The sequence below is a fragment of the Harpia harpyja genome, chromosome Z (genome assembly GCF_026419915.1).
Source record: "Harpia harpyja isolate bHarHar1 chromosome Z, bHarHar1 primary haplotype, whole genome shotgun sequence".
Classification (NCBI taxonomy): Eukaryota; Metazoa; Chordata; class Aves; order Accipitriformes; family Accipitridae; genus Harpia; species Harpia harpyja.
This window is the reverse complement of record NC_068969.1, coordinates 81,417,122-81,993,837: the sequence shown is the minus strand read 5'-3', so window position 1 is coordinate 81,993,837 and position 576,716 is coordinate 81,417,122. Positions and strand designations below refer to the sequence as shown.

Below are 576,716 nucleotides of genomic sequence, written 5' to 3'. Positions count from 1 at the left end.
TGGATGTGTTTTGGGACTAGCAGGGGGAAGAGGTGTAAGAAGTTAAACTGTGCAGCTGATGAGGGAAGAGCTGGCTCCTTGAACCAACAGGCTGAGCACACAATAAATACCCTTTCATTATTTTGCTCATTTCAGCAAGCAGCACCAGGAAAAATAATTTTCCAATTAGTCAGCAGGTTTCAGCATCATTAGCTTCTATATCAGATTTGCTACCATTCAAAAATGCATCAGGAGACAAAGCAGGAAGAGTTAAGTATCTTTACTGGAATCTGAGGTCAGTAAAGAGGTGAAATTAGATTAGCTCCGTGGAAATGGGGACAGTTTACATTACCAGAGGGGCCCTACCTGTCTCTAGGCTTGACAATGAACAACGCCTTTAGCATATGGCATTACAATGGATTAGTGATAAAGTGCAATTAATCCTAATATATCCTCTCTTGAACCTCAGTGGCTTGTTAGTTGGAGGGAAAAAAACCCTGCTGTCCCCAAAGTGTCAGGTGAAACTCTCACTTGAGGTAAGGATACCATGTGGAGCTGTGCCTCCATCTGGTGACTCCCTTTTGTGATATTCAAACAGAAGGTGTTTTAATGAGGCTTTTATAGCAGGCACCACCTGCCACTGATCTTCCTCTCTAAAAAGGTATAATTGAGGGTTGGTTTTACAGTATGGCTTGAATCTTAACCTTGGGAATTCTTCAGGAGATGCAAATCTGGGACTGATATTGTAATTCCAAAATGCCATTTTGGCTTTTGGTTTAGAGTGAATCGGTTAGAGAAAATTGTGGTTTGGCTAATTGCAACCAGTTATATGGTAGCTTCCCCCTTTTCAGATGGATTAATAGAAGTGTCATCTCAAAATTAAATATCCGAGCTGATGGTGACCATATGTCTCCATTCAGACCCTTGTGTATTAGTGATACAGCTAAACTACAGGCAGCTCCTAGGACAAAATGGTTACAGCACTACTAATTTTTAAATGGTTTTGATTTTATGACCCCTTATAATGTTACTAAGTCTATATTAAAAAATGGCTATGTCACATAACAGTGGAGAAAGCTGAACCAACTCTACCTTTTTCTAAAAAATAAATTTGAGTCACAAGAAAAGCAGTGTCTATATTCCACCACCATGCATTTATTTGTGAATTTGGGGCTTGCTGATGCCCATTCATTAGTCCTTCAATGAGTGCACAAGTCATTTTACTAAGGTGCATACAACACTCTTTTGTAGTACTGTGCATTGAAACTCTTGCTGGCAGCTGACAGCATGGCACAATCACCTTCACTTCATGTTATTCTTGAAAGGGCTGTTAACTACCCTCCCTCCAAACTGAATGCTTACCTTAATGTTATGCCTGTGGAATCAGCAATGAATCCCAGAAGACTGCCACAGGACTGAGTCAGATTTATTTTGTAAAGCATGGGGTCAACATCACTCCTACTTCTGTCCTTCCTCCAGAATACTCTAACCCCTTTAAGGGCAGAGGTGTGGACTCCCCGTACTATTTCACAGGTACTGATTAGTCCTTGCCTTACTTGTTTTCCATTTTTGTCCGCTCATCTGCTCAGAAGTTCAAGGATAAGTCCTTTTCCCATTAAATTGAGTGCCAGAGAGTTGACAAGTTATTTAAAATTACTTTGAATAAACATGCTTCACAAAACCTGTGCTGGGGTAGGGGGAGGGAAGCATGGCATTAAAAAACCCGTCACAACTAGGAGAGTAATGACATTTTAACCATGCACAAATATTACAATAATCACTACGACAGTAATGGTAGGACAGCAATTCTGTGATGTTTGAACTTCAGTTTTAAGGCAAGTTTAAACTACAGAGTTAAAAGAAGGAGAAACTTTTACTCTAAAGTAAAGTAAAAAATAACTTCTTGAAGACATCATGATGCCTTCAAGTCATAGTCTGGGTACAATTTATCCTGAACGGTGCAGCAGTCTTTCCTATCATGCCCTCAGGAATGAACAAGATGAAGGTCCTGGCTTGACCTCAGAACTTCTTTACACATTCACTACCTAGTTAAATTGGCTTCAGATGTAGGCACAGCTTAGAACTCCTCAGATGCACACAGTGTGAGCTGACTGGGACCCGTGCACACAACAAACAACACTGAATGTTATTCTCAGAGCTTCAGAGTTCAGCCAAGTCAAAGCCCATTTTTGTCTTCAAGCCCCCACTGGCCCTTCCACAGAGACTGTTTCCATACCTAACAATCGTGACAGAAAAAAGTAGTTTCTTCTATATACATACAGCTCTCCCCTCTGATGCATATGCTTTATGGAAGAATTGGGGGCTGGGGAGAAAAGGCAGCAGGTGGATTTTTCAGGCAAAGCTAGAAAAGCTAAAAGATGAATGTTTCATCAAAGTAGTGGCTGAAACAGGAGTATGGAGCAGAAAATATTACTCAGTCTTAGCTGTGGAAGTAATGAGTGCCTACAGGACACATATCTGTGAATGTCGCAAAATTACTGCATTCGGATGATGCTGTGTGGAGACAGAAAGGGAAAGTAAGGCGTAGGCTGAAGGAAGGGTGAGCTGCTTGCTCTGTGCTCTCAGCTCTTTAATTGTCAGCATCTGATAGCTAATAGCAGTCCTCATCAAATCATAGGCCAGAAAATAAGATTTTATCAGAATCTTTGTGGTAAATTTTGTAAAGGTATACCTTGCTATAAAAATGCCAAGTCTTTAGATGTGAATTCATTACCCGTAACATGGGATAGTAGATAAGTGTTCCCTAAGCCAGCGTAATGTTTAAGTTTCCTTCCAGAAAACAAAGGCAAGAATTACTTTGAATAAGACTTGTTTCTGTGATATGTTGCCCAAAAGGCAAGAATTTGCATAGCTTTAGTGCTGGATTTAGCCTGAACCTTCAGTAATAGGAAGTTAGCCAACTACACCATGGAGCAAAGCAAATTACTTTCACAAGGCTCATAATATGTCATTCATTAAGATGACTCTCTTGGCGTCCAGTGTGGGTGTCCGCTTGCTCTACCATAGAGCCTGAGGGAATATGAAAGATGCCAAGCCACTAAAAGAGCTAAGCAATAGAAGCCACTGTGGTCACAGGGCTAATTCCAGCACCAAAGGCATGTACCAACCAAGCTGCAGATGTTAACTCTGGCTATGTAACTCAGTATGTGGGCCTTTTGGATTAAATGAGCTGAAAAATTACAAAAGTTTCATCCTTTAGCTCGTGTGCATACGCCTAAGTAGACCTATAATTCACTGTTGCTCAATGTAATCTTTAAATTTTTTTTCCCTTCACATTCACGTCTTCTCCCAAACTTCTTTTAAGCAGGCTGATTTTTATAACGGCTAATGTGAATTCCAGAAATGTTGTATTAGGAATAATCTCCTGTTTGTATGAGCCAATATTCTACACATAGATATGTGAAAATCTATAGATACGGTCAGCAAAGCAAATGCACAGAATTATTTTCTGTGTCTTTATGTGTGAAACAACTCAGACCTGCTGAAAATAATCTGCTGTATTGAGTCTAAAGAAACTAAAAAAACTGAACACTAAAGAAATTAGCATTCAGATGCCTGAATTGCTTTCTGGAAAATAACCAGTCTAAGTTTTTCACTTTCATGCTGTTACTTGAGGCCAATTTAAAACAAGAGTATTTCTTCTAAATGCAATGGATAACATAAAAATAAAGGCCGAAGGAGGCAAATCAACCCCTTAATCTCTAGAGTTTGGCTAAGCAGTTTTTAAAAATCCTCAAATGAATTGAACAGTTTTCAACCAGTTATATACGTTTAGAAATTTAGACTTCCTTAAGTTAGGTGAGGAGACAGAAGAGAAGGGATAAGGGGTTTACAGCTGAACTTTATTTATGCAGTACAACTCAAGCTCATCAGCTGTATTTGTTAGGATGCACTACAAAGTGCTGATCCTGTTCTTTGACTGGATGAACACACCTACACCTCTATCATCAACTGTCTTTTATGTGAATTCAGAATCTGGTTTCTGTAAGAATCTCTGTTTCTGTATATAATCCAAAGCCTGATTACATAAAAGTGAACACAGAAATGTTGTGGACTTTACATTGGAAAGCTTACTTTAAATTGGTGACAGCTTAGAAAGAAACTGTTCCGTAGTATAGCATTTGATAGTATATATCAGAGTAGAAGAAGAGCTAAGCTTTAAGTGATGAGACACAAGGATTACACCAAATACACTCACTGGTAAGCTATATCTGGAGGATAACTTCATCATGTCCCCTGTTTACAAGCTAACAATTGCAACCTGGGAAAACAGACTTCAAGGCTGAACACTGAGCTGGTTTTGAAGCTAGACGAGAATTATTTCCGTGGAACACCTATAAGCAACTATTAACCTGTTAAGTATTCTCTCCATTTCACCTTGTATCAGGCAACCTCTGTATCTCAGAATATCTGTCTCTTCCTCTTCCACCTGCTCACCCATACAAAAGCTTTCAGTCCTAGAAGTCTTTCCCTGCAACTTGGTACCCATAGCCACAGGCTGCAACCCCTCAGTGCTTCACTTCAGGAGCCTATGTGTCCTGCTCTGTGATTATTCTCCGTTTTCTGCCAGCTGTTACACTGTGAGGGATATAAGCTGCTGGTAAAATAAATCCAACCAACCTTGCCAACTCCCACAGTTTTATTATGAATGTTGCAATATATGTTCTTAATTAAAGTTTCATATGATACTGTAATTCCTGACTTTGAATGTCCTAATTTTCCTTCATTCAAAACATCAGTCACTGTCTGTTTCTGTTAATGAGGCCAAATTTAAGGTGTTTTCTTTCTTTGCAGCTTCATCAATAGTAGTGGGGCTACATTTCATGGAGTTGACCACCAGCTCCCTCTGCTTTCAGATTCAGTGTGACCAGGACTAACTGAGGATACCCACAGAAAGGCAATCATCCACCTCATCACAGGAAGACTGATGAGAGGCAGATGATGTGAACAGCTAGCAAGAGTCTTGAAGCACAGGATGAAAACTTTGAAGGCTGTTGAAAATAGGGGGTGGAGAGAAGGGAATCAAAGAAAGTAGCACCAAGACAGCCTATATATGGCCATATTACAGAAATCAGGTACTGATGAAGGGCCTAGACCCTACCCTACTACAGAGCTCCTCTCTTTTCCTTTCCTTTTACCCCTTGCTTTTTGCATAACCTTGTTGAAACACAATAGTGCTGTTTCTGGGAAACGGGCTGAGTGGGTCAAATCCATCTTTCACCTTAATTTCCGTTTGAAGTGTAAGGAATATTTGAAAAGAGAATGGTCCCACTGCCCAGGAAAATAGGTTGGGTGAGCTCCAGAGCATCTGCCACCTCTGGTTTCTACAAATTTGTTACTGAGATTTTCTGTTTCTTTCCTACAGTTCCTTTCTATATCTGGAATTGAAATCTTTGTACAAATTGGTGTCATAAGCTTTATATCTGGATATTTCAGAATGCCCATTAGTTTGTTGTCATTTTCTTTTGTGTCCTACCCCCTTCATTATGTTCAGAAATAAATCTGTTACATTTTCCCTTTGTGCTCTTTTTCTCACAGCCTCTGATCCCCACCTGTCTTGTGCTGTATCGAGGCATTCTCTTGCCTCCGAACAGGGGCTTCCCTAGCTGGTGCTGTATATTTTCCCCATATGGCACAGGGGAGAATTTTCCTGGAGTCAAGCAATAAAGTTGCACTTCTATTTCCAGTAGCAAGCATCCAGCACCAACATGAGGTTGAGAATGAGAGTCACAGGGCTGTCAAAGCACTGTTCAGTTGGGTTACTACATACAGTAGTGCAACTGGAAAGAGTTTTCTCACTGTTGTGCCCTGGGACTGAGGTTGGACTCAAATTCCTCAAAATTTAACTGAAAAATGTTTCCATTCTAGCCACAATATCCAATACATCTTATACTTCACTATACATCACCAGCATTGAAAAGCTCCAGACACCAACAGGAGAGACTGAACCCAGATGGCAAAGGGTTCCTTCCTAATGAGGAGCAGTCAGTCACTGCAAAAAAATGTCTCTTCAAACCTGTCATAATTTTGTGGTATCTGGGAGTGGGAGAGAGCGAAGGAAAGGGCTGGGGGTCATTTGTTTGCTGGGGAGATTTTTTTGAAGTGGGGAAAGCAATGGAAGGGTTCTCCTTCTCCAAGGGATGTGCTTGAAGAATCAGCCTGAGAAAGGGAGCTGAGGAATCCACTCAAAAGCATCTGTGAGACTGTCCACACACTGGGGGTTAGATCAACCCAAATGCAGAGGGCCAGTACCATGTCTGCAAACTCAATTCATTCCAATTAAGCTCTTGAAATAAAGTTTGTGCAGTACTTGAGTGCTGTACATATGCTTTGGCCTTCATCTTTTTTTGAGTTCTGATATGTGAATGAGAAAAATAACATGTGATTCACCATAAAGAATTAGCTGTCGAGCAAGGTCATTTGGTAAGCATATTAATAAGGCACAGCACTGGTTAGGGAACAAAAGCAAAATCTCACCTCCAGCATTGCTATTCCTTTCTTTTATAAAACTTTCATCTATTCTTGGGTCACCTTGAAGAAAAGCATTGATACAGTAAGGAAGAAATCCTTGCTGAATACCAAGTATAAAATCTATTTGAATAGGTTTTAGGAGAAACATATCCTCTTTTTTCTTTTACTAGATAGTACAATTAAACAAGCTGGTGGTATTCAGGTCACTTTTGTGGAGCATGAGACTGTAATGGGAGTATGTCCTGGTTTCAGCTGAGATATAGAGTTAATTTTCTTTCTAGTAGCTGGTACAGTGTTATGGTTTGGATCTAGAATGAGAATAATTGTGATAATACACTGATGTTTCAGTTGTTGCTAAGTGGTGTTTATACTAAGTCAAGGATTTTTCAGCTTCTCATGCCCAGCCAGTGAGAAGCCTGGGACAGCCTGGCACAGCCAGGACAGCTGACCCAAACTGGCCAAAGGGGTATTCCATACCATGTGACGTCATGTCTAGTAGAGAAACTGGGGGGAGTTGGCTGGGGGGGTGGATTGCTGCTTGGGCACTAACTAGGCATCAGTCAGTGAGTGGTGAGCAATTGAATTGTGCATCACTTGTATATTCCAAACCTTTTATAATTGTTATTATTATCATTATTATTTTCTTTCTCTCTGTCCTGTTAAACTGTTCTCATCTCAACTCATGAGTTTTACTTTTTTTTTTCCCGATTCTCTCCCCCATCCCACTGCGTGGGGGGGAAGTGAGTGAGCTGCTGCATGGTGCTTAGTTGCTGGCTGGGGTTAAACCACGACACTGTGATAACTGTGTTATTGTTGCTACTTTAATGTCTGGCAAATTCTTTGTATCCTAGCCATCATATGTCCCTTATCACCATAATATCTAACCATCTACTCTTTTTATTACATCAACTGCCATGCTACCTTTTCAATATAGACAGAACTGGTGGGAGGTGAGGGGATGTCACCAAGGTGGTGGGGCTGGCACCCTTGTCCTGCAAGGAGAGGCTGTGGGAGCAGGGCTGGTTCAGCTGGGAGAAGGGACAGCTTCAGGGGCACCCAGCAGCATCCCCCACATTGACAAGAAGGGATGGAGGAGACGCAGGTGGGCTCTTCACAGTGGTGTGTGGCAGGAGGGCGAGAGGCAGCAGCACAAGATGAAAGGTGGGAGATTCAGGCTGGGGATAAGGAGAAGCCTTCTCCCCATGAGGACAGCCCAGTGGTGGGGCTGGGGCCCAGGGAGGTTGGGCTGTCTCCAACCCTGGGGGGTTTCACACCCTGACTGGATGAAGCCCTGAGCAGCCTGGCCTGAGCCTGCGGCTGAGCCTGCTCTGGGCAGGAGATGGAGCTGGAGCTGGAGAACTCCCCTCCTGCCAGCCTCCATTGTCCTGTGATTTCTGTGGACTGTTTTCCCCATCTTATTTGAAGGAATTGAAGCACAGAGAAACAGAGTGTCTCATCCTATGATCCAAGTTTACACAGAAAGCCAACGGCCAAGCAAGGAATTTGATTCCAGTCTCCACTGAATCATGAACCTTTAGATTCCACTGAATGCAGGGATGCAGGTTTCAAGACTCTAAGACATAATTGTAGCTGCAGTTGTATTGAAGGCAGTGATATCCAAAGTACTGAAAAGAAGAAATTACTTCTGATTTTGGTCCCCAGTCATTTGTGTTGTCCACGGAAGTCAATTTTGTGGGAAAGAATATGGAAAATATGACGAGTAGCAACTGATTACTCAAAAGGCCAAAACAATTGATGTGAGGAGCACCTCTGTTATTAGGCTGCATTTGCTTCATGTAGCCTGTCTGACTGGAGCTGTTTGGGGATGAAGGGCTACTGCATGCAGAATTTAAATCTTGGGTCACGTTAGGACAGTGTCCTGTAAGAAGCAAAGGCTAAACCCTGTACTCCTGCATTATAAATGTACTTTGTTTATGTAAATTGACGTGAAGAGCACTAGACTGAAAAGCTACAGCATTTAGCTTTTACATGTGACTTACCAACTGGATTCAATTTGATTAGAAACGGGACTGGATGTAACAGAGCACAGGGTTAAGAAGCCCACAACATAAAACTCCCAAAACTTTTATGCTTAAATCAAAGGGTGGGGATTCAAAATTACAGGGGAAGATGGAAATGAGGGAAAGACACTGTAAGAGGAGACTTTAGAGCTGTGACAGATGTGGTTGATGTAAATGTAGAAGATGTACAGCAGAGGGTCTGATCCCAGGACCACTCCCACTGTGAGAGGGACTGTAGTGAGAAATCTCCTACCCCTTTCCTGTGACCCTGGAACAAGCTGATATTAAACAGCGACTAGGCAAAAACTTCAGAAAAAAAGAAAGGCTTATGGCTTGACTGAGATTTCTAAGAACTGAAAGTCTGAAGAACTACCACTTGCTCCATGCCAACATGACAACCGGATAAAAAATTTAGTATGTCAATTTGCTCCACACAGGGACTTTCCTCTAGTACTGAATCATAGGTTTTCCAAAAACTGTGTTAACATCTGGGATGCACATACAGAGTTCAGAAAAATAATGTTTGGATGCCTCTACACCTAGTGGTTTTTTGGAGCCTAGAGAGTAGAGTAAGGTTATTTTTCTTAGGAATCTGGTAATTAGTGGCTCACTTTAACAGCTGATTTCACTTTTTGTTGACACTTTCATTTTTTCAAAGGTTGTTATTTTGTTCCAGCTAGTCATCAGACATTGAAAAGACAACGCTGACATGTTCTATTCAGAAAGCAGTTTTTGTTTTAAGTTTGGCCAACAGTCCCACAAAACATTTTTTGTTGTTCGGATTTGTTCCAGAGCTATATGTAAGTGAATGCTGGCTTACACCCTAGCCCTGTGGCTTCTTTAGAGCAGGTGAATAAAATGCTTCAGAAGTCCCTCATTTCTGACACACCAACTAGCATCATGTGCACTGATACTAGTTACAGTATACCCAGTCTATTAATACATGGCTCCATGGCTGGTGTCACTGCCAGAATTTGGGGGGTTTTGATAATGAGATGGTCTACACAGCACCAGGCCTGTTGGCATCAGATGGGATTAATCTTTCTCAAGGGGAGAAGATGGTCTTTGCTCATGAGCTAGTGGGGCTTATTGACAGAGCCTTAAACTAGACTTGAAGAGGGAAGGGGATGATATCAGGCTTACCCATGACAAGTCATGGGATGACACGCGAAGGTTAGAGGGATGGGGTGGTAGTGATGGCCCTCAGCCTGTTACTCTGAGACGTGCTGGGTACAGTGGAGCACACTTGAAGTCTTACAGAGATGAACCAGAGGTAATAGGAGCCAACAGGGGAACAGCAGTGAAATACCTCAAAGGAATTAAGATGTGTTCCTCTAAAAAGGTGACACAGCTGACAGCCCAGCTGAAGTGCGTCTACACCAATGCACGCAGCATGGGCAACAAACAGGAGGAGCTGGAAGCCACCATGCTGCTAGAAAGCTACAACCTAGTTGCCATTACTGAAACTTGGTGGGATGAATCCCATGACTGGAGTGCAGCTAGACACTATTCAGGAGGGACAGGTGAGGAAGGAGGGGAGGAGGGGTTGCCCTCTACGTCAAGAAATGGGTAGATTTGAAGAGCTGTCTCTAAGGAATAGCCACGAGCACATTGAAAGCTTATGGGTAAGAATTAGAGACTGAGGCAACAAAGGGAACCTTGTGGTTGGTGTTTAGTACAGGCTGCCCAGTCAAGGAGGGGCTATTGACAAAACCTTCTTACTCCAGCTATAGGAGGCATTGCACTTGCAGGCTCTCATCCTGCTGGGGGACTTCAACCACCCCAGCATGTCTTGCAAAAGTAGCACAGTGGCTGTAGGCAATCCAGGAGACTGCTGGAGTGCATCAAGGATAACTTCTTAAGCCAGGCAATAGACAGCCCTACTAGAGGGAATGCGTTACAGAACCTGATGGTCACCAACATAAGTGAGCTAATCAGTGATGTCAAGATTGGAGGCAGCCTGGGCTGCAGTGATCATGCACTGGTGGATTTCACAGTTCTGAGAGATAGGGGACAGGTGAAAAGTAAAGTCAGGACCCTGAATTATAGGAAAGCAAAATTCCAGCTGTTCAAGGAATTAGTCTATTGGACCCCCTGGGAAACTGCCCTCGGGGACAAGGGAGAAGAGAGTTGGCAGATTTTTAAGGAAGCTTTCCATAGAGCACAAGAGCTCTTGATCCCCAGGTGTAAGAAATCAGGAAAGGAAGGCAAGAGACCAGCATGGATGCGTCAAGACCTGCTGGTCAAACTAAAGAGCAAGAATGAAATGCACAGGCAGTGGAAGCAGGGACACATATTCTGGGAAGAATATAGGGATGCTGCCTGGTTGTGTAGGGATGGGGTCAGGAAGGCCGAGGCACGGCTGGAGCTGAACCTGGCAAGGGACACAAAGAATAATATATAAGTATATCAGACAGAAAAGGAAGATCAAAGAAAGTGTACCCCTGCCACTGAACACAATTGGCAAACTAGTAACAACAGACAAGGAGAAAGCGGAAGTACTCAACTTTTTGTCTCAGTCTTCACTGGCAATCTCTTCCCACACCTCTTGAGTGAATGGACCTCACAGCAGAGACTGGGGGAGCAAAGTCCCTCCCACTGTAAGAAAAGATCAAGTTCAAGACCACCTGAGGAGCCTGAACATATATAAGTCTATGGTGCCCAACAAGATGCATCCCAGAGTCCTTGACAGAATTGGCTGGTGCAGTTGCGAAGCCACTCTCCGTGATATTTGAAAAGTCATGGCAGTCAGGTGAAGTCCCTGTCCCGATCCAATGTCAGGGAAGGTTTTGATATGATCCCAAGAGTGAGATTAAGACACAAACGAGGTCAAATGCCATATACCCAAAAGAGCTTTTATTATCAAAAGTATCAAAAGTAGAAAATAGTGGCAATAGGATAGAATGGAAGAAAAGGCAGAAATCAAGCAAGCAGTTGGGATAGAATTGCAAGGATAGTCACCACCAGGGATCCAGCGGCATCCCGTTGGTCCTCAATCTTCAATTCTTCGGTGGTGGGAGCCCCCACAGCTTGTCTCTACAGTTTTTTATAGGGCATATTTCGATGATGTCACACACTGCAGGTTTCATCTATCACACAACCTTCATGTGATCAACACCAGAAACCAGTGTCTTATCTCAAAGACTACAGTTTCCACAGTAGTCTCCACATTCTTGTATGCTTTGTCAGCTCCAGCCTCGTTTCCTCCCCTGGATGCCTCAATGGCCTGCTAATCGTCCTTATGGACAGAGGAGTGTCCTGCTTAAACAGGCCATCTCAGAGACGAAAGGCTCAAGATAAACAGTTCACAGTTCCTTGAGATGACAGTCCAGTCCCTCACACCTAACAATCTTTGAGACAAATGGCTCGAGATAACAATTCAGTCTCTTACAGTCCCCGGTGACTGGAAAAAGGGAAACATTGCACTCATTTTTGAAAAGGGTAGAAAGGAGGACCCTGGAAACTACCGACCTGTCAGCTTCACCTCTGTGCCTGGGAAGATCATGGAACAGATTCTCCTAGAAGGCACATGTTAAGGCACATGGAGGACAGGGAGGTGATTCAACATAGCCAGCACAGCTTCACCAAGGGCAAGTCTTGCCTGACCAACATAATGGCCTTCTATGATGGAGTGACTACCAGCGGACAAGAGAAGAGCTATGGATGCCATCTATCTGCACTTCTGTAAGGCCTTTAACACAGTCCCCCACAACATCCTTCTCTCTAAATTGGAGAGATATGTATTTGATGGATGGACTACTCGGTGGACAAGAATGTAGCTGGATGGTCACATCCAGAGAGTACTGGTCAATGGTTCAATGTCCAGATGGAGGTTGGTGACAAATGGTGTCCCTCAGGGGTCTGTATTGGGACCAGTACTGTTTAACATCTTCATCAATGACACAGACAGAAGGATCGAATGAAACTCTCAGTAAGTTTGCAGACAACACCAAGCTGAGTGGTGCAGTTGACACAACTGAGGGATGGGAAGCCATTCAGAGGGACCTGGACAAGCTCGAGAAGTTCAACAAGGCCAAGTGCAAGGTCCTGCACTGGGGTCAGGGTAACTCCCAGTATCAATACAGGCTGGGGGATGAAGAGGTTGAGAGCAGCCCTTCCGAGAAGGTCTTGGGGCTACTGGTGGGTGAAAAACTGAACATGAGCCAGCAATGTGCGCTCACAGCCCTGAAAGCCAACCATATCCTGGGCTGCATAAAAAGAAGTGTGGCCAGCAGGTCAAGGGAGATGATTCTGCCCCTCTACTCTGTTCTGGTGAGACCCCACCTGGAGTACTGTGTCCAACTCTGGAGTCCTCAGTAGAGGAAAGACATGGGCCTGTTGAAGTGGGTCCAGAGGAGGGCTGTGAAAATCATCAGAGGGATGGACCACCTTTCCTGTGAGGAAAGGCTGAGAGAGTTGGCATTGTTCAGCCCGGAGAAGAGAAGGTTCCAGGTAGACATTATTGCAGCCTTTCAACACTTAAAGGGAGCTTATAAGAATGACTTTTTAGTAGGGCCTGTAGTGATAGGACAAGTGATAATGGTTTTAAACTAAAAGAGGGTAGATTCAGACTAGATATAAGGAAGAAATTTTTTATGATGAGGGTGGTAAAACACTGGAACAGGTTGCCCAGAGAGGTGGTAGATACCCCATCCCTGGAAACATTCAAGGTCAGTTTGGACGGGGCTCTGAGCAACCTGATCTAGCTGAAGATGTCCCTGCTCTTTGCAGGGGCGTTAGACTAGATGACCTTTAAAAGTCCCTTCCAACCCAAACTATTCTATGATTCTATGAAAACATTTTGAACATAAATGAATTCTGATATCAAAGATAGTGGCATCAAATAGTCTTTTACTGAAGATTGTGTAACTGTACTCATTTTTCAACTAAAACACACCCGTGACAACCAGTTTAATTCCCAAGTGCTGCTTTCAAACTTTGCACTCAGTCTGAAGGTATAATTAGTCTTTATCCAATAGTACAGCAAATGGCAGTCTTTCCAACTGCCTTTAAATTATGTTGTCCTGAACAGAAGCAGAGAAAAAAGGTTGCATGAAGAAAATAATTGGCCATCTTTTCTCCCCCCCCACCCACACCCCCCCCAGTGACATTCTCAGTGCATTGTCAATCTCAGATCCAGTGACCCTGTGGAACAGCAGATTACAACCAAGATGGTGGCATTTTTGGAGCTTTCATCCTCCATTTGGCTGTGATCCACTGGCCTTAGGAAAGGAGATAAGATTTTACATTTCTTATCAGCCACCAGATGGCTTTTAAAACCAGAGGCTGTCTGCTAGGATTTAAGTTAATGAACAAAAGTGCTTTTATGAACTACTGGTATGTACAGTCAGAGATGTAATTCTGGTTATTCAAGACAGTGCAAGAGAATAGATCCCACTGTATTTAACAACTTAATCTAGCAATTGTATAACAGCATTTCTGACTCATTTTCCATAAGCACTGTAATTCTAAACAGAAATGGATTAGCCACAGTATGTTAAAGCTTTTGGAACTGTGTAGAGTTCAGTATTAAATAGAATTGTAGTGCTGTTCAGTGGATGTTGATACAGAATTTTATGACTGGAAAATGTTTTAAAGAGAAATAAAGCCAATAATGCATTATATCTCTGCCACGTACAGAAAATTTGACTTCCTATCATCACAAAAGATGCGTGATGCCTGTTTTGGGCAGACAGCACTGCAAATCTAGCAGTAAAGTTATGCATCTAATAACATCTCCTTTCATAGAAATAATAATTGCTAGCATTATACTAGCAATTCAGACAGAAACAAATCTTAACAACAGTCACTGCCATACAGAGAGCCAACAGAGTAACTGAAAGAATACCAGAAACACTTTCTGGAGCTAGTCCCTTTATATAGGATTGGTGAAATTTGTTAAGACCATATGTTAGGGATATTGAAGGAGGCATAGTTTAACTTTATGAATTCTGGATTTCTGCCAGCAAACTTTCGAGGTTTGATGTCTCAGATTTGCTGAATTGTTCATGTGATTGCAGAGTAGGTGCAGGTTAAAAGAAAAGGACTGATAGCAGAAGTTAAAGTTGCTCCCCATCAAGCTTACTATCAGGTTCCATTATAAATCCTGTTCTTAATTGTTTTATTACGGTGACTAACCAAATTGGCTTGATGGAGAAGCTGCCAGGTGTACTCTGAAAGACAAGTATAATTTTTCTGCAGAGACTGAAGAAAATCCGACCAACTTTTTTTATGTGCAAGCTATTACTCTGTCCAGTTTTCACTAGTCTTACTTCTTTATGCATTTCTAATAAAATGCAACTGTGAAACTATTCATCCAAACATTATCTTTAAACTGCCTTTTAAAGGTATTAGTAAATCTAATTTTTAAAAGAAGCTGCAGTTAAGCAATTTATTGAATTGCTGAAATTGAAGAAGTCAGTAGTTAGCTCAGAAAATCTATAAGCCTTTCTGTTTCTTATCCAAGGATAGGAGATGTTTTCCTTTAATATAACTAGTGAGGTTCTTCTTTTAAAGTTTTGGTTTTAAGTCACAACACTGGAATCCTAAAATTCTCGGAACAAAATAAAATGAGGACTTTGTCCAGACACATAAACGTGCTGCATATTTGCAGCCTTTCGTTACAGTAGCAAACACCCAGGATGGTTTTCAGTGAAGTGGGCTTCTGGCCTTGACTCCCAGCTTTCATCAGTCTGAATAAAGATCAATGATATGAATAAATTAAGTAAAACAGCACTTTTTGTTGTTGCTGATCTGATTTTATTATGAGATTCTTTTCATAGTAAAATGATGCACATTATATTTTAAACATTTCATCTACACTCTGTAAACACTTCTGTACTGAAACGGTTAAGTGATTAGAATTATTGCACAGTAAATTTATGCATAGATACTGTGATAATGTTTGGCCTTCAGCTTGGTGCTGAGCAACACCCCAGGAATTATTGTTCCATAATTTGTATATTGTTGCTGAATTAACTTCCAGGTTGTGGTAATAATTTTTTTGCATCAGTAAATATTATCGCTATAGCATAAAATGCATCACAATCATTCCTATTACAGGCTGAGTAAGGTGGTAAACTAATGTAATTCTCGTTATTACATTTATAGTCAAATCCAAATGTAAGCGTTGTTTGAGCAAGCCTCACTTATCCTATGTATTTTATGCTTATATTATTACATTTTATGTATTTATTTATCACATTCTTCTAAGAAAACAAAAGAATATAAAAAATAGATATGTATAACTTGGATGCACTAGTGATACCAAAGCAACTCAAATTTTTGGAATTTTGTTTTTGAGTACTTAAGCTCAGAACTTTATGATTGTGGTAATGAGAGCTCCCCACTCCCAACTACTGGTACCTGTTCAGCTTAACTGTCTGAGATTTTTTTCAAAGACAGAAAGTAAATCCATACATACTCAGTTCTCACAGCTTACAGAAGAATTCATAGCTTCATGTTCACTTTAGATTTATTTCTCCACTTTGCATGACTTAGCTACTTTTCTTTACATGAAAATTTCACATTTCTATCTATTGTATGCATACAACATCCCTGAGAGAATCTGTGCATCTTTGAATCACGAATAGTGAAAGTGAGAGCTAATCCTGCCCCCTCCATCAGGAGAGTAAGCACAGGAAGTCGTTAACCAATTTGTTGTTCTTAATATACGTGCAGAGCATGTGTATTCAAATAAAGAGTAGCAGGACATAATTTAAGAGGCATTTCCCCTGTCTTGGGCCAAAGCCTTGATCCACAGATACTACTTCATGATTCCATCATGATGAAGATGGGAAAGAATGGGAGAAATCTTTCAGTACAAATATTTTGCTCTGTAGGTTCCTATCTTATTGACAGCTGTCTGGATCCAAAGATGTGCAGCAAGATACCTAACAGATAAGTGCACAATGCAAAAAGTAGGTACCATCCCATTGTGTAATATACAGCATGGGAGCCATTAACAAAAATTCCTTTGCATATTGCCTGAACCTTTGTGAAATAGTCAACTTGTGACGTCCTTAAACCACTTCCTGCTATCAGACATACCTAATGGATACCAACTACCTCTGCACTTCAAAGTCCTGGCTATCTTATTGCAGCCATGGCTACAGTAAAGCTAAAGATTTTTTAACTGAAAGAACTGTACTTTTTGACTATATTTTTGGTAATTTCTTACTTAAAATGGCTTTTCTCTTTTTGTTTAGTTCAGATGAGGATGGGAAAATTATTTTAGTTCAAAAATGCTTCAGACAGTCATATGCTCCTGAAGACAGATACAGAGTGTGTAAGTGATGATGTTTGGCAGTGTTTAGTTTTATACATGATGGTGTGAAGCATATAAAGTTTTTCATTTCACTCCTACTGCTGTCCCCCTTTTGAAAGTAAGGCACTACTGAAACTACAGGCAAGATATATTCAGGCTGTGCTATGCACATAAACAAACACACATACACAAGTGTAGTATCTACACTGTACAGTCATGCAAGGATTTTATTTATATACACACACGCAGGAACAGAGCTGAGAACCCTTAACAAACTAATATAATGCAGACACTACTAAAATATATTTTTGTTGCCTCAGAAGTCAAAGAAAAACTTTTTAAAATCTTAAAGAAAATAAAAGAGTAGCTTTTATGCCCTCTCCTTTACATGTTCAAGTTTGAACACATCTTCCATTTCTCTTAAAAGATCTGTTTCAAGTCCTGCAGGTGTGACTCATAGAGGATAGACATCTCTGACTTGTAGCAGAAAATGGAGGAGAATCTATGCAGAGCTGGCAGATGATATCAGCTGCTAGCAAGTAACAACCATAGCACTGCTATGTAAAGCTTTACAAATTAAGAATATGCAGCTCAGAGACCAGTAAATTTTTCCAGCTGCACATTCTTACCTTCTGCAATCTACAGTGGATGCAGGCTAGCTGCACATCATACAGTTTCCATATGAAGACTTACATGCAATCTACGGTATGGTCTTCATTTTCATTTCAGTGCAATCTCTGTGCTTAAAGGTTCTGTTTGGTATTTGACCAAAAGAATGCCAATACTCAATGTTATTAAAGACATTTTAAAAATTAAGTAAAAAATTAAAATATTTAGCACAGACCCAATGTTATCTATCTTCTCTAAAATTAATCCAACATCATTGTGCAAGAACCAAATCTCACCCCTGATAACACCCAGGAATACTTTTATATGTACACACATGCAAATTCACTTCCAATTCACTTAAGTCATACAGACTACAAGTGGCCAGGTTCTGGCTTCTTTACCTGAACAAAACTAAATGCACTGGGAGCTCTTCTGGAAGAGCTACAAACCACCCTTGCCTATAAATAATCTGTGTGAATGCTAGAATTTCAACACACCTGTGGTTTGTGGGCGTGAATATTTACTGCAGTCTTCCAAAAGCATTCCATCAACTGTCATGGACAAATCCCATCAAAAGTTTTGTGCTCTTCAGTCAATAAAATATTGTGACTCAACACATAGCCATAGGTACTTACGGCTGAGGTCTTTGGCTCCAATTCTTGCCCAGTCTCCAAAGTATCAACTTTTTTCTCTGAGATTATTCATTAGCTTTGATTATAAACATAATCTCTCTCATATCTGAGATAGAACTATCTAATAATTCCTGACAAATAAGAATTTTCATTGAAGCAAACAATTAGTGAATATCCAGCTTATTTTAACTCCCATGAAGTGTAAATTGCTAATGTAAATACAACAGATTTTATCAATATTGATGACAAACACATCTTTTTTTCTTCCTAGAAAGATAACTTACCACAGAAAACATGGGAAGGGTGATGAATGTAGAGTCATTAGGGTTTTAACAGCTGTAGCACTGAGTGTCTAGGAAACAATATCAATTTCAGAAAAGAAAATGAAATTTATTACAAATTGAAATATTAATCCTTTGAAACACCGGAGTTCACTGAACTCTTTAAAGCCAAGTAAAATTGGCCTTAAAGTTGTTCCATAGCTTTTTTATGATATTTTAGGTCTTACTTCAACATTCAAAGGATTAAAGAATAAAAATCTTACTCTGATGATTATAGACAAAGTGCCAAATCTGTGCCTTTATGGTAGAGGGGCTAGAAAAATTCATGGTTTGTTTACATGTGTTTGTACAAGTTTCACTGGTGCTATCCAATTTTTATGTAGAACTCTGTGGCTGCATGCCTAAGAGATCCCAGGGAAGAAACAACAGACACCCCATTAAGATAAGGGTCATTATGTTACTATGTACTTGAATTTTTCTAGTGGCTGGCTAAAATACAAAAAGACACAGCAAGCTTTTCCCATCCCTTCTACCACAACTTAGTGTCCACATGCCTCTGCTTTTTGCAAATTGCTCCTATATCCATATGCTTAGGCATCCACAGAGTCATTTATATTTTCCTACATCAAAGTGCAGAGATTAACCAGCAGCGAAAGACCACAACTAGTGGAAGAGTAGCTAGTCTGCTCTACAACTGATTGTCAGTTGGACAGCTGAAGTATGCTGCTTATCTGTGGTAACATCCAGGGTCACCTTGGCTTTGTTCCAGTTCTCTTATTTCTTCAGACTGTCTCCTGTTACAAAGATTGCAGATGATCTGCAAGCAATCCCTTTAAACATGACGTAAACTGGTGCAATAGTGGTTTGGAGCTATTTTCAAAGTTAAGCAGGTGCTCATGCAATTTTTCTGGGCCAAGTCCAGTGTGGTCAGTAACTTTTCAAGTTCACTGGAGAGCACCACAATTCTTCTTTTATATTCTTAGCAACAGGGACATATTCCAAGAAATTCTGTTAGCAAATGATACGGGTATCACAGTTTTAAACAGAATCTTTACCTTAATGTTAATGAGAGTTGTGCATGTTCATCAGCAGGAAAGTATACCACTGTAGTGGTGAACACCTCAAGAATGCACCTCCTCTGATAGCAATTCATATTTGAAATATTTCTGTAATCACTTGGAAGTCAGTTGAAAACTTCCAGTACAGAAATCTTTTCCCAGTGTATTTCACTCTTTATTAAGCAGTTCCAGCTAAAGGCACTATAGCAAATTTCTTTAATGGTTACTATGTTTACACACTCATATTAATCTATGGTGATTTGGAGTGCTTTTCCTATCTGTTTAGGGTTTTTTGGTGTAAAGAAAAAAGCACCAGCATATATCCTGCATATTTTCTGTGGGTGCAGAACTAGAAGCGTCTTTGGACTCAGTCACCCACATCACCAGCACTGAATGAGCAACAATGCACTATTCAGCTCTCATATTGCACCCTCCTTTGACATTAATTACATTCTTAATAGGGACATACGTGTCATTGAAGTATTTCTTTAAACCACACACAGTATTTGTTGAAAGTGTTGCTATGGTTAAAATAACTATTTAAAATGGCATCTTCTAATTCAACAGATCTTTGCATAAGAAGCATTCTGACCTCCTACTGATTTATTTTCTTATCACTATAAATTGATACTACCTTTCCTTTTTTTGTACTTCTGTTAGCTCTGCAAGGCCAATCTAGCTATGAGAGAGTAAACCATACTCTAGCTAAGACATCACTTATAAAATGTTTATACTTCAGCTCCAGCCACAGACTGTTTAGCATCTGAGCTATAAAAGTACACTAGAAAAGACAAAGGGTGGCTTTCAGAGTCATGGCTGAGTTTCCAGAGCAGGAATGCTGGTGGAAAATGCAGGATTTAGGTTTTCTTGTTATTTATTTTGTAATTTCTTACCTTTTGTTTTGGGGTTGGTTTTGGGGTTGGTTTTTGGTTTTTTGGTTTTTTTTTGGTTGAGCATATTTGATCTTACACTTGCTAGGAAATTTTCTTTGATTAGAAATGCACCAATTAATCCTTGCATAGTATATAGTGCATATATATATATATAGTATATACCTGTTTTCAGCATTCCTGATATTTTGTCTTCCAGCTGAAGACACAGAACATTGAATGCAAGTCTCAGCAAGTCAAAAGTGGTACAGGGTAGGCACTTCGCTCTTCTACTGACTCACCTTTGTTGGAAATCTGAGATGCCTCAAATTAAGCCTACAGACATACCATAAATGACTAAAACTTGTACCTCCTGACCCTATATGTATTTCTGCTTTCCTATGAGTAAAAGGGATCATGAAACTTTTGCCTATGAATAAGGAAGCTGCATGTAACAGGCGACCTTACACTTCATCCTACTTCAGAAATGTTAGGACTTTAAAACTTCACGTAAGATGGCAAATGCTGCAAGAAGCAGGAAAAACTCCAGAAGAATAATCAGCTTTAAGTGCAACTACTGTATATGCTGATTTATTGAATGGAATTAGACTGATTTTTAACATAACCTCTATAAAATGCCACTTCAAATTATGAAAGCATACACTCTTACTAACCTGATCTTAAAGAGGGTGTGACTTTAATTCTTATAGCAAGTTTTGTTTCATCTTACTATAACTCCACCTTCAAAATATCAAAAATGCAAAACTGCCAAAACAAAAAAGGGCAAACATTTAGTGTGTGGTGACATTGACTTTATTATGATACAGTGAGATCTTTTCCCACTCCTGCCCTGTTGCCAAAGTCTCACAGTAATGTTCACACTTAGTAGCAGCTAAAGCTAAGGGAATCTTGCAAAGCATTTTCTGTATGCATCATCAGTCCACATGATCCAGTGATTCATCTTCTGTTATGAACAAGCCCCTTTTTTGACTGTTTCCTAAGAAACTCGGAGATACTGGGTTTTATGAAGATGGCAGGACACAAAATAAAATGTCAGCACTGCTGGTATATCCATCTCTCCACAAAAGAGGTTTTAAGTTGACACATAACATAATCATAAATTCTCATGGTCATCTGCACCTCCATATAAAAAGCAGGCCAAAGGATATGGTTGGTTGAAAGTTTTCACTGCAAGGTAGCTTTTGCCTCAGCAAATCTGTGAGACTTGCAATTGTCACCTATATGCAGCTGAAAGACTTTTACCTTTTCATAGCTCGACCAGCTCAAACTCTTTCTTTGGGACAGGACGAGTCCAGAAAGTCTGCAAAATATATTTTAGCCTTTTCTGCCCTTCTTTCCTCTTTATTTTCCATAAAAGGAACAGAAGCATTTACACTAACGTTTGCAGAAAACATTTAGTTTTTCCATATTTAATATTTCTATTCTGCCAGCCAGTGATGGGGTAGGAGGTTCAACGTAGATCTGCAATTCGTTAGGCAGCATGTTAAATATCACTTGATGAAATGAGTATACAGAAATTCTGGATTAAGGTAGATCTTTTGTCAATATCTTTGCAAACCTTATAAAAGACTACAGGAGAGTTCTTCTGAGGGTTCACAGCCTGGCATAAAGTTTTGCTGCATGTGACATTCTTTGATTTGAGTTGGAAGTCCCTGAACAAAAGATTAATTATAAAGAGTTAATGGTGCATTCAAAGCTTTAAAGGTTTTCAGTCTGAAATTGCCTCCACTTCATCAGAGTAACATTCTCCTTGCACTTTTTATTTTACTTCTGACGTGCTACTGTATGCATACACACAGCATACATGGAGCCAAATACATCCCTGGTCTAAGTCTGCTGATATGCTGTGCCACTTTGACATTACACTACCAAAGAATTTGGCCTCTGAGCTTTCAGTTAGATCTGTGTCTTAAATGTCCCCTACTGTTAATGTGGGAGAAAAAATCCTGTCTACAAAATCAGCCCAGAAAATAAAATTCTTCAGAGTATTTTATGGATCCTTGAAGAAAACAAGCATTTCTATTCTTTTCAGAGGTTTTTTTCTAAGATAACAATAATAACAGCATTCATATGGGGTTTTTTTCCTGAAGTTTTAAAAGAGCCTGTATCTCCAAAAAGGGTGGAAAAGATCTCCCCATAAAAATTTGTAAGTAGATCTTTTGCAAAAATTATAAATGCTTTCTGAACTAAACCAAGATAGTTTTGCACAGCTCTAACTCTCTCATGGCTGCTGTACTCAAATTTCAAACTCTGTTGCCATCAAATATACTTTCCAAACACCGCATCTGTCTCACTATAAAACAAAGTCATCAGCTCCCAGCACAGAGCTGTCTCAACAGAAAATTATCTGTATATGTGATGAAGTTTTTGCTATGTTACTATGCCTTTTAAAAACTCTGTTGTTGGGAATCAAGCTGTCAAAAAAACTCAAAAGAAGTAATAAACTCTCGATTTGTGAATTTCTAAATGGCGTAATCACTTTGTAAAAGAAATAAAGAAAAAAGGTAAAGAGAGGCCCATGAACCTCCTTAATACCGTATAGCAGGAGCGTAGATCCTGCCATATGAGCCTCACTGGGGAAATTTAAAGAAGGAGTTCTAGCAATGTAACGTGATTTGGCAAGAGCTGAATTTGAATGTGGTTGTGAGGTCCCCATAAGCAACATATGCTTTTACTAAGCTGCAATATTCCTTCCTTTCATAGCCCAAGCTTTTAAACTATTACTTTATATTTTCCAGAATTATATAGTTCTACGCCAAACCAGAGTTGTTAGTTGTTGATAAAACTATCGTATTATGAAATTACAGCCCATCCAGAGGAAGAGAGAAAAAGCTGCTATTTAATTTTGACCTCTTTAAAAACAAAAAAAAAGTGGAGAGAAGGAGGGGGAGAGAATGAAGGAAGAGAGAGGGAGGGAGATGTCTGCTTATGATTATGAGATGAACTTTGAACTTCTTCTATTCCTGCAGCCAGGGATTTTTGATTTTTTAAATACCTTACTAGAGTGAAAATTTGAAGTATACACTGAACATACAAAACTTTTACTTATAAGGTTATGGAAAATTATACATTAAAATGGAAAAAAAAAAACCCTTCCAGACACAACTGGAGATTGAAACATGTCTAAAAGCAAAGCCGCCAATCTGGAATTTGGAAACAAAGAACATTCTTTAATTTCTTTTGCTTCCCACTTGATGAGTGGGATGACAGTGCTGCCTAGGAAAGTTCAGACATGCCCCTCAAATTGTTCTGCATACTTTTACTTCCTATTTCTTTGTCATGTGAAAGTTGACAAGCTTTCCTTTTCAAATCAGATTAATTTAACAATCTTAATAATATCACCCTTATTTTTCTTGTATTATTATTAATACCACCCCAGAAGCATGCCAGGACAGGAAAGACATCTCTAGCACACAAGCTCCCAGCAAGACCGAGAGAACAAGAATGCTGCTTCCCTTCTTGTGGGGAGTTGCTTGCAGAAGGAAAACTTGCAAGACTAAAGGAGAAAGACTAGAGGTTTACCAGGATGATTACCTTATTTTCAAATGATATTTCAGAAATCAGTGTAACAACTGGGCTTATGCTGCTGTGCAGAACCAGAGCCCTGGTGTAAGGGCATGGCCCTGGACTGACACAGGTGTGCTCTGCCCTCCGTGTGGCACCAGACAGGACCACACAGGCAAGCAGCATTCATCATGAAGCCCATCCCGGCTTTAGAGGAAGGATCGCTTCCCACTCCCCCCTCTGTCCCAGGTGCAATGCATTTCAGGTACACGTTCAGACCTTCTCCAGGGGCTGCTTTAGCCTCTTACTCAAGAGCACCTCTGCAAACCACAGGCAAACTACCTTTTCAGCAAGTGAAAAGAAGCTAGGGCTGGGAAGGGAGGAGAAGAAAGTCTTTTCTGAAGAAGTCTTTTCCAAGGAATCTGATATGAAAATGGACATCCCTTAATGCCAAATGATAGAGAAAAAAAAAAACCAAGAAAGAATCACAAGAACAAAAGGAAGAAAAACATCCAGAAAAATCCCTGCTGGTTGCATTCACTGGCCAGTCTTACACTGCAGGTTTTTCAGACTGTGACAGAACATAAAGATTCCCAACAAAAACTTGTTACACCTAACAGGTACAAGAGCAGTGAGAGAAGGTACGTTGTTGAAAATGGTGGGAAAGGGTGTCCCCTGCAGAGTGAGCAGAAGTATTCATTCATAACTTTACACTGGCAGGAGATAACTACCTTTTATCAGTTTTTATGACATTTAGGCCAGTCTTCAAATATTGATGAACATGGCTGAACATACTGGGAACATAAATGAGTTTTGTTTCATGATTTGTGTTTCAAATTTCCAGTTTTGGCAAGGAGAAGTTGTCTGAAAAACAAATGTTTTTAAACAGAGCAATTCCAACAAAGTATTCCTGCAGAAAGTTGCCACTACACTTTCCAGTGTACTCCCAGCCTTGATAACTAGCCCTTAGTTATCATTTGGAAACATCACTGTGAAACCACATCACATCTGAATGTCATGAAGTTCAACATGGCCAAGTGCAAGGTCCTGCACCTACATGAGGGCAACCACCAGTATCACCAGATACTGGGAGATGGAGGGATTGAGACCAGCCCTTCCAAGAAGGACTTGGAGCTACTGGTGGATGAAAAACTGGACATGAGCCAGCAATGTGCACTCACAGCCCTGAAAGGCAACCATATCCTGGGCTGCATAAAAAGAAGTGTGGCCGGCAGGTCGAGAGGGGTGATTCTGTCCCTCTACTCCGCTCTGGTGACATCCCACCCGGAGTACTGCATCCAGCTCTGGGCCCCTGTCATGGTTTAACCCCAGCCAGCAACTAAGCACCATGCAGCCACTCACTCACTTCCCCCCACCCAGTGGGATGGGGGAGAGAATCAGAAGGAAAAAGATAAAACTCGTGGGTTGAGATAAGAACAGTTTAATAGAACAGAAAGGAAGAAAATAATAATGATAATAATAATAATAAAAAGTTTGGAATATACAAGTGATGCACAATGCAATTGCTCACCACTCGCCAAAAGATGCCCAGTTAGTTCCTGAGCAGCGATCCGTGCACCCCCAGCCAACTCCCTCCAGTATATACGGGGCATGATGTCATATGGTATGGAATATTCCTTTGGCCAGTGTCCCCTCCCAACTTCTTGTGCCCCTCCAGCCTTCTCACTGGCTGGGCACAAGAAGCTGAAAAATCCTTGACTTAGTATAAAAACTACTTAGCAACAACTGAAAACATCAGTGTGTTATCAACATTCTTTTCATCCTAAACCTAAAACCTAACACTATACCAGCTACTGGAAAGAAAATTAACTCTATCCCAGCCAAAACCAGGACAGGCCCCTTACAAAAAAGGCATGGACCTGTTAGACTGAGTCCAGAGGAGGGCTACAGAAATGGTCAGAGGGCTGGAACACCTCTCCTATGAGGAAAGGCTGAGAGAGTTGGGGTGGTTCAGCCTCAAGAGAAGGCTCCAGGGAGACCTTATTGCAGCCTTTCAATATATAAAAGGGGCTTATGAGAAAGACAGAGAGAGGTTTTTTACCAGGGCCTGTAATGACAGGTTAAGGGGCAGGGATTTTAAACTGCAAGAGGGTAGATTCAGATTAGATATTAGGAATAAATTCTTCACTATGAGGGTGGTGAGACACTGGAAAAGGTGGCTCAGAGATGTGGATGCCCCATCATTGGAAGTGTACAAGGTCAGGTTGGACAGGGCTTTGAGCAACCTAGTCTAGTGGAAGGTGTCCCTTCCCATGGCGGGGGGGGTCAGACTAAATGGTCTTTAACGGTCCCTTCCAACACAAACCATTCAATGATTCCATGATTCCAAATACCAGGAAACTGGAAGTGTTAATTGAAATTGTTAATGTCAAATTCTTTAAAAGCTGACCTTTTAAGCATCTTCAGAACAAGATGCCCAACTGGAATAGAAAATGTTCATAGAAGGCATGAAAGGCAGTTCAATGATGTATATGAATCTGTATTTTTACAACTGGACATGCAGGAATATAAAGCTGCCTATCAGAACCATCCTAAACACTGAGAAATTTCAAACTGTCCACTAGACCCAGCCTGATGTATTTCTCATAATAAGCAAAATCTAAGCATCCCAAGCTCTGAGGAAATTCAGATCTGATTTCAAAGCTGGCAGCTTGCATTCTTTGCCATTTATGATGCAAGTACCTATTCCATGGTCTCCAGGCATAATTATCACTTAAAACCAAAATTAATTAAGACAGATAGCGACAAACTCACAATAATATGCAAATAACAAACAATCCACTCATTAAATGCCAGAAATTACTGAAAATCTGTAGAGGTAAAAAAGCACAATTCGTAACCAACCTTTAGGGCACAATACGTGCCTCTTAAATTTCTGTTGTGTTTAATGCCTCAGTAAATAGATGTCTTGCATGGTACCCTGGAGGTTAAAGAGAAAAATGATATCTTATTTAAGTCCTAGTATTCAGAAATACATCCTCAAACATGTATGTGTTTCCAAGCTACTACTACTAAATCAGACTCTAGATACAGCAGGTGTATTAATATAGCTAATCTGCAGTTCAGTCCTCTTTCAATAAACAAATGGAAGGAACACAGTGCTGATGTACTTGTAAACATCTTTTCTTTCTTCACATCTTACCATATCCTGCCTATTGGTCTGGGATGTTACAAGATGGACAGAATAAGTCAAATACAACTAAAGACCAGAATTTTCTCTGTAGTTTCCTCAATAACTGTGACTATAGGTAAAAAATGAAAAGAAAATATAGTGATGACAGACAAGCCTCCTGAATCTGCTTCATTGCTGAAATTGCTTGGAAGAAGTTTTTCCCTGTAAAAAATATAGCTCCTGTGACACTGTCAAACTCATTAACTGGAGATGATGACTGGCACAGTAAGCACTAGATTTGTGCATTGAAAGAACATTATTAAAAAGAATTTTGCCTATTGTTCTTTTCTTTGTTGTTTTCAATGTTCTTAAATAATGTTTCTTGACTTAATACTCATTTTCTTTCCCTTGTATTTCTTATTACGAACTCCACATGGAAAATAGTCAAGCCCTATTTATATTTGCTTAGTTCGTTATCAATCAAGAACAATATGGGAATTGAATGTTAATTAACTGGTCTAGTGGTCACAGCCTAGAATTGATAATATTATGAACAAAGAACTAGCTGTAGTTTTAACACAGGATTGGTGTGTGACCTTGGGCAAACTGTAATCCCAGCTAAATTACTTTCTCCATCTATAAAATGGATTAATGCTATCTGTACTGCATTACAGTACTCTGAAGCTTGATTCAATTAGTCTGTAAAATGTTTCACGATTTTCAGGCCAAAAGTTCTGGAAGAACATTACAAATAACTACTTCTGCAAAGGCCACTGAAAAAATCATAATAGCACGAAGTGGTTTCTCTGACACTTAGTGATTTATAAAAAATTATCTGCTATTATTTTTTAAAAGATATTTAGAAGACATTTTCACCTGCATTTCTCAAATACTCTGCCATTTGTTTACGGGGTTTTCAAGTTTATTTCTGTAAGAATTCTAGCAACATTCATTCCAAAATTTTTGAAATAAAATTGAAAGGGTGTGACTTTCTTATTAACCTGGAATAATTTAACAATTTTCTGTAGGGTATTTTTACTACTCTTTCTTAATTACTAAGATGACTTGCTAATTTCATCTACTTTTCACATTTTTGCTTCTGGCAGATCTTTTATTATATAAAATTTTACTGGGTTTTGTTTTTAACATTTCGCAGGAAGCCAAAATAAAGTAGTTGGAAAAAGTTTTGAGTGGACTTTTGGCAGTGAAAAAGAGAGATGAGTAAAGTGTCTTCCTGGCTAATACAGTTTTTCTTATTCTACTGAAAGGTGTTTGTTCCATGTTGGCAAAAAAATCCCAACACACTAAATCTTTATTCTATTATGTAATTTCATGACATGACAAACGTTTTACCTTGCATAAAAATGACAAGTCTTTGCGGTCTTTTGTCATGTTCTCACAAAATTAATTGTGACAAAAAAAATGCTTCAGAAATTAATCACTGTGTAATTTCTATTATTTAGCTTTTTGTTGTTGTTCATATCATAAAAGACCAACAAGACATAAGAAAAGAAAACATGTAAAGATATCCCTTACCTGATAAAGAACTACATGCTGGTAATTTGCTTTGCTAGTACTCACAGTCAGTGACATACTTGTTTACTTTTGTCTCATACAATTTCAGTGTACTACAATAATAGAGTAATACAATAATAGAGTAGAATCTATACTTAGTTTTCTGCAATGCATACAAAATGAGAAAGCATCTTGAAAATGTTGAGGGGGGCTTAGGGTTGTTGGGATTCCTTCTTTGTAGTTGTGTTGTTCTGCAACCCAATGAAATTACAAATTTAATTTCCATCACCGCAGACTTTATGAGATCAGCAAGTCAGGCTTTGCATTCTGCACTTTGCAATACCTCTCCTACCTTTAATAGAGACTATCAGATCAAGCTGAGCAGGCAAACTGATCGTGCAAGAAGCTGTACAGAATCCATTTCCCATTTCCATGCTCTGCTGCTTGACCGCAGTAGGACTTAAGTGCCAGCTTAAAGATAGGAGTATTCAAATATTCTGGCATAACCAAGAGGGACATCAATGTTTGCATAAACACTGTATTGAGTCATGACCCCATTGTTTTACTGGTTCTACCAAAATTGAAGCTTGAACGGCTAAGCAAAGCAGGGAAATGGGATTCCCAAACACAAAGATATTTAGATTAAGATGCTAGGCTTTATATTCTTTTTTTAAACTTCATCCACTCTTTAATTGAAAAGGAATAATGTTCACCCTGTTAATATTACTGCTGAGTATTTAGTATGTCAATGGATGCGGAGGAAACCCAATCTGCAACCAGAAACCACTCACGGCCCCAGTGAATGGTTAAGTAGCAAGACAAGGGAAACAGAATGGCACCAAAGTCAACTGCTGGCTTATTTCTCTCTCTCTCTCTCTCGCCCTACCCCACTCCTCAACTTTTTTTAAAGTTTGGCCCAAACTGCAGGTATCTAATCTTAGTTGCTGTACCTCATTCCAACAAAACAAATCAAGCATGGATCACAGCCCTTCCTCCCCCTGAACACACACATTTACTTGCCAGTAGATCTGAGACTTCTGTTCAGATCCAGGACTTCATCTTTCTCCTTCTACTGCCAAGTAAAATACATTTGGTAACACTTAATTAAGGTTCCTATTCTGATTATGTCGCCTCAATGCTAAGAACAAGGCTTTAGCTGCCCAACTCCCAGTAGCATGCTTAAAGCCACAAATATCAAATAGGGAACATATACCTTCATTTAGATTTAATATGGAGAGTTACTGTAAATTAAATCATTATCAAGTGATTATTAAACCTTACCTAAAGATTAACAAGCATTATTAATTTCATAGCTGTTAACCCTCTATAACTGTGTCCTTTGTAATCAGTTGACATTTACTCATTAGTCTCACAAAGTGCTGTCATAGCTTTGAACATTACACAATTGTTTTATTCTTGTTAGGGATATTTTAATAGTCTTTAATTATTTGTATTATGAGTAGTAGCCATCTTAATTAATTACCATTTTATGTCCTTTTGAGAACTAAAATTCAAAATGCTACCTAATGGCCCTATTACAGTGTGAAGTCAAACAACAAGAGGCGTATTGGGCCTAGCATATCAGTTACAACATGTTTTGCACAGAACAATACAAATGTATCTTCTTTTGGGGGATTTTTTTTCTCATGTGAGGAAACATTTTACAAGCAGAAGCCCACATTCAGCTGATGTAAAATACTGAAGCAGGTGATATTGAACACAACGATATCTGGTGTTCCAAAATTTAATGCTGTGGACTTGATTCTGCAGAGCACATGTGTAGGGTGCTACAAGCATCAGTGTAAGTGCAGTATAAAATGTGATGAGTAGAGCAGGAAGCAAGGCAATCTGATCCCATATTCCTGAAAGCACTGTGGTGTAGTCACTCAGTGACTGCTGTCTGAGAAGAGAAGCAATGCTCAAACAAGGGTCACTAAGGACTTAGTTCACCAGCTAATAATCTCATATGAGCTACTCTTTACCCAGGTCATCTTGCTACCTAGCCATGCCATACCCAACTTTTTTCTGTTTTCTTTTAGCAGCTTAAGGCTTGGTAGAAACTCCTTCCCAATACAGAGTGGCCATTGCTTCATTACACTATTGCCCACATAGAGGATTTGTTTAGATTTGCGTTGGACATAATCATTTTCAATTCCTACAGTCTAGATGTATGATTAAAAGTGATGCAGTTTGGAGTTCCTTTTTTTTTGTCTATTTGGAAACAGTTAGATCTAGCCGCAAAACCAGTGAGGAACAGGGGGAGGGAAAGCAAGCAAGCAAGAACATAACATGTCACTGAGAAAAGTCTGCTAGCAAAGACTGAGACAACACAGAGATGTGCAAAGTCACTGTTCCTGACTGCAGATCAGAGCATCTAACACTCCCCTCACAGGGCTTTCAGACCCTAATCATGTTTCTGTCCTTCACATGGTATACACATACATCTATAAAGCAGGGATACTTCATAGTCCAGCTGTAGTAGCAGTTGACCTGGGAAAGAGCTGGAACATTACTTGGGTACAAATGGGATATTCTGCATCTTTTCCTGCCATACTATGGAGATGATACTAATCTTTGCCAAAGACCCAAAGACACAGTGGTGGTCTAGGCATGCTTCATTGCTGATGCATGGTAAAAGCCCAATTGTTCCTAGCAGACACACTATAGGTCTGCTATAGTATGGCCCTTTCCCCAGGCACTCACCTACATCTTCAACCACATCCATAGCTCCATCACAACTGTCAGCTCTAAAATGTGGAGAGAATTTCTTGTGATGGTAGATTCACAAGGACTAACAGGTCCATTTTTGCTGGGATTTTTAAACCTTACTTTGCCATGTAGTATTTGGTTCATCTCCTAAGATCATCTGGACAAACCTTACATACACAGTACACTGCAACATCTAGAGCTTCAGATGTTGGCAGTACCATGGTCCTTCCTGCTCCTTCCCTGGTGTGGCAGTGTACTCCCCTCGCCCCAACCTGACCTGTATTTCCTGTAACCCTGCTCAAGTGATAACCACCAGTGGCAGCTGTAACAGATGCATCTGGTCGTGATGGCTGCACCCAGCTCAAAGTGGTTTGGGGGAAGACAGATAACAACACAATAGCCAAGAGTCTATTTGAACAATGCACCCACCTAATCACAGTGATGGTCAATGTCAGACTCAAGGCACATTTGGAAGAAACTAACATCTGTAGTCTGTATGCAAATATGAGTATGAGTCAATTATCTTACTCCATAGATAGTGGACAGCCCAGAGCCTGTTGAGCTCTCTTGCCTGGCAGCAGGCTGCGCGCCAGAATCTCCCCTTGAGTGAGGATACCTCTCAAGGTTAGTTCTCGAGGTTAAGAGGTTCCTTGCTGCAGCAGATTCTTGGTAAGTGATTAATAGCATGCTAAACTTTGAAATCTTAGCTAAGTGATATAAAGGATTGATTGTGCATATATAATCCTTTAGACATAAAATGGGACCAAGTCTTGGACAAAGAGTGGATCCAGCCACACCTAGACTCCTCTCTGAGAAGGAGTTTAGAAAGCAAGGGGGTCCTTTCTGAACCTTGTGACTCAATGGGAGGGTCTCCCTGACAGTTTAGTCTGACCCTGTCCTCTATGCAGTAAATATCAAGTGAACCTTGCCATCAAATCTTGTTAAACCACTGTCGCATTTACTATCAAACTTTGTTAAATCACTGTTTTATATCAATAAATATATTGCTACTTCTCTCTTACGAGTAAAAAGTGCATTACTCCATCCACGACATCTGGACACCATTGCTACTTTCTGACTGCAGAAATGCTTAATCCAGCTGATAGCTTTGGGGCTGAATATAGGGATAGCTAAGTGAAATTTTAATGGTCTGTGATGTACGGAAGGTGAGCTGGGATGATCTAATGGTCCTCCCTGGCCTATTAAGTCTCAGGAAAACAAATTTCATAAACACACCTTCAGGGATATTTTTTCCTCCCTTTTATTGCTAATTTGGCAGTATTTCTGTGTGCCAGTCAACTGTAGGTATGTCCGACTGATGGAAGACTGAGGAGTTTCTGTCCCTGGCTTACCCCTAAATAGGCTAATGCAGTCATGTGGCAACAGTTCAAGCAAGAACATTTCCATCCTGTCTCTGCTATCTGCTATTAAAAATTGGTTCCCTATATAAGTAGTAGGAATGTAAGTGTCTGCAAGCAAACTGTCCCAGCCCAACCATTTTGTACAAACTAATGAAATTACATCACTGGGCAATGACAGACCCAGCCCTCACAGAGACCACATTAAACCCTGAAGCAGTTCAGCTCCTCTCTCACAACTGTCTCAGACTATGGATAGTGACAGTTTGGAAGATTTAGAGGGTGGAAAATGCCTCTGTTTTTACTTGGCAATGAAAAAAATGAGACAATTATATTAAAAAAAAAAAAGAATTTCAGTCTAGCAGTAACAACTGAAAGTTATATTTTCTCGTTTGTAAAGACTTTCCATGCTAGCTAGCTGACTGATTAACGGGCATCGTTAAATTACTGTATTTAAAATGCTGTAATGTACTCAAGCGTTGACTTGCTCTCCTCTCAGGACCAAGGATATGAAACACATTTGCAACTCTATAAAGATGCTTCTAAAAAAGAAGGTCACAAAGAACACATGGCTGCTTCCTCTGTGAAGTAAGCTGGTATGTCTCTAGTGGCTTTAGCAGAGCAGGCGTAATTTATACCAGCTGAGGATCTGGCCCACGGTATCTATTTTTCCTCACCAAAAGAAGCTTCCCTTGGCTGCCTCCATATATGCAAAGATATTCAGCCTGTAAGAAAAGGATGGCAAAATGTACTAGGACTACTAAACATGAAAAGAAGTACCTGTAGTAGTCTCCTCAGAATCATATGTAAAGATCACACATACACACACTGATGAGATCAACACCCTGAAACTGATCATGAAAACCTACCTGTGTCTTCCTGAAAGGTTAAGAGAAATGGCCCAGTAGGGAAGGGACATCCCAGTTAAAACTTTCACTTAGCCCAGGTACAAGTGGAACCAGCCAAAGACAAGCAGTTGTTTTGAAAGAGGTCTCTCACACTTAGAACCTTAGTCTCTAATAGACTGAAAACCTGAGATCTCTCATTGCACAATATGTTGATTTTCAGCACACTAAAAATCCTCAGAACCTATCAAATAACTTGCAGTGTATCTCAGAGGTCATTGTGAGGTTAGCACATAAAATAGACCACCTACATAGGGAAACTGCCATGCGTCTTTACAACTTACTTTGTCAAAGAAGGACAAAGGAACTGTTTTAATGAGGTGTTTTTCAGTTGTCTTTTGTTTCATATTTTACACAGGAAAATGGAAAATGTTTCTTCAGTTCGGGGCATCTGAATCATATTTCCAATGGGACAAGCACTTTTAGGACAGTAAGTTCTGAGGTATAAATAACATTCAGTGAATTGAACCATAGTCATTTTGGTTCTTCATATGTGGAAATACTCAGCTTTCAAAAGTTGTGCTCAAGTTCTGTTTCAGCTGAGTATTACATCTATGTTTAAATTAAAGGTATTTTGGCACATGACAGCTCAGAAATACTAATTGGACAATACAGTACATCAAATATTGATGAGAAACTCAGCTGTATAAATAATGCAAATTTATTCCAGGTTTCTGCATACAGTCAGCGTCTCTAGTCTATAAATTGCACAAGACTCTCTCAGTGCCATGAAAATTCAGTCCAACGGTTAAGTACTAACCTTTAAAAAGGGAAGATGAGAATAGAAGAAAACAAATCTTCAGAGTTGAGGACACACGTTAATGCTCTTCTCAGAAGGTATTTTAAATGGACAGAGTAGCATGCTTATTATTTTTTTGTTTCAATTCTGATGTTAAACCTGCATTTTGAGTTTAATTTATTTCTTCAATCTTTCATTAAGGTTAATCTGAGTATTATAGTCAGGAAAATGTAAAAGATCACATTTACTACCGTTCAGTTCTATACTTTTTTAATGGCCTGTTTGATAGGAGCAGAGCTTGAGTACACCTAGGATAATCTTTTTAAAAAGCCATTACTGTACTGCTGTCCTGGGGTGATGTGGCCAGGAAGCTGTGACGACCATGGCCCCAGTCTCACAGCCCCTTCCACACAAGCTACACATGCAGAGATCTCTAGAGATCACCAGAGAGCCCCAGAGAAGGCAGTGTATGGGTTCAGGGCTGATGCCTGGTGCCTTTACATTTCTATATGTGTATGAGGCAACTTAGTTATGGTCTTGGATATGCTGCCTGTTTTATGAGGAGAGAGGGACACAATGCTGTTATAAAAACACTTAGATTGATTCTTTCTAGTTCTCTAGCCTAAAATAATTTTGCTGGATACTGAGATTTTGAAGCATTTCACAGCAGCCTATTACTCAACAATACAAGCTAAATCAGCTTTAAATAAAGTCTGACCATTAAGTACTGATCAGAAAGAGTATTTTAAAACACATACACAAACACAAAAACAGTCTTCAGGTCAAGACTGTTTCTCCCTTTGTACCATAAAAGATTTTTAATGAAAGAGCAGTCAAGCTGACTATTCAGAGTCCAAGGCAAAGTAAATCTTATGAGTGTTTAGAAAAGGCATAAACAGCACACAAACAGCAACTTTCAGTATCTGCACATTTTAAGTTTCCAGCAGACTTTCAGGGCTCTGCAGAAAACGAACAGTACAAAAATAATGAAATATTTATTCTGATGCTGTGTTTCTTGCATGGCAAGATCTTGAATTAAGAAATGTGTCCTCATATGTGTTTGTACACTAACTAGTGGATCTGTTTCTCGACATGGCAACTATATTCATGACAATAAAAAAATATGAAAAAAATCATTAAATAAACTCTTCAGGACTCAGCTCCTGAACTTATCTGACAATGGAAGAACAATTTATATAAAGAGAATTAAATATACTGCTCCTCCTTTCTCTATCTGCAATAAATCACTCTAGGGCTTTAATCACTGTAAGTCATGCCTCGATGCTGGGACAGTGCTCAGAGCTTGGGCTGGTCTTGCCTCCACTATGAATGTTTCACAGTCACAGTACTGCTGGAGGCACACGTGCTGTCATGTTTCTGTGTTTAATGAAAGCAAAGTCTATGGAAGACATGGTGATGAACATCGCTTTCTAGCAGAGAATTAAATTCATCATATTTTCCCAGTTTTTGTGTGTGCAGAGAATGATCTCTGATACACAGTCACCATGCAAATAATAACAAATACAAGTGAAACACTGCACTGATCATCTGAGTTCAGTCAGCACTAGGTGTGCTATGAAAGACAAAATATCTTCTTGAAAAGCATGAATTATCCACCCAAGTAAGACAGGTGGCACAGAAAATTAGGGGAGGGTATTGGTATTGTTTAACAGCTCCTGTTTTTCAAACAGATTCTTCAGCCTTGAAACAATGCAGTTAATATTGTCCATACCAACAACAGTGTCAGAAAACCATTGCTGCTGTCCCAGAGTCAGTGACTTGAAGTGGACAACACCATAAATCCAGCTAGGAGGCACTTCCTAAATTTCTTTTATGATAAAACCTGCTATATTTCTGACCTATTGACTGTATAGTGCAGATCATGAGTGATAAATGTGCATCATGATCCTAGAAAATTAAAGATTATTGGCACCATTTCAAATAAACCATAGAATTCTCAGGGCTTAAGACTATCTCTTTTTTAAGTTACTGAAGCATTTCTTGTAAAAACATCATCAAGTTTTTAACTCAGAAATTATGGTTATCCTGCATAATAAATATGCAGAATTTAAGGATTAGTCAGCTAAGTGTGTGGTTTATGATGAGTAAATGGACGTACTTGTTAAAATTTAATAGGAGTTTAAAGTATTTCACATATAAAATTTTCCTCTCATAACTATTGTTATGATTTCGAAGTGAAAAAAGATACATCAAGATAAGGTATGGGGTTACTCAGAGGCTACTGAAGGAAAAATATGAACCTCAAGGAATAAGAAGCTGGAATATTCCAGCAATAATAGCAGTTGAAACTGTTCCTCTATTGCTATCCATTTCTTTTTCCTTTAGTTTTAAAATTTAACCTTAGTAGTGGGGAACTTGTCTCACACAAAGATCATGCTCAAAAAATCTGTGAGCCCATCCTGCACTGGGAAAAGAGGCTTTGTCAAATATTTCCAGGTAAAAGCCTTTAAATGTAGATTTGCTTAAAGCTGTGGAATTAATGATATGTTTCATTAATTTTCAAGTGTCAACTTAAAAACTTATCATAGGCATGTTCAGTATGGAAATCATATGTTTACTTCCTGTAGATTGAAAGCTTTTGCCACAAGTTTTTACCTAGAAAACCTATACCAATTTATTTTTGTGCTGGAAGACTGAAGAAGTTTTTAACTACAAGCATTTGACTAAAACCTTTAAAGAACTTAGGGGACTGTCCATCCATCTCAAAATTACCAAGTCTCTTTTTGATCTGAATTGTATTGCAGTTTCAGAGAAACTGGTAGATGGTAGAACAGCACCTGCATAATGATCAGTCTAGCCTAAAGCTTACAACACTGGTAGCCACAGAAGCCCCTCCAAAATAATAAATGTTAAAAACATTCCATTTGTAGAGTCATCCATCCTCACCTTCAGTTCTTTAAAACTGATAATATATATACCTGAGCTCATCTCAGAGCTCAGTTTGATGATAGCAGATTCATTAAAAAGATAATGAAGAACAAGCACAGACAGGTGACAAGTGAGAAACCAGTTTCATTGCAAAGCCTGACATGAACAAGATATGATTGAGCATTTTTATAGCACTTTTCATCTTCATACGATAGCTGCTTTAACACTTGGAGAAACTGAGACTTATGGTTAGATAAGCTGCCAAGTTAAAAGAAGCAGCAGTGAAATTAGGGAGAAAAAAGACTAAATGGGAAACAGTCAAGGCAAGGTTCAGCTTCCTCTCCCAGAACCCTACATATTTTGAAGAGATGCCTTCATTCTTGGGGAACTTACCTTGGGGAAAGAACTATGGAGAATGGCTGCAAAAGTGGTCAAAGCAAGAGCTCTCAGGGATGAAAAGAAAGTGACCATCTTGACACTGCTCTCCTTTCCTCTTCTCCTTAACTACATCTGTCCATCTATCCTCTTCTTATTTCATCCTGTCTCTTTCACTTTTCCATCCCTTCATCCCATTTCCTTCAAATAATCTTCCTCACCTCACCACATGTTCCCTCCCCAATCATCACACCAGAGTGGCATCTGCTGTTGGCATTGTTCACACTGTTTATTGCAGTTGAGCCTTCTCTCTGTCCTGTTTGTCCCTCTTCTTTGCAACAAAAAATTCAGAGCAATTCTGAGCCCCCCCCCCCGCACATTTTCTTAAGCCTCTAGGCTCTATCATCATAAACATAGTTAATTACATTAAAGCAAGGAGTTAGCAGTCAAGGTTAGAAATCTCTGTTCCCAATCTTCTGTTGAAATCACCCTGTTTTGCTGCTGCAATTTTAACAGGTAGCTGGACCATATACCTCAATCCATCTGTAGTAAATACCTCTCTTCTTATGTTTGTGTATTTTGCTTTGTTTTCAGAAGCATTACTGTATGTACTCTGAGCTGGCATAGCTGATGAGGCTGGATAATTCCACTACCTTTGATTAGTTTAATGTCATAAAAGTCAGATCCTGTACTGAGATAAACTAATGCAAAGTGACACCATGTGAGAATCTGGCCCATATATTTTAAATGGCTATTATCACCCTATCATCCACCCCTAACCATATGGACCACCACTATGGACTTCCAGAGGGCTAACTTTGGCCTCTTCAAGGCACTGGTTGAGAGAGTCCCTTGGGAGACAGTCCTTAAGGGCAAAGGGGTCCAGGAGGGATGGACATTCTTTAAAAAGGAAATCTTAATGGCTCAGGACCAGGCTATTCCCATGTGCCGCAAGTTGAACCGCCGAGGAAAACGACCTGCCTGGCTGAATGGGGAGCTTTTGCTAGGGCTTAAGAAAAAAAGGAGAGTTTATCATCTCTGGAGGAAAGGGCGGGCAACTTGGGAGGAGTACAGGGATCTTGTTAGATCATACATAGAGAAAATTAGAAAGGCGAAGGCTCAGCTAGAACTAAATCTGGCCACTATCGTAAGGGACAACAAAAAATGTTTTTACAAATATGTTAACAGTAAAAAAAATCCCAAGGAGAATATCTTTCCTTTAATGGATACAGAAGGGAACGTAGCCACCAGTGATGAGGAAAAGGCCGAGGTACTTAATGCCTTCTTTGCCTCAGTCTTTAATAGTGAGTCCAGTCATCCTCAGGGTACTCCACCCCTTGAGCTGGAAGGTAAGGATGAAGAGCATAACATACCCCCCTTAATTCAGGAGGAATTAGTTAGAGACCTACTGCACCATCTGGACACTCACAAATCTATGGGACCTGATGCGATCCATCCAAGAGTACTGAGGGAACTGGCAGAGGTCCTTGCCAAGCCACTCTCTATCATCTATCAGCATTCCTGGTCAACAGGGGAGGTCCCAGAGGACTGGAGGCTTGCCAGTGTGACTCCCATTTATAAGAAGGGTCGGAGGGAGGATCCGGGGAACTACATGCCTGTCAGCCTGACCTCGGTACTGGGAAAGATTATGGAACGGTTTGTCTTGAGAGCACTCACATGGCAAGTCCAGGATAAGAAGGGAATCAGGCCCAGTCATCATGGGTTTATGAAAGGCAGGTCCTGCTTGACCAACCTGATCTCCTTCTATGACCGGGTGACCCGCCTAGTGGATGAGGGAAAGGCTGTCGATGTTATTTTCCTAGACTTCAGCAAGGCCTTTGACACTGTCTCTCATGGCATACTCCTTGAGAAGCTGGCGTCTCGTGGCCTGGATAAGTGCACTATTCACTGGGTGAAAAACTGGCTGGATGGCCCAGCCCAGAGGGTAGTGGTGAATGGGGTGAAATCCAGTTGGCGGTGGGTCACAAGTGGTGTTCCCCAGGGCTCGATGTTGGGCCCCGTTCTGTTTAATATCTTTATTGATGATTTGGATGAGGGGATCGAGTGCACCCTCAGCAAGTTTGCAGACGACAGCAAGTTGGGAGGCAGGGTCGATCTGCTTGAGGGTAGGGAGGCTCTACAAAGAGATCTGGACAGGCTGGATCGATGGGCTGAGGCCAATCATATGAAGTTTAACAAGGCCAAGTGCCGGGTCCTGCACTTCGGTCACAGCAACCCCATGCAGCGCTACAGGCTTGGGGAAGAGTGGCTGGAAAGCTGCCCGGCAGAGAAAGACCTGGGGGTGCTGGTTGACAGCCGGCTGAATATGAGCCAGCAGTGTGCCCAGGTGGCCAAGAAGGCCAATGGCATCCTAGCCTGTATCAGGAACAGTGTGGCCAGCAGGAACAGGGAGGTGGTTGTTCCCCTGTACTCGGCACTGGTGAGGCCGCACCTCAAGTATTGTGTTCAGTTTTGGGCCCCTTACTACAGGAAAGACATTGAGCTGCTAGAGCGTGTCCAGAGGAGAGCAACCAAGTTGGTGAGGGGCCTTGAGCACAAGTCTTATGAGGAGCGGCTGAGGGATCTGGGGTTGTTCAGTCTAGAAAAGAGGAGGCTGAGGGGAGACCTTATCGCTCTCTACAACTACCTGAAAGGGGGTTGTAGTGAGGTGGGTGTTGGTCTCTTCTGTCAGGTGGCTGGAGACAGGACAAGAGGAAATGGCCTCAAGTTGAGGCAAGGGAGATTTAGGTTGGATATTAGGAAGAATTTTTTTACTGAGAGGGTTGTCAAACATTGGAATGGGCTGCCCAGGGAAGTGGTTGAGTCACCATCCCTGGAGATATTCAAAAAGCGAGTGGACAGGGTACTCCAGGACATGGTTTAGGGGGCATGGTTAATGGTTGGACTCGATGATCTTGAAGGTCTTTTCCAACCGAAATGATTCTATGATTCTATGATTCTATGTGGTCTTTTTAGACAGGAAGACACACAGGTGCTCATGTGTTAGCATGAACCTGTGTTAGCATGAACAACAAGACTGCTGCTTGGTATCTGCCTGTGAAAAACAGGAAGGTGTAAACCAGGTTGTGCTTATGTTTCTTTGATGCTGGATTTGAGTATGAACTGAGGACAAAGATGAAAATGAAAATATGAGCTAGTGTATTTCAGTGCCATTTCATTTGCAACAGCTAATAATATAGGTCACTCATATGACAGTCACCCCCAAAGTTATAGAATCACACAGTTCAGAAGTAACAGATGCAAAAAGGATTGTAACAAAAGAAAAAATCAACTGAGAAAAAACTTCTATTATCCATTCCTAGATTGTAGTATCATAGATTGGATCATGGAACTAGAAGAGAAATAAGGCTTATGCGCCACTGATGATTTCTAGACAATAGAAAGAAAATGCATGGCCAACAAGAAAAACTTTATACATTTTGATATATTGAAGAACCAGTCTGCTCAAAGGGCAAGTCTGAACCCCAAAAGTCAAGTTTCAGCAGCAGCAGAGGATTAGCAAAAGAAATGAAAACTTAATTAAATAATTTTGTAGGTAATTAATTAATAGAGCATGGAAAAGATTTCAAACTCATCTTCCCACTTTATACTAGAATAAACTATCAGCATGAAATCCCATAGATAAATATTTCAACTGTAGTCCTTCCTTGCAATAGCGATTACTGTAAGACTTAGGAAATTTTAAGGAAAAAAAACCCCTCAGTTATCTCATCAAATGATCTCGTACAATTTCATATCTGCAATCAGCTGTTTGATACTGCCCAATATGACAGTTAGTGAAGATAACTAATATTCATTCAAAAGGGAGAAAAGCCTTTTGGAAAAAGTGACTCACTTCTTACTCAAAATCTTCTCACAAGCTTATTTCCACTGTGTCATAAACAGACATTTGGTCGCTTTAATCACCTTGGAAACATGGAAATTTTAATAGCTCAGAGTAGCACCATGCAAACATGGCTTTAGGGCTTCCACAGCCAGTTGGTAAGTCTTCCTTGCCTTGCCTACTGCTGCAAAAAGGTACCTCTTCAGTGTCCTGCAGGAGCACCAATCTGCATTGCATCCCCAGTTCCTCCTTCCCATTTCTGAGGTGATATTTCCTCTTAGACCAATATTCTATGCCTCACCATTTCCCATAGCTCTTCTCCAACTTCCTGCTGTAGGTAGTAAGAAACTTTCTTACAACCTAAGGCTTTAGCAGTGGGGCTAAATCTGAAATCTAAGGTGAAATTGTTGCTTTCCACAGTAACTACTACAAGACCAAACAACTCTTTATTAAGAGAATATCTTGCAACTCCGACCTCTTCAGGTGCTGCAGAAGTCATTGAAATACATTTAAGTGGTTAAAAAGCCATATATTTAAGTGGTTAAAATATATTTAAGTGGCTAAAGAGCCAATATACACCATCAAGCATGGTTCCTGGAAGGAGGAGCATTTGTAACACTTCACTTATCTTCGTGGCAACTGGTTTCCCTTGTGAGAGACAACAAGAAAGTCTGCATTCAACTGCTACCTATCCCTGTGTCATACATCTAGAAAACCCTCAAACTCACATCTAGAGGCTTCTTAGTATCAGCTACCCTATACAGACTGGTGTGCAGGTTAGAGGCCAAGTGTTTCTTTGTTAGGAAGGTTTAAGTAATAACCATCACTCAAATGGTAACAGTCATGTAGTGCACTTTCCACAATTCCTCCAGAAGGAATTGCTGCAATGATCAGGGAGAAATACTGGGATGTCTTAGGATAAAGGCCATACCCTCAAGCCCAAACAGATTGAGAGCAGAAACAACGGTGTCGTGGTATCAGAGGTAGGTCTTTGCTGTGGGAATATTTGCAGTCTTGGGTATTAATTCAGGTTAGATGTGCATGCCAAAAATTCAGGTTAACTGTGTAGTACATGTTTACACTCACAGTTGATTTCTAAAAGTAAGTTGTTTGTTTGGGGGGTTTTCTTGCTGATCCACTAATGACACCTTATTTATGGCACACTGATACTATAAGTCAATTAATTGGATACAACTAAAACCCCTGGAAAGGGGCTGCAGCAGAGCCTTTGAACTTACCAGACACATTACTATTCAAGTAATGATTCAGCCTGTCACAGCATTCCCACCTATGAGGAGCAGAGAACAGTTGAGGCACTCTGAAAAAGCCCTTTGTTTACTACTAGGAAGCAGAGTCACTTCAAAGTGTGACAGTATTGCTACAGATATCTGCAGACCCCCACCATGAACTATCATAAAATTGTTTGTCATTTCCATCTGGTTACCCTGCAGCATATTGCAAAACCAGCAGCAACAAAAAACACACATTGCTATGTACTTTCTAAAACCAAGTAGAAGTCAATGGACGCACCTGGCTTACTCTAGTGCAATATCCTTAAGGCATTTCAGCAAACCAGGGTGTGGAGACATGATGGGGGGACTATAACAGCTGTCAGACCACAAGATGAGGCAGAGCTTGACACCAGTGTGTGATAGATCCAAGTGCTTATTTGTGTGAGTAGATCATCCAAGCATTCCAAGAGATGTGCCGACACCTTTCAAGGTGAGAGCATGCCAGCTGGCCTGGTTCAGGATCTGTGTTATTAGGGGAACTAACAAAAGTGGTTTAATTCCACTCAGAATTCCAATATCCCCAAATTTGCTCATCTTCCAAACCAGAACAAAGTTAATTAATCATTTCAAAGCAATGGAAAGTAAAAAGTCTCAGACATTTGTCTTCCATTATAGCCAACCCTGATATGGTGGTGGTATAATGTTGTATAGAAGCTAAATCTGGTCGAGAATCTAAACAACTTATTTCAACAATTTCTGTCACAAGAAAAAGTTCTGATGTTAAGGAAACAGCTTTTTTTTTTAATTTCAGGTGTAGAACTGTTGCAAAAAAAACCCCTAATCAACTGACTGTACTTGCATTATCGTTTGGTAAGCACACACAGAATGCAGAGTTTTGTCTCCTTCAGGATTTAAGGTATCTCTTTGGAAGTGGATCAAATGTGCCTTCACCTGTTTGAATGTTGATTGATTTAGCCAACTGAATTAAGTGCAATGAGCATTAAGTAATAATTTTCTGGCTACAGACTGAGCCTTAGCTACATATTTTGCTAACAGCCTCCTGTAAAAATACACACACATGCTTATTTAAAGGGGAAATTGTTCATAATCCAGTAAAAACAATTGCAAGCAAAATAGATTAATAACTTATAAAATGTAGCATAGAAAAATGTAGCAGAGAAAAATGTAGCAGGGAACCATCTGGAGACGTGAGCCGAGTAATAACCAGACACCGATACGGTTAAAGTTGTTCTCCCTTTATTGCCCAAATAGCGTGCTTATATACCTTGTCAAGCTAAACATCAGCTGTCCACGCGCCAAAAGCTAAAATATAATTGGTTATACTATCTCTGTCCACGCACATAAACATAGGACACAATTGGTTATACTAACTCTGTACACGCGCCTAAACATAGGACACAATTGGTTATACTAACTCTGTACCCGCGCCTAAACATAGGACACAATTGGTTATACTAACTAAAACATGCGAAACTTGTTTCAGCCTAATTGGTTAAGATAAACTGCCGAATTGAGGTTCTTCGTGCCAAGTTCCCTTTATCTTGGAATGTGCACCTGTGTTCTTCTAATTGGCATCTTTCTTTTTTTTGTCTTCTTGTTTATTCTGTTCAAGGCCTTCTAAAGGCGTCTGGAATATTTTTGCGACCGTTAGCTAAATATGTGTCCGCAACGATTCCCCCTTTTTTGTTTTTTCATCAATTGTTTCCATCAATAAGTTCTTAAACTTTGTTGATGCCAGTGGAACCCCCTATTAAACCTGTGAAAAAGGGATTGCTTGGTGCTGCTGTACGGAGGCATAAGCAATCTTGTCCAGTCACGTCAGCCAGGGTCATCCAGATGTTTTCTTTGGCTTGCGGCAGTATCCGTGACTACATCCAACCGAGGACTGTGAGGAAGATGGACCATCCATACATTCTTGTGCCGTCTTGCGCCGCAAACTCAGCCCAGCAATCGGTAGGTGCCAGCTTTATGTGGGCGTCCCCACGTAGGCAACGATGGCCTTGCCATACACCAGCCCGATGCTCTTCGGAAAATCCTGGTATTTATACATCTGCAGAGGAACGGATTTCAGCACACATGGCCAGCGGGTGCCAAAATCCGCCTAGGTTGCAACATGGGGAGCCTATGACGCATGCGCTTGCTGGCCAGGCGCACTGCATGAGTCATAGCCACCCTGTCTATTGGTTCATGGGCTTTGTGATGCGGCTGCAATGCACAAAGAATCTTGACCCTTCATGTTGATCAAGGTAACCTACAAGATCTATGAACACAATTAATTAAACACAGTAAAAGCAACATTATACCTAATAAAATACACAAGAATAAAAGAAACCCCGATTTTTAACAAAGATACAAACCAACTCCTAAATCCCCATCCCGCAGCTAAATGCTCTAAGCCGAAATGACAGCTTTCTTAATTGTGTTAAAGCTCTTGCAGCTCCTTCTTGCCTCTGCAGTTCTGTTATCTTGTTTATTAATTGCTCCACTGTCCAAGTTCCTCATGTCCATTGTTTTTCTGGTGGTTCAAAGTCCGTTCATACTGCAGCTGTCACGTACTCTGGCCCACTCATGCTAACTGCGGCCTACTTATGCTAACTCTAAATAATCAGGCTCAAAGAAATGTCCCCCATTTTCCATGAAATCTCCCACAATTCCCCCTTTTTGTTTTTGGACAAGCCAGGCCTGATTTACTATCTTTTCTAAACCCTTTTTTATGCATGACACACATATACATGTTGCTAAAACAAATATCAATCCATAAACAATCAAACAAACTCCTTCCTTAAATAAGTTTCCCAGCCATCCACCACGGCCCAAGCTGGCTAGCCACTCATCAAATGGAGATGTTGACACTGTAATATGAGACATGCATTGCTTCATCAGCGACAGTGCCTTGGTGAATGGATTCAGAATGATCAGTCAAGTTCATACAACACATTCCTTCAAAATCTTCACAGCCATGTCCTTGGGCTAATAACAAAAAATCAATGGCAGCTCTATTTTGTAAAACAGCATGGCGCAAGCTACTCTGATCAGCTAATAATTGCGTGATTACATCAGCAGTTGTGTTAAACTGCTTTTGTGTCCAACAAGCAAGCTTATTTAAATTGTTCAAAGCATTCCCTGCTGCACCACCCAGGAGGAGGAGAGACAACGCTACCCTTGCAGGTGTTCCCAAAAGTTCCACATTATCATTGCACTCGGGAGTCAACTGCGTTATTGCTCGCTTGGTCCGAGTGTGGTTTCTTGTAAGGTTCCTCCAAGTCCTAATGGCAGGTGCAAATAAGGTGAGCTTACTTAAATAGCACGGTCCTCCTATTACATTTTTTGGCAGGCCTTGCCAAGCTCGGTCACCACAAATTAAAAACACTCCAGGGGGTAAGGCTTTAGCAGTATTTTTTACCCATATAGATTGCTTACTGCCTTTTGTTTCTGCTCCTAAGGCACCAAGGCCTTGTTTTTGACTTTCAGTGCGGCTGGTACCACAAAAATCTCCTGCATTCATATAGCCATATATCGTAGAGCGGCTTGTTATATTGGTCCACTGAGACCAACTCTGAGGTTTATACATGTTTGTGCCAGCAAATAACGAACCGCCAAATACAAAACAAGTTTGTGTTACGTTTTTGGTAGAGTTGTCAATGGGCATTGATCCCAGCAGATCTAGCTCTTGCGGGTCCCAGGGCAACGAGACGTTTGCCATATTAATTAATTGCGCAGCACACCGTGCTACTGACTTACTTTTGCTACAGTTTCCAGTGCTATGACTCTTAAAATCCTCTGCATTAAATTGGGGTATTCCAATTAAACAAGTGCGAAATGGATCTGCAGCTGATGCCATTGCCAAACAAAAAGAGTGCTGTCCTGTGTCATTTGCCCATGTGACCCACATGTTCACCTGAGGGTTAATGCGATGTATGGCTATGATGCTCGTCACCCACTATAGGAACAGACTTGTTATACACAAATGGTACCCTTTCGGGCTCAAACGATTGCCAATCTTTTGATTAGTGCTCATCTTAATATTACAAGGTATCTTTCTCTCAAACTTCACACACACTGTCTAAAAGGCCAGCAGGGCCGCTAATTCGCTGAGGCACAGATGTCTTCTTCATTCTTGTCGGCTTCTCTCAGCTGTCGTGCAGCTCGGGTAAATCGGGCTGGTACCCACAATGGTCCTTCACCTGTTGTATGATGTATGACCACAGGCAGCTCCTCCCTGCCTTCCGTTAAGCACAGATAATTCAAAGTAAAAAGAGCCTTGTGTAGTCGCTGTACAGGGTCTAATTCCTTTGTAGCCTTTTGCTTGGCAAGATAGTCCTTTAGTACTCTGTGTGTTCTTTCAATAATAGCTTGACCAGTTGGAGAATGCGGGAGTCCCGTGCTGTGCTTTACCCCCCAAGTAGCCAAAAATCGAGAAACGCTCTGACTTGTGTAAGCTGGGCCATTGTCTGTCTTAATATGTTCTGGGACCCCCATAACAGCAAAACAGGCTGTGAGATGCTTCTTTACATGAAGAGCTCGCTCTCCAGGTAAAGCAGTGGCCCAAATGAATTTTGAAAATGTATCAACAGTAACATGCACATATTTCAGACGCCCAAATTCTGTTACATGGGTAACGTCAATCTGCCACAGTTCAAGGGCTCGCAAGCCTTTTGGATTGACTCCCAAACCAAGGCCTGGGCCATGACGGCTGCACTGGGGGCATGCTCGAACAATTCCTTGGGCCTCCACATGTGTAAGTCTAAATTGTTTTCGCAACGCACGGGCATTCTGATGAAAGTTTGCATGACTATTCCGTGCCTGCTCAAACTGATTCAAGGGAGGCACGTGTGTGATCCAACTGACTGCAGCATCTGCTCTGGCCTTTCCTTCCCCTAGGCCAACATCCCACAGAAAAAAGAAAGTGAAATCCTATTTTCATACATTATTTTGACATACACATTGGAACCTAAATAAAATCCTTCCTTTCTTCTTTTAAGTTTTCTAATTTTAAGGTAACCTAGTTCCCTATTCAATATCTATATGGCCGCATTGTCCCTCTTCATATTTGGGGGCAATAGAGCAACTACATAAGCTATATAATAATCCCTCTTTACAACAGCTTGCTGACAAAACAGAATACATCAGTATGTTTGTAAATCTGTCCAGAAACTCTGTTGTCTTCCATGCTTTACCAGCATTGTAACTAAATAGGTATAAAGAAAGAGCCTCCAAGACACTAGCAAACAGATAAGCATAGAAAGCAGTTCAGACAACTTCAGCCTTCCCAATTCCACTCCTAAGAAATGGAGAAAAATAAAACAGGTTTCACCTTTTTTTTAAGGGCTGTTTATTGTGAAACACAAGCTGATGACACTCTTCTTTCTAGAAAGAACATGGCAAGGCAACATGAACAACAAAAGAAGATTTAAAGCTCATTATTTGCTATTATCTTGAGACATGTCAAAAGGCCTATTTTGGAACCCAAAGACTGCTATGTAACAATGCAGAAAAGGGATAGCATTATATGCAGTGTACAATCGTCCTAGAGATCAACAGCTGTAACAGGCAATAAAAATACAGATAAAATAAATTGAATCCATTTGAAAAGAAGTTACACAAATTTGCGTGTCTGAACTGGCAAGGAAGAATTTCTTTCTGATCAGAAATCTGTATATCTGCAATATATTTCTAAGAGTGAAGGATGCACATGTAGCTAGCTGCCTAAGAATGTACAGCGTTGATATTACTTGAAACTCAAAAGTGAAAACTAGTTAAAACTGAAGTTGTATAAAAACAACATTAGCATATAAAGTAGCCAGGAGTGAAAACACTTCCCTAGGACAATATTCTCAATGAACTAATACATTGATGACATCTACACAGTAGGTATAAACTGGGTGATGAAATCCAAACAGCAGGTGTAATGTTTTCTAAGCAAGTTTTCAGCAGATATTTGTATACAATATTTCAAACACAGGCAGAAAGTTTCAGAGTTTGGTTTGGGATTTGCACTTTTTTGATTTTTTAAATGTTCAGTACAGGAAACTATTATTTGAGGTGGTCAGGAGGGACTCTGATCTACCTAAAATTCACACTTACATCATTGTCAGTTGTCACTTTCAGCTTTGGTTTAGAGCATGGAAAAGAGATTTGTATCCCTAGAAATTTTCACAACAACAGACTACTTTAAGTCTTGAAGATAAAATTGTAAGAGACAGCATCGTTGTGGTCATGTCAGGCTTTCATACATTAAGATGGGCTGAATGCCTTTAGCAGATGCCAAGATGCCAAATTTTGTTTCCTGCATGATGTTTTTATCATATGAAATCCTGCCATTAAAAACATCCCTCCACACATCCTCCATATTAAGTCAGCCAAGCAGGAAAGGGACTGAAAAGGGGACATATGTGCATCTTGCCTGTCCAGCTCTGAGGTGCTGCTAGCAGGTGTGCCAGCTTGAAAGCTATTCCCTGCAGACTGGTGGGTTTTTGAGCCCTTCAGTCAGCCAGGTTTCCCAGCAGACTGATATACTAATTTTTTTTCATGTCTGCTCCATATACAGATATTTTATGTACAATAAGAAAACAATTTGTCTGTGTTTAAAAAACAAAACAAAACAAAACAATACAAAAACCCAGAGTGGAAGTAAATGTTTTAAAGGAATATTCTATTTAATTGATTTCTTTTGACATTTAGTTTGTGTAAACGGTTCCCCAGGTGGCCTCACATAGAAAAAGACCAAAGAAAATGCATGTTATTTTTGTAATTTTTCTTGTTAATGTCTGTTACAGTAGCAAACTGTGGGTAGAAAAAGACAGGTACAAAACCTACATGGTCGATTTTAAACTCAAGAGGTTCTTTTCCTACAGTAAAAAGCAAGCTGTCTGAATGAAAAATTCTTTACCTTATAAACAAGTGCATCAGTATCATATTATTGAAGTGCCTCAACAAACTGCTTTTCTTCTAGCTAAAGGTATTTGAAAGAGTGGTATGTCCTAAGAATGTCCAGCTTGGGATAGTTTAAGAAAGATTTTTAAAATGTGCTTAACGTCTGCAAGACCAACTAAGGAACCAGGCACTGGACACTTTAAAAGACTCAGGCCTCCGATGTCTCAGACTGAGCTCACAGTCAAATTGACCTTTACTTTCTGCCTCTAAGGTGCAAAACAAAAAAAAATTAATGTTTTAACTCGGGGTGAGTATCAGAAACAGTAAGAGGCAGCTGTCAAACTTAACGGGTTCCAAGTGGAAATATTACATGGCAAAGATCTCCCTATTCTGGGGTCTTCTTGTACCTGAATATTAGAATGATGAGGCATATGTTCCCCATGGTTTATGTCTGCATTTATGCAAATTTTTATTCTGATATTTCTTGCAAAAGTGTGATGACAGATAGGTAGTCTTCATATCCATTAGAATCAGAATTTCTTTACCTCTCAGCAGGATGTAGAACAGACTGGCATACATCCTGGTCCTGTAAAGAAACTAGTGTGCATAAAAGTTTAATTGGAAGAACAAACATTTAGCAGCTCTGTTGCTGTGTAAATGTTATTTGTTCTGAAGTTCTTCATTAATACAATTAGACTTTTTTTCTTCCTCTCCTCAGATTCACACCAGTGTTACTGACTCTGAGAATGAATCAGAGAAAAAAATGCACCTGCTGCTAATTTGTGTATTTACAAGTGTCATTAAATTTGCCTGCTTACAGAAGTTATGTTCCCTACTCTTCCAGAAAATCAACACATTTGACATGACAAAAATCCAAACTTGGAATGAGTCCAAACCCCAAAGTCAGATCCAAACCTACATCAAACACTGGTAAAATGTGGAGTTACTTATAGCAAGAGGGGCGGTTTGGGTACATCTCTAACCCAAACCTCAAACTGAACTTTGGATTTGATTCAAAGTGGTAAAACTACAGGTTTCTTCCCATTCTATCCAGATCATTTGGTTCATTTCTTGTCTGAGGTACAAATTACTCAAGCAGGCAATTTGTCCACTGAATAGTGATTTAATCTTTTCTGCAAAGATATAACATGAGAGCTGATACTATAAAGTTTGCATTCATAGATAAAGCATTTGCAGTTGGAGGTGGCCTGCACTGGGAATTCCTCAGGAGGCCCTAAAAACCACAAGACGTACAAACTACTTTTTCCCTTCCAGGCCCCTTTCTTATTATTCTTTTTTTTTTTTTTTTCATCTGAGAGTGCAGTTTGAAGCTTGAGCCTGTTTCAGGAGGTGGGGACTGGACTGGAGCAAGAGGGAGAGGAAAAGAGGAAATTTTAACGCCAACAGAAGTAACACTCCAGAAGTATGTTCTGGAGAAGTAATAGCATGAAGTTACAACTTGCAGCTGACATTGGTTACAGTAAAAGATCGGCATCCTGCTGCCCTCTGCATTTACGGATTTGGAAGATTGTTTCAGACTGTTTTTCCCACTCCCATGTACTCACACTCCCCTGGGTTTCCCTGTCTAGCTGATCCTGCAGCATTCTTTCCTCTAACTGCCTTACCATCTCTATAAACAGTGGGCAAAACTCCCAAAGGCAAATTAATTCAATGCATTTCTTCTCCTTGCCTGTTTCCCATCCTTCTCCCTCGTCACTTTCATATGTCATTTTTATTTTTATCACTGCTCTGGGATCAGGGCTGACGGGACATCATTCACCCCTTTGACTCTGTGTGTGTGTCCCAGCCAGGTCCCAACATCTTGAGACAGGAACCAGGACAGCTAAATTAGAAGGGAGCAGCAGCCTGATTTCTGAACTGTGTTACTGAGAGACCAACCCCCAGACAAGACCTCAGAGATTTCCTGTGGCACTGTTTCAACACGACCAGTATACTGCTTGCATATGCATTGCCTATCAGTACAGCCTGATCCCCACTGCAGCCTCTGGACACTATCACTGTACTGCTAAGTAACACTCAGCCACGCTGTGAGAGCTAGCAGGAAATGAAATCCCCTTCAATTTTTTTGCTTTCTTCCCCTTTTTTTTTTTCAAGAAAGCAAAACCTGAAGATTTCTCTCCCCTGCCTCTAATTGGCAGGACGTTTGCTCTTGAGCAGTAATTTCACTGTTAGCAATTCTTACATGAAAAAGAGAGACGCTTTGAAAAACACTTTTCTAATGGAAATCTGGATAAGAAGGTAATGACTGCTGGCAACACTTCTCGCTTGTAGCTGTTAAACACTCCTCACAAGAGTTCTATGCTTCTATGAACAGCTCAAATACCAATTATGCCTTCAGGACCCAAGGAACAGTATGCCCCCTGTGCTGTTGGTGCTGAACAAATACCTAAGAACTTCACTGACGAAGTGAAAATACAGAAGTGGCAAAAGTAAGTATTTTGAGTGGAAAAGAGAACTTCAAGAGTCTTGGAGACTCATCCTAATGAAAGGCCTGTCTCAGAGCTGGGAACAAAGTATGAGTAACCTCTGTCTGTATTACCTTTAGGATAAACCCAGGTACAAAGGATAGGAGGCTGTTTCAACTATACAGTTCCTCAATATTTTGACTACTGTTTTCATGGTCAGTGTTAAGTCACTCAGAAGGGCATAGTGCACAAGGGTACAGAGTGTCAGGAACTATTTGAAATTCAGGACAAAGCTATGGTAATGGGAGCTTGAGTTCATTGCTAACAATGTAAATGGTAGATATTGAAGTTATACAAGAGCTTTGCAAGAAGACATGCAGTTGGGACCATCCAGAGTAGAAGTAGCATCTGGCTGAGAAACAGTGAGCTATTTTATGAAAGGTGGTTGCACACATTGTTGTGGTATGCAACATAGCTCATAAAACTTATGAGCCATGCTGGACAGTGTGACCTGACCGCCGTTTGTTCAGCTTCATTGGCAGGGTAATTAAAAACAATTGCGTACTTGGAAAGATAACACTTTTAATCCAGCATGTGGCTTGAAGGCCAAACTGAATTTACACTGAATAATGCTCATTTCAGGAATCTTTCAGTTAAAAAAAAAAAAAAAAAAAAAGAAAGAAAGAAAGAAAAAAAAGAAAAAAACAGTGTGAGGAGAAAAGCAGATGCCAGAACACAGAGTTTCTGGATGGCCATTCCATAATGAAGCACTGCTGCAATTTACTGTGCCTGTGGATTTACCCCTCTCTTCTTTCAATTATAGGCAGCAGTCCCATGGTGGATAGTAGGTTGGTTTTGTTTAGCTCTCAGTTTGCACTATGTTCCTTTCAGGAGAAGCATTTGGGTGAGCCCTCCCAGAGAGAGGGAGGGAGGGGAGTGCTGGGGGCTGCAGGGGAAGGGAGCGTGCCTTGGGAAAGCCCGAGTGAGCAGCCACACAAGCCAGATGTGACAGAAAGGATGTCTCGGCGACTGGAGGAGGCTGCAGTGCCGCCAACACTCTGAAGGTTATGGAAACCAATTCAAAACAAGCATGGGACCTACCTGCTAGGCCACAGTGGGAAGTGGGAAAGCTGTGTATAAACAATGTTTTTAAAAGGAAACCTATTCTGTCTCCCTCTGACATTTTATGTTTCTCTTTCAAAAATTAAATGCCCTACTGTTTATTTTTATAAAATCTAACTTTTTTTTATTTTGAAAGTATTCTATTCTCACACTGGGAGATGATCTCAGCATATTCATCTCAAACCTCTGTTTAACTTGGTTCTTGTAACATATCAAGGGTTATGATCTTACTCACTAACTGCTCTTGCAATAATTTTTACAGACCGGGGACTGGCATTTTCTGTTACTGGAACTGTACCCTAACAGTTAAGCTTCTCAGAGAAAGCATCGTCAAGCCATTGCAAAGCAATTTTTGTTATTCACAAGTGGCTGAAGTCCTTAACAGGATAAAGCATAACTCCTGCAAGTACCTTAGACAATGAGTGATCACTTAACACTACAAAGGACCAGATGAACCAAGGAAGTATCTGCTAGGCTGTTTAGGTATATATAAATAACACTCTCATCTATATTTGCTAACAAGAGGCCCAGCAAAAGGAAGAATATTTGAAAGATGACAATATTCTGAGCTAGCCTGGACTGATGTATTTGATATTTTTAATTTGAAGTTCTGCCTGAGTTTTCATTTGACTTCTCTAGAGAGAACTAAGAAGAAAACTAACAAATGGGTTTATCAGAACTGTTATATGATGCTTATGAGTGGGATACTGTCAAACAGATGATATAAAGAGAAGAAAATACTTGGCAGTAGTAGATGAAGCTGATGGGTTAAATAGTGCAGTTTGGAGGGACCAGATCTGAAATAACTACTGGAATAACTAGAGTTAACCAATATAAGCAGTCATCTGTCTCAGGCCAAAGCTTATGGAAGGCCAACAGTGTTCTGGTACTGAATACTTTTTAATAAATGCAAAACATTACAAGAGGGAAAGGCTTTAGGAGCTCCACATTATGGGGGAAAATACTAACCAGGTAGAGCTTCACATGCTATTGCAAACAGCAAAAGTCAATACCATAACCAGCACATGAGAAGAAATGCAAAACCTTACATCACATCAACAAAGTGAACAATGAATGAAGGCGCCACTAGTTCAGCTAAATTTTTGAAAGGAGAGATGGATACTGTAATAGGAGTCATCATTTGAAATATCATTATAAATTCAAATGTTATGCATTAGTTTTCAGAGGGACATGAGTACACAACCAATAGTACAAAATAGTGTTATTAATAAAAGAAGGAAAACTACATGCATTAGAGAACAGAATGTGAGGACAAGGAGTACTAACTACATTGTTAGAGGCTGATGTCAGTTACCAAACTTGCAGTAAGATGCAGGGGACAGAATACACAGAGCATATGCAGAGAATGCAGTAGTATAAGGAAAAAAGTCAGAACAAAAATATGATTTTCAATCTGTCACTCCATCATGAGACGGATCTGTTCATCTCTTTTATGAGTGAGAACAACTGCAAACTGCAGTATTCTCACTCTAGTCAGGGGAGGTTAAAACTCAGACACATAGGCATACAGTGCCATTTCTTCCACTTTACCTATCCAAAGACACCAAAGGAAGATAATAAGGGGCTTCACATCTATCCTTTTGTCCAAACAGATTACAGGCAGTTAAAAAAAACCAACAGGACAGATTGAAGGGAGAGAGCTTCAGGATACAATGACCAGAACAAGTGCAATTTATTCTTAACAGCTGCAGTGTTTGTTTTAGAAGGAAACCCTTGGAGGTCCAGGTGAGGGATACCTCAGGGCATAATCAGGCATTTTTATGGAAGTCAGCTATTAGATGCAGTATGAATATTTGTAATTGTGTTTTATGCTGTTGATTTAAGAGTTGGGGAATTAAGTTTGGCCTAGAGGAGGAAGATACAATAACATAAGTTGTGTCTCTCCATGGCAGAGAACCTGGGCGCAGGGGTATCACTATCATACACAGCTAGTCAGCATGAGCTGGAGACTAAACGGTTTGTTCCACAGGTGCCACAAACTGTCATCCCTGAACAGTTAAAGGGGGGCAGGGCACTCTGTCATTCAGTTTACATCTGTATCTGAGACAAGCAGACCTCATGCCTGCCCTCACACAAAGCTGATTATCAGCTGGCATTAGGAAAAGACTTCTCCCATGATTAAAATCCTCCACGATTTTGTGCCTTGCAAGTAATATATGCCATCCACTGAGACACTCAGAAACTGTTATAGACAAGAGATCGGCCTAGGTCTTCATTCGTTTGTTCCACTACCATAATTATTATCATTAAGTTACAAAGATTCTGTAAAGATTTGTGAAATAACTTTGTTGAGCCAGAGGTTCAAACAGGCTGGACAAGGAGGACCAGCACTAGAGCAGAAACTGTGTGAGGTGTTCTGCATTCTTCCGAGTTCAGGAGCTGCTCTGTCAGGGAGTCTTCTGCCAATTTGTGTCCAATCACACACAAAAAACCCCCACCATTTCAGGCTACTACAATAAAATGAGCTGAAAATTAAGAAAAAGATGAATTAATAAGCTATGCATGATTGCTATCTCATTTGCAGATCTATATCACACTCCTAACACAATTACTGTATACTGCAGAACAAAACCCTACTGACAGTGCCCAGTGTGGTTGTCTGGTTTGTTTCATCTCATGTATAATCATCCTGGCACAAGTTAGTCATTTAAACATATACAAACTTCTAATTTTCAATATTTTGCTGCTTTTACTGTCAGTGGACCCAGAAAGGCACATTCACCAAAATGCAAATTTGTTGACAATATTCTTAATGGATTAGACTTCAAAAGTATAAACATGTATTCTTGAATTTCTTCTAAAAATGTAGTTTTTTCCATCAGTGGAGAAGATAACGCTTTCTTACAAAAGACAGCAGTTGCACTATCACTTCAAGTAAAAACAAGAACATAATCTATAGCACAGCAGAATTTTTTAATATTAATATATCAAAATCTTGCTGCATGAACACAAACACTAATAGTAATAGTCTTTATAATTTCACTAAGAGTATTTTCTTTTCCTAGAACATATGCTGGCTATGATGTGAGCTGGAGTTTAAAGAGTTACAAAGGCAATGCCAAAATGTTTGATCCAGAAGCCACTGAAAGAAAGGACATACCATATGAGTAGTCTTAAGCTCCTACAGAGAAACTCAGCCCACTCAGTGTAACTGCTGTCACAAAGGTCAGTTACATAAACGGCATCTAGACTTGCATTCATTTTTTTTCTGCAACTAGGAAGACACTGGCTGCTGTATGAGGTGTTCAGGTCAGGGGTGGAAAGAGGGAGCAGGTAAAAATCATGCAATCACAGAATCACATAATCACAGAATGGTTGAGGTTGGAAGGGATCTCTGGTCCAACTGCCCTGCTCAAGCAGGACCACTTACAGCAGGTTGCCCAGGACCGTGTCCAGATAGCTTTTAAATATCTCTAAGGATGGAGACTCCAAAACCTCTCTGGGCAACCTGTGCCATTGCTCAGTCATCCTCACAGTGAAAAAGTGCTTCCTGATGTTCACAGAGAACCTCCTGTGTTTCAGTTTGTGCCCATTATATCTCATCCTGTCACTGGGCAGCACTGGAAAGACCCTGGCTCTGCCGTCTTTGCGTTCTTCCTTCAAGTATTTATATTCATTAATAAGACCCCTGCTGAGGTTCTCTTCTCCAGACTGAACAGTTCCAGCTCTCTCAGCTTTTCCTCATAGGAGAGATGCTCCAGTCCCTTCATCATCTTTGTGGCCCCTTGCTGGACTCTCTCCAGGACATCCATGTCTCTCTTGTACTGGGGAGCCCAGAACTGAACCCAGCACTGCAGGTGTGGCCTCACCAGTATGAGGAGAAGGAAAGGATCACCTCCCTCGACCTGCTGGCAATCCTTTGTCTAATGCAGCACAGGATCCCATTTGCCTCCTTTGCTGCAAGGGCACATTGTTGGCTCATATTCAGCTTGGTGTCCACCAGGATCCCCGGGGCCCTTTTCTGCCAAGCTGCTTTGCAGCTGGGGGATCCACAGCACATAGTGGTGCATGGGGTTGTTCCTCACCAGGTGCAGGACCTTGCACATCTCCTTGTTGAACTTCATGAGGTTCCTGTCAGCCCATTTCTCCAGACTGTCAATGTCCCTCTGAGTGGCAGTACGGTCATCTGGTATATCAGTTTTGTGTTATCAGCAAACTTGTTGACCATACACTCTGCCCCATCATCCACATCATTAATGAAGATGTTAAACAGAACTGGACCCTGTATTGACCACTGGGGTACACTGCTAGTTACTGGCCTCCAACTAGACTTTGTTTCACTGATCACCACTCTCTGGGCCTGGCCATTCAGCCAGTTTTCAATCCACTTCACTGCCTGCTTATCCAGCCCATACATTAACAGGTTGTCTACAAGAATCTTTCAGGAGGCAGTGTCAAAGGCCTTACTGAAGTCCAGGTAGGCAGTATCTGTTGCTCTCCACTCATCTACCAGGCCAGTCATTTCATTGACGAAGTTTATCAAGTTGGTCAAGCATGGCTTCCCCATGGTGAAGCCATGTTTCTGATGATTTTCTCATCCTTAATGTGCTTGGAAATGGTTTCCAGGACTAGCTGCTCCGTCACCTTCCCAGGGATCAAGGTGAGGTTGACTGACTTCTGAAAAAAAAAAAAATCAGATCAAAAAAAAAAAATTAGTTAAAAAAAAAAAAGTAGATCTACAATGGTCAGATTATATATGCAGATTGATATGTTGGTTTAAAATGTTTTAAAAATATTATGGCCCAAGCAATTTTGGCCAAGGACTCCATAGGCGTCTCAAACACAGAATAAAGTCAGTAACAAATATGCAGGGAAAGAAAGCACATCAGATGATTCCACTTCTTTGCTGTATCAGAGTTCAATACAGGAGGGTTCATTAACTGGACAGCACAATAGGATTCATTACATGCAACAAACCACAGCTTAGCCTTTCAAAACTCTACTTTACGCACAAGTTTCCTGTCTCCGCCCACTCTGTATTTCCAGTTCAAGAATGTTACATTTAAAAGCAAAAAGAAAACAACAAGTCCTATATCTGTAGTGCTTCAGGTCTGCTCTAGCTTAACTAGGACTTTAGAGTTAAGCACTGTCACAAATTCTGATATTTGGCCATCCATTTTTTCCCCTCAGCGTGGAAAAGCTAATTGTTTTGCTGAGGTAGCGTCATGTGCCAGAAGTGGCTGGGAAGGAGTCACATAATTAACTAAGCTCCTGCTGAGAATGTAGACCTTTTTCCCTTTCTTTTCCCTTCCAATAGGTTTCTTTTTTTTCCCTTCTCAGAGCCATTATTAACTTTTCCTTAACTGTTATAAATTGCAGGGAGTGGACAACCTCAAATCTAACACATGGAAATGCAAAGAAAAGGGGAAAAGATTGCCCTGTAAAGAATTACTTTTAAAAATTTTTCATGTTCCATAACAGAATATTAAAATTCTCTAGGTGCAGTCACAATGAAAACCTTGTGTTTTATTAAAAATAAATCTTGCTCAAGGCATCCATTACTCATTTCTGGATTAAATAGAAAGCTTTCAAATTTTAAAGGAATAAGGGCTCTTCAGTTGGGCTGTATCTGGGAGCTGCCAATAATATGGCATCTTTTTGATATCTATCTTGCAGTTTTTATAGCTATATTATTGCTATTTTCTGGACACTCAGGTCCCTACCCCAGATCCTGGTAGGAAAAGAATAGATACAGCTGCATACCCTTAATGAAGTATCTTTTTTTCTACATGTTGTTTGCTTGCTCCATGCATAGCCACCATGTTTGTTTGTCATGAGCTTGGATGTTAGCATTTTCTCTGTCTGACCTTACCCAATTGCTCCCTTGGACTTTCTTGCATGCCTGAGCTTCTTCCCACACTAGAAGTTTGAAAGGACACCTTCTGACAGGCATCAAAGCCTGTCTTGGAGAGACAAATGGGAGACTCCAAAGTAGCAAACGGTAACACTCATGCCAATTCCTCATCTGGAGGGTGGAAGAAGCACCTGGTCTTCATTAACATCACTGCTATGGTTAATGCATTGCAGGTGTGAAAGTGTGTAGTTGAAATCTGACAAAACACCTGTCTTTCATAGCAACATTAGATCTGTCTAGTGTAGGACACTACCCCCTCACGTATGTTTTATCCTGCCTTGAAAACCATAGTAAGCACTGTCCTGTAATTATGATATCAGAGTCATCATTTCCTGGGAAGAATTCTTTAACAAATTATACCTAATTACTCTGAAATTACCTTTAATTCATGGTAAAAGCATGGCTAAACTCTGTTCTATAACACCTTCCTTTTTATCTTTATGCAAATACGATTACACACTATCAAATTGGCACAAGCAGTCATAATAAACAGCTGCAGCCATTTCTCTGGTTAGTAAATAGGAACTGGACATGTGCCATAGATTTTGTTTTCTGGAATGCTACATAAAAATTATCCAGTTCATTCCTTGACAGCACTAATTTTTTCCCTCCTACTTAAGCTGGGAGTGTTTGGATTTAAGGTATTGGTTCATTCCATTATACAGACCCAAAACAGGAGAGGAGATTGGATCTGTCTCTGAATTTCTTCAAATACAGTGAGAATTTGAAGCAAGAGCTTGAGCTTACATCTCAGTTTACTATCTCAGGGAGCCAAAACACAGCTTACAGATCTTGCTTAATTAACTTGTTGTTGAGTAAGATAAAGATTTGTAAACATATACAACTCTCCCGTTTTTTTACTATTCATATTATCAACTTCAGACAAGGCGTCCATTTATATATGCTAGGAAGATAAAGTATTCAGAAGCAGAACTTAATATGGAAGGGGGAAATGCAAACTATTTCACTATATAACTACACAAAAAAAAAATTACTCCTGAGAAAAATCTTTCCTCAAACACACATAATTCATTATCATGTCATAGGTTGTCTTTGGACATGACAGACTTCTTTCTGAAATAAGGGTATTATAAACTGTTTTTTCCACTTTAGTCTCTTCCAATCACTGTGCCATTTAGAAGACAGTTTTAAACATATTTTCTTGTAAGATACCTAATTAATATAAATGTAAGTCCCTAGTAGCACCCACCCAAAGACCAGCAATGGTGAAGTTGACTTTTAAGGAATTTATACTCAATAGCAGTTTTCTTCCTCCAGGCCGATGTGTTCTGCTGTGAAGACAAACCTAATGTATCCAAAATTCTCTTTCTTTCTTTCTTTCTTTCTTTCTTTCTTTCTTTCTTTCTTTCTTTCTTTCTTTCTTTTTTAAGTAGGTTGTGGGAAATATACTTTATGTTTAAATAGTACACAGTAAAACAGGATCTCAACTGTGAGTAGACCTTCAGGAATTACTGAGATACAAAGAATCCTGATACTTCCAGGTGTTTGCTTACACATCTGATATATCACTTTTAGGGTCTGTCTTTTCACTGGGAGTTTGTCTCTTCAGAAGGTCCTCTCAGAAACTTGGAGGAATACAGTCACAAATCAGTTAAAACATGGAATAGCAGCTAGGACTAGACTTAATGTTATTTTATTGTTCAGCATTTATTTATTTTAAAAGAAAAGTTTTTAGATGGCCCTTTGGAAAGTATACTGAACTCCCTCTAAGCAATTTTTCGTATGGAGTTTCCCTTTTCCAGTACAAGATGCAAACAGTGGGCCATAATCAGTTTTCAGAATTTCTTTAATGAAAACACTCCCTTCTCATTTAATGCTTCCAATGCAGGATAATACTCCCTTCTGTGTGGCAAGAATGTCTGACTGTTGAACTCGAACACATAGACTCCTAAACTACTATAATCACAACCTACCTGCTCCCTAAATGTTTTCAGCAGTTTATTACTATTTCAAATATGTTATTAAAATGTGGCCTCATTGTGCAATGACTGTCAGTCTTTAAAGGAAATAATATTTTCAACATCTCAGTAGCCTTGTATTGCAAAATTTACGTAAGCATGTCACTGAGCAAAGAGTTCCCTCATCTTTTTTATTAAGTTTTCAGCTTTCTTATTGAAATAACAATAATTCCTGCATTATGCAGCATCAGAGCTGCAAAGCTTGTAGGGGTGCTGATCTGCTGCATTTTGATAGTCTTTACTTTCAGGGTGTGCATGAGTCCTGTTTCTTTGAGCAGGTGGTAGAAGAGAGGCAATGAAAAAGTATCCAGTTGCATATACAAAACAACTTTCATCAAAAGGCCTCTGTTAAGTAGTTAGACTTTGTTAGATGTAGTTCAGACTCAGTGACCCCTTTCCTACTACAATATTGAGCCATTCATCTGAGAAACCTCTCGTTCAAGGTTATTATTAGAGACAGTATGGTGTATAGGGGAAAGGCTCAGTGGGATGGGAGTGCCTTAAAGGGTTCATATCATCAGTATTGTTCTGGGCACAGCTATCGTATGGCAATTTTTGCTTCTTTCATGGAAAATTTCACTGTGGATACGTACATCCCAAGACCCACTAATAGGCAAGCCATTAGCACCTTTTCCCACTGACCCGTAGTTGCGGATGGGCCAGCTGTTGCACAACCACAGCTGCTTCCTGTTTTCAAATTCTCTGTTCTAGAGCCAAATCCAAAGAAGAGTTTACCTCCAGTCCAGCCTCAAACCAAAGCCCCAAAGTACCACAAAACAGTCTACTGTGACATACTTCCTGGCAGCACAAGAATCTAAGAGTACTTCCTAAGGTAGTCATATGTAGACAATTTGTGTCCTTCTTACCATTTCACCCCCTCTTACTTGCACATACCTCAAACATACCCCCAAAGAAACCCCTAGAAGAACTACCAAGAACTGTAGGGCAAACCATAACAAATTTTTGTTGAAACAATTCCCATTTTCGTGCAGATATGGCCTTTCCTTGTCTCCCCAGTATCCTTATACACCTTTAACATCTATTCTGATCATTCCAGCAGCTTCTGACTCTGATATACTGGTCATTTTAATTTATTTTCTTTTCATGAAAAGGTAATGAAAGGATTATTGGTTTTCCCTTATATTGCAATTATTTTAAATTGCTTCTAAATAATAGGTTTTTAGAAACACCAAATATTTTTTGGCCTGAAAATGAAAATAGAGAAGAAATATCTGTTAGCTACAAATACACATAAAATCTGTGTTGAAGAGAGCTCAAATTTAGTGCCTATTCCAGGGTAATGGCTGGTAGTTCAGCTGCCTGTTCAGAGAGGCCATAGCTGTCCCAGCAGGCTAGCAAACATCCCAGTCCAGACCAGTGCCCCTGCCTGCTCCCTCCCACCCAGTCAGGTAGAGATGCAGGCAATCATATGCCCCAAGGGTACTGGAGATGCAGAAGGAGTTTGAGGTACAAATAGGTTTAAGGGTGGCAACTGAGGTTATGGTGGGGTAGTGATGGCAGTTGAAATATAGGACTCAAATTCACTGAAAACCAGGCTTCATTCATTTTGTTGTACTTGCATACGTTGTTTGATGTTCTTTATAATTCACACTTTATCCTTACCAGCACTCTTTAATGATCCTAATTTAATCATGATTGATTGACCTTCTCCCAAATGCTCTAAAAATGCCATAATGTTGCAGTTTACAATAAACTTGGAGAAAACCAAATCTAAGTGATATCAAAGCAGTTCATTTTAGCTACAGTACAAAAACTATGATTTCTAAGTCAATTCATTATTAAGTGTGTGTTTGCATTTGTATTTATATGTGCATGTACTATGCCAGCGCAAATTATTTAAAATAACAAAAAAGTGGTAAAAACAGCCCAGGCCAAAGTAGTAAAATAACTTTGGGGATTTTTTAGGAGAAAGAAAGAAAAATAACAATATTTATGCCTGAATAAATTCTGGACACTGAAATATATTTTTATGCAACATTTTCAAATAATAAAATTATCTTTTTTTGTAATGTAAGTGTTGTGGAAGTGAATGCATTTCTCACTTACCCAAATCTTTTAAGTTTTCAGTCTGAAAAGGTATTCTACCACAGAGTGCCTTGTGACCTATTCTGAGCAGTAATTTGTCAAATACTGCAGTACCACAGGGAACAGGCACTCATGAACTGATAAGTACAGTTCTGTTCCCCAGACTCTGCACTTAAAAAAAATAAAGCTGTTTGCCAGTTTGGAGTGATGTTATCATTTAGTTCTACACAGCAGCATGCCACTCTGTTCCCATTTCATGGGAAACTGTATCAGTTCTTTCTTTATTCAAGATATTGGCTTGTCTTTTCTAAGATAGCTATTAGTTTGAAAGGTCATAATTGCCTTTGGAGAACCCTTGAAATGTTCTCAGTCCCTTTAACCATCCAGAGAGCTGTAGCGGGTTTTTGAAGCACAGGGACTTCTGTCTTCATAGTCAGCAACAGAAATTTAATCACTGTACAAATCATCTTCACTCAGTTTCTGTTTGCTGCTAATTGAGCAGCATTATTCCTCAGCCTTTTATGTGAGTGCATCATATAGGTGTATCTATTTTCAGTATCCATACTTTTACACATGTAACCCAGCAACTGCAACAACCCACTTAGGCTGACATGAGGAATTAATTTGCTCCAAAACAGGCAGGGGGAAGGACTTGCATGTTTGTCAAAGATCCAGCTGACCAACATCAGAAAAAGACTTAGGCTGTACGCACAGTTCTCCCAACCAGGGGCCTTATCCACCTTTTGCCTTATTTTCTCCATACAGTGGTGACTCATCTTTGTCATCACTAAGATATAGAATGAGACCTGGGGCAATAAAACCCTAGCACCATTTAACCATTCAAAAATACCCAGTAGAAAACTGCTGTGCTACTGCCAGCTTAGTGCCCCTTTCTCAAGTCACAGGATTTTGATGCAGAAGGTAGAAAGGGCTGTGTTTGCCTTCAAGGAGAATGCCTGTTTCCAGCAGTCCCTGTCAAATTAAGGCAGGCTTGGATGACTGAAAACAATCAAACTCGATTTTGTTGTGATTGGATTATAATGTCATAACAATTCCTACTGAAATGCAAGCAATTACACAGAAGACTTCAAGCTGTTCACTGGATCTTGTTCTTATGCAGACACATGAACAGCATATACATATATAAGTGTGTGCAAGTGTATGTATTTTTATTTTGTATGCAGTCATATAAATACATATTTAAAAAAAAAAAATCTCATCACACACAAAATGTACAGATGCAGAACTCTGAAGCAGTGGGTTATAATACTGTTGCTTTGTAATGAAAGGAAGGGAAGACAGCATCCACCTTCCCTGTCTTACACTTCCTGACACATTCACTTCGCTCCTCCATGGTTCCAAGAGCTACTTAAGCCAGTAACAACTTAATAACTAGTATTGTGATTAGCTGAGCTTGAGCTGATGTTTTGGCAAGTTGTTTTCATACTCCAGCTGAGTCAGAAAGATTTTCCAGGTGGCTTTCACACAAAATAAAGCTATCCAGAGATGCTCAGCAGGCATTCTCCAAACAGTTCCAGTATTTTCCTGTAACAGTAAAAGAGTTCACTTCAGGATTTATCTCCTGTCTCCTCCACTAGCCCCCATGTGCACCAGTTCAAAATGCCCCATGCCCTGACAAGTTTCCCTCCAACTAAGGAGCTCAGGCAAATGTCTTCAGGATTTGTCAGCCACAGAGGAAGTTAAGCCAAGCATCCTACCTTTGCATTGCTTCTGGCTTGCTTTGCAGCACTTGATGCAAGGAACCAGGATCTGCAGGCTAGCCACAGTAAGATATATTTAGCCACCATCTACAGACTTCACATGTTGCTACTTGGCACTGTTTCTTGACACAACCCAAGTGTGAAGTGTAAGGAAAACCACATGCCAAGCTGTTATGCACCTCTAGCAGCACAATAGTTTAATTGCACTGTGGTCTGTCTTAAAGACTTTAATGCTAAGTGCTAGAAATGCTTTCTTTACTATGTGGTTTGGAGCAAGGCAGAGGATAGAATGGAAAACTATCCAGTGTGAAAGACAATTAAAGAACAAGGCATGATAAGGCATGTTTTATTACAGTAGTTACTACACCTTATGTGTTACAGCTTACCAGCCTAGGATATGACACTTTCTTAAAGAGAAGTGTACTGGTTCTGTTTGTTTCTTTGACTTGATTTGGGACAAGTAGTATAAAATCTGCAATGTCTTCACTTTGAATATTTCTCAAAATGTTAACTTCTGCCTGCTGAGGTGAGGTGTGGAAGAAATTTAAAATCTCTTTGCTCTCACAGCCACCTTGCTAGTTGAGCTGGGAAGCTGTTCTTGTCCCCTTCTCTTCTCCTACAGTATCCTCAGCTCAGAGATGCTCTGTTTTAATCATCACCTTCTGAGTGTTGACTCTTACTTTTCTGGCAGGTCAAAACCACAGATGATCTGCCGTTGGCCTTCTGGGTGAACTGGATTGTGTGTCTTTCTTCTGCCTCAGCTTTCCCAAGTGTAAGATGGCAAGGATGGTACTTCAAGGTCCATAGGTCAATGTTCTAAATAATGGAAGGTTCTGCTGGTATGTATTCAGAGCTGCTGAATCTAGCAGCCCAGCAGTGGTGAGGCTGCTTGAGCTTCATGTCCCCAGGCCCGGTGAGTACCGATGCTGAATACATGCTCCCAAAAGGCAGACATGCACACATACAAACAATAGATGTGTAGAAGTACACACAGCCTGCCTCACAGACAGAAGAAAGAGCATTTACGAAAACACAGACAGCACTAACATCTTCATCCTGTTCCCTCTCTGGCTGATCCGGATGAAAGGCTGTTAGTGGAAAATATATACATATATATATGTATATATTCAGTATGGATCCCTCCAGTAACTGGCTTTAGACATACATCTGTCCAGTAGCTCTGGACCTCATTGTCTCCCAGTTGCTTCATGCACATGCATACACACACAAACAGGTATCTCTGGTAGCTGGTCCCGACCCATGGAACTTACCAGTACCCAGCTCAGACACCTGGTCTCTGCAGTAGCTGTCTTGGACCTATGGGTCCTCCAGTAGCCAACTCTCAGACCTTCTGGTCTCAACGGTACCCAGCCCAGAGTTAGGGCCACTTCAATACGTGGCTCCCAAACCCCTTATCCTGCTTACCACTAGTCTGGCTTGATGTTTACTAGCGATTGCACACATATGCACCCATACAACATGCAGACACTCCAGGCTCTCCAGTTGCTGACATCCTGGTGCACACCCCTGTGACCTGTGGTCCCACATCCATATCTGGCACTGAGCCTCCACATACATACACACAGACAGAGCCCCAGGAAACAGAAATGGAGATCAATGGGAAGACGGGGCAGACAGTGCTGATCAGCCTCTGCTCACACATCTCTGGCCCCTTGCAATGAGAGGAATACTGGACCACCTATAGGAAAAACATCTGAGGCAGGGTCCTCACTATCTGGAGCAAGGTTCCTGCTTCTCCCAGGACTGTACACCAAGATGTATTTGTCTCCCTGACACAATAAGGGCTTCTAATGTCCTTTTACATCATGAACTGGGGCTTTACAGCAAGTTTGAAGAGTTCAAGTTCTGTGCTAGAAAGAGGAGAACTGAAAAATGCTTCATGAGATTTTCTTATAATACTGTGAAAATTCCAGCTATCAGCCCACAGCACGGATGTGGGTAGCTCTAGTTTGGTTTTTAGCCCACTGTTTACATTTATGACCTAGTGGAAGAACTGATAATAGTGGGCAATTCTCATTTTAACAACCAAGGGTTAACCTTATAAACAACTAGTAGCAGAACAAAGCCCCAGACAAGTTATGTCACGCTATCCCTAATGCATGAAAATAAAAGCATATTCTATTGTTCATCAGTGTTTGTGAGACTGAGGCTGTTTGGATGGAAGAGAGCATAATAGTGTTCATAGGTACAGCATGGGATTATGTAGTGACTTTTGTTAGCTGTTTTCGGTGTAGGGTATTATATTTGTTTTACTGTGCTGACTGTCAAATGGTTGCATCTGGGAAACATGTTTCAGAGATGTAATTCTGCACTCTTGCACCAGTGCCTGTCTGCAGTAGACAGCACAGGCATAAGAACAAATCCTATCATCTGCCTAGCACATCATCACCTTACTACACACATAGGTCCACTAATTTTAGACTACTCCTAGGCTAAGACACTGATCAAAAGGAGGAAGTATCATAAAAAACAGAGTAAAATGAAGTAACCAGATTTATGCCTTTTTACTGACCAAGCTGACTGAGAAGAGGACCAATCAGAAGCTGAGTGTTGATGGAAAAAAAAAAAATGTTCCCCTACACAAGAATGTTTTTAACATAGGTTTGTAGTTAAACTTTTTGTAACACCTTTTTTTATGAACAGCCAAGCACAAATGAATAGCTCCTTTGTAGAAAAACACCTATTGTTTTTTGTTTTAATTTGTTTATATTTTAAATACCACTGACTCAGGAAGTCCAACAAATCCTGTTTCTCAGGAGAAGAGAGAAAAACATTGTCGACTGACAGTTTTTTGGGAGTATAAATGATGTTGGTGTAAATTATCCCACCCTCTTCACTAAACATTTTTTCCAGAGGCAGCTGGGCAGCTGAATGATTGCTTATCCAATTTAATAATTTTGATGCTGTTCTAAGTAAAGTTCCTATTGTGCATACATATTGAAATTCCTCTTGTTCATATCTAGGCTCTTGTCTATTGTCCTACCAGAGTTGTATCATTAGCCATCAAGGCCTCATTTTCTCACTAAAGTTAAAAAACTAGAAGGCAAGACCAGTAACTTTTCCCAACTACTTATATGCTTACAAAACTCCTCTACAAAATTGGTCAGAACTATTGATTGCTTCCCATCAAAGTACTCTAAGTGGATGATACATGACCACTCTATGGAAGCAAACCTAGCAAGTCTGAGCAGTGGAAGGGGGACTGAGAATGTCTTAGTATGCACTAGGGAAAAAAAAAAAAAAAAGAAAAAAGAAAAAAAGAATAAGCCTGCTATGGAAAAGAAAACATGCATGCCTGCTAAAGGAAAGCATGAGTAATTCAATGGAGCTGCTGTTCAACAACAGTCTGTCCTGGTGAAAATATTACTTCTGTAATGCAGCCAAGGTGAATGTCAGCTTAGGTTATCTGCTGTGGAAGTGCTAGAGATGTGGGTGAGATCTTCCCAGGAAGACTTAGCAGACATGCACTTAGCTGTGAGGTCCAACTTCAAGTTTTCTCTAGTCATTTTTACTGACACATCTTTTTGCTTCATACCCTTCCTCCTGCGTAGCTTGCACACTCCCTGTGGCTCATCTTACCCCTATTAAAGAGGTATGCCCGGGAGAACATTCAGGGTAATATCCAGGGTATTTTGGTGCACAGGTTTTTTTTCTCTACAATCTACAGTAAAAAACATGAGACATTTTAAACTGGAATAACTCTTCAATAAGTTACATTAAGTTTTCAGGAATGAATCAGCTCTTCCTAACCCTTCCACAGAATTCATGTCCTCCCTTTGACCTTGCTGGCCATAAAGACCTGTGGAGTTACTTTCCATGGAAATTTAGGAAGAGAAGGAAGACAAAGGTTTTGTCTCACCAGAGGTCTGGATTCAGTCATGCTCCTGCTTCTGCTAGCCTAAATCTGGAGTAGCTCTTTAGCAATACTAATGCACTAGAGTAACAATGGCATAAGATCTCACCAAGCCATTAGTCCTATAACATTTTCAGTCAGAGGTAGTTACCCAACACCAGCAGTGTTACAACACCTCTAATAGTGAACTGTGATCCCATAGTAATGGTCCAGCTCCTTCCTTATCTCTAATATATACTTAAACTTTGAGTGATGTGAACCCAAGTTCCACATCGTTCCCAGACATTTGGACATACTGTGTACAAAGGCTATATTTCCAGACAATGCTGCTAAGCTTCAGGGAAAATATTTTCTTATTTCCACATTTATTAGCTGAGCAGAAACCACTCTTTACTGCACGGTCATCCACCTGGGAGTGCTGCCATACTAAGAAGGGAGGGGATCTTAGTACACAAAGAATGGGAACACTAGTAGAAAAGTTAATAAAAGCTCATTATAGCTGCAGCCTGGTTAGCAGTCTTGGCATTCAATTATTCCCTAGGAGAGACTGATGTGTAAAGATCATTTCCTGCTTTCTTATGCACTCTCTACCTCTCCTAGTAAAGAAACTGAATACTTCTCTAATTAATTTAGTGCAGGCCGAATAAAGTGTTCAACAATGGAAATAGCATATTGCCAACATTTTGATACAGAATTTATACTGCTACTCAAAAATACCTTTCGAAGGAAACTGGTAGAACCTGAGCTGATTCAAAAAGTCTTTCAAAGGAGTGAGGGAGTGTGACGAGGAAGAAAGGTGTTTCAGAACCAGCAGGATACTCAGCTGCTGTGGTGGTTAACCCCTTTATTACTGGAAGGGTTTTTGCAACATCTTCAACAGTATTGACACTAAAAAGGTATAAGGAGAGCCCATTAACTATGAAATTTCATAAGCAACATTTGCCTTGTCAGGCTATATAGTTCACAGCATTGCCATTTACTGAGAGGTCCTGTTCCATGAGATTAAAAAAATATTCATGGCATTTTCTTTCAAAAGGTACTTTCTGAGATTACGTTTCCTTGTTCAGCACCCAGTCTTCTAGGAGGACTTCTTTCTTGCACAGCTGCAACCCAGTTCTTTTTTCCTAACATACCCCAAAAAGCTTTTACTAATGGTATTTTTTCTTGCATCTTGAAGCCTTGTACAAATGTTAATGATCTACAGCCACACTCTCAACAGGGAGACAGAGTAATTAAGTCCTCAGGGTGACAGAAGGAGTCAGTGATATAGCTTGTATTAGAAGATATATTCACCTGCCTATCAGACTCAAAATTGCATAAAATCATATTTCTTCTTCACCACTTATTCTCCATAGTTGAATCCCAGGCATGTACACATGAAAAAAAGAGAAGAGTGCACAGACCAGTTCTCTGGCTTGACTCCTATTAAATTGGCACTGATCACTTTTGGGAATCATAATGAAGGCAAGACTTAAAGTACAACCCAAGCTGCACACAGACTGTTGGAACCATGTTTCCCCTCAAGCAATCCCAGTAACATATAATTTTATTAATCCTTGTTTGCTTTATAGTGAGTATATTTCTTATTTTTCTTGCCTGTTCCTCAACACTTCCAAAAAGAGCCTGAACTATGTTATGGAGAAGCTTAAAACCACTAGAAGTTTAAGTTTTGCTGGAGTTCTTTGAGAGAAGGAATGGAAGAAGAGAATGGAAACAACAAAACAAGTATTCTCCAGATAGCCCAAGCAAATAACAAGGTCTGTTCAAAGTCAGTAATTAATCTAGGACGTAGAGAGAGGCCTTTCACTCTGTAAAACTGCATTGGGTCAAACATGGTACAGTAAGTATCTGTCACGCCAATGCACCAGTGTCCATCAGATAAAATGTTTAAATTTGCACTAGTCATTTTATATAATAGAAAAATTGTTGTTCTAATAGAACACTGTCAGAGGATCAGCGCCTGCTGCTTGGAAAATAAACGCTTCTGCATTCATGAACCAGCAGGAGGCCATTAACCTATGACAATATTCTATTCCATGGGTATTACCTCTTGATTATAAATCGTTTTAAAATGTTCTGTCAGATTAGTGATTATATGAAAACTATTTTGCTAGAAATAAAGGGTTTATTAAGGAATTTTATGATCAACACACCCCTACAGCACTTCTGTAACATTCTGTTTTCATAGAATGAGGCTACAGTGGCAAAAAACATGAGCTAGGAACACCAGGACATGGGAGAAATACACTCCTTGTCTCTCCAACAGCTACTTTTTGTGACTTCCCACAACTTGTCACCATATTAAGTCTTACCCCCTTATAACATAACATGTGTAAAACTATTTACTACCTCTATCTGTAAAAAGACCCTCTTTTCGAGGATAGTGTGCTGTTCTTAACTGACTTTGGCTGAAGCTTGCTTTGTAGGTTAGTGGTGACAAAAGTATTTGTGTTTTTATTTCACTCCCTCAGGAACAGAAGAGAGCAAATCTTTCTATGTAAATTTGCATTAATAATAACCTCAGTTTTACAGTAATAGCTTATAAAAGAAGAATAATTAGAAGATATCAGTAAATTAAATATTAACATTTTGTTGGTTGATGTACTTTCGAGGTTTGAAAAATAAAAGCAGAATATTAATAGTAGTTACACTTCTAAATTTGCTCCAGTGCTCACAGCCCTTTTCCATGTGATCTCTTAGTTAAAAAAAAAAGGCAAAACCTAAAGATTGGAGCCTCTGGATACCTCTCAACAAACACCATACACTAAGATGGTTTGCAGTTACAATTGAGCGTCTATAAAAAGGAACATTGAGCAAGAACCAATTTCAGTGAAACCTCCCTTGAGTCATTAAGGCATGTGTTAACAAGCCAAAAAATTTCAACACATGCAAAATAACCATGTTAGAATAGTAAATCTGACTCAAAGCTCCAAAGCTTGGAAATTGCCACATCCCCTTCCTACAGTCCACTGTGAGAAAGATGCACATATGGTCTTCTGCTAGGAGGCCCCACAACAGTGGGTCAACTTACGTACCCTTCATGCATACCTGGAAATGTTCATGCTTGGCTAACCCTGAGATTTCTCAACAAATGTATATTTTTTAAGAGAAAAAGATGACTGGAACATCATCAGCCATCTAGAGACAGTCTTATAATTCTATCCACGTAGAGGGTCTGTTGCCACCATAAACTGTGAGATTAAAGCTTTGAAGCATTTGTTAGAGCCATTCTGAGCTTAATAAAGCTAAAAAAGTCATCTAAAAACTGCATTAAAATTGGCATGATCCAACCCTAAGGTAGCCTCTGCTTATACAGTACCATTACAAGTTTGCTTTATCTCTACTTAGAGGTTTTTAAGAAAAGATAGTAATGATTGTCTCTTAGGTAGTCTTAAGAACAGTCTAAAGTTCTGAATCTGGAGGGCAGCAAGAAAGCTTTCTAAAGGGACATCAACAGCAAAAGGAAGCCTGAGGAAAATGTGGGCCAACTGCTAAATGGGGTAGGGGAGCTGATGACAAAGGACACAGAAAAGGCAGGGGTACTTAACACCTCCTTCACCTCAGTGTTTACTGGTGAAACTAGTCTTCAGGAAACCCAGGCCTCTGAGACTGTGGGAAAGCCCAAGGGGAGGTAGTTGTACCCTTGGTGGAGGAGGATCAGGTTAGGGAGCACGGTGGAGGAGGATCAGGTTAGGGAGCACTTAGACAAACTGGACCTATACATGTCCATGGACCCTGGTGACATGTAGCCATGAGCACTGAGGGAGCTGTCCCATGTCATTGCAAGGCCGCTCTTGGTTATTTTGGAAAGGTTGTAATGACTGGGGGAGGATCCTGATAACTGGTGGATAGCAAATCTCACTCTTTTCTTCAAGAAAGGTGACAAGGAGGATCTAGGGAAGAACATGCTGGTAAAGCCTCACATCAATCCCTAGGAAGGAGATGGATGAATAATTCTGGAAACCATTTCCAAACACATGAAGGACAAGGTCAACTGGAGTAGTCAGCATGGATTCACAAGAGCAAATTTCCAGCAGCCTTCTGCGATGAAGTGACTGGCATGGTGGATGAGAAGAGAGCAGTAGAAATCACTTACTTCCACTTCAGTGGAAGTCATTTTGACATTGTTATCTTTCTCTTAACATCCTCATAGACATGTTGATGAGGTATGGGCTAGATAAGTGGATAGTGAGATTAAAAAACAGCTGAATGACCCGTCCCAAAGGGTTGTGATAAGTTGCACAAAGTCCAGCTGGAGGCCAGTAACCAGTTGTGTACTCCAGGGGTCAACCGTGGGACCAGTACTGTTTGACATCTTCGTTAATGACCTGGACAATGCTCCTTCAGCAAGTTTTCAGATGAGGAGAGGCTTATTCATCAGAGGATCCTGCTGTGATCCAGGGGAACCTGGACAGGCTGGAGAAACAGGCAGGCAGAAACTTCCTGCAGCTGGACAAAGGGAGGTGCCGTGTCCCACACCTGGGGAGGAACAGCTCCAGGCACCAGTACACACTGAGGACTGACAGGCTGGAGAGAAGGCCCTAGGGAGTCCTGATGGTCAACAAGCTGACCATGAAGCAGCAATGTGCTCCTGCAACAAAGGCAGCCAACAGCCTCCCTAGGCTGCATTAAGAAGAGCATTGCTAGCAGGTCAAGAGAGGTGATCCTTTCCTTCTCCTCAGTCCTTGTGAGACACATCTGGGGTGCTGGGTCCAGTGCTGGGCTCTCAAGTACAGGAGGGACATGGGCATAATGGATTTAGGGCAGCAAAGGACCAGCAAGGTGGTTAATGATCTAGAGTATCTGTTATACAAGGAGAGGCTGAGAGAGCTGGGAGTGTTCATTCTGGAGAAAAAAATGATCTGGAGGATCTTTTACATGTGTATAAATACCCAATGGGAAGGAATGAAGAAGAGGCAGCCAGAGTGAGTAGGTTGGGGGTGGGCAAGAAGTTGGGTGGGGTCACAGCTGGAACAGCTGACCAGAATTGACCAAAGGGATATACCCTACATTATGTAGTAGGAGTCGCATATAATGCAGTTTCACTCCTTCTCGCACAGCCTTGGTCTTTGGTACAAGGATTCTCTTTTATACTACCAGCAACTTGCCCAACAATCATAACCAGCACAATCATCAGCACTTGATTAGAAGAAGCTCAGAAGAGTCTGGGACAAGCAGCTAGTTTGAAGGAAGTGCTGCCAGAGCTTGTGCTTTCCAGTACCTAACTCCACTTACCTCCATTAGTTCTGCCTTTCCAGAAGGCTGGTATTACCCAGCTAATACACTGTGTAACTAAACAGATACCCAGTGTCTACATCGTCATAAACAGTTTTAGTTACATCAGTATGAGGAAGCCACATTGCTGAGAATTAGGTTGGCCAGATCAGCCCACTCTGTATTCTTGACATGAGAAAGATCAGAGACTGCATGGAGCAAGAATCCCATGAAATACAAGCTCCCTCCTTTTTACTTGCACAACCTTGCTCATTGCTACAGGCCAAAAAGACTCATACATTCATCCTTTGTGGTTGCTTTTCAACAATAATGTCACCCTCTCATCTAACTGTACCAAAAATGGTGCAATTTACCTGCACTTTAGTAAAGACTTTGACACTATTTCCCACAGCATTCTCCTGGAAAAACTGGCTGCTCATACCTTGTACGGGCATACTCTTCACTGGGTAAAAAATTGGCTGGATGGCTGGACCCAGAGTGCTGAATGGAATTACATCCAGTTGGTGGCCAGTCACAAGTGGTGTTCCCCAGGGCTCAGTATTGGGGCCAGTTCTGTTTAATACCTTTATCAATGATCTGGATGGGGAGTCTGAGTGCAATCTCACTAAGTTTGCAGTTGGGCAGGAGTGTTGATCTGCTTGAGGGTGGGAAGGTTTTACAGATGGATCTGGACAGGCTGGATTGATGGGCCAAGGCCAATTGTATGAGATTCAACAAGGCTAAGTGCTAGGTCCTGTCCTTGGGTCACAGCAACCGCATGCAAGGCTACAGGCTTGGGGAAGAGCGGCTGGAAAGCTGTCCGGCAGAAAAGGACCTGTGGGTGTTGGTTGACAGCCAGCTGAATATGAGCCGGCAGTGTGCCCAGGTGGCCAAGAACAGGACATCCTGGCTTGTATCAGAAACAGTGTGGCCAGGAGCACTAGGGAAGTGATTCTCCCTTTGTACTTGGCACTGGTGAGACCACGTCTAGAATACTGTGTTCCATTTTGGGTCCCCCACTACAAGAAAGACATTATGGTGCTGGAGCCTGTCCAAAGAAGAGCAATGAAACTTGTGAAGGGTCTAGAGAACAAGTCTTATGAGGAGTGGCTGAGGGAACTGGGATTGTTTAGTCTGGAGAGGAGGCTGAGGCGAGACCTTATTGCGCTCTACAACTACCTGAAAGGAGGCTGTGGTGGGGTGGGTGTCAATCTCTTCTCCCAAGCAACAAGCGACGGGATGAGAGGAAATGGCCTCAAGTTGTGCCAGAGGAGGTTTAAATTGGATATTAGGAAAAAATTCTTCACTGAAAGGGTTGTCAAGCATTGGAACAGGCTGCCCAGGGAAGTGGTTGAGTCACCATCCTTGGAGGTATTTAAAAGATGTGTAGACATGGGATTTAGGGACATGGTTTAGTTGTGGACTTGGCAGTGTTAGGTTAATGGTTGGACTCAATGAGTTAAAGGTCTTTTCGAACCTAAATGATTCTATGATTCTATGAGAAATTACTGGATTATGTGGACCTTTGTATTTAATGTAGTCTTTAGTAGCCTTTGCAGTCAACACAATTGTAGCACTATAACAGGAGAAGATTTTTGTGCTACCTTGGATTTTGGAGAAAACAGGTCCTATTTGCCTCCCTCATATGAATGCATGTGTGCAATTCACAGAAGTCACCTTTAAGGTTCAGAAATTTGTCATCAAGTTTTTAGAGCCCTGGCAAAGTACAACACTGCCAATCCTTTTCAACTAATAAGAATACTGCTTTTCTACCTGTGAGTTCAGATAAAGTTGGTCTTTTTATTTTAATCCCACTTTCTCGGTATATTGAAATGCCTTGAATTACTGTCCACATCTTCAAACTACAAGTTCTCCCTTAATGCCTTTTAAAGTCATGTTTTAGAATATAATTCTAAGCAATACCATAAATGCCAACCAAAATTTGAGGGAATTGGGCCTACACCTTCTGCAAACACTTAACAACACTATGCCTTTGTTTGATTCCCACTGGTGTGAATCATGGCCTTACCTTTAAATGCTCTGGCTTTTGTCACTCTAGGCCTCAGTCACTGCTGTTGTCACTGTAATTTTGTCAGAGAATTATCCAGGTGGTGCAGAATGGGCAGGAATACTCAGCACAGCAGTATAATCTTCCACATCATCCTAATGCTGTCTGCCTTGGCTATACTAAAGTATATAGCTCTAAGACAGGCAGGAGTGGAAATGTAATTTGCGAAGAATTATTAGAAGGCAGAGAGCCTCTAATGAGATAAGTAATTCAGAAGTCGTGACACCAATCCTATTTCTCCCAGTAGTATCTTTGGCAGCTAACTGGTTTCTCTCTCTCTCTCTCCCCTACATTTCTGTGTTCAAAGGGTTAACTGCAAACCAGACTGAAGTGGCATGTTTTACCATGTCTTCTGCATGACTGATACTGCAATCGATCTGCAGCGGTTCATTTTCTCTCTGGAATCTCTGCCTACTGAGAACAAATACAAACACATGTGGAACCAATGGGAAGCAGACCAAGGGGTTTAAGAGCACGTACCAACCTATGTCAGAAGGTTCTCACTTAACAGATGGGGCAATTAATAAAACAGTCAAGTGGTATGACTGCATCAAGGTGCCTTTAAGTGCTAACAATCCTCTTTTGTCTTACTACTGTAGTGTACAGATGGATTCCAACCAAGAATAAGCACTGCATTGTGCCCATGTTTGCTGTCGTACAGTGTCATAGTATTTATAGGGTGCCAGGTGTCCAATGCCTTTTATTTTAAAGACAAATAGGAAACTGGTTCCCTCACTTCTAATTCCCCCCTGCACTAGCATTTCAAGTGATGAAGTGATCACTAATCAGGGTAGAATTAAACTCTACACGTAAATCAGCCTTTTTATCAATTTGTAAAGGAGGGATTTGCCATAAAATAATGCTAACACAAAGCAGCCTCAGTTAATGTCACCTTTATTGTATTGATCCTACACAAGAAAGCACTTTATAGGGCAGTGCATACCCTGCAGTATGCCTCATTACATCATATGTTGATTCCCAGAATTAAATAATGATTTTCACCTCTCATCTTGAGTATGAAATGTAAAACTCTGGCTATTTCCATTTTAAGACTTTGAGGGACTTTTTGCCAAGATTACTAACCTGGGTGTCCTGACCAAATTCCACTGTCCTCCTCTATGCCTATGTCACATTTTCGTTCCCCTTTCTTTCTCTTCCTTTCCCCTCTCTTTCTTTCCCATTATCTTCTTTCTCAACATTGCATACCACTGCTGGCACAGGACGACTCTCATCCTTGGAGATAGCTGTTCTCAGTTAAGTAGAAACAATTTTGGTCTCCTTTTAGATGAAAATGCTTTAAAAATTCTCTCAGGTTCAAAAGAAAGTAGAATAATTGTTGATTTGTTTTTTCCATATGTCACCAAACTTTACTTTTCAGTCCAGGATAGAAGTAGAGCAGTGAAGGTGAGGTTTCCTCAGGATCACTGACTTACAGACCTACAATCACCACATGCTGCCCATCTGCCAGCTTTTGTGCAAGCAGGGCACAAGAAGGCATTCAGCAAGACTCTTCATGCACAAGCATTCTGACAATCTTTTGAATTCTACTTTGTCCCTGCGTTTAAGTACTAAATGGAGGAGCGGAGTCTAGCAAAAAGACACTATTGCACGATACTGGAGTGTTCTGGTTCTGTTGTTGCAGTGTGTATTTGATTATGTCACCTTCACATTATTGCTTTGTCATACTGTGCTGCATAACTAATAATCCGTTTATCCAGTCATTTGGGTGTTATTGTTGTTATTATTGTTATTGTTATTATACTTTTTACCTCAGGCATACATCAGAAAAAACAGAAAACTAATTTCAGATCCGACTGATCTCAGAGCAAATAGGAATGAGGATCATGAAGCTTCATCAGCTTCAGAAATATTCTGCTGATGGTAAAGTTGAAAAAAATGAGAAGAAAATGTTTATTTTGATCTTTATTTCTCCTTTATTTTATACATAACAATGGCATGGCCTCAAACTATTTTTCACTGTGGTGACTAAGGTTTGCAGGATCAAGTCCTGGCTACTATAAATGTAATGAACCTGTCAGCTCACCGAAAATTGATGGAGTTGCCCCCACCCATTTGTGAAATCATTAAATTAAATGCCACCCACAGAGAAAGCTCTTCACTATGACCGACAATGACTACATGCAGTTTCTTCAACTGACATTTGTTCCAATTTCAAATACAATTTGCTGTTGGTTTTCTTTCACTTTTTTGTTTTCACTCAGCATATACGCCAGCTAATCAGTTCACCAGATGGAGCAACACTTGACTATAGACAAGACTTCAAATTAAAGCCGGAGAATGTTTGTAGGAAACCTGCATTTGATCAAAATGAACCAAAATGGCTGTAAATTCAAAGACCAGTTATTTGCAATAAACTAACTAGAAACATTGATAAGCTTCAATCTGGAGCAAAAACTAAGTCTAAGGATATGCAGCATGATGTAAAGAAGCTTCAGCCAGCCCTAACAAAACTGAGTCCTACATCTGCACTAGTGCCAGTTACTCCTCTAGATAGTAAGCTTGGCAGGCATCTCCCAACGTACTGTGACCTTACCTGTGTGGACTGAGAGAGCAACATGTTGCCACGCTCAATGGTGTGCCATACTGGCCCACGCCTTTGTGGTGGGCTGCAGAGAATGCAGACAAATTGAGGTAGTCTTACTGCTGTGTCTACAATATGTCATCCTTGTCCAAACATCCAGTAGCCACTTGCAGTAAAAAGGAGTAACAATGCTAGAGGAAGGACTACCATGTCAACTTTTCAGAATAAAAATGACATGATTCTTTCCTCCTGTGGGATCTTTATCATCCTTGTCATGACTAAGGCCTGGTACTAATGCAGCTGTAGGGCTCAGTTTGGTTAGGGCTGGCTGGTTTCTTTGCCTCATGCCAGATTTTCAGTATTTATAGATTAAGACATTACTTATAGAGGAGAAATAGCCATACTGGAGTTCAGCTGGATTCTCCTCACCTACCGCATCCACCTACAATTAAGGGAATAAATGTCTACAGTGATCTATGGATGTGTAGACACCTCATCTGCACAGGAAAGAAAGGAACTGTAGACAAAGCACATCAGACAATTCTTTCCAAGTTGTACCATATTATGGCAATATACTAGTGTCCAAGGGGGTGATGTATTGCAGCAATTTCCATAAAGCTCAAACTGTTGGATCTCCTCAGCATTTTCTTCTATACCTTTCAACTTATCTATGTCATTTTTGCAGCATGATAGCTCTTGTATGATTGGTCAGATCCTCAGTAGGTGAAAAGCATGCAACTCCACAGAAACCCTCAGTCTACACCAGCACAAGTTCTGCTTTGCACTGGGTCTATCACTGTAAGGCAACACAAATGTTCTTATTTCTGACCAATGAACAGAAACTCAACTTTCTTATTGTTATTCAAATTTTCTGCCAAAATTGGTTATGCTCTTTGTTGGAACCACCGTTAATATTAAGTAATTGCTGCTGCAAATGTGCCGGATGGTATTGCACACCAACACAAGGCTGACATTATAAATATCTTCTAGTTCAAGAGCCTTTCACAGTAGCAGAAACTCTTTCATAATTGAACAAATAACAACATATTTACTGGTGTCTTATTTCTCATCCCAAAGTTATTGGAAGCTTCTTTCCATTTCTTAACCTATGTGTTTATAGCAACCAGATCTAGAAGTCATAACATTCCTATTTCTTTTATTCCACTGACAGTCAATGAATTCAGGATGAAACAGAACAGAAAACCAAGTTCTGCAGGTTTTCCCATGTTCTGTGCAGAGCTCCTTCAGAGACAAGATAGCTGATTTGCACCTTCACCTCAACACTCATGGTCATGATTTGCATGTTTTGCATCCCCCTTTTTAAAGCTCTACCTGCAATTTACTTCAGAGGTTTCAGAAGATGTTTTTGGGTCTCACAGACAAGCAGGTATATTTCTAGACATGCCTACTGGGAAGAGATAAGAAAAAAAGCAAATTCCACTTCCCAGTTTTGACTGTCCTTCATATACAGTCTGATTCAGCAGTTCCTTCCTGACACGTCTTACCTGCTTGGCTGCTCTATAGATAGCTAAATTATTCATCCGGTTGTCTGATTATACATGTATAAAACTCAACAATTGCTTCAGACTGCTTTTCAAGAGGAAGGCATCAGAGACAGCCAGAAGGCTTTCAGGTTGGAGGACTGCAGTCGCATAAATGCTCCCACACTCTTCTCCATCTTAGGAGCTTCCAGGACTCAGCACAGCCCTAAGAGTTTCAGAGAGTGACTGGGAAGAAGATGTTGCCCAGGCAGCTGGGGAGCATGCTTGCTCAACACACCCATGCTGCACCTTTGGCCAGCTGGACTTGCATACAATGCCCCACAGAGATTAAAGGCCATCTGCATGATGCTAGGATGCAGGGACAAAAACACCTGGTCTGCCTTGTGGTTTGAGCTGTAATGGACCAAATAAGCAGAAGGACATGTGCATTGCCCAGTGATGGTGGAGACAGATCTAGTCAGATCAAGCTAACATAGCAACTAATGCCAATACGGTGTATTAGAAATGACCCCCAATGGGCTGGTCACATACAGATGGGTGGTTTTGGTTCCATGCATACTGTAGTGTGGCTGATGCACAACCTACCAAAAAACAAATATGTGTATAATCCATCAATTATATTAAGCCCCAGTTCTGTATTAAGCAATCACAATCACACCCTCTCCCTGACCCTCCCCCCACTTACCCATGCAACACAGTAATCTAACAGCAAATATTTTAATAAAAGACTTCTTTCATTTTGTATCATGCTATTGTTTTGGGAAAATAAGTTTATAGTTTTTGTAATGTCCATCTTCCCTTTCCCCAAACACACTGTTTCCTGCCAATCATGCAGGAACACAGAGTGCCAGGCACTTTGACAGGATGTTTGTTTGCTGCAGCCGCTAGCCAAGTTGCAAGTCTCAGCACTTATACTGAATATCCAAGCATAAGAAAATGTCTTGAACAATTATTTTAACATTAATAGGATTGTTTATACTCTAAAAGAGCAACAGATTATTCCCAAGTGAGGAAAAGTTGCTGGTGAACCCATAACCTTCAACAGTTTTCATATTTTAACAGTTCTGCAGAGCAGATATTAGAAAACTTACAACATTCTCTTAAACACAAGTAGATCTTTTCAGTATTGCCCATAAAGTAACAGGTAATACCTGCATTCCCCAGGCTGAGAGGCCTGAAGACAATTTTGCCATTTTTTGCAAAAAGTCATCTAAAATAGTCACTATTTAGCATTCTATAGGCACATTTCTACTGTGATTACAAAGCATCACTATTTCAGGACATCAAATATTGATGTAACACTGTAAGATACAGTAGGAAGGCAATCAGATGGCCTGCCATGAATCTCAGTAGCTCATTATGCATTTTCTATGCTCCACTCCATACTTTGCTGTTAAGGTGCTCTTGTATCTTCCAGATAAAAACCACCTGGGGCATGTTTGGATCCCTGTGGCAGAAGAGGCTTGGTCACTTTATACAAGATGGTGGTACTTGTGCCTGTTTGTACAGAAGAAAGTAAGGTCCTCAAGACAGATGAGATCTTGGCAACCACTTAAGCAGTGGTTTGTGTAGTATTATTACTCTTTATTAATTATAAAGCCACACAGGAAGGAGGTTTAATTCAGAACATAACTAAAGGTTCACACTGATCACGGTATAGAGAATTAGTCTATTCACAGTCTTACGTCTCTCCCTGTCAATACATTCTTAAGTGTTGGAAAGTTTGTGTTTATTTTCCTCACAATATTCTATGTCTCCTTACATATCACAGGTATTGCAGTGAGTATGCTCAGACTCAGGGTGCTATTTGTTTTCTCAGATGGGATGAAAATGCATTATGTGACAACAACTAAGTTAACATTTGAGGCAGGACTTTAAAAAGCCACAGGTTCCTAAAGATATATTTCAGAATACCTCACGATTCAATTTAGGGTAAGAAGATGTTCTGGTTTCAATTGGGATAGAGTTAATTGTCTTCCTAGTAGCTGGTACAGTGCTATGTATTTTAGTTCAGTATGAGAAGAATGTTGATAACAATGATGTTTTCAGTTATTGCTAAGTAATGTTTACTCTGAAGTCCAGGATTTTTCAGCTTCTCATGCCCAGCCAGCAAGAAGGCTGGAGGGGCACAAGAAGTTGGGAGGGGACACAGCCAGGGCAGCTGACTCAAGTTGTCCAAGGGGATATTCCGTACCATGTGATGTCATGCCCAGTATATAAACTGGGGGAGTGGGGGCGGGGGATCGCTGCTCAGGGACTAACGGGGTGTGGGTCAGCGGGTGGTAAGCAATTGCATTGTGCATCATTTGTACATTCCAATCCTTTTATTATTACTGTTGTCATTTTATTAGTGTTATAATTATCATTATTAGTTTCTTATTTTCTGTTCTATTAAACCGTTCTTATCTCAACCCATGACTTTTACTCCTTTTCCCGATTTTCTCCCCCATCCCACTGGGTGGGGAGGGAAGCGAGCGAGCGGCTGCATGGTGCTTAGTTGCTGGCTGGGGTTAAACCATGACAGAAGGTATCACACTAAATATCGACTTTAAAAGATGTATGTGGTGAAGTCACATAGCTGCACGGCTCTGAGTGATGGAGTGTCTCCATTGCCAAATTAACAATTTCTTACCTTCTAGGCACATCCATAGTTCTTAGTCAGATTTCCAGCTTGCATCTTTTCTCAAAACAATCAGCCACATTACCCCACAACAGCTCATTATGCCTGGACTTGTGGGTAACTCAAGAAAAAGCAGTGCTTTCAAGAAGCCTTCAGAAGGGGCTTTCCTGAGTTGTTGACTTGTACCTACCCGGAACAAGCCAGTAACTGAGCCTGGAGACAGTGATCAATAGCATATTGACTGGGGTTTTTCTGCTATTGACTGGTGAAATTCACTTCCCAGAGATTTAATTCCAACTGAGCAAGAAAAAAAATCTATGTAAACAGAAACATACCTGTGTCACAGTTTATTTAGCCAGACCCCTCAGCAGTGTCTTCTCTGTCTTAATGGTCTGAGACGAGTGCATATGCATTCTCTACAGCCTCTGCTCTCTGTACATCCAACATAAAAGCCTGATCTTTCATCCCGACAGCCTCAATGGACTGAAGCCAAAGTGACCTCTCAAGTCCACATTATGATTTGCAGCTTCTTCACATAACTGTGCTAATCACATATGTGGAAATTATCTATGTCCTCAATGAATCTTATAGAAATAAGGTCCTGTGTTTAAGGACCTTACAAGGACTCAGAAGAGGTAAAGTAAGTTTCTTTTTCTGCTAACAGTTTCCTGTTACATCACAGGGTATATTACTTTGTCTTCCTAGCTGTATCTGGACTGAGTGTAGGATGGGTACCATTACATACGCCATGGTCCTGTGCCCCCAGCTGCCAGGGCTGGGGACGTGGCAAAAGTACTCCCTGGCTCAACTGGGCCCATACCTTTCAGCAGAAATCCAGACACAGAATAGCGCTACCCTGGTTCTGGGTCTTCACTTGAATATAGAGCTGGAGTAATGTCATAGCAGACCTGGGAAGCAATCCCTAGGTGCACCAGACTACATACTGGCCTTTGCCATAATTGTTCATCTGTAGAAAGACAGTAAAAGTATTTGTTTCCTTCTGCACTTAGACTCCTTAGATTTAAAGGGTTTTTTTCAGATAGTGAGGAGCCGCAAGGTTTTGTAAACAGAGGATATGTGTTTTCATAATATGTACTTGCTGCAACTTCTGTCTGGGCTCAGGCTTTCGACATACTGTAGATACAGAATGCTGAAGATGACATGTACGTACCATGCAGCTGTGAAAGATTTTACTCAAGATCAGAACATGCTGTAGGCTGATCATTTTCACTGCCCTGTGTAAAGACAGCCTTTCCTATCAGCCGTTCTCCCACAGCAAAACCTGGAAAATAACAAATGCAGAGAGGCAACATGCAAAGAAAGACAATATAATGACATGAAGAAACAAATCAAGCCTGCTTTAGGTAATGAGGGTTTGGGTTTGTTTCTGTTCCATGCTGTATTTTAGCACTTAGGTACTGTGGTGACTGAATGTCTATCATCTAAAACAGATATATCAGTTAGATTAAACAAGCAGCTTGGTTTTTTCCCCTGGCTGTAAATATCCATGAATACTGTCACAAGAGCTTGAGGAATTTTCTTGTTCAGGACCCTAGAGGTCACTGACCATATTGTTCTACCCAGGCATGTTAAAGTGCGGATCCCAAAAACCACATGGGAGGGGTACTTCTTCACAGCTGCAGGGAAGAATTGTTTTCAAAACAAAAAGCATCAGAAATCATAACACAGGCTTTAGTTAGAATTGAAAGGAAAGTACAAGCAAAGTTTAAATTGTGGGTCTGAAATCTCATTTTAAAAATATGTTCACGTAGCTATTAGCTATTGAAAATATTTTAATTTTCAGAATCAAACTGTTGCAATTCTATTTCACAGACCCTGCAAACAAAAGAAAAAGCAGGTTTTCTACAATAAGAGACAGACTTCACCCAAAAACAGAGAAAAAGGAAAAAAAGGGGGAAAAACTAATGAAATCAGGGGTTAAGTGAATTTAGTTTTGTTCCTTACATAAGTTTTGGTGTTGTAAAATATGGCACGTTTTGTACTGTATGTTCCCTCAGAAAGCCAAACAGAAACTTGTCATCATGGTTTTGAGAGCACAAGGCCTCTCCTTTCTCATGTTTCAACTAAACAGTCTCCACTTGGGCTGAGGAACATATCATATATCATAAATCACTCTCTGATAGATATTTGGCAGCTAGTCAGCACCCCAGGCTATACAATGTACAGTATGGAACATTTTTAAGGTGGAATCTAGATTTTGTAACTTAAAGACTTAATAGCATCTCAAAACATTTTACTACTTCCTGGTACAAAAAAAAAAAAAAAGAGGGAGCCAAGAATGCAGAATTCTCCATATGGTTTTAGGTTCTGAATAACGCATGCATACATACTTACATACATACATACATACACTAAGCCATGAAACTGTAAGCCTGCAGGGTTTATTCAACAGAATGAAAATGAAAAATTAATTAAGGAGCATGATTACAGCTAACCCTTATAGCAATGAAGTAGCAAAGAAGCACTGGAATCTATTTTTCATCTGTTAAAGATCTTAACTATTTCATTGCCTTGAAAGACAAGGGGGCTTAAATACCCAGGCACATATAGCCTAGACTCTGGTGGTTTTGCTAAGAAGATTTCATCCAAAGTTTTTTATCTTGTCGGTTATTTATGAAATGCAGTGCGTGTGTAAGGGAGAGAGAGCACTGATGAGAAAAATGACACTGAGTGCACAAATGATGGTAATTAGTCCCTTCATCGCAGTGTGTCATTGGTTGATTCTGGAAGGTATCCTTTATCATAATTTCAGGGCAGCAGGTAGGAAGTGTGTATTGATTGACAAGGTTATGCAAGAACTGTTTCCCTGAGTTTATGCAGTGTGTCATGGGACACTTATGGGTTAACTTTTATGGTTTTGGGACGTGTTGTAGTGATCTCAATGTACTTAGACTGAGCAATTAGAAGGATGAAATGGAAACAGGAAGAATTGCAGAACATGTGGTATGGGGGTTGGATTGGAAGAATCAGAGACGCATGAGGAACAAAAGAAAGCTGCTGCACAAAATCCAGAGCCAGTTAAATTGAAATTAGGTATTTATTGACTTTTTTGAAGAATCAAGTGTGAAGTTCTAAATATTTTTTTTTGTTTAAGCTCTAGTCTTATTAACATTTGAGACTGCAAACAAAATTACACTTAAAAAAATTATTTTGCTTAAACTGGATTATGCCACTTTTGTTTAATTTATGCAGTGTTTTTGCAATGGTATATTTTATTTAAAATGAGACTACAAAAAATTAAAACTCAGTCACTGCTTTGCCTTAGTCAGACAGGTTGTTCATGCTGAAAAACTACCACATTTATGCTTAAATCCAACCACTACTTGATTATCAAATTTAAAATCGAGGACAAACAATCCAGAGCCTTCTGATCTTAAAATGTTGAAAATTTAGGTAAACATTTTGTGTATTAACCTCTCTCTCTGAAGTTTTCTAAAGCTAAGCATATAAAATTTGGCAGGCAATACCACATTGCACATTTCCAAAATGGTCAGTACAATGACATGGAACAGAGATGTTCTTCATCGTTATTTGCATGTTCGATTTTTTCACTCATCTTCTGAATATCAACAGAGAACTCTGCAAAGTAGCTGATAAAATGCATTAGCGAAAATACATTTTCTCTGCTCTTTATAAAGACGGTTCTCTGAGTGGGCAGCAAGCTATTTAAAATATCAAGAAATGAGAAGTCTTTACTAATTTCTGTCCTTGCTGCTCCTTCAACTCACAGTCTAAATGATTAACATCCTGTTTATATAGATGCATATGTCTACTCAGACATGCTACAATAACATGCTACAAAGGTCATATAGTGGTTTCTATTCTAACCTTCTTTTCCTGTATCTCTGTATTTCAATTTTTCACTTTTCAGTCTTAAGAAAGAAGGCAGAACTTTGCAGTCTTGGTCTATACCTGGAGGAGACTAATTTATTTATTACTTAGCAGGTCATGCTTAGCCCTTGCGGATCTCAGGATTTCCTACAAAGCATTTCTTGTTGTATAAATACATATGTGCATGTTTATAAACTATTTTGTACTGAGAACTGAGATAAGGTTAAAAAAATTGTAGAGTCCACAGATGTGCTTTACAACCAAGCTCCCAACATTCCTGCTAACAATTTGTGAATATATATATTTAAATAAAATATTAATTTAACCTAAATTATTAACGAATATCATAGTTGCAATACATAGTTGCAGTAAAAAGGTATAGCCAAATAAACAGAGATATTGCATACAGTATTTAAACCTGATAGTCTGGCCCAAAACACCATGAAAATCAACATAATTAATCCTGTACTCTGCAGAACAGTTTGAACACATACCAAAAACCTTTTTCCTTACTACCTTTTCAACAGCTAAGAAGACCATGTTCTTCCAAATGCTTCAGCTAAGTGTTTGCTTTCTTGTCTGGATATTAATGTATTAGAGCATTACACAAACAATTTTGAGAAGGATTCACACTCTGTCATTCCCATATGCAAATTTTGTGTATGAAACTGCTAGAACTGAACCCCACCAAGACTGGTAGAGCTTTTCTGGTGTTGGTCAGTGATGAAAGATGGCAGCATCCTCAGTACTAGATTTGCTGCCTTGATCTCCCTAATAGCCCTTTATTTCTGCAAGCACTCCCTCAAGTTGCTGCTAAGAAGGGAGATCAAATGCAGAACTGACTGTTTATTGGCAGACATCAGCAGATCAACAAGAGGGCATGAAATGGTTCAAGAGATGAAGCAGAGCACTGTCAGAGTGCACAGACTAAGGAAATTACAAGCCAGGCTGTGATAGACAATTAGATTTTGAACAGCAGTAAAGATTCCTTGGGTTATGCCAGCCCATACCATAGTACCACAGTTTGGATGTCTTTCTAATCCTTATTACATGGAATTAAACTATTTTTTTTTTATATATTTGTATGTATTTTTAGTAATTTTGGTAATAATAATTACAGTTAGACCACCACTGTTGTGCAGACTGCATACCAAATGAAGGCCCAACTTCACAGTTGTCTTAATGGGCTTTGAAACAAATCACTGGTAAATTATGTATTGATGGAAAGGAAAAGATAAATGTACAAACTCAAGGATGAAAACTGTTCTAGTAAGTGAATCACGTACCCCCAGGGGCTTTTATATTTTGTTCTAACAATACCTATCAGATGCAAAAATGAAGAAACTCATAAAGCAAGCATTTCAAAATGTTTTGTTAGTATTAATGTAAATGAAGCTTTGCTAAAATTTCAGATGCCTGTCGTGGTTTAACCCCAGCCAGCAACTAAGCACCACGCAGCCGCTCACTCACTCCACCCCCACCCAGTGGGATGGGGGAGAAAATCGGGAAAAGAAAAGAAATAAAAGTCATGGGTTGAGATAAGAACAGTTTAATAGAACAGAAAAGAAGAAACTAATAATGATAATACTAATAAAATAACAGCAGTAATAATAAAAGAATTGGAATGTACAAATTATGCACAGTGCAATTGCTCACCACCCGCCGACCCACACCCCGTTAGTCCCTGAGCAGCAATCCCCCGCCCCCACTCCCCCAGTTTATATACTGGGCATGACATCACATGGTACGGAATATCCCCTTGGACAACTTGAGTCAGCTGCCCTGGCTGTGTCCCCTCCCAACTTCTTGTGCCCCTCCAGCCTTCTTGCTGGCTGGGCATGAGAAGCTGAAAAATCCTGGACTTCAGAGTAAACATTACTTAGCAATAACTGAAAACATCATTGTTATCAACATTCTTCTCATACTGAACTAAAATACATAGCACTGTACCAGCTACTAGGAAGACAATTAACTCTATCCCAGCTGAAACCAGGACATGCCTCATATATTATTTTCCCCATTGGGAAAAAAGAAAAAAAAAGCCAGCTAAATAAATCCCCCACTACACATAGGGAAACCAGCAAACTGTTCTTCAGGAATGGGTTTAGCTACAAAATTAGATTTTATCTCTCTTGGTAGACAACACTGACACACTTCAGTGAGTCAGACTACAGCCTGACTGTACTCTTGTACAGGAATGTATCAAACTTAGTTTTCCCATGTCTTCAGTGAATGGAGTGGGTAGTCCAAAATGGGGTGTAACTGGTTCTAGTCCTGGTGGTGTCATGACATCACATCTCTCCTGAAGGGGACCTTTTCTGGGCTAGCAGTTTCAGAAGATATATTACCTCATCTATGATTGACCTCAGCTTGATTTGTGCAAACACTTCTTAAGAGCTGACCTATGAATGAACAGCAAAAGGAAGGTAAAATAGTAATATATGATAGCACATTTCCATACCTCACATTAGTACAGGATAGGAATAAAAAGGTGGTAGCATGGGTTTATGTCTACTTAAGTGTGTCTAAATCCATATTATGTCATATGACTGTCTTAGCATTGACATTGAGGTTACGTAAATTAACCTAGCACATGTTATTGACAGAACTTCACTTTGCTTTTTAGATGTATTTTGGCTATATTAAGTATTCACAGGAAAAACAGAATTATTGAAGTGGAAAAACCTGGGCACCTCTAGAGTGAGGCAGCTCTAGCTAGGTATATTAAAGATCTTATTTTAATCTTTGTTCTTTTCTCCTGTGTCATAGATCTCAGGTGACTTCTTACACCTGAGGAAATGTTATGTTCATGTTTAAATCTTCAAAAGACTTTTGTGAGCCTACCTATAAGGCTAAAATTAGGTGTCCACCGCCACTGAAATTCAGTAAGTTGGATATCTAAGTCTGTAAGTTATCTTTGAAAGTGTTAGGCTTGTTCTACTGAATAAATTATTAAATTGAAATTAATTTTTCAGTTGTATCCTCAGCTTCAGTCTGAAACAGAGCAGAACAAAACCATATCTTCCTGTTACCTTTGAACAGCATCCACTCAAGCAAGCCTTTTTGGGCTGTTACTATTAATAGGGAAATACAACAGATTTCAGCAGACTTTTAACTACAACAGAATACATAGCAGCCATAAACTCTGAATTTTGTTTAAGTATCCACAGTTAGTTTTAAATCCTCCCTGCTTCTTTCCTACATAATGTCTATTTAGAAATACTTGAAAATATACCAAAGAGGGAGAAGAGAAAGGGATGCTTATTACTGGAGAAGAGTCAGTCAAAGTGTTAGTCTTCCTTGCCTCTAAAAGAGCGGCCTTGATGACTAAGTAGACTTGATTTTTTAGGGGGTGGGAGGGAGAACACTATGCATTATTAATTATAAAATGGGCTGTATAAAAGGGGAAAACTGACAGGCTAGTAAGATTTCTGATGAGATGTTATCTTCTATAATTCAATCATCACACTTATTAAACAAAAACAGAAACACACTTCCACCAGTGAGGTTAAATAAGGGGTCCCAGACACTTCATTAGGTTGTGGACAGAACAAAACCTTTGACTTTGTGTCCGACAGCACAACAAAAAAAGGGCATCTGGGAAGAACCACACTACTTTTTCAAGGAAACCGGCTTGCACATTTTCTCTTTTTGATGCCGTAAATTGACCATGAGTGCCTCCAAACCCTAAAATGTTTAAACAGGGTGTCAGCTACAGGAGTAAAGTTTTACTGTTTCCTGAATAACCTTTACTCTTCTTCACAGAATGGATCCCAGCCAGCTGCTTTCCAAGCTGTGGGAACACTTCCCATAAACTGCTATTTCCATGTGAAGATAAACAGCAGTGGAATCCTTTACACTCAGAGGACAGATATGAATATGAGACGAAAAAGAGGAAATAAAGAAGGAATAGCCTCTGCAGTGAGCTAAAATTTGCCTCAGTAGAGGTTTAATTCATTACACTTTTACTAATTGTAAAAGTTCCAGCAAGTCCCTTGGGAAGAAAGACATGCTGAAGGCAGCCTGGCTGCACATGGTGCTTCAGGTGCCAGCATTTCTGGTAAGGGGATCTGTGGACATACCAAGATGCAGTATGCAGCGCTTCAAGGAACAGCAATGGGTTTTGCACAGGATGAGGAGAACCTGAGCACTTTCTGTGCTAGTAAGCCTTCTAACTGGTCTGGAATGTCTGCAGTGTTGCTCACAGTGGCTAGAAATGGCTTCTTTTATATTCACCTAAAAGCCAGTTTAACAAGCTGGTCTGGGTCCACAACATTTTCTTAAAATGCAGCCATAGAATGGTCTTCTCTGATTTAAAAAAAAAAAAAAATCTCTTTGAAACTTAAACAAATTGTCTAATGTTAAACCACTGCTAAAAAAGTATGTACTTTTGGACCTTGTAGCCCCACACTGGATGAGTAGATTAGTCTTCCCTACTTGTCTTACTTAACCTGCTGTTTCAGAGAGATGATCTCTCCCCATACTCACCATACACCTTCAGAAACAGCACTGCAAATGTCACCATAGCATGTCGTTGAACAGCACCAATCTGAGGATCTGATTTGAGAAATTGTTCTTAAAAGAGCAGCCAGTAAATACAAACTTCCGAACTTGGCCTTCTGTAGAATAATGCTGTCTAGAGCCAGGCATCGCTTGGCAGAGAGCACCACAAGATTATCACCACAAAGACCTTCAGCAGCAGTGTAAGACATCTGCTATGGAAAGTAGGCATGGCAAGTAGTGTATAATAAAGGCTAGATGCTTCAGCCTAACTCCAAAGGAACTGGTTCTTTACATTATGAAAGTTATAAATTATTGTTTTGCCTAAAAATGAGAACTCCACTCCCATTAAAGAAAGAAAGAGAAAAAAAAAAAAGGAACACAAAAAAAACACCCCACACCTTGCAGTTTTGGAATACTTATGCCCTGTCGTCTGTGAGGTGCTAGATGGGGCACCTCCAAGCACCCAGTCAGACTTAGAAACCTGATTTGGACCATGTCTTTCATTTGGTCTTGCTATTTAAACACTTTGAAAAAATTCAGCTGACAAGGCAAACAATAATCCACTCTATTTTTATACAATGGAAACACAATCAGAATTTATTCATGAAGCATCCCCCCCATTAAGCATGTTGTATTAATATACATCCAACCTTCTACATAGTGAAAACACAAAGTCTTTATGGTTACTGACAAAATCCACAGTTCATCATGTTTTATTCTCTCAAAAGGAAGAAGCGACTTGGCCAGATTCCTGGGGGAAAGATAGCTTGTCATATTTGCCAAGATTTACTTGTGAAAAAGCACTCAGGATGATATTTTTTGTGTGACCCCCACTGTTTCTGCTTTGAGCACCATTATTAGAAACTGAATTTCAGGGATTCATTTGAAACCAAAATCACTAGCAGCCAAGGATGGCTTTTCTCTACTCTAGTCATTGGCTCCTCCACTTAGTTATTAAAAATTTCCTTATAATTATGATTGCATATTTTAACGTCATGCATCTGGTTCTGCCTCTCTCCCCATTTGTTTCCCTGTTCCCAAGATAATTACACTTTGACAAAAATTTATTGAGACATCTGGTTTTTGCTTCAGATCTCCAGGTCATTCTGCAGCCGTAACAGTGGCGCAGCACAGCTCAGCCATTTTCACCAACGAGGGGGCTGCAGTAACTAAACTGATGGCCAGATTGGGTGGAATCTCAGTATAAATCTGCCAGCTGGTTTAAGGTGGAAAGTGGCGAGATACTTGGGAATGGAAGGGGAGAAGAAGAGTGTTGTCTTTCTGATAATGCTATCCTTCCAGCACTTCTAGTTTACCTCTAATAAAGCTAACTTGCACAAAATCGGCAGTGCCAGCAAGCAATCACTCTGACTGTCAGGAAATGCTGAATTAATGCAGCAAGGGACAGGTAAGACTGGCAAAAGTAAAAGGAATTTTTAATAGCACAGTAGACACAGATTAGAACATTTTGTGAAATGGCAGGCAGGAACAAATCAATTCATTGAAAGGAGGGGGCTGTGAATTCAAATACATGGCCTATGTGTTTAAAACCACTGCCATCCTGGCTGGCCCAAAATTGGAGCTGTAACCCAGATTACATTTCAGCGTCCTGTCTTGCATGGGGCTACCTTAGAATTTAAAACATACGGGAGGAAAATGGTGTGATTTAAAGGCTGCACCATCAGATGTTATTCAGGAGAAGAAGCAGGAACTAGAATGCTTTGTGCCTGCTGCCACAACAACTTAGCCTTAAAATTAACTACCAGTCTCCCTTAGCAGTGGTAACACTTCCTTTTTTCCTCCGTTTACTTTGAGCATGTGTTACAAATATTGTGTAGATGGTCAGATATATTTCCCATCTCATGAACTACCAAAATAGCATCCAAAATACTCAGAAAATGCTGACATTAACCCAGCATTTATGTTCAGCTAGGATAGGGAGAACTTGGAGAAGATGTTATTAGGAGTCTAAAGGGCACTTTAACAAACACTTCCCAAACCCCAAACAAACCAGAGTTTATTGTTATGAAAGCTCATCTTAGCTAAATCCTACATAGTGAAAAGTTTCCTGTTGCTCTGTAGGACTCCTCTTACAAAACACAAAGTTAGCCTTTCTAAAGTTAGCAGAAAAAGTTAACTTTTCCAGCCTTTCTTTAACAAGAAAAATACCCATTTTGTACCATGACATCAGTGACTTATTGCCTCATCACATTTTGGAAGGCAGGAGCTGCTTTCTTGTAGAAACCGAAGTTTGTCTTTCAGTTATAGGAAATGAACTACTTCTCTTGAAGATGTGATGTTTCCTCCATACTCCAGGGCGAGCCATGTGGCTTACACTCTAACCATCCCCTTAATGCAGTGTAAGAAAGACAGAGTGTTCATAGGCCACAAAAGGAGTTACTTTATGCACTAACTATTTTTATGTGAACTGAAATTTGCTAGTAGCCATCCCCTGAAAAGAAAGGTGCATTGCAAAGAGAATAGATGATCCTTATTGCCTGTTAACTCCACAGACTAAAACAATACAAAAGAAACTTGTATATATAATAATATAACATGGCAATTCCTTGGGTTAGGTCATTGGGTTCAGAAGGAAATAACTTACAAATGGTACTATGCAATTGCAATTGCAAAGTTTAGTTGGCCTTTACAGAGAACTTCTTCCCTTGCACCTCAAAGTGAACACTGGGCATTTCTGCTTGCTGGACAATTTTGTGGGGGGTACCCTTAGTAAGCAGATCTATTTGTCTCTCTGGTTTCTTTGTTGTCACCTCTGTTTTAATGGTCTCCATGTAAACTGTTGTATCTGAGCAAAACCAGTCTGACTTTTAGAAGTTAAAGAGGTGTGTTTTGGGGAAGGGGGGAAGGATGGACCTACTAACTTAACTGCTTCCCATATCTCTGAGAAAATAAATGCTTCCACACCCACCCATGATCCTGGGGAAGCAGCTGAATGCAGGGTGCATAAACTCATGAGCACATGGACCATTGCCAAATGGTGTTCCACTTGCTCACCTAAACATTGCCCTTGAGAAATTGCCCTTTATGGGATATATGAGGTGTAAATTCAATCTCCATCTTCACTCAGTTTCTGTCATTTACTGAGCTTCTATTGCCAGCTGCGCCAAGCCACATCAGTTGGACTAGTGATGAGTATGTTAGCTTTAGAGGTTACCCCAAGAGACCCTGCAAACTCATCTCAGGTGTAGAACTCATTTCAGTCTCAGATGAGATCATTTAGATGATACGGGCAGCGTATGATCTGCATGATATCTCTTTTGCAGCATGAGGGAAGTGCACTGTTGAAAGAAACTTATAAAAGCCTACTTAAAAACAAAAAGGACCTCAAGCATGGTTCACATTTCTCATTACATTTTCTGTAGATACAAACATGATGACCCAACTGAATGTGTAGGGAAGAAAACAAACAAATAAACAAACAAAACTCACAAAGCAAAATAACATATTCCTTGATTTTTCCTTGATGTATTACATTCCTTGATGTATGAGTAGAGTCAAGTGCAGTTTATTTAGCTTCATGAAATCTCTAACAGTAGGCATTGGCAAAGAGGATGAAATGTATCTAGGACAAAGGATGACCCAAACCCCTACAGCTGAGGTGTTTGTTAAAGCCAGATGTTTTGCTGGCTGCTCAGATTTGATAAACATTACAATGATAATGACCACTGCATAACAGTAATTTAGTCTACAGACCCATTCATAATTTTTTCCCGTGTCATTGTTCACAAAGGCACAATGTATGTGGTTTATTAAAATAGAAATGTTTCTGTAAATGTTTAGTGTGTGCTCTAATTTTACGACTGCTATGTGTTCCTGTGGTTTAATGCATCTGTTTATGCCACATTTGCTATGGCAAGTTTTATCTGACACAAACAAAAAGCATTTTGATTTCTGAATTAATAACACGCAAATCAGAACAGTGATTAAACAAGAGCCATTCAAACAGTTTGAGTGAACACAATATTTTAGTTTAATCCAATTAATAAAACACCAAGTCTTCCTCTTGAGTGTTCAAAATTGCTTTTTTTCACAGGTAAGAGTATTTTACAAATCTTCAGGACACGTCAGGAATATTTTCAGTAAAAGGAGATACAAAAATACACTTGCTGCTATCTTACATGTTGCATTTGCACAGTTCATTGTAGCGACTTGCAAAACTGGCTTTTTGGAAAGATGTTAATCCCATAATAACGCTGTCAGTGCTCTAAAGATGTTCTTAAACCAAGACCAGCAAAAGTGTTATTCTTACTTTATCTCTCTCCAATGTCAGGTTTCTTTATTCTGCTCCCACCCTGAATCTGAATTTATTTCCACTGTGAGAGCTCTCAAAGTATTGTATTTGAACACCAACATGTCACTGAATTGCAACATAACATAGTGCAAATCCTATAAGGCCCAGCAAGAAGTAAAGGATTTTAGTTCTTCTAAAATGCAATCCTGAGACTGTATCTCAGTCATGAGGCAGAATCCCAAGCAAGAAAAATTTTGTACATTCTTGATAGGAAAAAAAATGGTTTGGTATTCTTCAAAACAATATGCGTACACAAAATCATTCTTTTTTTCCTTCTTCTTTTCAAGCATGCAGTACCACAAGACCTGAGTATCTCATGACATGAGAATTAACACAATGAGCAGGCATGTTTGGGGATGTTATCTGAGGAAAGGTCTAACAGAGTGATCTACAGCCTGATTTTGGAGTCCCAGTTCCTGAAATGCCTGACAGGACTCCAGCAGAAGTCAAACATTTAGCCATATTACAGGAATGGCTGAGAAACAACAAGGTATGTTTCTTGCATTATTTTTCCACAAGCTCTGCCTCCTGCAGGAACTCCTGTAATTGAGCTGCAGCACACATCTGTATGCTTCCCTTCACTCCAAAATTATTGTTGTAGGACAGGAGAAATGCCTCGTCTTTGGACAGACAAAGTCACTGCTTCATAGTTCATCATATTCTGGTACTGCACAGTCTTATGACTTTGGTTTGTATGTCTTCTCCACCTCCTTGTGACCATGTACAAACCTTATCTTGCAGCTGATAAGAGTAACCTGAAAGGGACAAAATCATTTTGAACAAGCGTTAACCTTAGCTAGTCTTTGCACAGCTTATGTTGAACAGAGGGTCCCACTCTTTTTTCCCAGTCCCTGGGAACAGTGTGCATATGTAGTGACAGCCTCTGGCAGGTTGGGTCAGCCTTCAGCTTACTGCACACAGAGAGAAGAACTGCAATTACTCACATTCTCTGTCTGCAATGATAAAACATGTGCAGCCATTAGAATTTGTGCTGTTGGCCAGAGCTTAAAAGACAAAAAAGTTCATTTATTCCTTTAGTCATAGAAATAAAAAAGAGCCCATCTGTTTCATGCAGACCAAAAAGTGTGGGGCAACTGATCAGTTCAGCTGGTGCATAAGCTTTACATACCACTGCATAGTCTTCATTTCCCTGTCATAAATCAGTCACAAGGTTTACTACTGCCTCTTCCCTCAAACTAGCTTACTTGGACAGCTACACCATTGTCTGCCTGTCTCTGCTGTTCCACTTCAAGGAGCTGCCGGGCCATTTTCTCTTGCTGTTACTGAGCTAGAGCCTTTTCAAAGGAAACCGTCATGCGTCTTGCTTTGGAAGTTCACAGGAGAGGAGGTATTTCAAATTCCTTACAGAAGGAATCCTACAGCCGCAGGCTGGCTCTTAGGCCCCTGCATCAGCCAGCTCCATCACGCTCTGTTTCAGACTCCTGATGAGAAGGGGGTCCTGCTTACAAATGTGGACGTTGTTCTTGTGTTAGCCAATACCCCAGGAGTTGAATCAAGGTCTGGGCTAAGTTAAACGAAGTAATCTAAGCATATGAAGTATGTGGCAATGTTGCAGTTCAGTTAGAACTCATTTACCAGCATTTTCCCCTTTCTGCACAGTCTTTCCAGGTTTCAGCTGGAAACAAAACCTAGAAGACGATAAAATAAGCATCATTCTTGTAGTATTTGTACCCCAAAGGAAAGGACATTCTTGTGAATCCCCCAAGCAAGCTGGACCTTGTGAGAGTCCCAGGTAAAAATATTATGCAAACCTCATAAGTAAAAATATTTTTCTGTATTCAGATAATCCTCCCAAAATATATGCCACTTCCCAGCATTGCCATTGAGAAGCTCATCACTTGCACTATGACTTCATTCAACGAAATCACTTTTCAGCAAAAACAACAAGGCTGCCAATAGCAGAAGGAATTTGGCATAAGCTGTTCCACAAAGCAATATCAACTGCGGCTACTAAAACTGTTCAGTTTTCCTGCAGCAGCACAAAGTACAGCTGCACAGCCTCTAATCCTAAGAGTAGATCAGATGAAGGAAAATGGCATGGATATTGTACTGGGTGTAGGTGTCAAGGTGTTGGTAGGGAGTGGCTGCAGGTGTAGCCTCTGTAGAAGAGTTTGGGGCTGCCCCGTGCCAGACACAGATGGCTCCAACAGATCCACCACAGGACACAGCTAAACTCGTCAGCCAAGCTGGTGACAACTTGGGGAAAATATATCTAAGAATGAGCAAAAAACACTGCACAGGCAGTGAGGAATGAGGAAACAAAGTCTCAGGAACAGCTCTGCAAACACCAAGGTCAGAAAAGAAGGAGGTGGAGGAAGAGCTGGAGCAGAGATTTCCCTGCAGCTCCTGGAGAAGAACTACAGTGGAGCAGGTATTTCCCTGCAGCCCATGGAGAAGACCACACCAGAGCAGATATCCACACTGCTGCCCATGGAGGACACCATGCTGGATCAGGTGGTTACTTCCTGAAGGACTGCAGCCTGTGGGAGGGACACCACTCTGGAGCAGGAGAAGAGTGTGAGGAGGATGAAGCAGCAGAGAGGAGGTGTTACGGACAGACTGTAACTCCTTATTCCCCATCCCCCTGTGCTGCTTGGATAAGGGGTGAGGTAGAGGATTTGGGAATGAAGGAGTGAAGTTGAGCCTTGGAAAAAGGGAGAGGTGGAGGGAAGGTATTTTAGTTTTTGTCTTTGTTTCTCATCCAACTCTATTTTTAACTGGCAATAAATCAAAGGAATTTTCCGCAAGCCAAGTATGTTTTCCTTGTGAGGGTAATTTTTAAGTGACCTCCCTGTCTTTATCTCGATCCACTAGCTTTTTCATCTTATTTTCTCCTCCCCATCCTTTTGAGGACAGGGAGTGACAGAGCAGCTGGGTAGGGTCTGGCAGCCAGCCAAGGTCAACCCACCACTGACACAAAAGGAGAAATTCTCATTTCAAGAAAGTTGAAAGCAAACAACACAACCTTCAGGTCAGCAAGAAGTGATTTTGAACAGCCAGATCTGGTTCCTCTAGAGAACATGTTAATAAGCTCTGTAAGGAACCATAGTGAGTCTCAAGCATACAGACACAGAGTTCACCTACACAAATGTCACCTAAAGTGTTAACAGTCTGATGGGGAAAGAAAAAAAGACTTTTTTTTTTTTTTTTTTTGAGAAAATTAGGCCCAGATAGAATTCAGGAAATACTTCTTTGCTCTTTCAGTAGATTACTGAAACATCAAACTTAAAAAAGTAAATCAAATTTAAGATAAAAAACATGGGAATCTCTCAGACAGAAATCAACATTTTAAAACTAAATGTGGATAAAGTGCACAGTTCATTTTGAAAGTGAAGGGTAGAATTCAGTATCCATCAATACATTTAGGTTCAGAACTGAGAACTTTTTATTTGTACATATAATTAAATGGTCTGGAAGTAAACCTCCAAATAATTCCTGCTTCTATCACTTCTATTATTAACACGTTTACCTGTTCCTTTGTACCTTCTTATCAGTAAGTCAGTCCTCAGCAGTAACACAGAAAGATGATAGCAGAAGGAAATCAAGCATTACATGTCCAAAACCAGACATCAGCCAAAGGGGCTAAGTAACACAGTATGGCATCAGTCTGGTTTGAACTCCAGTTATGACAGTTAGTTAATTTTATCCAGGTATTCCTGTTTTGATATGAATATAATTTTTGCATTTGATGGAAGAACAGCTTCGAGAAAAGATTCATATTTTACTTGAAGACAAGAGTTGAAGAATCTACCATCTCTTTTGGCTGCTTATTAGTAACATTAATGTTTAAAAAATATATTTTTTCTGTTTAAATTGCCCAGCTTCAGCTTACAGATATGTTCCTAATATTTTTTATCATGTATATTTGACAAAGAAAACAGGCCAAGCTCTCTAAATTTCCCACGACAATGCCTTTTCCTGAATTCCAAGTGCATCAAATCTTTCTTCCTCCAAGGTTTTTTTTTTTTTACTTTAGAAGTTCACCTTTGAACTATTACAGGACAAGAGCGTTGCTTTCATTAATATTGCAGATACATGTAAAAGCCACAGCACTACCACTCATAGGTCAGGCAAAACACCTTACTCACCCTCTTTATCCTATGTTGCTTCAGGGCTCAAGCTGACTAATTTTGCTCTCTATTAAAACTTTTTGAAAGCCATCGCTGCTATAATGTTCAGTATTTCTTGTATTGAATATGTGCTGCAGTCCAGCCCCTTGGCTTGTTTGTTCTGATTTTGTTTACCAGAACATTTTGCTGTTAGTTTCAGCCTCCTTTATAACATTAACTTGGCTGGTTTTTTTCAGGTTTTTTTCAGTTCTCATTACTCTTTATGAAAGAGTTATTTTTCAACCTGCCAAACTACCCATTCAAACTGTAACACTTTTTCAGTCTTTTGGAACTTCCTTAGTACTTAATATTTATTAAGTGAATCTATTTGCAGATATAAACAGCCTTTGATCCTCTTTGAGAACCCCTTTCTGGCCCTGTGTGTTACTGTTACTGTTACTGTTTTTTGCAGATAGTTAGTGCTTTTCTTCCTCAGTAAAGGACTGATAAGCATGTCAGCATCCTGATGACATACAGGGACTTTATTCTGCTTCTTTCCAAATAGACACACCTTTAATGGAGCACTTTTCTGAACCATTCTGTCTTTTCAGCATCATTATTAGACTTTTGCTATCTCCGTTTAGCCCTGTTTCATTGCAAGAGTTTCTTTGTTCCTGACGTATTCTGGCTCCTTCTTATTCTGAGCCCTGCCAAACATGTTACTTTCCTTAATATCCTTCATTTCCCTCTATCAATTTTGTCATGTTACATCTTTCCCTTTCTGTCCATTTTTTTAGCAGTCAGCTCCACTTGCCCACTAAAGTGAGATGAGATTTTATGCCAAGTTTTCTCTTTCTTTGCAGGCAGCCTGGGTTTCATAGCTGTTTAATAGATGGTTTTAACTGCCTCAAGAAATCAGATGACTATGTAAATATTCTCTTTGCTTTCCTTTTTTCCCCCCCCTCTTTTTTTTCTTTCTTTCTCTTTTGGTTTTTTTTTTTCTTGGGTGGAGGGGGGGTGTTGTTTGGTTTTTTTTTTTTAAACATAGCATTCAAATTCATCAGCAAAAAGAAGACATGTCAGGTTCTTTTATTTCCACTTGAGAGGATCAAAATCCTACAATTATCCATGAAAGTGCTCAAGTCAGAAAAAAAAGGTCTTGCAAGGTGACCGTAAAAATAGTTGTGAGACTACAATTAAATTTCTTACTGTTTTGTGCTGGATAAGTTAGTTAAGGAAAAATGGCAAGCCCAGTCAGCATAAACCTAATCAGAAGACAACTATCTTGTAAGTGTTTAAGGTAACAAAACATACATCAAATGAGGAGATTTAAGTTGTTACAGCAACAGAAGTTGCGACTTGTGTTAGACATGTTAATAGCAAGAGATGGGGTAGCACTTGGCTCTCAGCACATCATCTGCACGTGATTATGATTTAAGAAATTCTGGACTCATGTATACCATACAAATCCCTTCACAATTAATGGCATAGATGCTGAACAGACTGAAGAATGGCAGCCACTTGTTCAATAGTGACTAAATCCACTTCTTAATTCTTTTTGGAAGATGCTTGTGTTTTCTATTCTGTCCTGTTGACCTAGGCACCAACTCCTGTTTAGCAGTTGCAAATTTATTTTGTGTTATTTATAGTTCTTGTCAAATCCTTCAGATCTGCTTATTAATCCTTTAAGAATGATGGTTGATTCAGTAACTTAGAGATAGTACTTCCCCCAGCTCAAACTTCCCGGTCAGCTGAGAATCTTCATCTACAGCAGACCTTCAGAAAAAGATCAAAATCTTCTCCTGGTCACATAAATGGAAAGCAGATAGGTAGAGGAAGCACAATTGTATAAACAGGATTAAGAGGCAACCTCATTTTAATTTCTACAAGTCATGTTGAGCTTATGGTTTTGAAAGCTGTTTCCCAGAGATGTACTTCCTACCGCACCTAAAAGCATAGAAGATCACAAGATCATTAAATACCCAATTCATATTTTACATGCTTTGCTAAAATTTGCCACTTAAGTCCAAAAACACAGCCTTTTACTACAGGTCATGACCTGGGACTTCAAAACAATTTAGTGTGACTTGATACCAGCTTTGTATTTTGTAAATAAATCTCTCCTCTCCTCCCTCAGAAGAATAAAAAAGAAAAAAAAAAAACCACCAGCAGCGTTCTCAAAAACTAAGAGTATGGCTTGACCATGTAGGAAACCCCCCGTTATCCTGGAGCAGCTGGGTGATAAACATGACCCACACTGGGTAAATGAGCCTGCATTTTATTCTGGTCTTCCAGATGTTACAAATGAAACTTTGTGTTAAAATAACTGCAGTGTATTCTTTTGTGTATGAGTCATCTCCCTCAAAACCTTGAGACCAGTCTTTCTGATTATTATTATTAATATTTCCAGGAATATTAAAGTAGCACCTAGAGGCCCTACCTGTGGACCTGGAATTCACTGGGTCAGGTAGAGTACATGTGCCTAACTTGGGGGGGGGGGGGGGGGGGGGGAGATAGTTTCTGATCCCAGCAGACAAATACAGTCAATAGATGATGGAGAGTACAAAGGACAGCACAACTTAACTCTGTCTCATCTGTCTTAGGAACGCTTCAAGTTTCAGACATATTCAGGTAGAAATCCCATAACTTGGTACCACATTTTTGTTTTCTCTGCAGCCCTTAGATGTTGGTAAACATTTATGAAAGATAAATATTCAGTCAAGCAATAAACTGGATCAATCATGATGACAGACAACTGAATGAGTAAACAGTGGAACAGCCCTAAGGTATCTGTTTCCAAGAAATTAAAGAGAAACAAAATACTACTAAATGGAAGGGCTGGTGAATCAAGACAGGAGGAAGGTTTCATTTAAGTGGAAAAGGTGGGTTCCTCCTGTGCCGTTTTTGACAGCAAAACAATGGCAAAGCATCAGGCAAGACCAACGTGAGTGCTCCCCTGTCTTCCTTGATCTCTGCAAATGGCAAATCAGGCTGTAATCCAGCAGTGCATTCCTGCACTTTATTGACAGCAGTTCATATCTTCACCTGACAGTGTTTGCCCTGCAGACTTTTTCAGTAGGTCACTTCTGTTGTGCTCTTGGAAGAGCTGTTCAGCTGCAACGTGCGACACTGTTCTGTGGGACACTTGTTTTAGTTTAAAGCTGGTTCACATTTGCTTGTGAGCTGCCTTGCCATACAGATGTGCATGTCTTCAGCTTTTTTATTCTGATCACTTTCAATAAAGCCATACTTCAGAGAACTTTTTCATGATATTATATACGAGCACAGAATTATGGCAAATGGGCAAATGCTTTCACCTGGGTTCTGAACATTTCATCAAAATGGTAACAGAACCATGACGATCATGCAAAAATGTGTGAAGGAACATCAACAATCAGGTAATTTGCTAACATTTCCTCCAGCTGAATTTCCTCCATGCCTATTAGTATATCAACATCACTGAAGTAGCTGAAGAGAAAGAAAGAATTTAATAAAAAAGGTGAAAACAGTAAATCAATATAATGTCAACAAGTAAGTAAACACTCAACTTTGGGAACTTTTGTCTATTCACCCATTATTCCTGGGTGTGGAGTTCAACAGTTCCAGTGACCCACTGCGGAGGCAATGCACTGGTTATACTGGATGAGGCAGCTCAGCCCTCTACTCCAGGTACAGAACCCATATATGGAGTAGTGTACTTTTCAGGGGAATTTTCATCTTTTTCCTAAGTATCAAACTTGTTAAATAAGTCAGTTAAAGTTGTCTTCACTGGAGCAACTTTGCGCTTTCCCAAGTTCCTCTCCAGAGAGGCAGTTTCAGCAGTAAAATGCAATCTAATGCTACATTTTTAGCAATGCAGTCTATACCCTCCGGTTTTGAGGCAGCAGTCATTGATATTTCCTTTCTTTCTACAACTGCTAAGGTGATGACATCACTGGAAATCATATCCCTATATTTATTTCTAACCCAGGCCAGACCTTCTGCTTAATCAAAGACAAGTTGTGGGAAGTTAGATGATTCTACATATTTCAGTAACAACAAAGCAGACTAGTACTAGGAGCCAATGCAAACTGGTGAATATTTTCATTCTTTGCAAGGTTTCTGTCTTGCAAGGAAGTTTTACCTGTAGAGGAAGTGGTTTTGATTCCTTCACTCAAGCTAGAAAACTCTACGTTGAAGGATTTGAGGTCCAGCACAACTCTTAATACAATCAAGTGACTTCCAGGTAGAGAGACAGCACTGATCATCTACCTCAAGTTGAGTAAAAACAACCTGTGTTAGAAGGCTCCAAAATCTACTTCTTCCAAAAATGTGGATTGAGTTTGTAATAATAGTTTCTTACTTATATTAATGAGAACACCTAGAAACCCCAGTGAAGACTGGGGGTTCTGCAGTCACCTGCTTAAGTTCCCATAAGCTAAATAAGTAGACCATACAAAGAAGTGCTGTTATCCTATTTGACCACATAGAAACCAAGAAACAGGAAGGTAAAGGCTAACTATTCCAGCTTTCAGTCTCCACGGGCCTTCATTTTGAAAATGATTGTCGGGAATCATCATTTAACAGACCACGCTAAGAGTACTCCCAGTTAAGCCCCTGGTGACATATATAAAATCCTTTTAAAAATCTCACATCACTTCTTAGCCCAACATCACCAAAATAAATATACAGAGTGTACAGTTGCCCATAGCTTCCAGATTTTCATGCCCCATTCACTGAAGACTTCCCGAAGGACCAGCATGGAGGAAGATGGGGAACAAGTGGCTGACAGCGAGGTGTGTGCTGACTGCTTACAGGTGCTCCACTTTTCCCAAGGACCCCCAAAGACACATGGGCTGAGGCAGCTCAGGCAGGTGTGATTTGGTGTCAAACTCATCTAACATTTTCTGCTTGCTACCAAACTATCTGTTTCTATACTCTCAGGTCTAAGCCACATACCCACACAAAAAGGGGATGAAGGGAAGGCAAGCAAAAACAAAAAAAGAGATCTTTCCAGTCACTGAATCCCACATCAACATGAAAACAGGTAGCAAACATCAGATAATTTAAATGTGGGAAGTCTTACCCTCTCTGCTCTCTCACCCTGGGAGCTTGGCGGCCCGTGGCAGCCACTGAAGCACTGAGCCCTGGAGGCACTGCCCATCCAAGGGAACAAGGAACAAATCCATCCCTGAAGCTGCTTCAAGGTGCAATTAACTTGAAACATTCTCTTTCCATACCAGTCCTTCCTTCATTTTTATAGCTTATTCCCAATCCACTGTTTCACTGTAACTGTTAGACAAGCTCATTCAGAAGCATAATTTTGCTTTATACTATGCTCACTCTGTAGTAATTTTCCCCTCGCTGGATACTGCTAGGCAGGATCTCCAGACACTGGACCCATTGCTGCAGCCATGCTTAACAAGGCCCCTCAGAAAGGTTTTGTTTACCAGCGTTTGTCAGCCAGGTTTGCAAAGTCTTTCTCCCTGTCATCACAACCCTGGAGCAAACACGTTGTCGTGGTTTAACACCAGCCAGCAACTAAACACCATGCAGCCACTCACTCACTCCCCCCCACCCAGTGGGATGGGGGAGAAAATCGGGAAAAGAAGCAAAACCCGTGGCTTGAGATAAGAACAGTTTAATAGAACAGAAAAGAAGAAACTAATAATGATAATGATAACACTAATAAAATGACAACAGTAATAATGAAAGGATTGGAATGTACAAATGATGCGCAGTGCAATTGCTCACCACACGCTGACCGACACCCAGCCAGTCCCCCGAGCGGCGATTCCCTGCCCCCACTTCCCAGTTCCTATACTGGATGGGACGTCACATGGTATGGAATACCCCGTTGGCCACTTTGGGTCAGGTGCCCTGGCTGTGTCCCATCGCAACTTCTTGTGTCCCTCCAGCTTTCTCACTGGCTGGGCATGAGAAGCTGAAAAATCCTTGACTTTAGTCTAAACACTACTGAGCAACAACTGAAAACATCAGTGTTATCAACATTCTTCGCATACTGAACTCAAAACATAGCACTGTACCAGCTACTAGGAAGACAGTTAACTCTATCCCAGCTGAAACCAGGACAGTATCCACCCCTTATTCTATACCATTGATGTCATGCTCAGTTCCCATACCTTTAGTTACATCCTGATCAATCACCATCACCTTTCCATCCCTTTGAGACATATGAACAATGATATATATATATATATGTATACACACACAGAGATATCATTCCTTTAGTTTATGGGTTATGTTCATAAAATGTTCATTGAGTTCATTTAGTTTCCGACTCTGGGCTCCATCTGTCATACCGGTCTTTCTGGGCAGGAGGGATGGTGTAAAGTCCTCTCAGTCAGTAGAGCAGAATTGGGCTTCAGTGCGGTGTGACGAGCAGGTGACATTTGGCGCAGCAGGAGGATGGTGTGCACCGTTGGATTGTTGCATGCTGGAGTCAGTTGTGGTTCCATCACTACTGTGCTTTGCTCAGTTTTATCACAGTTCTTTTCTTGCTTGATCTAAGTGATTCTTACTATAGTACTATGGATATAGCATATAACAATTATAGTAAGGACAACATACAGTAGCAGGGTTATATAGCAACTAATATCATACAGTTTAATTCTGGCTATTCTCACCTAAAATCAAATCCCCTTGAGGCACACATCAGACTTCCCCATCTTTTCGCATCACCCACCAAGTGCACCCAGGCCCTTGAGCAAAAGCAATCCCACGAATGGGTTTACCTTTGCCTGAGGCAGGAGTAACCCAGACTGTCTTCCCTAACATATTTTTTATGTGCACTACAGGGCCTTTATCCCCTTCTACAGTATGTAAAAATTCTGACTGGGCAGGGCCACCCCGATTGGCAGATCCTCTGGTGTTGACTAACCAGGTGGCTTTTGCTAAATGTATATCCCAATGTTTGAAAGTTCCACCCCCCATTGCTCTCAATGTAGTCTTTAACAGTCCATTGTATCGCTCAATTTTCCCAGAGGCTGGTGCATGATAGGGGATATGATACACCCACTCAATGCCATGCTCTTTGGCCCAGGTGTCTATGAGGTTGTTTCGGAAATGAGTCCCATTGTCTGACTCAATTCATTCTGGGGTGCCATGTCACCACAAGACCTGCTTTTCAAGGCCCAGGATAGTGTTCCGGGTGTTGGCATGGGGTACAGAATATGTTTCCAGCCACCCAGTGGTTGCTTCCACCATTGTGAGCACATAGTGCTTGCCTTGGCGAGTTTGTGGGAGTGTGATATAGTCAATCTGCCAGGCTTCCCCATATTTATATTTCAGCCATCGCCCTCCATACCACAGGGGCTTTAACCGCTTGGCTTGCTTAACTGCAGCACATGTTTCACATTCATGGATAACCTGTGCAATAGTGTCCATGGTCAAGTCCACCCCTCAATCACGAGCCCATCTATATGTTGCATCTCTTCCCTGATGGCCTGAAGCACCATGGGCCCACCGAGCCATAAATAGCTCACCCTTATGTTGCCAGTCCAGGTCCACCTGAGACACTTCAATCTTGGCAGCCTGATCCACCTGTTGGTTGTTTTGATGTTCTTCAGTGGCCCGACTCTTGGGTATGTGAGCATCTACATGACGTACTTTTACAACCAGATTCTCTAGCCGGGATGCAATATCTTGCCACAGTGCGGCAGCCCAAATGGGTTTACCTCTGCGCTGCCAGTTGCTCTGCTTCCATTGCTGTAGCCACCCCCACAGGGCATTTGCCACAATCCATGAGTCAGTATAGAGATAGAGCACCGGCCACTTTTCTCTTTCAGCAATATCTAATGCTAGCTGGATGGCTTTCACCTCTGCAAACTGACTCAATTCACCTTCTTCAGCAGTTTCTGCAACTTGTTGTGTAGGACTCCATACGGCAGCTTTCCACCTCCGATGCTTTCCCACAATGCGACAGGATCTGTCAGTGAACAGGGCATATTGCCTCTCATTTTCTGGCAGTTTGTTATACAGTGGGGCTTCTTCAGCACGTGCCACCTCCTCCTCTGGCGACATTCCAAAATCTTTGCCTTCTAGCCAGTCTGTGATCACTTCCAAAATTCCTGGGCGACTGGGGTTTCCTATGCGAGCCTGTTGTGTGATCAGTGCAATCCACTTACTCCACGTGGCATCAGTCGCGTCATGTGTAGAGGAGACTTTCCCTTTGAACATCCAGCCCAGCACTGGCAGTCGGGGTGCTAAGAGGAGCTGTGTTTCAGTACCAACCACTTCTGAGGCAGCTCGAACTCCTTCATATGCTGCCAATATCTCTTTTTCAGTTGGAGTATAGCGAGCCTCGGATCCTCGATATCCCCGACTCCAAAACCCCAGGGGTCAGCCTCTGGTCTCTCCAGGTGCTTCTGCCAGAGGCTCCAGGTAGGGCCATTCTCCCCAGCTGCAGTATAGAGCACATTTTTAACATCTTGTCCTGTCCGGACTGGTCCAAGGGCTACTGCATGAACAATCTCCTGTTTAATTTGTTCAAAGGCTTGTTGTTGCTCAGCGCCCCATTTAAAATCATTCTTCTTCCGGGTCACTTGATAGAGAGGACTTACAATCAGACTGTAATTTGGAATATGCATTCTCCAAAAGCCCACGACACCTAAGAAGGCCTGTGTTTCCTTTTTATTAGTTGGTGGAGACATAGCTGCTATTTTGTTAATCACGTCCATTGGGATCTGACGACGTCCATCTTGCCATTTTATTCCTAAAAACTGGATCTCCCGTGCAGGTCCCTTGACCTTACTTTCTTTTATGGCAAAACTGGCTTTCAGAAGGATTTGGATTATTTTCTTCCCTTTCTCAAAGACTACTTCTGCCGTGTTGCCCCATATGATGATGTCATCAATGTATTGCAGGTGTTCCGGAGCTTCATCTTTTTCCAGTGCAGTCTGGATTAGTCCATGGCAAATGGTGGGGCTGTGTTTCCACCCCTGGGGCAATCGATTCCAAGTGTACTGGACACCCCTCCAAGTAAAGGCAAATTGTGGATGACACTCTGCTGCCAGAGGGATTGAGAAAAACGCATTAACAATGTCAATTGTAGCATACCACTTGGCTGCCTTTGACTCTAGTTCGTATTGAAGTTCTAGCATATCTGGAACGGCAGCACTCAGCGGTGGCATAACTTCATTCAGGCTGCGATAGTCAACTGTTAGTCTCCATTCCCCATTAGACTTTCGCACTGGCCATATGGGACTATTAAAGGGTGAGTGAGTCTTGCTGATCACTCCTTGGCTCTCCAGTTGGCGAATCAACTTGTGGATGGGAATCAGAGAGTCTCGGTTGGTGCGATATTGGCGCTGGTGCACCGTCGTGGTAGCAATTGGCACTTGTCGTTCTTCAGCCCTCAGCAACCCCACAACTGAAGGGTCTTGAGAGAGACCAGGCAGGGTAGACAGCTGTTCTGTGCCCTCCGCCTCCAAGGCAGTTATACCAAAAGCCCATTGATACCCCTTTGGGTCCTTAAAATACCCTCTCCTGAGATAGTCTATGCCAAGGATACCCGGAGCCTCTGGACCAGTCACAATGGGGTGTTTCTGCCATTCATTCCCAGTTAGGCTCACTTCAGCTTCCAATACAGTTAACTCTTGGGATCCCCCTGTCACACCAGAAATACAAATGGGTTCTGCCCCTTTATAACTTGATGGCATTAGAGTGCACTGTGAGCCGGTGTCTACTAGAGCCTTATACTCCTGTGGGTCTAATGTGCCAGGCCATCGAATCCACACAGTCCAATAGACCCGGTTATCCCTTTCCTCCACCTGGCTGGAGGCAGGGCCCCTCTAATTCTGGTCAGAGTATCCAGTATTCACTTCTCGTAAAATTGGCTCAGAATTCCCTTCAAGAGGGTGTTAGAGATGCACAACTAACCAAATCCAACAGGTGTTAAAACTCAGATTTATTCTTCAGCAAAAGTTAGTTAGAAGTCCGGTAACATTTTATAAAACCACAGGCTCAATGATGTAAAGAGAATTAATACTACACGGCCGACTTAAGAATCCCCAAGATTTAAAGTGATGGCTCAAAACGCGCGTATCACTCACCTAAAAGCTGAGGGCTCTCTCCCTCGAGGAGTTACCTCGGGCGGTGCCCCGGCCCGAGGGGGAGTCCCCGACTGCAGACCCGCTGCTCCAAGGAGGACTGCCAACGTGTCCTCCGGCAGGACCCCATTTATACCCCTGTCAAATCTGACCTGTGGTCATTTAATTCTATTGGCTAGGAGGGTCACCTTGGTGTACCTGGCGCATCTCGATTGGCCAGTTCAAATTTCAACCTGCAGCCTCCAGGGTTTCCTTCCCCTTCTCCCTTCCTGGAGAAGTTTTGTTTCCTGCTGGCAGGATGGGGGGGGGCAGGATGTACTGCCACAGAGGGTCAGAAATAAGATCAGCCCTTCTACTCTGTTTGGAAACCGGAGCGGCATTTTCCTGGTAGAGTCCCCTTTTATGGTGGTTTTTCCTCGCAGCTCACGTACCCGTGCATTTAGGACCGAGGTAGGTTTTCCATCCCATTTCCTCATGTCCTCTCCATGATCACATAGGTAAAACCACAGGGCACCTCACGGTGTGTACCTTCTATATTCTCTCTCTTGGGCAGAGGAGCACTCACTCCTAATAGCTGAGACATTGGTCCTTACAGGTGGGCAATAGGACATCTCCTCTTTGAATTCCTGGAAATCCTCGGACAGCTTCTCCACAGCCGAAATGCAGGCTTGTAGGGAGGAGGAGAGATTTTCTTCGTATTGACGGAGTTGGCGAGCCACTTCATCCGCTGTCGGTGCCTCTTCGTCTTTCCAGGTCATTATTGCCAGTGAGTTGGCATAGGACGATGGTGCGCTCCGTACAAACTTCTGCCACATGGGTCGTGTGCATTGGACTTCGTCTGGATCTTTGGGTAATTGTGGGTTGTCTGGGTCATGATGAATTGTCTCTAGCACAGCTAATTCCCTCAGATATTGGATACCTCTTTCCATGGTTGTCCACTTGCTTGATTGACATGTAACATCTTCCTTAAAGGGGTACCTTTCCTTCACACTTGACAGGAGTCGCCTCCAGAGGCTGATGGCTTGTGTCCCTTTTCCAATTGCCTTGTCAATGCCACCTTCCCTGGCAAGCGATCCCAGCTGCTTGGCTTCCCTACCTTCTAATTCCAAGCTATTAGCCCCATTGTCCCAGCATCGGAGGAGCCAGGTGATAATATGCTCACCTATACAGCGGCCAAAATCTTTTCGCATATCCCGCAGCTCACTCAAGGATAGGGACCGGGTTATTACCTTTGGTTCTGCCTCTTCCTCCTGTTCCCGTGATGACCCTGGTTCGCCTTCATCCTTCACTAAGCGAACTGATTTTTTTGTATATTTCTTTTTCTGTACGGGGGCAACTGATACTGGTGAAGGTTGGTCCGCTGGTTCAGTTGCAGTACCGCTCGCCGGGTCTTGGATAACCGCAGTGTCTGTTGCCAAGGTTTGGGTAGCTGCTCTGCTCGTTCCTGGGGCTGGAGGGGCTGCAGTGCCTGTCGCTGAGGTTTGGGTAGCCACAGTGCTCGTCGCCGGGGCTGGAGGGACCGCAGTGCCCGTTGCCAAGGTTTGAGTGACCGCAGTGCTCATGGTTTTGTTGTTAGGTCCAGAGACCTTCTCTTCCCCTTGAGGGTACTGAGTGGTGTCGAACAGGGCTCGATAGGCATGGGCCAGGCCCCAGCACGTTGCAGTGATTTGTATCTCTCTGGAGCTGCCGGGGTGACAGCATACCTTTTCCAAATATTTTACTAGTTCTTCTGGATTCTGCACTTGTTCAGGGGTGAATTTCCAAAACATTGGAGGTGCCCACTTTTCTAGGTACTTGCCCATACTACCCCACACACCTTGCCACTCATAATTATCCAGCCTTGGGGCGGATCTCTGGGTGATTTTCTTAAATAGTTGTTTAACCTTAAACAAGAGCTGGACCACATTCAGAAGCATGCTAATTCCTAGCAGTAGGGCTAGGACTGTGCTGGTTCCAACATCCCAAAAGTATTCAAATTTTTCAAAATTCTCAAACACCATTGTAACTGGACTGAAGGAGAAAGGAGAGGGGAAGAAAGGTACCCCACCCATAGACTGGTTTTCCAAGGAGGAAAGGTAAATGGTATAATTATTAATAGTTTCCCACACATGGCTCCCGGAGTATAAAGGTGACAATGCTAAGTGCAAGTACTGGATTAATCCCACAACCGACGACTTTATCATACCATAAACCAGTGTTATACAATACATCAAAGCGAAAACCTTAATCCACCTCCCACGGATGATAAGCAGCAGAAGAGGGACTACATGCAGCAAGCAAGGTGATACATAACAGAACTTTAAAAGCCAGAGCAACAACTCTAAGAACACATAAATCAACATAATGACCAGCGACTATTAGACCGATATGATGAATGCTTATAACAAATTTGTTTTAACAAGCTCTGGTCAGGTTTGTCGTTATCTCAACCCTTCATGCCCTGTGTTGGGCGCCAAAATGGACTGTCGTGGTTTAACCCCAGCCAGCAACTAAACACCATGCAGCCGCTCACTCACTCCCCCCCACCCAGTGGGATGGGGGAGAAAATCGGGAAAAGAAGCAAAACCCGTGGCTTGAGATAAGAACGGTTTAATAGAACAGAAAAGAAGAAACTAATAATGATAATGATAACACTAATAAAATGACAACAGTAATAATGAAAGGATTGGAATGTACAAATGATGCGCAGTGCAATTGCTCACCACCCGCCGACCGACACCCAGCCAGTCCCCCGAGTGGCGATTCCCTGCCCCCACTTCCCAGTTCCTATACTGGATGGGACGTCACATGGTATGGAATACCCTGTTGGCCAGTTTGGGTCAGGTGCCCTGGCTGTGTCCTGTGCCAACTTCTTGCGCCCCTCCAGCTTTCTCGCTGGCTGGGCATGAGAAGCTGAAAAATCCTTGACTTTAGTCTAAACACTACTGAGCAACAACTGAAAACATCAGTGTTATCAACATTCTTCGCACACTGAACTCAAAACATAGCACTGTACCAGCTACTAGGAAGACAGTTAACTCTATCCCAGCTGAAACCAGGACACACGTAGAAGTGAAATCATTTCTGCCTACAATCTTATGAACACCTTGACTGGTTCTCCAGGACAAAACACCCCAGGTGCCACAGATACAGCTACCGCAGACCTTCAGCTTTTGTTTATTTATTTTAGCAATCACTGTTCAAAACTGGAGTTAAGTGCAACCAAGGCAGAACACATACCTTGATCTGAAAACGTAATTCTGAGACAATTGAGCCCAGCAGGTCCCACCATCTCCTGAGGCAGCAGGTCAGCCAAGCTCGAATCAGGCTGGAGAGGGGCTCCTGACACTGTGGCACCCTAGCACAGCCACTCCTCTGCAGAAGTGATGCCGTCAGAGGTGAAGGAGAGGGAAGGCATGCCTGTCATCTCTGCAGGTGCCCTTGGTGCTCCTGTGGGGCTCTGACATCCCTTTTCCCTCTGCTGCTCCTTGAGATGGGAAGGGATCCTCCTAGAGCTCCAGCTCACCCATTGCGTGCCACCTCCCTCCCTGGGGCAGAGTGATCCGACTCCCCCACCTCTCATCCTGAGAGGGGACAAAGAGGACACATGGCACGAGGGAAGCGTTATGGGAACTGCCGCTGTGATTAGTATACAGCTGACATTGTGGGTAATGGTAAGTAAGGGGTCTGAGTAAATGAAGAAGGGTAAAGGCAGGAAAGAGGAGGGGGTGCACTGAGCATGCTGGAGAAGAGGCTTGTGAGCCCATGGGAAGGCCACGACAGGGCAAGCAGCAGGAGTTGTTTATGAAGCCAGCTGTGAGTCTGGGTATGTCGGCTGTCTGTCTCTCCAGTTCCCAGCACCCTAGAAGCAGAGAGTTTTGATGTCTCACAGTGGGATGCTGTGCCCAGCCTTGGAAATATCCTCCCTGAGCATAGAGCAAGATTCCTTCTTTTCCTGTATTACCCTAATATTGTCCTCCTGGGACCCTCCACACAACTATCAAATTGCAAAGGGAATTAACTTATATTTTTATAAGATAGGAGGGCTTTCTGTTCCTCACATTGTTCCTTGCATGAAACCTCACAGGCCTGAACAGAATTGTCATAAATCTAAAAAATTCTTAGAAGGGGTCTCCCACATCTCCTGCAAAACCTAATGGTGCAACAGGAAAACTAGTTACTAGAAGGCCATCTTTGTACCACTCGCTTTATCTTCCCTATTCCACTTTTTATTTTAAGAAAACACTGAATGCACGGAAATCACTTTTTCCAGTTTGCGGACCCTGAAATTTTTCTAATGGGGATTGTATAGTGAATTGCAGCCTGTTGACAGTAAGTTTTCTCTCCTTAATTGCTTTTCACAGCCCCTACACAAATGTTCCAAGGACCCCAGGGTTTCTTATGAGCACAGATTGAAAGCCGCTAGCCTAGAGGAACACACCATTCACAGCAGGCGCTGTCGAAGCTTCCTAATGATACACCAGTCTGGGCTTGCTAGCACCTTATGGCTGTTGCTACTGACTGCTCCTGAGCAGAGCAAGTTTGGTAGCCATAATGGGACATTCAGCCTTGTGTGATTCTAGCATAATATGGCCAGAAGACACTAAGTAAGGACGGTCTAACAAGTGACCATCTGATTGTAGCTGCTTTTGCATGACTGGCTTAACTCACTTTTACATCCTCCAAAGTGCCTTAACTCATCCTGGGTCCACATGTTAATATTCTAACCTGTGCAAACTCTGAAGTCCGGAGTGCAGTCTTGGCTCACCACAGCATGCAAGGCACACTTAGGACTCAAATGCTGGTCAAGGCCATTGTGTTGGCATGAAGGTCTGCTCCAGAAGCCAGGCTTATGGAAAAACATACTCGGTCCATTCACATTTTATAAATGACCCTAAAATCCAGGAATTTTTAAGCATTCCTCTACTTTTGGAAATTTCTCAGTCTACCTGTGCTTGACTTTGTGTGTTTTCAAAACCGTTTCTTTTTACCCTTGTCTGGGTGTTCACAACTTATTCTGACAATACAGGGGACTACTTGAGAGGGTTTGTTTGTTTTTTAAAGAAAATTTCTCTGAGCCAGAAGCACTTATAAATGAAAGCCACTAACTGGCCAGAGAAGCACTATGAAATTTTAATAAATCTTTAGAAGAAGAAAACAGTGGAAGATTTTTTCCTTCATGGATGCAAGAAAATAGTACCTTTACAAATGACTGTAAGGGAGAAAGAGCTGAACATAAAGATGAGCAGTAACAATGTGAGGAGAAAGTGGGTAAAAAAAGAAAAATCCTTGCTACAAACCTGAATAATACATCAGAGAACTCAGTGCAAAGATAAACTAGTGCATGAAACAAGGACCTGCAGGAGAGCTTAAATATTATACAAAGTTAGTGAAAAAATCTTCAGAAGTACTTGCATGGGCTCAGCAGGGAAGCTGATGGAATCATGTAATCACAGATAGTTCTTTTTTATTTCATAGTGAAAAATGGTTTGACTGGCTGGCTTAGAAAAGCAATGCGCATGTCACTGTAGAACATAAGTAAAAGTCACTTTACTTACAGGCAGGCTACTGTGTGCTAAATCACATTATGAATGCAAATTTAGCACTCCAAGAAAGGATCAGTGTGTTTGTGCCTGCATAGTGATATAGTTGATTCACTAATAATCTTAACCCACTTTTAATCTCAATAATGCCATTTAATAACAGTGTGCAATCCGCTAAGTGTGTAATTCTGTGGTACCAAGAAGGCTCCAGCACAACTTACATGCTCTATCCATCTCAGTCACTGTAACTCTAGCCAGAGGAAACTGGGAAGTTCGTGTTTACATGATGTATACACACTAAAGTATACAACTTCACAGACAGTTCTGAACCGTTTACAGAAAATTAATAGGAAGTTCCTCACTGTGCTTATGATGATCAGCAGTCTGATGCTGAGCTCTGTCATACTCATTACTCTCCAAAAAACCTTTAAAATCTTGACTTGATGACTTGAGGAGGCATCATGTTATATTTAGTTTATTTTCTTATTACTATGTGTATTTTATGGCTATTATGGCGTGTGTCCTCCTTTCCTGTTCAAAACCAAAACAAACTAGCATACATTAGGCATTTCAGGTATTACATACAAAGTGAATTCTCACATCACATTATTTTAAAAGGGAGGAGGTGGGTGGAAGGAGCTCAAGCTGCCTAAAAAAAGGGAAAAAATCTTATCTTCGTATGCTTGTCTCCACGAAACAGAAAAATGTACTCAACTTCTGAGGGTTTTCACAGGTCAAAGTTTTCTGGGCTGTGAAACAAATCCACCGCAAGTAACTGTGACATTTTTCAATATACTGCAGCAGACAAATACACTGAGGAAAATATTTCAATCTCAAATAATTTAGGAGAGAAGTGTTTTACAATCAGAATTATGCCTGAAAAATGTTTAAGTAACTAAAGCCCCCACTTACCCTTGGGTGACCTCCTTGCACTCAGAGGCATTTCAGCAGTCTAACTGGGGGCATCATTTGTTTCTTGAAACATCAGTAATTATCTGATCAGAGAGTTTTTGAAAATTGAATAGACAGCTGCTTACAATTGATATGGTTCCAGCTTCACAGTGCTGTAGTGCTTGACTTGTCAGTTATGGGGAGATAGATGTTTTATCCCTGCCCCAGTCCTGTTGTGTATCAGACTTCCTTGCTTGTCTGCCCACAGCAATGTGTGCTGGTTTTGGCAGCCTGCAGTGCAGCTAAATATAGTCAATGGAGACCATTGTTTTACAAGTGAGCATCAGCTTAGCAAGCAGAAACAGTTATGTTCTGCTTTGAACACCTCCTTTCACCCTAAGGCACATGCTTTAGGAAAAAAAAAAACAACACATATGTTAAGACCTGGAAATCCACATTCACCTAAATTAAAGTGCCTTACCAGCAATGGAGGCCTGATCCAACCCTTGTTAAAAATCAGCTGAGGGATTTCTATCGACTCCAGTGGCATCAGATCAACCTCCTAGAGGAGCAGGTTCTGTTTAGGTACTGCATAACAGCATGTGCAGAGGCCAATTGCAAGTCAAGCTTGAGATGAAGGACTGGTGGTGGTGTCATCACCTCCCTTATTTTTTAAAGCATCGTATTTTGCAAGTAATATCCTGTAACTTTGTTCACTCCATTCTTTGTCTGGAGAACATGCTGATACTCTGGACAGAGTAACAAAAGTGGACTGGAGTACTATGTAATGGTGAATCCCATAAAAGGTAAATTGAGTTCAAGACACAGCTGAATCCTTGCACAGCTTTGGACAGATCTTCACAGCTCTCAGCAGCTTAGTCAATTGACGTTTGTGGGTAGTGGCCTTGGTAATAGTGGCTGATCTTATGCCAATAAGGACCTTAAAGAAACCATCAGTGGATGCTCTAAAGATGTAGCTGTCAGGCAGAAGTAGGACAGCTCTTCTAATGAAGTTCCCTTTGCTAGATCCTGCTTGCATCTGTCAAATTTTGACCAACAATGCCAACAGTTTGCCTTAGACTGCTCTCCATTGCTAAGCCTCAGTAGACATGGTTCTGCCATTCCTGAGGGTGATGTATATACCCTATGTATAAAAAAACCCTGTAGTTACCTTACCGGAAAGACTTAAGGCTGCTGCTCTTTTAAGTGGAGATGTGAGAAGAGGCATGAGAGTTACCTGGATAGCAGTCATGAGCCTTTTGTTCCTCCAGTGAAGTACAGACAAAATTTGGTTCAATCCTGAGCATTCAATAACCTTCTTCTGTTCACAGATGCTTATGGACATGACTCAGATTCTGGCAGCTAAACACTCCCAAGGGTCCCCTAGCACTCAGTGCCTTCATCCCCAAGGAAACAGATGTCCCTGGGCCGAGGCTCACAAGCAAGAAGCCAAGACTACATTTGTTTTCAGCTTTACCCAAACAGCCAGAAGGTGACTGAGCAACAGCTATGATATACAAATTTAGGTCAGTAAGTGGAATAGAAAGAAAAACATGAGAAGACTCAAAAAGAAACCCACACACAGCAAAGATAACAACTTCATTTAATGACTTAAGCAGCAAAAAACTGGGAGGTGGCTTTGAACTTTCCTACCTTGCTTTTTGCACATGTATTTGGATCTGGTGGCAAGATTTCTGTTCTTTTTCAATTATAATTTTTAAGCTCATGAGAAAACATACAAAAATAACACTGGAGTTAAAAAAAAGACATTAAATACCAGTCCATGGATTGTTTGTCCATTTCTTCTCAAAAACCTAGCAAATGGGAAAGCAGAAAAGCCTGAAGCAGGAGCTTCCCGCCCTCAGCATGCCTTCACCATGAAATTGCAAGTCATGGTCTTCTTTGCATGCTCTCCTTCCTGCTCCTTTTATCTTAGTGTTCTTGGGCACTACATTGCCTATCTTGACCATGGCATTGCAGCCCTGGCTCTGGTATTGGCAGTGCGAATAAATGCAGGCAGCTGCCATGCTTTGTCCTGACCTATCAGCATCAGTGCCACTGTGCAGCTGGCATGCATGGAGTAGAGGATCAAAGTCATGTACAAAGCTTGCCGCAGGATTCTGGTGGGTTGTATACAGCAGCGGGTGCTTTGCAGGGGGCTGCAGGGTGGCTGGAGAAGTAGGGAATCTCCTTATCAGAAAAGGGAGGCAGGACTGAATTTAAGCATCGCTGGGTTATGCAGGAAGGTTTTCTGTTTTGGAGTTTTAGACATGGAACCTGAAGTCCTTAATATAGTTTTCAAATCATGTCCAAATGACAGCATGCAAGGAAATTCTATTAAGACAAATTGGTAGAATTTCCTAACTTTTCAGTACCTGACAATTTGTTTTGGAGAGACACACATACAACAAAGGGCCTTTCACAGAAAAATTAATCCATTTAATAAACAAATGGTCTTTGTGTAAACAAACCAGTGGGAAAAAATAACACACCATTTTGCATTTTTCACACTAAGGGTTGAAACTGGATAAAGCTTTTGCTCCAGAACCTGAAGAATATTTTTATCTAAGTAGATAGAGATTTTTTTAGCTTCACTGTGGGGCAAAATTTGAGAGTTTTTATATAATACAGTTTAAGCCTTTACACTGTGATCCAGTCAGTCATCTCTTGACCATATTCATGCTACTTGCTGACTGTTGCTACAGGTTTGTGGATTCCTAATGGTATAAGAAGAAAACAATTTCTTTCCAGTGACATGAGCTGAATGAAACATCCATATATACAGCCAACTCACACTTAGGAAAAATAATTCTTCTTTTGTGGAGTTCAAAGACCTTGACCCAAAACAAAGCTTTCTGAAGTCAGGAGGAATTTTGACAAGATTGGATCTTGCTGTCTTCATTTAATAAAAATGTTATCACAAAGGCTGTTAAGAAATCAAAGATTTACTGTCTGTCACAAGTCGGTAACATTGAAAGAAAACAGAGGTCTCCTGCCCTTCTGCTATCATGCTCAATCTTACATCACAGGAGAAGCAGTTCAGGTCACCTGTATAATTACTAGGGCTGGTAAAAGATGATGATGAAAACTAAATATAAACTTTTAAATTAAGCTGATTATCTGATTATATCTCCTTTTGTTTCTGTTCTCCTCCTTTTTCAGTCTAACTGCTAAGCCAAAATGTATGCAAACAAATCCATTAAATCTAAATTAAGTATACACAGAACTCCATAAATTGTGCCATGCTATCAGGGTACATGGTTTAAGGTTAGTTTCTAAGATATTACTGATTACGACTCTTAGAGATAGAAAAGAAAACATAAGACCAGGGTCTGTAGCATAGCTCATTTTTATTGTTTAAACAGTTTTTGCATAGGAAATATATCCGCTTCCAGTAATTGACTGCAGTATGAGCAGCTGCTAGCAGTATAGGCTGGATATAACAGTAACAATCACATTAAGTCAAGCTTGATTTACACCAGTTTAAAACTTGTGGCAGTTGAGTTCATTTGTAACCTAAAAAAAAGTACCAAAAAGAACATTATTATTCTCCAACCAGGCACAATAAAAACCTTTGTTAACACTCAGGCTAAAAACAGGTCTGATGCCAGAGGGCCCTAATTCCAAAATTAAGTAGCGGTACTGTAATGCATTCTACTAGTGAAGGTTCATTACACAAAGCCTGTGCATGCACCTCCTTTTTAATTAAAATGTAACCTTCAGGATTTATGGCCTACAGTATGGGGAAAAATGCCAAAAGTTTTAAAATGGATCAACCCTGGTGTGCAGCTAGCAAGCAATAACTGACTACTTGTCACCTACAGTTGTACTAAATGTATCTAAAGAAACACACAGCCCTACAAAAGTTGTTCTCAGAGAAATACCATTGAGATGGGGTGCCTCTTCCCAGCTTACTAAAAGTTCTATATGATACAAGCACAAATTAACAGCTTGATGAAGACATAATCTAATGCAGCTCTTGAGAAGCCTATGCCTGGGATTGAGGAACCCCTCACATTCTACGATGTTGTAGAGATTTTTTTTTGAAGAAGAAGAAGAAGAAGAAGAAAATGTTATCTGAAACATATTTACAACTGAACTCAACAGAGACTGTGAAATTGAACAGGCACTGCTCATTTGTTTGAGTTTTTTGGTAAACATTTTGCTGGTTTTTGTTTCTTTCTCATTTTGCATCAACTTTGATCAGTCCATGCAACTTCAATGCCCTCAATGAAGAATGCATAATAAGCCATACTTCTTAAAAAAACCTCCTTCTGCATATAGAGATACATTTGCCACATCAGTCCCTGTAGCACAGTTTTCAAAACTATTCTGTCAAAAATACAGTAATACAAAGACTGGCTTTAGTGTCACTAGCTCACATGCTCTCCATTTATTTAGGCCACCTTTTGTTTTACTGTTACCATATCATGCAATAAAAGTATCAAAGGCTTATTCTGGGATGTTATGATGCTAGTGGCACTGAAGCCCTTTTCACAAATTCAACATACATTTTAATTGCAACACACAGATATTTCTAAAGAGTAATAACTAGTGAACCCTTTTATCATTAAAAAGAAAAAACAAAAAAAAACAAAAAAACAAACTACTTACAACCATTGAAGAAAAAATTGCAACAAAAAATGTAAAAATTGACCGTCTCCAACTTGTCCCCTTTACTATTAACAATGTGACCAACAGAGCTGTGGCATGGAAACAGTACAAAGAGTTGTCATGGCAATAAGTTTGGCTGATGCAAAGGTCATTGTGCAGGGTTAAAGGGCAAAATCAGTGGTCCGTGTTATCCTCCAACTGCAGTGCTCCACCACACCCACACAATTTTGAGGAATTAGAAAAAACTGGGGAACTAGCAGAAAGTGCAAATAAGAAGGAAGCAGTTTTCAGCTCCTTCAGCATGGAGTGGAACATTCAACTTTGAGCTTTTCCTGTTTAACTTGATTAGCCTGCATATGATTTTACTCTCTCTTTTTTTTTTTTAAGTTTTCTATAGAAACCCAATAAAAAAGTACAGGAGCATGCAGCTGGTTAATGTTAACAAAAGACCTTGACAGGATCATGTAAAATATATTGGATGTCATGCCCGGGGCCTTACTGCCAGCAACATTAGAGAGTTGTTTCATTAAAAGTGAATACTGTACACTGAATATGGGATAACTTTCTGCAGCCTTCATAATCTCACACAGTAAATATAATTTAGATTTAGGTACAGAACACACTCTGGTGTCACAGCTGAGTGTGTCCTTGTGCAATCTCTTTCATTAAGTCCTTATGAAGCTACAAGTTGCAAATCCGAAATTCTGCTCCCTGAGGACACAGGTATGTGAGACATAAGTACTGTTTTAGTTCTCTGCCTATCCTGAATTGCTCTGTGAACCTAATCTTAAATACCATCATGTAACAATCACAAAAACTTTTGCTAAAGGCCATATATACTAATAAAAAGACAGTGGTGCTTCCAACATTTTGAAATGCTCTGAAAACCAACTTTTCCAATACTAAATACAACAAAATAACCTTCATAAAATATAACTTTTCTCCATTTACATTTTTAAAGGATTAGTAACCTATGCTTTTCAAGCACAGGAATCTGCGAAATAACTCCTAACATGGACAGATTTTTTTTTAATACATAAATTAAGAAACTGGAGAGTTTTAACCCAAGTCCAGTTTCCAAACAAGGAATATTCTTGTTTACTTTAAAAATGGAAATGACATGCATTTCCATTATAATTGTTAAAAAGTTAGCTTTACAAACAAGGGTATTTTAATTAAAAAAAAAAAAAAATCTTAACAAAACTATACAGTGTACAAATTACTGTCTACAAGGTAGGCGGTTCATTCAGAAGATCCTCCTTTCTTCTCGCTACTTGCAGCTTCACAAATTCATTCACATATTTTCAATGGAGCTGCCCACCGGAACATCACCCCACAACTATATTGCTATAATTAATATTTTTGCCATGTCTTTATGTACAGTCTCCTTCACTGCCTATTTTTTCTTCTTAGTCAAGCCTCAAACGTTCATGTCACTCCAGGGGAAACACACTTCAGTGGCACAGCCATAAGGCCAGGGCTGCAAAGCAACTTAATAAAGGCAGAACAGTGCACATAGAACGGGGTGGCTTGATTTAGTCAGAATACACTTCCTGGTGAAGGAGGAGGCCAGAGACTGGATTTGAGTTCTCAATCTTATCTTTTGACTGCTGAGCTTAAAAAAACAACAACAACAAAAAAAACCACCAAAACCGAACCAACAATAAATGAAAAGTTCATTTTCTTCCAAACAGGCTTTTCTATTAGAGAGGCAGGTGGAAGAAACCCACAGTTGCTTAACCACCCAATTCATTCACATGGAAGGAAGGGGTTTGCTTTCTAAAATATTGCATCAGTAAGCTCAATTTTTTTCATACAGGAGGTCAGAGATAACAAAAAAGCACTATTAAGGGCATCCATCTTCCTACAAGGGCAATCATCATTTTGACTATTGCGCTTTGAAGCCTGAACTTGTTTCAGTTTCATCCTGGTGTGCTACTAGAAGCTTAAGGGGGACACCTTGCTAATGGCACTAATCAAGGATAGCCCCACAGCAAATCCCTGTGCTCCTGAACTGCTCAGTATCAGTGGCATGCAGAAAGGACAATACCTATTTTGTTTCACCAGGCCAGAGCCTGAGGTGTACGCTGGGTGGGTCTAGTACATTTTAGTAATATCAATAGCCATGTGCTTAGTGAATGAATTCACTTACTACATGGCTCAGGAAAAGAGCAACACAAAGTTGATTTTAATTTTCTTTTGGTGTCTTATCTTTTTCGGGGGGGCGGGGGTTCTTTTTTTCAGTTTAGCTATAGATAAATCTCAAGGATTTGCCTTTCTACAGGCCCTGTCTCTGTAGCCATTCAGGCCCTGCCTACACACGCATCTCCTGCTGGAGATGGAGGGATGCACCACCAGCACGGCTCCTTAGCCACCACGCGCTGGCCAGAGCCAGAAGGGACTGACTTTGGTGTGCCACTGCCCAGCACTCAGTGGGGCAGCTGTTACTGGAGCTGCACCTCCGGGGCTGGTCCAGGGTAGGAAAACCTCCAAAATGCAAAGGGATGAATTTTCCCACCAGGCTATCCCATATCCACAAGTCTATGCCCCCCTCTGCCTGCACCCTAATAAAGGGATGTGCTTTTCAGAAAAATTCACCCTGTGTTGAGCCATACATCACAAAGATCCGTGGTGCATAAAAGGTCTCCAGCAACAGGCCCACTACTGATCTGCAATATGTGATTTTACTGGAAGTATGTTTTTATTTACATCACAGTGTAATTCCGTGCATTAACAAACTCCTTCCCCACTACGGCCCAGAGTTGTCCCTCTGACCTGCTGTATGAGAAGATATTGCAAACCTCTGACACAGCCTGAGCAGGCTGAAAATTGTAATTCAGATGCTGTGAGTTAACAAATTTGGGGGCCGGGAGGGAGGGGCGGCGGAAAAGAATGTTTTGACGTAGAGGGAAAAAAAGCGGGGGGGGGGGGGGGCAAGAGTATTTACCAGTCAAGCAGACTAAGGGAGACAAATTCTCTGCAGGAGCAACTCTGGAGTCAACTGGAGTCAGTGGAATTATGCCAGCAAAGATATTTTGGCCCTGTACGTGCATTTCTTAGACAAAGCAAGCGTCTTTGTCATTCTGAGCTAAAAACATTTTCTAACGTGAACACTTTAGGATGCAGTATCTTTGCCAGAATGGAAAAGGCTTCATCTCACTGTGGGTCTTGACCTCTTTCTCTCTCTGTCTGTCTCTCTCTCTCTCTTCTCAAGAAAAAAAACCTTAAAGTAAAACAATTTCCTCAAGTCAAGTCTGCCTCCAACAGAATTCATTATTTATTTTTTAAATCCAGAAATGATTTCAGCTTGCACCCCAGGTGGGAAGTTAAAAAGAGGGAACCGATTTGAAAGTTTGTCACAGTAGGCAGAACAGTCGCTTTGCAGCCCTTGCCTGGCTAAGGGTGCACTGCTTCACAGCTACACTGTAAAGTGTTAAAAATCCTCCCCACCCACCCCAGAATATATATATATGTATGTATAAAAAAAAATCCCCTGTCCACCTTTCAGTACAGAAAAGGACCTCATCACACTGCAAAAATAGCAGTACCCACTTTGGTCAATTAAAACAAACAAAAAAAGCATACATTATTCTTTTTTTTTTTTTTTTTTTAAATCTGTGTACTTAACTATAATAACCAATACAGCTAAAAGCACTACCTACATAGGCAAAACTTGGTATTGCATAATTCGTATAAATTTGTATCCCCTCCCCCCAATATTAATTGGAAGATGAAAAACATGAAAGCTTAATAGAAAAAACACCAAAATACTGAAAATATTGCTGGTCGATTACAATTTTTAAGCGGCAACTATACACAGCCATGATATGCTTTATAAATGTGAGATAAAGGTATAACTGTCTAAAAAATCCATGATGTCACACTTTTTTTCCCATCTGGAGTAGAAAATATTTTGTCATAAAAATGGTAAAGATTTAAAATGATAATAAATGCAGCAAAACAAGTGTAGTGATGTCCATTTTTTTTGTGGTTTTTTTTTTGTTGTTTTTTTCTATTTTTTAGATTTCAAGGCAAGGCACGTAATGTGGACATTATATCTTCGTGCAAATTAGGATTACTGGAAAGAGTATTTTAAATTTTTTTTTTAAAGAGACATAGAGGCAAAATGTCTGCCCATGCACATTATATTTCTGTCAATATGTGAAAATTGTTGAACAAGGCTAACTTCTGAAAGCACCATGCAAGTTTTCAGCACCCTGTAATTAGACTTACATTAAGAGTGCATTATTTAAATATAACATATCCCCATCCTGGTATTACCAGTTTGTAAACGGTAAGCTGTGCCCTTGTGACATGGATTTGCCTATCTCTTTGTCTCTATGATGCAGATTTTACAGAAATATATAAACCCTATGGGTTCTTGATGCAACCAGTAACTTTAAATAAATAAATCCTACCCCTCTGTGGAGGCAGCAGCTAAACCAACATAAGTGCTGTGTTTCCATTGATTTCTTTTTCTCAAGGACATGATTTGTCTTGATTTAATGCCTTTTAATGCCCTCAAAAACTGAGGGGAAAAGTAAGTATGTTCAAAGTAATTTTTATTTCTATTTTTAATCCCCTCAATTTAGAGTCCAAGGGCTGAAGGACTTATAGTGATGACCCCTTAGATATGATTTTTAAATTGCACTTGCCTCTGTAAGTGTTTCTTTAATGGGGAAAATGTTCACGTTTTTCCTTTTCTTTTTTACTGTTGCATGAGGAGATAACACTTTTACCTACGTAGAGGCATTTCTTCCATAGAGCCTGTGTGTTCATACTGATTGAAAATTTCAAACTGCATAACACACTAGAATAGAAAAGGCTGAATTAAGGGCCAAAGTTTAATAAATCCATACTGATAACTAAAGGCTACAGAGCTTGTTTTTAACACATTTAGAAATCAGAATGTTGAGAAAATGGCTGACTCACGGCCCTTGTCCTCCTGCAGCTCTGTTGCTGCTGCCTAGCCTTTGTTTTGTGAGATAACCAGGAATAGTGATCCCATGCGTAAACAACAAGAATACTAAACCAATAAAACTAGCTTATCATGCAAATATTAAGGCATCTAGAAAGTCAGTTAAAATATATTGTCAGAGACAGAACATCTATTTCCCAGCGGACTTCATATAACAAAGGCTACTTAGCAGGGGCTGCATTCTACCCATCAGTGAAATATCATCGACCCTTTGTATGTCATTTCAGTTTCAACCATAAGGGAATTAGTGATTGTAAGAGCTGCAATTGCTGGTCTATCTTTTCTTCTTTCTTCAGTTTCTTTTCTCATCCTGTCTTCCTTTCTTTTTTTCTCTTTTAATTTTGCTTTTGTTATTTTTTTTCCCTCAGTTGCTTGTTTCTGCTTGAAGGAAAGGCTCTCCAATTATGTTCAAACCATAATTTGGGACATTTGTCGGCAGGATCGGTGACCTATTTGATACTGGAAAAGGAACCAAGCTAGCCCAGGTACCAGGACTGTTGAAAAGGGGAAAGAGATAAGGAGAAAGAGAAAGAGAGAGAAAAAACAAAACATAAATTAAACATGTTGCAAAAACTTAGAACACAATGAATCTGAATCAGGGTTAGGACAATATTCATTATTAATAGCACTACTTAAGATAAAATAAGAAACCAAATTTGTGAATTTGACTTGAGATTCTACTTCACAGTTTTCTTTGTGAAAATATGACTTATTTGAAAGAAAAATAATTGCGTTGATCTCAGTTGCAAGTAGTGTTACTGCTGTCTTACACTATGTGGCCTGCTTGTTTATGAAAGCCCCCAAAAATTTCAGACGCAAATATATAGAGCAGACACAACTAAACTATACAAGCATACAAGTTACACTATATGACACCACAGATGTTATGTAAGAGCTACTGAAATACACTACAGTATAGAGGTTTGCTCTTTTCAAGAATACAATATAAAGTTTAAGCTTCCTGTGCGATTTCCTACCCTCTTACAACCCAGCAGTTTATCTTGTCTCAGTCCCAAGATCTGCCTCTGAGGTGCGTGGGTCCCCATAAGAAACAGGCAACCTTTAATATTCAAAAAACCTGCTTTCTTTACAGACTTTTCCCAAAAGGTGCCTAAGGAACACTGGATAACACAGGGTCCAATCATGTAAACACTTCCAGCCAAGGGTAGCCGTGAGTCAAGTGTAGCAGCAAGTATCATAAATTTTTCAACAAAACGTCTGAGAAGAAAGAAAATATTTTCAAAGGCAATTCAATGACTTTGGAACATAAGTCATCCTTTCAAAAGCACTCTGTCACTGAGGAGCTTAAGTCCCAGTGGCATTCACATGTTTACCAGGCACCAACTAGTAGTAGGCACCATACCCAACAGTATTTGCAAGATGGATACTCAAAGAAAGACCTCAGCTGCCTCTATTCCGTACCCAGAGCAGAACCCGAGCAGCCTTTTCCTTAGATGTGTTTCTGGCAACCCAGAAATAATGGACTTCAGAGAAAGTCTCGTCAAATTTATTCAGAAGAAAACCAGCATCATTATGTCAGCAATCATCGCCAAACAACTAACACCAGAGCTGGACACACGGCGTGCAACCACATGCCTCCTCTGCATTTCATTGTACTGAGTTTTCCTTTACTAGGTGCTTCCATAAACACAACAGCTTACTTGGGAATACACATTGGGATTAGACTGATAAGCTTCATGATAAAACATCTGAAGACTAAAACCTCCAACATATGTTTTGCGGAGGATGGCTGCTGGAAGTTTTCTTCCTTCTCTGCCTTTGGTCACCCCTCCGCACTGTTCTCTCCCTAGATGTGCAGATGCACTTCTGTGGCATCCGGTGTAAAGAATAAAACAGACCCTTTTTATCTATATTAAATGTGCATGAAATAACTACATTTCACTTGGCAGATTTATGTGATCCTTTCAGTTGCTGTTGTATGAACATTAAAGAAGGAGGTCAACTTATTTTGTGAAATCCAGGGGACATGTTACTCAGGGCTTCTATCTTAAAAATAATACAAACAGCTTCTGTCATTTACTCCTGTTTGAAACTCTTTACCTCTCTAAACCTGTTAATTTACTATTTTGATTCCTGACAATTAATTTCAGGTGGTCTGTATTACACACAAAAAAAGTGGAAAAAATTGCTGACCTGCTTGTCTCAATGAAGGTAAAATTCTGAAGGCAGCAGGACTAATTTTTTTCCTCAAGGAAATATATGAAATATGAACATGCTAATGTATTTTAAATGCCTGAAGTACAAATATTATTCAATAGGTTTGGTTTTTTTTCCAATGAGGTGTATTCCTGAAGGTCACCTGAAAATCTGGGGGTTTTAACTTCCTCAGAAATTAAAAAAATCTTGCTATATTTTCAAAATCTAAGATCAGCTAATAGCTTTAATTAAAGATTTTCCCTTCTTTTTTTAATTCTATTGATTATTACAAATTAAAAAAGAATTCTGTTGTTGGAGAAATAAGCCCTTTTGAAATTCGAGAATCACAGTTACACTGCAAATCTTGAAATATTCACGAAGACTTAAACCCAGTTATGCATGAAAGATTTGTCCAATATGATCTGATGAAAAGATTATGTTTCAAAAAAAAAAATTTCAATACCAGAACCTCATTTAAGAGGTTTAATTGTTTCAACATATTCTTCATATTCCTTCATAATTTGTTTTAACATGCATTTTTTTGTTCCTTCCTCTTCAGATATCAGTGATGTTAAGAAGTAAATTCTGAAATAACAGACAGAATGCAAATTGTTTCAAAGCACACAGGTTTGTAAAAATAGGAACTAGTAATAACAAATAAAAATAAAAAAACCCAAGCAGATTTGTTTGCTCAGGATCTGTCTGAATATATGTTTTACAGTGCACAATTCTTTGCTGTCCTGTTACACAGGATTTACAGTGTTTAGCAACTTTAAACAAAACAGAACACTAACTAAAAGAATGTAAATTTTGTGTGAGGTCAACAAGGCATTTAAACAATTTCTGTTGCAAAGGCTAAATACACAGCTTCCAGGTTATCTTTCTGAAGATTTACAGTGCACTTCAGTGGTTGGATACATATATATACATATATGTGTGACTTTTTTCTTTGTTTTAAAATTGACGGCCTTCTCATGACTACAGTGGGTGAAAGAAAGCGGTCAATGCTGATAAAGAAAAAATTACTATTGGTAGCAGCTTTCTTATCTACTACTTCATATAGGAGACAGAGATCTTGATTTTGTGGAAGGTGCTTAATGGAAATAAGTTGTAGCAAGTGACTAATAGGATTGTTGTTGCTGTATGACCCACAAATTTAATATCGGTATTTATTTAAACCTTTCAAGCCTCCCACCTTATATTACGACCACGACAAAAATGTGGATTGCAAGAAATTCATCAGTGCTGCTTATGAATCCTCAGGGAGTAATAAATCTCCCGCGTTAACACTGTGCAGATCCCACAGGCGTGTCGGAAGCCTCTCGCGCTGCTCACGCAGAGCCTCCCGCCGCCTGCCAGGGACAGTGGTGCGGGCAAGGGAGTACTGCTGGTGCCCGGACAGCTACACGCCGTCTGCACGCGGTGGCTGGAAAAGCCGTCGCTCCGACACATGTTGTCGGCAGGCTGAAGTCCCTGATCTACGTGCAGCCACTGGGCAGCGGCTGGCCCCTCTGGCAGCCAGGAAGGACAGGCCATCCCCTCTGTTTGCTAGCACTTCCTAGGCCATGATCTTCAAGGCTTGACAAGCTCCTGTTGTGCTTTAGAATTAGCCTTATCATCCTGCAGTTTGATATAACTTTATCTCGGGCCACCCCAGTCCTGATACCACTGCCAACTATTTACTGCAGACAAAAGAGGAAACCTGAATAAAAGTTACGGAGGTGAATAGCACTAATCACAGCACAAAACTCTGAGAACAGCTACGATACAAAGAGTAACCAAGAAAATAACGCAGGATCTGCTAAGCTGCATATGTATGGCTGTCTATCCAACATTCCCACACACCCCATTACATTTACGGTAAATTTAATTGAACTTTCAACTACCATATGAGCCACGCTCTGCTTTGTAGCTCCCCAGTGTTCCTACGTGCAGCCAAGCCAGACTGACAGCCCAGAAGAGCAAGGTCCCCTGTCAGCCTTCTCAAACCTGCTCTGAAGAGACATCTGTGAGCATCACAGAGTTTAGCTTCTGCCATAGAAAACATCTACAGTTTCTCTGCAGAGCATCCTAGCAGAAGCGCCAGTTTCTGCTGCCTGCAAAGCCAACTCCGCCTGGGGGCCCACATGGCTGGCAACAGCAGGAAAGGGGAAAACACCTTTCCCTTCACCACACTATCCAGCAGTTTGCCTAAGTCCCAGACAGTCTTTCTGCCCTCAGTTTTACAAAAGCAGAGGCAATGCTGTCTCTGTTCACTAAGTCCCTCAACATGGAGGAAGCCAAAACACTTTCCGTCGCCCAGGACACAGGCAAGCTGGTTGTCCTTGCAGAAGTTAATGAGACGTCCTTCTGCCCACACAGCTTCTCCTTCAGATAAAAAAGCTTTGTATGTGTGAGTGGAATAAGGCAAGTCTACCCCACTCTCCAGCTCACTACACCTGAAGAAATCCGTGAGGACTGCACTGACAGAGGTTACAATATAAATGCCTATCCCTTGGAATATGAAGTGAGACCTCCAAAAAACTGCTCTAGGCTAAGTTGTGAAGAAAAATACATGAGAAGCACCATCAGATACTGCTGTGAGATTCAGACTAGCAGCCTTTGTAAGAGAGTATGGTTTGCAGGACCATCTTCCTGAAGCATTATACCTCTAAGTAATTTCACTACCAGAAACAGTTTTCCCTCACCATAACTAGACTATCAGGTGTGTTATACAGTCATGAGCTCCTTCTCTATCCACAGCAAGTATAACGTATTTATCTGTTCAGATGTAATAAAATAGCAAAGGAAAATTCTACAAGCATCCTACAGGGTTAACATTCTCCATTACAGTTTCCATTACAGTTTTCACATGTTAATCCAATCAAGATTTCTGCCACGATTTCCTCTTAAAGATAATAATTGCTGTTTCAAGAACCTCTGATTAAAATATTACTGGAATGGACCACAAGCAGTACTAACATTATATACAGTCCGCTTTGGAGGTTATAATAACATAAAGAGTATAATAATGTTAAACAATTAACTAAATGCAATAAAAAATAAATCCAATCAGACCTGAGTAAATCTGAAGGATTTTAAGATTCTTATTTTCCACCAGTTACTAGCTTCTTTCTATTACAGCTTCAGAACTCTGTAAGAGTATTTCACCATTTGGAAAGTACACCTATACAGTATTTCCTTCTTGCAGCTTTACTACCCTGTGCATGAACACACTAGATTGGACAAGGTAGATCAGATCATGCCAGGTCAGTCTTTGAACAGAAAAGGTAGAAAAGCCTTTGATCTCAAGAGAAGCGACACTAGCAAGTCACCAAGCAAGGTTCATCTATCTCTTCACCAAGCAAGTGCTTGCCCACACAAGTACAGGGAACTTTACCATTCCAAATTCTTAAGATCATATGAACTTTGGAAACACAATTGTGCTAACCTCAGTGCCCTGGCTAAGTTTCCACTTGTGCACTTCTGCCAAAAGAATAACCACCGCTCCAGCATCTAGTTAATGTGGTACTTCTGTTACCATTCTAAACTGGTATCTGTAGTTAAACAGCTGCCAAATTTCACCTCCAAGGTAAGCATTTATTTCAAGAGATACATTAAGTATATCTCAGCTTAATTTAGGACACCCTTTGTAGTTTAGTGGACACATAGCACCCATCTAGCACATGGAGGAGGTGAAGACCTACTGATCTATGCCCAGAGAAGGGAAAAGGGAATTCTGTTGTAAGGATACTTATTTTATTCCCTGCAAACCCCTTTTTGTGATAGTGTAACAAAAAAAGGTAAGGAAAGATCAGGAAGAGGCCACAGAGCCCATCACTAACAAAGAAAATCCACAGCAGAGGAAGGGCCCAGAGAAATGGTGCGTGTCCATGCTGTGCTGTGGACCATGCATGCATAAATGTTTGCTGCCAGGACAGGGGTAAAGGAGGTTTGCAAACATGCATGTGCACAGAGGGGGCTATGACCAAGTCAAGGTCTGCCTCCCATAGAGCCAAATTCTGGAGAACATGGGCTTTGGTTACCAGAGACCATTGGGTCACCTATGAAAAACTGACTCTCCACTTTCCACATCTACACTGCTTTTTCCCCAAATATTACCATTTCCAGTTTTTATCTGTTAAATTTTTTACCTTAGCACTTTTAAAAAGCCTAACTAGAAGTTTATTTATCAAATTAGCATGACTAAATAATAATGCAGATAATCTTAACTGCACAAAAAAAAAAAAAAAAAACAAAAAACCAACAGTGTAGTTGTACTACTTCAAAAGAAACAATTGGAGGTAAGATGATCAAGAAGTAGAAAAATGGAGTAACCAAGGGGTTAAAGATACAGTTTACACTTGGGAATTCTCTATAATATGCTCCTCCTTCCCTAGCAGCGCTGCCAAAAATCATCTGACAGGAAACATAAGATTAAGTTTGTCCTACCTAAGTGAACAAAGAGTGCTCAGAACAGGCAACCAGTTCACTGTGGAGCGGGAACTTTTCTAATCCTGCTGGAATCTGCAGTGCTGCTCAGAAAATATTACTGAAGTTGTTTTCTTTACTTTAACATCTTGCTTCTGGATCATCTCATTCATTTTGGTCACACTGCAGTTCTTGCTGCTTCTCCCATAAAGGTTAACTTAAAGCTCCAAACATAATCATGTGGAAAACAGACATTATTGATTCCTATGGTCCATTGTTCCCCCATTCTAAGCCCCTGAAGTTCAAGTTCAATCTGGAATTACATCATGTCTGGTTTCTCCTGGTTACCAGACGGCTTGAGACGTGACCACAGCTACAGAAAAAACAAACAGCCTTCTTCACGCTTCGGCTCCCCTATCGATTCAAACATAAACTTTTTTTCGTTCTCTCAAGTATGATTCAAGTATGGAGCATGGTTAATTTAGAGATTAAGTTCCAAATTAGATTATCTAATGGCATCTTAATGGATTGCTGACCCATTTCCTGTGGGATGGCAGCATGCAAGTCTGGCTTGAATACAATTAATTTCTTACGAAGTGTTCTGAAGATGTTTGCCTAGATGGGGAGGAAACATAATGTTCTGTACATCTTTCTGCATTACGGACTTGGGCAAAACTATTAGAGTTAGCAATTTAAATCGATAAAGACCAGAAATCATTAGGCTTTCTTTCTACAAATACTTTTACAGTCATGATACTTCAGCATTTTTGTTCTTAAATTGTAAGGAATTGATATGTCTATTCCGAAACACTGCCCAAGGGCATTGGGGCGGGGGGGGGACGACGACGACGACTGGGGGGTAGAGGGTATGAACCATTGCTCTAACAGGTGTCTGTTTGCCAAAATGTGCTTGCCACAGCAATGCTGCTGTGTTTCTTTAGCTGTGTGTTTCCTCGATACCAAACACACACAAGGTACTGTGCTACAAAAGCAATCGGCACCCATTCTCAATTCCCCTCCTGCTTCTTTCACAAATCAGAGATTATCCCATTTGATTGCCTTATCAGCATTATTATGATAAACCCAGAGTGGTGCTGGGGGGGGGGAGGGGGGGAATGATGCTTGGAAAGCTGAACACCCCTACAGCTAGAGCTGAGAAGGAAATTCAGCACTTTGAGAACAGAGCTCCCCCCAGCATCTCCAGGAACAAGCCAGCTGTTCTACTCTGCCTATGTGTCAAGATAACAGACTGAAAGCAGGAAATGCTAACCTAGTACATTTGCCTGGGTAGTGTAAATGTAATGTTAAAGTAACAGTTAACCCATAAAGCTAACACAGAAAGATTGTTAAAAAAAAGAATATAAATAAAAATACTTGGGAATAAAATTTTATTTGGCAATAGCTGAGTTAAAATGTACACTTTGGCAATGAAAATTTGCTTACAGTCTGTGAAAAACTTGCAAATACTCAACATGCTCTAAAAGACACCCATCGTGCTGGCTTTTATGAGTGGTCCCACTGGAATTAATATCAATGGCACAATGAGTGGCTAAGATTCAGGCTCAGGCTCACGTTACCAGGCTTACACACACACTTTTTCTCACTCTCACTCATGTCTTAAGTTTAGTTGTTGCATATGCTCTTGCTCACACGTAGCAACTGAGACTGCATTTTCCTAATTGAGCTTCACAGATTTTCACAGCTTCCCTTCACCTTCTGTCTCTAGGAAAACAGTTATTATCACAGAACTGTGGTTATGAAAAAAGAAGGGTTATGAAAAAAGAAGGTTTGGGGGGGGTAATGGATTCTGAGTATCCTCTTAATTTTTACACCAAAAAATTGACCTAAATTATCTTAAAAGTACTTGAGAACTTAATTCTATTAATGTGCTTAAATGTTGTTCAAAGTTCAGCAGACATAATAAAATATATACCATAAATGCTGTAAGTAAGCAACAAAAAAAAAAATTGTAGATGGTTAGGGTATCAGGAGCAAAATAAAGATTACTACTTCAAAATACCTTACCAAATAACTGGGGGGGTTTCCCTTTTTTTTTTTTAGGATGGTCACAGGGTGTTTTATAAAAGTATTTCCTTTAAAGATACTAGAATGTTTATTTCAGCTAAGCAAGTATTAATCTAGTTTTTATTATCACTACTCCTTGCAAGCCTTTGGTTTTGAAGAAAATGGTGCACCAATGACCTAAAGTTTTGTGGTTTTTGTTTTTGTTATTGTTTTGTATTACTCATATTCTCTTTTTTTTTGCAAAGTTCAGTCTTTTGCATATGGATCACTACTGTCTTATATCTGGGACTTTAAATGCAAACATATACATAATTTCATACAAAAAGAAAAACCCAGAAAATATATTTTGAAATCTCTGTGTCATATTTTGAAATCTATGCATCATATCTACTATCAGGTATGACAGACAGCTACTAATAAGACAAAGAACACAGAAATAACAGAGGTTTTATCATCATTCACTCTCCCCAAGTTTCCAAGGTGTGGTTCACCAGCAATGCTCCATGACAAAGCTTTCAGCTTGGCCACCTCTGCTACCTGATTTCTGTAGAGACAGGACAGCTAATGCTGAGGCACTGCCAACTTTTTTACCTTCTTGAGGTCAATGATATTTCTGAAAAATCAATATACTTAAAATAATGACAAAAACCTGCTGTAAAAGGTCAGATAGATAGAGTACCATCAAAATGAGCACTACAGATTTAAGGAAATCACACAGTCAAACATTTATCAAACCATTTGGGGGGGGGAAACTTGACTATCTGGACTAGAATATATTTCTTTGCCAATAAGCAACAATTCCTTTTGCAGTATGATCTTTTTTTTAATGTTAGTTTTAGTGTTAGAAAGGCTCACTGCTCCTTAGCCTGCACAGGTATCATTTCTCTTCTTAGATCCTCACCTACATGGGATTTGAAGAATGTTGTATTCCACAGCCCAAATCCTAAAAGCCATCTGCTTAGGGAGAACTAACAGTTTGTTTCTTTGTCCTCCAAGGCTGCCCTTAATTCAAGGCCAAGTAAGTGTAGCCTAGGGCTGTAAAGAGATGCCCATGGCAGAATTTGTGCCCAAGCTCATCTTGCAGCACTTTTGTATCTTGGTAGGGTCAAAGTGGCGGGCAGCACTCTGGAATTGACCTGTAAAGCAGTTTTGTCTGTAAAGGTGAGTGGATCATGGACCATGCTTGTATTCTTCACCAAAGTTCCCTTGGTGATCACCTAGAAATCTTTTCCTCCCCTTTCCTTTCTTTTCATAATTTATGCCCAAGGGTGTTGTGTGATGGGTACTGAAAAAAAGAATTCAGCAAACACTGGAACAGTGGTTCAGCTGGTATAAACTGGCATTGCTTTAAAGGGGGCTTGAGGGATGACTGATTAAAACTATTCAAGGATATTCCTAGATAGGCAGTTGTGATATAATTTTCTAACTCCTGTCAATGCCCTGTGAAAGCAACACCCGTTGTAGTGGGAGAATAAATCACCCCCTCTATGCTGTACTAGCTCAGTTTGCATTCACTCTTGGCAGTACATTGAAAACTGTGGCAATTTCTGCATGATGGGGATTTATGATGTGAATCACAGCCTTTGAGGAGATGAGGTGAATCCATTAGCTAATTTTCCACTGTGCCATTTAATCTATAAGGGAAGAAATTACAACACCTTGCGTTTCCACCACAGTTCTTCCAGATTTTAAATATTGTTTCAGAAAAATTGCAAAAAGGAAAAGTAAAGCAAAAATATTCAAGGCATTTAAGCTTCAGATTTGTAAACAGCACCAATTTTCAAATTCCATAATTACCCTTCCAAGTTGATACTCAAAAACACCAAACCTTCTAGCAATCCCTAGTACAATACGGTGCATCAAAAGGCATTTTGTAGATAATGCATATACACACTCACACTCACACACATACTTATACAAACTATTCAGAAGTATGTGTCCTTTCATGTATACACAAATGTCCAAGAAGTATTTGAATTTTTTCAAGAGTGAGTAGCTAATACTTCATCTGACAGCCTACCAATCCACAGGCTTTACATGTACAACCCCCATTAAGTGTTGAGTGTTGCAGATAATCCTGCACATGAAAGAGATGAAAAACTGATGTATCACAATTATGCTGATTTGTTTACACACCCATTTAGAAACACACACCTCTACAGTTACCATAATTCATTACATACCAAGAGATGTAAAAGATAATAATGTGTAATTTATTAATGTACCAAAAGTTTATGGGTTTTATTGTGTTCATTGTTTTCATACAAAAAGAAACTCTCTTTTGTGTAAATCATTCTTAATTATTCTGTTATTTAGTGCCTTATATCTTACCTTCATGTACATGTTAGTGACCTAAATCTATACCAGCTGATTAGTCAGAAAAGTCTCTATGAATATGGTTACTTGATGTCCAAAACCACCACCACCTCAAACATTTATTGTTAGACCCATCTATACCTCTAACAGCACCATTTTCTTTGTGTTAATCACTAAGCCCCCCAAAATATGACCTTTAATTCTGCAAATGACATTTTCATTTTTAAAGCCTAAGATCAGTATTCCCTTAAATTTACAAACCCTTTGCATTTGACAGCACAGCATTGTCATTTCAGGTTCTTAATTAAGGTAGTTTCTAAATTCACCTTACACTAAAGATAACCTGAATGTGTATGGGAGAAACGTTAACACACGTGTTTTGATCAAATGCTGTCACATATTCCCCTGGAGGCCCTCCAAAACAGATACTGTAGCTCAATGCAACTTTTTAGAGGTGGTGTAGGGGTGGAAATAATTAAAATGTTACCTTTGCCAAGTAATTCCCAATGTATCCTCACTGGCACTGGGGTATAAATGCCTGCCGTTTTGATTCATGGTCCAGTCACAAATCCTCAGCTGTCAATTGAAACCTAGCAGTCAGATATGGATCGAGCAGTACTACAGCTTTTAGTATTTAAATGAATACATGCAAACTAGTATTGTATATGGCAAAAGCCTTACTTTCCCAAGAAGTAACTTTAAAAAATAAAACAAAGAAAAATAACTTATTCTAAGAAATAAATGCCTATAGATTTGCTTAAGATAATGCTACTTTAATATGCTCCTCTATTAATAAAGCATAAAAGAGTAACTAGTGTTTAGCACATAACAATTAGCCATTATTAGATTACAAACTGAGCTGGAATAAAAGGAAAAGTTAATATTCAATAGTAAGATACTTTAATAAGGGAAATAAAAATGCTGTTTTCTCTAATCAAAGCTCTATATAATGTGTATTAAGTAAAGGTCAAATATAATCAATCTCTTGTAGCATGCATTTCGTGAAACATAGAAGACATGCAATTTATAGAAAATCTGCCCAAATGAAACAAACTGTATGTCCTTATCTTGCTATTGAAAAAGGGTAAAGGTATTTTGTAATTGACATTTATTAATCTGGTGTAACTGAAAGTGGTATTACTTAGCAAGAGGTGATAAAATAATCTAATCTTGTGTTAGAATAATAGCATTTAAAATACTTTATTGCATTTTAATATAATGAGGAATGTACTAAATGTTAGCTGAAACAAATTCTTCCCAGATCCTCAAATCATCAGTTCTGCCTTCAAGGACTGTTCAAGCAACCCTCTATAGCTCTGTTTATTTAACAACTGCCCTATAGTGTTAGAAGATTTTTTTAAAAGATGTACTGCTTATTTTTAAGTTTAAGAAAGTGAACTTTTCTGGCTTGCAAAGAAAACATACATTTTAACCTCTGTATAGTCATGCTGTATATTAATTGCTGTACCATTACATATGATACAGCACTCTGAATTGAAGATAATATTGTTGCTGAGTTTAATTGCATTCGATGTATTTGTTTTCTCTATCCATATTCAGTTTTTAGATAGTGCAGGCTACAGCAAACAAACTACAATAAACTATTTTCACAGGAGCACAATTAATTGCAGTCTTTTCCTGAAAAATACAAATGCTGAGGACAAGACAATATTGCAAACCTGACCCTGTCTGGCTGTTAGACTCATAAGCTTCCTGCTGTTAAGGTCTGAGAAATGGAAATGTTAGTCTCTGATGTTTTCATAGGGATTGTTTCTTGTTTGTTATCTAAAGAACTCCAAGGGACCTTCTAAAGGCCATTAGAAGCATGACTTAACGACATGAAATTAAGCAGAAAAGGAAACATGCAGTCAAAAAGTTTGCAAGAGGTAACTGTGAATAATACATTAAATATGTTTAAAGAAAGAGGTAAGTAAATATTTGGTTTAGTCACTATACAAAACAGTATTGTAAACCCGATTTTAATATTGAAGACATAGTAAAATGTCAGCTTAGTTACTCAATGTACAGTAGATGTATTTCTGCTGTAATCCTTAAGAAAGTCATCATCTTCATTACAGATGCATTTTTTAAAGCTTTATAACTTAGCTATAAAATCTCACTTCCAGCTGAAACACAAGACTGAAATGTTAACACCCCTCCCTCCTTCTTTCACAAAATATAAAATCTAAGAATGAAAGCCCTTTGGCTGATTAGAACCATAAAAAAAACTAACATCACAAACTTAGTGTTACCAAATGATTTTATGCACTTAGGTTTAGCTAAAAAATCTGGAAAGCACTTAGCTTGCTATAGAACCTGATTGCATTTGCTGTTTTGGCAAAACAGTAAGGGATTGGATATATTACATTGTAGTAAATCAGCTTCTGCACTAAATCATTATATTCTTCCCACAGTCTGTATGGAAACTTTCCACAAATACAGTTAATGTGTTAAATTTATCATTAAGAAAGCTCCAAAAAGAACTCTTTAAACCTATTTCATAAATGTTAGTAATGACATACTTCCTATTATATACAGTCATACATATCTTAATACATATACATCTAAATGCTATAATGGTAATAATAGAACATGTGCATTTTATATATATGCCATAGACACAGACGCACACATGTATATGAAGATTCATGCTACACCAGACTTATAGTTAGTGTAAACTGTAGAGCTATTCACTCCACCAGCTGTGCCATGCTTGTGGTACTGACAACACCTTGAAGAACTGCAGCTCTGTATGACAACGGGTTCTGTGATAAGCCCAGGACTGCATCAGCTGTGCTGAAAACCACCTTCCCAATGTTAAAAACTATTGCTCCACACTCCTCAGCAGGTTCACATAGCTGCCATGCTGTCTTTAAAAACTAGGAAAACAACCTGGCAAAATGTTTTTTTTCTCCCTAACATAAAATTTCCTCTCCCAAATCACTCTTGCTTAGAGATCAGGATGTCTAAGATTTAAAAATATACTTTTGAAATTATGTAGAAGTATCACTTTCAAAGTCTGCCTCTGCATCCCTCGTGTGTTGAGTGCTTTTGGGGTAAAAAGGCTGGAGAAACTTAAAAGGGGTCTACAATCCCTGGCCCCATTTGATGGAAGAAGATGTCTGTTCACAGCAGCAGCAGGAATGCTGCCCTTGGAGGGTGTCCAGACAGTCCAGTGGGGAAAGCCTGGGGGCACAGACCTGACCTGAGTCCCAAGCTGTGGAAGGATGTAGGGCATCTTTAGGGTACTTTAGTACAGTATTTTGAGTACTGTATGTTGTCTGAATTTGTGCTGAAATCTTTCTGGCTAGTTATAGTCCTCAGAGTAACTTAAGTGACCTCTAAATTCATGCCACAGTGTTAGCTGGAGACAAGAAGGCACATTCACTCTCACCCACAGTAAGCCACCTAAAAGAGTTTCTCTGCAGGACATGTGAAAGGGAGAGGTGGGAAACTACTTGCAGGCTACTTGAGAAAACTTAAATTCCTCAGTTGGAGGGACTTAATAAATAGTCCTCGTAAGATATTTAATAAATGCTGAATAACATTACTAACTTTCTCAAAAATATGCTATGAGTGCAAAATAAATGACCTGATTTGGCATATGACATAGTGAAAACTCTTTCCTAGAAGCCTCTTGGGGAGGCCTGCTCTTCAGTCCCACAGCTTTGCCATTTTCAGCAAGGCAAGTTACCTGAACCCTACTTCAGTTAACACCTTCTGTCCACAAAACATTACCAATGATTTTTTTTTTATGTACCTCTCACCTAACCATACAGAAGAAGAACATGGGTCTGTACTCTGAAGTGGAAAAGAATGCTCAGCCTTGCAGCAGATGGGGAAACCTCCCAGGCAGCCCAGCCATTTCCTGACATGTGGAGCTGCAGCGGTCCCTTATCCCTGTGACATGTCCACACTGCTACACTCATGAAGTAGCAGAGAGCACAAAACCCACTACAAGTGTTTCTCCAGGGAGGCAATGCAACTCCTTCACCCACCTTAGGGGCATCATGGGAAGGGGCCACAGGTCCAGGCAGGAGCAGAGCAGTAGATCGAGTGCTTCTAACTGCCACTTGCCTGAAAGTCATCTGCTTCCCCTCTCCGGTTCTGCCTTCTGTAAAATGCCAGGAAAGTGATTTTGGTTTGCACTTTCCAGTGCTGTGAGACGTACTGATATGAAGTCCTACTCAAGAGCTAGATTTCACTATAGCTGCCTTTTCAGTTTAAACTGGGTGCCTTCCAAGCACAACCATCCTGCAGAGTTTTAAGTATGCAAATCCTATGTACTTTAAAAACCCACAGGCAACAGTTCAATCTTTAATCTAGTCTGAGTAATATTTATGGGTTAATATTTAAGCAGGTTTTGTACTCGCCTATTTAAAGAGTGGTTGTCTAAGACTAATATTCATTTCAAGCTTCTGTGATTGCTAGCGAAAGTAGATACATATTTTGGAAAGTGTAATAGGAGACTGTGCTATAGCTTCTGTTAGTTGAGAAAAGGCCATAAAACTTAACATTTGCATATTGTCATTGTTTTGACTGAAACTTCCTTTAAATGTGTTTCCTTTCCAGCAAGCATATGTGAAAGGTGACCTCTTATCCATCTACATACCTCCCTGGTGGTCATGTGACCCAGTTTTACGTCAAACTGTCAATTATGATAAGGGACACAATAAGAACAGCCTAAGTGTTGATAACCTGTTTCCTGGCCTGAGAAGTTCTGTTTAAGAGTCCACTTGTGTTCTTTCAGCCTTCTGCTGAAAGCAAAAGCAACATCCACCCAAAACATTTTGCAAACAGGTACTCTGTGTTCATTGGACATTTAAGTTTACAGTTTCCATGATGAATAGCATGAAGAGAACTCCACTTTGAACTGTGTGATTCAATAACTAAAGGATGCATCCGGTAAGAACAACTTCCCACTGAAATGGCAGGGCAGTCTGGTGTGTAGGAAATAAAAAGCTATCTAGAGTTTTCTGATTTTGTATTTTAGAGACCTGAAGTGTTTTTTATTACTACATACATGGCAAATGTCTCACTCATAAATGTCAAAGCTGTGTGAAAATCATGCATACCACACATCACACATGGAAAGTCCAAGCTCTGGTGAAAACCATGCCATTGATTAATCAGTGCAAAGACTGGAAGAGTTCACTAGCTCCTCAGTAATTGGGCCAGCATTAGCACAGTTTACTGTAACAGACAGGAAAGTTCTAGAGGTCATTGTCTTCACAGACCTCAATAGATATCCTGTTTATTTATATTTTCTAATTAAAAATAGAATCACAAATACAAGGCTCCAAGGTACATTAAAATTAAATCAATGGCCAAGAAAGAAAACCTGTCAGTTAATTCATTCATTCCAACAGAAATCTTATTATTTGTGAAACAATCTGTATTTGCAATAAATACAAATGTTTGTCCATCCGCCCAACCATCCATCTATCTTTTTATATTGTTTACACAGGTAAAGTGCATGACCAGTATTTCCGCCAATATTCTAGCTTTATAGCCAGAAACAACATCAACCTGTCTCTAAGTGTCTATCATTTCAAGAACATAATAAATTCATAAAGTTGAGAACAGTAACACAAGGAGGCTACAGAAATGGTATTATATAACTATGACACTTCCGATCATTAAGACTTTGTTACTGAACTAATGATCTCTCCATTAAAATTCTTTAGCCAAAAGAATGAACACCGAACTAGAATCTGGCTAGTCCACTTGCAGAAGATTGAATTTGACTGAGTTTCCTCAATTTGTTGCTTTTTCCTCTAGTCTGGGCTTAGAAACCACAAATCTTCAGTAGATGCAAATCAGAGAAAGAAGGGGGAAAAAAGGTGCTCCCAAATAATTGTAAACATTATCCAACCTTTCTTTTACGCATAATTCATTTAAGATGTTCCTCAGCAAAGATGATGAGCAAGCACCAACTACTAGATTTGACTTCATAAAATAATCTCACCAACCACCAATAGTAAAATTAAGAAAAACTCTCTCACTCAGGTACTAGTTCTTATCACTTCCCTTGCCCCTTCCTATGGTGCCCTCCCTGCAGTTACATTATCAATACTTAACAACTCTCAGAAGCTGATGCTGATTCAAGAAAAGCAAACCAAGTGGTCATTAACAATTTGTAATAGACAGTTGGGGGAAGGGGGGGGACATGACTTTTTTACAAAAAAATTAGAAGATACATGTGACTCTCTAGATGCCACTGTAGCAAGAGATATGTTTTGTAACTATTCATGTCACAGTATAGAAATACCTGGCATTTCCAGGCAGGTAACAGGAAGACCCACCAGCAACTCCAACAGAAAGTGGACTACAAAGTTATTATAATTCCTCATTAGAACCTTGTCTTCCTAACTATCAACGTAGCATGCTAAGTAATGCGTGTAACAGCATATTTTTCACAGTATCCAGATCAGTAAAAGCAAATAAACTGCTCCCATTGGTGCTATTATGCACTGTCTTTCAAAGTTTTATTCAGTGCTTCCTGTCTAAATGTGAGTATTCCAGGTAGGTCGTGCTATAAATTTTTTACTGGAAGTTCTAGTAAACTATCAGTTTGTCAAAAGATGCTATGTAAGTGTGTATTGCAAAATGCATGTGTAACTTTTAAATTTATTGTGCTTACTGTAATTTAAACAGGCTACAAAATGGTTCTTTTTAACAACAGCAAAAAGGACTCAACAGTACATGCCAAAATTTCTCATAACCAGAGAGAATAAATCTTCATAAAGACTCCTCCAATGAAGTAAAAAATGTACCGGTGACAATATTTATTCTTGAGGGGTCAATGTGCATTACAGGCTATGGTGAATGTTTAAAAGACCTCTCTGGAACTAAAACCAGTGGCTTTCTAATTTAGAATTTCTCTCCACTAATACAAAATGATTGATTGCCTTTATTTCATATACCCCTTGATTTTTTGTTCATTCATCATGGGCTGCTTTAAAACAAATGCATTTAAAATCTGCCACAAGAAGAGTAGTCTCTTTTAAATTGTTGTAAAGTAATGAAAGGACATAGTAAATCAATCTCATTTCTGCCTTACCAAAGGATAACCTTTGCTCTATTAAAGCTGTTTTGACAATCTCAGTGCTCTACCTCACTTTCTGGGTAATAAACATGGCACTGTCATCTCAGAGAGGCCTTTAGGATTCAAGTGAGTGAAGGTAACTAATTAATTAGAAACGTAAATATACGCACTTTATATATTCCGATTTATCCATCTGAAAAACTTTGTTGTTAAAGTATTCTGTTCTTTCATATGTTTCCAGCAGCACATAATATACCCTAATTTTGTACATATTTATATGTGTGAGCATCCACACATGCACCCCCCCCCAAACACACTCAGGCAAGCATACACATATATCCATTGCTCAAGTTAGAAAAGAATAGAGAATTCACAGCAAAGATGAAACCAAGACACAATTTTTAAATTTACTATACAACTCACTGGTTGCCAGCTGATGCTTTTGAATCAATATAAAGAGACTATGAAGCAATATACTTTAGAAGGGAGAACACTGGTTTCACACAGTGGCATTGAAGAATTTTTCTGTTTATGAAGTGTATATGAGACCTAATTTATTTTCCCTTTCCCCTTAAGCCATCTGGCCACATGTTTTACCATGAAAGGGAGTATAAGACACAGTGCATGTAAACACCAAAGACTGTGATGACCCTCGAGATCCCTCTTGCTTTTATGTTCCTATTACACTGCTGAAATCTCCAAATTTATTTCCATCTACACAAAGCCAAAAATATATAGAAGATACATGAAATAAGCAATATATGATTTACACGTCATAAACTCAGCCAAGAGAAAATTAAGCATGCTGCCACTACCTTCTGGCATGTGACAAGAAGTTTATAACTCTTTCAATGAACTTGGAAGAAGGTGGAGTGGGCTTAAGCAGTAACAAATTAGCAGAAAAAAATTGTGTCTAAAAACATGTAGTGAAAAAAAATTTATTACACACCCCCGAATTAACTGTATGTCAGAGACTTTTCAAAGTATACTATGTAAAACTTCACATGAAATCTAGAAATTACATGCACTGTGTTTAAAAAGAGAGGTGTTGTGTGTGTTTTAAAATCCAATAAACATAAACTGTATATCTTTTAAAAAGAAGAGTGTTATAGTAAATATAGCACATTTCGTAACACAATATTTGAGAGGCTAAAAAAAAGCAATACACCAGAAAATTTACTGAAAAATGAATGTTTGGCAAAACCACTAATTGCCACTTGGTATTTTCATAAAAGTGTACAGATGTTTCCATTTAGGTCTCACTGGTTAAAAAAAGTTGGCAAAGCATCAACTATCTTGAATAAACAATCATCTTTATGATTTTCTCTGAACTCTGCATGTGGTGACCTTTAAAACGGACATACTGCCACCTTGCCCTGGGAGTGGGTAGGGATAGGGAGTTCCAGATGAAGCACACTTCATCTCACTATATCTCAGCAAACACAGAATAGGTAGGTTTTACTGAAAAATGAAACAGGCATGTGTACCAACTGTTGACAGGAACCCAAGCCTGAGAAAAAAATACAGTACAATAAATACCAAGGACTGTTTAACAGCCCTTTTCTTACTGCCACATTCAACTTTTTTCCTTATAATATTTTACATGCTGTTAACTTCAAAGTCCTCTACTGTTAAGATCTAGGAGCAACACAAACACACGTCATAAAATATGTTAAAGTTCTAAAGGGTCTGAATTTATTCCCGTTACTAGCAATGTAACATTTCTGTATATGCATGGCCTTGCTACTGACTGCAGCTAATTTGTTTGTAAGCCATCATTAATCTCGGCTTTATATTTTCACAGTTTGGGTAAACACTTCATTTGCATTAAATTTACAGCATTAATGAGATGTGAAATTTAAAATGCTACTTGAAACATAAATGATGTAAGGAACTAGAACAAAACCGTGGTTTTATCACGTTTGAAATCAGCAGACCAATTTAAACCTATTAAACTAGAAATGATGATGTGTTTCATTGAGGATTTGGTTTTGTAACTCATCTTCCAGAACTAAAATGAAGAAATGTAGGCCTAAACATCTAGGGGGAAAAAATAGCTTGAAAAAAATAAGTTGGAGTTTTTGCTTTGGAAATTTTGCTCATTTTTTAAACTGATTTTGAAATGAATATTTATTCCTTATACACCTCATTATCTCTCCTAAATCCTATTAAATTTTACATGTATGAGCTCTTGAAAAATAAAATAATTGAAAGAAATATGATTAGAAGTTCCTTAAGATGGCACAAATCTAAGAAAGCATGTGCTAAATTGATCTTAAAGGGTTCAGTTTTGTTTTGGATAAGCTTCATCTTCAGATGGCAAACACTAAAACCCTTAGGATCCCAGTCTAATCCAGGATAACCGTGGTAATTCGTAGGAAGGTAATATCGCAAAAGCTTCTCTATATCATTACACCTATGTGAAACTTGCCCACCTGTTGCTGGTGTAGGAAGGATGGGTCTCTTGGGCTTAGTCCCACATATCGATTGGCTTGGGATGTGCCTGAGGCTGTGTAGGCTGATTAAGGAAGAACAAAACAGATTGATAAAAATACCAACCTATCATAACTATTACCCTGTACAGGTACAGTACAAATATGAGAGATCCAGAGTTATGATTTTGCAATATATAGGATGTGTCTGTGTTTTTCCTTTATTTAAACTTTAACAGAATGCAAAAGAAAAATTTGGAAAGGCATGTAAATTCCTATAAACTTCAATGGAAGCTGCATGTGTAAATCATAATGATGTCTCTTGTTAAATAAAAGTTCCTCTGATTAATATATTTTTAAATTTTTAAGTGATTAAATAAAGTATGTATTTGAAGGAATCACAAGCCGGATTTTCATTTCCATTACACCAATCTAAGGCACCAGTGAAATCACTGAGATAACAATGTTGAGAGAAAATATTATTGCACACTTACTATTCTTACTGCTGTGAAAGCCCATAACAAAACTGTGAAAGAACAAAAATTGGAATCAAAAGTTCAGTTTACTTATGTGACATGAAATGAATCTTTATAGGCCTTTGGAAACAGGATGTAATCTGATTAGCATTTTCATAAGAAGGGAGCTGATTTTTACTGTGCAATATAATATTAAATATTCAACTCCCCTATGCATCAGGAAACACTTTCCCTGAGGGACAATTTAAGGAAGTCTCCTGCTGTCTGCTGCAGAAGATTAAATAAATCAATTTCTGAGGAGAAAGGGAATGCTAGGTGATGTTGGGATTAGTTACAGGATGTGGATCCTTCACCTGTAGGTCACATTACTGTCTGGTTTCTGTCAGTAATCCCTAAAAGCCATTACCCTCTCATGGCTTTTGGTGGCACTTATGAAATGAGGTAGGTGGTCTCACTCCACTTCCCAGTGTGGAGATACCCTCACGGCAACTTGCAGCATCACAACCTGGAAACTTGCTGGCAGACAAAGCAAAACTACTAAAATTGAATAGACATACACAAGGATGCCAGTGAGGAGCTCATGGGAGTACTTACTGAATTGGCCTGTTAGTATTAAAGTCACACAGCAAATACACGCAAATGAAATCCATTCTTTTTTTTTTTTTTTAAAGGCTTTATAAAGTAAACAGGCTTTACTGAAAAACTGTCATAAAAATTAATCAGTTATTAGAAGGAAATTATGGTGGAGGCCACAGGGTCTCCCAAATATTATCAAAGCCTGCTGTTCTTTCTCATTCAAAACAATTCTGCTATTGCACTTCAAAATAAAAAGCAGTGCTAATCATTCGCTGGTTTATTCTCATCAGACTGAATAATAATGATAACTTGTTGGCCAAGCATATGTTTTATATATCTCTCTATATATATTTTGAACCAATCAATCAGTTATTGCAAATAAAAGTAAAACTATGCCTTAAAACACATTTAGTCTTGATTTTCTCATTAAGTTAACATTAGCACTCTGTGTGGAAGGTCTATTATGACTGATAATACAGTTTATATGTATTCATATATAACATACATCAGCAGGACATGATCCCTCATTTTTTGCTATTTTCTGCATCAACAAGTTATGTTCCTTCACTTTTTTTGCTCTTACAGTTACCAATCCAGTTTCAAAAGGCTTTACCAAGCAGATAGACTACTGCACTGCTCTGAAAACTGTAACACTCTGGACACGTAGCATTTATATGCTATCTCATATCCAGAACCAGCACATTCAAATCAAATTTGTACATGGGGGGGTTTTATTATTATTTACGTGCTGTAGTGACAGACATTGGATATTTAGGCAAGAAGTTACCTGCACACTGCTGTGGATGCATAAGGAGGCCTTATTTCAAACATCTAAGCTGAGATGTTCTAAGGGTCGCAGGGAATCAGGTACCCAAGTTCCACTGAATTGCACAAGAAACTGGGTGGCAACTTAATTTGAAAATATAATCCAAATTTTTCCCCTAGTAGTAGGACAATGAACAGATTAGGTTCGCTTTCCTTATGATGAATAATATGGTCAGATTACTAGAAAACATCCCAACGCAGTTCTGACATTGTATTTGTTCTTTTTGCCATTTGTATTAGAAACCCTGACCTCATCTGAGACAGCTATTTAGGCCAGGCACAATCATGTCAAACAGGAAGCAGAATGAAATCATGAGTACTTGAAACTATACACAAACTCAGTTTTCTCAGTTTTCTAATCTAGACCAAAAGTTAGAGCAACAGCTTCTTGTTTGCTGCTGAAACTAACTCTGCTTAAAAGTTGCAAGAACAGTACCAAAAACTACCTGGGAGGATACAGACACGCTCTACCGCCTTTTAACAAAACTTATGCTGTACTAAAAGAACAACTAAAATACTTCCATAAACCTATCCATATAATTATTTGTTTATACTTAAACAAGAATTTGTCCAAAAGTTACTACTATCCTTTCATAATAAAGGCATAACTAGTTTTCCTCCTTTACATCTCGGCCACTCCTATGCATTTGAGTCTCATCTCTGCTTCAAATTCTAATGAAAAGATTTAAAGTAGTATAACACCTAAGAAACATACAGTTTATGGTCTCCCTAATGACAGACCAAAAATTAGGGACTGGATTCACAGTTCAAATACTAAACAGGTCTAAAGCAAGTCATTTTAATGTAATAGACCCTAAAGAGATTAATATTTTTAAAGACTGGTAAGTTTTCTTCCAAAGCGTATGTTTGGAAGTGTCCACAGAAAGTAGTTAAAAAGCAAAATTCTGCTTCACTGAGCATAAGATGAGTATTTGGAAAAGAAGAAATTACCCTATACATAGTAACATCTTTGCTCTTATTTCCAAAACTGCAATTCCATTGAAGATAACAGGATAAATAATATGGTCCTATATAGTAATAAAGAGCTTAAAACATTAAAGTTAGGGTTTGTTGGTTGGTTTTTTTTTTTTAAAAAGAACAGTGGATCTACAATCCATCACAACAATAACAAGGAATTAAAGTTTTCTTTTGCCACATCAGGGTTTTTTGCTAAAAATGACACAACCTATATCAACATGCAATTGTCATAGCTCGGATTCAGTATGCGTTGTAACAAGGCTTGATTTCTGTAGGAAAGCTCATTGAGGAGCAAATTATCCAATCTCTGTTTGGAATTCCATCTGAGGGCCATTGCAAAACCTTGCTGTCTGGGTGTGCTTGCTTCTCAATGTCTTAACAATGTCCACCTTAGATGAACAACTACGGTTTCTTTTTCTTGAATAGTGGTCAAATATGCAGGCTTTTCCCTTTCATTTTGGTTGTCATGTCACAAGCTTTGGTTCATGTAACATGATGCATTTGTTGAAATTTGGAGAGGAAAAGCTTTGCAGTCAGATCATGTTTGCTCTCCATGTAAAATGATGAGCATCCACTTGGTCAAATAGTAGGAAAAGGCGCCTTTTTCTGGCCTCAATTTGAAATCATATCGAATCTTTGATTGACATTTTTTGTTTCCTAAAGAAATACTTACTGGTTGCTGTAGGTGAAGATGCCTCACCTTCAGTGGATGTAGTGATGGGTTTAGTATCTGTCATGGTCAGGGTCACAGGTCGCACCGCACTGTGATGGGGAGAGGGTGCCAAAACTGGAGTAAAATGGCCAGGCACTTTCCCTACTACTTGACCACTGCTGTTAGGCTACAAAACAAAACCAAAAGAATGCCTTGTGAAACATACACATTGCGTTTAAGGAACCTACCCACCTATCTTAGGGTTTTTCAGAATGTCCATCACCGTAGTACCTGCATGCTGGAATGCAACATTCTAACAAAGCTATGAATTTCTATATGGTATTTTCAGCAGGCAGATCCCTCCTTAGATACGTAGTACATGCTTAAATAGCAGTACTTTTTGGTAAACTTTTTTTTCTGGATGCAGCATGCATCAGATTGTTTCAAAATATATTTGCTGTACATGCAGTGGCTGTGAAGCACAGTAAATCCCACAATAGCAGGATTAAACTGACCAAACATAGGCCCTGTATTGGGTATGAAGTATTAAGAGCAAATGAATGATGCAAAACCTCTGTTTTCACATGCCATACCACTGTGGCTTGGAGCATAACCAAGACTTGACCACAGCTGTCCACAGAGATTACGCATACTGGAAGGCTAACTAATAATTCACGTTTGGGAGTGGGAAAGAGGGTTAGGATACGATGCACTATAATGTGTACGTCATAACACCTGGCCAAAAGCTGCCTACCAAAAACACAGAAGTGTTTAATAATGGGAACTTTGCAAGTCAAGAGCATAATAAACAAAGACACTTCTTTCATAGATACAAAAGGCAGTCTGCATACAACCTTATGGTACAGGTCATCAAGGTAATATGCTACTGTCTGCATATAGGCACATCTGAATTTGGCAATGTTCACTGGTAAATGTATATGTTTATCCAATGCTTAAACATGCCTTAGACTTTTTGCATGTAAGTATTCCAACAGTAAATAACTTGCAGTAAAAATAAGCAAGTAGTAAATAGTTTTTTCAACAGTGGCTGATAATTTTTGTCTTAAACTGATTGTATGTTGTGTGAATCATAGGTATTTTAAAATACAGCCACACAAAGCAAAAACTACTGGGAATCTTATTATTAGAATGATCCTGTCAAATTTGAGATAACTCAGAGTAAAGAAATAGACTGGTAAAGGACCTGATTCAACTGACACAAGGAAAGGTTAAAAGAGGTAAGCATGACTATGGTAATGAAATAATAACTGCGCTGAGACAATTACTGCAAGTATGTGCAGAGTATAAACACACAGAAGAGGAAGGAATTATTTGGAAAGTACAGGAAGTATAAACTCGGGGTAATGGAATGAAATCGAGAAGGAGGAAATTTAAAATTAATAACAGGAGAAACTTCCTGGCAGTATGATCTACTAGACATTGCAAATGCCCCCAAGGGAGAGTCTTGTTCTTTAGGGCATCTAAAACTAAGCTAGAAGAAAACACTAGAAAATATAAGTGCAAATGAAGGCCAATCTTGTATTCATAGGAACACTGGGCGGTTAGCAGACTATTTCCCTCTCTAAAATCACAAGACTTACAATGAAAAATAACAGTAAAAGTGTACAGTAATGAGAAGTGGCCAACAAACTACCCCTCTAAATGAAAAAAAAGTCACCCCCTAAACATAACTGTATGTTTGGGGGGGTGTTGGAGTTGGGATGGGGACAGAAGGGCCATGGAATCCCAGGATCTTGCAATTTAGGTGGTATTTACCACTTTTTCATTCATTTTCCTAGTTGCGCAAGCTGAGAAGTTACTACTAGGAGTTTAGTAACAGGAATAAGTGTCAGCTGTCAAAGTAGCTTCAAAATAAGAAGGCAGCACGGATTCAAAGGAATGACAATACTTTCACAAATAACACAATTTCCCCAAATAACTGGCACACGACATTAAATTTTATTCACTTAACTAGTTAGATAGATCTCCCTTATTATGTGTAATTGAAATGAAAATAAGATGTGGCAGAATATATACAAGACAATTTCTATAGAATAATATGGCCTCAAAGTTTACTGAGCATCTGCTTGCATGCTTACATGACCAATGGGTCAATAAGTGGGGAACTCGCTCAGTAATTACAAAGGTCTTTCCACAACAATATAAATTACATCTTTATGTTACAGCGAAGTCATATATTAAGTATGTGTCAATAAGCCCACTTTCTTTGAGATCTATCTTAGCAGTGGTTTAAGGAATTTTATTTTGTGGGTTCTATTTTAAAGGCCTGTCTGCCTCTAAAACCAGGTGTCTTGGCGACCAGAAATCTGACTCCACCTGCCTTAGAATAAAATGAAAATTTTAACTAACATAAATTCAGAAAATCTCTAAGAATTGCCTAAAATAAATTCCCCATACAAATGACTCAAGATGCTCCAAAACTTAGAAGCAAGTACTCTTACTCGCTAGTTGCGAATTGTACAGAGTTCAACTCGAGACATCTCGATGTTGCAATAAAACAGGCTCTGTCATAGCTAAGGGAGCCACGACACAGTTTGAAGCATTTGTGGGGAAAACTGTCAGAAATATAAGGTGGGCCTTATGATAAACTTTTCCCTACACACCAAAATTCTTGTCAGTAAGACCTGCTTGCTATGTTGGACTGGATTTTCAGTATGTTTCTGGGGAGCCTGCTGCAGAGGCAAGCCCCCTCTCCTGCCCTGGCAGCCCAGCTGTCCCTACAGCCTGCTGGAGGGACTACCACCTCCCAGTTGTGTCTGGTGGCTCCTAGATGGAGTCACTGACCTGTGACCACAGGGCTACCTTAGGAGCCTTAGCTCATGTGGTGTGCTAACATATCACAAAACCAACTGAGAATCCCTTATCTAAATGACCAACTTTTACTAAAAACGAAGAAAGAAGATTCCACGGAGTTTATGGATTAAAACAGACAGTGTCATCAGCTTCCAAAAGCAGCTCTGTCTCCAAAGCCAGACTCGAATTAATTAGGACACAGCTGGAGACCAGGACAATTTACAGCAATGTATCACCTTCTACTGTTCCCTAGTGATCCCAGGTCAACAGGAATGCAACGGCTCACATAGGCTTCAGCTTAGTCCTTGTGCGTATGGTCCAAATAAGCAAACTGAGTTATAAGACAAAGAATATACTTATACCCCATTCTCATATAAACCATGTTTTTCCCTGTGTGATACATAACAGCAGTGCAGTACATCCCCCCACTTCATCCAAATTGAGGGTGAAATCCTGTCCTTGTTGAAATCCATGGGCAATCTGCTAGTGATTTTAGTGGATGTGGTTTGTGACCCCCCCACCAAGTGTCTACATTTCTATTTCTTTTCTTTTTTTTAATGTCGTCTTAAATGGTAGGCATTGTTCCATATCTGTCCTGTGTATAAAACTGCATGCAGACACAATACAATGAAACTGAGGTCTGCAACTTCTAGACATAAAAATAAAACCTCCAAACTAAGAAAAGAGAAAACTCATTACTTCAATAAGTTTAATTCTTATGGTTCCAACATTTCAGACTCTGACTGCACATGAGATTTCAAATGCAATTATAACCTAGTTACCTGCCTCTTAACAATTTTATTGCATATTGGCACATTTCCCCATGTATATTCTGGCTGCACTTTATAATTTATTCTGCTTTTATTTTTGTAACCTCTAACATCTATTCTTTTCCTTTTTCAAGTTGTTTTCACATTTGTAACGTAACATTTGTTTTAAAATTTTGCAGTAATGTCAAGTACTGTATACTGCAATAACTGTTCAGGTGTTATTGCTTGGCAAACAAGACAGCACAAGAAGGGATAAGTACACACAAGACAGAGCTTGGTGTACCATGTCTAAGATCCTAACTTCTCCCCCCATACTGAAAGTTTCCTGTATTTATATTTTTAACTAACCTCAGTTGTAGGTAAGCACATACCTACCAGGACTTTTACATATATAATTCTTCTTCAACAATCCTAGCTGTCTTTCACATGTGAACTAAGGTCCTCCCTTTGACACAGCTTGTCATGTGAAATGGTACACATAAAATTTTCTTAAAACTTAGTGGTTTTCCTAGATGTGCTACATTTGAAAACAGAGTTTATGAAAAGCAGTCTCACATTCTCCCAAATTCTATTACATGAATGTCACTCATAAGAAACCTTCCTGAAACCACCATACTTGTCTTTCTTGCATGCAGTGAACAACAGTGAAGCAGCTAACAAAACTGATATTTACATTATCATAATTAGTTTGCAGCTTAAGATCATAAAGTAGTCCTAATTAAACAGATCAGGTAATTGTCTCAGAGTTAATGCTTAGGCCTATCTTCAGATTGACAGTGACATTGCTGCATTGGTTTACACTCAATTCACACTTCTATGGTTATCTTTGCAAGCACAAAACTAAAAGCTTTTGAAATAAAGGTCTAATTCCAGACCATGGTATCTGATAGCAGTACAAGCTCAAGAACACTGGCGCTCTCTCTCTCAAGTTCTCTGTCCTGCTTTAAGTTTTCAGTGCAAAGAAGGCAACCTTCTGGTCAGAAATAGTCCTCTGAAGTTGTCAATTCATAATCTTATTGAAAACTGGCTGCTGGAAATAGATTCTGTGACCTGTTCTCCTTTCAACTTTTGCAGTTATGTCAAAAGATATTTTAGCATTGAAACTACGTATCTATTTAGACAGTATCCACTTGAATTACAAGTGCAAATATTTATAGCACATCATTTAATATGAATTCATTTTGTCCTTATTTAAAACAAGTTCTAGTTTCTAGTTTGAGTTTTCCCTGAAGAGATTCTTACAGTCAAATGCTTTACAGTTTAAAAATCAACTGTTACCATCAACTAGGGCATCAATATGTCTGTGCAATGGATTCACAGAGAGATGATGCCTGAGGCATAAACCTCAAGCAAATTGCACGGAAGCAGCTGTGTTAGATAAACAAGCTGTGCATTTGAAAATGGGCGAGGGAAAGAAGCAAACACAATGAAGGTCTGGCAAATTTAGCCCCAATTTATGCAGGTATACATTTTTCTATTGTTGGATTGGAGGCTAATTCGATTTTCAGATCTGTGTTACATTTTCGAGCTTTTTAATTCACACCATCTTGAATTGCCACATATTAATCCATGTGTGCCCAAAGCCACAGATGAGTTGTATTCACTGTCATAGCTGTAACATAACTCAGACTGTCAGACTATTAATGTCTGATTCTGTGCACTGTGCACACTTTCAGTTAATCCTTAGGTACGAAGTTTGAACAGAAACTTGTAACAGGTATGAATATGGACTTTCTTAAAATCAGGATTCACTATATCTGTTTTCCCTGCTGGGATTTTACTAACATAATCAGTAACTAATTAAACTCCTCTCAGACTTCTGTTCACGTATTTGCCCAAATATCAGCACATTTACACCTTAGGTCTTCAGTTATATTTTAGGACAGTGTTTTGTCATATAGCTCACTACTTCCAGCATTAAAAAAATCTTTCTGATGTCATAGTGAAATGGCAACACTAACATCTACAGAAGAGATATCCAAACATAGCAGAAATTTGACATACTTATTAAACAATTGACATAAACTATTGAGTGGCTTAAATGATAAAATATATTTTATATTTAGATTTGCACAGTATCTTTTTTACAAAATAATTGTAATTATAATTCCAAATTCCAAATAAAATAATTCCAATTTTCCTTGGAATCTTAAATACAAAGCATCTTCAAAGAAATAATCAACAAAGGCCAGAAATCATCTTAATCCTGTGCATGTCTTAGGTACAGCTACATACGATACTGTGCTAGGTATTTCAGAAAGAAATTTCAGGGCTTAATAAAAATTACATTATACCAGCTAACCACTATACTTGGAGAACAATATATTTGCATCTCAAAACACAGGTTTTTCAATAGAAACTCTGTTTCCCAAGAATGTTACCCTATTATAGCCAAGTGATCAATCACTGAGTGCAGTTTAGTCAAACTGCATTCAGTGTGTTTGTAAACAATCTGTCACCCATTTCTTCTCAACAGTTCCAGGCCCTTATAATGGAAAAGTTCAAATATTATGGTAAAGAACAACACTGCAAAACCCTATGGCAGTGTAATTTTGAGACCATTGATTGAATTATTTGTTGATGAAGCTGTAGAAGATCCAGTTCTGCACATTTTGGTCCTCTGCTCATGTACCAAATATTTTGTTTTAACAGTTGTCTACTAGACACATCTATGAACCTGGAGATCATAGCTGATAAGTTCTGTCTTTGAGTCCATGTCATTGTGCTCTGTGATATCCACAGAGGGTGATAGACGCTTCAGAAAATCTACAAGTAAAAGAAACTGGAAGAAGTATCTTCTGTTTTTCTAACTCTCCCTTTTGTTGTTGTTGTTGTTGTTGTTGTTGTTATATGACACAAACCCAACCTTTTACCTCAGTAGAGCTTTTGCCTAGGGCAGCCTAATGCTACATCACCTGTGACCATCGAGTGGGCATGTTAGTCTCTCACTGGAGACAGCTCAATGGTACAGGAAGCAGTTTCATCAAATGTGCAGAAGACATATCCTCAAGTTATTACCTATCATCTGAGTAATGTAACACGGTGCCTTTGAGTCTCTGCTAAACATAAGGGAATGGTATTATTAGTGCACTGCCAGTGAGACTGTAGAAGGTGCTGTAGGGCAGTTCCTCCTCCAGTTGAACCTGGTGGGCTCCATAAAACATTTGTTTAACAAGAAGTAAGGCTATACAGATTTCCTTTCTGATATTGGACACTGTGGTAGCAACAGAAATGTACTTTGCCTTTTTATAGTGCCTCTTACCATTATCATGAGGATGAATCTCACTAGCTTCCATACCCTTAGAACCCAAGTAACTCATTGCTACAGCATATCTTACATAGACCTCACTGAGAGATGCCACACAAAAACTTCAGGTGGTGTGACGCAGCTACCTGTCTGCTTGAGGAATTAGCTTTAGAAAAAACAGCTTGTTGCCAGTCTTGGCTGGCAACATCACTTCTGTACTACTTTCTGAAAGAAATCAGGGTGTTGACTTTGATTTATAAAGCTCTGAGTCTTATCCACTTGAGAAAACATTTTCCTCTTGATGTAATGCTGCTGAAACTGAGAGCAACTGCAGAGCTTCAGCAACCCATGTTCAGACAGAGATATCATAAGACATTCTAGACAAAGAGTCCTCTATCCTGAATCACAATTTTACCTGTGAGCTCACAAAATCTGAATTATTTGTCAACAGGTAGAACACAAGGAAACACCCAGCTTTCCTTGTATATTTGCCTTAACAACAGGGTAAGTCTGTGTTACATAACATGGGAAAGGAAATCTCTTTGTAGATAAATGTTCAAAAGATATCTTTGGGTTAAATGGTATTTCATGCACTCTGGAGACTTATAACTGTGCATTTAATAAACTAAAAATGAGCAAACTAAATACAAAGTAATCATTTATAACTGCAATTAAATCTTTAAATGCCTTGTCAGTAGATACAGTTAAGCTAGTACTCTCTCTGCCTCCCAATTACAATCAAAACCAGCACATTGCCATATTTAATCTTCAGTAATTGCTTAAAAAATTACAAGGAAAGACTTGCCCAAGAAGCTGAAAACTATTAAATGACAACAAATAAAGGCGCTAGCTATACCGAAGAAACCGCATGGACACATATCACTTGTGTCGGCTTATTCTGCTAGTATTCTCCCACGAACCAACAGGAAACCCTTTGACCAGCCCAAACAGAGCCTCACAAGATTCACTCATCATTGCTAAATGACTGCAGTTATTGTACTGAAGAATGACAAAGCATCTGCCTGGCATTCCTGAAGAGCGTGCCTATCTTTCATTGAACAAAAACCTGAATACCCCAATCAATTATGAGAGGAAATTAAGTGGCCTCACCAGCTTCCAGAAGCAGCTCTTCTCAAGCAGTTCGGATATTTCTGTCTTCAAAGATAAAACCATTAAAAAGATAAAGCTGCACACTAGCCCACACTGCAATGAAGTACATTTTAACAGCCCCAGGAATTTTAGTCAATATGTGGACAGCAGTTCGCTTGGACTGTAGCATGTAACAAGCGTAAGCCGTTTATTGAAAGAAGAAAAGGGTCCAATACTTAACTCTCCCAAATTGGAAACAGTTTTACCACGCCACTGAGAACAGCATATTTCATCAAAAATATCACAAAATTTTATTTAAGGTTACCTGTAAACTGTGCCCTTCATAATCCAAACTCAAAGGGCTTGCAAGATTATCTACTTCTGTTTGCTTGGTTCAGTCAGAAAAAAAGTTTCTCACTGATGCCAGGATGTTCTTCAGCAGCATTCACCTTAACTGTTTGCATTACCATTGTTTCCTTCATTACAATTGCTGACCCTTCTTCTGTGATTCAGCACACCTTAGTCCATTTAACTTGATGGGGCATTAAGTTTGGAGCTTTTGGTTTTGACTTCAGCCACACAAGTGTTGTCATGCTTGGTGATTTGTTCAGGCTCACTGGAAGTCTGATTTTGATACTGTATATTGATTCATACACTCTCGATTATTAATGTGTTTCAAGTGTGTGCAGATTTGTGTGTGTGTGCGCACGCACACGTGTACCTACACACAAAGGAGGTAATATCTTCCAAGATTAAAAGATTTACCCATCTGGAATAATTCAAAAAGGAAATACATGTTCAAAATTTGTTTTAGCTTTGAAAACGTCAATACATTTTAGATGGATGAACACTGTAGGTGGATTAGACGCATACCAATCTATTCTTTTTGCTGAAACTTACAATGAATGACCAGTATCAATTTAACTCTGGAGAGATCAGCACCCCATTGTATTACAGTTACATACACATACACACAATCTCATCCAGTAATATGCATGCCTAGCTAAGAAGAAAAGCAATTAAATAAGTATACTAAAAAGGGCTCAGCAGAATTACTTAAGTAGTGGAAAGTACAGCAGTTCTCAAAACCTTGGGAACTTTTTAGACTACCAGTTGGAGGCAAGTCCAGCTCTATATCTAACAAGATCCATTTCTGTTCAGTACATTTGTTTTTTTATTCTCCAGATTGAACAGGGGCTAAAAAGCAGATATGCATGAAACCAACAGCCACGGCTCTCTTTTGTTGAGGCTCATCCATTGTTGAATCATTTTTCACTGCAGCCAAAGGGCCTGTTTGAACTTCCTGACTGTTCATCACACATAATTTAGAGTATTTAACATTATGTCAAGAAAATTGCCCGCTGCTTCCCACCATGGAAACCTATGGGAGCTCCATATCTTTAAACTAATTTTACTTAAAGTGTTCCATTGAATAGCATGACTGTCTCACTATAATCAGGGCAGCAGTAATGTAATTAATCTCAAAATTGCTGTGGGGAGTACAAGGCATCTCAGTTGCTTGTCGTAACAATCTAAATTAGCATATTACTGAAAGATGTTGGGGAGGAACAGTTCATTTTAGGTAAATGCTGTCAGGGTATCTATCCCTTCTATTTCTAAAGCTGAAATTAAAACTATCATCATAGTTCTCCTTTTGAAATCCAAATGAGTATGTTTTGAGGTGGGAAAGTATAATTAAATTTGATGTGGTATTCCTACAGATGCAGTTTTGCATTTTATAATAATTAAATTTGTTTGAATAAAAATTCATGTTTTATTTAGAAAAGAAAAACTGGTTTGGCTCAAAGCATGCCATTGTATCAGAACAATTCCCTTTTGTCACTGAAACTTCACAGACGGTTGCTTCTTCTCTTCCTAAGCAAAAAATTATTCTTGCAGTTTTACTTTTTGTACAGCCATCCTTTAACTGTTCTATTTAGAGATAATTTGACTGGGCATGCAACTCCTGATGTATAGCATATCTCAGAGGTGAACTTTAAAGAATTAAATTTAAAAGAGATTCCACTAATAATAGTGATTAATGATAATAAATAGCAGAGAATAGCTGATGCAGATGCCTGGAATCCCATACTTGGTGTTGTTTAACCCCATCGCCTCTTCTCAGGAACTAATCAAACATCAAATGAAATGAAGAACATTACCCTAATATAAAGGTTATGAAAGGTGATTAAAGTAGTAAATTGAGGCCAGTTTAGCCTGTCATTCGCTATGGTGCCACAACACAAGAATAGGACCTGTTTTCAGTTTGCTACTACTCTGAAAAAAATCAGCAGAGTAAAATTTTATCTTTTGAGGTCTAAAGATTAATCTTTCAACCACAGATAAGGGAAGAGAGTAAGACAAGAGAAGTGAGTAAGACTCTTGTTGGGCAAAGAGTTGAAAGCACTTCTCTGGCTCAATTAATATACTCCCCAGTGTTAAAATCACAAGACAGCGCATTTGTCAAGTGTCTTAAAGAAAGTCAGATACTTCATTTAGATGTTGTATTTTTTCAGCAATGATCCAAAGCAGAACACCGAACAATCCAGAGATTATCACCTAATCTGCTCTTTTAATATATATAAGAAATCAAAATGTAAGTAAAACAAGCACCGAATAATTAAAGAAGTGCATAACAGAAAGGGCCTGATTTTAATTTGCATAATTTTCCCCTTAATAGTGCCTAATTAAGACATCAGTTAAAAAAAAAAAAATCCAACAGAAGTCTAAGATTTTCCACACTGAATTAACGTTAAGGACTTTTAATGGATGTCTTAATTAGACTTTGTTATTCATGGAAATTTTACACAAATTAAAATCAGGTCCTGCATGCAACGTTCCCAGCTGAGTCTCAGCAAAAATGCTATATGGGACTGAAAGACTTTTAATCCATGCACAGATAGCAATTTGTATTCTAAAGCCGACATACTTCATTTTCACTTTTTTGTTTAACTTGCATTAATATTGTCACCAACAAAAATCTCATAGTTAGGATTTCTCCCTTCAAAGTAAATTTTGATTTTATGGACCCACTTTTTTTTAGATATGTAGAAAGTCATGCAGCTGGACCAGAGCATTATCCCCCGGCGACAATAGCCACAATGACCTTCTGAACAGCCCCGAGGGCCTGTGTCTGTTATTCAACACAGAAAGTTTGATTCAGTCTCAAGTTGTACCTGAAACACATGCTGAAAGGCATGTCATTATTGGTGAAAAACAAAACAAAACAAAGCCCAAACCAAAATACTGTCACAGCAATCCCTTCATCCCTGATAAGACAGTCCTTCCACAGGAACCTTACTCTTAGGAGCAGGAACACCTGAACGTGGTCTCTTCAGTTTACATTCACAAGGCTCTTCCAAAAAATGTGCTAAAGCACAAGGTACAGGACTCCACAGGAGTCTTTCAGACAAGGCATCAAAAATAAAAAACAGCCTGAGCAGCAAAGATTACATTACATTGACACTGGAAATATTCCAAGTATTGTCAGACCAACTCTCAACTGCAGTTTATCCTGTAGTGCAGATCACATGCTAACACTATGTGCTGATGCTATCATGGAAAGCAGTTTTGCACACAGTCCTTCACAAATTACTTCACTAATGAAAACCATGTTCATTTCCCATATCAGACACAATTCTGAATCAGTGTAGCAGCCAGGAACTCATCTGTTACTGCATGTTCTCTACAAAAGGAAGAAAAAATGATTTTGTGGGTCTGTGCTGTGCTCATTACAGTAATGTCTTTGCATCTGTGCAAACAAATGTCAGGTGCCTATGAAACAGGGCAAGCACTACCTTGCCAGAGTTTATTTTCATTGTTGGTCTATAAATATACTTGTATGTCTGTGCATGTGCATACATGCACATGTATGTATCAGCACACTCCTTGCTCAATCCTGCAGCAGGAGGTTCATCTCCGGTGGCCCTGCATGGCCACAGAGGTGCCCAGCCTGCAGGAGGGGTGCAGGACTGGGACCTGCCCTGTTAGTGCTGCTGGGTTGTTCAGTACAAGTATTTTTCTTATGCTTGACAGAGGAACAGCGAGTGGATATGACTAACCTGCACCCTTTATTCAACCACGCTGAACAGGAAAAGTCACTGGCTTGCTTATATGACAGCTCCGAGCTTGCTCTAAGACAGGAACTAGTGAGATATTGGTTTAGACACCCTGGTAAACATATATTCCTCACAGGATTTCTTTTGGAGGGTTCACATTGTTTTACAGTACCTGGCTAGTCTGCGGGCTGGACGGGTCGTAAGAAGGTACATAATTCTTCAGAGTATCCTGAGGATTCAGGTGGGGAGGATATCTGATCGTTGGATGAGAGAAGTAGCTAGATGGGGCAGGAGGGAGAATAGCTTGTGCTGGAAATGGCAATGGTGAAGGTGGAGGTGGAGTTCTAGTTGAGATGACTGGAGAAGATAAAATAAAATTAAAATTACTTCGCATCTTGTTTCTTCTAAAATTCTTCACCTCTGTGTTACAGCAAGAAAAATAAAAAGTCAGTTATAAATCAGTACACTGCACTCCTGCTTCATGGCAACTTTACAGAAAAACTTACGTGTCCTCCCCTTACATTATCCCAGGCAATGGAAAGTGCTACTGTTTCAAATTCATAAATACTGTATCTTGGATTGGTTTTGCAGGTTATGCCATCATATTTTTTCACTTTTTCTTTAAACAGTAATCTTTCTGCAGCATGAAAGACATTTCAATTATACAGTTTTCCCATCTGGAGCCCAAATAAACAAAACAAATATTTTACTCAATAAATAAAACCTACACTTTTATCCACAGCACTCCAGCAGAGGAGAGCAAAGTCACCAAGTCCTAAGAAACAGTTAGTGATTCCTCACTGCATTGCACTGTACTTGCCTCGTGTGGGGATGGGCTAGTAACTACTCATCAGTAATGCCATGAATATTAGCTGACCTTTGTGAAAATACTAATGAACATTCAACTTCAGGGCCTGGGAAACCAACCCATCCAATAAAAATATCTGACAAACAAAAAATATCTACCCTGCACATATTTTTCTTTGCATTCTTTTTCTTCCCAGCCCCTACAAACACACACTTCTCTATCTATAGACTATATGTAATGTCTAAACAACCAGCAATGTTTTCACAGTGGAAGGAATGTACAGCATGTCCTGCTGCTGCCCAGTCGTCTGCCTAGAAGTGGAGTGTTCCTCTATCACACTGCACAACAACCCACTTTCCACCCTTACTACATATCTAGAGGGCACCTACTTGGCAACTTATTAAAAAGGAGCTACTGAGTTCAATGGAAATAGAGAAGACAACAGTGTTTTCATTTTCATTAGAGGGAGGGTACAAAATCAGGTCTGTATAAGCAAGGTACTTTATAAACTGCTCACGGTTCTACACTGTATCAGCACAAGCACACCAACACTGCTTTTCTGGACCACCTCTCATATCTTTGGGTTTTTTCAGCTTAATTTTTAAATGACTTGCTATTTTTGAGCTAGGACCAAGTCATAGTTTGCCCAATTAAAAACAGTGGTAGGGATGTTCCAAAATTGCTGTACATGGTAATCAAAACCTTGCAAATCTCAAAAACATTGCTCACTGGCATAATAGAACAGGCTACACAGATAGAAATCAGGTTTCCTAGCAAGTAAATAGCTCATCAACAAATTAGGTTATGACTGTCACTCAGATTCATATATCTAAAAATTATACACTACAGCAAATGTAAAGATCTATGCATAAGTATAGGGCCAAACATAATTATGGAAGCTTCTTTTGTGACAGGCTCATTTTAATCACAGCCCCACCAGTTCAGTTCAATCAAAAAACATTAGTTACTGCTCTGACGTTGGAGCTGTGCAAAACAAACACAAGTGAGCAGAAATCTATCCCTTCCATTTCATCCATCATCTCAATGTGCTTGAGTATTTGCTGATAGTGGAAACGTTACAGAGACCAGAGTGAGTCCAGGCTCACTTTCATAATACAAAGTAAGTGAATGTTAAGGGGAAAATCATCCTTACACATGAATTGAAAGAAAGGAACATGAAATCATGGAGAAATCACAAAACAGAAACTTCTCAAAGTGGTGCTGCATGTTAAAGAAAAGCAGAAGGAGTCCTCAAATCTGTTTTACTCCTCTAGTCACCCAACTTCACTCAAGAAATGAATCCCTTTATATGCAGTTTGTAAGGAGACGTGATGAGCTGCGGAGGGGAGACTTCCAAGGACCATGTTCTCATCTGAAGAATCAGGGTGACTCTCACCTCTAAAATTAAACAGACCATGATGCTGGAATTTCACTGTCATTCCTGATAAACCCTCAAGATAACATGCATACCGTCACATTTGAAGTGTCTCCTTCACACTTTAAGTGAAGTTTTATTATGAATTTCCTATGGATTTCAGAAAACAGGTGTTGAAAAATATTTATCAGGATTCTACCTCTTTAGACAGAGTATTCAGAAGAAGCACTGGTACTTATTTCATTGTGTCACATAGTGAACACAGTTGTGACTTCTCTTGTGTATTAAATCCTACCCGTTCTGGTATTTGAATACAACATAGTCATAGGAACAATAAAAAAAGACAGAGAGGATTTTTCCTCCATCAGTTTCTTCATGCAATTTACAGCTTATTTTATTCATTGGTTAATCCTAAATCCTTTCCAGCGTCTTGCAGCAGTCAGACTACCTGAGATGAATTTAATGAGCATTCCTGCAAAGATACCCCAACCTGTTCCATGTCAACTCTCATCAGTATTATAAATGCAATTAGGTCTCTAAGAAAGTCTGCAAAAACACATGACAATCTGACTGTAGGAAAGGAGAACAGCCCAAATGAATAGGGAGGTCTTTCTTCCTCCTCCATAACCCTCACCACTGTGTGCAACTCCTGGGATTCCTGGGTGATGATGCTGGGGAAAAGTGCTCAGTCTTGGTGAAGAATCCTGGGGAGAAGTAGGACTAAACAAAGGCTTTTCAGGTTTCTTCATTGTAGGAGAAGACATATCTGTAATAGAAAAACAATGGAACAGTGACATTAGCTTAGAAGCCTGTCTCAGGACACATCATTTTGTACACTGAAGATATTTATTTTTACTGTTCTTGCATAAATATTGTTTGGTGACCCAGCTCCCCTATGACCAATAAACTAATTTTAAACTATTGCTTTCAAACTTGAGAATGAATAATAATCCCCTAACTGGTCTTCGTCCTCCAAAACAGAAACTACATTCCTTTCATACCAGACGAGCCAAACAGTGAAGAAATGTATATCTTCAGAATCTCCCTAGACATTTCTCACTTCCCCAGAACATGATCAGATCATGTGATCCTTCAACAGCCACATAATCTTTATTGCATTTTTTAATGGAACACCTACACTCAGGTGTGGAGGGTAACTGCCATACATATGCCGGGTTATGGTATTTATTATTTTGTTATTTCAAAACCCATCCCTTACCCTTCCCCAAACCATAGTGAAACAATGTAACCTCCCTAAGAATAAAGGGTACTTTAACTTCTCTACCTCATATTTTCCAGCCCAAACCAGGACACTCAAATAGGGCCTTCCCACCTCTTCCCTCTGCTTTCCCTATCAAGAAAAACGTCTCTTTAGAGTTCACCACGTGAAGATAACACACCAGTAGGGACAAATGTATGGTTTCTACCATGCAGGGTTACTGATATTGTATAAAGCAAAAATACCGGATTCTTTCTGAAAGTTTAAGTTAGTTAAACAACATTCATTGGACTTTGCACCAAATGATTTCAAAGTTAATTATAATATTTTTATAGGACACACATCAATATCGTAAGTGGGTTCCATTTCAAATCAATGGGACTAACTCATGTTTAAAGCAAACATCATTTCTTAAGTACTTTACTGGCCTGTGGCCACGTTGCAGCTGACTTTCCTACGTGGACCATGTCAGCCCTTAAAATGATTTTGGCACTTTTAATATTGAAACACTCTATTGTGCTATTCTGGGGGACATACAATCATCTTGGAGGTCAAAGACAGGCCTGCAAAATGTGAGCACCTTAATGAGACAAAAATTGGACCAATGCTTTCTGAACTGGCTGGAGTTTAAGTGTGGGTTTTCACCCAGAAAGCCGTACTTAGCGCAGGACCCATCAAACTGAAAGACCACTTGTCCACTCTGCCCCATCCCGCTGTCAAGCCCTGCATCGGCACTGGCACGAGACCCAGAGCAGATTCTGCCAGTGCCCCTCCACCATCCCCCATGCAAGTCCCCTGCTCCTCTTTCATCCTGACTTCTAAGTCTGCTGATTTCCCAGATACCCTGCAAGGTTCACCTCTACAAGAAGGCCACAAAGAAAGGATTTTATTCAGTGAAACATTCAGCAAGAGTGAGGAATTTCTTAACAACAAAGCAATTCAACACTCATTCAGTTTTAACAGATATGACAAAGGTTACTGTACGCTTTTTATTATACTGATCTGTCGCAATTTTATGTTGTTATCAAAAACACTGAGGGCTGACAGAGGCACCTCTAGCTGTCTTGTAAAAATTTGGTAAATAAATTGTTGTTGAGGAAGAAAATGGAGCAATATTTTATTTCTTTGAATCTATCAGCAGGTAGCAAAGACAAAGTTGCCAAATGGTTACAGTATTGTTGAATACATTGTGCTAAGCTAAGAAATAATTTTTAAAATTGCAAGACTGAATTTTTTTAAATTAAGTTTTGCATAGGCAAACCATGGTAAGAACACACATTAATTCTGGAATGATTTTCAAATATTTCATTATGTTTTATTTTCTGCCCAAATGACAGCCCTAGCTTCTTCACATAAGGCCCTAGTTCCATCAGAGCAAGAAAATTCTCACACCTCCACAACAGATGTAGGGTTTTGTAAAAGCCCAGGACAAAATTAACCAGATATTGTCTTTGTACTGTGGTTCTGTGCGTGCACAACCTCTATCTCTGCAGAAATGCTGCAATGTTACAGTATGAAAAAAAAGATAAGTGTGCGTAATGGCTTGTAGACACAGCATTCCACTACAATGCTGTGGTCATCAGTAGTTGTCACAGAACTTATCAGTGACCAAATATCTCATTGGCTCTACCACATACAGGCTTTCACAAAAGAGAGAATGTACAAACAGTTTAATTTTATTTCAGATTAAAAGTACTGCACTTAAGTCTCCCAAAGGGAAAAAGAGACCATGGGCTGGAAGTGGAAAATCTTTTCCTCATGTAAAGCTCATATTTAACAAAAGAACTCATGAAAGAAAGAGCTGCCTAGCTCCTGAAGGTCTGCATGCGTCAGAGCTCTAATTTCTGGAATGCAACAGAGATTTAATTTGGTTGGTGACTGTTACTTCATTAAACAAGCAAAAGTTTTCGTGTTTTTCAAAACCAAAATATTGTAGTTGCTCAGAAGAAGTATGCTATATGAAGTGCAATGTAATCAGAGTACCCATTAACCCCCCAGTGGCATCACTAATTTGAAAAGAATCTACTGAAATGGAGACTGGTAACTATGATAATCCTAGCATTTGCTTTAAAAATGTGTAATTTATTCCTGCTCCTACTTTACACAAGTAAGAACTGTAGTTAGCACATAGAAAATAGCATAAATCACAAAGCAAATGCAATGAACTTCTCATACAGAAGACTGTTTCCTCATGAAGGTGATTGCAACTCATAGTCAGGAATAGAAAATTCAGCCCTTCCATAAAAATACTTCTTACCCACCAAAACAGCAACTTTAACACACACTGCACAGCACACCATCATGAAGTACTTTCAGAAGAAGTCTTGTTATATATAGCATAGGCAACTGCAAAGAATAATGGCTGAAGTGCAGGCAGCAGCTTCTTTGTTAAAACAATGCACTTCGCATTGAGAAGTAATTCAGATAGCCCCTTCCCCCCTGCAGCCCCCATGGCTCTCCCCATGTATGCCTGGCCATCATAACGCAGCATTCATACTCCTGCCACTGCCAAATAACAGATGAAGCCAACAGGGTAGACGGAACAATAACTGTTTGTATAGGTTAGGAAGAAAGGCTGCAGCCATCTCCTCCTTGACCAAGAGCGGAGGGTTAGAGCTTTAATAGGAAAACACACAAGTTACATTTCTTTGGAGAGTTACCAGTTACAAAAACAAAAAGTGGGGGAAAAAAAAAAATGCAAAGCAGTTTTTCACTGTCTTTAATTTTGCTTGTAAGAAACAGTGCCTTTAAATAAAGCAGAATGAGTTAAAGTGACAGTGAGACTTCATATGATTTTACAAGTAGTTTTTACATAATAGAAAACACACATTTTTCTCATCTTAAAACGTCTTATTTTTTCCACATCATGAGATATAGTGTAGTAGCTACATAGAGCTTAGTTATATACTGAAAATTACATAATGAATGACAAACAGAGGTCACAAAAATAGGCCACTTGCTCTTATGTCTGTGTCAAAGTTTCAGGAATGAGATTCCAATCCTTATTACTTTGAGAATGAAAATAAAACAGTTTCAAGTGTGATTTATTTTTAGACTATTGGAAAAAATGCTAAGTACAGATGAAAAGCAGAAAGATGCCAAGAGCACTTGGACAAAGTTATCAGAAGGTCAACATTAATCAGACAGTGTCCTGTCCTGCTGAGAATTTTCTTCAAATGTGAAAAACAGGCTTTTTTTGTGATTTTTTTTTTTAAATTCTTGGTGCTGTTCCAAATCACTCTTGCCTGTATTCTCATATTACTGTGGAGATACAGTATGTATGCACCCAAACGGGTGGCATGTTATACGTTTTAAAGCATCACATCAAAGAAAAAAGGCCCTATGCAAATAAAAAGAGTTAGAACATCTCATCTCCCAACAAGGTAAATCTGTCTACCTAGGAAGGCAGAAGAGCTGCTGTGAAGCATAGCGTATGTAGCCTGCTCATCAGCAGCTTGCACAAATGGTGCTCCAGATGTATAGCTGTTCAAGACAGCCCAAGGCAACAATTCTGATCAATTCTAATGTGATAAAATGCTGCGGGGGAAGTGTGCAGAAACGTGTTTACATCAGCCTTTAATTAAACTGTTGTTCACTTCCAAAGAACCTTAGGAAACACTAATGAGACATGAGTTTTGGCAGTTTCCTCATCAAAGAAATGACTCTCTTCCTCAGTCTGAAGCAGCTTGTCATCCAGGCAGTTCCCTGGATGAATGTCACCTTGGCACACCACTCAAGAAACCACCTGTTGGGAGAATTCGGCTGGAATCAAGCAGTGATCCAGGGCAAGTTCAAACATCTACCTGCCTGTTTCTGGACACCTGATCTGCTTTCTTGCTCACCACTACAACATGGCAGCTTCTTCTTGCTCATGAGACATGCTCATGAGCAGAGTAAGAAGAAATCATTAACAAATATTAAATCTCTTTTAATCCAGTTTATTCTTTAACTCTCCATATTAATATCTTTTCTACTGCTTAGTTTCACAAGTCATTCTTTACAAGGTACACTCCTGCAGACAACAATCTGTAAAGATTCATTTACAACTCATTAGTTCACCTCCAGAGAAAGCAAGATAAAATAATGTTCAACTTACTTTATATATAACCATAGTGAAAGAAGGAAAGCTATGGAGTCCATAGCACCACTGGCAAGCTATAAGAGGCATCCTTTCATGCTACAGTTTTAAACTAACTGCTCTTTTCACAGAGGCAGTAACTGGGATAATTTCTGGTGGCAGGATACACTACATACATCACATCCAGCCAGGCCTCACTCTCCACCCCCTTCACCACATCTGGTAGGTACGCTTGTGTGAAGCGTGTGTGAAAACTTAAGTAAAATTTTAAATTCACATTGGATAGCTGTATGATGAATCATGACAAATCCCACTGTGCTCAGGAGAATCAGTTTTGTTTTGCACCTGTGCATGTGAAGAATGAGCAGGGCCATTCTGCACAGGCAGAGCTAGCATCACCAATTTTCAGATGTGCTCAGACTGATTTCCTTTAACATTGTAAGCATTCCATATTTCTCAGCTGTAGGTCTTAATAAGGCAGCTAACACTGAATATTGCCAGCTGAGTGACTCTAAAGCACAACTACCTCTCATTTGTAAGAAAAAGTCTTTGTTATGTCTATCCTAAAGACTTGGCACTGAGGCTGGATGGAAACCAAGAATCCTGAAAATCAAAACATTTTAATTCATTTATCTTCACAAAAAAGGAATGGTGACATATTTTTTGTTAATAAATAGGAGAGAAAGACAGATGTGTGTGAACAGCTTGGTGTCTGAGATACCTGATGCCTAGAACAGAGTAAGACTTGCTAGAATTCCTGTTCAGTATCAGGCAGAGATCAGGCTTTGCATCTAGCCCTCCCATTATCCAAATCTGTGCCTTAATCATTGGCTTATTGGTGTCTCATTCCCCCTCACTGTAAGTTTTATGTCAGACCAGAGAGAAGCCCTCCTAAATATTTATTTATTTCCATGAAAAATTCAGTTCTGACAATCAATGTTTTCCTGAGTGGAAAATCAACAAAACAAACCAAACAAACAAAAAAATCATGATCAGTTCTGTTTCGTGACTTTCTGAGACATGTATAGCAATTCTCAGTGTGAAGGCCTTTGTACTTGCTTTTGAGAGAAACAGTGAGGTCTTACATGAAGATATATATGCATGTTGCTTGGCAGCTGAGAGTGTTCTGAACCTGAGGAGCAGTCAGCGTTAAGGTTTCAAGAGAGCTGCTCTCTTCACGTTTGAAAACCTGATCTCAGTTTTATTTTTGCTTCTACATCAAGTGTAGAAAACCATTTTACATATGAAAATTTTATACTAGAATAGAATATTTCAGTGTACAAAGATTTGCTAACCTCCCATCTTCAAATCAGCCTACTTAGTGCCAATGTTATTGTCACAGCCACACCTCCGATATTGCACAACCCAGTCTATCAGACTGTGACACTGGTTTTTCTATCAGGAACCATGCCCAAGGCTAATCAAACACTCTGTTGTGCTGTTTTGCCATTTCACAACAGAGAAACCACTTCAATGTATTATCTTTTGTGATTTGTAGTGAAAAACCTAAGGAGAGGAACTAGACTAGAATTTCTTCCAATGCCATTTTCAGTACTGCAAGCTGGCAAGCAAAACACTACAACAATATTTCAATTCAGAAAAGCTACAGCAAAACAAGAGTAAATTTGGGAAACAAAAGGAAATTTCTTACAATAGCAACTGAGTTATTTCCTTGTTCATTCTCTATTAATCTTTTCTAATAAATTAAACTATTTTATTTTGCATTGCTCAATAAGTATTAATGTACATAAGAGAAGAAAGTGACGCAAGAACTTTCAGACAACTGAACCATAAGAGTCAGAAACCCTTTACAAGGAGTAAACATGTCATTCTTCTCATCCTTACCCACATGCAAACTTGCAGAATACGGTACTCCATTGCCAACAGTAACATTCTGTGGGATGATTTTCTTTTCCTCAACAGAAAGGGGTTTGGACAAAAGATAGAAGGGTTGTTATCTACCTGCTTTTATGTCTCCCAGCATATTGGGGGTAGGGAAGGTGGGAAGGTAGGGAACCCAGACGAGTCTCTATGCAAACAAGTTGTAGGACACTTTTTGTTGGTGTGTGTGACTAACTGTATAAAGTTGGACAATCAAATTTCTTCATTGCATTACTGTTTATCCTACTATTTATGGACAGAAAGCAAATCAACTCAGTACGGTTCCTGTTAAAATTATATACACTAGCTTTTGAAAAGTATAATTCTAGCGCATGGTTATTTAAGTTAGGGTAATTGGGAAAGCTGCATACACATTTCCTAAAATTAAGTACTTTTTTTTTTTTTTAATTTTTCAGTTTTAACAAAAGGCATTTTATAAAACAGGAGAAGAGGAAAGATATGATGGTCAGTTTAGAGCATTAATATTGAATATGTACACATAAAAAACATCCACATCCCAAAGCAATGTTTAACAGTAGGATGGGACATACGGACCTAATCCTGTAACAGTTGTTTGACAGTGTCATATGACATGTAAGTAATTAGCTGCCATACTGAAGAGATTATTCCTGTTTAAATTTAGATCTATTCCCACTAAGATTAGGCTGAAACTATGGCACGCTATCCTGCAAGAACAGTGGGCAGCAATTCTTCATTCTCATCCTTCAAACCCACCTTGCCACTCCTTATGAGAAAGTGACAGTAAACCTCCCAGGAAAGGTTCATAATCAGCGTGACTGTCTTATCATACCTGCACTGTTTCTTGTAGAGAAAAATACCTTTTTTTCCCATGCATTGATCTGCTGTCATAAAGCTGGCCAGCCTTCCTCACCCTACATGCCTCATACCAGAAGCACTGTCCAGCTGTGAGACCCCCAAGACAGAAATGCCACCACAGAGGCCATGGGAAGCTGGGGTGTTGCTGTTGCAGGGAGGTGAGAATGTCTCCACCAGCTCTGCAGTGACCCATGGGGGCCGGCGGCAGACAGCCAGACTTCACCTCTGCAGCCTCTCCTGCCTCACTTCTTCCCACAACTTCAGACTCAGTTTATCCAACCACCTCTGTACCAGCACAGCCCATCAGGTGTCTTATGGGAAGTACCCAGGAGTACCTCAGAGCTCGGTGATGTGGCTACCTGTTAAACAGGGAGCAGGCACTGCAAGTAATGAGGCTGACTTTGGAAATAGAGATAAAAAGCACAAGACCAAAAATACAATGTTGTTGCCACAAAGAATGTACTATAACAAATATATATACTGTCAGTAACAAACTCACATGAGGCTCCAAGTACTCTGCACTGCCATAAATAACCCTTAAGCAGTTACAGCGTACTTCAGGTACTCAACTACTTTTTTATTTAACTTTACACTTCAGAAATGGACTGGGCCTTTCCATCATCTATGAATCATTGTTAGGATAGCTGTGATAGAAGAGCATTATGGGAGACTGCGGGAAAATCTAATTAAAAAGCCAAACAAATTATAAAGACTTTAGTGTACATTTTAGTCATGTATTAAATTATCTTACAGAAAGTCATCCAAACTCCAAGGAAAAATGCACAGCTATAACTTCTCATTAATGCCCAGACTCTAATGAACTCAGCTAGAAAATGAAATCAATGTTGTAACCTTAACTGCAAAAGCCAGAAAAGTATTCCTAATTTCTAATGCAATAAATTAAAGAGGTATTTGAGATAAAACAATGTAAGGAAGTTGTTGATTTAGAACCATTTAGGTTATGGCATCTCCTTTTTATTACTATTATAGTCTATACTGGTAACAGTTTAGGATGGTTTAATAGGTGTGCTATATTAATTTAATTGTAGATCCATCTGGTGAATGGTTTTGAACTGAGATAAAATCTTTAACACACTGAAATATACTACTTTGATCAAGTTTGGTACAGTTTGTATGAAAGCAGTAAAAAAGAGAAATTCAGAACCTTTCCAAATGTATCTATGTATACAGCACAGAAACAAAGAATCTATCAATGAAGACAAAAAGGAGAGGTGCCTAAAAAAAGTTAAAATAAGTGTGCTAAATTAATTTTTTCCATCTCATGGATGTACCATACTGGAAAAAAATGTCAGTGCAGACACCTATGATTTATGAGCTATTAAATACCCATTCTTTTGGTAACTGAAGATATTCTGCACCACATAGGTTAGATCATACAGAATAATACTTAACCTACAATTTCTAATAGGAGCTGATTGGTTTCAAAAATACTAATGAAATCTCTTATTCAGCAACATTGGAATAAAATAATTACAGGTACTAGCTCCTGGGCCAAATCTTGCATTAAGACATGCATTTTTCACTAATTTCAAGCAAAGGATGTCTAGAGTCACCATCAAGGTAACAGGATGTTGCCCATGGTATAAAGTTCCTCACAGAATAAGTGCTATACATACAAGAAACATATCGCTTTGCACTTACATCTTTCACTGATGTATATGGGAGATGCATATGCTAGCCCTGAGCGTATTCAAGTCACTAATCACACATAGAAACAATTAAGTAATAGGCTTTGCCACAATATATTAGTCAAAATAAAAGACAAAGAACCTATAATGAGATTTTTTACAGTGACTTTATTGAGCAAATAACAGCCATTTCCAGGAACGCAAAAAACCAAAACTTTTTGTATGCTTCCTACTGTATCTCCTACTGTATTTGTCTTTCTATCTGTATTTCTAAACATTTTATTAATCTTCATTCATTCAGAAACATAAATGTACATAGGCTGAAGGAAAAGTCAGGTCCCTGCTCTGCCCAGAGTAGAAACTTCCTCATCTGCTACTCTGAATATTTGAAGATACTTATGGACAAGTTGTAAATTGGCCTAAAGCTATTCTAAATGCAGAAAAACAGATTGCTTTATTTTTTGAGAGAGTGTAAACTTAACGTCATTCTCATCCTGTAATGGAGGATGTATATTTTCTTGATGTACAAGCAACTTCACTCATCTTAAGATAACTTTTTTGCTGTCCTGTTCATGAATTTTTTTTCTCTTTCTCTGCCTTTTTTAACTAGGTAAGCATTTGAAAGCTTCTTCACCTATTTTTCTATACCTAGTGCCTTTCAACCTCTAAGGATGAAAGCACTTATCTTTATGAAAGTAATGTTTAACTTATTTTACACACCAGCAGTTTTTCCTGTAAAATTGCCACTATGGAAACCAAAAGTAAAGCAATTCCCTATTGCTTTTAAATTTGTTTTAACTATCATGGCAGAACTATTGATTTTTAATGAGCAGACATAATACCCCTTCACTGAACACTACCAATGTCTTGTTCTGCAACCAGGAAGAAAGAGGAGAACCCAACTTGCTGCCTCCCAGGTAAGTCTTCCTTGCTAATGACATTGTTTGTTACCATGATGTCACTTTCAGCATCATAGCAGCCAACAGACTAAGAGAAGCCATGGCTAAGAATTTCCTCTGGAAATACACTTTGAAAAGTTACGCTTGGTGAAAAGTACCTATCACTTTACAAATATGAAGTTATGAAAACTTACCAAGTAGCAGCATTTGACTACTGTGCACACATTATACTAGTTAAAAACAGAAAATTCAGATACATCCATAAGGTGTGCATGGCAAGATATATATATATATATATATGAAAGGTATGTGTATGTGTGTGTATACATTGATTAAAGAGTATTTTGAAATATTAAAAAATACAAAAGCAGATGTAACAGAAGTTACTAACAAGACATAAATTGCTTTAAAACATGCTTTGACATACAAGGATTTTGAGAACTCAGACTGAGTCAAAAACAGAAATGAATTTAACAGATATTCATCAAGGTAAACCTTTGCAAGATGAATTCATCTGTTAGATGGAGACTATGAGTTTCTAAAGGATTAACCTTCAGAAGGAGCACCAGGAGCTGGAAAAAATCCTGAACTCTGTCCAACACAAGCCACCAAAAGGCCAAGGTGATCTGTTACCGTTCTCAACTCCTGGACCACATTAACTACTTCCTCTTTTAGTTCCCTCACTTCGGAAATGAGAACGTCCATCTTTGACGGTCCATGAGAAGAAGGCCCAAGAAGGAAAGAGCCATTGGGAAGGACCCCAATGGGGAAGGAGTGTCCGGTGGGTGGGGAGAAAGCAAAAGGGGACAAGTGTCCAGAAGAGGGGTATCCAACAAAGGGGGTCGGGACCTGAGAAGTGGAGGGTCCAACAGCTGCTGGCCAATCAACGGGTGAAGGCGGTCCAGCTGTTTCAGTTTTAATGGTATGCTGGCATCTTGACTCTTGACTGTTGGTAGAGGTGGGTGAGGTGTAAGAGAGTGAACATGATGAAGAAACTGTAAAATTAAAATTCACTTCATTGTATATAGACATTCAGTATTTCCAGACACCTGACTACTACAGAAATCCACATGAATCTCTCCACTTTTATCATGACCAGCGTGCATTGGTGATAACCCCTGCTTTATTTATTTACAACATACACAGTGTTGTAACACTATAATAGCAAAACAGATCTCAAGGACAAATAATGAAATTGTCTGCAATTAAGTTAATGCACTTTGTCAAGCTAACTTTTAGAAGGAAAGCCATAGGTGCACACACTGTGCTCTGTTCCTCTGATATTCCTGTTCCCTTATAAGTTAAGGAAAAAGTATCTGATTTACTTACCAGTTAATAAATCAAGATGTTCACCAACAGTTCTTAGCCTCTTAGATCCAAAGTGGTTTTTATCCATTGCACTAGTTGCTAGTTTTGTTATATTTTCAATAACTTCCTCTTCCAAATGGGTAGGGTGTTTGGTTTTTTTTTTACTGTACAAAATTTTATCCTCCTCAGAATTTCTAAAACACTCAGCAAATTTACTCACGTAGCAACTTCCATCTGTTTCACAAAGTATTACTACACTACTGCAGGAACTCAAAATTTTGTTTAATATAGAAACATGTGAAGAATTCAGTAATAGCAACCTGGAAAAAGGAAGACTGCAAGAGATTTACAGCAAACTACTTTTTAGATCTAGATATATTTCCAATTGGTAGAAATGTAAGTAAGACATGATCCAGACATTATCGAAGTTAATAAGACATTCAACTGGAAAAAATGAGGTACAGAGAGAACAAATAACTTGCACAAGATCTAACAGCAGACACAGAAATTGAACTCCTAATTGTCATGTTAGGGCTCTATTTCTAAGTAACGCACCATTCTCAGAGATGACTTTTCACTTTCTTAGGCGCTGGGATTTTTGGAGGATGGTTAGTTACTTGGAAGGCTAATGGTAGAGAGAAGGTTTGGGAGAAATCTTTGCAGTTATAAACCTGCCTATTTGCTCTGCAGGAAGACCTCACACCTGTTTCAAAAAATCATGCAAATAGAATCATATTTTAAGTATTTTAACACAGCAAAAATAATGGCACAAACTACAGAATCTTTCCACAATGACTGAATGTGTGTAAACTCAAAAACAACATTATAAATCCAAAGTAATTTTTTCTTTTAATCTGTTTTTGAACATTATACATGCTTTTGTAGTTACATATATTTTTAAAATAGTCACAACCTTTTGCAAGCTAATGAAGTAGACCTCCATGACAGTATCATGACTTCACAAGCATTTTTTTCCTTCCATAAGGATTTATAATCTGACTTCAATAAATACAAATAAGAATTTATTTTTAATACTAATTTTGGTTAACTAGAGGGTTTTGTATTTTTATTTCAGAACAATAACATGCATAACAATACTAGAGCATTGGATAATGAAGCCACTGCTCATAACCCTTCATGGTTTGACCAACCTTATGCCATCTAAAGTTCCCATTTTTCGGATAGGCTTACTTATTTCTGCCCAGAATTACATCTTCTAAAAGCCAGCTCCCCTAAAATAGACTATAAAACACAGTATCTGGAAATCTTATCAAAACATTTTGGTAGTACAACAGGAAGAAGACAGATAACAGCAAAAGGACAGTCTGGAGTTTCACAGCTGAGAGTAGAGTGTGGTATGAGGAAGATTTTATTGTAGCTGGGCTGGATTTCTTTTTCTTAGTTTCACAAATGCCACATCCTGGCTAAACCACAAGTACTTCTGTAGTCATTTTCCTACCCCTCATGATGCACGCTTGCACAGTAGAGAAGCTGTAGAAACTATGAGGATTACAGTAGAATCACTCATATAGAACCATTCCTCTACTGATGTCTACTTACATACTAAACTACATGGTATTTGTTTTTCACAGCAATAAAAGGTTGATCTAACCTGTTCCATCCCACTACACATTTTCATCTGTCACATTTTTAATCTCAGTATATTTCTGTGTTACCAGTTAATCTTTGTCCCATTCTATCAAAATTATTAGATACACCTTAGACACCTATGAAACTAACTCCTAAATACTTTATTCCAACCTGTTTCAGCTATCATTGTTTTATTGTGACTATCTCCAGTTCAAAACTACCACTGTCATCTCATTTCTGCTACTTTACAAATGCAGCTAAATAAAGATATGAAAAGATTTCATGATTAAAAAAAAATCATTCAAATCTATGTCATTTCTATTTCTTTGAAAATACATTACACTTAGGTACGCAGATGAAGAAACCAGATCTATTTGGGGTCAGAAGTTAGAGACTTTGCTCTGTCAGGTTCAAAACAGAGACAATGAAACTGAAATCAATAATGCTGTATCTTAGTATCAACCCCATTTCTGACTTTGTTTCCCTTAGAAAAGTTAAAATTGCATCAGAGCAAAAGAGAAGCTACTTACCCATAAACATGATACCTCTGCATATTCTCATTTGTGGGTACTGTGGAATGATTCGCATTTCTGGTGCTGATGACCTTTGGAGACTGCCTGGAAAAGCAGTGCCTGTTGGGACTGCATGAGCATCCCCTGGTGACACTGGATGAACACAAATGTGATCCCAAATGGCTTCTCCTTATTCTCATTTATGCCTAACCTCATATGACACACAGATCTCCATGGGAGAGAGGGAAGTAGTACCAGTGAGCTGTCTGGCATAGAAACCACCTCCAAACTTTTATTTCTATTATCTTTGTGCTTGCAGGCATGAGGAAACAGAATATATGTTTTCACAAGTATCATATCCTGGTGAGACCTCTGTGTCCAAAAGGAGCTTTACACAGATACATGCTAGTATGAAGATAATATCAAGCATCTAACAAACTAGTAGCAGAACAATATGCCAGGAGCTGCCATATACCCCTTCCCAGTGAGGCCAGGTACCAAGGACAGGCATTGTGGTCACTACCTTAGAGTGTTTCCGCAGCAGCAGGATAGGCTCAGACAGTGAATGGAGCCGAACAGAAATGGTTAGGGGCAAAAGGCTTACACTTCCCCCAGTATAATGGTTTTCAGACTGGACAGTGGTATATCTGACCCTCTGCAGGAATGGAAGAACATCTTAAGGACAGAAAAAACAAAGTCCCTCATAATGTCTCAAAGACAACCTCTCTGCCAGGGATCTGGTAAAATTTCACCAGGCCCAGCAGTGCTGGAGAACAGGATATTCAGGGAGGAATGTAAACTCCAGGAAGCAAAAATAAAATACACTGATTCAAGTCTATCTCTTTTATTCTCTCTTTCTCATATTTTGGAGTTCTCTGGTTTATGAAATGTATAGAGAGAGTTAGAGGCTGACTCATTCCAGAAGTCTAGCTAACCAATGGCACAGAAATTAAGTAAAGGTTCATTGTAAATCTACTCAAGCAATCTGAACAATAACATTGTTCACTACTGATAAATGTGACATGAAGAAGGCTGGCAAAACTGAACAAATCTAGTGCTCACAGAGCACAGTTCTTTGCAAGCAGAATGATTCAGAAGCTAAAAAGCAATTGAGGTAGTTGGGGACTACAGAGATCATCTGTGAAAGGCTCTGTCAGCTAGACTTGGGCTCAGCTGTCCATGTGGCACTGCATTTCTCAGAAGCTCCCACAGCTCACTCAGCAGCACAAAAGAACTTCATTTCACAAGTGGGGATATGCGGATACCACTTCAGAGAGGAACAATGGGCTGTTTTCCCCACAACCGCAAAAATAATTTATTTAAAAAGCACAAAAATTAGTTCATACAATCCTGTCGTTTATGAAAAATTGTAATAAAGTGTCATGGCAAACAGGTAAACAGGTAACAGGCACAGAGGAAAATATTTTGCACAAGGGGGAAGATTGTGGCTGGCGGAACTGCTATTTTGCTGCTCTTAAGTTCGGTTATGCAAAGCCATGAGCAAGATTTTTTTTTTTTAAATTCAACAGTGAATGCTGCAAACAACCTAAAATAAGAAAATATCAGAGCCTGCATGAGAAACAAAAAGTACAAAAGAAACGACAAAGAAAAAGACTAGTAAACATTGTGTGAAAGGAACAGCCTAATGATGAGAACACAGATCAGAGGGTAGGCAGACACAGATTAAAAGGAGACCAACTATAACGAAAATGTGAAAATAAAAGGCAGCTAAATTAAATACCAATCACTTGCTACCTTGCACACAGAGATGAAAGAGAAAACGTAGCAAGCAAAAAAAAAAAAAAAGAAAGAAAGAAAAAAAAAGAAGCCTAAAACAATATAAAAATGAGGTAAGCCAAAGGATTGGTTGGTTACTGAAGAACTGAGAACAGCAATAAGCAGTGGGTGGGGAAAAGGAGGGCAAACATTGCAAGATCAGCAAAGGCAGCAACGGCCTGTCTTCTTCTCTATTTCACTTTTACATACTGTGCTGTAGATTTCACAGACTCTCCAAATAGCTGCAGCACCTCAGCCACAGGATCCATTAACCAACACTGTTCCAATACATGCGAGTTTTAACACGTTTTCACATCACAAAGGTGAGTGAAGAGACTACACTGGCATCAACGTCTATAAAGCATCAAGATAACATGAGGGAAAGTTATGACAATTAATTTTACTGTTTTGACAGCCATAACTTTCTTCTCCACACAAAGATGTTCCTTGCTTCTGATAACCCAAAACACAACACTTACCAATACCCTTTAGCATATGGACGTAGTCCCACAGAGCTATGTGTGGGCTTTTCAGAAAAGAGCATATTGAACATATTCTGACTCACATAGTATCGACTAAACGCACATACAGGAGTCTGTCACAGTAAAACAAAAACTGAGTAAACTAGTGTTGACTCAACCATAGTATGGAGATGTTTTGTTTTTTACTTGAAACCATTGTACTCAAAACCCTGCTGGGATGATCACAGCATACACAATATCAAGTACCTCACTTGCCACACATCTTTTCAAACAATAGATAAGGCATTCACCAGATGGAAGAATTATTATGTGGTTGTTTATACCATATCCTGTTGACTGTTGGTTTTAACTACATTTACAAAACCAGCAAATACACATGCCAGAGAGAAAAATAATGATTCTTCTAAAAAGCAGTCATTTTATTGCAGTAATGGAAAGGCTAGTGCAGAGATTTATTGTATATCTGAATATACTTTGAGGTAAAATGGTCATGTGTTACTCACCTTGCTCTCTTTCATGCCATGTCCGACTCCCCGCAGCTGGTGAATTTGGAGAAGGATAAAAGTCTCCTGTTGGGCTTGGCTCCATATTTTCATCTATGGAGATAGTTTTGGGTCTTTTGCTGTTGAAGTAATGTAAGATTTGGCAGTGAATATGATATGCAGCTAGTAGTGGTGTATAAACCATTTGGATTTCAACAAATATTCCAATAGAAAGTAATTCAGGCATACAAAGCACAAAAAAGTGGATGTTAGAGCTTACATTAACTTACATAGACAAAGTTATTTAATAATATGTAATGCAGGTATGTGCTTGCATTTTTCACATGATTTAATATTTCAGAGATGGCATGAATGGGTAACATATAAAAGTCTACCAGCATTTGACTGAACAATCAAGAAACCAGTTCCTGTAACCTACCAAAGAAAGGTTGTGTCATGAGAGTGTTAAACACTATGCAGAAACCATGAAAGCAAAACAAAGCACTGGAAAAGTATTACTAATAAAGTCAAGGTAAACCAGGAACCTTTCTGAATGTGTTAATAAGGAAAAAATGTAGTTTACTGTATTTCACCAGGTCAAAATCCTAAGCTTTTCAAAGAGGTCTAACCTGAAACAAAGACTTTTCATTTTAGCCTAGTTTAATTAAAAACAACAAAAGCCCCATATTTCAAGTCACACTACATATAATGAGGCAGCACTTCAATGCAGTGGAGTGAAGTCAAGTTTCTTTGTAACAATATATATTGAAGCTGTTATGCTGACTGCCAAAGAAAACCAGGATGAAGGTTTTAATGGTGGTGGTGGTATTATTTTATTATTAAATTATCATCATCATCATCATTTTTTAGACAACACTGTGACAATTAATCTATCCATTTCTAAAATGTGCTAGGTGAACTGCCAAGCTGACAATACAATGGAATGAAATAGGGGAATATGAACAAAATAACTCAGAAGCACCAGGTGCTGGTGGAAGAGCACCCCAACCCCCCCGACAGTCCTGTTAAACCCTGTCCTACTGTGCTGACACTTCCTGACTCCCTGGGGTGCAGAAACATGGGGCAATGAGAGATCCTACAGTGCTTATGATTTCATGGTACATCAGACAGTTTCAGAAAACCAAGGGACCCCAGAGGTGGGACAGACAGTACTCTGGGAGTCAGAAGGAGGGCACAGCAGGTTGTCCACCTCTGTGGGCCCACCAGCTGCTCCTGAGGGAGGGAATTAGGTCTTTGTAAGAGTTGGGAGAAGGGAGCATGTTGAGCAAGGAAGAAGTGGGTCCCTCAGATCAAACTGCCTGTAGCAGGCACATGGAGACCCTTGAGAAAATTAGAGAGCCTGTGACCACCTCACATGCTCCTCCTTGTTCCCACCATGCTGTGAAATGCCCCTTGTAAGGGTGAGGCAGGAAACACACTTTCATGAGCTGGGGTGGTGCTACAGATAAAGACACCTTGTCTTTATATACCTGTCCTAAAGCCTTTTCCACAGGAAACAGTATCTGTCCCAACATATCTTTCAAGACAGAGGTCCAACAGGGAGCCCTCAAAGACAGCCTTTGTGCCTGCAACCACTCAGTGGGACTGAGCCCTGACAGCAGGTTCCCAGCTGCTAGACCTTCCTGCAACTCAGCAGCAGTTCCAGGATGCATAGCTGTTCTCTTGGCAGATGATTTAGTGAGCACTTTAAACCTTGATAAAAGTTATTATCATCTTTGATATCAACAGAAATGACAGGCAATAATGACACCATGTCAAATTACAAGATTTGTAACATGTATATCTGTACATAGATTATGGTAATGTACGTAAGTAGCCTACCTCACAAAATCAGAGGAAATTCATAAAATAGTTGGCTGTTGACTGTTTTTGTGAATTGCTTGTCCTACACCATTAAACCTGATTTCACATTAGCACTTATTTCAAGTTTTTACCTGCTTGGTGGAGAGGACAAGGACCTCTGTAGATTTACACCCGAATTCATATCATGATAGTATGGCTGGCTCGGAAGCTCTCCAATTGGGAAGTTCACTCCAGTTCCCTGGGTTATGGGTGCTGAAAAAAACATCATCATAACGAGTCAAAGATAATCGTCTGTCTTTTTAGCCATCTTTTCATTTTTAACACTGGGAAAGACATCAAGATGTTACTACATGTATCTAATTTTCTGCCTCTTGGAGAAACCAAGTACAGACAAGTTCTATCAATGTTTATGTATCTAAAAAAGTGAATTATCTTCCCCAGTCCCTAGAAATCCCTTAGCAGTTATGTAGACATAAAGTATTTGTTGTATAACAGATAACCTGGAATCAATATGAAAAAGGTAACACAAAACTCAGCACAAAGTCAAAACTTCTGTTGAAGGACTTCTATAATGAATGAGGCGGGGTTTATAAGGACAGCCAACATTATTTATTAAAGAACTGAAATAACTGGAAAGAACAAACTTGGGGGCAAACAAACTCTTTTTCCCATAATGTTAACTCTTTTGTATTAATAATAGCCTTCTGAGCTGACTGCATGTTTTGCTGCCTCCTGTTTCTTTCACCCAGTGCCACAGGTACTGCTTTGCATATGTACACCTACACACAAACACACACACTTAGCGTTATCTTCACCTCCTTACAGAGTCTGTGTGCCGTACATCTTGGCATTTCAAGAATAAATTATATGTTACATATTGTGGTGTATTTACCTTTGTGCACTCTCTGCCTGTTGTGCATTTTAACTACCTTTGGCACTTAAAAGAATAATTGCATGTTGTGTAATGTATCTGAAGGTTTGTATTTTTCCTGACAGTTAAAGTACAACTCTCTTGTGGCTTGAGGTTAAACAAATGCATGGTAAGAAATCCCACAGAAACCACATTCTTTAAAGCTTATTATTACAAGTATATTGTGTATAGCAGCTGCAGAAAGTACGATTTCATAACATAACTACAATATTGATTCTTTTTTAATCTGAATGGCCCAGTAATTTAAAATGTATTTAACCACCTGACAACTAAAAGAAAGCTATATTTCACACATCCTCAGCCTCCTAAAACAGCAAAACCATATCTTCAGCAAGCACAAAAAAGAATATGTCTTAACACTGCAGAATGGCAATGCTCCGTATTTTGCTGAAGGACTTCACATAATTTTAATTGTTGAATATTAATTTCTGACCACAGCAAATGAAATGGCACATGCATCTTAAGCCTCACTAAGTTAATTAAATTCCTCAAGCATCCTGACCTGGCATGAATTAACTCCTATGCAAAATTTGGACAGACAGTTTTGGTAACTTGTGCCTCACTGGTTTTGTCCTCACCTCATCGGAAAAGAGATTTTCCTGGATTTTTTGTTCACTTCCTAATGAAGTCTTAAGAGAAATACTTTAACAGTGTTGATACTAAAGGGAGAAAAGAAGCGTTCAGAAAGCAATGTCAAATGAAAATATGCACTGGTTTTATGTCATACTATTATAGCAAATTCTTAGATGTCAACAAAACAGATCTTATATATTCATTTGGGGTTTTCTTTCGGCAATAAAAGCTTCACCTGTCCTTTATTATTTATATTTTATGTTACTTTTTTTTTTTTGCATGTTCATGTGCATAACATTTCTGATGCCAAAACAAGACAATTTAATTAGAAATTCAGTAACAGCCAGTGCTATGAGTAAAAGAAACACGAGCATATAATACATTAAGTATACATTAAGTATAACATCTTTTATATCCATGCTGTGATTTTTCTTTTAAGAGCTACAAATTAAAAAACAAACTAGAAGAATAATCAGATGGTTTAGCAAAACCCAAGGATGTATAGGACAACCTTAAAAAGCTGCAAGTCTAACAAATAGATGATTTTGTTACGTATGGTAATTTTATTGATATATCAGTCCATTAAGTTGTGCAGAGCGACACATAACAAATTGATTCAATCTTTAAATATTGAAGACACAAAAGAAGACTTCTGTCGGTTTTATTACAAACACATGCAGGATGAATTGTAATACCGTGGTCAAAGATATCAAAATTGTGCATGGTTACAGACATTTACTATGCATCTTACATCTTGGGGAGAAAAAAAATCTCAGGAAAAAAAACTTCCCTTGATTATAGCAGGCTTTGGAAATGATTAAACGCAAATAACTTACTTCTGGACACCCTCACAAGTTCTGACACGTTGAACACTCCAGATTTTACGAAACTGTCCTCAAGGTACACTGAAAAAGATCACAATACCATAATCACTATAATGAGAAGTTTAATAAATAACTATAGGTAAGTTTATACAACAGCTAACAACAGTATCAACCGAGTCCCAGATCTATAATACACAGACCAAAGTACACCAAAAGCTGATCACAGGATCTAGTGATGGCTGAAATTCAGGCAGAGGTGCAAAAAATCTTGAGGAGTTGTGAGAAAGCAATTTTTTAATACATGTATGAAAACTAACAAGCAATACACTGAGTTCCTAGCTAACCATCCAGAAAATGTCTAAAAACTAGTTCCTTTTGTTAGTATCTTCAATTTTTAAGTCAGTATTGAACTAAGAACTGTATCAGCTGGACTAAGCAATTTCACCATTTCCTGTCCTTGCACACATTTCTACCAAATAGATTTTTACTTAATTCTTACCCTGCTGATAGTGACTTTACACTACCACCTCCGTTACCAAATCATCACCTCTGAACCTGATGAGGGTTTTACTATTACTTCCAGTAGAAGCAGGAACTGGGCAAAACAGCTAAGCTATTCAGTGTTCTTTTTATACACATGCTGAATTATATATCTAGAAACCCATGTTTAAGAAACCATATGTTATTGTTTTGGCTTATGTTTACTTGTTCTAAGATAAATGTGTTTGATATGCTTTCTCTGCTGTGAAATTCAGGCACAACTTGGAGTACTGCGGTGAAAAAACAGCTGATAATCAAGACTTACCTCAGTCGTGTAACTAGATAACCTTATCAAAAGGAAGCTGAGAAACCCAGGTTTCTGTGGAAGTCTCATATCAATAATCACTGCATAAACTGACTTGACTGAATTTGAGATTACATGACATCACAGCCCTTAAACATGGGAACACCAACCATTCACCAACAGAAATATTTAGATCTATAGTTGGTGCACATTGCTGCACCAACAGTATTACTTTTTTATTCGCTTTCATGTGAGATGTGCATTAAGAATTTCTTACTGTGTTTTCTCTAATCTCTTTTCTGAATTAACACAGCTTTTTTCTTTGGAAATACACTGTCAATTTTCTGTTCCAAATGTCTGAATGAGTAAAAGCACTCTAAATGTCTTAACTAACAAAACAAACAAATAAAAAATGCACCTACTGGAATATTTACTGATTTGGAAAACAGTGGTTCAGTACTATTCTCTTTAGGTTTCCTTTGGCAATTACTGCTTTCATCTTCAAGTAATTTCAGAAAACACTGCCACTGTAATCAGAAAAGTGACTGTAAAATCAGTACACTTCACTTGAGAGATCTGTCCTTGGTATACCTGGAGAAATCTCTACTTACTTTTCAGGGTGAAACAAGGAAGGCAGAGGCAAAAAGTGCGGTTTTTCACTGCTTACTGGCAGTCTTACTAGGCACACAGAGCCACCTCACCCAGCACCCCTGATATTATTTACCAGGGCAGGTATAAACAATGCACCTGACAGCTCAAGCTGAAAGAATGTGAATGCATCCAACTGAGTATGTTTCCTGACATCTCTGTTACACCTATAAGCAAATGTCAGTGTTCCCCAGCTGAAAAACCATCCCAGGAGCAAGTGCAGAAGGTGTGCAGAGCACCATAGGCCTGTGGGATCATCCTGAATGATGTTACGCCAATGCTATCATCTTCTCATCTTCCAGTCAACATCACTTTATACTGTATACCTGCATGCCACCTCATACGATATCGCTGCATGTCTTTATTTCCACTAGTAGCTCTGCAGGTCTCCCTCTCTTTTTTCTTCACTTCCTTTCACATTCCTCTCTCTCATTTTCAACAGCTTCTCTCCATATCCATTACTTTTTCCTCTCCCATCATCTTTCACCAGGATGTTGCAGGCCTCTCAGCAACCTTATTCATCTCCACTTTCTAAGAAATAAGAGACTTCCTCTTTCATCTTCTGCATTCTCTTGCACCCTTTCTCCATGTTTTTTGTGTGGATGAAAACATGACACAGCCAGCTCTGGAGCTGGTAATGAGACAAGACTGAACTTCTCTGCTGCTTATCCAAATACCACTACTTTGAAGCACAACTTCTCTCACTCAAGTTAGGCTAACTTGAGAGGAGCTTTACCCAAGTGTAGGTTAGTCAAGCTATCGTTACAGTGAGAACAAGCCCCAAGGCTCATATTAAAAAAAAAAAAATGCCCATGTAGCATTTTACATGTAAGAACACAGATGTATACATGTGTATGCGTGCGCACACACAGAGACACACAGACACACGTTTAATCTTCAGCCTTCTCTCATGAATTCTTCATTTTTCTCACTGTCAATACTGAGAACACCCACATAACATAAAGAGCAATATAGTGTGTTTCTCTCCTTGTGATGATGAAATGGGAGCAAGGAAAAAATTCTGCCACTGAGTGGTACCACTATTTATCAGGCCCTCACAGAAGGATGTGTTGTTGACTAATGGATCACTGTCTTTAACCCAGGTTTCACCCTGCCTTGGACGGTCCAAAAATAATGACACCCACAGATATATGCAAATGCTTTGCCTGGCACTAGGAAAGAGAGGGAAGCTGCAGCTATTGTCCATCTCAATCAACTTAAAAAAACAGCTTGATTTTTTTCTCTATGTAATGTGACAAAATATTATTAAAAAATTGATGCAACAATAAACAGTCTATGTCACAGGCACTGAACAACTTCATCCCGAGCCTCATGTTCTAACAGGGAAAGTGAATTCCAGTGGTGCCTCTGAGGGCAGAAAAATAAACACAGTATGTTCAGTTCCAGCACCAGTGGACTTCAACAGTTTTAACTGGTAAGGAAGACAATCCATGGTGAGTATGTTACAGAACTGGTTTTGGCTCCCAGCTCTGCAATAGGAAAATGTGCTGTGCTATTAAATTGCTGTAATTTGTTGCAGAAACATGCACTCTATGATAACATGCACATATGATAAAGGACAAACAGCAAGACTGAATGCAGCAGGACAACAGTATAGGACATTTTGACTTTATGGTGTGAGACGCTGCCTTTTACCTTGTGAAGTTGATCTCCCTACTGAATAAGAGTTAACTTTCATATTCACATTATTACATTGCATGCAAGAAAAAAATACGTGGTGATACTCCGCGTGGTATTGGTCTTAACTGTTTTTTTGACTAAGCATTCTCTAACGCACTGCTTGCATTAACATGTTATAGAGCCTTAAATTAGCATTCTTGGTGTATGTTTCTGATCTGTTCAGTACAGAAACTACCACACTCGATAACAGGCTATTGTTATATTCCTCATAGAGGATTTACTGTATCTTTTGATGGCACTCACACGGCAGCTCCAGGATAAGAGGGGGATCAGGCCCAGTCATCATGGGTTTACGAAAGGCAGGTCCTGCTTGACCAACCTGATCTCCTTCTATGACCGGGTGACCCGCCTAGTGGATGAGGGAAAGGCTGTCGATGTTATTTTCCTAGACTTCAGCAAGGCCTTTGATACTGTCTCTCATGGCATACTCCTGGAGAAGCTGGCATCTTGTGGCCTGGATAAGTGCACTATTCACTGGGTGAAAAACTGGCTGGATGGACGAGCCCAGAGGGTCGTGGTGAATGGGGTGAAATCCAGCTGGCGGCGGGTCACGAGTGGTGTTCCCCAGGGCTCGGTGTTGGGCCCTGTTCTGTTTAATATCTTTATTGATGATTTGGATGAGGGGATTGAGTGTACCCTCAGCAAGTTTGCAGACGACACCAAGTTGGGAGGCAGGGTCGATCTGCTTGAGGGTAGGGAGGCTCTACAAAGAGATCTGGACAGGCTGGATCGATGGGCTGAGGCCAATTGTATGAAGTTTAACACGGCCAAGTGCCGGGTCCTGCACTTCGGTCACGGCAACCCCATGCAGCGCTACAGGCTTGGGGAAGAGTGGCTGGAAAGCTGCCCGGCAGAGAAAGACCTGGGGGTGCTGGTTGACAGCCGGCTGAATATGAGCCAGCAGTGTGCCCAGGTGGCCATGAAGGCCAATCGCATCCTGGCCTGTATCAGGAACAGTGTGGCCAGCAGGAACAGGGAGGTGGTTGTTCCCCTGTACTTGGCACTGGTGAGGCCGCACCTCGAGTACTGTGTTCAGTTTTGGGCCCCTCACTACAGGAAAGACATTGAGCTGCTTGAGCGTGTCCAGAGAAGGGCAACCAAGTTGGTGAGGGGCCTTGAGCACAAGTCTTATGAGGAGCGGCTGAGGGATCTGGGGTTGTTCAGTCTAGAAAAGAGGAGGCTGAGGGGAGACCTTATCGCTCTCTACAACTACCTGAAAGGGGGTTGTAGTGAGGAGGGTGTTGGTCTCTTCTGTCAGGTGTCTGGAGATAGGACAAGAGGAAATGGCCTCAAGTTGAGGCAAGGGAGATTTAGGTTAGATATTAGGAAAAATTTCTTTACTGAGAGGGTTGTCAAACATTGGAATGGGCTGCCCAGGGAAGTGGTTGAGTCACCATCCCTGGAGGTATTCAAAAAGCGAGTGGATAGGGTACTCCAGGGCATGGTTTAGGGGGCATGGTTAATGGTTGGACTTGATGATCTTGAAGGTCTTTTCCAACCGAAATGATTCTATGATTCTATGATTCTATGATTCTATGGTCATGACAACACTTTGCTGTCTTTGTTGTTCAAACCTAATATAAGCACTGAGTATTGTCATTTACTAAAACTTATCTTGCCTGAGAGATGACACTCTCTGAAATGCACTTCACTAATTGTCATTATTGTTAAAAATCTGAGTTCTACAAAAATAAGATTTCTGCCAAAACCACCATAGTGCAACTCTGTATAAACAGTCAGTAACTTCCAAAACCCATAAATAACAGTGGATTTTTTTCTGTATTTCCTTTTAGGTTTTGTACAGGGTGAGTGTAAAATCTGTCTTCTTTCCTTACTTTTTGTACAGAAAACTCATTTTGGAAAAATACATTTTCCAGGCAATACTACAACAACCAGACCAGTGCCATCAAGGACAAAAGATAAACAGATTGAGCCGAGCAGCAGTTCTGATCGAGCTCCCCTCATATAGTCAGTAAAAAGGAGAAAGCTTCAGTAATGCCTCCAACTGCTGTAGAAGTCATTCTGTCCTAGTCCTTATACATCTTCCTCTCTATTCCTGTGCTATGCCTTCAAGGGCTGAGCTACAAGTATAGCTTTTAACCACACCAAGATTTAAAATGGAAAAAAAAAAAATGGTGTTTAAACCTACTGAAAAATACTTTCAGTTTGCACTAACACGTACTGTAAAGGGCATGTTCTCACATTACTTAAAAGCTTACCAGTGATGTCTGGCTTTACAAATCTTTAACCAGCCTTTTTTATGTCTTCTGATTTAATTGTACTTTTATGAATAGAAGGTCTGTTTACATTCTGCTGCATATTGACTAATGCCAAAACATAAAATTGCTTCCTGGTATCACTAAACACCTAGTTTTTTCACTGATGCAGCCTTGATTTTGAGCAACTTATAAAACAGGAGTAAGGATCCAATCAGTGCAGGAAACAATTTGTATTACTGTACTTTTATTTCTGGATCTTTAAAAAGAGGAGTTATACAGCAGTAGATAGACTTACTAGCAGTGAGACAGGTTCAAATCAGGAGCTATTGTGAGAAGAAAGGCTGGGAGCTTCAGCCTGGTATACAAAATACTTGCAGAGAGCTGTAGCTTGACTTTAAGTTATGCAATGTAATGTTCTGGATGTTGCTACAGGTTTGTTTGACTTCTGAAACTGCTACAGTTAAAGACTAAATAATTTCATTGTACAGATTCTTTTGTGTGAGTCTTTGAAAACTGACTTTTTAAGGATCAGCTCTTGCTACTGTCTGCAATATCTAACTTCTACAGGAAGCTCTTTAATTTCAGCAGGAATCCTAGTGGCATACAGCTACTATTCACAGTCAGAACTGGTAGTGAAAAATTAGTCTCACACTGTTCACAGTAAGTTAATGTACAGTCAGCAGACTTGCAGTTTGTTTTCTTATTGCAGGCATTTTGAAGCCAGTGTCTTAAAAACAGTACCAGAAATGGGTTCGTACTAAATGAGCGTTTCTTAAAGGCAGTTAAGGGTGGATAACATAAGCCAAGGAGTGACACAGAAGATTTCAGTGATGATGTCTTTTGAAACAGTTGAACTAAAGCCTTTCCAGAGAATGAGGCTATTTTGGTTATCGCACGATTGTCTCCAGCCTTGTTGCACACCCACAGTTTGTTTTGGTGACTTTCCTGAAAGTTGCAATGATGTTGTAACTGGGACAGGGGACAAACACATTGCAAAAAGATCCCCTGCCTCCATTGAACTTTTTAGCACAATAACAAACTAAGAAGCTGTCTCTGCCGTTTTCAAAAATAAATGAGATTTTTAATACTCTCGAGTTAATAACCAGAACTGTAATACCCTTCAATGCTGCAGTAATTTGAAGAAGTAAACACCTGGTTTAATGTACTCTGGAATCCATGTACTGGAATACAAGAAGTGAGTTGCCCCAAAACCTAGCAAGAAACAGAAAGGGTAACTAACACAAATGCATACTGCCTTCCACTCCAGAGGGTCTCAGGTTATATACAAACTACAGCCAAGATTTAAAAAGAGGTTGGGGAGCTTAACAGCTATAGGACTACCGGGAACCAAAAAGGAATATTCTGATGCCAGAGCAGGTTTCTGGAATTCTAACTGCTAACATAAGAGTTTTTAGCAAATTCTTGCTCTGTGCATGCTTTGAAGTAAAAATCATTGTGCTCACTATTGAACACAATGGCATCAGAAGTGATCACAACATCATTTATTTACACAATAGGTTCACGAAGAAGGATAGCTGATGCAAACAAAAAAATCAGAAGTAATCCTAAGCCAGCAGACAGTAGTAATTGCCCACAACAAATTTCAAACCAGCATGCAAGGCCAAAAACTATTGCTCTTGGAAAAAGGGGCTGTACAATCTGTGCTAGTTTCTGATTGTTGAGATGATAGCACAGCTTTGCACTGCCCTCAGAATGCCCCACCTGGCTCAGGGCTGAAAAGGAGGAAGAAGAGTATCACCTCTCAATCACTGGCATTACTAATTCATAGAGCATTTGGGAAAGGGAGAACTCCACAGAAAATCAAGCCCTGACCAAACCCAACCCTGTTTTATTTTAAGATCACTATCTGAGATGGCACAGCTGCAGGCATACAGGAAACAGCAAGCGTTTCAGAATATCCACTCCCATGCTGAAAAAGCGAGGTGAATGTATGTTTGTTTAAATACAATTCTGTCTGAATCCCCAAACTGCTACTATGGCATCATTGCTTCCACAAGAAAAGCTGCTTACAATGATGAGGCCAGGGAATATCTCTTCTATTCTTATTAATTAGGGGGCTAATTCCCTATCCACAAGAGGGTAACTTGCAGTACAGTAAAATAATGAAACCATCTGTGTTCTCAGTCATTCAAGACTCAAACACATTTGCTTATTGCATTTCCAAGAGAGCAAAGGTTGAGACCATGTTACTCTTCAGAGGTTATTTCTGAGACTATACATTCTAAAACTTAAAACTGAAATACTTCTATCTAAAACAGTCATATACAGGCAACTTTATTATACATTTCTTAGGGCTTGATCCAAAAAGAATGTTCTTCCTATACCTGCTAGCCCATATGAAAGTGCAAAAATGCCTTTAGGGCTCTACAGCTGCAAGAGAGATTTGCATATTGAGAGACAGGTGAGGCTGGTTGCAAGCTTTTTGGCAACATCTTCTTTAATTAGGAAAAAGAAAAAAATGAATAGATGATGATTTCACTCAGGTCTTCTTTGGAAATTGTTCCCAGAATAAAATTTCTGGTGAAAACAGAAGGGGAAAACCAATTCCAGAGCAGTGAGGCTGGGGCTGGGGATTCACATACCTATGCCTCATTCAGGTTAAGGATCTTATCACTAGATGAATTCCCTGACAATGTATCATGTGTTACTGTGGAGGAAAGAAGGGAAACAGTGGGGAGGAATGAAAGGCGGAGAGACAGTTTCTCAATATCTCTGTCTAAAAGTGTGTTACCCATATAAATAATGTAATATTCATCAGCGCACAGGCTCAAACCTGAGTCATCTGCATTCCTCATTCAGCTCTTACTGATGTTATAGAGGTTGCAAAATTTATATGAAAACATTCCTTGGACTAGCTGAAGTGGAGTAAATTCTATCAGGAAAAAAAAACTAGCAGGACCCACTTGCTAGGAAACATAGCTCTAATAACCTCTGAAGTCAACTGCTTGGATAAAAGCAAAAATCTGAACACACTTCTCCTCCCTCACCAATGAGGTTCATAACTATGTCAGGATGGTTAGGTTTCCTTTGCACCTTTTGAAAAATTATCTTTTGTATTCCCCAATGCTGGACAAGAATTGCTCTGAAATTTTGAAGGGATCTGTACAAGAAGAGACTATTCCTCTCCCAGCTCCACCAAGAAGAAAAAATATGAAGAACCAGTAGGAACCGGTATCCACTCTTTCAGGTTTCCAGTTCTCTTGGTTCCTCAAATTGTACTCAACTGTCTATCCTATCTTATTGTCATATCAAGATAACATTTTACTCTATCAGTATTGCTATTTCTTTCTCTTATTTTAGCAGCTTAAAAAGGCTGTGTTCAAAGATTTGAGCAACATGACAACAACTGGACACAGCAGTGTTAACACTGGTGTATAAATAAATGAACTCTGCCAAGCAGCAACTTCACACCAACGGCAGGTAGCAAGTAACCTTATTAATGTCAAACATTTGTGGCCAGCAGGCAGTAAGTAAGGGAAAGAAAAATAAAGCAGAACAAAACACAGAAAATCCTCTACTAGAAGAACTGCCTAGTAAGGATTGTATCATGGGAGACCAAATTGTTATGACTGGTGTCAATATCATTACCTTACTAGTAGTTCTAGGTGTTTTTCTCTTTTTACTCACCCTCATAATGTTCTTATGCCTAACAGATGAACTTACTGACAGATCACTCCCTCTGTCTTCAGTACATATCCTCCCACACTTTTACAGGTATTTCAAGACACACATGTTAAGAAAAGCTCATTTTTTAGATTTTTCTTAAGCTATAAAAGACCTATGGCACTTGAAGGGAGCAAATAAGACAGCATTACACTGAACTGCCACATTAGGTCTCCTTCAACAACCTCCGTTCAGCAGATGCCCAGTAGAATAGTAAGAAGCAGGGCAGGCCTAAAGGACTTGGGGTTTGGGGTTTTTTTTGACTGATAGTGTCCAACGCTCCAATATTTTCAGTTTTAAAACTTATTAATCCAGGTGTGCCTCTATCTGTTTAGTCACCCTCGATGTACCCGTGGACAAGTCCATTTTCTCTTTGAAACCATGTAAACGTTTAATAGTTAGCACCATGCTAGCCTAACATAAACTTTTAGATTCCAGGAACTTAATGACTGATGCAGACAACAGCAGTGTTCGAACTCTTCTCTCAGTTTAGCTCAGTTCAGCTCAGCTCATCTATCTGTCTGGAACCTACTTAACAATCCCTGCAGAGAAGTGACCTTTACAACCCAGCTCTCAGAAAAGCAAGTTTCTTTCTTTAGAAATATACCAGATGAAAGTTATTGAAAAATAAAACTTAGAGGAGGATATCGCTGGATCTTGCTAAAAAAGCTACATACCTCTTTCACCACAAGCTACATCATCTTAATACTGTATTATGCTATCAAAGGATTCAGTGTATTTTTAGGAACGTATTGTAAAGAATTCCAGCAAGTGCTCTTAATGTTCTTTTGTTTGGCAAGTGACATTACCCTCCCTCCATGGTTAGGACAGCAAATTACCAGACACCCTAAAGAATGCAACAGTCTAGCCAAACCTAGAAAAACCCACTTTTAACACCAGCAAGCTCGCCAACTACCACTCAGTTTCCAACCTCCTCTTCCTTGGCAATGTCTTTGTGAAGGTAGTAGCATCCAAAAGCTAACAGCACCTATCCCTGGCTCCTTGACGTACAGGCATCAGACCAAAACATGACAGAAGAACAAACCCTCCTGGCACTGCCATTCCGCGTGCTCCTGGCCTGAGACCAAAAACAAACCTCAGAGTGGATATCCTCTGGGGCTCTGACAAAAGTGACTGCCTGGTTCTAATAAGACTCATGTGAAGTTTAATAAGAAAGAACAGGACAGCAGTCCTTTCCCCAGACAAGCTGAATGGAGTGCAACTCCCTCAAATTCTCCTGCACAGCCTCAGAAGTCCTGGGAGTCTCACAAACCTCAACACTTTCTCCCTGCCAGTTTAACCCCAAGACAGTATCACACAGGGAAGCTGAACGATGCTAGAAGTTCATGTATCCTCAAACAGACATATGATATTCAATTATGCCTCTGTCTCTGCTTAAATGAAAGGTTTCAAGAGAAGCAAGGCACAGCTTCTATTTTCTGTCCCCACTTGGCAGCAGATAAAGGAATAATACTGCCAGCAGTGACTCCAAAGCATGAGAAGGGGTTATGCTCAAATTTCAAGCAGAAAGTTTCATGATGAAACCAGCAACAGATTTCCCTGCCCTCTCTCTCCCTCTACATGCTGGGACACTGGAGTTTGTCAAACATTGGGGCATCTGGTCTTGCCCCACACAGCTGCCAAAAGAAAGCCTATATGGTTATCTGCTGCCCTCTAAGATTACTCCTTGCTGGAGCAGCCTGGGGTTGAGACTGAGGGTTGGTGAGCCTGGACTCACTAGAAGATGTGATCCTCACTAGTGAAATATGAACATCTGCCTTTCTACTCCAAATGCTAAATGGTACTTTAAAAACAGAATTTTAAAACGTTGAAGGTAAGCTTCCAGACCCTGCCTTCAGCTTCCCAAACCCAGAGGCTACAAAGGATCCTTCAAAATGATGAGGGCTAATGCATTTGGATTTTCTTGCACTCACAAACAGACATATTCTGAAACAAAAATAAATGCCCTACAGCTAAATGCTTCAAGTTTTACAAAACTGTGATTATCTGTGAGGAAATTTTTCAGGCTTATTTTAGGTGTAAATTTGCTGGTTTGGGTTTTCAAACCACCATCCTACATAATTTATGTCATATATTTAATAGAGAAATAAAAGCCTGCTCATAACATCCCACACAGTTTGGAGAGAAAGAGCATCAAAGTCTCCAGCCAAAAGTGATTTCAAGCTTGCATCACCCCTTGCAAAAAAAAAAAAGACATTAAAAAATCACTTGAAAAAGAGCTTAGCATGTTATTTGACTTGTTCTGCCCTCAAATCTCCAAAAATTACCTGCCATCTTCCAGTGCATGCTTCTTGGTTTTATATTACAGGAATATGGCTTTTTGTATAATGATCTATGATGGTTCTCCCACTTTTCGGTATTCACATGCAACACACATGACATATTCCACCACATGTAGAGAATACTTTGATCATATGCATAGTACAAAACTGTACAGCCACAATGCAGGCTGTTTTCCCTGATATTTGGACAGATCCAGAAAATATTCACGTATATGTAACAGCCCAGCATCACACAATTACTTCTTGGTTGGACTGTGGTTCATTTTGCGTTTAGAAAAAGAGCAAACTGAGTTAGTTGCAGCTTATTTCAGATAGACACTTCTTCTGAGAGCCAAAATGAGAAGATACAGCATGACGGTGGTGGCAGGCATCACCCCTTGCTCATTTAGAAGTGGCAGTATGTCTGTCACACTTGTTTGTCGTACCCCAATAAAATTCATAAAACAACAAAGATTTACAACATTTACTAGCACAGCCCAATTGATTAGAAGGATAACTCCATGAAAATACAAATAACCTTTGGTCAAAACAGTGTGGAATGGCAAAGTCTGGGTTTGATTTTCTCTTGAATTTTTATTTTTAGAGAATCCTTGAAAGGACACTGACATCTCTCAAAAAAAAAATTCCAAATGTTGGAATGACATGACTAGCATGACCCATTAACAACATGTTCAAAAACTGGTCTGAGTTGATATTAAAAATATAAAAAATGAACATATTTGCATTTTATAATGCATGTATAAAATAAAAATAAAGAAGCTGGTAGCTCAGTTCACTGACTTTAGAGGTAGGTCAATTGTGTTTTGTCTGAGATAAAAGAATAATTGTAGCATTTGAAGACTTTTATAAAAGTAGAGTTATTCGGGATCTTGTCTCCTTACTCCTCTGCCTATCCTCACTTACAAAATTCTAAAAACCATGAACTGAAAGAAAATTTCCTTATATTAAATGAATGTTGATGAAACTACAGTTGAGGCATTGCCAGTTTAAAAGAACTAAAATAATCACAGCTTGTCCTGATTATATGTACTTACCAGTGCAAAATAAGTTGCTGACCAATTATGCTCTCTTAACTCTACTCTTAACAGTAGTATCTTTGTTCTCAAACAATGTTAGATGCACATGTTCTGGAACTTATATTTACCTGGTGGATTCTTGGCAGGATCATTGTGGCTTGGACTTCCTGGTTGTCCAGAATCTATAAAGAAATGAAAGAAATGTTTTACTAATTTGTTTTTTAAGTATCTCACAACCTTTTAATACCCTTCTCCAGTATTAAACTAATACCTAACTTTGCTCTTTAAAGGTCATTTCCCTGACTTTCTTCATGAAGGCATTATTGAACAAACACACTACATGTAACCCTTTTTATGCAGAAGCAGAAACATTGTGAAAGATTCAATGATCCTAATAAAAGGAACTCATAGATCACTGAATAAGGACAAAAGAGTCATTCAGGTAAATACTCAAGTTGTAAACACATCTACAAGGGTACCTTTTCATTCTCTTTCCCTCCATTACCCAAATATAATATTGCATAATCAGCAAAGCAGAGGTAGTTCCTTCTCAGGGAATGACCAGAAAGACACACTGGATCAGGCAACTAATGGCATTTGCAGTGATGAGTCCTGTTTCTTTACCCTTTCCTTAAAGCACAAAGGCCTATGCTGCCTCCACAGACTCGGGACTGCACTGAAGATACAACTGTCCATTTTAATACAATATAGGATTTGTATTCCTAGTCTGTGAGAATTGCTGTTGTGAAATGAAGATTACGTAACACAAAAACTAACAAAACCCAAACCCTGTAGACTTCAAAGAGTGTTCTTTTCATGATACATGCACCTAATGAATCTGGAGGAGAATGCAATTTGATGTTAACACACGCAATAATAAATTATAGCCTTATTCATAAAAGCAGTTGCTTCTGAAACTATCTACTTTTTGCTGTATTCCCACACCAATAACATAACAAAACCCTGCTCCACTGCAAGAGATTGTTACTAACAAAGTAAGACATGACAGATGCTCTTGTATGCAAAAAGAATAAGAAATTAGATGAAGCACAACCAATTGTTCTGTATGTAGGTATCTAAAATGGAGCAGGTTTATAGTCTGAATAAAAATATCCATTTTTTTAAATGTAGCAGTGCTTGTTAGTAGCATAGGACTGCCAAACGATTGCATCATAGCACTACAGAAACTGCTACTGCCAAATCGACCCCAGTGGGAAGTCAGAGTTCTTAAATGTGTTGCTGCTTACAGGGTCCAAATTAAAGTAAAAAAAATAGAAAAGGAGAAAAGTACATATCAACAAATACTTGTCCTTCAATCCCCATCACTGCTTCCTTAAGCCAATGTAGCCCTCAACCTAGAACAAAAGATTCCCTCTACCTGCTACAGGAAGCTCACTGAAATCTGTTACCACCTGCTACGTAGCTTAGCAAACATGGCTTGACACACGTCTCTCAAGCAGTTTAACACAAGCTTGATTCTACAGAAGATATTATCTGAGATGGAAATCCATTTCACAGTTCAAGTTCTACTGAATTCATCAGAGACATTTGTCACAGAAGACAAGCATCTGGGGATCTACCAGAGTACTGGAAAACCAAGGCATATGTGAAACCCAGCTCCAATGATATTAAAAACACAACTAAATTTTACAATACTGAATGAAATCACTCTTGCACACAATAAAATACACGTTGGGTAGCGAATTTCACATAAAATTTCCTCTATCTTCTTCAACCCTGGGTAGGAAGAATGAAGGGCAGGCCTCCCAGTCAGACTTTGCACATCCCATGGTTTGGGCACTTGGGCACTCTTGAGAGTCCCACTGTACAGCACAATATGTAGCCATTCAGTATGCCTGTTTCTTTTCATGATAAGATACAGCATAGCCCTTTAAAAAATCAAATCAAGTTAATTTGAAAACTCAGTCAGCTACAAGAAATGCTAAAAATCTGATGTTTCTCTACATATGAACCTTCATATGGACAAACGTCCTTTTTCCTATGTTGCAATGGGAAGGTTCGCCCTGCAGGGGGTGAACTTTAATATTCTTCTAAAAGGCATTCTCTGCTTCTGCAAACCATACATATTATTATTTAAATTAAGATTATCAAAGAGGATTAATTTTACACAGCAATGGTCGGAGTGTAAAACTACTGCAGACGTGTCGCTAAATGAAGTGTCAATTTGGTAGCAGATGCACCTAATAAAGCTTGGACAGTGTAGCTTGAGGAACACAGAGATTTGTACCTGGGTTAACAGGGCCTACCAGAAAATGGCCTTTGAAGTTTTCTCCTGTTAAAATTCACTTAAAAGATGCACAAAGTGAAGAATACTTTTAGCTCTTGCACAGCAATTTGCCTTTACTCCTATTTCTCATTGTCAACATGGCCACTTTCTGGATGCAGGATTTAAAGATTGATGGTAGTTTAAACAATTCTTTTTCATATTATAGTAAGGTAAACTCACCAAAGAATTTTCCAGTTATAGGGATAAGCAGCTGGCTAGTTATTATAATTTGCCAGTCAGTCTTAGCTTTGTTTTATGTTAACTACTTATCAATCATGATTTTTACAGCTTGAGTCTCACACAGTGTTTTGAGAAGTAGATGCTACTAACATAGTCGCCAGAGGGGTCTCAATGATCTTGAGAAAGCAAAGAATTATTGTAAGATGAATATGAGAAGAACTTATTTAACCCTTCACTTAAAGCAGCTGAGAAAGCAAAGAACTGTATTCTGTATGAGAGTATCAACTGTTCTGGTTTTGGCTGGGATGGAGTTAATTTTCTTCATAGTAGCTTGTATGGGGCTGTTTTGGATTTGTGCTGAAAACAGGGTTGATAATGCCGAGATGTTTTCCTTACTGCTGAGCAGTGCTTACACAGAGTCAAGGCCTTTTCTGCTTCTCACCCCACCTCACCAGCGAGGAGGATGGGGGTGCACACGAAGTTGGGAGGGGACACAGCTGGGACAGCTGATCCCAGCTGACCAAAGGGATATTCTATACCATATGACGTCATGCTCAGCATATAAAGTGTCGGAAGAATAAGGAAGGGCGGGACGTTCGGAGTGATGGCGTTTGTCTTCCCAAGTAACCATTATGTGTGATGGAGCCCTGCTTTCCTGGAGATGGCTGAACACCTGCCTGCTGATGGGAAGGGGTGAATGAATTCCTGGGTTTGCTCTGCTTGTGTGTGTGCGGCTTTTGCTTTACCTATTAAACTGTCTTTATCTCAACGCACAAGTTTTTTCACTTTTACCCCTCCAATTCTCTTCCCCATCCCACCGCAGGGCAGTGAGCAAACAGCTGTGTGGTGCTTAGTTGCCAGCTGGGGTTAAACCATGACATCAACCTATGTAACTGCACTTAAAGCACACAGAAGCATCTCATTCTCAGGATGAAAGACACAGACCTGAGATGGTCTGTGACAATCCAATTCTCTTACTAGTGTCAGTAATTGTAAAGCACTCTCCTGATCAGATTAGATGCAAATAGCCTTGCAAAAAACAAGAGAACCATGATCATTGTAGGAATAAATTATATGAATAACTTAATTTATAAGCAGAACATTGAATGAAAAGAGACATTGAAGCAATACTCTTCTACAAGAGGGAGCAAGAGGCATTTTTGGAAAGCCACAGAAACTAAGAAAGCAAAAGACATGTTAAGACACTTTAAATCTTTCTTTGTCCTCATCTGCATCTGCACAAGATCATTAATTAACAGCATGAGGCTTGGGTTTAAAAATTTCAGGCTTTTCTTCCAGTGTGATGGAGAAAGACATAAACCAGACTCATTGTCTGTCTAGCTGGCTTTACATTCAATTTTCCCACCAAATAATTCTGTGCACATTTTAAAAAAAAAAAAAACAAACAACAAAAAACCTTCCTAAGCCAGAAGTTGTAAGCAAAGCTATACAGCTAGTAGCAAATAAAACCTCATCATGTAAATGTGATTAAACTGAAATTTTCAACATTGTCATTTAGGTAGCTCCCAACTGTAACTTCCCTTAGTTTATTTTTTTTCTTTGTTTTTTTGTTTGTTGTTGTTGTTTGTCTGTTTTTAAAACCTTCTTCTCAAATTTACTGTCAATGTGCTTTTCTTGAAAAAATTCTTCCACACAGATCTCAGAAGTACTTATCCTTATTTCCTACAGAGCAAAAGCTGACTCACACATACCATTTCCACAGAACGGCTTTCATATGCAGCTCACAACTATGGTGAGCATATCTTCTGCTCTGCTCTTCTTCATGCTGACTGCTCCAACAGTCAGCAGCTGATGCCTTGGTAAGTTATTGCCCCATGGATGAACAGTTTATATGAGAATGGTTCGAGCCAGCCTTTACTCTTATCTGGTAGATATTCATGTAACCTTGATACACTTTATGTATACTTTATCATGATTCAGCATGGCTGCCACCAGGACATTCAAACTCTTTCTCTTAAATTACTTTTTCTTTTAGAAGACAGTAAGAAAGGATGTCAAGAAGCTGCTATATTTTATACTGAATTGTTTCCTATGTTTTCATTTCTAGGGGTCAATCCTAATGAGTATCTGTGAGTGCAGGCAACTCTCACTGCAGCCAGGGTTAAGTAAAGCTGACTGTTGGGGCCTGCTGCTGATGAGAAAAAAACATCCATTTCCACTGCCATGCACTAGGAGAGAGGTGCTGCCATGATACATCACTCTTGGCTTCATAAGGCAGAAGGAAAAAGAAAAGCTGATGGTTTGCCATCCAGTGAGGCACAAGATGCTCTCTCCCTTTGCACCACCTTGTCTTCAATAAGCAGCAGCAGGAAGGACATACATCCCAGCAAAGCCAAGAAAGTCACACTGGTGTTCACCAACTTCCTGAGGGATTTTTAGTATTGCTCACCTAAGTAGTCTAATCTTTCATTTTTCAGCAGGTAAGAGAGGATACTGTCTTTAAAAAGTAAGTTATGCTATACCTCTCTTATGCCCCATATTGTACAAGGACTTTTACTTTTAAGGCTCTCTGCATTAGCATAGCATTGAAGGTCTGGAAAACAAATAGAGGCAGAATCTGTAAAAAGAAAAAATACTTTCTTGAGTCACGTCTTAGAAATAAGCAGCTTCTCCACAGGTGCCATACTAAACAAATAAACATCCTCAGTGGTTTCAGTGAACACATTTCACTTTTCATTTGCCACAGGCTAGGAGACAGCCTTTGCACTCGGTTAATCTCAGCTGACAGACACTTATTTAATCATTCACCAGCATGTAAATACACCCTTGTTCTTTGATAGTCCATGATTTGGGTATGGGGGACGATAAAGGACCAGAGAGATGTAGCATCATGTACGTATCAGTTTGATGCTGTTCGAGCCTTCACATTATCTATATGGCATCTGACTTGACAACTGACAGAGTCACTACCATGAACAAGAATCACAACTACCTCCTAGACTGTCATCCTTCAAGATTACATTGCCACCTGACAACACAAACTTGAGGCAAATGGTTGTACCTTGAAAATCACAGGAACACAGGACAACCCAGTCTGGCAGGGACCTGGGGGGGTCTCCAGTCCCACCCCCCACCCAGGGAAGGCTCAGTCGTGGGATCAAACTTGGCTGCTCAGGGCTTTACAAAGTCAGGGCATGAAACCCCTTCAAGGATGGAGACAGCCCAACCTCCCTGGGCCCCAGCTCCACTGCTGGGCTGTCCGCATGGGGAAAAGACTTTCCAAATCAACTCTTCATCTTTCAAAGACTTTCAGAACAACATCATGGTAGGAAAGCATCCATGGCAACAAAAAAGCAAGATATCACCCTCTCCTCCAAAACAAATAACGTGATCAGCAAAAATCCATAAAGCAAATAAATAAACAATTTCATCTGTGTACTTTAACTCATCACCATTAATTATTATTTTCCTAATTTTACTACACACTTACCTTCTACTACCTACCTTATTTTACCTTGACAAAGCAACTGATTGGATTGATAAACTTCCCAAATACTTTTAACAATTTCATTTTGCAAAAGCAATGCCTTTCATTGTATACCATTTCCATATCTGATGACCCTGAATTATTGTACAATTTTAGGAGCATTATTCACACCAATCTAGTGACACAACAGTTTGTTTATGGTATAAACAAGCTGCAAGTGTTTTATTGTATTAAGAATCTGCTGAAATGATGCTATAAACATGGAAATGCCACCCTCATTTTCATAAGTTTGTTAACTTCAGGTGGGATTTATTTTTCATATTTTCATAGACCACTACATTTAATGGAAATACTTACCCTGAAAATTTTGGCTAACTGATTTCGTATGACGAAATGCTCACCCCCACTACTTTCTTTGCCAGAGAACAAGTCTTATGAGGAGCGGCTGAGGTAACCGGTGTTGTTTAGTGTGGAGAAAAGGAGGCTGAGGAGAGACCTTATAGCTTTCTATTACTACCTGAAAGGAGGTTGTAGTGAGGTGGGTGTCAGTCTCTTTTCCCAAGTAACAAGTGATAGGACAAAAGGGCATGGCCTCAAGTTGCACCAGGGGAGGTTTAGATTGGATATTAGGAAAAATGTCTTCACTGAAAGAGTTATCAAGCACTGGGACAGGCTGCCCAGGGAAGTGGTTGAGTCACCATTCCTGGAGGTATTTAAAAGATGTGTAGATGTGGTGCTTAGGGACATGGTTTAGTGGTGGACTTGGCAGTGTTAGGTTTACAGTTGGACACAACGATCTTATGGGTCTTTTCCAATCGAAATGATTCTATGATTCTATATCCCTGAAGATAGATGGTATGAACCACAGTTCACACCAGGAGGAAGCAGCATCTCAAAAAACAAGGGCTTCACTGTGAGAAAGACATGTTTGCAGGACGAAGCCTCACATCTTTTCCCAACAGCATATACTCTATTAGCAATATGTGTTCCTGACATGCAGACTGAAACCCTCCACAACATAGCAGCAGTGACTTCTTTTAAAAATGTCATTCTGCTACCCTTATTCTTCAAGGAGTTCCTCTGTGTTCACAAAGACTGCTCTCTAGTACAATGATATTGCACTGGATAAGTATACAAGGCGCTAGCCCTACAAGTTTTAATGTGCTTGGTATTCATACAGCTGGTGGTAAATGAGCAGTGTAGAGATCTGAAGGTAGACATTTAGATGCAGGTCATGGGGCAGTCACCTCCCAGACAACACTGCACTGCCAAACCCTGCTGGCCATGCAAGGAGGGATTGGTTGTTGCTCACCTTGCAGAGGCTCTGTGGCATCCTCCAGTTTACCGAAGACATATCATTAGCTTTGATCTGTTTTCAGACCTGGTTTCCACAAATTTAAGTAAGCGTACCAAAGAAATCTATGGGCAAAGGCTCTTAGGCTGACACAGAAATAACAGTCCTGGTTGCTACTGATAGGAGGTGTATCCAAATCTCAAGAAGGCCTCAGTGCAAACTCCATTTTGGCAAGTAATCCCCACTACTTTTTGCTCACTTCATTAGTTTGCACCCAGGAGGCACGGAAGGGACCTCTTGGGAGACCAGAGCAGTGGTGGGAGCTACTCTGAAGTGCTGGTCCTACAAGGGCAGGCTTCATCAGCACCCACGCGCCACACCAGGAGCCATGAGGCACTATAACCGTGACCTTTGCTCTTTACCTTGAAAGGGTGCTGCCGTCTGACCTTCACCTACCTGAAAAAGGCAGCCGGAAACAGAGGTGACTGCCGGCCCCAGAAAGCTAAGGTATCTATCTACCTGTGTTCCCACTGGCTCAGGCAGGTAACCCAGGTTTTAGCCCAAGCAGCCCTGTCATTTCACAAAAGCCTCCAGGGCTCAGGCATGGAGGTGCTTCCACTGGGAGACAGCCGGCCCGGCAGGCAGAAGCTGGGCCCTGTTTTCATTTCGGTTTGAACCTGTTTGCTCTGGAGTGGGGGGACACGGCAAGAGCTCCTCAGTCATCGGCCGTCCCCTTTCACCACGCTCCCCCGCGCCCTCCCACAAGAGACAGGTTCGCCCGCCACCGGCGTGACTGGGAGAAGCCCCGTGCCTTTCAGCTGAGAGCCCCTCCGTCACCCTGAGACAGGCTTCCCGGCCCCCGCGGCGGGGGTCTGCCGCTGGGGCGGCGTCACCACCCTCGGGCTGGTCGGGGCAATCCCACCGCCCCGGCGCCCGCCCGCCACGTGGCCTGGCAGCGAGGCAGCGCGTGATGGTCCGGGGCGTTGGAGCCAGGCGGGTCATGGCGGGCTCCCTGCTTCACCTCCCCTTTTATCAGCATCTCAGACCTGCTGCTGCCAAGTCACCCGACCGGCCGTTGTTGAGACTGTTAACTTTTCTTCAGAGTGTTTTAATTAGGTAAATAAAAAATGGTAATTAAATCAGCATTACGTAATGTGTTTCTGATTTGTAATCTTATTTAAACTAATTAACTGACTCAGCCCTTGTTTAGTTTTTAAACTGCCCTAGTTAAGAAGCGGAGCTCTGGGAGTAAATCCAGTTTTTTTATACAGTTGAAAGAAATTCAAGGACCTAGAAGCACTTACCAGAACCAAATAGCAATAAGCATAGTCAGCTTTTTAGCTTTATGTCCCATGCACAGATTTATCTTTTTAATTTAAATTCCCTTATCTGTTTATGTAAAATAAATCACAACACCTATTTATTCAGAATATTCCTTATACAATTTATAAAGACCATATGTTGCTCATTTTGAAAACTGAACAACTTTCACCAGCTGTGTTATAAGATAAGTTGTTCATGGAACATATACACATCATATATATATGTATGCGCACACCCGTGCACGTGCACACACACACATTTTTAAGTTAAGAAAAGGGTTATATCTTTTCATGGATTGAAACAAATGCTTCCCATACTTCAGAATATTAGCTGAGCTCTTTTTTGACATGTACGTTAAGAAGAGATTTACATAGGTATCTTGCCACATGTGGATGAATGTGAAAGAATGAAGTTGCTTTCCAAAACTTGCTGGATTCAGTAGGAAAGGATGAGATATGAACGCTTAATTTTATCCATTTGGAAGATACTGTGGATACTAGCTATAGTCAGAAACATTCAGAAGTTGTTCCTGGAAACCAAGAAACCTTTTACCTTAAGGTATGTATCATAAAAGGCTTTTATTACGGATTCTTCAGAAAATGAAAAGCAAAAGGTAGAACACAATAAAAGGCTTATTTGGGTGTTTAGAGAAGAAAGAAATTATATTCATTATATTAATGAAAAAGTTCATATCTGCATGTAAAGAATAGGAATTTGTTCACATATACCTTCAGCCAATTAATAAACTGGCCACTTCATTATGTTGTGAAAGACAAAGGTTGACCCTCACCTTCATGCAATGTATATTACTAAGAACTTCTGCATGGATCCTGGTTTCCAGGAAGTCAACAAGAAATTTACCACTGACTCCCACGCAGTCAGGATTTCATCTTCTGTTGCATTTTAGGGCAGTAAAGCAAAAAGAGTTCAGGGAGATAAAATACACATTTCTACTACATAAGGCAATATTTTTAGGCACAGGATAATGGTGACGTGACTATGAAAAAAATCAGGTTTTTTCAATATGGGTCTCAGCTAAAGATTGTTAAAATCAATGGAAAGATGCTTCAGTGAGTTTTGGATTAGGCGCTTCATGGTAAATTACAGTTTAAAAGTACAAAAGAAAGCACGGTTCAACAAATACTGTAGGATAGGACTGCCATTTTTCTTCAAAGTCCATTGCATCCTCCACTAAAACATATAGTAATAAAAGCTGGATTCTTCAGCCTTTCAGAAAGTAACAATCATATGTCTTTCATGAGTCTAAAACATCACCTGACAAAGAACCCACAAAGAAGTTTACAAATATTAGCAGAGGCTCATGAGGCCTCTCTATTAATCTGTAGACAGAGATCTCCTAAAAAGCTAAGTATGCCACCACACTATACACTAACTGGGGGAAATAAACAGCAGTTAAACTAAAATGCTGGGGTTTTACATATCATGGAAACTCCAAAATTAGACTAGAGCACTGCAGTGTTTAGTATTTCTTCAAGCCAGCTAAGAACAGCATGGGGTAATACCTCTACCAGTAAGTATAACTGTGTTTAGGAGCCCAAAACAAAATTAATGTTTTCTCTGAAACCAGAGGGAAAAGGCTTAACGATTTGACAACCTGAGCATCATTGTAGTGTTTCTAAATACTACAATATTTACCAAAGGGTCTCCTAATTTTGATCTATGATGCACAATGCTACCACAACTATGTTTTCATTTCAATTAATTTCAACTTTATGACTGGTGGTAAAACACGACCTTTAGCATAAAGAATATGGAATACACCAAGAAAAGACCCCAAAAGGGTGATGGTTTGCGTTTGGCTGCTTGGTTGGTTTGGGTTTTTTCCAACTGCTGCCTATACACTGATGAGTATTTCTTATCTTGAGATTGCCAGCTGATGGTATGTGCAATTTTTAAACACTGGGATACTAATTTACATCTATCAGAGATGGGGTATAAGGAATGGCATAGTTCTGTGTATCCTTAAGTCACGTATTTCTTATCATAGGTCATATTTATGAGAGCAGCATCTCAAATGGCAGTATATACACATAATTTCTAGGCTATGTTACTGTATTCTTTATAAAGTGGACTTAATTCCATCTGCTACAACCTAAAAGTTCATAGACAAAATACGCACCACTTTGCCTGTCCATATTCCCACAGACTAACAGTGACAAAAGAAAGATTAAATCTATCAGTGGGAACTAAGTAGGTAATGTACAAGAACTGGCTGAGAAAAATCACCCTACCTCTTCATACCAGTGGTTCACAAACTTGACTGGAATTGCATGTTTATTTTCCAGCATATGCAAGTTGGTAATAAATAAACAATGAGAAGAGATCGTGCATCGAGTACTGAAGCAACAGTGATCAAAAAAATATTTCTGACCAACACATTGATTTTGTGTCTACTTTGACCTTTTACAAAGAAAAAATTAGAGAATAATTCGAAGTACCTAATCCTATGATGTGCCACAGGAGTACTTAAATGTGGAACTGACTAACACATAGAAATGTATGACTAACCCAGTTTTCAGTTTTGGCAGGGATGTTCTGCAAAAAATTCAAGGATTTTTTTTTTAAAGCCCAAAAAAGAAAAAAAAAAGTTTCTTGGTTTAAACCTTGACTTTCAAATTTTAAACAAAGTAATTTTACGGAACATTTTTCCCACAGACTCCCTATCTCCCTATTAGCAATAGTACTGCTGTTGCAGTCATACTGGTCAAAAGTTATTAAAAAAATATTAAGTCCTATCTGACCATGTTCATTTGCGCCTTCCCAAGGTAATTCTGTCATTTTGCAGCTAATATCGCAGAGGAGCATCTGTTTTGTAATTCTGTAAGTTTCACTGTATATTGCACATCAGCATATCCCTCACTTCTGCTAATTTCTAATGTATTCGCATCATCTATGATGTAGGTGAAATTCCCTGGCGTAGGTACAATAGCAACTGCAGTTCTGCAACCAAGATTTTAAAATATGCTTGCTGGTTCAGTATACAGTAGAGGCTACTTTTGCTCTTTGTATTTCAATTATTTATTAAAGCTGGCACATGTTGTTGTAGTACCTAAGGGTATTATATACTTGGGAAAAGGATACTACTTTTTATCTAAAAAAACCAGATGTATGGATTCAAATTCCAAGGTTTTTATTTTTATTGCTTACTACTTTTTTTGGTTTGCATGAGTAAAAATTAAGTGTTAATTAAGTTTAAAAAAAAAAAACACACCCCAAAACCAAATCCAAACTAACTCAAAATTCTTACTGCACCTGGTAACTTGCCAGTGCCTTGAACATTATTTAACTATCCGGAGTTTCTAAGCCTTATTTTCTTACCGCTGTTCCACCACAGCAGGACCTTGAGAAATCTATCAAGTCTGATTTGGTCTGCAGCTATAAAAAAAGTCTTTGGAGTTAAAAAACCTTGTTCAAGTTTACTGAAAATACAACAGAAACTCAAGTTTCAGTTTGTGGCAGAGAGCAAAAAGGTTGCACCACCCAACAGCTCCAAGACACGAAGCCAGCATGAGTAACCTTAGACATTCAATACAGCTACTATAACTACACGAATTACATTCTTATTAAAGGCCCTTTTTTACTTAAAAAATAACTTTCTGCTGGCTAAAGATATAAGATAACATTTAATCCAAACAGTCCTTTCCATTTTAATAAGTTTGTATATTCATGGATCTGTGCATGTGTGTGTGCGCGCCAAAATTATAAATGCATATGGCTTCAGGGTTATCTTACTTACAGACCAATGTTTGGGGCTTTGTAGAGTGGAAACTCTAATGAGTTAAACATGTTAACTCTCTTGTGCATTAATGAAAGAACAGGAATAAATGTGAACAACAGCACCTTCACAACAGCATTCCTTACAGAAATATTTCAGATTTTTCTAAAAACTTTATAGCAAAAAATAGCAACTTAATATTTACACTGTCCTTTTTCCAGCAACAATACTAATCATTTTCCCCCTTGTGCACCCACATAGCAGGTTCAATATTCAGTTCAATATCTTCTTATGTGTATTAGAGCACTTTGACAGCTCTGCGCTGTATTTTTCCTGGACAAATGGGTTAAACTCACCTGACCTGAAGGAGTTAGATGAGACACAGTGCACAACGAAAGAGTTCAGGTGTATGCACTGTAATTACTGCAGACCCTTTTATGACTGATTTCAAGCAGATGACAATACATTAATGGAAACCTGTGAACTTCTCAGATTTTGTCTCTCCTTCCTCCCTTCTGCCTGTCCCTCCCTGCCCTCCACAAATACACACACACCTTGTGCACTTCTGAAAAAATTCTTACAGCTCCCTTTTTAGCCCAACTTCCTTTCATTGTGATTGCTGACAACACTTCAGAGCAGTGTGAAGTCAATCTCTCTGTGCTACTTGAGCAACTTAATGTGAATTTGGAAAAGCACACAATGCCAAGACTAGGACTTCATTCAGATCAGCCTATCTTTCAGTAGTTCAGGTTTCCATGCAGTTGCTAAAAATTTGCATTGACATGCAAATGAGACCAATTGGCTAGTTAGACAATAATCTTTACCCTTATGAACAGTTATAGCAAGCAAATCTCCAAAGCCCCAAAATGGTTTCATGTTTTCAAGCAGTTTTCCAGGAGGTGCTGTACATCTGAATAACAAACAGTATCCCTTTAATGCCTACGCTAAAAGTGAAACACAAACAACAATAGAGCCTTTTCAGGACAGCGGTATGATATCAGTAACGGCAAGAACATGAGAAAATCCAATTCTCTCATGAAATTCACCTTGGCCTAGGGCTGTGTTTCTCCACCCAGTGGGTGTGACTGACAGGCAAGCGTTGCAGAGGGCCCACTAGTCACACTTCACACTTGCAGAAAACAAACCAAGAAAACCAACACCAAAAAAACCCCAAAACTGATCCCAGGGTGTAGCAAAGTTAAAAAGCCTGCTCGTCAGCCTGCCCCAAGCTCTTCCCAAACCCTTTCCAACCTGAAGCTGTCCCATAGCAATGTATGCTTTTCACATGATGCTCTTCTGTTCACTGGCACCAATGCAATTCCACATGCGGGAGCAGAACAGGGGTGTGTGACCTGCTCGCAGCAGAGTGAGGCAACGTCAGGACTGGCAACACAGAGCTCCACCAGCAGCAAAGCAGCCACCGGAAACCAAGAATAAGCCAGCACATTTTCTGGCCAATTTTTCCAAAGTCATTCTGGCATTAGCCTTCCTACATACACAATTGTTCAAAATTAAGTTCGTGTAACAAAGTTAAAACATGCTCCATATCAAGCCAGTTTGTCTGCTATAGGTTTAAAGCCCTGTGTCCCCCCAGGAAACACTAGCATCACTTTATGGCCCCTTTCTTCTATTTTAATCAAATGAACAATCAAATTATTTCCATATGCATAGCTATTGATAACAGCATGATATAAGTATTCAGGAGATGGAAACAGCACATGAAGACAGATTGCCATGACAATAAGAATAAAACTAAAGCTTTATACATAGTTTAGTCTACAGGTTACCACAGTTTGTTAGGCAGTATGTGTATGTATATAGGAGACAGCCCAGAAAACATGAATCTAGGAAGACTGTCAAGCTTGCAAGCCTACACTGTTTCCCATACAGAAGTTGGCTCAGTCACAGCAAGTTTGGGTATCTTTGGACAGCTCTCACCTATACCATTTCAAACTATACGCCACAGCCTAACATTAAGTTCATGTAGATTATAGGCAATCACATGAGGATCTCTGAGTGAAAGCATATGTCAGCACCAAAATGATAGCTGCCTTCCTAAATTTACTAGCATAAGTAAGTCCCTTTTAATAATCAGCAGAAGCAAAAAAAATGTAACCAGTGTGTTGCAGCGTTTAAAAAAAAAGACTAGGCTAAACATACATAATAAAAATCACATTAGGAAATAATATTTATTAAGCAATGAAGCATTAAAAAGAAGTGCAGTGATTATGGGGCAGAACAAGGCAAATTCTCTGGACCATATCTTTCCATGAGATTAATAGGGGAGAACCACAGTAAATTGACATACCTGGATCATGTGTTAAAAAATACTTTTTCCTATGTTTCCATACTTCATTCAAGTATTCTCGCAGACTGCTGAAATACGTTCTCTCAACTCATGACCAAGACTGGAATGGTTTAAATCTTTAGAAAGCCAAGATAAATTCTTAGCCCAAATAACAAACTCCTTACTGTCTTGGAATCTGTAAAAATGACATTTTTGCCTCTTAGAAAAGACCATCTCCTTCTTACAGGGATCACAGACTGATTTTAACAACCTGTACAGCCTGAAGACCCTTGGATCAGATGACTACCTATGTTCAGTCCCTGCTAACAACAAATTCAAGGATGATGGCCTGCAAGGGACAATATTTAAAACAATTTTGTTCCTGTTCACAAATAAGCATACCCACAGTCCTTCCTTCTGCAGGGCAGGTTTGTCAATTTTAAGGTCACAAAATAAACAGCAGCGATCAAGATCATCTTGCTGATTTCAGGCATTCCCAGGAGAAAGCTTACTGAAATACCCCACAAAATCAAGCTCTGTGAAAACTCTGCAGTGATGTTTCACTTTCAGGTACCTGAGAAAATTACTATCCCCACCCTGGCACTGAAGAACATCCAAAACATTCACCAACAAAGAAACGAAGCTGCATGACTACTCAACTCCTTCACCATTACCAGTGCTCTTTGCTTAGGGGGCAAATATAGTTAGCAGTGTGTAAATCACAACCCAGCAAAGCACAGCTGGAAGGACAGCGACAGACAACCCACCTTTCAGCATAGACAAGTAATAGTAATAATTGCCATCCACAGTTACAGAGGATTCTTCTGTTGTGTTACTAATAGCAGAGGGCATACACGTGAGTAAATTACTCCCTGGTATGCAATGAATTCAGAATATGTGGCTTTGTGTGTATGTAGTTAGAAGTGGTTGTCCACAAGCAATGTTTGACTCTAGGAAGCGCACTGTTATTCCATTAATTACATTGGCAGCTCTTTTACCAAGGTCTTAGGTCTATAATTAACTTTAGGAATAATACTGTGTATGAAATTGTTAAAGATTTACTATAAGATAACTTGCAACCACCTGTATGAATGAACAAAATAACCAACAACAAATTCTTTTCCATACCTTCTCTTTGCAATCTCTCTCTACCTTCCTCCTGCCACCACCATACGCCTAGGAATATTCCTCAGCGCTGCCACCTTCCCAGTGTCCAGGAAAATACTTGCAGTTAAACAAACTAAAACCACTAAGAACTGTACAGGTCTCTTGCTCAATTGAGTAAGAGACAGACAATCAAATGCTGCTTATTATGAAGGAGCTTATTGCTGAAAGGATCTTTCTCTTTTTTCTCTTGCTTGTTGCTGTTACTTTAAAGAAACACCCTCTCTTTAAAGGTCTGCAAGGTAGGGGAGAGGCCAAGCAGATGATGAATAAAGTGAATAGTCTCTTCTGAAGACTGAAATACGAAGCTGGGCTTTGCAACCTGGGCTTTGATGAATCCTCTGAACAGAAGGCTTTCCCTACAATCACGCAATTTTACAACTCATGGCCAACAGTCATGCTGCATTTATGCCCACTATTATCAGCCTTAGTGTTTAGTCAAAAACCAGGAGATTAAAGCATTAGGTTAATATCACAGTCATGATAAGAAACATTACAGAAATAGAAATGGTAGATGTATTTTTCCTGCTTCAGCTTCACAAGGTGGAGAAAAGCTGAATAAAAATCAGTGAACAAATTTCGTCTGGGGGAAAAATGTACAACACTGTTCATTTCAGGAGGTTTCAGATTTATGTTGGTGAAGTTTAGGTTCTGAACAGCTATTTACTTATTATTAGAACTTCCCAGTTATAAATATTACCTTAAGCTTAATTTTCTTAGTAGTTACAACAGGGTCACAGATATTAATGTAGCTGCAGATCCAACTGCAAAGTGTGGTACCAAATTCCAAAGGAACTTGACTGCCAAATACAGTAAAACTGCAGGAGTAAGCAAAAACAAACTGGGTGGGGGAGGGGAGAGGGATAAATCCACAAAACCAAAAAAGGTTCTTATATATCATTAGCACCTCACATTTCACTGAGCTTTACTCAGAATTCCTCTTAAAATGTTCAGTGTTCACTCCCTTTGTGAGCAGTTTGCAAAACTGTAATCCATACACTCCTACTGCCAAAAATTTCTCTGTATTCCTGTTTCAGCTATGTGCTGTGTACTTTCCCTTTAGCCGAATACAGAAGAATAGAAAGAAAATACAAATGTTGGCATAGGTGATTTCAAGCCTTAGTTGTTTGACCTTTTTGTATGAGCTTTTGGCATCTGTGACTTGGCAGGCAGAGTGCAGGCGAAGCCAGGACAAAGAGGAAGACAGGAAGCAGAAAGCTGGCCATGTCTCCTTGGCAGTCAGTATTGCAACAGGGTGAAAAACCACATCGTTGCCAAACCAGAAACAGTGGGGGAAGCCCAGATAGTTGGCAAGTCACATACGGCTGTATTGTACATCCTAAACACTGAATGCCTGATAAACTTAAGTGCTATGCCAGAGCCTAATCTATTTAAACTGTCTTCTGCTGTACAGGGGAGTACTTAGTTTGTCCTTTTTTTATGTATTTCCTAAAGAACTGACACAGCATTGTTACTATCATCTAAGGGCTGGCAGGTTAAAAGCTTGATGCTATATCAGTATGAGCTTTCAGCTTTCTAAAAAATCTTTCTAAAAAATCCTCTAAGATAAGGTCAGAGCAGGGGATCCCCACCACACACACTCATTTTCTGTCCCCAACCCCCACTCATGGGCATCCAAGCTTTCAAGCACCCCCAGGATGCGCAGTGCACAGCCAATTGCACCAAACTGCATTTACCTCTTTGAAAATATTATTTTAATTCTTGCCACGTTGGTTGAGCAGGAATACTTGACTTCAAGTGTTTACCCAAACATTAGTTAAACATCCAGCTTCAAACCTGTGATCTGGGATAAGAGAAGGTCTTTGGGTAAAGGTGGCTGTCGACCACATCTGCATCCTTCCAAACCCCTGAATGGAGGGATGCTGTTTCAGGCTTTGCTGTGGGTACAGTTCCCACTCCAGGTGCAGATGGAAGTAGGTCAGTTCCAGCAATAAGCTCTGCAGATTGCTGCAGGCTGCTACCTGGGGCAGTGCAGCAGTGGTGCTTGTGGCCACAAAGGCAGAGGTGGGAAACCCCAGGACATCGGCACCACCAGTGGTGTGGTATAGATGTTTCCTCCATCAGTTACTCAAGGCTCCTTGCACTTAGAGCGGACCACGAATTTCGAAGGGGACGTGGCAGAGCATGGTACGTGTTGCTCCTCTCCCCAGGAAGGCCTGGCTTCCGGGTGGACCTGGAGATTGGCTTACATATAGGAGACCCTCAGCAGCTTCACAGGGACTCTGCTCTCCCAGAGTGGTACAAAACAGCCTTGTCCCAAACCCAGCTGTTTAGGAGGCTTATTGATAGACAAAACACAAAAGCTGTTTCCTTTCTAAGTATCACCCATGCTCCTGTAAAGCCTTGGGAAGGGAGGGGGGGATTGCAATTTATACAGATCTTTATTTACCAATTATTCATTAAATTAGTGTTGTTGAAGGTGACTAATAATCTCGTTATAGTTGTAGAATGCATTTCTCACTTCTGCCTTTCAGATTTTTCATTCCTGTGGCCAGGCTTTTACTATCTTGACAACCCATTTTGTTTTACGGAATACCAATGAATTACAAAGCATCATTTTTTATAATGCTGATTCTGCCTATGGGCCGTGATCAACATTCTCACAGACTTCAGTAGCCAGATAAAGGAGAGAATAAGGATCTCGCTCATGAGGTCCTTTGCCACCAAACTGAATTTTTATTGCTGATGAAATAGCCAAAGTCTATTAAAAAGTTTCATTTTACTCCTAAAAGCACTCTTTTCTCTGCTGCACTTACACTCTAATCACAGCGACAATGCTGAATAACTGTGCTCCTAATTAAGGGAACAACACATAAGGAAAACAGCTAGATAATTCCAATTTATCAGCACAATTGATTTATTGATTGATTGGTAGAGAGAGTAAGGAGACAATCAATTAAAAGCAATTACCACTTCCTACAACAGGAGTCTAAGAAAATGTCTTATGATCACAAGGGACAAAAGTTATTCTGAATTCCTGGAATAATCAATTGTGTGGGATCCCATCCATAAAATATATTCCCTCCCTCTTTATAACCCAACAGGTTACAGAAACAGAATTATCTTTATAACTGGACCCTAGCTTATGTTGTTAATGCTTTAACATCTGCTTTTGCTGACTTTCTTCAATTATCTTTTTAATATATCTCTGTAGTTACGCTTTAGTACTTACTAACCTAATCACATTTATTTCATGTCTACTGTAAAAAAGTAAAACTACTTTTTAAAAAACAGCATTTAAGATTAATTCACTTCAATGTAAATTAGGAATGGGGAAATCAATTGGAAGAAGCTCTTGTTTTTCTGATGGCCTTTCACTCACATTTATGATCAAACTTTCTGGAATTCATTAAAAACTGAAGTAGCTAATTCCACTCGCTTGCTTTTGGGCCATAACATGCCCATTTACAAACTTACTGGTAAACTATGCCTTCAGTGATGTTCACAAACATTGTCACTTTTATCTACTTCCATATCATTCCTTCCCTGGTTTGAAGTTTAAAGCAAAAACCCTTCACCCAACCCTCAACAAGTTTCTGCACATCAGCTGAAAAAACACATGAAGACACTTTGGTGCCCTTCACCCGTCATCAGCCTGCCTCACACCACCACCTCCTGGCCCCATACACATGAAAACCAAAGCTGAATGCTCTGTGGGGCAGAGACCATCATCTAGACTGCTGTGGGACAACCAACAGCCTTTCTTCTGCTGCTGCTACTGCTACTGCATAATTATCAACAACAATGAGTGGCTTGGCCTGGAAATACAAATGCCAAAATGAAAGCAGACAAGATAGCAGTTTCTTGGATGCTAGTCCAAGTTTCATGAGTAAAGAAGTCTCAACATACTTTCAAAAAAAATACAATCTTTCCTAGACCTCAGCTTGTCCAAACTGAACTGATCCTTTGAATCCTAAAGTCTGTCATTCCTAGAGAACATGCTAATCTAATTCTGTGACTGTGCTAACTCTGTTTTGCCTAGAGCCTGAACACGGAGCTTTCCATACCAGGGACGGTCCCTCTGATGCAGTGCGATCCTTCACAGGATTGGGGACCTCCTGACTGTGAGGAAGGACTCAGCATTTTGGCCTTTCAAAGACACACTGGAGCTTTTCATTCCCACAAAATGCAAAAAGAATTAGAGACAGTTACTTTAATGTATCTGATAGTAGAAAGATATTATCTGATGTGTATTCTTATATTATAAAACATTAACCAGTTTCACAAAGTCAATTAACTCACCTCATTATAAAATACTGTAACCTCCAGCATTTTGAAGTTTGCAGGAAAGGATCTTTGGCTGCTTTTGCCGTCTAAGGCTGAATAATGCTTGTGATTGGAAATTATTTTTCTTTTACTCTATAAGAACAATTACCACAGCTATCACACAATTATTGCAATTATATTCATAAGAACTGCTGTTCAGCGCTGTTCTTTGTAGCACCATTCTGCAACACCAGGAACATTTGTATTTTCTAATGATCACCAGCACAAATGTCCTTTTGTAGCTCTTTAAGTGATTTCATTTCTTTCTATTAATATCCTGTTACTTGCTTTGGGAGAAACCAAAGGAGACAGGCCCCAATTAATATATGCTTTTAAAGCAAAGGCTTTTAGTGAAGCCAGAGCTAAGGCATTTTAAAACAGGAATTGACACTTCCCTTTATGACAGCCTAACTTTTTCAATGTGCCTTGCTAAATGGATAGAAAGCCCCCAAAATACTTCAAATCTGTGTTTCATAAACTGTACTCTAAGAGAAGTAGCAATAAAGTTTATTGCAGACCTAAAGTATCTGCATAAACCCCGTTAATTGAAAAGTGGGTGGAGAAGGCTGCCAAATTAAATGTTTACATTAGCACAGCTGTATTGTAAAAACATTCTGCCCCCTGTGCTTTGTAATTATAAGATATTTCTGGACTGTGTATCTCTGCAAAGTTTATCTCTACTGCCAAGAGTGTTTTGGCACAGAGTGCCTGCAATTTTTGGCAGCCAGAGAGCTCTCAGCGCAGGCAGTATCTAAAATGGCTGCCAAACAGTTATCCTGAAATGTCGTCGACCTAGTGTCGTCCTGTGTGAAGGGCAAAAGCCAAAGCTGGTTTTAAAACCTTTTGATTGTTTTAAATGAGGCAAGGAGCTGGATTTCTAGACAAGCACACGACCTGGCACCACAGGTTAGTCCCACCAGGCTCACCAGAACACCATGCACAGTGGCGGGTGGGAAGGCATATGGACTGCTCCGAGTATCCCATAACTGGGAAAAAAGGGGGGATGAGCGGTCTCCTGAAGGGAGGCTTAATTTTATTGTTTTAAGTTATGCATAAACTGCCATACAATTCCCCTGTGCCAGGAGCACATGCGTTGGGACCTTCGCAAAGCACAGCTATTCTGCGCTTAGTCACAAGGCACCAGCAATGTCCCAGACACCTGATACCTCTGTCGCACTGATTGCATTTGCCCACTTTTAAAGAAAATCTCTCTCTTTTCCAAGCCACCAGCAAAATGTACAAAATTCTTCCACAGATCTCAAGCCTCTGCTGTGCCAGCCTCTCTGTATTTGATTTGAGAGGGACGTCCTCACCAAGCTATCCCACCCTTGGCCAGAAATAGGAAACCTTAGCTATTCTGTCCTGGGCCTGAATAATAAAGGCGGGAGAGTATTCTTTCACTGTGTCCATTGTCAAGCCTAATATAAATGGAGACATTCCTTCGTCCTGCTTACTGTGCTGTAATCATAACTGACTATGACTGAAGCAGGGGCATTTCAAGCCTTTGCTGAGACCACTGATTTCTTACTGCTCACTGAACAATTTCTCCATAGTCCCAGGTAGACCTGGTGGTCTGGGTAATGACAGGTGACACCTGAGTGTATCATGATGTTTCCACTGAATTTCCTTTAAAAAATATAACTCTCCAGGCACTTTATCATTACTTGGAATTAAAAAAGAAAATAGGAAGTGTCCACACCAGAAGAAAATAGTCCATTAGTAGGAGAACCACAACCTTACAGACACTAAGTGAATACAAACTTGTGGGTGCTGTCCCTGTCTATTTACTGTCCCAAGCCTCCCTATCAACTATCATTATATAATAACATCTGAACAGGAGCTTTTTATTAAAATGCTCGTCTACTGATCCATGAACTGCTTATTGTCTGTGGCCACATTGCTGCATCAGAAGACTTCAGATCGAGCCCAGTCAATTATTTATATAACTTCTATTTCATTTCTAACGCTTTCTACTCTACAGAGCAAATCTTTGTCCCTGTAAATACAAAGGACATTCACTGTGATAGTTCTGTTCACTCAACAGGCGTCTGAATTAAGTGACTTTCACCCTCTGTTTAATTAGTAATCAGGGTCAAAGTCACACAGCTATGTAATGCTGATGTCCTTGTAAAGTACCAGTGAGCTAGGGTTAAGGCTCCAAAGAGCAGAGGGACTGCATCGGCATGCAATTTCAATTGGTCTCTCTTCTATTAATATTTAATAAGTGCACCTTTAAACTGCTCTCTACCAAAAAAAAACCCAAAACAAAACCCCAAAAAACCCCAAAGCTAGCAAATATTTTATCAGTTAGATATGTACAGGGACATCTTTGTCACCTCTATTTTCCAAAGAATCTGTCGTGGTTAATCTCCTGTATGTAAAACATTATCCTCACAAACTTATGTCATTTTCTCTATCTTATCTGCTTACAGCCTCTACAGATGAAGCTTCATTCTGTGAATATCATGCCACTCTTCTTCCTTTCAAATGCACGTGTGTATTTTAAAAATAAATATCTACCTGTTCCACATTTCTCCTCCTTGCTGGGTTAACATGGCAGTTTCAGTTACAGCACTAAAAAAATACAGGCCATTTTCCCCTATGGAAGAACCAAGTACTTAGTTTACACGGAATCCCAAAACTGTCCCTTTTTACCTAGCTGGACTTAAAGAGATATTAAAAGTGCTCAAGAATACATTTCTATTCATTTACTAAAGACAAAAAATAGACATATAAGAACAGCCTTCTCAAGCTCAAATTCCAGTGTCTCACTTTATCTGTCCAGTCTGATATCAGGCTAGCAGCCTGCCATAAAGACTAGTATGTATTTGCAAGTAACTCAGCACTTCCGTGCTGTAAGCAGTAAAGAAATTAGATCCCATCCCCAGTCCCTGGATTCTGCATGCTACTGCCAACAGGTTTGCTAAAAAAAAAAAAAGTGAATAAATTTTAACTCTTCCATGTTTCAAATTACTGTAAAATTCTATTTACCATATTAAAAAATGCCATGATATTCATGCTGTAATTTTAATGCAGCAGGAAACATCCCTGTATCTTAGCTGTTCCACATGTGTATTTAGAAAGGCCTCTACCAATTGGTTCACATCTTCACTGGCACTGGCACCTGGGTTTCTGAAGTATTCAAAGGAAAGAAAGATGAAGGTATATTTTTTTTTATTTACAGTTACTCCTATGTTCTCTTCCTTTTGCTGTGAATTTTCAAGACAGGAAAAATCAAAGTATTTCTTCTATCAGGAGCATCACTACAGATGTTTCAGCTTTACAGAAGTGTTGTAAGACCACCTCTTTCCTCACATTCCTTAGCTAATGGCGAGGTCTAAATTCCATAAAAATTTGTTGGAAGAGAACACTGAAATGTGTACTTGATTCTGAAAGATGAGGAGGCAAAAGTTATCATCAGTTAATTCTGCTTCTTGCATCAACTTATTATTTGTTTATTGTGCACGTCTAGAGATCTCTAATGTATCTTGCCTAAAGTATACAAAAGCTGTATGCAAAAAACGAAGTTGCACAGATAGATAGTTGAAAGTCAAGATGTCACAGTCAGTGTTGGCAATACAATTTTTTCTTAGCTCTCTGGGCCATATGCATTGTAACATCTTGTAATCCTTTGTTCATATTCTGCCTCACATGAGGCTAATGTCTTAAATATTCATGCATTGAAGGTTTTATAGAAACTTAGAAAGAAGCTGAATTCAGAAATGATACCCATCCAGCACCTGTGCACATACATATGTGTAAAAAAACCCCCAAAATATTTATTTTGCAAATAGAGTCTCTATTAGCAGAAGGATGCCTCCATTTTATTTTGAAAATCTATTCCTGAGTCCAAATCTTCAATTGGAGATGATCTACTGAATGAAACATCTCTTTGGGAGCTTTGTTCACTAACTACAGATGCTTTTGGCCATCTTTAGCTGTGTCAGGCCTATTGACACTAGGCAGTTCCTCAGTTCTTGTGTAGACCATCACCACCAGAGATTAAAGAGAGGAGGGATCTAGGTCGAACTACACCCAAGATTCTGAAGCACTATTCCTAGGAAAATACTGTGCACACCACCACCAAACCTAAAATAATCACTGCAGCACTCTTCAGTAAGGGTCATTTCCCCAGCAAATACTTGTTTTTCTATCTCCAGGTAATTTTCCCAGGAAAACACTGTAAATGAAACCACAAGCTTTTTTTATTTTTATACCAAGAAAGAATGTACTTTATGAGTCTCCTTATACATGCAAACCATTCTCATCTTTTTTGCTCAAATTACATGCAAAGCACAACTGCTTTCTAAAGGAGCAAGCTTTGAAAATTTCAAGTTCAAATGAGAAGTCTGAAAGCAGAATGGAAATTGTTATGCAAACTTAACAGTTGTCAACGTGCTAATACAGTTAACTATTTAAACAGACTGAGGCATTTTTATTTAAACTTTCTGCTTTGCTACTAGCTCTTCATTCTATCACCTACTGAATTTCACTTCCACATTTCTTTCTCTATTTCCTATTGTTGTCTTCATTAAAGCTATGATTATTTTTTTTTCTCTGATAGTATCTACCAGTTTTAGAGAAAAGCATCCAAGGACTGAAAATTGGGATGCTTCTCAGAGAAAAATGACTCTAAGAGATTGTTGTTATTTTGAAATCATGGAAGGAAAATTAAGGAAACTACCTTCTTTTAAAAAAGAGTTCATATGTCTTTATGCAATGAACCATCCCTGTTCTTGTTCCCAGGCATTAGAGACTGTTGAGAGTTTTACCTTGTCTTATCTACTTCACTGTTTGAGCAACTTCTGAATCTTAAAACTGTGTAACAGAAACTAATTCCATTGCCTGTTGAGGAGAAATGTTTGCAAAATAACACTGAAATCACATCAGACAACCAGCCTACCAGCAGCTGACTTCTGGCATTAATTTTGAAGCTAGTTACATTACGTTAGCCCTTCATATGTTATGTACTATGTACAGGCTGCCTACATCTCCACAGCAATATAGTCTGCACACTCTTTCTCATCATCTTCTGCAGTGGCTCATTTGTCAGGACACAGTAAAGTCCAGACAGAAGCTTTCAATGCTTCTTTTTCTGCACCAGAAAAGAGTATTCTCTGGGCTAAAGGTGGGGCCTGCACTGAAGGGAACATTCACAATACAAATTTAATATTCTTGCAGTGCAAAGTTTTACATTATGAAAAGAGAAAGACAAAAATGTGATTAGCAAACATTAAGAATATCATTGTCAAAGACTTAACATTTACTGGAAGGCAATTGCTTGAAAACATGGTTTTAATTGTGCATACATATTTTTATTCATTAAAATGCATAACCAATAAAATCCCACACTATGGTGTCCCAGCCTCATAACACATTAATAAAGTTTCTTAAAGGTTTTGGCAGGGGGCCAGCACAGTTCATTAACTCCTTGCAAGTTGTAAAAAGAAGTAAAGTCATTTCAGGCTGCTTTGTGGTTATGAATGAAACAGCAGGCAGTCTGTATGGAAACGTCACTTTGGATATGGCATCAGTAATGGATGCTTTGCTGCTCAATCAAAGCAGTATGGGGATAAGTTAATGCACTGAATCACAATCTAAATCCTGATGCACTGCAAAACTAATTTAGTTAAAAGTGGAGGGGAAATGGCAAAAGGTTCCAAGTTATGGAGCTCTGTGTATTTTCCTAGTAGGCTGTCACACTGTATCAGGGTAAACTTGCCCACTGTGAAACCAAAAATTATACGATCAGTTTTCAGTTATTCAAACAATTCTGTAACGCTGCTTAATAAGATCAATCACATTTTGCGTATTACTATTAACAAAGAACATAAGCAAATAAAGCACCATTTTGCCTTATCTTAACCTTTTCTCTCTGAAATGTACAAGACTTTCTAATTTTCTTGTTTTATTCTTTTACACAAAGGAGCATAAATAACTTAAGCAATTGGTAACTAAGTGGCTGTCTTTAGCTCTGTCAAACAATTTGAATTAAAGTGCTATACTTTCCCCTTAAGCTTTATGATACCATCTGTTCTCCCTTTTCATGACATTACAAACATTCTGTTTTGGAGAAGGGATTTAGTGTTTTGCATCCTTTTTAGAGGAAAAGGCAAGTTTGAATGGTGTTGAATATTCTGAGAGCCATCCAAGATTTTCCAAGTGAGGGAGCAAGTAGGCTGTAGGATTAGAGCATTTTCCTTAAAGTGTGGCCAGTCCTTCCTCTTGCCTTATCATTAAGCATCAATATGTACTTTAAGATTAAAAACATATTCTGAAAAAACAGCATATTAAAGAAGTTTTTTTAAGGAACAGTAAATGGAAAACAACTTGTGGAACAAAAATCTGTCCACTCCTTAGCAAAACAATTAAAATGCCACAGACTGTTCACTGATGCTGTAATAATAGTTTTGGGTATTTTGACAACAATTTCAAATTCAAAACTTAAAAGTTACATAAAATTTCCAGTGTGCAAACTTCCCTAAAGAATCTGGAAGGGACAACGAACTAATCAGCTGGAATGATGTATTAATCTTTTACCTCTGACAGACCCAGCTCAAGTGTGGCTTAAATCACAAATGCAGAAGTTGTTTGTCTAGCACCTAGTGGGAATTTGCCACATTACAAAACCACAAAATGTGTTAAAATTAGCAGTGTCTTCAGAGGACGCCGAGTAGTGAAACAGGCGGGTTGTTGAGGCCAAGGGTGAAACCCAATAGCACTCGCTACAAAAGCAGCTTACGAAATAAATGACACAACTATGTCAAATTCCTATTGATCTAGCTGCCACTGGGCACCAACCATTTCATCCATAGACAGCAATGACATATTTCTGTATCAAAGACAGCCTAACACTTTCAATTTCAATACATAAGGTAGTTTTCAAAACTCATTTAGGCTCCTGGAGATGTACCCAATTCATTTACATGATATGAAATATGTTTACTCAGGATCACACCTTTCTGATCCAAAGTACATCAAGCAACCCGGTTATCTAAAGATTTTCCATTGGCTGGGGATGGAAAATAAGTGAAGACATAGTGATGTTAAAACAGTTAATAAATCATGTGGCCCCAAAAATGTTTAGAACCATAAATGTGTACTTAAATCTATGCAGTGAATGGCATCTCTCAATGACTCCAAGGTAAACTAGGAATAATTCTACAGCCTTCATTAGAGCTAATGCAGATTTATGTAGCCAAGTGCAAAGTTTGGCCCAAGAATTGCATTTCACACACAACTGAATGTCAGCCATCTCTGAGATATGCTTTTTTAGCCACATACGACTCACAGACGCCACAGTTTATAAGCCTAACCTAATAAATCCATACTGTTGAATACACATCTAAATTGTGAGTAGTCATATTGAAGCCCAGTGGAATAATTTAAGCAGGAAGTAAGATATTCCACCTCAGCTTTCCAAAAAATTAACTTTCTTACAGAAAACAATCTGCAAATCGTAACAACAGATCTGTCAACCTTGCAACTGAAAAAAAAAAATACCACATGACAGAAACTGCATTGAGTATTTAAGCTGGACATGATACATGAGTCTAAGCTGAATTGTTTCAAGTCTTTGGGCTCTTAGGAAGGAACAGTCAAATTGCTTTTGTTTCTCAGCTGAAATACTCATTTTTCCTGCCAGCATTCACCTTGAGTAGGAGTAGCAAATTGCCTGTGAAAGGTGTTTTTGAAAATGCCCCCCCCTTAACTTCTGGAAAAGATTATCTGACACCATAGGACATGTTCATCTTTCCAAAAATACCATATTCAATTAGGATACGCAGGCCCACAATTCACAGAAACCTATAACAGAGGATGGAGATCTCAAAAAATGACCCTAGGCAGTTTTTGTGTACTCCATATAAGAAATCTGTTTTCCAAAATTGAACACACAGGTTATGCACCCTGAGTAATCTCTCTTTCCTAATAACATAAGGGACACATATGAACAGTCATGTCTCCCAGCATGACACAGTTCCAAGTGATCATTTGCACAACTATAAGGATCAGTCCCTTGGGGTTTTGATCAGTCCAGTTTGGGCTTTTTGCTCTTTAGCTTTGTTTTGCCTGGGTTTCTTTTTCAGTGTTTGGCAAAAAAAGAGTGAAGGCTCTTCATCAGTGCTGAAAATAAAGGAGGAGACCTTTTTCAAAAAGTTCTTGTTGGGTTTTTTTTTATTATTTATTTGGTGATTGCTGTCAGAAGTTTGGAATGCTGGAATAGTCGCACAAGAGAGTGATTACTGGGTCAAGTGCTCTTGTCTTAACATGGATAACAACAACCAGCCTATTCAAAATAGTAGTAGGAAAAGATCCTGTATTACATAGTACAGACTTGTTTCCCTAACAAAGGAAAAATGTACTTCTATTTTGTTTCTATAATGCTTTTTATATTATAGAAAGATTATGTCAACTCTTGTTTTACTGTTCTTAGATCAGTTCCATGAAAAGAAATTCTCAGATGACTCGAGAACAGTCTGCACTAGTTGAATATAATCTCTTTTACAGATGAGATTTCCTGAGGTGTGGCCTGGGCACAAACCACAGACATGAATATTTGCTAAAATTTAATCTACTTAGTCACTTCCAGTTTTGATAGCCGTTCCTGGCATGTACAAGATAATACCACATGCCCAAGACGTGACCAGTCAGTAGAGCAACCAGAGTCTTCGACACCAGCTGACAGCCTAGTGCACCATTTACGAACATTGGAACAGGCCTGATTTATTCCCAAAGAGCAGCTTTTGTTAGGAGCCTCTCTAAAACCACAGGATGGACCAATGTGGAGTGCTGTTGCATGACTGCCATTAAAGGACTGCAGCCCAGTTGAGAAGTAAAATGGGGCAGGGTTACACTTTTCCTAGACTGCCAGCCCTGCAAACTCAATCAGGGCTTTGCACCATCTCCAGTAATAACGACACCAAACTAAAATATGTACATGAACAACTGTGCAAACCCATCCTTCTCTGATCAGCTGAATTAAGCAATCTTTTCTCTGACTCTCCCATTCTTCTGTGCCTCTCCTCAGCTGTAGTGGGTGGTGAAGGAGAAAGAGAGCAGAGACTGCTCGAAGCTACCTCCCTCCCACCCCCTCTCATTTTGGAGAGACTTGGTGTTCTCTCTCTTGTTCCTGGGAGAAGAGAGTGTGAAAACTGCAAATGACATTTTGTTGGTTGGCACAGGAAGAAGATGTAGCAAGACCTGTCCACACTGGTGACCAGCAAAGAAAGCTGGAGTCTCCAGAAGGGAAAAAAGACCATGAAGCTGAGGGTCCTGATGAAAAGCCAGAGGTTAAGCAGGCCTGAGGAGGAGGCATGGCAGGGATACAGAGCAGTTGGCAGCCAGCACAGGAGGGAGTCTGCTCCCTCCATCTATTCAGTAACAGAATCACCCTAACACCTACTCGCGGTTCAACAAGAAATGCAGAGTCTTAGCAGGAGATTAAGTAACTCTCCTTCCCCAAAACATAGATGAGCACATCTCCTGGAGACATGGGCAGGTATTCACTGCAAAACAATAACCAATATGGGGTTATTTCTGCAGTGTCACATATAGGTTCATTCATTTCCAAAAAGAAATGGAAGTGCTCCTCTTTACTGAGTAAGCCTTGTTTTGGGCTTTATAGCTCTAAACAGGCATGTTGATTTGGGATTCATTTCTCTACAGATACCACTATAGTAGGAATGCCATCATCTAGTTAATCAAATGGAATTCCCACCACATAATGTTAATTCCTCAACACTATACTTTTAACTGTCCTTGCATAACTTATACCCAGATATTACAGTACTACATTGACTTTTCCATTTCACCATGCTTCAGGAATGTCTAATGAGTCACAGTTTGTCTAGATGCCTTCTGAGAGTCACAGTCTTCCCCACAGCATCTCATTGTATCCAGGTGTAAAACAAAATGGTAAACAAACTCACGCACTGATCTCCCTTTTCTACAATACTGTGGCACAACAGAGCAATAGAGGGAAACTGTAACAGACAACGTTTTCAAATTTGCCTCTCTTTTGAGACCTTATCAGATCAATAGAATTATTTCTTTTTATTACACGTGGTTGAACTCAGTTTTCTTTAAATAAGTGCACTTGTTAGATGTGAACACACTGTGATATAAAAAATGAAAAGAGAGCAAAGTTCTCAAAGCGGCAAACTATTAGCAAGAACTGTGCCCATGCTACATTTAGTGTTTTTATCCAAGTGCACTATTTTTTAAAAATAATAGTACTTCAGACTGTTCTAGGGATCACTCAGGGGAACTTGCTGTATGATATTTACGGATTTATGAGTTGTATTTATAACCATTATCAAACATTTCTGCTTACAAAGCTAAGCTATAAATGATTTTTTCAGTATGAACTGAGTAGTTGCCATGCATAAAGAAAAGGATATTCCCAATAAATCTACAGGTCATTTTTATTAAGAAGAATTAAAGAGTCATAGTAATTTGTGGTGATCCTGGTATAAGGTGGTGTCTTCCCTTCTAGAGATGTAGTTGTTGTCTATGCCAAGTGAAAACATATATCACTCATGGGGAAAATGGGGTCTCTCCCAATAAAACTAACTTTCCCTTATGGTTCCTCTGCTTTTCTCTTCCTCCTTTCTCTTGTGGAAAGTTTTCCCTTTCCTAGAACATTCTTCTTCATCCCCTCCTCCCACTCCTCATTTTTTTTCCTTTCTTTTCTAAATCCCCACACATTGCTCCTTTCAGAATCCACTATGTTTGGTTAAAAGTTTTCACACTTACTACAAACAGCTTGGATGTTAGATGTTTATTGCAGGACAGCTCTCTTCTAACAAAAAAGTACAGGGAGGGGGGAAACAAGCTATGTCATACAACTGTGTAGCCATCTACAATTCAGTGTGTATACAAGATACAAAAGAAAAGCATGACAAAAGATATCAGTAAATGTGGTTTAAAAAGAAAACTAAACTTAATAAATACCTACATGCAGTCTTTCACTTGGGAACACTGCAGAACACACTGCTGATACAACTGTCTACCCCACTAGGTTGCACCTCCAGACGTTAACTCATGATTGTATTTCAAAGAGTGATCAGCACTACGTACTTCTGATGACAACTCAAAACTTCCACTTTGCAAAATTATGAAATATTAGATCTAGGTAGAAAACTTCCTTTTTCTCTCAGACAGCATTTGTCCTAAAGCATAAGTGCTGATACCCTTCCAACTTTTTTTTTTAAATATTTCTGTCACAGCAGCCAAAGCTGCAGAGTTTGCAGGCATTACTTCTACTAGAGCTTGAGGTCATTTAGCAGTCACTGGAAAATTATCCAGTCTGCCTCCTTGGCCCTCAAAGCTGCCATAAGAAAAGATGCAAAAACATACTGCTCTTAGATTGGTCTAGACAACTTTACACACACCAGCTGGCAGCGTCTTGTCATTATTCATAAATATGGTGTAAGAAATAACTGCTTCCCAGATTTTGTATGAATCCCAAATATAAGTGCCCATACTTAGCAGGCAAGTTGATGCTGGTTTATGTAACAGTTGGGGATTTAAACCTCCTGGAAAAGCAGTGAGCCACTTAACTGGTGACCGTGCAATTTGTCTATGTGATTTCTGTACAAGCTGTAGGCTAATTGGACCTGAGAAGAAAGGTGGCCCATTATGCTGAAGTGATATTTGTACTTGGTACTGGTTACAGTAATTAGGCTCAAAGAGCCTGGAGAAAAGTCAGTAGTGGAATGTTGTTGGTTTTATTTGAAATTTCTCTCTGTAAAGAGCTTCATGACTCTAGGATGTGTACCACACTCATCTGAAGGAACTAAATTGATGTGCACCCTTTTCTCTAAGAGTCCTTGTAGAAGTAGCAAGTCACTCTACCTTTGGAAGAATAAAATTAGGTAACTTCAGAGAAGATTCCCACTCTGTAATTGGAAGTGGCCCCTGCAATGGCAAGTGTATTTTACATCTAAACTGAATTTTAGTCTAAGCACATTTCCCCTCCTGTTGTTTTTTCTCAACAGGAAAGGGAAAGCTCCAAAAGTAACTTTGAATTCAACTTATTTTGGTTAACAAGATTACTTTTCTTCTTTTCCCCTCAAGCACATCCTTGTTTTGGAAAGCATTCCATCTGACATCTAAATCTTTCAAAGAGGCAAAAAAGAGCTTGTGGTTTGGCTCTCACTTTAACTTCTAGTGGATAGCTTCTGGAAGAACTAATTCATTTAGAATCTTTCATCATTATTATAATTGATATTATACAATTGCAGGTTTCTTAGAAATTAGTTTTGCCATGGTTCAATCCTATTGGTAACAACATAAAAAAAAATTTGTTTAATAGATTTTTCAACAACTTCTGGGGGAGGCAGCAGTGGAATTCAGCATGGCTAACTCTTAGTACCCTACTCCAACAACAGAACGTTCTCTTTCTGCTAATTTTGATTTTGAAATGCAGTGGGTTTATATGTAACAAGCTGTCTCCAGCACTAAAAAGTTTTGAAAAATTACCTGAAACTTGTTTGGTTGTGTGCTTCTGCTGTGAGCCATGTATGTAAACCCTGCAAAGCAGCTGTGCAATGTTGGGTCTTATTCAGAAAACCTATTATTTCCTGACTATTCAGGTGTATTTAGCCTGCCCACCTTCTGGCACAAGAGCACGGATCTGAAAAGCATTCTCTGCTGACCTGGCTGCATTCCCATAGTTTTACTGTTGAGATCAATAACCAGTTTTGAAAATCTCATCTGAACCTATTTTTATTCTACTCATCACTTTTTTCTCCTGCTGACACTACCATGCCAGCACACCAACAAAAGTCTTAGCTGACCTTCCTCTACTTTGCATACACTGAACACAAATTTTGAGTGAATTCCAATGGCAAGATAAAATACTTCTTGAAGATAAATCTCATGCAACGACCCCATAAGCAGAATTTGGATGGCACAGACTTTATTATATGTGATGGTGCACTAGTCATGAACACAGCTCAGTCCTCACATCTTTCTCTCAGTGTACTGGATCTGCAAGCTCCTTCTCCCTCCCCCATCTTTCCTACCCTCCCTTCCTTTTTTACCTTCTTCTCTGCTCTCCCTTTTAAAACTGCAAATTCATTGACTGGGTATAGCAGACCACTAAACACTGGTACCAAACACAGGTGCCAATGATCCCTCAGTAGGCCTGCCACAGGAAAATGCCAATTAAAATGTTGACATGACATGGAGGATACTTTAGGTATATTTTCATTTTCAGTGAAACTCACTCTCAGAGAAGGCACACTGAAAATTTTTCAGGCTAACTCACAAAAGCTTTGAAAACAAGAAAAAAAAATCTGATTTGTTAGCTCTTAATCTTTTTGCTTGATGGAGCTGGATAGGAAGAAAATATGGTTTTTACATAGGACGCAAGACTGGAAGACACACCAGCTCTCTGCCTGGCACAAAATAATCTCACACTTGCCAACTACCACTCTCAGGGCCAGTGTCAGCCTCATGCCCTAGGGCTATACTTCAGGCCAAAGCTTTTTAGAGAAAATGTGGTCTGGCCACACTCTTTTCCTTATACAGAAAACACTCTTTATCCTGCCTGAGGTTGTAAATAGGTAGTACAGAGCTCCCTGTGATGGCTCTCCACCCTCTGTAACATAAGCAGCATCAAAATCTGCCCCACCGTTGTGCAGCAAAGCTGCCAGGAGGATGTGATCCAGCCTTACACACTTAAAAGGAAACTGCCTTATTTGAATGCAGCACAGAAGTAAGATCAACCCTATCTGAATAAACCCCTTTGTTTATCAAACTCTTGGCACTAGATCTGTTATCACAAACTATTTTGATTGCATAAAAAAGAAAAGCCCTAAGTGAAAATTATTTATTCTTTATCTATTGTGCAATGAAAAGATTAACTCCCTTAATAGTTGGTTCCCTTTTTGAAGGTGTACATCCTACTTTCATTGTCTTATTTTTACTAATGAGAGTTTTATAGTAGGTTTTAACTTAAGAATGATTACTGATGGTGAAATGCAGTAATTATATGCCTTATGACAAGACACGAAGGTGCATACTAGAGAACTTGTATAAAATGCCAACTTAATCTCCCTCATATAAAAAGGAATACTTTACAAGCTGGCAGATCTTCAAGTTTGAGTAACAAAACCCCTTTCTTTTTCTGCCCAAAACAAGAATGGGTTAACAAAAGCAGGAACTAAAATCTCTCTATTTTCTTCTCTCTCTTGTTCACAAAATATAGTATTACAAGACTTAAGGAATTTGAAATGCCATGATGTGAAAAGCTATGTGAAGCAAAAGAAGTGTCCTCTGATACGAAAAAACCAGTCCTATCTGAAAATGAGTTCATAAGCAATTCATAATGAAGGCCTTTGAGGTCCATCATATCCATCATATTAATTTAATTTAGAAGAATACATAAATCCTAGGTAAAGGGCAAAAGGCATTATGGGCACAAAAGTTAAACTAACATTCCATCCTGTTTGAGAGAGAGAGAGAGAAGGAGGAAGAAAGAGAAAAGAAGGAACAGCAACAAGCAGTAGGCAAGTCAATAGTGTTTGTACTGTTTCTGCATGACTGCATTTTCTCATACAAGAGGTACTTCTGGACTACAATGAGACTATGGTAAACCATCTGTTTAGGGATTAAGGATCCAGCAACACTGAATGCTCAGTTCAACATAAACTGGTCACTTGTTTAACTCTGCATTCACCACTGTCCCCAGAAAACACTCAACAAGTACCAGGGTTTAATTCTGTGGATAACCAGAAATTTATTTTCTTCTTGGTCTTGAAAAAAGTTTTACAATAAGAGTGATGTAGCTATAAATTTTAATGTAAATTACAATCAGTCTGAAAGTTTTAGGCCCAGGAACTGCACTGCAGCTGTGGGATTGAAAGGCCAGTTGATGATTCTCAACAGAGATTTGAAGTGTTCAAATAGTAAAAATATGGGGCACATTATACAACATAGTGTAAACAATCTGAGACTCTAAGAAAAAAAAAATAAAAATTGAATATTTAGTCTAAATTTCAGGAAAATCTTTGCATTCATGAGACATTTAGCACTGCTGCATCTTTTCCCAAAGGAGTGACGTAACACTCCCTTTGCCAAACAAGAGTACATTTGTAGAAGCAAGCATATTTGAGATTTTAGCGAGACATCTGATGAAAAGAGAGTTAGGTATTGAAGATGTTAGTCTCATTTACTGATTAGTATTGCAAGACCAAGGATTAGAACATGCACATAATGTACCTTTTATATCTCTAAAATTTGCTACATAAAAAGCATAGTATCATTCAATAAAACACATGATGTTGTTACTTTGTAACACACATACATCACTGCATCAATAACAAGAAGCACATTTTTGCCTAAAAACTTACAAAGCAGTCCAAAAAAGGGTACATTATACAGATTTTACTGTTGATGTCTCACTAAAATACATCTTGCCTTTCTGCTTTGAGCTTTCACAGCTTGCCCTTTTCCATTTAAACTGTACCTATGAGTGGCAGACAGACGAGCAAAGTGCAAGCTCTGAAAGTACCCACACAACACAATTACAAAGTTTGCTGCAGCCAAGTGAAAACTCTTATTCAGCAAACTCAACTGCTTGCTCACTAAAGACAAAGTATACAAACTCCTGCTAAAAGGCAAAAGAAAACCTCTAATTGCCTGAGCTTAGAAAGCTACTTCCCCTATGGGCAGGTTATTCTGTAACTGTCAATTAATGGGTTTCTTGCACATTCCACCGGCTGCTATCAAACACAGGGTGCTGTACCAAGTGCTAAGTACATGATCCTGGACCATTAATCCCATCCAATGTGATAAGATTCCTGTAGTCATAGCACAACTCTATCTTACCATTTTAGACACTTCCACACAGAAACTGTGGCCTGTGTTTAAGGACTCCTCTGATTACATGCCATTCCTCCCTGCCTAGGACTTTTAAGCAGGTGTTCAATCCAGTTTCTGTGAGCTCTGAGAATGTATTTAAGGATGCCCTGTAGAGAGAATGCCTTCCTGAAATGGTGACAATCTGTTCATGATCTGCCAGCAGTCTGTGTTCTTCACCAAAGAAGCCAAGGAAAAGGGGAGTTAACAAAAACAGCTAAAGAATGCAGCATCCTGTACCCACAAAGTAGTTTATCTGTTTCAGATACACTGTATGCTCACTTCTTATCTGACTCCCAGCAACTGAAATGTTCACATGGGGAAAGTATTTCCCAGTTTATCAGAAATGCAAGGGAAGAAGAAAACCCTGAACTACTAACTTTAAAAAAAATAATCTTATTTCGGAAATAAATGTTCTAGAAATGCATGTCAGCATTGCTCTTCCGTAGGAGTGGGCATATCAACAGCTGGCCATTAAACAAGGAGTTAATAATTCGAGGTCCAAATCCTCCTGCCCACAAGCCAATATAATAAAATCTGAGAAATAAAGCTGACAGTAGCTGTAGCTCATAAATTCACCAAGCCTGTCACAAGACAGATGACTAGCCAAGATTACCAAATGCACCAGTGTTTTTGTTTGCATCTTAACCTCACTGAATGATGCTGACACTGAGCAGAGTGTTTATCTAGCAAGACAGGACAGTCACAAGTTCCTAGAACTACTACCTATTCCCTGTTCTCACTGCTTGCTACACCCTCTCCTGGCATCGAGCCTTGAAGTAGACCGTAAACTCCTTTGGGCAGATATTATGTCTGTGCTGGTTTTGCACAGTGCCCAGTACAATTAAATTTTGATCCCAACAGTCATTTCTACAGATTTTTCAAATGTAAAGAAAGCAAGCTGGCTAAGAAGCAGCTTTGGGGAACTGCATTGGTTTTATCAAATGTCTTCAAGATTTTGTTCACATTTTTCTTGACCTCAGACTTTTACTTCATGTAATGGAAAATTGTGGTTTAAAGTAGGAATAAAAATATTTTTAAATCCTTATTAAATCTTCAAGAGAAATCACAGACATACTGTCCTGATGCTTTTGCTGCCCTCACACACTCGCAGACATCCCCTATCCACACAGCTCCTTCAGCAGAGATGGAAATGGCACATTCCTAATTGTTCAGGTGATTTAAGTGCTCCTTGCTGGGGAAAAAAACAACAAACGAACATCAAACAAACAACAACAAAAACCCCTAACCTGTTCTGAATGCCTTTAAATTGTCTTGCAAGAGGTGAAAGATCCTTGACCACGTGACAAAGCCCAGTACTTTCCATTTTGTGTACCAATCTGATTATTCAAATTTCAAACCTCAGTCCCCCAGAATTCCCTTTCTGAGGAATGTATCAGCTAGATGAAAGTAAAGAGACCCTAAGCATGGCTCGGGCAAGCATTTCTGCTGGCCCTGTCTTTTATGATTAACAGTGAACTGGTTAACTCCTAGACATCCCAGGGGTAATTGCTCAACTTTAAAGACAGAGCCTCCCAGTCACAGAAGTTCACATTTCTTGCTCTTTTTTTTCTTATATCAACCCGCGAGTTTTACTTCTGTTTCCCGATTTTCTCCCCCATCCCACTGGCGGGGGGGGGGGGGGGGGGGGGGGGGGCGGAGTGAGCGGCTGCATGGTGCTTAGTTGCTGGCTGGGGTTAAACCATGACAAGCTTGCATGGCTGCAGACTAACAGGAGAGTTGCGCACCATGCCTCACTGTAAAAGATGTGTTCTCAACTGTAACAGAAATATTTTTCTTAGCAATCAAGCTCATAAACACTAACAAATAAAATTTAAAGAGCAAAGGAAATATCAATGGAAGGGGTAATTGCAGCTGCCATAGGCACTTCAAAAAAACCCCAGAGGTGCAGAGTGGGAACGCTGTAGTTGTTGCAGTGCACCATCAGACAACCCCAGGCCATCACCTTGCATGGCAACTCTTAAGACTTAAGCGTGGACACTTAAGTGTATCATGCTTTGGATGGGGTTCAAAAAATTACATCTACAGACAAGAAGTAAGTGGTTTGCTGGAAGAAAGAGGCAGTTGTTTGACTTGCTGCCAAGGGCAGTCAAGGAGCATGCCCAGGGCAGAATGTCCTGTCATTTCGGGACTGCATCTCAAGGACAAGGGGCCTTAAAAGCATGGGTCCCCAAGAAGTTTTGCACACACCGTGTACTTTCCCTTGAGGTTCACTGCTGGCTGTATGTAGTTCCATCTCACCCGCTGGACAGGGAACTGCAGCAGGCAGCAGTGCCAATGATTCATACAGAAACCCACTTTCCTCTAAATCACAAGCATCGAAGGCTGATGCGTTCCTGGAAGTCTCTTCCTTTGGATGAGATCTAAAATGTACCAAAACCAGTATGCTCTTGAGGAACTAGGATTGTTAAACTTCATATCACAGTCTGATTCCATGCATTTTGCGTAGCTCTTTATTTTCTGCCCAATGTGTGTAACACAGCATGAGGCGTTGAAAAAAGTCATCTCCCATCCTGCAGCTCAGCAATAGCCAACATTGAGGCTTAATGCTACTTTTGACTCATTTGTGAACCATCTGCTGACATCAGCGTAAGTTCTGCCACAGACCAAAACTTTTGTGAATTAATTGAATTTGGCAGGTGGGAAGAGATGGACAGCTCTTTGGTACAGCTTCTTTTCTGTCACACATATAAGACCAACATTAGTTGGTCATACAAGCAAAAGACATTACCTAACTTTGCATCTAATGTTTCTGCTGTTGTTTCTGTGGTCTGTGAGAGAAGCCCTTTAAAAATTCACTCTGAAGGACACATTGGTAATCTTTAATGATTGAGGTGGTAGTTAGAATTGATTATTTGTTCTCTGCAAGATGCCTACCTTCCTAATTAATGTAAAAACATGAGATACCAAAATGCGCCAGTCCACAGGGATTACAGAGGGAGCATAATATAAAAGAATCAGTGTTCATCTCTGTAAATCAACAGGATAAGTGTTTTTCTTGAGAACATTTTCACATTATATTATCATCTTTTCATAAGCTGGAGAGCCCATCAGATGCACATTTCGCTGTTACTGCTAAATTCCACAAAAATTTTTGGACTCTGTCTAATGAATGAGGATGTATTTTCATATAGTATCATTGTTTTACTACTTCCCATGTTTATTTGGACAGATTCATAGCACTGGCTAGGAAATGTATCAGTTGGCAACTTCAGTTTTGGAAGGGAAAGTAAACACATGGTGATTAGCAAACAGTGAACTCTACTGTGTTTAATTTTGGCTTAACAAAAACTAAAAACACACACAGACAAACACATGAACCAGGGACCATTATCTATTTTGTTCCAAGCACGAGCATTTGTCCGTACATTGCTTCCTAACCCCTTGTTGGAGAGTTTCCAGGATTATACTTTTTTCCTCTTTTTTTTTTTTAATCTGTTCACTAACACTGATTGCAGATGCCAGTAAGGCACTATTTAAGAAGAGAATGGTAAGTCACCAATAAACAATTTGCCTCTGAGATGTAAATGAAATCACTAAACCATACAGATTAAAGGGAGTTAAAAAAAAAAATTAATAAACGTGTCTAGTGTTGATAACTGACAGGTCACAAAAGTCATTTATAGAAGAACTCAGAAAAAAATACTGGAAAGAGTCTCAATGAATTTCAAGATAAATACACAACGACCACATAAGTTTCCAATTGTCATTGTTTTTCTTTTAGTATTCCCATTGCTGCTTCTACTGCTTCATTGCTTTACTTACCCTGGGAGTCATTTTTTTTTAAGGCATTCACTCTCACTACATGCAAATGCATTGTCCTTTCTGAGATTATGACACCCAACTTTGAGTGGAATTAAGTGGTCAGAGAAGAAAAATAGGAGCCCAAACCCATACAACCTATTTTCAGTTCAGCCACAGTAGCATCACTTCAGTCAAGACAAATACTTTTTTTCTGTGCTTAGTTTCATCGTGCCATAACAATATTTCTCTGGTTCAAAGAAGCGTTGGTGATGATACTTTATTTACACCTGTAGAACAGCCTCAGACAGATGTGGTGCAAGCAGGCAGCGCTCTTATAATCCACTACCTCCCTCACCACACTTTTCCTAACTTCCTTGCAAGTACTTTCCCTGCAGTTCGCCCTCCTCACCTTGGAGCCTGGGGCGGCTGGGGCCTACAGCAACGCACAGCCAGGCCTTCTGCACAAGGCCCGCCGCGCGATGCGCAACTTTCCGAAGAGCCAGCCCTCCACACTCGATAGAGACAAAAAGCATTTCCTTCCGCCGAGCCCTGCAGCCGAGGGCCCACATCCGCCAGGGCTGCCCGGCTGATTGCAAACAAAGGTAGGAAATGGCTGTATCCTAATGCTGCTGCATTGTGGCCCCATGAGTCAGTGCTTTGGAACTTCGGAATTTGTACCTATTCTTCACTCTTTTACCAGAAGAAGGAAAATTTAAAAAAAACCCAAAAAACAACAAAAAAAACCCAGAAAAGCAGCAGATAAACACTCCAGGCTGTGTGGATAAATGTTTTGCTCAAGAGAGATCTCCTGGTCCTTAACTTTTCTTTTCTTTTCCTAATCTCCAGCTCTGCAATAACATTTACTCACCAGCAGGAAATCGCTCGTGGTGACCAGTTTTCCTACCACTACCATGGCGCAGCACCCAGCCAGCCGCCGCTTCAAAGCCACAGCTGCTGTGGCAAAAGAGAGAACGAAGGTGTGCGGGCTGAGAAGGTGACTCAGTAACAACCCTCCTGAGTGGAAAACCACTCTTGCAAACACAAACAAAGGAAGGTTATTCACAATAGTAACTAAGGTAGCCAAGCCACAAGAAGTACATTTTCACTTATCGGTTAGCATATTTTTTCAGGGTTAACAGATACCTTTTTACAAAAAGCATAAGCATGAAGAAGCAGTGGAAGCATTGCCAAAACCACATCACACAGCTTTGACCCTGCTTTTCTGACTACCCTGCAAAACTCTTTATTATGCAGGTGACCAGATTAACACTACAAGAACTGTGCTATTGCATGCTGATATGGCACGCTACTGGGCAAACACGACAGCATTTAAAAAACTCTTTAAAAAAAAAAAGGTATTGAGAAGTTCACTATTGTTTTATACCACTAGAAATCATTTTATCCACCACAGATATGCAGCTGCCTCTGAGGTGAACAGAGGCAGAGGTTTAACACTGAAGTTAAAGGTACTCAGTATTTCAGAAGCTCGGTGTCTCAGAAATGTCTCAAGCTGGAGTCTGACAAATCTCTGCAGTTACAAACATACCTTGTTAATATAATCTTAACTTCTCAAAGGTACCTGTGGTGACTGCAGGATATCAGGGTTAAACCAAAGATCCTACACAATCACTATATACCACTGTGAGATACAGGAAAACTACCTCATTCAGGCAGGGGCAACTTTTTAGTTCAAATGCAGGCCCCAGTTACAAGACCCATTAGAGAACAGCATTAAAAACAGACGGAAAGAGGAAAAAAAAGAGTTGGGCTGAAATGTATTATATCATCTTTAACATTACTGAAAGCTATTACTATAGTTTTTACAACTTGAGAACTTATTTTGTAGCATAGTCTCAATGGTGTGGTACAGTTCAGTCTTATATAACCATTGCCAATTGTAAAAATAATGTCATTGTTCTCCTTTTGAAAAGGTGACATTTCAGCCTATATATGTATGAATAACTCATGGATTAAAATTAGTATTCTTTTTTAGATTTCAATAGCATTCACTAAATTTTAAAATCATCAGGTTTTGCATTTTATAAAAAGAAGACTCAGTTTCTCCCTATATAAAGCAGCAAGATTAAACTCTTGTTTTTCTTAGAAAATCTTGATCTAACTATTGTTGAGGTACATCCTTACTTATACTATGACTATCATATTGATAACTGACTTCTTGCTCATTTAAAAGATACAAGTAATGCCCCTGTTTTTTTCCCCCTAACATCTAGCAATAAAATGCTATTTGTCATTCAACTCTTTATCATATTTTAGGGAGTCAAACCGACCATACCAACAAAATTGAGTATGGAGTCTATAATGGCATATAACAAGGAGGAAACCATAAGAAACTACCTCATTCTTCGCCAACATATCAATAGTCAGAAAGGTTTACAGAGGTACAAAAACTATGGAGAGCACAGTTTATAAAACAAAAAAGGAAATGTACTCTATGCAATGGGAAAGTTGAAAGTAAAGTGCAGTAACAGCACTATCTTGTTACAAACACTTGGCACTGTGTCTAAAGCACCATGGTCAAAGGCATGATGCAGTATGTGCTGTGTTCCTGTCAGAAGCACTCCCCAGCTCCAGATCTCTCTAACCATCACCACCACCTCATTTGGCAATGGCTCCAAAGACTCAGTTCATCTACTCTAAATTTACTCCACGTGAAATAGACACAAACTTACTAGATCTGTATTGTGTTCCATGCAGCAAAATAGGAACATTGGCAAACAGCAGTACAGCATATAGCTGGGCAGCTGCAAAGGCAGTTGCACTGCATCATGAAAGCACACTTGTACATCATGTCTACATCCTGTTTTAATCTTAAAATTTCAGTGTCACTTTTCTTTATTTGTCTTTTCTAAGTTCTTCCAGTTTCTCAGCCCCACACTTTTTTTCCATGCTGCTGCTGCTGCTGCACTGGACACAGAAGTAATGTGTTCAGGACAGATAACATGCAGCGTTTTGAGTGGATAAAGGAGGCAAAAGGACACAAAGAGAACTAACTGACATCTCTTTGATTAGGAGTTGAGCTATAAAAACTCTGGAGGCTGTGTTCCACTTTCTTCAGAGTTATCACCAGAATTATTTTCTCAGATTCTTTACAACAGCCCACCAAAGGAAATGAATGAATTTAGGCACACTGATTTGAAAGAACTGTCTGCTGTATTTCTTAAAAGGAACATGCATAAACTGGAAGGAGTCTTTCCAAGCAGCTTTGGGGACTGAGAAAATCGCTTTTCAGCAAACCTTGTAGTTAGTGTTTTTAACTACGCAGTAGAGTGAGGATAACAATCTCAAAATTAGCTTGGTGTGTACCAGAGACTGTGTAGAAGACACAAGTCGAACTATCTGAAAGCAGAGATCTTATGTTAAACAAAAATATTTCTTTTCACATTGCTATTTTTTAAATTTCCTTGAAGACACCAAAGTGGCAATTTGTTTTATTATCTGTCAAGATCCCTTTGAGTATACTGAAAAGATGGTTCTTCTTCAGTTTTTCCCCCATGAGTTTGTTAGACAGGACAAACAAGAATGGATGATTATATGCCCAAAACCTCTGACTCTGAAAGGCTTTAAGGATGAAAAACAATACAAGCTCCCAACCACAATCTAGGACAAAACCAGTTTTAGCTCTATGAAAAGAGGAAAGCAGCAGAAGTACCATTCTGTCTTTGTATTTTAGTGAAGGATTAAGACATAAACATTACTCAAGGGTAACAGAGTAAGTGCTACAATAAAAGACTTCTTCAAAAAGAAGGAAAAAATTGTTTTGATTAGAGTGTGTAAGCACCTTCACAGAGTCCTAAAGAGGTCATCAATTTAATCATGAATGGCATAACAAGAACTATACGGTGAAACTAAACAACCTCAATTTAGCAACAGCAAGAATGACAAACCATTGGAACAAACTACCAAGGGAAGCTATGGATAGCCCTCTCCAGCCAAGGCTGGATAGCTTTCTGGAAATAGGCTTCACCAAATGCAAGTCGCTAGGCCAAGAAGAATTGCTACTGGGTTACACTGAGGTCAAACTACCGGATCAAATACCCATTCTGACCTCAGGCTTCACGTATTTGTTTTCTTTTTTTAAAGCAGTCTAGAGGATTTCTTCTTTGGAAGAAATAAATGCACAAATAATTTTAATTCTATCTTGTTACCTTTGATTTGTGCTTGACTCTTAGCATTGTTCACACGGAATCATTCCTGTATGAAATGAGGATGAACGCTGGCCTGACTCAGAGCAAAAAATTGTATGATCCAAACTGACTCCCCAAGGCTCTAATCATCTTCTCTCACAGTAACAGATTTTAAGACACTTTTCTGTTATCTTGGATGACTCATTTATTTCATGTATCTAAACTTTGAAAATAAAACTTGTGTATATTTATTACACTAATTAGAAAAAGATGTGATTTCAGCAGAGGACTCAAGCACTCCTGTAGTCTATATTCTGCCTCTTTCAAGAGATGTGACCCTGACTAAGTAACTTAGCACTTCTGCCTTAATTTCTTCATCTGTAAAATGGAGATAATGCTACTTATTTACATATCTCAGTGTATAATGTGGATTAGCTAATGTTTTAAAGTGCCATGAAGTTGAAAAGCCATCTTTAAACACAGTTTGATTAACAGAACCATACACACCATCTGCAAATTAATGAGTAAAATTCTTTCAGAGATTTCTTGCAAAGATCAATAATAATTATACTGAAATGGGAGTCTAAAGATTTTAATACCTTCAGGGTTGTTCTGGTTTAGTTGTATGCATGAACATCACAGTCTGAGCACAGAAATACCAATGTAGCTTCTGAAAAATGACTGAGAGTAGCCCCACTGAAAACAAAGTGCTCAGGAGTTCAGGACTGAAGCCCTCCCACCTTTGCATCAACTTTGTGGCTGTCATGAGCCTTTCTTCTGTTCTATACGTCAGATACGTCTACTGGGAGGAAAAAAAGACTATGATGAAAGCCAAGTTTTAATTTAGAATTTAATAAAAATTGATTAAGCATCACAGAGCACAAACAAAGCTGCTCCATAAATCTCTCAGCTCTTTTTGTGCAGGAATGAAAGAAAACACTGTCTGCTGAAGCAGATGACAGATGCTGGCTTAAAGATAAGTATTATTTATACTTCTGTACCAGATTTCTTCTTATGCATATCTTATCATGCATGGATACACAATCAACAAAGCAATTATCCTGTATCAGTCAAAGACCTTGCAACATACTTTTACTCTATGGGAATTTATTTTATACAGTTCATTGTTCAATAAAAAATGGAGAAAGAAAACTTTCAAGAAAATGTTTAAATTACATCTGAAATACTCTTTCACACTAAAGTACTGAAATAGACCGACTGAAAGCTTTATAAATTGTCATGTTCAGAAAAGCACTGATTCTTTGAAAATCACTGGGGAATATCTGCAATATCTGCAAGTATCTGCAATTAGGCAAGTTTTAATAAAATTAGCTACTCCAGATGATTCCTCCACAAACTAGTCTAGTAACATCTCCTCTCCCTGCAAAACCTAGAGTATCTGCACATCTACAATGCATGGTAGCAGTTTTTAGCATTATCATGGGTATAAACGTATATATTTGATATAAAATAATTAATTTGTCCATAAGAAAAATTAAATAAAACTTCCAAGTTTCAATGCCTTTTCTTTTTTCCCCCTCTGAATGGTCTCATTCAGCAGTAGCCCACTGAAACACTACATTTTTCTGGCTTAATGGCCTAAAAGAAAATGAAGAAAAGGACACAATCTGTTAAATGGCTGAAGTAACCTTCCTGCAACAATCTACTGTAATTTGTCTAAAAACAGAGGCTGAAAAATGCAGACATAAAAGGCATGTTTCTGCCATGATATACAGGCACCTACATCATAATCACAAAAGAATGGTTCTGAGAGAATTCAAATGACAATTTTTCAAAATTACATTGGCAAAGAAATTAACTTGTAGGCTCTTTCTTTAATTGAGTAAAACTTACCTCTTGAGAATTAGAAATGTACAACTAAAATAGGAATCATAAATCAGCACTTATGCTGCAATATGCAATCAATTTCTCTTTTTTTAGATTATGCATGAATACACTATAGGAGCATATCAGTTAGAGGACGATAACTCTTCGTGACTTTCTACAATATTTTCCTTCCCCATAAAGCTACACCACACAGGAAAGAGTCTATCTGAGTAAAGAACAAACCCTCTTTCAAAATCTGGCTGCTAATATCCACTAGAAGTACCTTGACAACTGGTGCTATGATTAAGATTGGAGTAAATTAAAACACTTTAAAATAGTCCACATATATATCTTACCTCTGTATGAATAGTCTGTTTTTTCATTCAAAGTGAATGACACTCACAAAGACTGACTACAATATTTATGGGATTTAAACAGTTTTACATTCTTGTTTTTAATTAAAAATGGTGTCACTACCAATTTTCTGTCGTGCCTGGACCCTTCAAAGTAAAGAAGTGTTCTGGGATAGAAAAGCAATTAAAGGGCACAAGCAAAAAGCCAGAGAAACAAGTACAGGTGTTTCTAGAGGAGACTGCTGTTTGTGTTCTTGCTTTATTTTCACTCATGAACAAGGAAATTGTGTCTCATTGGCATCCTGGGTGGGATGAAAATATATACATCCAGGTGAAAGAGCTAAAGCATCTCCTAATAGCAATGGGTCCAAGTTATCACAGGGTTTCGGAAGGTCTCATCTCTTAGCAGAGAGTTGATGATAGAAATTATTTACAATGACTGGTCAGTCAACCGATCAATCATTGTCTGCCAGGCAGCCATTTGAACTCATGACCTAAAAGAAGGAGGCTTAAGAATAAGGTTACTCTCAAGTTTTAGAAAACATGAGCAGAAAGACCTCTGAAAGCAACACCAAAATAAATTAATTGTATGTGGTCCAAAAGTAGGAAGAGTATTTCCAAATTGCCACTCACTGGGGTATTGTCCTATAAATCAGTGGAGTCCAAGTATCACATTCATAGCAGAAGGAAGGATGGTAGAACATAGAGAGATGGATTTTTGAAAATATTTAAATGGAAACCTTTTGCACACATGTGTCAAAAGAATCTATTAGCAACCAAAGGTATCCTCAGAATGTCATTTTAGCTTTGCATTTCTCTGCCTGCCATTTTCTTAACAGATAGGGAAATAATTTTCAAATGCAGCAAACCCAAAGAAACAGCTAACTTGCGTTGTAACTAATGCAAAGGTGTGCCAGCTTACATTACATATAGATTTGACATTGTGTTTACACATGTAGCAGATGGAATACAAAGACATTCCAGAATAACAAGCTTTTATGTTTCTCATAATTTTCAGAGAGGGAAATGTCCATAAAGACTTCTACTGACTTCACAGGAATTTGCATTAGTTCATTTGAATCATGATACTAACACAGCAAACTCTTTTTTTCAGAAGTCTACCTAAAAAAGCCAGTGGCATGTTTTAAATTATTAATGACTCAAAGAAAAATGTATCTTGGAAACAATCTCATTATCAAGCAAAATATTACACAAAATGCCTGCTGAAAAAATACCTGTCCTACAGTCTTTATTTTAGCACTTCCTTGCTTTTGGTGGGATAGTACAATAACTGTATTTCCACCAACTCACAGCATCACCCAATAAACAGACTTTTCATTAATATAACTTTTCTTGTTCATAATTATGACTTACTTATTACACTTCAGATAGTCAACAGTCAGTCTCATGTTCATGACAATCAGGTTTTCAAAACTGTTCACAAATGTAACTCTCCCTCTATGCTGAATATCATATTTTATCTTTCATAGAGGACACATCAAAAGTTTTATTGGAAGAAATATAAATTAGTACATCTGTCATAATAAATAAATACTAAATGTTCTGAGTCTTTCAAAGAGTTGACTTTTCTTTTGTCTATCTTTCCTCCAGGGATTTCTGCAGTGTAGGATCTTGGGGTTTGAGTAATTAGCAGAATGTCGCATTTCATTAAAAAATAAAACAAACCTTAGAAAATTCAAAGGAAAACAAATCTAATGACATTTCTGAAATTTGGCAAGAAAAGCATTGGGGGAGGGAAAAAAAAGAAAGTCTTGCTTCTTAAGATTAAAATATGCAACATGTGAGACAAAGAAGTTGGATCCCTACTCAACAATGTCCTCTCCGGCACCCATTCTTCAAAGGGAAGCACTGTCAGTGCCGAGCTGCTAAACAGTTAATCTTCAGTAACTCCTCTAAAGAGCACTAGTGGCAGGCTGCCCATCATTCTTTTAGACAGAGCTTGTCAGAGAAAGTAGGGCAGCTTGTCCAGCCCGGCAGTCAACTGATTACTAGCAAGCTCAATGGGGCTGCAGGCCAACCCCTGAGACTGCTGCCAGCCCCTTGGGTATTCAAAGGCCAGGATCCAGTGTGGCTCACTTTGCCAGAATCACATCATGTCAGTGCTGTTTTCTCCTGACCAGAATAACCAGTCATTCAGGTTGCTGCAAATGGTATGCAAACAAATGGCATCAGCTCAGCAAGGCTTGTGCATGCATTAACTTCCAGGGCTTACAGGCACGGGAAGGCACAACTCACCTCTGCAGCCTGTGCTTTGTGGTCAAAGGGGCGCAGAGGGGTGTCCGTTCAGGCCTCCTGCTGTAACTACACAAAAACTGCTGCGGCAATTGCACTGACCAAATCCCACTCTGGAAAGTACATTTCTAAGTATTTTTAAAGAAAGAGATGACACCAGGTCACTCGGTCTGGTGGAGCTGAGCAGAAACCAGGGAGATATTTACAGCTATATGTATGGAACACAAATGAAACTCCTAAAATGTGTTAGAAGAGAATGCATATTTACTTAACATCTAAGGAAATTCAGAATTGAAAAGAAATAATGAAACTGATGTCCACGTGGTACGTTTTCCATAAAAGATTTCTCTCCCTGCAAATTGCACCCAATACAACACACAGACTTGTCCACTTTTATCTGATATACCCAACAGCATACATCCTACTGTCAGTATGCAAAGCATTTACAAAGTTAAATGCAGTGATGATGAAAAAGAACTAGGTTTCTTTTCCACTTTAGAAGTTTGCAGGTTCGTCAGTAACAGTCACCCTGACAAGGCAGCTGTGCTGGTGCAGTTAAGGTTCTGAACTCTTTCTTTGTTTGGCTAAGTGGAGCTAAACCAGGTAACCCTTTTCCTGCAGGATGCAGAAGTATGCTTAGAAGGAAAGTCCTCTGGACCTCATGGAGAATAAACAGTAAGAAGAAGGGAAAATATGAGGAAAGGAGGAGAGGCTGAAGAGTATTTCCAGCACCCTTATACCAGAAGAAAAAGTGGCTGAGCTACCATTCTCCTCCACCTTCAGTTGCGAAGGTCTGTTGTTTCACAGAAGCTGCAGGGCAGGGCAGATATTTTTGTCGAAAAGAAACATATAAAGAAATGGTTGATTTAACAGTCAGTCTTCAGGTGCCAGACTAAGCCAAATACTACTGCCTTTGACTGCTGTTAGGTAGTATCTCAGTGTCAGATGCAAAAGAGGCAGTGATGCAAGATACAACCCAGCATGAGTATAGTAGAAAAATTGGCTTTAAACACTGAGCTAGAGCCTCAGGCCCAACACAGCTGCCCAAAATAGTTTAGGAAGCCAGGAATTCTCACAACACAGACACAGAATTGGGGAAAAAAAAAAAAATCACTGGCTGACAAAGTCAGCATGTCAGGATGGACTGGTGACAAAAGCAGATGGGGTTGAAAGGCAGCCCCAAACCCCTTTGGCCCAAATGCCTGTCCCTGTAGATGTGTGCCAGTGTCTGCCTGCAAAAATGCAGGGACTCTTGTTTCATTTGGAGGACCACTGCCAATTTCCAAAGTCGATCTAACAGTTAGTAACTTCTTGGCTTTTGACTTGCCCTTGTTCACCCTAGTGTGTAACTCTCTTGTGGAATTATGAATTAGAGTTAAATCACACATAACTTTAAACCTCAGCCAATTATCAGCAGAAGCACAGCAATCTGAAATAACAACAGGTGTGTGTTTCTCAGATTTCTTTGGCATCAGCAACATCCTCCTCCCCTCCAGCATTTGAGACTTTCGACAAGTGGCCCTTCTGTGTCTTCCCTAGTGTAAGGGTAAAGGGTATAAGGTTGCACCTATGACAACGGTTTCTACTAACTTGAAAAAGCAGCTATGACTGTAAAAGGAAAATAATCTGTCAAATTCCAGAAGTTAAAAAAAAGTAGCACTCCAATAATAACTGAGAGGTAAAAACTGTCATTTAATTTGCAAGACACAAGAACAAAAGCAACACACTTTTTTTTTTTTATTGGGGGGTGGGGGGATCTTTTTTGTCATTCAGGTTCAGTACTCTTCCACCTGGTGGCAACTAGGCTTGTGGTGTATACTGTTCTAAATCCTGTTAAAAAGGTATACCATATCACACAGTATCAGAGACCAACTGCTGACGGTCTGTTTTTCAGAGTAATGTCACTTATTCTTGGGAAAAGCACAGTACAATAGCTACACTATATACAAACTAAGCGAAACCATGACTCATAAGTGACGAATTAAATCCAAACACTTCGCGCAAATCTTTTGGAAATCTGAACACCCAGGATGCAAAGAATAGAGCTGGCATTAAAGATTTCAGCATTCTCTCAAATTCCATGTAAGCTAATTGTTGTGCCTCGGTTTACCTCCTATAAGCCTGATAACTATAGAAGGCAGTCATATTCATCTGTTGAAAAACGTACATTTTTAATGCAACGTGATCTTCGCTGCCACTAACAACTTGTTCCGTGACTTCATCTGGTCCCATAAGTTATGAAATCTCTCAATACTGTATACAATCTGTCATTTTGACATCTCCGTCTTGCTACTTATATCCACTACTGTCAATCCCAAAGATAAGATTAATTTAATTAGTGGTATAATACTAAGAGTCATTTCCAGATTTCAAGGTCACCCTAGTTTTGGTTCCTCTGGATATTCATTCCTAACAGAACAGTGTTCAATATACGTATTTCATACAGTGTTCAATATACATATTTCATACAGAGGCTCTCTGCTGTTACTAAATACTTCGTTATTCTCAGTTTTTGAATACTAGAAACCACAACACATGCCACAGGACAAGCCCAGCCCTTTGATTCAGTTTTTTCTTTATCAGCTGATATTTCTTCCCCCAAATTCCAACCTTATCTTTGTTAAATTGAGCTTAAGGTTAAGGAAAGGGGTGGGGGAAATGTGTTTTTACATTTTGCCGAAAACACAGAGTTGCAAAATATTTTTGCACTTATAACTTGCTGTGAGGTATTTTACTTTCCCTGTGTCCATATGGCAAGGATTAAGCTGTAGGACTGAAATAATCCTCTCCATCACACACCCCAGCCTTTGGTGTTTCAGGAAGCCGAGCAGCACCCTGGGTGCGGGTCCTTGCGCCACTGACAAGGCTCCCACAGAGACCAGTCACCGCCATGCCCTGCGACACGGGGACACACAACCATGCACAGGGTGCGGGGTCACTGCCCCTAAACCCTTGCAGTCCGGGGAGCAGGGAGACTGGGAGCAGCAAGTCCTCAGCAGCCACCAAGGAGCACAGCACGTAGCAGAAACAAAGCAGTTGTTCCTGTCCGTGCCTTGAAGAAATGCCCCGATGACTTTTTTAACAGTTCCGTGGCAGGCTATCACAGGACTGCATGAGCAACACACCCAGAGGTGGCAGGCAGGTGAACTGCCTTAAAGCTCTGCACTTTTTAATGGGCTTTTCTTTTTAAGTCTACTGCAAGGTGTTTGGAGAGCTGATGGAGAGCAGAACTTCGTGGCAGCAGGGAGCAGATCTGCCTAACTTGACACTGCGAGCCTCACCTTACTGAGGAAAAAAAGACAAAGCTGAAGAGCATCCTGGTCTCTTGGAATTCTTCTTTGAAAGTAACTGGATACCAAGCATATTAAATTACAGTCTTTAATGAGACAATTTAGTTAGAGCCTCTCAAGTTCGTCATTTTTCATTTGTCTATAAGCTTTGCTGGGATGAGGCACCTGCCTCTACGGGAGTCAATGCTTCCTTCCCTTCCTTCCCCCCATACACATACCACCACAAATCTGAAGGGATATTTCAATCACCACTTTGATAAAGGAGATCATTTTAGCATACAGGTGATCTCCTAGCAGATTAAGGATATTTACTTTCTTCCTGATGGATCATTCCCAGAGATACCAGCACAACGCAACCTACGCAATTAGTTTTCACAGGTGGCTGTTTTGCCTCCAGTAAAACTGCTTTCTTTCTCCTCCTGCAAGTCATAGCAGAGCAAATGTATATAAAAACATTTCAGATATGAAATAAACACTTTCATAAAAGCAGCTGTGATGCAATGCATCATTTCTGTCTGACCTGAGCTATGGAATGAACTTTTGTTGCCAGGATCAAAGATGGTAAGGAAAGAGTGGAGGATGGGGGGCGGGACAGGGCTGGGGGAAGATCAGGGCTCAGAATAGCACAGTGTAAAATAACCTCAAATATTCAAAGGGTAAATGCCAGTTCAGTGCAAGCACACTCTCTCTGTGTGCTCTGCTGGGCAACCTGTGCAACCGGGCTCATGCTGCCATGCAAGACAAATCAAGACAGTTGTCCACAACCTAGCCTGTACAGCTGAGACTTATGGAAAGACAAGCCCCTCACATACTATGTGCCACAGGCAGCAGTGAACTTCCCAAAGCATAACAGAAAGCACATATGAAGCTGCAATTTTACCCTCACACCCTTTTACTGGTCACTGTCTAGGAAAGTATAAAAGAAAAGCTCTTTTTAAAACTGCTATCTCCCATTTTCAAGAACTGTGGTTTCAAGATACTACAATGTCAATGAGGAAATCTCAACCTAAACATCCATTAAAGATGTTTTTATGCCAAGGTTCTCAAACTGTTACACAGTAGGTGCTCAAACAGTAGGTGTTCGAATGTAATTTCTTCCCAAGTTCTTTCATGACTACAGTATACAGGAATTTGACTATATTATTTAAACACCTGGCAAGCCTCTTTGAAAAAGAATATTTTTTTTTAGTGGTAGAAGAAGAAGAAAACTTAGAAGAAAAATCTTAGAAAAATCTTACTTATTTTGTTAAGTATCATCTCCTTCTTTACATGCTCATTTTATGGAGCCTACAAAGGTATTTGAACATTCAGGCTCCACAACTGAAGTGGATTTTTTACAAACTTTCCATGTGCAAACCCAACTATGATGGATAAGGTCTCATTTCTAGTTGGTATCACTAAACTACTCACAAGCCCCTTGTGAGCCCAAGTCTTCCACAAGGTGCCAGTTGAGCAAGAAAACTCTGCCCTTAAACTTTTTCCCGGCATTTTGCTTTTTCTTTCAAAAAATGCAATGCATGAAGTAATGTTCTAATGCCAGGGAAAACAAAAAGGAAAAAAAAGGAGGAGAAGAAAAAAAAAAGGAAAAAAAGTCTTTGATAACTCCTTCAGCTTATTGATTTCTGTGAATAATTACAATTTTTATCCAGGTAATTTTGTGCACCATAACTCAGCAAGTGGGCATTACTACTACAGGCTTCAATCTTATTTAGGGCAGAAGCTTTTAGCCTTTTCAGAAACACAAAGCAAAAAATATCTGTGACTAAAATTGTGAGGATCTTTCATGTAAAAGTTTGAATTTGTATTGATTGCTAGGCAGGTATGTACACCACAGCAGCTTCGTCCTCACAGGCTGCAGGAGCCTACAGCTCTCCTAAGAAAAATCATTAGTGCCTAAAACTAACAATGCCAGTTTAGTCAATTAGACTGTAGTTCAACCACTAATTAAGATCTCAGTGATGGGCTATGTAAAACAAATTTATGGGGACATATGAAATCCATGGGGATAAACTACTGTAGATATACCTATGTTACATAGTGATTAACTGCAAAAAGGTCAAAGGCCCGTATCTGTCATTCTTCTTCATGCAAAGTGTTTATGAAAGCAATTTCTTCTGTACATACCAGAATTGACCAGAATGGTTTTCCTGTGTAATCCAAATTTAAAAGTCTGAGTGATACTCTGAAGAAACATGAATAACTGCAAAAAATGTGGTCAGACGAATTTGTGTAAAAACATATATTTAGTAATTTGTATGAACACTTTTTTTCTTAGTCCATTAAGAAAAGTTTTGCTAAATAAATTGGAGATTAATGGACATCGGTGCAGGGGCCTCACCTTCAAAAAGGGCCAAAGGAATAAGTAATTACAAAGAAGTTTGACAAGACTGCTATGAAAATTTGTAAAAAAAATGGTAGGTTAATTATTAAAACACCAGCAACATGCTTACCCAGGGCCAACCTACTCATTTTGGAAACTAGAAGAGACTTTTACTTTGATTAGCTTTGAAGAGCTTATATAGTTAAGAAAGCATGAGAAATAGATTCTAGCCCTTCTATTACAGCTACATTTGTTTATTAAAGTTGCACACCTGTGCAGATTGACTCAAGGCAAAAGTGCAACTGAGGACATAGTTTGGCCTGTAGAATATTTGTTACTGGTAACAGATGAGAAGGAACAAGCCCTGTGCAGCTATAACAACTCAGGCTAAATTTGCAAGTTGATAGGGTGGAAACCAGACAAAGACATTTTACGCTGTGTTGCTCAGACACAAACAGAGCACTCTCCTTTCTCAGACCGACTAATTTTTAGAGTCGCAGCACACTGTCATACCAACCTCGGCACACCAATTAATACTGCCATTCACAGCAGGTTTCTGAAGATAAACTAACTCAACTTTTATGATGTGATCAAAATACATCAAGGAAATTAGGGTCTGACTTTGTGTTACTAGGGAGCTTATCTTTCTTCATACCTTTACCATAGAAAGGCACTTGCCACAGAACAGAACCAGCAGCTTCTGATTGCCTAACGACTAATGGCTGCTGACCACACCAGTATCAGACCTAAATAATACTTCATAGCTCTGTGGCTTCATGGCTTCACTATAATTTTCATTTCAAAGAAGAAAGAAATAATGCCTAAGAGAGGCAAGGAGAAATAGCTGAGGTTTGTTCATTTCCTCCATTCACTACCGCCATTTCAGCAAGCCAAAAATTGTTTCTTGTTCTCTCGTTTAAAATGATCCAAAAAAAGACACTCATCTTCTAAAGCTGTATCATATCAATTAATAAATCCAGTATCATCACATTATAACTTTTAATAGCAAAATGTTTACAAGTAACGCATTCTTCTTTATCCTAGTTTATTACCATTCTTCTGCTCCTCTGAAGTAACTCCTTGTCCCCACTATATTAAAATCCAACAGCTTTTCTCCTCACTTGCCTATTTGAGGAAGAACTGAGACAGCAAGAGGGAATGTATTCCTCTTCTTAACTCCAAAGAGAACCCTGAGAGCTGGTAGCAAAAACTGCATGAAGTCCAGTGCTGTTCCAGGACTACAACACACTCGAAGCAGACGGCACCTTCCAAGGAATTGGTCTGCCGAAATCTGATGTGACCATAAATTAACGTGCAAACTGAGCTTTTGCAAAGGCTTATAGCTTGGCCACGTTCAGGCATTTTTTCACAAAAACAGCAACAGGCATCCCCTGACAGCAGAATGACCTCTAAGCCAAATTTCAAGATTTTGCTCAAAAGCATGGAGGCGCCATAGCTTCTCAATAAAACATCTGTAAGATGTATTTCTTACAATCCAACATATTTTTGTTTAATCTCCTTTTTAGGAATGTCTAGCCCAGTTTTGCTGAAACTTTATAATAAAATTCAGCTCCAGGTGACACTTTGCATGGAGAAGTCAAAGCTCAAAGACGTAAAGCTTGACCAAGTTATAAGCAATGGGAAGCATACTTTTAACGGGAAGATCCTGGCTACCTTGACTCTTAATGTTACCAGCTCCACTTAGAATAAAAAGAAAGAATGAACCTTTTAAGAAAAAGAAAGCAACTGCACCTTTAATTCAGATATTTTAGAATTGTAGTAACATGAATGAAGCAAAATTCTTTATCTGGGACAAGAGCTGAAAATATCTTTCCAGATCACTGCCAAACAGACAAAAAATAGTAGCCATGCCTGATATCCAATATGGGTCTTCACAGGGTACAGTGACAGCATTTAGCCTTTTAAGGGATTTGGCATTGAAATGATTCTGGCTGAGAAACTTCTGATCACCCAAAAGAAGTGATCACTCTCATTTTCTGAAGAAGAATTTTCTTGAAGCAGAAGCCTAAGACACTCTTCTTATCCCAAAAGACACTTCATATTCACTGTTTTTTCGATGTTTGGGGTTTGGAACAGTGCTCAGCTGACCTATGGTTGCATATCTCTCTTTGTATTGGCTTTGTGTGGCAAGGTTTTGGTAGCGCGGGGGGTTACAGGGGTGGCTTCTGTGAGAAGCTGCTGGAAGCCTCCCCTGTGTCCCACAGAGCCAATGCCAGCCGGCTCCAAGATGGACCCACCGCCGGCCAAGGCCAAGCCCATCAGCGATAGTGGTAGTGCCTCTGTGATAACATTTTTAAGAAGGAAAAAAAAGTTGCTGGGACAGACAGAAACGGCAGCTGGAGAGAGGAGTGAGAACATGTGAGAGCAACAACCCTGCAGACACCCAGGTCAGTGAAGAAGGAGGGGGAGGAGATGCTCCAGGCACTGGAGCAGAGATTCCCCTGCAGCCCGTGGGGAAGACCATGGTGAGGCAGGCTGTCCCCCTGCAGCCCATGGAGGTCCACGGTGGAGCAGATATCCGCCTGCAGCCCATGGAGGACCCCACGCCAGAGCAGGTGGGTGCCCGAAGGAGGCTGTGACCCTGTGGGAAGCCCGCACTGGAGCAGGTTCCTGGCAGGATCTGTGGATCTGTGGAGAGAGGAGCCCACGGAGCAGGTTTTCTGGCAGGACTTGTGACCCCGTGGGGGACCCAAGCTGGAGCAGTGTGCTCCTGAAGGACTGCACCCCGTGGAAGGGACCCATGCTGGAGCAGTTCATGAAGAACTGCAGCCCGTGGGAAGGACCCACATTGGAGAAGTTCGTGGAGGACTGTCTCCTGTGGGAGGGACCCCACGCTGGAGCAGGGGAAGAGTGTGATGAGTCCTGCCCCTGAGGAGGATGAAGCGGCAGAAATAATGTGTGATGAACTGACCGTAAAACCCATTCCCCGTCCCCCTGCGCCGCTGGGGGCGGGGGGGGTAGGTAGAGAATCCGGGAGTGAAGTTGTGCCCGGGAAGAAGGGAGGGGTGGAGGGAAGGTGTTCTGAGATTTGGGTTTATTTCTCATTACCCTACTCTAGTTGATTGGTAATAAATTGAGTTAATTTTCCCCAAGCTGAGTCTGTTTTGCCCGTGATGGTAATTGGTGAGTGATCTCTCCTGTCTTTATTTCGACCCATGAGCCCTTTGTTATATTTTCTCTCCCCTGTCCAGCTGAGGAGGGGGAGTGATAGAACGGCTTTGGTGGGCACCTGGTGTTCAGCCAGGGTCAACCCGCCACAGTCTTTCTGCCTACCTTCTCCACAGCAATATGGAAAAAACAAGGTCAGATTTGAAGAATTCCATGATGAATGGAGGCTTTGCTTCTCACCTTCAATGCACTCTTAGAAGGCCTACAACAGAGACATACATAATGTCCTCTGCCCCTTAAGAAGGGAGACGACTTTGCCACTCTTTCCATTGCTGTGATTAGGAAAATACCTTCCTCCAATAAACTCTGCCCAGTATCATGCCAAGTAAAAAGGCCATGCAGAAATCTTGTTCTCATATTGCCCATCAAGTCTTCAGAAGCAGGCAGCACACACGACTTACTGTAAGGTGATTTGTCTCTGTAAATGTGCTTTTGAGAATGCTGGCAAGAAATCAACTATACGTGGTAGTAACAACATAAAATAGGTGTAAAGGGAACAATGTACAGTAAAAAAACTAGGTAAATCACACAAGCCAATAATACACACACACAGAAAAAAAGCAGCAGTTTCTTTAGCAAATATAAAATAAAGAATTTATGTATTGAGGTCTGATATCATAAATACATAGAATCAAATTAAACTATTAAAGTACTGCCTCTACTGGGGGATTTTTGTGACTTCAAGGGAACTGTGTATTGTAGCCTGTCTCAGGGGACCCTGCTTTTGGAAAGACTGAAGACCACAGATATTCTAGCTCAACTCAGTACTTGTACATTGGGATTCTGGACAGATTTGTATCTCGGGATTCTCAGACTCTATGAAGTGGCCCACCCTGGCACAGGATGACAGGGAGTCTTTGCACTTCTTCCAACTATATGTATAGTCAAACACAGGAGTCTACCTCACTTTTAGTTATGTTACATAGCGTAGGATGGCTGCTGGAAAAAAAATATGGGAACAGGTTGAGGCTAGGATTTTCAAAAATACACAGGCATTTTGAAATATCTAGGTTTCAGCTATTTGTCAACTCACACATTTCAAGAAGTTAATGAAATCATAATCTCAATACCTGTGTAATATAAAAAGAAATAAAGTAATTGAAAGCTACTACAGGGCTAGTAAATGTATAGGTCAAAACCACAAAGCTTTCCCTGTAGATGGTAATGGCACTGAGAAAAGCTAACTGTTCACTCCTTTGAAATAAAACTGATACGCAGATCCTTATGACTTTACACTGTTTTGTGGATATCACAAATTATCAGTGTTTCTGTTATGATCATATTCCATATTCTTTTGCAGCAATAAATTCAGTTGATTGCATATCAACTTTTCTTTGCTAAAAAAGAAACATGGAACAGAGGAAAGTACTTGATTTTCAGAACTTACTGAACAAAGGTAAGTGAGGAGCAGTATCTCATCTGAAGCCTGATCTAACCTATGGAAGTGCAACAGAACAACAAATGATTCCAACACAAATGTTTCTGCAGCTGAACTCCACACAGGCTACAGGTTTGCTGCAAAAAGTCACAGCCTCTAGCCAGCATTATTCAACTGGCAGAAGTTTTTGTTATAGTTCTGGCCCTTGCCTCATAAGAAGATATTTCAGGAAATGTTGGACTAGGAATCTTATGAGATCAAGCCAATAGTTTCTTTCTCCAGCTGCAGCAGAAGTAGTGTAAAAATTGACTGACTTGCAGTATTTCGGCATTTCTGGTCCCAGATGGAAATATGAACTGGAGAATAATGCCAGGAAAAAAAAAAAGTTAGTGAAAATCCAGTTAACTATTTTGCCCCCTTCAAAATGCTTCTGATTCAAGGTTGGCTTTAACTAACTGATAGACTGCTACCTCAAGCAGTGTTCATCAAAGCACTCAAAAATTGTTCTTCTTGAAGCACGTATGTTAGAACAAAGCCTAGTATCAGTGACTGATTCTGGACCAGACAGCCAAAATACCATCAGCCTCTTGTTTAGGATTTTCTATTTACATATAAGCGATTCACACTTGTTGCCACATTCATCCTATTCTCTGTTGTCTATTATCAATTACTTTTCCAGGTCAATTTTTCTCATGCTTGTAAGCATGATTATTATACTTTGCTCCATGCAGCTTTATATTTGGACAAGATAGAAGACAAGAAGGAACAAACATATGAACCAGTCCAGAGTGCTCAATGTCAGTGATTTTTTTTGCTGTTATATTCCATCTCTCCCATTGTACCTGCAATTTTTGCCAGTGAAGAAGGTTTTAGGTCTTGTGTGACGTATGTCAGAAACTCATACAAGAGAAAAGGATGATAACGTCAGAGAAGCCTCTCCATTGATCGCCAGCTCCATGTGCTATTATTTGCATTGTTCAAATCTATTACAGGGATGGTTACAGCCATCTTGAATAAATATAATAAAATATAATGAAAAGGAGTTGGACTTTTACATGCGAAGGAACTTTTTATTTCACATTCAATTTAACCTCTCTTGTTTTTTCTATAGAAGAGTGCTGAGCCATCAGATTGGTGTCCTAAGGACTGCTAAAATTATTATTTTAATATACCTTAAAGTTCTTTTGATTTTTTTTTCCATGATTATGACCTACTGTGCAGCTGAGAAACTGAAAGACCATCAGGAAAACAAGGAACCGTGCTGCAAATATACAGCTAATCATTCAGTGCTTTAGCAAGTCTTAAATATAAATCAATCAAATAATGTCCTTTTCTAATTTTCATTTGGTTCCTTTCCAGATAAAATTGTCACCAACTTCAAAACAGGTAAGATGGTAAAAAGGCCAGAATGAAGCTGTATAAGGCCCTTAGCAGTAAAGTTTTTAGTAAATATCCTTTGCAGGCTGACCTTCTTTTTGTCCTAGCAGACAATCTGCGATTTTTTTTTTTTTTTACAGAAAAAATGTTAATTTCTTGGTTTGCCACCATATTTTTCTATTAGTAGATATGTGGGGGTTTGGGGTTTTTTAATCAGGCCTGGACAGAAGACAGATCTTAATCCTATGCGTGCATCTGAACGAGACATCAAAGTAGCACTATTTTGGAACACAGTTGAAGGACCAAAATCTCGATGTTCACATCTGATACTTGTCAACCAAGGGAGAAAAACAAGTGGGATAAAATGGAACTAAAGCCTGAAGGTAAGAGTTGATGTATGGAGAGTCTTACAACTTCAGCTTCCTGGAGCAACAAGAGTGACAAAATGAATGTTTCTGGGTCAGCCTGTTTGCCACAGGAAGATATATGGAAGCTGTGTCTCCCTGTTCTCTCCTAAAAGTATTTGATTACTTGAATTTTGAAACATCTCTGCATTGTTATATAGCTCTACACATCCTAAAGGGATAAGGTTTCTAGCAGGTCGGCACGCTTCTGTTGACTTGCAGAAGGAGCACAATGAAAAACAATGCTGTAAAGATTAAGGAAAAAAAAATCTTAGACCATTGCAGCAAGGAGCTTCATTTCACTCATGAAATGAAAAATTAATGTTTGAATTTGGGAAGTCATTAGCACTTTGCTATCTTGTGAAGCATGTAAGCCTACTGTGTTCAGACTGAAAAAACAAATCTAATCTAGTAGAAAGAACATCCCAGTAAATAAACTCTTGCTTTGAGCTTTTATGACTCTTATAATACTTACTGAAGAAGACTAACAAAGTTCACAAGTCAAACATACCAAATACTTAAGTGTGCATATTTGTATAGAATATATGGATGTGCTTTCAGTTCTCTGTCCTTTTAAAACTAATATTAATTACATTTTAAATGGCAATGAAAGGTCAAATAGCTTGCACATCTTGTCATGTACCAGTAAATTTCCATGATTTAGGAGACTGCAGGACAACCCCTTGTCTGCACATACCATATTGGTCTGCAAAAGAATCAATAAACTATCATTGCAGGTAACAAAACGCAGAGACAAGAGTCTCATAACATCACCTTTTATGAAGTACAGTCACCTGGGTCCTGTGATATTTTTATGCTGTATTTAGTTTAACAAGCATCTATTTCTTTTAAGTCATTTATATGATACATACATACAATCCATTGATTTCTGCCAACTGAGGGATTTCCTTTCCCAACAGAAAGACAATCTATGCATACACAGATTTGAAAGATAGGTTGGAAGCTCCAAGTGTTTTAATAGCCCATTATAAAAAATTATCCCTTGGCAATAAAAGCCCAGACCACTGGCTTGAGACCAAGTCAAAGAAAAATGGGATTATACAATTTGAGAGAGAGAGAGAGAAAGAGAGAGAGAGAGGGAGATAAATGTGTTCTAAAAAGCCTAGGATCACAGAAAGGAAAAAAAAATCCAGAGAGGGTAAAAGACAGATCAGCTCCAATTTCAGTCCAATCTAGTTGTCTCTCACATACAAATCCACTGGTTTTTCTAAGTGTTTTCTTATTTTAAAAAAGAATTTTTTCAAAAAAGTTCTGATACTTGATATTTGTAATTTTTTAATAAAGAAGAAAAAAATCTCACCAGAAATAACAACTATATTGAGAGGTGACAGGACACAAAACAGCGTTTTGTCTTAAATTTGCACAACCTGATTTATAGTAATAAAGCAGAACCTAAGAGTTCTGGTAAATGTCAGTGCAGTCATGTTCATTACATATGTTGATAGGTATGAAGCAAAGTCTCTGTAGGCCCTTCAAAAATTGCACACAGCCGATTTAATGCAAACCAGAAGTCACTGGCTGCTGGATGAACATTCGGTTTCATTCCCACATGGATATTAATACAAAGCAGGGGGAGGGGGCTTCCTCCTCGTTTATTTACAGTTAAAGGGTGGGTCTTGAGGAATGAGCATGAGGCCAGTGAGGGATGGATTTGGTTTATGGGAAGACACCTCCCAACCTCCCATTCTCCAGCCACCGCAGAGAAAGCGCCTGGGTTGTGTGTAACCTCCTCCCCCATCTCGCATCTGCCTTGCCCAATCTCGCCTGGGCCCACTCCAATAACAACATCTGCTTGGCAGCTTTTCAAACCCATGGATAGTTATCTAACTGAGGCTTTTGTGCTGCACTGTTTATTCTATGTGAAGAAATGCCTCCTTAGTTGAAAGAGTACTTTAGAAAAGCTGTGCAGCCATTAGCAAGTGAAGCACAAGGCTAACAACCCCCACCTGCTCATCAAATTAATTATGACATCTGAGTCATTATAACTCAGAAAGAACACACGACTGCAGACTTGTCACATGTAGAAATCAACACACTCTGCATTAGGGGAGGGAAATATACGGCAACAAGGTCCAGAAGGAAAACATCTAACCCTCCATATCTCAGTTACTAAAAATGTGTACTGTTAACTTCCCAAAGGCAAAAACTAAAGGAAAGAAGCTGGGAGTGGATAAAATTTTCCTGCAGAACACATCTCTACACCTCTGTATGGGCTTTGTGAAGAAAAGAAAAACATATTAACACAGTGATCTTCACAGCAGGACGGTAAATCAGCATGTTCTTTTGTGAAAAACCTTGTTTCCGTAAGATTCTGTAACAACCTGGTTGGAGACGTGCACATATCATCTTCCCCCCACCCCAATTCAATTACTCCAAATGTAACACGCATTATCTTTAGTTAAGATATATTTTCAGACTGGAGCACACTTAAGAAGGACTAAGGTAGGGGAAATACTGTGGAAAAAAAGTTTAATGTCTAAGCCAAACTTTAACTCTCTGGCAAATAACGAAAGAAATAGAATTTTCAAAATGTAAAATATCTGCAAGTTAGATTCCACTAATTTCAGGCTGTAAAGGATAAAGCACTGCCACACTTTATATTCAGATGTTGCCTACTAATCTGATTATCGAAGCTATTGGACGATAGTTTCTTTCAATCACAAGTATGAATTCAACTGAAAAGGTTAAATCATGCGTTCACTTGTTACATTTCTAAAGGTCTCTAGCATTCATAGACATGGCATGCATTTTCTGTACTTTGTAGCACTTTTCTGGAAAGAATAACAATTTTTCTCTGTAAAAGACACAGCCCTGTGCCTCACTGTGTACTTCACTCTCAAAAGTGCTTCCTAAATGCAAAGTGTAATTGAAGGCTAATTAATTTTAAATAATTCTCAGACTTTTTTATTATCAAAATTAAGTGATAGGTAAACAAACCATTAATACTTTCAGGCATTGTGTTTAAGTTTAGTGAGCAAAAATGTCGGCCACTAAATACATAAATGTTGGAAAAGTATTTGTCTCACGTTAGTCCCAACTCATTCTTTGTCAATAGCAGTTCCTCCAGAACAGCACACAGAATAGCCGAGTTAACTTCCCTGTTATGAAGAGTCCACCTTCAAGAAATGTCTCTACCAAAAGTACTTTTTTTTTTATCAGTTAGAGGAACAGAAAACATTTTCTAAGTAAGCCACAAAACAGAACCCCAAAAGTAGATGGGATATTACTTGTTACAGGTCAGCTTCACCTACACCATTTCTCCCGTTAGTGCATATTTTTCGCTGTTGTTAGTAGCAACCACGACCCTTTGCATATAAAGACCTCCAGCTTTATTTCTGGTTAAAAAATGCTGTAGAATTAACTTTCAGACAAGACGATACTGGTCGTCTAGCCTCTTCATATTTTTTAAGTAATATGTATGCTAATTATTGAGAAAACCATTTTGGAACCTCATTTTACCTGCCTGCTTTTATTTGTTTCTACTTCATAGAATGATAGAATCATAGAATGGTTTGGGTTGGAAGGGACCTTAAAGATCACCTAGTTCCAACCCCCCTGCCATGGGCAGGGACACGTTCCACCAGACCAGGTTGCTCAAAGCTCCATCCAACCTGGCCTTGAACACTTCCAGGCATGGGGCTTCAGTTATGTTTTTTTCCTATTCAAAAGAAGGTTTTGGTTGATTTATTCAACTTTTTCATTTACCCCAAGGTTGAAAGGCATAAAAAGAAAGTAAATATTAAAAAGGTAGTCCCAGCTTTGCTTTTGCTAAATAAGAGGACTGATATTCATCTTAGAAAATAAATTACTATCACTGGAATGTGTCAGTGCTGCAGAACCAGAATAAAGCAGAAACAGGAAATATATTAATCACACAGACAGGCTGTTCTGCACAGATTTATATGCCTGGGAGGATGAGTCTCACATTCAGTCTTCTCAAAGGGTCCACTTTTTGAGAAATCCTCTTCACTGGGGACTTGATGTGTTGGTATTGAAGCCTATGGCTTCCTACACAGTAGTATTAGGTCTGTAGATAGAAAAACTGAGTGTACTCCTCCCCGCTACACTCATACTCCCTGCCACAGAACTGTTTGCACTGCTGTCCCTGCAACCTGTTCCTGCCCTGTCTGATCCACATGCACATACTGCTCCTTCACACCACAAAAAAAACAACAGGAAAACTGTGAAGAAATAAAGCAAGGAAGAGCATGGTACACTTGGGATTCTCACTGATTTTAGTTTAATGGACTATTTGATAAAAAGGAAAAATTATACATGTACAGTTTTTATTCACTGATACAAACATGATTAACTCAATTTCCAGGAATGTACTGCTTCTGTTCTTACTGTAAGAACCCACAAAGTATATATTGCTGTAGGACATGTTGCCCTGCAGAAGCACTAAAGCGTAGCTATGAAGCACACTGAATCTGGCCTTGAGCTAATATGTTTAGGGGAAAGGAAAAAAAGGGAAGGGAAGGGAAGGGAAGGGAAGGGAAGGGAAGGGAAGGGAAGGGAAGGGAAGGGAAGGGAAGGGAAGGGAAGGGAAGGGAAGGGAAGGGAAGGGAAGGGAAGGGAAGGGAAGGGAAGGGAAGGGAAGGGAAGGGAAGGGAAGGGAAGGGAAGGGAAGGGAAGGGAAGGGAAGGGAAGGGAAGGGAAGGGGAGAAGGAAAATTTGTTCTCAACTGGTACACTGTTAACTGAATTTACAACAGTGTGCGTGACAAAAGTTTGAGTGGTACCATCAAGTTACAAAATACCTAGTAAATCTGGATTTCATCTGAATGTTTTATCTGTTTTTCCCAAAATATTATGTCATCAGAAATTAAAGTAAGTAGAGGCACAGAATTTATGTGTCCAAATTTAAAACCAGACTATTACTTGCATATGCAACATCAGAGTGGGAAGAGTTAATGCTAAACTGGTCAAAATATTTTTCACGTTATTTTCTAATAACTAGCTCACACAGTTACAGAATTCCCTTACCATGATGAATAATAAATATGTATTCTAGAAAAACACAGCTAGAGTATATGAAAGCTTGTGCACCTGCACACAAAGACACACACAGACACACACATTGCATACACATTATGTATGCTAAAGTGCAAGAGAACGGTATGCAAAAAAGTGTGGTCTGTGACAACCACACAGGAAAAACAGCTCTACATGGAACTTTCTGACAGGTTGCTAGATTTAGCAACATTGTCACTGAACTCTTTAAAATGCCAATGGACATGCCAGAGAGAGTGTCTTTCTCAAAATTCTGCAGTTCCTAGATCTTTACAAAGCACACTGCTTCTCATCCACTTAATCTCTGCACACATCTCCACCCCTGCTTCCTTCCCAAACGTATGTGGTCTTGAAAATACAAATGTTCCAAGTTTCCTGGAGCTGAGCGAAAGAGGAAAAGTCCCACTCCCAAGAGGCAAAACTGAAGGCACTCGGCACCCCTGAAGTTGTTAACTACAATACAACATAATGTGGCACTTCACCATAATTAGCAAGAGGGAAACAGCCTTTTTTTCACCTCCAATGGCATTAAAGAGATAAGCCAATGAATTCCAGATCGTATCTGAAGGTGCAAAGGTGTCTGATCAAGAAAGTGCTTATATGGACAAGCAGTGACATTTTGTGCAACAAAGCAGGAAAAAAAAAAAATCAGAGCCACACAAAGTTGCTCAAAACCAATCGTAGCTGCAGACATTGTTAGCAGCAATAGTATTAACATGCAACCAGGAGAAAAAAAACACCACACAACCAAGAAAAAAGTCTTGTGATTACTTCTTCCTCTTTAAATTTTTATTGACAAATGTGGTCCACAGAATTCCTCCTAATTTTATAAATGCTATCCTCCTCCTTTATATGGAAATATTATTTCTAAAAGTGCCACTTTGGGTATTCAATATGGTTTGGACTGAAAATGCTTTATTCTCCAGCCTTTTGTAAGTAACATTACTCGTGTGAACAATGCCAAGCGACTTTCTTTTCCATTATCTGTCCATCCAGCTTTTGCCCCTGTGCTCTAAGTCACTTTGAAAGTGAAGAACTAGAGACAGTACTGCAAATACTTACTTCTCTGCAGCCACTCATCATGAAACTTGTCGACAGCATTTCCAATACCTCAGGGCTCCTACAGCGGTTTTGATTTCATAGAAAAGGACCAAATGCAATACATACTTGGTTTATTCAGGTTTTTGTGGGGGAGTAGGGGTGTAACACACAAGTAAAAGTAGCACATAAAACAGGCCTGCTAATGGCTCGAATCCCCAACTACAGAGCAACTCACACACAAACAGGTGCAGTAGTTTCACCTCACTGATCTATCAATGTCCCTTAGTGATTTTCTAAACGAACCACATCAAAGAGGGAACAATTTTTCAGTTAACCATGCTTATTCATTCTTGGGTTTCTTTGCTGAGATTATCAACCATTTCAGTGGTGTTTTTCTATAAAACAGACACCAGTCTACCAGAAACCAGACTAAACCCTCAGTCTACTCTTTTTACGCCAGTGAGACCACATTCTTTGGCAGGCACTAGTGACAAAACTTTCATTCCAGACTTTAACTGGTTAATCACAGTGGTAGCTCCTAGTCTTTTGGTGGCAGTTTTTAACATTTTCAGACTGATACTTGTCCGTGCTCAACATCATTAATTAGTGTGCGCTCCAACCACAACAGTGCTTGGAAGGAACACTGCAGAAGGCAACCTTGCCACAGCCCTCCTCTGAACTGCAGGACAGCAGAGAGGGGGACATCCAGCACTAGGACAGAATAAAAAGGAAAAAAACCTCCAAGTATGGGGGCTTGGGGTTTGCAGTTTGCATTTGTCGGGGGGGGTGTTTCTTCACGTTTTCATATATTCTGCCTTTTGATACAGCATCCTTCAGTGCCAAAGACAAGGAGATGCTGTAACAGCCATTCCACCACTGCTAGATAAGAAGCGTCCAAATGTGTTGTCCTGCCTGTAACTACACTTTCTATTTCTGTTCTGAATCATGCTCAATTACAGATTATACCAACAGGGTGTATGTTTCTGGTGCTGGGTGCCAAAATTATTTTAAAAAGCAATGTAGCTTGCTGTCATTAAGCCAAACCAAAACTCTGTCAGTGCCAAATGTGGCACTACTGCCAACAGTTGTCTACTGTTAGACTATACCACCCATTGTGGGATCGTTCTTCCTCTCTGTCTGTGCAATAAAGCAGCTGGACTCCATTCTCCCGGAGTGACGCATCAGTGCTTTACTCAGAACTGCAAATTCATTTTTGGACACGACAGAAGCCTTTTTTCCCCCAATTTTCCCCCAGCTGACAATTCACTTAGAAGATTTTAGGCATAATTGAGAACAGAAAACTACATGTACAAAACTGGACTTACGTATTGACAATGAATCCCCTAAAAATAAAGATTTTATTATTTCATATGAGCACAGAACTTCATCTCTTTTGCTGGTCTACCGGAATGCCTAATTTTTATTTTAATGTCATAAACTTCAAGAAAAATATCTTTTTTTCCACCAGCTTAAAATTAATATTGTAAGGGTTAAATTTTGAAAAACTTGCACCCAATCAGCAAGCCAAAACAGAACACAGAACACTTAAAAACCTGGTCCATAGCTTCTGGCCTCTTACATATACCCCTTATCAGGATTTCTTTGACACTTCCAAACCTGAAACCTCTGAAATACCACAGTAATCTCCTATTTTAGAAACAAGGTAATACAGCAGTCTCCAAGGCAGCACAATGCAATAACCACAGAGAATTGCAGGTTTTGTACTGATAACCACTGCACTGCTTTTTATCCAAGTGCTTCAAAGTGTCTTACAAACATGATTAAGCCACGACTGGGAGGTAAGCAAACATATTAAGAGTTTTAGTCTCAGAGCTGAGCAGCTGAGGCACCTACTGATGTCCAAAGGAGTTTTGCCTTTGACCTCCATTCAGGCAGGAATTAACGAAGAGCTCACTAATAAAACTGAAGAACCTGACCCAAATTCCCAGAGAATTGTTTGTACAGAACCCAAGTTCCTGACAGTTGCCTGATAGGAGCTAAGACAGACGGTTTACACTCTGAATGGGTGTGTGCAAAATGAAAATGGATCCTTGAGTATTTGACAAATCTATACACAGGTCCGAACACGTGTACTGCATTTATTATCGATCATAGAAAAACTTCCTGAATAAACTAAACTGGAAAAGTAAGCCAAGAGCCAATCTTTTTTAACATTTTAATAGAAATTTATCTCAGGAAATTAATTTCCCTGGTTTGAAGTTAGGGATAGATATAAAAATTGTATTCATTATATTGGATGCATTTTTGTGATCCTGTAACTGTAGAATAGCATTAATTATAATGTTCATTTGCATGATATTTTTCATGTACTTCTAAAATTTTTAATCCCAATTCTGCTGATGATTAATTGTTAACGTCACAGAAGTCATTACTAAGGAACTTCTTTTCTATATAAATGTTTAAGAAAAAAATTACTAAATTTTATTCTTGGCATTGTCAATGGAATTTTAGAGTAAATAAGTCAGTTTTTAGCCTTCATTTAAAAAGTCCCAAATATGGACAACATATAAACAGTTGAATTCTCTCTTCAGCAGCCCATCCACATCATTTACACAGGAAAATATGGTCGCTTCCAAGATGTATTTCATTTAACGGTCTGTCTACACTGGGCAATCACTGCAGCATTGTCCAGAATTAGCAATGCCATCATATTACTAAACTCTGCCAATGCAATAAATATCCCTGCACAAAGGCACTCAGCACAAGTTGAAAATGTTCACACCAAGAGCTGGTACAAAGTTTTTACTGGAGTGTAGAAGAGAGTAGTTAAGTTTGCAGCTGTGCTTATTTAGCTTACTTTAAACTGCTTTCCATACAGAGAGAAAACCCTAAACACATTTGAAGGATAATAAATATATCAGACTGCTGTCCTAAAATTGCAATTTCTCTATTGTTTCGGGGAGGGGAAGGGGTGGAAGAGAGTGCTGGCATGAAGAATGGTGGCATTTAGTTTTGGAGCCTCCAACCACAACATGGAAGTAGGCAAACGCAAAGTTTTATGTCAAAAGTTTTGAAATTAACAGATCGGTCCTGTAATACTAAACCACAGTTTCCCACACAGGTGCCAAATAGCTGTTTACCTATACTAACACAGATTTCACTCACACCTCCATGATTTAAGCTCACCCAAAACCTCAGCTGAGGCAACTGCTGACAGGTCTCATCCTCCTTACACATGGAGCTATATTTGAAAACTGTGCTCAAAGCAGGGAGTGTAATTGTTAAAGCCTTTTTCTTCCATATCAAGTCTTTGAGAAATTCCTTGCAGAATGCATTTCAGTTGCTTTGCATATCTGATATATGCTTAGCTTAATGCAGTAGGTTTGAAAGAAGTGTGAAGGAAGAACAGGAGTGTCTCACTTCCTTTTTTGTTAGCTATTAAGGGAAGGCTTAATGCCCCATGGCGTACGCAGTGAATGGAGTCTTCTTCCAACAGGAAAGAACATCCTCTAATGCTGAGTGTAGTGGGTGTAGACGTTGGCAGTGGGGGGCTGCAGGGGTGGCCTCTGTGGAAGAGTTAGGGGCTGCCCCGTGCCAGACACAGCCAGCTACAGCCAACTCCAACAGACCCATTGCAGGGCACGGCTGAGACCCTCAGCCAAGCTGGTAGTGCCTCTGGGAAAATGTATTTAGGAAGGGCAAAGTAGTGAGGAATGAGGAAAAAAAAGTGTGAGAAACAGCCCTGCGAACACCAAGTTCACAGAAGAAGGATATGGAGGAGGTGCTCCAGGACCACGGTAGAGCAGGTATTTCCCCGCAGCCTGTGGAGAGGACCATGCCACAGCAGATGTCCACACGGCAGCCCATGAAGGACTCCACGTCTGAGCAGGTGGGTATTTCCTAAAGGACTGTACTCTGTGGAGAAGATCTACACTTGAGCAGGGGAAAAGGAGAAAGGAGAGGCAGAGAGGAGTTGTTATGGACTACCGTAATTCCAGTTCCCCATCCCCTGCACCACTAGGGCCAGTCAAGTGAGGTAGAGGAGTCAGGAATGAAAGAGCGAACTTGAGCCTGGAAAGAAGGTAGAGGTGAGGGGAAAAGTTTTTTCTTTGTTTCTCACCATTCAACTCTATTTTAATGGCAATAAATTAGATAAATTGTCCCCGAACTGAGTCTGTTCTATCTATGAGGGTAATTTGTAAGTAACCTGCCTGTCTTTATCTCGACCTACCAGCCGTCTTGCCTTATTTTCCCTCCTGTCCTGTGGAAGATGCAGAGTGAGAGGGATGGGCATCTGGCAGCCAGCCAAGGGCAACCTATCACACTGTGAAAACACAAAACAGGCTTAGTCTTTTTCTTGTGTGACAGAATATGCTATACTTGCCTGTCTGTCCTAGTAGTAGTGTCCAGACTAAAAGCCAGCTTATAAAAAAATACATTAGTTCACAAAAAGATTTGTCCAACATACCAAATTTACCAGAACAGCTATTCCGGTATAATATAATACCCCTTTGGAAAGCTTGCTTTGGAATAAAAGCAGCTTTTCCTCTTCTAAAGCATCTTTTTTCACTTCTGAAACAACTGTGCCCACAACAGTAATTTATACTGGAATAACTACTACAGAATAAATTGCTTATGATTTTGTATATTTACATCTAGAGTGGCAAAGAAGCATGAAAGAAGCAAGATTACTCTTAAAAATAAAGGACAAACTCAAGCCCCTTCAAAAAATGAAATGGCTGATTACTTTTGTGCTACGTTTCATTGCATTATATTTCAAACTGTTAGAACATTAGATCTGTTTTTTAAATTTAATATTTTAACCAGATCAGTTCCCAGACTAGGTTGATCCCCTGTCCACCTAAATACTTCCTGCTAGCATGAAATAGAGATCAGCAAAGCGGTGAGACAAACAACAACCAGACCAGCGCCAGGGCAAGAGAAGGTTTCTGTGGGAGGCTGGGTGGAGGGGATCGGTGGGGAAGGGCCCCTTTTTGCAGCAGCTATCCATGAGGTCATCTCAGCTGTTTCATGGAGTTGCACCCTTAAATTTATCTGAATATTTGAAACACTTCACTGTGAAATAAAAGAAGTGCCAGAGCCTAAAGGGATTAACATGAGGAACAATGGTTACTATGGGAGGAAAAAACCTGATTTCTTGACTGTGGAATTTATTTTATAAAGGAGTTTCTACTCTACTTTTGAGGCCTCTAAGCACTAGTCAATCCCCTATTTTAAAAATTCAACAGAAAGAGAGTAAAGAAATAGTAGAAAACAAAGTAGCTGAAAAAAAGCAATTCTGACTAACAAGCACTCTTCATGACCAGCCCGTTTCATGTACATTGTCTCTGTGAATTTTCTGTTAGTGGAAACACCACCATTCCTTGCACACACACACCACAAAAAAAAACCACCAAGCAAAAAAAAAAAAAAAAAGAAAACTTCATAATACACTGAGAACTCCTCGTAAAGTAGTAGGGACACATAATCACCATATCACCAATTCAAACGTAACGCACACAGTTTTCTGGCAGAATTCAAACTAAATTCCTCCAGACACTCAGCGCGCATGCACAGGCAAACAGTATAGAATTTTTGAATCAGTAAGTCATTTGGAAGAATCTCCAGAAGTGTGCCGAGGCATGCTTCTGGTGCTGTGCCAAATTATGTGCTTCTGTTTGTGGCTTTCAAATACGGATTATACAGATGCACAAGCATGTACTACTTGGCAAGTAGTGACATTAGCCTACTCTGAAATTAGCAATTCAAGCTTTACTTAAGTTTTACTAGGTGAAAGAAAAAATTAATGACACATTGTTTGGGCTCTGTCTTTATATCCTTTTGCCATCTTCCTGCTCACTTGCCAAAGACAAGAAGCCCCTGTACTTCCAGAATGTCCTCTTTAGATAATTCTAGTGCAGGAATTTCAAATGGAAGGTTCAGATGTCAAGTGCATTTAAAATGGAGCTTGCATTTGTACTTACTGTTATTCTAAGACACCTCAAAAATTCCAAAAGTCCCACTGTGGAAATCCCTAATACTTCAATTTCTGGCCACAGATCCATTTGGAAATTAGTTAAAGGCAAAATTATTTGGAATATCAAAGTCTTACGCCTGGACTGTGCCATACATAAATACAGACTTTTGCACAATACAAACTATGGGTTCACAGGCTTAATATAAACAACACCCAAAGAGCTTTTCCTCTTCGTACTACCACGAGATTGAATGACATACCTAGGGCAATACTTCTTGATTCTCTACACTTCAGAGCTTGAAACACAGGAATTTCAAACAAAGCTTTATTCTAGATTCTGCAGTCATTACAACATTCTGCAAATAACAGACTTTAATCTTCACTTTAATCTGAATTTACCAGGAATATAAACACAAGTGCCATCGTCTTCTATAAATCACATATAACATGTCATGCAAGGTCAGTCCATTTACAGTCTGTCACTTTCCTCAGTTTATAGGTAAGAATAATAGTTGAGTTACACATGGAAAAATGTACAGAAACCAGGAAACTTTTAAAAAAAGATAGAAAGGATTAGATACTGACAGTGGCTCATTGTTAATGGAATCCCACGTGTGAAAGCTACAGAAAGATTAGTTTATACAGCTGCTGCTATTTGTCAAAACATTGCTAACAAGGTACACATGTTAAATCTGAGCATCTCCTTTCAGACCCTAAAAAAGAATGACCACACTAAATACTATGACAAATATTAATTGAGAAAAATCACTGTTATTTCCTGGGGTATTCAACTATTTCAGATTATTCTTCTTATTTTACTATGACAATAAACATTTTTGAAACAATTTTCCATCAAATGAAAACCAAGTGTTTGGAGAGTACAGAGGTAGGAACAGAGGGAAAGTGAAGGTTAAATCCTGGTAAATTCTCCTCTGTATCTCCAAATGTTAAGTTTTCATGGACTGTTTTGAAACAAAAAAAGTAATGTTGCAATCATTGCCAGTAGAAACCAAGACCTTTTAAATCAAAAGCATCCATAACTTAATAAAAAAAAAAGTACTGTGTTCTGAAAGTAATGGGAAGTTAGGTTTACTCTGCTTTTTTACAAACTTTCAAAAAAATCAGGGGGACTCCAGATTGAATTAAACAAGGAAGCTCTACAACTAGGGAACACAGAGAACAAAGTAGTCTAGAGCAAGCCCATCCCTCTGTCCCTCCATGTAAACTGCAAACAGGTAACCAGGTCTTGCAAAGAGGGAAGATAATTAGTTGGAGCCACCCCTGCCACTGCTGTGCTAGGTCACGTTACAAGGGTGGGCTACATTGCTAAGTGGCAGCTGGGTACTTCAAAGTAAGCCCGCTAGAAGACACAAGCTGCATCTGAAAAGCAACACCATCACCCTCCCCTGACACATGGCCTGCCTCATCCCTGTCACTTGAGCTGGAAAGGAGCTATTTGAGAGGTCAGTGTTGACCACTCCCCTGTTCACATTGCTATTACAAGTATGGATGTATTTACACGGTATTTTGCAGGCAGCTCTATGCAAGCCTTGACTGTGCCATGAGCCAGCTGGCCAGAACTGAGTGCCTTGTAGTTCCTACAATGTGCTTGGCTGGCTTTGCAGGGTCTGCTTACAAAATGCCGTATAAATATGTCCTAATCTTGCTTCAATTCTCTTAATGTAACTACTGTCTAATCCACTTTAGCACAAACTACTTCCTTGGAAGGTGAGCTCAGACTTCTTTGTGTAAGAATTAGGTTGTGACAAAAATGCCCAGCTACAGCACACTTCACAGCAGCACCCAAAAGCATCCTTAAAAATGTAATTGTGTTTTACCTTCTAAAACTGGATGCCAACAAGATAGGACCACACAAGACTAATGCAAAAGAGAGTCTGATGGAGTCTCAGAGAACCAACAGGAAGCATACTGATAAATGTGGGCAGGAAACCAGCCCTAACTGTAAATAGTTGAGAACGCAGTAATATGGCACATTAGAGTGGGCACAGGGATCAGACACTGGATGTTAGAGTTTCCTTTTCAATTTGCCATTGATTTTTTGTTTGGCTTAAGGAAAGTTGCTTAATACCTTAACCAAAGAAACTTTGTATTTTCTACAGACCTCCTGCTGCCTGTCATAGACACTTAGACCTTTCAGTAGCTTCAGTACACTTAGACCTGTCTCTTGTGTGTCTGCACAACTCTCCTATGTTTGGCTAAACTTTTTTCATAATATAAATTACGAGAGATTTTAATCTTTTCACATTTGGGGCGGGGGGGGTGGATGTTCAGGAAATTAAATATTTCTTCTGTTGAATTCCAAGTCTGCCTTGGTAAGAAAATAATATTTAAATAATTGCATGATTATGGTAAGGAGAAAGAAAAAAACATGAACCACAGCAAATAAACTATATTCTACGTACTCAAAGAACATTCAAATCTAACTGCCAAATAACAACAAATAATTATACCTGTAAATGCACCTGTGCAATTGAGTTGAATCCCTAAACATTAAGACTTCCATTGTTACAGAAAACCTGTTGTGCATTAGTCTTAATTATACTCATTTCAACCTTACAGGCAGTTGCCTTATTTAAATACGTTTAACAAATGTTAGAAAGTAAGCCAGGTAGAGAATAGCAGCTATGACACTTCACAGTTGAACTTTGACATACGTGCTGTAACCTTGCTTACATACTTGCATCACTAGTGGTAAAAACTGCACTGGTTCCACACAGCACAAATGCCAGGTAGAAAGTTATTATCTGTAATTTACAGTTTTGCTGAGTCAAAAGGAATAAGTGGTAAATAAATACAACAAGAAGAAAGTCACAAAACACAGAGCTTAAGTGCTCTTTATGTGGTCACATAAACATAACAGACAGTGGTAAACCCCCCAAAACCAAATTTAAGTAACAATTATCATGAAACCAAAAGAATGTATAGCAATGATTTTACCCTGTAATTCTTACTGGATGTACTGCATCAATGGCATACTTTAACTTCACTTTCCTAGCTTGCTGCTAAGCTAGGAACATGGATGTAATTATAGTGGTTGGCTTCTGACTCTCTCTGTAAACCATGCAGAGATAAATTGCTATTAGTGAAAATACACACTACAAATAATCGTGTTTTGACAATATAGGTAAAGGAGGCAAAAAAATCTAAAAACACCAAACGGAAAGCCAACCACAGCAATAATAAAGATCATGCCAGAAAGCACATCAAGGTCGCTTATGGCTTACACTAATTTGCTGCAGGCCAAAAGTTCGTTTCATTCACATGAACAAATGCATTCATATTATAAAGCAAAGGCTTCCTAAAAATCTGGACTTGCTTAAATGCCTCAGATTTCTCACTTTTCAACAAATGTGCGAGGACATTACCTGCCATGCATGTTCAAATATTTACTTTGTGTAGCAAAAAAAAGTGTCTTCAACTCATAAAGTCTGTAAAACACTTTTATTTGATACCGTTATCTGGATTAAAGCTGTGCCAAAGTCATACTTCTGTGGTTTCCAAGACGAACCTCTTAAGTGTTCTGATAGAAATATACTCTTAAATTGTGTAATATTTTCACTTCCTCTACAGAGAGTTTGAACTGCCTGCAAAAGAATTGCCCATGCTACCCAAACATTTTTTATCAATGAACACTATACTAATAATCTTCCTCATTTCTTACAAGCGACCATGTAATTTTGTAATTAAATATTTAATTTAAAAGGCTATTAAACACACTGTTCAATATGATTCCAGGGACAGACAGCAGATTACTTAACTGGGTAATCTGTACACTACAGATTAAAAACAGTCTTTTAGATATTCTTGCTTCTGAAGCCTATGCATTTATGCATGTTGACAGTCAAAACCAAAAGCTCATACCTGTGTCTGAAGGGTTTTGAAATTAAAAAATGGAGAAACAGATATTGCCATTTTAAAACCACTACAAATTTATTAAGAGACTTTTACAGATTATCCTATTTGCATCAATAGCAATGACAGCATCACAAGAACAAGCACCATCTACTGAATTCTCAAAGAGTACCAGGCATTCCCAGCACAACCAAGTAGTCTGAACTCATCCTTTAAGTTTATACATATATTTTAGTTTGTTTATTTTCTTTCAAACAAGTAAAATGTAATCAAAAACTATTTAATTTCTCTCTTAGTAAAGTTGAAAGCATAAGTGTGTTTATCTACAATGTCTCCTGCTATCTGGTTTGGTATATTAAGCTCTTGTAACAGCTATAAAGATTAAGAAATTTAAGTGTTCACTACAAATAACAGAAATCTGTTTTTCTAAAATAAAACCTTAGCTGCTTTCCAGGGTTTCCTCTATTGACAGGTATTTTGCCAACTATCACAGGAAAAAGAAAAAGTTAAAAATCTAAGCATTTACAAGCATGAGAGCAGTATTTCTCCACTGACTTTAGATTTTAGTGCCAGAGGTAAGATACACAAATGCAATAGTTGTTGTAAAGAATGTGATGTAGAACATACGTATCTTTTCATGCTTGTGAAAAAGTATTTTCTTATTCATACAGAAAGACCTCTAGAATGTGTGTTCAAAATACATTATCACAAATTAACAGACCCAATCAGTTTAATGATTTGTTTTATCTAGCAATAAGAAAGTGCTGAGAATCACAGTCTGCAGGTTGGAATGCAGCTGTAGTGTGCCAAGTATTGCTTTAGCACAGAGACTCCACACTGAGGGTTTGAAATACCACTACACACTACGATCTCAACGGGGATGAAGATCCTGCTGTGCTTGGTGCTGAACTGAGGCACAGTAGGACACTGATCTCAAAAACCTACATTCCTTCTCTCAGGCACCAAGTTTCAAATCTGTGTAAAAGCATTTCTAGAAGCAGCAACATAAAGTAGCATGTTTATATATATAACTGTTGTTTCACTTAGGTAGCCAGGAGACAGTGTGTTATTTTAAAAAGAAAATAATGCAAAACTCTTTTTGCATTCCAAAGGTGTTCACCTTCAGCAAGAGCCCTGTAACACAGCAGAATGACAGGACATCCTGTTATCTTAATGACTTAATGAGGTACATTGGCTCTGATGAAGAACATTACTTCTCCTGAGCTATGAGATTGCAATATAGAAGACTATGGAGAATGCAACAAGAAATCACTTGTTACAAGTAGTCTTCTAAAAAAAACAGTGAACTATCTTCAAAACCAACTGATTATTTTCTTTCTTCTTTAGAATCAGTTTCACTTTCTTCCCATGCTGCCACAATCTGCTGTAATGTTATATTTGCAAATCCTGTCAAGGATCACTCTAAGATATTAAAAAAAAAAAATCTTGAAACCAAAACAACAACAAAAAGTCCAGTGAAATTTAAAAGGACTACCAATGTTTTTCACAATATTTGGATTTAACTTAATGCAAACGAAAGATTCAGACCCTGAAGAACTGACAGGATTCCTTGGGGGTTGAGGCAGGGGAGGCAGGTGAAATAGCATGCATAATTGCATTTGAGCAAACTGACCTTATACACTTGCTATTTTGAGGATACTTGTTCTGTGCAGTTCCAAAAAAAATCTGCTGACTGAATTAACTAATTGCTCCTAGCAAATGAAGATGACAATATCTCAATACAGAAAATTAGCATGAGGGTTCTCTTGATATTTTTTTTCTAGATAAATAAACTTTATAGAGATTTTGCATGTCTTTTTTCCCCAAACCTTTCATGTTAATGTCTATGAAAATAAACGTGTAAATTGTTTTGCATTCAGTCCCAACACCACTTCCCTGGAGGTTTACATTTTGCAATTTCAGTTGACAATCCTCTCAATTCTGCATTTTCTAAGTTGATTTAAGTTGCACATTTAGCATAGGTCTGATCTTCCACAGACCTCAGCATAAAATCTAGAAAATACACACTAAAAAGTATTGTCCGCTTCACAAAAGCAATTACTTCTGAGCAAAGCGGAACAGTTCAATCTCATTATAAATCATTAATAGTAAAACTCCCAATGACTTCACACCCTAAAACATACGGGAAAATGTGGGCCTATGATAGGGAAGGAGGAACTGGGCTAACTACAGTGTGGAGATACAGGTGACATAGAAGAAAAACCTACAGGAAAGCATTTGTTCCCCTAATGAAAAGTCTGCTTAGTTATGAATCTTGCAAATTTAAGGAAACTTGACTCATAATAACCAGAAAAGATACTGAGAAGAAAAGATGCTGTAAAGTTACAGCTTGTGAATAAAAGCACCATCTTTGAACATGCTACAATCTCAATTTGAACTGCACGCAGTCTTCATTTTTATTCTAGCTTTTGCGTATCAGTAAAAACAGAGGCCCCCCCAAGCCTTGTCTATTAGGCTTTGAACATTATTTTACTCATTTCAGCGAGGTGAAAGGGTAATTATCTGAAATAGCCAAAATGATCTGGAAAAGTTTCAAGGATATACTATAGTCTAGAGGAATAGCATGCCTCTGTCCACCAACTCCACAGCTTCTGACAGCAAGACAGCACTTCCAGCATATTTGCCATCTTGCCTCTTTTTTTCCATTGGTCTGCTGACATGGGTAGCAGTATGTTATTGCCCATTATATGTCTCATGGAAATCCCAGACCACTGTCCTTGTTGTGTGCAGACTGACTGTAAATTTTAAGTGCAGGGAACCCAAAACATGGGGGAGAGGCTAGAACTATTGTGCATACACTGTATCATTGATGTAGACTCCCCTCACTTTTGGACTTCAGGGAGGTGTTTCCCCTACCACATAAATGGCCCAGCTGATCTGCCCCGCTCTTTGTCTTGTATTTTCTACAGCTGTTTTCTTATATCATCTGTGCTGCAAAGGACAGTGAATAACATCTCATTTGTATCTTCAGCTGCCCAGCCCAACGCATGCAGCAAACATACACATGAAATATCCAGGCTGCGTGTCGAATGAGCCCAGCACTATGACTTCACACCCTCCTCTGTGTTACAAAACCAGGCCCGCAGGAACTGGGAGTCAACCAAGGTAAGGCAGCAGCCTATTGCTCTTTCCACAGCAGACCTCCAAGTAGAAGGCACAAAAGATATTCCAGTCCAGCTGCAGCAAGTGCTACCCCAGCTATGCAGGTGTTCTCTGTCCTCAGAGAGCAAAGGAAGTGGATTCTACTCTTCCCAACATGACCACCATCTACTTTTGCTCAGATCTCTTTCTTCCTTGCAGTCTTACCAACTGACTATCCACTGTTCCACAGTGAACTCCTCAAATGTACTGCTTCAGTTAATTTGGCCAAAGCCAAAACTTAGCATAGACTTGAACTGCAAGACCCAAAATACCTTAAAATTTTATTGAAGACATTTCTTTCTCGGTTTCCAGTAACTCCAAAAGCAAGTGTATTGGCTTTGTGTGGCAAGGTTTTGGTAGTGGGGGGGGGTTACAGGGGTGGCTTCTGTGAGAAGCTGCTGGAAGCCTCCCCTGTGTCTCACAGAGCCAATGCCAGCCGGCTTCAAGATGGACCCGCCACCGGCCAAGGCCGAGCCCATCAGCGATAGTGGTAGTGCCTCTGTGATAACATTTTTAAGAAGGAAAAAAAAGTTGCTGGGACAGACAGAAACGGCAGCTGGAGAGAGGAGTGAGAACATGTGAGAGCAACAACCCTGCAGACACCCAGGTCAGTGAAGAAGGAGGGGGAGGAGATGCTCCAGGCACTGGAGCAGAGATTCCCCTGCAGCCCGTGGGGAAGACCATGGTGAGGCAGGCTGTCCCCCTGCAGCCCATGGAGGTCCACGGTGGAGCAGATATCCGCCTGCAGCCCATGGAGGACCCCACGCCAGAGCAGGTGGGTGCCCGAAGGAGGCTGTGACCCTGTGGGAAGCCCGCACTGGAGCAGGTTCCTGGCAGGATCTGTGGATCTGTGGAGAGAGGAGCCCACGGAGCAGGTTTTCTGGCAGGACTTGTGACCCCGTGGGGGACCCAAGCTGGAGCAGTGTGCTCCTGAAGGACTGCACGCCATGGAAGGGACCCATGCTGGAGCAGTTCGTGAAGAACCACAGCCCATGGGAAGGACCCACATTGGAGAAGTTCGTGGAGGACTGTCTCTTGTGGGAGGGACCCCACGCTGGAGCAGGGGAAGAGTGTGATGAGTCCTGCCCCTGAGGAGGATGAAGCGGCAGAAATAATATGTGATGAACTGACCGTAAAACCCATTCCCCGTCCCCCTGCGCCGCTGGGGGCGGGGGGGGTAGGTAGAGAATCCGGGAGTGAAGTTGTGCCCGGGAAGAAGGGAGGGGTGGAGGGAAGGTGTTCTGAGATTTGGGTTTATTTCTCATTACCCTACTCTAGTTGATTGGTAATAAATTGAGTTAATTTTCCCCAAGCTGAGTCTGTTTTGCCCGTGATGGTAATTGGTGAGTGATCTCTCCTGTCCTTATTTCGACCCATGAGCCCTTTGTTATATTTTCTCTCCCCTGTCCAGCTGAGGAGGGGGAGTGATAGAACGGCTTTGGTGGGCACCTGGTGTTCAGCCAGGGTCAACCCACCACAGGAAGATACGGACAGTCATTAACCTATACGCCAGAGGCCTTTTTCAGTATCTAAAAATATCTCAATATCTGAGGTCTGGCACACAAACTTTACACAACACAGATGAAGAACAGCAGTAACAGCACACAGCTACATACAGCATTATATCTGAAGTAAATAAAAACATGCAGGAAAGGAACAGAGGAGAGACACAACATATACAGAGAGTTGCTTCTGGTAATAATCCACTTTATAGCAACAGTAACAGTGTTACTTTTTTGCTGGTTTTTTTTAGCCAAGATAAAATGTTTCCTCAGACTTTTCTTTAACAGTCATGAGATTATCACAGTTGGTGCAACAGATGTTGGTCTCTACGAAGAATGGCCTGATCCTGTAAAACCTGCTTTCTCATGTGCAGACCCTTTGAAATCAGTGGGATTTATGTAAATAGGGATTTGCAGGATTAGGTCTACAGTCTAGAGAGTCTGCAGTACTTCAGTCATACGTGTTCTAGTTTTGTTGCCTGGGAACCCAGTACACCAGAATAGCTCCTGAGCAGGCCAAACATCCTTTACAGAAGCAGTACAAATCTGAACACAGTCCTCACAACATGAATTCAGCATTAGAACTTTATACTGCTGTAAAGCAACCCCTCCTAAGTCAAATGAGGTTCAGAGAGATCAGACCTGGTCTATATTAATGTACAAAACACAAGAAGAATGCCCCTTGCGTTTAGAAAACTGGGGAAACAGGAAAAAAATAAGATTATTTTCTCCTTTCTTTATTTTTTTATTTTTCCTAAATGGAACACAACATTGGATGTGCATGTTGTCCTCTCCAAATATCAAAACCTGGAGCTGCAAACATTTTGTATACAGTAACTTTGAGTTACCATTGTGACAGAAGAAGAGAGACTACTATTCAGAAGTTAACAGACCTGTCCAGCACAGGGGTTTAAAAACTGGTGCCACTGGCAATGGAGATGGTGTCCTCCACCACTCTCTCCTCACACCCACTCTTGGGCACTCTCTGCTGCACCCTGTGCCCACGCCTCCCAAGCCCCACATGCGTTGTCTTCTCCCACCTCGCCCACTCCCCCCATGCCCCCAGGTTCTGGCAAGAGCTGGGTTACTGCTGCAGTTTCCATTGGCAAGAAGGCACACACAGCCCATGGCTACCAAGAAGTCAAATGGTGACAGAGTCCAGAAAAGCTGATGAGTGATAGCTGCCTCTGTTGAGACACTTACTCTCGGAAGCTGGGAAATGCTGGCACATTTACTCATCACCTGTGATGTCCAGCAATGCAGTTACTCTGCCACTCAGGTGTCTGCCACCCAGCAACGAGAAATATGCCAGCATGGCACTGGTGAGGCCGCACCTCAAATACTGTGTTCAGTTTTGCACCACTCACTACAAGAAAGACATTGGGGTGCTGGAGGGTGACCAGAGAAGAGCAATGAAGCTGGTGAAGTGTCTAGAGAACAAGTCTTATGAGGAGCAGCTGAGGGAACTGGGGTTGTTTAGTCTGGAGAAAAGGAGGCTGAGGGGAGACCTTATCGCTCTCTACAACTACCTGAAAGGGGGTTGTAGCCAGGTGGGTGCTGGTCTCTTCTGTCAGGTGGCTGGAGACAGGACAAGAGGAAATGGCCTCAAGTTGCACCAGTGGAGGTTTAGATTGGATATTAGGAAAAATGTTTTCACTGAAAGGGTTATCAAGCATTGGGACAGGCTGCCCAGGGAAGTGGTTGAGTCACCATCCCTGGAGGTATTTAAAAGATGTGTAGATGTGGCGCTTAGAGACATGGTTTAGTGGTGGACTTGGCAGTGTTAGGTTAACGGTTGGACTCGATGATCTTAAGGGTCTTTTCAAACCTAAATGATTCTATGATTCTCTGTGCCACTTTCAAATAGGTCATGTGCTATCAGTCATACAGAAACCAGCCTTGAGAAGCAATGATGTAAGGCATCTTTGTCAATAATACACATAATAACTAGGACATGTGCCAAACACCATTCACTCAAACTGGAAACTACGTATCAAATACCATGTCAATGGACATGGTCAGACTCATATGCATATATTATTGTTAGAAAATAAAACACACATATAACTGACAGAAGTTCAAATGAGCCTACTATGATTACTCCAATGGGCATATTTTTCCAGAGTAGGTCCACATCATCCTGTGGGGAACCCACAGGAGCAGTGTACATAAAGCCACATGAAGATGCCATGTGAATGCAGTTTTGCAGCTTTCAGGACCCATGTGAGCTTGCCCAGACCTCACCATGGTACCTTTGTATATCACTGTGTTATACCGTGTAGGCAAACTTCAGCAGAATCAAATTTTAAAATTCTAGAGCTTTTTTGCAACTTACATGTAATGTGTAGATTAATCATTACATTCTGTTCTGTGCATTTTGACACCTGTTTCCAGGGCATTACAATGAAAGCTGGGGACTTCAGACATATACATTTGCTACAATAAAACTGTCGCTAATTGCCGCTTCCCAAAATACAACCCATACTCATAACTATTACTAATCAGCAGTCATATCTACCTGATCTAATATTGTTGCTTTATAGTGTCTCTTCTTAACTGTGTCTGTTGATCTCACACACAGGGTGCCTATCAATGGCAAGAGATGTGTCATGAGCACAGGGAAGACAGGATATCTCATTATACCATAATATGGAATTTAAGAAAAAGTCTATGTATAGCCCTCTCTGTAGGTTCCTCACCAGATGGAACAGGGAGTTCTGTGTTAATGCTCATCCTACTGTGAAACGCGTCAGCAAGCCCAAGTTACCATTAATATGGCTTGAATTCTGACAAGGTCAAACTGGCTGGACTATATTTAAAAACACTTTTATCTTACTGCAATAGGATAATGTGTTCTAAGACTGTATACTGCAGGAGCATAAGACTCTTCTGCTGATTTAACCTAGGCTCAGAAGCTAATGCTCTGCACCATGCTTCAAGTTAATTACTGCTGAACAATGCAGGAGAACAGCACAGGACTCCAGCACAGCACCAAGAGAATTAGTATGCCCTTCTGATCAAAGAAAACTAAGCAGGCTATGTCCAGGAAAGCAATTACAAAACTGCAAAAGTCTGAGAGAAAGTTCGGGTGATTTTATTTGCTCATTATTTGTGAAGTCAAAGCTCAGAAAAGGAGCAAATTTGACTACTGCATTAACATCATTGGACCCTGAGGTTACAAAGGACATCAAGAGATCACCTGAACCACCTCTCTGCTGGACAACTTGATCAAGTTTAGGTGTGTCATTTTGGTAGATGCTTCCTAAACCTGTCCTTGATAAAAACAGCACAGTCTCCTCTCACAGTGTATACTGCCCTCATCATTAGAAAGCTACTGTTTTTTTCTTGAACGTGATCTTTCGTGATGAAATGTTAAGCCTTTACATCTTGTCCTACCTACAAGGAAGGCTAATCAGAAATCTAGAAAGCTTCTGGCTACCTCCAAATAATTCACACTTTTTTTCTCATGTGCAGAACCCAAACTAGACAGCGTTGAACACCATTGCACCGTAAGTCCTTTCAGTTGGATGCCATTAGTGGTGTGTGAGTCCTTCTAACCATTGTTGCAACTTCATTCTAGGTCTTGGTTCACACTACTGAATGATCAATATCATTATTTGACTCTGCAATGATCCTAGTCCTAAACGTGAAATACATCTTTGAACACACATGCTTTACATTACACAAATGTTGGAGGACAAACAACAGATTAATTGCTGGCCCTAATGCTGTGTTTGTGAGTGCTAAGAAGTCATTCCAAATGTTCCAAAAAGGATTAATGCAGTATAACAAGTCTATTTAATTACTGAAAGACCAATGATCCTCATTTTACTATAAGCAGCTTTTCCTTTATTTGGAGGCTGTAAACAGAACAGAAATCATTACAGGACAACTATAACTCTTGTCCCAGAATATTCAAGTTATAGCAGCAAAATAGGAAAAAAAATATGTGAAAGGCCAGGGAGGACTATATATGCACACTGCATTTGTGTATGACAATGCAAGATTAGGCACATGCTTTAAAATACACCAGCGCTTCTCACTATACTTAAAACACAGAAACAATTCTTATGCTCTATGTAACATTGTGATATCTGTTTCCTTAACTAAAAAAAAAAAAAAAAAAAAAAAGGCAACAATTAAGCCAGTTAAAGTAATTACACATAGCTTTAAAAAAAAAAATCCCTCAGGTTTAATAAAACCAAGGCAGTCCATAACTCCTACAACATAAACCTTTATAGATGACTGAACTGCAGGCAGTGAACTCACCTATGAATGCATATATGGTAAAATCACAACTTGATATAGATTACTTTAAATTATGTGTCTGAGTCTAGACAGCCCAATCAATTTTCCAATTCTCCTTTCTGCACAAGCTGGTTACTCTTTAACTGGAAGATAAACAATAGAATAACCTTTGATGTTAACCCTTGGTTAGCTGTAAACTGCACTGTTTCAGTATCACCTGGGAAAAATGCATGGACAGACTTCTTTTGCTTTTTATAAATTAATGTCACTTCCCACTCTCAGAAGTAGACACGGTAATTTTGTAGGTGTTGATGTTATAGCTGGCTCATTACCAACCCTGAAATATCATCATAAAGGAAGGAATAAGGAAAGGAATGACTTAAGGAGTAAAAGTAGGGTCCAAAAAGCGCAAGTTACTCATTAAGTATTTAGGAGAGTTTCAATACAACCCGCGGGGGCTTCAGGCAAAGGTAGGCCATCCAAGACAAGACCCTGGACTAATCCCTTACAAACCAATTGTCTCCTCCTCAGCCGCCTCACAGACCGGACCTGCCCAAGTCTGGGAGATGAAACAGGATGACCGGCATATTCCAGACACAAGTACACTGTTACATTTGCTTGGGTTTCATCTCAAACCTCAGCCCAAACTCCTGACCATCCGTCCTCCTCCCATGCTGGTGTGCTCTGGTCTGAGCTACTGGCCCACTCAACTGAAAAACCTGGGCTCAGAGTGGAGAGAGGGATGGGGAACTAGACTGAGCTCAAAGGCCACCCCTGCACGCACTGCAGGTGCCTCCTCCGTGGTGGGCCAGCTGGATGAACATACATATAGCTAACCATGATGTCTGTTTCCTTTATCTTTCTGTCTAAAGAATATTTTCCCTTCGCTGTCACAGGGCGAGAAAACTCGGACAGCTCTCTGAGCACACCGAAGCCCCTGCTCCGCGGTCCCATGGCCAAGGGCCAGCCCTGCCCGGGGCTCCTGCAGCCTGAAGCACGGGTGACCCGAGGAGCGGTCCCACCACAGACTGGGTCTCCTGTGGTGGGCCAACTCCGCTGCGCGGTTCCTCTCCAACGTCCTCTCCCACGGAGCAGTACCACCGCAGGGCTTGCAGTGGAGGAATGCTTTGTGCCGGCCCTCCCTGCTTGGGCAAGTTTCTTCCGTCTGGGCATGAGAAAACCAGGCAAGACATTTCTTTACAGCGCAGAGCCCACCTGAGGGCTGGGCACCAGCACACGGATTTTGCTTGCAGTGAAATACAGGAAGGGTTATAACTTCTCAGCCAGTGCATATCTCAGTATTTCGCAACCCTCACCGAGGCAGCACTGAAGCAAGCAGTGCTCTCTCTCCCTGGGTCCGGAGGCACAGAGAGACTAAGCAATCTGCCTGCAGTCACCTGGGGATCTATGGCAGGGCTGGGGACTAGGACAAGGATTTTTAAGTCCTTGCATCTAAACATTGAGTCATACTTTACATTGTCATCACAGTGATAGCATTCAAGCTCCTTGTGTCAGCATTCCCACCCTCTTCCTTCACAGGAACTATATAACCGCAATTAAAAATCACACCTAGATTGTGGAGTTTCACACTGAAAGAAAAGGTTTGGTCATTTACGAGTGCACAGGAACACTGTATGTACACATACAATCTGATTTTTTTTTTTCAAAAAAAATATTAATGAGTCAACAGAGAAATCAGGTGGACTGCGGAAATATAAATGTGATCATAGGCTGCAAAAGTCAGTGCATAATGCTCTGAAAGAAAGTATGTTTTAAATTAAGTCAATTTGATTGAATAAATCTACTCACGTGAGCAAAGTTTTGAGGCTACGGCCTTAAACTAAGAAAATACCAATTATCTGCTGACCACTGGATTACAAATTTACGTGTTTTGTTATAGTACCATTACTAGCATATGAGCTTTCTTGACCCAGCAAGGCTGTATCATGCCATCAGTTTTTCAACATATCCAGTCACTGATTTCAAAAGGCACTGCTTCCTAAAACCACGGCACAATGCAGCAGATGATTAGACATAATACCCATCTCAAAAAACTAAACTGTCCTAACAGTCAAATTGTAGGTAATTACAGGAAGCACAAAGCCTACATCAAGAAGCTGACATTAGCATCAGGGACATTGATGGTAGGCAGCCTGTCAGGATATGGGGCTGATGACTCCCCACCTCGCCAGGAGTAATTCTTAAGGATGAGTAGCCTCCCCCAGAAACAAAGTGTTTCAGAAAAAAAAAAAAAAAAATGCAGAAGACAAAGGTTGTTCTTTCTCCCCTGTTGATAAGTTTAGATACTGCATCAAGCACAGCATGTGAAGTCCTTTGCTTTAGAAACCACGGTTACTCTTGAATACAATCTGGGTCTTTAAGAAAATGAAGTTTTGGTACTAAAGAAATCAAATAGTCACGACACTGTTTTGTGATGAAAATGTAATGTGTATGCTCCTCCATTTCATGTCAAGAAATTATTTTGATCACACTTATTTCCTAAAAATCAAAGTGGTGTGCATACACATTACATTTTCATCACAAAACATTTTCAAAGCAGAACCTTCTTCTCAGAACAGCCCACTCGAACAACGCTCACAGAGAAACAGGACCAACTAAGACTGATGGTGTTTGCCCTTGAAAAACATAGAGAACCTGTGCACCCTAACAGAGGAGAAAGGCACTGCAGCCTGAGAGAGGACAGAGTTTCCCTCCAGCCCCCAGAAATCCTCCTGCCACCTCTTCCACTATGGAGGGCTGTCAATTTGTCCTCATTGCTGTCAGCAGACAAAAGGTGGTGACATCAGGAGCACATCCAAGGGAGAACACGGCCGCCCTGCAGGGACACTGCAAAACCCGCTGGGGTGTAAATTTGGGGCCGAGGTCTTCTTGTCAGCGATTACCACAAAGAACCGGAGGAAGCGGTGCGGCTGCTGAACAATGGAAAGGTCAAGCAGTTCGCAGCCATTTCATGACCCAGACAAGTCAAGGTCAAGAGATTCAGGTAGCAACTTGGCCTGGGCATGAATTACAGGACAAATGGATTGTTTTAACAAATCAGCTTTGGTCAATTAAACCTAACAAGACATGTTGCATCACGTAGCAGGGTTCTTGACACCAAGGCCAGGAGCTGAGGCCAGCCTCGTAAAACACGTCTTTTAACATGGCATAACAAATTTAAGGTAATCTGTCCAGAAACTGCATGTCAGAATAATAAAATACAAGTTGTCTTGACTAGGAGAGGTTTTCAGACTTTTAAATCAGGGACACTGGAGTGTAGTCATCCTTTCAAGACATCTGGCATCATTTTCAATGGCATTAATCATGCAATGGAAAACTGATGCTGCAGTAAATATAGTTGCTACCTCTCGGACACTAAGCACTTCCATAATAATCTTCTAAGCAAATCCAGGATTTCCTTGTCGGTCACTTCATCAAAAAAGGCTCAAAATGGTTTGGCATTTTAGGCTAATGTAATTCACATGCAAAAAAAATATATACTCTGTAAATATTTTAATTATATTTAATTTCTAAAGACGTGGAGTTTGTAATTACTGGATTCTAATGTGTGCACACCTCTTTGTTTCTATTTTAAAGAAAAATGTGTAAATCCTATGCCATCTTCTCAGAAGACAGCTTGTGAAGGATATGGCAAGATAACTGACTAAAAATTAAAATACAATGCTAGATTTAAGAAAAATAGTTCATACTTATCTTTCACTTGTTTAAATTCATCCTTTATGAAAATATGCATAGTAATTCAGGTTAATATAACTTGAAGATTGGGAAGACAAATATATAAACAATATGTTCAAGACCTAAATGTTTAAAATTCTCAATTGTCAAATAACTGCAAATAATATAGAATACACTTACTTGTGCACAGCATCTGCGTCAAACCAGTACCAGAAAACTTATCTTTTTTCCTAATTTCTCAACGGACTCACTAAGCTTCTCACACAGAGTTCACTAACTGTTCATTTTTTGCATTTGGCTTTCCTGTTCACTCTCTAAGGAAGCAAAGGGGAACCGTTTTGTTCAATTTCCATGCGCATTTTTTCAGGGGGGAAATAATTAAAAGCCCACTTAAAGCCATAGAGATGCCTTTTGTGAAGGTGGAAGTGGAAGGACACTGGGAAACATAAAACTTTCCCTTCTGCTCTGGAGATAGGCAGTTACTGTTAAAAACTGCAAGGTTTCTCCAATGGAAAAGAACACTTAATGTTTGAATGGGCTTCAGCTAAGCTTTCACACCATGCTTTTCCCAGTGCCGTTATCTCGGCAACTTCTCCTTATTTAAATTCTATTTCTTACAGTAAAAAAACAGTCATTTAAAAGGTCCCGAACACCATAAGCAGTTAGGAGGAAACTAACGTTAAAATGACTCTGATATCCCTATAATTTTAAGTTGCCAGAGTCATGGGGCACGAGGGCAAAAGCTCTGGTCACCAGGCTGGCTAAAAACATCTGAAACGCTATTATCGATAAACACACTTCAGACTATCAGCCCTTCCTCAGACAGAATCCCCCACAAAAGCCAAGTCTGAAGTGCCCATCTCCCACCTACTGTGAAAAATCTAGAACAAAAGTCACACGCCAATAATGAGGTTCCTAAGAAACAGGTAAAGAAATATATTTATTTAAAATAAAAAAGCACAATATACTTCATAAAAGGAAAGAACCTCTCTGAAAGGAGAGTTTCGCGGGGGGGAAGGGGCAGTGTAAGAAAGTAATCTTTTTGTAAATAAAAAGATGGCAGGGGGTGGAGGGAGAGATTAACAGCTGTGCTAGAAGAATGTTCCCAACTTCACACACAACTCACTGCTCCCAGACAGTACAATATACACACCCAAATCAACTCTCTTTTCTCTTGGACAAAGCAAATAATCTAAGATTTACTTCCCCTTTACTAGCTCCTGAGCCTTTCAAACCTCTTCTAATCCAGGCTTCGCTGCCCAGAGCCAGGTTTTTAGCAACTGCTTCTAGAGGTTCCAACAGATTTAAGAAAAATAAAAATAAAAAAGGAGAGACAGAGTAAAATCATGAAACCTCCCTATAATGAATGACATCTTTTTTGACATCTGTCAAACAAACTGGCTAATCACATGGACCTTCCCTTTTCACATTCATTTAGGATCTGGAAAGTATCTCCAGATAAGGGATTTCTTCTTCACCCCACAGTGGAAGGAGCAACCCTATTCAGTTAAGTTAGCCATTTAACTTGATCTTGAGATCATCCTGACCCGAGTGATTACAGCAAAGCAACATACCACCTTGCTGTTGAGATTGCAATGTAACACTTTAGGAAACCTCTTGAATTACTACTGTGCATGACACTGTGGTACGCTGCTCCAAGGACCACAGCTTTGGAGGGCCACCAGTCCTTGAGATGTCTACACTACTACACTAGCAGTAGGGAGGAGGAGAAGGAGGAAAAGCAAGGAAAAAGGGAAAGCTAGGAAAAGAAGCGGACTTGACAGCAATCTTGTGCAATTAACTTTAAAATCCAACCTGCAGTGGTGTTTAGTGTTGAATTATTTTAATGAAGTTTTCACAGTTACAATGAATTCAATATGCATGAAAATTAGGAAATTTAAAACATAAATCTCTGCTGTTATTTGAAGTATTTCCTTTATGAATTAGTGGCCTTATTTATATTTTAAAAGCATTTTGTTTGTTCCCAGTATTGTTCTTCTGTCTGAAACTACCGTGAAGCCAGAATCTTCTGTTTTCTTTTCTATTCCTTTCTTTACTTGATAGCTTCTTGCTGTTGATCTAAATGCCATCCATAAATTAACACTGACCTCTAAATTTTCAACTAGTTGCGCAGAATTTATTTAACCATAAGTCTCTTTTGTCTTAAACACAATTAATGTAATTTAACCCTGTGAAAATTACTCCCCTTGGTGTATCAGGTAAGAAAAAACCACAATGAGCTAAAAGCTCCTTCCTAAAATGTGTATGTATTTCATTCCTGACAGCAACAGTAAAATTAAATATGGAAAACTCCCTTTCTTTTCTCATGAACCTGTCATGTGACCCGTAACCCTGTTCTGAGGGAAACTAAAATTAAAAAGAAAAAAATACACATTTTGAATTCTTCGGATCTACTGTCCGAATGTCAATTCACACATACCCATTCTGAAAAATGAAAATTGGTGGGTGACGTTTTTAAATGTTTTAATATCCTGCATCTTCATAAACAAAGTACCTATAATCATCAGTTGAAAAACATTATTATGCCCATATATACACCAAATTAACCTGCACCTCCTAACGAGAAATGTCTTTCCTGCCTGTAATTTCCAGTGCAATAGAGATACCCAACAAAGTAGCCATCCAATATTTTACATTAAAAAACTAGAAAAGAAATCAATACAGTGTCTTTTTCAGTTGACACAAAAAGTTTTTTTAAAATTACATTTTCCACATGCCTGAATAGACTGGAATTTCTCAAAATAATTCAAAGTTTTAAAAGGGTTTATTACACCCTATCAGTTTCTTGAACTACAAAAAGCTCTTCTCATATGAGAGCAGACAAAATATGAGCTCATACTTCTGCTTCTGCACTGGCTTTCTGATTCACAATTGAGATTTAGCGCAAGGGATCAGCATGCCATTTCACTGTGTAAGTAACAAGTTCCTAGAGCACCTAGACGCCTATAGGTACAGGCAGTAATAAGCTCTATTTCCTGTTGTTCCCGGTCTAACTAATAATTTGCTGTGTAAACTCCAACAAATCACTTTGTACCTTGGCATGTCCTTCTGCAAAACAGGTAAAATGTTCTACCGTATGTTCCCAGGTAAAGTATTCAGAAGGAGGCAAATCATTAAAGTTAATGGAAGTAGGAACAATCAGCAATTCACCAGATTGATTGATTCTTCTAAGCCCATTATTTTTTTATTAATTGTATGTGGAAGCATCAGCGCACACAAGAAATGCAAACCCTCATCCAAAATCCACCCGGGTGCCGTGACACTTAGACATATGACCGTTCTAGGACTTTGGCAGAGGGGAGCTGCCTAAAACACAATTCTGATTGTGACTTTAACTGGAGTTTCTTGTAGTCGCAGCAAACTAACCAAAATAATTTTACTTATGATTTTAAAATGTGAAAAGCAGCATTGCTGTGTCATCAATTTCCCATACTTGGTAAAGGAAAACTAAGGAAGCGTAGCATGAAAATGACTACGCAAACCCACGTCAAGACCTGAGCTCCCTCGTATTTTGCGAAACAAACTCACGAAACTCAAGACAGCTTAACAAAAAACACCAAGCACCGGGAGTTCGGCCCCGCCGCCCCGCTCCTGCAGGTCAGGTACACCGCGTTTAAAAAAAAAAAAAAAAAAAAGTAAAAAAAAAGAAGGAATTGCGGTTCCTCTCGGGAGGGGAGGAGGACGCGTTTTCCGCAGCAGGACAGCGCACGCACGTCGCCAGCCCTGCCCCGCCCCGCCCCGCCCTGCCCGGAGCGGAGCGGAGCGGCAGCATCCCCGCTCGGGTCGGGCTGACCGCTGGGCCGGGGCCGCTGGAACGGGCGCGCGCCCACCCCGGCGCCGCACACCCCCCCCCCCCCCCCCCACCGGAAAGCAGCGCGCCCGACCGCGGGCGAGCGAGCGCGAGGCTGCCGCCAGCGCCCCCGCGCCCCCTCGCCCCGCCGGGCCCCGCCCCCCGCCGGGCGCCCCCCGAAGGTGCCGGCGGCGCGGCGGGAGGGTGGGGCACGGCGGTCTGCCCCCTCCCTCGGCTGCGGAAGCCCGCCCGCGGCCTCGCGCGCTCCCCCCCTGCTCGCCTTCCTCTTTTTCCCTCTCCTGCTCGCCCCCGCCATCCACCCACACACCGCCACAGACCCACACCCCCGCACACACCCCCGGCCCCGCTCCCAAGAGGCAGGAGACGGTCTGGCGATTCAGGGACTCACGTAGGCCAGGCTTCCTTCTGTGCAGCCCTTTGGGTAGAGCTGCTAATCCTTCTTATTAATTAACGAGATAATAGCAGTTAGCCGGAAAGCAATATTAACGCGAACTATCTAGGAAACTTCCAACAGAAACGATTTAGTCTTTCTGCTGATTTCCCAGTAACAAAATCATGCGGCTCGAACTGCAGCAGCATCTCGGTGGTGTAAGAAGGCAAAACACCAAGAGTGCCTGAACGGTGCCGGACCAAGGACATCCGCGTGTATTTTCTGCCCTCCTTCTTGAACAGTTTAAAAGACCCTCCCTCAGCTTCGGAGCTTATCAAGAGCTGGGGATGCAGGCTGCCCCAATTATATCACTCTTCCATAAGGACAAAGGAGAATGTAAACTGTGACATGACTCGTCTGAGAAGTGTACTCTGAGAGGTACGTGCATTAAAAACACACACAAATATTTACCATTTACATGTACCGTTGCTTCAGCCCTTTAAACTCCCGAAGCGTTTCTCAACGTCTACTATACTTCATTCAGTATGTGCCGAAATACCTAACATCAAGTTTGTGTTTTATTTATGCTGCAAAAAAAACAGCAGAGATGACGCGGGGATTATGAATTCTGCAGATGTGGTACATTGCTGTAGATATTTTATGTTTTAGAGAAAACAGCAATGCAATCTTTAATTTCTTTTTTTTTTTTAATTAGCCATTGTAGGAGTAAGTAAAACATCTATCAGAAGAAGGGATTTATATTATCTGGGTTCTGTTGCAGCAAACAAGTACTGCAGCTTTCATTCACTGATTGTCAAAAACTTTCCAATGTGCCCACTGCAATGCGGATGCCAACCAACGAATCAAAGGCATTCAGCAACTAGACAAAGAGGGTCTGATGCCAACCTCGGTGCCACTGGCAACCATTATTGGCATCAAGCACATTGTCTGCCTTTTTTTCCCCCTCTCCTGGCACTTGACAAACAAAATGGCGGTTCTTGTAGCAACGGGAACACAGCATAAGCGCTGCACTGAATTAAATACCATCAAATGATTTTATGGACTGAGGTGTGTTTCACACCAAATGATAGACACTCTCTGATGCCTGACAGAAAAAAAAACAGAAAGAAAGAAAAAAAAAAAGCAGTTTTTGTCAATAGAAACAACGCTTATGCCACTTTCAAGGTTTGGGCTTTTTAAAAACTTGGGGGGGGGCAGGTGAACCTGATACAACAAGCAGAGCCCCATAGAACTGTGATTGTGTAATGATTAAGAATTATTTTGATGTTAAACATTGATCACAGTGTGTATTTCCCATTTTCTTCCTCCATTTCACTCAAAGGAGCAGCATTGCAACTTATGTCAAGCCTCTTTTTCTTTTTTTTTTTTTTTTTAAGATCCTACAGCACAAGAGGATAGTAGAAAGAGAATGGGGGGGGGCGGGGGGAAGATGCTGAATTCTGAGGGAGGTGAGTGAAAAGTAGAACCAGATGAAGTTGGTCAATGACAGAACTTCATAGGTCGGTCCTTATTTCTTCTTTCAAGGCAGGCATGGAAGTAGAAGCTCTTTTTATTAAGGACTGAAAGGATTATTGACACTTCTAGATCTGGAAATTGTCAATATATTGTAACATTACTCTGCACTGCAATGCGGATGCCAACCAACAAATCACAGGCATCCTAGGCTAAACAAAGAAGGTCTGATGCCAATGCTGGTGCCACTGGCAACCATCACTGGCACTCGAACTATCCTTCCTCCTCTTTTTCCCCTAATCTTCTTTTTTAAAGCAACAAAAAAACGAACTACTTGGCCCCTTTATTCATTTTATGTGCTAATTCCTTCTTCATATTTCGTTCAGGGATTTAATTGTTTCTATGTCTCCGCTTAGTTTTTACATGATACTATTAGGCAGGTTTATATATTCTAAAAGAGAAATAAAAGGCAAAAAGGCATGTGTATAATGCAGCATTTTGGTTGACTTCATGCTTATCTTTTGCAAAGCCTGGTGCTCTTAATCAAGTGCACTACAAAGCGCCACAATTAACCTGTTTTCAATGAGGATAGAGAATAAAAGTTTGACAAAACAGAATAAAAATACAAAGATAACTTAATATGACTTCTTCAAGAAGAGAGCCAACAGATGTTCATGGAAGATTTACTGTGAAGCAGCAGGACAGACAGAAAATACATGCAGTTTACAATAAACAAAAGGGTCTACTAAGGGCGACTTGGTACATAGAAATTAGCCAGCTTCATCTTCCAGTATATTCTCAGAGTAGCATCGTGTAACTTTGAAAGTTATTACTTTTTTATATTACAGCATGCTTCTCGTTTCTGATTAGACAAGTGTTTTAAATAAACTCATATTCTCAATCCATTTAAATCAATAAAATCAGCTATGCCCTGCACCTGCAATTCCTTCTCCCACTTCAAGTTACTGGCTTCCAACAACTTAAAAGTCAACAAAGTGTAAGAGTACTCTGACCCCAGCTTCTTTGGCTCAAGAGCTACTTAAACTGTTTTGCCTCTCTTTGTAGTTTTGACTTTTAGAGACAGGTAAATCTGTTCAAATTAATCAGGAAGCTATGTCTTGCAATATATGCATTCAAAATATCATTTGAATTTTTCTTCACAAAAAGAGTTTAAAGGTACAAATTATTTGTAATTAAGCTATTTTGTTTAATGCTAACAAAGAAATCTTTCTTCCTATGTTATTGGGGATCAGATTTACCAGACTCTGCAGCTACTTAAAGTCGCTGCAAAATATCTAAGTGTTGTCTACTGCTGTGGAGAGAAAAATACAAAAAATACAAGCAGGCAAAAAAAACAAAACCAAAAAATGAACCATATTTTTTCATGATGAATAATCCAAAAAATTAAACCCTATTTATACGTTCATGTAAACATAGTGCTCCATTTGCGTGAAGAAATGCTAAAAGACAAATTCACTGAAAAAAAAAAAGGTTGTGTTGTGTATCTGTTCTTTTAAAGAATGCGTACACACCAAATGAAGACATGTGCAATTTTACTTTTTTGTTACTAACAAAATCCATTGCGTTTGTTTTTCAGTTAAATCCCGCAGTTATGTACCGGGCATCAGATAACAGCCTGCCATCTGCCCTTCTGCAGGCCATTTCTGCCTACTACCAGGCCAAGTTGTGAAATGGCCCACCATCTGCAGCCAGCCAAACTTTCCCTGGTTGAGATCTGTAGCTAAAAAAAGAAATGCTTTATTACTGCTGATCAGTCAGCAATACAAAGACGCCTAGAGGATGGCATAATCGCCAGAAAGAACCAAAATGACCCCTCACAGAGAAAAAGCATTTCAGAAGGCTTAGAATCGGAGAAAAAAACACCTTCATCTACTTACAGCCATTTACAATTTCAGGGAACCTGCCTGTAAGTATTGTTATCTGAATATGCAATACGACTAGCAGTTCTTTCCCTGACACATGATTATCAGTAGCCCTGTTTTTATTTTTGTCCTGTAAAACTAAGTTTAAGAAGCTTTTCCATAGTGTTCCTGCAATTTTCCACATTTCAATTATCTGCCAAATAAAACTAATTATACGAGTGTGATTATGAAAATATACTTTTCATGGAAAATTCTCTCAAAATATTACAACCTGGATCTTTGTTTTAAAGCGCAGGTAGGTAAGATGAGCTAGTGATGTAAAATATGAATAAAATGTTACATACTGTATGCTGTAATTCTGACTAGGCATGGTATTTACAAAGCAATATTTCTGTGCTAAAGTCTTTTCATGTTTTATTTTATAGACGTGAAAAAGTCTGCAATTGCTCTTCAAAGTGATAACAGGTTCATCAATTTACGGATGAATTCTTGATTATTTGTAACTACAAAGACAATAATAAATATTTGTAGTATTTATTGTGATAGTGCAATTGCACACACCTGCATCTGTTATTAACAGTACTGGGGCAACTAAAAAAAAACCAACTTGAAAAACAAGAAGAACATTTTCTGAAGTCATGACTAGAAAAAACTACACAATATATTGCCGCTTTTCAACAAAAAAAAAAAAAAAAAAAGGCCACTTCAGCGGAACTAAAGTACTACCTTGGTACGTCCCACTCTGTCTTGAAAGAGAGAAAGGCATGTATGTCAAACACACATGTCATTTACACAGGTCTGTAGGAATGTGTGTGTGTGTAAGTATATACGTATACATGCTGATTTACATATGGATATGTACCCACATTACGTCTATAGACCACAGAATAACGTTTCACTGGAAGCCAGCCCATAGGGGAAACAGGGCTACTTGGAATCAGAGTTTGACATACTAACATAGAAACACAACAATCTGCTTCCTACCTTGCTCCTGCACGTAGTATGCCAAAAACAAATCAAGCTCCTTGACTGATACTGTTATGTGATGTGGCTGGACACAAAGTGCTGGATTTGTGCAATGTGGGGATTTCATGAGCCGCTCTCCATCCGTACTTTCCAAGGGGATGCCTTTGAACAGGATCACCATGACTAGATCCAGACGCCAGACTTTGTCAGCCTGTCGCAGGCAGTCGATTCTCCTAATCTTACCCTTCTGGTCAGGATTGGACAATACACAGCATGGGTGCTTCTTCCCAGTCACCGTGAGCACAAAATCCTCCCGGAACTCTTGGCGAATATCTTTGCGCAGCTTGGCCAGGAGCCTGGATGCCCACTTCTGTTTAATTTCAGGCTTTTCGCTAAGTAGCTCATCCTTGACTGCTCTTTCCTCATCCTTTGACATTCGTTTCTCATGTTTTTTAAAGTACTTGCGTTTTCGAGCCTGAAGGTTGAACCAAGTATAGGCAATTGCACGGACATGTGGAAGAAGTGCCTCAATGAACGGGTGAAATTCATCCTGTGGAAAGAAGTGGAGGAAAAAAAAAAGGAGAGAAGAAGAAAACTCAAAGTCAGTAAGTTCTCATAATCAAAGCAGTATCAAGAAAGGTTTCTGAAAATCTTAAAGTGAAATCCAAGACGAAGAGAATAAACACTTAAAATTTAGGCAAATTTCTGCATAACATATTTTATGCAATTACTACCGCTGTCAGGCAGTAGACAAAAAGTACACAGAGAATCACGTTTTCCCCATATTTCACTCTTTGAAAAAAAAGGTGAAGATTTTATTTCGTATGCCTCCCCTCACTTCATCCTGCAGCGCTGCAGAGACAACATCATTTAAAAGAGATGCTAACAAGATGTTTTGTTTCTAGCACTTAAATATCTGAGTGAACGGCTAACATCAAGAAAAGTACCATTGCACAAAGAGGACACTATACGGTTTTAAAAAATCTGAGCAGAAACGTTCAGAAGGCTGAGGCGAATGCCACAGTTCATTTCTCTTCTCTGTGGCACAGAAACACAAAGCATATACATGCTCAGTGCAATGCCACACAGTTCCCGCTTTTGGAGCATGCTCTCAGCAAGAGACTGCTGGTGGCACAAAGAGCATGCGCCATTAAACTTGATCCATTTTCTTATCAAACGTCCAACATTCCAGCACTGAAACAGCACCATTCCAGTGGTGGTAACTAGAGAAACCAGTATACAGTAAGGGAAAGTGGGAAAAGACACAGCGTGTCGTATACAAATCCTGAACAGAAGCTTCTGTACTTTCAGCTCTTCGGGCTTCCCTCCCACCACCCCCAAACTCTGTAAAATAAAAGTTTATGAAGTTGAGAACAAAAATTACATTTATGTTCTTCCGGCAGCTCCACTGTGTGTTTTGAAGCCCCACAGAGTCAGTTAATTTGTTAACTGATCACATGAGTGTGGCAATTATTCTAAACCCCTTAAAAATCAATCTGAGGTGTACAATGAAAAATGGCAACTTGGCACAAACTTTGCATTCTTTGTGTTTCTGCATGCTGTGGCAGAGTGACATTATGAGTGCACCGCTGGTCAAATGCTGCTTTTGTGAAATCCATGCAATTTATTTACAGTTCCAAAATACCCCTTTCTGTCATCTGGCTTCACCTGCAAGTTCTTATCTTCTGCCTAGCAGCAATATGGATTACATTAACGAGGTAATGCTTAGTTGTCGTCTACAAGTACAATCTATAGCAATTAAATTAATTCATTTTGTCTGCTTAAAGTACCATCCTACACATTCATGTTAATATCTAAGTAGGCCTTTCCCAAAAACTAATGCCTCTTTTCCATGAGCAGATCCGCTGTCTAAAACAGCGCGAACTGCTTATGAAACATTACTGCACTTCAGTTTGGAAGGGAGACCTTAGAGGAGGTATCTTTCTTCCTGTGTGCAGGCATATTTAGTTTTAAATATCATGCAGATTGCTCATCATACGGAGTGGCACGGTGCAATCAAACTAAAACTGAACCTTTTTTATACAATTATATTCAAGAATACAATTAACAAACTAATATTTTAGCTATGCTGCTAGGCAAGGAATGAATTATGTTTAATCAATAGGCTGATTAACTCTATTAGGTAAAAATGATGAAAGTATAACTAATGGTCTCAATTATACAGAGTTCAGACTGCCATTGTAGAAGCTTCAGGCCAAGAATTGAGTATTTAAATCTTCAAATTTCAAACAAACTTCAAAATTTCCTGAATGGTAAAAAAACCCACTAGATCCAGTTACCTCTCTTCCCTAACCGTCCACAAATCAAACAGAAAACAACAGAAAAGTTGCAAGCAGTTTAGCTATGACCATGTTACCTTCACAGAAAAAAAAAAAAAGGAAAAAAAGATGGAAAAAAAGAGGAGAGAGACAATATAGGAAGATAATTCAGGACATAAACGATTGCATTACAGTATGATGCTTGACAAAGAGCCACAAAGGCAATAATTAAACTGATTAGTAGTTTCCAGCAGAGATTTGAACAATTCTGATACTATACTGGCACATAAAACTAGGCCATGGAAAGAGTTAAACCACAATCTGTTCTTTGTGTGGGAAGGCAATACTGCTCTGAGTAACCACAGCCCATGATAAGACTTCCCTATCTTCATACGTTTTCTGATGCCATGCTTTTCCCCCCCCTTCAATTATAACTACTAAAGAAAGTTTATTTTTTCTTCTACAGAATTCATCTTAATCAAAATATTCAAATAAAATTTTTTTAAAAATTAACATAAGCATAAAGACTGTGCAGTGTTAAATCCTTACAATTCATTTCAGACTGAATAAAACAGACCTACTACAGATTTTGAAAATTCTAACAGCTGGGGCTAAAGGCCAGGCAAAGGCAGGGGGCTGAAGAGCTTTGGGAGAGATGAATTTTTGCCCCAATACAATGATTTTCCCTACATCTAAACAGATTTCAGCATTTATAACTTAAAATGGCAATAAAATTAATGTGGAAATATTCTACACTACTAGAATACTAGAATAGTTTTCATATTTAAGAAGAACACCACAAACTATTTTGGAACGGCTATGCCTTTAGGTAAGGCACATAGTGCTACCAATAATAACCTATAGCATTTTACATCTATGAAAATTTTAGAGAGAAAAATCCCACTTTTTAAATTCCAATTTGTAGTATTTGATTGTTTCTTTTTCAAAGAGTGGGCGGGGAAAAAAAAACCAACAAAAAACCCCAACTTATTAAAACTGTATTCTGGCTTTTCTTTCATACTACCGTTAAGTCCTAAAGATACAAATATATGTGAAAGAGTGTGAAGAAGATACACAGCAAATAACATCCTGTTCTAAAGCCATATTACCAGATATCTTTGAGAGATTCATTGTGCATCTGGAGTCCTTTCAAATGAAACATTACTTGACAGAAGAAGTGCCCATAAAAATGATCCTAAATGGAGATTCGCAATTAATCACACACATTCTCCACTAAACCTCCTAAAAAGCCATCTACAGAATTTGATCTTTTTCCCCCCTTAATATTCATACAGGCAATATAGAAATATTTTTTTTATGTGGCACTCATCCATGTGCCACAGTTGCTCTTGCAATAAAGTGATTTATGGAGGTAAGATTTTCAAATGTCATATCAAATGGCTCAGGTGAACCATTGTGCACTGGCAATTTAAATTGAAATGGAACTTACTATATAATATCCATTTAGCTTGTAAATAAAGGGAAAAATACCAGTCATCTGATGGTGATAAATAGGCCAAGATTTCTTTTTGGAAAAGGTAAAGGGGAAGTGCAGTGCCCTTTTCCTGTCTTCCACTTTTATAAACTTTGTATCAATTCATGCAAGTTTGAACTGAGGACCATACAATAAATACACCAGGCAGAAGTCCAGAAATTTTATACAGAAGACTTCATGTACTCAATTTACCTGCATGGATTTTCTCTGTGCCTAATGAAACAACGTATTCCAGGAGGAAAAGAAAATGACAACATATTCTGAGTTTCCTGGACCACCATAACATAAAAATAAACCACAGCAAAAATACCACCAAGCACTTAACGGCATGCGGTAACTCCATCCTATCATGCCTCAGCAAGAGAGATAAATGCAGTTTATACTTATTCCAAAACAGGGGGAGAGAGGCATGTAAGAAGGAGAGGAAAGGAGCCCCCCAAAATTAAACTGCATTTGGTAAGTCTTCATTCTTCCTTGGAGTTATTTTACACCCATCAAACTTTTATTGAAAGAGTGATGGGTAACATTTGAACTGCCAAGGTTTGTCTTAAAGCTGTACTTTGGATTTTAGCCTTGTTTCTGAAAGGTCCTTCAGAGCTGTCTCAGCACAAACTGAACTACTCCCAAGGAGCTCAGTCCAAACAGGTGTTCTGTGTTCAGAACTTTTACCAAAATATTTGCTTCTGAGCATACACTGCCACAGTCAACATGCATAGCAAGAGCCCTAGAGACGGAGAACACAATAGAGAGAACAATTTTGGCAGTCCTACTTTAACTCAGTCGCTATTCAAGATTAATCAATCTTTTGCTTTAATAAATAAATAACACAAAGTATAAATTCTCATTGCCAGTGTAATCTCAATTTTTAATTTATGGAGAGGAAAGATGATTTTTCAAATGCCTTTACCATTCCAAAGAGGTAGAGAAAGATTCCAAATTAAAGTCAATTCGCTGTGACTGTGTTCCATGTATGTACCACTAAATGGGACCTGTCTCTGCGTGGTACATGATACAGTGTGACCGTAAAATATTATGGAGAGGTTATCAATGCACAAAAGCCAGGAATTGCTTTCTTGTACATATGGCTGTAGAAGTACAATGTTGTGTTTTTGTATACACCTGAGTGCAGTATTTTAATACAGATTTGTAAAGAATGAGGAAATCTCCTATATCTGTGAGTCCAAGAAGCAAACATATGGGGGAAAAAAAGTCATCAGAGCAGGAAACAACAAAATTAACTACCCGCTGTAATAGAGGTGATAGTGAAAATTTGCACATTTCGAGTGTAAAAACCGCTTTCTGAAGTTGTACCCTCAGGTTTATACTCTGGTGCAGAGGTCTTATTGCCTGTCAATAATCTCACAGGCTGGACAGCCCACACAGAATTTATTTTTACTAATTGCAGATTCCATCGTAAGTAATTATTTCTAAGTGTGTACCTGTAAGCATGTGTGTATCTGTTAGACAGAACGCTTCCTACATGCATTCATTTCTCTTTTGAAGAAGTATCTCAACAGTACTCTTTTCCAGCTTTGCTCTACTGCAGCTCACGTTTACTTGCTGAAAATATCCATATCTAAGTCAATCACACTTAGATGCCAAACAAAATATAAACAATAAAAAATGTGTCAGCCAAAAAGCTACAGGACTGTATCCAATCACTGAATAAGCCTTATCATCGTTTCCATCTTCATTCACAATTTATGAATCCTTCAGTCCTTTTGAATTACAATGCTTTCTAATTGTGGAATAACTTAAATCGTATTTATTTATTCACCGTGCAAGCGCCTCGTCGGCCGCTTAGTAACAGTACTGCCGGAGACGTTACTTTCGCACATATTCTGCTTCTTTAGCTATTTGTTGCACCAATGTGGAAACGAGCAGTTATCGCTTAATCAGTTTACATCAATCACGTCCTCCTAAGACGGACTTTCACAAAAGCTTCTGAAAACTATGCCCTGGCTTTACAGAGCGGCTTTGCTCTCCGGACAGGCGCCATCGGCGCATCGCTCCCCGCGACCGCACGCCCGCCCAAGGACGCTCCTGCGGCGCCCGCGGAACCTCCCGAGCCTGCTCCCTACCCCCCCCCCCCCGCCCCGGTCTCAAAAACCGCATCCTGCCGCGGCGGGGACCCCCGCTCGGGCCGCCCGCCGCCCCCCCCCTCCGTGCCCCCCCTCCGCGCCCTCCGCGCCTCCCTCCGCGGCCCCCGCGCCGCGCCGGCCGCCCCTTCGCCCCGCTCCCTCCCGCCGTCCCGGTGACAGCCGCCGTCGGGGCTTGGAAAGCGGCTGCCAGCGGGGTTGTGAAACCCGGCTAGCTGCTTCCCCCCCCCGCTCGGCAGGATGCGCGCCGGTCCGGGAGCGGGGCGGTTTGGCGGGGAGCGGGGGGAAACGCCGTTCCCCGGCGTGACCGAAGAAGAAGCCGCTGCACGGCTCGGTCAGCCCCGCTCGCATCGCCCTCGCTGCTGGCAGGCTACGTGTTATTCATTAAGCATAAGACGGGAGCACCTCGCACCAGCGAGCGCTCTTTTTCTTTTTTTTTTCTTTTTTTTTTTTTTTTTTTGTCAGAACCAGCACTTTTCCTTTCAAACCCTTTCATTAGACCCTGCGTAAAGCGGCGAGCTGAAACGGGAGCAAACCGTTCGATTCCAATCAAACCAACACTTCTCAAACCTGCTTTTTAGCGTAATTATGCTCGTTTCCATTTTGTTAACCTTTGACTTCTCGTGCACCAACAATTAACAGTATTTGTCTACGGGTGACACTTTGAATGGATGTCCCCAAAACAATGGCCTGGTGCAGTTTATTCTCTACTATTCCCTCCTGCGAGAGGAGTTTGGATGTGACAAGCGGTTACAACTGCGCTTTAACCCGTTACAACTACTAGCAATGACTCATTAACAACTCACATACATATAAAAATAATAATTAAAAAAACAAAACACGCACGAAAACAAACAAATAATTTAACAAATAAATTAAATAAAACGCGTCTATACCTGAGTGAGACAGATTGGAGAATACATCATGACTTCGCTTTGAGAACACGCTGCCCGGAGAGTCTCTAAGAAAAGCCTCAAAAAGAAATAATTTCATCTATTGATTTTACAGTCATCTGAGACTCAAGGAAGATGAAATCAATCAGGACGGGGCTCTGCCCTGGATCACCACAACTTCACAACAAACCCCAGTCCTCCTTAAATAGCCAAAGATTCAAGTTCACTCCGTGTGCTAGATTTCCCGGGGTGAAATCCAATCTACACTTTTAACCCTCTTGTAGTCGGCGGCGCAGGAGTCTTGCTTTTGCTGCTGCTGCTGCTGCTGGTTGTTTTGCAGATGAGGGGGGAAGGACTCAAGGGGGGGTGGTGAGGTGGGCGGGAGGATTTTTTTTTTTTTTGGCCTTTTTTTTTTTTTTTTTTTTTCAAGAAGTTGCTGTTGGTGGGTTATTACGGCACTGTCACCACGCTCTCGAAAGTTCAAAGTCACGGCCCGAAGCGGGGAGCAGGAAAATCCCGAAGAGCGATGGCAGGCGAAACTTCGCGGGGCAGCGACCCTGCCCGGGGGCACAAACCGGCGCGGGAGCGCGCCCCGGCGGGCCGCGCTCGGCCTGCGGGCTCCTCCGGCGGCCCTGGGCCCGCTCCCTTCCTTTCCCTTCCCTTCCCTCCCTCCCTCCCTCCGCCCGCGCCCTGCGGGGAGCGGCGAGAGGCGGCTTTCCAAACGCCCGCTCCGATAGAAGTGATCCCTCTCTCGGAAACTCCGAAGGGGCGAATCTGTGCCTCGCGCTCCCTTCCCGCTTTGCCCCCGCCGCGTCCGCCGTCGTTCGGCGGTGGCGGCCCCCTCCACCCCACCCCACCCCCAGCTCCGAAAAAACTTGGAAGTTGAAAAATTCACCGGTTACACCCTCTGGAACCCGTTCCAGCCCTCTCCCCACATGAGGCTCAAGTATTTTTTTTTAATTATTTAATTACACAATCATCGCTTACACTCCTCCTCCTGCAAACACATTCCTTCTCCACCAGAGCCCCCTCCTCTGCCTTCCCTCTTTATTAACCAGCTACGCTGCAGAAGGAACTAGCGCGTTTTGCAAACATCCCTCATTTTCCCTCTCTTCTGGTGGGAGAAAGTTGCGGGAGGGGGGCGGGGGGAGGCGGGAAGACGGCGCGGGGGGGGGCTGCCATCTGCAGGAGGTTTCTTTTCTTCTTTGCCTTCTCCTCCTTTCGGGGTACGATTTTGCCAGCGGCGGCGGGGCTCAGACGCCCCCGCTCCACCCCTCGGCGGCCCCCGCCCCGCAGCCCCCTCCGCCGCTCCCCCGCAGCCCCCCCAAAGCGGGGGGGGGGGGTGCTGCGCGGCACCGCCGGTAACTGCTGTACCCGCGCTCGCAGGCTGCTGCCGGGCGGCAGGGGGGCGCGGGGGGGTCCCGGCTCCCGGGCAGCAACAGGGCGCGGGGTCTGGTTTCATTCTCCCGGGGCAGCTTTTACCGCGGGAGCTGGGGAAGGGGCGGGGGGAAGTAGTGAACGAAACTTATTTCTGCTCCTGTGAGGAGGGATGCGACGCAGTGCACAGCTGGGGAGGGTGCTCGGTGCCTGCGACCGCCCCCCCGCTTCCCGCCAGCTCCCCAGCACTGCCGCTGCCGTCTGCGGGAAGGAGCGCCCGAGCGGTACCGGTGCCGCCCCCCGGTGCCGGTGCGCAGCCCCCGGCGGCGTCCTGGAGGGACCGCTGAGTTCCTCCTTGCCCGAAGTGAGAGTTTATTCACGTCAGGCATTTCACAACGACACACCAAGGAAAGTAGGCAGGTTCAAGTCAACCATGAAATGGTCACTTTTTAACCCCGTCCTGTCCTCATTAGGGAAATGCTCAAACACAGCCCATTTTCAAAGAGGGCTCTTAATGAGGGGAGCTTGCCAAGTCTACCAGCTGCAATTCCCATAAATTTACAAACCAAAAGAAGCCGGGGGACGGGCGGGGGAAGGGGAGAGCCCATACAAGACAGGTAATGTCAAAGGAAACAGCAAGAGCCCAACGCGTTATTCCTTGCAGAATCCACGCCGCGTCCCCGCAGCTCGGTTTCTGGCTGCGCTTGCCTGGTTCCCTCGGATTTGCAGGGTTCTAGCAATAGCCACGGGTTTTCGCTCTACAGACCACACTGACAAATGACAAGTTCGGAGCATATGCTTAGGCAAGACGAGATGAGGCAAACTTGGGGTTAACCACAATGAGCAAAATTTATTTTCATGTCTGGTGTAGAATACCCCCCAAATCCTATCATCTTTTCCTTTACCCAGACACTGCAAAAAGCTGATAACGCCAGCTTTAAATACCGGAGTTTCCCTTTGAATAAATATTCAATTTAAGTGGAGTTAATTTACCATAAAAGACATTCCCCTTGGCACAAATGCACCAATGTCCTTGAACACACCTCTTTGAGTGCTTGAACTCTTACACAAGCCATTACCGAGGACCTGATTTAAAACCATAATAACCCCTTTCTGTCCCCCTTCTCCCTCGCACCCCTCCACAAGGATCAGGACAAGCCCCCAATACCGCATCAGCAAGGCTGCCCCTGTGAGCTGCACAGATATGAGAAGTCTCCCCTCTCCCAGGCTGGGCTTGCAGAAGGCCCCACTCCCTCCCAGGTCCTGGCCAAGGGACCACTTTGCACCAGAGACCCGTGCACTAAAAGCAAGAACTGTCTGGCAAGGTCCTGGGAGCAAGGAGAAGCGAGCAGGAAAAAGTAAATGAAGCCAGGTAAGGGCAGACACCAAGCTGGGCACTTTCTGCAGCCCTTGCTACTGCAAGGGGGTGTGGAGTCGGGGTGACATTGGGCTTGCATCCCCACAGGAGCCGGCTCTGGGTGGGTTTGCATCCCTACCCAGAGCAGACAAGGTGGGGCTGAGGCCAGCCAGCCCTGCAGCATGTATCCCCCGGAATAGCACTGCCGGGGGTCACAGCAAAGCCAGACCCTCCCCAGAGCCAGTCTGCTGGCCGGGATTGAGCAGGCCCCTCACGTGAAGGAATCCTGGCGGAAACAGAGCTGCCCGGCCAGCATGGCTCAAGCAGCACCTTGTCTTCTGCATGACCTAGGAGGCTAGGCGGGCATGGTGCAGGTTGCCATGGGTTTGCTTCTGGTTTGACCCACAGGCTCCCAGTGCATCAGTTAAAGCAGGCTGAACTGGGCGCCCAAGATGCATGTTTGGGCTCTGTTCCTCCTGGTCAATCCCACTGGGAACCCATTCAGGAGGGAGGGTTTGTCCTGGGAGAATCCACACACACACACATACACACGTGTGCACATGCCTACACCCCCCCATCCCCGCCCCACACCCCCCACCCCGGCTCCTTCACATGAACGCAAGCTAAAGATTCTTTCCAGAACAGAGAAAGAACTCCATTAAAATAATAAAAAAGAGCAACTCTCTACCACTTCCTTGCAGAGGAACATAAATAGGTATGTGGGAACTGGGTTAGCCTGGAGAAACATGGTATTAATGGAACAACGACAGCAGCCACAGTGGCTGGGCCCTGGCATGCAGGGAGACCTTGTGGGAAAGTCGTTCAACTGCTTTCAAGTCCTGGCTTGCATTAACTCCCCATCCCCCTAAAACCCCTTCTCTCCCACCCCCCACACTAAAAACTCTGCTACTGCTGCAAGTTCTCTGCCCTTGACGCTCCGGGACGAGGGACAGTTGGTTTTGTCCTCACTGCCAGAGCTATGCCAACCTCCATGCTGTATCTGGAAGTTCAGCTATCATTTCACTGTGGACAACTATAAAAATAAAGGTCACTATCTGACCTTGCTGGTGGGAGACACCAGGAGCTGTTTTCAACTCCTTGGGGTGGCATCGCCTGAGGGATCCTGCCCTCAGGCGGGATGCGATGTGAGCACTGATAACACACATGTGGACACAGGCACACCTGGGCACATACACATGGGTGCTAGAAAACATGCAACAAAAATGCACGTTCGGGAAGAAAAGGCACCTTTCACACCAGTAAGTGGCAAATACTGAAGCTGGTGTGTGAATCACCCTCCCTGAGAGCCTGCACCCTCCAGAGGGGGGGCTGTCCCCATGCCCCCCCCATGCCTCCCACCCACCTCTGGCCAGGGTAGCCGGGATGGACGGACATTCACTGCCCACGCTGCAGGATCTGAGACAGCTCATCTCAGGAAAGAACCAGAAAGGCTTTTTGACACCATGGGCAGATGGCCTCGCTCCCCACCACCCACCCTAGCTCCCCAGAGCAGTTTTCTGCCAGTGGTGCAGATCCTGGTATGCCAGACTTGTGCTGAAAGCCTGTTTTTTCCCTCCCTCCCTCACAGACCGTGCTCACACTTGACCAGGTGCCACAAAGTGGCACTGCCCTTGGACTTCAGAGGTAATAACATTAAAAAGTGGAAAGGCCAGTTAGGCCACCCATATCCTTCCTAAAGCAGGATTTCAGCTGATGCCCTTTGCCCGGACAACTGCTCAACTGTTTCAAGTTTTGGAGGCTAGACTATTATTATGCATCAAAAATCAAAGAGAAAGGTATTGCTAATGCTGGAGCATGCAGCCTAAGATTGTCTCAGGATGCAAGCAGGCAGTTTGGCCCACTATCTAAACAAACACACAGTGAACTTCTGAGAAATCAAATTTTCATGAACATTCCAGTAGTCTTTTTGTGAAAATCAGAAAAAAAATCATTCTGGCACACCGCATTTCATCTAAAAGACTCAATATCTGAGAACCAGCTCCAAAACTTTTACTTAAGAGGTCTGTGTGATCCAAAATACAAGCTTTACAGTTTTTTTTACACCTAGTTTAATAGCAATGCCATTAACTCCTTTTTCACCCTTTCTTAGAAAATGCCATTCACACACATGTCCGTTAGATATACAGTTACTTAGGTACATACATAATACTGAGCAGCACAAATACAGTATAGTTTATGGCAACTACATGTAACAAATAACTTAAACCATATTATATTATCATAGTGCTATCTAATGGCAATTCTATTGGTATGACTCGTCTTCATGCCTTGCAAGGCTTGTACCATCATATTAAACTACAAAGCAAAGTTTCACATCTTTGGCAGAATCAGAGCCTTGGTTGGTTTTCTGATGTACAGGAGTATTGTGTGCACATACAGATGGATATGTACATATAAACATATGTATATGCACAGAAAGTTGGGTAGAAAACATTTAGGGAGCAAACATAACTAGTTAAATAAGCAAACTGATAATAAATGGGTTTATGGGGTCTCGATACATTTCATATGCGGCTGAATCATAAGGTATTATGATGTAAAATGCAAACAGCAATCAGTAAAACTTCTAAGTCGGTGTAGTGTCATACCTATAAATATATGTATCACAATATTTACTAGGACTCTTTTTTTGTTTGTTTCCTGGTGATCAGAAGAAATGCACGCTGTATATAAGCTGTGTATATGTATGTTCAGACAGAAAGTGTGCATAGATACAATCAAAAGTAAAGAAACACACTATTGACTCTATACAGAGACACACATACATATGAAGGGTGTGCACACTTGACCCCTGTCCACATATGGTTTGATGGGGACTATAATACTTGAGCTTTCCACAGCTCCCAGACCAGCAAATGAAAACATCAAACCTCAAGTGTAAAGCTGTAAACCACAACGTTTTGGGTTACACAACTGTGCAGTTTTTGTCCTCACTGCAGGTCACATTCTCAGCCTTACAAAGGCATGAAACCCTCTTACCCCAATACAGTAAATTCTTTTAAAATTCACATTGGCTGATCTTAAATGCCCTGGACATAAACAGCAACGACAACAACAACAATAAAATCTCAGCACCATCTTTTCTGACAGTTTATATCACTTGCCAGATTTTGAGAATATTGGGGGGGAGAGAGGGGAAGGCGGTGTCTAGAAGCTGGATTTAAATGTCTGCCCAAATTAGAATTGTAAAAGTGCTTTATTTTTTTCTTGTGATTCAAACTTAAAATTATAAGCATTGCAGCTCAAAACCGCTTCAGAGAATGTTACGAGTTAATCTTGTGTGTTTTGGCACCTTTTCCCTGCCAGCTACTGTACTTTAAAAAAAAAAAAAAGTTGGAGATCTTGTCTGTCCCGTCTCAAGTTCAATGGCAGCGCTTTCCAGCAGCGGGAGGAGAAGATGGCCATGTTCGCAGCCCTAATAATAATTCAGATCACGCCACATCGGCATCTTGTGTCAGAGTCGAAACTGGCTTCCCCGCCCCCTTCAACCTGAGAGCTGCCAAGTCCTCACACACTCCACATTCAACCACAACTTAATGGATGGGATATTGTGCATTAAAATGTGGCCCAGACACACAGGCGAAGAGAGGACAAGAGGGGAAGCAGACAGACACACACACACACACACATACACACAGACACGCAAGAGAAAGGAATGAATTAAAATACACACACAGGTCCCACAACAAAACGGCAGTGAAAAAAGGCAAAAAAAAAAGGAACAAAAAGAAACCCTCTAAAGTAACTTTAAAAAACAAGCCAGAAATGCCACCCGAACACTGCATCCTGCAATATAGCGTGAAAGAGACCAGCACAAGCCTCCAGGCAATTTATCGAGCAGACCATACACAACAGCAATGCCATTTCCTCAACATTATGCACTAACACTGCAGTCCATTAACTACAAAATCCACCAAGACAGCCAGAGAGAAAATATTCTACTAAAAGGTGAGTATAGAAGCAATCTCTACAGCAACAAGAAAGAGGGAAAAAGAACTGTCTGCAAGGTACAAATAAAGTAGCATTTGCATTAATCCTTTCCAGCGTTTAACTGATAGTTGCCTGCCAGAGAAGAAGGGGGAGGGGCGAAAAGTTGAAGCAGGAAATGTGCCAAGTTCAGCACTTTTGGACGCAAACTCCCATCAACTGATTCCTGGCATAAAAGTGTGACCCATATACAAAAGCTGCCAAAAAAAAGTAAAATATAAACAATCCACCACTTATATCTCATCCTGTAAAGCAGAAGTGATATCAGCATTTAAGAAGATGGTATAACATCCACTTTGAAACCACAGAGACACAATCACAGCCTGGAGGAATTACAAGAGCCAAGCAAGTTTTAAAAAAAAAAAATATATATATATACAAAAATCATTTTAAGCACCACGTACCATTGCAGAGTATTGCATTAAATAAACGAGATCCTGGAATCTGTAACACACACCACCAGGCCGTTGGTTTCACCTTTTCCAGGAAACAAATCTATTCTTTTCTCAAGGACTCGGTGTGTTGAGGGCTTTTTGTTGTTTGGTTGGTTTGTTTTTTTTAATTTCCAGAAGTGGCCTTCTGCCTTTTGTTTGGGGGTGGGGTGTTCGGTTTTTGTTTTGTTTGTTGTTGTTTGGCGCGGGTGGGTTGGGGGGGGGGATAATATTATTTGCTCAGACGGGCTGTTGGCTTTGTTTTGGTTTTATTCTGGGTTTTGTTGCCGGCTTTTTGCTTGACACCGAACGGGATGAAAATTCTTGGCCGGAGCGAGGGAAAAGGCGGTAAAGTCACAGCCTGCGGGCAGCCGCCGCCGCCGCCTCCTTTTCCTCCTCCTCCTCCCCTCTTCCCAGTCTTCCTTCCTCTTTCGAGCTGCCAGGCTGGAGAGCACGTTTCGGTGGCGGCTGACTTGAACGAGATCCAAGAAAAAAAAATTTTTTTTTAAACTTTTCTAGGCACACGTATGTATAAAATACATGTCTACACACGTACAGACGTGTACGCCGCGGCCGGGCTGCCTCCGCGCTCCGCTGCACGCGTTCCCGCGCCCCCCCCTCCCCCGGGCGCTGAGCGGAGCGGGCGGGCGACCGGCGGCGGCCCGGGCCTGCCTCCAGCCCCGGCGATGGGCTCCGCCGCCTGTCGCCTGTCGCCGCCGGTCGCCTGTCGCCGCCCCCCCTTCGGCCGGCCCCCGGCGCGGGAAGCGCGGCTCTCCGCTTCCGCCTGGCGGCTGCCGCAACGCACCGGGGCCGGCGCCGTCGTTTGCATACTAGGAGGGCGACAGCCAATGGGGAGCGCGGGGCGGGGCGGACGGCCGGCGGCGGCGCCCGCGGGGCCGGCGGGAAGGGGCGGGGCTGGGGGCGGGGCTCCGGGCCCCCCGTTGGGGTGGGTGGGCGGGCGGCGGCGTTGCCGTTCCCCTGCGGGGGAGCGGCGGCGGCGGCGGGTCAGCTGCGGGCCGCGTCTCGAGAACGAGGCTGCGGCGTTTCGGTTCCTTCCTCGCGCGCGCTCGTAGCGAGTGTCCCGGTCGTCGCGGGAGGGCTACGGGTGTTAACAGGCGCGCTGCCGGCGAGGGCAACCCCGTCCCCCCGCCCTGAACGGGGTGGTGAACGTAGACCGGGGGAGCGGAAGCGTGAAACTGCCGGCAGTCCCGGTTTAGAACTTAAAACAAACGGCGAAATCGCGTGGTTCGGCCCTCACAGGCCGCGCGCGCTTGGCGGGAAGGTGTCCCCGCGCGGTGTGGTGTGAAAAAGGCTCTCGCGGGCAGGTTCTGCAGCTGGGGGGCTTCGATGCCTCCTGCAAACTCTCGCCTCCCTCTGCGCCCTGCCTGCGGGATTAGCTTCACGCCGGAGGAACGGCTCTCTGGTCCAAACCTGAAGGCGGTAAGGCACCACGCAGGGGGAGGATTGGACGTCTAAGGCTTCCTACAGAACTAAGCCACTTGCAGTGAATTATAAATAAAACTGCGCGAGGCGAAAGCGTGTGAGGAGTTTTAATCAGTCAGATAACAAACACATTCCTGCCTGATAAAAATTGTTTGCCGAGTACAAACTGTAAAGGGTCTTCGTAATTGCTTGGACACCAGTGCTGGGGACGTGGGGGCCTCTCAGGAAGTCAATTTTCTTTTGTCCGATTCAAGAAAAACATTCTAAGCCGCTAAAAATACATTCTGCTCTTAAAATGAAGCACAAATTGCCATGAAATAGCGGAGAAATAAGAAACATAAGCTTTCAGGCTTAAGAACTATCACTGTGAAGTTTTTTTGGTTTTATTTTTCTGATTCTTTCATGAAGGAGTCGAACCCAGAAAAATGAAGTTATGAATTTGTCTGTTCAGTGAATGGGGGAAACAATCATTCATGCCATGTGTGGCATGGATTTTGTAAACTTTGTGACAGCCAGTCAGTCAAGTGGAGAGCAGACCTTTCTCCATGCCAGAGGGATTCTGTGGGTGTTGGTTTTTAAATTTTTTAAAATTTTTTTTTCTTTGTTACAGAATTCAAGCTTTGAGTCAGAGAGTCACAGACAATTCACAATTTGTGCCGGTTGTCAATACTTAACAGAGTTTCTTACAAGAACTTTGGCAATATTTCATGATAGATTTCCAGGCTTTTTGTTGCTCCTCAGGTTTAATTTTGGTGCTGCTGTTGTGATTGCTGACAAAGATTCAAGTTCTAGTAGACAGGCCCGTTACTCTCAGCAGCTTTTTCTTTTTTGTTGTTTGTTTGTTTTCGTTGAGCCTGTATAGTTACTTAGGCTAACTCTGCAAGTGATTTAGCAAACAATCAGGAGCTTTTAATATTATATCAAATGAGAGAAATAACAGCATCAGTGAAAGCAATGGATGTTGTAGTCTTTTAGAAAGAAAAATTGTGTTACCCAAAGATGCCGTAGTTGCTCGGTTTAGTTTAAGCCTAGACTGTTTGTAACAGGCAACATTCTTGAGCATATTTTTAAGTTCAAAAATTCTGTTATGTATCATTTCCCTTGCCTTTGATTTCTCAATTGTATAGCACTAGCATGTCTTGATTATGGCGCTCTCTTCCACAAATACAATCAAAGGCTCATATATTTTGTCACAGGCTGACCTTAAGTTCTGTTGATCCTGGATTTTGTTGGTCTTTTGAGGTTATGTATCTGTATATTTGATACTTTTTAATGTTCATAATGGATGAAACATGAAAAGACTGTAAATAGTTTTCTTCCTTGGATAATTGTTACATACTTAATTGCTTCTCTGGATATGAGTAGATAATAATCTGAAGGGAAATAGACTCCCTTGCAGAATTTCCACTAAAACAAATAGCAATCAAAGAATTATTTGACATCTTTATAACAGGATTTGTAAGAAAGATCAAGTTTTTCAGGACTTACTTTCAAAGCCGCTGATATGATTTGCTTTATTAAAATCTCTATTTTCAGGGTTTCCTCACTAATCAACAGGACAGGAAAATAAAATGAGTGAAAGAGGATCTGGTATACTGATGATTCAACAGTAAAGACTATGATTAGTGCAGTTACAGAATAAACCAAGTAAACAAGGATTACATTAAGGGACAATATGGTAGGCCGAGTCTCAGTACAGGTCAGCTGGGTGCATGGGGGGGTACAGCTGCCCTCATGCATAACAGGACAACTGAGAAAACCAGGTAGCTTTGGCTAATACATCATTTTGCACATGTGAAAAACCGCTCTCGCCCCTACCAGCTTTCAAGTAAGAGCCTCACATTTTTCAGGGAAAGGCTACTGTAGCTAAAAAGGTGCCACTTGCTTATTCCTGCAACAACCCATTCAGGTTCGTCTGAGCAACGTGCCACAGAAAATCCATGATTTGCCCATGTGCACAACACTTGCTCATTATTTCTGAAAGTTCATACTTTTGCCATGCTGCTCTTTATAGGCTCGTGGCCCCGCCGAGCCTCCTCCATAGTTTCCTAGCAACTAGGCAGAATTATAACTCTGATCTTGGCACCGGCGAAATGGTTTCTTCTGCTGCTTCCCCCAGGCAAGTACTTTGCGGTCTAGGGTAAAACACTGGGCGAAGAGATGGGGAGTGCTGGTCAGCAGGCTTACAGAGACTGGTGTTAGTAATTCCCTGTACTGCCAAGCAAAGCCTGGATGGAGTTCCCACTTGCCAGGGTGGGGACAAGTGCCATTCATTCCCAGCCCTGCTCTGGCATATTAGTTTAAGGGAGAATTCAAGGAGGTTTCATAAAATTATTTCTAAAATTTGGAGGCCTCAGCAAGCAGTAGCAAAGTTGTTACCTATTACAGCAGACCAGGTTTTTCACTTTGGATAATAAAGCAACACAGGAGAGGAAATATGGCATATACAATTTTAGCCAGCAGCAAGTCTCCCTTTCCTTGTCCAGGAAAGCAGCTGCAGAATCCTGATGCACACCATCTATTTCTGCTTAGTTAATAGTCTCATACTAGGTACTTTTATTTGTTTAATCCTGTTCTTCTATTAAAATATGTTGGAAGCACTATCACAACATCACCACACAACCACATCATCACCAGAACAAATGAAAGGAAGATTAGGAGATTACAGAGTGAAGCACTGAAAAGATAGAAGATTTCCTGTATGTTCCATGCAACAGACTGCCTTCAGTTCTTCAGCTGACCTTAGTAATATGGCAATGTATAATTTTCTTCCCCTGGACCCTTGCCTCTCTCGATGCACAGCATTGCTAAGAAACTGTAACATCATTGTTTTTAATAGAAAAAAAAATAGCTGAGGCTTAATGGTAGCATTTAAATGGCATACAGAGCCTTTTGAGTTCACACCTCGTTAAGGTGAACAGGAAGGGAAGGGGTGCACATCTTTGTTGTTACTTTTGCCTTGCAGCATTTTTAGCCAAGCTATGTGAACAGACCAGCAGCACATTAACTGACTTTGTAGCAGCTGTATTTTTGTAGCAGGCTTTTTTTTTTTTTTTTTTTTAAAGTTTATAAATTGCACAACATTGTGAAATGGAGCCAGGGCAGGCCCTTAGAGGACAATTATTTTGGTTTCCTATTTTTTGCAAACCAATCTACCAGATCCAAGCCTCCTTCCTGCTCCAGTTAGGGGGTCTCTTTCCACTGAACTTTGCATACCCCACTGTTTCTTAGATGGGTCCTATGGCATCCAAATTGACTTGGCAGAATATTTCTTGCTCTGGATGCAAGCATGCTTACCTGAGCTGACCAAACCCATATGTGAATGTGCACCTGAAGAGCTGCATGTGGCCGATACTCCTGTAACAGACTCTTAACTATGTTGCAATTACTTAGGTGATGGGATTGGTCCTAGGATAGGTTTGGTGCTAGGATTTCTGAGCATGTCTTCCAATGCTTTTAGCACTCATCAGCTTGAGAGCATGTTTCAAAATGGTCAGAGGAAGAACTTCTCTGTCCCTCCCAAGCTGGTGTGAAAAAGGGCTTTTAGCCTGCTAACCCAGCTTCTCACTTCCATTTTTGTCCTTTCCTGTTCCATCAGCCTGGACCAGGATCAACCGCTCATGAATGTGGCTTTAGTGTTCTTGTAGCAGGATGCAGGAGAGATTAGGGAAGGCAGCAAAGGTTATTTTCATGTGAACATCTCACTATTACACTGGGATCTTCAGGAAAAAATAACGGAGTGGAGCTTATTTCTGCTGATGAGTGCTGATGTGACAGTCTGGCAGACACCTATTGCACGCTGCAGTCACTATGGGCTCTATGTAGGCACACCAGCGTGACAGCTTGTGCAAAAGAAAACTATCCTCTCAGCATGTAGTCTTGGGACATTCAGCATTTCTGCATGAAAAAGATATACACGAGGCTTGACCACAAACTTTTCCTGCCCCCAACTCCAGGATCCGCCCATGAGGGCAGATGTTTTCGTCCAGAGTGGATGATTTTGCCACCTGGTGGCTTTTTCATCCAGACTTCAACAGGTCTGTGTCATTACGGTGTCAGCAAGACAGCTGAAGATCTTATGGTATATTTTTTTACATGATTGATGATCTTTTTCCTGTTGCTACTATGCTTAAAATAATAGCTAAAGTTTGAGGGAATGGGCTTCACAAACTGCTCTGCAACCAGTGTTAACACTGTGGCTCCTGCACATTGCCGATCACAGAGAAAACCTAGCTATCTCAGCGTGAAAGACAACACAGGCTTCCGTCACCCGCAGAGTAGGAAGCTGACCAGCATGATGCTGTCCCAGAGATGACGTTTACCAGTTTGAACAGCAGGGATCTTAGTCCCTCCCAAGAGTATGGATAGTGGCAAGACGTGTGTGTCATTTTAAGAAATGCCTCTTGCCGTGTTCGTGGTGGTATCACTGCAACCAGCAGAAGACTGTCAGCTGGAGAAGAATGGTGAAGTGTGAGCTCAGCAGGCTAAAGAAAAGACAGTCCTCCTTACCAAATCACTTCTGGATAAAAATGTGGCCAGTGTCATTTCTACTCTTGCCTTCTGCAGTATCCTGCACAATGTCTCCAAGGAAAAGGACCTCCAAGGCTCTCCACCAGTTTTCAAGGCACAGTAGACTGAGACAGGTGGCTAGAAAGTGTGCTCATCATCAGTGGGACAGGGCCCAGTAAGCAGGGAAAGAACTAAAGGAAAAGCACTCCCTGCACTCACCCTTGCATTGCTTGTAATGTGCAAGACAAAATGTCATGCTATGGAAATAAAATGGGACATGGCACACTCCTCCAGCACCCATGGATATGTTTTCCACTGCTTTTCTGACAACCAGGTAACTGAGTGTGTTAAAGTCTTCCTGACTTCTCCTCTCCTGAGCATTCACATACCTGGGAATACCTGTGAAGATTGTCTAATCAATTTATAATAAAATCTAAAAAAAATTAAAATTTAAAAAATGTGAATAATGTGTTATTTAAGCATTTTTTGAGCTATTACAGGCACTCCAACTGCTTATAATAACAATTTTTAAAGATGCAGATTTGCTATGCCAGTAAGTGCTGGTGGTACAGTCGCACTGGTGATTGAGAAGGATTTCTGAAGGCCACTATTCCCCTTTGACCACACACCAAAGCACTGTGTGGGAACAGAGTGAATGGGGAGCAGTACCCACTTCCAGTCCTGGAATAACTGAAAATCTTGTACTCTCTGGAGACTGCACTGGCTGTGCGAGAAGACAGCATGCAGGAGAGGGCACCAGTAAAATATTGGAGGTGGTTATCCTTTAGGAGTGTGAACCCTTGCCTTGGAAACCGTGGTAGTGACCAGCCACTTAGCTCCTTTCTCTCTTCTGCCTTGCTGTGTGCTCTTCCAGTCTTGGTCAGAGAGCTGTATCTCAGCTTTTCTAAAGACAAGTCACTTTACCTTCCTCCTTTTCCAATAGCTTGCTTTTTTTGTAGTCATTGCTCTTCCTCACTTCACTGGCTTAAATGTTCATCCAACTTCTGTCCACAGTTGATGTGTACTTCATGCATCTATGAACCCTTTTATTGTACTCTGTTGATTCTGGTTTGCTTATTGACCCAGCTTAAGAGGAAGAAAGTTCCTCCAGGAAAAATGAAGAGCAGGTAATTTGTCCTCTCTTTAAAGAAACAAAAGAATTGCTCCTTTATATTCTCTGACATGGCAAGACCACAGACCTCTTCCTTTATCCCTACATTTTGGCCCATATGCTATCTACTAGCAACCAGGTTCCCAGCTCATCGGTGCATTATGGGAGGGATTTCAGATTAGTTTCTTGACTGACTGGAAAGAGAAGTCAGAGAAAATGGCCTGAGGGGTCATTCCAGGATGTTAGTAAGGAGAGATTACTGGTAAGAAGACAAGTAACTTTCTCAGGTGTAAAAAACTCCACCTGTCACTGCATAAGCCAGTGAGTGAAAAGCATACCATGGTAGAGAGAGGGCTGGGAAGTTTGTTCTGGCCAAGAAGCCTACTGAGTGTTGATATTTTAAACTTTAAATGCTAAAGGCAAATAGTAGCATCCTGTGTAGGGAAGGAGGAGAATTTAAGCAGCCATTGACAGGAGACTAAGGTAGAGTTTTGCAGAGACTGTCAAATTTATTCTCTCCCTCTCTCCCAAGATGTGAGGTTGTGAATGGACAACCTCAAGGAAGCCAAATTCCTCAGCCTTGGGCGGAGATTTTACTACATGCAAGCATTGGTGATCTGCAGTCTGGACTTGGAGACAATGTTTTAGGAGTATCACTCTACACTGCTGTACTGGCGTGAATGTTACAGGGAGCACTGTCTGGAGAAACAAGAAGCTGTAGTGGCTAAACCAAAAGTCACAGTTTTCTTTAAAAAAAAAAAAAAACTTTACATCAAAAGCAGGTATTTGAGGCAGTCATAGGCACCCTTCAAGCTCACCATAGTCATGGCTGTACAGGTGCACAGCAAGGGGTGTTGTTGCCATATTTTGCCGCCGTTGCAGTTCTTCACTGGATTTATAATTGCACACCCTGAAATCACAGCAGGCTTTCTCATCTCCACCTCTGAACGTGCCTTACTGTCAGTGTTGATTTTCCATGCACCTACCAAAATTAAACTTTAAACCATGATCACATCGGGGGGTAGCCAAGCCGTTTGATCAGCCAGGTGTTGTCAAGAGCTAGTTAACCTCAGCAGCATGTCCAAGGTGAGACAAGCATGTAAAAATAGAATGAGCTGTATGACAGGAGAGTTACATGTGTATAAGACACAAGTGACCACAGGTAATTTGTGTTGCACAGAATTAAGCCATGAGAAGGAAGGAGTGGAACAGTACGGGCCCAGAGAGCTGCAGTACAGCACTGAGGGAATCCTGGCATGAGGGTTTTGGACTTTGGCAGCAGCCACTCCATATAGTGAGCCTCTCAGAGCCCATTTTAAAATTAAACCCATATCCTGCCTGTACCAGCAGCTGGACAAGCAATCATGGCTCTCAAGGACATGTAAATCCAGAGCAAAAAATTTTATTTGGAAGTATTTAAGCTAAAATGTAAGTCCTGCTTCATACTTTAAACATACAGTGAATTTTCTGAAAGGCTGGGTTCTGCGTTCAGAGGAAGACTTCCTGGCATGTTAATAGTTTTTACTAGACACAGGAAATTTGAGTTCCAAAGGTGACATTTTCAGAACGCTTTGAACATATGGAAAACAAGGTTATAATGGAACTTCTCTGTAGCTTAATCATACCCTGTAGTTCTTTGAATACCCTGAATATAGAGACACATGCACTCGAGTTAATAACATAAGACTATTAATCTTTCTGTTAACCAGCTGAACTGATTAATGAAGTAATATGTTTTGCAATACAATATGCATTAACACAAGCAAGTGACGGAGCAGGACAGCTCTCAGCTCTTGAGTAGAGGAAGTAGAGAAAGTCAGAGGAAGATGTGACTGCCAGCAGCAGGAGGTCAGTCTAGGCCAAGAGCAGCTCTGTCTGAATAGGATGAGCAAAGGCAAGCTTTGGTACAAGGGTGGTACTGATTGCTAAGGCAAAACAAAAGCAAAGAAAGTTCCACCTCTTTCTTTACCCTCCCAGCCCCAACCCCCATCATCTCTATCATTAGCCCTCCCTGTCTTCCTTCTGCTTCATACTGAGCCAGAGAAAGGAAAATATGTTGGAAGTAGGAGGAGCTGAAGCAGCAGGAAGGTGTGTAAAGGGCATGGGGAAAGGTCTATCAGACTTTACAGCATGTGAAGGAAAATAATACAAGAGCCGCTCCAAAGCCTGTAAGTAGAAATACTACCCATTTTTCGGTAAAGAATGTATTTTACAAAAATGCATATATTCATGCTTTCTGTATAGAGGTGGAAACGTAGGTTGGTAGATTAGAGGAAAAAACATAATCGAGCAGTGCTTTCCTGTTACAAAGTTATGTGGTGTTTTCTTCTGCACCAGTGAAAGGGGTTTCTTTTTTCCCTAATGGATTTGCTTTCCCTCCCTAAACCACATCCTCTCGTGTTTTCTGTGAAGTTTTGACAGATAAAGTTTTCTGGGAAAGCACAGGCTTCTTTGTTTCTGGGATGCGTTGTGCCTAAAAATCTCATGGCCTCAATTCAGGAATAGGATTTGTTTAAATGTCTTTTTTTTCATTACTACTCCGTTTTTAAGGCCGAACTGTAGTAGTGGAATGGACAACATCAGAATTCAGGCTCCACCTGCAACAGCAAAGCAGCAGCGCACCCTAACGCCTCTCCCTGGAGGCGGGGTGAAGACTAAGGCCAGGTCACGCCAGCAGGACCCACCATCATCCCTAAGGCAGCAGTGCCCGCACAGAGAGGTCTACCATACCCAAATTGCAGTCCAGACCACGGTGGTCCTAAGCCCATCCCCAGCAGCTGCCCCGGGGGCCTGGGGCAGGTTGCTGCCCCCATGGCATGGACCAGAGGGGTGGCCACCCCCTTTAGCCCCGGGGGGTGCCAGGGCCAGCAACCGCGGTGGGGAAGACCCCACGGCAGCCGGCACGGGGCCACATTGCCATGCTGCCTCCTCTCACCCCACACCTGCCACCCCACAGCGGGCAGGCAGAGGTGCCACGGCTGGAAAGGAAGCGACCACCAAATGGCATGGGGGGGCAGACACGTGGCACCCATGGGCTCCTCTCCTTCCCCTGCCGGGAGCACTCGCTCAGCATCTTATTTTTTTTTCTTTTTTTTCCTTCTTTTTTTTTCTGTTTGTTTTAATTTTATTGTAATTCCTACACTGTGGGAGGGAGGCGCAGCCAAAAATAATGTTGCCAAGCCAAGGGGATTGGCACACGCTGCCTGGAGTCTGCAGCAATAGCGGAGGCTTTCAGTACACCGAGCCCTGGCTGCAAGCTGCTCCTGGAGGGCTCGCAGCCTGGCCCCAGCGCGGGGGAACGCCAGCTGAGGGTGCAGCTAACGAGCCGCACCTCGCTGCCCCTGCGCCCACGTCGGTGGGGTGTCTCACCTCCATCTGTGTGCAGCTCCCTGGCCGCCCCCAGCTCGCTCCCTGCTCACCCCCGGGGCGATGGGCTGTGATGGCTGGCGATGCGATCCATCCCCTGGAAGTAACTCGGCAGTTACTAGAAATCTGTCATCAATAGAGCTGTGGTGGCCTGGTGGCAGCCGTGTGCGTGTGGGGGGAAGCCTCCGCTCCAAGTGTTACACGTGTGAAATGCCAAGCGTGGCGAGAGCTAGCCCAGGGAGGCATTACTGGGGATGGCTCCACAGCCCCGCTGCCACAAAAACCGCACAGTGCTGTTACTTCTTCAGACGTTTTCCACGATAAACCAGAAACGTGATTTCTCTCTCCTCATCCTTTCCCCAATCCAAAAATAATCCCCGTGGACAGCTCTCACCACCCCTAAACTAACAAGGACCTCGAAGCCTGGCAAGCCGATTCAACCCTTCCTCCTTGGGTGACAGGGGGATGGGGCAGGGCCACAAGCAGGAACCTCCAGCCCCCCCCCCCCCGCCCCCCCTTTTGTAGCAGCGCACGATAAAGCTGCCTCCCGCAACCGTGTGAGATGTAGCAGGGTCCCCAAAACAGCTCCTCTGAAGCCTGCAGCCTGCAGAGCCCTTCAGCGGGGGGATATCTCCCTCTGCCTAGCGCTCGGCGTGCAAAGCAAGCGCTAACTCCTGCAAGGCTTCAGCGCGGAGCTGCCGTCTGTTTGTTCCTGCCGATTGACTCCTTCTGTCTCCTTCTGCGTCTCAGCCCTTATTCCCTCAGCCCCTTTTACTGCTGTCTGACAGCCGCCGCCGATTATTTCGCTCTCCCGGGGGGTGAGGGTCCCTCCCTCCCATCCAGCCGCAGAGGGGCAGAGGCAGAGGGGCAGAGGCAGCCGGCGGGGCAGGGGCCGCCGGTCCCGGGGGGCGGCGGGAGGCACGGCGGGCGGGCGCTGCCGGCAGCATCTTTCCGCACTGCGTTTTGCGGCTTCTGACTGCTTCCAGTTGGCACCCTCGCTGCAGAGCAGTTTGGCTTGTCCCTCCTTGCGCTTTCAGAGGCTGCCTGCGCACTGGAAGTCACTTTCTCCGCTCGCCAGCTTCGTTTCCTAGCTCTACATCTGCTTCCTCCCCGCAACCCCAATCTCCCAAACAGACGACTCCAAAAATGGGTCGGTTTCTCCCCGTTTCACCCAGCGTATGCACATTTTCTTGACTCTTTCGTGGCTGTTATTGTTGTTGTTATTCTGAGCATAGTACAACCGGGTTTTGCTCTGTCCTAAGGAAGAGCAATACCTTCAGTCCGATACCAATTGCTTGCGCAGGATGAAGAAGAAAGCTGTTAACATGAATATATACTTAGGATACAGGAGACACATGTTGGCCATGTTGGCCATTTCCTCTCTGACAGCCCCGTGTTACTTTTACGGCGGACCGCAGCCCCGCTTACGAGTGTCCCGAAGGAGATACTCTTTCGAGGACAGTGACACAGAAGAGGCAGGGGCGCCGCTACCCCGCCCTTTGAAGAGCCGACTGCTGCTTTTTCTCTCCCTGAAGAAGAAGAGCCGACGGACACACAAACCACGGACAGAAAGGATATGGAAACGTTCAGCCCCTTAGGTTTCACCAGCTGCAAAAAAAAAAAAAAAAAAAAACCAAACCAAAACCCCCACCCTCCACTAGCGGCTTCAGCCGCGTTAGGAAAGTTTCCACTCGCAATAGCAGCTGCGAAGTTGGCTGATTTTTCGCTAAAATTCACGTATTTAAGCCTGAAATGATGAGCGCGCCGAACCTTCTCCCGCTGCCACCCTGCCGCCGAAAACAGCCCACCCAAACAAACAGTAAAGGGGCTCGGTCCGCCGCCACGAAACCCGAGCAGAGCCGGAGCATCGGCAGCAGCGGAGCGGTCCTTAGCTTTTGTCTCCGTGCGCTGCCTTCTTCCTTTCTCTCCTTCCAAACTTTCGGGCGCTCGCTCTGAGCTGTAATTATAGACCTGGAGCGCACGGCTGCATTTTTCCTTGTGCCTCCTTTGGCTTGGGCTTAAGTCACTGGCAGGGAAAATAAAAAGGAGGCAGGCAGGCGGGCAGACAAACAGGAGGACAGAAGGGGAAGAGAGCTGGAGGTCCCGCAGACGGGACCCGGAGGGAGGCAGGGGCAGGCGGCCGGGGGTGCGGGACCCCCATCTGCTCTGGGTGGACGAGAGAGAGGTAACGGGGGAAGGTCCAGCCCCGGCTCGCTGGGTGGGGAGAGGAAAGCCTCTTGCCTCCGGGGTAGGGGAAGGTCGGGACGGCCGCCCCATCCCGGGGGGAGTGTGGGGGGCTCAGAGGGGCCGAGCGGGGGAGAGCTTGTGTTTGTGTCTGGCGCGGGGGGGGGGACGACGCGGTGTTTGCGAGAACCTGTGCTGTCGGACCAGGTGAAAACAAAGTGCGTACGAGGGGGGACACCGGCTGCCGCCCGCCCCAGCCGGGGAGGCTGGAAAGCCGCAGCGGCGACCCGCCCGGCGGCGGCGGGCGGCAGCTGGGGGGCCGAGCACGAGCCAGGGCTCGGCGGAGAACCCCGGGGGTCGGCCGGGGAGGGGCCCGGGGGCGGCGGGACGGCGGCGCTGAGCGGGGATACTGGAGGGCTGCCGCGGCAGCCGCGGCGCTCGGGGCCGCCGGGGCAGGCCGGCAGCGAGCCCCGGGGCAGCGGGGCTCTCCGCGGCGGTGGGAGGCTGTGCGGGGTTGCCGGGGAAGAGCAGCGCTCCGCTGGGCTGCCGGGGGTTATTTTTCCTGCGACGTCTCTGTTGTGCGTTAAACAATCCAACCCGAAAACAAACCCCACGCGGCTCACGAGAATCGGGAAGTCACAGCGATCGGGAAACGCGTTTGTGGGAAAAGGGGAGAGCCTTCGCTGCCTGCAGAAAAAAGTGGCTGGGGGATTAAAAACGTGGATGTTCGCGGGTTTGCTGCTGTTGTTCTGCTGCCTGTTTTTATTTTCCCCTACGGTCTGCAAGTAAAGCAGCTCTCTTTTCCTGCAGCGTGGATGGTGAAAGTCTCTAACCAAGTATCTCAGTAACGTGGATGGGGTAATTGTCGTGTTGTTAAGCACTTCCTTATTGACGCGCACCACATTTAGCCCCTGGTCTCCGAAATGGACGTCAAAGCAGGTTCTGACATCTTTAGAAAGCCTGTCCTGCAGGTAAGCAAGAACCGTGAAGCTGTGGAAGGAGCTTGCTTTTGGGCTGAAAATGAGACTTTCAGGTTTGGCTTCGAGCGGCAGAACGGCTGGAGCAGCAGGATTACACTTGGCTCTGCAGTTTGGCATTATTATGACCTTGTTCAAAAGCATTCTGATGTGCCATGAGGAAGGTATAAAATTGGATTAAAGCTCCCAACAACCCATCAAATCCCGTTCAGAGCCCCGGCTCTGGACTCGGGCTTGTTCAAATCACTGACACTTCAGAACAAAACCCTTTCACCCTTCAACTCTCCGGGCAGGTTTTTCTGTTTGATTACATTAATAATTTAATTTCTATTTCCTACTGGCCCTTCCAAGTGGGCAAATCAACCCCCTTCCAACACGGGTGCGGGCTGTTATTTTTAGCTCGTTCGCTGGAACAAAATGTTCCAACACTCCCTGCTTTGAATCTTGTTGCGGTTTGACTACTCTTTGATATTTAAGACCGTCGGTTTTCCTTGTCAAACTACCTGTTAGAGGAAACAGCTCCCTTAGCTTGGCAAATCATTCTCAACAAAGTAGACGGGAGCATTTGCCTAAGTAAAGAAACGTTTCTAAAATGTTGCAGGGAAATACCTGAAATATTAAACTGATAGATCTACTGGAAGTGCTACCCTTATAATGACCCTAACGGTGTGCCCAGCTATCAAAATAAGTAAGAACTGATCAAAATATTGCCATGCCTTCTCCTCCCCTCGATAAATACATTTTGTCGGCACTTGCTGAACAGTTTTGGGGAGTTCCATATGCACTTCATAAACAGCACTAAAAATGCGGCTCCGATGCTAAGATCATTTAAATAGCCCCGCTCCCCCTACCCAGCTGTAGTTCTGCAGCTACTGTTTCGGTAACAGAGCACTTTGAAGTGCGTTTAAATACCGCCCCCCCGCCCGCCCCCCCCCCCGCATTGTCGGAGAGCTTCCAGCTGACACTAGTGCTGTGTCCATTTTAAAAACGTGTCTCTGTGTGCTTACTTAGCTACAAGCGGTCCAACATAAATGCAAATAGCCCTATGAAGGGACACGAGAAAGTAGGTAGGAAGGGAAAGGGAGAAATCCACTTCTGTCAAGTGATGCCTCCTAAAGAGTGAATTACACTAATTCAGACTTTAAAAACTAGCACCTTTGACATTACAATGCCATACGCTTTTATATGTATGCATAGATACAGTCTGAGGTGTAGAAATGATAACAAGAGTTTTAAACTTCGTGGCTGTAAATTTGGAAAGGTCTCATGCCACTTGCGCCTGGACACCCGCACACATTAGCAAAAGCACTGCACTGAATTAAGCGCCTGATCACTGCGATCTTCTTCACAGGGTTTTCTGTTACCGCCAAGAGTATCCTCATGTACGGTGCCCTCCGTGGCCAGGGGCCAGCGATGGAACGGAGTCAAATGAATAAAATAAGTGCAAACTAGTCTTCTTTGCACAGAGACGTCGAGATGCGTGTAAGGGGAGCGTCTAGAAAAGATGAAAATCCGAGTTTTCCAGCTCCAAATCATTACATTCTCAGCAACAGAACACGATCATTATGCACGAGAGAGGGGCAAAATCCTACTCGTATACTGATTATTGTTATGACAAGGAGCAGTAACGGCTTTTGTTATAAAAATACTGTTTGTTATGAAGAAACTCAGTGAGCAGCCACCCAGATAAACATTCCCTGCGTCTAACAAGCCTACCGTCTTCGTGATGTTTTGTGTGCTGCTAACCCCCCGTCTTTTTCAACCGTTGTCTTTTTCTTCCCCCCCCTTTTTTTTTGGCTTGTAATTATGCCATTGTTTCCCACTTACCCTAATTTCAGCACTAGCCCTCCGAAGTTGCACAGAGAAATAAAAGAAGGGCTGGGGGTGGGGTGGGGTGGGTTTTTTTGTTTGGTTTTGGGTTTGTTTTTTTTCCCTGTATATGCGCATCCATCAATTCAATACCTATTCCTACCGGGCAGTAACCTTTTCGTATGTTCCTACCGAGCCCACTCGAACATTAGAGTCTCTAGATTCCTCTGTATTCGCAGTGCGTCTTCGTTGCTTCTCCCCGGTTCTTGAAGAATAATAACAAGAAACACTCCTTGACAGGTGGGGAAAACTTACAAAGCCGGCGTGCAATACTGACATTGCTCCTCAAGTCAGGCGCTTCCTCTTCGTGTCGCCGGCTCCACCCGCGCAGAAGGGCTGGCGCGGACGGCGGGCTGCCACCCGCAGCAGCGCGGGGGTACCCAAAAAGGCGGCCGGCGGGACACGCCTCGCAAATGCGTCCCCAGCCTCGCGCGGCGGAGAGGACACCCCCCCCCCCCCCGAAGAGGCTAAAGACAAAGCGGGGAGCCCACGAACACGACGCGAGGCACAGTTTGGGGGTGCGGGGGGACGCGCCTCTTTTGTTCGCCGCGGGCGCGCGGGGGAAGCTCCCTTTCAACTTTGTTGCCGGATTACCGGGGCGGAGGCGGCCGGGTTGTGCCCCCCCCGCGACCACCTTTCCGCGCAGCCACGGCCTCCGCTGACAGACCTCCCGAGCACCTCCCGCCGACTCCGGCCGGCGGGATTTCCGCGGCTACCGCGGCCGGCCTGCCCCGCTGCCTCTGCACCTGCCCGGGCCATGCCCTTCGCCTCCCGCCCGCCGCTATCCCCGGCACCGCGGGCAGCGCAGCGCGGCCCGGCCCGGCCCGGCCCTCCGCGCCGGCGGCTCTCGGCAGAGCAGCGGCACAGCCTTCCCTGCCCCTTCACCCACCATTTCCCGGCTTTTACTCATTTATTCTGAAACGCAGACGGATTTAAAAACTCCGCTGACGAAGCCGGTGGAAGAGCGGCTGCGGTTTTCCAGCCGTGCCTCCGCCGCTGGCGGGCGGGGGTCCGCACGGCAGCCCTCCTCGCCCCCAGCCCAAACCCCAGCTGCCGCCTCCCCCCGCCCCGCGCCCCGCGGTGACCGCCGGCCCGTCCTCGGCCGGCATCGTTTTTCGCGCGCCCGAGGCTTTCATCTCTAACTCGGCCAGAGCCTCTCCCCGCCACCGGGCCGAGGAGAGCAGCGCTCCCGCCCTTGCGGCAGGCCGCCGCTTCCCCGGGGCCACCGCCGGCACCGCCGGCCGCCCGCTCGCGGAGCGGGGCTCGGCTGCTGGCTGTGGGGCTCGGCCCCAAGTCGGGCGGTGGCGCTGCCCTCCCCGCCGCGGGGCTCGGCCTCCGGGGTGTGGGGCCCGCCCCGCCTGTCTGCCCTCCTCGGTTGCGGCTCTGGCTCCGGCCTCCCGGGCGTGGGGCCCAGCTTGCCGCCGTCGCCCGCCCCGGCCGCGGCGCCTCCCCAGGGGAGCGTTGTGGCGGTTCCGGGGGCGAGGAGGGCCCTCCTTCTCCATCGCTGGGGGACAGGGCGCCCGTCTGCACCTCCAGCCTGCTCCGCGGGTGGGTCAGTGGTGACCACCAGCTGGCCACACTCCCACTGTCAGCGTCTCCCTGTGCCGTCCCTCAGATGCCGACGCCGGCCCGAGACACCCACCCTCTGCCCAAGAGCTTCTGCCGGGCACATCCACCTTCTCGTCACAGGGCGCTGCCAACATGGCTTCGTTTACTCGCACACAAACCCCTTGGAGGTGAAGGGGCTGCTGGCCTCACGTTACGGCAGGGAAGCAAAGGTAAAAGATACCGACTAAGTTTACGTGCCCTGCTTGAAATAATTGAAGTCTCGTTCTACTTCGGGTCTCCTAAGTACTGCACAATAATGCTTACGGACACAAGTCTGTATAAAGGCTCCAGAATTCACCTCAGTTCGTAATTTACTGAGGTGTGGTGAGCGCTTAAAACCGTTTACTGGTATCGCTGCGTGCTTCTCCTTCATTAAGCGAACTGCAAAGTAACATTCTGTGGAATCATCCTGGCAGGTTTACCAGCAAGTTTGATGCCTGAAGAGATGCTTACGGTCAGATTTTCCACAGAGCTGTCAGTTTCTCGCAGCCTAAGCTTGCGCCACGTGCTCCAGAATGCCATCTCATCATGAAGAGGTGTCATCGTTTAGGACGCTGAGGACTTTTTACTCCCCCGCCCTCGACTTCTTAACCAGCCCACATCTAACGTCAGTTGGCTGTTTGTAAGTCATCACTGGTACTGTCTACCTCAGCCAAGCAACCAAATCTTCAGAGGCAGCCAGGCTGCCAGTGTCATCCCATTTTATGAAATAGAGAAGCTAGCACCAGGATGCCATTACCTCCGCGAGAGGCAGAGCGTGCCACTCCTGATCTCCACTTTGCTTCAGGCAGATGAGGTTGGCAGAGCTGTGCAACCAACCAAAATAGAGAGCATCACCTCCTACCATAGTCATGAAATGAAATACAGTTCTCCGCTTACTACAGAATAGCCAAAATTTAGACTGAAGTCTAAACAAAGTCTTTGTTTTGATGTATGTATGAGCAAAGAAAGAGTCTTCTTCAAGAATAAGAGAAAAAGACACCCAATAAGGAAGGATGAAGAACCTAGATTTGTTCTGTCTTGAAAGGAAGGTTGAGGAGAGCCAGCTTCAAGCACAATTTTAATGGTGATGGGGAGCGGAGAGGGAGATGACATTTTTTTCCTTGCCATTTGGGTATGTCCATCCCTAACATTTCCAGACAGAGTAGCTGTCTGGGAATTTGTCCTGCACCTCTGGAAACTGAGGCACAAATGACGTGTTTGGAAATGACAGGTGGGCCAAAGGTGGCTCTTAGGATGCCTGCTGGTAGAGAAGCCGAATTAGATTTTTGGTGTAGTTTTTCAGAGCTGGTGCTACTTATGGCCACGGTGTGCCTGCCTTACATTTTCTAGGTTAATTTCTTTCCCCTTGTGACCCACGCATGAGTAATGGTGCCTCCAGTCCGCTGGTGACTGTTGAATACCTAAGAAGCAATATCAAGTGTGAATGAAGATCTCCCCCAGAGACTCCAGCAAGCCCAGTCGCTACATAGGCTGTCACCTCTTCAGAAGGACAAATTCCTCAGACCAGAGCGTGGCAGCAGGGAGGGCCATGAGAGGAGGAAGGTTTCGAAAGGGTTACTCAAGTCCTAGTCCTATGCACAAGGCTCCACCCAGTCTGGTAATGGGGGGATGTTCAGCACATATTTCTGGGCTTAACTCACAGTATCTTAACATTACCCCTGGGATGAAATATACCCTCTTTTATGAGCTCAGGAGTGGTAAAATAAGAACTTTGGTGAAGTATGCAGAGGTCATCCTAATTCATGAAAATGAAACGGGTTCCCTCCAAGAATGATTTACCGTGTTTTGTTACTGTATTTTTGGACTGACATTATTTTCTATACTTAATCTTTTATGGGGCTTTTATGATTTTGTTTAATGGGAGTTCATTTATAGGGAATGTTCTCCTGCTCCCTTCCCCGGTCAAGGCCCTAATATGCAAAGTCAAGTTTCGTTTTTATTTTTTGCTTTGCGGTTCACCTCTCAAAAAGCTTTTAGATTCTGGAGGAAAAGAACCTCTCCCACAATGGTAACCCAGGGACCAAAGGAAAGGAAAACAGCCATATAGCTTGCTTTTATGTTTAGGGGACTCCTTGTGAAGCCTCTTTAAAGCAAATCACATGGCAGCCCTGAAGAGCATGCTGATACTGTATCCTCACTTTGTTTGGGGGTTCTCAATTTCATTTCTTTAGATCCTTTTCACATCCACACCCAAGGACACTGACTTAAAAGTAAAACGATGTGATGGTGTAGCCTTCAAGACTGTTTATCTTTGAACAGTAAATCAGCTTCACTACCTCACTCTGCACCCGCAGCAGAACAGACCATGAGGCTACCTACATTCTTTCTCAAGTGGCCTGATCTGCTGCTGCTAATCAAATAAGTGAATCCCTCACGCCTGAAAGGGAGAGATGCAGAATTCATGGGGGACTCAGGGTGATGAGCTCCACCATGCCTTCATAAAAATTATACTGGTTGTATGATTGGCTTGTAAGTAAACTTTAAGAGCAAGAAGCCACAGCAAGTTCTATTGATGGTGAGCTGAATCTGCATTTGCCAGAGGCTTTCTTGCTGACCCCCAGAACAAAGAAGGTACCTTTGTTATTAAAAAATTCCCTGTATCATTCCTGGAAAGGCAGCCAGAATTAGGAGGTAACTGGTCCTTTATTCCTCAGGCAAGCTCTGCTGAACAGCTGATACTGAGCAGGAGGGGATCGTTCTAACATCTGTCTTTGTAGCAGAGTTGGAAGCTTCTGAGATGATTCCCCATAACTGCAGTTATAAAGAAAAATGAACAGGCTGATTTTAGGGCAAGCACGATTTAAAAAATGTTTTAATTATTTGACTGTGCAAGATTTTTCACTAAAAACCAGAGCCTATACTGTCAGGTATTTCTTTGTCATTTCATGCCATCTGTTAGGTATATAAGTATTAAGAGTGCTACTCTTTTTTTAGTAAAAAGGTATAAAAATTGATGCACTGCCCTTCTTTTCGTTAAGGGAAGGAAGTAAGCAATGAATATAGACCAACGGTATATTCGTGGCAGTTTGCTGTTATTTTGTACAATTCCATAAGTGTACATAAAATGGAAAGTAGGGGCCAATAAAAGCAATTTTCTGAGTCCTATTAGCTGCCAAGTGGAATCACAATATACGGTTAGCTGGGAATCTGCAAGATTTCACACCTAATTCTACTGGACTTAAATTTTAATTTGCCATCAGAACAAAACCTCTAATTGCGAGCAGAAGCAGCTTATTACATCTTTTATGCGACTCTGACTCACACATTGACCAAACTGTAAGGAAAGAATTTTCCCTTGCATACAGATGATGATCCTGCTTGGATGTTCAGTACCTAAGAATTCTTCATGATTTACTAATAAGAAACAGAGAATGAGAGGAAATTATCTTCATCTGTTTCTCTCACCCATAAAGACCAAAATAGACAAAGTGTTAGAGCAGTTGCATACCCTTGCACCTTCTTCAGTTAACTCCTCTTGCACAGTCCTCAACAAGCAAGCTGTTAAAGAAATGTGTGGGGAGAGGAACTTTTGTATCTCAGGTGTCGGTGAAAGTCTTGTAGTAAATACGAGGCGGGGGGGGGAACATAGAAAAACAGTAGAATTAGAAGAGTAAAGGGGAAAAAAGAGGAAAAGGGGGCCTACTGAGACTTCTCTCTCCAGACACTCATGATCAAAGCTCACCACTGCCATTAGGCAATCAATCTGCAGTTGCATACATAAAACTCTAGCAGTGTATAGTCTCCACTGCTTTCAACAGAGGTTTTAGACATCTGAAACTGGGCACTCTCCCAAAATTTAGATCCAGTTGCACTGTACATTCCAGAAAAGACAGCACCAAATCAGAGGCCCTCTTTTACCCATGTTATTTTCAAGCTGCAGTGTATGAAAAGTTATGCTTCACACCCCACCCCCCTGCCCTCCCCACCCCCCTTTAACCTCTTGGGTTGGCTATGTTTGTGTCCTCCAGCCTCATCAAATGGCGCACACTGTTAGTAGGCAATTACTGCCTAAATGTATTGTTGTTTTAGGAGAGATTACTGAAAATGTGTGCCTGTGCTTCCTGACTAACTCCTTCCAGGATCATTCAATCACCTACAGACTTCTTTATTTTGTAAATAGAAATCTACATTGGCATAACATTTTGTAAACATAATGCAACTTTTTATCGTAAGGTGAGTGACCCTGAATCTCCTGATTTGTCTCGCTTTTCAACTTTTAAACCTCCATGTTTTTTGTGCTGGGACATTCTCCTGCTCTTGATTCAAAACTGGTCCTAGCAGCCAGCCAAAGTTTTAGCAGCTTCCTATTCTCGCTCACTCCACAGTCAAATGTTTTTCAGGCAGCTGCACTGGATTTCCGTGCAGGGAGATGAATTCAAAGGAATTCTGCAGTCACAATCAAAGCACAGAGGGCGGCATATAATCTTAACCTATTTACCTCTACCTCTAGATGCTTCTCTCTTCCTCTGATTAAACACCTCTTTAGAGATAACTTAATCTCAGTGTATCTGAAGAATACAAGGGCTGTCCTACATTTACTAGATTTTACAATTCCAGAACACTGAATTTTTTAATATTCTATCTATCTTTCATTCCATTATCAGAAAAAAAGTGCAGTAGCTATAGATACACAGGACATTTGCTGAACTCTTCCAGATCCACATAAATGCCCTGTGGAATGTGCATCCTCCCGTGAAGTTCTGCAGGAGGGATCCTTCTACATGAAAAAGTCAGAGACCAAACACCACTTAATAGGATACACATAGAAGTGTGGTGAGATCCAGAGCATGCCCATGAAATCATCTGTGTATTTATGATAAGAGCTCACTCCCTCTTGAATAACCTCATGATTGCTTTTGTTAAACCCTTGGCAGCTTAAAAGGCATCTTGCTTTCCAGCGTCTGGGCCTTCTTCCTTTCTCTTTTCTTCTCTCTTCCCCGTACAAGGGCCCCCTCTCTTCACTCAGCTCCCGCTCTCCCTCTCAAATGACATTCTTTCTGTACTTGTCTGCGCAACAGCACAAGGCCCAGGCTGTGCTTCTAAAAGCCAGGAATAATGCCCTAGTCTTTCTGAGTGATTGATGCACTATCCATGGAGAATACAGTGCCTTGGTCAGAGGGCTTCGCAAAGCCATGCACGTTAAGATACCTGCTGATCTGCTTTTTACTTTCACTGTAATTTAAACAGAAGAATTTGGTGAATGTTCCTTGACTATATGGTCTTCCTTGTTGTTGAGAAGCTGAAGCCCAAGATTTCAAGGCAGATCCAGACAAGGAATCACACACAGAGATGTTACGCAAAGGTCTGTATTTAATATTTAAAAGAATTAAAACTTGAAGAAAATATTTTGCTTCAACAGTTCTATGAGGCAAGTCTTTAGTTCAGGCAGTACTGCCTATTGTATTTGAACACACACAGCGTCTTACTTTGACTAGTATATCTAGAGAGCTCCAAGCAGCTGGCATTTCCTTTCCTAAACCCTTGACCTCCTCTGCCAAGGCCCGACGTTACACAAGTACTTTCAGTGTGTATCCAAAGACTAGAATACAGCCCAGGATGTGGATACTTGCCCATCTTGGTTGAGTGGAGACATACTGCTTCACCTTACGCCTGAGCCTGCACCTGAGGCATGCAGACGTCTGCTACAAGACAAGCTCTGAAGTGTTAAGAGATTTCAGTTTTACTGTGATCTTAATAACTGAGAGCAGTTCTATCCTTTAGTGTTACAGGGCACATTCCTGTTTCCATCAAGTCAACAGCAGAATTCTCATTAACTTCAGCCTTAAATAGGAATATTCACTGAACACCTATCAGAGGAAACAGGTATGGTAAAAGTCGGAGAAATGTAAGTGCCTTCACTGAAAATCTTGATCCAAATGTCCTGAAATGCTGGCAGTGTAGATCTGAATCCAAGCTGTGCAGTTCAGAAAAAGCTTTATTGATAACCCTGTAAGAAATTAACCACTGCTTTTCTCCAGTTATAATTTTGTATAAGGAAAGCTTAACCCTTAGGGCATTGACATTTTTCCAAATCGACAGACAGACTGTCAGAGCACAGCTGGCTTTGAGTCAAAAACTATCCTGGGCAAGCTGGAATTTGGAAGAAAATAAGGTAATTGCTATATTAATTTATATAGATAATTAAACAATTTAGTTAATTTACAGTTTCTAATTATATGCTGCTATATGTTATTTTTCTGTTTCTCTAAGTTTCGTGAGTAAAATCAGAACTGAAATGACTCTGTAAAGCTCACAAAGGTTTGCCAAGTTTCAACTAAATGTTGCCATCTACTGTTAGAATAATAATAAAAAAACATAAATGGGTGAAACTAGCACTGTAATTGTGGAAGAACTCAGTGGATATTTGTGTCCTATTGTGCTGATGCACAAGGGAGTTTTCTTGGGATGCACAGGCAATAGTATGTCCGTAAATCCTTTTGTATGTCAGAGGGAGAATAGAATGCATTGTTTGCAAGATCTCATTATGATTACTTTTCAGCTTCTAAAAATGTTGTAATAGTTTCCAGATCCAGCATTTACGGTATTCAGTATGTAGAGAGAAAATAGGCTTCATTGAAAAGCTTGTTCTAAATGTTCCTCATCTATGGTTTTTTTGACTGAGCACATAGAAAAGTGGTGGTAACATGCGTAGCAGATTTCTATACGTTTTACATCAAAATCAGGCAGGAACATCTGGGTAAGGACACAAAGACCTATCGGTTACAGACCGCTTCTGTTCTGAGCTGACAATAGGAAAACTACTGTCAGTCTTTTACTTTATGTACATCAGAAACAGAATTTAAAAGGGGTTAAAAATCTCAAAGAGAAGACTATCCCTGAAGCTCCAAAAATGAAGGCAATGTGCGTGTTCCCATGTATGACACTGGAGCAGGAGATGGATTTCAAGCAGTTATGGGATTTCTGGGTTCCTGCTGAGTGTGCCTTAGCTGGCATACTACACTTATTTCTCCATGTCCCATATTTGCTTGTTGAAAGGAACCCATCGAATTTTCTACATCAGATTTTGTTGGAAAAATATATTCACCTAACAAGGCCTAGTATGTTTCAAACAGAACTTTCCATAACTTTGAAAAATCCTCTGCTCGAGTGTTGTTTCATTACATTCTCAAACAAACATCCTCAGCTGCCTATCACAGGCACGAGTTATGAAAAGGTCAGAGGCTATCCATACTACCTAGAAAAGAAGAAATCTGAATGCAGAAGCAAAAAACATGCATAGTATTATGCAGTGCCACCTACAGCTGGAACGGTGAATTATAAATGACTTTTCAGTAGGCCTGTAGAGACTTTGTGTTGCTGCTGATGGAGCAGCATTGTAGAATGGCTCTTGCTCAGCTGCATAACACAGAACATAAAATGGAGGGAATCATGTTTATTATTTCATTATTTTAATTATTAATCATGTTTACTGTTTCAGAGTTTCTTTGAATTCTGTCAAATCATGTTTCTTTGAGGTACAGGAATATGAATTTTTATTACGTAAGTTCTGATTCAGCAGACAAGTGCAGTTGATGCGAGGTGCAATGTAGGATGGATTGAAAGACATTGAGCAGTAGCCTTGGACCCTGGAACAGTGTACTGAATAGTTTGGTTCACCTTTGTGTATTACCAGCATGAAAGGAAGAACGGGTCAGCCAAAAGCAGGGTCAGAAATAACGTACAGGTCTCTTTGCTAGGAGTTATGCAATACAGGCCAAAGCTCTAAGAGCTTACTGAGGTACAAAAAGGATGGAGTTAGGAAAGCCCAAACTTAGTGGGACTTGATATTATCAAGGGATGTGAAGAGCAGCAATAAGGGCTTCTATGGAAAAAGCTGACACCCAGTGACTTCTTTGCTTTGATTTTTACTGGCTGTGTTTTTCTTTAGGTCTCCTAGGTCCCTAAGCCTACTATCAAGGCCTTGAGGAATTAAGCATTAGTCAGAGTAGAGGAGGATTGAGTTAAGGAGTACTTAAGCAGGACACACAAGTCCATGGGACCAGACTGAATGCATCTCAGGTTGTTGTGGGAACTGGCTGATATCCCTGTGAGACATTCTGTACCATCTTCAGAGTGTCATGGTGTTTCAGAGAGGTTTCTGATGACTTGAAAAAGGTAAATGATGCACAGCCTTGTTCAAAAAGGGCAAGAAGGTGGGTCTAGGGAATGGCAGGCTAGTCAGCCTCACCTCAGCCCATGGTAAGATTATGAAGCGATCCTCCTGGAAGCCATGTCCAGATGACTGAAGGAGAATAAAGTGATTGGAAGCATGGATTTAGCAAGGACAAATCATACCTGACCAACTAGATTGCCTTCTATAACATCCTATGTAGACAAGAGGATACTAGCCAGATGGTGACACAGAGACAGTATAGATGAACTATATGGTAGGTGGATAACTTTCTGGACTGCCAGGCTTATAAGGTAGTGATCACCATTATGAAACCTGTTGTTGGATACCTGTGACATTGTGCAGGAATCAGTCTGGGGCTAGAAGTGTTTAAAGCAATCTTTTGCTTGAAATTTTTTGATTATGAATCTTTTGATTGTGAATAAAAAGCAAACTTTTCTAGCTTCCAGACTCTTAGGGAACTGTATCCAAGCACATGCTGAAATTTGTTACTTTCTTTGCTTCCCTAAAATGTTATTCCTTTGAGTCCGCTTTTTGGGTTATAATCATCAATCAACTGAGAGAAAGGCTGGTCATAGCATGCTAATGCTAGATCTGATAAAGGAAGCATCTCACTACACATGAGAAATGCCTACTTCCAACAGATTATCACTTCACCATCCTTCACTGCAGCTGTCCTAACCCCAGGCTGTTCTGGGATGTGTCCTGCATTAACTTTAGTGCCTTTTCAGTGGTGGCAGTAAAAACTGCTTTAGAGTTACAAAAGCCAGCTCTGATTTACCTAATTCTGGTGATAGGTTGCCTGGTGGACACCACAAAAAAACTCCAATAGCAGATATGGCAATATTTTACTAGGACTTCCCCCATCTAATGCTGTCAGTGAAAACATTTCCTAAAAACCACAGTGGAAGTATCTGGCTTCAGGATGTCTATAGTATTGCTGCTCCGATGCATTAAAAGGCATGTCCTGTTCGTAGATGAGCTGTGCTCTTTCTCTGCATAAGCAAACACATTGAGGGATAGTTTCTCCTTAACTTAGTAGAGATACAGCATGAAGAAGGAAGCAGTGGCCAGTCCAGTCTCATCCATGCAGGAGAAGGCTCTGTGGGGATCTTATCAATGTATATAAATACCTGAAAGCAGCATGTAAAGAAGATGCAGCCAGGCTCTTTCCAGTTGTGCCCAGTGACAGGACCAGAGGCAATGGGCAAAAACTGAAACACAGCAGGTTCCCTCTGAGCATCAGAAAACACCTTTTCACTGTGAGGGTGACAGAGGACTGGCACAGGTTGCCCAGAGAGGTGGTGGCGTCTCCATCCTTGGAGATATTCAAAAGCCTTCTGGACATAGTCCTGGACAATCTGCTCTAGGTGTCTTTGCTTGAGCGGGGGCTTGGACCAGATGTCCTGGTTTTGGCTGGGACAGGGTTAATTTTCTTTCTAGTAGCTGGTATAGTGTTATGGTTTGGATCTAGGATGAGAATAATTGTGATAACACACTGATGTTTCAGTTGTTGCTAAGTGGTGTTTATACCAAGTCAAGGATTTTTCAGCTTCTCATGGCCAGCCAGCAAGAACGCTGGAGGGGCACAAGAAGTTGGGAGGGGACACAGCCAGGACAGCTGACCCAAACTGACCTAAGGGGTATTCCATACCATGTGATGTCATGTCCAGTATATAAACTGGGGGGAGTTGGCTGTGGGAACGTGGATTGCAGCTCGGGAACTAACTGGGCATTGGTCAGCAGGTGGTGAGCAATTGCATTGTGCATCACTTGTCTTGTATATTCCAATTATTTTATTACTATTATTGTCATTTTATGATTATGATTTTTATCATAATTATTTTCTTCCTTTCTGTCCTATTAAACTGTTCTTATCTCAACCCACGAGTTTTATCTTTTTCCTTCCAGTTCTCTCCCCCATCCCACTGGGTCGGGGGGAGTGAGCAAGTGGCTGTGTGGTGCTTAGTTGCTGGCTGGGGTTAAACCATGACACCAGATGACCACCAGAGGTTCCTTCCAACCTCAGCCATTCTGTGATTCTGTGATTCTGAGCAGCTTTTTCCCGTACGAAATTGTGGCATAGTCTACTAATCCCATCTTGTTTAAGAATAGCCCTTTTCTATGGTAGTTAGCAGTATATGTTAGACATGAAGGAGCGTAAGGTAACATGCAGACCTAAATGTGTAGCTATGCGGAAGCACACAATCCTCCTATAACCATGTAACAAAGCAAAGAGTTCCCACAGTTATGTGGAAAGTTTTGTTCCTTCTTCACTTTCAGTTTTGTTCCTTCTTCAGCATATGCGTATTATGAGTCAAAATTTAAGTCACATGAATAAAACCCCCAAAAGTCTAGGCATGTAACAATCAGGTATTAGACTGGTACAAGAGGCAGGGAAAAGGAGTGAAATGCAGTGGGATTTATGAAAACCAGTTCCCAGAGGGTCTTAAATTAGATGTGCACAATAATACAGTTTAATACGGAACATGCTTTTTGTCTGTTTTGGAGACAAACTGATCTGTTCAAGAGAGCTTTCTAGGCTTAATTGGTCACAGTTCCTGGTAAGGACAGAATGTTACAAACATCTGTGAAACTTTGCAACTTGGAGCAGAAACACATAACAAATATTAGAAGCTCCTTGGTTCACACACACCATTTAGCATATGCTGGGTCCAAGGAGAGCAATGATCAAAAGGCCAAACTGTATTTAGGAAGGGCATGTTTTGTAGTCGATTTTTGTTTCGTACCAAACTTTGAAAAATAGGGACTCTGTTGCAGATTTTATGAATTGTAGTGTTGTTGTATGTCATTATTTAATTCTGATTTTCATGACATTTGGTGTTTTTCCTTAAGCAACTGTTGGAGACTGAGGATTATATAATAATTATAATTATAACCACATAATTATAATTAATAAACAATGTACTGATAAAATTATGATGATATAATCTCAGTTTTCATTAAGAGAAGAGCACCCCAAAAAGTTGTTATCTGTTTGTTCTCCCCTTCTGCACAGCCCCTCCAAAAATGTGCTTTCTTGGTATCTTAATGGTTTCATGTCAAATCTCATGATTTTTAAACTGGTCTCATGCTTTTGAAAAAGAGGGCTGAACAATTTTTCTGCTGTTATGAGAAAGACAGATGTGAGGTATGGCAGGCAGTGAATGAAGCTCTTCAGGGTTGAAAGAAGCATAAACAGTTTCCTTTACTATTCAAAATCTTAGTTTCTTTTCACAGAAAGGGGTGGCTCTCTAATGACTGGTGAAAAACACTAGTCTGAGGAAAAGCCTCTTTGTCCCTTTGGAGCCAGTAGTCTTCATCAGTGGTTCAACACTCTTTGTAGATGAAGCTTTGACTCCTTGTCCTTTAAGTGGTGCTTTTAACAACCAAGATCAGTAAGAAAATCCACTTTCCTAAAACGAATGGCAAAGCCCCACTCAATGCCCAGCCTTTCCACAGGACCTAGGCAGATCCATACTCTTTTCTGCAGATCCAGCAGAGGGAGCTTGTTTTACCCAGCAAAAATGCTCAGTTAAATATTAAGTTGTTCAAGATTTTGGGGAAAAAAACATTGCCTAACCAGACATAGTAAGTAAAAATTACATGAAACAAGTTATTAGTTCTTAGCAGATAAATAACTTGGAATGGTTTTCATGGAGTGTAATTAAGTATAAGCACATTTGTGTAATCTAGTATTACAAAAAAGGCCCATGCTCTATGTTTGACAGTAATAATAATGTCATTGTGCTGCACTTCTAGTCAAAATCAGGATCAATTCTGTCATTTGAGTCATCATAAAAATTTATGTCATGACAGATGTGGCGGTTACTTCTTTTTGCTTCAATTTATTCTTTGTATAGGACAATAAAGTCTCAGATAAACTAGGAAACTGTATTGGTTAATATTTATGAAAGCTTTAAATACTTCCAACCAATTATCATTGTTGAGACTGCCATTAGGCATTTGAGTTGGAGCTACATTTAGGGCAGTGTACATACTGGGGTTAAAATTACACACCTGTTGTGGGTGACCTTTTTTCACGTGTTTCATCCATGATTTGTGAAGCATTTTTCTATCAGCCATGATTATTTTACTTTGTTGCCTGGATTTTACAGATATGAAAAATAAGGAGTTATAGTTAGATGTCTTGCTGAGGACTGGGAGAGAACAGAGAATAGAAATCAGATTTCTGGGTTCTCGGTGCTTTGCTCTCCTCACAAAATACCACAGGAATGAATGCACTGTAGACTGAGGACACTGACAGTGAATTGCAAAATAAGGGAAGATAAGGCTGTGTTTGATAAACATTTCATGGTACTGGTCATTGCAGCAGAAGAGATTAATTACCTCAGGGTTACTTTAACCTTTTCAGGTTATATTAATTTAGGACGGCTCGTAATAATTTGTTTGGTAATTACTTGATTGCATAAATATCGGGATCCTATAGCTGTAACTGCTACTAATGCAACCTAAAAGGAGTTTTTTAATTATGCTTAGGATTATATCTGATTTTGAAGTGACACTGATGTATCACATAATTTAATTAGTATCTAGATATCATAGACAATGTACTATCTCTTCTGAGAAACAAAACAACATTGCAAACATTAACAAATGAAATTCTCACAGTGCTTTTGAGATATATTTTACAGGTAGAAAACCTAATTATATGTAGATTGAATGACATACCCACTGTGGTCCACTGCTGCAAACCTATGCCAAATTTTCCCAGTCCCTTTCGTATTACAGACAGGTGAGGTATCAACCATGATGTTCGAGCACAACTGAGCTAGGTTAATATTATTGTTCCCTGTCACCATCCTTCAAAATGAGAAGTTTTTATACCTCACTCATAATCAGCCTCTCCCACCATGAAAGATGTTTAGGGAACATGTATCATCCCGACAGCCCCGTTAGAGGGTGAGCACGTGGCTGGTTATGCTGGTAGATGTGAACTGGTTATAACCTCTGGTGAATGTGGCAGGGATTAACAGATGGGAGGTGGCAGCAGTAAACCTCGTTCAATTACAAATAGAACAGTATGTGAAACTGCAATCACTTTACAGCCCCAAACCTCATAAAAGCTCTCCCCCCATCACATGCTCAATATGATTCTGATGTACATCAAAAAGGGAAAGACACCGAGGAACATGGTGAGGAAAGATTTGGTAAACAGTATTCCTGCTTACAGAGAAAACCTTGTCACTTTTCTTTTGGCCCCAGTGTAAATACTTTTTGCCAAAAAGTACCTATTAATGGCAGATTATTAGTGAAACAAAACAGATCATGTCAGTGAATAATCTGAATCCTTCAAATATTCAAAATGTAGACATAACTGGTGAAATCACTATTAAATAATAATTCTCTGTTTACATAATTATTTAATAGCTACTGAATAGATTTTAATAGTGTGACTGAATCTCCAGGATCAGATGGTGTTAATCAATGCCCTTAATTCAGTTCTGAGGTTTAGATTATGATATTATCCAGCTCCTGGACTCATTTTTAACCTGGTAATCGCTTAACATTTTGTTATTTCACAGATATCAAACAAACAATTGTTTGAGCTTTTTTAAAAGTAGGTATTTTCTAAAAATGTTTATTCAGCATAAGAAAATCTCTTTCAGACCACTCGAATGCAGAGTGATGGGTCACGGATTAGATTTCTCAAGGAAGCCAGAAGTTTGACATTATTGTGCCTGTTTCTAATGAACTCCTGCCAGGTAAATCTTAATTACCATGCAAATCTAAGCCAGACAATTTTTATATTCTGCAATTTTGTAGTGTAACAAAACATCAAGAATATTGGATCTTAACCACTTCTAGCTGCATGTAGCATATTAAATAAGATAATAAGGGAGTTCTTTAACAATATATCTGTGGGGTATGGGTAGGGTGTTTTGGTTTATTTGTTTGGTTTGCATTCAGTAGATACAATAAAAGACCTCATCATGGAGTGTAATGTCTTTCTAACTTTAGGACTGAAAACACTGGAAAGTTCTGCCACCTCCAGAGTTTAAAGGGACTCTACTACAGCGGCTCTCATTTTGTCATCCCCTGAGCAGCACTTTCCTAACCTCAAATAGCATATTCAAGAGGTAATTAGCACAACAAAATCTGGCTATAATAATCTGAACCCCCTTATTTTAACACTAATTAACTGACATTAGAATAAGTTTTAAAATCTACTGTTTTGTTACCAAGAATAGAAAATGCATTTATGTAGGGTTTATAACGTAGGTTGTCGAGCTTGTGCTTAGGGAGCTCTCAGTGTAGCCAATATAAGGGTCACAACTGAATTGACAAAAGCTATCCCCAGAGATATAAGATGGTACATAAAAAAAAAGAAAACAAAAATTACAGTATCTTTTCACTGCAATCCAAAAAGCCCCACAGACGCAGAGCTAGTAGTCAACATCTGACAGTTGCCAACAGGACAATATCAACAGGGAAATGAATTTGATCTCTCCTGGGCCCACTGGTACACTGCTGTTATCTCATTGACAGTAATAGTATTTTACTAGCCTAATGCATTAGCTGTGTTGTCAGCATTATACAGAATGAACTTATGATATATTTCTAATATACCATCCGCTATGCTTGTGAGGGTGTTTTCAGCAATAAAATATTTTAAAATCTGAAGGGAACATTGAAAACAGAAGAGGAGAAAAGACTTTTTGATAGTCAAACAACAGAAAAAGTAGTTCTGTATAGATGATGCACACAGACTTGAACATGGGATGTTCCAAGTAACAGCAGTTCTGGCGGTACGAACGTCACCTTTCTCTGAGAAACACATTGGTAGCAGGGAGTGGCCATATCCCTAAAAAGGCTGAGAAGAAACTTGAAAGCACCTTTACAGAAGGTGAAGCACCATTTCAAGTTTTAGCAGAATTATACAAAGATTTGATCAATTTTCACAACAGTCCATATAACTGAACTGTTTATGGACCATCTTATCTCTTATTAGTCTCTTGTTAATTCTGTTGTGACATGATTTTACACTGGAAATCAGGGCCTACAGAAAGCAGCTGAAAGACAAAAAGGAATCTGTGTGAGTTCCCTTATAAAAACATTTTTGTTCTGTGTGTAGTATTGGTAGCATTTTTCCTGCAACAGCAATGAGCACAGTCTGATAGCTGAAGATAAATGCTGAGCTGTAGCAGCAATATTTGTGAACAGTTACTCCAGCCATAGGTGCTGTGAGCTGGTGATGGTAGGCAAACACAGCTATCATAAGGCTTTATCATAAATATCCATCAAGGCTGCAAAGCAGACTCCCTGGCAGAGAGTGGTGCTGCTTCTGATCCATGCACCTCCAGTGTCTGCTAGGCGTGGGATAGTAGCAATACATTGCTAGAAGGATTATACTATGCTGCTAATGACTATTCATGTATTAGAGGAATTAGACAACTAGTCATTATGATGAAGACTTCAGGAAACTAACATCTTTTGAACTGAAGAAGCACAGGAGCTTGGGATGCACACAACAGAAAGAGAGAATTCATGGTTGTTGGTTGACACTAAAGGGGACAATGCTGCCTAGACTAAGGTGAAGATAACAAGCTGTTTGGTTGCAGAAGTGCGACTGAAAGGTCATCTCATTCCTTCTTACATAATTCTGAGATAAGTTTTCATATTGGAACAACAAGTCAGAGAGATCTACTTATTTCCAACAACAAAAGCTAAACCTTGTTACAAAACATTCTGGGTGTCATGTGTACCTTGTTTTGTGAAAGCTGAGTTTCTGTTCTTTTTATCAACAATCTGTTATTTAAAAAATGGGTTTTGAAATCCTTTTCTTAATTTGAAAGATGCTTAAATACCATCCATGATAAGGTACTGTTTGGTTATGTGATTGGAATGACCTAATGAGTATTCCATTATTACAGCTGCTCTGAATATTTTTGTCAGTCCTTTACACACAAGATAAAGCAGCCATTGCATAAGAGACGTATGTGAACATTTCCTTTGTGTTTTTGTCTCACAGTTATCCTTTCCATAGAACAAGCTGTAAATCAAGTTAAATGTGGCTCCCATAAAATTTTTCCACCATTGCCTTAGTTATTTGATGGAAAAGTTTTTTCTGAAGAGATGCAGTACGGTACTGTCTGGACAGCCAAGCAATCTACATTTGCTTGACTCCTCTGCACTGTAACACCCAAAAGTCTGAGAATTTTGCAAGTGGGACTTTGCTGTTTATTTAAACAGATGGCCTTGACTGTAGCTATCCGTGCATCTACATCAAATCTGAGTATCAAAGGCAGGATTTCAAACCAGGAAACTCCAAACCATGGTCTGCTTTGGTCTGACATGCTCATTACAGAGGGATATATCACCTCTAAACTGCCTTGGAGCTAGAACAATTTTCAAAAATAAAAAGTAAAACAAATAATGGTTGTGAATTAAGACAAGTTTTGGCATATGTGTGCTAGGCAGACTGAAACACAGCTGGATGGGATAGGTGTTAGCTTTCAGTCACTGTCACTGTCCCCCCCTGGTTTCTTCTCAGCATTATGTGAGGCAAGTTTCTGCACCAGAAAAATTCCAACTGAACAGAGTCATAGGATGCTTTATGGCTTTCCTCAGGCTCACATAAGGTTTAATTTGCCAGCCAGATTTACTTAAAGGCAGGTTTAGTATCCAGTGTTTTGTTTAGACATTATGATAATTCATGTCTAAGTAAAAACCATCCACTAACTCTTACATTAAGCCAGTACTAACATAAAATGAGAAATTCATTTAAAAAGTGATTTTAAATTGTGAGATGTCCATCATCAACCTCAGGTTTTGATAAAGGATTTTTTTTTTTAAACTGTCTTGAAAAAAACACTTATACACTTCAAAATCAAATATTTTTACTATCTAATATTACATTTTAAATATATCCTAAGCATTCTGCAGACTGCATTGAATTCCCATATAATCTGTCCACACATAATAACTCGGACAACTAAAAAATAAGTATAATAAGAGGCTGAATTTCTATGTTTTACCCAGTTGCAAACATAATACTGTGTTGCAAGTGTTTAGTTTAACCACAAGGACTTTTCAGGCTCATTTAATGGTACCATGTCATCAGGATGATTGCAATGGAACTTAGTTTATCAAAGAATTTGCTTTGAAATGCACACACCTTAGGGCAGTTCACTTCTTTTTTTCAGAAAAGTACACAGGGCTTAGCAGCTGAGTTAGCTCTTCTGCATCCTTAACATAGCACAGGAAAAAGCCTTTTACTCTGGGGCCATTTTGCTAGATGTTACGTCATCATTCAAGAGGGAAATAACCCATCACATGTATCCATGGGCTCCTTTATTTTGATATAATTACATGGGAACAGAAATTCAATCCAGTGAAAATTTAAGTCATGATACACAAGGAAAGAAAGGCAGTAACATAAGGGGAAGACAGATGGCAGGGTGACAGGATTTTACTGGAAGCAATAGCATAATCTGAACTGTAGCAGTAACATTTCCTGCAATACCAAAAATTGTACTACAGATGGCCTCTCAGATGTCTTGGGGCAAAGGTCTGCTCTACCACTGTAAGTTAGGATGCTTATACACTTAAGAGGTCTTGCTATTCCCAAATAGCCACACCTTGAACACAAAAAAGGATGAAGTGTCTTTAGTTTAAACCCACTTGCCTCTGGGTTTTGTCTTGTTCTGAAACCCTCTTCTCCTTGATGTTGCCATTGTCTACTCTAATGTAAGGCAACCTTACCACCTGTGAACATAGCTAAGTTTCTTCTGCTTCTGCTACCAAGGAACATCCAACCACTGCTTCTTGGATAATTTTTAAATGGGGGAAATACTGGAAACACAGTGTGCCAGGATTATTTCAAGGAGACCTACTTGTATTCAGTGCCACTAGGCCAAGATTCCCAATTTCCAAGTTAATCAAGATCTTACCTAAATTTTAGTAACCACAGTCAATTAAAGAAACATAACTAACATGCTATCAAATCAAAGAATCTGCAGAGGCTCATGTTTTGTATTCAGACATGCTGACATGGTCTAATGTGACAAGTTTTTCCCTTGATGCCAACAGCAACTAGTCAGGTTTAACAGTTATGAAAGCACAAGCTGAATCAAAGGCAGAGGCATACTTACTAATGTTGCAAACATGCTTTTGAGTTTAAAATGTTTTAAAGATCACTCTTTTTCTTGAATGACACACAGTATTGTGCAATCAGTAGCTTTGCATTGGTTTCTCTAACAATAATCTGGTTTGGTTTCAACAAAAGAGAAGTATGGAGAATAGAAGCAAGAGGGAAAGATTACCGGGCTGCTAGTAGGCTTTAAATATGAAGCAGATGATAGGCATTTAATCAACGTGAGACCATGCACAAGTATTACAGATGTAAAAGTCTTTCATTTAGCACGTGGAATCTTACAAAGCAATGCAAATAAAGCTGTACATATGTGTTTAGGTGCAGAAATGTGGCCTTGTGTACTATTAAAATAATTTAGACCTTTGGATCAAATCCAAGGCACTGCAAATACTGGGACAAGATAAACTCCTAGAAATGGAAATAATTTGCAGCACAATTGTGGATATTCCTATTATTATGCCAGCACATACAACCAACCACATTGGGTGGAGTTATTAAAAAAAAGGAAAGAAAAAAGACCATAGTCTGAATAGACTGGCAAACTGACATCTTCTTATTTATTTGTGGTTAGTAGAAGAAAAATCAGCCAACTCCTTTTTTCATAATCACAGGGAGTTTGGCTGAAACAATGTAATCTATATTCATGCACCTTGGCAAAAAGCTGGAAAATTCCAGGCAATCTTGCTAATCTATACATTTAACCATTTAACCATTCATACCCATGACTTGGCACCTATAACTCCCAGCAAAAATATAATACATGCATGCACTGGGCAAGATCCATGTTACAAAGCCTTTGTCAATTCTGAAAACATAGGAGAAGACACTTAAAATTGTCCTAAATGTTTTTGTACCAACTAAGGTGCTCAGTCTCTAGCTACTGCTTCCTTCTCTGGCTCACACAGGCTTCGGGGATGTTGACAGGGAAGGTTGTCAAGCTTTCAGTTCCCATTTCTTGGCACTCATGGACTCCCTCTGCTCAACTGCCTGTGCTGCCATGCACAGCTATACATTATAGAAATGTTAAAAAATAAATAAATTTGCAAGCACTGACATTTTATTTTGGTTAACAGGTCTGGGTTGGTTTTTTTTCCTTTTGCTTTCCTGAGAATCAGAATCAGTGAGGCTGGCCAGCCCCTCTGGAAGTCTTTAGTTCCACTGTGGCTTGAACAGGGTCAGCTACAGCTGGTTGCCCAGGACTATGTCAAGTTGGGTTTGAGTATCTCCAAGGATGGAGGCTGCACAACCTCTCCGGGCAACCTGGTCTGGTGTTCAACCACCCTTAGAGTAAGTAAGTTTTTCTTAGATTTATAAGGAATTTCCTTTATTTCAATTTGTGCCCATTGCCTTCTGTTCTGTCACTCTATACAACAGAAAGGAGCCTGGGTCCATCTTCTTTACCCTCTGATCAGGTATTTATGCACATTGATAAGATTCTTCCTAAGCCTGCTCTTCTTGAGCTAAAAAGTCCCAGCTCTCTCACCCTCTCCAAGCTCCAAGCCCTTCATCATCTTAGTGGCTCTTCAGTGGACTCACTCCAGTATGCCCATGCCTCTCTTGTACTAGGGAGCCCAGAACTGGACACACCACCCAGATGTGTCTCAGCAGTGCTGAGTACAGAGAAAGGATCACCTCCCTTGACCTGCTGCAATACTCTGTCTGATGCAGCCAAGGAGGCTGTCAGCCTTCTTTGCCACAAGGGTACATTGCTGGCTCATGGTCAACTTGGTGTCCACCAGAACTCCCAGGGCCTTCTCTGACAAGCTGCTTTCCCGTTGGTCAGCCCCCAGCATGTGCTGGTGCATGGAGCTGTTCTTCCCCAGGTGCAGGGTTTGGCTCTTCCACTTGTTGAGCTTTGTGGAGTTCCTGTCAGCCCATTTCTCCAGCCTGACAAGACCAGACCCCTCTGAATGGCAGCACAACTGTCTGGTGTGCTTACCAATTCCTTCCACTTTCTAAACTAATTAACAAAACTGTGAAGGTACTTTCTATTATCAATCTTTTATTATCACTGTCAGACACAGAATTAAAAAGTGAGACTAAATGGTGGATATGTAATAAAGACAATTACTAGAATAACTCTACTATTAACACTTGTGTTTTGAAACATTAACTCTCAAGCCTCAACAGAAATCCTTCTTTGATCATTCAGTGTTACCAACATTTGGTATTTTACTAGAAATCTTATCTTCTGCCTTGTCTGTTCAAAACCTGTTACAATGTGCCAGCTTGCTGTGATAGTCCAGTGGCTGGTACTATGTGCAGTGGCTATGGCAACCTTGGTTCAAATCTGACTTACAGCAGGAGGGGAACATGTGTTTTTATGCTTCCTTTTCAACAGCTTTTAAAATAATTTTGTAACTTTGAATGTCCTTTCACCAGATTTTCCTCCATCAGTAGGCACAGCATTGAAAACAGAAAGAAGATTCGCAGACCAAAATTATTGCATGTTCGAAGATAGACATTGGCCAAGCAGAAGGCAACGAAAGATTTCCACACCAGACTGCAATGGCCAAAAGGAGCAGGAATATTTTTCTGCCACCATAACATTTGTGCCTGTCTTCTGCATGTAATTCTCAGTTGGCAGCACCGGTTTTGGTTGGGGGATGCCAGGGCATGCCACAATAGTAGTGGTCACCCCGGGGAGGAGGCCAGCATATGAAACATTATAGCTGGTCCGTGCTAGATGGCAATGCTTGCGTGGCTCTGCTAGAGGGGACAGAAAATACGAGACACTGGACATGTCCTCTGTAGCTTGCCGTGATCGTATAGTGGTTAGTACTCTGCGTTGTGGCCGCAGGAACCTCGGTTCAAATCCGAGTCACGGCACAGGGGAGAGAGGACGGTTTTAGTCCTTGCTTTTGGATATTTGGTGCTGGAGGCACACCACCGGGGATGTGACACCCACCCCAGCTCTCACTCTGCAGTAACTGCTGAACAGGTCTCAGTGTCTGAAGCACAGAAAAAAACAGATGACAGGAAGCAGTAGCTGAAAAAAAAAAGTTTTTGTAGCTCATTGCTATATGATAAAGTGGTTGACACTCTTTGCACTGTTGTTTTTTTGCCTCCTTTTGTGTGATTTCAAGCAGTTTACACAGATGTTATTGTACTACGGTTGGCTGGGACAACATTTTCGCTGACTTCACTCTGTCAGTTTTTTAACATCTCCTTTCTCTCTCCCAGTGAAGACTGATTTCTTTCTATGATCTGTCCCCAGGGATGACTCACCACAACAGAAAATTCCAGTGGAGTTTTTTCAGGGAGGAGCAGCAAAGGAGGCATGAAATTACATGCAATCAATTTCTTTACTGTGAGGCTTTTTAGTATCTTTGTTCCAAGAATGATGCACTTATGAGGCTGGTAATCAATGCAGCAAATGGGAGACATCATGTCTAGGTCTGAAATTTGATTAAAAAGAGAAGCAAGACACTGTTGGAAATGCAGTGCCATTTTTGTGGGTAGAGGATGATGTGACTGGGAGGATTCTGCCAAAAGGGGGAAAAATGGTCTGACATGATTCTCTATTTATCTAAGCACCATTCACTCATCCTGCCTATGCTGGCTGGTGAGTGTTGCTGTTTATTGGGGTGGGGGTGCAAGGGACCAGTGGTTTTCCAGTATGGGGATGGTAAGGTAAGGAAGTTAGGTGAAAGGCACAAGGGAAGATATTTTCAAGAAACACTCCCAAGTGCCTACAGATAGGCACTTTATATACTGATTGAACCATGCAGCAACACAGTTCTAATTTGTTATCAACACAAGATGCTCAAAAATGTATTCATGAACTTCAGATCATATGACTAATTCTGATTTCATCATTTGATAGCTATACATCTTGCTGACTGAAGTAAAAACTACTCATTTTGACCAGATGATTTCTTTGTACTTAAACACACAGCCTGACTAAAAAACAGGGGATGAAAAAGGAGAATGCAACAAATACTAATTTATGCAAAATGGCTGTATGTTTCTAACAGCTGAGGCCGGAGTCTCAAAAGTTTTCCTTACTGAAGACAGTGGATGTCCTTCTTAGGTCAAACACTATTCAGGCATCCAGACACAGGCTTCCCAGCTCTGGGCAAACTTTCTCCAGGTCTCTGTCCAGGGGTCAGTAAGGAAGCAAGACTATCTTGAAACTATTAAGATGAAAAAGGATTGTTTTTAAAGCAGGACTCATATAACTATGAAGACCAGCAGGGAATATTTAATTCCATTAAACCCATCTCTCAGCAAACAAGAAATAGGAAGGACAATATGGTGAAACAAACCAGTTCAATAGCTGGTGGATCAACCTTAAATCTTTTTCTAGAATTTGAACTTTTGTCTCTCTTGAAGACTTCACCTTTCTTACAGTAGGCCTTCTAGAGTTCTTTTGTAATTATTTTTCAGTCAGGTTCAGTTCTTATGTAAAAAAAATTCAAACCAATATGCTAGTTTTCTTACTGTTGCTTTAGCTAAATGATTCAGACTTTTCTTTCTCAAGTGTAACAGTAAAACAGTAATTTACCCCATGTGGTTTTAATACAAATGCCTTCATGGTTATATCATAAAGAAGTTTTCTTCTCTGTGCCAGTGCAAAGGTCAGTACACCTTCTCGCCTTCAGCTGCATGGTGAATAATAGCAACAGTGCAGGTCCCAGAATAAAAACATCCTACTATTCCAGATTTTCCTAAAGAGTTTAGACAGACCTGCCACCCCCAAACAAATTAGTGATACAATTCTGGAGACTGAAATAAGAGGTTTGCTGCTCATATCAGAGAACAGCAACAGCAACAACAACAACAACAACAAAATTATTATTCCAGGAGTCTAGAAGCACAAGATCTAAACTGGGAACGCAGGGATCCACGAGAAATAAATTACCAGAAATAGTGCAGTGGCTATATTGTTGGCTCCATGCATAAGTCTCAGGTGCAAAAGGCATGTAGGTGCTGGTTTAGCAGCACAGAGGCATCAGTTATGTTAACATTACCGACCATGTTATAAGAGAAAATTTTTGCTGTATTAGCATGGAATATCAAAACTATGCTCACTTCTCAAAGATTTTTAAGACACTATGTTTTGGGATCCCTTTGGATGGAGGCTTCTTTGTGACAAAGAAGATATTCCTTTAAAAGGAGTATCACAAAGTGTCATCTTCTGAGTTGTATTTGGTGCAAAGAAAACATATACAACATTTCTTTATAAAAGAGTGGAGGAAAAAGTGGTAAAACATTGAGCACATGAATGACTTTCATCAAAGCTTTGTGAAAGAGATATTTACCAGGTGTGTTTGAATCTAACTCAAAGAGCTGATTTTGCTTCTGTGAAATTCCAAATCAAGAAGACACATCTATAAAGTTTTTAGAATAAAAAATCAGGAATTTAGAATTTAAGAAATATAAAACCAGAGAGAAATATTTTTTAAAAAAAGCAACATAAAACATTATTTAGATAGACACTTTTGGACATTTGGTAGTTTGGGGGTTTTGCTGAACTCTTGATGAAGAAGTGAAACGAGGCCCTACTCAGTAGTTTGAAAAGTAGTGCAGAAAATTGTAGGATTCAAACCTGAGCCAAAGCTTAGCATAAAGTGGTACAAGTCAAAAGCTTCAAACATTGACCACAGTCTTCACATGTGTTCCAGTGCAGCAAGTGACTACTGGACCTTTACAAATAAGAAGCCATACAGTCTTATTTAGAGAGAAGGACATGCTTTCTTTTAAGAAACACCAAAGACAGATGATGAGAAAAGCTACAGAACTGCAGCATCAGACATTGTTTATGCAGTTATGTTTACACATCAAGCTCAGGAATCTCCCTGTCTGCCAAATTTTCCCCAATTACTACCCATCCTGCAATAATACCTTGTAAACTCAGAGCTGAATTTCCAGAGGTAAAATCATCCCACCTGTGAAATGAATTCCTGGCATTCTTTGCTAAAACACAACCAGCTATTTAAGCTTTCAGGAGGTCTCTTTACCACAGAAGATCTCCTTTCAAAGACTCTTCTTGACCAGAGCCCTTTGAAAGGATTTCAGAGGGGACCTATAAAAGTTTTAATATGCGCTGCACTCCTGTAAAGAGAATGAAAAACAGAATTAATTTGATTTGATGACTGGAGATTCAAAACAGCCACTGCTTTCTATCCTGCTCAACACCTGATATCAACATCAGACAGGATACAACCAACTCTGCTGCACTGCTGAAAAATGAAGGAAGTAGAACAGAAATCTATGTTGCGTTCAGTTAATACTTCAAAAGTTTTTACAAGTTTTTCTGTTCAGTGTTGCCTGCTAAACAACTAAGTGTCTTTCTCCATAGCTTAAAAACTCTAGCAGTTTTAACTCTAATCAACAGCTAATGTTGAAATACAATAACAAGAAATAAATCTCTCCCCGAGCATTGTTGATGGGTATGTCATATTAGTTTCAGTGCCCACATGTGAATTAGGCATGTTGGGGATATGGAGATAGAGACCTCTAAGTCTTAAAGGTTTTACATTCTGTGCAGAATGGACTATGCATGAGAACAATGGCAGGCACAAAAGAACACAGAAGAGCTGCAGAATATGTGCTCTCTTTTCCTCTCTCATTTTTAAAATAGTATTCTTCATTTCCCACCAGATCAGCTTGCTGCATAAAGGCAGAGAAAGCTGCTGAAGCGAACACTTCTCTCTGGCCTTCAAATCGTTCTTAGAGAAAAAGAGTTTCAGAAACAGATTTATGTAAACCTGGATCCTTGTTAATACTTTGAACATATTATTATTAGACCATGGTGTGAGAGACTGAAGGAGTTAATGCCTCAAACACTGTGGTGGGGCAAGTTCTGCATAATGGCAATGACCCCTGCCTAGCAAGGAGCTGCAGGTGAGGAGTTGGTCAGCAACAGGACATGGAGGCCGGCTGTGCAGTGAGGGAGGGTGCGCAGTTCCCTGTTCTGACATTCTGAGCGGGGCAGCTCACCGTGTTTGGCCAAATGTCAAACAAGGGTCACACCTGCAGGGAGGGAGAAGTTACTCTCCAAACAACCCCCCAAGCCCAATGACCCATTTCCTGAAGGTTCTGGAAGCACAAACCGTGCATGACAGCTAATTAGCGTAATGAGTTTGAGTGCCTGCCTGAAGGAGGGGCAAGGAGATGATAAAAGGACACAAACTGAAGCCCCATGTGTGGGTGCCCTCTGGAACTGGACCCTCAGGCTGGTGGGACCAATGCTGGACCCAGAACCAGTGAAATCTTTCTCTTTTCTCTCTCTCTCTCCCTCTGTCTCTTTTTTTTTCCATAATCCCTACACCTCATCCCTTTAAAGATAAACCAAGTTTACCAAGTCTGGGACTAGGAGTAGATCCGGCCGCCCCTGGGATCCTCTCTGAGAAGGAGTCTAGAAAGCAAGGGGATCCGCTACGAACCTCGTGACTCAACGGGAAGGATCTCCTTATTTTCTTCCCTGAACTGATCCCCAAATAAGCAAGGCTTATAGTATATGTTTGGTGACGTATGGTTAGCACGTGTTACACAGTTTACTGATGTAGTTTCATGCCAATTCTTGTTGTGAGCGAATAAAAGTTGAGTTTTGTGAGTTAACGGATCCCTGGTGTTGTTTCACCTTAATCCTGACCTTGGAATTGGTGAACTTGAGTCATCATCATGAGAAATTGGGATGTGACACATGGCTTCCAACTGGAAAAGTGTTATCTGGACATGTCTGCTAGAAATGAATACCCACATATTTCAGAAACATACAGGCAATTCTTTGTACAATTCAAAGTAAAAATCAGTTCCAGGATTATATCTGTGTGTTTCCTAGTCTGCAATCCTGTTATCCTTGGAAACTGTTTTGTACTAAAGTTTTTGTCCCTAATGAGAATGGAAAATTGATAAATATTTTCTCAGGAAATAGAATGCTGGGAGCCACCTGCATTTGTATGTTTATATTCCAAAATGGAGTTGCATTTTAATTTTGATTCTCTTGTAGGGAGAACAAATAACTGCAGGGGGGATTGGTGAGAAAGGTCTGATTATCTGCCTACACCATTCTTGTTCTCAGTTTACAGTGCTAGCGTTAGGCTAGCAATACAGATATTGTTATCCTAAATAAACTAAAACAAACAGAATGACCACTGTTTCCAGGTAAGTCTTCATAAAATAAAAAAAAGGACATTTTGAATTTGTCTAGTGTCCTGTCAAAACTCTTCAAAATCATCAATATTACTATAACTAATACAAGGTTTCTACACTTTAGCTACAGATGAACACTGGATATAGAGAAGTCAGTTCCAAGGAGATTGAGGTCAAGCAGGGGTGAGCCTTGAGTGTTTCAGCAGCCCGAGGATGATGCATGAGTAGAGCAGAATTCCTGGCATTGCAATTTTTTGATTTCTTTTCTAGAACTTCATTCACTAGGATGCTTTAAAGAATATATGCACCTGTGATGAGTTAATCTGGTATTTCTGGAGTTTATAAAATCTAACACAGCAGATGACATTTCTGAGAGACTACAGCAGGAACAGTGTATGAAAGATCATCCTGGTCTCTTTTATGCTAGTGCCTGTTTCTAAATTGCTTTCTTCTGGGAAATCAGTCACATCTGTCTCATCAAGTAGACCAAGAAGTCAAGACCTAATTGCTCTGATAGGCTCCTAAAAGGCTGAGTGATATTTAGACAGGAAATCTGAGGCCAATCAGAGGAATACCCAAAGATACTTTTAAGAAACACAACATAAAGAGCATGTGAACCTGAAGGAGGTGATAAGATGCCAGGGGTCACTAGCCTACTACACCAAAATTGGGACACCTAAGCCTACAGCGTCCAGAGGTCAGGTGTCCTCCCAGGTTTCCAGGCATATGGGGCTTAGGTTTTTCCTGACATAAGTGCATAGGAAGTTTTGTTTCACTTCCTCACTGGGTAGGAGGGCAAGGAAAGTTCCTGCTGCTTTGCAGAGAGAAAGGCACCTGTCATTCACACTCTGCAAGAGCTGGGCTTGTTGCATGAACCTTGAATCTGTCTGAGCCTGGTGGAGATGTAATCTGTTTTGTAGGGGACTGGTGTCCCATCAGATGCAACAGTGAGAGAAAAACAGCGCTTGCTCTTAAATTAACTCCTTATCAAATTAAAGAACCAACTACCAGAAACTCTATTCAGTGGCATCCAAATAATCTGATAAACTCCATAATAACGATCTTTTATTAATATAGGTGTTACCAGCTACATTGTTTTGTTATTAATTTATCATTTATTGCACAAACTGCCATTAGTTACCATAACTAATTTATAAAATCGACATGGTCATTTTAGAAGTCTTCATTCTGAGACTCTAAGCTCATAGTGAGGCAGGACAGTGAAGTTAGACACCATTCCTACCACAAAAACAAAGGGAATCGCTGGACTTACTGACAAGTGAGGGTTCCTCTTGTCTGTCACCAGCAAAGACCTTCTGCTAGCAGCAGTTCAGGCCTAGGTAAGCAGGATTTCCACATCTGCCACTGTCGTATTTCCAAGCAATTCAGGCTGATTGCTCTATTACCATGAAAAACTAGGAAAGATCAAAACCAAACAGGCTCCATGGCTCAGTCCAGATCTTAAGTAGCTGTAATGAGTAAAAATCACATGCTCAGTATGCCACTGTGTTTATCACAATATCCATAAACACCTAAATAAAAAAAAAAAATCTCACTTGTCAACAGGATTACTGAACTAATACTTATGTCACACACTTTTTTACCAAAACATTCTTGTAAAAGTTACAGAGCTTCTAATTGTTTTCTCATCTTAGTCTTAGACATAACTAATTATTTTTGCTATGCAATCTGTAATTGCATCTCTTCAAAAGATGCACCTTTCACTGCCGTGACTCGGATTTGAACCGAGGTTGCTGCGGCCACAACGCAGAGTACTAACCACTATACGATCACGGCAAGCTATCAGAAAACTCGAAATTAAAGCAACTTTTTTCTCCAGTGCTCTCCAAAATTTTATACAAATGGTGCCACCTACAGTTTACACTGAGTTTTAGCAGCAGTTGGTTCTAAACGTTGTTAGAATTACATGTTGCTGTCTTCTCAAAATTGCCTCCAGACTTACTTTTCCTTTCTCTTAATAATCCATGCTTATCAGGATTGCCTAAAAACAGGCTCAGGAGAGTTATAATAACCCTTCTGCTGTCCCCCAAATCTTTTCAGAGAGAACGTTTTTTTCCTAATTTATCAGTGATGGGGAAGGCAAGGTCATGACAGCAGAAAGGTCTGGCAATGGCTGTAGAGACAGATCTAGGCAAATGAACAAAATCTACATAATTGAAAACTGCAATTGCTGAGTTGAACTAGATATGATTCATTCTAATGTAATTGCTTGTATTGATGGATGCCCTCTTCCTTACCTCTGCAATAAGCACAGAACACAAACCCCACTTTTTCCAGAATTTGCATTATCTACTGTGCAAGGAGATGGTGAAATACTACAGATGAAGTCTGAGGGGAGTGAGCACTTTTAGCTTCTATCAACTAAGACCATCAATTAATGTTCTACTGAGGCAACTGCTGAGAAGCACTTGCACTTTGTCAGGCGTTCAGACACAAAAAGACTGTAAACAACATTCAAACAGGCACAACAGCAAAAAATTGTTAGTTCTCTCAAATAAGAGCTTCAACAGAAATCAAGCTGTGCAACATGAAGAAAGATTATCATAGGGAAAGAGAACAATGCGGCGAGCGCTGGGTCACTCAAGCCCTGCTCCGAAAATGCAGCCTGTTTTCCTCATGCTCACCCTCCACCCAGTTGTATTCATTATTTAATTAAAAAACCTTGCTTGGTTGATCACAGCAACACTACCACTGCAGTGGTACAGTGCCACACCGAGTCTCTGAAGAATGAGGAAGACATACAAAGAGACTTACTAGGCCATCATACACAAGACCATTAAAATGTCTTCAGCATGTCTTCAACATGCTGAGTTGTGGATTTACTCTGGATGAAGGTCTGCACGGTGGGGACTAATCCAAAAGCAGACCATGCAAAAGAAACACCAGCCTGGGACTTTAAAAGGCAAACTTACTAAGCAGACTCTGCTCTGCCTCAGTGCTGAATCACACTGCCCCTGCCTTAGGGAAAAGCACAGGTCCCTCCTGCAAGTGCAAGGAGGGGTCTTCCCTGGCGCTGGAGCCACAGGAGGGAAGGAGAAAGTATCTCTCTTACTCTCTTTCTGAAGGTTGCTGGGGGCACATGGAGAAAAAGGGTGCTTTAATGGTGGTTCAGACTGCTGAACCTCACCCTACAGCCTTGCCTGAGGGGTTGGTGCAACCAGAATAGCATTTTGCTCAAGGGTCGGTGTACCCTTCCACAGGGCAGGAACTGCTTCCCTGATCTCCAGTCCTGCCAGGCACAGCCTAGCCCTGTGTTAAGGGACTGTGTTGCTGTCACAACCTTGAAAGAAAGAAAACCAGGACCAGGAGTGGTACACATTTGACATAAAACTAATCCCTCAATTTAGGTTTGCTGTTGCCTCATAAAGCCATTACACTTAGCAGAAATTAAGCATAGAAGTGTAAATAAGCAACAACAAAAAAATAAAGACTCTCCCTATCTTCCCCTTCTAGCCTTGTCCTTCAGTTCTCATGCCACAGCTCTCTGGAAATCAGGTGTCAGGATAGTAAGGTGCTGAATCTTCTGGCAAGGAAAAAGGACTGGAAAAAGCAATCCCTTCTAGCACAGCTTGTGCATTATGCTGTGAATGTTACCTGTAAAGCCATCACATATATGTTGTCAGCTGTAAGAAGTCACAGTATGGGAAGGCCTTTTTCCCTTTCCCTCACTAGCCTCCAAGCCCTTTGAATCCTAAAGAAATCCTGGAACAGGTGGACAGTGATTGCCACTTCTGAGCAAAAGCTTAGGTGTGTAAGTCCTACGATACTCCCCAGTACTCCAAAGACCTTGACTAAACAGGACAAAGAAACTGGGCACCAGTATTTAACAGCCACTATCAGGACAGTGTATCAAGTGTTCTTCATTACCATAAATTTCTTCTTCTTTTTTCTTTTTTTTTTTTTTTTAAATATATTCATTGAAGAACATGGAAAACTGTGGCTCAGAAAGAAGGGTGGTAGATAAGGGCTGAAATCAGCTCAAAAGGTCTTAACAGTGAACAGGACAGTACCATCACCTAGTCACCTGCATGTGAGCATGAGTGCATTTGGAAGGTGGTGTTGGTCAGCATCATGGACGTGTGGGCAGGTGGAACAGACCTGGAACAAAAATGATTTGGTAGTAACTTCTCTGACATTTCTTATTATTGTAGACCCATGGAAGTAGAGCTCTTAGAATATTTACTTAATTTCCATACTTAGGACCTTAAATAAGCTTAGTGGTTTTTTATATTTTGGATCTTGTTATTACTGGTTACCTGTTCTGAAATAACAACAGCAACTTCAGTTTTGTTTGAGTTCCTCAGAACACCCAGATTTCCCCTAAAGACAGAAGTCTAGTAAATATTACAGATACAGGTTTCTGTCCATGGCATCCCCTTCAAAGTAAGGGGATTAAGTTAAAATTACCACAGGAATCCTTGAGGTGCTTTATAGCATGATACCCAGGAGATGAAGGAGATTTTAAATTTGGTTTGTCTCACAAATCATCAGTAAAGTATTTGCAGTGGTGATGAGACAGGTTCCTTGCAAGTTCTGGAACCTGTATTATTCTACTATACAGTGTCACCTTCCATAGCAGTCATAGGGTGCCTTATTTTCACAGTGAAATAGATTCCTATAAAAAGTTTTCATGTGATTGTTTTAAATCTGGGTTTCAGAGAAACAAAAAAGCACTTCTAGTTCCATCTTGTTGTACAGAGCTTAGAATATTGTCTAATGTATTTTTTTGCTAAGTTGGAATCACTTGATATGCTGCTTTTATTTCAGAGCAATATACACATGAGAATAAAATACAGGTTATAATAGATAAATGTCATCAGTCACATCCATAAACCTTTGGAGCTTAAGATCAGTACACAAATCTTTGAGATGATATAACAAGCATAACCACTGGGTAACAAATGGTCATTTCATTAATTGTACAACACTAGTACTATTTTCCAACCAGACTCTATGCATCTTGCCGTTGTTTGCATTTATTTATTTTTTTATAATTTCTATTAGTAAAATGTTATTACTGTTTCTTGTTTTTCCCCAGAAGAAGGTTACTGCACATGAGCATGCCTTGTGCAGTATTTGCACAGTTGTGTGATTCTCTGTCACTGAGTGCAGCCTTGCTATCTTCACTTGGGCTCAGAAGACAGCTATGAAATTTCTACCCACATAATTGAGAAGACATTCTAAATATTTGCAGCTTCCTTTTTTTTTATTAAATTGTTGTTTGTCTTTTTTTGTATAAAAATAATTATCTTTCAAAACAATGACTTTTTCTGTTAAGGTATCGGTTTTGGACAGGACATTCCTCATGTTCAAGATTGAATATCTGTTCAAAAGAAAAAAGAGTAACCAGAAGACACCCCCGCAGACCCACGCCAAACAGCCAATAGGTACATGGGCAGGTCTGGAAGAAGGAGGACTTGAAGCGTATACAAATAGCATTTCTCTCTCTCTCTCTCTCTTATTTACCAAGGGGATTCTTTACTTATCAGATTATTAATTAATGTAAGGTGAATCTCTCCTAGTGTCTCTAGTCTGAACACTTCTATTCATTTACTGTTAGCATAAGCAAGCATTTATTGGGACTAGTCTCCACGCTACTCACCTGTGTTTTAGTTGAGTGCCCCCAGCATCAGGCCATGGAGTTTATGCTTTTTGCTGCTTTAGTTAATTAGTTGTGCAAGGGTAACACTTGATAGAAAAACTTGAGACAGGTATGCTGTCTCTATACCCATAGTCAAGTAGCCCAAGACATCCACTCAGAAACAGGAGACCCTGATCAGGTCTCTCCTCTGCCTACTTCTACTACATATCTGGGTTTCTCAGTCTGTTTAATGCCTGCCTCTGCCAGAAAGGGTTTGTTTCTTCTAATCTTAAATATCAGAGACACACCACCTCTATTTAATTTTGAGCGACAGTCTTAATCTCTGTGACTCTGAGAGTAACTTCATGCAGTTCAAATGTCTACTCTGACCACATGATAGAGAAGACTTGGGTGCTAGGTCAAAGCCCCAAATTGGCTTAATACACTCTTTAAACTACTTGGTTTAAATTGTTACTAGTTTGCAGCGTGATCTTGAATAAGCATTTTTAAATGGTTATTGCCATTTGTACACTAGGCACTTGTCATAGCAAAACATTTTGGGATGTACAAATGAAAAAGTCTCTTTTAGTACTGTTTTTTACTATTAGAAAAAGAATTCGAATGGCATTTTCTGTGTTTAGTGTTTTGCTTATGGATGTCTTCAGGCAAGAAAGCCCACCCCCCACACATGTACATGGAGGATTTGTCGCAGTAAAATTAAAACAGAATTTATTACAGGTTGACAAAATCTTGCTTCAGGCTCTTTGCTATTAAAAATATAAAGGATTAAAGACTTTTTGATGCAGCAATAATAAGGACATTCAATGAAAGTTAGCAATCGTAGGAGGCACAATCATCACAGCTCAGAGAAGCTGCTTTGAAGAAATAATGCACAACTGGAGTTCTGACACTGTCTAGACAGCAACACCCAACACCCTTGTAGGCGAAGGTGAATGCCATGGTATATCCACTTGTTAGTTTTCATTGCAGAGTTAACTTACCCAATATTTACAGTTCCCATCCTCTCTGATTGTATTTTTAATGAACAGGAAAGAAGGGGAGAGATGAAGTTACGTTTAAGTATTGCAAACCACTCAGGCCAGCATCTGGAGGCCTCCTCTGCTCCTTTGGACTGGTGCCATTGTTTGCACAGTCTAAAGTCCTGGTGTGACGTATGTAGACAATTCTGATTAGGCAGTATTTTACAATTGCAAGGCATAGGTTTTTTTGTTGCTACATACAAGCAGGGCATTCAGTCTGCTGAAATGATTGCTGACTGCCTTTGATTCAGTGTCATCACCACTCCAAGTGGGCATACCAGCCATATGGACTGAGAGCCCCCTGACTTCCCAAAGGCAGGGTGTGCTCCCCTTCTCTGACCTGCAAGGAACACTCCCCTCCTGCTCATCTGCACGAGCCTTTCAGAGCCCTTTTTATTGCATGAGTCACTCAGCAGATCTACCACTGCCTGCCTTGCAGGGGCAGATTTCACCAGAGTCCAGCTTTCACCTCCCAATAAATAGTGAACACTAAAGCTATCAAAGGGTGTACAGGGAGGGTGAGGGAATGTCATATATAGCTCCAGGAAAGGGTGACCCTACTCCTCTTTCTGCTTGAAGAGCTGTCACTTTACTGAGCCTTTGGCACAGAGTGCACTGAGGCAGCTTAGACTTTCACCATAACAGGGTTATAGAGAAATCAGGGTGTTCTCTGTTGGGTATGTGTTTGCCATTTGGCTACAGTACCTTTCTCAGGCAGATTCTGCACTGAAGTTCACTTTAATCTGTGTATAGATGGAAAATACAATTAATGCCCATTAGAAGTAAAGCCTGGGCTGGAACGGCTCTTTAGCAATTCATTAGACAGCTCTGCCAACAGCGAGGAGTTTTTTCTCTTCTTCTGTTAATATTATTTCTGTTAGTATTGCAACAACTCTTATTTTCTGTGCAATCTCCTACACAAAGAATCCTAGTCAAGAAAAGTCACCTTGGGATTCCTATTTTCTTTGAATTCAAACGCATCCAACATCACAGAACTTTCCTTCGTGAACAAATTACTCTTTATCCTAAGGATTTTATTATTCTTTTCTATTGTTCTTTTCCTTCCCTGCAGCTTTCAAGTTTCTTTCTGGTAGCCAGAGGCCTAGAGTGAATGAAGTGCTTCAGGCATTTTTCTGCCAGAACTCTCTATCCACTTACAGGAAAAGCAAAATCTCAAAGCTAGCACGGCCACCTCTGCAACCATGTACATTTAAATATAGACATTTATAGCACAAAGGGAGCAAGTGACACGGTTAAAATCTTCAAAGTAACAGCATCCCATACCATCAGCATTACTTATATCCAATCACAGTTGTGTAATAGGTCTTACAACACAACTCCTGTGTCAATGAAGAGAAAATTGTAGTCAGCTGGCATTTACTCCACTTTGCACAAACTTCAGCCAGTGGAGCACTTAGATCAACACTCAAACAAGATGCATCTATACTCCTAAACTGCAAACTTCCAAAGTCTATATAGTAAATGTAATTTCCTACCCTGTTATCCGACGTTTCTGATATACAGCCCAAACCTGCACTGGCATTTCATTCTGCCAGTTTGTGGTACAAGTGAACATGTCATCTGTTGTTCCTTTATTTTGTAACTTTTATCCTTTTGCAAAATTCTCCATCTCACTGAATATTCACGCAGATTGTATTCCTACAGCTGAAGATGCTTATGGGTGGGATTTTTTTCTGAAATGATTCTTGGTCTTTAAAATTTTTGCATATTATTCCAGTAAAACTTGGAAATCAAATTGGATAATCAAAATGAGCATTGAGGCTTACCGAAAGTGGAGCATGAACTAGTACTGATCTCTCCCTAATTTAGTTCCTGAATCTGTAAGCTCTCCTCAAGGGTGCAGAGCTAATGTCCTGGGAGGGGAGAAAAATTTCCCTGTGCCTCCAAAAATAGACTCAGAATAGGAAAGGTCTTAGGATGTTCTGTTACTGTCAAACACATGTTCTTCTTAACTATAAACAGCACGTAAGCACAACTTCCCATTTAACACTCTGCTGTTAGTGAATTAGTTGAGGCGTATGCGAGAGAAGGATTTCGTATACATAATTTTCCTCACTTTTTTTTTTTTTTACTGTAACACAACAATACAATTTCACATAAAGCCAGGAGACTACCATGTGTATCCAAACAGCTGCAAAGCACTTGACTGGAAGGATGGCTGATAGGCAGTTTTGTAGTTTGTTCAGCACCATGCTCTCTCTCTTCCGATGAAGAAAAAGAGGAAATAACTTTTTAAAAGCCGGTCCTTGCCACTATGCTGCATTTTAACTTGTTCTTGGTGCTTGTTTCAGCTTTCTATGTGGTAGCATTTTCTGTGTGCTTACTGTTGCATGGTAGGTAGGTCTGCAGGAAACACCCTTTTGCAAAGAGATAAACCACATGTCATGTTCAGCTCAGTGACTTGTAAACATTGAAAGATAACTAAAACTCCTTACAAGGAGATAGTAATGAGCAAGGCAGTCAAGCTAACAAAACTGAGCTAGGGTCTGATAACTTTTTAACATGTTAACTGTTGTTAGACCAAACATGTCTTGATAGCAGTTTTCAGCTACACATTTGTTAACAAAGCAGGTATTTGATCAGTTTATGTTGATTGGGAGTGCTTTCTAGAAGCACCAAAAAAGTCATTAAGGAGATAAAACATTAGCTTTGATGTACTCCTGTGAGAGCAAAACTGACACAGTTCATACCCTCCTGTCAGTCTCAGAGGTCATGCCTTTGGCTTTTAAATCCCAGGAGCTATTCCAGGGACAAGCTTCACAAGCTTTGAGATGTGATCATTATAGCTCTTATCTCTCCCCTCCCTATCAAAGGAGGCTGAGCATTATCCTCCACACACCTTTCTGGTGGAGCAATTTGCCCCGTGTTTCCATAAGTGGAAGGGACGAAGCCACAGGGTGATGCAGCTTCATCTGCAGGCAGTTGTAAATCTTACCTTGCCAGAATTTCAGGGCATCATCAGTGCTGAGGATCAGCAAATGGCACCCCCAGGACTTGAGCATAGATCTATCTCATAAATCTTTTTGTTATAAGCAGAACTGCTTTTTATTTCTTCCACCATAAGCAAATCTGTGCCTTTTGTGAGGGGGTAGGATACAGCGGGCCACAGGGTAGCACTGAAGTAAATTATCCTGCAACCTCTGTGGGGGTATTGCCAGCCTAAATTTACAAGGTCAGTTGGATTTTAGCTTGTAGTGCCACACAATCCAGCTACCCTGGACGGAAAGTAGCACTGATTGTGTGTCAGTGGGTGCTGCCTGCAATGCAAAGCAGAGCTGGGAGCAGCACTAAAGGCAGCCTGCAGCTCCAGTCACATCATTAGAAAATAACTGCTGGTTCTGCTATGAGCCACTGTGAAAGTGAATGTAATAATGTTACAGCAAAAGAGAGGAAGCAACAAAACTGAAGGCTGGCTAAGGAGAGAAGACCAAAGAGTCATCAAGGGCAAATTCAGGTAAGTAAATAAGCTGTTAGAAATGAAAGCCTAAGTCAAATACAATTCCCACTCAAGAAACTGAAATGTAGTGGGATGCTTTTTTTTAATCATAGAATCATAGAATCATAGAATCATTTCGGTTGGAAAAGACCTTCAAGATCATCGAGTCCAACCATTAACCATGCCCCCTAAACCATGCCCTGGAGTACCCTGTCCACTCGCTTTTTGAATACCTCCAGGGATGGTGAATCAACCACTTCCCTGGGCAGCCCATTCCAATGTTTGACAACCTTCTCAGTAAAGAAATTTTTCCTAATATCTAACCTAAATCTCCCTTGCCTCAACTTGAGGCCATTTCCTCTTGTCCTGTCTCCAGCCACCTGACAAAAGAGACCAACACCCACCTCACTACAACCCCCTTTCAGGTAGTTGTAGAGAGCGATAAGGTCCCCCCTCAGCCTCCTCTTTTCTAGACTGAACAACCCCAGATCCCTCAGCTGCTCCTCATAAGACTTGTGCTCAAGGCCCCTCACCAACTTGGTTGCCCTTCTCTGGACACGCTCTAGCAGCTCAATGTCTTTCCTGTAGTAAGGGGCCCAAAACTGAACACAGTACTCGAGGTGCGGCCTCACCAGTGCCGAGTACAGGGGAACAACCACCTCCCTGTTCCTGCTGGCCACACTGTTCCTGATACAGGCTAGGATGCCATTGGCCTTCTTGGCCACCTGGGCACACTGCTGGCTCATATTCAGCCGGCTGTCAACCAGCACCCCCAGGTCTTTCTCTGCCACTCTTCCCCAAGCCTGTAGCGCTGCATGGGGTTGCCGTGACCGAAGTGCAGGACCCGGCACTTGGCCTTGTTGAACTTCATACAGTTGGCCTCAGCCCATCAATCCAGCCTGTCCAGATCTCTTTGTAGAGCCTCCCTACCCTCAAGCAGATCGACCCTGCCTCCCAACTTGGTGTCGTCTGCAAACTTGCTGAGGGTGCACTCAATCCCCTCATCCAAATCATCAATAAAGATATTAAACAGAACAGGGCCCAACACCGAGCCCTGGGGAACACCACTTGTGACCCGCCGCCAACTGGATTTCACCCCATTCACCACTACCCTCTGGGCTCAGCCATCCAGCCAGTTTTTCACCCAGTGAAGAGTGCACTTATCCAGGCCACGAGACGCCAGCTTCTCAAGGAGTATGCCATGAGAGACAGTGCCAAAGGCCTTGCTGAAGTCTAGGAAAATAACATCGACAGCCTTTCCCTCATCCACTAGGCGGGTCACCTGGTCATAGAAGGAGATCAGGTTGGTCAAGCAGGACCTGCCTTTCGTAAACCCATGATGACTGGGCCTGATCCCCCTCTTATCCTGGACTTGCCATGTGAGTGCTTTCAAAACAAACCGTTCCATAATCTTTCCCGGTACCGAGGTCAGGCTGACAGGCCTGTAGTTCCCCGGATCCTCCCTCTGACCCTTCTTATAAATGGGAGTCACACTGGCAAGCCTCCAGTCCTCTGGGACCTCCCCTGTTGACCAGGATCGCTGATAGATGATAGACAGTGGCTTGGCAAGGACCTTTGCCAGTTCCCTCAGTACTCCTGGATGGATCGCATCAGGTCCCATAGATTTGTGAGTGTCCAGATGGCGTAGCAGGTCCCTAACTAATTCCTCCTGGATTAAGGGGGGTATGTTATGCTCTTCATCCTTACCTTCCAGCTCAAGGGGTGGAGTACCCTGAGAATGACTGGACTCACTATTAAAGACTGAGGCAAAGAAGGCATTAAGTACCTCGGCCTTTTCCTCATCACTGGTTGCTACGTTCCCTTCTGTATCCATTAAAGGATAGATATTCTCCTTGGGATTCTTTTTACTGTTAACATATTTGTAAAAACATTTTTTGTTGTCCCTTACGATAGTGGCCAGATTTAGTTCTAGCTGAGCTTTCGCCTTTCTAATTTTCTCTCTGTATGATCTAACAAGATCCCTGTACTCCTCCCAAGTTGCCCGCCCTTTCCTCCAGAGATGATGAACTCTCCTTTTTTTCTTAAGTCCTAGCAAAAGCTCCCCATTCAGCCAGGCCAGTCGTTTTCCTCAGTGGTTTGACTTGCGGCACATGGGAATAGCCTGGTCCTGAGCCATTAAGATTTCCTTTTTAAAGAATGTCCATCCCTCCTGGACCCCTTTGCCCTTCAGGACTGTCTCCCAAGGGACTCTCTCAACCAGTGCCTTGAAGAGGCCAAAGTTAGCCCTCCGGAAGTCCATAGTGGTGGTTTTGCTGACCACCTTCTTTGCCTCACCAAGAATTGAAAATTCTATCATTTCATGGTCACTACGGCCTCCAACCATCACACCTCCCACCAGTCCTTCCCTGTTCGTAAACAACAGATCTAGCAAGGCTCCTCCCCTGGTTGGCTCACCCACCAGCTGTGTCAAGACGTTATCTTCCACACACTCCAGGAACCTCCTAGATTGTTTACTCACTGCTGTGTTGTATTTCCAGCAGATGTCTGGAAAGTTAAAGTCCCCCACAAGGACAAGGGCACACGATTCTGAGACTACTGCCAGCCGCTTGTAGAACGATTCATCCGTCTCTTCAACCTGGTCAGGCGGTCTGTAACAGACTCCCAGCACAATATCTGTCTTATTGGCTTTCCCTCTCATCCTCACCCATAAGCATTCCACCTTGTCATCAGAATCGTGTAGCTCTGAAAAGTCAAAACATTCCCTAACATAAAGAGCCACCCCACCACCTCTTCTACCTTGCCTATCCCTTCTGAAGAGCTTGTAGCCATCCATTGCAGCACTCCAGTCATGGGAGTCATCCCACCGTGTTTCCGTGATGGCGACTAAGTCATATCTATCCTGCTGCACAATGGCTTCCAGCTCCTCCTGTTTATTGCCCATGCTGCGTGCGTTGGCATAGATGCATTTGAGCTGGGTCATTGAATGAGGACAGGGAGAGGATGTCCCCACTTTTCAGATTCTCCCCTTTGTTTAGACAATATCTATCCTTTAGATTGCAAATTCTTTATCATTGCTGTGCATTGCCATAGGGGCATTCACCTTAAACCTACAGAAAATACACATTTTCTGAAGTTATGAAACAAGCTAATTCCTAAGGTTCAATTTTGTTGATGAAATTCAGCTCCTGTTGCTGTCAAGGAGTATGGAATAGTTGCCCCGATTCCACTGCCTTTTCCAGGTCTCAGGGAATGTGAATTCATGCATTACTACTCAGTCTCTAGTCTTCCCTCTCCCCATTACTCTCTCTTTCTCCATTAGCCTAATTATTTTATGTACTTATTTCATCCTGTAAACCAGTACATGTTCAGAGGATTACTCAAAACGAGGTGGTCTGTAAGGAAGCAAGTTCACATTATTGTATCAATTTACCTCATTTCATCATTGTAGCAGATTTTGATAGAGTTCATTTACTCATGCATATGTATCCAAATGGGACAGATGGATGTAGGATTTATGCAGGAGTTTGTTGTGACACAGCTGAGGAACATGCTGTTAGCCCAGGTCCTGTACCAGGCCCTAGCAAATACATGAACAAAAGGGTGCTGAAAACAGGATAAAAAGGGATTCTTTTTTTTGTTGAAACCCTGATCAATAATTATGTGAATTGCTAGGATAGATGGATGAAATTTATCTTGGTCTGACTATGATCAACCTGTCTGGATCTCAGGTCATGTGTCCATGATATGCAGCTGCGTAATCCTCATGGCTGGATGAACACCATGGCCATAGGCTGCAAAGCATCTGTGAATGCACTCAGGCTGTTCAAATTAGCCCCAAAATGTAGATGCCTGACTTTGGTATGGTGGATCAGTATTTGCCTCCTCCTATAGCCAACACAAACAAGCTGAGGCCTCAACTCTGCATTGCATGCTGTGGCTAACTTGAGAAAACCGTGTTTGGCTTCCAAGCTAGATCCTAAGCAAGATTTCATTGCTGGGTAATCCAGCGGCACAATGGTCCAGCACTGTATCTCCAGAACCACAAGTCGACAGCGATGCTGTGGTCTGTGTACCATGGCATTGCCAAAGACAGGCACAGAGGCAGCTGCTGCTGGTTACCTTCACCTCCAGCAGCTCAGCATCCTGACAGAAATGGGGTTAAAAGACTAGAGAACAGGTTCTCAAGCCCTGTAGCAGTATAGATCTCTTTGACTTTTTGTCTTACTTAAATATGAAAGTCGTGGTGTTTTCAGCTACAGCAGAGGTCCCTTACTGACTTCTGCTTAATAAATGAGACCTTCAGAGAGGGAAGAAGAAAACATACTGTTCATTCACCGGGCAGACTGTGCCTCTCCAACAGAGTTGATTTCTTTTTACTATAGCCTGCAAAGGTATTTCCTGTTTCACCTTCTCCATTACAGCAGTGTGTATAATAGCGGTGAGTTCACCATCTTCTCCAGGGTTCTGGATGCCATTTTTGTAGCAAGGAAAGACGATGAGTCAGCATCACAGAAACTGCCAAAGAACCATCAGGAAGTGAGCACCATCAAGATAAACCCAAAGCAAGTCATTGCACTTTTAGTCAGATTTTTCATACCTTTTTTTTTATATATTTCACCTGAAGTTGAACTCCCTAGAAGATTCCTATATGTATGCAAAGGTAATCCGTCATGAAGGAGTTTAAATTCATTTTAGATGGCCATAACACACACACACGATTTTTTTAAACACATACTGCATTACTGCAGGGAACCTAGCAAAGTGCGAGCACTCACATAGTTATTCAGACCATTATGGAGGAGTTAGGCAACTCTTTTCGGAAACATGGCCAAAGCCAGGTGTCCTGGTTTCGGCTGGGATAGAGTTAATTTTCCTTCTAGTAGCTGGTATAGTGTTAGGTTTTCGATTTAGTGTGAGAAGTTGCTAACACACTGATGTTTTCAGTTGTTGCTGAGCAGTGTTTATACTAAGTCAAGGATTTTTCAGCTTTCCATGCCCAGCCAGCAAGAAGGCTGGAGGGGCACAAGAAGTTGGGAGGGGACACAGCCGGGACAGCTGACCCAAACTGGCCAAAGGGGTATTCCATACCATGTGACATCATGCCCAGTATATAAACTGGGAGGAGTTGGCTGGGGGGGGAATCGCTGCTTGGAAACTAAGTCTCTTCTGTATATTCCAATTCTATTATTATGTTTATGTTTATGTTTGTGTTTATGTTTATTATTATGTTTATTATTTTCTTCCTTTCTGTCCTATTAAACTGTTCTTATCTCAACCCACAAGTTTTACTTTCTTTTTTCCAATTCTCTCCCCCATTCCACTGAGTCGGGGGGGGGGTGAGTGAGCGGCTGCGTGGTGCTTAGTTGCTGGCTGGGGTTAAACCACAACACCAGGCATTCAAAAAACCGCACCAAATTATATCCCACAAATCACAGGAATGGTTCTGAAATTCAGTTATTATTTTTGTTATTTGTATTAAATATTTTATAAAATAGTATTTAAGTAAGATTTCAAGGTTACTCATATATTAATTTTCTTCTCCTATTTCTGTTATAGGTCTGGAAGCAAAAAACATAATTTGGAAAATAAATCTACAGTGGCCTGGGTTACATATAGAATTAAATTGTGCCATAAATCAGTCCCCCAAAATAGCAATTTTTACTTTCAGTATTTGAATTTTATTTAGTAAGGTATCAGACAATAATTCTTTTCACTTAACACAAGGATTGGGTTTTTTTGCTCCCTACATAATTTGGACTGCTGCGCAGATGAAAACTAAAATACACAGCTTGCAGGATTATTAAAAATGCTAGTTACCATGCCAAGGAATGACTGAATAAAGTTTTTCGGAGTTTCTTATTATTCTTGCCATGCTTTACTGACTAAAGTAAAAACCACAGTTTTCAGTTCTAAAAGATAAAGTGTCTGTGTGCTCGTTAAAACATCTTATGTTATTTCTGTTCACAGAGTGTCAGGTTCTCATATCTGAGCTTCCCCACCTCTCAAAAAGCCATCAAAATTTATTTTCACATAACGTATCCTGGAGGTTTACTCTTGCGACATTCAACTTTGAACATTCCAGCTAGTTTTTAATGTTGTTTGAAGATCAAACAAGGTTTAACCAATCAGTACTAGATCTAGAAGGTTTATCTGCCACCACACTATGCTGTTCCTTTAATACCTTTCAGCAACATAAGTGCTTACATCCTAATAGGTTTTTAGCTTAAGATCTAATCATCCACTCTTGAATTAAGATGCTTGAATGAAGCCAACTCATTTGGAACTAAGCACTTTAATGTCAACAGAGACATATGGTATTGAGACTAAATTACAAAGGATCTCTTCTGAGCCATCTATTACAGAAGCAAGACTAAGACCCCAGCATTATTATTAGTTTACTCATTTATTTGCTAGCAAATAATTGAGAGTAAGATCTTCTTAAGAAAGTGGAAACGGTCTAATAATTGCAATCTGGTGGTATAGTACATTCCCGTGTGCACTGATTAAATCTCCCCCATCCATACTTTATGGCTCTATGATCATCTGTAAAATCCCCTTTTGAAACTGAAAGACACAAACAAAATATGCAGTGCAACAATTCTAACCCAGTGATTAAAATTCTAAGTTATCAGCAGTAATGTCAAGTCCTCTAACATTTATTAAGAACTCTAGACATCTCCTTGCCCTGAATTATTCAAGTCTCATTCTCTGACAAAATATTTCTTTCAAGAAGATGTTTATGACAAAATTTATGGCAATAAATAACACCATCCATCAAATACAAAATTAAAAGCAGAGGTTTCTTTTTGTTCTGAAGCTGTTCCACTCTATCTGGTCTCGACATGCTGCTGAGAAAAATATGCTAGGGTCCTCTCCTGCAGTATCAGTAGGAAAAACTGAAGTGGACATCCTTCCACAATTTTTTGTTTCTGGAACAAAAAAAGCACAACCAAAAAAAACAATACAAAGTGAATCTGAAAGTACATTTTCTGAGACAGTCATTTTATGTAGATAGTTGTGAAGACAATCAATACAACCCATCAGTTTTTAAATCTTTATGACCATGTAAGGTTATTGCTGCAAAGAAGTTGTGTTTAAGCACCACTGTGTGGCTGAGGTAAAATCACAAAGTTTTGTTATAATACTATCAACAGCTTCTGCTTACAGTTGTAATGAAGATATGGTTAGACAATAAGGTTGCATTATCTTTTTAAGCCATGCATTACTAAGGGCTTCAGCAAACAGCGGTTGACTCTCTGAAGTAATTGCTACCTATTGCATAAATGCATTCCTACTCTTGGCTCAGTAAAACTGTAACATGGGCTGTTCATTACAGTCCAAGTGCTTTCCCACTTCAAAGGCACATATGGTCCAAAAGGCAGAACTGCCTCATTGCTACCACTGCGATAAACATCTGGCAAATATGATTACAGAAGTAAAGAGATGCAGTGCAATTCCAACAGGAACATCAGCCACTCCAATCCTGTGAAGGGCTGGACATGATTTTCCTTCCTCCCAGCAGACCGTACAGAAGAACCATGTGAATTGAATACCCCGATCATGCATTGGTTATTTTTTTTTTAGAAGACTTTTCATCATCACAAGTTTAAGAGACCTTCTGTCTTTCTGACTGTAGAGAACTTCATATAAAAGCTTGTTGACGTGGACAGAATTGCTTAAAAGCTACTTTATTTTTGCTAAATATCACAGAAAAGTATACTGTTTTGCTACTAAATATAGAGCTCCATTTTTTATGTTGGAATCTGCGTTATTAACTACCTGAGAAGCAGAAAAAGCAGTTTAAAAATCACATTAACTCCCAAAAGCTCTGCAAAGCAGACTTTCCTATGAAAAAGTGTTGCAAAGCAGGTTCATGTCATTGTGTAAATGCAGCCATTATGAAAGCAACTTTAAGAATAGTCTGCATCATAGTACAGCACAGATTAGTAAAGCCCACCTGAAAAACTCCCTTTGCATTTCTCACTGTGCACACACAGTTCTGGTTTTGTTTTGGCCTAATTCTTTGGTTTGGTTTGGCTTACTTTTTATCATTTCCAAAGCATATATTTAAGGCCGATCATGAGCTGTCAGCTAAGTCTCACTGTGGTCACAGTGGGGGCCTGGCTGCAATTAGACGCTATACGAGCCAGACCACAAAGCCAGGTCCTGTTCTCCGTTTATATTCAGTGGAAGTAGCACACAGACACACATCCCAGAGAGAAATGTGGCCTTTGGCATGTGCCAATTTGGCAAAGCCAATTTTTTAGCCAGGAGAGGGGCAAGGAATGCCGCATGCAGTGAGAGGTGGGGGGGGCGTGTTTTCCTGAATCTGTCCTCCACAAAGAACGTGGGGAATTTTGAGCAGCTTCAGCCAGAAGAGCTCATTCTTGGTTTTGATCTCTGTCTTGTATGGGTAGGTTACAACACTGAGGTGTACTGTGCTTAGCATGCCTAAAATTTTAAAATGAATCATGGAAATAGCTCACATTGTGAGTGATTTCATCCCAGGTGGAACACTATGTCAGTCACTTTTGGAATTTTTTCTCCAAGGACCAGAAACAAAATTTTTAGTGAATGAAAGCAATATGAACATTATGGTTGCATCAATTCTGATCCAACTGTACTGTTACTGAATTCATGCATGGAGGCTTCATAACATGTGATATACAAATGAAGGAAAGGCATTTGTAAGAATACAGAAATCTGTGTTTCCAGGTCTCTCTTTGAAGAGCAACTTGGATTTCTTCACAGTCTAATTTTTGTGTACTAATTATTTGAGGGGTTATGGGAGAGATTAATGCTAAAATAAGGAGGAGGGAAAGAACAGACATGAGGGGATGAATAGCAGCTGTGGTGAAGAAATCTACCAGACAGTAATTGCAAAAGTCCTTAAATATCCAGAACTTCATCTGAAACCCTCTTTGGTGTAGAAAGGCATGTGACAAAAAGGCATGGTTTCAGCATCACCGGGCAGTCTTTTGTTCACTTGCACATAGCCACAGTTGCTCAGAAGCACACACACTGGGCATCAGCTTTCAGCTATAAAGAAGGTAATGGCGCATGGTGGTACTAAGCCAACACTGACAAACTGAAAGCACAGCAAAACAAAAATGCACCACCCCTTGGACCAATTTCCCACCAAGACCCACCTGCTAGCTTTTATGTAGGAAAACAATACAGTGTACTATTCTTAAGAGATACCAGGCAACAGTAGAAATACAAAAGGACAACTTTGGGGCACAGTTCTTTTTTTAAAAATTCTTTTGTTAGTAGATGACTCACTGAGAGAAATGCCACAAAGGCTTATAAAATTAACTTGTCATAAGTGTGAACCTTGTGTGAAAATGCACAGGAGTTGTTACTTTTAAAGTAAGAGGAGCATGTGCCCCCTTTTCAATTTATTCTGAAACACAAGTTAATTGTAAAGAGAAACCTAGGTACTTCCATTTAAAATTCTGGACTGTAATATGCTACCACTAATAAAAAACCCCAGACCCTTAATTCTGAGATCACAATACAGCCTCCGAAGGCGGAACGAATAACTTCACACAGTAAAAGTCTAACTACGACAGTATTTAAAAAGAAATAGAAAATACATTCCATAGCCAACAGCCGTGATTTTAAACCATCTGGTTTTCTGGTCAGTCCTCACATTAAAAATATTTTGTTCCTTGCAAAATCTTGTACTCCTTCCCGAGTTGCAAGCAATGTTTCACATTTTGCTGCAATTCTCATGAGTCTCCACTTGAGGGACTCTAAGACTCTTTTGTCTTATAATTGCAAATCAGGTTTACACTCACAATAGACCTACTGCTTATGTTGAAAAGATAACTTTTAGGAAAGTTACCTGTGTACTTTTATCAGTAAGAAATGCTGATAACCTCTATGGAAGATCTTACTGCAGCAAATCAAAACCATCTATTTATATTGTGAGAAGGTGTAACTAGAAGGTGGTAACTTACAGAGCAAGAAATTCACAAAATGGAAATTAATTTTTAAAGAAAAATATTCACAGTGACAAAAATCACCATTTTTCTGCCCTGTTTAGGCAGATTTATTATCTGCATGATATGCCTCTAAAGCACAGATTTCATTTGTTCTAAGCACAGAACTGCCATGGACAACAAGAGAAATAAGAGCAAATACTTGTATCATCAATGAGAGGGGACAATTTTACCCAGTTTTTCTTGATTTAGGGTCAAATATGATTATACTTGGAGGTGCTTAAACCCTACTCCCAGGTGGAGTTGCAGACAGATCTTTGGAAAGTTAAGATATTCCTACTTGGTATGCCTGCAAATCAGACTGAGGAATTTTGACACAGGCAAGCTGTAAGCAGATGAACCCTTTTTTTCAGTGTATAGTTATAGACAATAGATGTTTAATAACAACTCCAAGGTCATGTGGGAATACTACCTTTGGTTTCAGAAGCAGAATAGCCATGTTAGCCAGGCACAATGCTGTACTGATGAGGTAACTGCTTCCTGGTTCAGTGAAAGCTGGGGAATTACTGCACTACATGGCATTACATGGCAAGGAAATGCTCTTTGCTTCCCAGCATGTGTTTAGACAACTGATTTTGTCTTTAAAAAGGTAGGTTCTTAATTTGAGCTTTCTAGCTGGGAGTCAGATACTAGCAAGAAAAGGCAATATATAATGCTCACCCCTAATCAGCTCGCTGACAGGTCTCCATGGTTTTTAATCTGACCTGCTAGTTTGGACTGAAAAAAAAAAGTGGGGTCTTATTTTTTCTAGTATTTAAAGTATATTGGCTGACTTGAACATACAGTTTTTCCCATGAAGGCAAATGTAAAATTTTTCTTCTGAATACTGACTGAATTAAAACGTCTTTTAAGTTGAAATAGTTTAATTAATTGAAGAGTAAGATACAGCCAAAGGACTTGAAAGTGGCGTCAAATTGAATGATAAGCCAAACCAACTGGAAAATGGAAAAGAACAATCACTAACACAAACCTACATCATTATCTTGCTGAAATGTGTTTATATATAAATCTGCATTTAAGTTATCAATAAACAAACAGAAGGACTTGAAAGTCTCACAATCCTTTTGCACAAGTGTGAGTGCTCCAGAGGAAAGGCCCTCATGACACCTCATAAAAACTGATTGTTTTAATTGTTTCTACTACTAAGCTGTTCCCGTATTGTATAGGCATGGTAGCAGAGAGCTAATGCAGGCACAGAGAGCTGAACCTTTTGCTTTCTCATACATAAATGAGAAAAAATAGATAAACGAGAAAAAATAGATAAACATACAGCATACTGTAGAATTTCTGTGGTCCACAACTGTTTGCCTACATTGTCTACTTACAGCCTTTGCAACGCAGAAACTGTTACTCAAATAGAGCACCAGGAGATTGTGCTCAGCTGGCACGTGTATGCTACGTAATATAAACACTTTTGTATTAGTAACACTTGACGTTTTGTTTAAAAAGATGTGTTATATCTATTGTCTGTAACCCCAAACACAGAGAGGTGTTTGGAAATCCATCGAAGTGTAGAGAGCACTTGCCAACAGGTTAGCATATGCTGTGGTCAGTGTTCTTTTATATTTCCAGGTACTAAAATGGAGGACATTGTGCCATTAAGACCAGAAAATGATATTAGAAATCAGTAATTGCTGAAAAACGATCTGTCAGCCCAGGTTTGTTTAAACAAAGCCGGTATTCATCCACTGGGAAATGGAAGTGCCATCTCGTGTACGCATGCATGCACGTGTGTATGTGCATGTATGTGTGTGTGTGTATTTTAATGAGGAGAGGCCTTGAAAATTGCTAAAATTTGACACAAACAGAAATATTTATTGTATATTCTCTTGGTGTATCCACCTGGGATAAATATCTAATGAACATTATAAATAAAGCACTGCAGATGCTGTGTGGACACACACTCCTTCAAGTGCTGGCAGACCTGTAGTTGCAACAGAATGCTGAAGTGCAGGAGAAGCAAAATCAGATATGTTTACCACATTAGTTTTTAATTACTTACTTGTTTTGTTCCATCTGCCTTTCCTTGTTCAGCCAGTAAAGATTTGACAAGTCTGCACCCCCCCATGCGATCTGCTTAGCCCATAGTTCTCATGAGCACTGTTTTAACTTTGTCACTTGACTATTTAGCAACTTGACCTCACTGCTGTTATTTTTTTTTATGATTATTTTGTGTCTTCATGAGGAATGTTGAATGCCTCACAGTCAATCTTTTGCAGGATTAAGCCATTCCTTTGTTCTGTGGTAAGAAAAAAAATGTTGGTCCCACATTTACTCTTTGAGGAATCTCATTTCATTTCACCATCTCCTCTGCTGGGCAGGAAACATCACATTTTCCATTTTTATATTCTTTCCAGGATAGACAACTCCCTTCATGCTAGGTCAAGTGTTTCTCTGAGAAGCCTGTGGATTGTATCCACGGAGTAATATTGTGCTCTCAAATAAATTAAAGCAATTTCATTTATGTTGACATTTTGCTGGAGAAGTTGAAAGTCCTTCTAGTCATTTCATATTTTATAGAAAACAGAAGTATCCTTCTATTCTCAATGTTTTTACACAAAGTCTTCCATCTTATGAAATGCTCTTCCTAGCCTGCTTGATGAATAGAGATTATCTTTATAGCCTCTCCAGCAATGACCAGCATTTTAGGGAGATAACTTTAATAACTACAGGACCAAATATTATCTGCTCCTTGGTTGAAAATTAGCTGATCCAGAGAATTCTATTAATGTTCACATACAGTTTAGTTTAAAATCTCACTTTCTTCTGCCAAACTTTATGCTGAGCAACTGCAAAATGCTAGCTTTGCTTGTCCTTGCAAATATTTACTTTGAGGTTTACCAAATCTTGGCAATGCCTCCTTTAAATATTCCATTTTACCTATCAGAAAGTTCTGAAGAACACTACTGCTAGATGACACTTCCTTGCCTTTCTTCCAGTTTACATCCACCAGTTTACCTGTCACTGAAACATCCACAGTTCCCATTGATTTTCACTGATGTTACAGTTGCACAGCACTCTAAGTGAAGATCATGAAAGCATGGGGCTTTAAGGTCCCTTCACAGAGAGGGTGTTGGTTTGTTTTCCTTCCACCCTTCTCAGCTCCCGCACAGATGACTAGAGAAACATCCTGACAGTTCCCATTTACTGAACTGCTAGACACGGGAAGTACAGCATGGGGGAGCTACATCAACCAGATGACTTTTTTCCATGGTAGGAAAGACTATGTCAGCTTCATTTTGCTCTTCTATTGAAAGATCAGTGTAAAGCCTGGTTTCTCTTCCTACCACGGTTAATATCCTTCCTAAAACACAATCTGTCCTGTTACTGTTACTTGCAGAATGCTAATGCATTACTTCTCATTTCCCATTCCTCTGGTGGAAAATGTCACTCAGTTGAACTATAATTATGTGATCAAACAGTTCTTGGTTACACCAGAATCTAAACTGCTTATCATTTCCTTGATGTTTTGGCTTCCCCCCCCCCCCGCCAAAAACATAAACATGTGAAACTTGTGCATACATGTATACAGACGTTATGAAAAACCCCTCTGTTTGCCTTCAGTCACTGGCTCATTCATCATCTTCCTTTCTCTTTTCAATTCATCCTTTGCCCTGAAGACCGTACTTTGATCACCCTCAAGGACTTGCCTGGAGCATAAGACTTAACAATACAGGCAAATTGATCCCAGGCCAAACACAGAGAGAATGAGTGTTTGGAAGGAAACATTCAAAGGAACAGTCTCCAGATGAATTAAACAAAAAGATGAAGAAGGGAAATATCTAGGAAATGGCAGACAGAATCAAAAGAGAAAAAAAAATGCATATTCGTCTTTAGAGACCTCAGAATCTGCCCAAAGTTTCCAGATTTAGGAAACTACAGAACTAAAGTTTGTGCATTAAGTCCTGCAAGACTACTGCCTAACCGATTGCTCTACATAAATTTTTTGGTGCCTGTAGACAGACAAGATTTGAGGAAACACTAACAAACACATACACATGAAACAATGATAATAGAGAAAAAGGAACAACATAACACTCTTTTGCACATTAAACATTTTGTTTAAAGCATATGGGAGGAGTTAAACAGAATGAAGACAAAGTCATGGTTTCAATAGATGGTCAATGTCTGGTTTTGGCTGCACAATACAGGAAGGACACCCACAAACTGGCTGGAGGTGCGGGGACGCCTCTGCGACGGTGGGTCTGGAGCCCTTGCCCTGCAAGGAGAGGCTGCAGGATGGGGGCTGGTTCATATGGGAAAAGGGACAGCTTTGGGGACACCCAGCAGCATCCCCGGCACTGACATGAGGGATAGAGGAGATGAAGCCAGGCTCTTCACAGTGGTGCATGGTGGGAGGGCAAGAGGCAGCAGCACAAGCTGAAAGGTGGGAGGCCCAGGCTGGAGATAAGGAGAAGCCTTCTCCCCATGAGGACAGCCCAGCAATGGAGCAGGGGCTGAGGGAGGTTGGGCTGTCTCCATCCCTGGGCATTTCACATCCCTGTTGGGTGAAGCCCTGAGCAGCCTGGTCTGAGCCCATAGCTGAGCCTGCCTTGAGGGACCCACCATCCCTTCCAGCCTCCCTCAGTCTGCCATTCTGTGATTTATTACTGGAAAACACAGGTGGGGTACCTGGATCTTTCCCAGCTGCATGTTCCTTCCCTCCCCCTCATCCCTTTACACAAGTTCCAAAACCAAAAACCGAATGAAAAAAAACAGGAGGTTCCAATTAGTTACTCTTTTCTTAATGAGACTTAGACAGCAAGAAACAAATCACCTGGACTCATTTAAGCAAAAGCACAGTAATTAAACTAGGCAGCAAACATGCAAGAATACTTAATTATCATCCTCCCAAAGATCTCACTTAGTAAACAAAACTTTCACAAGTTGTGTGGCAAGAATCGAAGTCTCCATTTTATGGCATGTAAAAAACTCTGAGCAGCTGGCTATAACAAGCAATAGACACAGGAGTGTTTCTCCAAACAGAGCAAAATGCACAAAGGCAAGCTGTTTCTTCATTCATGCTGGGCTGTACATCTTTATGAAAAGAGTTTCAAGGATCAGCACAGGCATTGTACATTTAGTCACAAATACATGATTTTAGAAACCTAAGCTCTTCCTCTCTCTCACGTGTAAACACACATATATACACATACATATATGTATACATCCATGTATATACATGTACACGTATGTATACATACCTGTGTGTACATAGATATATATGTATATATGTATTTGCATATATACATATACCTATATAAATATACATATATACATATACATATTTGTCTTTCCAGAGAGATATATATAATATCTCTGTAAAGACAGCTCTTAGATGATCCAGATGTTCAAATGCTCAGTCTGGACCTCAGCTCAGATCTGCATAGGGTAGCTGTTGAACCTCAGGAGGGTGAAACTGAATTTTTACTGATTTGAGTTATTCCAGAATACTCAGGTGGCTATGGTTTCAGAGGACAAGTTGGCTGCTCAGAGTTGCAGGGCAGAGAAATACTCATCTGCCATAGGCACCTTCAGAAAACCCCTCATTGCTGAGGACTGGGAAAGAATTCTAGTATAGGTATTGGCACACCTGCCCTGAATCACAGGGGGATTTTGCTGAATCCTCCAGTACTGAGTTATGCCAGTAATGTAGTTGCTGTGCACTTTCTAATTGAATGTGCTCACAAGGCATGTGTATAGGTAACTAATAGTATAACTATTTCAGAGGTGGAGCAGCTGAAAATCAGAAATGTGCAGAGGCTTGCCATGCAGGTGTAGTAACTTATTTACAGAACACTGATTTTCTGCAGATTTTTTCGTCCTAGAGGTGTCACCATATGATGGGGATTGGACATTAACTGCTAACACCTTTTTCTCTGCCTCATTTCACTGTACGTGGTAGTATGTGTACAAAGAGGGTATGGCTGAGCCTAGCTTATGCCACTACCCCATTAGACAGAACAAGGGGTGCTAAGGATAACTGATATAAAGTAGAGCAGCCTTAAGCCTGCCACATGTGAAATTAGAGACATAACCACCAGCTGGTTGGATTACCCTTTGGCTAAAGTGTCTTAGATTCATTCTGGCATCTTTCCATTCTGAGCTGACTGACGTGTATTTTGTTACAGTTTAAGATCTTAAGGTGCTATAAAGCCTCACAAGAGAAGCAACTGTTCCCTTTGAACTTCCTTAACATTTCATTATAAATAAAACAGGCAGACTGAAACCTGTGCTAGGTCTCAAAGCACATTAAGTGGATGTCTTGTTGTACTGAGCTGTACCTGGTGCTCAGCAGTCCTACCCCAAAAGGATGGGAAAAGATCCTTAGTGCCCTAGCTTTTTGATATTATTTTACATACAGTTACACACAGAAAACTTTTTTATCATTCTCTTTTTAAATTTTTTTCCCAGAGTCCTGGCTGTTAGCCATTTCATATGGTTATTAGCCCGCTCATATGCTCATACGTGTTTGTGCTCAGTTCTGTGTGTTTGTACGGGCACATATACATATAGCTTCAGCCAGCCTAGAACAGTCTTAGCTGCATTTAGAAGGATGTGTAAGCCCACAATCTGCAGGGATACAAGCCCTGCTGAGCATTGCATTGTGAAACGCAGAAGGGCCTGTTGCATCCACAGGATGTGTGCCTCTCCTCCTCCTGACAGCCTGCCCATTCCCTGCAGAGGCCTCGGCTGCACACCAGCTCTGGGAACAACAATCTGTTACAACCGCAAACCCAGAAATGTTTGAGCCTTGGCAGTATTTTCATCTAGGAGTTTGCCTCATTCGCTGTAGGAAAGATGGCGATTGTTAGTTTAATCTACTGATATACCAAGATTATACCAATGAGCCAGTCAAACAGAATTGCCTGCAGAGAGATTTCAGAAAGGTCCAAAACAGTTGCTAGGAGCCTGAAGTAGCAAAGTGATTTCTAGGTAAAGATGCCTGTCCACTGGGCAGCGGGAAAAAAAATAAAAAGCAGATTAAGTCCAAAGCTTTACTTGTTTCCAGCGTAATACACAGTCACGTTCAAATGCCTGCAGGTTCAGATTTGCATATATGTAAGCAGGTAACAAATAACTTCTGTGAAAGAGTCAAAGGCTTTATTGCTACTGCAAAAAAATGGTCTGATAGAGTGTAAGTACTGCAGTATCATAGAAAGTCAAATCCTTGCAGTTTTTTGAGATGCCAACCATCTCATGTCAAGGATATGCCATTTACATCAAGGAACTGTATCAAGATGACTGACTCATTCACCTAGTGTTCGCAAGCATCCTTTTTATTTTGTAGTGTTTACTATGTTACTTACTAGCTGGAGATTTGGGGTTTTTTTGATATGAAACACAAAGAGGCTTTTTTTAAATAGTAGTATTTCTTTGCACTCCTAAATTCAGATCAGTTTTCAGGAGTAAATCTTTGAGAAGCAGATGACTAAGATAACCATGACAACACTAAAACAATATTTCTAGTTCACCACTTGTAAAAACCTGCTTGTCTGGATTTTTCAAAGGTAATTTTGTTTAAATGCACTATGAAAGATGTGGCTTACTAATAAGAAAGTCATGTTGCGTCTTTTACTCTGCCAAATCCCGTAGCATTCTACTGTTGCTAATCCTCTGGCCTTTCAGGTAAGACACAGAAGCATGACTATTTACATAAACAGAGATTATTCACAGATGAGGACTGAAATGCAATTTCAGAAGCAGCCCAGATTTTGCAGCCATCTTGGCATTTTACAGAAGACATTATACAGATAGGGCCACTAAAACAGACTAAGCTGGTGACTTGAGGAGAAGTTGTATGAGATACAAAAAAAAAATCCTTTCACTTTTGAATAATAGCATGAAATTTTTAACATCTAGTCAGAACTGACTAAACCACAAATAGAAGGCTTTTCTATTTAAAATGGAAACATTTTTGCTTTCCTCAGATACCTTCTTTCCTACGGTTCAACCGCAAGAGAGTTTTTGCAGCTGTATTACAAATGCCTGACAATTGTGGTTGGAAATAGGGACCGTCCTGTAACTAGCACAGGAAGGCTGGATACAACCATTGCTGCAAAGCATTCCTCTGAGAAACAGGATAATGGAAAACCAAAGCAAATAGCAGAGGGGTATACAAGAGGACATCTCCAGACAGAATCTATGGTGTTATTTATTTTCTTTTGTTTCACAGTAGACAAATTATGTTCTTTCCATGTTTGATTAAGCTGGCAGGAGCTTAGTTTAGTATCTTGTTCTCTGTGTCAGCCAAAAACCAGGCATTTGCTCTTGCAGAGGGAAAGATGAAACTTTTACTTCATATTCCCTCTCAGTGGAAAAATAATTTAGCAATTCAGCTACCACATCTGGGGTACAAAGGCTATGAGAAAAAAACAAAAGTATGTTTGTAACCTTAACTTACGAGCTTTCACAGCAAAATATCCAAGAGACCTATTTGTCCCATTCTCTCAAGCTTATTTCATTTACCCTGCACAAATGTTTCCTCTAACTTCCTGGCCAAACTTTTTTTTCCAGCTTTTCTAAAGGCTTTTGGACCCTGAACATTCCTTAATGTCTTGATCCTGTTTTGAATCAGTCCCAGTAGCCCACCAAAAAAACTCCACTGATTCCTCACTGTTTAGCAGATGCAATGTACCTGCCAGCTTGCACTTTTATTGTAATTGCAAAAAGGTGCTAAATGTTTCTTATGAATTTCAGCTTTATACTTTCAAACATGAGGTTTTGTACTTGTTATGTATAGCCTCAGCTTCATATTACCAGATATACATCTAAGCAGCAACTCAGCTCCATAGAAGAATTGTCTCTATTTTCTGTTGGTTTTGCTATGGCTGAAGCAAAGCTGCGCTGAGAAAAGAGGACAGCCATTTGGTGTACAGCTTTCTTGAGGGGAACCTAGGTTCAGTATGATGACTTACAGCAGGAAGAGATATGAGGAAGGACCCTGGCCATAGCAGGCCAGGAAATGGAGACCTAGAAGAGAGAGCCTGAGATCAGTGTGGGAGGTAGACAAGAAGGATGGAGACAAGAAATGGGAGAATCTTGGCAGCAGGAGACAGACTGAGAAGTTGCAGGGAAATGTCCCCGCAGTGCTGAAATGATATGTATGGGGTATGGAAAGAAACAACCAGGTATAAATTCACACAAGCTACAGATGGAGGGTGAGGTCAAGGTCTGCTTGACATGGAAGAAGGCATTAAGTGGGAAGCATGATACAGAATATGGTCCAATCAATGGAGCTGCAGTTTTGCAGATGCATTAAACACAGCTAAACAAGCACACTTTAAGAAAACTTCTCATATTGTGGTTTTTTCAGGTCTTTCTTGTAATTTTTCAGATGTCAGTATTGCAAGTTTATCATAGGCCCGGACGCTAGAGAGTCTCTCAGGCAGCTACCTAACTCAGCTGTACTGAGGGAAGATACTGTCTCTGTGTACATTGTCATGATTGACTCTAAGTCCTAATTAAAATATACAGTTCCTGGCTTGCCTTTCACAGAAATTAATTAGGAACAAAGTCATGAAGGACAGTACGGCAACCAGTCAGCAGTTTGTAATTTTGGATGATATTTCTATACTTTTGAGGCAACTGTGGAAGTTGCTACCTTAGTTAATACTTTTTTCAACCAGTGGCACATTTTGGTGTGCTAGGGCAATGGTTGAGGACTGCACTTCCTAGCTCTGCCAGATGCAAGTGCTTGCTCACTGTGTTGTCAACTTTGCCGATATGAACCACAAATCTTGAAATCTGCAATGTTTCTTGAAGTTGCTACTGCCTTAAACTTGAATGAATTTCTATTTAAAGTTCATAGGGTTATCAACTCTGTAACTATTTGAACTAACTTCATTCAAAGATTTTGTGTCAGTCACATCCTGGGAATTTGCTGGTGAAGACTTTAAAAGATTGGGAAAAATTCCTCCCTCCCTTGCCCCTTTGGGGCAGAAAATACTGAAGAAATGCTTTTGTAGCTTAATGGCATTTTATCAGCTCTAAGTATAAGTCATCTCACCAAAGATCACAGATTATCAATGCTAAATAGGGGTTGTTTCAACACAAAGAAATTTTTCTAACTTGACGTCCAGTCTGAAGGCAGAGTTTATGGAAGCCCCCAGTTCTGTACTCATCTGCCTAGAAACACAAGGGCAATGGTTTGTATTTCACAGAGATTAACGAAGAATGACATTCATTTTTTGTGTTTGCCAACTAGAACTAGTAGCTATATAGCATCACTTAGCTCTTACCACTAGATGAGGACTTTACTGTATTCCATCTACAGCAAACAAACGAGCTTACTGTTAAACAGAGTATATTGATCCCCTCCTTGGACCAGGGTAGATTACTGAGTATAATCTCATCAGCAGAGAAACAAACAAGAAGATGACTGAGGAACAAATGGCTGATTCCCTGAACCTCTGAGCAATACTGTTTAAACATCCATTCATTTGGGTTAAAAAGGGTGTTAGTTGCAGAAAGATTACTAGGAAAACAAGACTGAGAGAAACTACCTGGGTCATTGCACTTGTCCTTCTCCTGTTACAGACACTCTTTCATCCTCAAGCCATACTTACTCCTCTTATATCACCACTGGCATTGCAGCAGGCTTTTTTCTGACTTTGCCTTGGAGGAATTACTTCCTCTCTCTGTAGAAGTTCTGACAGTTTTCTAGATGTGCAGCAGTAGGTCGTGATGGCTTCAGAGGCACAGTGAAGTTGAGACCAACCACCTCAGTGCCCACATGCACAAAGATGTTCAAAATGAGTGAATAGGAAGCAATTGTAAACTGCCGTCACTGATGGTTGTAGCTTGTTTAAAGTAGACTTCATAGGCTCACTGCAAGTCTTAGCATAATGGTGTTGCATCAGACATTGGTTGGCAGCTCTACTCTGAAGGAATGAACTGTGAGATTATGCGTTCTGAATCAGCAGGAGCTCTGGGAAATCAGAGATGAGAAATTTTGACAAACTGCCATGTTCAAGCTCCTGTTACTGTTACCTAACCTGTATCTTTTCTATAGATAAAAAAGCTACACATGACATCAGCCATGCAAACATACGTTTTTCCTTAATCAAAGGAGTTGCTGCCAATAGTCTATAACAGCCTATTTTCTTTCACAGTCAGTTGTGTTCCAAAAACTCTGCTATGCCCTCTACATTATTTAATAAAAAGAACATTTGAAACAAGGCATGGTTTTTGTTTACCTGTGAATGCTTTAGGTTGTCCATTTGCTAAGCAAAAAGACATATGTGGAGTCATTCCTCGTTTTAAGAAAACAACGTGCAGTTCATTCACATGTACGTACACAATAACAATATGCTTGTGCTGTTGTGCAGAGAAAAAGGACAAGATAATTACATCCTGTCTAGCATGCTGATAAAAAACATTAGTCCAAAAAATAAGATAACATCTGTGATAAAATCAGAAGGGCCCTGGAATAAGCCATCAGATACCTGAACTGAGGACACTTGATACAACTGAGTCAATACTGTCTTTGTTGCTTTCAACTTTCTTTTTGCTACCTATATGAATAGAAGCCTTTTCTGTAGGGGGGTAGTGATGACTATAGTAGTTGAATTCTCTGAAATTTCTTTGTTTGTATTTAATAAAGGAATTCCTTTATAATTTTCACTCCTGAGGAAAGGGCAGAAGTTTTAAAACTGGAATTTTTCTGTGACTATCAAGCTTCTCCTTTAAGAGGGGAATAATAATACTTCCATTTTTTATGGGCAATTAGGTATTAGAATAATAGGGCTTTTATTAATTATCTGGATTAGACAAGAAGTTGCACAGGGGACATATAAAGCAGGAGAAGAAAGAAACATGATTTAAGACAAAACGCCCTTCTCTTTCCATGCATAAGGGCAGGGACTGTGGAATTTCACACTGTAACCCAAAACTCAATTTCATTAAAGTTGTCCATGAACAATTATCAAAGAGGGAGGAATTGCTCAGACAGGAGAACTCTAGACAAATAAGGATAATACAAATGAAATGCAGAAGCACTCTGACAGCTGCTGAACTGCCAGAGTACATCACTGCTGATGCTGCCTGCACTGAGCAGCCAGTGGGGTTCCACACCTCAGCCTAATTCTGGTGCCAGCCCCAGGGCAGCATTCTGAAACAGTGCCTTGCATACACCTCTTGTGGTACTGAGACCAAAACACACTGTATCAAATTTGCTGGCAAGAAATATCTGCCACTCCATCTGAAGTTGCACAGGCTACACGCACAGCAAAGAAACAGAGTCCAAGCCTTTGCTTTTCATGAAATGGTAAGAAACTGTATGGTGCCACTGACAGTGTGCCTGGCCTGCTCTTCAATCCTTGCTGAAAGGATGGTCTCATCAGCATGCTTGAGAATGGCAGCAAGGTCCAAAAGTAATTTCATTTATATACATAGTACTAGGCTCACATATAAGAGCATAAATTAGATGAAGATTGGGTTTTGTTCACATCAGGTGAGTACAGCATAGCCAGCACCCTGTTTTGCATAGTGTCAGTGGTTTACTCCTTCAGCTCCTTCCAGTCTCTACTGTATCCAGCCACACAGTCCACCTGTCTCTCCATGAAAATGGTAAATCCAGATTTCATACTTGAAGAAAACAAGGTGCAGACATGCTAAAATGTTTTTGTAGCAGAGGAGGTTTGCAGCAAAACAGAGCATGGCACTTTGGGCTTCTGGGTCCCGTTCTGCTTCCTCAGAGCTACAGGACCATTTTTCCTCAGGGCACAGCATCTTGAAACTCTGCAACTCTGACATATACATTGGGACGGTATGTTTCATGTAGTAGTAGGAGCTGGATTTAGTTCTCTTTAAGACATTGGCACCGATACAACTATATTGGTTTAATCAGATTTACTTCTGAATTATGTCACTAAAAGATCAGCATTTCACCAGCTTTGACTTACGATGTAGTTTAGGTTTGATTAGCTGCAATATAAAATCCTCAGTTCTTTCCAGCCTTTAATGTGAGACCTTCAAGACTATACTACTTTTCAAATTTTTAATTATTTTTGCTTGTTTTGCTAGGTTAGATGGTTTTTTCCATACGTATTTAGGCTTCAGAGAAAGCTCTCTCTCCCTCTCTCATTAATTGCTTGAAAGATGAGAGAACTGTTAGTGTAAATCTAGCTAGCAAAAGAGTTAGCAAAAAGAGTGGGACACGGCCACTTGTTAACTACAAAGCAAAATTTAGAAAATAAGAATTGTAAGGGTGCATCAGACAAATAAAGGGTTGAACATAATACCCACTTGCAAGACGAACCACTGTCTGCCTATAGACATAGTTTCACAGAATTATAATGTACCTAAACTGTGTGATAATTATATAAAGAAACTTTTCTGAACTGAAGGCTTGCTGCTCATTCTTAATCCTGCTGCTCATTTTACTAGTAAACCCAGGAAGCTCAGTAAGCTGTGAATATTTGTCAAATAATATCCTTTAACAATGAGTTCCATCAGTTAATCACATAGCATGTCAAACACCATTTGTGTATATCTCTCATGAATGTATCCCATCCCACCGAGTGCCACTTTAGTTCTGTATAATAGAATAGAGTAGAATGGTTCAGCTGGAAGGGACCTACAACGATCATCTAGTCCAACTGCCAGTGAGCATAAGTCAATTGCCTTCTTTACAACTTGTAACATTTATATTTCTGTTACATACTCTCTCACTCATCTGCGTGTCAACCTAAGTAATCTTAGTCCTTTTAATATCTTCTTTTAACTGACATAATCTCCTGTGGCTGTGTAATTTGTGCTATGGGGACAGAAAGAGAGCAGCAGCCAGTGCTGCTTTGACCACAGCAGCTCTTGCTTTCCTCCCTGCAGACTTAGAGACTTAGAGGGTTAGGGAAAAAAAAAGGGAAATCCTCCTTAGCGCCAGTCATGAGATGATTATGAACAGCTTCTTCCGTGAGTGAGTGCTAAGAATAACCAGAGATAATACTAACAGGACTGATAGGGACTTTTGGTGCACAGAACACCACAGCACCAGTTTTCACTCAAAAATAATTTAGAAAGAGACATGAAAAGTTACCAGTTTGAAAGTGTTTCTCAGAAAACTACCACCTATCTGGAATAGCGTGTGTGATGGTGTGTGTGCAACTGCCCATCCTCACCAGGATCCTTTATAAGTAGTCAAAAGAAGGAGCGCTTTTAATCTTGTTCTAAGAACAAATAAGTAAATAGGCTTCATTACCAAGTTTTTAAAGCAGGGATAAAGCTTGGTTATTATGATTAGTAACTTGGTGGACTAGGAATTTTATTTTTGCTGGACCCAGTTTCAATAAGTGGTAATGAAGATCAGCCAAACAATTTTACTATGTTTTTAAAAAACAGTTGTATAACCAATGTGTATTGTGCTAGCTTTGGTCACTGCAGAACTAGGAAGTCATCTCAAGCAATAACAGAACACACTGGCCACACTTTCACCTCTTTTTTTTCCAAAGGAATACTTGAAGACAGTTTCTGCTCTGGGAGAGGCACAAAAATCTGCCCTTAAAAGTGAAGGGATATGGTATGACTATGCCAAAAGGAAGAAGAGTTCAGGCCAATAATGGCAGAAGATAGAGCAAATCAAATTAATATCACATTTAAATTAGTTTTTCAGCACTTAAGCAATCATTATTATTATACCATTTACTATTTACGCAGATAATAACACATTTAACTTTCAGGCAGAGGCTGTATGGGATGATAAGGCAGAGTCTGACTTTTCCCTACTAGGTAGCATACACTGCTGTTGCAATGCCTTTGAAAACCATACAAATACATCTCTTTCCAGGGAGCACCTGAAAGTATTTATTCACCTTAAAGTCACTATACTACTACACAGTAGGAAGCCGGCTCTTCTTGAAATTTTATGGTTATAGTCTTGCATAAGCAAGCAACATCACCAGCAAATCTAGTTATCAAATCTAGGTATCTAGTAACCACCATAGGGTTCAGAGCTGCTTCAGCCTCTCATTTTCCATTCAAATTCCTTTGTCACTTATTCAACATCTTCTGTATTGAAAATCCACAAGTTTAGACTGGAAATTATTCATCACCACTTGCTGAAGGAAGTCAAATATCACAAGCCTCATGCTGGGCTGGTCAGTATCTCTAATGTTATAGAAATAATTTCTCATATGTTATCCTCCTGTTGTCCAGAGAGGCTGCTTAATTGAACATTGAACAGTTGCCTTCAGAAATCTTCCTACTGTGATGCCCACAGGATTTTGTGTTTAATGTGAACTTAATTATTCTTTTGTTTAAGACATTTCAAAGAAGCTGAGACATGGAGCTCATATCTTAGCACTTTCCTCCGGCCTGGGTCAGCCATAATAAAACAGAAAAAAAAAGCTTCAAAAGTGTTCAGAATGTCCTCTTGGCAAAATTTATTGCACATTATGTCTTGTTCTGCTTTATTTGGGGCTCTGTGTGAATATTCTTTACCTGTTCATCATTTAGCTATCCATAAAAAACCTTTAGCATATTTGTTCCCTTATCTGTTAATCTTTATTCTCTAAACCTGTGATTTAAATCGGCCTTGTATGCTTTTCCCTAACCTCTCAGTAGTGTAGAACCTTTTGAGAGGACATTAAATCCTGATTTTCTCTTACTGTGTCTCGGCCAGTGAAGCTCTGCTCCTAGAATTTCACTCAATATAAAACTTTTTATTTCAACATCTCTTGCATCCAAAGGACCAGTTGTGTCAGATGAGATTCACAGACAAAAGAATAAGAAACATGGTAACATTAAGTACCAGTCCAAAACCCAAGGTTTGCAAAATAATATCTTTTTATTTCCATTCTAAACACTTAATGGTAATTTCACAGTATTAAGGAAAACCTCTTTTTTTTCACTACTCTCGATGATCTGAGCTGGAAATGCAGAGCAAACTGCCTTTGCCTTTGAAACATATGCTGCTACTCACCTAGTTGTTAGTTCAAGTTTCAGATTAACTGGAGAAGTAAGTTCCTGAAGTACTCCTGAAAAATAGTCTTCCCTACAGGAAGTCTTTCAGTCCCTGTCTGGTGAAGGCAAACTGGCTTGTAGGCAGTTCAAAGTGTTGTAATGTACTAAGGTGTCAAGTTTCTTGCAAAACCGAATTCCTGAAGTCTGTTATGTAATGCACTAATACAGTTTTAAAGTACTCTTTCTCACATATACCTCAACTCTGTACAACCTGGGACACTGAAAGAATGTACAACGCAGTTAGGCAGTGAAATAGTTGCAGTCGGACATAAGACATGACTAAAAAGCATCATTCAGATTTATAGATATGTAGAAATATGGCTATTCATGAATCTTTAATAAAAGTAATGCAGACAAAGACTACCTTGTTCCCTTACCGAAACACTCCTGAAAAGAAAATAATTTACTTTCTTTAAAAATGTTCCTCAGTGCAGTGCCCATATAAATTACTCAGCACATGGCTCAGTAAGTCAATTTCTTAAGAATATATTAACAGCCAGAAGAAAAGTGGCATTCATCTAAAGAGACTCAGAGATTTCTGAGGAAATTTTACTGAAGTTACCATGCAATTTCTTTCCAGACAGCCAACAAAAATGATATGAAATGACACTCAAAACGATGGTAGCTCGACAGAGCAAAAGGACAACTACTTAACCAGTTAAACTGCAGGTAAGACCAATGCCTGTTCAGCTAGCCTGCTTCAGATGTCTGCTGAAGAGAGAAATCCCTCCCTAAACTCCACTGATCAAGTAGCTATTCACTATACGGGGAGCCTATGGCCACTTGCTTGGACATGGATGTCTACACCGTAGGAAGCTCTTTCCACCAGATAAATCCTGCCCTGTGTGTCGCTGTGAACAAGTCAAAGCAATGCTTTGGGGCAGCTTTGTGTCTGGCCTGTGTCCAAGAAAAAGCATCAGGTGATGTTGTAGGAGCTGTGGTGATTGCTGTCATCGGATTATCACTGTGGGATTCACTTGCCATGTTGATTTATAGGCATGGATTATTCTCAGTTGTATCTTGAGAATAAAATAAGCAAACCTGAGAGCTCCTGGAATGTAAAGTCATAAATACTATCCCTTTCTCAAAATGTTCCTTCACCTCAATTGTTTCAAACGAGATTTGTTATTCGTTTCAAGCAGTTGTTAATACTAAACTTACATTTGGAGAGAGCCAAGCCCATTAGCATTCCAAAGAGGACTGAGTATACCACTGTGTTAAGCATAGTGAGTTAAGTTCTAGTTCAAAACACTGTGTATTAGGATACATTAACTCCAGTTCCGTTCCAACAGTGGCTTGGAATACAGCAACAAAATGTACTGCATTGCGAAAAAGAGCATACACATCGAAACCATTACTGCATCAAAGCTGAGGATACAATTTCCAGGTGAGGGGCTGTTAACTTCCTAAAACGCTTTTTAAAAGTTGCTTGTGGTTGTCTGACCACACATCTTACTGCTTTGTATCCACTATTCTTAGACACTAGGATAGGAAGAATTCAACTTCTTAAAAATGTGCTATGCATTCACAAACATTTTCAGATCTGACTGTGACCAGCTGAGACATTTTTAAAGGTGAGAACTCTGTTCAACTTAATACTGTAAATACATTTAATCTAAACATTAACTCAATGATGAAAGACTTCACACACTTCTCATCCAAACAGGGATTTGAGCTGGCTAGGAATTATTGCTGAAGCAGTATTTCTTTCAAAAAGGCCAATTAATCAAAATCAAAACTTTCAATAAAAAAATTAACAACTTAAATAAAACTTTAACCTGAAATAGAGGCAGAATATAATTTTTCATTAAATGAGAAAAGAGGAGAAAGGGGTGGGGAAGAAAAGCAGCAGCAGCAAATTGATGGCTAGAGTACATGATCAGTGTGAGAAACCCAATTTCCAGCCTTTGTTCTCCTTCACTTAGATGAAAGGTGTATCTCCTACATTTCATTTTTTGTTCCAGTTGGTAAACAACTTGGAGTGAGTCTCTGATCCCACTTAAAACTCTTGCACATGTGCAGAAGAAAATAATACTGAATTCACTGACTGTTTATCTCTTTCAGGTATGGGAAATGGCAGAGCAGGGAATCTAATCTTTATCATATGTTTTCCTGGCTATGATCCTAACATACAAGTTGCTGTCCACCCATCTGTGAGCTATCTTCTCTCTGCCTCTCTACTCTTTTCCCCTCCCCCTTTCCAGCCCTAAGAAGTAAATAAACAAAAATGGAAAAATGTTGATTTTTCACTGATGTGAAGTAGAAAATACTTGAATCTTGGGAAATGTAGATAAAAAACCCAATTTACAATCCACAACCTGTGTAAAAATACTTGCAAAAGCTATATACTAATGCTTTTTGCAAAGTAAGCATTTCACAATTGTTAACCACTGTATTTTCCAGTGTTGCTCTCCTGTCTACTCAGCACAGCCAAAACCAAAGATAGGGCTATAGGTCTGATAAGACCACTACATTGGAGTGCTTTTGGAGCTTTCATTTGTTAGAATAAATGACCTTTCTATTCAGTGTAAGGGTTGGCGTAAGAGGTCCAGCGCTTCTTACTGTGCAGTTTCACCCACAGAACATTGACATTAAAGTTTGCTTAAATCAAATTTCCTATCTTGTTCTTTTGGGGGTACTTGAGGAACTCAGAACTCCTGTGCTTCTCCTTCCTCAGCTGCTTCACATATATTTTGTTAGGTGGGAAAACTTTCATAATTGCTGTTCTGTGTGCATTTATTAGCAGTTAAGGAAAGATGTTTTATGACATTTTTCCTGCCTGGCAGGAGGATTCAGCACAAAGTAGGACTGCTAATGAATTTAGATTCAGCAATAGCGCCCAGATTTCTTGGCTAGAGGGCATGTTCTTGTGCTTCAGCCATGGAGTGCATCTGTACCACACACTGCAACACTGGGCAGGGGGTTACACTCCATATAAGTTGGTCTAAGAAACATTAGTATGAGAGATAGAGCTCATCACATGATAAATTAACCTGTTTCTTATTCAGAGACAGGTTGATCATATTTAAAGCCTTTTACACTATGTTGGCATGCACACTGTGGATATTCCTATAATGACTACTTAAGGCAATAGTCTACAAGTGTACTTAAGACTGTGGATTTCTGTCCTGTTTTCTCTGATGACAGAATTATATTTTCTTTTTTTCAGTCAAAGAGCTTAGAAGATGCACTCAAGCATGCCTTCCTTTAAATGACAGTCTCTTATCTTTCTTCCTGCTGAAAAGGATATTTCCTCGAATACTTGCCCTCATCACTAAAGTACTTTGAAAATCAGTATGTTTGGGCTATCTGCAGGGACAGGAAGATTGTCAAATACAAGCCCTACTGCTATATGACATTACTAAGCATACCTATGCTTTCTTTATTCAGTTATGCTTTTGGGAAATATTTATGTATTGAATTTAACCAGACATCATCCAATTTCTCTAATATGGTAGATCATCATGCAAAGGAAGATTCATTTAAAGTTAAATGCTAGCAATATCAAGATAGGTTTTGCATGAAAAGAAAAAAAAGGTCTCCAGTCACTAAATGTCTGAGCACTCTGCGGTAATTGCAAACACATCCCCAAATGACTGGGTAGGCTGATGTGTTGGATTTTTCAGGAGGCATTTGTTTGAAGACAAAAGTAACTACAGCAGTGCATGCTATTTAAGCACGAGAAGCAGCATCCTTGAGAAAATGAAAATGTTTCCAGTATGTGGCCTGAACACTTTCTCAGTAACATGAGACCTTACTAAACTCATTTCACTGCTTTTCATAATGTGGTCACATCACACTGAAAGTTGTTCTGCTTCGATGCTATCTCATGGCCTGACACCTGAGAAGGCTAAAAGATCTCTTAAGCTGTTGGGCTGCTGTTGTTGACCTCGCATTTTTGTCTCACAGAACACATCTATGCAGAAGTTCAAATCACTGACAGAAGCACAGCCTTTTCAGCCCCTACTATAAAAACACTGAAAAGCCTCGCAGGCTGCTTTGAGAAAGACCAGAATGATTTCCATCCTACCTCCACAACACAACTTCTTTCGCCTGTTTTTCATCCTTCCCTCTTTGCACACACAGTATGTATGCAAACACATTTTCCCCCTAGGAGAGAGAAGTGTGATAGCGTATCGATATAAGTTTTTCAATGCCTGATGACGTAAAAGGACTTAAATGAAACAAGTTCAATAGTCCAGCCAGAGGCAAGATTGATTTAAATTTTGGATTATGTCCCCAAATGAATAGGTGTCAAAATTATCGGTCCTTTAAGAACAGGCAATGTATGAAACACTGCCCCACTACATAACATCACTACACTCTTCCAAATCAGACCTGCTGCTACACACAGTAAAATCAGTTTTACTTTAATTTCAGTGACTAACAAGGCCGTACTCTGAAATTGCACTGTCTAACCAAGAAGCCTTTCAGTGCTACAGAAGAAATTGTATACTATATCAACACTTAACTACAGTAAAATATTGCAGTAATAAATAGTAATAATCAGCACACAGGGAAGTCTTGAAAGTATTTGTAAGCTAAGGCATACCTGGTAAATGTTTTCCTGATCTGATATTTGAAATAGACATAAAATCTGCTCCCAAAGCCTTGAGTGACCAGAGAGATGTAGGGAAAAGAGGTGCTGCCTATCTGGATCATAGCTTTAAAATAGAGAGCAACTTATAACATATTTGTTACTTAGTCTAAAGCATAGATATTTAAGCTTTTTTTTTTAAAGAAAGCACTCAGATAACCTAGAAATACTGTAATTATTAAGCAACCAGCTATACCAAATTCTAAACCATTAAGGGTCAATCACATTTTAGACCACAGCCTATGTCTTCAAAGGTAATTTTTTTCTATTCGACTAGTTTAATTTTGTTAGCAATATCATGGACATATTCATACAACATCTAGTTTTCTTTTAGCATGAAATAAACCTAATTTGGAAAAAAAAATCCTTGTAGTGTCTCTACTGTGTAGTGTATTAGTCACCCTATCCTTTACAGATTAAGCTCTTTGGCATTATAGGAGAAATCATCTGCTACATACTGGCATCAAGCAAAAGCAGATTCATAAACTCTGCCCTTAATCTCTCTTTCAGTTTTCTTCCAATTAGAAACAATCTTTTGCTGATACTCTAATTAATACTTATACATTAAAATATTAGGCATTATAGCAGAAATCATCTGTTACATTCTTGCATAAAGCAAAACTAGGTTTGTAAGCCCTTGCCCTTAATCTTTCTTTCAATTTTCTTCATTTAAAAACAATCTTTCCCCAATACTCTAATTAATGCAAATGATATTCATGATTAGTTAGTATTATGCTAATCTGAGCCCCAAATTTACCTAAATCTACATGGTGTTGTCTGAGTACCAGATTGCTTTGGGTTTCTAAGTAAAATTACATTAGCCTGCCAGCTGTACAAAACGCCATGATAGAGTAGAAATCCAAGCAAATCATCAAGATTACATTAGTTTTGTTTCTTAATGAACAACTGTTTGCATTAGGGATTACAGACAAATTATGGTTTTCCTCTCTGTACCCAGGCAGCCAGGCATCTGTTGAGAAGTTTCATTTTTTATCCTGACTATCCCTAAATAGATTGAGGAGAGCTAAGGCACAGAGACGGGTCTAATATTTCACGTAATTGAATTTTTTCCATTACAAAGCAATCACCACTCTGGGGCTCACTGCTAACCTCGAATTTCTCTCTTCCACTGCTGCCTGGAATGTGGGAGAAACCTGAGTGGGTTTTTTAGAGAGAAATCAGTCACCCAGCTTCTCCTCTCCTCCTACAGAAGCAGATTACGTACGTTAGAGCCATACCTGCTTGCCGTTACACTTCAGTGCAATTTCCAAAATCATGCTGTTGCAATTCCCGCTGCTCTGATATAAACAGTGTGCTGCCAAAAAGCGTCGTGTGTGGAAAACAGAGCATCAGGCTTATGCTTCATAGTCTGAGTTAACAGTGCACGCAGGGAAACCAAGCTATGCAAAGTTGGGCGATAATGAACACGGTACCACCAAGACCGCTAATCTTTAAAGTGTAACAACGAAGCACAGTTTTGTGTACGTACACAATTTAGCAGCCTGTTCAAGTTTGTCCCTGTTTCGTGTCAAACTGCTGTAACGTGCTTGTTATTATGTTCTGCTTGATTTAATTATGCTCCTAGTGTACAGGTTTACTCATTCTTCCGTGCACTAATCTTGTCTCCAGAACTCACACTGTGACAGCTCGTTATTGTTGGCAAAAATGTAGGACGCTGATAGGAAAAGAAAGGCTCTGATACATTCATCATTGTGTATCAAGACCTCCTGATTACAAGATACAAGTAACGAGTTAATTGCGGATCAATCTGTAGAGTGCAGGACAGTAAAGGGCGGATAAATCACCATCCGTGTCTTGAATGACAACACCAAGGAGCAGCAAAATAATTCTGGACAATTTCTTTCGTTGTGTCAACCCCTGTGCTAATATTATAGCTCCCTCTTGGCCTATCCAGAGCATCACATGTACATAAATGTGCACCAAAGGGCGCTGCCACTGTTGTGGAATTTATTAAGAAAACCTACCTGAATATCCTCCAGAACACAACCTCCCTTTCACTTCCTTCAAATGGTCAGTTCAAATAGTTCTAATTAATTTTAGCAACAACATATGAAGTTAAAAAAAGAAAAAAAAATTAAACCGACAGATACCTTTTCTATTTATAGTCAATAATGCATGTTCCAGATTTTCTTCAGTACTCTTTCAAGTTTCTTACTGCAAACTACTGCAGAAAAAGACCACTATAATTCTGATTTTATAGGTTGACAAATGAAACAAATTTAAAAATATCCACATATGAAGTCTACAACAAATGTTACTAAGGCTATCATTATAAAACTGATTTGAGAGTTTAAGGAAAAGTCTGAGTGACTTCCAACATGTTTTGGAAAAAAAATGTATTAGGATACCTTTGTCTGAAACAGGTGAGCTGCAGTTCTGTCTTCACTGGGTCTTGTTAAATGCAGCAGTTTAAATTGGACCAAGATGAAATCAGGCCTTCTACTTGGCAAGCTGCCTAAGAGCTAATACAGATGAGTGTTTTCCCCTCCATGCTTGTCACATTTGGTACTTCTGTACGGACATTTTTTTGCTGTTGACGATATATACAGAAAATTAAAACAGTCACTAAAATTAGTCATGGAGGGGATAATCTTCACATTAGATACCAGGAAACTTCTAATTACACATCAGCATCATTTGAGATACAGAGATGTACAAACACTATATCAAAAATACCAAGCATTATATCATGTAAATGAATTTATTCACTCCAAGAATAAATGTTTCAGAGTTTAAAACTCCCTACAATTTCTGCTGTGGTGAGAGACATTGATAAGGCAATTAGATGGACTGAAGTTCTGAATGGTTATATGCTACTCAGTTTAGATATTCTGTCAGTTAATGATACATCAGTTTGCTTATTGATTTGTAAAAGAACACTAGCAATTAATTATATTCTACTCTTTCACTTGTCAGTGAGATACCTTGAGATAATTCTAGTAGCACAATGGAAAAACACATTTGGATGAAGTGGTCTGAAGATCACTGTACTACATTAACTTTGGGTAGGAGTTTTTACTAATTCAGAACTGACATGTCGTTGCTATTATCACATTCACTTTGTTCTAATTAATTTTTTGCACCAATTGTTTGGGTAGCAGTGTTAACCATAATGTAATTTATCTGAGCAAGACTGAAAGGACTTCTCTCACTAGCAAATACTCCTTATCTAAGGTGCTCTCAGCCTTAGATGAAACTCATAATGTTTTCTGTTCTGGAATCTTTTCCAGGTTCATAACTAGTTTGGTTGAAAAGAACAGATTTTTATGACAAGTCACAACATGAAATCGGAGTCAGATGCATCACTGACAGGATTAAAGTGAAAAGCACAGTGGCATCATGGTGCTGCTGGTGGAAATAAACTGAAATGGCTACTGAAGACTTTAATAATAATTGAAATGAATCAAATGGCTAACTGAGTTCAGATTCTGCGTCAGGAGTCCTCGCCTGCCACTCGAACTTGCTAATCATCAGTACCAAGGACAGAAAATTCATGGGCTTTAGGACTGTGCTGTACCCCTGTGGAGCTGGAGTTCAAGCCTGGGTGTAAAGTGGAAGCCAGTGCTGCTGCTGCTGCTGCATCTACCATGGGTGCTGGGTGGATAGATGTCAGCCTTCAGGTCAGACCTATTTAAGACCTTTTTCTAATTCATGTTGGGCCCATGAAAATGCACTCAAAAATAAATTTGATTGTTGGGCCAAATAACCTCACAGTATGTTTATGCATACTTACGTAGACTGTATTCTCCTTTTTTAGTGTGACAGGGCCCTAGACTTCTGTTAAATCCAGGGAGAAGAATATTCTGTGAGAGCAGTGGGTAATGAAATAAGGAACTGTAGCGGTATTGTGGGCAGCAGACAAACAAACAAACATACAAACTCCACCACCACCACCCCCAGTACCCTCCAAGATGCAACTGAGAAATCCTTGATTTGCAAACACACATGCAGGAACAATATTGTGGCTAGGAAGCCAAGGCAGTAAGCTCTGCTTAAGAAACATCAGCACGTCTGCAGAGATGTTCTGACAGATAAAAACTTCATCAGCCTTCCAGGGTGGTGCAATAAATCTCAGTGGTTTCTGAAACTATCTTAACTTTTACTTTGAGGTAGCACAGTGATGCCTTCATATATGGAATCAGCATAGTTAGTTATGTCCAGTGAAAGACTCTTGTAGAATACCCTTTTGTTGTTAACAGGTAATTTTAAAGGTATTATAAAAGCAGAGCTCCTCAAAACCTGAAAAAGGTAGTTAGAACAAGCAAACATGAGTCTGCCAGAGCAAATGGAGTATGAGTGGTTAAACAGGACAATTTGGCAGTGCCACAATATGAAGATGAAGCATTTCAAATATTAAATTGGTTTAGTTTAAAAGCCCAGCATTAAAGGATTCAGTTTGATCTGCTATTCATTTTTAAGGGGCACATATCTGCTCTATTGTATCCACAATTCTCAAGACCAATAGGTTTTGGTAAGAGCTTTCTTTTACAGACTGCTTGCCCTAAATGGAAGACCACATAACTTTATGCGATCAAATTTGTTACATGGAAGAAATCAAAAGTCTTTATTATATGGAAGAAACCAAAACCCTTATGTCACATTTTCTTGAGCATTGGGAAAATTTACATCTAGTCTAACCTCTCCGTGCACAGTCTCTCCTTGACTTAAAAAGAATTCAGTTCACTTCCATTGGAAGGTAGTATTCTTTGAAATTCCCTGAGAAGCGAGTCATCATTTAAAAGGATGCTACATAGAAAATATCCCCCACCAGTACTTGATATCTTTCAGAAATTGACATTTCACAGTGACAATTTGAGATTTGACATTTGACATTGAACCTCTGCTTAACAAAATAGATCTATTACTGCACATAAATGCTAGTGCAAGGACAGAAGAACTTAAAGATTTAGATGACCTTGCAGGGTACAAGATCTGTTAAAATATTTGATTGCTTGTTTTTGTTTAGAATTCTGAATAGCTGTAGTAAAATTTTAAAGACAGTTCAGAATTTTGACTTAACAATCATCAAATAACATCAGAGACAAATTATCATAAATTCCAGTTAGAAAACTACATTTTTTACATAATTAAAAAAAAAGATGGCAAAAAGAAAACAGGTATCTGGAAAAAAGAGGAAAGTGAAAGAACAGACTGATAACTTCAGAACAGAAATAAACAACTTTATTATGAGTTGTGTAAGATTTCTGTAGGTCCTACAGAAGATTCAGCTACAGCAAGGTGCCATAGCTTTCTTCATACATACGTTTCCTCGATCATAGCCCATATTCAGATAAGTTACAAAGGGAAACTGTTATTGAACAGGTACATGAAACACCAATGTTAATTACATCTTGAATATTACAGTTGTATAAATCACAGACACGTTATATAAAGTGCATTTTACGTGCTGCAGAAGCATGTTTTAGAATTAAATAGTCACTTTCTCCTGATTTCAGTGAACTTTGGATCATGCCTTAAGCCAACACAGAGCACACATATTTAGATGTGCAGTCACATGCACACATACACACAAACATGTTTTTATGATACTGTTGATGTATGGCTTTCTTCATAAGAAAACTGTTAACACTGCCAGAATGAGCAGACAAAAGGAGGCACTGTGAGACTCACGGTGTGGAGCTCTTGCTGGATACAAGTATGAAGCACAAGTAGAAATAGTTGTTTCACCCAGAATGTGCTACAACTGCTAAACACCTCACAGTAGAAAATCTAACTGGAAATACATAGCTAAATGCAAGGGACTGAAAGGGAAAAGCCACAGAGGAATTAGAAAAATATGTGCTTGTGAATAAGCACAAATATATTTTTCTTGGTTAAAAGGACACATTTTTAAAAAATTGGCAATGAACAAGTATTAAACATGAGCAACAGCAGCTTCATTCTACACTAGTGTATACTGTGAGCACTTAAATTCCCTGCTCCTTCTAGGTTTCTCCTTGACAAAGGAAGATTATTCCCTTGTTCCATAAAAAAAAAATTAACCATTAGAAAGGAACGTGCATTCATGTATTACAGTTCTCCAGACAGATCTTTCTGCTTTTAAACAATCTGAGACATACTTAGTACACATAGTACCTGAGCCAGATATTTTATTATAGACTGAAATGTGTTTCGAACAAAAACTAAACCCAATGTACTTATAGTCTCTCATAAGCATATAAAGCATGTCTTAAAAAAGACATCTTTGGGCTAATCATTCAGAATAACCATTACGTAGTTACTAAAGGATGTTGTAGTAAGTTATGTATACTGTTCGCATTTTTGTGTAAGTCAGGAAAACTGAACAACAGCTTACATATATAACCTGGACCTAACCCTTCCTTTTACCCACTCCTCCCTCTGAAATTTATAGAATTAAGATATTGTGTTCTAGGTCCACGAATAAGCACAGCATGTTCAATACGTCCACAGTTATACTGACATTTGTTTCTAAATCATTTAATTAAAAGTTATTATTGAGAACAAAGGATTCACTAACAAGCTGTACATCTGAACAACTGATGGAGTTGTTGTGTTATGAATATAATTTTAATCCAAATTAGAAAACTGCACAGATGTGCTGCTGCAAAATATTGACATACTGCAACTCCCTTGGAATGTGATTAACGTTTGTGTTAAACCAAAAAGTACATTAAAACCTGGCTTTACTAATAAATTTAGGATTGGAATAATTATTTTAATACTGAAATATACCATCTAAATTGTTAATATTTTTACCTCCACTTGGGATTATATGCCCTACTAATACAGCCTTAATATTATGTGAAATCTCTCTTTAAAAAATATTTTTCTGAAAGCAAAAATATAGAGTAGAATTGAAAAGTGATAAATGTTGTATTGACAAACTTTTTGTTCCAATAGTTTGTTATGATTTTTTTGATCATAATATCAAGCCATTAAGCAATAGGAAATGTGCAGTATTTGCAACGGATCAGAACTTCCCAGTTGTCTCTGGGTTGTTCTTAACACAAACCTGCAATTTCAATACCTTTTTCCAACAGTTTTGAATAGACAGACTATTTTTCATTCTCTATCTCTACTGTACATGCATGTATATATGTGTACAAAAATATGGTTTTGAGATTAGGAAGAAGAGATTTTTTAGAATATATATTTACACTCTATAGATTTGCATGCAAATGATCTGACAACCAGAAACATATATACAGACTTTGGCACAGATTTAACAAAATAGCTTTCAATAGGTGCCTGAGATGTAAATATTTGGAAACCTTTCCCACAAGAAAAACCCAGCAGCCTACTAACAATGCTACAAAGTTTTGTAAATAGCTACTTAGATTTGAATTTTTAAATCTGTAAAGTCAATCACAAAACACTATATGACCGTAATCCCAAACTCGCCCTTTGCCATTAATGAAGAGACAGTAAAAAATATTTAGTGTTTCCATGGGTATCATCCTCTCAATCACCCTCATCATTATTCCTCCTCACTTTATAAATGGAGATTTTTCAACAACAGAAATCTAGAGTATTTGCCAGCTGTACTGAACAGTACTTGATATACAGGTTCTGTCTCTTCACTGAATATGTTCTTTCCCTCACAACAAAGTTGAATGCAAAAATAATAAGATGATGCGTAACTAAGATGGTCACATTAACACCATCTAAAAGACTGAGATAATAAGTTAACAATTCTCCATGTATTTACTGTTATTTAGTATCTTAAAAGTTTATTTTTGTTTGCACTGGGTTGTTTATTGCATTCTGAGTAGAACTTTTAACCTCTTGTGTTTTAGTAAATATGACCATATTCAAGAGAACACAGATGGAGAGAGTGTGTAATTTCTGTTTGTTTGGTTTTTCCCTACCAAATTAATTTGTTATTATTGTAGTTAAATAAAATAATCTGAATGAAATAAACAGTAAGATAGGAAACAATACAGTAGTACTACAATACCATAGGTGGATAACACAGACTTTACTTACTAAACACTTATTCCACTTAATTTAAAGGGAAAGAGAGAATGTTGTTTTCCAGAGAATAGTTTCAATGTAATTACTTAAAAAAAATATATATAAAAAGAAGCCAGTATTTTAGGAATATTCAAACCAAATTTAATGTTGAATATCTGTGTTGCAAAATAATTACAAGTAGATAGCTCGTAAGTTTTGTAATGATGCCTGTCATAATAGCATTTGTTAATGAACTTTTTTATAACTATAAGTAACCATCTTAATACACTATTTCCTGTTCCCCACAAGGCAGTTGCAATTCGATGTTTACAATCATTCAGGAAAAGCAGAAGCAGAAAACTAAAGAAGTCTGCCTTTCTTGGTTTTTTTGCTCAGAAGTGTTAAGGTTTTACTTACACTGCATATTCCTGATAGGAATTTACTATAAATAATTATACAATAAGCACTGTGGTAATATTTTGTATACTATGGCATTGAAGCATAAGATACTTCTCCTTCTTTGAGACAAAACAATTCACATTGTACATGGGTTTACGTTTGATTCTACAACTGCAACTTTATAAATTAGAAATATGATGCAAAATATAATGCACAGCTAAAATGTTATTTGATTTTCTCCTCTACTTAACAGTCAAGCATTTTTAAACTCCTTTTCAAAAGTGTGCATGAAATACACACTTGTGACAGTGAACATTTACATTACCTGTACTTTACAGATTACCATTCAGGATAAAATACTGCATGGAGTGAAAGTATTGATTTTCTTTTCCCTTTGCAAGCAATGCCAGCTTACTGAAAGCTATCCTTAGAGAAACTTTTATTAAACTTAAGACATGCTCCTTAAAAAAACCCAAGCCCTTGTACATGCAATATTAAGGAAATTTGCTATGCAAACATTTCATAGTGCCTATGTCTAAACATCTGTCAGCCACTTTAACAGCTCTTTTCAATAATGTACACACAATAAAAAAGTCTGATTAAAGATCTAAGCATGCATCTAAACATAATACTACACAGTATAACTCCCAGCAAAAAAGTAGGTTCACAAGCAGCTTTTTATCATCTGCTTTCCTCCTGTGTTCTTTTTAAAGTTACGTGAATATTCATATCACAGTAGTTCAACAAGTAGCAAAGACAGAAAAAGTCAAAAAGTATTCAAAAAGTACAGAAACAATCACAAGTAGCAAACATAATTTAAATTAAATACTCCCTTCAGGTATGATACCCTCACTGAAGGCACGTATCAACATCCACCTTTGGAAAGATAATGAAGTCGTTGCAAAGCAGTGTAGGAAGGCAGTTATAATCAGAAAGCTGCCTTCTGTCCAGGCACTGGGACGTGTTATCCACTGGTGCTCCCCAGACCCACTGCCCAAGAATAAAGTGCCTATTGTCTCAGCACTGTACTAATTGTGAAAAAGCAGCCCATGCAGTAAGCATAATAATTATCCAGACAAACAAGCAAAGGCAATCAATGAAGGAATGAAAAGGGTAAAAATACACGACCAGACAAAGCAACCCAAGAATGAAATTAATATTCATAATGGAATGCTAGCCAGCAGAAGGTCCCTTTCATGGCATGGCTATTGCATACAAGAGACCATTGTCCACACGCAACAAAATCAGTATGTGGAGAAAACTTCATGTAGCTCTGCTGAGAAAAGCTTTTCGTTCCCAAAACACATGCTCCTGGCCCCACCGTTTCGATTAAATAAAGTTTTGGGCTCCTTTGCCCAGCAACATTAAAAAAGTTGTCTCTCAGGGTCCACCCTTCCCTGAGCTCTGTAGAGTTTTTTTTCCACATCCCTGCTTTCATTTGCAGCTGTATAAATATGAACAAAAAGCCATGCTCGTCCAAACAAAGAAAAAATGGACTGAATATGCATATCCTCATTAACTAAATTTAATTATGACAAGCGGCATATTAATCAGTAGTTGCTCCAGTTACTGCATTCATTGGAGGGGAGGAGGACTCCAAATTAAGGGGAAGCGTGGGGGACAATCGCATACTGATTAGGAGGCTGCTCACAACATGATACAATACACTTTCTAAATAATTATTCAGAGGAAACAGAATAAAGAGGCAGATTGCTCTATTTTTAAGACCAGCTCAAGAACAATTAGGCAAGAGCATGATGACAAGGCTGCTTTCTTTTTTCCCGTGACTGCCTCTACCTCTACATTCTCACACCAACTAGCTTGGCAAGCACTGCAAAATTTGCATTTCATGGGGCGGGGGGGGGGGGGGAGAAGGAGAGAGAGAGGAAGAAGAGAAAAAGAAGAAAGAAAAATCCCATGCTGTCCTTCCTGCTGTTTTAAAAAGAAGGCCCATGCCACTACAACTGCAGAGAAACCCTGTCTAGCTGACTGTGATATTTAGGAGCTCTGCGGAGTCACTGAGCTGGAGCTGGAAACTTTGCACACTCTGAACTTTGCAGCACATGCATTGCAACAGTGAAGGAGGAGTTCAGAAAGGAAAAAAAAAGCTTCCAGGGAGGAAAAAAAAAAGAAGTTATCACACCAACTTACCATCCACCAGGTCCTGGCTGACATATCATAGCATAGCTGCCATTTTATGGAGCTGTCCGATGCTTTCCCTGCCATTATGCGGTCAGCAACCTTCATCAGATGCAGCTCAATGCAAGATAAGACACCTAATCAAGAAAACATCAGCAGTGGCTTGCTGGGCTACATGTAGGCCAATCCTTATCACACTGCATCATGGGAAAAGCTCCTTTATTAGCAAGAACTCCAACCTCACTGATATAAAGACAAGGATCAGGTTTTCCCCCCCTCTTTTTTTTTTCTTTTTGTCTGAAGGGATTGGTGAAACTAGCCAGCATTCTTTGTGTATCATGTGTACAACAGTTTAGTATCTTGGAAGTGGGCGGCTAGCTGCATTGCTGGGCTATGCAGACTTAAGTTTATTTGCATTTTTCTCGGTTGTATATTGTTTGACATGGTTCGTGGTCAGCTCCAAGCGTAAGAAAGGAGGGGAAAGAAACTGTTCTGAATTAGTATCTCCCCCAACAAGGGCAGACCGGTTTCGCCGACACAGTGGGGGCCTGGTTCAGATGTCACGAGCACACGTGCGTGTGCACGCGCACCTACACACTCGCACACGCACACACACGCATGCACCGGTGGGCGCCCCGGGGAACACACAGGTAGCAGCTGCAGCTGGATGCAGCAGGGGTTGCCAAAGGCTACAAACTCTGTTCTCGCACTGGACATATGGAAACAGTTTAACTCTTTGCAATCAGCCTTTAACAAGGAATAGGAAGGCTGGTAAGTCAGCAGGAGGAGCAGGGAGGGGGTGCAGTTAGGATTTCAGTGCCACAGACTTTTCCCCCCTCCCTTCCCATGGATGCTCATGATCTCTTCTGCTCTGGATGATCTAGCTGGGAAGGGGGAGGTGAGGGGGCGGGGAACTATTTCAATCACGGCTCCCTCCTGCTCCACAGCTTCGGATCATCTGCCTGTTGCACCTACCGCCAGCAGCGAGAGAAGGCATTCTTCCTGCAGGGTTTTCCATGCAAGGTTTTGTCCCTAATGGAAAATATGCGATTCCCTGAAGGAAGGGCTGGCTTAGAAGAACAAATAACTCTCACTTTATTTTAAGCTGTGGAAAAGTATGTATATAAGCACACAGAGGAAATCAATAAACCCTGGCTCACATTAAAGGGGATACACAGAAAGAACAGGATTTGCTAGACTTGGCTGAAGTGATCAGCATCAGTTTTACTGCAGCACTGCAGATTCTGTATGAGCTTTAGCTGCAAGTCCCTCTTTAGCAAAAAACCCCCCACATTTCAGAAACTGTCTCTTTAAAATTATCACATTAAAATAATAACTGTAAACAAGCATTTCACATGCTTAGCATCTCTCTGCTGATGTGTTTTCAGTTTACAATCTTCCACATTTTGCTCTGTATTTTATACTTGAAAAGTCTTTGAAATTGACAGTCTCCTTACACTTATTTGCCATGAGCAGTAAGTAAGAATCCAGGACTACTGGCATATGGAGGTACCACACTATGGTGCACACAGCCCCCACCAGGACTCCTCATTGGTGCATATCTTCTTTCCCATGCATGTGTTCGCCCCTTTTCCCACTCTCTCCAGTTTTTTTCACTTTCATGAAGATCACCTCCAGAGTTAATCACTCACACACCTGAGAGCCCACCATAGCTACTGCCACAGCAGTGCAATGCTCCCACTGATGAATGGGGGTACCCATGCATGTACCCCATTGCTGTGGGATGGGCACAGTTTGTATGGAATGGACCAACTGCCTTCACCTAGTATCAGAGTTGGCATCTATGGTCCATTTATTTAGGTCCTGAAACAATGACAGCACCTTAAGAAATGACTCTCTGAGCAAGTCCAGAGCTCTGGCAACAGAACAGCTCTGTAGCAACACCAGGTGCATCAAAAGGTTAAAACTGTTTTGCCTTCTCCATGTGTGCCATTGAGATCAGCTTGCTGCCTCAGTTTCTTGTTTTGAGTACACTGATGAGGCCAGCATCAAAAAAGCCAGGCATAGAATTAGTGAAGACTTTGGACATCCCAGTCCCCTAAATTTATATAACTCTTTTTCCAGAAGAGCTCTGTACAATAGATGAGGATGTTTCAGAGAATCATAGAATCGTTTAGGTTGGAAAAGACCTTTAAGATCTTCGAGTCCAACCGTCAACCCAACACCACCATGCCCACTAAACTATGTCCTTCTTTTTCTTTTCAGCAAGGTCACAGTGATAAATAGGACCCCGCGAAAATTTTGAGTTATTGGAAGATCTGTGTCTATGGTCAGATGCTGTGCAGTGGCTCAGCACACTTACAGTACACAGGAGGCGTTAACTCACTTGGGCTCAGTGCCTACATCCTGGTCAAACAGCTTGGCTTTGTGACAAACATTATAAGGTATGGAGAACACCAGCAGCAGAGTTTTATCCTGTTGTCGGTAGGCAGTGTACAATCAGATGTCCTAAATGTTCCCAGCCTGAATCTCTCCCATGGCCTCCACTAACATCGTGTGGCTCACCATCATGGTGGGACAGGACACAGCACTCAACTGCAGGTGTGAGATAAACCTCAGACAAGAAGAAGGATGCTACCGCTTTCTTTCACACATAATGCCTAACCTCAGCTAACATAATTCCCAGTGCAAGGAAACCTGGGACCAATGTGAAGAGGTGGATTTTCTGCAGTTTCCCACCCACTGAAGTCTGATCACAGGTGAAAAGACAAACTGCTTCAGCCACTAATCTGCCTTAGTAGGGCAAGTAACAAATCCCCAGCACTGTGATGGCTGGGATTGGGAGCCCACACTTTAAGTAATCATGAGCTGGTTCGCTTCAGTGTGCTTAAAAGAGGATAAAAGTTTTATCGCACTATAGCTAGCTGCGAGATCTCAGGCTGCTCTCAGATGCCCGGCCCACAGCAGATCCAATCTCGCAGCATCTTTTTCTACCAAGCCCCCTGCGACCAGTGGAGCTGCTCCATCCCAGTGGAACACAGCCCCTGAAGCTTCAGGAAGACTATCTATCTCCTATAGGCACAAACACCACGTGGATATTCGCTTTTGTGCAGCCAGGAAAGACAGAGTTAACGACGAGCCTCCCTTCTGTTGCTGCCTGTTGCCTTCTTGCATTAGATGAGGGCAGAACAGGGACGTCTGGCACCCAGAAAAACTGCCTGCAGTGCTGGTCAGTGTATGCTTCCCATACACGTGCTGCTCCCATGCCTTCTCCTGCCTGCTGGGAGGTCTGCCTTTCTCCCAGCCATGTCTGTTTTGCAGATGGGATTTTTAGAATGCTGTAATATTGATGTAGGAAGAGATCTCATTTCCTATGCTGCTTGAAGATACAGTCATACACAACACAGGGAAAAATATGTAACTGGACAACATTTTTCAGATGACCTTTTTTTCCTTTCAGGAAAAGACAGATTTATGAGGAAAGTATATGGTATTGCTTGTTACATAATAGCAATGCATTTCAAGGTTATTCAAACTTCTATTTTGGTAGAAGAGCTTGGTTTTTTTTAACTGGAATAACTTAAATTCTCCAAGTGAACTGTTTTTTTCAAGTCAATTTTTCAAGTGAATTTGACTGACCCCGATTTTTTTTGGCTGAGCGTCTTTTTTCATATTTTCAAAGGAACAAAAGAAGACATCAAAATATAAAATTTGGTAGAACAAAAACCTGGTTCTTATTTAAGTGAAATAAGATGCAAGCAAGTTCACCGATCTCTAGATACCTGTCTTCCTAACACATTAAGAAAATAATTGCCAGCCTGACTGTTCCCCAAGGGTTTCGTTTTTTTGTAAGGTTTGTTTTGTCCAGGCTGGCTCAGCTTTTGACTCTACTCAAGGGGACATTCCCATTTCATATCCAGGAGGGAGCTAATGAAGACCACCACTCATAATAAGCCCTCAGGAAACAATTAGTTTCTTTCCATAAGGTCCAAACACTTACCAAGAGAGAGGCTCAAACAAAGAACTCACAGTACACTGCTCTGGAGGATACGCAGTGCTGGCATAGAGAGATGAGAGACCCAAACTGGTATTGTAGATTTAAGTAATTACAGAGAACAAGATCAGTGTTCAGATTTTGGGATGACCTTGAAATCTTCTTTTTTTTATCCACTACTAGAAAAGTCCTTGACTGTCTTTGGCAGGAGAAAACCCGAGTGATTCTAAAAAAAATCCTCTTGTTATTTTAAGTCTAGAGGAGCATTTTTTTCCCTAGTGGATAAAGACAGCCTCATGTCCTGAGGCTATCCACAGTATGTAGATACCCTTCCAGTGTTGGTAATTCGCTTTCCATGATAGTTAATAGGCCTGTGGGCAGACATAGATCACAGCTCATATATCTTAGGAAACTTTTTATTAACTGAGCCACTATTGCAGCCAAACGGTTGATATTAATAGCAGACAGCTAACCACAGATCCCATTCATGCACTGCCTCCTGTAGTTCTCACACACACGCCTGTGCACACTGGCACACACTGGTCACTGCTGGGCTGAATCTGGAAGACCAGCCCCAGCTGTTTACTCAGACGTGGGATGTTACACTGATGCGCCTGAGGCTTTTAGATAGGTGTTCAGAAAGCCCCTCCAGTGCTGCCTTTTCACCAGGTGCACATACAGCCCTGCCTCAGCCCTTCATGGGAGCCCAAAAGGACTGCTGGTCTCCACAGTCTAACAGCTCTTGGGAGACTTTCACATGCTGCACCTCAGCATGTACTTTTCCTCTTTCCCGTGCTGGTTTCTGGTAAGTATTTTCTGTCCATTGTCATGGGTACGTACAGAACCCCTTCGCATAAACTCACACAGAGAGGTCCTTTAAGGCACCAGGATTTTTCATTTCTATTAAGGGAGCAGTACATGGCTACAGAAGCCTGACAAGCCACCACTTTCAACTGAGTTATGTCCTCTGGAAAATATAAATTTGATGATTCCTTCATAATGTGGCTGTGGTGGTGGTGGGGAATAATTGCTATTAACTTTGCTTAGCCTTTCTATTTTTTTGGATTTGACATTACTAAAGAGACAAATAAGGCTTTTTTTTTTTTTTTTTTTAATTAAAAATAATCAAACCACGGCATCACTTGCCCAGGAAACATCTTTGCTGACTGCCAGAGTGATGAAAGCTGGCATTATTACCAAGTCCTTTACTGGGCATTTTATAACCAGACACTTCCACCTTAGCACTTTCTTTCTTGTGGGTAGACATACTTCATCTCTTCTGGAGCTCCAGGATTCCCAAGAAGTGGCACGGTACCTCCAGGAACTTGCAGAGCTCCATAGTTAAGTTACAAACAGTCCTGGCTAAGAGAAGCCACCAGCAGCAGCAGGGGCTTCACTGAAAGTAATATAGGTGGCTGACATGGAGGCTGACTGGTAGCATCTTTCCAACAGCCCTCCTTTTGCTCCCATCACAAGTGCCAGGTACTCTTCCAGGCTGAGCTCAGCACTTTTTGGGACAGGCAGAAAACAGAGGGCGGCAGGTGCCAAGTGGAGGTGGACAAGCTGGCTTCCAAAAGGCTGGAGACCCAGTTCCCAGGCTGATGACATTCAGGAAAGAAAATAATGCTGAGCTATTGTTTGCAAGTAACTTCTTGAAGTAATAAATGCTGAGTGCCAACTAGCAAAGCAGATATGGCAAACCAGTTAAGTGAAAATTACTGTTTTTAAAAGAACACATCAGTCAAACTCAGAGGCAAATATGATGGTTTAAATTAAAAAACTAATCATGATATAATTGCAATATGTCCACGGAACTGCTGCAGCTTGTGTATAAGCTTGTGTGCTATGATAACTTGCAACTTGGGCAGGAGACAGCCAGTGTGGAGACATGCCCTAAACTGGAGGGTTCAACAGTACATTCTAAACCAGCCCCAGAAAATGCTTCATTTACATTATTTCCAGCAAAATAATTCATGCACAGTAATGGAGCCAATGCACAATAAATTGAAATGCTAAAATTCTAGCATTCTGTTGAATATATTTTTTTAAAAAGTTTATGAAATACAGTATGTGACTTTTTTTAATTTCTAAAAAATTTCCCCAAAGGAAAACAATTATTCAAAGATGGAGGTGGAGTTACACTTGCCATTTTCAAGAAAAAAAATGTTTGATATTTAAGAATTGTGTGTCTCACACAAGTGTTCTTTATTCACTAAGTGCCCTGTTTCATGAGGACGGTGGCTGTTTGTGTTCAGCAGAAGGATAATACTCCATCCGTCTCATTTGGGGATTGGATTTCATCCCTATGAGCCATGCGAGAATCATAGAAATCTGAATTGTATCCCCTGAGATTCAGCGCTAAGAAGCCCAGTAATAAATGGAAGTCATTATGCTGCTTGTTCACAATCTCCTTAGAAGAAGGGATGGATTCTTTTCACCTTCTCTTTGAAGAGAGGGGCATACTGATAGGCTTCATCAAATACAGTGCACTTTTGTAACTGGATGTGGAGCAAGTACTTTGCTTACATCACATCTCCAGTTTGGGGCCTGCCGAGACAGTCTTATCCACCAGGACCAAAACACCTACTTCGTTCTCACTGTGCACTGGCATGAACAATGCAGAGGGCTCTAGGGAAATTACTGCCCTTCCCCCAGACTTCACTGAAAATCAAGCCAAAAGCAAAAGAAAAGAGCTCTTGCCAATTTGCTGCTTAACCGTCCCTTTTGCACAACTGTCCCCAAAGACCGCAGTGTCACGCTGTGCCCTCACAGCCCCACTGAGTGCACCCGAGGTGGGCAGGGGTGATAGCAATGCTGTCGCCCCTCAAAGCCAGCATCCACCTCTGGGGCAAGCATGCCACTTGTCCTATTCAGAAACCATACACGCCACACATATATATCAGTTCCCAGTTAGCACAGCTGCTGCTGTTCTCTCAACTAGCTCTATCCCATTTCTTGCACATCTCCCAATTTTTAAGCAGTTCTTGACTTCTCCAGCATAAGTCAGTTTATTACTGGACATTAAATGCTATAGCAAAGTCTAGATGGTTTTCCTTTATTTCATATGCCTTGGAAATCAATTATCTTAGAAAAAAAAGTAGGTTGAGAGATTTTCTTCTTGCTTTGACACATCCATATTGCATTCATTTTCACAGTTTTAATTGTTCCCAATACATCTTTCTACATTTAGCATGAGTGGCGGTTTGACATGAGGGGAGGCTAACTTCAAGACATTTGCTGCCTTTTCTTCCCTTTTAACTTTGGTTGTAACCAGTCAGAGGTGGCAACCTTTCACTCCCAGTTTGATAGACTTAAGATCTTTGCTATAGATTTTGCATTGCTGTGTGTGGGCTTCTGGGGCCACTCCCCCTAAAGCAAGCAGGTCTGACCCTGAATCCATACCCAGCACATAGGCTGAGTAGCCTGCTTTTCTTCTATCAGGTGGTTAGGTGTGGGGACTGTTTATTCTTGGGTAAGGAGATACGGGAGTTGATTCAGGACTAGCAGTCATTACTCCTTAGCTAGGCATTGTCCAGGTAGCCTCGTGGTATGGCAGACCATACTTGGGATGGGAAGAATATGATGGGCAACTGGCTGAGGGACAGGGATATTAGCATGTGGCTGACCACCAGCTCCAGGCCCTGACAGCAAATGCTCAATGCTCCCAGGGCAGATGGGACAGGGCATGGCAGGTACCTTGGTTTGAGTGCTGGGCAGGGACTGGAGAGGGCAGAGTTGGAGCAGGGGTATGGTCTCTACCAGTTTTACTTGATGAAACAAAACTCCTCAGGAAACACAAGGCGGAGAAAGGGGAACACGCTGTTCCAGCTAGTTTCTTCTAAGAATATTTGTATTTAGTTTCTTTATTTGATTCCAGTGTTTTTGCAAAAATGACATAAAATGGGTTTGTTATTAGTTAGACATGAGGCACAGATAATAGAGTTTCCTTGGGTTTGGGGGCATCATGTAACTCTGTTGCTGAGAATAACCTAGGGGTATCGGTCTAGCTACTGGCTTATCTCCGAGTAAGACTGTAATGGGTCTGGCTGAGATGGAGTTAATACTCCCCATAGCAGCCCTCATAGCACTGTGCTCTGCATCACTAGCTAGAAAGGCGTTGATAACACACCAGTGTTTTGCCTACTGCTGAGCAGTGCTGGCACAGCATCAAGGCTGTCTCTCCAAAATTTTTGCCCCCCCCTCAATGGCAGGCTGGGGCAGGGCAAGATCTCGGGAGGGGACATAACCAGGACAGCTGACCTAAACTAACCAAACAGATATTCCATACCATATGACGTCAGCTCAGATATAAAAGCTAAGTAAAGGGAGACGGAGGGGGGGCATTTTTGTCTTCTGGAGCAACCACTACGCGTACTGAAGCCCTGCTTCCCAGGAAGTGGCTAGACATCGCCTGCTGATGGGAAGTAGAGAATAACATCATTTGTTTTTCTTTGCTTTCGTGCGTGACCTTGGCTTTCACTTTATTAAACTGTCCTTATCTTGACCCACGAGCCTTTTGTTATATTTTCTCCCCCCTGTCCAGCTGAGAAGGGGGGGTGATAGAGCGGCTTTGGTGGGCACCTGGCATCCAGCCAGGGTCAACCCACTACAGTCCTTTTTTGGCGCCCGACATGGGGCAAGACAACAGCAGTTTTGCATTAAATGTGCCAAGCTAGTTATTAAGTGGCAAGCTCCTGTGCAGGTCACGGAGCTTGTTGGCTGCTTGCTTATCTCTACCTTGCTGAGTTTGGGAACATGGTAACGCAAATAATGGCTGTGTGCTTTGCCCTGGCACTGATGGCTTTGTTGTGCTGCGGGAGCTATCTTGTGGGGAGAATGAAGGAACTCGGGAACATGCTAATACAAATAATATCTATGTGCTTTGTCCTGGCACTGATGGCTTTGCTGTGTTGTGGGAGCTATCTTGTGGAGGAGATGAGGGAACACATCTCCCTCTCCCTACTGGGCATTGATGTGAATGGTTTTATTACGCAGGTTCCTGAGGTCCTTGTTCACCCTTATGTGAGTTGTTCAGTACTAATAATTAATACTGGTGGTATATTATGGGTATTGTGGAATCTGGTCTCGTCCTGGTATAAGAGAAGACAAGTTTCGGGTGAGGCAATACTGAAATGTCCCCTCAAGCAACCGGTCCCTGGGTGGCAGGGTATATGGAAGGATTTGGGCAGATTCCTAGGACGGTTATCACCTCCCATAATCTGGGACTTTACACCTGAACAGGCAAGTAACCCTGGAAAACTGACGCGCCACCTGATAGAAGGGTGCCTTGCCTATCCCAATGAAAACCAGCAGCTTCTCGCACTGTATTGGGGCCTGGCCTATGCCTACCGAGCCATAGTTCAACACTCTCAGAGGACCACAGTTGAGGCAGGGACCCAGACTGCATCTGAGGACACCATGCTCGAGGCAGGGACCCAAACAACAACAACAACTACAGTAATTACCCCAATAGTGAAAAAGAAACAGTGGACAAGGAGATCAACAGGTCCATACCATCGATTAGTGAGGGAAGAAGAAGAAGAGGAAAGGCTTAATCTAGAAGCTGGTCCTTCGATAAAGAAATTGGAGGAAGGAGTGAGGGAACTTAAACAGGAAGCGGAAACTACCCGGTCCCTGACGTCCTCAGAACTTCGGGACTTGCGGAAAGACTACAGCCGCCAGCCAGGTGAGCGCATTGCTGTCTGGCTGCTCCGATGCTGGGATAACGGGGCCGACAGTCAGCAACTGGAAGGCAAGGAAGCCCAACAGCTGGGATCCCTCGCTAGAAACTGGGGAATTGAAAGAGGAATTGGAAAAGAGGCAGCAATTTGCAGTCTCTGGAGCCGGCTCCTCTCAAGTGTGAGGGCAAGTTATCCATTCAAGGAAGATCTTGTGAATTCCTCAGAAAAGTGGACTACCGCAGATGAAGGCATCCAGTACCTGAGAGAGAGCAGTGGTGGAAGTCATCTACAGTGATCTAGATGATGAGGAAGTCTCAAAAGATCCAGAGGATGTCCTGTGCACACAGGCCATGTGGAGAAAGGTGATTCAAGGTGCCCCAGCATCATATTCTAACAGCTTGGCAGCAATGTATTGCCCAGATATGGAAACACCAACTGTGGAGAAAGTGTCGTCTTGGCTCCAAAACTTTGAAGAAAATCTCTGTGTCTCCTCATCCCTACAGGACAGTGCCTTGGCTCTTAGGGACGCTCCAAGAAATCAGTCCTCTCCTGCCCCGGTCAGAGGGAAAGGGAGCCCAAGGCGTATGCCACGTGGTACACTCTGGTTCTTCCTGCATGACCAAGGGGAGGACATGAGGAAGTGGGATGGTGAACCCACCTTTAAGCTGGAAGCCCGCGTACGTGAACTGAGAGGGAAGACAGCTGTTAAGAAGGGGTCACCCAAGAAGAAGGCTGTCAGTGTCGTTGCTGTAGAGGCCCAAGAAAGCAATCAGTGATCCTCCAGGCATAGAAGAACTGAAACTACCTCCCTTGATTCTGGTGAGGGGACTTCTGGTCTGGCACCGCAAGGGTCAGACAGCGAATACTCTGATGAGGAACAGCAATAGAGGGTCCCTGCCTTCGGCCAGGAGGAGGAAAGGGATGACCGGATATACTGGACTGTGTGGATTCGATGGCCTGGCACATCAGACCCACAGAAGTATAAGGCTTTGGTAGACACTGGTGCACAGTGTACGCTGGTGCCATCAGTGTACAGGGGCACAGAACCCATCTGGATCTCTGGAGTGTCAGGGGGATGCCAAGAATTGACTATATTGGAGGCTGAATTGAGTTTGACAGGGGACAAGTGGGAAAAGCACCCCATTGTGACTGGCCCAGAGGCCCCTTGTATCCTTGGCATAGACTACCTCAAGAGAGGGTACTTCAAGGACCCAAAGGGGTACCGATGGGCTTTTGGTGTAGCCACTGTAAACGCAGAGAAGATCAAACAGCTATCTACGCTGCCTGGCCTCTCGGAAGATCCCTTCATTGCGGGATTGCTGCAAGTTGAAGAACAGCAGGTGCCAATCGCTACCAGGACGGTGCACCGCCGGCAATATCGGACAAACCGAGACTCCCTGGCTCCCATCCATGAGCTGATTCATCAACTAGAGAGCCAAGGAGTCATCAGCAAGACTCATTCACCTTTTAATTGTCCTATATGGCCAGTGCAAAAGTCTGATGGAGGGTGGAGGTTAACAGTAGATTATCGCGGCCTGAATGAAGTGACACCGCCACTGAGCGCTGCTGTACCAGACATGTTAGAGCTCCAGTATGAACTGGCATCAAAGGCAGCCACGTGGTATGCTACAATTGATATTGCCAATGCGTTTTTCTCCATTCCTTTGGCAGCAGAGTGCAGGCCACAGTTTGCTTTCACGTGGAGAGGTGTCCAATACACCTGGAATCGACTGCCCCAGGGGTGGAAGCACAGCCCTACCATTTGTCACAGACTAATCCAAATGGCACTGGAACAAGGCGATGCCCCTGAACATTTACAATACATAGATGACATCATCGTGTGGGGCAACGAGGCAGAAGAAGTGTTTGAGAAGGGAAAAAGAATAATTCAGATTCTTCTGAAAGCTGGTTTCGCCATAAAGAAAAGCAAGGTCAAGGGACCTGCACAGGAGATTCAGTTCTTGGGAATAAAATGGCAGGATGGACACCGTCATGTCCCTACAGATGTGGTTAACAAGATAGCAACTATGTCTCCACCAGCTAACAAGAAACAAACACAAGCTTTCATAGGCCTTGTGGGGTTCTGGAGAATGCATATTCCAGGTTATAGTCAGCTTGTGAGCCCTCTCTATGGAGTAACGTGGAAAAAGAACTATTTTGAATGGGGCCCTGAACAACAACAAGCCTTTGAGCATATCAGACAGGAAATAGCTCGTGCAGTAGCTTTTGGGCCTGTCCGGACAGGACCAGATGTACAAAATGTACTCTACACTGCAGCTGGGGAGCATGGTCCCAACTGGAGCCTCTGGCAGAAAACACCAGGAGAAACCCGAGGTCGACCATTAGGGTTTTGGAGCCAGGGGTACCGAGGATAAGAAGCCCACTACACCCCGACTGAAAAAGAGATACTAGCAGCATATGAGGGGGTTCGAGCCAATTCAGAAGTTGTTGGTACAGAAGCATATCTTCTCTTGGCACCATGATTGCCCGTGCTACACTGGATGTTCAAAGGAAACATCCCCTCTACACATCATGCAACCAGCGCTACATGGAGTAAGTGGATAGCATTGATCACGCAATGGGCTCGACTGGGAAAATCTAACCGCCCAGGAATTCTGGAAGAGATCATGGACTGGCCAGAAGGCAGAGATTTTGGAACATCGCCTGAGGAGGTGGCTCGTGCCCAAGAGGCACCACCTTATAATGAGTTATCAGAAGATGAAAGGTGTTATGCTTTGTTTACTGATGGATCCTGTCATGTGGTAGGGAACCATCGGAAGTGGAAAGCTGCTGCGTGGAGTCCCACACGACAAGTCGTTGAGGCCACTGAAGGAGAAGGCGAGTCAAGTCAGTTTGCAGAAGTGAAAGCCATCCAACTAGCCCTAGACATTGCTGAACGACAAAAGTGGCCGGTACTCTACCTCTATACTGACTCCTGGATGGTGGCTAATGCCCTATGGGGGTGGCTACAGCAGTGGAAGAAGACCAATTGACAACGCAGGGGTAAACCCATCTGGGCAGCAGCATTGTGGCAGGACATTGCTGCCCGTGTAGAACACATGACTTTAAAGGTACGTCATGTAGATGCTCACATGCCCAATAGCTGTGCCACTGAAGAACATCGAAATAATGAACAGGTAGACAAGGCTGCCAAAATAGAAGTAGCTCTTCATTCTACCTGGCTGCTCAGGTAGTAATGGTTAATGATTTGCACACAATGAGTGTCGTGGTTTAGGCCCAGCCAGCCACAATGCACCAGGCGGCTGCTGGCTCAGTCTCCCCCACGCCCCGGTGGGATGGGGAGGAGAATTGGAAGTTAAAAAAAAAGGTAGAACCTGGTGGGTTGAGATAAGGACAGTTTACTGGGACAACACAAGGAAAGAAGAAACAATAATAACAATAACTAATAAAAGAATATACAAAAGGAGTGATGCACAGTGCAACTGCTCACCACCCGGAACCTGATGCTGCGCCTCTTCCCCTGCCGTGATTCCACACCACTGCCCCGGCCAGCTCTCCAGTTATAGACTGAGCATGATGTCACATGGTATGGATTATCCCCTTGGCGAGTTCGGGTCAACTGTCCTGGCTGTGTCGCCTCCCAGCTTCCTGTGAAAATTTACTATATCCTAGCCGAACCCAGGACAACGAGCATTTTCATGCTCTTTGACATCCTGCAGCAGTTCACAGTCCAAAAACCTGTTCTGCTTGTAAAGAGAAGACTACAGAGGCAGGGGTTAAGGTGTATGTAGTGTTCGGCATTGTTGCATGGCTGCAATTGATCTCACCCAGTTATATTACATAAGAGAGGAGAGAAAAAGGGGAGAATAGACCAGGGCTGGAAGAAAATCTCATATGCAAAAGATCTAGGAGCTCCATTTCCTGTTAACCACCCTGGAGTGATGTTCTTGACAGCATCTTCCAGCAAAAAGGATCGTCCTTATCTTGTCTTGATAGTAATCATAATCCCCTCCAGACACCAGGCACGACTCCTGATGTCACACAGCACCGTGCTGAGCCAGGCCCAGCCCCACCCTGTGATGGATGCTGACACACTACCTGGATAACTTCCTAGCTGCAGGAAGACAGGAAACACAGGAGTCTTTTAAAAAGTGTTCAGCATTATCCTCAGCACTGTGAGTCTTTACTACTGCGGATGGTCAGAGAGGTTGTGCTATTCAGGAACTGAGCATACCCCTTGCTCAGCAAAAGGATGATTCCTCTTTGGTCCTCCAGGAGATCACCTCTATTAGTCCCATGCAGGAGGTATAGGAGCAATCTCTGTATATGAATTTTGCTCGGAATGTCTTTGCAGGTCTTTTTGTGCCAGTCTGTCCAGTTGTTAGGTTTGCACCTGCCATGGTCCTCCCTTCAATGAGGTGAGTGCCAATATATTCCCACCTTCTCAGTTCTGGTTGGCCGCTGATAGGTTGGTACTGTCGCAACAGACATGCTGGTTTTAGACCGTTACGCCTCACATTGGAGCTTGTGGTAGGCAAGCCAAGTGGGCAAGGATCAATGCAGATGTATTTTGCCTGGAATTTTGTTGCAGGACCAATTGCAGGGTCATTGGACCTCAAACAGGCACCTGTCTCATGCTAGAGGGGAGGGTTGAATTTTCCCAACACAAGCACTAGCTGGACTGAGTAGTTTTCAGTGTCCCTGTGACAACAGGCATGTGATTTAGATACGCATCCATATGTGCCAAATGTTAGCAATGCCTGGTACTACGGTATTGTGATTTGATACAGGTTTTGGCCTGCTTCGTTTCTTTCCATATTCATGTGTTTCTGTGTCTTCCTTTTGTCCAGTTTTACCAGATAAAGGTTAGCACACTGTGGGTAAAGCATGAAGTAATCCAAAAACTGACAAATCTTCTGCTGCCACCAAACCTGCAGGAAACAGCAAACATGGTGAATTAGAAGTTCACGGGGAGCTCAGCGACCCAGCATTAGGAGAAGCTAGCCTCATTCTTTCAGTTCACAATCTTTCTGCACCTCAATGGAGCACAGAACAGCAAGCTATAACAGAGGATAGCAAGCTATGCGTAAATGGAAAGTGTAAAATTTAATTCAGTTTCCACCTGGGAAAATTATCTGTCTGAAAATGGCTTTAGGGTCTCAGCAGAGTCTATTTTTTAAAGCTTGTTTCTGAAAGGCCTTCATATAATAATGTAGTTCAACTCATCTATGCAACTTATAATTCTAAGGACATATTAGACAAATTGAATGAATCACTTCAATCACCTAGTCAGTCCCTCTAGGTGATAATAATCAAAACAAGTTATTTAGTTAATAATACAGATTCTTGCCTTCAAATGCCCATTGGCCTTTGTGAAATGTATGGATAGAGATAGCATATCCTGCAAAGACCTCACTAAACTAGTAGACCTGCAGTTGCTGTCCTCACAAACTAATTTTCCAGTGCTTTTTTGCCATCTATTTTATATGATAATAGAAATAAATGTTCTGTAATGATGCACTTTGGTCTTTCTTACATACTACAGGGAAGAGTGCAAGAACCAACATCACTGATAGAAAGATTTTGGTCATACATTTGCCCCTAGTTGAAGCGTATAGTCAGAATTCTTGTTTCAAGCACCAAAATCAAAATGAGATGGCCAAGACACTTCACATTTTGAAATCTCTCTTTGGCAATTCTTAGGATTTAGGCAGGTAATTTCAAGCAATTCTGTTACAATGGATTGAACATTTGCTACTTTCTTCCTGACCTGCTGCAGTGGACTGTGATCCTAATCGAGCCGTTGTGTGACAAAATGACATTCCTGATTTTGGACATCTCAACACCTTTATGGTTATTCTTCATTTTAAATATACACTGATTTCCTCATACAAACACATTTCTTACCTGAATAGTATTATATTATCTCCCTTTCCATTTGACTGATTAGAGATAAAATGTTACTCCTTTCATAAATCAATGGATCATTTAAAAGGTTAGTGGATACTGATGCATTATTTTCAATTGCTTTCTTCCTTATAAATAACTCAGTGAATATGATTTTTTTTTTTCACCAAAAATGCTAGTACTTGAAAAGGAAGATGAAATTAGTGACAAAAAGATGACTGTTTTTACCTATGAATAGTTTTTACATATAAAGAATTTTTACAAATTTCATTGTGGTCTGCTAACATGACAAACCTATCCCATGGCACTAATTATTGACTTTCATGCCCCATGCAATACCACCACTAATAAACAGACAAGGAGCATTAGTGATGGTGAAGATAGAGGCTTACTGAAATTACACAAGCATGGTTGCAGTGCAGTTGAAAATAATTGATTTTGGCAACTTGAGGTCTGTGGGCTGCAAAAATGTCATTTCAGAACTGCTTTGCCAACAGCAGACCTGTGTGTCTAATGAGATTTCAAAAAATACTGAGCAGGAAGTCACTTGGAGTGAGAAAATGGAGTGAAGTGTCATTGATTCAAAAATGTGAAAAACATTGTGTTGAAAAATTCTTCAAACCCAAACATTTTCTGCAAAAATGTCCAAGGGTCGCAGAGCCATACTGCCATTCATAGACTCCTCCAGAGCCCCGTCCCTGCCTGGTGTACTGTGGCCGACAGTGCTGCAACTTCCGCTACCTGAAAACAACACTGGGTTAAAAACCCCATGCTTTATGCCTCAGACGAGGTTCCTGACTCTTCAGGATGCAAAACAAAGAACACTTGGACTGGTGGAAAATGTATTGCACCTCCTTTCCCAGTCCATATGTGTTGCTGTGGCTTCTCCCTGCCCAAGGATATGAAGGTAGCACCTGTTGTATTTACCTCTGTAAGACTGTTTTTCCAGAGTTATCAGGGTGCAAGATCATTTGACTAGTCTAACAAAAAAATTCTTGGCTATTGTGTTCTGGGAGTATTAAGGTAGGATGACAGGGAAACCATAACCTGATTTTTCAGTGCCAGGATTTAATACCTTGAAGTAAAGCTGAACAGCTGATCCTTAAAGGCTTGCCCAGAAGAATTCTTACCCTCTCTGTTTGCTGAAGATGTTGTACTACTGGTAAGTCAAGAGACAACTAAAATTTCCAGTCCTGGCTGTTAGCGATGAATAACCAGAATTCTTCCCCACCCATACAATGCTGCATGTATGTGTTTTTGTAGAAATATGCCCTGAATATGAAACTGTCTAGAGTAGCCAGATTGGATGCAGAAAGGTATTTTCAATTTCCCTACAAGTAGTTTCTATATTAAGGCTATATAAATAAAACTCCAATATTTGAAAACAAAATAAACTTAAATATCAACACGATCACCTCAGGCATGCTCATACAGTTTCCTGTTGGTCCAGATGTGCATCCTTCTCCTAGGTCCAGATGTGCATCATCAGTGTATCCAAAAATTTTATCAGCGTGAGCTGAAAAATACATATACTTCAAATTCTAGTTGCTATGCACTCCTGGATGTTAGGAAGCCCAAATTCCTTATCTGACCTGTGGGATATGGCTATTTCTTCTGAAGGGGATTATCCAGGCTTCTGTGAGCTGGATAGTACACTATAAGGGAAGGAACAGTATTTGAAAAGCATTCAGCATGCAGTAACTCAGTAAGATCAACCATAAAGAGTGCTTAATGCAAGTACTGCATATTGTCTGTCAGGGGCCTTGATGACAGAGTTTGCATCCATTTCTGAGACAAGCTGGGACTGCACAGCCAACACAGGTTTTACCCTCAGCCAGAGGAGGAATGGGAGTGTAGAGGAGTGATGCCGGTATCTTAACATCTGTCATTTTAGGTGCTCTCACTACCCTGCCTCACTTCCAGCTGCTGATCCAGAAGAGGAGTGGTATCCCATAAATGCTGCATTGAACTTGCTGGCCCCCTGCTGTTGTCCCGGCCACCCTAAGGCATCTGTAATAGCAAAAAGTACTGGCATCACTCTTCACTTTTCCCTGCTTCTAGGCAATCTGGTGCTGGGCCTCCAAAATCTGCTGTCCCTTGGGACTGACCCCAAGGACTGACCATTGGGATAAAGAGCAGAGGGTTTATCAGTAACTAAGATAAATGCTAATACCTAACCACAGTTTGAATGCTGCCATGCTAAATAATTTTCAATCAAAAGTCTGTAGAAAGTTGCCTGATGAGTTTGCTGGCCTGCTGATCCTCAGCAGCAAGAGCCAGGAAATCTGAAGAGTGACAGTATTAAAGAGCAATGGTAGAGTGATCCTGGGTGGTCACAGGCTGACTTTAATCCCAAGAAAAATAAGAGGAAAAGGTGATTCAATTACGAATGAAAGGATTCACTCGTTCTAATCTAAATGGGAACATAAATACAAATATTTACAGACCTAATTTCATTCTCAGATGAGACTAAAAGATTTATAACAAAGATTATTGCACAGTTCTAATCAGCTTGTATTTTGGGAGATAATCTGCATTGCCTTCGCCCAATAGTTTCTTAGTGTCAGTACTAGTTTAAAGCCAGGCTAACATCACAAAAAGTAGCTGTTCGTAAGGAATCATAACTGAATGGGGATAGTGCTAATGTGGCCTCGTGAGAAGCAGGATTCGGATCCATAACATCAAACACATGAACCAACGCACTCCAAAAAAAATAATTTCCTGGTAAAATTTGCTGAGCACAGTGATAAAGACAAGGCTGATATAGTTAATAGGCTGGACCTAATTCAAAAGAATTTGCCTTGTTAGAGTTAAATAGAAAGTTGCACATGGGAACAAAGAAGCAGCTAAGTCTGGGTAACCAGACCTTGAATTTAGAAATATAGTGAGCAAAATCCCAGAATGATGTTGCAGCAAAAAAAGACTAATACAATTGTTAAGTGAATAATTGGCACATCAAGCTTAAGCAGGAGGAGGATTTTCCTTCTGTGGGTGGCACTGACCACAAAGAGCTGATGAGTGCCTTCAGGTGATACTGTTTACTCCTTAGTGTTGTAGGCTGCTGCACTTGAGCGCACACCCTACCACCTCAAAGTTCCCTCCTTCCCAACAGTTTACCTTTCTGCCAGTGGGATGTGTGTACCTGCCAGCCAGACCCTGCCAAACCTACCAGCAAACTTCCCATTCGCTGCCCACACAAATTGTTCTTTATTTTCTCTTACACAAAGACTCTCCCTGCCTCCTTAGAACTATTCTATTCTATTCTAGTCTAGTCTAGTCTAGTCTTTACCTATGGTAAGCATGAGAGTTGCCAGTAAGGCTGGGCATACAAGGCTTCCACTGTTCCTCTCTTCACAGGAGCACAATGTGCTTGCTTTAGATAAAAGCTCTGCCTTTATCTTCAAAGCAAGTTTTATCTCCCCTAACAGTCCTCTCCCCTTTTTGCTTAGCAATCAGAACAGATATCAAATGTGTTCTACAGAACATTCTTTTTTAAATCACTCCAATAATTTCCAATTTTACTATCTGAGAACAATAATGACATTATATGAAGTGAATAAATTGGGAAAACTTACTCAAAATATCTTCTGCAATTACAACTTTTTCTAGGCTTCAAAAGTTTTGTTTTAAACACAGCAAAATATAAAAAGATTAATTAAAGATATCTGTACAGTTATTCAGGCATTTGTCAATTCTAAAAAGAAAACAAGACATGAATAATGAAGAATGACAGAAGTGTAGGAAGCTGGAAGCTTGACAGCTATTATTTGCACATTAAAATAAACTTTCAGGAAATAAAAAAAAAAAAATATGTACCTGTCTTCATCAACATTTCCCTTTCTACAGTCACACCTCAAGAAGTGTGCCTCAGAAGATAAAGCCATTCCAGAAATACAGGAGATCTTTTTCTTTGGAGTAGGGTTATTTTTGTTTATTAGCAGCATTTCCAAAGTGACTTAAAAAAATGGTATTTCATCTTCCCAGAACATAATTTTGCAATTTTATGCTTCTGTACAGAAGCCCCAGATTAGGTAAAAAATATTTTTTAAAAAGCAAAGAGCCACAAGACAGAAATACTTCTGGGACTAGCTTAGTTGATGAAATCTGTCACATGTGGCTTCCCTTGTACCTTACCAGAGGTAAGTAAGGTACACTTGGGTTGCTATCGTCCTTCAGTTATGATACTTCTAAAACTGTACACCTGGCTACTTATTTTCACAGATATTGTGGAAAATTATTCTCTAAGATATTTACACATCCATCAGATTATTGAGTACCAACTCAGAGCCTGGAGAAATCCTGGTCTTTAGGGAGCCCAGTCAAAATGAGTGTTAAGACTCCCCAGTCAGACTCCTCAACCCTGAATTTTGTAGCAAAACAGCCTGATTTAGAGATGTGATCAACATCAGTATAGTTAAGTTGAATCTACTTATCCACAGTATGTACAAAGTTAACGTATGTGCAATGGGACTTGCAGATATTACTTGCATTTAATATTTAACTCAAGGCAAAGAGCACAATATTCGTATTTTTACTTAAAGTCCATGTCACCAAGGAGTACTTTTTTTTTGATTGGTTCTCCCTTGTTCATTTAAATCAGATGCTGCTGCCAGAGAGCTACAGTGTAAAATTTTCTGAGAAGTGTATAACTCATTGTCTTGTTAAATACACTCAAACCCACTTCCTCTTCATTACTTATTTAATGAAGTGGGAGAAAGGAGGAAATTTATGTTCTGATCTAATTTCCTTTTAGCAGTACGAGGATAGAAAGTAAAATTATTTTATCATTAGCAGACACTTGGTGACCTGTCTTTAACTGGAAATAACATTAGAAAAAGAAAGTCAGTTAAACAGATCAACTTCTTGAATTCTCTGCTTCTCCCTCGCTGGCCTCACTGCAGAAGCATTATTACATGACACAGCCTCATCAAACATAAACATATGTGACAATACATCTCTTTCTCTTTTTTCATCATGTCATTTCATTCACTCTAAAGCTGGGAAGTCTTTATTACACAGCTACATATTTCTCCTCCCACTGTAATGATGCTGTTGCAGACCTTAAATTTCTTTTGTATTTATCACAATATTACGAACGATAGCAAGTATCAAGCTTGCAACCTTACACGACAGACAAAGTTATCTTCAACACTTGTGATTTTCAGCACCATTCAAAAAACTTTGCATCTCATTTGTCAGAATATTTTGTGGAAATAAAAAAACTGACAGCACCAAACCTTTAATCACCTTTAACAATGTTATCCTTAGCACAAGTCTGAGGCACAAAGCACTTGTAGTCCTACTCTGCATCACCCATGTAGGCAAAAAGAAATGGAGACAGGACGCGATAAGAATCTGCTACCTGGTCCCTAGAAAAGGATGTTACAGCAGTGAATACTAGAGTTTCGACCTCCAGTGAAGACACCGGGGGGAGTCAGGACTTTGTGAACAGCAATCGTGAGCACCCAAGATGTGCCGGAACTACTCAGAGCTGGCAGGAGCACTGAATACCCCGGGGCACTGCTCTAACTGCAATTCTCTGCTCAAAGATGTGCACAATCAGTGGCTACAGCCATAATCTAGTGATAGCTGCTGCTGTCGTTGGCGAATCCTGCCCACACAGCCCAGCTGTGTTTAGGCTGCATCCTTCGAAGGCTTCAGGGAAGGATCCCCGGTGTCCTGCAGGAGGGAAGGAAGGACGCGGCTCCTCAGGCAGAGGCAGCCTGGGGCAGCGGGGGCACATTGCCCTGGACGTCCTGGGAGCTCTGGGAATCCAAGATGGGCTTACGGCCTGGGCTGCTGTGTCACAGGATGCGGCAGAAGGCACAGCAGTGCTCGCTCGAGCAGGGGATCGCAGCTTTCACCTTCGGCATTGCAGCTCCACCCAGCTCCTGCTTCGGGCACCCAGCCGTCTTCGCCAAGACAACCAGAGGTCATGCAGAGAACTGAAGGCAGATCATCCAAGTCCCAGACTTGCGGTCTAACCCAGTGGGTTAGCATCCACTAGCTATTTTAATGAACTGCCAAATTTCACCTTTGTAGGCCTCGAATTACTGCATTGTCTGCACTTACACCACCTGGAAAAAAAGAGAAGCCTATTGCCCAAATGGCAGCCATAAGACTGCGGAAGCAGGGATTTTGGCCACAGCTACAGCAAAGGCCTAGCTTCATGGAATAAAAAAGTAAGGTTTGTGAAGCATATCCTAAACAGCAGGATCATGTTATATTTGGGGATAAATTATTACTTCGGCTTGAAAGAGTCGTTATTCCTCAGCAGCACCTGTGCAGTTCATTTTATGTTCAGCTCTGTGTGACTGAAATACAGCTTTTTGGCTTTCTGCATACAAAACCTATTGCTGCATGTGTCTGATCCTTCAGCAAAGGGACTGTTTTTGAGAGGGGAAGTCTAATGAGAAAAATATTGTGAAACTAGAGGACGTACAAAGAATGTGCTGTGACCAATACAAATTCTGGCCTGTTTTTCTTCAAATTAGCTTAGCTGTATTTTATTCAGACTAACACATCCTCCATCCTTTCCCAAGCCTGTTTACTCAGCTGGATGTCCACAGGGTACAATTTTCCCTCCAATTGCCCTTGCACGCTAATATAACTGCGGCTCATATGGGTAATTGGTCAGCCTACAGCAGTGTTTGCACGCATTTGTTCATCTGCCCTACCTGGCAGCCTCTTAAAATGAATTTATAGACTCAAAGTACTGTTGAATACTTTGTTTCATTCAGTTTATAAAAGGACAAAACACGTCAATAAATACTTCCAGGAGCTTTAGGCATTAAAAATACTGCAGTGTACACATTAAAATTATTTTATTTGGCAAGTGGGAATAGATCTGTTTCCACACATCAAAAAGAAGGCACACACTCACACAAGTCAGTTGTATCTAATTCATAAATACTAAACTAAATAAATTTCAAAGTAGAGATCAACCAGATTTGAAATTATTATGTGGGGGAAAGAGGCCCACTGAAATTTCAGACAAAAGAAACTGAAATTGTTGGCAGCAGGCAAGAACAGCTTTTTCTGGAATACACACAGAACACAGAATTTTACAGGTTGGTTTTACACTGTTGTGGGAGGATCAGTATGGAAGTGATTTTTATTACTGTTATTACCAGAATCTGGTTCTTGGGTTCAAACAGAAGATGCAAGTCCTGTGCCACAAGCTGTCATCATGTAGTTTGTGCTCCCTTATTCATGAAGTGCCACAATTCAGCTATTTTAATCATTTCCTTGCAGGCATAACCACTGGCTTTCTTCGCTGGCTCACTATTCTTGCAGTGGATCTTCCCAGGTGTCTAAAATCTTCCCTTTACTTCTACAGCTGAGACTACTGCTCACACCATACCCAGCAGCTTCTGTTTTATTCCTCTGCTACATTTTTCTGTGGCCACTAATACTTCTGCACTTCTTTTTACATGTCTAAGTCCAGTATCTCATTTGAAAGACACCAAAATGTGTGAAACCTCTCTGCATCGAAATCTGACATAAATTCACATGTACACAAGCCAGAAAAGTTGCTGATTCAGATCCATTTAACTCTCAAAAAGTGTTCCAAGAATGATTATGAGTGTCTCAATACATTGTACAAAAACATACAAGCCAAAGATAAAAAAAAATCACTCTATTTTTGCAATTTGAAAAATGGCGATTTATATAATTTATCAGAGACTCCCACTCTGGTATGGGTTACAGAGAACTGTGAACTCTGTCTCGGCATACATATGCCAGAAGATGCCTGGGTCTCCTGTGCCTGTACCCCCTGACCAGCACAATTTAGAGATTTGATTGTTTTTACCTTACATAATGAGAGCAGAAAGCAAAAAAAAAAAGGGGGGGGGTGGAGGGAAGGAGGGTTAATGTATCAGTATAGCTGCATACACATAATTTAATTATTTAGGCAAGAAATTGAACTAATATTGTAACTAGTGTTGTTATACCAATAGATACTCCTAACAGAGAAACTTTTCACTGCTTCCACCAACACTCAATTGTTCTCTTAAAAACAAACAACAAAGCTCAGATAATAAGTACCTCACTAACTATTCGGTGATTTTTCACGGTTCAGTTTTCCAAAACAATCATTTAGGATTATAGCTTAGGCTTGTCACAATAAAAAATATTGAGTCATGAGAGTAATTTATAACAGAATTAGGAAAATCTAAAAACAGATTTGGAAAATATTAGCAAAGTAATTACACAACTTTAAACCAATGTAAATGAAAACCAGAGGAGGAAAAGAAACTTTGATTATTTTTATTTAAAAATAAGATTTCTAAAAGATACAGTACATAAGAAATCTCAGTAAGAATGAAAAAATAATCTATAACTTAAATCAACCCGAAAAGAAAAACCAGAAATATTACATGAATAAAATAAAGAAGGAGAAATAAAAGACAATACATTGTTTCTCAGCTGGACATACTCTTGCACTTTTAGATTTGATTAAAAGAATACCAGATTAAGTTTCCCTGTTTTGATATTATTCAGCCATTCACCTTATACATTACTCATTCAGGCATAACCAGTGTTAGACCTCATAATTTTCAAAAGTCCAGTATAAATATTATTCAGCATTGTTTGAAAAGTCAAGATCAAACAGAGAACAAATTAGTAAAACTCGATCACATGCCCATGTGTGAACTACAAAATTCAGAATGCTAATTTACAAAAACCATTATTATTTTGTTGCCTGGCGCTTAGATTGAAGCTGTTGAGACAAGAGTGATCATTTCCTATCTATAACTACATTGTGATCTACAGTGTATCAATCTTGGGAATGTGCATGGAAATACTTGTTCACCCAGAAACGGACATAAATTACAATTTAAGTTTGTATTTTCTAACTCAAAAAGCACGTGTTCTACTGTAAATCTGAATTATTCTTACAGTTATACAGGCAATACTTAGATGACACTTTCTGCAACTTTAATCACTCCACCATAGTTTGGCAAGACACAAGACGCTATTAAGCAATTTCAGCAGAACTGAAGCCCTAGGCCTAACACAGCTCACAGATAAAAGTACTTCAATGAATTGAATTTTAAATGCTCGGCCACTGGGAAAGTAGTACAAAAATCTTTTGAAGAACAATGCTTTCTGAAGTATTCAGTCACGCAGTATGTTGCGCAAGTACAGACACTTTATTTAGAAGTACTGATTCTTCCCAAAAACAATCCCTAGCATCACTCAGACAGTTTTGAAGTCCTGATATTTTGACTAATTTACAATTAGATTCAACTTATTAGTGTAAGAGAAATAATTAAATTTATCTTTGCTAATGCAGGAGACAACTCCCAGTATATTTTCTGCACTCTTAACTATTAAAACTATTAACCTTAAAAACCACATATATAAAACAGTCAACAAGAAAACTGAGTGCCTGACACACTGTGTAGTAGTAACAATGGTAATTATATTTTGATAGAAACAGCACACCATACCATAGACAAATATTTCTAGCACTGTATTTTACATGTATCATTTCCTAATGACTGTAAAGCAAAAGACTGCATCTCTATCTCAATTGCCATGTCATATCATTAGTTGTTTTATCCTGAACATGATAAGGTGAATGTGAATCCTGAATTATCCTGAATGTGAATGACAATGTGATTTGTCATGACACCCCACTCGGTCTTTTATTAACCATGTGTTTAGAAAGTAATGAGTAAAATAAATTATCAGGAATATCTCAAGAACAGCTCAGAACATACACATTAAAACAGTTATGTTAATAAAGACTGACCCATAGGATATTAGATTTATTCGTAAAATTCCAAGTATGTGAGAATTCAAGTCTCAAAACTGGACCAATTTAAAAACTTATTTTTTGACACAAGAGCCGTGGACCTCCAGCTGCTAAACATACCTGTGGCAGCACCAGAACATTGCATGTACTGGCTTAGGTCAGGAGATACTGACTCAAGCAACAAGGTAAAACCAACTTGAATTATATAAAAAATAACGCTTAAGGTTACAAAAAGCTCCAGTTGTGCTTTAGTACAGCAAAAAAAGGCAGCACTTGTTCAAAACCCATAAAGAGGTGTGGCAACTTCTTTCTGTGTATTTCAGTGTACAGAATCCAAAACAGATTTCAAATCTCTTAAGCAATTGACTGCTTGCTGTCAACTCAAACCCAAATGGAACCAGAGTTTGCATATCAAAAAGTATTTTTTTTTTAAATCAAAACAATACTCTGTATCTCCACACCTTCCCAGGCTAATCTACCACAGTGTCTATTCTGGCCAAGACGATATGAACATGACTGCAGGTAGGACTATGCTATGCTGCTGTGTGCTCAGTGAGAAGACAGGAAAGAGCCATCAAAGCTGAAAGTAAGCAGAAGAATGAACAGAACTCATTCAAGGTAGTAACTTTGCTACGGCAGAGAATTCATGACAATGGAATTAATTTTGTTTGGGTAAATGAGACTCAAGTACAGCCAAGAAAAGTCTGATCTCTTACATAAATCACAATGGTAATTGCTCACAAGTAGAATTTCTTCCTAGGTCAAGGAAATGCTTCTTGAAAACATTCTCATTTACACCCTGTATTGACCCTTCCTACTACACAGACATAGTACTGAAATACTGAGTGTCAAACAGCAAATACTTTGGATAAATGATCCAGAGCTGAATGAGAAGTCATTATCACCCCGATTTTATTGGCGACACTACCTGCGGCTTCAACCTCTGAGTCATCAACAGAGGTTATTTTTAAATCTAGCTCCCTTTTTCAAACACAAAAATTCATCATGTCATTAATGCCAAGAATCAACTACCCAGCAGAAAAACTAAGTTAGCCAAACATAAGCAAGTCACCTGCTTTAAAAAAAGTGCAAAGTAAGCTTCTAGGGATCTGGGACCTCTTGTTTCAAACATCCTTCAAGGGTTCACACTAGGTAGCACACCACAAAATACAAGGGCCATCAAGGGATAATCTCAAAGGGTGATAAAATGAGCCTCTACCTCCTACCTGACCACTAACCTGATGCAGCTGGAAGGTAAGTTGAGGCCTACCAGGACTTGAAAAAGCACACCATGTGTCCACTACTCATTCAACCTTGTGAAGATCTAACAGAGAGTTACAAAGTGGCTATCAGGTACCACTAGCAGCAACTTATATTGAGGACAGAAAAGAAAAATCCTTTCAGAGGGAAATGGTCTGAGTGAGAAGAGACAGGCCCTGAGAAGCGTACACATTGGACTTGTGCTGTGTATATAGAAACCTGCCTAAGATTATTTTTATCAGCGCTGCTGGACAGCTACAATGCTCAGTCAGATCACTTCATTAGATTCAAACCTTTGTCTACAGACTTTAACATCAGATATGAGATTTTGCAGCTAAACAAAAGCTAGTATTTTCTTGAAGTGCAAAAACCAGAACAAGACCTTCGTCTTCTGACAGTTAACTTTCAATCGGTTACAAGACTATGAATAAGAAGTCTATTTCTTATACGCAATGAGAAAAAAATCAATTTATTATGCTTCCACACATAACACAATTGTAGAAGTACAGGACTGAATGAGAAGTGTACACTTCGTTTTTATTTTAGGAATAGTTTAGAAGTGCTAATACAGTATTATTGATGGGAGTATATGTAAAATAAGCCACAATTTTTGTCCAGAAAGATCAAGACTCCACCATAAAAAGAAAACACTTCTAAGGAATGCAATGATATTTCAAGTTGGGATATTGACAAGAGCCCGCCAGTAGTATTTGTCTGTGTGATATGGTTGTACCAACAAAGCTACATTGGCTTCTTATTTGTGAGCTGCAGCAAAATTGAGTGTGTGGGGAAGATGAAGGGTGGAGATAGCCAAGTTAAATAATACATCTAAGTGACAGCATCCTCAAATATGTGACAGACACTCTGCTATAAGTGATGCTGCTGGCAGGAAGGCTGACCAAATACAGTAAATAATGCATTACAAAAAAAGTGGTTTATGTTAACTAACAAGTTCAGGTTACCAGAAAACTCATCTTATTAACATATGTTTCATCTGAACGCAAAGTTGACTTGAAAAAGATTCTTTTTCGCAGTACTGCAGAAAGCCTGTCTTTGCCACCTACATTTCTTACATTGGCACACAATGACCTGTTATAGCACAAAACAAAGCATGAATTCATAATTTCTGAAAAGTATCATTTACTGAATAAAACTATACAACTTTAAAATGAACATCGAAAGACATCATATAACGACAGCATGTGTATTTAACTAAGTAACTCCCACGCTTTGAAATCTCACTTCATTTTGTAAACTTTGGTAATGGATCAAAACAATTCTTTTGGCCTCATTTCCATTTTCTTTGTGCTTTTATGAATCTTCCCTTCACGTTAGCCCACTTTAGATTCAAAACAAGGAGGAAGCTGACATGTTCAAAATCTATCCTACCACTCCATTCTTAGACAGTTTGTTACTCATCCTCCAGAAGACTGAAAATCATTGCTGCTCTACCAGCTGTTCAATGGAACCTGTCCTTCAAACCAACAGATCAGAGGATAGGCTGGTAAACATTACTTAATGCAGAATCTTTTATTTTAGATGTCAAGATTTTTCAAATGAAATCTCAAATCTCTGATATTATGAGAAGATAGCAAGGTAGCAGTGTTTGGTCCTATCAAGAGCTACCCCATACTGCAAATAAACCAGTTATTTTCAAATGTTTTCAGGTTGTTTTTCATTAGTGCTTTGACTTCTTTTTGTACCCCTCAGGAAATCAAATATTGTTAAGTTCATAGCTAATATCCACTGTGCTCAATAAAGCATGTGTAGTTCTGATGTTATATTAGGATGAAATTCATTAATACCATCTATAAGATTTTTTTAAATGAATAACAATGACAGTACTAATTAGTCTTAAGAATGCAGTTTCTACTAAAATAAAAAATTGTGAAGGAGAGCTGGAGGGAAAGAAGTGGGATTTCAAAGTAAAGGTTCAAAGGATTTCAGGGATTTCAAGGTTTAAAGGATTTCAAATTAGATCATAAAAGTCTACCTGATCTTTTCCTGCTAGAATAACTTTCCGAGGATCAGTTTCAGAAACAGTAGTCTAATAAACTAGTAACATGATAGGGTCATTGGCTAAAATTTTAACAAATATTTTGATTACTTTTACACTTTTAGAGGCCTGTCATTCAAAGAAAAAAGCTCAGTGCCTCCTAAAAATGAAGCCTCCCAAACTCTCCCTTCTCTCCTTCACATACTCAGAAATAGGATAAAAAAATAAAGTAGCTGCCTTGATCGTACTGTTGAAGATTAACCTAAAAATGTGAAATGATCTGTTTCATTCTATGCAAGATGTTCTTTGTATGTATATTAAGCTGACAGTCTAAAGACACTTAATAATTTGTAAACAGAAAAGAAAACAGCTAGCATTCTTTAACCAAGCACATCCTTGGGCCTTGGGGAACCTCGAAGAAGAATTAGAAGACCAATAAGAAGGGAACATCCTGCCCTAGAAGGCACTGAAAGTTGAGTAATTAGTAACGGGCATGAAGTCAGTGCACATCTGAGGTAACTGGGGGAAAGGTCAAGGCGGCAGGGGGAGATCACGACCACCGACTCAATTCAAGACCTAAAAGACTTACACTCCCCGCCTTGAGCATGCGCTGTAGAATAAAAGAACACTGTACCTTTAATTCAAAGTGGAGAAAACCTTAGCCCATATTGACTACCAATAATGATTGGGAAAAGGACTTTGGAAACTGAGTGAATCTGAAACTGTATGAATTGCTTGCTTGTTTAACTGCAGGGTGTGCTAGCTTTGTGGAATTGCCGCCTAGCACCCATCTTTGTGCAGATAACGAAATAAATAATGTCTCTCCCGAGTGTGTGCTTTTTGGCTCGATGCACACCGGATGATGAATCCGCTTTTTGGACAACACTACTACATCTTGATTCCTAATGTTAAGGATGAATGGGAGACTGAGAAAAAATATGTTTATAAAAAAAATCCAGCAATACAAAAACATTCGACAAATTGTGAATCTGTGCAATTACCACTTTCATTTGAGAATCAGGCAAGACTTTCACGTACATCATTTACTTAAATGCATACCGGGAGGTTGTGCTTTCAGTCATTTAAGTAAGTGCCTTAGAATTTACATTTTTTTTAATTTTTCATTTATAATTGATGGCTTGAAAGGGAAGTCGAGTGGCTCTCAAGGTTTTGTAGATAAGCTTGGCAAGCTGGACTCCCGCCTGTGGCAGGCCTGAGGCAGGCCCTGCTCACCCAAGGCGCCCTCCAGTCCCGAGCAGCAAGCCCCACCACTGGCCGGGCCGCACGCCCAACCCACGCCACCCTTGCTGCCGACACCCACAGCGTCACGCGGGCAGGCGGGAGCCCCCCTGCTCCGGGCCAAACAGCCCGCTGTCATTGTGCAAGATGGCCGACAGAGAGGGCGGGGAGAGCGAGGGAGGCCGGGAGGCTGCGTGGCGCCCATGCTGCGGTGTCCCTCCGCACAGGGGACCTGCCAGCCCCATGAGCAACAAGTCGTGGATGCTCGTGCCCGCGGTCGCCAGTACATTCAGAGCATGTTTAACCCCGATCTGTGCCATACCCGGCATTGGCTTCTTACGTTTGGTACCTTCTTTTGTTTGAGAACACTGGAATACAGCACACGATACCGATACCACGTTCGGGGTGCTTGTGGATTTCTACCCCCACAAAGGAGGCAGAATTTAATGGTCCCATTACTTCACCGTATATCATGTACAAACACTAAATACGCTGTTTATAACTAAGGCTCCCACTGTTGAGCAGGTTCTGTGTTACAGATCTGGTTCTCCATGCATGGTTAAAATAACTGAAACAATGATACTAGAAAACAGAAAGAATAATTATATGCCCCCACAGTGAATGTACCCAGAAGAGTTAAATTCTGGATCCTCTTTCTTAGTAAGCTTCAGAACTATATGATCTGCCAACTGTGATAATCAATTAGCATGAAAAAAACTTTTTAAAAACTACTATGTTTTGCTCATAAAACTGATTTAAACATTGGCACGTAAAACAAAACTGCTATTATTCCCCTGTGTGTTTCACAGAGACTATAGTAGTGGAATTCCTTAAAAAAAAGAGAGAATACAGCCATTACTTTATAATGTGTATGCACATTCTTTGTAACATCAAGCACTGCTCCAGCCTTTCCATCCACTTTCCTCAAGCTCGCTTTTGTTTAAATATCCCTGCCAATACCATCTTAAAGTCTAAACTCGCATCTAAAGATGCCGTGAAAAAAACAGTTGAACGTTCAAATGAAGAAAATATTGCATCTATTTTTAAAAGGAGAGGGAAAGTAAAGTTGGTTCAAATGTTAGAAGCTTACAAAAGTTTAAAATTCAAGCAATTTTTGAGATGCACCTTTTGGAACTTCCAAGGGATCATCAAAATCTGTTAATTCACTAAAGGGACACCCAGCATTGGCAGAGACTGTGTTACAATTTTAAAAGAGCTGATCTAAAAACTAATTGCGAATACCACTTATGACAACTCTGGCCATTCATTTTGAATGAACCGTTCACAAATGCACTACTACTCTCCCTAAACACACCCTACGTATATTACATCCTCTTTTTGTTCCTTTTATTACCCTGTTGCATGGCTGTCATTTAAGGTGGATCCTAGTCCCGTTAGACTAGGCAACAAACACAGTAAGCAGCATAACTGAAAACACTGAAGCTATGAATTTCTCATAAAAATTCACTGCACTTTCAAAAATCATGTCATGCTGATCTTTGTATAGATACAGAGGGCTACAATAAATTACGTAATTTTTCCAGATACAGCAAAGCTGAGCCAGTACTTTGGACATCATTGTCATTTTACCAGATGTAATCTCAAGGATGCTTTCTTTGGTTAACTACTTCCATACTTAAAGGACCCACAACAAGCTATCGTACATCAACATAGAACCCTATTAAATCCGTTAATATACTTCAGTATACATGTTAGTAGCAAATATGTTAGTAGCAAATATCTGTATTTATGTATAAATATTTTAAAATATTTTCACATATATTCCACATATATACAAACACTTAGATCAATTCCAGCTACTAAACAAAAGTAAATATAAAATTTAAAACTTTATTGACAATATACTCTTCATTATGGTACATTATGCTAACTAATTCAATCTGCTTTTTTAAAAAGTAATCATTCTAGTATTTGCACCATACAACTTCTTTGTTGAATTATTGCAAAGAAACCTTGGGATATAGGGAAAACATGCTTTCTATCTGCATATTTTACCCTGGAATATTTAATCACTTTTGTTGACATAAAGACATGAATATTTTTCACTTGGATCATATCTATGCAGAAAGGTAACTGTAAGATGTAAGATTTCTCTATATAAACACATACATTTATGTGTATTTATAAAAACCTCTCTGAGAAAGGCTTAGGAAGAAGTCTGCCTCAGTTTTAAATGTTACCTTTTATAGTACAGTGCTGCAGGATTACTATTGCATTATCATAAATAAATGGCAGCATCAGGGAATTTTAAACAGATGTAGCAGAAAAAAGACATGAATATTATCTAGACAGACCTACTGATAAAAACACACAAAAAAATTCAAGGGAGAATAAGACACTTAGTGGGAAAGCTAACATTCAATGTAAAATTCAGTGTTTCCTACCAAAAAAAAAAAAAAAAATTAAAACAGCCAGTATCAAACAAATAGAGTAAGGCTGCATTCCAGTCACTTGGTTTTGGTATTAACAAAAGATGAAAGAAATCCCATTGGAAAGCTAATTTGAAAGTAAATATGCCTAAAATTAAACATACAACTTGTATTAATCTCAGAACAGAATCAAGACTACTATTATAATAAAGCCTGGGGCACATTGTGATGCCTACAATTGGTGGGTGGATTTTAATTGACTTGAAGACTGTCATAGTCCTATTATCATAAAACCTGTAACGCACTTCCAGCATGGAGGACCCATCTGTGCCCACCATCCATCTGTTTAGACATGATTGGCAAAGTGGTAGGGAACTCGCAGTGGTTGCCTCTGCCTGAAAGGAATAAACCACAGGATCTTCCAGTGAGTGCCAAAAACTTCTGAGAAGGTCTGCTGCCATGGCTTTCGGGGCCTCGATCTACAGAAGACAGCATCATTAGTGAAAGACAGCATGCCCACAGTGCGCTTCAGTCAGCTAGAACAATGCAGTTTGGCTGGGGATCCATTACTGGACTCTGATGAATTGTGTCCCAGCATCACAGATACAGCTTTTCTTTCATTACGGCACGCAGCTGAGACTTAACTTTGGAGAACAGAAACTATCTATGTCGTCAATCAACCGAAGGCAACTTTTGAAGCAGAGGAGAACCTCAGAATCAATGAATGTATGTCAAGACACAGCAGAAAGTGTCTTTTGATCTGTACTTTTGAAAGAAAATATAGTTCCACTGGCTTTGGGTAGAGAAGGAATGGGAATAATGTGAGGCTACTTTATGCACAACCAATATTAAAAGATTAGTAAGCTAGGAAGTACAGGGCACAGTACCATGCAAAATAATCTTAACAAAGTGCCTTCGGTTCCTTTTCTCTCTCACACAGTTAAAAAACCCAAACTAGTCTTTCAGCTTTTCAGCAAATAAATGTAGAAATTTTACAGCACTTACAGGTCTTCACAACAGTTTGACATTTTTTCTATACTTGTAGTATCCTGTTGAAAAAAACAAAACACAATAAAAAAGTATTTATTTACATTCCTAACCTAAAATGTCATTATGAAAGCAACTAAATAAAGCAGGGAATCAATTCTTAGGGTACACTGCTTTGGCATTAGTCCAGTAGGTTACATATTACTCACACACCATATTAGTTTCAGAGCTGTGAGATTATATGCACAAATTTACTCAGTCTGTTAAATGATTTTTACAAACATGATGTGAAACTATGCTGTGTAGTTTTACTATGATAGCACATACCACAGAATGTCAACAAAAATGTACAGCATTATTACCGCTAAAATTAATTCAGCTATTACAATTAATTCATGGGACATTTAGAAGTAATGTGTGTAGGGTTCACTCTTGCCATACTTTTCACAAGCACCCATTCCAGACTTTGAGCTGTCCACTGAGATAACCACACGAAAATTTAGTAAAATGCAACTATTAACAGATGTAGTATTCTGAAAAGCAGGAGCTATCAAGAAGTTTTAAAATAGTTATCTTCATGAGTATCATAATGCACACAGCACCACTATCAGTTTCCATAGTCTCTACAGGTAAATACCAAACATAAAAATTATTCTCTTGAAATGTAACAAAAACTAAATGATGTGCAGAGTGAAACCACCCCTGCAGCTAACAGTAAATTAAATTCATACTTTATTTTTCTGAGTATGATTAATTTAATGAGTCACAAAGTTTTATAATTAACAAATCAATTTAAGCTTAGATCATCCCCAAATAAATTTTTTAAAACTGCCTACAATAGTACTTTTTTCTCACTTTCACTCTACATATTTAACAAAAAAGCTTGCTTTGCAAGTATCATTTCAATTTTAACTCCAGCAGTATTAAGCGTTTTCAATGCACATTCATAGTTCGTTATGTCCCAGAATCACTCATGAAGTCCAAAATACAGTAACTGAAATATTTCTCATGGTTCCATCTCCTTTTCGTGGCAGCTTGGTATTTCCCTTTGCTGTTCATTGATTTAGGCATGCACATAATGCACCTGCCAGATTACACTAACGTTTGAATGAAACCGAGAGCTAGCCTTTATTGTCCCAGCCATACAGAGACACAAGGGCTGTGGTTTAATTAGGCTGCGACTTCATTGTCATCTGGAAACACTACCTAGCAATAAAACCATACTGTGTTCCTTGATTGTTCCTGCCATCAGTGCATCCAATTCAGTGCAGGCACTACTGGGATTCTGCCATCATCTTTCATAAAGCTTTGAAGGGGAAGGGTGAAATGTGAGTGGGAAATAATGTACAGGAAGCTGCTTCCCTGCTTCAGCAGACATGGGTGGCCTCAACTCCCCTTGCCAAATTTTGTCCTTCTAAATCCGCTTCCCAGCTCTGATGAGTTTTGGAACAGGATCCCTTACTGCATACTAAACAGCAAAAATCTTAATTCTGCCCATGGCCTACCCAGCTGAATTCCAGACGCACTATGGCAAAGGAGAGAAGTCCCCTCTTCTCATGCCAGCCCACCGGGATGCACAAGTTCTTCCCTGTTGGTGCAGAAAAGGCATGCCCACAGCAGACTACATAAACCATTCTGGCCCCATCATTAGGTGGATTTCAACAACTGCTCAGTAGTGAGAGAGGACAGGACTGGAGGCAGCAGGCTGTAAATACCATCTGTTTCTTCCATGCCCATAGGCAAACTGCTTCTCCTCGCCACCTTAGGCATCTGTCTAGTGTACTCCCCCTCACCTGCCACAGGTGGCAGGAAAGCATTACAAGACACAAGCCATTCTCCCTGTTCGGGCAGGACCTGCCTGCACAGCCAAGGGATATTCGGCTTCCCTGGGCTGGCTTTTTGTCCAACTCTTGTCAGAACAATCACCACCTTTTCTGGCCACAGAAAATCACACACAGCTTTCTGAATAAAAAGGACAAAGTAAACACAGATATTCCTTCCATGACATTTCAGTGAGGTTGTAACAGCTTTTTCATGAGATGCTATAGCTCCTTCCGTAACTGCAAAAATACCTCAGCTCTACGAATTATCCTCTGGTCAACTCAAAGTTGTCTACCTGATAGTACAAAATAATACTGGTATGTTTGAAAGCAATGATTGTTAATGACTTTTTGTACAACAGTAGCATGCTAGTCCAGACTAAAATTGAGTTCTGGCTATCAAAAGAGTTATGCTATCGTTTCACAAAAGAAGCCTTAAACCAGCTTTGGGTGCAGACATGACATAACAAAATAATACCATAAATATGGCTTTTTGCTATGTTTCTCCACATTGTTTATTCATTAATACATTTCTACTGCTCCCTAAAATACTGTATTTGAGATTTTTAGAGGAATTCCCAGGTTGGGAACTGGGGGTTATATTTCTTTTTCATTGTTATCATGGCATGTTATCAAGACCTGAAAGATGCTCAGTCAGGGTCTGCTCCCCTCAGAAATGTAACCCATTAAATTAACGAACTAAGTGAAAACACCAAAAGAAGAATTGCAGAAAATGACTGTAAGAGAAGACTATCAAGCTTCCACACCTTTAAAACATACTAAGAATTTCAGTTGGATAGGAAGTCAAACGAAATCCTTCCTTACTTTCTTTCCTTCCTTCCTCTTCCACTAAAATGCCAACATCTACTTTAGAATACTTTCGCTTTACAGTAAAGGAATTGGGACTGAGCAGTGAATGCTTTGCTTCTGGGATACTTTTTCAGAATTAAAAAAACTTTATAGCCACATTTTAAAAGCCGTGAACTAGGGCTGGAGGGAATGGCAGAAAACATCCCTCTGAAGTTTAGCTGCTTAACAAGTGCTGGTGACTGAACTTAAAAAAACAAATTCCCCTCACAGCTTCCCTCCCCCAACACTGCTGCCAAACAGCTGGGCTCATTTGAAATGGACTTTCTTTTGAGAGTGAACCAATTTACCTTTTCAAATGAAAGTGAAAATTCACAGCACCCCAGGAAACTCGGTAGCCCCTCTGAAGACAGGAGAGGAAAGAAAGGGAGGGGGCCATAGCTGAGTTTTGGCCTGTTATTTAAGGCTTTCTTAGACACATTAATTTCTCTTCTTTTGGAGATGGGAGGACCAGAATAACCACTATTCTTCTGAATGACAAGGTGTTCTGTTCATTAACACATCTCACAAATGGCTTTCAACCAGAGTATCATCTCTCTTAATTATGCATTTGATGTATGCCAAGGTTTTGCTACAACATCAGTATTACTGTGTTCAGCCTAAGAGGCTTTGGCTGTCTGCATCTACTATCAGCTTGGATTACTATTAATACAAACAGAACTCTGCTAAGATTCCCGCCCCCCCCCCCCCCCCCAGACTCACAGCTAATGCTGATGTTAAAATCTTTTGGAGAATTGGCCCTCATCCAAAAGTTGAAAATAACTTGGTATGAGCAAACATGGCATAGCTATTGAGCCCTAATAATCTCTGTCTCCAAAAATCCCATAAAATTTACAACTGCATACAAGACAAAGTTGACTAACCCACAACTGATTACCTGATGGGTCATCTGGACCCCCAAAGTCATCATCCAGATTGGAAACAACTGTTGTTCCTGCACCTGGTTATTCAGAGATACATACCCGCTGATAAGCATCTTAAAGCAACTAGGAAAAAAATTGTACCTTAGTGAGAAAGGCAAAAGAAATTCAACGATATAAACACAGCAATCATTAACAATATATCACTTTAAAACAAGCAGAAAAGGGCAAAGGATTCAGATTCTGCTGAGGGGATGAGGAATGATTTTTTGCTTTGAGGACTTACTACAAGTCTGTAAAGCAGCTTGTCTACTCTAAGTGAAGTAAGCTACTGCCACAGATAAGACTGTTATGAGAGGAATGGAGAGACATATGTAAGAGCACCGACTGAATTCTGCAGGCTAACTTAAGATTCATTTGCAAATGAATGCACCTGCATTAGCTACTAAGAGGAATATATCTTTCACATCTATATTTTTAATTAGCATAACCAACTGCCTGAAAAAAGTTTTTTTAAAAAGATCACATGCATTGTTTAAGAAACTGTGCTTTAAGGATGGGATTCATCATGAACTAATTTACCATGAAAGAAGCACATGGAAAGAGCATTTTCCTCTTACTGATTCATGCTTTCCAAAGCAGAAGCTGTAATTTGTAACTCACAGGACTAACTCCAAAGCATGCAGCCACAATCTCTAGTTCAATTTTTCTTCTGTGTTTGCTTAAAGTGACATGTACTCAATACAGCTCTATTTAATACTTGCAATAGAAGAATGTAAGCATTTTGCCATGCTTTCTTAATATAGTATTTTCAAATATTCGGTATATAAAGATCATCAGGAAAGTATGCTAAAACAGAAAGAGCAAAACCAAAACTTGTAAGGCTTCCTGGATTGGCAGCTGTTGCTTTTATCTGAAAGTGCAAGACAATGTATCTTCTATCTGAACAATACATTTTTTCATTCCTTCTACCTAACGTCTTTTCATTGCGTGTAAATGACAGGTGAGCAATTGAAGAATATAAAATACTGAACACCTCATAGACAGAATATTTCATATTTCAGAAATTTTCCTTTTTGGCATTAATTACCTTTTGGGTTTACATTTGGCTACTTTTTAGCATTTTTTTCTTAATCTAGACTTCTCATATAACATAATATGATTAATTTTATCAATTACAATTAAGTTCAGCCTGAAAATTACTAGTTTAGTTTTAACTTTAAATCCCTAAATCAGAGAATTGTGTGCAAAATTAAAAATGAAGCTACACTATGTTATATCTAGGGAGTACTCCTACACTCCTTTATGCTCTGATGAATTTAGTTAAATAGATTTCCAATGAATTCGTCAGATATTAGAAAATGATTCAATGAAATGAAAACATCTGATAACAAATTAGGAACACATCTACAAAGCAGATGATACAAACAGGTCTCTTCAGTCTATTTCAAATCCATGGTGTGTTAGGTGCAGACAGCTACACGACAGCAAGACACGTAACAAAGCACATTATTTTTCTTGATACTTACAAATACCTTCCCAAGACAAAAATATTAAGAAAAAAATGCTTAGGAAGCCTATCTGTTGACTTTCCTCACACAGAAGCCATTTTAACGGTCTGATGTCTAAATTTGACAAGCAACATCTAAACAAAAAGTACTCAGCCCCCAGAACACTTAAACATCATTATTATAGTTACTTATTTTCAATTGGTTAAAGGTACTCCCATTATTATTTAGAAAAATAACTGAGTTTTAAAAGGACTTCCTCCTTAAGTGATGAACAGGGGATATTTTTGGCATGGTATTTTTGACTCCTTGCACAGTATAAAATCTCTGATTAAATTTTCTAACTTATGCTTTTCCTTAATAATATTGTAAATAATTAATTTCAATAAAAGTATTCCCACTTTACTTAAAACCATGTGGTGACCTTAATAAAACAGATGAGATCTTTTGCCACTTAGTGTGTCTTGAACTTGAATTTATTCTTACATTTTAAATAGCTCATGAAAGAGGGTTTTTAAATAAAATTTTATTTTGATGGTAAATAGGTGTTTAAGACTGTCAGGATACATTCATTAAAAATGTAAAACAAATTGCTAGTCTATTCAAGAAAAATAACGTAAAGATACAAAAGACTTTACACAGTTAACAAAATCCCACTCAAAGACCAGGACATCACTATTTCCTGACAATTTAATTTATAGGACTTTATGCAGTCTTCTAATAGGAGATTTACCTATAGGTGGATTAAAGGTAGAGACAGGAAAAGGAGAGGGGGTAAGAATAACAGGGAAGATACAGACAGACAACTTTAACATGAACATATTTTCTGTTACAATTTCAAATTACTATTTGATAGTTGATACTTTATATAGCTTTTGCTCTCCCTCTACAGTTACTTTATATCTTACACTTTACTATAGCCAGGTAAAGAATATGTTTGCCTGGAAATCCTAATTTCCCCTTCCAATCCTAATTTCTTCTGCGCTAAACTTAATTATGAGGATTAATAGTTCCTTGATTACATTTCAGCCATGTTTGAAAAAACAGGAAAAGCCCTTAGTACTTCACTAATCAAAATAGTATTTAGTAGATTATCTGATTAAAGATATTATTACAAATATTTTTAATTATAAGATACTTATTTTTAAAGACAAAAAGCATTTCAGCACTAGATCACTTGTGCACTCTGTATATTAAAGCAGCAATAGATCAACACTATGAAATATGCAAAGAATTAAAATGTGTTTGGTTTTAGTAATAGAATAACTGCAGTTACATTTTCATTATTTTGCACTTCAACCTTTGTAAAATTTTGTCTGACTTACTGATTACATGAAGGATTTTAAATTTTTCACTGGCATTTTTATTGTTTGCACTTCAGTTTTGCATTATACTATTAAATGAAATGATACTCCTAAAGAAAACTGCTTGAAAATAATCCTTTGGGGAAAAATATATCAGAAAATTAATTTGTAAAATTTCCATCTTTTTCCAATTTCCTTAAAAGGAAGTTTTTGTCCTTTCAACAGGAAAAGAAGCCCTGAGCAAAATGAATAATGTTCCTTACTGCATGCTCACTGTAAGTATCAGTCACAGTAAGCAAAATAGTTAAAATATATGAATTAGTAAGTTCAAGACATTAGCATGGAGGTGGATCTGTTTACGAGAACAACAAAAAATAGCTAGTGAAATATGTTTGCTACTTGTAGGTGAAAAGGAGAAACACTGCAACAATAATAAAACACAGCACTTAACAAATATCAATATTTAAAAATGTTTCTAAGGGGAAAAATGTATGTGGTAAGCATCATATTGTGCACCAGACAGACTGTTGAACACCAACTGTTAAACTATTTTCCCTTCCATCCTCCCCAAAGCAAATAAAGGGAAATTTCTCTCTATCACATCCACACAGTACTGATGCACCAGGATACTGAAATATCACTGTACACATTTGAACAGCTAATTAACAGGAAACCCTGGTAGTATTAATTAAATTAATAAAGTCACTGTCCACTTAGTTTATGATAATACATCCACTACCTTGCACAAAGACCACATGGTATCTACTAAATTTATAAAAGCCCATCCATTACATAGTTCTGCCACTGAGATACAAGTTAATTACTAAATAATTTTAGTGAAAAGTTTTTCTCTGCAATATTAAGACACGAAAATCACATAAAGTCATATTTGATGGACTGTAGTGGAAAAATGAAGAAAATGTCTTTAATTCCATATAAATACTTTGTTTGAACATATCGAAAAATGAAAATAGAAACTGTTTAGTGTTTGAAATAAAAAACAATCAAAGGTAATCCTTTAAAATTAGGGTTCAGATTAATCTCTGCAAAGGATGCTGTTTAACTGAAACATCTGGTAGTGTTATGTTTAGAGACAGCCCTTTTTTAACTTTGGAAATGAGATTAGTAGATCAGTTATTTGTAAGTGTCCGAGTAATTTCTAATTATTTTATCTGGGTCACAGATAATCCGCTTTTACAGGGCTCCCACAATGACATCAGAGGATCACTGCTGAACTGATTATCCTGTTACCTTCTACCATCCATAGGAAGACAGGATTTTCTTTTTGTACAGAGGAAGAGAAAGAAGTGGCTGATTGCTTCAGACAGGTGGCAGCCAACAAAATAAAGAACAACATAGATCTTGAGAGGAAGAAAACCTCACATATGCAAAAGGTACCAGCCTTAAAAAAGATCAGCAAATTGAATACTTCTTAGTAGCGTCTGGTGCAATTTAAAACCTCACTAGACATGAACAAATATCAAAATAGTCAGACAAGCCATTGTTTAAAAAAGCATTCCGTATTATTTATTACTTGTTCTACAGTAATGCTTTGTAGATCAAACATAACCGACGTCAGAATCTTACTGCATAAATAGAAAAACTGGTTTTTAACATCATTTAACTGTTGAAGTGACATGAAAGACACACAGAAGTACTTTCTTAAAGCAAAAATTGAACATGAGCAGGAGAAATGCAAATGCCAGGGCTAGTCTTGTACTAATATACACACAAGCATCCTGACAGTTCCACCTTTTTTAAAAGACCCTGAATTGCAGCTCTTTACCTCCTACAATCATAAATCAGAATCAACCTGTAGTTGATAAAAGAGACTTCTTTTTGTATGTAATTTATGTCTTTTCCTATGAATAAATGAATGAATAGGCTAGTTATGCATTTTTTAGGAAAACAAGCGTCTGTTACATATAAAAATATCAAATGAGAGAGGACTTCCGAAAAAAAAAACATGTCAAGAAAATATGTCTTGAGAAAGCAAGCAAGTTTCTGGATACCATTTCATTTAGCTTCCAATTAAATTTTATTATTTCATATGAGGATAACTACAGAGAAAAAGTAATTGGAAATATAATTCAGTAACATAGGTATGTCCTCCTCAAGATTTTCTTGTAGGTTAAGTGCAAAATATTCTTTTCTAGATAAACTTTACATTCACCATTGTAGTATAATTAACAGGTATAGGCAGTAGTTGCACAAGACAGTGGATGTTTGGGGTTTTTTTTGTGGAAAATTTAAAAACTTTCTGAAATGGAACTATCTCAAGCAAAATGATAGTTTATCTATAAATAGTATTTTTACTATTTATGACAAATCACCAAATAAAAACCCACCTCTCTACCTTCATGGAGTTTGAAAGTGTCTATGCTAGAGCTATCTTGTTATCCTGTAGCGGTTGAGGCAAAAGAGGAGTAATTGCTTGCGGGAGTACAAGCAGCTAGAAGTAGTCTGAAGTAAGTGTATCAACAATATTAAAAAAAAAAAAAAAGTTATTCTCAGTAGGAGAACATTTAGTTTTTCTAGGGTGTAACTGACAAATCTTTTTTTGTTGTTTTTTTTTTTTTACTTACTCTTTTATGCTAAGCTTGCTTTTACTTCTCAAGCAGTCTCATTAAAAAACATCACGCTGCCTGGGAATGTAAGAATACAGGGTCATTTCCAGTTGAGGAATATAAAATTCAAATTTGCACTACAAGCAATGACAGGGAATAGAGGACTGCAAAAGCAAGCACCAAGCATGGAAGATAAGCAGGCCTTCAATATAAATGCATGGTCATTTTGGAAATTACATCAGACAGTGCTTTCTTCATGGGTGAAACTGATTTCTTCCACCCAGTTCTCTAGAAACGTGAAAATTACAAGTAAGAAGAATAATTGTTATGCTGAGATTTTAAGAAGAGTATCTTCTTAAGATCCTAGAGTTCCTAAATTAGGATCTTAAATTTCTCCCTGTTTCAGAGACTTCTGAATTAGAGAGAACTTAGATACTTCTATCTCCAAAGTATCCAAATAAAAGTTCCCCAAGAGCAATCTCAGCTACACACTGGAAGAAGTGTTAAAATTCAGGATGATGAGAGTAAAGGCAAACAGAGCTTGGGGAAAGCAATTGGAGAATGAGGATGAAAAGAGCCATGTGCCCCTTCTGCTAGAAGTGTGTTTCACATATGCTAGTTTCTAGGGAGAAAGCACTAATCTTGTATACAGAGGCCACCTCAGCTGCTCCCCTCTTCATCAGAACAATTCATGTCAAAAGTTCCTCTAAGGACAGTTTTTGCCAACCAGCTGTTCTCCTCTCATTGTAAGAAGTCACCTCCCTTGCTCTTTGGCTTCCTGGACCTCCAGACAAGATATGAATAGCCTTGTGCTAATGATACCCTAACAGTGATACCACAATAAGAGAGGTGGTAAACATACTCAGAGAAACTCCTCTGTGTTAGGTAACTTGGTCTATTAATCACCTTCTCAAGCAGTACAGCCTTAAGAACATTCTCTGTGCAAGAGCCACATCTGACTACACACGTTACAAAGTTTTCATTTTTACCAAAGAGCACATTTTTTCCAAGCATCTCAGTATCTGTTGAACACGCATGAAACAGGGTAACAGCAGATTACATGCATGTTTTTCTTAAAGAACTTTTACATAATGGATCTACTGTTATAACCAATGAGAGTTATCCAATGATAGGCATAAAAGATCAGTCAACTGCGCAAAACTGAATTTTGGAAGTGCCAGCACACACAGCAGAATATTTCACCTGCACTTCATAATGTGCTGCTTTGCTTTCCCACTTTAGCTACTGTCCTGTTCCAGAAAAACATGCTGGAGTATATCAGATATATCTTTTCCATTACATGTTCAGCTGGACAACTTTTTTGACTTCTGAAAAAATTTATCAAAGAGGAGAAAATGGCAGTATTTCCCCTTAAAATCCTAGGAAAAAATTCTGCTTGTTCTTACAGCTTGTCAAGCTATCACTTAGCTCAACTGTAGTAAAGAGCAACTGTTTATAAGAATGCTATATACGAAGGTCACTTAATGCAAATTAAATCTATACATTAAACTTTATCTGTCTTGCTGCAGTGGCAAAAGGATAGACTTCTGTAAATGTGAAGAATCAGCACAAGCGCTCTGACCTAGGGTACATACCGTGCTTCATAATGCATGCTACATTCCAATCATTTACATTTGAGCAGAGTAGTCAGACTGTGGAAATCAACCATAAACAATGAAGCATGAAGTTGCCATTTCAGGTGCTAGTTCCTTATTACTGATGGTGCTAAAGGAGGACAAACAACTCTGCAGTTTCATTATCCCAAGCTGCTTCTGTGAGATGGACAGTAAGCAGACCACATTCTGTGTACGTAGAAGATACTGAAAGACTGAGAACTCGGGATTTTTTTAATAAGCACATCCAATATTCCTGGAAAAAGTTAGCCTTAGCTTTATATTACTTAGACAAAACAGAGACTATTGCCTTGGTTTCTGGAAAATTATATAGTGACAGTCAAGCAACTTTACCTTATGGAGAATCATGAAGTTTTGCTACAAAAGGGTCAAAGTTTGATAAATCTTGAGTTTATTTTTCTTTCCAAAAATACAATTTTGGCAGCATTTGAAATATAGGTAAATAATGTTAAACCCCAACAAACCTGAACCTGCTGGACTCATTTAGCAACAGTATGTATCTGTCCAAGTTTAGATCACAGAGCTGCAATGCTGATTGTCCCTATTACTTAAAATAACTTTTATCCAGGAGCTGTGGAACTAATCTTGGCTTGATGTTAAAGTGCAAACACAGGCATGGAGCATGAACTAGGAAAATATTTATTACCTGTTTTCCTGTACAAGCACAAGTAAAAGCTGCTCTGCTTCACCTTTTTCAAAAGGCCTATGCTCTTGTCCACCTCTTTTGCATACATCTCTGGGCAGCTTCAGCAATCTCTGAAATTAATGCTCTCAGGAATTGCTATGGAGCAATTACTATAATATGAATGCTTTAACTGTGCACATCTATGCCTTCAAGTGTTTGAGCTTCTTTTAAATTAACCTCAAGTCTGCACTATTACACTTCAGTGATTGTGTTCTACTGTTAAAGAAATTTTGATCTGTACCTTACACTAAGTTAAGCTTAATTTCATCATTAATTCATTATTTTAAATAGAGTTCATTTTAGATACAGTTTGCTTAGTTTATACAGGAAGGCTAGATGCTGAACAGCAACTGCAGCACAGTACACTGTAGGAACATCGCTGTCTCTCAGTGATCACAGTTCATTGCTTCTACAGGACTTGAATGTCTTCATGGTGTGCACTCAGCACTGTGGGTGGGTATACCCAGTTTCTTTGTTCCCTATTCTATGCATCACAGGCATGTCTTTGGGGAGCCTGCAGAGAAACTACTCACTCACCTGCTGCCCTCTCCTCTGCCTCTGACATTGGCTAGCCAAAGCTGTTATTAAGTGCTTATGGAGGAAGCAAATTCCCACACTACAATGCTGACAATCAAAAAACCATTTGTACAGAAAGATTTTCTGACACAACTTGCAGACTAAGCACAACCTCACCAACCAGATTTGGCTTTGTTCGTTTGAAGTCTGACTAGTTGCTCCCAAGCAGATTTCCTCAAAATGACTGTATTGATTTTTCTTGCCAATTCTATACTCATGAAGAAAGGAATGAAAAGGAAGAAGACAATTGTGCTGCTGGTATGGAAATTCTTTGCGCAGGGGATGGACTAGATGACCTATGTTCTTTAATGAGTCAATACAACAGCATCCACAGGGTGTGAATGAATTAAGAGTTTGGAGATCCCAGTAACGGATTTCTACTTCCCCAGCAATCCCAACCCAATAATCCCAAACCTAAAAACTTGTCCATATGAGGCAAGCACAATAGCCCCTCTGCTATAGGTAGGATGCAGTGAGAGGCCCTAATGCAATAGATCTGTACTTTCCAGCATTTGCCACTCATAGTCCATCCATATCCGCAAGTACTGTGGTGCATTTGTTTCACAAAGTTTGGCAAAGAGGACAAAAGAGAGTAGCTAGGCATACTGCAGCTCAGCGATCCACAGAATTATGATTTGAGCACATAAAAGGAGGTTGGACTTGAAAATGCTATTAGTATGCATCTGTTCCAGGGTAGTGGCGAGCTCAGTAAGTGCAATGGGATGTACTTCAAGTATATTATACAATTGACATAGGATAAAAGGGCTTTACAGCACTTTATAAGAGTTTGCGGTGGTGATAGCAGCCTGACAGTGTTAAGGCTCAGAACGGTGAAAGAACATACTGTGAATTCATGCGTGTTGCAGAGGCAGCACAGTTGATAATCCTGTGTCAGAACAGAAATGTCCCAAGTTTCAGGTGTATCTGACAGAATCAGGTTCAGTCTGAGAGTTTTTATTTCATGTACAGTAATAGTATCTGAATGGATGCTGATGGCCATTGCCAAAATTTAGTCCGGTTTCTGGCAGCACACAAAACAGAACTGTAGACTTAGGTTTTGTTCCTTGTTTTCTTCTGTATCGTTTCTGTGTTTTAGTGTAGTACCAATCACATGGCTTTTTGTTCCTTCTCAAATATCCATTTTAACAGGGACTAAAAAGACATCTGAACTCTAAGGCTCCCTGAGTTTCTGTCTGTCCCACTACTGGGAGTGAGGGTGAACAGAATTCAGATGTCTGCACCACTTCAGCTAGATACCCAGCAAGGCATAGTATTGGATTAGAAAAAGACCCCAACTCTAGAGGATGCAGACACAAAGGCTGTGTGCCAGCATTTAAACAGGGAGGTGAGAACCTATCAGCAAGACCCTGGAACAGAAATCAGGCACACAGTAAAGGGGCACAAAGGTAAACCTGTAGACCTGAGGGGTTGACAGAAAGTGCAGAAAGCAGTCTGGTAGAGCAGCTGGAGGATGGCAAAACCAATATACAGCACAGCTACAAAGAACAGAAGGCAGTAAACTTATGTAAAGGTAATACAATAAAAACAATAAGCAATATTATTGTTTTAACTAACAGAAGGAAAAACTATACAGTAATTTTTGTCCTTTACTCTATACAAAGGAATTACATAACACAGTTAGGAGGGTTTTCATTATGCATCTACCTACAAAGGTTAATACTGTGTAAACCCTCATAATCCCAAATTGAAATCTCAAGCAGATCTCAATCAGTTGTAGTCACAAAGATGCTGTCATCTTGTATGTTATTGTCTTTAAAAAAAAGTTTTGCAAGCCAGATCATACATCCTTTCAGACATGTACAGATGCAACTAATGTACTCTCTCTGTTCAACACTGCAGTACTCCAAACCCTTCTATGGGTTCTCAAGATAACTTTAAAGAATTCACTGGCAGTGATTAAATTCTAATGAAAAGAACAGGATATTACAGCAACAAAAGCTTGTTTCTTGTAGATATTTATTACATTACCAAATTCATTTACCTGGAAAATCTTTCAATGCAGAGGATTTTTTTCTGTACCTTTAAATACAGAATATGCATTTGGACTGTAAATTGTAAAATATTCCATTCCACAGTTTAGTAACTGAAGAAATATGAACATAAGCATATTTATTAAAATACTTAACAAAAAGTCTGTGTTCTCAGAATGTATGATTTATCAGTGGGCCTCATTGTCACAAAGTATAATTGAGACCAGGGCACATACGAGTTTAAAATAAAAACAAAAATCAAAACCCACAAATATGTACATTGTACACTGCACAATTCCAGGAGAATGTATGGTTTTATTTCACTAATACAAATCAGGAAATTGCCTTGATAGGTGAATTATTAGACACTTGTTTGTTAGAAGGCTTCTTAAGTCTTCCTTGGAGACAAGAGTTTTGACAAAGCATATACCAAATAGGTACCTCATAGCGCAAATGTTTCTCTATTTTTCCCTTAAATGCAACTGCTTTTCTGCTTTTATTAATTTTATTGAAAATAAAACTAATATATACTTCTAAAATTAGATACTTACAGTGAAAATACCCATTAGCTGAGTATAAAAGAGTCCACTTATTCCACCTAATATTATTAGACCCATGAAGGCAGATATTCTTAGGAGAGCAAGTTCATGTCTAAACACAAAAACATCCTAGAACAACACAGAAAGAAGAGAGAGACTTTAGCACTTACAAATTAATTTAAGTCTTTGAACCGAGTAGAAATACTAGATAAGAGCTCTTCCCAAAGACTTATACCTAAAGGCAAATATGGAATTTTTGAGCTACATTGCAAATCATTGATACATTTATGTGCTAAAATTATAAACCAGTAATCTTTTATTTATACATGTAAACAGCTGGGGCTTTTTTGCCAGACTGCTAAAAAACCTCATTCAGGTATTTAAGGTTTGGGAATAGATTGAGTTGAATGGGTTATTCCTGATTCTGTCATCTCATGCTGTGCCAGATTGCTACACAGAAGCTCCAAAACATAAGAAAACCACTCTGTTAAACAGTCTGATGTATGAGACTCCTCTATCTCAGCTCCCAGCCACAGCAAATTTCATTTTAACTTCACCTCTTTTGTAATAAAAGTAACAACATTCCTAGCTTGACTCTTGCAGATGGTACCTACAAAATCCAAGTATCTGTATTGGATTGGTCTCATTGTAATGCTGTCTATTATCCAACATAAACTTATCTTCATCTTTTAAATTTTGGCCTTAAGTGGATTATTGTAACTTCGGATATGGATGCACAACCAAGTTGCCTCAGGGTGCAGGAGAATATGAATTTACTGTATCAGCTGCTCTGGAAAGCCTGCTCTCACCCAGCAGAAAATATGAAAAGTGTAAGAGAGTTTTATAGACCTTTTTCAAAGGATGAAACACCTTATTTTTATCACAGGAAAACATTTGTACATGGCAGTTACTGTAGATGTACTGCAAGTTCACAACCCATCTTACCCTTTGATAATGAGTTAACCCACCCATTCTCCTATTTATAAGTTACGATTATGTTCTCAAGGCTGTCTTTTGAATGTACACATCTGTTTTTCCACTTAGAAAAGCCAGATCACAGCAGGAAACTATTAAAACCTTTCAAGTAAACTTTAAATTACAACCAGAACATAAAAGTGAACTGAATGAAAAAAAAAAAAAAAAAAACCCCACTGCTTTTGAACTTTCCTTCTTTACATTCAACCAGTAGGACTTAAGGAAAAGGAATTCTTAGATTCAGGAATACTGGGTTTTAATTAAACAGAGAATAGTTAGAGCAAATTATATTTAGTAAAGAGGTCTGGGTTTAGATTTAAATTATTTCCATGAAGGTTCAAAATATAAACCCAGGAAAATAGTTTATACTGGCCACCAAAGCTGTGAAGAAAGTCAGTATTTAATGAACAAGTAGAAACCACTAGTTAATCAGCTAAAACAAAAAGCAAACCCCACCAGTCTTTTCTGAACTGGTAAGCCAGCTCTTCTTAGTATTGGCCTTTCTTGCTGCTGTACAATATATATATGCTTAATTTCTTTTTTTTTTTTAAGTCTTCTTACTCAGTTAATGACTTAATTCAAAGTTAAATCAAATAAAAATAAAAGCATTCATACTAATCTTTATTCCCCTTTCCACCAGCCTACCAAAGCTTTAAACAAAAGCAAGGTAAGACACAAGTTCTAGCTGTAAAATAGCTTCCCTTCCTATCTTCATAGGTATGTTTTACAATATCAGAAATGTTTTAATGTATTCAAACTCAACTTGACAGAAGACAGTGAAATGTAAGAGAAGAGTGCCAACAGTGAAGTCATGTTCTGGATCTAGCATCACACTCCCCCATTAAAAAAAAGTTTGTGACACAGCTTTTAGCATCCCCCCAACATTCTAATTAGAAGAGTTCTTCTCTTGAGCATCATCTTCAGCAGGAAAAACAGACATCACTCAACACATAACAGAAAACCCTAGTGTAAAGACAGCAGGTTGCTTTCGCATTTGGCCCTTCCAACCCATGTTAAAACTAGCGGTACAGAAAAGGAAAGACTTCATACTGAAGTGAAGAACAAGGAATACTACTCTGTGTTTCTTTCCTTCCTTCCTTAAGATGAAACATCTACTGCAAAAGACTGGGGGTTGCTGAATTACTAGTGAAGAAGAGGTGACATCACCAATGTTTGTTCCAGCCATTACACAACGGTAAGGGAATCAAAGTCTCTGAGGCAATGATGACCTGGAAATCAATACTGGGGGCTCACCTAGCAATCTGTACAGACAGAACAGCATTTTTCTATAGAAAACCAAAGTATATGCAGGAATAGAGTCTTCTGGTAATCAGACCTTAATAACAGAGCTACTTTCACAATTCTACATTCAAACAGAAACATGTGACTCCACGAAAATAGGAAAAAAAGACCATTTTAAAAAATCCATTTAAATCACAGTAATAGTAATAATTATACATTTAGGATGTTGCTGCTTTACATAAAAGCTCAACTCTATTTATTTTTATTTTTCCTTCTCAGAACGGACAAAAACATTTTTCCCAGCTAAGAAAACCAATCAAAACTATAATAAATCAATCCCCAGGACTAGTCAATAATTAATCAATCCCTCTTTCAATGTATTTTGAACAGATCCTCTTGTTCAAACACCATTTAGGACTCACCAGCCTGAGGACTGAGACAGCCTGCCCCCCACCTCCAAAATCACACTATCTGTGCTAAGAGAAAGAACTACATAGACTGAGCCACAAAGCATAAGCACACGTAAGCTAAGATCACCAATGCATGAACCCTCTCTCATGGCACAATAGGGTTTTGTCCCATAGCAGCTTTTTTCCATGTTGGGCCAGGCTGACAATGTGGCCTTGGCACAGATGTTAAATGCACAGTTTTAACAATGTGAAAGCTGCCCTTCAGGTAGCTCCTTTCTCCTCTCCTTTTTGTCAACATCACAACCTAACTGCTCTGTCAAAACTTCAGTTCACATGGGCTGCTGCCGTCCTCTTTCTACTTAGCATTTTCTAGGCAGCTCAGATGTGCCCTCCCCCAGGCTGTTGCATGTTCTAAAGGTTTTTAAGTTCCCTTTAGCCACTACTTCATCCAGTCAAACTGCAAGGATTCTTGGCCACTTATAAAAATTGATAGAAATGTGTACAATAGAAACTTGTCACAAAATAAGAAACAAAGTGTAGGTCTGTAGGATTATGTTGAGGAATGAATTACAAACCATGAGATCTGGCATCTTTATCTTACCAGGCAATACCAAAACATTCCACAGGAAGCCAGTCTCCATGACACATTCACACAAGACTTCCTCAATGCCGTAGCAGAACACATGCCATGTCTTCATTTGTGAGCATCAACTGTTACGGATGATCCCTACAATGAATGCTACGATTGACTAGGAAAACAGCTATTATAGCTTTATGCTATCATACAGGAGAGAGGTCAAAAACAATGATGGGTCCAGCTCAAGATCATAATCAATTATATGACCACTGCTTCCAAATTCAACTTTCTTTTTACCCTACTAACAACACCACAAAGAAAAAAGGCATGAAAACATTTAACGGGTCTCTGTCATTTGCAGTACTGGGTCATTATTTCTAAGGGTTTACAATATTCCTTTAAAAACAGCACACTCTGTACAGCAGACAGAGGTTTCAGCAGGACCAACACAGGACTATTGTGTCTGTTCCAGAAGAGACAAAGTGAAAAACAACCTTCATAAATTCTCATTTACAGTGTAAGATTCATTTATTCAGTCTTGATTCTTTACTCAAATAGGATATACACAGAAATTTATATACTAACAAAATATACTAGGATACTCCATCTTTCTCTTGGGGAAGGGATACTTCATGTAACACATGCTAACATGCTTGTCTGTTCTCAGTTGCAAATGCCCGGGATGTCTGTCCCAGTCTGGTGATTAAGTCAGTCTATCAACTCTGCTATCATAAAAACAGTGTAGAATACAGAACAAAGCCAGGCTGTTGGATTAAAAAAAAACAAAACAAAAAATACAGACTGCAGGTTTTGCAGGAAGAAAGAGGAAGGAGAGGTACAAGGGAGAAAATTCGCTCATGTTAAGGAAAAAAAAAAAAAAAGAAGAAAATTAATTCACAGAACACGAGCTGCATTCTAATAAGCACTTGTGTAGAGATATTTATTATTAATAACAACTGATGTTTATGTAAAGCAGTTTTTGATTGAGGACTATTTCAGGTTTGCTAAATGAGTAATTTTCCAGTCTGATTCATGACTGATTTGGTTTAAAGTAAAAATGGGAATAGCACTCTGATTCCAAAAACAGTTGCCTACACAAAGTTCAATCCAAAGTGATAATTTTGAAATAATTTCAGACTAGAACATACTTTAAGAAAAGGCCATACAATCTTTGCATAAAAATGACACTACCAGTATATTGTTATAACAAAATTTTATCCTCTCAGTTGCTCCTATCTTTTCTCTACAGACAATGTATTAACTTTCTAAGCCTAATTCAATATTCATATCCTGTCCTTATAATTGCACAGGAGGAGAGCAGGGTTAGGTTGGTTTTGTAGAACACTGAGAAGGAAAATTTTGATGTATTTTTATTTTTTTAAAAACTCTCACATCCTGTAGGTCATTTCATGACCCTAAAGAAAAAGTTTCCTTTAGATTGTCTTTACAATATAAATGGACTTTGCACGATACATATTTCCAGATTTTAATTAATATTAGTTAATATATAATATTGAAATAAATATTACTGTAAAGAATCTTCTCACAAAGTCTAGTGAATATTTCTCAACACCTTTTATTTGGAATTGGGAAAGCTGAGTGTCAGACAGAGCAGGCTGATATTGCCACAATGCCTCTTCCATGATGTTTCCTTCCCCCTCTACCAATAGAGCTCAGAACAGTTTAAAAGTTAGTTAAGTAACAAAACTTTCATAATATACAATGGATAACTGCAGAACCAGGAACAAAATAAAACTAAACCAGAACAAAGGGGGTTAGGTTTTTATATGTCAGTGTTTTTTGCTATGACAATCATTCTAGCAACATTTCTAGCAAACAGAATGTATCAGCAAAACTTCTTTTGCTGAAAAGATTAAAAGCCTTCTATGAATCAGGTAAAATGTACTGCCAAAGCATATATTTTTGCTGCTACTTGACCAGCTGTGTCCAGAATCTGTGCCAGCACAGCCATGTAGAGAGCAACTGTAGTCATGAGAAGACTAGTATTTATTCTTCTCATCTCACTATCCACAAGATTGAATACTTCCTAAAAGATGCAGACTTCTTGACCTTGATGTTTTTTAGTGAAGATGCAAAATTAAGAACGTTCCAGTCTTAGCCTCTGAAAATCACCAAAGCTAGCAGAGGAACTCATATGCTGTTTTATTTGAATTATATATTTTTATTCTGCTAAGATCTCACATAGACAATTTAATTACCACTTCCTTCATTTCCAGCAGTAATTGTACTCCTCCTGCTGGACAAACAGATGTAATAACCACAATCCATCTTTCTGACTGCATCAATTACACACACCAAGAATACTATGAAGCGATTATCTGCTATAAGACCTGAAGCTGAAAGATGGTATCTTTATTGAAATAGCTTCCTCCATTAGCTTTAAAGTTATCACCATTACCTTAGCATACTTAATTAAAAGTGTTTGGGTTTTTCTTCCTTAACCCTAAAAATAAAACCACAAGCTTTCATTCAAAAGGAAATACTAACATGCATACAGTGATCATATTTTCATAATGCATTAATCAGTATTGTGATAAAATTATTATTTCACAACAGCATTAAGAGCAATTTTAATTCTACAGCTTCTGTGTCATGTACTATTTTATATCCAAAGAATATAAATTAAGATGAAGGCACACTGCCAAAAAATTCACAAGTATTTTTAATCAGCAGAAATAAGGTAATTCCAGATGGCTGTTTAGAAAAAATTATCCATTTTTTCGAATGTGTGCTAAACACTAGCCCCTGCCGGTTCAGAAAATGCAAGCTCTTGGTTACAGCCAAAATTTCTACAAAGAATATCACTTCCATGAAAGGTAGAAGGTACTGCGGGCTCTGGAATGCTGTGGTACTTCAGCTTTAATTTATATACAAAGACTAAAAGAATGTTGCAGGATGTTTGCCTAAAAACCTAACTAATATTAGGCAAACCTTCTCAGTGGTCCTATTCATTTGATGTCAAAATTACATAATTCTGACAATTTATTCTGTGGCACAAAGTTATACAGCATCATATCCTTAGCAACACTTTTAAAAAATCAGCTTAATGGGACTCTGATGTCATCTTCCAGGAAGATATATTGACTAGACAGCCAAACAAATTATTCTTATTTTCTGTACTTCAGTGTGGGTCCCCCAATCCTGCAACTGAAAAAACGAGAAAGCTAAATACTATTCAGGGTAATACTAGACTTAATAAAGGTCTGAACAGACCAGACCTGCTGTGTCTACTAAGTTTTGCTATACAGTGTAATCATATTTATCTCTCTGGCGCACAGAATGTTAGATACTGTAACACAGATCCAGTTTTTCAAAAGGAAGAGTGTCATTTGAAGTATCCACATATGCAAATTGATAAAGGCAGAAACCCCACAGCTAAAACTAAACAAAACTAAACAGAACAAAGTACTCCATTTTTTCCATGACTCTGTGTAAATTTAGGCAGCCAAGCATGGGAACCTGATCCACTCTTCAGGCAACTACATTAAACTGGGTTAAAATAATGATTGCATATGTATTCTGCCTCCTAAAGGAGGCATCTTCTAAAGTGTAGATATTATAAGTAGGTCTCTCTCCAAAAGACTTGAAGTTAACCCAGTTAAACCATCAAGAACAAAGTTTCATAGGTATTAATTCTTTGAACTGTTATTATTAATAACTATTTATTATTACCTCTTTAGAGGCTGTAAACTGTCTGAAGTAAACATGAGTTCCCTTTTCCTCTCTTGCACAGACCATCTCCAAGCAAATAATTTGGTTCCCTTTCATCCCGCTTTTAAAAAGCAAGGCTAACAGAACTTGGGTTTGTTATCTAAACACAGTAGTTACTTAAAGTAAGTTAGAGCATTCAGGGGACTGTCACAATAAAAAGGAAATATTCTACCATGAAATTACATTATTGGAGAAGCACTGCCAATTTCATACAAAGATTTTATCTTTGGAAAATAACACTCCTTCTAGATGCACTGCAGTACCCAATCCAGCATTCAGATCAGTATTATTGAGAAGCCTTTGTGCTTGAAACCTGCAAACCCTGTGCACGTGAAGCCTTCAGAATACGGAAAGTGTAAGATTAGTCTGACCAGAAACATAGTAAGTTAATTTAGTTTATAAATTAAAAATAAGTTTACAAAGCTCCTGAAACTAGAGCAAAGGCATTTACATTTAGTTACCTTTCAAAAACATTAACTTTCCAAAAACCCAAAACGTAACATATCCATACGAAATTTTATTTAGGCAACAGACTTCTTCGCTAATACAGAAAGACTGCAATTTCATATCCCTTTTAACTTGAATGCAGCTACAACAAATCAAAATAGCTCCCTCAAATCTCACAATGCTTGTAAAACAAAGTGAATATGAAAAGCCCATCTGCAACAAACTGGAAAAAAGTGAAAAATATGAGTACTCCATTTTAAGAGACACATTCTACAGGTCTGTCTCAGTTTACAGGGCAGTGTCTGTGGCAAGATGCTTCAAGCAGACAGCAAATTCTTCCCTCTTCTATATTTCTAGAGCCCCTTAAACCATTTAAATGGAAATATTCATATAGGTGAAAAAACTAAAAAATGAAATTCCTTTAGCAGTTATTTTAAGAGAGATTTGCAAAAATCCTCAACTTTGGTACATTCCACATAATAAAAAGCCAGTATCTATCAACTTGAATGTAACACTTTTATCAGTTCTGGACGATCCAAGGAGTCCAGTCTTCCTACATTTTCAGCTCTCCTTTGACACATCATCTTCACATACACTTTCTTGGGAATATCACATCCACTGCAGACTGATATGGGAGCAAATAAGAAGCTTGGAAGGCTATGCCCCATTCTTTTCCAGAAGTAGATTTTTTCAGGAAGTTTAATATTCTTATTTTATGCCATTTAGGATACAAAATAATATAACAAACTTAAGTTGTTCATCAAAATGGAAAACAGGATTTGCCTCACCCACAACCAGTGGCCAGTCTCCAGCAGCCTTGAAAGACGGGTGTGACATCACCAGCAGAGAGTATACTGGGGTGTCACATCAACATGGAATAAACAAGTCTGCAGCACTTCAGTAACTGGAAAAAATCTCAACAAAATTTAGAGTACACTACCAATTTCAGGGATGGTCTTAGTCTCTTCACTTAGGACATCCTGAATGTTATCTAATTTTGAATATGTTTTAGACTTTCTTTCTAGGGTTTTCCCTTTTGTGCGCTTATATTTGTTATAGTCCAGTACAAATACAAAGTCCATTTCAGATTTTGGGTAGAAGTTTTTGTTTCTTTATGAACAAGATCTCGTAACATTTTCTTCAAAAGAAAGAATATCAGCTTTGCTGTTCTAACACTTTCAAGTATTCAGCAACTTTCAAGCAAACCTCTTGAATATTCTGAACACGACAGATAATAGACATAAATGAGTACCAGACACCGAGACTTTACAACTTCAATTCCATAATGGAAGAAATTCCATAATTTTTACTCTATTCCAATCTATTCCAAGTGCATTTTCTCTGTCTGTATGTTCAACTGTGTTTTGCTGATGCCAAGATGTTGAAATATGATAATGGCATACAGTCCAAGTAAAACAAACCAAACTTAATTCTCCCTTAACCCACGTGACCTTTTCAAAGCAACACAAAATATTGCTTCTCAACCAATGTAAATTTTTCCCCTTTCAGAATGATCATATGTTTTTTCTCATTTTTCTGGCAACATCAGCATTTTTAAATAGGGACTTAGGATAGATATATATGCTGCATAAATTTACTTTGGGGAGATTAAAAAGAAATTTGAATATACCTAAAGTAGCTACCTTGCTTCTTCCCAGTATTCACTAATCACTTCTAAAAGAACCTAACTGGTTCTGTCCTCCCTTCCTAGATTTCTAAGAAAACTAATGTTGTGTTTTTAACACACAGAAATCATATACCTTTTTAGAATATTGTGTTACGTACCATAAATCAGTTTGCTCACTTGACAACATACATCTAGTTGAACTCTCCTCACTGTCAACAACTGAGCCAGCATAAATGTGTAGTACCTAGATACCAAAATAAATTACATTGCAGTACTAGCTATTTATTCACTTTATAGAGAAAACTGATTCTTACCCAGTTTCCCTTCTTCAGAGGCAAAAAGTAGTAGTAATGGCAGAAATCAAGTATCAGTGTATAAGAACTAAGGATCTGAGTGTAGAAACACAGCTGTAAAAACAGCCAATGATTGTCTTCACCAACACAATTATTAATCCTGTATAGAAACAAAGAGTATATATAAAGACAGAAATATAAAGATGTTAACACTGCAGTTATGATATTGTGAATAAGAGAAGTTATGATTATTTATGGAGCAAACATAAGAACTACTGACTAATCACTCCATCCTTAATCAAAGTGATGGTCTCTGTGTTAGAGATGGCAGTTACTGTAAAGCGTCTTTTCCTTATACTGCCACTTAAAGTGTAGGTTGCATTACTGAGATCACTGCTTAGAACAGGAGACATATTTCTCTGTATCTTCATATACCAAAGATACTCCTACGATTTTAAGTAATACTCCAGTAACAATTTTTTTTTTAAAGTCTGCAAAGTTTCACAGTAATACATATTATCTTCTGCAACTCAACACATTTCACTGGTTGTGAACTATGTTGAGTCCAAAAACTGGAAATGCAAATGAATGGTTTGAAATAAATGTGACCACAGCACACCCCAATGAGAAATAAGCATGACTTAGGAAGCACCCTAAGACACAGAAGACAAAACAAGCATCTCTATTCAGAAACTCCTTCTGCATATAACATAAAGGAGTAAGAGAATCACAAGGATTCTAGAAATATTAAGCACGAGATTCAAAATCTTTAAAATCTACGTCTAGTCTGCTTCACAGAAGTTACGCTGATGCAAAAAATGTGGTCGGGGTGCAATTTCATACAAGCATTGGCACAGACAGCAGTACCAAGCTAAGCCATAATGACAAAAAGCACTATACTGGCATTATTTCCTGAAGTAGCAATTGACAAAAAGGGTAGTTTGAAAAATGGCTAAATCAACATAGGAGGATCCTGGTGTCAATTTTGTCCTCTGCAGTTCATCATTGCCGCCTTGCTGGAAATGATACCTCAGAACTACCAACAGAAATGTTTATGTTCATTTTAAGCTACAAACAATCAGTTTAAATAGACAATTTTAGCCAGATTACCTCATTTTGACTGAAACTAGTTAAAGAACACTAAAATAAGCAATTTCACTACAAAATCAGTGAGGCTATGACAAGTGGGGCATGGTATGAGTCAATAACATTTTCTACTTAGCATAGCAATTTGGTAAACTAAAAACCAAAAACTGTCTGAAACCATGATCTGTTTTTATTATTATAAAGAGCATCATCTCTTATGTTGAAATTGTAATCTTTTATTTCAATCCAAGAAACATATTTATTTCCTACAAAAAAAAAAAATTTCCAGCATCAGAAACTAAATTGCAACAAATGAAATAAATCTTCAATGTACAAATCAATTATTTTGATCAGTTTTAGGAGTAAGAATTCCAGTTCTTTAAACAAAATATGTGTATTTTGCAAAACTATATGGCACATAACAATTTGACAATGCTAACATGTTACACTGCAACAGTTCTTACTGTCAGTTTTACTTGTAGACATAAGAAGTCTCAAAGCTGTTTTTTCCCTGCTCTAAATGGCTAAATGATTAAGCACTACCGGGAAAGAAATATGACGAATGAGCAATAGTCAAGACCATGAACTTTGAAATGATTCACTAAACGAGTAGATTGTTAGAACAAATGTCCTGGTCTTACCATGGACAGTGGTGATCCATTCTCCTCACACAATGTCCACAACGACTGCAATGGTGTGAACGCTTTGGTCTCATCATATTGCATTTGTTACATAATTCCCAGTATTCTCGTTCTAGGTGAAAATGTAAAGAAAGACACTTTAGAGAGATTTAAACTCAGTACAACATGCTCATGATTAATCTATATCCTAGTGATTCAAAGACAAAAAAAACCTTACTGTATTACATTCTTATATGTAAGCAGCATACAAAAAACTTTTTTCCCACTTTCATCTTAATTAAACTGGAAGATATTACTGCCATTCTGTGCCAGTTTTCTTCTCCAAAATCCTCACTCCTCCTATGTATTTCTAGGGAGTAATTATTACAGCACAAAAGCTGTCACTCAAACAAGGAAGACCGTAATTCAATTATTTTCTTACATGTCTACTGTGAAAAAACCTATCTGCTAGACAGAAGCATCGTACAATCTCCCTGCCATTCCAAAACCTCCTGAGGAAATACTGCTACTCAAATTTGTCAGAGCTAGCTAACGAAAATAAAATACACAATGAACACTTCAGGAGCATCTTCCATCTCAAAGCATTTTAAGACATGCATCTCACATCATGCAATTTTACACATAAGGCAACCAAAGAACAGATAGAGGATAGGCTTGTATTTAAAAATATACAATATTTTTGGATGCCCAATGTGAGATTCTTTATGCTGATCTCCAGAGATACTGAGTAGCTGAAACTACCAGGACCTACTACTGCTCAGCTTAGCTATTATTTATCTCAAATTGCACCATTCAAATTAGAGGAAGCCTTTGAAAATAAGCATTCAAATTATATATTCGGAAAGTTCATCTTCACATGGGAAACAAATCACACCAACACTGTAATACCTCCATTCACAAAAGCATATATTTTCTGTCTTTAAGGAAAATAGGTGCATGACTGAGAATCTTAAATATTTTGACTAGTTGTTTCTACCTAAATAGAACTTTTCTGATGCAGAGAAATTTCTTAAATCCCAGGGGAAAAAAAATAAGCTTAGCTTTTACAGTAGGACATTCTGAAATTTTATATGGTAAAGCATTGTCCCTGTGTAAACAAAATAAAGTTAAATTTAGCACTTCTGAGCCACCTGCAGGCAGCTCTAATGTTGTCTTTCTTGCCGCAAAACAACATTTGGACACTGGAAGTAACAAAGCCCAATATCTGAGATCATAAAACTAGTAATAGTGCCAGATGGAAACTGATTTACAATCTGTTCCCATAAATACAGTGTCACAAAGGTGTCACTCCCTAATAGGGTAGCTACCAGCAGAGTTCAGAAACACCCCAACCTCATTTTTGAATACAATTTATACCATGCAAAAATGTATCTTCCTGTCAACCTAAAGAATACCAGAGAACTGAAGTGCTACTTCAGAAAGTAGAAAACCCCTGACATAGCACACACCAAATCATATTAATCAATGTCATAGTCAAGCCTAAGTGTTCCATCTTCAGTTTTATCTATAAAGTATCATTGCCGTATGAAATGAATGGAGCGTGAAAAGGTTGGAGAGCTATTCAAAGGGATCCCTTAAAAGAGAAAGAAACATTTGTGCACAAAGGGAATTTGTACTGGTCCTGGTATTTTGCAGGTAAATGAACATTCAGTCATAAATGCAATTGTCTGTAACTGTACTGAGTGTCTTCATTCTGCAGTTCAGGTTGCAGATTCCATGTTGTTCTTCCTGCAGCAAGAACTCTGACTGCAGAACGCAAAGTCTGACCCACCCTCCATTTTACTGGATCAAAGGATCAGTTACCAGGAGCAGAAAGAACACTGACATGAGATTTTCTGCTATCAGTGTTTCACTTCTGAATCCCAGGGAGATACATCTCTTCCGACTATCTGCTGCCTGGTTTGTGCACGCCACTGTAACAACAGTGCTGATGCTAAACAAATCATGTTTCCAAACACATCATCCTAGATTCTCACTAACATCAGGAAGAGAGAGCAAAATGTTACTCCTGGCATCCACCACGCTGCAAGACAAGACTGAAGTATTTACGCCTCACTGCATTTGATACGTTTTCTACATTCAGAAAGTATTTTCTGTTTATGTGACAAAGCTCATACTGTTTAATAGCCCTACTCCATTCTAAACTGCTGTAAAAGCTCTATGCATTAGACAAGCACCTTAATAGCACCAAACAGTTCACAAAAATATTGGCTTTCTCTGTGGAGAATTATTAAGGTTTTAAATTTCCTCCAGTTTCTGGAGGATCGGATACCATATGGGAATTGTGGGATAGATTCACAGAAAATGGAATTCAGAAACAGAAATGAGTTGTCACATGTTAAGTTGCTACTCTATAGCAAGGCAATATAATTAGCGCCACATTTGTTTGGTTAACAGCCCATACAAATATAAGTCACTGAAAAAAATTTGTAAAAAATGCACAGGTAAAATCCAGCATAAGAGTACCTTCTACCATCACTTTCAACATCTTATAAATTTACTTAGAAAAAAGCTGTAGAATTATAATGACTAACCATCTCTAAACACTTTTCATTAAATATTATCAAGTTAGAAGTATATGCAATATGTTTGAAAGCCCAGAATGCAAAAAAGTTCTTCCCATGGAAAAATTTCCTAGCAGAAGTTCCTACATAACTAAACTTCTGGTGGAATAGAAGTTTTGAAAGGAATTTTTGAGTCTACACAAGGGGAAGTGCTAGAAATGTACAACATAAAAACAGTAACATACCGATTTTAATTTCATTAACAATATAAGTTAATATATCGGTTATAATAGGTTATAGGAAACGATAGGTTTCAGCAGAGACAGCTCATGGTTTCCATCAAATCTCATAAAATCAAATTGATTCCTAATTATTTTGAGGACATCAAATTATATAGAAACAACCTTATGTACCTGTAATCGGTATCTTTGGGTTTTCAGGTAGCTTTCCTGGATCAGCTACTGAGGCTCTTAGTAATGAAGCTATACAAAACAATGAGCAGAAGTAATAACCTGAAAAAATAAATAAGCATTTGTTAGTCTTTTTCAGGTGTACAAAATATCTACTGTACACTGCATCAAAAATATAGATGCTCCAGCACCAAGTTGGAAATTACTCAGCCTTCCCATTCAATTCCAGATATATTTTTGGTATCATACAGTCTACAATATTAAGTACTCCCCAGTCTTAAAAAGGGAGAGGGAAAGGAAATGGTAGCAGTGAACAGTTTTGATAGCACCACCAGGACACCATTATGACCTTACTACTGTATTTAAGAAGTTCCTCCACTGTCTTATCAAATAACCACCAGTCATTCTACACCTCAAAGCCTCTATGTGAAAAGACATTTTGAGTAGTCCATCTTCGCTTTAAAGTTGGTTTCAGTTATAATTCAAGCCTTCTCCCCAGCAAAACCTATTAGCGTAACTCATATTAGCTGACCCATCCAGAGATGTACAACAAAATTCAAGTTTGTGAACCATCAGTACTACCACCCCAAATTCTGACAAGCACTAAGAGTTGTGGGCCTGAAATTCTGTCACATTCTAGCTACAGGATGTGAAAGCCATATTAATGCTTTTCCCCAGTTTCCACACGAACAAGTTTTACCATAACACCTTTGAAATGAATGAAGTGTCTCAACTTCTCAGAGCATAATATGTAGGATGCATCCCAGTACTATTACACTTTATCTTTATCCTTCACATTATTCTTTATTTTCTGACCTTTCTCATACATGTTAACTACTGCCCAAAGATACTATTTTCACTAGTAGAGAAAAGGGCTAAATTGACTTACACAAAATTGCCACAACTGAAATATGTCCCTCTTCATAGTGAGGAAAAAGGATGACTTTTGGAATGAAGATTGTATTGTACAGCCAGACAAAGATAATCAGGCCCATGCAGCACCAACCCTGGGGGTCAACCACAAAGTGAATTCGTCGTCCCATTGAACACAAACAGTTAATGATCTCTCACGACCCAGGAAGAAAAGATTATCCTAGAGAGATTGAAAAAAAAAAAAAAAAAAAAGAGTAAATCAACCAGTATCATGCAACCTACAGGGTTCCACATACATTCAAATAGGAAAAAAAAAGCCCCGTCAGCTATGGATTTAAGGAATTAAATGAAAACTTAGAGACATTTCACATACCCTGTTCAGGTACCAGGAAGAGAAACATTTTATGATTTCATTAATTAGTTACATCTCGCTAAAAAGTAACATTTATCATCAAGTTGCAAGTAAAACAAGTACCTGGGAAAACTATTAAGTAATATGTAAAGCAAGCAACTGTGAGCCAGCTGGCAGCAGCAAAGGATATAAACATTACAGAAAAGAAGTCTCCCATCAAAATAAAAAGTTTGCAAAGCAAACAAGAAATACAGAGAATCATTTATGTTATACAAGGATTCATCCTACCTACCTATCATAGTCTCCCAACTATATTAGAAGATTTTTTTTTAAAAGCTTGTATGCTAAAATAGTCACAGGCGTCCCCAGGAATCTGTAATTCTTCTCTGCTTAAAAAACCTCCTTCGTGGCATTTATAGCAAAGCAACAGAGAAAGGAACCACACTACCCTAACATCTTTCATGTAGATCATTAAGACGTATCATACAAGTTTTCTCACTATTAATCACACTTAAAACACCAAGGTTTCCATCCTGATAGCGTGCTGGGCTCTTTTTTGGTTTAGGCTGAAGAAACCCCACCAAGTCCTACAGTACGAACTTCAGAGCTTCATAAACCGATCTTCATAAAAATGCAGCACGAAGTCGTAAGCACTATTCAGCAGAACCTTCAAGGGAAGGATTACTACTGTTAGGTTTTTTGCCAGGCTGCCTTCATATACGTATCTTAATACTGCAACACACACATAAACCCCAAGCTACTCTCCTACCCATTAGTTTCCCTGATCTCTGGGCTTCAGGGAACTTGACAATTTCAGACAGATTTCCTTCCATTCCTTTCAGCTTCTACTTGTTGCACTGAAATTTCATCTTGTTTATCAGACATCTCTGTTTCCAGGGGTTTTGCTCTACTTGTTTCATGTTTGTCTATCCTCACTTGCATTCACCATTTCTCTGCTTAATATTACCCACAAGTTTCATTAGTCTTGTTTTCTTCTTTTTCGAGATCTCTAGTCAAAATCAGACCCCAATAAGCTGACATTTTTCCACACTTCTCCTATGCAGTATTTATCATCACCCTTTGCTTGCTATCTTCTAGTACAACAGCATTCCCATTCGAGTATAGCAGAGTATTAAGTGCTGATTTTTATCCTAAAAATGCATCAAATTTGCTAACACTTGTTTTATAGACCCATGTTGCATACTGAACACAGCTACTGTGCCCTTAAAACTGTTTTTAAGTTCATGATAATCACAAAAAACCTATTTAGGCCTATATTTACTATTTTTTTTTAAAATTTTATTATACATAGCATTTATGCATCATAGTCTGTTGTATACATGGTATTAATATACTACACACATATGTACAGTCTCTAGACATAAATGATGTAGTATTATACTCCTGAATCTGCCAGTTCTTAATGTGCCTCTGTTGTAAGTTAGCTTTGGCAACCAGCAGGTTTAGAACTAAAAAACATTTCATATCCTTCTAAGCGTGCACTGATGGAGGATGTGTCTCATCAAGCAAAGAAGCTGTGGGAGGTGAGCAGACTGTACAACACTAGGGATGCTGAAAAGGAGATGGACCAGAACCCCTCCAAGACCCTGCAGCTACATGAACCCCCGGTGCACTGAGGGGAAGCAGGCAGAGCCTTAGCTTGTCAGGCTGGGCATGGAGATGCTGCATCTGGCGAAGCCTGGGAGCTTGTGAGCTCTGGCACCAGGAGGATGGTTCCCGCTCTGCTTGCAGCTCTGATCTACAGAGCAGGTTCTGAGCCCTGGCAGCCAGCAAAGACAAGGAGCTCTGTACAATGAAGCTTCCGAGCTGGCTGTGCCCGAGTCCTGTGGCAGCGTGGGCAGGATAGAGCAAGAAACAGCGGAGAGAAACACCTTGCTGCAGGGACAGAGGCACCTCTGCCAGCCCAACCTGCCACCTGGCAAGGTTTGCTGCTTGCCAGGGGCTTGGGTCCTTGTTACCATGGTCAGGCTGTTCCTAACGCTGGTAGCAGTCCAGCCCTCAGACTGTTACCCTCAGCTACTCTTCCATAGGGGCACCACAGATATAGCCAGGAGAGGCCAGGAGCATATCAGGCATGACTACATGGCTTGGAGTATGAGGGCCAGAGCCTGGGGACCAGGTGGTGTCTCCTTCATCCTGCTGGTGAAGGGGAAGGATTTGAGGGGGAGTAGACAGATCCCGCAGACCAACAAGTGTTTGTGCAGCTTGTGTCAAAAGCTGGGACTCAGCTTTTACATCCATAGGACTTTCTCTGAGGATCAAGAACTGGGCAGGAGGTGGAGGGCAGGATCCACCTGACACTATGTGGACAGAGATCTTACCAACAAAACAGAGGTGAAGCAGGGCCGCATCGAGTGTGTGCACACACTTGATACAGAAACACCACTTGGGTGTACTGGGATGGGGTTAGGAAAGCCAAAGCCCACCTGGAGTTGAATCTGGTGAGGGATATGAAGGTCAAAAGGAAAGTCTCGTACAGGCACGTGAGCAGCATAAGGAAGGCTGAGAGAAATATGGGCCCGCTGCTGAATGGGGGAGGGTACCTGGTGAAAGGATACAAAAAAGTCAAAGTGCCTTAGTCACCTTGCTCTTTATGAGTAAGACCTGCTTTCTGGAATCCCAGGCCCCTGAGACCCGTAGGAAAGTCTGGAGCAAGAAAGATTTACTCTGAGAGAGGGAGGATCAGATTAAGAAACCTTTAAACAAAACTGGACATAACACCTCCATGGGACCTGATGAGATGCCACCATGAGTGCTGAGAGAGCTGGCCCTGTTATTGTGAAGCTGCTGTCAAATACGTTTGAAAGTTTTAGGCTGATGGGTGAGGTTCCGCAGGACTCAAGAAAGCAAATGTCAACCCAGTTTTCCAGGGCAAGAAGGAGGATCCAGGCAACTACAGGCCTGTTAGCCTCACCCTGATCCCTGGGAAGGTGGAGCAAATAATCCTGGAAACTTGTTTCCAAACTCATGAAGGACAGGAAGGTGACTGGGAGTAGTCAGCATGGATTTACGGAGGGGAAATCATGCAGACTGACAGAAACACAGAGGCCAAAAAAACCAGAGGCAGCGAGAAACACTGCCGACTGCTGAAGAATCCATCTGTTTTCCATCTTACCAGAGCAGTAGAGACTCCATGACTTCACAGCGCTTCCTCAGAAAGGGAAATAACAGCTCAACAAACAAAACAGAGAGATAGAAGTACTGAAATACTTGTTTCCAAGTGACCTACTAAGTATAATGTGTGAGCAATAAGCAATGAGAGAGATTCTGGAGAAAACAATAAGAATGCCTATAATGGAAATGTATCCCAAATTTTTACAATTTTATGACTAAATTTTGCCTGCATGACATTATTCACTTTTATAATTAAAAAAACAACCCAAAACAAAACCAAACACACACACCCCCAAACCCATACCTTTGATGGCAAGTTCCACAATTAAGTTGGAACTATGCAAAAAAAGGCCCCATTCTCAAGATAGGGAGATTTTTCATCATCATCTTCTGTATCTTTTCTGAAAGAGACAGAAAAGAGTGCGATACTCAAACAATCATCATCACTGGTTTGAAAGGCAGCATATAATAGATTACCTTCTATTCTGTTCTTCACACCCCACCTCACTGAGTACAGCTTCCTCTCAAGCTATTCACAGAGATACCCAGAACTTTTGTCTCTCATGTCTGAACTGACATGCTGATTCTAGCTAGCATTCCTTGAATTTCAGTTCTAGGCCATTTCACAATTTGAATATACTTTCAAAAGGATGGGGTTGTTCAGAGAAAGGTCTATATAAAACTGCACTACTGCCAGTGTATTTCAGTTAAATTATGATATACTTGCTTCCTGCATGCCTACTGATAAATTAAGTTTTATACTTTTCATTATACTTTTCTCACAATACTGCATAAACAATGTTAACATATTGACCTTCTCCAGCAAAGTGAGCTTCTTCCTCTCTCCCTCTTGGTTTATGTACCGTACATAAATAGGTAAGGAGGAATGGGGCGGGGGGCAGGGGGTAGGTGGAATAAAGAAAACCTAACAAGGGCACATTCTGATGATTAGGTAGAAAGTACTAGATTCCAAGTTAACTCACAAACAAGGTGAATTTATAATTTTCTCTTTTTAAACATACTTTAAAAAAATATGTATTTACTCTTTCAAATACAATGTCAAAAGAAAGGAAGACGGATCTCAAATAATTCTGTTCTTTAGGATGCATCATTTCTGATGAGAATAACTACAATACGTAGAGGAAAAAAGTCTATGACCAGGTTTACAACAAATCAGTTGAAAAGAAGCAATTAAGTGATTTATATCCGTATACACTCAGTATTCACACATGCAATGCCTAAAAAATTTCCAGCGAAATAATTTAGGATAAAATGCACAACACTTGTGTTGGAGGTTTTGTGGTTTTCTTCCCTCTTACCCTAATTTATAGCCATTTTTTCTAAATAAACATCTCAAACACAAAGCATTTGAAAGCAAACAGTAACTGTGGCTGCGAAAAGCTTCAGCTTTACCAAAACATGACTGAGCCTTTTCTACATAATCGAGAATTGCTCTTGCGTCTCCAAAAAATACTTTTACTGAGGGATGCCTGGACAGCATTTTTTCCTAACCCTTTTATTTCTGCCCAATTCAGTTGATGGTGTCATAAACTCAGTATTCGTTCACTACAATCACCTCCAATATGACTTCTGATGTGACATCCACTGAATAATGAGACCACAGAATGAGTCAGGCAGGCAGAAAGTCACTTCTGAGAAATGAGAAAGCTTTGCACTAACCATGAATGTTAAAATGAAATAAAGACTGTTTTAACAGGCTCATTTGAAGGCAAACTTCAAAAAAAGTATACTATTTTGCATCAAGACTGTCCCAAAACATACTTAGAAAGTTCTGTTTCATAAATAAACCCAATACAAGCAGTACTCCATTTCTTATCCTAGGAAGCATGACAACTAGCTCTGGTGACATCCTGTTTGTTGCACTTTTACGGCTGTTGCACTGATACATAACTAGAAACCAAGATTTTATATATTCTGCCTCATTTTAGCCCTGGACTTCTACTTCAGTAAGAAAAGCAAGACTTTGTGAAATCTGAATTCCAGAATGTTCTTCACAAATGCTTAAACAAGGCCAGAATGACACAGATCAATAATTCATAGTATTGTTCACTGTGAAACACAACTTTAAGACCCCATGCAAACTGAACAATACTACCCTCTATAAAATACACTTTTAGAGCGAGAACACCACTTTCTAAAAAGGCTGTATTCTAAGCCATTCAGACAGAAAAAGGAGCAGAGAGTACAAACATGAGAGATATACTTCTATAATATTTGATAGCCAAGACAAGGCCATAACAACCAACAGCCTCTGTCAATTTGTGGATCTGGCTGCAGTTTTAGATCTGTGACTTTCCTGAAAGTGTAAGAATGACTGACAAAAATTACTGATATAAAACTAAAAGTACACTTCACCAGAAAAAAAAAAGTCAACTTGGACCCAACAACTAAATTACTTTCAATAACATTTTAAAGAAGTCACTTACGTGATGTTATCAAGTGTCAGAATTACCACTATGCCTTTTGCAACTCTTCCGTTTAACAAAACTAGTATCTGAATAACGAGTTAATACACGCAGCAGCATATTTTTGCCATGACAAAACTCCACGTACCTGGCATTGCACATGTTTATACAATAGATGGTTGTTAGTAGAGACCTTGGCACTACACAGTTGTTACGTGGCTGTTGAAGGGTGGGTTAAGCTAGACAAGACATTCCCACCCAATTCTTTTTTCTCGATGGGATCTTGCAAGGTGTACGTGTAAACATCTAATGCATTCATGAAAGATGCCACACAGGCTTGGACTGGAACGTGGCTTGATATTAACGTATGTACACTGTATCCTCATTGATCACAAATCCATGAAAACTTATCTTCACCTACTGATGACCAAGCAGCTGCTTGTAGACAGATAATACACGCTACTTAAGCACATCACTCTTTGAATCCTCAGTGCGATGGGAATGAAGACCTACAATTTCATTTTACTAACTACTGGAGCTGGAAAATGAAAGTGTGAAACTAAGAAAGGTCAGAGGGCATTGCATTTCCTTGTGCTGTATTGCTAGAGCCCATAGCCAACAAAACACACACACCTCTTCCACCACCAGCTCAAAGCGGAAAATGCCCTCCTCACCATTTAGCAAAAAAAAAGCAGCACTGTGGAGCTTCGTCAAAATGACAACAGTATTTATTTCGTAGGTAAGGAGATACTCATCAAGTCTGCTAAGGATTTCCCTCCCCCAGCTCTCTGCACAGAAAATAGCATTCCTTAAGTTAAAGTTAATTCAGGTAAGCAAGCATCCACGAGCGGTAACGCAGATTTAATACAGGTAACACTGACGTCTGAGGCCAGCGATGCGGAGACCCCTAACCCACCCTAGAGAAAGCCTCCTCCCAGTCAGTCCGTCAGCCTCCCCCGGGCCCCGCCAAAAAGGCGCCCCGAGGGGCACTCGCCGCTTTCCATCCCATCGCCACGGGAGGGGCGGCAGCGGCCTCTCTCTCCCCACCAAGCCCCTGACTCGACAGCGGCGCTCGGGCACGACACTCCCGGAGAGGCCTGGCCACAGGGTCACCCCTCACGGCAGCGACGGACGGGGGCTGCCCCCGGCGAGGCCTGCGGAGGGATGCCGCTCCCGCAGCCCCCCGCCGCCCCGGCTCGGCTCGGCGGCGCCCCCGAGAGCCACACAGCCCGTCCCCCCCCGCCGCCCCCCCCGTCCTCCCTCCCCGGCGCACGAGGCGGAACCAACCGTTGGGCGAGGCCAGGAGGAGAAGGGAGGGGCCGCGGTCACGCGCCCCCCTCTCCCCCGCTCTCCATAGCAACTGCGGGGGCCACCTCGGCCGCTCGCAGCCCGCGCGCCCGCACGCGCCCAACCCCCGCCGCCGCCGCCGCTTCCCCGGCTCGAGCCGCGCGTGCGCGCTTGAGAGCAGAGTGGCGGCGGGGCGGGGCGGGGTTCCCCCCTCAGGGCCTCAGGGCTGCGGCGGGGGGCCGGCGGCCGGGTGAGGGTCATGCACCTTGGCTTCCCGGCGCAGGCGGGAGGAGGCGCGTCGGCGGGACGGTCTCCCCTGCCCGGCGGGAGTCGGTCGGAAACCTGTGTGCCCGATCCGCCGTTGAGGGTTTCTCCGGGGTTGGAGCTCACTGGCGCAGGCCCGTTCCCGAGCGCAGGTGGTAGTCAGGCTGAGTCCTCTCTCTTTCCGCTCTGCGGTGTCCCCTTTGCAATTCCTGACAAATCGTAAGCGCTGCAGACAAGGCCTCTGCCTCGGTCTCCAGGCTCCTGTTAGGAGAATCTTATTCCCAAAGTATTGTACCAATTAGTCTTTACAGTCTGAAATTATATAAACTTTATTTATAGTTTGAAATCATATTAGCTTTCTTAAGAAATATATATTTTACCTTGTATACTGCATAATCATGGTTAAGTCAGCATAACCAAAGGGCCTCAGCTCACTGCAAGGAGGAGGAGGACAGCCCCCACCTTGAACATACGGACCTTTTGTTTCTTGGAATCTTAAAGCCACCCACAAAGGAGGAAGGATACTCCTGGACTACCAAGGTAATGCCAGCATCCCAGCCTCTCCAACACCTCTGTAAAACCCTCCCATTATCTGGCATCACAGATAAGTCGCAAAACCAACTCCAGGTACACCTAGATCAAGAAGGAAGCAGGTGGACGATGGCACCACAGAATTATAGTTGTTTTTCAAAATAATGATATGTGTGTAAGTAGTGAGTGATTAAACCGTGTTGTATCTGAGCACTTGAAGGGTATAAGAACCATGTCTAAAACCGTATTTGGTGTGCCCCTGTTTGAATGGGACACCTCATGTCTGTGAATAAAGAATTCCTCTTGTAATTCTAGACTTTGCATCCTAGCCTCTCTCCTTGGTCAGCACAGGCCAGTTGTGAAATTTCCTGATGCTGGGGTCCCCTGCTGTGCTGTGCCACTTGCTCACAGAGGACCCTACATGGCCATGGAAGCTAATCTTTGTTTTTAAAAGATAATTCTGACCCACGAGGGATTAACAGCGGCAAAGAGCCGCAGACAGCTTGTAACAGACAGCATTTTCAGTGTTCCCAGCTGGGAATCATGCCTTGAGCACCCACTGCTGATGCACATACATGATCTTTTGGCTACCTAAAGGTATCCCCATCTGTCTGAGTGGCATGGTTCCCACAGTAAATTGATGGGCTCTTTCTTACCCTGGAGCATTTCCATGGATGAAATGGATGAAGAGTAATACGGTGATCACCACCAACAGAGAAAACTCTTCTTTATTACTGATAACATTCTTCCTAAAACTTAATCATAGTATGATCATTCTGAAAAGAGAGTACCCAAAAAGTCAGCTTAGTGTTTAGGTGGATTTCAAGCTTTTGTCGAGACTTTTGGACCTTGTCCTGATGTATTTTTCAGTGTCCACAGTCTTCTGTTATACAGGGCTCTTGTTAACATTTCAAGCTAACATTGCTCTGACCTGTAAATACATATTCTTAGCAGGAACTGCAGGTTGTCTAGAAAGAGAATGAAGCATGTTCCAGGTAAACCAGAAGACAGTGCTTCCTTAGGAACAACCTGACTATGTCCTTAGGAACAGGCAATGCTGTAAATAATAGACGTATTAATCGGACTATTACAAAATGTGGGGAAGAGAATCACTGGAAAGGTTGTAATAAAAAACAGCCTCTGCCTCTATTCCATGACAAATTTCACTTATGAATTTATGCCTATACGTAAAAGACATAATAAGCTGTGAAAACTTTTCACTGATTTGAAGAATAAATGTAGATGAAAAAAAACCCCAACAACCAAGGAATGGAAAGGAAACCAAGGACTTGGGAAATAAAATGGAAAGATAAACAGAGAGGGATAATATAATTGATGAAGGTTTCTTGTAGAATGAAAAAGAATCAGTCAATAATGTCATCTTCCAGTCAAATACCAGGTATTTGTGTTTCTGTATTGGTACACTGGTAATGGCCAGTCATTAGATCTGTAGTCTTGTCAGACAGATTGTATTTTACTCTTTTCTACTCATGGGTGTGCAGAGTAAACACAGGTTGTGGAACAAGGGCAGTAGTCTATTCTGGCTCAGTCATCAGCACAGCAGTTTCCATTTGTTAATATTTCTTTTGGGGAAGCACAGTGCAGGAAGAAAAGCAGGCAGTCATGTGCTGGACTTCCCAATTGAACTTGCAAAGGCTGGGACTATAGACGTTACCTGACACTTTTGCTAGAGTATCAAATGCAGGTAGATAGATAATGAGTCTTTGTGGTGACTCCATTCTGAAGGAAAAAACATACCTAGGGGAAATACTAACTTTGTGTGATATGGACTTCACGTAAAGTACAATATGGATGTATTACACAAAGATTATTAAAAGTCTGCAAAATTAGAAAAATACTCACATTCTTCAGTGCTGAATATTGCACAATAGCATAGAATTCCTCTTGGAGTTTCTGATGTCTGTGTTGTGTTGTTGTTGCTGTTTATAAATTACCACAGGAGCCACCAGCTGTCATCATAAAAATTTTATTGGCACTCTGTAAATACTAAATCAGCATGCTAAAATCAAGCCATGTGCAGTAACAGCTGATGCTCTGTTATGGAGAGCGCATGCAAGAGAGAGGCATGCACTGTGACTCCTGTGATTCTTACTGCTTACAAGCCCCTTGTGTCATGAGACTGTTTTCCAGGATTCATTTTGAGCCCAACTGTGCCCCTTGATCGATGTGCAGAAGGCGTGCTGTCTGTGCACAGATAGCTCCTGGGTTGAGAAATCGGCTTCCTCAACGGTACGCATCTTCCTGGGTCCTTCTAAATTGTGCAGTTTGTTACTGCCACTTCTTCTCTGCAGCAGCATTGCATTGCTCACTTCCTTGTAAACCTTGCTGATGTATATAGGAGACACTTGTTTACTCTAGAATGGGAGCAAAATTCTTCATGTCATGAAGATCCGTGTCACGAAGATAGAGGTCTCTGTTATTGACATGCTGTGCTGGAACAAAACCTGTCCTGGCCCAAAAGTTTTGTCAGTCACAATGTCACGTACTGAGGATGAGGCAATAGACGTTAAAGTAAAGGCAAATGTCTCTCAGGGTCCATTTTCTCTCTGATCTGATGGCCAGAAAAATCAAAGGCAAGATACGTTTTCTGATCTGCCTCAGTCATAGGGATGGTGAAATCTCCTGATCCCCCAGCCCAGACAGGTTACATGGGAGCTAAGCTAGACCAGGCAGTAGTCTAACTGAGGGAGTTAATTTTCATCCAAGGCACTTCAATGGTGCGAGGAGCTCTGCTCAGATAATGTCCAGCTGCCCGTGTCCTAGCATTAGCTCTTCTAACGCCTCTCTCCCTCCAGGAGTTGCTGTCTGAAGTCCAGGCAGGGCAGCCGACTGCTTGAATGCTTCTGTATCTGTTCCAGTGCGAGGAGCTTGAACCAGCTTCAGCAGAGGGTTAAGCTGAGATACCGCCTTGTTCAGAAGGGCAGCTTAGGTACACGCCTGCTCTCTTGGAACACCTTGACTGCAGGGTGCAGCCACCAGCAGAACATCAGACTAAGTGGCTGGTAATAGCAGTACCCTAAGCCAGCAAAATGAAAATGCCTCAGAAAAGGCCTTAGAGAAACATAAGGCTGGCCCTGGCTTTTCTTATTATTCATTTTAGCTTTTGGTCCATTTTGTTTTTCAAGTTGAAGTGCATTTTGCTGGCGCCATGGAGCACAAGGCACTGCAAACAGTTCTCAGTGTGGACAGTTAACATTTTTATCAATGTTCTTGCAGTGGGCCAACTACAGAGTCTTCTCATCCCCATTCTTTCTCATCTGTGCAGCTGTCAGGGAGAGATTTCAGGGGAGCTGAAGTTGGTGGATGCATACCAGATATTCAAGGAGTTAGGTTTAGCAAAACAGCAAATGCAAAATACTTACAGTTCGCTATCAATGTTTCCTGTTTCCGCTGGCAAGCTGCCTGATGGAGGACGTGAGGTAGCCTCAACCCCACACCTCTTCACATGCGCCATCCTGTGCAGCACGTGCTCCTAGATATGATGTGGTTATGCAGCTGTATGGACTGCCGGGGAGCTTCTCTCTGAGTAGGGAATCCCATCGTCTTGCTATTGCAGCAAGGAGCTAGTACATTTAGGAGAAAGTACCGCAAGAGATTTCACCACCTGTCAGCAAAACATGATAAAGCTTGTTAGCTGACAGCCACGAGGTCAGCTGTGAATATTTCATAAATGGTGAACAAAGTACCACGCACATTATGAAGTTCCAAGGGCAACTTCAGAGACTTTTCCCTGCACTATATGGTTGCACAGAATTTGATACGAATTTGATGTAGTTACAGGCATTAAAGCCGGTTGCATAAAATCCTTATTTAAGGGAATAGCCTGTACTGAAGATTTATTTTGCTTAAGCAATTAGAATAAACATCACTTCTCTTTGATTATTTTCAAGGTAAAGCACACCCATTTGGAAAAGAGGCAGTAGGTCAAATAAAATGGCAGAAGGGATTGAGCTGAATTTTCAGAGAGCTCTGCAACTATGGCTCGGTCTTGTTCTGTAAGAAAGGTTTATACAAGGAGTGCTCTGAAATAGAAGAGATCACATTAACAGCACTTCCATTGTAAGCATCGTTACACTGGAAAAGCTTTTGTTACAGAAAGCATGCACCTCTGAATGGGCACAGCTAAATTGAAGTCATGCAGGTTTGCTGCTATAATGGCATTACTACTTGGAAGCATCCATATAGTGATACAGATCACACCCCTCACCTTTCTGACCCACATCATTACACTAGTAGAGGCCATCATGGTTGTGCCAAGAGAGAGCAAAACCCTGTTAGCCCCTGGGCACAACATTCCTAATATGGAATTTTTAAAGGCTGAGAGATCTGATCCAATTAACACATTCTTGATTTTGCAGAATACTATGCTAATTACATGCAACCAGTCATTGCTGGGTTAATTAAACATTCATCCAAAAAACCTACAGCACTAATCTAATTAGCAATTACTACAGCTGTCATTACCTCTTTTCACCTACTTTTAAGCTGTGCAAATTCACACTAAGAATCTGGTGCTGCAAACTCCTTACATGAATAGCTTGCTTTGCAATAATGCTTCAGCACACAGAAGGACCTTTAAAAATTAGGCTGAATACTTTACAGTCCACAATACAACTTCAGTTCTGCCATCCTTATGTGCAAAAGTCACAGTTTAGCAGTCAGTCATGTCAAAATCACAAGACTGGAAGATTTTTCTTCTTAATTGACTTGTGATCTTACTGGGAGTGTATGTAGGTCCTAACTTCAAGTGGTTGTCTGCAAGTATCAAACCTAAAACATACCTGCATTTCAGAAAAAAAGCAAATGCAGACAAACATTCTTATATATTCACACAGCTTTAAAACGTCAGTGGTTAGAAGCCTCAGAAGATTTAGCTTTTTCAGATTAAAAAATAAAGTTGGAAATAAAGAGGAAAAGGTTGGGAACTTTGATGCTTTGTGTGCTTTTCTTCCTTAGGCTTGATTAAAAATGAACACTACTCATCATCCACAATAACTCATAAAGGTTTGATAAGTTAAGGCAGGGGGTTGTTTCTTAGCTTTTCCACTTGCATACAGCATGCTTTAACAAAACACCAGTCATTAGGGCTGATTGATTGTGCAATTGGACATGCCCCGTGAAGAGGAATCTGTACTGCAAAAAGCATGAGCCATAAAGAATTACTTTGTTCTCTGAAACTATACGGTTGCTAGCTGGTGCTACTTTGCCTGTTAGAAAACATTTTCTTTTCTTTGTTCATAACCTGAGTCCATTCATGCTGAATGCAGCCTAACATGTTGAAGATAAATTTCTGAATCTGGGCGCTAGTTCACTGCACTAGCATCCTGAGAATATCGATCAGCATTATAAAGCTAGAATAAATATTAAGTTAAAATAAGTATTTGCTTTATTGCATTCAATACAAGGATGATAAGACCTTGACAGCTTGTTACTTGGAATGACATCATATATCCTCCCATAACATCCAAACAGCCATACACAGTTTGCACATCAGTCCTTAGTGTAAAGGGATAGAGAGGAGGCTTTGTTCAGTTTTAGTAAACAATTTTTATTATTTAAAAACAGGTTTATATATAATGAAAGGTAACTATATACTAATCTTCAGTTTGCTCACTGCAAGTGACCTGCAGAAGCACTCAGCTATTGCAGTAGTTCAGATCCAGTATCCGAATACCATTCAGATGCAATTTTCAGTAAATATTAAACATGGGCCTTGCACTCCAAAGCCATGCTGAACATATTTTTTGACAGGGTATTAAGACACTTGGGATCACAGTGCAGTTCAAATACAAGGAATCATTTACCCAACCCTGGAACTGACCAGCTATATCAATACTGATTTCCAATATCCCCAAAAAGAGCAGTGGATAGTTTAACAACAAGGGCCCAGGTCTGAGAGTTTGGCAGTAGCAGCAGAGCAGATTCCCAGAGGACTGAAGGAGCTGGGTTAGAAATAGGCTGAAGTCTAGTTGCTGGAAGCTGATGACTGTCTGGTGTGCCAGGTCTGCAAGACAAATCCAGGGAGAAGCAGCTGGAGAGAGCAGAGAAGCCAGCAGTTTGGCTAATAGTCACTGGTGCTGTGTTGGCTAGCGCTAGACTCAGACCTTTCCTAGCAGAGGGTTTTCTCGGCTGTTCCTATAAAGCTATGCAGGTATTGCCATGCTAATAAAATCCTTCTGCAGATTTTCTGTCATACAAATGCCTTTCTGCTTTAGTTTAGGTGTTGAGAACATTACTTAAACTTTATCTTGGAGTCACTGACAATGTTAAAATTCATCAAACTGGAAAACATGCATTGTCTTTCCACAGTGAATTTAAGTAATAATAATAATCATTCATTTATGATTTTTTTGTGGAAGTATGCAATTTTTTCTATTTTTTTTCTCCTTCTACTATGTAAGACTTTCAGTAAAAAAAATGTGCAGAGCAAATGCAGGTGTGTAGAAGGAGAGTAAGTGGTTTCTATGGCAAAATATCCTTTGCAACCACAAAGTGTGTAAATTGTGAGGTATATTAGTTTTCACTGGGAACTGAACTCCAGCTGGGAGCAATCAGAATGACCTTAACTAGTCACAGCTTTCTATCTGCCTTATGTCCATTTATATTTTACACTCTCCAGCTACTATCTTGATGTAAAAGTAGACCTGTTTTTGCAAGGAAGAGACTAAAGCCACATCTGTGTTGCCAGTACAGCTATATTGGCAGTCCCTGCAAGCCAAGGAAATGTAAACCAGCCAATATGTTAGGGTTTTGCACAGATAAATCATGCTAGCTCTTCAGCTGTTGTTCACTAACATCCTAGAAACAATGATAGGAAAGGTGGAAAATTTTTTAAAGGTTTCCCTTGTTAAAGTAAGAACTCTACACATAAGTCCAGCATTTCTTTAACAGCTGCAGGGAAACATCTGTTACATTTTAGGTAAAATTATTGTTGAAGCAGAGAAGCAGTTCAAGTAGAAAGTCTACATCTTTAATATTTTTGTGTACCAGTGTGATGAAAGCTTTATTGTGGGGGTTTTTTCAGTGGCAAATCCTTATGATCAAGCAGTTAAGAGGTACTTTGCACAGGTTAATTGTGCTCATGTACATTTGCATGCAAGTCTGACAGTAGAGATCCAATCGCAGGGTCTTTAATCTTCGGAGTCTCACATTTACACTCTTCTACAATCATGACTTCTTTGACCACTAGGACAGAACTGGTGCAGTTGAGATCCAGGCGCTTCATGGAGAACTTGCTGGGCAAGCAGTGAGAACAAAAGGTATAAAGATGATCTTCTGGACCAGGAACATGAAAGGAACTACATTTTCCAAAACACAGATTATTCTGTACCATCACCTTCTCACAGCTCTCATGACTAACAACCTGAAACAGAAAGCAGTTTGAAGTTTCTGGTACATGAATGGCCTGTGGACTTTGCTAGAAGGCATGAAGGCAAAAAACCCCAAACCACCAAAATACTGTATTTTTTTCTTCTCAGAACATTGACTTTAAACAAGTTTATTTTTTATGTCAAGCAAGTGGTACAACATAAGCGCTTTAAAAAGCAAACTTTAGCGCTCTTATGGGCAATTCTTAGATTGAACAACGAAGGCAAAAACTGCTTCAATCAGAGCATTTGTGAGCTGAAAATCAAATAGGTGGGTTTGTCATGTTTACCTTTTAATTGCTCTTTCAGTTCTACATTTCTGACATGGTTAAGCAGTCTTACCCACTTAGCAGGACTTAAAACATCATTTTGGCCTGACATTCTTTTATATAAACCACAAGCTAGACTCAACTGTAATCTTGAAGATTTGTCTCCATGTGGAAGAGGCATAATGTTCCTTAGAAGTTTTTTTTAATGAAAATCTTAAAAGTGCAACAGAAGTTCTGTAATCTCTTGGTTTACAAGAATAACAATTCCTTGTATCAGGAGTGCCTACGTGAACTCCCAAGCCATAAAAAGCTAGACTGGACTTAGCACCTTTATACTGGCATAACTGCAGCCATCCTGGAGAAAGCTTGCCATATTACATGGCACAAAAAGTAAAATGGTACAAGTTTCTAGGCCACACCTATATTTCCATATGTCTGCCAGTGAAATAAATTTAGTGAGAGATGTGAAAACACACGGTCCTTGACAGACTGTGATTATAGAAACACTGAGAATACATGTTGCCTTACAAGGAATACAGCACTTTTATCTATACTACTTGCTTGTCTTGATGTTACAATATGATAGAATGGCTTTATCTGTGCATGGGACAATTTAGCAGTTCTCCAGCATTCTTAGCACAGAATTAGATGTATGCATCAGTCTTCCAATTAGTACAGCAGAAGGGAATCCTTGCTTAGCTGTAAGAAAGCAACCAGCTTCTCCTGTAAATACTTGCCCTGGGACTCCTTGTATATGTGCATCTGTGTACATATATATATAAAGGTAATTCATGTATGCAAGCTGTTTACATGTATATTCATTGAATAGATGATTACTCACTACTGCCCTGCTTGATCAGGCTAGGTCAGAGCATCTTTACATAAAAAGAATAAATAACTCTTTGAAAATTGAATGTGTGGCTTTCCAGTGCTGCAATTTAGCAGTTTGCCTCATCAGACTAAAGCTTTTTCAGCCTTTTTAGCTGTGTTTTTCAGCCACATATTGTGTGTGAGTGTTCTGAAGCAGCCCTATGACTTAGCAAATGAAATAACCCATGTCTCTTTAGTTGCTGATTACAAGAGGCAGGGGAAAATACACATTTATTGATCTTGGACACCTGTTCTTACCTGGGAAAAAGGCAGGGTTCTGCAGTTTTCTTGGTGCATTTCATTGGTCTTGATTGGCAGGACAACCTCTTCAGATGCAGAATTTTTCTTTAACATGAAGTGGTCCCAAAATTTCTTGGCATCTTTTCTATAGGGAGGTTCAGCCTCCCTCTTGCTGGAATAGTGGGATGGAGAGAAGTTTTCCACAGGAGAGATCTCTCTGGGTGCTGCCCAGGTTCTCAGGTCTTGGTCTGCATGGAGTTCTGCATTGGGAAGGATGAATCTGGACATTTTTTTCTCCTCTTGCTTCTCACTTTCAGATGCCGTCTGAGGAATTGCTACAAAAAAGCTTGGTTCTCCCAGGGTTTCCTCAACACCTACCGGGTTTTCCCCTACCAGCTCATGAAAACTCTGACTTCCAAGCAGATTTTTGTCCAGATAGAAAAGGTGCTGAAATGGCCTTCTGCTTTTTCTTTGCGGTGAATCTCCCTGTGGCTCTGTGGCTCCAAGACATGAGAGCACTAACAGCTGAAGGAGAAGCAGTGACATGATCCTGTAAAGTGCAACCCTGTAGACCTGCTGCTATTGCAGTGAACATAGTGTGCTAGCTTTATACGAGAGCCTGGTCAATTTATGGCTGCTGTCAGTGTGCAGAGGAGACAGGGGCTCAGGGGAGACCCTGGTGTGCCTAATTGCATTCATTTACTGTAGATTACAATTATGATAGGGGAGTTTGTGCTAAGGAAACTCTGCTTTCAATCTGGATTATGTGTATTAGAAGTTCCTATCTAAAATCTAGTAACCCAGGATGGTGTGGGGGACAGAAGGAGTCAACAGGAAGAGATGTTTGGATAAGCTGTCTAGTTGAGGCCTAGGAATTAAGGAAACATTTGAGGTTGTGTATTAGCATGTTCAATGTGGTCTTCGTTGTTTATTTTGACTTACCATTCCACAAAGCCAGAGACTGTCAAAACAGGGAGTGTTATTTCATCACAACAGGAAAAGGCAAGCTGATTAAAGTTTGCTAAAACATGAAGCTGGATCTGGAGACGTCAAATCAGACCATGTTTTCAAAAGCTGAGCTAATTTTGGTCTTTCAGATTTGGGATATGACCCAAGGCCTGCAGCAGCAGCACTGCAAACTGGCAAACTGGTGCTCACACACCTGGAGTAATCTGGCAGAGAGCACTGGCCCTTGATTCACCTCCTTCACAGCAGGTTTGCAGCTGCTGGAGTGCAGACATACCTCTAGCCCAGAATAAAAGGTCCCAGGGTGAAGAAACTCTGCACCCCAGATTCTCAAAGATTAACTAACACTGCTACATCCTGTTCAGGCATCAAAGCTGCTACAGGCATCCTATAAAGTTGGTAAACAAAATGAGGATTTAAGCAAAACATGTTAGAGCTAACATATTTTATGGTTCTAGACATCAATGTTTCAACAGAAATATCTAAAGACTGCTAGACCCTAAACTGCAGGCATCTTTTGTAAAATTATCATGCCATGCAACACGTGAGAAAAAAATAATCTGATAGAACATCATACAGAGGAAAGTGTTGAGAGAAGGAAAAGATATTTTCAATAAACATTGCAAACATTGATCCTAATCTGAAAATACCATAAGGAAATTCTGCTTCAGATAATTTGCCATTTAGGTACTCTAATCTCTAGACGCTCCTGTTTCTACCAGAAAGCATGTATCAATAGGCTCTTAAGTTTGTAGCTAATCTGTTCACTATTCTTGAAAATTTAGGTGGTCTGTACTAGATGTATGGAGTTATTTGACTTTCATTTCCAGGGAATTATTTTATTGCCTGATAATTGAAATAAACTAATTGCCTAGCAACAGCCTTGTGAGGCACTGACGTACAACATTAGGACAAAGCTGATAGAGAACTAGAGCTTTTCCATACTGCATAATTCACTTAAGTTAAAATTTGTTGTGATCCTGAGACAGAAGAGGGGTAACTCCAGCAAGAATGGGGTTCACGCACCAACATTAGAGTGTATTTGTGCCTTGACCTCAGTGGGATGATCTCATTGAGGGAAGCACAGCCATCAAGCACAAGCTTTATTGCTTTGTAATTTCAGCTGAAAGCAATTTAATTCTGCGACTGGTCTGGTGGCTTCCTGAAGTCTCAAGTGTGCCCTGGGAGGGCAGATTCTCCCACAATTATCATGAATGAAATCAGAAAATATTGGCATCTGCAACAAGATCGGCTGTGAGGGGTGTGTGCAAAAAGTCCTTGCATCATATTTACACAAGCATGTGCAGCATTAAGGTGGAGCAATAATGAGTCAATTTGATGGTAGATAATTAAGTAGCCTAGAAGTGCAGTTTGAATCCTCACATCCTATCTTTATTGGCCAAGAAGTTGAACTGAAGCAGTTGACCTTTCGAACTAAAATTCCTTGTATCTGGTTCGTGTTGGTAGCAGTCATTCAAAATTACTCAGCAAAGATAAGGGTATTACATTTTGAGTTTTCCTTCTTTTTTTCCTCTTCATTTTAGTTGCTTAGATTGTTACAAGACACGGGTGATACTCAGATCTATGTATTGTATTATACTGACACAGAAGTGTCTGAAAGACATTTGGCGATGTCTTTCAAACATAAGATTTGATTGTTTGAAGCAACATACATTTTTGCAGCTCTTTGCTTCAGAATTTAAAAATATAAAGCTAACTAAAACAATTTAAAGCTGATTCCGTCTGGATTATAACAACACAACAGAAGTGTTCTTTCTGTTTCCTTTTGTCTGTTTCAGCTATTTTTCAGTTCCTTTGCCAGGAAGTGCCTTTTCTCTCAGTCTAGACCAGTGGTATACCAGCTCTTTCTGTTTAAAAGTTCCAGCTGTGGTCTTGATCCTGTAATGTCTGTATTCATACAAGCAAATGCTTATATGCTTATCCATATAAGCAAAATGGCATTAAATTACTCAAAAGTATGTTTACAGAATTGAAAACTAAATGCCTGAAAGGCCCAATTTACCTCCCTTCAAAGCCTGCTTAAAAAATCCCACCACCTTCAAGGTAAAAGAAAAAAGGCTTTTAAGTCTCAGTTAAATTTTACCCCAATCTGCCCTGAAAGAAAAAAAAAATGTATGTGTATGTGTGCAGGTGTATTTTGCCCTTCTTATCTGATGTGGCTGAGGCATGGTTTGGTGCCCAGATAGCATGTGAGTTTCTGCTGGAGGGTTCCCTTCTTTGTAACAAGAGTATAAGCAAAATAATTTTATTACTGCTGTTTACAGAGGGTTCTTTCTGCAGTTCTTCATAAAGAATAAATCATGTTGCAAGCAGCAAATATGGTACAAATGATTTAAGGATGTCTCTGTCAATGCACAGATAAAAATTAAGTAAATGGTAGTACTGGAATGATTGGGCTGTCCAGACACTTCTGTCTAAACTAAACTGGTCTGGGTTATTGGTGCAGTGCAAATATTAACAAGGAGTGTATAAAAACCTTAGTATTGGCATATATGTATAGATGTTAAGCTGCTAGTGTTACATTTGCACTGCAGTGGCACTGGAAAAAAACTGTTCAAGATCAGGATCCATTCATGGTACGTACTGTTCTATCCTCTAACATGCAGCAGGCCTGCCTTAGAGGGCTTCAGATGTAAAAGCACAAAATATTATTTACAGAAGCGTAGGAAAGAAGACTGAAGCAAACCAGTGTCAGCAAGTCACTCCGCAAGCCAATCTGCAACCCAAAGGCAGAAAACAGAGCTGTCTTCTCCTCTAGGTCAAGCCAGTTCTAGTTCATGGGGTTTTTTGGATGGTTTTACCTAAGATCTGCTGAGAGCCAAAAGCAGCATGCCAGCTCTGGTTCTGCGAGGCCAGTCTAATACTGTTCCTTCATGTCTATGACAGTAAGTTGTGGCAGCTTTCCAAGAGACAAAGTTGGTAAGATACAGGACCTGGTACGTCACAGTTTGTTCTATATTTACATACTGTCTAAACCTGTTCTGGAGTCAGCTGCCCGTATAACCATGCACAGGTAGTAGATCTATCCTCAGCCCCTCAGCTCAGCCAGGAGCCTGCCTGCATTATGGGAAGGCATCCCAGCTCAGACAGCTAGTTTGGAGAATCATTCTGAAGTTAAAAATAGTAAGTATTTATAACTCTCTTTGCGGTGACATCAACTGCATAGGCTAATAATTGACAACAGAGATTGGACTGGGCACATAATCATTATGTTCCAAATACAGCTAATCTCAGATTTCTACAAAAAAGCAATGCTGTATCTTTTATAAAAACTTGTTTTCCTGCCTGATTACCCTTTCATATAAGCATAGCACATGTTTTCACTGTATTTTGGTTGTTAAATCTTGTGTCTAAATGTAACAGTGTCTTTCAAGCAGGCTTTGATTTGCCTTCATAGTAGCAATTTATTCCGGACATTCTGTTTTCACTAGAAATAGTCACCATGAATGTTTGCCCATCCTTTTAAAACTGTCAGGTCTATAGATGACAAGTGCTATGCAAATGCAAAGCATTATTCATTTGTTTCAGAGCTGGAGTTTATTCAGTCATTATGGACATAAACTGAGTAATTAGTTACACTGCCAGTTGATGCCTAAAAATAATTCTTAGGCAGTGCTTGAATTACTTGCCTTCTGTTGAGCTAAATAGTGTCATCATAGCATGATTGATGATTAAATCATTAAAATGGATTTTATATATTACAGCCCAATTCAACATCCTATCATTTTCAAAATACATCCTATGTAGACAAACTTGTATCCAGATATATCTTCTACAGAACCCATATGAAGACCTCAGAACTAATGAAATAGCACTATGCAGTTTATTCTCCAATTATTGTACTTACCAAAGAAAGCCATCTGTGGTCTTTGTTTTACTGAGTTTCGGGGAAACAGATCACATACAGGCCTCATGGGAAAGTTATAATTACAAAGCCAGAAGGCTTTTTACAAGGTATGATAGGAAAGAACAGACAATAAATCTGTTTAGTTTTGTACCTTCAACCTTAGATACTGTACATCATGAATTCCTCCCTTTGCTATTCAGTTTCAAGTCCTCTGTTGCAGTTTCTTCACTCATTTATACCCTTCTGTTCACATTTCTCTGTTTCTTTTCTCTGTGTTGTAGCCACAGAACTGAGAACAGTCTTAAGTTTGAAACTGCTGCCAAAATGTAGATGCTCACACTTGAAAATGTTCACGTGTGTGTCCAGCAGGGCTAGGATAGGTGTCCCTTTATGTGTATTGGCAGATGTTCTCATGGCTGTAGGTATGTACATGTGATGCAATGGGTGGTTTTCTCTCTACTATAATTGTCAGACTGGTAGATTTTGGACAGGTGTCCACCTCCTGAAGCATATGCTGAATGGTACTGGCACGTATGTACTGCCTACTTGAGAACGTACTCAATTCCAAACCCAGCCTGAGGAGCTATGTTGGGTATGTGCTTGATTGCTGCAAGTTGTTAGGCTGTAGGACGGTGAGCCAGGGCAGAAAGATTCTGGGCAAAGAGACATTTCAGTCTTCAGCAAGACACATCTTTCTCAGATTGCTGGGAATAATTTCAGAGAACAGCGGTGATTCACTGAAGAGTTTGACAACACCAAGAAAATATTTGTAACGTAATCCAAGGAAGAAGATGCAGATAAGGTTTCTTTTATTAAAGTAAAAATATATTTAGACTTACCTGAAAATTTCATCTGCATGAATAAAATTATGTTCTTTTGCTTCCTTTGCTTATATCCAGTACTTCAGATACCAGATTCCTATTCATTAGGACTACTTCTGACTGAAAACAATACATTATCTCAATGCTATAAAAATAAACAAACAAACACTATTGTGTTCTAACCTTATACTGCTTATGTACTGATGTAGAGGATAGTAGTTAAGCAATGGAATTAGAGTAGCAGAGTTCTCCATATTACAAGCAGCATAGCTTCTTAAAGGGTAATAAGAGAGGAGAACTGACATCTGTATCTCTTCTGTGAAGATTGCTGAGGTTACTGAGGGACAATGACTGTTTTTTCACATTCTCCTTTAAATCAAGAATCATATTAAAACTCAATTTTATGGACTGACAGTCTTTCTTGAATTCATCTTTCCTCTTGTATATTTGCTTGCAGATCTCTAACTTTTCTTAAATTTACTTCTCAAAATAAACAGCATTTTCACCTTTAAAAATGGTTTGTTCATGATACAGAGGTCCTTATAGTATTAATTCAGGAATAGGCTCATGCAGAAGAAGAAACAGAATTCAGAAACAGCAGGGAGTAAATAATAGGTATATTATGCTTAACTGTAAGTGTGCTTCTATTATGCCCAACACTATTGTTTTTATCAATAGAAAAAAAGCTTTTGTGAGATTATGAAACTGAAGAAATACGTATTCACCAAAATATGTTTCAGTTTTGTATTAAAACACATTACAAAGTTAAACATAACAATATAGTGTTCTGAATACAAGATTTACAATAGCACCAGTCTTGTGATGAAAATAATGTAGAATCACAGTATTCACTGAATTATATATATAATTGTCTCAAAGCTATTTTTATAATTTTAGAATAGGTGAATAAAGACTTGAAGGCATTCAGTAAGTTTCAGTGTGTACAAAAGAGATCTGGAAAACTTTTCTGATTTTTTTCAGATTAAAAACTTGATCTCTGTGAAGTTAATAACAATACAAAAGTTTTAGAATATTTTGGTTTGGAAGAAGTGCTCCTGTGGCCAGTTGCCTATCCATTTTTTTCATAACCATTGTCTTTGAGTCTACTTCTCTGTCAAATTTGTTTGAAATTGGTCAACAGATTTAAAGGATACTTGACAAGGACAGAAGGTGGTTAAAAGCGACAGGTACACAACGAGCTCATGTTGCCCATTCCTTTATAGAAATCTAGGCTAACCACTGGGTTCTTTTAACTGAGCTGTTGTGTCTTGCTTCTGTTACTCTTAAAAGGTATATAGATAGTTCTGATGAAATAAATCCTTTGTTTATCCAGAAAGTGTGGCATCCATAGGTGAATACCAGAATTTACATGCTCCTTGTTCTTACTTTCAGTGTCTTGAAATTCCCCTGCTGATGCTGATCTTCTGAAGACTGATTTTCCCCTGAGTTTACTCAGAGTCTAATTCAAAAGTATTGAAGACTGGAGAAATTCCCAGTGACTTCTCAGGATTTTAGGCCCTTCCTTTACTAAATCTCTTAGAGACAACAACTTCCTATGGCAACAGAAGAACTGATTTATTTGTGTTTTCCCTGATTTAAGTGTGTCATATTTTTAAAATCTAGTATTCTAATAAAAGCTGTAAAAATCTATGAAAAGATACTTCATTTTTAAGGATAGAAAAATTAAAATTTATGAATAAATTTTTGGTAGAGTTCATTGTATTGAAAAACAATTAATCAGCCTTACAGGGCAGAAATATCCTTGCACTGCAATGTAAGAATTTTAGCTTCATTAGTGTATTGTACTAGATCTAATGAAACCAGTAAACACATACAGTTTGGACAACAGCCTATTGTGTACTGAAATCCTCATACTCTTCCATCACTTTAAAGTAGTTCAAATGAAATACAGAAAAGGGAAATTCACCCTTCTTCTCACAAAAGCAAACCTCTGAGATCACTGTTGTCTCAGACTAGGCATGAGTCATTGATTAGTTACTGATTAAGTAACAAGCACCTTGGTCAAAATTCCTTCTCTGTTGATGTCATTCATTTATTAAACAATTAGGAGAGGTATTTAAATAATCTCGATAGGCTTTATCAAGATAGCACCAATAAACTCAGTAGTTTATATAAAAAGAAGGCCCTAAAGAAGGGTTTATGTCTAACCAAGCTCTCTGAGTCAATTTTCCCTGGAATTCCAGAACACAAGAGATCCCAAGACTGCTTTTTTAGATCCTAATTTTTTTGCAGTGAGAACTATCAGAAATAAAAACAGGTCTAGATAAGTACTCAGGGGTACTAGGTTTGGGCAATTCTTGAAACAATTAGCCTATCTATGTTGCTCTAGTAAACTTAAGCAAAAGTGTTAGTGTCTAGCAAAAGTGTCTAGAAGCTTGGCATAAGGATTACCATGACAAAAAAAAAGAAATTCTGGAAATATTTTTGTCTGTATCTGTTGATACCAACAATAAGGGTGAGGAGGTTCTGTCCACAGTATTTTTCCTCTAATTTTGTAATGTACTTGTGCTTGTCTGCAAAGTTCTTTCAGAAAGGTTCTCTCCTATATACAGACTGTCCAGCTACTCACATGCATATTCATTTAACATGTCACAGGCAAGGAGGAAGGATAAGTAACCCATGCGTGCCAAAGGCATAGAGGAGGGCTAAATAATCCCTGAAACAGTGTCCCTCAGCGCAGAGAGGAGAGGTGATTCTGCTGCATCTGTCCTTGGCAGGACTGCAAAACTGCTGTGAGGAACCCTAGAAGGATGTTTTGCACCTCTGGTGCAAATAGTGTACAGATGCAATTCATCCAGAGGCTGCCTGAATAGACAAGCTGATAGGGGGCAAGGGGAGAATCAACTGCTGGCAGCAGGCAGGCACATGGGAGGGATGAGAGTTCGTAAGGTACAGGGCAAATTCACCCTACTCAGTGCCACACCAACTGTCACGCACTCATCATGGGCAGAGGGAGGGCTTGAGAGGAGCTTTAATTTTTTTTTTTTTAGGAAGTTTATGACTTGTTTCTTCTTTCAATTTTAAGGCGGGCAGTAAGAAGGTCCTAAAGGAAGTTTTTTGACAGGTCAAATATAAATTTGCTATAATGTTATGAAATGATAACACTGAAACTGCATATATTTAAACTAAGTTAAAACTGAGTTATGGGCAGCTGTTTTTTTCCTATTAAATGCTGATTTTTAAGCCCTTCTCAGAACTAAATCTGGATTTCTAATTATTATTTTTAAAAACCTCAAATCCCTAATAAGGACTTAGATTAATACTTTTCAAAAGCCATAGCTGCTTTAGTACAAAATACGTTTCACAATTACATTGGTTTATACACACATATAAATCCTATTGATGTTCATGTATCACTGAATATCCCAAGATAATATTCTAGGATTAAGCTTCAGTATTAATTTTTTTGTGTAAATCACCCTTTGATACAGCATCAGATTTACAGAGGTCCCATTATTTAATTACACTAAAAATTAGAGTACCATCCTGCAACTCCAAAAAAACATTGAACAATTTTGGTTAGGAATGTGAAACAATAGGCAGCTCTGTGTGATTAGGATCTGAAGCTGGCCTTGGGAGGTAGAAAAAGAAAGAAATACAAGGCTTTGCTCCTGTTGGTACTCTGTCACCAAATCCTGTCATTGGTATTTTTCTAAGATATTGTACTAGGGCATCCATGAAAGAAGCCCCACTCTCCTGACATAATGTCCCATCCCTCCCCTCATCACCCAAGAGAACCTGTTTTTAGCCAGCAGAGTCTGCCCTCATTTCCACCCCAAACAGCTTTCCTCTTTTTGTGACTGCAGGGTAAAACTGCAGATTTTATTGCAACAAATTAAAGCAACAGCCAATTCACCACCCTTCCTTAAGAGCGAAGCAAATCAACTGATGTGCTACTTTCTTTTTGTTAAAAAAAAAAAAAGTATTTTTACACAGAAATGTGATGACAGCCTTCAGGCCTAGCTCTTTGGTGTAAAAATACATATGAGTAAGTGACAGATCAAAGTCTTTGGGGAGAGTTCAAAACCTTGACCTGGACTTAATCTTTGCAACTGACCTGTATTCCTTGGTTAGAGTCCAATGCATCTGCACTTCTGGCAGCATATAAAATAAACCTTGCTGATAATTAGGACAGTTTTCTACCTGCACACCCTCACATGTCTGCAGATAAATAAAACTGAAACAACATGAATGTCCACATGCTTTCACAGGGATCCTCCATTCCTTACACCTTTCTTGAACATATATAGCTGTTCCGTTTGACCTTCCTGCAGTCAGTTGCTTGCCATTTTCCTCGCTTCTGCACCAATACACAATTTCTTCCTCTCTTTGGAAAGTGGTAGGAGCCTCTTCTCCAATTCATGTAGGTTACAGGTTCTCCTCCATTCCACTCCCAATGTCCAGGATTGACTTGGTCATTCAAGCCTGTGTGAAATCAGTAAGACCAAATCAGTGATCTTTATCATCTCTGGAGTGTGATGCCAACAGAAGCATGTTCTATACCTTTGTTAAAAAAATGCATACAATATTGTGCTGAGAGAAAAAACCCATCTGGAAGAATACAAGGAAAACACAATTTAATATTTCATAAGGCCATCTGAATCACAATTAGTGCCATCTGAATAAGGGAAAATACACTTTTCCACATTATCGCCTATCTAAAATGTTTTCTCTCTTTCCATCCACTGCACGTCTATCACCTCCCAGGTTTCTTTTTTGATACCTAAAATGCCAAGCAGAATGTTGTATTCAAGTCTGGGCAGCCTCAGATGTCTTCAGATTCCTTCTGAAAATAAAATCCTGCAGATCTTTGTAGACCTTGTTTATACTGTTGAAATTAACAGTTGTAAAATTATGTTGTGTTAATTAATACAGTCGAAAACATGTCTTTTCACTTAGCCTCTGACCAACATGGATGGCATACTTTCAGACGTGATGTGTCTTCTTAGCTAGAAGAGACCAAGATCAGAAAATTGACACAAAGGTCTTGTAGTCTTTATTCTTATCAGAGGAGTTTATTTCTCTCAGGTTGACAGAATCATGATACCATATAACATGATCCCAAACTAACTGTAGTTTTTAAAGTTAATTTAGCTAGTAAATCCATCTCAGAAAATTACTAAGCACTGAAAATTGCACTTCGTAATTGGAAAAAAGAACCTAAAATCTGGACAGTATAGCAGAAACAAGAAGGGCTACAAGAAAACAATAGCACTAGTCTGTGAGCTAAGGCAGTCATTCACATAAAAGGATCAGGAGGTACAGAGAAGGCTCATCTGAGTTCTTTCCATTTCTCATTAAATGAAAGGTGCATAATAAGAAATAGCTAAATCTAAACTGATATGATGAAATCTTTAGCTGATCATCTAATCAACGCCTGACCAGGTTGAAGAGACGGATGAATCGTTCTACAAGCGGCTGGCAGTAGTCTCAGAATCGTGTGCCCTTGTCCTTGTGGGGGACTTTAACTTTCCAGACATCTGCTGGAAATACAACACAGCAGTGAGTAAACAATCTAGGAGGTTCCTGGAGTGTGTGGAAGATAACGACTTGACACAGCTGGTGGGTGAGCCAACCAGGGGAGGAGCCTTGCTAGATCTGTTGTTTACGAACAGGGAAGGACTGGTGGGAGGTGTGATGGTTGGAGGCCGTCTTGGGCTTAGTGACCATGAAATGATAGAATTTTCAATTCTTGGTGAGGCAAAGAAGGTGGTCAGCAAAACCACCACTATGGACTTCCGGAGGGCTAACTTTGGCCTCTTCAAGGCACTGGTTGAGAGAGTCCCTTGGGAGACAGTCCTGAAGGGCAAAGGGGTCCAGGAGGGATGGATATTCTTTAAAAAGGAAATCTCAATGGCTCAGGACCAGGCTATTCCCATGTGCTGCAAGTCGAACCGCCGAGGAAAACGACCGGCCTGGTTGAATGGGGAGCTTTTGCTAGGACTTAAGAAAAAAAGGAGAGTTTATCGTCTCTGGAGGAAAGGGCGGGCAACTTGGGAGGAGTACAGGGATCTTGTTAGATCATACAGAGAGAAAATTAGAAAGGCGAAAGCTCAGCTAGAACTAAATCTGGCCACTATCGTAAGGGACAACAAAAAATGTTTTTACAAATATGTTAACAGTAAAAAGAATCCCAAGGAGAATATCTATCCTTTAATGGATACAGAAGGGAACGTAGCAACCAGTGATGAGGAAAAGGCCGAGGTACTTAATGCCTTCTTTGCCTCAGTCTTTAATAGTGAGTCCACTCATCCACAGGGTACTCCACCCCATGAGCTGGAAGGTAAGGATGAAGAGCATGACATACCCCCCTTAATTCAGGAGGAATTAGTTAGGGCCCTGCTACGCCATCTGGACACTCACGAATCTATGGGACCTGATGGGATCCATCCAAGAGTACTGAGGGAACTGGCAGAGGTCCTTGCCAAGCCACTGTCTATCATCTATCAGCGTTCCTGGTCAACAGGGGAGGTCCCAGAGGACTGGAGGCTTGTCAATGTGACTCCCATTTATAAGAAGGGTCAGAGGGAGGATCCGGGGAACTACAGGCCTGTCAGCCTGACCTCGGTACCGGGAAAGATTATGGAACGGTTTGTTTTGAAAGCACTCACATGGCAAGTCCAGGATAAGAGGGGGATCAGGCCCAGTCATCGTGGGTTTACGAAAGGCAGGTCCTGCTTGACCAACCTGATCTCCTTCTATGACCAGGTGACCCGCCTAGTGGATGAGGGAAAGGCTGTCGATGTTATTTTCCGAGACTTCAGCAAGGCCTTTGGCACTGTCTCTCATGGCATACTCCTTGAGAAGCTGGCGTCTCGTGGCCTGGATAAGTGCACTATTCACTGGGTGAAAAACTGGCTGGATGGCTGAGCCCAGAGGGTAGTGGTGAATGGGGTGAAATCCAGTTGGCGGCGGGTCACAAGTGGTGTTCCCCAGGGCTCGGTGTTGGGCCCTGTTCTGTTTAATATCTTTATTGATGATTTGGATGAGGGGATTGAGTGCACCCTCAGCAAGTTTGCAGACGACACCAAGTTGGGAGGCAGAGTCGATCTGCTTGAGGGTAGGGAGGCTCTACAGAGAGATCTGGACAGGCTGGATCGATGGGCTGAGGCCAACTGTATGAAGTTTAACAAGGCCAAGTGCCGGGTCCTGCACTTCGGTCACGGCAACCCCATGCAGCGCTACAGGCTTGGGGAAGAGTGGCTGGAAAGCTGCCCGGCAGAGAAAGACCTGGGGGTGCTGGTTGACAGCCGGCTGAAAATGAGCCAGCAGTGTGCCCAGGTGGCCAAGAAGGCCAATCGCATCCTGGCCTGTATCAGGAACAGTGTGGCCAGCAGGAGCAGGGAGGTGGTTGTTCCCCTGTACTCGGCACTGGTGAGGCCGCACCTCGAGTACTGTGTTCAGTTTTGGGCCCCTCACTACAGGAAAGACATTGAGCTGCTAGAGCATGTCCAGAGGAGGGCAACCAAGTTGGTGAGGGGCCTTGAGCACAAGTCTTATGAGGAGCGGCTGAGGGATCTGGGGTTGTTCAGTCTAGAAAAGAGGAGGCTGAGGGGGGACCTTATCGCTCTCTACAGCTACCTGAAAGGGGGTTGTAGTGAGGTGGGTGTTGGTCTCTTTTGTCAGGTGGCTGGAGACAGGACAAGAGGAAATGGCCTCAAGTTGAGGCAAGGGAGATTTAGGTTGGATATTAGGAAGAATTTTTTTACTGAGAGGGTTGTCAAACATTGGAATGGGCTGCCCAGGGAAGTGGTTGAGTCACCATCCCTGGAGGTATTCAAAAAGCGAGTGGACAGGGTACTCCAGGGCATGGTTTAGTGGGCATGGTTAATGGTTGGACTCGATGATCTTGAAGGTCTTTTCCAACCGAAATGATTCTATGATTCTATGATTCTATGATTCTATAATTAATTCACGAGATTTCTGATACAAGATGACACCATTAAATTAGAAGTAACATAAATAATTAAAGTAAAGCTAAAAAAAAGAGAAATTGGAGATAAATAAAGTAACAGTCAAAAGAAAGGTGAGATAAACAAAAGAGGAGGAGCTCCACCAGAACTTATTTTACCAGCTTGTATTAAAATGGAAAAGGGTTGAAGGCAAAAGCTATCCAGCAATAGGCAACATGACAAACTCTTCTTTTTGATAAAGACTTATAAAATTAGCCAGGTAAATCATGGCTTTCATTTTATGCCTTGCTCTGAAATAATAAAACCAGCAGAAAGTTGAGGACAATGCAACGTTTGAAAACTGGGCTGGAACTGCTGCAGCAGTTTCTGCTTTCCAAGGTGCACAGGAACTGTAATCGTCAGAGGGGACAGAGAGCTGATGTACTTGCCTATCCAAAAGGGCTTCCTCCCACTGAAGTCCCACAGCCACTGCATGTGTTGCTCATTAGCCACGCTTGCTAGACTCCCCAGGTATCTAGACTCAAGGAGAGAGGACAGAGTAATTAGGATTCCACAGAGTGACAGACAGCTCCCATCGACTTATCAACAAGGGGCACTGATTCTAGTATAAAGCATATAAATAGACTTTCACAGGAAAACCACTACTTCCTGGCATGAAGAAATAACTACATGAAGATAAAGTCTTAAATTGCTGGATTACTTGGAGTGGAAGCAAAGTCTTAGTCTGATTTTTCTAACAGAAAAATTAAATCAGCTGGGCAACTGAAATAAATGTATCCAGGAAATGTGTACCTCATACTCACAGACTGAGTTTTAACCATTGACAAAATCATTGCTACATTTTTTCTTTAAAATAATAATCTGCCTGCACTAAAATCTAAGCCACTGAAAGACACAGCTCACCCACTTAGTAGCAGAGCAGACTATATCTTTTTAAAATTGTGTTCTGACAAAGCTAAAGCTTTGAATAACACAGTTAAAATCTTGGCCACGTTTCAAAACAGATCTAAGTGTGTATAATTTAGGGGTCTGGCTTAAAGTGGTAGTGTGGTTCTGAGAGGTAATGTTGGGTTGTCTGCAATCATGACGCATTTAGTTCAGATTGGAGTGCAGTTGTGGTGTGTATTAACCAGACTATTTCAGAATGAATCCAACGCATAAGCTCTGCTCTGTGTTTGTACTTAAAGTATACCAACCCCAAAGGAGGAGTTGCAAACCCTAGCCACTAAGGGCCTTGCCACTGTGAAGTCTTCCAACTAGTACCAGGCATGCAAGCACCAGCAGGCTGCTCTTAAGCAATTTAGAGATCAGGCTAAATCCTGAAGCATTGAGTCAAATGGCATCCTTCACCTTTGCCAGGAACTGTCAGCCATCAGTGGCTCCACTTTCTTATTTATCCGTCTTTTTGCCTGCCTTGATATCCTGTCACCTTTTTACCTGTCACACCTGCTGTTGCCTTCCCTCCGATGCTGAGCCTCTGTCATTTCTGTTGTCCCATATTTCTGACTGCCAGTCAGCCTAACAGTGATGCCAACCCTTTCAGCCTCCCAGAAGATCCCAGGTGATGCTTGGTAGGCCCTAAGCAAACAACACTGCTCATCAAAACATGTTTTAGGAGAGCCAAAAACTTTTCTAGCAGCAGAATAAGTCAATGGCATTATGAGGATTTTGCTAATTTCATGACTGTTGCCAGATAATGGAGACAGGAGATCAGTACTGCTCCAGAGGAGTTAAAGACTGTCTTCTTTTAAAAGCTGGGACAACAACCAGACCTCAAGAGTGGCACAGCAGACTTGAATCCACTATGGAGACCATGAACAGATCTTTGGGTGTGAGCCCACTGCCAAGCCTGCTGCCCAGTTAGAGACCCATGCCTGGAGCTCCATTCCTGTTTGCTGCCTTGTATCTCTTCTAACAGTACTGATCCTGTGGATGCCATATAATGCCACACAAGATAGGGAGGCAGGCAAATTTTACATCAGGAGGAATTCAAAGTAGTAGCCCACGATATTCTGCACAGTCCCTACCGCACAAAATCTGGACCATTCCGTAATCTGGGCACGCAGGGGCATGGTGTGGAACAAATTCATTGTAATGCTGATGGGATGCTCCTGCTGCAGATGCCTCCTCCATTACACCTGCAGTCAACCAAAGCAGCAGGGGATTCACCCTCTGCTCGGCTTTGCACGGTGGGTCTGCCAAGGCCTGCAGGACAGCTGAGTGTTAGCCCTCACAGCCTGTGTAATCATGGCTGCCCTAGACCGAGCACCGCACAGTAACGTAGGTCCCATCAAGGGCCCCCCAAGCTCAGGGTCCGCCAGAGAACAAAGTGTAAAGGATCTCGTTGACATCTGTGTACACTCTCCTCAGGTGGAGGTGTGGCAGGTTGGCCTCAGAACCTTTGATCATGACTTTACAAATGGCAGACTCTCCCAGCACAAAGTGGTCAGCAGCTGTCTGGTAGGGGTCAGGATTGTGCACCCGCCTATGACAGAGGCTCCCAAAACTTCGCCCAGTGAAGCTCCCAACAGAGGCTCTGACTGTGCCTCTCATCATGGTAGAGTTTCATGCATGGTGTTGGTGCCTGTATGTCCCAAGGGTGACATGATTCCGCACTTCTGGGCCCATCTACCAGGCATCAAATCTCCAGTGAAGCAGGAACAAAGCTGTTAACACTGACAAAAGCTCTTGGAAAATTTTGTACTCTGTCTTCTTCCTCAGACAAAAAGTCCAGGTGAGCAGGCTCAGTTAATTCAGGGTGTCCTTCCAGGGTAACTGATCCAGCGGCAGGATGCCATTCCCCCTCACTGACAGTGGCTGGCCACTGACCAAACTTGGGGCTAAGAAGAGATTTGGGCAGCAGTCTCTGTGATATCACTACTAGCTGATCAAGAACAAAAATAGGGCATTTTATCTGGCTTCTGCTTAAGGACAACCAAAGCCCTGGAACTAAGTCATTTACTTTAAGTAAGCATAGCTTACTGCTGTTGTTTCAATTGTTTTAGAAAATGTGAAAATAAAAAGCATCAATGTGTATCAGTAAATGCTATATTGTTTATGACATACAAGGCTGGTCTGAGCAAGAACAGTTTCAGACAAGTACCAGGGAGAGACTTCAGCACTGTGAAAGGAAAGCACTGCAATAATTATAATGTTATCTAACCTTTTCTCCATAGGAGTGCTTTCTAAATACAGCCTGAGAAACACACATGACTGAAGAGAGAACAACCATTCTAATTGTTACAACTAGTCAGGGGTTTTGATATATTGTAGGGAAATGAGTCCTGAAGGAACATACCACTTATGATAATATTACTAACTGTGCCTCTAGGCAGGAAATGACAAGATAATGTTATTTACGGAGTTATGTAAATCTAACACTTCCTAATTTAAATTACTTTAGAGAAGGGGTCATAATGCCTTATTGGAAGGAAAAAAAAAAACAAAAACAAACCACACAGCACTGATTTCTCTGCTAAATAAGTCCATTTGAAATCATTCTTCTGTGCTTTAAAATTTTTGCTATCAAGTCAAAAGCATACGTCATCTTAGAGAAGCTGCCGAAATTAAGAAAATATTTTGAGTAGCCAGTATTCAATATTTTGAAGTATTATATGAAAAACACTTAGCACAAAGACTTTGCTGATTTTACATTAAATTATACAATACATTTAAAGGAGCTTTGTACCATTCTGATAAATTTAACTTCAGCAAAAGCACATTTGACTAGCTATGAAGATCTCCACAGCACAGGAGGACATTTAATTTGAACTGCTGTAGTAAATCCGTGTCCTATATGGATAGTGAAGTCGGGGGATTGACTGAGACGCTCTGCTTATCCCAGGCTTTTGTTTGATCACCTAGAGAGTAATCCTGGTGCCTTGAAATAGGTATCTATTGTTGCTTACAACGCCTTGTGGTATTCAAAACATTCAGATGAAACTGGCAGACATGATGCAGAGCTTACAGGAGCCCTGCATTTCCAGAGTGGCAGTTGAAAGTCAGACAAGATACACTGAGCCTTTGAAATGACTGTAGCTAAATCTCTGTGCTGGAGTCACTAGAAATAATATAAGTTAAATCATTCTTTTCCAGAACTAGCACAGCATTAGGAGAGGAGGGCAGCAGGATCCATCCTGCTTTGCAGTAGGCAACACTGAGCCATCATGAAGGATCTAACCTATTACTTTAGATGTGGTTCTGGCTGTGATTCCCAAGGACTGGGGCCACATGCTGCTAATATACAAACACCAAACAAAACAGCCGCTGCCTTACAAAGCTGGCAGTAAAAGATCTGAAATCTGACCATATTTAAGCTCTAACAAAATGTTCAACTTCAAGAAGATGAAGGTATAATATGACTAACAAAGGAAAAGATGCAACTGTGGGTTTTGTCTATACAGTGAAGAGTCCCTTCAACAACAGCCATGAAACCATCTCACATGTAAGTGAGCCCTGCTGCACTGACCCTTGAGGACAACATGTTCTTAAGGGATAAACAAGAACTGTAACATAAATCACCAAAATTGCTGCTAAATCAGGCTGCTGTGGGATCACTCAGCCGTAATATCCCCCAGATGCTTCTCTTCATGTTGCCAAAGGCCTCTTCATGCATACAAAACAAAGCTAGAGAAAGGAGTTCTTAAACTACCTTTCTCTCCAATGTTTTGGAGAAGGGTTAGATGTGGTGCAAGACTTTCACAGCAATTAGCTGAGATTTTTTGCACCCACATTATCACCGTGGCATACAGCAACTTACGTCAAGACAAGTACATTTTGTGTCTGCTTCTACCCCTACACATGGAAACTGAAAAAATGCTTGGTATGCCAACAAATGGATGTAATGTATGTCAAAGCTCATTAGAAGCCCATTTTTTGTTTGCATAAGGCCACATGCATATAGTTATGTCCAGACAATAATTTCTTCCGCAATAAATTGACAGCATTGCTTTGATGGAAGAGAATCATAAAATCATAGAATACCAGGGTGGAAGGGACCTCAAAGATCATCTGGTTCAACCTTTCTTAGCAAAAGCACGGTCTAGACAAGATGGCCAGCACCCTGTCCAGCCGAATCTTAAAAGTGTCCAATGTTGGGGAATCCAACACTTCCCTGGGGAGATTATTCCAATGGCTGATTGTTCACATTGTGAAAAATTTTCCTCTTGTGCCCAGTCAGAATGTCCCCAGGAGTAACTTATACCCATTACCCCTCATCTTTTCCATGTGACTCCTTGTAAAAAGGAAGTCTCCATCTTCTTTGTAGCCATTCTTTAAATACTGGAACATGGTGATAGGGTTTCCCCTAAGTCTTCTTTTCTCAAGGCTGAAGAAACCCAGTTCTCCCAGCCTTTCCTCATATGGCAGGCTTCCCAGTCCTTTGACCGTCTTTGTGGCCCTTCTCTGGACCCTCTCCAGCCTGTCCACATCTTTTTTGTATAGCTTGGTCTCAAGTCCATCATCTCAGAATAACAGTGTTTTCTCTAAGAGGTTAGGAGGTTGGTTAGTTGGAGGCTGTTACTGAAACAACTTTAACAATGCTTGTGCTTTTTTCCTGTTCTGTATAACAGAAAAAGTCTAGGAAGAAAATTGAATAGAAGTTTAAAATAATGCCATTTTTGTAGTAATGAAAATGATTCTTATTTTTCAGTGAAATTGGCTGATTTACTGAAAGTCAATTCTAATCTTTTCACTTAACGTCTCATGTTTGTTTGATCTATTAAAAAACTGAGGATTGAGTTCCATGCTGATTTTATTTGCTTGTTGGAAATATCAGCTATATAAATGTCAACAGGAGGAGTATTAATAACAGAAATACCACAATTGGTGCTGGTGGTGATTGTTGGGGGGGCAGCTGGGCAAAAGCACAAAATAAAATGTATTAAGTTATCTTCTTGTACCACTTTTAAGTGTGTGCTTGGTGTTGTACTTTTGTAAATCAGTTCCAGATGGAGGCCAGTAGCACTCCATTTACCAGGATAAAGCTTCTTTATTCTGTGGTAGTCTGACATTAACTGAATCATCACTGCCCTATGATTCATTTGCTTGCTGATTCAGTGATATGCCTTGACTTTTTGTATAGGTGTTTAACTCTGTCATTAATTTACTGTTATTCAGTTTAACATCTACATTGCACACTATAGCCTTCAGCAAGAAGTTACCACCCACAAATAATATAGGTCACCAGGAGCACACTCTTTTAGGAAACGGGGAACACCTCCCAGCAGAGTGACATACGTTCCCAAGGGATCAATTGAATGCTGAAGCCTTCAGAAAAAAAATATTAGAATACTCACAACTTACATCTTTGTTTGGATAAGTAACAAAATAAAAGCAGGTGATAGAAAACCATTTCAGGAGCTGAAATTTTAAGTAAGCCAATTAACAATATGAAATTTATGGTAAGCTCACAGGAGCAGGTAGCATTTACATTCTAGTAAAAAATAACTTCCATCAGCTGGGAGGTATTAGAACCAAGACTTTCCTTTTGCATATTACCAAGACAACATAACCTCACACAACTGAGTGGAATGAATCAAGGCTTATTATGCATGCTTGTCCACATTTCATGTTTCCTGCATGTCCTTCAACCACTTATGGAATATATTCTCTTTCTTCCATCTCCAACTCTCCCCTGTTTCAATTTTCATTTCATGGAGTAATGGAGAGCTCTGTTAAAGCCCATTCTATTGCTCAGCTTGGTCTTCAACCTGGTGCTCACATTCAACACAAGGTTCAGAACATGCATGATCCCAGAGCAAGCTCCATGTTACCATGGCTAGCTTTTCTTCCAGTCCTAAGCTATCCCTCCTAAAACCAAAATCACAAAGCAGGGCTCCAAAGAGCAAGACTGGCAGATATTCTATTTGTCTCCTACTTTGAGACAACTATTATTGTTTTTATTTATTAGCTTTTATTTATCCTTAAAAGTCAGAAATTTACTGTTAAAGTTTTCAAGCAGTCACAGAATCTGAAGAGCTGCATCTTCAGAAGAATATTCTGAGGCACACAGGAGCTGGCAACATTGTACTGCTGCTATATCAAGTGAAGGTGAAGCCAAGGAAATGGTGGGTCAGAGAGGATGAAAGACTGAGTCTTTGCTCTATTTCTCTTCTCCCAAACTAACTCTCTTATTAGGAAAGCATCCTCACTGCACATGGACAGCTTCGGGAGTTCATGTTGTGAATAAGGTAGCATCACCACCTGAAATGTTATGAGACTAATAATATTTCTATCCTCCACTGGGTCTGAATCCCAGGGCTTGTTCTATTTTTAGGGCAGCTGTGCAGCACAACAAAAGTGGGGCTTATCCGAATGAACTTGGCCTCAAGAGCAGCATTCAGCTCAGGGCAACAGCAGTGCACAGCAAACACTTTCAGTTGGAGAAGTCTCTTACTGTTCTCTGCAAGCCCGAGCAGCAGTGTTCCAGGTGACCTTGTGATTCACTACCAGGAAGTAGCAGATACCCTCGTGATGACTCCATCCGGAGGGACATTTCTTCCCACTCACCTCCTAAAATAAAAGAGGAAAAGGCAAAATAGACTCTTGCTCACAGTGATCTAGGTCTGTGTGCTAATATCAGAGTGAAGGCTGGAGGTGCTGCTTATGGCTGCCCCAGAATTAAGTTGAACACCAACCTTGGTGCGTATCAATAACGCTGCAGCATTGTTTAAAAGATGTAAAGAAATAAATGCCTACCAGAGGAGCCTACAATTTATGAGTAGCTTTAAAGGTGACATGAGGTTTCAGTTCCAAAAATCCTCTTAAGAGACCACATTAGTTTGGACACCGTTTTCTGTCTCCTGCAGTCTGTGTAGGGAATGCAGTGCAACAAAATTCAGCATGACATTTTACATGGTGGAGGGGATGTGTGTTTACAGAATACCTAAGTGAGCTAATTTTACTAATTCCCACTCATTCTCTCACAGACTTCATTCACTGACTGTCTCGTGCCCACATGCCCACAAGCACCAAGACATCAGTGCTCACGTGGTTTGTCCAGGAGCACCTGTGGGTGACAGAGTGGAAAGGCAACCCCAGCAATCAAGCCCTCATCATGTCTCTGGGAATCTTTTTTTCTGGTGACAGCAAACCTGACTCTGGACAACTCTTTTATTCCCTGTACAAGTCAATAGCTGTTACAGGAAGGTCCTTTGCTTGAGAGTCTCACCCATCGTAGACTCCATGCTCTGATTTAGGTGCATACTCATCGTGACATTTTTACCTTGCTCTGGGAATTCCAGGATTTCCATATTATTCCATCACACTGAAATAACTTTTGAATGCTTTCTTCATAATGCAAGAACCCCTTTAAATCTGGTGTACAGGCCTTTGGAAAAGAGTAAAAGTCCTGAAAAGAGAAATGTCATTTGAACATTTTAAGGAAAATAATTACACAAAACAAACAAGCTACATGAAACAGATTAAATAGCTCTTATATTAAAAATTTATGCCGCGAAAACTCTTCAAGGGCTGAATTGTTAATTTATCTGTGTATTGGTTAAACTCAGTTTTGGAGTAGGAAGGGTTAGGCTGCGGATCTCAGAGGTGTTAAATCATTTTGGAAACAGTGTGACTGAAAACAGATGGTGAAAATGCCTATGAAACAAAAGGTTTCATACCTGTTGTCTTGAGCTTGGTTCAGATGCCAGTTCTGCCTTATCAGCTTGTGGGATTTCTGTCTTCCTAGAGGAGACGACATTTATCTGTGGTTGTGCCTGATTAATTACTGACACTCGAGCCTTCTTGTTTGCTTTGGCTGATGAGGTGTCATCCTCTATTTTAAGTGATACCATCCCGTGATACTTCATTTTACAGTATCACACACACAAGGAGAACAGGAGAGGGAAAAGACGGTTAGCACATACAAGCAACTCTTAAATAAACGAAAAAAAAAAAAAGAAAAAAAAAGAATTATAATACAAATTGTTGCAAATCAAGGGAAAGTGACAAAGAAAAAGAAAAATACATAGAAAAATAACGTATTGGTCATAATGAATTATTAAGAGTGATAAAGCCTGGAAAGAACAGAATGGGAAAGAAATCATAGAGATGTCTGAGCAATACTCATAATACTCTTACTCTGAAGACCACATCAGTTCCATTTCTAAATACAGATGAAGGATGAACCTGAAAAAGGTAGAATAGCAGAATGAAATGGGCATATTCATGCACTGCAGAAACAAAAAATTCTTTCTTTTTCAGAATGGAAACTGATCACCTCTGAAAACAGCCATTAAAAATCACACATTACAAGTGTGTTTATAAATATATTCCATTAACTTTTAAGATCACTATGGCGGAATGTTACTAAACCACTAGCTAAACCAATACAGCTTAAGCAAGAAAATCAATGGGCAAGTTTTAAGTAACTGTTCCCTGTTTAAGCTAACAGTATTTTCAGGTTTAAAATTCAGAACCAGATGCACAGCTTCTATAAATTTGCCTGGCTCCAGTGACTTCTTTCTTCTAGCTGACCCATAATTTAGACAAGATTAGAAGCTGCATAGTTGCTGAAGGTGCTTGATGCATGTTTCCTTCCCCAACTTTGTTTTTCTTTTTCTGTTGCATACGTGGATCTTCAAAATCAGGATTTTTTTTTTTTTTTTCCTTGCAGTATTTTTAAATAGCTCTCAGGTCTGACTCAGAGCAAGCTTAGGTAGTTTATGGTTATTGTATGGTCAATACTCCTACCTGAGTAGGATCACTACAAAAATATGACAACTAAATGAAGGTATCACATCCCAATAAATTCATAAATCAGTCCGTCACTGCACTACAGAAATGTCTTACTATTCTGCCATTTCCAGTCACTCTCAGCCTGGTCCTTGGTCGATTCGCCAAGCTGTGTTCCTGCTGTGGGTCCCCTCCATGCTCTCTCATCCCTTCAGAAGGAGGCGGTGGGATCCCTTCCAAAGGAGCATTGCCAGGCCTGGAAGGTGATGAGGAGCCCGAGGAAACTGGAAACAGTGTGCCTCTCCCCCAGAAGTCACGCTTGCTTTGGCCAAAAGAATGGGAATAGCTGCACTGACCTGAAAGCATAAAAAATGGCAGATGGTCAGTTCTAACTGCATGAGCAGATAACTGGTCATGTTGACATGGGCACATAAACAGCTTGTCATTAAAAGTTGGAAGATTTTTTCACTTGATGTGGTTGATTTGCTGTTTACTCAGTCATCCTCATTTGCGGGGTTTGCTATGACTATGGTAGCAACTACTACCTGTATATGTATGTTTTTATATGTAATGCATCTGTCTACCCACAGATCAGAATTTCAACCAGGCATCTGCTGAAAATACCTGTTTTCATGCATAGTTTGGGATTTGGAGTGCTGGTTTTTTAGTCATGGATAGACAGGTATCTTTAACCTATGTTGGTGATACTTCCATTATGCCCAGACAATTTTCTCTTCAGAAATCCAGGACACTATTGTTCCTACAAACGAATTGTGTCAATTAACTCCTGATTTACATTATGAATGTTAAAGAGAAAACAGATTTGAAATTTAAAAAGGAATTTTTGTAAAATGAAACCTAATACATTGCAACACAAATATTTAAAAGATTGTTTCACTAAGCACCAGAAGAAAAAACACTCTTCAGCTTTCAGCGGACTCAACTGCTTTGCTAATTATTTCTATTTTTTTACAATTGCTTCTTTATTGGTGTGATTTTAGGCACACCACGTTTGATCACTGAAAAACACAATAATAATGCAGACATAAAAGTCTAAACTCTGTAATGATCACTGCTGTGTGCTGTGATGTTGTGGACTGCATTTGTTAAGCATTAGAAAACGCATTGCTAAGAGCTGGGTTTAGTTGTTAGGTTTCTTTTTTGAGATGAAAATAAATCTTTTTCAGAGGTGTGCAACAACTGTTGAACAATAACTGGGAAAAAAAATTCTAATGGACTTAAAAACCATTTTTTTTCCAGTTTCATAGATGAGAACTGAACTCATGTTATTATGAAAAGTGGTTTCTTTCCTTGCACCCTTCTCATTTTGTACTCGTTGCTTTCTCCATGCTGTGTTTCCTAAGAGGATGCATATGATTGTGTGAGCGAATAAAGGCTCTGCAACTGTCAAACCTGTTTTCTCTAAAAAGAAATTAAGCATTTTGATCTGAAGGTGAGTGTTAGGAAGAACTTGTGCTTGAAAATAAGCAGCTACTCAGCCAAGATTGTCCCACCTTCTTAATGATGAAGATCAAAAGAGAATACCTCCTTTTGAGTCCAAAATTTTCACTACAGCTTTTGTCCGCATGCCAAGAACAGCATTCACAGGGGAGTTCAGAACTACTTCAAAGACTTCATCATCTTCCTCTAATCCATCATAGGTAATTGCTATATTCCACATCTTGGTTGACATTCCTAACAGAAATAAACATTTTAATTACTCTTTAACTGCTATTTCAATCAATCGGGATGTCAAAGAAATATATTAATTAACATGTCTGCAGCTAGAATGGAGTAGCTGGTGTATGCTATTGTGCTCCTACCAACTGACTGGACTCCTGCTGTTCTCTCAAATAACATTAAGTTCAAATTTGTTCCTGGGCAATTACAATTCAGTTCAAGTGCACACTCTGTAACAACAAGCTGCTGTAGATGTGCAAAATGACACAATACATAGATTTAGGACTTCCATTGCAGTTTTCAAGAGAAAATATATCATATGCTTTTTACCTTGAAAACTTAATTTTAGAGATGGAACAGTTATTTAAATACCTGCAAATGGATCAAAGACTATGTTAGATTGAAGTACAACCAGATTTTATACCTGGTTACAAAATTTTTACTTGGTTGCTTGCGTTTACTGGGTAACTTCAGGCTTGCATTATGGGAATGAGAAAAGATCATTCCAAGACAATAAACTAGGCTGGTTATTACCCGAAAGGCTACAAAATTTGTTCAGGAAAAGTCAGAGGCAGCAGGACAGAAACAGATCTTAACATACACGTTGCTGTCAGCAAAACATCTTGGGAACTGTTTCTGCATCACAAAGTCAGTGCTAACATCCAAAATGAGTATCAAAGATACATGTGCAACATTGTAAAAAAAAATCTCTACATCCTTATGACACTGCATAACCTCTATTTCCTTGCTCCTTTCCAGTATGAATCCTCTAGCTAAGAGAAGCTGTCAGTACAAACAGACCCATAAACTTGGGTAGGGTCTTCTTCTGCTCCTTTCCACGACAATTTATTAATTGCAGTCTAACGTGCCAATCAGTCCAGTCAATTAGCATAGTTGAGGTGTGTTTTTAAAACAAACCTGTCAGCCTTACTAAATAATTAATAAATACTTCTAATTAGTAAATATCAAACATCTTGAATTTAGAACTAAGAAACTGATGCCTTGAATGTAGTAGTTTGGAGGGTCCTTCCCTAAGGTTAAGCCTAAGCAAAGGACTTTTGAAGACAGCCACCCAAAAAAGACTGTGTGAGGGAGCTCAGCTGGCTTAACTGAGAAGCTGGCCAGAAAAGGGGAACAGTGTGCATCTCTCCTGTCCACATTCACAGTTAATTTTCATGCGGCTTACCACCATATTCAGAAGGACAATAACGGTAGCTGCAAACTGTTCCATGCTTGGAGAATCTGCATGGACCAGCAGGAAAGGAAAATTCTAGTAAAGGGCCTTGCACTAAAAATCTCTTTGCAACAATCTTGAGCCATTTCAGTCCACAGGCTGGTAAGCTTGACTGTATAGTACATTAGAGGAAAGAGCTGAAATCCTGGGTCAGCACAGTACGAAGGACTTTTTAGACTGATCTCTCAGATCATTTTTCCATCTTCTAATTTAAAACTAAAAAAAAAAAAAATCTAATGCTAGATAAAGGGTCTCAGAGAGTGGCTCATTAGTTTCAGAGGTTTCATGTGTGTTTCAGAAACACTGGAAATTAGGGCAGATTTCCACCTTTCCACCCAGTTTTGTTTTTCTGCTGTCTGCTGGGTGTCCTCCCTTATCCGCCTCTGAAAACTAACAAGCAGTTGCTCATTCTACACCTTTATATAAAATTTGCCTTTCTCAAGATGGGCTGTAGTGGCAGATTTTCAAAACAATCAGATTTGTGACTACAGGTTTTCCTATGTGATAGGCAAGCAAAGCTGGGGTATATACGAATTTATCCATGGGATGCAATGCTACATAATCTCTGTAGCATGCAATGCCTTTTTTTTCAAAATAAATCTTAAGTCCTAAAGTAAAAATCCCCAGGCTTTGGCTGGAACTGACTTATTGTATTCCCCATATCTGTTTTTCAAATGCAGGTGAGCACTTAGACTAATTTTTACCATCAAATACATGCCATTTATTTCAGCTTTTCACAGTTGATATACTTTGTCTCCTCTGTAGTCACTGTGATTTTCTGCTATTGAAATCTTACTGCTGGCAGTCTTGGGATAACCTTTGCTGGCATTGCAGATAACATCATGGGAGGCCTGTGTGGACCCCATTTTCTAAACTCATATAAATCCTGGACTATGCCAACAGGATGTGTTCCAAAAAAACTCAGACTTGCATATGCAAAGGAAGTGATTATGATAGCAAATGGGGTTTCGTTCCCAGATAATCTATTTATATGGGCAAACCCAAGTTTTTCAGGTGAAGCTGAATTTCTGAATGGTAAATTGTGAAACTTGCACCTGGACTGGTTTTTCCCTAGACTCAGGGAGATAACCAAAGCATAATAATAATAAATTGTGCAGAACAGAGGAAGATTTTTCAGTATTTTCACATTCATATTCTTTTTTACTATTGATTGTCCCCCAGCCAAAAAAATCAAGCTCCTTTTTATAATACAGTTACTATCTTTTCTTGCTATTTACAGCCTCAGCCAAGGTCAGACTGCCGTTATGATTACAGTGCAAACAGAGATGAGGTCTGACAATTTTGAGGTTCTTTTGCACCTTTCTGGTCTTGGATACCTTACATAAATTAAGTTATACTCAGTTTTGTCTAAATTTGATGAGCATCCTGGGTTTTACCTATTATGTCTTAAATCTTTAAAGCATCTCACAGCTCAGCTCAGGGTGAGTCCTCCCCAGCCTAGCTGTAGGGAGATTAGGAGACATCATTTCAGCACTTCTGATATTTTAACAACTGATCTAAAGGGACCGTACGTCATCTCGCCCTAAGTAATAAGGATACTGATTCACAAAGGAAGCTCACTGTACTTCCAGAAAATGAGCCCGTGTCTTTAATTCTATTCAGCAGCTCTAGCTACAGGTACGTAATAGGATTCACTCTCCAAAACAAGAGTGCACACTTTCAAAATCAGTGAATTAATTTTAAAATTATTCAGTGCAATGGTTCATACCTGGATCAAACTGAACAAGCTTGGAGGGAGTCACTGTAAAGTCCTTTCCCAGCACAGCAGAAATTTCGTTGACCTGAGAAGAAATCAAACAGTAAATGCCATGCTGTGACCTTTTTCACCAAACCACTGCATCCTGCTGTGTGCTGAAGCTATCGTGTGCCTCTCCATGGGGTCTCAAAAAGACACACCTACCCATACATGTGCTTAGGCTGAAAGAAAAGATAAGGGCCTAGAGAATAAACCTTGTGATGTGCAACTGTCATTCTGTCCTTGCTCATGGTTTAAAACTCATAATCAAAAAAATTTGCTCATCTTAAAAATTTGCCTCATCCTCTGTCAAACTGCTACTTGGCAGCATCAGATAACACTGCTGTTCACCATGCCAGGCGACTCAGCCATACCTGGGTCCTGGACAGGCACATCCTGGCATCCTGGAAGAGCAGCAGCAGCCTGGCCATGTTTGCCTATTTAGCCCTTTGTGAGGTCTTGGAGGAAGCATTTGCATGCAGAGCTGTCTGTCAACTCCAAACACTCGTTGGGATAGGCATGAACCCCTACATACATAGGTATGGGGACTCCAGAGAATTTTCGTAGGAGACCAGCAGAGGACACCAGCTTCCATACTGCATTCTTGATGCTGGGATCAATTTCACTGGTCTTTTTAGCTGAGTGACAACCAGAGCAGAGTCACTGGAGTCTGTGAAGGATAGGGCAGGATGGCCCCTGATCAAGTCAGTAGCAAAACTCCCACTGACTTCTGTGGAAGAAAAATGAAAACTATGTTTCCAATTAGGGCTATAATCCTGAGAAACTGTGAGGGAAACTTTTAGTATTTTTCTAGCAAGGGGAGCTGGTAAAATCCTGGAATTTCTGTTTTATAAGCAAAGATAAAATTTGTGAAGGCAAGTTACACAAATCCTGCTTTACAAAATTATAACCTGCAGCTTTCAGTCTAATTTTTTTTACATAAGACAGAGACTGTTACTGAAGATATAGGGTGTTCCTTGGGCTTTTTCCTAGGCTGATGGCAGTGGGGGGAGAAATGGGGGAGGCTGCCATGACTGTGGAGTTAAAGGTCCTATAGCTCCTGGGTTCTTCCAGCCTAAGCAGGGAAATGAGAAGTCCCAAGACCCCGGGTTGCCCAAAGCCTGGATTTTAAAGTGACAAATCCTGGAAACCCAGCTTCTGAACGCAGTCACAGAGGAAACAGCCTGCTCTGTCACAGAAGGTCATCAAAACTGAAATACTGCTCAAAACATTTGGTTAATCAGCATTTTTACTTAAAGCTCAGAAAGTTTTTTCAGAAATCTTTCAACCATCTGTGCTAGGCACAGGACAATGGTTGAAGGACAATGTCCCGGTAAGTTTGGTTTGAATTGCATGGCCTCTTTGCTGATTACTGAAATACCTTTTAAGTCTGAGGAGGAAATTAACAGGGTCCACTATTTATTTATTTATTATTAAGTTTCCAGTTAGGAGCTTGGCTTTTAGCTTTACCTTCAGAGCGACAAAGGCAGACTCTGCAGAGTGTCCTGCCCTGGTGATTTTCAGAGACACTACTCCCACGCTCTCACACACTTCATATTCAGTCTGTTGCATTTCAATCCGAGACCACCGTAGCTCCAGCCTGTGGGAGACGAGGAAAAGCCCGTGTGAAGGAAAGCCACCTACCCTGCTGTCCCCATCCCCTGCTGCTCCGAGCTGCAGTGAGGAGCCATTTCTCTCCGGACTGCTGATTTAGCCAATACACATACTGAGCCTTTGTGTCCCAATCAACACATTTGTGTGATTTGACTGATTAGAAAGAAGGAGAGGCAGTTAATAAATATTCCAGTCGAGCCCTGGTCTACCCTAAACCAAGCCTGAACCTTGTTTCAGAACCAGAGGGGTTCTGCAGCAACTTTGAGAAGAGCAGAGTTTGTCCATAACACTAAATAGGCCAAGACAAGCTATCACTGTTTCTTCCTGGTTCCCTTTAACCCTGTAGTTTTATTTTACTCTCACTCCCTGGTATTTTCTCTGCAATACCCTGCTTTCTTCCCGCCTTCCTTCACCTATCCTGTAACTGTCCTCTAGTGTTCAGGGCACATTCTAGGATTTCACTGCCTCTGTGCGAGTGGTCTCCCCAAGCCCCTTACTTCAATACTCTGTGCTTCACTCTTCAGCCACAGAAGTGGCTGAGTCCAGGTGTCTCATACACTGAATTTTAGAACTATTTATAGGGGATGTGACTGAACCTCGGGTGACTGCATGCTGCACAGAGTAGCCAATAAAGATCTCACCTTTTTAAAAGATGTGATAAAAGTTAGTGGGAGTCAGAGGAATGAAAGAGGGCAGAAAGAAGGAAAATGAGCTGTGCTACTTACAAAACAATTTGAACTTTTCCAAAACTTCTAGAACTTTCAGGGTTGACTAGCCCTAACACCAGTGGAAGTTTCCTCCTGTCCTCTTATATCCTCCAATACTCATTTTGTGGGCAACCCATTTAGAAGCCGATTTGCTTTGTTTTTGCTAAAGAGGATGCATGTGCCAGATGTAGTCCAGCAGCATTCAGATAAAAGCTGGGATTCAATTTTAATAATATCAACATGCAAATCAAACTTGTATGTTGAACCAGTGACCATTAGGTGATAAATTGTTTTTTAAAAAAAACCTCTCACAAGCTTTTAAATCCAATGTTAAAAATAATATTTTTTCCTTAAAAGCCAAATTCCCCTTTGTTCTGAGATCCAGTGCAGCTAACAGATAAATTCTACTTCTCTGAAACTCCTATTTTCCATACAAGAAGTGCTTTCTCTTTGCTTTTTTCGTAAAGCTGTATTATGCATTGCTATTTATATACAAGACGCCACACTTCCCCATGAGGAGTGGCAGCATTTTAATGGTAGTTTTAATATCAGTGCATCTGTGAGCCAGCACAGTGCAGCTGGGAAGTGCTCAGGCTGGCTGTGTTCAGATGTGTTTGCGTATGGGGACATCTTTAGGCACAGCATGTAACGGCCAAAACATTGTCCCCAGCTCTGCTCAGTCCCTGTCCTTCCTCTAGCGTGCAGGGAAGTGCTCTGCAGAGGAGCCTGGCCCTTGGAGCCAGCTCTCTGCTCCTTTTCCTTTGCCATGAGTCCTGGTTTGTGAGTAGCCAGTTTAGCCCAGGAAAATAGCGTTAGTTAATTTTCTCAGTTACTTCTGATTAAGTAAATTGGTTGAACATTCAGCCCTCTTCTCAGAAATGAAGAGAAACGTTGCCCCTGCTGTACAGCTACTTCTACTTTTGGCCTTTATCATCAAAGCACAGTTCAGTCGATACCCCAGTCTCTTAATTTTTGTACATGAGGCTTATATGTCACAAGGAAATTTTGACAATGTATGTCGTGGTTTAACCCAGGACAATATGCCTAATATAAATTTTGGCAGTGGATGACAAAGAAGGTGTTGTGTGCCCTCCACCTCTTTCTGTGCTCAAGTGTGGCTCTCATAGCTTTTACTGCTTGAGAGCTTTTACTTACCCTCCATCGTGATCTCAAGCTTGTGAAAAAAACGTTGCCATCAGCACAGGGCAAGAGTGACCTCCAGCTGCAGGAGCATGTACATGAAACATCAGTCCCGTCCCTCAGCACGCATTATCTCAGATCTCCAAATGCCCAACTGCCACTTAGAGTAAACTCCATTATGTTTTTCTGTGAGGCCCCAAAGGCCCTTGAGAACTGTGCCCCAGTCTAACCTAGAGCTAGCCCTTTGTATTTCACCTCCCTGAGGAGAAGAAATCTTCTTTACTCTTCAGCAAAAGAAGTGGCAGTTTGAGTCATAGCTATGTTCACCTGTGCATGGCTTCAAGCCCAGCATGGGTTCATTAGCCCAGGGGGTGGCACGCACAGCGCGCCACAGCACACACCACTGAGGGTCGGAGCTACCTTTGGGGCACTGCGGAGTTTCCACTGGCATCTGTGACCTGAAACTCCAAGTTGTCTGAATTCACTTCCTGTGATGGATTGATGACATAAAGTATGATTTTGCTGTTTAAATCCTTTTGGCTGAACCCTTCCTGAATAAATCCACCTGGGAAAGAAGAGAAACATTCAGGTGAATCAAAAGCCTGTTAGTAAGAACCACATAGCTCATATAGACTGCTTTCAACTTTTCTTTTTGTTGAACACTTAGAAAATTTGAACTTACAGAAACGTGGTTTTATAGCTAAACAGCAACATCCTAGCTCGTTATAAACCTCAGCCAGTTTCTTCCCATGTGACATGTTTACCAGATGGCCAAGTTCAATATTCCTCTTTTTTTTTCTTGACACAAACAAAAAATAATTTCTCAGTGGCAGGTATTAAGAATCATCTCTAACTCCTTGAGGATTCATGATGAACATGAGACTCAGGTTTTCATGCAAAAGCTTTCTTACCACATTCAAACCTTGCCCAAAGTTAGCTAAGAAACTTTGATTTCCTCTATCAAGCAAACATTAAAAGGGTAGATTTTGGAATCTGGTCTGGTATGTCCTAAAATACAGAGTTTATAGAAGACAGCACCTGTTGTTACATTTTCCAGGTAGCCATAATGAGGACCTCGTAAAATCTTAAAAATTATTTTGTCATCTTCTGTATTAGGGTCAGATGCCTTCAGGGACCTGGCAGTAATATAGATCCCGTAATTGCCATTCTTCAGCAGTTCCACATCAGAAAAGCAACGGAGATTAATAATTTTTGGTGCCATTTTGTCCAAATGATCCACCTAAATCAAAGTTAGACAAATGTTTATTCTTTTTACAGCATCAGGTTATTCTCTGTCCTACTTTTGCTAAAAGCACAGTAGCCTGCTCAGGGTCGCAATAGCCACTTTAACTTGCAGTCTGCTCCAGAAGAAGTCTGATCTCCAGTTAAGTACTACTTCCCATGAGAGGTTTCCAAGCCCAGATTACCCAGCATCTTGCTGCATGCAGCAGGATACAGCACACACTGGAGAGGGCAACACAAATTGTGTACCTCTGCCCTGATGTCCCACGCTCCCCATAGTCCTTCTCCTTTTTGATGTAATTTTCTTCATAGCAAATGAAAACTCCAGCAAAGGTTTCTCACCTCTGTTTTACAATAACAAGCATGGAAACCTAAGGATTATGTCACAGTCATAGACCTGGCCAATATGTCTCCTCAAATCTGTGCCACCTTTCACAACTGATGAATCCTCTAGCACTCCGCAATGGTTGTTGCTGTTTCCATATCTCATCTTCTGCTGAAATGGCACACCTCACTCATCCTATAACTTCAAACTTTGTCATCAGGAAAAGCTACAAGGCTCTTTGTTAGAATCAGTGTTTTGAAACGCACGGAATTTTTACATACAATGCAACCAGGCCTGCTTTGCATACTGAAACATGCTAGATAGATATATACAAGAAGTCATAGCAAAGGTATCTAAGCCTATGAGACAGTGGGAAGAACTTGAAAATGAAGGAAATGGGAACAGTAAGATCCTAGCAAAAGAAGGAAGAATCAGAGCAGGCATCTTACAAAGACTCCCAGAAGGAAGACAGGCTGTTCAGTTGTGGGAGCAAAGTGGCTGTAATTCAAGATTCCTGACATGAAGATCAACAGTCATCCTAGTATCCCTCACATGCAAATCAGTGGGTCAGGGTACCAAGTGGGAAAGCAGAGCAAGAGGAAGTTCATTCCTCGCCATAGCTGGGCTCAACTTTAGGGCTGAGATTTCTATGTAAAATATTTTAGCAAGTATAAGTATATACTTGCTTATATCTCTATAAGCAGGATGTCTTTATTCTCTTAAATACAGTCTCTCTCTTTGCACTCTATAAAATTCTTTGCCTGCATAATGCATTGTGGCAAGCAGTTAATTCTCCAGGTCAATTATTCATGGAACACAGAAAGCAAACATTTTAGCTGATAAATACCTCATTTAAATCATAGCCTGCAGCAAGTACCAGTTCTTATCAAAATTACTACATTTTTCACCTTATCATGCTATATAGCTCTTTCAAGTAGGCCTGTGGTCACACTTGCCTGAATGGTGAATGCCACTGGCTCGATCTGCACCCTCCCATTCACGATGAAGCCTTGATTAGTCCCATCTGTTGCAACAAATGTAAATTTGTCAATGTGGGAATCCCCACCTCGGTGCTTGTATGCAACATCGCTGTTGTCCACATCTTGCTGGGTGAAATTGTACTGCAGTAGCACAGCCCCTCGATAATAGAGATGACCGTATTGGGGGAGCTGAGCCAAGAGGAAGGTAAGGTTTTCTTTGGCAGTGTCTGGATCTGAAAGCTGCAGGACATCAGGAGAAAGGAGTGCCATAGCGCCTTCCACTAATCTTAACCCCGTGTTCCTAGATAGCATGGGCAAAGCTTGGTCGACTGCCTCCAAAGAGATCATGAATGTCCCATGCTTAGTCTTCAATCCATTGCTGATGATGAATCTGGCAAAGAGAGGCAAGGTAGTCTTCAGCATGTGTTCTTGATTCACCATGTACTGAAATGAAATGATAATACACACCTTTACTACAGGACTTGCCTGTGTTGGTACTGCAGAAGTAGTAGAGCTGGTCTGAGCTCAAACCCAGATTGTGGGTGGGGTGAATATATAACTTAAAAAACATGAAAGCAGATGGCCAGGTATATGGCAAGAGTTACAATCCATCTGCAGGAATCTGAGTAGATGCCAGAGGAATGGCTTTGAGGATGTGCACATCAGTCTCAGCAGTCATAACAGAGCTGATCTAATCTTCTAGCTCAGATACAGATGGAGCAGATCTAAAATGGCGGGCTGGCTGGGGGGCTTATTGCACCCTTTGGCATACCTACACGTTTGTACACATCCTTAAGTATACCTTCACTTGGCTACCTGGCAGTGGCAACTGCCAGTGGAAGTGCTGGCTTTGTCTACAACTTACAGAAAGAGGTGTGTGAAGTGCATGGTCTGCCTGGACAATGGGGTTTTTTTGTTCACTGTTACAAGCCTTTTGTACCCAATAGCCCCAAAGCTATCTAAAAAAGCAAGCTGGAAAAAGATCCATCTTTATCACACTTCACGGGTTTGTTTAGACACTAAATGTATCTGTAAATTTCTGTACATTCAGAGGAACTGATTTATGTTTCTTTACAAAACTCAAATGAGGTTTTGCTGAAATATTAAAATTCTGTGGGAGATACTGGGCAGAACTATACAAGTTGCTAGGATAATTTTAAAAATGTAGATGACTATACCATGTGTTTATCAAAGGGTCAGATCTGCAAAGTTCTTATTCCATGCTGGGAATTTCTATTAATAGCAGCATAGTTTCTTACAATTCTCCCTCAAGCAGTAATATTTCTTTAGATATACTAAAGATTTGATTATGCTCTACAGTTGATTTTTCTTTCGTAAACAAGAGAAAGATAAAGGTGCCCAAGGCTGGAGAGAAAATTTGTTGGAAGCTTACCAGCTGGGTATGGGCTTTTGCCATACAAGTGCAGCATGTTCTGCAGAAAAGTATTATCAAATTTAGTTGTGGATAAAAATAAAGAGAAAACCAATCTTTTAGTCTTCAAAATTCATCCTAGCTTTCATTGTCAAGATTATTACTTAAGTTTTTTTTCTGAAAGCAATTACATTGCACATTTTCATGCCTGTAACAAAAACTTTTGAGGGTATATGAAACTAAAAATTGCTTTGAAAATGTCTCATGATCCTTTGTGCCCCATCACCATATAGCATGTAAGAGTTACCTTTCTACAGAAGTTTCTGTGGTTATGCTGCATAGTACATGCAAAGCATCTTGGAGAGTGGTTTTCACCCAGGTGAGTTCTGCCTGAGCCAGAGCAGAGTCTGTTCTGCAAACAAATTTGCTTGTGGTAGACTATTCACAGTTCCCTGACCTTCCTTTTTCTCCCACCCTCCAATACCCAGTGCTTCAAATGCACATACAATTACATTTATGCAGTTATCATGTATGGGACAGTGTCATGGGATGGTTGTTTCAGACAATATGAGAGCCAGCCTAGCTGGCTGCTTTCCACCTAGCGTGCTTCCACCATACATAAGTGAAATGGGGACTGGTTGACATTTAGATTATCTGCCTCCTATTGCTTTCTTGACTGCAGACCTCAAAGAAGTATTTAAATAACTACAGGGTCAGAACCTGGCCTATTGTGTGCCTTGAATGTAAGTGACCTTCAGTAGGTTATGGAGTAGCTTACTGTGTCACACAGACTGTCCATCTAAAAATCCTCACTGCCTTCACCAATGCTGGATGATTAGGGCTTGATCAACTTGTAAGCTGGCAGGATGCCATGAAACAGATGGGAATGAGCATAGGCAGACCAGGGACTATACAGCAGTTAGAAATATGTTTACTGGGGATGGTATTCCCAGCTGGGAACTAGAGACATCTGTCTGCACTGACCTAATGCTGTTGTGCCAATGGTAAAAGTGTTGTGCTATTAGTAATCTAGCTGAAATCAAATACAGAACTAGAACAATGATGATAAATACTATGCTAAGGAAAAAAAAAAAGTCAAGACCTTAACCATCTCTCAAAAAGTCTGGAAGACTGCAGCGGAAGTCAGTTCTTTTGATGGCTGTAAAATCATTTGGATGATGTCTCAAACAATATTTAAGTGAAAGACTTAGATAATTCAGTTCATGAAACTGAAGATTCGTCCAGTCTTCTACAGAATACCAAATAGGAGCAAACCTCCTGGTTACATACATCAGACTGAAATTTACAATACAAATGTTGTACACCACTTGATTTCACAGGTGATGAAGCTGCCTGTGTCCAAGATGTCATTTTTTCTGCACTTTGGGAGATTTTGGTTGTTTATTTCTGGTTTATGGCTGCTTCATCTTTTCCTTAGAATGGAGAGCAGCCAATATTCTCACTCTGATGAAATTTAGGGGACAACTCTCAGGCACAGTTAGGAGGACATGTTGCATGGTTTGATTTCACCATTACCAACGTTTCCTGCTTTCTGCAGTTTGATGGCAACAGAGTTGGCTGTAGGACCTACCATCTGTCATGGCATTTAAAAGATAAAAATGGAATCATAAATAGTGCCAGCTCATTACAAAATCAAGCCAGCGTGTCAAAATGGAGGACATTAACATGTTCTTTTAGTATCCTGCTGCCAGCATCTGATGTCAGGTTGCTAATTACTTGAAGTCATCTGTCCAAACAAGCACTGCCAAATCTTTCTTCCAGGCCAGCAGCACCAAACAATACAGGCAAATTTATGTCTGAAGGAAGTACTTCAGTGGAAAGTAAAAATCTGATCAGTTAATCCCCCCCCCCCCCAATTACCCATATAATTAGTGTAACCATTCCTTGTTTAAATAATAATAATATTCTGCCACAATATTTATATGTCTACACAAAGCCAAATTCTTTTCCAAATGATAACATCAAGCAACATCAATTATTGTGATTAAAATAGTTATTGAATATCAATATTTATTAAAGCATCATAACCTTACTTTTATAAGGCTGACTTTCTAGTCTGGTTCTTAGCCATTGGCCTAAACAGAAGACATTGGGTTTATCCACATGCAGGGTTTCCCTAGAATTGTTTGGTCTGCTTTCATTAGTGTGGTATAGAAGTCATACTGATGCAAGCCACTCCTACACTGCCCAACCTAGGGTTGGCATGACTGCAACATTACTGTCTAAGCTAATTCTAATTTTGGTCATAGTATTTCACAGTTGAGAAACATAAAGCCAGAGAATATTTGTTCCCTTTTTCTGTTATGACTACAAGTGGATCAGACAAATCTCCTAACTAGAACTTCCACCACATTGAATTTAGTGGAAGGGATAGTTTAAAATATTTCAACTAAGGAAAGCCCCCAAACTACTTTTGGCTTAACTCTAGGTAATGTCTCCTAAGCTGCCTCGGTGTCATAGGGAGGTTTATTTGATGTCTCCATGCCCCACTTGCTTGACTTCCCTGCAAAAAAGCTCTCAAACTGGATGATGCAACATGTTCTTGAATCTTCATCATGCATCATGGAAAATGCCATTCAGATCAAGAATCTATTCATGAGAGAGCGTAAAAAGGGGTCTCTTCTGAATTGCAAATCTTAGGTGCTAAGTCCTTCATTTTTCTTAGTCACAAATTGAAAAATAATGAGCTTTTATTTTTGTGGGGAAAATTGAAATTTTACAGAAAGTCCATTTTCTGTCAAAAGCTGTTTTCAGGGGAAATTGCCAATGTTAGCAAGAAGTTAGCATTCTTCCTTTAGAAACATTTTCCTTATTTCTGAGCTTTTTTTTTTGCTGACTTTGCTCTCTTTTACAAAACTGTCCCTGAGACTTTGAGCAACAATACATCTGCTTTGTCTTTATCTGATGATAATTCATTACATCATTCCACTCTATAACCAAGGAAGGTTCATTTAAGAACAAAATAAGGAAATACTCACTTCAGGAGTACACGTAGTCTAAGCTGGTCTAAGGAGAAGGTTCAGAACCAGGTGAAATTAAACTTAAATATCACTAGGCTGCTGTACTGGGCCTATAGGTAACCAGGTTTACCCCCAAAATCCAATTGTCTACATGAATTTTGGAGCTATTGTGGTGTCAGAATGGGTAAGTGGACTGGTTTTCAGTGTTTTCAAGAACTACTTATGGATTCAAAAGGCCTGGAACTGAATGAATATGATAAATAAGAATAGACAAGAAAGCAGTTACTTAATACCTGGATGGACCAGTTTTACTACATCCAGCTATAGCAAGAAACCAAAGGAAAATTCCACAAAGTATGTTCTTAGTCCTTCCTCCCCTCTTAAATCTTAACAGCTGTGTATGTTTGGGTGCTATAATAATATCGAAGCTAGTATCACTGAGTGAATGTGGCTCTGGCTACAGTTTCAGCATCAATTAGAAAATGCATTTATTACCAAAGCAGTCACAACTATGTGTATTATAGTAGAAATATCTTTGCTATATAAATATTGAGAATTCCCACAGAGCTACCACCTCTTTTTAATAATTTGTTTGGGTTTTTTTGTTTGTTTGTTTTGTGTTGTATGTTTTTTTAAACTACCCAAGAAATCCAAGGGGAAAAGTTTGGGGTGGGGGATGTTATGCCTTACCTGAATATATCTTCAGGGACAACTGCATTTTTGTTGTGAACATAGCAGACTATCTGTCTTGCTATATCCGTTTGACTGAAGCTTGTAATGGGGATGCCAGGGTAGCCGACATACTCTATTTGTCCATACTGGGGTGGAGAGGTTATCACATAGAGGAGTTCCTCTGGTTTGTCAGTACCGTCCAGTGCAAGGAGGACATCGGTTGTAATGTAGCCCCAATCTCCTTTTGGCACTCTAAGAGGTTTTATGGAAACAGCAATGTCTCCTGCAGGATAGACAAAACAACACTAAAATAGTTGAATTGTAAGTTGATCTCTTATGCATTATTTAGCCACATACAAGCCATCACCAGTAGAAAAATCATAGGACTGTAGGATTATAGGGAATTTCAAGCTGGAAAGGACTTCAGGATATCTCCAGTCCAGCCTTCTGCTCAACGCAGGGTCAGCCATGAGATAAGCCATAATCAGGTTGCTCAGGGCTTTATCCCATCGGAGCTTGAAAACTGCCAAGGATGGAGACAGCACAACTTCTCTGAACCCTTGTTCCAATCTTGTCAGGTTAACTTGGTCTAATTTAGGTTTCTAATAGGGATGCAATAAAGGAAGAGAGACCATAAGACTAGAGTGCAAACCTGGGAGACAGAGCTGTTTCTGAACAGTGTTTTGCCTACCTTATTGCATTCTTGCCATTTTTCTGTGCTTTGATTTACTCAGGCATAAAGCTCGTTTCAGAAGTATATTTTCAACTCTATTTGAAAAGTAGCTGGGAGTCCTGGGAGGCAAGGTATAACACATTGCCTTAGGCAGAGCCTTTACAAATCCCAGGATCACTTCTTCACCAGCAGGAACATCAGGGCTCTGGCCAGCAGTGAAATCCAAGCAGGCAGACTTTCAGAATCTGCAGGGAGATTTGCCAAGGGCCTATATAGCACTCAGGGAAGGATCAGGACATATACTCAGATCATTTTTCTTTCAGAAACAGGTACTGTAAAATGCCAAGTCTGGTAGAGCTTTACCCTTTTCCATGTCCTTGATATTTATGTAGAAGTCCACAGCTGGGGATCTGTTGTACCCATCCCACAGATAAAATGTGAAGCTGTCTTGGTTCTTGGACCCTATAGCTCCTGTATGGACATATCTCACATGGTTCATATCCAGTTCTTCCTGAGTGCACTTCATTCCAGTTTGGAGAGTCATCCAGCCGTGGCCTACCTAGAAAGAATAAACATCCTTCATTAAACAGATAGTCTCCCATGCATCCTCCCCATTTAATTGTATTTCTTTGCAGACTGTTAGTGGCAGCTACCTGGCTTCCCTTCTAAGCAATAGAGTCTTCCGTCATAGTAAGTTTGGAAGAGCATTAAATAGCTGGAGGTGTTCCCAAGCCGTTATAAGGCTGGAGAAGATACAGTGATCATGAATAAAATGGAGTAAATGGAGTTTAGCCACTTTTACTCCAGGAAGTACATTTCTGCACACATCTCAATGAGACACCAACAAGATGAAAATGAAATGGTTCCTGACCCAGCTTATGTTTTCTATTTCTTAACTTCACAAAGCTGCTCTTGGTTCTATCCCAAACCATACCTCAAGGGATACCAGAAACGAACCTATAGGGAACTTCAAGGAAGCACAGAAATTTAGAGCCCCAGAGGTCCTCTGACAGAAAAATGTGAATTGCCCAATAAAATTTCCTGTTTTTCTGAAGATAGCATAGTACCCTATATGGGACTGACCCGTGTATTTGACATTCAGCCTAGTAACAGTGTCACTAGCTTTGGAGCAAAGGCTATCAAGGACAGAGAGCTCAAACACATGTCAGTACCCTATCTGTTCAAACTGTCAGACTCCAGCCAGTAGCTGTCTCTCACCCTAGAATGTGGGACCCCTTTCATTCACAAGTCTCATGTGATCCACAGATTCTTGCAGGGATCCAGCATCAAAATATTTTGCAGGCTCACAGGTCTTAGAAACTGATTTTTTTTTTCTATTATATAGCCATGCAATTAAAAACAGGCATTTTTTCTATCTTTGTTCCTGTGGCTTATCTTTGGTCAAGAGATGGTCATCTCTTTCCTTCCATTTCTAATCTTATTTTCTGCCTTTCCTTTTGCTATATCCTTTCCATCTTCTTCCTTCTTTCCCTTCCTTCCTCCCATACTTTTCTTCTAACTCATGATTTATTACTCAGTCTTTCACACACATCTCTCTCCATTATTTATGAACCCTGAAGTAACTGAAGTAATGGCTTACTTGTCACTTTTTTTTTGATCAGAGACTTCCCCCACACACACACACACCCCCCTTCCCAGCTTTGATGCTTGGTTTTCCCCCTCCATGGGCTGATTCTCCCAGCATCTCTCTCCATTGTCACCTCAGATGATCTGCCATGCTTTTCACCCTCCCTCTCCTTCTTTTGAGGATCTGGCCTTTAGTGTCAAAGCCTCTGGGACACATCATTTTTTAGTTCAACCATTCTTTCAACAATCAAACTGGACACAGCCATCTACTTCAAAACATGACAGACATTTGGGAGAAAAGGAAGGTGAACTTCATTCTACCCTAAAAAGGGAGAGTTCTTTGCATGCCTGCTTTTTGTTGAAGTACAAAGACTAACCTTGAGCTGAAGCTGACCATTTTCTGGAAGTCTTTCAAATAAGTAGTAAATTCTCTCCCTGGGGGTATCTTTATCTTCCGCTGACAGAACAGCACTAGAAATTATTCGAGTTTCACCCATGTTCACCTCTATATCATTTTTCCTGCAAAAATTGAAAGTCATGTATTGATGCAATAAAAGAAAAGTAACCTTTCCAACACATAATTTCTCTGCCAGGAATATGGATTATGCAGATACTGACAGAAATGACAACTCCAGAAAGAATGGAAGGAGGGTGCCTATTTCAGTTCAAAATAGAAAAAAAGCAAACAGGGTAGACCAGCTTCTCCTTACAATGGTGAAAAACAACAAAGCAGATACTTACAACAAGCTGGGATTTACCATGTCTGTCTTCTTCCCTTGGGCCCTATTCTGCTTACCTTCATACAATTTATAAGAAGAGGACAATGTAAACCAATAGGCTGTATTATACGTTACTGCTACTATAGACCATAGCAATGCTGGCTGTAATGAACTGATTGTTCATTACAGAAAAGACTGTCTTTCAAATGACTAGTCTATCACTGCTTGCCTTAATCTTTAAAGACACTACAAAGACCTAACTGACTTCTTCTCTATGCTCCCCATTGCAGATTTTTTCCTTGGTTCTTGATTCAGAAAGGTAGGTTAAAGCCACCTGTTCCTTGGCAGAAATGGCTATCACTAGCCACAAATAAAATTCGAGGCAGCTCTGGGAAAAAAAAATCCCACAGTTTGAAATTCAAGCAGACTCTTGCTCCAGGATGATTCTCAGATCGTGTCTCCTCTGTTTCCATTCTCAGCTAGTAACCATCCTCCAGTTTGCCTCTGCACAGCCTGCTTTACCATTTTGCCATTAGCTGTCTTATATTTTTGCAGTGTAGCAGTCGAACAGTATTATTAGACTATATAAAAGTTTCAAGGAGGTTGGAGGGGATTCAGCATATTCACTCACCCCAGGGCTGGGACCTGCTTAAGCAAATCTGCCCAGGGGCCATGGAGCAGGTTGGAAAAGGACAGACTCCTTAGGCATTTGGGCAGCTAAGGTCTGGCTGGACACAATTGAGCATGTGCAAGCCATGCTATTTCAAAGGCCAAATACAGATAGATTTTTACAAGAATTGCTAAAGACACATTATTCATATGACAGCCCTTGCCTTTGCCAAGCTGCAAGTGCCTGCTCCAAAGCAGAGTGACAGCTGAGATTTCCAAAGAAGAAGTTGTCACAATTATTTACTGATTTTGGAAAACACATTTATTATTCTCAGAAAGAGTGGAGATTTTTTTCCTGAAGTTTCATATTCAAACTGATATGGATATGAGACATAGAAATCTCATGTTTGGCAAAATGAGAAGCAAAGAAAATGGAGTCATATGACAAAGGATAGCAAGTCATAGTAATGACAGATCAAGCAACCTTAATGATTTGCTCATACCAGCAATAAACATGCTGGGACTATGCAAACAGAAGGACCAGGTGTCTGACCCAAACATTGTATGAGCCAGGAAGAGAAGATTCAAACAAAAAAATAAGTGAAGATAAACACATTTAGCTACACCCTGAATGCTGTCTAATCCCAACTAATTTTTTGCATAGCAGTTAGTTGTTTAAGTCCTTCTAGCGCCCACATGTCTCATCTTGAGAAGAAGCTTCAAGGCGAGTTTGTGAGGGCCTTACATTCCCCAAGGGCACTCCTCACTATAGGACACAATCCAAGAGGTGACAGATTGAGTTTTTGGCAATCACTGTGAATAAGAGCCGCTGTTTGCCAGCCAAAAACATCCCATCCCAGATTCTTCAGTCTGTTGACCATATCTAATGGAGATGAGAGCTGAAACTCCCTGGGGTGGAAAGGTGCCTGCAGATCAAAAGGTGAGAAAAAGCTTACAGGTGTTGCCAAATGTTCACCTGTAAAACACTGCAGTGGCATAAGGGAGCTCTTACCCCACAGGAAAGATGTGTTGGCTGAATGTGGCAGCTAAACCACTTCAATGCCAAACTGAACATGTTTCGTTAAAGCACTACTGCTTAACCGCTGGCAGCATACTGCATCTCAGTGGAAGAGTAACAGGCAAGAAGCAGTAACTTATTACAGTGAAATAGCTGTCTCGCGAGTAGATGGCTCACTATGTGCTACTGTTCTCCAGAGGAATGGCAAATGGTGAGATCTAACATTGCCAGACAAGGCAGCAACAGTTTCTGGGTCCAGGTGGGCAAAGCTAAAACCACTTGTCTTCTTGCACTCCATCACCTTCCTTCAGAGAGAAAGGGTGGAAAATGCCATATCAATCTTTATCATGTGATGAACAAATAGGCTATTATCAGTAATTATCACTACATGATGTGAATACATAAACTATACCCTTTATTCTAACTAGAAATGGACTTTCTCTCTTAGCATTATGTGGTGCTTGATAATCTTTCAACTATAAAACTAGCATTTGTTAATGCAGGAAGCTCTACATGGTAAACAAAACATTTAAAATTCACTGCAGTGGGAAATTTAGGTCAGATCTGAAGGTAGGCCAAATATCCTGAGGGATCAGAAATTCCCACTTTAGTGGCAGGCTGCTTAACAGGCTGTGAGTCATTTCCAAAATGCAAACTTTAGAGGTTCAGAGCTATACCCCCCAAAGCCTTTGGGCCCCCAGCTCTTCATCTGCCTGCCTGGGGCTGGAAAGCAGCCAGGAGGACAGAGGCTCTGGTACTCTGTGGCAGGTCATCAGCTACAAAATGGGGATCCCAAGGGACAAGCTCCTTGTTAAAATGTCCAGGAGGTTTGGCTCTCTCACAGCCAGCTGCCTAACTGCAAATGGTCTGCCAGACAATTTCTGACCATATCTAATTCATTTATGACTCCTAGTTTTGAACTGTAAGGGAAGTTAGCGTGTACCTTTTCAGAAATTAAATTATGGGTGAACAATAGTTTTATAAGGGAAAAGAAGAGAATCATTAAGCTGAAAGGCTTTCCCCCTTGAGGCAAGGAGGCATCAACTTTGTGGAGTCTCTCATGCCAAAATCCAGAGCTGCTTTCAGAGAGGTGTTTCAGACAGGCAGTTGCCCAGGGGAAGGGGAAAGCAAAGTAACTGCAGTCAATACCATAGTGGTCAGTGGCCAGCAGAGGTGTGCAAAGATCAGGGCTCTCTGGCAAACATCTTGAAGTAGGTTGTGAAAGACAAAACAAGCATGTTCCCCCCCTTTTCTTTTCTCTATTCTTTTAATATTGAGCAACATTAAAGCATGCCCTTCTTTCACTAAAAATGTTTTTGTTAAACAGGTTGATAGAAACCCACATGGAAACATCTGTATTGACATTTGTCTGTGACTAGTTATGGCATCCTCTCCCCATCAGTCACCGATTTGCTGTTTTGATCACTTCTGAATGATTTTGTCTGAACTCATCCCTCTGTCAGAGACAGGAACATGTGGCTTACTTGCTCAGCACTGGTTTCTCATCATTAACTGGAATGACCTTTACTGAAATGGTTCTGAGGACTTTATGTTTCCCATCTGATAGCTGGATTTTAAAGCTGTCAGTGAGGTTTTCCGAATTGTCATGCATGTACATCAGCTTCATTCCTATGTAGGGGGCAGGGGGAAGAAAAAAAGCGGGGGGGGGGGGGAGAAATGAAAAGAACAAATAAATCTGAACTCCTGCAAAATCTCTCACATCATTTCACTCTGCTTCCATCACCCATCTTCCATCTCCCCTCCCCACACACCCTGGTCACAGCAAGCTTGTTTCAGCTACCGAAAGATGAGCTTGGCAAGCCACTGCTGCTCATTAATCTAACAACCTACTATTGAAACAACCTACTATTGACTCAAAGACACCAGCCTGACCTGAGTAAGGAGTGACTCCCTTCACAAAAGAGTGTCTGCCAGTCTGAAAAAGTCACATTTCTTCTCCTCTCCTCATTCCAAATCATTTTAAGAGGGACCATAGAAATGGTGAGACTATCAGGCAGCACTTTTCTGTGCCTTAAATAATCCTCTAAACAAGTATTGGGGAGGACAGCTGGCCTTGTGGCTGTGACCATGGACAACCAGAAGATCTGGGCTGGAGGTGGCTTGGCCACCATTGTGGACAGGAAAAAAGAAAAGCCAAGCAATTGGAAGAAAGTGAAAAACAGGATTTGGGATAGCTGAGGAATATGGGGTGGGGACATGATATTTCTGAAGGTTCATATTAGATAGGTAGAGAGAAGAAAAAATCTTTCCTCGGGTTTTGAGGGCTGAACTGCAACCTGAGTGGCAGGATTGAATCCATGTCCCTCTTTATATTGATAGATCCCATATTTCACTGAATGGCAACAGTCTGGAAGAATCCACTATGTTCTTGGCAGCATTAAATACACTTTTTGATTACATGTACTTGAAAGAGCTTTGCTGCTTCAAACCAGGTTAACTGATCATGCTAAGCTATGAAGCCCCAGTTCATACCTTTATAGTTACGTATATGAAGGTATGATGAAGGTATATATTGCAGCTTTTCAATATATAAGGAGGTTTATAGGAAAGATGGAGAGACACTTTTTACAAATACCTGTAGTGATAGGACAAATGGCAAGGGTTTTAAACTGAAAGAGAGTAGGTTTAGATTGGACATAAAGAAAAAATGTTTTACAATAACAGTGGTGAGACACCGGAACAGGTTGCCCAGAGAAGTTGGGGGTGCCTCATCACTGGAAGTGTTCAAGGTCAGGTTGGATGGGGCTTTGAGCAACCTGGTCTAGTGGAAGGTGTCCCTGCCTATGGCAGGGGGGTTGGACTAGGTGATCCTTAAAGGTCCCTTTCCAATCCAAACCCTTCTGTGATTCTATGATTCTGTGTTCATTTAGAGCAATATTTAACCCTATGATCAGTTAATATGTTTTTAAATAGGTCTCCCTGTCTCTGTTCCAGGTGCTGTCAAACATTTTGAAATCTGTTTGCTGATGTGTTACAATATTCCCCTTATTTTTTTCAGATGGTCTCCCTAGTCATATTACTACCCTTTCAGACATGTAGACCTCTCAGGGTGATTTTATTGACAGTTCCTAAAATCAATAGACAATATTAGCATTAAATTGTTTAACTTATATTCCTAAACATTGTCTTGGAAATACACATAAGGCTAGTGAATAAATAAGTGGTGAAGGTTCCTTTACTGTGCCACCCTGCCTCATTAAAGGAATAAATGACAAATGTCAGAAGAATGCTGCACCTACCATTCCTCAGTAGCTCCATGGAAAAGTCATGAACAAGCAACTCATGGCTGTGGTGGTCATGGTTAATTAGCTGTTTATAGTGTAGAATATCATTGCCATGAACTCCATTAATAAGGAACCCATACCAGGGCCTCTGCACGACCCCAAATACCAAACAGTCTTGAGGCACATCCAGATCAACTGCATTGATAACAGAGAGATCCAGCTCTTTCATCTCCCCCTCTTGAACCTGAACATGAAAGAAAAAAATATCCAATTCTTTTACATGAAAAGAATTTATAGAATTTAACATTGTTTCCTAAGTAGGGTATTTGTCGTGGTTTAACCCCAGCCAGCAACTAAGCAACACACAGCCACTCACTTACTCCCCTCCCCACCCAGTGGGATGGGGGAGAAAATTGGGGAAAGTAAAACTCGCGGCTTGAAATAAAAACAGTTTAATAGAACAGAAAAGAAGAAACTAATAATGATAATGATAACACTAATAAAATGACAACAGCAATAATAAAAGGATTGGAATGTACAGATGATGCGCAGTGCAATTGCTCACCACCCGCCGACCGACACCCAGCTAGTCCCCAAGCGGCGATTCTCCCTGCCCCCACTCCCCCCAGTTTATATACTAGATGGGACGTCACATGGTATGGAATACGCCATTGGCCACTTTGGGTCAGGTGCCCTGGCTGTGTCCTGTGCCAACTTCTTGTGCCCCTCCAGCTTTCTCGCTGGCTGGGCATGAGAAGCTGAAAAATCCTTGACTTTAGACTAAACACTACTTTAGCAACAACTGAAAACATCAGTGTGTTATCAACATTCTTCTCATACTGAACTCAAAACATAGCACTGTACCAGCTACTAGGAAGACAATTAACTCTATCCCAGCTGAAACCAGGACAGTATTTTTGCGTATAAGTGTATCTCTCTGTTTCCTCCACCCCTTTCCCAGTAGCCTTTGAACCAGCTACTGATTTCAACCAGTTTAAGAGACATAGAGTAGTAAGTGGTTACAGTGATGAAAGGAGAAGGTGAGATAAGGATTTGGTATCAGCCCCAACTAATAGAAAAGTTGTTAGGTGAGTAAACTTCATATTAAGTGCTAGGGAATGCACAGAGGAGAAAGCCTTTAAATACATAAATGTAGATAAAAATATGGATGCATATAAATTTATGCACATACATGCACTTTTACTTTACAGTAAGATAAGCTTACACTGCCCTAGCATGGTTGTCACAGAATTATTATTTATATTAAAAGCAGACTTCAGAGAGCGGAGAGGCTATGCCAGGAACATAAAAATCTCTACAAAAAAGTTTATAAAAGCTCCTGAGAAAACAGAAGAAGCATAAAGAACTTTCTGCTTTCTAGATGACTTATTTGCTTAAAGATTTGAGCCTTTTTTTTTCACTTAACTGCAAGTTACCAAACAGAGCTGTGCACTGCTCCAATCCCACTGAAGCTCTGTCTTACAGATTTACACGGGATTCATCTGGGCTGTTTCCTGAACTAGGCTGAATTACACAAAGTAAGGGAAAGATGCAGAGGAACAGGTGTCAGAACAATGTTCTTATTTATATTAGAGAGTGTTTTCTGGTATAAAATAATTCTGTGACAGGCATTTTGATTCTTTCCTTACGGTAATATTCCTTGCTATGAATTCTGGGACTTCGTCATTGGTTGGGTTGATCAGCACGAAAAATGGCGTCTCTGCTGAGCGATGAAGCCCATCAGTGACATAAAGTACAAAGTGGTCTGCTGTTGGCTCCATTTGCATGTGCCTGGCTTGTACATAGTTTATGTTCAGGGCTTTCAGGTGCTTCAGCTGAAATGAAGCTAGAGATTTTAAAGAGATGATGAGTTAGCACAATCTTTTCTTGCCTTCTGGTCTCATATATCATTAAAAATTCTGAAACTTTGTCCTTCTTCAAAGGACAAATAACTTCGATTTTATAAGTTCTCAGTCATTTTGGGGGTGAAAAAGTTACACTGCACATGTTATGGCAGGACACAAGACCTTCCCCTGAAACAAAAATGCATTCTTCTGCTTCTTGTGGGACTGTGCAACTTCATACTCCTCAGTTCAGTCTGCAGAACTGAGCCCAAATAACAGGTAGGAAAAGATCTGAGGTCTAAGCAATTACATTGATTGTTATTTGACTCACAGACCAGGAAAATGGGGACCAAAAGGCTCAGCAATTCTGGGTGTCCATCTGGAGACATTGGTAAAAGCTGGTAACATTACAGAGCATGCCACAGTCTGCTCTGCTGGGGATGAAACTGCCTTACAATGTTTGAAGGTGGACAAGGGGAAAGACCCAAGCCAACTACTATCTCTACCACTTCCGTAACTTTGCCTTGGAAACTAACATAAGACCCAGGCTTTTCAAATTCTCAGCTACAGCATTTAATTGACAGAAGTATAGGTGAAGGGAAGTGCTGGAGCCTTGCCTGGGAGTGTAAAGGGGGAGGCAGAGAGAGCAGATTAATGTCTCATATCGCCACTTCTAATAGATTGCAGCTGGAATGCATAAAACAGGGATTGGCTTGTTTACTTCAAGTGCCAATTCTTCACATTTGCAGAGCTGTGGTGTCCCTTTGAACTCCTCCCATGTAGTCCCACTGCTCTTCATTTGCCAGCACCTGCTTTCCTCAATAAGCCCATATTAATGCACGCACCTGCAGCTACTTCACTGGAGCCCACCACACAGCCCTCCACAAGCCCTCTGTATTTCATCTGCTTGATTACCATATGTCATTAAGACTTACCTATACTTATACCAATGTTACTCTTCTCAAAACCAGGAGAAGGCAGTATATTTTCAATATAACCAAACTGGGGAGGAGAAACCAAGACAAACTCTAAGTCATCTGCAGTGGTGTCAGGGTCAGTAGCAAACAAATGGTTGGTGGTAAGGGCTGCTGAGGAGCCCTCCTCCACCACAAACCTTGCACCTGCACACAAACAATATGATAATCATTATTGCTTATTTAGCTCATTTGACTGTTTTTTTTTTTAACAAGAATGGAAATAATAACTAAGGGGGAAAAGACAACAAATAGTGAGTTATTGAGGGGGTTGGGTTTAGGGTTTTTTTCTGCTTACACCATCAACTCTCCTTTTGCCATCATGTAAGTAGAGAGGAAGAGGATCATGAAATTATTTTACTGATAAGTGAATAGGTATGGTTTATTGCCTGCTCAAAATCAGTTGTTACCTCTGTTTGTCAGAACATTAATTACATGAAAGCTGTTATGAATTGCTCATAATGAACAATTTTTCATGCATCACTGCTTAATTTGCCTGCTGGGACAATGCTTCATTTCCAGAACATTACTTGGGTGAGAGCCTGCAAATTACAAAACTACTCATACATATGCTTAAATATTCTCTGAGAGACATAACATATATGTGATGCTTACAAACAAATGACATTGAAAAAGACAAGCATACGGAAAGCATACCTTTAATATGTATATTACAGACCTCATCCAAAGCCCAGGAAATCAGTGGAAATTGCTCACAATGTGCTGTTGTTGGACTGAAAGTACACTACCACCACTATTTCCATTTTAACTGAGAATTTTTGATCCTGAAGAGTACTAGTGAAAATGTGGCTTCACATCTACTAATTTGATCCATTACATATATAGCCTAGATTTGTCTTTATTCACCAATAGAGTTAAATACAGGTCATAAAAGACTCTCTCCCTTCATATAAGGGTCAGAGCCTAAATTTCTGTTGTATACCTTACGTGCAAAGATAGATAGATATTTATGTTTTTGCATTGTGTAAACCTGACAATTGTCTGGACCTAAGTGCAGTTCAGGGACAAGATATCACATACTTTTACTCAGACATAGCTTATATATGCAGCAATGGACATGTATAGATGGAGGGGAGCAGATCTGAGCACTCTCATCTCTAACCACATGATTTAAACATGCAGCTGAAGAGCCACAAGCAGTTACGCATACTTGCACCTACAGCTGAATTTGGTGGTTGCAATGTACTAGCAAAAGAAAAAAAATATTGATGGAAATTCTTATCCAAAACTTTTGTGTGGTGATCTCAGCTGATTCTTTCAGATGCTAAAAATCAAACAAAGAAAAACCCTGAGTCTTTAGCCATTACAGTACTGTGTAGCCCACATTATAATGCTATAGTGAGAGAAAGCTTTCACCAGTTTCAATCGACGGAGGCTGGTTGTCCACTGGAAGTACAGTGATGTTAAGGTCATATACTGGAAATGGATCGTGAAGCGGAACTGGAGGAAGAAGAGGTCCGTCATAACAGCAGTCTTTCACATCTAGGCCAGCTTCACTGTCAGAGACAATGAAGGTTAAGATCTCAATGGAAGGAGTCAGGCCAATCTCCCCACCTGGAAAAAATGTTGCAGTTCAGAAGAAATGTTTTACCAAAACTTCATGAAGAATAATTTTGTATCCTGCAAGGACAGCCTGCAGTATCTGAAGTCAGAAGAAAACAGCAAAATTACTAGAATTCTTAATTCTGGCTGGTGGGGGTGCTGTTTAGTTAGGGATTTGGTTTGTTGTTTGTAATTAATTTTAACCAGCTTACTTCTATTCTAGAATAAAAGGGTGTAGAAAAGTATATGACTGTTAGTATTACTAATAGTTATAATATTATTATTGCAATGTTATATTATTATATTGTAATAAAATTGATAATAGCCCTTATGATTCTGTTCTTTGTGCACTAAGGCATACGCAGAATGTACATTTGTGCAGAAAGAGAGGGTTTTTCTGCATTCCTTCTCGAAGAATGTAGGAAAAGATCTTTATTTTATACTGTCTCTATGACAAGTGGTAATATCTATGCCTTTCCAGAAGAAAACATTTTTGCATACCAAGAAATGCATGTATCCCTATATGCCTCTTATCCCTATGAAATGAACTATAACATGGGCTATGCTTTATTACTACACTGTTTATTATGCCTATATGTAATCACGTTCAAAATGTGGACTGATACAGCATAGGACTGGGAACTGCCACCCGTTGCAAGAAGCATCTGAGTCTACTCCAGTTCTCAGCACTTCCGCACTTCTGGCAGCCTATGTCTTCCATTGCTGCAAGATATTACTGAAAAGGAAGGCAGTAACTCCCACCCTCTCTTGCAGTATCTACTGGCAGCACATTTAACATGTAGAAATTTGGGAATGCAAACCACGGGCACTGCACCCTTGAAGGTCCGCTTCTGCCCTTCATTGCCTCTGCAAAACAGTGCCATTGAAATAACGTTCCTGTTATTTTTAGGATGCTGAAGAAAAGTTTGTTACGGGTGGCCTTAATAAAGTATCTCCTTCTCTTCTCAAATACCAGCTGTTCATTTTAGGCAGTGCCAAGCCTGAAAATATCTCATATATTCTCCATGCTAGCACAAAATTACAGACTAATTACACAGAAAACCAGAGCCTTTGAAAAAAAAAGACTGAAGCTGTCATCAGAGGTGTAGAAAAGAGAACCCCTTTAATGCTAATGAAAGGATGAAATTAAGTAGGAAAGGGGGTTAAATGGCCCTTGATTTCTGTAACTAAAAAAAGAAGTATTTTTGGATTTTAAAGATAAAACCACAAAAATAACATGTTTTTAGCTCTGTGGTTCTCTTGAAGAAAATCTGAACATCATTTATCTTCTGGTACAGAAATATTATAAACTGTCCAAAGGTGGGTATACATCTAGACTGGAGAGGCAACCAAAAAGTACCTCAGATTGTTAGCTTTTCTCTATTAAAACTTGCCATGGTATTCTCATTTACTGCATTTCATTATTTTATCTAAACATGACTATGGAAAAATGTCAAAGTTGTTTTTAATGTCATGAAACAAATAAAAAGACTATTTGGTATCTAATTAAATAGTAAATTTGCCCAAAAAATCCCAAGATATTTTATCAGCAACAGTGAAAGAGATCCTCCAGGATTATGATGCATTCATTTACTTGTTCTAATATAATTTTCAGTTCAAACAGGGATTTGGAGAACACATTAATACATTTCGTAGTTGTATAACATCAGCCCTCTTTCAAAGCCAGCTTACTTTTTTTCCCTAGTCAAAAGACACGTGGTTTCTGAGCAGTTCCTGCTGAGCTTCTGCAAAGATTATATGGATACAGGTTTAGATTTTCTGCCAAAAACTCTCTGACCACCTTCCAGTCTAATTCTGTCCTTAACTCACTTACTAGTGTGCTTATATGTGACTAAACCAGAGATGACATCAGCTTGGGAGAAACGATCCACAGCAACGCCAGCTTTCCTCACTATTCCACGGTAGGGCTGGCGAGCCAGCATGAACATTAGTTTCATGTCATCACTGTCTGCGTCTGTGGCATAAATGTACTCCGAGGAGAGGACTACTTCTTCACCCTCCAGGCAGTGGAGCACAGGAACAAGGCCTGTGTGCATAACAGGTGGCTCGTCATTCACAGGCAACACCTAATCAGAAAAATAATTTAAGATCTTTTATTTTTTATTTCAGTGGAAACATGTTGTTTTAATATATTGCTTTCCAGCCCAAACTAGCAGTATGGTGTCAGTGTCAGAGTACTTTGAGGTCTCTCTATGAACAAAATGAAACCAGCTGAATTAGGGTCACTCTTAAAATTCAAAGACAAAAGTAAACCGAGCTAGATAATTATAGCTTGACAAAGAAAACTCACTCCCCATATTTAAGTAGAGAGAATAATTCCAGACAGGAGAACCCAAGCTAGAGCAAGCACGAATGCTTTTCAGCTAGTACAAGCCAAATCTCCTCTCAGATTTGCCGTATAAACCTGAAAGCTAGGGTTGAAATGGAAGCCTAACAAATCCATTATCTTCCAGTTTCCAAGGGAATGCAAAGACTTTCAGAAGGCAAGCTTTGCACTCTTCTACACAGGCAATTGCCTTCAGCAATATGCAACACACTGACCTTGACCTGTAGGATGAACTCTACAAAGTGAATGCCATCTGTGGCTGCAAAGAGGATATCATCAGTGAGAGACTCAGAGCCATCATGCCGATACCTGTGAAAAAAAGAACTACACAGGATTCATACAAAGAAGCTATGCTTTCTGGTCATACCAGACAATGTGGATCCCTCCCAATATAAAAAGCCGATCCCTGTGCAAGGGTGTCCATCTAAGACTGCTGATTCTGAATCAGAGTGTCTTCAGAGGGCTTGTAGGGTCTCCCAGAAGAAGAAAACCCCCAAGATAAACCAGACATCAACTGGGAAAAAGGTTTCACCTGAGGCTTTGTCATCTATGTTCTCGCTGCTTGTGAGGTGTCTACCAAATATGTATGTCCTCACTGCAGTAGGTGCCATCTTCAACTAACAGATGGAAACAGAGTCAGGGAGCTCTAATTCTGCGTGTGTGTAGAAAGTTGAGTCTTGTTCTTGGCACAAATACAGCAGCAAAATTTTCATCTCTAGGTTAATCAGTGTTAATACAAGTTTTCTTGTAAAGTAACCAAGTTCAATAAACACACAACTTCCTTAAAAGAAAAAAGGTGACAACTATTCCCTTCTTCACAGGAACTACACGGCTGAGTACAGAATTCGCCTCCTCATCTACATGGGGGAGTGCTTTATAGAGAAACCTATCTACATCAGATGTGGTCACTAGCTCCTGCTTCCTGGCCACACAACAGGTCAGTTTCCACAGTGACCGTTGTGGTCCCGAGGCTCAGCCAGCAATCTTGGCCTGGAACAGTTCTGCCAGAGCCATGCAATGGTGAGCATGCCTAGCTGTAGCCTCTGCACCTCACACCACTTCACTGCAGGGCTTTCACTCATCCAACTGAGAGACTCAGCCACCGCAAGAGGAAAAAACAGCCACTCTTCTAACCTGACTGCCAGGGTATGCAGGTCCCCACAGGAAAGACTGTCGCCTTCATTCATGATAATGCCATCCAGCTCCACTGCCCCGTGCTGAGGCTGTCTCTGCAGGAGGAGGAGGAGATGCTCCCATTTCGTGTCCACATCAGAGATGAGAATGTGTCCCTCTGTGACAGGGCTCAGGCCACCCTCTTCCACTCTCAAATGGCTTGTAAAAACCTGCATGGAGGAGAAATGCTGAACTCGCTTTTCTACTGCACCTCCAAACATATACCAGACAGGGCAGTTTCAATTTGCTCTGGTATGATGATGTGTGATACCTTAAAAACCAAAATGCCAAAAGCTGAACTCTTTTCTGCTATGTTAGGAAAACCTAAGGAATTTACTAATAGTAAGCCCTCATACATGCAGCCCAGTCCTGATCCCATTCACAGAGGCTCCTGGCCTTCATATGCAATAGGCAACGCAAAGAGGAGGGATGCATTTTTGCTAACCAGGGTGTGACAACCATATTTTTGTACAGCCACTCAGACACTGAAGGTAGCCCTCAGCTTATTTAGCACAAAAAATCACCTTGTACACTCAGCAGACTTTGCCTTCCACTTCAGTCTCAATGCAGGCTACCTGTAAGACTGAAACCCTGATCCCATGGAAGATTTGTTTTTTATTTAAGTCAGATCAGGACATCTCTCTGCATTTCTGTTTCTACCCAAAGCCAATTCCAAGTCCTTCCCTCTCACCTTCACCACCACCCTACCTCTGGGGCTTGATTGTCCACAGGAAGAATTGTAATATTGAAGCAGATCCCATACAAAGTGCCACCATGCTGATTGCTGACAGAAAAAATAAACTGGACTTGCTGCAGTTCAGGCCCAATGTCCTGCAGTGGAGGCATGTAGGCAACTTTCATATAGTTCACAGCATGCTGCAAAAAGAGAAGAGGGGTGCAAGTAAGAAGAGATAATGGGAGTAGCTGTAGTTCAGGACATTAGGGACTTTTCTCATCCCCTGATTAGATGTTATCTGAACTGTCAAAATTAATTCCAGAAAATTTGCATGTACTCTTTAGCTACTGGCAATACCTTCATTAAATCAATCTTTAGGTACAAATCGGGTGAGTACAGGTGCAAATACTCAAACCTGTAGCAAAAAATACACACACGGTTTAAAAGTGATAACAGAGGCAATGGCCTTACCTTCTTGATGGAGCCCTTTAAGAATGCTGGTCCCAGAGCCTTTCTAACTGTGACTTTAAAATAAACAATTCATCAAAGCATAGCTTTTAATGTAATGTCTCCCATAGCAGCTGAATTTGCCCTCATCATTATGAATAAACTGCACATCCTGCCTGCCCACATGAGGGCAGACAAGTGAAAGAGGCTAAACTAATCATCAAAATCTTGCATCCAGACACTCATATTAGGCATGTGATTAAGGATTTGAAGGCTCAAAGCTCTCATTATGGTACTGCAATGATCACCATTATGCAACCTTAACCATACAGCAGGATATAAACCAGGGCACTTTACTAATATTCATAAGACATCTGTCCAACTACAGAAGCATGAAAACTGAACAACAAAATCCTGAAAAAGGCCTGTTCCAGCCTGTACCATACCTATTGGTGGAGACTCTGAGAAAACACAGGAAACTGTCAAGGGCTCATTTCCACTTTTTTTTTTTTTTTTCCTTTCCTCTTAACAGCATGCTGGAGCCAAATTCAGCCTACCCTAAGCAACTGCAGCCCCTGCTGGTTTCGGGAGAGTTGTGTTTACATATTGCGGAACTGAAGCATGATGGAAATCTGTTTTAAAAGCTGGAATTCAATTAGCAAAGTTTTGAGCTTCTTAAGCAGAGCACATGATAGTACCGCTCCTCATTTTTCACCTCGTTTTCCTGTCAAAAAGAAGCTGTATGCTTGTAACTTTTAAAAATTGTTTAGAACTGGTTATGGTATCAGGTAACATAACAAACCTGAGTAAATGACTGCAGTGCAAGAGCAGCAGGATCTTTGACCAGCTTGGGGATGGTGTCCACCATAAATAGCTTCCCAGCGTCTGAGTGGCTGTACAAAAATACGTATGTCACATCCTGGTTAGCAATACTGAAGAACAGGGAAAAAAACAGTCACATAGCTCAATCTTGCATTTCAAATTAACTTCCCACTCCCAACTGCATTGAAAGGAAAAACGTTTTTCTTTCTTCTATCCTTGATATTCATTTAAACATTATCACAGAAAACTGACCACAAGAAATATTTTTCAGGCTGGCCATGAAAAATTATTGCATACCTTATAAGCAAGCTCTGGGTTGGCTACAAAGGTATCTCTGCACACCCCAGATACTATTTTACTATTTACACCACCTGCAAGTCTAGTCCATCACATTGTTATTACTTACACACCTGTATTTATCTTTATGTAGAAAAATTAATTACTTCTGGATTTCGTGCATCTTACAAACTTCTGAAATGAACCAGTTTCCAGCAAACCAGCTTTCCAACAGCAGTAACCAGCAAACTGGATAACCATGTGGCTATTTGACTGAATAGGGAAGCAGCCTAAAAGTCCTTCTGCCCCAGCTGCATACTGATCCTCTGTTGCTTAAGGTCAAAATTGAAACTGTTGATCTTCAGCTTAAACCATACAATGGCTGGATTTTAAACTTTTTTATTTAGCAAATTGTTGCCGATGTTGTCATGAATTTACCAGCATCAGTGACATGTAAATGGCTACTACACCCACTCATGCCATACCCCTATTGCCCCGATAACCTGTTCTGCCTGCATTCTGCTCCACAGGTTCCTGGTCCAGGACTAGGAGTCCTTCACAGTGCCATGGTAATAATACATATCCTAGAAAAAGCTGTAGCACCTCATCTTCTCAGTCTGGAGCAGGCCCAGGTCAGCCCCACTCTATCAGTTAGGAGAGGTGCTGTGACTTGTGCTCACGGCTGTACAGGATCCCACAGGCCAGTGTAAAATGCAAGTCCAGTAAAAGGAAAGAAAAGATTTCAGGTGCTTTCCTCCTTCTTATTTCTTGCTGGGCTATGCAATTTTTTTTATTACTCTGTGTATTATTTTGTTGCTTTCAGCAACAGGAGATCTGCACCCAGCTATTGTCACCTGCACTTTAAGCAAACAGATGAAGAACCTGAGAGACAAGCATGCCACTGCCCCTGACACTGCTCCTCTTACATGGGTCATTGCCCTGTCCCACCTGAAAGGTATGGCATGTCACACCTACCCATGAGTGCAAGAGAAAAATGGGGAAGTGGTTATGGTGTATATGAGTTCCCTGCCTTGCTTTTCCACATCTATGAAGTGGAGATGTTTCTTAGTTAGGTAAGCGATCTCAGTCTCCTTAACAACCAGGTGACGAGTCACTCCTGAAGCTTCTCTGGGTGGCTGATCGTCCACAGGGATAATGTGCACCATCATCACCTGAAATCAGGAAGACAGTAAAATCAGCAGCCATTCCTCTCAATACAAGAGTGTCCAAGCAGCTGTTTATAAACATGCACACACAGAAGTTAAGTGGATCACTGGAATATGAGTTAAAGGATGTGGCTGTCATGCCATAACATGACCACATGAGTAATGGAGATATACAACAATTAAATGCAAAGCCTATGAATCTTAGCTGTTTCCCTTTAAATTAAAAGCAAAGTTAATTTCAGTATGTTGGACTCCTGAGTGAAATAAATAGTCTCTTCTCAGTTGACTTCAGGAAGGCTGTTTAGTTTGTTTGTACCATCTCCAAATCTAATCTGTTTTCAACATTTCTTTTTACACTGTAGGAAAAAGCCTTTGCAATGGACTTGTCTCTCTGCAGCCAGGCAGAGACAATTACCCCATGAAAAGCAAGAACAAGGGCTAGCTCTGAAGAACATTGTTTGTGGTGATAACTGTGGTGATGGCAAACAGAAAAGATCTGTATCAGTTTGACTTGAAAGTCTGTCAGAAGCTGTAAAAGCATCAGGCATTTGAGGGAAAAATGCAAGACTCTGCCAAAGATGCTTCACTTTCATACCTGTGGCTCTGAGAGATTGGGGGGGTCATGGCTATCACACAGCACAAACTCAAGGGAATCTTCAAACACTTCTCCTCCCAAATGATGATAATAAATTATTCCATTAAATAGATCCCTCTGAAGAAAACTGCTGACAGAATACCCTGTTGAATTGAAAAATATATCTTCTATTGAGCAGTGCATGATTTTAATAATTCATTAAAATTATCCATTAGCTGTGCAAGTAACTGGTGAAGCATAATGTACTCTTTCTCACCCTAAGGCAAGCCCTTTGAAATGTTTTCTCATTGTGTTCCATGTTTCCTGAAAATCATCAACTTCTTTTCTATGTCACTTAAAGATCATTCAAAAAATGAAGCAACACAGCAAATGGGCCTAAATCCCTGTTCAGAGGACAAAAGAGAATTTGCAGGACTAGCAGCCTCTGCAGTCTAGCACAGGAATTTCTGAGTTCAGTTAAATGGAAGGAGAGCTTTAGAGTCATCTAATAGCTTTGAACTTGTCAGGGATCCTTGCAGATAAAATAAGTCCTGAGTAGCCCAACGTTTCTGGAGGAGAAAAGTACAGTAGGGAAATAGATTCAGAATGGAAGACTTATGGGATAAGTCGTGTTCACAGGTATAGTTACTCTGGTGCGGAGGCCAACATTAATTAATGGTGGGGATTTACACTATAATAAAGGAAGTCCAAATTTGCCATGATTTGTCCTGAGACAAAATAAGTTGTCTAATTGTAACATTTGATGTAGTTAAAAAAGGAGGGAACAAAGAAAAGCGTGCTATTGTGGCTGTGTTTCATTACCTATCAAGTTTGGTCCTGGATTCTTCATGATTTCTCCAGCCTGTGGTGGCTTGGTAATATTGAATAGTATGTAATCATCACTGGAATCCATGTCAGAAGCATGAAGCATGGAGCCCTGAATCAGGATCGTCTGTCCCTCATGAACTTCAATGACCACATTGCTGATAAGAAATGGAGGGCTGTCATCTTTAGGGAGGATATTGATTGGAAACTTATGGCGAATACTGTGGGGGCCATCGAAAATCCTAAATACCACAAAGTCCTTAGTAGAATCACTGTCATCATGATGGTAGTGAACGACTCCAGCCTGAATGTCAGAGACTGTGAACATGAATCCTTTCCCTCCTGTCAAAACAGTGGAAGAAAATGCATCAAAAAGGTGCAGTTCAGCCCAGAAGAGAATCCTTCCACCGATGAGAATGTTATTAAGGGAGAGAGAAGGAGAATGCATTTCTAACTAGAAAAATCAAATGTAACTTCACCTACTGGAAACAAGTTTGTGGAATTTGGAATAGTTAATTAGAATGCAGAATTTGCAGCTGTGGTAGCAGATAAAATCTTCCAAATGCCCATTGCACTAAAGATAACTGGAGATATCAAGGATTTTTGACTGCAACTGTTTCCTCTTTAATTTCAATCTCTATTTTCTTCTCAGAACATTTTACATGTTTTTTAAGCATCAAAGAGAATATCTTTTGTAATTTCGGCTCAGCATTTCATTGCAAGTAAATAGTAACATTTGTGGGTCTTGTTTTTTCTGTGTTGTCGTGGTTTAAGCCCAGCCAGCAGCCAGGCACCGCGCAGATGCTCACTCACTCCCCCATTCCCAGTGGCATGGGGAGGAGAATCAGAAAGAAAGTAAAACTCATGGGTTGAAATAAGAACGAATTAATAACTAAAGTAAAATAAAATGTAATACTACTACTAATAATAAAAATATTATAATAACAATAACACAGTAATAATAATTAAAATGAATATCATAAAATATTTTTAAAACAAAACAAAAACAAAACCCAAGAAAATACAAGTCATGTACAATGCAATTGCTTGCCACCAGCTGACCAATGCCTGTGCAGCAATCTGCCCCTCCCGGCCGACTCGCCCCAGTTGATATACTGAGCATGATGTTCTATGATATGGAATATCCCCTTGGCTAGTTAGGGTCAGTTGTCCTGTCCATGCTCCCTCCTAGTTTCTTGTACACCTGCTTGCTGGCAGAGCATGGGAAACTGAAAAATCCTTAACTTAGGAGAAGCACTACTTAGCAGCAACTAAAACATCACTGTGTTATCAACATTATTCTCACACTAAATCCAAAACACACTGTACCAGCTACTAAGAAAAAAAATTAACTCTATCCCAGCTGAAACCAGGAAATGCATATTGAGGTTACTGTCTATAATAAGACAATTTTACATCTCTGCTTCACTAGACATGTTATGCACACACACAAATATTCAGGCAGGTTAAAGGTTTCGAGAACTGCAAGCTGGTTCTGGAAGAGATGATCTCCCCAGGGCCTCCAAGGAAAATATTTTTTTGCCCTCCATGCTGTGTAACAGCAGAGACATGCACCCACTCCCTTTGCTCCTTACTTGAAGAGAATTACGGGCAAACTTTAGGATGGAAGAATAACTGCCTCACCACTAAATAAAAACCTGTTAAAGGTGACAGAAGGCAGGGAACAACACCATACATACCTCTTTCTTTCAGGGCTTTCCTTTAGCTCTAGGACTGGCATTACCAAACCCAACAAAAGAGCATTCAAAACATTGGGTTGATTCACTGTTCCCTGCAGTTAATGGGAATCCCCCCACTGATTCAGTGGGCAGTGGCTCAGACCATTTGCCAGCAGCATTGGAATTATGGTGCAGTGGAGGGCTAAACCTGAGCTTTCCTTTAAAGTTTGAATATCATTTGGTGCTTGCTAGACAAAAAAGGCAATTGCCAGAAATTGCGGTGATGTTTTCCTTTGTGTGTGTCTATGCAGACACATAAAAGAGAATAAGGCACAGTCACTGGAGAAGAAATATTTACACCTGGCTGGCCCACAGGAGTCTGAGAAACCCTGGGGGGGCTGCGTGCAAGGATGGGACGGCCACCACAAGATGGGCCCTGGGCTCTGCATGCTCCTGCAGGTGCAGCTGGTCTGCTGCTTTATGGCCTGCAGCCTGCTCCCTGGCTGGCTGCACAGCCTGCCCCATAACACCGTCTCTGGGCCTGAGCCTGTCTAACACTGCTGACACCACAGAGGTCCTGTTTGTAGCATTACAAGAGGATGATTGTGCAGACACTGAACTCCTTGGCAGTAGTTTCCTGAGATGAAACATACTTCTGAATAGTTTCTGTTTCCACTGAATTCCAAATACCAGCTTGCTCTTTTCTTTAAATACTTGCTTTATGTCTCTAGGCTGTGCATTTTACAAGAATACATTTAACTATCAAAAAATCCAGCATCTTTTCACACTGCTAACAGCAGAGTGACTTTGTTTACCTAACCATTTTCCCAAAGAGAGCAGGACTGTGCTGACTCATGAGATTGCAGAGCAAAATTAGTAATATTGACAATGCAGAAGGCTAACGAATTAGAAATATAATTTAATTACCACTTTTTGAAATAAACTTTAAAGCTGCCAATAAATAACAACCATATCCAAATGTTGCCTGTATTTGCCAACAAATCAAAATCATTTGGCATTCCTTAGCATCTTCGAGCAAAAATGTAAGAAGTGAAAATACAGTGACTGTGTTTCACCCAGGTTGTGCCTGCTCAATGAAAGCATAGCTGATTTCTTTAAAAGTTCAGCTTTGGGGTGTAAATGTACATTAAGAAAGTAAAAGTTTCAATACTGCGTTTTTCAGTACTGGGCGGGGAAGCCGGGGCAGGCGGCCAGAGCCTGGCTGGCCAGTGGCCCAGCCAGCTTCCCTTGGTGCGGGGCTTGCTCTTCACTCCAGAGGGGAAAGCTGCAGAAGATGCATTCCCATGGCCTGGGTTTTCTTGTTTCCTTTGAGCAACACAGAGCAATACAAGGCTATGCTGGTGTTTCTCTTTGTTTTTGCAGTGGCGTTGCAGCACTGTCTCTTGGGGAGTTACCCATCCTCACTTAGCCTTGGTGAGACAGGGCAGCATCAGGCCTGCTGCACGCTGTTACGAGCTGCATTAGCTCACTTGGGCTGAATTCACCTCCAGTGAAGAAGCTAAGAACCAATTTCACTTTCAAATGAAATTGGTGTCTAGGCAAAATGCCAGACTTGCAAGTATCTCCCATTTAAGGATGTGGACAGCATAAATACATGATTTGCAAAAGTATCTAAGCTATGCAACTGTCTTTATGAGCTTGTGAATTTTTTAATTTCTTACTGTGTATCCGGGTATTTCCTTCCACACCTTCATTCCCTTGTAAATCTGGCTCTTATGCTGGCAGCCCTCAGCAGTGAGTGACATACGACAGACTCAATGTCTTACTGACTGTTGCGTTATCATAGCCAGTTGTCACTAGAGAACATGTTTCCAGACCCTCAAGTCAAAGTGATTTACCTCTCACTGTGAGCCGCCCATGCTGTAAGCCATCAACTGTGACCAAGCGAACATTTTGGATGTCATCGTTGTCTACAATTTGGAAGTGTTGCCATGTGATCGGTCGGGATTGCCCTTCCAGGAGATTGAGGCCTGCAAAGAGCTGAGTGTTATTTCACTGAAGCATCTGCAACATTCAAGGCTGTCAGCATCTAACCTTTCTAAAGGTTTTTGCAGTCAGGAAAAAAAGCCTGTTTAATTCCACCTACATACCTACCTGTGACAGACATTTCAAGGCCAGCTTAAAAGCTTGATAGCAGCTTTTATTCTGACATATGTTGCCTTAGTCAACTGTCTCTAAGGAACTTTTTTCAGAGAAATAACATATTCTGGTTCCCAATGATCTGATAAACTAGCTAGGCCCATTTCTGGACATTTGCACAAACCGGAGCATTGCACTTGCAATCTCACAACTGAAACTGGGCACTGAGCTTCCCTAGTGAGTCTGCATTTAAAAACATGTATTGATCTTCATGATGGAGGACAGTATCTGTTCTTTTTATGCAGACAGTCATTCCAGATGGGGCTTCTCTGGGACACATGAGGCCTCTCCTTCTCAGCTCCTTCCCTCTTCTACTGTGAGGAGACTGCTCTTTCTCTGATGTTAACTTCAAGACTTGTTTGATCTTATACCTTTGCCTTTTGATGATTAAATATCAATGTACATTTCACTCTAGATGGGAGAGCCTGTCTGCTCTCCAGTGCAGGCATTATAAATCTACTTGAATTAGCCTTAAACCTGTAAGGTTTCCAGGCTTCAAATGGCTGGTTGTGTATCATGCCCTTTTTTTACAGTTGTTGATTTTTGCAGACTTCCACTTTAAACAATACCAACAAGCCTTGGTCTTTCCCCCACACTACCCTACTACTCCTATTCCATCACCTATTTGTCTTTACTATTTATACTCTTTTATGCCCAGTTTGTTCTTGAAGAAAATGCTATATACAGAAATCCCGATTTTCCTGTGCCTCCCTTTTTTCTTTATTTTTCATTCCAGTTAAAACTTAAGATTTTTTCAAGTTGTTGTAACATGTTCCCCCCCAAAATGGATAAAGGGAAAAAATAGATTTACACTCCCTCACTTTAATGATCTTTAAACTCCAGGTGTAAATCTGAATTTTAGAGCTTTGTCAAATGCCTGTGTCAAAGCATTATAAATTCTGTAACAAAATAAACTGACGAAAAGAGATCTCACCTGTATTCCATGAAACCCGAGGAGCGTTTGTATCTGTTGTTCTAATAGAAAGATGCACAGTGATTGGTAAACTCTTTTCAAAGTAGAAGTCATGAACCTCAAACTCCACCTGGTATGAAAACAGACAAACTGTTTATTTAAAAAAAAAAAGAGGCTGAAGACCAGCTGTACCTCAAAACACATATAGTGTGTTCTTACCTGAGAGATCTTAAAGTCTTCTGATAATATATTGACAAATGAAACTTGATTTAGCTTCTAAAAAGAGCCTTTGAGGTTCTGCACTAAATTAAGTATCTGCCTTCTGTGCTCTTCACAGTGAGTGCTGGGAAAGTTAGTTTGCAATGCATGGAAATTAATGGGAAAGATAAGCATTTTCACAGTTGTTTGGGGTACAATTAACTCAGTGATTAACATAATAATTTTTATAGTAATAGTACCTGGGGTAAGGGGAACTTCCCACTCTTTTGACATATGTAGGGCCAAAAAAATTATGAAAGGAAAGATACAGACTAACACAGGAAAAATAAAAAAATTAAAAAAAAAAAAAAAGAAAAGAAACTCTTGAACTATCAAATTCTTGAACCTATGATCAAACAATGCTGAAAGCAGAATAGAAAAGAGGCACTTAAGGAGCAGCTGGTTGGGCAGGATGACTGACCCTCATGCTGAGGAAACAGAAAGAAAAGAGGTTCCTGTGATAGCCAAAGTTAAAAAAAGACAAGCCTTGTCAGCATCAGGTGCTGAAGTTACTGTTACTGTTCCTCTGCTTTCCAGTCCACCCTTTCCCCAGCTTACCTGGCTCTGATTTTCTCTCTCTTCAGTTTCATTACTTTATACCAACCATTTTGTTTTGTTTGGGTTACTGCTTAACAGTCTTATGAGTTAGTTATTTTATAACTTATAACTATCAGCATATTTATATACTCCTTTAATTCGTTTGTCTTCCTTTTATATCTCCTTTTTAAGACTGTTTCTCAGAGTGCTGGCACACTACTGAATTACACAAAATATCTAGCAGTGCTGATTACTGAAAAAATAAAGTAACACTGTACCCAAAGTAGGAGGCATTCACTGTCAGCATTCTGTTGCAGATCTGGAGGGAGAAAAACCACTAGGAGCCAACACGGAAAAGGTAGAAGTGGAGCTTTCTTTGCTCCCATAAAACATAAACGTATTCCTGCAGCCTTGGTCTCATAGATCTGTACTGTTTATTTACTCACTTACTCCAGACCCTGCAGATAGAAGCCTGCTCTCATCATTTGCATCATGTTCTCTATGTTAGTGACATGCTTTTACTCCTCCCAGTGGGAACTGTTTGGAGTTCCTTTTTGTTATGCCTATACCTCCATTGCAGCAGTAGGGAGGGTGCAAGATCAAATGGCAATCCTGACATAGTTGGTCCATCTTTCATAGCTTTATATATGTCACCTGTCCACAGGTCACAGGGATCAGTACTGTTGCATAGGGATAAAAGCTGTGTGGAAAAGGTACCACTGATCCTTCCAAAGGCTCTTAGATCTACAAGTAGTGTTATTCCCCTGCCCCCTTCATAAAAAAAAAAAAAATTAAAAAAAAAAAATCCTGTTTAGATATTCTCAGTCAGAGAGGATAAAAATCTTTCAGTGCAAAGAAATTCTTAAGTAGTGAGCAACAAATACCTGATTTGTGTTAGACAGTTAAGCTGGTGAATCATAGGAGAAAGTGGTAAAAGATTTTACCTCTGCTCCTGCATTGCATATGGTTATAGAAACATCTTTTTTTTTTTTTTCTGAAAAGTATCCATTACAAATGAATGCATTTATCTACAGCTTACTGAATCTTAAGGAGGTGAAAAACAGCAAATGCTCATGCATTACACTGTTACCTCATAATTCTTCCTCTCTGTGTGGCTGTTATTTGGAGGCTGATAAGCAATGAGCATGTCACTGAGATCTTTCCATGTGAAGGAGCCAACAGCTTTTGTATGGTCAGATAGGTGAGTGATGAAGCCCCGTGGAGGCGGCTTGGTAATGTTGAACACAAGCAGGGACTTTGGAGTTTCGTTGTCTTCAGCATCAACGGTTGTAGTTGTAATGGGTGTTAAAATAAATTGATCTACTTCCAGGATGAACTTTGCCATTGGGGCCGCTTTGGGTATTTGGTTGGGAAGAGCACCTTTAATCTGAACAGGGAGCCATGCATACTCAGTCTACAACAGGAAAAAATGAGACAACTGAAAGGGCAAAGTGAAGCAAACAAAACAAATTCCATTACCTTCAAATAGCTAATTGCGGTACATGTTAACGCAATAGTTATTTTGAAAAGAAAAATTGAAACATTTTAATGAGAAATAAAGTCAATATTTAGACCTCATGAAAAGTTCTTCCAGGTTCACTAGTCTTATTTGTGTCCTTAATTTTGGGCTGAAACAACTTGCTTAATTTGATGTGAGTTTAATGAATAACTTTACCTGACAGAAACATGCACAAGCCATTAATTATTATTAACTGAATATGTTTGAACAGCTCTTAACTTATTAATTACTATGTATGTTGAAGTCAGTGCAGCTTATGCTCTATAAAAAAGGTGGAATTATGCTAGAACTAATTTTGCTCTCAGGCTAAACTACTTATACGTGCCAGTAAACAACCAGAGGTGTTTCTCTGTAGCTGTAATGGTCTAAGCACAGAGGCATGGAGATAATGCATTTCATTTGCCCAGCTGGCAACATTGTAAGAACTGAAAAACATTTCAGGATCACTATCTCTCTTCAAATGTAAAAAGAAGCAATGAATTTAAATTTTTTGGAAACCAGGAAGACAATCAGACATTGTAAGGTTGCGTAAAAGTCTACCTTGTGCAGAGTTTTGCTTCTGCTGTCTGTGAGATCCAACCTCACAGGAATATAATCGGTGTCAGGTGAAGGAGGGTCAAGGTGCTGATATCGAATCCCCAGCCTTAGAAATTCCTCACAGCTCATTTTCATGTTGTGAACAACTCCCAGTCCCAGCATGCAGCTCCTGTCTCTGCACTGCTGGCCCAGGCTGTACTCTGTAACCCAATAGAAGCAATATTAAACAGTTACCAGAGCAGAAATCAACATAGGAAGCCTGTCCATATAGCTAAACTAACCCTGATAAAAAGCCAGTGTCATGAGAATTAGGACTCCTTTCCTGACTTAACTTTTCCTGCAGGAGTTTGTTTTCAACTGACATCTTCCAACTCCAACCTCCCTTGGTCACTTGGGTAGGTGCTGCCTCCAACAACTCCCTGTGCTGTTTCTACTGAGTCTTGGCACTGCCAAAGCTGTCACATTGGCCCACATATCTAGGAGCCAAAACCAGACTCCAGCTGGGGGATTACTGATGCCGATCCACCATCTGCATTGTGCCCACACAAACTTCATGTCCCTTTCAGTTTTCATGATAGCTCAAGCTGTTCATTAAACTTCATATGACCCACTCTTACCCAGCATGTCTGAAGCAACCCACTGCTGCAGACTTAATCTGCTGGATCTCTTTGAAACTGCTAATACAAACAACTAAAGCACATCGTACTAGGGCCAGGGAAGAAGCTCTGTGGCTGATCTCCACGAAGGTGCTCTCGCTGCACTTCCCCAGTGATGAGCTGGCCGTGAGCAGGCAGGTGGGTTTCCAAAGAGGCTATGGAAATGGTGCAATCCAGATTTATCTTCCTGTCATAGTCAAAAGCGAGGACATTCTTGTCAATCACCCTGGACAGACCATAGTACTCAGGGACATCCAGGGCATGGGTGCGCATTTTGATGATGTTACAGTCTGGCTCAAGTAACTGCACATGGAGGGTGAATGTTTCTACAAATGTTTCGGTTTCTGTAAACCTGCAGGTGATAGAAGGAAATTTTAATTATGCCTCATCCCATGTGCTGTCGCTCTGTGAGTTTGGCATTGGCCTCACCTTCTGAATTGAATTACTTGAACCCCTTCCTCTCATGTGCTCTCAAACCCCAGATCGCCAGAGACCATGAGGTACCAGACACCGCTGCCCACCTCCTCATATTTGTAAAAAGGGTGTTCGTGTGAAGGAAGGGGTTACTCTCAGTGTATATGCAAGTATCTGTGTCCCTATCAGCAGGACAGCACAAAGCATACAGTGGTCTGAAAGTACTGTTGTCACTTTCAGTAATAAAAAGAAAAATAACTCATTTTCTGTAATAAACAAGCAATATATAATACTTACTGATACCAACAAACACATTATTTGAGCATATCTGACAGACATAGTAACAAATGTTTCTGTAAACAGATGGTCACTTGTTGACTAATGATGCTGCTACTGGATCCAAGTAGTTACTATATGTCCAGCAGAACGTACTTTTACCATGAAAAATGGACTGCTTGCTCTTCCTGAGGGCCGCTGTTCTCCTGGTAACAGTGAAGTGTGATGTCCCACCACTGCTTACCTGTACAGCCTAAGCATGACCGTGTCTTCATCTAAAATCGGACAGCCATTGTGGGTATATTTGACTTCATTAGGAAGGAAGTGACAGTCAAAAACCTATGAAGGAGAAAGAATAGACAAGTACAACACTGTCAAGAATGTTAACTTCACGGCTTCTGTTCCACTTCTCCCTGACTGTCAGGCATGCATCAGACTAAGGAAATTTTTAATCTGTAGTTTATTTCTATGAGCAGGTATTCACCTGTTCTGTGGTGTCCCAGTGAGAGCCAGAGCAACCACTTCAATGTGGGCCTGCTGGCACTCCACAAGTGAATGGGCATATAAATGTGATTGTTTCAGGGTGCCAAGTCCCTCCTCCAGTGCAACAAATAGTTTGAGCCCACACTTCTTTACCAATGCAGCCTGCGGACTTATGGATGCAGTTGTATTCAGTGGAAGAACTGCAGTGTATCTGAAAAGCCAGCAGTTCCTGCAGTATAATGTTAGATTTATTAGCTTTTAAAGTTTCTTGTGGCAATAGCTTAATTATACAGTAAATCCTGCTTTATGGCCACTACTATTGGACTACAAAAGTATGATCCTGTGAAATTTTGCTGTTGGAAACTTTGCTAGCTCAGATTTGTTACATGTTTTTGGAACACTGACTTTGTACCAGTAGCTTTTTACCAGATAAGATGTCATCTCTGTGCCATACCAACACCCAGCCCCAATGTCAGTGTAATCCCACAGCATAAAAGCAAGCAGAATTCCTATATTGTGCCCACTGGCTAATTCAAAAGAGACTAATTCTTATGACACACCTGATACAGGTCAAATTTGCAGAGATGGCTGGCCACAGTTTAACCATCTAAGACAGACACTTATTTCAGACTGATTGTTCTATTTAATGATTTGTTGACTTGTGAAAGTAGGGCAATGAGGAAAAATGCCTGACCCAAATGGAAAAAAGATTGCCTTGGAGAGTTGTGACACACCCATTCTTTGGAGCAGAGATTTGGATTCTGAGGCATAGGATTTTCATGTCCTCACATATGCCAGTTTGCAAGTCTGGCCAATTACAATTCCTATGTAGCTATATTTCTTTATAGAGTTTAACAGCTGAAAGCTCCTAGCATTGATAAGACCATGTCTGTGTTATCCTTGTGATAACAGGGAACCCCTACACTGCCCGTGCGTAGATGGAGGATACTCATGTTTCATATCTACAGAGAGACAGGGCACATTGTTGTCAGCAAGAAGCCAAAAGCTAATCATTGCATTTCCTGAGAGTGTCACTGTGAAACTAAATGTAGTTTTGATTCATTTTTTATGGGCAGTATTCATACATGACTAGTTCTTCTATGGACTAAAGTAAAATCTGTTCAGTATTCACTAATACACCTGATGAGGCCATAACTGATAAGGTTTAATATACACAAGTGGCTGACTGACAAACCACATGTTTTTGCAGAAAGAAGAGGTCATTTCTTACTACCAGTCATTTCTTAAAATACAGCAAAAGAATCATGAAAATGAAATGTCTTGCCCGAATTACCTACATGTCCCCAACCACTTTGGAGGAAGGTGAAATGGAAGGGGGGTTTTGGTGAGGTTCTGAAATGTTGACTGGAAGTGCAGTGCATAGAGAAAGTCTCTGGATGCTCTGACTTTCACTGTAAAAATAAAGTAAAACTTTAATTCCTAAATTAGTTGTTACTGCATAGTTAACTGAAGCGCATCATGACCACTTCATGAATTTACACTAAAGGATATAAGAACTAGTGACATTTGCTTCTTTCTAGCCATTACACAGAATTAGAACTTGCATCTTTCTATAATGGAAAAATAATTAGCGTTTATCAGCTTTCATTATTACTGGCAGTGTCCACTTCCACAGAAGTTATTCTCAGATGCTCAAGCTAGGTGGTAATTGTTCTATATTTGTAGTGATTTTAAAATGTATTGCCTGCTTTTAACTGTCATCAAGAAGCACATTGTACAAAGTCTTTTTTTCTTCTTTTTTAAGTAATGAGTTATTTGATTATCAGCTACACATACATGGACTTACCACTCTTCCTATTGGCTAAAAATAATCTTGGAATAATCCATAATGTATGGCGTTATGGAAAGTATGATTGATTTTATTTGTTGGACTGCTTAGAAAGGAAGGACAAGAACCGTTTATGAAAAACAAAATTGCTCTCCTATGATGAAGGTTTTGACTATGTTGTGGCTGTTCTGTTGTGTATTGTTTTCAAATGTCACAGAAATATGTGTTTCATTATTTTTCAATATTTAACAAACAACAAATATGTCTTTTTCTTCCTTAATGCCTTTTCTTTCTTAGTACAAACTAATGCAAAGGAAGGTGATTAATTAATCAGATGGTCCTAAGTGATACCCTACAAAAAAGGAAAAAAAAATTGAGTAGTTAGGTGGCGTGTTACCTTAAAGAAGAAAAAAAGTACAAAAGCCACTCATATTACAGCTTCCAGCAGTTTAATGTTGTACACTGAAGATGAGATTCTTCACTGATGTAAATCAGTGTACAGCCCTCAGAGTCAGTAGGGTTTTTGGTGACATGTAGGTCTGGTGTGCACCTGACAAGGAGGTACTGCCCAGATGACGCAACCCTGTTCATATCAGAGGGAACTGCCGACAGCAGAGGAGATGGTTTATCATATCAAAGAATTAATTTCTTTCTTTCTAAGACATCATTAGTTCCATCTGCTAATTGATAACAAGGGGATGGAAAATGAAGGACCTTTCCACAAAGGTCTGTTACCACTGACTGACAGTCATTTTATATACGTGTAAGACACAATCTGCTTTGCAAAAAGAAACATCTGTTTTATGTTTCCTAATATGTTTTCCTTTTATATGAACAGGCAACTCTAATTGTCTATAAATTCGCTGGGTAAGACAAAGGAGTTCTAAATCTTTTCCTAATTACTGTCGAGCTTTGTTTTTTTCTACTTCAACTGCTTTTCAATTACAATTTATAATTAAATTGTCATACATTCCTAGGACATTACTCACTTTAATGGCAGCAAAACAGATCAGACCAGAGACGTTTTCTGGCTGCAGAATTTCCTGGTAGAAAGAGCGTGAGTGGCACTGGGAGGGCCGGACTCTGGCACCTTTTTTCAGGAATGGTGAGACCTCATGCAGCACTTTTCAGTGTCCGGCTCAGGATTTTGTCATTTAAAACAGAAGCCCCCAACTTACAAATGCCATCTTGTTCTTACCCGGCAAGGAAGTATGACTTGAGATAGCCAGACTGCCTATCTTGCCGGCCGTCTCCCAGGGGGACCCCACGTGGTGGTGTGTCTCTGGCACTCCCCCCTCCCCATGGCTGTGGGGAGGAGGAGAAGGCACCTTTCCTAGCAGGGTGGCACTCAGGCCAGGAGCCGTCCAGGGGAGGTATCCCGGTCACTGCCAGCAGCCACAGCCCCTTTCCAGCCTGGTATGCCAGGGCCACCTGGCCAGCAGAGCTCACCCCTCCAGACGAGGTGTGCCCGCGGTCTCCGAGAGCCACGTTTGGCCGTCCGGGCTCACGTTGGGGCCATGAAAGGACAGGCACTTAACGGAGGCAGGGTCAGGAGTGGGGAAAGTCAAGGACCCTAGACATTTTGGAAGATACAGTAGGGCGAGTACACATCTTCTGGGGTGTCTGGAAAATTGCCTCTGACCCTATGCTTGAAGCGTGTCAGGTTACAAAGGACAAAGTGGCTTTCTCAAAATACCTGAGTCCTACTGCACGTAGAGGCTGAGGCAGATAATCGAAAGCAAAGTCACTCCCTCAGCCGGCCAGCTTGCCTACAGGTTTGCCGGCAACAAGACATGTTAAGAGATCTCTCTTTTTCTCCTCATGGGCCAAACTAAGCTGGGGAAGCAGAGAGGGGGGACTATGGTCAGAGCCCCTGTGCTGACAGAGACCAAGCCCCGGGGAAGTCTCAGCAGAGCCACTACACCTCTTGGGGCCAGTCTCTGGAGAAGACCACACAGTGCCCTGCTCATCGCCTCCGGTTTGCCCCAGCATACCACTGCTCCTTCCGAGCGCTGGTTCAGCTGAAGTACTTGTCAGTGGTCTGGGAAAATAATGATGATGACCAAGCCAGAAGCTTTGAAAAATCTATTGAGACTGGTGCTCCTGCATCCGCCTTCTCAGAGACCACCAGAAGCCTCAGAGAGGATGCTTAAAACAATATAAAACAAATATATAGAAGCATATGCTATATGGTACAATAAACAAAACTTTTTGAAAACAGACAAAACCTGTTTGGTTATGGTTCATTAAAACCATTCCTCTTCTATCTCTACCACTACACCTTCATGTCAGTTTCTTCCAACTCCTTCCTGCTATGACTAAGGTGTGGAGAGATTTGTAAGGCAAATGCGTAGCAGAACGATGATATGTGAAACACATTTCATTATTCCTACAAGCTTGAAATTTTAACAGAAAACTTTTTTTTTTTAATGTATTTGCCATCTGCTAGCAATTTAGCTATTGCAGAGCAGAGCAAACAATGGTGTACACAATGTGCTTATTGTATGTGATGTTTTTTTTCTTAATTGCTCCCTAAGTAGTGGCTGCGTGACTAAAATGCAAAATGGTCTAGCAGGCTATGCATTACCCGAGGGGCACTGGTTACCCTCACAGTAGAAAAACAAGCAGCTGAGAGACTGGAGGATATCTCCTAACTGAAAGTTTTGAAATACCCGTTCTCCGCTTGTGAAAGGAGACTCTGACAGAACTCACTTTTACACACTTGTGTTACTGAGCTCAGCTTTTGGATTTCAGGGGTGCACTTCTCTGTCAGCTGCCTACCTTTAGCAAAAGGCTGAATCTCACAGACCATTCAGTTTCATGCCTCTTAGCCCATACCCAAAGAAAAAATAAATTCAATAAAACAGCTCTTCCTAATTTCTCCCACACCTGCGCACATGTGGACACTCAAAGCAGCAAAACAGAGCCCAAATACCTGTGGAGTTAGTTTCCCAACCCTCTGTGTTATTGGCTCATTAATCACCACTTCTACTTTGCAGACATCCTTCTCTCTGGGGATGGAAAACTTGAGGTCATCTTCTGACAGGAAGACAGACTGTCCCTTCATCACTTTCACCCCAAGGTTGACACTAATATAGGAGGAGCATACAACTCTTAGCACGACAGGCAGCAGTAGAAAGAACCAGCTTTTCTCAAAGGGCTTCATATTATGAGGGGATGCCAGCTCTTTTCCACCAGTGAAAATGTTCTCAACAAAAGAAGTCTTCTCTTTCTTCACCAGCAGATTTTCACCATATAATGAAGGACCAAAATGTTAGTCACAGGTAGCAATGTACCACATGTTTTCTATTAAGATGGACGCCTTGACTGAAATTTGGACAGGGGCCTTTCAAAATATCCTTGGGTTTTTATAAAATTCATTGGTCAAGCCTGACAAAATGATGAATATGTTCTCAGAGTACTTTTAAGGTTCATTAATCCTGGAAAAAAAGAAAGAAAATTGATATAAGGCATTGAGGAACTACTGGGGAAAAAAGAAATAACCACACAAAAAACTTCCCCCATTTCTTACAATTGCAGTTCGTTTCAAGCAGCAGCTTAACTTCACCTTTGAATACTATTAAGTGCACACATGCTCAGAAAATTAGCTATGTACCAGCGAGAATTCTCCCTTAACAGATCACCTCTCAATATGAATTCCAGGCACCTTTAATCTGTATGCACATGCAAACACTTGCTGTGTAGGATCCTTTGTTACTGGCTTTTTTTACTGCTGGACCAAGTAGATATTAATAAAAGGATATGAGCATCCAAGTAATTTGAAAGTGCAGGAGTAGGCATTCGTCCAGATCAAATATATCTGAAAGTGGGATAAAGGGAGAGTGGCATTTTGTTAAATCTTTTTTTGCTTTGCCATTGCATGTGGGGGAAAAAAATTCAACCTTTAGTTGAAAACACCCTGCCAGTGCCTCTCTACTCTTCCTGCTCTAGCAAGTAACTATGCCAGGACTTCAACATAGAAACATGATGTGGCATGACAAAGCTGGATTTTCTATTTTTCACACACAAAAAAGTAATTATTCTGAGGCAAATTCAGTGGGAACAAAAGATAATATGGAAAAAAATATTACACAATCTTCTCATGTCCCCAGTTAGAGTTAATCTTCATCTTTCATGTTTATAAACTCATAAGCATAGTTCTTCTGACATTGAACAAGCACTATTGAAATCCTTGTATTACCCTAGTATCTACAGCCCTTCAAAGTAATTGAATCTATGGCCCAAAGAATAGGCAATGATAATGATTTAATTAAATTTGATAAGATCATAAGGATTTCAAGCTAGTAAAGCATCAACATTCCTTCAAGCTCTTGTAGATTTTTAGTGCCCTGACTACTTATTTGCACAGTCTAATATAACCACAACCCTACCACCAACAGTCAGCTTTCCTGAAAGTGAACAAAAAAACAGATCCATGTATCTCTTTATTTTCTTTATTAACAGGTAAGTGTTCACTCTACTGTTTCCAGCAGGATGACCTTCTAAACAGCCTACAGTTTTATGCACATATCCACCCAGTTTTACATTTCACTGAAAAATGATCAGCAGTTAAGAATTTCTTTAAAATTAATCACTTCCTAAAGTAACACAAGGCAGATCCACTCCCTTCAGCTCAGATTCAAATTGAAGACATTGGGACTAACATATGTTTAAAGTTAGATGAATGTTGACTGTGTAGTCTGGGCTGCAAACCTTAACTCTGGTTTTCTAGCTTTTTATCTAAAAATCTTTCCATTTTGGTCTAAAATTATGCAGCCACATCAGTCTGAACAAAAGCTGAGAGAAAATGTCGAATTCTAGCCAGAGGAAAGGGAATGAAATTCATGGTTCAAAATTTTTTAGTGTGTTCCAGAACTTTTGAAAGCACTCACATGGCAAGTCCAGGATAAGAGGGGGATCAGGCCCAGTCAGCATGGGTTTACGAAAGGCAGGTCCTGCTTGACCAACCTGATCTCCTTCTACGACCAGGTGACCCGCCTAGTGGATGAGGGAAAGGCTGTCGATGTTATTTTCCTAGACTTCAGCAAGGCCTTTGACACTGTCTCTCATGGCATACTCCTTGAGAAGCTGGTGTCTCGTGGCCTGGATAAGTGCACTATTCACTGGGTGAAAAACTGGCTGGATGGCTGAGCCCAGAGGGTTGTGGTGAATGGGGTGAAATCCAGTTGGCGGCGGGTCACAAGTGGTGTTCCCCAGGGCTCGGTGTTGGGCCCTGTTCTGTTTAATATCTTTATTGATGATTTGGATGAGGGGATTGAGTGCACCCTCAGCAAGTTTGCAGACGACACCAAGTTGGGAGGCAGAGTCGATCTGCTTGAGGGTAGGGAGGCTCTACAAAGAGATCTGGACAGGCTGGATCGATGGGCTGAGGCCAATCATATGAAGTTTAACAAGGCCAAGTGCCGGGTCCTGCACTTCGGTCACAGCAACCCCATGCAGCGCTACAGGCTTGGGGAAGAGTGGCTGGAAAGCTGCCCGGCAGAGAAAGACCTGGGGGTGCTGGTTGACAGCCGGCTGAAAATGAGCCAGCAGTGTGCCCAGGTGGCCAAGAAGGCCAATGGCATCCTGGCCTGTATCAGGAACAGTGTGGCCAGCAGGAACAGGGAGGTGGTTGTTCCCCTGTACTCGGCACTGGTGAGGCCGCACCTCGAGTACTGTGTTCAGTTTTGGGCCCCTCACTACAGGAAAGACATTGAGCTGCTAGAGCGTGTCCAGAGGAGAGCAACCAAGTTGGTGAGGGGCCTTGAGCACAAGTCTTATGAGGAGCGGCTGAGGGATCTGGGGTTGTTCAGTCTAGAAAAGAGGAGGCTGAGGGGAGACCTTATCGCTCTCTACAACTACCTGAAAGGGGGTTGTAGTGAGGTGGGTGTTGGTCTCTTCTGTCAGGTGTCTGGAGATAGGACAAGAGGAAATGGCCTCAAGTTGAGGCAAGGGAGATTTAGGTTGGATATTAGGAAGAATTTTTTTACTGAGAGGGTTGTCAAACATTGGAATGGGCTGCCCAGGGAAGTGGTTGATTCACCATCCCTGGAGGTATTCAAAAAGCAAGTGGACAGGGTACTCCAGGGCATGGTTTAGGGGGCATGGTTAATGGTTGGACTCGATGATCTTGAAGGTCTTTTCCAACTGAAATGATTCTATGATTCTATGATTCTATGAAACAAATAAAAATCTCAAATAATTTCAAAAAAATTTACTTACACAGAGGCCTTTTACTAAAATCCAGGTATGTAAACATGCCCAAAGTACTTGCTAATTTTTGTTTCTTCCTAGTGGAATAGCCATGCATAGCACTTCATTGAAATAAGAACATCTGAGACAGCACTCCACTTCCTAAAATTCACATTTTTGAAACACAGTCTGCAATCCTATAAAGGACAACTTGGAAAGAGGGGGAGGAAAACAGATTACACTTCAGCCTCCAGTTGAGAAAGTATGGTTTGCAGCAAGTGCACCCTTTTAACCTGGATATCTGAATGGTATTTATCGCATAATGCATGGATTGCTAACATTTATCAAATATAATCTGTGTTTCCTTAAAATACCAGCTGCAAAGCATGGAAAGATGTTCTGAGTGAAAGCTTTCTCTATTGCTGTGCCCTCTTCCTACTTCCTGCATCAAACAAAGTGAAGATAGGGCTAAGGGAAGTGAAATAACTTCCTTAGCATATGTCTCAAGAAGATGCTCTGCCTAATGTCTCCTCTGACTTCAGGCATGCCAGGATCCTTGGCCAGCAGGAAGCTGGATTTTAAAATGGATTTTAAGTCCTTGGACTCCAGCCTCTGATGAAGAAGCAATGCATGAGTAAGTCTCAGCTAGTTTCAGAGAAGACCCAGTTTCTTAAGCCATAGAGGGGCTCAGATAAGAAGAAAATAATTAGGAATTTTAGACTCTGACTCGGACCTGGCAAAGTGTTAAGAGGCAGGCAATGACTCTCAAGCATAGACCAAGCTGTTTACAGCTCATGACAATGCCATTAACTTTGTGGCAAGGGCATTGATTTACAGTGCAAAATACCTTTATTCACAGGGCACTAGGTACCTTATGAGAAATGATAAAATTAAAGCCTGGACAGTTTTGACTTTCTCCACTCCCACCTGGATAGCTACCACAAAATCACGTTACAGTTCAGAGGCCGCCTAATTACCAGTTCAGGAATGACACTGGTCAAGAAATGTATTGTTCTCTTTACACCTTACATATGTTCTTTCAAGAAGGGAAAGCCAGCTGTGTCTCTCCAACAGGCACTGCCAGAGTAGTTCATGCAGAGACATCTGCACCTTGACTCTGACAAAGTCCACATCAATCTGTTTCTGGTGCCTGCCCCATAAACCCCAGCACTGGGTGCATGTATAAACCCCAGGCACAGGCAGTAGTATCTTTGCTGCTTTTTCTTACCCTGCATCAAACACTAAGAGCAGAAAGGCTCCAAGAGGAGCCAGGAGCATTTTGGCCAGTTCCATGGTGGTTGTGTGAGCCGTTCTCTGCTACAAAATTGGTCCCATGTTGTCACTGTGTATTACAGTCTTGCTTTGACTGCTTTTGCTTGCAGGCACTGCTTTTCTATCGCTATACGCATTTGCCCCATATGTTCCAGCAATTGGCCCCTACTTGTCAGCTGCAGGGATGTCTCCTTTTGTGGCCAAGTGAAGATCTTGAGAAGCGTAACTTTACTTTCTCAATCACTTATGCAATGATAGCAAAATGAAATGACAAGAGATCCTTTCAGTATATAATGGCAATAAAATGAGAAGGTTTTGGAGTGAATGCCGTGAGATTCTCCCCTCTGTGTGAAGAAGGCCATTGCTTCAGCAAAGTCATGTGTGTGCTACACAGTACTTGTGCTGATCCACTGTGACAGAGTGTTGCTCTCTGGCATCTCTACAACTGCTGGTGATGCCACTGCCATATTTTGTGGCTGCTTTGGACTTCCTTACAGTCTCCTTACTATTCTGCCCTTAATATCATAGCTGAGCCTGATTGATCCATAGTATTCCTTGGCTTGTTACCTGTGTGTGCAGGATGAACAAATGACTGAGGCACTATGTAATTCCAAATGCACCTCAATATTTCAGATATACTTAGAGGCTTAATGAAATAATGGTGTTCATGAACAACACATTAGGAGAATCAGTATTTTTAAACTAAGCTGTTTCCTCATTGACTTTCTAAGGGTCTGTCTATATGGCAAAACACCTGAACCAGCTCCAGGTGCTCTGTGTGCCTACAAGCTCACAGAAAGCTACCTGCTTCAGTCCCAGAAGTAAAATAGCCATGTCAGTTCAGTGATATATCATATATCAGTTGTTATCCCTCAGTGGGGATGGAGCACATATCTTATGAAGAGAGGCCAAGACAGCTGGGTTTGTTCAGCCTGAAGAAGAGAGGGCTTATTGTTGGTTTTAGACATCTAACATAAGAGTGCAGTGAGCCTTGAGGTGCATAGCAAAGGGACAAGGCGGAACCCACAAAATTCACGACAAGGGAAATTCACATTAGATATTAGGAAAAAAAAAAGCCACAGTGAGCATGGTCAGCAGAACAGGTTTCCCAGAGGGGTTGTGGAGTCTCCATCCTCAGAGATATTTAAAAAAAAATTAATCAGGGCCTGAGTAGCCTGATGTAACTTTGAAGCTGGACTTGCCGTAAAAGCTGGCTGTGCTGAGAGCAAGGGGTGGGAGCAGTTACCTGCAGAGGTCTTTTACACCCTAAATCATGTGATGACTCTAATCTGTAATGACAGAGCTGTCTGGTTCTCAGGACCCAATTTAATTACCTGGTGTATTTTTGCAAAACACTGTATTGTACCCCTCAAACTGTACAGTAATTCCCATGAGATCCAATATAAAACCATACTGGTATAAAAAATGTGGCAACAAAGAAAGAGATCTCCTTTCCTATAATTAGAGTTACAGTGGCCAAGCTGACCCTGAGATAAGGGAGCCTGGAAAAGGAGTCCCGAAGATGTGTCCAAGGCATTGTGCAAGAGGCACTCAGCAAGGGGAACTTGATGATGCTCCTCATCTGCTGGCAGACCCCTGTCCCGCTCTGCAGAAGAGCCCAGGGGAGAAGGCATAGGGAGAAGTGACCTCTGAAGAGGTGGTGGATATGACTCTGTAGAGTTAACAGAGACAGGCAGACCAGACTGGGGACAATGTAGGGGAGGGTTACTGAGAACTTCAGATGTGGTTTGTTAAAAATTTCCTCCAAATGCCAGAAGAACTAGTTTTCCCTCAGGGCTGCTGGAGCACATGTGAGAAATGATGCAATAGCGGATTACAAACATTAGCATTCTCACCAAATACAACTGGTTTTCAAGATTCTTAAAGAGAAAAAAAAAAGACTAAAGAAATACTGCAAAAAAGGGACTCAAAGACTGCTGTAGACTTATCATCATCACAAAATATCTGAAAAACACTTCCCAATTTGTCAAGTGTTCATTGGCTTCAGGAAACCGGAGAACTGTGTTAAGTCCCTAAGAGCATCCATGTGTTACTGAAAGCTAGATGACCCTCCAACAGCAGACTCTGGAGAAAACACATATCTGTGCAGGACCCATCCAGAGGTACACACAGAAACACTCAGCTGTGCGTCTCTAGATCCATGTCGAGTAGATCTGCTATTTTAGATAATTTTTGAAAAATTTTTGGGGTCATTACAACTCCTGCATGAATGAAATTTACTTCTAAGAATGCAAATATGAATACATTGGTGGGAAGGTTTCCAGCACTTCTTCTTTATTTAGAAATTATAAAGGTACAGATTCCTGAGTTTGATTCTGAGGAGGGGTAATGTGATGTAAATAAAGACTAATCCCAAGGATTTAGATAGCTATCTACCAGTGCAAAACAACTGAAAATAAGATCAGAAACACCACCAATAATTCTCAGTTGTAATACCTAAAACCTGACTGCAAAATCTGTAATCACTAGTGACTCTGAGCCAAGTCTCAGTGACACCCAAAGTCTTCAATGGGATTTGGATGAGACCTTAAGAGTTTCTCTGTTTGTGACGAAATCTCTGGTTGCCAGGGAGATTTCACTGAACACTTGGATCCAAAATAGCCCTCTTCTTTTGCAAAGCTTGAAGGGGATTATGGAGTATGATTGTTGTGGGCTGGAAGTTGGACTGATTTATTTTAATGAACACCAGAAAAAGTTTACAGGAAACAGAAAGAACATAGGATTTTTTTTTTTTTTTGAGGATGGGATTAAAGAAAACAAATAGCAGCCTTTCTCTATTTCTAGGAAACAAGACGAATATTATTACAGCAATTAAAACTTAGCCCAGGGCAATGAAAGGATCCTGAGCTATTAAATTAGGGGGTTGTCACTTCAGAATGTGTAATTAACACATGTGCCCCTTGGACTGTTTGCTATTTAATGTTTTTGTTCCATGCACTAAAAACAGGGATTATAGGTCACATAGAAACTAAGTATTCAGCAAGGTATTTGCTGAGTTAAGGAATGGTAGGCAACAGTTCCCTCCTTTTTTTTTTTTTTCCCTCAGTTTTGGTCTACGAACAGAAGTCCTGTGCACTTTTTGACAAATCCTATACACTTTTTAGCAAAGTAAGGAAACAGTAAGTGTTTCATGGCATGGTCAATGAATAGACCTTTCTTCATCAGGGAAAAGAGCTGAAGGATGTGAAGCACATCAGATATATCCAGGTTCTTGACATTTCTTTTTTTCATTGTTTCTAGGTTGTATTAAAGCAGAATACTGTACGGTAGGAAAAAAAAGACACCTTTTTTTCTTCGTTTTACCCTCTTTCACATTACAGATATTTTAACAGTGATTGGCAGATTAAAACCTAATACAGTTTCAATTTACAGAGATTATTTCTGACTTCATACTCAGTGTGATATTGTCGCTGCTGTACACCAAGTTATAACTCACCCAAGCTTAGGATATTAGATGGTGGAAACTGAGTGCAGAAGTATCCCCATACGCTGATGGGCCAATATAAGACTGAAAGCATATTTGACATTACACAAAGGCAAACAGGTAGTAGAGGAGAAAAAAAGGAATATAACACCATAAACATTATTGCACTGTAATGCCAAGTATTGCAGCTTAAGGCAAGGCTGAAAACTGAATTATTCTTTTCCACAGGGTTCCTCTTTAGCCCTTGCTAAACCCTTTTGATTTCCACTCCTTTTGAGACCCCCTACTCCATCAAGTAGTTGCAAGGTCAGAGGGTTTTCTGTCTAAGGAGCAGTGCTCTGCTCGTTCCCCTTAAACAGAGCTAAGCCGCAGGGGGGGCAGGCGCTCAGACAGTGATGGACAAGAAAATAAAGCGAAAGAGAAACATTGAGAGGAAGACTTTCAATCAATCAAGAGCAGGGATACTTAACAGCTTGGCCTTCAACCATTACACAACATACTTTTAAAAGGGCAGAGCAGGTCAGAGTCCCAGACTGAGACTAACAAAAAGGAGCTATTGATTGTGGTTGCCCCTTAAAGACCATCTTGAAGACAATGCATTGTTCCCTTTTAAGTGTTAAATAGATCTGCTTATATTGTTAGAACTACTTTAAATTTTGAGATAGAAATCGAGATCACATTGTTAGCAGATGCCTATTATAATGAAGACAACTGCAAAAGCAAATAAAATCAAGTCTTGGGCTCTTGTTTTAATAAAGATAAGGGACTAACAGCTAACTGCATTTTCTGAACAGGTAAACATTTTCTCCTCAAAAGACCAATGAAAACGTCTTTGCCCTCTACTCTTTTAAGCCCAGAAAACTGTCTCGCATAACAGAAGTTGAGAGGAAAAAGACAAAGTGATTTTGATTTTCTCTTAGTTGCCCCTTATGGGTTTTTAAGATCATTACACAAATAGGAACTGCCACTTTCTGACAACCCATTCTCTACCAGACATGAACGTGTATTTGGATCTTGTCATTGTTTTGTAGTTTAATGTCATGTTGGTACTCTCCTAAGAGCATGACACAATTGTAAAGATCAGGACCATATTTAATTTCTTTTCTCCTTTTCCTGTTCAAGAAGGGAGAGAGGGATCCTGGAGATTCCTAGTTATGGGGGGGATGGACAGATATAAACTAGGAGGAAACTAGTGAAAACAGTAAAGTAAAAGGCTAGATTAGCATCCTTTTTATTTCATGTATAATCATACGCACTGCAGAGAGGGAATAAGACCTACTCTTCATAAGACAAGACCAGTCTATTACGACATGTGGGTAGTGGAATGGCTTCCCCTAATCTACCCAGATTCCACCAAAAATAAAAATGAAAACTACCCCTAGTAATGGAAAGTGTGGGTGAGTGAAGGGACTGTAGTGGATAAAGAAAATCTCCCACGACCATTGACTTCTTTGAAAAGGCATTTCATTTTAGCAAGTAACGAGCAATGGATAGGAAAGAAAATAGTGAAACTCAGCAAACAGCCTAGGATTAGTCAGTGACCATCGTGCTTGTGTTATAAGGACACAATCGTTAGCTTCACCTTGATCCGTAACTTTGGTGGGTGAAGACAGAAATGACAGCATTGCATTCGGTACCTAACATGGCAACACAAGGCTTCTAGCTCTGGAGCTCCATGCTTATCTATGACCTTTGCAAGCTATGGTCAGATCTCATGCATGAGGTGCTAGATGAGCTTGACTTACTTCAGAGCAGCTCCACCAGAGACTGAACGCATCTCTGACCCACAAGTGTGAGGGTGTCAAAACCCATAGAAAAGGAGCAGAAAAAGCCTCCTGCACAACAAATAGTAAGGTGAGGAAGCAGGGACAAGGAACCTGTGACCAGCTGTCCAACAATGACACTGTTTCATTACACCATGAACTGCAAGGTCTGATACTTCTGCAAAACAACCATCGGGCAGTGGTGGTGAAATGCAGTAGCACTAACATTGCACCTCTCCATAGTGTTACGCATCTGCTCATGCACTCAGTAAGTTGTATGTGATAACACCCAACTCTGTTCTACATGGTAGTACAGAGCAATGAAATAGCAGTGGACTTCCATCTCTGGCAGACTTCCTCTTACATGTAGAAATCTACCTGAAGTACAGCATGTGGTTTTGGTGTTTTTAGAAAAATTTCTTTATGCACTGCTATTGGTTAGCTGGCTAACTGAGTGTGGGCTTAACTGAGCTTTCAGCTGATGAGCCTTAAGGGTAATGGCAAAGGTTTTGAATTTTTGAGAAGGAAGACTTTGCAGACTGTTCTTTACAAAAACAAGATCACCGGAGGGTGTGCTGCATCTGACAGTGCTAAACAAAAGAAGACTTGCAATCTGCTGCACATGCTACACAGAGGATTTTTTTTTTTTTTTGAATGCTTACATTTTAACAGCTTGTAGATGGTGTGGTTTACACTTTCCCACAAACACAGTGGCTTGGTTCATCTCTTTGCACCTTAGATGTGTGAAACTTAGATGCTTGTTTAAGCTTTTTTCCAGGATTACTGCTATATTCTGGGAGCAAAAGATGTGCTTCCAAAGAGCAATTCCCTCCTGTTTATATAGCTGTCTAAGGTAAAGAGGATAGAATTAGCCCAGACACAAATTTAGGTTTCCGAAGGTATATGAGGGGACTCCACTGGGAGTTTGATGTTCCCTACATACAAATCAAAAATTATTTGAGGTTCTTCTGTGAAATCTGTAAGTTACTTAGATGTGGTATGATTGCTTTCAAATTATGTTTGATAAACAAGGAGTATGCACCAGATGAAACAGTTACACAGCTCATAAAAATTAATATAGATCCACTAAAAAAAAAAAAAAACCAAAACCATAGTTCCTCTTTTGTTAACAATTTTCATTGCTAAAGGTATATCCTTATGCATTCAGGATACCAGCACAGCACAGCTACAACCTGTCGGATCATGTAGTCCCATAATGGTTTTAGACAACATTTGTCAGAAAATCAAATACAATCCAGCTGCAGTTTATCTTCACAGCCGGTTATCAGAGTCTTTGAAATACTGTTGCAAGCTTCACAATGATAGCAACTAGAGACGGAAGTAACACATTTCATTAGGGAATGTTTAACAGCTTCCCAAATGTAGTCTATTCAGGTTTTTTTACCCAACTGCACAAAAGGCAGCTGAATTATCCTGAGGATCTCGTGTTGCAAGTTGTGAAGACTTGAAGTTGTGCACGGACACCCTAGCTAGAGTAATTTTAGCCCACACAGCCATTAGCATAAAATAAATTAATCTGGCTTCACAAACGACTGCCACAGAATCTCAAAAAATGAAAGAAGCAAAGTTAAAGTGTTGATGACAAATGATCTGCCCAGTCTCCCTTTATGCTCAACAGGTACAGTCAAGCAGATTGCACTTTTAATGTATCATTATTTGACTAGTATGTGCTGTTGTACTGTGATGTTTTTACTACACATACTATTGTTGCCATCTAAGTTCACTGTTAGATTGATGAAGTCAGTGATCATTTATTTTCCTCATGAATTAATTAATTCCTCTTGTACTGTAACTAATATTATCATAGACACGTATTATCAAGACCAGTTGTACTGTAACCAATATTATCATAGACTAATATTATCAAGACTACTTCAAGGACTGCAGAAAATAACTGTAGTGAATGAACAGGCATGAAGTACTTTCATTTAAAAAATCAAGTCATTGTCCAGGGACTTGTTTAATCACTTGTCCTTATACTTGCCTAATTCTTCTCAGAGCAGGGATCTATGCTGGGAAAAATGTTCAAAATCTAAAGGTGCCCAGACCCAAGCCAACTCATTCTCTAGGTCAAAACGATCTGCATGCAGTCACGTTGTATGCAAAATAAACCCTACGGAAGAATCATGAAGAAAGTGCTGGCAGGCCCACAGCAGTAACACCCAAGTAAGAGAAAAGGGATGGGACAGCTTCTACTGATGTGTGTGCTCTTTTACTGTGAAAGCAACTGGTGATTTACAGTACCAATGCTTCCCACAGACACCTTGGACACATGTCAACAGCAGAGATGCATTTTGCCTAAGGTAACGTGTAGTCCTGAGTTAGCTGAGATGATGAACTAGTAGAATTCTCTAACTAGCAAAAATGTAACTTGCAAAATCCCCTTTTAATAACCGTTTCAAGAAACTACGTATAATTATCTGCAGGATTTGTTGAAGTGTCTCACCACAACATAAAGTGACAGCAACTAATCTGTAAAAGGTGATGGTTTAGAGTTCGGTTCTAGATAAATGCATAGAAATCAGCAGGAAATGTGTAAGCATGTATGTGTCTGTTCAGAAACACACATAAACATTTACACATACATATGACCAATGAACATCTGTCTAATTCAGATTAATTGTCAGCTGTCTGAATGTACATGAAAATGTGAAAACTCTCACAGATCCCTACTGCAAAATAAAAGTCTACAATTTTAAAGTATGCAGTTAAGAAACAAGTTCTCCCAGCTAAATGAAATGTATCTTTTGGAAAGACTTACTAATATTGAAAGTTTTCATGATGTTTTTCAGTGCTTTTTATCACATTTCTCTCTCCCAGTGTGTGTTACTAAAAAGACAATTTTAAGAAAAGAAATCTGGCTTAGTGCTTCCAAGCTTTTATAAAAGATAAAACCACAAAGTTTTTTTAGAGCTGATGGAAGAAAGCCAGCATGATTGAGAAATCTGTTATCAACTCGAACATTAGGATAAACTAAGCTGCTTGGAATGCTTAACTTCCAAGTTAACTTCTACTAAACTACTGGCAAGACCCAGTGACTCTTTTCCTCCAAAGTTAGAACTGAGCTCTCATCCATCCTGAGTATAAAAATTACTGCTTTGCTGCAACATTCAGCAGCAAACTGAATGTTGCAAGTTATTAAACACTGTTACAGCCACAAACACACAGCATTCGGTGTACACGACAAACACGAAGCAGATACTTACAGGTAGCAGTGTTTCTCCAGGAGGCTGAACGGGAGATCATACTAGAATAAAAGGAATAATGAATGTCACTGCCCCAGTAATCTCTGGTTTAAAAGGCTGGCAGAGAAAGAAATCCAATGAGTGAGCGACAGAGAGAAACACGGGGCGGGGGGCGGGGGGGAGGGGGGGAGATAGATGAAATTTCAGTCTTTCTGGTCAGCTTGGCTGTAGTTTTCTCCGTGCTAAAAATCCACAATAAACACTCTCTGCTTGCAAGACTGCTCCTGACTGCAGTGTCCCAGAGCACGAACACTTTGGGGCTCCCTATGATAAGGGCATTCTGAGATGCCTTGGAGTGTTTACACTCAGCAATGCTTCTCTGGCAGCCAGCCCCAGATCTTCCTTTCCCCTTTTGCTAGTTAAGTCTGTTGGGACTAAAAACTGAGCTCCTGTTAATAAGGTTTGCTCATTTTTTCTCCCCACTTCTGCTAGTTTATCTCCTTCAACGCATGCATGCGCACACACACACTCATGTATGTATTAAAGATTCATAGACAAAGAGGTGACCTAAAATCAGTTTTCCCCCACAAGAAGGGAAAGAGAGTCTTTATTGAAATACAGACATGATTAATTTGCTCCATAAGATAATAGCAAAGCAAGTTTGATGAAATTAAGATCAAGCGAGTTATCAATTTAACAGTAATGCATATTGCCTATTTATAAATGTGATATATTTTACAAGATGAAATGTTCAGTTAACTGCTGTTCAAAATCCTGTTGCATGTTAAAGTATTAAGTATTCAAATTAACATATTTTCATTTACTGACTAACTGCAGTTGCAATGAAGGAAAATCCAGGATTATTCCAATTTGGGGCTGGGTTTTTTTGTTGGGTTGGTTTTTTTTTTTCATTCAGGACAGCAGGAAAGAGGAAGACTATAGGCCAAATCCCACCAATTATTTAAAACCTTGTAGAATTCAAGATATCTCTCCAGCCTTCTGTCACAAGATTCACATCAGATTTGCAGATTTGACTGGCTAGTGGGAGTCTAAGTAAAATTTACTACCCCACAGTGACTTGTTGGTGCATCCTAAGGAGTAAAATTGACAGCTCACATTTTCAGAGCACAGAGGCTGTAATACAAAGTTGTAATACAGGACAGAATTACCAGGGACAGATCACCCTACCCCTGTCTCAGCACAAGGACCAAAAACACTTTTAAGCGTAAGGGACAAACAGATTTTCAGCCCGGCCACAGGACTTTGTTACAAGTGGAAGAGGGACAGCATGGGGAAAAGCTACTGACTCTCAGGTTCCCTGTATAAGCAGGGGCTAAATCCAGCATGACTGTAACTCTGTAGCATGTTGCCTCCCCTTGCCCCTTTTTGAAAAAGCAAGCTGATTTTGACCGTCATATGGAAACAAAACCGCACTATAAAAATGCAAAACTGAAGTCAATAGTATGAAAGAAAAGAACCAGCAGATGTTCCTGTGGCATGACTTAAAGGCAGATGAAGAAAACAGATGGCTGTTAAAAATTAAAATGAACTCAAAGCTACACCATGTGTAATATGATACAATCTAGGCTATATTTGTTTATGAAAAAACACGGGGGAAAAAAAATTTCCTTGAGGTACAATACTAGCATCAGAGTGCTATACTGTCCTGAGTTTCAGATCTGTAGTAATCCTCAGATTTTTTCAAGTTTCAGAGAAACTTTGAAAGAGTATTTATCTCCTCTGAGTCATGTGGATGGCTGTGGGTTAGCTTGTGTGTTTGTGTTTGTGATTGCTGGAACATAGCTTCTAATTCACCATGATGAATGACCTGTTTGTATTGTACAGTGGTCTGGTTAGGATCATCAACATAACTGTACTTACACACTGATTAAAAAGGTGGCAGCTTATTTTAAAGTATAATTTCTCTGACCCATTAATCCATAACATAATTGCAGAAGCTCTTTTCAAACCAGTTTGATTACTCCAGCAATGAACTTGGCATCTCATTTCTTATTGTACTCCTTAACTGCAGTTAATTTTTGTGATCTATCAAGGTCACATTATCTGAAGGATAGCCTAAAATTACCAAAGCTTTTCTTGAGAAATGCCAGAGCATTGAAGACAAGACATGCCTTTGGTACACATACTCACTCTTTTTATTTCAACATTTGTCCACACAGGAAAGAGAATGGTTCCATTTCCTGTGAATGAAACTTACGCACAGTATATATTCCTTCTTAATTACTAGCTAAAACTGTGCAGCCCAGACTGTTGATATGAAGCTAATGCCAACTGTTTTCTGTGAGCTTTCTTTAACAAGGTATAGATGTAATCAGTCCCTTTCCTTCCAGACTTTATTTGGAAAAGAAAAAAAGTGTAACTGAGGCACAAAACACACAAGAACACAACCCCTCCCATACACACACACATCCCGCACCCCCCGCACCCCCCAATCCCTTCTCTTTCATTTTGACTTGCATTGGTAAGCAATGGCCTAAACCACAGATTGCCTGTTATCTGCACATTCAGTCAACACTCCTGTAAGGAGGATGAGGTTCTCAAAGTAACGAAAGTCTCATGCTCATCCCAAACCTGAGCACTGTACACAGGAATATCTGCTGAACTGTGGGGGGAAAAGGATACAATTATTTCCCAGGTATTTACTACATGGCAGAAATTTTAATCTGTGAGCTGCAGTACCTGGCTGCAGCAGTCCACTCTTCAGTCTCTAACACAGGCTGAGGAGAACAGAGTGAAATTTCATGTTTAAAAGGGGAAGTATTAAACCTACTTTCTTCTCCTTCCCCAGCCTATATATACTCTGTCCATAAAGATTCACTGTCCTCCTGGCTATCGCAAATGTGGGAAGGCCCCTGAGTGCACTAAGTTATGTTCTTCCTAAACATAAAAATGCCAGATCAGCCACGCCAGGTCAGATGGTAAACAGGAAAATAAGGGTAGATATGTTGACAGAGAGCTGATCCTGTAAAGTGCTGTCAATCTGCTAGGCTTGCATGGAGACTTGCCTAGTGGCTCCCATAATCAAGTTCATAAGTACATGATAATCATGTTCATGCCATTAAAGAAATAGCACACTTCCTGTAGAAGAGACAAGGATCATCTAGGACTCCTGCATGCTTGTGGCTGGAGTCACTGGCTGGGGCTTCTTTGCAGCGCTGTGCACCACCACCACAACTAGGAGGGTAATGCTGCTGCTCCAGCCTGTCGCCTTCATCCACAATAACCCAGAGATTACAAACAAGAATTTAATATTGAAATTCACAATGAAAAGGTCTGCTGGCTATTTTCCCTCTTTATCCAAAGGTATTTGCTGGAGCATTACCAAGCAAGTACTATACAAGTTATTCCTCTGAGCTCTCCCATAGGAGACTGAGGATCTGTTGGTTATCAGGTACAGCCAAGCAAGAAACATGGTTAATTTTCATAGTATAAAGCAATTAACATATATAACACAACAGAGAAGATGGTCTTTGCTGCAGGGAGTACATCCGTTTCCTCTTCCACTTCTGAGGCACTGAAAAGCCTCATCCAAGACCAAGACACTAGAAAAAGCTTCTCTGTTTGGTTCAACCCTCACTCACTCACAGTCACTGAGTGACAGTGATGTTCTGGAAAGGTCGCTGCAGTAGCAAACTGAATAGAGAGAGGTGCCTATGCAGAGACATTACGGTCTGCAGACTCCTTGTAACACAGGTCCTACATATCTTCATAGTTTGGAACATAGTCCTGAGCAGTTTTGGTGACTTTCATAAAGAACCCAATGGTTTGTGGCCTGGCAGTCAGGAGATCTGGATTCAGATGACACTTACCCCCTTACAAGCATGGACATGCAACAAAGCAGCCCTTGAGATTTGGTAGTACAGCTGTGTGAGTAAAGAGCATTGGTTTTGGCTGTATTCAACAAAACCATTCTTGTCCTTGGGAACGAAGAAGACTGGAAATTACATTTTATCAGTGCTACTGAGTTTTACATGACATAGGTTTAACTCTCCCTTTAATCAACAATAAGAATGTCAAGTGACACTGCGAACAGTGTGGCAAAGGTTTCTATGTTGTTGAGTCCAAAATTATAAGGCATCCTACTGTTGATGTTTCTTTCCTGATAAGTATCAGAAAACATTCTTTTCAAAGAACCATTGTCATAGAAACTTGCCAGCACTTTAAAAAATCTCTCAGAGGCCTAACCTTTAGGGAGATATTTTCAGCTCCAGTGACAAACAATTGACCTCTTAATTTATGAAGCATGACATTGTGTGTTGTCTGAAAAAAGAAGCTGTGACCTAAAGGGAGTTTTAACCTGCATACACTTCCACTAAAGTGATAGAAAGGCAAGCTGTTAATCTTCAGGGAATGAGGGACATTACCCAGATCCCATCCACTGACAACAGCCACTTACTGAATACAAGGAAGCCTGTATTTACACTACTGCAAAGCATCAAACCAGCAGAAAAGTTACTGTTATTTACTTCAGATTGCATTTAGAGGTTTAGTTTGGGTTAAGTAGCAGCGAGAATCTCTCTGCAAGCACAGCTGCCCTTCAACTTACTTCTAACAGGTAATGAACAGGGCAGAGACATATCAGCATGTCAAAATGCTCACCAGATTGAGCATAACATCTAAAGTTAGAAATTCTGGATACTGGTTTCAGCGCAAAAGCTTCAGTCCCACTTCCTGGAAAGCATTTTGTGTCTCAGTTTTCCTATCAAATGAAAACTCCACTCATCTCAGTCATGTTAAATGACCTGATCCATTGATGCCCAAATTGTATCAAAGCTATTTGAAGGCATGATTGCTCTTAAGGAGTCAAGGTGTATGCTTGTAACTGAGGTTCTCAACTGGAACATATTATAGAGAACAACAATGTTATTTATTTCACATATCATGGAAAATGGTTTGTTTATGCTTACTAAGATTGCTCTCTGAAATAGTGTAGTCTTTTGATTAAAACCACGTAGTCTTTTGGCAAAGAACAAAGGAGAGAGAGCGAAGGTGCTGTTTTCATTTATGTTACAGCAAATAAAAGGTGGGGTTTTTTATAAAGCTGGAAATATACATGAATGATTCTTTGGGTAAAGCCAGCATTTCTACAAAATCTAACTTATACCTTCAAAGACTTCCTCTCCCAAAATGTCTATAGCTGTGTCCTTAATATCTGAGATTGTTACAGGAATTCTGGTACAGCATGTAACTCATCTTTACAGTAAGCCCTGCATGATCAAGTGAGGACACATCACTTACTTTTGCGGAGTTTATTCTAAAATTATATGCGATATATTCTGACACAATTAACATTTCTCATCATTTGGTGCAGATAGGCTCATTAGGAGCTCTTTCTGTATTTGTTTAAAATCACAGAATTACAGAACAGTTTGGGTTGGAAGGGACCTTCAAAGATTATCTAGTCCAACCCAATATTCACTGAGATAATGTAATGCTCATCAAGAGTGTTAAGTCTCACAGGCAGTCACTGTGTGGTTCCCTTTGCTTCTCCATAAGAAAAATGGAGCACAGCTCTATAATGGTGCCCTGCAGGCAAGAGGGCTGGGAATTGTGATCACTCATTATGTATTCAGATACAAAAGGAAAGGGCATGAGGAATAAAAATCGAATGCATGCTGAATCCATAGTCAGTAATTGACATAAATTTTTGAAATCTTCTCTATTTTTAGTAATGGCAACTCAATATATGCACCATGTGTTTGTGAAAAAAGGTTGTCTGGTATTTCAATTAAAAGCAAACAAAGCATTGTGTCACAGATGATAAAGAAAGGAAATAACTATTAATTGAGCCTCATGTAATGTCAAGAAATGAGTCTAAAAATAATCCACTTCAGGTTCGGATAAAGATCCAGGGAGTAAAGACATGTATTGCAATGCAACAAGTGTTAGCATTATAGTCTTTATTAATCTCACACAACTTTTAAAGAAATTAATGCATTAATGTCTTACATGGAGAATAGCTGACAGGAGATCAAATGCTCTGTGTCACTGCCAACTGCTTCACTGGAAAATACATGCAGAGTATGTTTAATAGCAAAGCCCTTGATCACAAAGACAAAATATTCAAGTTTTTGACTGCAGAAGAGGCACTAAACATAAAGTTATAAATGGCATTCTGGAAAATCAGACAAATAACAAGCCCTACCCAAAGGCCGCACGCAAACATTTGCTTTGCGCCAAGCAGATCCAAAAATCAGAACATTGTCTGAAATGGAAGTTTGAGACAAAGGTGAGTAGCATTTTCAGTAAAATGAGGAGCTTCGTTGAAAAATCCATACCTGATGCTATTCTCTCTATTTTTAAACAGTTTTATTTTTCTCAAAATTCTTCATATCTTGGGCTAGACCCTCAGTTGTTGCAGAGGAACAGTGAATGGAGATCTTTAAAGACTTGAACATCTTGGCAGCCCCTGCAGTCCTTGGCCTGGATACACCTAGAGCACATCACCACTTCTAAGGCTTCTTCAAATTATACAGCCATAAGGATCAGCATACATACTGCAAATCAGCAAAACACCACTTCATAGCCATGTCTTTCTTTTCAGAGATGTGAGAGGGACTAGGCACAGCAGGCCGCACAGCAGCAGAACCCTCTCTCCATGCCCTCCAGGGCAGCCTCACCATGGGGTCCATTCCCAACGGGGTTGTGGGACTATGCGACCATCAGAGGTGGCCTGTCCCTCATTGGATCAAGACAGTAGAGATACATAACAATGCAGTAGGAAGAGAAACTCAGGCTACCACTGTTCTTGCAGAGCATTTTCTGCAGCATTAAAAGGCATGCTTGCATGTTTAAGCTTCATCACAGAATTTCAGTTCTAGAAATTGTAGTTACAAATATTTGTGCTTGGGCTTCCAGCATCTATAAAGGTATTGATTCTTCCCATTTCCCTTCCAGGCTGCTGCCATACACTGCTTATCTAGGGTAAAAAGATAGAAATTTGGTTTTTCAAATCTTCAGGTAGCATAGTATGAAATGGTTGGCAGCAGCTAAGATGATGACCAGCATTTCTAACTTTTCAGGGTGGGAATGGTCTGGTCTGTCACACAGGTGTCACACATGATGCGCAGGATGAACCCTTTTCCATCCCTTCCTGAGACAACCAGTATGCTCACAGAGGGCATAGAGAGATCTCAAGCAACACTGAAGTAATGAATTTGGCACAGTTGGAGACAGTAACTTAATGAAGGCACTGGAGGAGCAGTGATGTCCCCATAATTGAGGAAATAATTAGATTCCAGCTTGTGAAGAGCTGCCCTATTCTTTAATGTACCTAACAAGGGATAGAAAAAGCAATTTTTTTTCACATCAAGAAGCACAGGAGAGAAAGGGTAAAGACTAAAAGTTCAAAATGTAGTCAGACACCACAGGCTAAAAACACCCAAATGACATGAAGGACTGTTGCATGCTGGCAGTTTGCCCGCTCCTTGTAACAATGCTCACAACTAGGCTTCAAAATACATGTTCAAAATGCCCATGTTTTTCATCCTTTTCTTTAAAGTCTGTTGTTCCTGCTCCAATCATTCCACCAAACCCTCGTGGACCACATGGCCCTGTTAATGCAGATGGTGAATTGTTCTCATAGCTAAACTACTATCCAATTTACTACAAACCAAAAGGCTTTTAGGAATATTACTTTATTGCCATTAAAATAATAACAGTGCACTCAGAAAAGGTTCCTTAGTTGTTTTAATTGAGATCAAGCAAAGTGAACTTAATGAGGCTCTGAACATTTTTACCCAGGGACTTTGAAAACTGAACTTTTGGGGGGGCAGGGCCTTTATTTTTGCTTACATGGATTTAGACCACAGCTGGTACAACTGGATTTTCATCTCAGTTAATGCTTCTGAAGTTTCACTGACTTTCCTTGTTTAGCTCACACTGCCACTGACTATGAAAGATCTGCAAAGAAAGTTTTCCAAACAATATCATCCATTTTATTTCATTTTCTGCAGAAAGTTGCAAGTTCTGCAAGGAAGAATGCTCCTTGAAAGCATAATCAGGTAGGACTAACACATAATTGATACCACTTCTGACCTCAACCAGTAGCTCCAGTAAACCCATACATTTTAGAATATTGAAATTATCCTGTGCTTATCCTTGCACGTGCTACACACAGCATCCAGACTGAAAACCAAGAATGCTAATCTTCACAAAGAACTTCCCTTCCCTCTGAAGTCTACATTTTTTTTACTTACAGCAATGCTTTAATAAGTGTGACAACAATATTCTGAAACTATCACAACCCTTAACTGTTTGGAAGGTATGCTGAAGTCTTTAAGCACAGGATGGTGCTTTAATCTTATATAATCCTCTAAAAAGATTATTTTCTGAAGAATTTTCATATCTTGGCATTCAGCCAAGGTACTATTAAGATGAGAGTTTAATTAGAGAAAATTGAAGGAGCCTTCTGAGATACTGGAAGAAAAGAAACCCCACTTGTACGCACCTGGAGAGGGCTTGGAGAAATCTAGGAAGGTGCGTTACTCTAATTATAGCAGTACCAGGTCTGATCCTTGCTTGCAACGAATGAAATTATCAACTGGAAAAGTGAGGTTCAGACTTCTCCGGAAAATTCCCACTGCACATGTGGGTATTCCTGTCATCTTTCTACTTTAACACCAAAGCCCAGCTGTGGCCCAAGCAGTATCCACTGTTGTCTGGGCAGATACAGACCTAAGGATGGGAAGTACACAGGAAGGTAGGAGAGAATGGGCTAACTGGGAGGTTTGAAAGATAAAGCCAAAAAGAAAAGGAGTGCAGAACAAAGACTACGTTAGAAAAGGAGAGCCTGAAACCCAGGCACCAGGTATGGCCTACAGCTCCATCTCACACAGCCCAAGGTACACCTTTGTTTTGGTATTCTTACTGAATAACATGTTAGTGTTAAGCTATGATCTGTTGAGGCCAAAGAAATACTTCCCCAGCCTGACACAGATGGACAGACAGATAAAACCCAGAAAGAATTTGATAAG

At 40.3% G+C, this 576,716-nt stretch overlaps 4 protein-coding genes, 1 long non-coding RNA gene and 2 other non-coding genes across 24 annotated transcripts; 2 read left to right on the top strand and 5 right to left on the bottom strand.

Moving 5' to 3' along the window:
- Nucleotides 1–123,054: 123,054 nt before the first annotated feature.
- On the bottom strand, nt 123,055–402,201 carry NFIB (nuclear factor I B). Of its 12 annotated transcripts, none has more exons than XM_052775661.1 (12): nt 402,057–402,192; nt 293,591–294,122; nt 196,510–196,563; nt 184,039–184,107; nt 181,830–181,950; nt 179,896–180,014; nt 163,796–163,927; nt 161,151–161,335; nt 149,022–149,187; nt 145,497–145,579; nt 136,501–136,589; nt 123,055–125,599 (listed from the first exon to the last, which is right to left on the bottom strand). In XM_052775661.1, the coding sequence occupies exons 1-12, from the start codon at nt 402,150–402,152 to the stop codon at nt 125,470–125,472; spliced, it is 1,776 nt and encodes a 591-aa protein (XP_052631621.1). In that variant the 5' UTR covers nt 402,153–402,192; the 3' UTR covers nt 123,055–125,469. The 12 variants fall into 12 exon arrangements, with proteins under 12 accessions (XP_052631621.1, XP_052631622.1, XP_052631624.1 ...); XM_052775662.1 differs by having other exon boundaries at nt 149,049–149,187; XM_052775664.1 differs by lacking the exon at nt 402,057–402,192 and adding an exon at nt 307,485–307,688.
- Nucleotides 319,699–322,811, top strand: LOC128136339 (uncharacterized). The gene is made up of 3 exons (XR_008233332.1): nt 319,699–320,125; nt 320,935–321,095; nt 322,453–322,811. It is a non-coding gene; the product is annotated as an uncharacterized LOC128136339 (long non-coding RNA).
- TRNAH-GUG (transfer RNA histidin (anticodon GUG)) lies at nt 345,587–345,658 on the top strand. The gene has a single exon. It is a non-coding gene; the product is annotated as a tRNA-His (tRNA).
- On the bottom strand, nt 352,655–352,726 carry TRNAH-GUG (transfer RNA histidin (anticodon GUG)). The gene has a single exon. It is a non-coding gene; the product is annotated as a tRNA-His (tRNA).
- A 31,439-nt stretch (nt 402,202–433,640) lies between the features above and the next one.
- Nucleotides 433,641–471,678, bottom strand: ZDHHC21 (zinc finger DHHC-type palmitoyltransferase 21). 2 transcript variants are annotated; one of them, XM_052775674.1, is made up of 9 exons: nt 471,555–471,678; nt 468,146–468,242; nt 464,371–464,574; nt 463,485–463,583; nt 460,568–460,679; nt 458,862–459,000; nt 449,550–449,666; nt 435,205–435,248; nt 433,641–434,678 (listed from the first exon to the last, which is right to left on the bottom strand). In XM_052775674.1, the coding sequence occupies exons 3-9, from the start codon at nt 464,522–464,524 to the stop codon at nt 434,546–434,548; spliced, it is 798 nt and encodes a 265-aa protein (XP_052631634.1). In that variant the 5' UTR covers nt 464,525–464,574; nt 468,146–468,242; nt 471,555–471,678; the 3' UTR covers nt 433,641–434,545. The 2 variants fall into 2 exon arrangements, with proteins under 2 accessions (XP_052631634.1, XP_052631635.1); XM_052775675.1 differs by lacking the exon at nt 471,555–471,678 and adding an exon at nt 469,418–469,922.
- A 7,761-nt stretch (nt 471,679–479,439) lies between these two features.
- Nucleotides 479,440–481,662, bottom strand: CER1 (cerberus 1, DAN family BMP antagonist). Its single transcript, XM_052778856.1, has 2 exons — nt 481,135–481,662; nt 479,440–479,733 (listed from the first exon to the last, which is right to left on the bottom strand). Exons 1-2 carry the CDS (start codon nt 481,660–481,662, stop codon nt 479,440–479,442), a joined length of 822 nt encoding a protein of 273 aa, XP_052634816.1.
- Nucleotides 481,663–487,395: 5,733 nt separating this feature from the next.
- On the bottom strand, nt 487,396–567,823 carry FREM1 (FRAS1 related extracellular matrix 1). 6 transcript variants are annotated; one of them, XM_052778469.1, is made up of 37 exons: nt 567,742–567,823; nt 554,778–555,282; nt 549,815–549,909; nt 548,931–549,232; nt 548,228–548,424; nt 547,259–547,582; nt 545,395–545,503; nt 544,160–544,291; nt 540,619–540,963; nt 539,818–539,960; nt 539,032–539,228; nt 537,761–537,851; nt 536,544–536,711; nt 535,797–536,005; nt 534,878–534,971; nt 534,150–534,402; nt 532,130–532,327; nt 530,714–530,899; nt 529,584–529,780; nt 527,950–528,178; nt 526,174–526,318; nt 522,721–522,862; nt 521,120–521,315; nt 520,102–520,366; nt 515,035–515,449; nt 513,550–513,751; nt 512,932–513,076; nt 510,521–510,650; nt 509,024–509,096; nt 505,926–506,075; nt 504,498–504,736; nt 503,787–503,834; nt 503,327–503,509; nt 502,930–503,055; nt 502,102–502,217; nt 495,134–495,219; nt 487,396–491,217 (listed from the first exon to the last, which is right to left on the bottom strand). In XM_052778469.1, exons 2-37 carry the CDS (start codon nt 555,006–555,008, stop codon nt 491,018–491,020), a joined length of 6,561 nt encoding a protein of 2,186 aa, XP_052634429.1. In that variant the 5' UTR covers nt 555,009–555,282; nt 567,742–567,823; the 3' UTR covers nt 487,396–491,017. The 6 variants fall into 6 exon arrangements, 5 of the variants coding, with proteins under 5 accessions (XP_052634429.1, XP_052634430.1, XP_052634433.1 ...); XM_052778470.1 differs by lacking the exon at nt 503,787–503,834; XM_052778471.1 differs by lacking the exons at nt 487,396–491,217; nt 495,134–495,219 and adding an exon at nt 501,228–501,908.
- Nucleotides 567,824–576,716: the final 8,893 nt, after the last annotated feature.

Bases quoted from the DNA above. Each gene is read 5' to 3' on its own strand.
- NFIB (XM_052775661.1), bottom strand. From the start codon at position 402,152: ATGAAGGTTGCTGACCGCATAATGGCAGGGAAAGCATCGGACAGCTCC. The intron at 196,564-293,590 runs GTAGGAAGCAGA...ATTTCTTTATAG, and splicing joins ATACTACGTGCAGGAGCAAG to ATTCTGGACAACCAGGAAGT. The intron at 136,590-145,496 runs GTGGGCAAGTTT...TTCAATTGACAG, and splicing joins CCTTCCTACACCAGCAACAG to CTGAGGATTTGTGACTGGAC.
- ZDHHC21 (XM_052775674.1), bottom strand. From the start codon at position 464,524: ATGGGACGACGAATTCACTTTGTGGTTGACCCCCAGGGTTGGTGCTGC. The intron at 435,249-449,549 runs GTAAGTATCTAA...TTTTTTCAACAG, and splicing joins AGCTAATGGGTATTTTCACT to GATACTACAAGTATAGAAAA. The intron at 434,679-435,204 runs GTAAGTGCTGTA...TGTCTTCTGTAG, and splicing joins TCAAACTGTTGTGAAGACCT to ATCGAGGCCCCGAAAGCCAT.
- CER1 (XM_052778856.1), bottom strand. From the start codon at position 481,662: ATGTCACTGCTTCTCCTTCAGCTGTTAGTGCTCTCATGTCTTGGAGCC. The intron at 479,734-481,134 runs GTAAGAACAGGT...TTTCTGTTTCAG, and splicing joins GAACCCTGCCTTTTTCCCAG to GTTGTTAGTCATGAGAGCTG.
- FREM1 (XM_052778469.1), bottom strand. From the start codon at position 555,008: ATGAAGCCCTTTGAGAAAAGCTGGTTCTTTCTACTGCTGCCTGTCGTG. The intron at 549,910-554,777 runs GTATTTGGGCTC...TCTCCTTCATAG, and splicing joins TTGGGAAACTAACTCCACAG to GTTTTTGACTGTCACTTCCT. The intron at 544,292-545,394 runs GTGAGATCTCTT...AGCTCTTTGCAG, and splicing joins TCGGGTTTCATGGAATACAG to GCCTCAATCTCCTGGAAGGG.